Below are 576716 nucleotides of genomic sequence, written 5' to 3' on the forward strand. Positions count from 1 at the left end.
GTCCCAGGAAGACACACACAAGTAGCTCACGATTGTCTTAGGATCGATCTCTCGGGCTCTAGCCCTGCCAAGCGTCCTAGGTTCACACGTCACTAGTCGCTTCAGTCCAGGATTTTTCATTGCATTCTTCTGATACCTGTGGGCTGATTTGTGTCCATATAAAAAGCCAGTACTACATGTGCCAGAATGCAAAGTAATCCCTGGCCTGGACCACCTACCCAAGCATAGGCCAGGGGAACTTGACAGCACCCGACCGGCTGGTCTGACAGGTCAGCGCGCAGGCCGATCGTCTGCTGAAACGGTGTTCACTGCTGATTTTCCCGATAATAAAACAAACTTTGCCTGCGGTAAGCTCAAACACAAGCAGTCTTTCAAATGTGCAAGACACTTATACTGCGTGTTTTTACACATTAAAACTGTTCTAATTTGGAAACATGGGGCACATATTATCTTAGCTTTCTAATTCATTGGTGGGGCCCACTTTGGTGCCCGGGTTTATTTTTTTTACCAGTCCGATCCTGACTGCTGCTGACCGCATAAGTCAGACTAGAACGCCTATGTTACGCAAGGGCGGCACCCATTTACAATCAGCTATATATAATGACACTACTATTAAAACTAAGGATTTTGGGGGCTGGACAGGGGTTGTATAAGGCAAGGACATGGTTTAGTTAAAGGTGTCTGGAATCTTACAGACATACAGGGCTTACTTTTTTCGCGAGTCACAAGGTCAAAGTAAAAGATTGTCCGGACCTAATGAAGTTAGTCAAGTATGTGTTTTGATGTAAACGCAGCCTTTTTTCGCCATAATTTAGTATTTGTCAATGAAATGCTCGAATAGCAGCCTTTTCACTTGCTAAGACCTTGCTCACATTTTTGTCAATTCATTTGGCAAGAATACGGTTTGTGTTTACATTGGCAGATGCCAGAGCAATCAGGCGGTGTTGGAAGAATTGCATTGCACCCTTGTAATGGAATACCTTTTCCTTTATAGCGCATGTTATAAACGTATTTGACAAAATCGAATTACAATGGCCTTTCAATAAGGAAACAGAGGCGGGAGAAAGAGGGAGGCAGTGAAAAGTGGAGGCATGGAGAAAGCAAGGTTGTGTAAGAGCTTTGGAGTCCTTGGCAGAGAATGATTCCAAAACTGAGAAAAATAAGCACGCGTGTACGCCTCGCGCTAAAAATAAACAAATTTAAATTGTTTGACGAGGAGAGGAGGAGGCAGCAGGGGGAGGGGAGAGAGGAGGGGGCCTTCACTGGTTTCCCTTGCGGGAGCGAGCAGGAACCATCTGTTAATTACAAACAGATGGTTTCAAAGCACGCTACGGCAAGGGAATCGCCAAATGTGCACGCGTTGCCATTGAAAGCAATGCAACGAGTGCACGTTTGTGGGCCAAAAACTAAATCAATTCCTAAAGGTCTCCTCCACTGCAGCGCATGCGCGCTGCGTAGGCGGGACCTAAAAATAGCTTCATCTGTGATGTAAGCAAAATGAAAAGTAGACCTGTGTGACTTCAAATCTCTTTACCCACACAACAAATTTGGGAGAGCGATATTGTAATGTGTTTGTGGTGGAACAACAGCAAAAGAGTAACACAGGAAAAGTGAAGAGAAATAACTAATTTGTACCAGGCCTATGAGGGCATATAGTAGGGTGTATTTTCTGCCATACAGACAATGCAAAAACATAAATCCAAGTATGCAAGTACACATAAAACTTCAAAACCATAATAACGAGGCTCTACCTCCCACACACAAATCCTGGTGTAGATGGTATGCAGATTCACTCTGATCCAACCGAATGGGTCCCTTCAAGGTTCACAGAAACATTCACGACAACAGCAAAGAACATTGGTCTCCTCCATATCAGTTAAACTTGTAAGATGGTGGATCAATTAAAACCCACCTGGCCATCTTGCAGATACCATCTTGCGGCCACTTGCATCATCAAAAAAGGTTAATTTCCATATCTATATCACCGATACTGAGAATTAGTAAAAAAAACTATGAGGAATATATAAAAAACAGATTCCTTCAAGTGTGCCCTGTGTCCCTTCACCAAACCAATGTAATAACCTAACATGCTTCTGCAACAAAATCACCTCCATAAGAGAAAACCTAGTTCTATAACTAACATCATTCTGGATAAAGTTTTCTAGTGGAGTAAAGATGACAGCCACCATCTTGTGAGTTTCCACTTGTTGACGACTTGGTAACACCAAAATGTTCTCATGCTTAAAGAATCTGAGAGACTCATCAACCTATGACAATCCATTTTTGCTCCCAGCATTAAACACATCAATGCCTCATTAAACAGGAACTGAAAAATGCTGTCACTGTCACACAGACAAAATGAACTCTGACTCAGAAACTCTATCCAACTACTAAGGCATACAGGCAATGCCAAGTGAAACAGCGATGACCGTGTACCTCGCCTGCATTTGGAAACAACCTTTTCAATCCCCTATAGCTCCTGGCCGACCTAGGCAGTAGAAAGAACCCTAAAAACATCTGAGAGAAACTTCTAGTTCTTGTTAGCCTAAGCTGGCAACGGAGTAAGGTTTATGACATTTGGTCAATATAATGTAAAGTAATACATACAAACATAATGTAATACAAATATGTGTTAAAACTTTTTGTTTTGAATTGCAATACAGTATTTGAGATGTCCAGACCTTCAAATCAAATCAAATATGATGTTTCTGTTAAGCGCGACTACTCACCCGTAAGGGTCTCAAGGCGCTGGGGGTGGGGTGGGGTGGGGGAAGTTTCGTAGGTTCCAGTCCATCAAGAAGGGGGTCTTCGAAGAGCCAGGTTTTGAGATTTCTTGCGAAGATGGGGAGCAATGTTAGCTGTCTGAGCTGGAGCGGAAGGTCGTTCCAGGCACTGGCCGCGAAGAAGGAGAAGGAGCGGCCTCCCGATCTGGTCTTTCTGGTGCGGGGGACCACGGCGGAGGAGAGCTGGGCTGATCGGGGGGTCCTTTGGGGTGCATGGAATTTGAGTCGGCTGTTCGGGTATGCTGGTCCCGTGTTGTGGAGGGAATTGTGAGAGTGGGTTAGAATCTTTAAGGTGACTCTAGCTTCGATGGGGAGCCAGTGGAGTGTGCGCAGGTGCTGGGAGATGTGGCAGTGGCTAGGCAGGTTGAGGACCAGTCTTGCGGCGGCGTTTTTGATGTTCTGTAGCTTGCTTGAGGTTTTTGTTTATTCCGGCATGGAGTGCATTGCCGTAGACGAGCCTGCTGGTGACCAGGGCATGGGTGACGGTCTTTCTGTGTTCGAGTGGGATCCATTTGAAGGTCTTACGTAGGAGGCGGAGGGTGTGAAAGCAGGAGGACAAGACGGAGTTGATCTGGCGGTCCATTTTAAGCTCTGAGTCCAGCATGATTCCTAGGTTGCGTGCGTGGTCCGTGGGGGTGGGCAGGCTTCCGAGGGCGGGGGGCCACCAGGTGTCATTCCAGGTGTCTGGGTTTGGGCCCATGATGAGTACTTCCGTTTTGTTTGTGTTTAGTTGTAGGCAGCTGTTTTTTATCCATTTGGCGATGGCTTCCATGTCTTGTTGAATGTTGTGTCTGGCGGTGTTGGGTTTGTTGGATAGGGAGAGGATGAGTTGGGTGTTGCCTGCGTATGACACAATGTTGAGTCCGTAGGTTCTGACGATGGGGGAGAGCGGAGCCATGTAGACGTTGAAGAGCATAGAGCTGAGTGAGGACCCCTGGGGGACTCCGCAGGTGGTAGGTGTAGGGTCTGAGAGGAAAGGGGGGAGTCTGACCCGCTGCGTTCTGCCGAAGAGGAAGGAGCGGATCCAGTCGAGGGCCTCATCTTCGATCCCTGCTTCGTGGGGTCTGCGTATTAGGGTGCAGTGAGAGACTGTGTCGAACACCGCTGAGAGGTCGAGGACTGCTGTTTCTCCTTTGTCCAGTAAGGTACGGATGTCATCTGTTGTGGCAAGGAGGGCGGTTTCCGTACTGTTGTATTTTCTGAAGCCAGATTGGGAGGAGTCGAGGATGTTGTGCTCTTCGATGAATGTGGCGACTTGGCTGTTGATGGCTTTCTCAATGACTTTCGCTGGGAACGGGAGCAGGGAGATGGGTCTGTAGTTTTTGAGGTCGGTGGGGTCTGCCGAGGGTTTCTTCAGGAGGGGGTTGATCTCAGCGAGTTTCCAGTTGTCAGGGAACGAGGCGGTTGCCAGGGATCGGTTGATGGTGGAGCAGAGCATGGGTGCGATGGTGTCGGCGGCTCTGATGAAAATGTGGTGCTGGCAGGGGTCTGTGGGAGCCCCGGAGTGGATTGACTTCATCGTCTTCAGTGTGTCTTCGGTGGTGAGGGCTGTCCAGTTGTCGATCGCTGGCTTCAGGATGTCGGGGGTGGTTGGTGAGGGTTCAGTGTGTTGGTTATCTTCGTCGAAGTTGTCGTAAATGCTCTTGATTTTGTGGTGGAAAAAGGTGCTGAGTTTGTCGCAGAGGTATTGTGAGACCTTGCATTGTATATGCATTTATTTACCTATTAGGCATAAGTCCCATTTCTTAGAGCAGTCCAAATCACTATTCGTACGTCTCACATCTTGGAGCACAACCTCACTTATTTGGTGTGAGTCTCCCCCACACAGTCTCAAAATATATTTGGTGTAACTCCCAGACCTTGAGTGTGAGTTTCAACTCTTGGAGCACATGGTCACTTATTGAGGCCCTCATTACGAGTGGCCAGGTAAATGGTGTGATATTTTCATTGTGAGTAGCCCGGTAAATGGTGTGATAGTTTCATTATGAGTGGCCCGGTAACTGTTGTGATATTTTCATTACGAGTGGCCCAGTAACTGGTGTGATATTTAGCGCATCTAATAAAATCAGATTCCGCTGATTCAGAATTTTAAGGTACATTAAATATCACTGAGTTATGAGTTTTGGGGAATATTATGCAGATTTTGATGCTTACTGCTCCAAAATCCACATGTTCCGATAAATACTAGACATATTTTCCCATATCCCTATCAAGGTAAAAGCTCATGGTAGTGATATGTGCAGTAACAGCAGTTACTACATAGATATATTGCAATTAATAGAGCCTCTAGTAATGGTAGCCCGAGTGGCTGTCTTACATATTGAGCAAAGTCATACTTCTTTAGACTCCTGTAGCTTGGTTTCAGTCACTTAAAGTCCCACGCCTTAGAGCAGACTCTTGCTTATTTTGTGTGAATCCCGTGCTGCGAGTATAGCCTCTCTTACTTTGCGTCAGTCTCACTTCTTGCAGCAGTGTCACCCCTTGTAGTTCTCAGTTGTTCTACTGACTTTCACAGAGTGGTGACTCTGGGACTTTCGTCCAAACCCCCTCACATCTCCCGGATATCTTTGCTGAGAGGTTGCCTTAGTCAGGGGGGCAATGAATGTATCTGTGGAGTGAGGCGAAAGGACAGCTGTAGGATTTCAAGGGACACTTCAGCTTGAAGCCCTCCAAGGAAAAATATGGAATGAATATAGATACTATGGAGTGGCAAAACTCCGATTCTACTGGACTTCTTAGTGATTTTTCACTGACTGACTAAACTTTGTTGGCCAATTGCCTGGTTATGCCATTGAATTCAGGGAGGAATAGCATACACTCAATATTACAGATATATATATCTCAGAATTAATTTGAAGTTGTAATGTTAACCACATCAGTGTTTCATCACTAACAGGCACATGCATCAAAAGAAAACCAGTCGCAAACGGGCAGATTCCAGGAATCTGCCGCTTGTGACCCGTATTTTTGCATTTGGGATGTATCATCCCAAATGCAACAAGCATTTGCAATGCAATAGGTCTCGCATTTGTTAAAAGTTAGAGTTGTTGGCATTGAAAATGACAAGGTATTTTACTTTTTTTTTGCAGTGTAGTAATTATATTTGCATAGTGCTATTGCCATTGGTATAAAAAACAAAAGTAAAAAACAATGTAAAAGGGAAGGAGAAACACCAGGGTTTCTATGGGTTAAGAAACACTGTAGGTGCCAGGGGAGGGTAAAGACCAGCCTGTGAAAGAGCAGTTGACATCCCACAGGTGGCACCTGACATGGGGTACGAGAAACCCCACTGGCTGGAGCTGGTGAAAAAGGCACAAGTCCCTCGGATGGCAGGGGTACTCCCAAATTGCATATGCAATTTCCCATTCATTCTATGGGCCTGTAGGCCCATGGGAATGAATGGGAAGCCATTCCTTATTTGCGACTCTCAATTTGCGAGTCGCAAATAAGGAATGTGTAGGAGTCTCTATTTTTACAGTGATTCCTACATGCATAGGCTTTTGCGAGTCCTTAATTGCGATCCCTTAATTATCGCAATTAAGGACTCGCAAAATCCTACCTTGATGCATGTGCCTGCAAGTACCGAAAGCAGGTGATGGTTAATAAGCATCTGTACTGGAAGGACAACTGCTTTGAATGGTAGTCCCTGAGGAAGTCCATCCTAGGTTCCAAATTTCAATATGTTGAGAGTTTGAGGATCTTCAATCATATCAAGCAAGTGACTGAGGGCTAGATGTAGGTAATAGCAAATTACCGAATGGTAAATACCGAATTTTACCGATTCGGTATTTACTAATCGGTAATTGCTATGTAGGAAAAAAATAAATCGGTAAAAATACCGAATCTTACCGAATCAGTATTTGCCATTGATTCCTATGGGCCTTGAAGCCCGTAGGAATCAATAGCAAATACAGATTCGGTAATTACCGAATTGGTAAAAATACCGAATTTCCAAGGGGGACAGGGTGTCACTTTGACACCCTGTTGCACCCCTGTTTCTGGCTTGTGTGCCATGTGACACACATACATGCCTTTAGGGCATGTATGTGTGCCACATGGCATAGGTGTACATGCACAGATGTGCATGTACACAGAGATTCGTAATTTACCACCCAATAGTTTTGGGTGGTAAATAATGAATTTCTAAGGGCCTGTGGCACTGTAAACTGTGCCACCTACATGTTGAATTACAGAATCGGTAAATTTACTGATTCGGTATTTTACCAGTTGTAGCTTGTCCTTTGCAATGCTGTGCGTCACTTTGCAATGTGTCCGATGATGCTTCCAGCTGTGAAGCGAGGCTTCATGTTGCACGGCATTGATTACAATGAAGCACTCAGCAATGTGGTGAGGCCTTGTGGAGATTTGCGGCGACCGTGTTTGGTACTGATTAAGCTTTTGGCTGTGCAGCGAGGTGGAACTGCTGCAGCTTGCAGATGGGATCTGTGTGTCCTGGCCCTGCGAAGATTTGCGTCACTTGGTGTCAGTTCCAATGAAGCCTTCTGTTCATACCGATTCAGAAAAGGGGGTGGTGATGAACAGAGTGCCTGAATTAAGCAGACCACTCTTACCCAGTCCAAAGATCAGGGCTTGATCCATCACCGTTTTTTAGCTCACTGCACCATCCCAGCTCAGAACTTGGCTATATGCAAATTAGTCTGTTCCTGTCCCAGTGCATGATGGGAACAGGGCAAACCAAACTACCAAGCCAATTCTTATACTGGGAAGGAAACAAGCTTCCGGGGACCGGTTTCTGTCCATCACCACCCCCTTGTAGAAATTATTCTGTTCATACCAGCACAGCTGTGTGGGGCCCTGCCACCTGATGGAACCTTCAGTTAGATAGGAAGGATGCCAGCCAAGAGTCCAGGACCTGGGAAAATCTCTTGGGGATCAGCATCTTCTCCAGCACAGGCCAGAAGCAGGGCCAGAAGCAGGGCGCAGGCAGGTCCAATTGGAGTCGTCATATGGGCAGTTGCAGGGCTGGGCTTTAGAATCTTGTTGTGTCCCTGAAGGCCAAAGAGAAGGTCAGCCATCTGACCCTTGAAGTCCTTCTTGGTAGCCTGGGATCAAGGCACACAGGTCCATTCTTCCTACTTTAGACAGCAGGGCCGTCCTTCAAGAAGCAGGACAGTCATTCTTCTGAATCTTCCACAGGACCAGGAGTGTCCTGATTAGTGGCTCTGGAGGTTTAATATTTATACCTGCGCCAGCCTTTATGTAGGGCGTCTCCCTGTCCTTCCTTCAACACTGGTTCTGGAAAGTTCTTCACCTTTGCCCTGTGAGGCTCCAAACTGTTTGGAGTGACAAAAGGCAGGGCAGGCCCAAAAGGCAGGGCAGGCCTGATGTCAGGTTCCTTTGTGTGTGATGTAGGCAAAGCCCTTTGAAGTGTTAGTGAGGATGGGTTTAGCTCCTCCCCAGACATCCTATCAGGATGCCCTATTCTGTTGGTACCTAAACCCCCTTTTGTTTCACTTTCTGGAAGTAATACACAAACCCCAACAGCAGAGCCATTCACAGTCATTTGATCCGAGACACTTGAAGAAAGGCACAGTTAGTTCGTAAAAGTGGCATTTTCAGAATTGCAACTTAAAATCCGATTTTTACCTGCTCCCAATCTAAAGTTAGCACTTATTAAATGTTATAAGGCATCTCAGTATTAGTCATTGGGAGAGACAGGCCTTGTAACAGTGAAAAAACTGTTTAGGGGGTTTTCACTGATAGGACATATAAAACTTAAATACACATGTACTACTTTTTAAATACAATGTAGCCTGCCCTATGAGCCTTCAGGGCCTACCTTAGGGTTTACTTATAAGTATTAGAAAGTAAAAGTTCTGCCTGGCAAAAGGTTTATTTTGCCAGGTTGAAATAGCAGTTTAAAAGTGCACACAGTGGCGGCAGCTGCAGGCCTGAGATGTCTTACAGAGGGTTTCACAAGGAGTTCTGCGGCTCACTAGTAGCACTTAATTTATGGTCCTTAACTACTGGTAGTATCATTTACTAGGGACTTACAAGTAAATTAGATGTGCCAATTCGATGTAGTCCAATCTTTTCATGTTTGAAGGAGAGAGCACAAGCACTTCAACACTTGTTAGCAGTGGGAACATGTTCAGAGTCCTAAAGCCAACATAAATGAATTCAGCAAATAGTAGGGGTGGGGAAGGCAATACGTTTGGGTGGAATACCATGGGAAGAATGTCTGGTATAGCAATCCCTCACCTTTACCCTTTACATGACCCAATTCTAGCACAAATGTTTGTCTGTTTTCAGTATGAACTTTGAAAAATTCCAAATGTCGTTTTCAGCATGCAAATAAACACCCACGACTGCAAGAGATGAACTTGAAAAAGGGGAATGAGTACAGTGGGTCTTTGATTTGATCTTGTGCTCTCCCGCCTGCATTTCTTTAGCCTCCCGCATGGCTTCACAGAACACAATATGATTTCCATGCTTGCTCACACAATTCACTCTTGCTTACCTCTTGCTGCAGATGCAACATGCAAGACACGACATAGAACACCTTTACATGGGCTGACCACAGGACAAATACAACATATTATCAATGACAGTGAGGGTGCACTAATGAATCTGTTACAAGTGAAGTGATCATTTTTCTTCAATAAATGTCTCTTCTAAACTTTATAAGTATTCTGTATTTCATAAGTAAATAGATTGAATCCAGTGCTGTGAACTGTATACAAATCTTTTTTTTCTTCCCTTCATTAAAAATATTATCTAAAACAGAGTGTGCCCTTGATCCATATTGCCTTACGACATTGATTCTATTGCTTCATCAGGGCACATACTTTAATTAAAATCACTAGGAAGCGTTATTTACGCACTTGAAGGAAAGAAAATAATAATTTCCTTGTTTAAAATGCAAATAATATGAACTGTAACCTTTGAAGATACATTCCTGATATATATTCAAAACAGCAGCCTTAAGTCCTATGAAAGGTAGATAATCAGAATCTCAAAGTTGTGAACACTAATTGGTTGGCGACAAGTGAAACTATAAGAGGTGGCAAATCGGGATTCCCAAAAATGTACATGTATGTTTTGCTTAGTATTTTCATAAATTCTCTTATGTATAAGAGCAAAGGTAATACAACATTAATTGTTGTCTAAAGCAATACTATAAGATGAAAAACTATTAGTGTGATAGCAGCAATGAGTAAAAGATATACTTGCATGCTTATTCAAGTGATATTTTACGTATCTGAAGAGCTCAGATTAAAAATTCTAGAAAATAAAGTATACTTTAAGAAATAATAAACATACCTCTTGTGAGTTTTAGAATTAAAGATGCACAGGTTAAGCATGTCTAAAATAGCCCTGTCACACAGTTCCTGATAAATGTACAGAATGAAATCGTGACTAAATCTATATATAATACCATGAGTACTAATGCATATATTCAGTGAGTATGTATTACTATTGCATAAAATGGTGCGGAAAAGTGGCATAGTAACCTTTCGAGAATAGGGCTCAGCTTAAGTAGTGAATGTGTTCACTATTTATTAGAAATATCTAAAGATGCCGGCCTTCAAAAATACTGCATACAACCAGCCCACACTATGGCATTACTATATACTGAAGAAGAGCTATTACCATTGTGGAAACATGTCTCAAGATGGCAGCCATGATCACCACAATTAGCACATACAGATTTCATAAGGACACCTACCACAAATACCAATACATTTCCTCCAATCATATTTAGTTACGTAAATTAGTGTTGTGCACAATATATCTTTGAAGTCAATACTGTAACTTACTTGGGGAATACTATCACTTACATATTGAAACATCCTTAAGAGGCGGTCCACTTGAGTGATGGATGGTGAAAACTAGTATAAAATCTCATCATAGTTAGAGAAACCTACATGTCTCATCTAATGTGGGTGGATTAAATAATGTCATTATTAGAATTAAAGATCCATATAGGAAACATGTTTAAAATAATCCTATCATATATAAACAGTTCCTGTAGTAGAGAACTACATTATACGTAAATTGATATGTAATATCCATAAGTAGTAAGGGAGATATACACTGGAGTATACAATATTAAAGCATAAAATGGCACAGAAACTCGGCATAGTAACCTTTCAAAGATAGGGCTCAGCCTAAATAGTGAATGTGTTCAATATTTTTGATAAATATCTAAAGATGCTGGCCTTCAAAAATACTGCACAGTATACCCAACACTATAGTACTGGAAAAGTAGAATGTAAACTAAGACAAATGATAATGGTGGGCAAAAGTATTGCAAAAACAAAACAAAACGAAAGTATCTAGAATTGTCAGCCCTCAAAAGTTTGAGGTTTCAAGACAATGATGATAATGTGATGTCAGTATTAAAGGTTAACACATACTCAGTAGCACAATAAAAGAAAGCATCATGATCATCTCAAACGTAAATCAAAAGATACCAGCTCCCGAAATAGGTGGTGTCCTTAATCAATAAATTCAGTATTAGAGAACTAAAATGTGAGTGTAGTCACGTACGAAGAGGAATGGCAAAGTATTGTTGGAAAACGAAGGTTTCAGAACTGACAGTCGTCAAAAGTAAAGGCTCCTTAAACCGAACCCACTGTGTGAAACGTCTAAAAGAGAGCACGATCATGTGAGGTGAAATATAAAAAAAAGCCTTGGTTAGAAGCTGGAATGTACACAGATGGCAGCCATTAAGACAGAAGCATCACTAAATAAATCTCTATGATAAACAAAAGCTGTTTAAATCTAGTCATATACTGAAATTAAAAAAAGTCGAGCCAGTATTTAGGGATGTGTAAGCCAAGGGACGTTTAGCCCACTAGGCAGAAACATGTCGGCCCTATTAGCGACAGTCATTCTTTCCATACTGTCTTTTGCACTGTTCCTGTTGTTTTAGTTAGGGGATGTGCCTTGATTTCAATAAAAAGTAGTTTTGACATATCACCCTATTTTAGATTGACCACGTTTGTGTTATGTTGCACTGTTTTTCACCACTTTCAACCATCACTAACTGGCCAACAACTGGTGGCTCACAACACAATGTGGACCTGATCCAGTACTAACATCTTACTGTGTGGCATGGGGTCTAGATGATCTAAAGACCGGCCTGGTCACAGTGTGGACGATCAAATGATATGACTGATCACTTGGTTTGTTTGATGGTTATCCACAACAAGTTGCTCTAGATTTTGTTGACCAGTCCGTGATTACATTTGCTTCTCACATATGTGGTTCACACTCTGTTACCCTGTTTAGTGGCAATTATAGCACTCACTGACATAGTGTATTTCATGCCAGTTTGGCTAATTTATTTGGCCGTCAGACCTTACTAGTTTTGTTTTGTTTTTCATTTGCTCTTCTCTGTCTGCCCCAAAATGGGCAGCTTTACCTAAAGGATACTAAGCTTCTTAGTAAACCCAGCAGGCCCCATTAGGAAATCAGGATTAGGCTCCCACAAGTCTGTGAATATGACATAGTTACCCTACCGACGATATAGACAGAAGCACCATCAACCTGACTCTGGTCTGCGATGGGTTTCTGTGAAAGAAATCTGGAAGGCACCCAAACCTGCAATAGCTCACAAGGTCATACCAGAAGCAGAATTAGCATTGTACAAATGTCTTTTAACAGAAAATAACATAACATGGACCATTGCACAGCTACACACCAGCATATCTCTCAAATGTTGTCCAGTCATACCAGCCCTCCAACAGCCAACATCCTCCTGAGGTATTGGAGAGGCCTGCCAGAGTCTCCGGACTATGCCATGGACACCTACGGTACAGTGTCATCCGTTAAGTTCACACCCACCACCCTCAATCCAGACACAGTAGCAATCTGTCCTGTTCTGGGCTGATGCACTGTTTCTTCTGTAGCGTCTTCGAGTACACTACGGTCATCAAGGAGCACAACCGCATGTTTCTCTTCGAGAACTGCTCGAGCGCCTGTGCTCGCCTCTCTGTTCCACGCATGGCACTCTGGGGGGCCTGATGTGCTTTACAAATGTAACAAATAGAAAATAAACACACTCAGCCGTCTTCGTTCACTATAGAACAATTCCGAGTACAACCATGAATAAAAACAACTTTTCATAAAAATAAAAAAAATGGCACAAATATGACTTAATGTAGTCATTTCACTTTGCTTTTAAAAAAAAATCTTTGGTAGGCAAGTGCCAACATCACTGTCTCAACCATCTTACATTGCATTCTCCCTTGACCAGTGTAGTTGGTCAGAGCTGCTCAAAACTACATAATTGTGGCCTTATTTTCAGAATGTGCTGTGGAGTGGCTTAAGTCTGACCCCCTATGTCCACCTCAAGAGCTATGTGGTGTGCACACGCTTTTAAGTCTACAAATGTGCTATCTGGCAGTGTGTGGATTCTGGTGCATGGACGCTTGACAAGCCTGAGGTCCTCCTGAGGGTCACCTTCCAGTTTCTATCAACAGCAGCTAATACAATACAATTTTAAAAAACTCAAGTGTCAGCTGGAGGTACGGGTTCTCTAACTTTAATTCAGAGGGACCTTTTGACTTATGGAAGACAACATCTTGACTTGATGGTAAGATGCATGTGTGGGGAGATGGAGAAATGCTACGGCGTCAGTGAATGACCCGGAATCCATACAAAGAAAGGTACTTTGCTATAAAGATGTATTAAGGAACTGGGAGGCAGACCCTACTTTTCTTTTCTGTTACAAAACAAACCAAACTTTATTTAAATTACAGCAAATTGGCCAACGCGCGCAAATTGCGCTTGCACATTGAATGATTACACAGAGATGCAGGTTTTCCTTCCACACATGGGTGATGAGAAGGGCATGTCATTCCAGTGTACTCTGAGAAGATTACCAGGGCATGAGATACTGAGGGGTGTGAGCAGAGAGGTACTCACCATTGGAGGAGGGGATCCCTCATTCAGGGGCAGACTGTAAACATTCTGACAATGGTGCAACCAGTGTGGAAATGGCAAGTATGAAAAACGTTGTGCAATTACATAGAGAGCCACACTGGCTGCAAATGTTGCCAGACAGAAAAAACAACGGTTGTCACCAGTGGTATAAACAAACTGGCCAGCCATTGGTTCGCGCTCTACAAGTCCCATGACTTGGTGATCATCGTTGGGGGCTGCAAGGAGAGCACCATGTTAGGCTCAAAGTGCACAATCGGTCACTGTGAGGCCCATTGATGGCCTGAGGTCCATACAGTCTGAGGGCCTCAGCCCCGAAAGGGGAAGAACGATTGCAGATGGGTGCTGGGGATTCGTAGGGAGCCGGAAGCGCCCTTAGTGGGATGCGTACAGTACATAAGGGCCTTCTCCTGGGGAGAGTGGGGAGGCAGCAGTTTTCCAGGCACAGTTGCTTAGCCAGGAGAAGGAAATATGCGCCAGGGGTATCTGGTATCAAGCCGCTTGGTCAGACAGGAAACACCCAATAGTACTCCGATTCTCCAGAGGCCAGGGGGACTCCTTCACGCCAAGCTGAAAGAAGAGTGGGAGAGGAGAGCCATTACAGATGTGTAGAAGACCAGTATTCAACAGTCCCAATTGGATTACACAAAATTGCTTTACCTAGCAGCTACAGCAAAAATATGAAACCACTTGTAGCATATTAAAACACGGCAGCCCGGCTGATTAACAATATCCCCAGACGACATAACATCTCACCTGTGCCGAATGTGTTGTGTTGGCTTTACATTCCCCAAAATTTTTTTTTTTTTAAGCAATTGAGATATTCCACACAACAGTTTATCAGAACCCTCCAGATTTGTGTCTGCTAAATCTACCTGTGTACGGTCAGACATCTATGTTCCAATGCACGGGATCTTCTTGCTAACCAAATTTAAGGTGACCATGTGTAACAAATTGAAGTCTTTATGTCCAGTATATGTAACAGATTAGATTTATTGAAGATAAGATTCAGGTCAGGTAGATAAAATAGAATAAAGTAGATCCAATAATAGAACACCATGCCTTCTCTTTTACAGCGGAAAAGACTTGGAATGTGTTGTCAGTTTCTTTGCAACAATAGTCATCAATAATTTGCATTAAAAATCTTTCAAAAGCTCCTCTATTTTGCCAATAGTTATGTTGTAGTGCTTCAGGAAATCTATGTTCGATCTTTTTACTTTCTGATGTTATTGTTGCTCCTTTAGCGAAATTAAACTTCGATACCAGTGCAGTTAACAAATAAGATATATCATAACCCAATATCCACATTCAAAAGCCAACTATCAGACTATTTTGGCATACAAGTGGAAGTTTTGCTAGAAATGTCTGGATATGTTTTTTTAAACTCAACAATTAATGGTAAGGAGAAGATTCAGTATATATTCTTTAAACAATGCAAATCAAGCACACAGGCTTACTCTACAAACTCTAGTATGCTCCGCAGAAACCTCTGAAGGTGCACATCAGATTGGGAGATTTGGTCTTTGAGAATCATATATCCCCTTTAGTCAATACTATGTCTTTCTTTATCTTTTCTCCAAATCACCGTCACCATGTGGAGATCAGAATTAAACATTTTCAGAGGAGTGTCCCCACCTTACTTTCTGTTTCTTTGGTGTTATTTCCTCTTCAGTGATCCTTTTTGCTTCTCCTGCTCCGTCGGTTTCTGCTTCTTTGACTTGTCATCTTTCTTCCCCCGCGTGGCATGAAGGTTCTCATAGATCGTGGCCTCATCTTTCTGCCTAAAAATAGGAAAGAGAAGTGGTAGGAACAATCTTAGTGAGAGAAGAGTTGTGATAAATACTGTTGGTGCACAAAGAACCAACATAGAGATACTGAAGAGAAAGTGGGTCATGGGAGAGGGGTACCGGTGTCAGAAGATACCCAAATACGTAATGTGGATAGCGATGCAGCAGTTACTTACTTCGAGGACTTGCGTGTAGCTTTTGTGTGTGTGTTCTTAGCCCCTTGAATTCGCTGGATGTTACCGTACTGAGATTCTGGAGTTTTCTGCAAAACAAAACCATATGAGAAGAGTAAAATTCCAAGGATCATTAAAGCTCCAAAATATGCCCTCTATCATCATGCACAGAGATGGAGGTATGTCTATCTCTCTGTGGAGTTTCATATTGGTTTTGAATGACTATATGCATGCAACAGAATCGTCTCCAATTGCTTTTCACTATACATATCTCAGCGTTTCTCACCATCTGTTTGCACCTCACTGTGATACTGCCTGTGCCCATGTCCCAGTGGTCCCCTCTGTACCCAGTGCTGCTGCTGCCTGTATCCCTCTCACAGGAATGTTTTGTCAGCACCCATCTTGTAGTGGTCCTATTTGTGCCAACATCACGGTAGTTCTGTCATTTCTTTTTCTTTGTGGTTTTATCGTTGCCCATTCTATAATTATTCTTTTGGTGCCCGTCTAACACATATCTTGTCTGAGTCCACCTTGCATGAGTTCTGTTGGCACTGCCTCGCTGTGGTTCGACATTTGCCCTTCTCAGGTTTGTTTTGTCTGCGCGGTCATATAGTGGTCATGAATGTAGATGCCTAGAAGCCTTTCCCTCTGCCGCTACCAATCCCCCAGTAGTTCGCTTAGTATCCATCTCACTGTGTTCTGTCTTTATCCATCTCTCATTGCTCCACTCTGTATCCCTCTACTTCACTGACCTTAGTCATGTCACAGTGCCTCTGGTGGTACCCATCTCTGCACTTCTGGACATCAGTGCCCATCTCATAGTGGTTCTGTCTGCACCAGTCTCAAAGAAGCTCTCTCTATATCCATTTCCCAGTGGTTCACTCTGAACCCACTTCGCAGTGACTCTGTCAGCACCTGGTTCGAAGTGGTTTTCACTGCCCATACTTACCGTACAGAGTTTAATTTATTCCAAGCTCACTGTGAGGCGTGTGCACGTATCAGTCCTGAGATGGTTATGCCTCCAACTAGCTCACATAAGTTTAGCCCATTACCTAGGGGTTAAGTCCATTTAAAGCCATCGCCTAGTAGCTGAGTGTGTCTGTATCAATCTCACAATGGTTTAGGCTGCCTGTACTCATCTCCCAGAGTCTGTTTATCCATAACCATCTCCCAGAGTTTCGGTTTTCTATATTCATCTCCTAGACTCTCAGTTCATCTATACCCATCTTACAGAGTTTCAGTCTATATGTACCCCTCTCTCAGAGCTTCAGTCTATCTATACCCAAAACATAGACTCTCAGTCTATCTATATCCGTCTCCCAGAGTTTGTTTATCTAAACCCATCTCTCAGAGTGTCAGTTTATCTATACCCATATCCCGGAGTTTCAGTCATATCTACCCCTTTCCCAGAGTCTCAGTTTATCCATACCAATCTCCCAGTTTGTTTATATATACCCCTCTCCCAGAGTTTCAGTCTATCTATACCCAAACTCCCAGAGTTTAAGTTTATCTAAACCCATCTCCCAGAGTTTCAGTTGATCTATGCACATATCCCAGAGTTTGAGTCTATCTGTACCCCTTTCCCAGAGTCTCATGTTATCCATACCCTACTCCCAGAGTTTCAGTCCATCTATACCCAAACTCCCAGAGCTTCAGCCTATCTATACCCAAACTCCCAGAGTTTACGTTTATCTAAACTCATCTCCCAGAGTTTCAGTTTATCAATACCCATATCCCAGAGTTTCAGTCTATCTGTACTCCTTTCCCAGAGTTTCCGTTTATCCATACACTTCTCCTAGAGTTTGTCTATCTATACCCAAACCCCCAGAATTTCAGTCTATCTGTACCCCTCTCCCAGAGATTACGTTTATCTAAACTCATCTCCGAGTTTCAGTTTATCTATACCCATCTCCCAGAGTTTCAGTCTATCTATACCCATCTCCCAGAGTTTCAGTCTGTCTATACCCAAACTCCCAGCGTTTAAGAGTATCTAAACTCATCTCCCAGAGTTTCAGTTTATCTATACCCCTATCCCAGAGTTTCAGTCTATCTGTACCCCTTTCCCAGAGTCTCAGTTTATCAATACCCCTCTCCCAGAGTTTAAGTCTATCTATACCCAAACTCCAAGAGTCTCAGTTTATCCATACCCATCTCCCAGAGTTTGTCTATCAATACCCAAACTCCAAGAGTCTCAGTTTATCCATACCCATCTCCTAGAGTTTCAGTCTATCTATACCCAAACTCCCAGAGTTTCAGTCTATCTGTACCCCTTTCCCAGAGTCTCTGATTATCCATACCCATCTCCCAGAGTTTCAGTCCATCTATACCCCTCTCCCAGAGTTTCAGTCCATCTATACCCCTCTCCTAGAGTTTCAGTCTATCTATACCCAAACTCCAAGAGTCTGTTTATCCATACCCATCTCCCAGAGTTTCAGTCTATCTATACCCAAACTACAAGAGTATCAGTTTATCCATACCCATCTCCTAGAGTTTCAGTCTCTCTATACCCAAACTCCCAGAGTTTCAGTCTATCTGTACCCCTTTCCCAGAGTCTCAGTTTATCCATACCCATCTCCCAGAGTTTCAGTCTATCTATACCCAAACTCCCAGAGTTTCAGTCTGTTTATACCCATCTCCCAGAGTTTCAGTCTTTCTATAACCATCTCCCAGAGTTTGTCTGTTTATACACATCTCCCAGTGGTTCATTGTCTGAACTCATCTCTCATTGGTTCTGCTGTCACCCAGTCTGCCTCAGAAGTGAATTCTGCTCACTTCACCCCCATGGTACCTGCATGGCCTCGAACTTCTGCTTTTCTGTATCGATGAACTGACTGATCGCCATGTAGATGAACCGGTACTGAGCCTCGGTCTGCACCATTCCAGAACGCTGCTCCCGGACCATCTGGATTGTCTTCTGGATGTCAATGTCACAGTCCAGGCCTGGACGCGGACAGGCAGTATGGAGGAGGCAAAGAAGAAAATAATGAAGTGGGTATCAGGTGTGTGAAACACAGAGATTGGCAATTTTGTTATTTGCAACCTTTGTGAAGTTCTATGAAAAACTTCAACTTCAAGAAAGTTGCAAAGTTTTATGCTTTGCCACATCTGGGTGAAAATTATAACTTTTCCAACAATTTATGTTACAAAACGTAAACTTGCACAAAAAAATTCTGAATGAATTTTTCATCTTGGCTGGATTTGATTAGAGTGAACATTATCTTGCCAAAGATTGATGACAATTATCTCACAAAGTGGAAAAACCTTTACTTGGATGAAGGTGAAGATAAATCAGGACAACTGGCAAAATTTGTGAAGGGCAAAAAATGTGAACTTACTTGCAGGCGGAAAAAATGGGCACTACCGTACTTTAGATCACCTGCTACGTTTATCTTTCCTCATTCTGTGGTCTTAGCAGGGCCGGAATGGCCATAGCGGGCACCGGGCAATCCCCCGGTGCGCCGAATGGGTGGGGGCCGTTTTTGTTACAGGGCCGTTTTTGCAGCATAACTGCAAAATCGGCCGAGCACTTTGCCAGGGCCGGTTGTGGTTCAACCTGGCCTATTATCATAACTTGTGTCCATGAATATGAACCCTTGTATTCAGCCTGAAACAAAAAGTACACACTGCACGACTGTACTGATCATTTATATTGCGCACACAGTTGATTAAGTTGTCCATTTTGGCACTAAATAACATGCATTATTATTAAATAAGTCAATGGTAGTCATTTAATATACTTCTGAAACGATGAATAGTATGTTACATTCTTATCTTTGTGGTAGGTACTCAAACCCCTGAGTTACTATGGAGAAGCAGTTTAAGAGAACATGTCTAGGAGTCCCTTGTCAGTAAAGTATGAAATATTGGTCTTAAGTTAAATGCTATGTTAGTGTAAGCTTCATAGCACAATACATTTTGACTGATAGTGCTGCACAATTTGGAATTTACACTGGCCTATAACACAGCGTTGAAAACTGCTTTAAGAAAAGCAAACCGTGCTGAAAACACAACTCTCGTCTGGCAAGGGTCTCTCAAAATGGTTAAGCAGCACACTTGGACTGATGAGCTTCTCCACTCCTGATGCAGTCTGATTACAGGCAGAAACATGTCAGTTACCTGTGGTGTTGATCATATCCATCAGCATGTCAATCACAATGATGGTGCCCGTCCGGCCAATCCCGGCGCTGCAGGGGAGGGAGTCAAAAGTCAGGGTGTGATGGGAAAGCATTTCAGGTGTAGAGAGGCATAAGAAACAAGCATTTGCAATGCAATAGGTCTCGCATTAATTACGTTTGAGCTATTGGCATTGCTAAATATTGCAACACCAATTGCAACAAAAGTCTATAAATTGTAGGCCAAAAAAATGTGTATTTATTTTTTTAGCAATGGTGGCATGCTGCACTTTAGATGAATATGTTTAAAAGTAAAGTGCGCCATACTGCGATTGCTACAATAGTTAATTGTGGATGCGTTAACAATTGATGTGTGCACTGATGGCTAGTGGTGTGTGTGCCTGTAGAAATTGTGCACTGATGGTTGGTGGTGTGTGTGCCTGGTGGAAGCGTGCACTGACGGCTGGTGGTGTGTGTGCCTGGTGAAAGCGTGCACTGACGGCTGGTTGTGTGTGCCTGGTGAAAGTGTGCACTGGTGGCGTGTGTGCCTGGTGAAAGCGTGCATGGACGGCTGGTGGTGTGTGTGTGCCTGGTGAAAGCGTGCACTGACGTCTGGTGGTGTGTGCCTGGTGGAAGCATGCACTGATGTCTGGTGGTGTTTGTGCCCGGTGAAAGCGTGCACTGACGACTGATGGTGTCTGTGCCTGGTGAAAGTATGCACTGACGGTGTGGTTGTGTGTGTGTTTGTGTGGTTGTATGTGTGGTTGTATATGTGGTTGTGTGTGTGGTTGGTGTGTGTGGTTGTATGTGTGTGTGGTTGTGTGTGTGGTTGTGTGTGTGGTTGTGTGTGTGGTTGTGTGTGTGGTTGTGTGTCTGGTTGTGTGTCTGGTTGTGTGTCTGGTTGTGTGTCTGGTTGTGTGTCTGGTTGTGTGTCTGGTTGTGGTGTGTCTGGTTGTGGTTGTGTGTGTGGTTGTGTGTGTGGTTGTGTGTGTGGTTGTGTGTGGTTGTGTTTGTGGTTGTGTGTGTGGTGTTGTGTGTGTTTGTGTGTGTGGTTGTGTGTGTGGTTGTGTGTGTGGTTGTGTGGTTGTGTGTATGTGTGTGGTTGTGTGTATGTGTGTGGTTGTGTGTGTGGTTGTGTGTGTGTGGTTTTGTGTGTGTGGTTTTGTGTGTGTGGTTTTGTGTGTGTGTGGTTGTGTGTGTGTGTGGTTGTGTGTGTGGTTGTGTGTGTGTGGTTGTGGTTGTGTGTTTGGTTGTGTGTGTGGTTGTGTGTGTGTGTGGTTGTGTGTGTGGCTGTGTGGGGTTGTGGTTGTGTGTGTTGTGTTTGTGTGTGTGGTTGTGTGGGTGTGTGTGTGGTTGTGGGTGTTTGCGGTTGTGTGTGTGGTTGTGTGTGGTTGTGTGTGTGTGGTTGTGTGTGTGTGTGTGTGTGGTTATGTGTGTGCTTTGGTTGTGTGTGCTTGTGTGTGTGTGTGTGGTTGTGTGTGTGTGCGCGTGTGGTTGTGTGTGTGCTTGTGGTTGTGTGTGTGCTTGTGGTTGTGTGTGTGCTTGTGTGTGTGTGTGTGCTTGTGTGTGGTTGTGGTTGTGTGGTTGTGTGTGTGTGGCTGTGTGTGTGTGAGGCAGCCAGCCAGCCTGCACCAGCTGCTGAAGGCAGCTAGTCACTCTGCTTCACTGCACTGGCACGATGAGATGCCATTTGCTGAAGGCAGCCAGTCACCCTGCCTCGTTGCACTGGCATGAGATGCCAGCTGGTGAAGGCAGCCAGTCACCTTGCTTCTCTGCACTGGAATGATGTAGGTTCACAAATGTTATCACTTTATTGCTCCCTGGTGTCCCCTCAAGTCTTTCTTCCATCCCCATCCTCACCATGAGAGACTGAAAGACTGAGATGAAATGAGTGACTGGCTGAGAAAAGGATAGCCTCTGCTGAAAGGAGGGACAGAATGACGAGGGGAGAGATAGCCCGTGTAGTACAGGATGGCAGTACCACTAGAAGACAGTGGCAGGAGGAGTCCACTAAGAAGCCGAAAGCTTCTGGTGAAAGGAGGAACGGAGTGACTCGGATATGGAGACACAGCCCATGGGGAGGGAAATTAGGAGAGACTGAAGGGGTGAAGTGAATGGAGGAGACCGGTAAGAAGCAGAGACTCTAGTGAAGGAAGGGGAAGGGTGACTAGGAGAGCGCAGAGACAGTCTAGAGTGGTGGTGGGGAGTGCCACAAGGATAGACTGAAAGGCTGAGATGAAATAAGTGACCGGGTTAGAAACAGAGAGCCTCTGGTGAAAGGAGGGGCAGGGTTACAAGGAGACAGGAGAGACAGCTGCGAATAACCGGTGGGCAGCATCCCCAAATGCCACCCCCAGCTTCCGAGCCACAGATCATAGAGCTATTGCATTGACATTGTGAACCCACTTTAGCAGCTAGAGCGGGGTGAGGCTCTATATGTACCTCTTCCGTCTGCAACTTGGCAGATAAACGGGTAACATTAACGCAATAAAGGTGAAAAAAGATGGCCTAGTAGTAGAAAAGGGGAAAAAGGATGGATGGCTGAGCTGGTGAAAGAATGGGTTGATAAATGGGTATATGGATGAGTGGGTGCATACAATCATGGATACATTTGTGAGAGGGTGGGTGTATGAGTGGGTGAAAAGATGGATGGATGGATGAATGGGTGGAAGGATGAACACTGAGTGGGCGAAAGATGAATGGGTGGCTAGAAGGATGCATGTGTGGGTGGGTGAAAAATGGATGGTTGGGTGGATAGAATAATGAATGAGTGAGAGGATGGTTGAATAAGTGGGCGAAAGGATGGATAAATGGATGAGAGGATGGTGATATGAGTGGATAAGAGAGTGATTATATGAGTGGGTAAGAGGATGGGTAGATGTGTGGGTGAGAGATGCTTTGCCCTGGACGGTCTGAGCGCGCTGTGGGCCATTAGCAGGAAAGTGGTATTCTGTATTCAGACATTCCAGCAATAAGGAAGCCCGACTCTCCTATGACAACTCGCTGAGAGATGCGTTTCACACATTTTCTTTAAAAACAGTAAAAACGCAGAGGAACAGAAATGGTGACAGGAATAATTTGCTTTTAGTTTGACTTTGACTTGGTATGAAGGCAGGAGGCAATGAATTCTCGGTTTCCGCATCAGTGCTAAAACTCTGGCCCGGCTTCTGGTGGGGAAGGCAGGAAAGTGGCACGCGCTGCGTGGGCACTGCTTGGAGGGGGCGGGGGGCAGATCAGAAAATTCTATTTTAAAGCTGCTGCTCCAGATAGTACAGCGCAGCGCAGCGCCGGGTTGTCAGCTGTAAGTAAAACAAGCCTTTGTTGATCACAAACAGTAAATATGTTGGCTCAACACTTCTACCGTGGCAGCAGATGCAGCTTGCGTCTGCAAAACGTTCCTAAGCAAACGGACGGAGGGGTCATAAAACACCCGCCCGCCTCCACTTCAAAAGCAAACCCAAAGAATCTTCTGGCCGAGCAAGGGGAGCCCCATAACACTTATCTCAAGGAAGCACATTCCTCAAACTCTCGTAAAACAAGTGCACTTTTATCAGAAACTAAAGGTGTTTTGTAAAATTAAAAAAACAAGCCAGATAGCTGCGCTGCAACTCAAATGGTATCTTGGATGCAGGCTTTGGCAACACTGCAAGACGGTTGTGCTTCTACCTTGCAAAGTTAAATAACTCCTTCCTCCACCGAGACACTGTGCCGTGACCTTTACACTGCCATGGTGAAAGGCTCACGCTTCGCGGCATCTGTTACGCGGGCTAGGTGGTGCTGCTTCCAAAAACTAACATGACGGCATCCAGCAGAGTAGAGGTAAAATCGGGAAAACGCTCCCCCCTCCCCCCCTCCCTCTCTACAAGACAGGGAAACAGAGAGTGAAGCTGTAAGCCCGCACACGTCTGAATGCAGCCAGCAAGTTGCTTGTAAGGTACTCACAGCTGTGAGGCTCCCAGGCTGCTAGTCCGATTCTGTAGTGAACAGAGTACTAGAGACGCTTTTTTGTTTTGAAATTGAAAGGACATGCTTTGAGACATGGGGGAGGGTGAGGGGAGGACTCTATGTGTGTTACTAAAATAACCAGCGCAGCATAGGCAGAGTGCTGTGCTGCTTACGAAAATTTGAAAAATTAGAGTTTGCGAGCGACGCCGAAGAAAACAAAGATGCAGCTCGGCAAACATCAGAGCAAACCCTTTAAGGCAAACACAGGGATTTACAGAGTGGGAGCTCGTCAGTGGCACAGCAGTTAGAGCTGACAACTTGAGAGCTGGGGATCTGTGTTCGAGCCTCTGCACATCCTGCTGATTATGGACAAATCACTTATTCTTTCCCCCTGGCTGCCCTAAATGCACTGTAACCTGGTGTATATTACTCAATCCACTCACTTGTGGAGTAGGGAATGCTGAGTCTGCCTTACTAGATTTGTACCCGTGGCCGAATGAATACTGTATTGTGCCAGCGGCGAGCATTTGCTGGCTGAACCATAGCACATGAGTCTATGTCAGGGATACTGTGTTCTAGTCCTGATTTTCTTTCTACAAAATATTATAACCTAGAGATTTTGTTGAGTTCCATGCATTAAGGTGCGGCGGGAGTTCATGTCCCAGTTTGCCTTCTACTATTAAAGGACATTACATTACAAGGGGGCTGGCAGAGAGAAAGCAAACCAAAGAAACAAGCAGGCACAGCGAGTACATAATTAGGGGGGGAGGAGAAATGCGAGACACGGTCTGGCGGCCGTGAAAAGTGTGAAGCAGGGGGCGGGGGAGCGGATCCCTTTGAAGTGAAGCTTTCGGAGGCAGGCGGCTCGGGGAGAAAATGGTAAGCGCGTGCACGAGCACATGTACCCGATGTAATCCACCTGGTGGTTTCAGAGCTTGGTTTGCCCTCAATACTCTCGTCTATTTATCACTTACGTGATAGAATAGTCGAGACCTAAAAAAGAATGGTGGGGATTAACAGAGAGGCAGAGAAGTAGGAGATGAGAGAAGGCTCAAACCAGAGTTACAAACCAGTTCCGTACTTGCCACTGTCAGCAGCTTTGGGTATCTGCAGTCGAGGCATCATGACAAAGGGACAAAATGGGATCTTCCTTATGCATGGGCATAGAAGGTCATCACAGTGGAACAGGATAGGTTAGTGGTGCAAAGAGTTGCCAAAGGACATAAGATGCTGGCCAGGAAGTTGACTAAAGTTACGTCTACCCCTTTACAAGAAGACTCAAGACTGGTATTTAATAACTCTCTGGGGCCACCAGACAAGCTTCGAGCTGATAAACAAATCTGGGATTGGTGAAAGGTAAGAGAGGGGTCCCAGCTTCTGTCAATTGCTGCATCAGTGAGTCCTTTGATCAGAGGTGTGTTCTCACTGGGAGTAGGTGTTACAAGTCAAAGGAAAGAAGAGCTGGGCTCTATACACATGATAGTACATCAGGGGAAACAAGGAAACATTTTCTCATATCACTCACTAGTTTACCTTAAATCAAATTTAAAGTAAGACATTGTTTAGCTGTTAGTTACAACAGTGCGTTAAAGCCAAATGGAGGTTTCATTCCATTAACTCATTATTTTTTTTTGCAGCAAATACTTTTCTGACGCATGATGGTCTTTCCAGGAGAAATGATACTCCCGATACAGTTTTGGAGCCATATCCATTAGCGTATTGTCCCAGTTTGTATTTTTGCATTTGGGATGCATCATCCCAAATGGAAAAATCGCAAATAGAGAATTCGCTAAATTGCGATTGTTTGCATTTAAGGAATCTCAAATTGAGATTCCTTAAATGCAATGCATGAAAGTTACAAAAATAGCGAATTCGCTAATAAGGCACGCAAATTACCACGAAGTACAACTTCATGGTAATTTGCAAAAACTTTGAAAAATGCACTTTTGTGCATATTTCAAAGTTTCATGTTGCGCACACACATGCCCTAGGGGCATGTGTGTGCGCAACATATGTGCACAGATCAAAATCAGGGGTGCAACAGGGTGTCCTTTGGACACCCCTGCACCCTTGAACTCGCAATCTCAATTTGCGAATCGCTAATTGCGATTCGCAAATTGAGATTGTCTTCCCATTCATTCCTATGGGCCTCTGGGCCCATAGGAATGAATGGGGAGGTATTCATTAATTGCGACTCGCAATTTGCGAGTCGCAATTAAGGAATTCTAAGGAATCGCTATTTTTGTAGTGATTGCTTGATGCATTCCATTTTGCTATTCCTTATTAGCGATTCCTTATTTTTCGCTAATAAGGAATCGCAAAATGGATGCTTGATGCATCTGGCCCATTGCCTCTAAAATACACTATTTGCTCCAATTTATGAACACATTTTCAAATATTGGCTAAACTGCTTTAGCATTTCACCAATGCACTCAATTATGCTTTTTAAAATGGAGAGTGGACAGAACTGAATTAATCCGGTGAGGTTTTGAAATGATCAATATGTTACAGTCAATTTTTGGGGAGGACATATACCCTAGTCCTGTGGAGCCTATTCCACATTTTGGCTCCTTTGCTCACATTATTTTCCTAAGTTCACATATTGGATTTATTGTAGGAAAATTGAGCACAGAACATAGTGCATGTGTTTTTTCTTTAAATAATTGTCAGAACTAAAATATTGCTAACATAAATATTAAGACCTTGATTTCAGTAATATAACTCCACTGGATATATATTTTCTATTATTAACTTCAACGGGGCAAACGTTTTGTAAACTATATTTAGATAACAATATTTTTGTCAGGCTATGGGGCAAAAGTTTTGTAAACCATACTTAGGAAACAATATTTTTGTCAGGCTACATTTAGGCCATGATTGTCTAGTTCTAGACCTCTTTGAATTATCCCCCGCTCAAATCTCAAGTGAAATGTTGGACTTGCATGCTTTGAATTCGTGTATTGTGATAAACAGAAAAGCACTACAGAATACCAGTTTTCGGTCTAAGTTTCTTGGAAGATAACCCCTCAATAATGTACTCTATTAATAAGGTAGCTTGCTTTATTTATCAATTCATGACAGTATTTTTAAGCAGTGCTTAATTTGTAAAAAATAAATAAGTGCCAGGGCTACCGTAAGGAGGTCACTGCAGCTTGCACCACACATTGCCCTGGCATGCTGCTAATGATAGTCACAAAACAGGTACTAACCAACACACTGTGTCACTGTGTGACAATTCCGACTATTTCAGGCCTCCAAAGCTGTAAGAATGGCTTGGGAGGCAGGTGATAGTCATTTTTAATGTATATTGCATTAATAATTAACTGTTGTTATGGTCATCTCTAAATTAGCCAGAAAGCACCACTTTGTGGCAAACTGTCGCAAACTCCGGTGTTGACAATCAAGTCAAGTGCCGAGCACCGGAAACCTCAGGCTCAAATTAAGCACTGTTTTTAAGATTGTTTTATACGAGGGTAGGCATCACACTAAAGAGCTTGAAGACCACTTGGATAACTTGTTACACACTCCATGAACTTGAGAGCTGATAGGTATAAAGGGAAACCGGTGCTGGTGCTTGCAGGTGTCACTTACTTTTGGGGACCGGAACTTATCTTTAATCATCAGATTTTAGCACATAGCAAGTGAGAGAAAGACAGAAAATGGAGAAAGAACAAGGGAGATAAAGATGGAAAGCAGTGACAAAAGCAGAGAGTAGGGTTGAAAAGAACCTGCAGTAGTGAGATAAAACAACAAGAGTTGTAGGGTGGAGGAAGAAAGAGGCATGAGGTCGATTCAAGACTGGGCAGCCTTAGTATTACACAACTACAGCATTTGGCAACGCCAGCGGCAGAGTCCTAATAACATGTTTGGGACCCTATATTTACTATTTTACAAGTTAAGCACCGAAAACAATAAAAGACATAGCTGTCTTGCAGTAATCTTGTGGTTAGCTCCCAGAGGTCGGTGAAGGATTCAATTTTAACCAAACATCTGGTGAAAGCACTATTTCTCTCTATATACAGTAAGCAGTAGTACATACAAACAGAATGGCTGTCAACATAAGCAGTAGATGAACATATAGGGTGAGAGGCAGGAGACACTTTTTAGCCCTGTGTTTCATTAGACAAGAGCAGGCTTGAGTGGCTTATTGCCAGAAGAAAACTTACTGTGCAAGGAAATAAGAGTAAAGATCAAGACTTTAGGGTCATGAAAGGTAAATTATGTACAACTAAAAGACCTAATTTCTGTTAAATTCAGAGAAGAAATGCAAAGGTTGCGAGAAAAATACGTGGGTAGTTGAAGGAGAGACGTAGACAAGAGACTCTCACCCGTGTGGGACGAGAGAGCAGATGTTCAGAAGTTAATGGAAGAGTGGCACATTGGCAAGTTTGTGGGATAGGGAGACATAAAGGAATCTTGTACCAAATGTAGGATGTAAAGAGAAGGAAGATGCGGAAAAAAAGGCGACAGTGAAAGTATGGCATGACCTTTGAGAGAATGTCTGGGCAAGTGCAGGTCCAGAGAGCAGAAGATGACCTGGGGAAACAGCCTTTGCAAAGAAGGCAGAGACACGCATGCCGTTTCCCCCAAGCGGCACAAGGCTTGCCTTAACCACATATATGCCTTAACCACGCTTATACGTGGTTAAGGAACTACACGGTCTATATTCGTGGGCACAGGAAGAGGAAGGATCGGGAGAGGATGCGGACTGGTAAGTGGAACCAGATTTATCCAGTATTATGTGTGTCTTTCATAGATTCACATGCCTGAATCATTCCCCGTCGTCGGAATGGGAGTCCCCGGTATATAAATAACGTAATGTCCTATAGACATATAGAGAAATAGGCCTAGAGGCTTCACATTAGTAACATATCCATGTCCTTTTGTAAAAGGGACCAAACTCTAGAAAAGAGCAAATCAGCTGCCACCTTCCTCTAGAACCCTCCTGGAAGGAGCCTCAGTCCCTCAGATTTTCTACCGCACGTTGTGCTAAGGGAGTCTCCTCTGAGCTCTGCTCAGGTTTGTTTCTTAACAACTGGTTTCCAGTGTTTTGGGATATTTTTCTCCTGTTTCTTCAGTGACTACTTGAGAGTATGGCTGAAACACCAAAAAGGGTCTTTTTAGATCCTGTGGTTCTTGTGGAAAGAAAAGGCTACATATTGATGACCAGCATAAAGACTGCCTGTATTGCCTGTCTCCAGACCATTATGCTAAGGACTGCAAGGTATGTCGTACCTTTTCCACTAAAACCCTCAAGGACAGTGAAGGACGCCTCTTAATTTGGCTCCAGAGGATGAAGGACAGAGACCACCTTGATTCCTCTGAGGAGAGTGAAGGTTCTTCAGTCTCTTCAAAATTATCTCTGAAGAGACCAAGGGTGGCTTCTCCTAGCCCTACGGCTTCTCCTCAAAAGAAGACATCAAAAAAGGCTTCAGAGGTTCTGGCTAAGACAACTTCTGTGAAGGAAGTTCACATCTTCAAGAAGCCGGTTTCGACATCGTCGACGACATCTTCATCGTCGAAGAAAACTGTGTCTGCAGCTTCTTATGTTTCTACATCGACGACGACAGTTTCTACATCAACGGCATCGTCGTCATTATCATCGTCGACGACTACGACCCCATCGTCAACGGCAGGTAAAGCTTTGTCGTCGACGATAGCCATCAAGAAAACACCGTCGACGCCGAAGACCCCGTCGACGCTGACCTTGCCATCGACAGCATCGGCGACAACCTCGACGACGATATCGTCGACGTCGACTCCATTGACGAAAGCATCGTCGACGAAGGGCTCGTCGACAAAGACATTGTCGACGAAGGAACCGTCGTCGAAGACATGACTCCACCGACTATGTCAACTGTCGACGCTCCACCGTCGACTATCATACCGTTGACGGGCTCGTCGACGATGATGGATTCTGGCCTACAAGCAACATGCATACGCCTTAAAATCACAAAAAGGGTGCTGACGCCGGCGATAACATCACCGAGCCGGGTCCAACCAATTCCTCCAGCATGTCTCCTCCAGGAGGAAGACTCAGACTAGAGTGACCTGTTCCAAATGGCAACAAGTCCTTCGGAGCTCAACGTGAAGTGTCAGAGTTCAGATGAGGAGGAAGATCAGGAGGAGGTATATTATCAGCCACCTACTCCTATGGTTTGTCTTCCAGCATCCTTAGTTACGGATTTGCGATACCTCATTCAGGATTATAAACAGAGGTTTCCAGAGTCTCCGGCTCCTCCGCCTGCCACAGTAACTCCGTCTCCAAGACCACGGCCTCCACCCTTAAATATTCAACCAGAGAAAGTTGATGTACCACATCCTCCAACTTCTGATGAAGAAGGAGAAGAGGAAGACCAGCAAGAAGAGGGTGAGCTGCAGGATATTCAATCTGTGCATGATGACTGGGATGACTACGTCATTCCCTCACCCGCATCTCCAGTGCCCGCGCCCGCGGATTCACCACCACGCGACATTGGCGGGGTCCATAATGTGGTTGAGAGTGCTGCTCAACGTTTTAAGATCGCGATGGTCTCTCAAGAACAAGACTGCTTCTTGCATGACTTCAAAGAACCTCTCAAAAAAGCAGTTAGGTCAATACCTATGATCGATTATCTATGGACCCAGGGGGTTAAGATCATGCAAAACCCCGCCTCTGTATCTCCAGTGATTCCTCAGTTGGACAAGAAGTATAGAGCCCCTGATACTGCACCGGCCTGTTTGACGGGACACTTTCCAAACCGGATTCAGTGGTAACGCAGGCGGCCCAGAAAAACTCCAGGAATCCTTCAGCCCCTTTATCGGCTCCTTCTGATAAGGAAGGAAGAAGATTGGACAACATTGGGAAAAAGTTTTCCTCAATGTCTGTGATGACAGTGAAGGCTGCAAATGCCTTAGCGCTCTTGGGGCGCTATAATAGGCAATTATGGGCAGATATAGCCCCATATCTGTCAGAGTTACCAGATACATCCAAGGAGGAGGTGAAGAAGATTCTGCAAGAGGGTGAAACATCGGTGTCAGAAATTATAGACTGTGCGATGGATATCGCTACGACAGGGTTCTGCCAGTTGGCGGCTGCAGCAGTCTTGCGATGTCAGGGGTGGCTGAAAGCAACTTCGTTCCGCCCTGAGGTGCAAACGAAGATATTGGACATGCCTTATGATGGCCAGTTACTATTCGGCTCCAAAATTGAAGAAGCACTACAGAATATTAAAAAGGACACAGACACTGCCAGAGCTTTGGGTGCTCTCCAGTACAAGAACCAGTCCTTTCGTGAAAATAGAGGAAGAGGACAGTCTTCCTATAGAAGAAATTTCCAATACACGTCTTCATACTCGTCAGGCCAGAGTCGACCCCAATATCAACAGTGCCAACAACCGAATCAGCAATCTTCATATGGCAAGTCGTCCTTTCGGGGTAAAGGACAACGAAAAAACAACGGACGTAGACAATGACATGTTTATTCAGCCAGTCCAGTCTTCATTTCATTCAATAAAAATTGGAGGAAAGATTACCCACTTCTTGAAAAATTGGGAAAAGATTACCACGGACCGTTGGGTCCTTCAAATAGTGCAATTCGGCCATTCTATGGAATTCATGCAAATCCCTCTCCAAACTCCTCCCCGCCCAATGCATCACAAAAATCATCGGCTGCTTCTGCAAGAGATCTCTATTATGCTCCAGAAAGGAGCAATAGAGAAGGTACCTCCATCTCAAAGGGGAAAGGGATTTTATTCCCGCTTCTTTTTAATTCAGAAAAAAGAGAAGAAGTAGAGACCGATTTTGGACCTCAGGGCCCTCAACAAATTCCTGAAGAAGCAGTCGTTTTGCATGGTGATGATCCAGGAGGTCCTACAGCTACTGGAAGAGGAAGATTTTATGACGTCCCTAGAACTTCAGGACACTTACTTCCATATCCAGATTCACAGGAATCACAAAAAATTCTTAAGATTTGCAGTAGCAGGCAGACACTTTCAATTTCACGTCCTCCCCTTCGGGCTCAAGTCTGCACCTCGCATCTTCACGAAATGTCTTGCCCCAGTGGCGGCATACCTCAGGCAGCGCCATCACCAAGTCTTTCCGTATCTGGACGACTGGCTGATCAAGGCTCCATCCTTAGAAGACGTGTCCAGATCTTCCAACGCCTGTTTAAGGCTCTTCGATTGTTTGGGTCTCACGCTCAATCAAGAAAAATCAGTCCTGCAACCTTCTCAGTGCATCAATTTCCTAGGTGCAACCCTGGACACGCGTTCGAAGAAAGCTTTCCCATCCCAAGAGAGGAAGAACAAGCTTATGGCACTAGCTGTTCTAGTGGCATCAAAGAAGGCCTTGACGGTCCGCCTTTTCAAGTCCCTTCTGGGGATGATGTTATTGTGTATCCTCCTGATTCCTCACTGTCATCTTCGGATGCGACCTCTACATGAGGCACTCTCAAAGCAGTCGGTACAATGCACAGGGTCATTCGACGACCTCATAAAAGTGAATCCCAGATAGTCCAAGCCCTGCAATGGTGGATGTCATCTCAAAACCTTTCTCAAGGCTTGACATTCCTACTTCCAGCTGCTCCTCATATTATCACAACAGATGCCTCCTTGGACGGTTGGAGAGCTTTTCTGCAAGAACTGCGGATAAGCGGGAAGTGGTCTTCCTAGGGGAGAGGACTTCATATCAATCTCCTCGAACTGCGGACAGTCTTCCTGGCCATTCAGGCTTTTCTTCCAAGAATCAAGGATTCCCTTGTGCTCGTCCGGACAGACAACACCACGACGATGCACTACCTCAACAAGCAGGGAGGGACGCGCTCACTAACACTCTCTCGCGAGTCGCGGAGAATCTGGAACTGGCTAATCACAAACAAGATATCTCTTCGGGCGGAGTACGCCCCAGGCATGGACAATGTACTCGCCGACTCATTGAGCAGACAGAAGACATCTCACGAGTGGGAACTGGATCAGGAGATCCTCAACCAAATCTTCTCGCGATGGGGCACTCCACAGATCGACCTATTCGCCACAAGATCCAACGCCAAATGCCCACACTTTGCAAGATGGCATCCCCAGTCAGGGTCCCTAGGTATTGCATTTTCGATCGCATGGTGCAACGTCTTTGCGTACGCCTTTCCGCCATTCCCGATGCTTCCCAGAGTCCTCAAGAAACTGAAAGCGGAGCCTTGTACTCTCATTTTATTAGCCCCGACTTGGCCACGGCAACATTGGTTCACGGAACTCCACCGCCTATCTCTGGAGCCACCGACCCGCCTGAAACAGTGTCCATCTCTGCTCACGATGAGCAACAAACAAGTCCAACATCCGAATCTGGCATCTCTCATGTTAGCCACCTGGCTCCTGAGTTCAGAGAGCTTCAGAATTTGAATATTCCACCTGATTGTAGAGCCATCCTAGCTCGAGCACAAGCAGATAGCACCAATAAAACATACTCATTGAAATGGAAGAGGTTTTACGTCTGGTGTAAAAATCGAGGAATACACCCTTTCTCTTCATCTCCGAAACAAGTTTTACCTTATCTTCTCCACTTGGCAACATCAGGCCTTGCTCACTCCTCCATCAGGGTCCACTTGGCTGCAATATCCCGTTACAAGAGATCTTCAGCGGGTCCTTCTCTCTGGTCCACAGACTGATCAAACAATTTTTAAAAGGATTATACAGGACTTTCCCTCCAGTGAAAATGTTGCCTCCTACCTGGCACCTTAATACAGTCCTTAATCAGCTCATGAAGCATCCCTTTGAGCCAGTGCACAGGGCTGACCTGAAATATCTATCTTGGAAGACTTGCGCTCACATCCGCGAGGCGGGTGAGTGAGCTGCAAGCTTTCTCGGTTCAAGATCCTTTTCTGCAATTTAAACAAGACAGAGTGATTTTGCGGACAAATCCGAAGTTTATTCCAAAAGTCCCATCGGATTTCCATCTAAATGAGCCTGTGGTTTTGCTTTCCTTCTTTCCAAATCCCAGTACTGCAGCGGAAAGGTCGTTGCATTCATTGGATCTCAAGCGGTGCTTAACATTTTATATCGACAAGACAAAGGCTTTCAGAAAGTCAAATCAGCTATTTGTGGCTTACAGCACGCCCAGGAAAGGTCTTCCGCTCACTAAACAGAGCATTTCCCGCTGGATCTCTGCAGCTATTTCTTTTTGTCATGAACAAGCAGGACATCCCCTACACCCTAAAGTACAAGCTCATTCTACTAGGGCGATGTCCACATCCATGGCACTTTTTGCAGGTGTGCCTGTCATTGACATTTGCAGAGCGGCAACATGGAAGTCGCCACATACCTTCACTAGGCATTACTGCCTGGACACAGAGCTTATGAAGGATGCTGCGGTGGGACAAGCAGTGCTTCTTCATCTGTTTCACTAGAGGTGAGCCTTCTTTCATCCCTCCATCCTTTTCATGTACGCACATTTCTCTTTGTGTAATTCGATGGTGTTTATTGTTTGCAATTATATGCTCCTGTTAGTCGCTTGATATGTTTTTATCTAATGACTTGCATATACTGCACCATCCGAAATGTGCTTTGTGCATTGCTGGCTACTCTGATTCAGGCATGTGAATCTATGAAAGACACCCATAATACTGGATAAGAAATGCGTTACTTACCTGTAACTGCAGTTATCCAGTATTGGTGTCTCTCATAGATTCACATGCAACCCTCCCGCCTCCCCTGGCTTTGTGCGTACGAAAATCTGAGGGACTGAGGCTCCTTCCAGGGTTCTAGAAGGAGGTGGCAGCTGATTGGCTCTTTTCTAGAGTTTGGTCCCTTTTATAAAAGGACATGGATATGTTACTAATGTGAGGCCTATTGGCCTATTTCTCTATATGTATATAGGACATTACTTTATTTGTATACCGGGGACTCCCATTCCGACGACGGGGAATGATTCAGGCATGTGAATCTATGAAAGAGACCAATACTGGATAACTGCAGTTACAGGTAAGTCACGCATTTCTTTTAGGGGATGGGGAAGTAGTTTTAGTGGTGGGGATGTTTTAGGGGTCAAGGGGGGTGGAGTTCATTATAGGGCAGGGGGGCAGTTTTTAGGGCTCAGGGCAGGGGGGTCTGGGTAGTTTTAGATTTTAAGGGGGGGGGGGGTAGTTTTTAGGGCTCAGGAGAGATTAGGTTGTTTTTAGGGTAGTGGCCAGGGTTTTGGGTCTATGGGGAGTCGGTGGTTTTAGAGTGGGGGTAGTTTTTTAAGGCTCAGGGGGATAGGGTTGTTTATAGAGCAGGGGCATGGTTTTAGGATTCAGGGCAGAGAGGTTGGGGCGTGATCTTTACCACACATACCTTTACTAATCATGCCTTTACCACGATCAGGCTGCGTTGTAGAGGCATGTGTGGTTTAACCATAAATGCCTCCGTCATACAAACAATGACCAGGCAACGGCAGATCAAGCCAGGAAGGAATGACCAGGCGAGGGTAAGTTGAGAGAGGAGAGGATGAGCAGAAGATGGCTGCTCCCAAAAATGGTCAAAAAAGGGCAGTTTCAGTGAGCCGCGGATGACCAGATGAGGTAATTTCTAAAGAATGGAGAATGACCAGACTAAAAGCCATTTAAAAGAGGAGAGGTTCAGAAAAGGACCATGCCGGGTGGGTCCAAACAGAAGAAAGAACATGGAAGCATATGTGTGTGGCCTACAGCCCACAATGTAGAACTCACAGAAATACCATAAGATTTTGTAGGAATGTACGTAAAGTGCCTGGGGAACATTAGGGAAGAAAATAAATAGCATGTCCCCAAAAACAGCAGCAAGGAACTGTTACAGAGGGAGACAGGCAGGAATGTTTGGCTAACTTGAGCTTATAGACTTAGGCCCACGGAGAGAAGTATCCAATAGTTCAGGTAAATGACTAGGGGTGAGGGGAATATTTCATTCCACCTGCAGAATTGGCATAATTTGGCAACTCTACATTACTCTAAATGCCAAATTCTGGCAATCGTCGTTTGACAGAATTTTGTGTATGCAAGGCTCCAGAAATGCGAGCAAGATTTGGCAGTTGCGGTCAGAGGGATGCTTCTCAAGTAGATTAGCGGCCGCTCGACTAGACTTTCTACTCAAGTGGCAGCAAAATCAACGCGAATGGCCGCGCACTCCCACACACTGCATGGTGCCATTGTATTGATTTTTCAGCGCTGCTCGTGCTACTGCCACTAAATTGCAGTGCGAACAGCAAGCTATGCATATTTTCTGCCCATTGGCACATGTCCATGGAATTTTTATGTAACTCTGCGAGTTCCGCCCACCCCTAGTAATGGCTTGCTCTACTGTCACTGTGACATGACATGGTATAGTTGTGATGTTGTTGATGGGAGGATAATTTTTGGCAAATGAAAACACTAGTCTTTGTCTAATCCTTGGTTGTGAATCTCTCCTTTGCACACTTACAAAGAATGTTTGATTGCCAGGCTGTGGCCACAAAGTACTCTGGTGGGTTAGACAGTGTATTAAACAGAGCAGACGAACTGGTAGAAGGAACAACAGTAAAGGCAAAGCGAGTGAGAGAACTGGTTAAAAAGAAGTACTGTAGACAGACTCTGTTCATAAGGGGATGGAGGGGCCAATTGTGGGAAGAAGAATCACAGATACATGTGGGATTGCCTCACCACTGATCCACAGCTGATTAATACCTGCAGTGCACAATAATGGGGCCAGCGTTGGGCTCTTGCTCCTGCACTCGGTTGATCTCATCCAGGAAGCTGAGCACTCCACCAGGCTCTCCCGGCACGCCATGGTCCGGCCAGCTGAGAAACTGGTAGTGCCAAATGTCCCGGACTTCATTTTCCTGAAAAAAATACACGAGCTTTTAGCTACACCACTAGGTTTGTCTTAACTCCTTCGATGCTCATGACGAGCTCAGCTCATCGTGAGCCACGGTGCTCATGACGGACTGCGCTCGTCATGACCGTTGGAACGCTCATACGCTGGGCTAATTCCCCTGCTGTGCGAGCATTCTAAAGTAACCGGTGTGGTCATGACGAGCTGAGCTCGGCATGAGCACAAGACCCTCGTGCTGCATGACGAGCTGAGCTCGTCATGAGCAACGGGGCGCTGTGTGCACCCCCCCCCCCCCTCCAGCACAGCGGGGGAATGTGCCCCGCAGAGAAGGGGTTAATACCTCAATGTACATACTCTCTGTCACTCATCTTTGCACTCATGCAACCATTCATCCACTTGCTGACTCAGGGCCTGATTTAGATCTTGGCGGATGGGTTACACCATCACAACAGTGATGGACATCCAGTCATCTGAAATATAAATCCCATTATATCCTATGGGATTTATATATTGGGGCAGGATATCTGTAACCGTTGTGACGGAGTAACCCGTCTGCCGAGATCTAAATCAGGCTCTCGGTCTTGCATTAATCTCCACACACAAAAACTCATACACACAATCTCAACAAGCATATTAAAGAAAAAGTAAAAAGAATAAAAATGGAGAAAAAAAATTATACAGCATAAATATGGTAGAGATGTTCTTGCAATTAACAAAAAGTATAACAAAATGAACATAGCAGACAACGGCAACCTTTGAATGACATTGTGTATAATGATTAATTGGTGTATCAATATATGATGGCTAAAAAATTTAAAAAGAGAAGGAAAGAAAAAAAGGGGACCTATACAAGCAGAAAATACAATACTAAAGGCCTAGCATTGAAGCACACTCAATTTCAAGCCGACGCGCATATGTGATGAGGCAAAAAAAGTCACTCAGATGGCAACCGTGCCAAAGGCTGAAGTGGGCTGACCTACTGCTCCATGCTCTATGCTGTCATTAGCGGAATCAGAATGTGAATGAAACTCAAGCAGACCAATGGCTGAAGAGGGAAGACACAGAGTCCCTCTATGTATTTATATCTATGCATATATTTTAATTATCTTTTTATTACATATCCTGGCATACAGGTATACCCGTCAGGCCTGATCTAAAAGTTCTTTTAATACAAGTACTGCTAAATGCTTCACAAAAAATTACAAATATTATACAACTATAATTGGCAAAACAATACATACCCCCTCCTAACAAGTGTAACACAGATTCTCAAATGCAAAACTGCTATCCCCAGGGCTTGCCAGGGGGGGTGTAACAAACAGAAACATTTGCCTACTATACTAATGTATCAGATTCCATGTAAAAAAAATCCAGTGTACAGTTTTTAATCCAGTGTAATAACAATCCAGCCTTAAAGGTGTACTGTCTTTAGCATCTGTTTTCACTATACAAAGGACAGCCCAACTGGTCTGTAGCCTTAATCAATCACTTGCCACCAACAACAAGCATAATCTTTGCCACCAGACATACGATGAACATGATGAACAAGAGTATAGGGCGGGCAGATGCTCCTAGGAGTGTCATATAATTACAATTATGTACAAAATGACAGATGGCGAAACATTATGCAACCCCTCCTAAGCAGGCCTTGGAAGGAATCTCACAGTGCAGATCTTCTGCTGTGATTGCTTGTCAGAGGGGGCAACCAGGAACAAAACCCATATGGTAATCTTGAGGATTACCTGTAATAAAATACATGCGTGCAGGCTTTACCACGGTTAATCACAACCCACCTTAAACAGACTATTGACTTGATTTTCACAATAAATAAGCCAGGCCTACTGACTGTTTTCACAATGAGCCAATTATTATTATTATTGCAACACAGGGGACAACAGAAGAGAGACTGCTTAGGACTCGAGGCGCAGCGAGTAGGTAAGTGTTTCTTTAAATTTATTTTGGAACCCCCTCACCACCACCCCCCGTAATAACCACCAGCCTCCCCACTCTCGTTCCCTGCCAGCCGCTACTGCGAAGCCCTCTCGAGTAGAACCTGTTAAAGCACCTGTTCTGCTGGCCACATGAGGTCGTCAGCAGCCGCCATGTCAAGCCAGACCTAAAAATACGCTAAAATCAATCGATTCTCTTTATCTTGATCACCATGTCAGTGCCTCGCTTAAATACCATATGTGGCGCAGGCTGACTAATCTGAAGGAGGGGATGTTACGTAAAACAGGTCCAGATGTTACAACAGAAAACTGCTTACAAAGTAGCAAATGTTGGTCCAGTGAATAAAACAAACATCTGCAATCTTTCAAAGATATTTAACATAATTCATAACCCTTTGGGCCACCATACATTGATGTGTGAATGTTAGACTTAAGAGCTTGGTTGGGGAAAAAATAAGCTTGCCTGGTAAGTTTGTTTCTAAACAAACATCTGTAATGCTTGGGAACTTTTTGGGTACAGAAAAGGCAGTTTACGTTGCAGGCTGGTGGTAGCTTTGATTTTCTTGTGAACACCTAGGCCGAACTTGCTGTGTGCTGACATCGAAGCGAGACCCGAGTCGCCTGCCTTTGTTTCTGTCAGCTTTTACCCCAGACTACAGTCATGTGAGATCAGCCCCATGGAGTATTATTCTTTCACCTAATGATATTGACTAGTTGAGTGTAGCCTGCAGCTCCCACCACCGGAACTACTTTAGAACTAGAGCTCCTTTTGTCCATTCCTGCTGGTTTCCTCTGTTGCGTCTCGCTCTAATGCGTGCATGCTGCATGAATTGGCAAATGAATCACAGGCCTATTGGCTTTGCCAAATCCGGTGTAACCAGTAAAACAGCCCAAAGCACTATTAAGCTTTAGTATATATTACCCAACAATTTCTTATAGACCTCTTGTGAAATCCTTTACAGGTAGACAGGTCTTTCAGCCCATTTAGGTTTGGGTTTGTTTTTAAATGTCAATCCCACACAAAGGTCCAGAAAGTTTCCACAGCCCAACTTACAAAAAGCTGGTTATTTTCAACTGCACTGTAGCAAAACTCTGCCTCCAAAGCACTTTAGCCGCAAACTCTACCGTAATCTCCTATGGTATGGTACAACTTTTATACCATATGTACTCGCATCAATAGTTATGTTCTGGGTGACTGAGTAAACATTGCTAAATCAGTTTCCTGCGTTTGTTTCATCTTAAAACTACAAATCTCTTCAAAACTTCCCCATCACTCCTATAACTACCTAAATATTACTACTATATTGTCCAACCATCTCATAATAACAGCCCCATCTTCAGACAAAAAAAATCGCAATCTGTTAATTAAATTCTGCCATACTAGGGGTGTGGCCGGCAGCCGAAGGAAATGGCCGCCGACTAGAGAAGCTCCGGGCTCCGCAGGCTTCCTCTACCATCCGTGCACTTATCTGCAGACGAACCCTTTCACAAAATGGCAGGACAGTGTTGGAATGTGATGGGCTTTGATTAAGCTGTCCACGATTCCGAAGGTCCGAGAATGAATGAAGTTATGTCGTGAGAAGTGACCGAGGCCTACACGACACGCCGAGACCAGGGCCTCGAGTGATCCTTGGGCCCGGAAAGCTGGAAGCGAGCATCTCCCCCCGCTAAGCGCAGCCAAGGTGGTGATAGAGGCGGCAACTATATATGCAGCCCGCCGACGCGACAGGCAGAATAGCTCGCACCTGGTGAAGTTCCGGCCTGATCTGAGAAGGCACCTGGAGCCATGACTGAGACGCTGTGCACCGATCTCAGACAGCGAGGACGTGGCCCGGTTGCAATGCACCGCCAAAGGTATTTCACTGCGCAGGCTTGCGTGGTGGTGAAAGACAGACCCTGACAGCCGGCAATACCATAGACTGCCCAGCTGCGAGTGGGAAAGGCAGCGCGACTCCTGTCGAGGGCAGAGACCCGACGCCAGGCATACTGCAGCTCGTTATCGGCGAGGAGTGGACCCAGTCAGAGCACAGCCTTAATTTTAAATGGGAAACAGGCTAGACTACTAATTGGAACAAGTACAGTGGTTTCCCATACCCCGTGAAGCCAGTATTCACCACTACTAGGCAAGAGTAAATAGTCAACACAAACGTACTCGTGGAGGGTGATATCCACACAATCCCCGAGCAGCGGAGGAGGGGTGCAAGCTTGCCCACAATAGAAGCCAATTAATTACAGCAACCTGGTGATGCAGCCCTTATAAGGAACATATTGACATACAGAGTGGACAGTGGTATAACCTGGGTGTAGGAAACCCGAAAAGCCATGTGTGACTGCTCCTCACACTGGCAGGCAGCAGTGAGTACTACCACCGGCAGATCCACCATCACATTAATTCACTGCACACCGGGGGAAAAATGGGAGGGCGAGGATAGCGCGTCACACACCAAACTAAACTGGACAAATACGCCCGCAATAAATCCAATCAGGACCCAATGGATCACACCACAACTCCTGAAGAAGAACGCAATGCAACAGAGGGGAAGGAAGTCATGCTACAAGATATAATGACTACGCTAAATAAACTGCACACATCCTTAGAGTCCAGAATAGACACTGTCACTACAAAACTTACACTAATCCGTGCAGATTTAAATAAACTGAGCATGAGGGTGGCGGGCGTAGAACAAACAACAACGTCTCTCTGTGCTGACACTACCGCTCTCAATGGGCAAATGAAACACCTAGAAACGGAAAACAAAGTTATGGCTGCAAAACTGGACGATTATGAAGGCTGTTCTCGGTGCAATAACGTTTGAATTGTGGGTGTACCAGAAGGAACAGGAGGGCCTATTCGTAGAGGACCTTTTCAAGAACTACTTGCAACCTCTTGGTCTCTCCAATTACTGTTCAGTGGAAAGAGCGCACCGTGTCCTAGGAGGTAGACCTAAGCCAGGTGCGCCCCCCAGGCCCATACTGGCCCGGATTTTTGATTTCGGAGATCGGGACCTCATTCTTTAGACAGCCAGAGTGGCCCCACCGGTATGATACGAACAAAGCACAATCTCCTTCTTCCCTGACTACACAGCCTCAGTAGCAAAACAAAGGCAAAGCTTATTTGCTATAAAGAAATAGCTGCGGAATTGTGAACTCAAATACTCAATGATGTTCCCTGCGAAGTTAAGAGTGGAGGCAGACGGGAAAGTACGGTTCTTTACAACACCGGAGGAGGCACAAGAATGGCTGGAGGGCTGGCGTCAAGTCGCGAACCATGGACGACTAGGGACGGCAAGCCTCAGGTAAGGCACACTCAGAACTGTGAGGGACACTGCACATGAAGGCCCCGACAAAGAGTACTGTACAGATGGAGGCCTACCTCTATTCAGAGGCGAACTGCCTCGGGCACAGCCCGTCGAGATGCAGGACTTACATATGGAACAATACTGAGACGGTCTAACCATTAAACAAAAGGCCTGGAAAACAACGACCAACGGCCAGATGATTGTTGACATCTGATGCTACCCCAGAAACACCTAAAGACACATGCGGGATAGCCGTTATAGGTGAACAATGTAGAGCTGTGGTGTTTTTGACTATACTTCTAGATTGAGGGACAGTTACAAAGATACTATATAACGTAAGAGGATGTCCGGGGAGGGTACTGACGAAGTTTCCCCCCCCTACGAAGATACTGGGAAATGGGTATTTAGACACTCTGCAATGTTGGGGAGGCAGTAGTTCTTAAACCGTCATGCAGGGAGGGGGTTGGGACAAATGTTTAAATTTAACAGTTCTAGTTTAATCTTTCTTTATTCATTGATACGGTTCATGGTACGACTTACGGATACTGAAACGAGACCTATGTCTCGCCACCAGAATCAGGACTCCAATATAGACCAGTCTAATGCCGCACACAGCTACATACCCTAACCAGGCCGCATCCGCACCCACACATTTTCAGCATTTACCACTGATCTCATGGAACGTGAATGGTCTCAGAGATAAATTAAAGAGGGGATTGGTATTACAATATCTTAGGCGTAAGGTGCCTGCGGTAGCTCTGCTACAGACGACCCACCTAGTTGGGACAACTTGTAAAGCCCTCGACAGATGGGGCTTTAAACTGGTAGTCCATTTCAAAGTCACATCAGGATCGCGAGGGATGGAGATCTTAATTAAGAAACAATGCCAACTTATCATCACACATATGCAAACAGAGGAACAGGGTTGGTTTGCGGTCATCACATACCAATGGGAGGGACGCACAATCAACATTGTGATAGTATATATCCCCCCAGCACTTCACTCGCTTGCATTCCCAGCACTTAGTGGGTTTTTACTCCGACTTCCAGAGGGAGAACTAATAATAGGGGGCGACTTTAACGCGACCCTTGATGACACTTTAGACCGAACACCACCCAGGCAACAACATCGAATGCATTCTAATTTGGTGGACTTCCTAGAAACGATAGGCTTAGTCGACATTTGACGTTCACCATTCCCACAAACGCAACAGTATACTTATCACTCCGGCGCACACAACAGCCTCTGGCACCAGCGGACTGTGTGGGGAGATTTGTAGAAATTACATATTTGCCATGGGGCATATTGGATCACTCCCCCCATATCTGTTAAGTATACACAGAACCCATTCGACACAATGTCGTATATTCCCGATATACCCAGGCTACCTCAAAAACCCCAAGATATGCAAGGGACTGACCGCTGCCACAAAACACTATTTAAGGAAAAACGAACCCTCGCTCTGCTCGCAGATCAGTTTGTGGTAGGCATACAAGACTGTTCTTCGTAGACAGGCCATCTCCTTGATCACAGATCACAAAAGAGAAAAAGCAAGAACAGCGTTTATGCTTGAGCAGGAGATAAGCACATTAGAATCACTCCAGTTTCAAGACCCTTCAGACATAAACACACACCTTCAACTAAAAAAACTAGAATATAAGGAATACCTATGGGAGGAGGCAAAACCCTGATTGACTGCCACAATACATACCATATATGACGTAGGGGATAAAGCCGGCAGGCTCCTGGCCTGGCTTGATAAGTAGGAACGAGCAGACCAATGGGTCGAAGAACTACAACTTGCCACTGGAGAAATTGTAACAGACCCCCAAACAATAGCTGACACACTAGCGCTTCACTGTGCAAGGGTATACACCCCAGTGACCACAGTACAGCAGGAAGAAGCGGAGGCATTCCTCTGAGGCATCCAGCTCCCCACACTCACAGAGGAAGAGACGCTATTACTAGAAACTGAACTCTCAACTGAAAAATTAAAAATAGCAATAGGAAACATAGTCAGGAAAAGCCCTAGGACCTAATGGTATCCCCATAGAGCTAAATAAAAGAAGTGCAACCGCAGTCACCCCACACCTATTAAACATGTATAATGCCTGCCTCGAAACTGGAGTTTCTGGAAAACTACTGCCAATCACTCCAGATCAAATGGCGTGGGATAACATCTCAATATAACCTGGGGCGTGATAAAACTGGCCTACATGCGTCATCCAGGATGCAGGCTCATCTGAGGATAGGTCAAAGAAGTGAGCAGCAAAGCGGACATAAAAAGTTAGAAGATCTCCTTCATGTCCACTAGAGGATGTCCAAGCTACTTTTCCCCATCAGCTTGCACTAAATGTGACTGTGGGGCACAGTACTCAGATATTAACTCAAGTACTGCCCACAAACCTCCACATGACACCTGTGAGAAGTTGGCCTGGTATATGATGTTCACTATTCTAGTGAGCACCTTGCACCAGTCCAAACAACCCTTATGGTGATGGTTGTAAAGTCAACCTTATAGACCAGCTATCCTAGTGGTAGCATGGACAAAAGCAGTCTTAGGCTAAACTCAAGAGGGCATGTGAAGCCAGATGTTTTACCATATGCAAACCTTTTAATACCAAATGAAAGGACACCACACAGGTTATATATTCAAAATATATGTATTTAAATAAATCCCCTTAACTCTTTATGAGCACAGGAGCACATGCGTATAACAAATAACGTATTATAACATACAAAAGTTGCACAAATATGGATAGGCCCTGGTGGCCCCTAAAACCATATACTAAAATAGTGGTATAAGAACCACGTCACGAACAATGGTAAGGCCTAGGGCCTTGGGAATCACTGGGGCTACACTGGACTAACAGCAGTTAGGGAACAGGAGGCCCACAGGATGCGGGTGCAGTGTCTAAATGCACACGCGTGCACCCATAGAAGTCAATGGGTGCGTAAAGTTAGAAAGTTGCAGATTTGGAAGTCTTCCGACTGGACTAGAACTTAACCACTAAAAACTAGGACACTAGGGGTGTAAACCTCTACAGGAGCACCACAGTACTCGCGTTACCTCACCCACGGGAAGCGGGTGCATAGGTGTCAAAGTGCGTCGGGTTTCTTCGTGGAGTTCTATGGAGCCTTGGAGAAAAGATGCTGCAGGCGACCAGGAGAGAAGAGTCCGGTTGGATCCAAGGGTGGATTGAAGATGTAGAGTACCTGAAAGCAGAGGGGACAGAGTCTGGGTCACTAGCCAGTGACCAGGAAGGAACCAGGAAGGAACCAGGCGATGTCGGGTTGCGATCAGGTGATGTCATGAAGCTTGTCTCTGCTGCCACGTGAACCAGGAGGTGTCGTCGACAACCAGGTGGTGGACACGGACTGTCCCACAAAGGCTCTCGCTGTCGGCGGTGTCGGTTCTCGGTTCGGAGTCAACATGCCTTGGCAAATGCAACCCACGCAGGAATCGAAGATGGCTTCTGGATCAGACCAGCAAGGTCTGATGGGCTGCTCCTTTTCAGGGGAGCAAGGGCCAGTCTGGAGCAACCAGACCAGCATTGAAAATTCGAAGGTTCGTCATCACAGAGGCCACTAGCCAACGGGCAAGTGACCAGACAGACGCGTCGAGCAGGAAAATGCAAAAGGGCCCCACGCAGCACTCGGTGAGTACGGAGAGGTGATCTTCGGTGCAAAAGCTGCTCGGGGCTGGGGCTTCTCAATCGCCAATGCAAAGCTTCGAGGGTGCCTCAGGATCTGCACAGAAAGCACTTCGCTGGCTTTCCAAGATGGCCGGTCCCACGTCTCACGTCGCCTCCACGGGTCTCAACTTTGCGGTGGCTGTGGATCGGGCTGTTGGATGTCTGGAAGTCCGGTTCTTGTCGGGCTCTGCCGTTCGAGCTCCGGCAGGAGCAACGATAAAGAAAACCGTTGAGCGCTTGATGGTGCCTGCTTGCACAGGGTGGTCACTCCTTGACCACAAGGGAGATTCTTCAGTCTTCTACGTCGAGTAGGATGTCGAAGGGTCCAGAGTTACGTTTCAAAGTTTCAGTCAGGATTATCTAAAGTCTATGGACACAGCTCCTACCTTTATTCCAAATCAAGGGGCTGGATTACCTGCTAGGTCCCTCCTATGGGTGGGACCCAGGAAGGGGGTGGTTACACCCCTTTCCCTTTGTCCAGTTTCGCACCAGAGCTGGGGCTGGAGTGCCCCAGCACCGGTTTGAACTGGGCTATGCATAGGACACCTTGTGTGCCCCAGGCAGTGTCTGGTTTCATTCAGCCCTCCCTGCCCCAATCCACTATCTCCTGTCTGGGGTGGTGCTAGCACCTCCCTGTGACAGGAAACCTATTGTCCAGGCCTCCCCTGCCGGAGTTTCGGTCAACAGCAGGAGGCCAGACTTGTGTCTGTGGCAGCAGCATCCATTTTGTGATGCTGAGGCTCTGGTTAACTTTAACCAGGATTAAGGTTAGTAACATGTCTTCTCCCTCTAGAAGGGTGGAATGCCACCCCCGTCGCCAGAACTGGCGAGGGGGTAGTATTCCAAAGCATATGACACCTTACACGACATGTTTTGATAAAGCCAAACCAAAGATAGCATCTAACCGCGAGGATTATAATGCACTTAAGAGTATATTGTATGGCAATATCCCAGAACAGCTATAAGGACATGGTTCCGAAAGTTGCAGACAGGCTCAGCTCATGCTAGAGCACCATCTCACATAAAACCAAGCACTCTGCCTTCAGGATTGTTAAGGCCTGCCATAGGAGTGACTTATAGGTGTTTATGTGTCCAGATATAAGGTTAGACATAGGTATACTATATCTAAGCAAGGGGTGATTACACGACCTTGCCCCAGCTGAGTGATCAGCCAGTTGTGTCATTTTGGATGGCCAGCCAGGGGTGGCAAAAGATATGCTGCAGCCCCTGGTAGGCCTTGGATGCACCTATGCCCTGGGTACCTATAGTACTGTACAGGGGCTCATAAGGTGACCCAATCCCAATTGGTGATGTACCTAAAGTACATGGTTGTGAATTTAGAGAGAGAACAGCAGGTCTGTGGGTCTGATTAGCAGGCCCACAGCAACATTAAGTCGAAAACCAGTGAAGCAAAAAGTAAAAAAAGGGGGTGACCATAGGATAGCAGACCCTACTCTCCTACAACACCCCAAACTGAAAACAATATTGGAGATGTGGCTTATGTGCAGAATTGTCCTCTGGAACTTTAACAACTAAGATGAGGTCTCCAGAAGAGGACACTATACCCCAGATTATATCTGCAGATCAAAACACAGGATTGTAGATGGTTCTTTCAGCGATTCATACAAGAGACAGGGTGTACTTTCTTTTGTGAGGCAGGAAGCACACTTACGTCATATAGCAGTGACAGCCGAAGAAGTCGGGTCTTGCAGTCGATGGTTGTGTGTTCTTTCACGTTCTCTACAAGATATGGTCCAAACTCTTTAGTAGTGTCCAGGTCTGGCCAGTAAGGGACACACTTGTTCTGAGGAAAAGAAAAGAGGTAGTCATTAGGAGAAAGTTGGAGGGCTAACAATTAAGTAAGAGAGAGTGAGAGTGTGTGTGTGAGAAGAAAGAGAGGGACAGACAAGAGTGAGGAAGTAAGCGATCAGAAGAGGCATAAATAAAGAGAAGTGTGAAATAAAGAAAAAAAGAAAGTGGGAAAGAGATAAATAGATAAATAAGACAAAAGTGGAGAAAGAAGGAATGAAAGAAAATAATTAAAACGTTTTAAAAAGGACAAATGAAAGTAGAAAAAAAGAGGAAGGTACAACTACAAAAACAGCTGGGTGACCCTTCCATAAAGTGGCCTGCTGCCATGAATGTGGGCAGAAAGAATGTAATTCTACCTAAAGTGCCAGGTTGAGTTCTTCACCAGTGGCACTGTGGTGGGTTTGAAAAAGTGTGACAACAAACAGTACAATAACAAATTACTTATGGGAGTACAGCCCTCAATTGAAATATGTATTTACTCTGCCTGGCGCTTGCATCCTGCATTCTATCCTTAGTGGGTGGAGTGTTCTAATAGCATTGTAGCCCTTCTGCCTTGGGCCACATTGAGGGTAAAGACCTTATCCCTCGTTATAGGGCCTTGTCTGACGACTGAGCCTATAACTCAGGAAGAGGGCCTTTAAGAACTGTTTCAGCCTTGGCGATGGGGAAATAGCACTGAAAGGTCTTTTGCCTTACCAAGTATGGAGCCCGTTTAGTGTCTTTGCCACCATGGCTTGCATGGTGTTGGAAGAGGCAGTTAGGTTTCTGGCTGAAGTAACTGTGTTTGGGCCGGTGAGGGAGGAGATAGCTTGGTTTAGAGCTAACAGAAATCAGTGATGCAGGAACAATTTTCAGAGTGGGTATGCTGCCATCAATGTTACATCACTGAAGTCGTAGCCAAATCCAAGCTTCACACCTTGCATAATTTATTAATTTGAGAGTTTTTTATAGCGCTAGCTAGACCCAAAGGTATCAGAGCGATTTACAACAGTAAATGTTCACATCAAAAATAACAAGTCTATACAGAGCATCTGAGTAAGACAGCTTTAAAACAGTAAACGTTCACAACATAGATTACAAGTCTATACAGAGCATCTGCGTATAGTATAGTAGACATTCATTATAGCGCTAGGTAGGTACGTGAGGGAAGTCATAAGAGTCATAGTTGAACAATACAACATCAAGTGGTTACAAAGTCACACAAGTATAACACAAGGACGCATTGAGGAATGGCATTGGGGACAGAACAGGAGACTGAAAGATTGATGTGTCCGTCCTGAAGGAACCGGTCAAAGTCTGAAATGTAGTTTTTTCCACGCTTGTGCTGAAGTAGTTGTTGAGGAGTAGAAATTTGAAGTCCCGTGGACATCGCCTGTTAAGGTATAGCATATGAGCCAGACCTGTCCAGCAGGAGAGTGGTATTGGGTGTGGTATGGAGCCATTGACGCATTTTGAAGAATACTTCCGCAAATCTATTACTTTTACAAACAGCACATTTTATATTGAAATGCTGCCATAATTCGTACAACTGTGCAGTTTTACTGATAATACCACAGTGTGCGCACGATAACAAATATCTATTATTTCTATATCACTAAGCGCCTTGATTTGTTTAAATTCTATTAAAATCATCACACTTCAGAATTACAAAAATTTGAGAATTTCATTTGTGCTTTTCGAACTGCTGATATATTTAGAAATATTTTTACATTTTATTTGAAGGTATTCCCATCCTACACCCCTTCTTTTTACTCTTCCTGAACCCCAGCGAGGTTATCAGATAGTTTGCCTTACAGAATGTTCTAACTTTGAAGTAAGAAGGAAAAGTGAACACCAATCTCCATGTTAAAAGAAAAAGCAGCAATCTGTCAGAAGACATAACCGGACATTTGATCTGTCTTTTTAAAATGAAAAGAAAGTTTTTATTGGCATTTCAATCAGCGTACATTTGACATAAATGAATGTTGAAGGGATTTCGTATAGCATGATTGATCTCTGTCTTTGAACACACCACGAGTGGGTTAAGATAAAAACAAAACTTAAAATCTTCTCTATTTTCATTCACTTTTAAAACTCCCACATGGTTATTTTGGGGATGTGCAGCACCCCCAGTAACCCAAATTCCAGCAGCTATGATGGAAATGTCAATCAAAGGTACGCTATAATGTTGTTCAAGGGCAGTTAGTCCAGCGAGTGAACTGTTCTGTCACAAAGTCTGATCGCTAGGGGATTATCCAATGCATGACTTGGGCTCCAGTGTTAAGCGGGAGGTAACAATTAGGCCTGGGCTGAAAACTATGCCACGCTCGCGGAGTGTGTGTAGTTTGCGCAACTACGCGCTATACGAATTGCACATAGCACAGTGCAAAAACGGGTAGCGTAGCTGGCATTTTTTTGCTCGCTCGCGGACCTCAACTTCAAGTTGGCGACCGCGAGCGAGCAAAACCAACATCCCGGCAAGACTTTTTCCTCGTTCGCGATCGGCAACATCAAGATGCCGATCGCGAGCGTGGAAAATAAACCTCCCGACGAGATTCTCAACACGGGGAAGTCAGGTTTCTCATTGCGAGTGGTCGCGTATGCTCGTGACTGCTCGCGATGAGAAACTACCAGTCCGCGTTGAGAAAGCTGCTGCTAGAGTACAAATCTACTCGAGTGGCAGAAAACGACCGCTCGCACTGTGCATGATGCCGTTTGCAATGATTGCACAGTGCGGACCAACATCCGGCACTGTGCAATCATTGCTAACTGCATTTTCCCTACTGCACTACGCACTTCGCGTAGCGTGTGCAGCGCAAAGTGCACTTAGAGTAGCTACGCGTAGCGCTACTACGCGAACTATGCCCAAGGTTAGTGACAATCACCAAAGCATCTGACCTGAAAATTTACGAACACCTTTCCAGATGTCAAAGTATGTCTGCCGATACGTAGCGCCTCCAAGCGGTCTTCTGGAGCCCGGGATGGACTGTACTGCTGAATACCGACCCCCAGAATATCATGGGACAAGAATATTGAGGACAGAATATCGAGGGACAAATATTGAAAGGTAAGTGCATACAGAGAAGCAGAGATATACTATACCTAGCTCCACTTCTACGTACCTTGAAAATATAGGTACTGCGTAGGTACATATATGTGGACTTAGGTATAATAAATCTACACTTACTTTCCAATCTTTTTAGATAGTTTCTTGTTAAAATTGTGCCTCTTTGATAGTCTGGGATGGATATTTAGGGTTCACACTCTAGTGTTGCACAGGTAGGCTGACCTGTGTTCTGAGGCTCACAAAGGTGCAAGGCGGGGAATCCATGACCGGCAAGCCGGATGGAAGGTTCTCCTTACAGGGTAGTCCCTGGCCAGTCTTCTTGAAAAAATGTGCTTTCATCTTAGCTCAAACCTTATAAGGTGAGTCGATCTGGACCAAGGGTTCCGTTTGGTCTTTGCGAATCATCTCATCCACTCCCTTTACTAAAAACGCAGCAAGTGCCCAGTCTCATTTACTTTGAGGGAAATAGCCAGGCACTTCTAGCTGGGCATTATTAAAGAAGCGTTCCCATTCCGAGGCTGTTACATCCTGTCACCTGGCTGGACATGTGCAGTCTCTTGGTTTTCGGAGCCTCAACTAAAATACTATTTACCTTACCAAGCGCGTTTGTTGGCGTTTGGTGCCCTCTTGTGGCCATTTATAGCGCTGACACAAATCTCGGCATATGGTGAGCCTGTTTGATTAATAAATCGAGGGAAAAAACACACACCTGATTCTCAGATCGATTGTTTATTTCCGCGGGATGTCTGTTCACATGATTTTACGTTAAAGGGCTAAGGGTCTGATTAGGAGCTTCGCGGGCAGGGTACTTTGCCAGAAATGTGCTGTGTAAGCATGGCACAAGTCTTATAAAAAGAAGTGGGGGGACTGACAATATGCAAATGACCTCATGACGTCACGTGATGAACGTGTCACGGTGTCTGAAAATTACATGAATGAGTGAAGGTGTGTGTAGACGTAGGAATCAGTGAGTGCGTATGTAGTAACTAGTATTGGTGTGTCAATGGTTTCAGAAATTATACTCTGTATTTAACACTGGGTGAAACAGAGGTTATATTAAAATGTGAGGAGATGCATTGTATTGTCACATGAATGATATCATCAGTGATGTGGTCATTGATGTCAAATGAGATGTCATCAGTGATGTCATCAGTGATGTCATTTGAGATGTCATCAGTGATGTCATCAGTGATGTCACTGACCATGTCATGAATGATGTAATATGTGACATCATCAGCAGTGGATTGCGGGTGCGCGATATATAGTTAGTGCAACTAACTATATATGGAATTTCAATGGTTTTGTGTGGGTAAAATAAGGTTTTTTAAATGCTAATTCCTAACGATATATGGTCTATAACCTATGGTTTTTTCAGTGAATTTTCAAGGTTTTGTAAATGCTAATTCCTAACTATATATGGTCTATAACCTATGGTTTTTTCAGTGAATTTTCAAGGTTTTGTAAATGCTAATTCCTAACTATATATGGTCTATAACCTATGGTTTTTTCAGTGAATTTCAATGGTTTTTTAATAGCAAATATCATAAGCTGTCGAATGTCAAGTACGTGGTAAGTAAAAACATTTTCGTGTTTATGCACACTGATCTGCTTTGAATGCTGCCCCCCCCCCTCATTTCTATTAGGAGTACTCTCTCTTTGCAGATAGTGAAAGGTAGTTAACGCAGGCCTTTGCCCCCGTTGTAATACGTCGTGCCTGCTTCTCTCTCCATTTGATTGATTGTTATCCAAGCATTTACTGTTTTAGAATTGGTTCTCTTTGGTTCATTCTCTATTTACAAACAAACACAGAGTCGCAATACTCTGTTTAGTCTTTGCAGATAACGAAAAATCGTGTAAAAAAACAAAAGGAATCAAGCAAAATCAGCAGGCCACTAATGGGATCTCTTTTTGACCTCGCTAAAATAGAAACATTAAGATCAACCCCTCATGACAAATACGAAACTAGTGAGATGAACTGAACTCCACACCATGATGGCTGCAATACAGCTCGGCTCCGCCACCCACCCCGCCCAAAATAACGATAAAGAGCGGCTGCCATGATTGCTCGCGGAATGGCCACGACGGAGCTACGAAATGGTGGTGCTCTCATGCTAACGCCAGCTTCAGTCTGAAACATCCAGAAACACTGTAGACTACCAATTCGATCAGTTCCAGTAGCGCCCCAATGTAACCCGGTAGAGAAGAACTAGCCCTCCCCTCTTTGACTGATGGTTCTTGTTGCCTGTCCCTTCTGTTGTCATTTAACAGAACTATTTAGCCTGCTGAAAGGGGTTGTGTTCCGACCGCTGGTTGGTGGAGACATTTTGACTATATTCTGGACCTGCGTTGTCGCGTAATGCGTCATATGACGCGCCGCGTTAGCGCATCCGGAAGTCATCCGGGCGAGACGCGCAGCGCGTAACGTAAGCATAACAGGTCATGTGACTTGTTAACAAAACTTTTCATTGGTTCATTTTACTTTTCTTATTCTAATGATGAAAGGCTTGGTCATATGACCTAAAAATTACGCTTTTTATTACTTCCGAACATTATTTTTTCTTAAATATATGTTATAATGTTCCAGGCTAATGTACTTTCCTGGAAAATTTACAACTGTCCTGCAAGTAAAATATATTCTTTTTTCGAGAAAAAGGGCGTTTCTTCGTCCCATGACGGAGCCGTTGAGCAAAAGAGGGTCGATCTGCTGTCTTAGTCGCCGATACGCCTGAATATGAGATTCTTATCGATCACTTTATGTTGCAGGAGTAGAAAACACAACAGCCCTTGAACATTTATCTTTACTGCGTTCCTGCGTATTATACCTTTTACCCTTCATGTGATTGGTCTGCTTTATTTCACTTGCCTTTTAATGATTCTAAAACAGTGACTATTATTAAAAACTTTACCAATGTATATACTACTACCATGTTTTCTTTTAAAAACCTTTATTGTGAAAATTTCATTATACAAATACGAGCCTATAACCACGTGGGCCGGCCACGGAGCAAACTGTAATCGTATATGATGAGTAGACATTTACACTGTAGAGGAACGTAACGGGCGGGCCATTAGGTTGCAAGAACTAAGGTGTCTAACAGTTGCGGAATCGGTGGACGTACATTTTATAATTAAAATACGACAGGGCCAGTTACAATAAAATTATCTAGATATACATTTGCGGGCAAGTACCATGCGTGACGTTAATTCGAACTTTCAATAGTACAGTAATCAATAACACATCAGAACTTAATATCAATAGGGATGTCGAAATACTCAATCAATTCTCATCCCCGCCCGCCATGTGCTTCAAAATTGCATACGTATCTCGTGATTTCAAGGTTCTGCAACCAGTACACAACAAGGAGTTACGAGTCCCATTTATTCCGGCGCCATTTTGGGCGAGGACGGGCAGGTCCAGGATATAGTCCAAATGTCTCTACCAACCATCGACTATGATGATGTTCATATGCTGTATTTATAGAGTAACACTCATCTGTCCACATGAAATTAATTTGCCACAATCTAAACATGTCATTTTAATCTTTGCAAAGTTCTTCTAAATATTTGGGATCGTTTCCCTTGCCTCTGATGCTGTCAGTGCCACTTCTTTGATGAATGTACTGGCAGGTCGGGGGTTCTCCTCCAAATCTCTCTTTTATGCAGCACTATAATTAATTGGTGCCACCTCTCCATATGACGATGCATGGTATAGTTACCATAACTATATTTTTTTTCGGTTCCTCTGGAGAGTACATCGTGGCAGATGAAGCGTATAACGTACCGGGCATTTACCTTTTTTTGCATGTAGAGGAAAGGAAAAAAAAATCGAGCGTCCGAGTTCTAAGGTGTCCCAGGGCCATTTTAGTGGACCAGGCCCAAATCCAAAGAACAGGCCGCCATTTTGAGAGTCCTGTTGCAGCCGCCTGTCGCTGTAGCATCAAGAGCGGCCAAAACTCAGCTGAATGGCAACTGAAACGGTAAAGGGGCGCCCCACTACAGCAGACGAGCGTCCACCTAGGAAGGCCCGTTCACGCCGCCTCCCCCCCCCCTTCGGGCACCCCACGCCGTTATTCGGAGCAGTATTGTAGGATGGCCACACCAGTGCAGCAACTTGCTAGACACCACCTCGGTGGTAACCGAATCTCAGCGCCTTGTGGTGTCTTCTATTCAGAAAACATTGTTGTGCTGCCTTCGACCTATTCGCCGCAAGTGCACACGCAACTCAGCTGCATAGCTTGCTAGACACCACCTCGGTGCTAACCGAATCTCAGCGCCTTGTGGTGTCTTCTATTCCAAAAATATTGTTGCGCTGCCTTTGGCCCCATTCGCACATCGGTCCGCTACTGCCGCCATCTCACAGGCCAACGGGGCGCCCCACGCCGACTTTCAGCATTGTAGGATGGCCACACCAGTGCACCTTACTAGACACCACCTCGGTGCCATCCGGATCTTGGCATCTCAGCGCCTTGTGGTGTCTTCTATTCAGAAAATATTGTTGCGCTGCCTTTGGCCCCATTCGCACATCGGTCCGCTACTGACGCCATCTCACAGGCTAATGGGGCGCCCCACGCCGACTTTTACCATTGTAGGATGGCCACACCAGTGCCACAACTTGCTAGACACCACCTCGGTGCCATCCGGATGTTGGCATCTCAGCGCCTTGTGGTGTCTTCTATTCCGAAAATATTGTTGCGCTGCCTTTGGCCCCATTCGCACATCGGTCCGCTACTGACGCCATCTCACAGGCCAACGGGGCGCCCCACGCCGACTTTCAACATTGTAGGATGGCCACACCAGTGCGGCAACTTACTAGACACCACCTCGGTGCCATCCGGATCTTGGCGCGTTGTGCTGCCTTCGGCCTATTCGCACATCGGTCCGCTACTGACGCGAACTCACAGGCCAACGGGGCGCCCCACGCCGACTTTCAGCATTGTAGGATGGCCACACCAGTGCTGCAACTTGCTGGACACCACCTCGGTGCCATCCGGATCTTGGCGCGTTGTGTTGCCTTCGGCCTATTCGCACATCGGTCCGCTACTGACGCCGCCTCACGTGCCAAAACGGGGCGCCCCACGCCGACTTTCAACATTGTAGGATGGCCACACCAGTGCGGCAACTTACTAGACACCACCTCGGTGCCATCCGAATCTTGGCGCGTTGTGCTGCCTTCGGCCTATTCGCACATCGGTCCGCTACTGACGCGAACTCACAGGCCAACGGGGCGCCCCACGCCGACTTTCAGCATTGTAGGATGGCCACACCAGTGCTGCAACTTGCTGGACACCACCTCGGTGCCATCCGGATCTTGGCGCGTTGTGTTGCCTTCGGCCTATTCGCACATCGGTCCGCTACTGACGCCGCCTCACGTGCCAACGTATTTTCTCCGCATTTTATACCCTATGCCGCATAACAGGTCATGTGACTTGTTTATAAAACTTTTCATTGGTTCATTTTACTTTTGGTTTCCTAATGATGGAAGGCTTGATCATATGACCTAAAAATAACACTTTTCATTGGATGAAAACTTTTTTTTTTCCCAAACGATGAAAGCCCCACCTTGTTTCTGGATGTTTCTGACTGAAGCTGGCGTCAGCATGAAAGCACCACCATCTCGTGGCTCCGTCGTGGTCATTCCGCGAGCAATCATGGCAGCCGCTCCCCACCAGAAGCCTGCAGGAGTCGGGGGCCCCCAAAACTTTTGTTGAATCCTCAAGGCGGAGGGGACGCTTTCGAGAATGGGGTCCAAGACCTAGCAGACAGTCGTCCGATTTCCAAGGTGTCCCAGGGCCATTTCAGTGGACCAGGCCCAAAAAGAAAAGAGCCTGCCGCCATTTTGAGAGTCCTGTGGCAGCCGCCTATCGCTGCACCGCAAGAGTGGGCGCAACTCAGCTGAATTGCGGCTTTTCACACAGTGGACCAAAAGCGGACGGAATGGCAACTGAAACGGTAAAGGGGCGCCCCACTACAACAGACGAGACTCCACCTGGAGAGGCCCGTTCACGCCGCCTCCCCCCCCCCCCCCCGGGGCGCCCCACGCCGTTATTCGGAGCAGCATTGTAGGATACCAAAACCAGTGCGGCAACTTACTGGACATCACCTTGGTGCCATCGTTCTGCTGCCTTGGAACTATTCGCACAACAGTTTGCTACTGATGACCCACCCCCCGCGACGCCCCACGCCGGATGCCGAAATCAGTGCGGCACCCAGGCAACATCACCTGGGTGCCGTCCAGAAATCTGGACATTGTGCTGCGTTGGGACTATTCGCACAGCCGACCGCTACTTCGTTGTTTTTCCCTAAAAATGTTTATATGTTTTTACTGTTTTTGTTTTGTTGTATATATTTATAAGTTATTAAAGTTTTATAATCTTACTACTTTGTTGGAGTGCTATATATTTTTAATGTGACACATAATTGTAAAAACTTTGATGTACAAAGAGTCATCCCTGGAATCTTCCGCTTCAGGCTCGGTCCCCTCCCCAATCACAATACAGGATGGTTTTCAGATAGTAGGAACGCGTGTGCTGTGACGGATCTCATCGAGTGTGGGCCTTGATCTACTATAACTCCTTTGAAGAGGGGTGATTCTTTACAGCTGGGGCCATAAACTACATCTGCAGGGCTAGCTGATAGCCTAGGACCGGCCTGGACAATCGGACACAGAGGAAAAGGAGTGTCAGAGGGTGCGGTAGTGAATAGGGCGAAAGGGAGGTGTCGGGCGGGCACAGGGTGTGATTCTCAGGGAAGAACAGCGCAGATGGGGGGAGGTTTATTACCCATGCATAAGACAGAGAGCGGGGGTGACCAGTGCCTGGGGGAGATGCTTGCGAGGGTGGGGAGCCATGCTAAGGATCGACAGCGTGCAGAGAGTGGGTCTGGTCAAGTCATCTAAAATGGCTGCCGTGCACGACAAAAGTGTGGCATTTGAAAAAAGGCAAGATGGCGCAGACAATGTTTTTCAACACTTCCTGATTTCCTTCGAATCGAACGTTAACAGACGTTGGGGCATATTACCAAAGTTAAGCGATATTTATCCCTAACGATGCTTAGCAACGAATTTTTTACCGCTAAGCATCGTCAGAAATTATCGCAGATAAACCTTGCTATTATCAAGGTTTATCGCAAATGCCATAAAAAACGACCGCAATGCATTAATATCGCTGAAAACTCAGCGATATTCATGCATTACCGACCTAATGCTCTTAGCCATGTTATCCACCTCCCATTGGATAACATGGCTAAGAACTGCTCAGGGCAGGTGGTAGCTTTTGGAGATATTCGCGCTTAGCGCGAATATCTCCAAAAGTTGGTAATAGGAGATAGCGATGTTAGCGACTGTTTCAAGTCGCTAACATCTTGGCATGCCCACTTTGCATGTCATTAGTGATAAATATCACTGACATGCAAAGTGGGGCCCAAGATGGTCGCTATCTCCTACTAGCGGTCGCTAACTGGTGTTAGCAACAGCTAGGTAATACAGAGATAATTTTATCTCCGCGAAGCGGAGCGCTGTTAGATATATATCTTTTTTTGAACGTTAATTTCTCAAAATCCACTGAAGCACATATATTGAGACCTAGCAAAGGCACATCGAGCTACCAGTCCCTACAATTTTGCCAAGTTTCGTGCAAATCCATTCAGCCGTTCGATTATTATTATTATTATTTTTTTTGCCCCGCGGGCCCTTTTAAAACCTCCACATCAAACCTAGGGGGTCAGGGAGGATCTACTATGCCCCCTTATGGTCATTTGCCCCTTCGCTTTGGCCTCCTCTTGTCTCTCGATCCTACCGAGAGACAAGATGGCGGCCGCTACGGACTGTTTGGAATGTTTACAGACGCCGGAGAACCAATCAGCTTCGCAAAGCTCCGTTACGCGAAAAGTACGCGAAGCGGAGCGCTGTTACAGATATATATCTTTTTTTGAACGTTAATTTCTCAAAATCCACTGGAGCACATATATTGAGACCTAGCAAAGGCACATCGGGCTACTAGTCCCTACAATTTTGCCAAGTTTCGTGCAAATCCATTCAGCCGTTCGATTATTATTATTTTTTTTTTTTTTGCCCCGCGGGGCCCTTTTAAAACCTCCACATCAAACCTAGAGGGTCAGGGAGGATCTACTATGCCCCCTTATGGTCATTTGCCCCTTCGCTTTGGCCTCCTCTTGTCTCTCGATCCTACCGAGAGACAAGATGGCGGCCGCTACGGACTGTTTGGAATGTTTACAGACGCCGGAGAACCAATCAGCTTCGCTTCACAAAGCTCCGTAACGCGTAAAGTCCGCGAACCGGAGCGCTGCCTGGTCCGCTGTTACAGATATATATCTTTTTTTGAACGTTAATTTCTCAAAATCCACTGGAGCACATATATTGAGACCTAGCAAAGGCACATCGGGCTACCAGTCCCTACAATTTTGCCAAGTTTCGTGCAAATCCATTCAGCCGTTCGGGCTAAAAGTGATGCCAACCGCCCTATGGAAAACTCAATGTTAAAAACACGTTTTGGGACCCCCCTTTTTTCTCGGCCCCCCCTTGACGAACCCCCCCCAAATTTTCAGGGGCTGCTCAGAAACAAAATGTTCAATGTTCCTGAAAATTTCAGCCAATTCCGTCCACAAACGCCAAACTTATTAGACATAGAATTTTCAAAAATCCCATAGAGAAAAAATCCTAACTATATATACCTACTGGCGACCGCCAGTAGGTAATATATATATATATATATATATATATATATCAAAATCAGAGCAGGAACCCTTTAGGGAAGAGACCACACACGAAATGGATCCAAAAACTCCTTTAATATCGTCAGCTTGCCAGCAAGCTTCCAGCATCGGTGTCATCAACAGGTTTTTCGCCAGACGCATTTCGAGAGCTGGGCTCTCTTCTTCAGTGGCTTACAGGTTAATAGTCACAAAAGATTGCCTTATATTACGCACATGTTTAAACAGTCCCCGCCCCCTGGGCGTGTTCCTCAAAGCGGCGTTGTGGGATCTGTAGTGCCGATTTCTATGCCAAGTGGGTGCATTCTCAGTTCAAATGAAACCAAAATAAAATCCAAGTGGATGTGAAGACACACATATGAAGGATGCCTGCCCCGCTTTGCAGCTGACGATGAAGTGACACAAGGGCCCCCCTGCAGAGCCCCAGGTCGATTCGTGTCCTTGTTGATCCTAAGTAGGTATCAGCACTGGTTCTGCGTAGGCAGCAGGTCTCTTCTCCACGACCGGGACGGCCGTTTTTAACATCAAAATCAAAGCAGGAACCCTTTAGGGAAGAGACCACACACGAAATGGATCCAAAAACTCCTTTAATATCGTCAGCTTGCCAGCAAGCTTCCAGCATCGTTCATTTGAACTGAGAATGCACCCACTTGGCATAGAAATCGGCACTACAGATCCCACAACGCCGCTTTGAGGAACACGCCCAGGGGGCGGGGACTGTTTAAACATGTGCGTAATATAAGGCATTCTTTTGTGACTATTAACCTGTAAGCCACTGAAGAAGAGAGCCCAGCTCTCGAAACGCGTCTGGCGAAAAACCTGTTGATGACACCGGTGCTGGAAGCTTGCTGGCAAGCTGACGATATTAAAGGAGTTTTTGGATCCATTTTGTGTGTGGTCTCTTCCCTAAAGGGTTCCTGCTCTGATTTTGATATATATATATATATATATATATATATATATATATATATATATACACAACCTTAGTGCCTTATTGACCCAATCCCAAAACTCATCCCCCTAAACCCTAAAAACACCCTTGCCACACAAATACCTCTACCCATCCTAAAAACACCCTTGCCACCCAAATACCCTTACCCACCCTAAACCCTAAAAATAGCCTTGCCACCCAAATACCCTTTCCTACCCACCCTAAAAACACCCTTGACCTAAATATGTTACCCACCCTAAACCCTAAAAACACCCTTGCCACCCGCAAACTCCTACCCACCTTAAACTCTAAAAATACCCTTGCAATCTAAATACTCGTACCCACCCTATGCCCTAAAAAATACCCTTGCTACCCAAAATCCCTACCCACCCTACACCCTAAAAATACCTTGCCACCCAAATACCCCTACCCTCCCTAAACCCTAAAAATAACCTGCTACCCAAATACCTTCACCCACTCTAAATGCTAACCATACCCTTGCCACCCGATACCCTCACCCATCCCTAAAACCTAAAAACGCCCTTGCCCTAATATATATACACATATATGCACACATATATATATGTAGTTGGACATCAACCATCAACAGTCAGACGATCCAGCCATACCCCCCCCCCCGCCACTCCAAAGACAGGCGCAGCCTGAAATCCGCGTGCTAGTGAATATTTACATTTTTATATTTCTCATAGCAACACCTAACATGGAACGCCTACGCGTTTTGGCTTGTGCCTGCAACCGGATATATATATATATATATATATATAGATATATATATATATCTATATATATATATATATATATACACACACACACAACATATATATTTATATATTATACACTTCCCTGCGAAATACTTACATTTTTGTTGCAAAGGCATAAGTGTAGTAAAAATTTGCAGGGCAAAGACAGGCCTGGTAAAGTCATGTGTGGTAATAAATGCGTGGTAATGGTAATGCGAGGTATTGACCGCGTTGTAAATGCTGTTTCCGCTTGTATGTAGATTTTTCTTAGGTACTTATCGTGCAATTCTGACATGATCCAGATCTCCCAAACCTTCGGTGACCACTCCAAGTCTGTCAACCTGTACTATCATTGAGACAGCCTCAGTCCTGAAGGAACAGAGTGAATGTCCAGGCCCCTGTAAAACAGTTTTTTGACAACTTACATGTTTACTGTCACTAAGCGGGAGGAGTTAGCCGTCGACATCTTTAGGCAGGGAACTGGATGAGGGAATAGTAACCCCAAAGGTCCTAATGTAACAACAACCTCTCCGAGCAATCTTATAATTCAGTACCAATCATTGGAAAAAACCCACAAAAAAGAAATTCGAGAATGGTGGGAAGCGACCTTGTTGCAGAGGTATTTAGAATGCGATAGAATACCCAGAGGTTTCCACATTTTCACAGTCCCATCCTAGGAAAACCCAGACCCGCAACTATTAAAGGAATGGTCAGAACGGGAAACGTCCTTTACAACGGAACTTATACAACAAAGTACCGTTACGACGCAGGTTTAACAACGAAAGTCATTACAACGACTTTCGCTAATAGTTTAATTTACTATCCAACACCTTCCCTACTATCCACGGGAACTGGAGTTGGAATAGTAAATTAAACTATTCACTATCCAGCGCCCCCCAACGCAAGTCGTTGTAACGACTTGCGTTGTAAAACCTGCGTCGTAACGGTACGCGTTGTAAAAGCACGCGTTGTACCGTCATACATCCGGTCGGAACACACTTCAGAGTCAGCAAACGGGATGATAAGAATCCTAATCAAATATGCCTGGAGCGATCGAGACAAACTACTAGAAGAGATAAAAAACGTGAAGAAATGATCAGCAAGGACAAAGATACAAAGCAGAGTGAAGAACTTACGAATTCTATGATGAAACGCTTGAAAGACTATGAAGCCATCATTCGCCGACATAAGCAGACTAAATTGCAAAGAGACGAGCAAGATTATGCTACAGGTCGTATCTTGACTTTTGAACGGAAATCTGATGCCCCCAGAAAATAGATGAGCCAGCAAGGTGCTACCACCGCCTCCAATTGGGAACACATCCACCACAACAACAACAAAGAAACGAAAAACAAGGCGTGGTAAGAAAGGAAGGAGGAGAAGAACGTACTCCGAGTATTACCCCCAGCAGGGGGAGAAGGGGCAAATGGTAGAACCCAGAGAAAAAATGACTATAATTAATCTCTCGAACAGAATACTCACTCGGGATGAAACAAAAGTCTTACAACTGGGCTTAACCGTTTGCCCCAGTTCGGAGTTTGACTATGCACAAACTTGCATTGATCTCTTCAAGTATATCAGTAAATTGAAATTACAAAAGATTTTTGCTACACCCTAAAAAAACAACAGATGGGTTAACCTATGACACGGATGATACAGACCTTCTAAGTGGGCATGACTTGGAAACCTTAATGACACTACAAGCGTTAAAGATTCCTCGAATACCACGGAGGGTGGTGAGGAGAATGCCAATATGGATGCATGTCTAACAGAAGCAGGGATTACACAATCTAGTGGAAAAAGCAACTTGAAACGAAAATCAAGTGTAATTCTACAGATCCCATTTGATGCCATCGACGTTTTCAATGAAGCCATTATCACCAATTTAAAGAATCTGGCGAAGGAAAATGATCATCACAAACGCCATTATAATATCCCGAAAAAGCAATGGCAAGCGATCCAATCACTAAAAGAAGATGACACTCTGGAGATCAAACCCTCCGATAAAGGGGAAATGTTGTGATTTTCAATAAAAATCATTATTACAAGGAAGCCATGAGACAACTTAATGACAGGGAATGCTATTTGCCCATTAAAAGAGTGGAGTATGTGGAGTGTATTAAAACATTTCATCAACACCTGTTAAATTGGAGGGACGAAGGAATGCTGGATCAAGATAAATATTTATTCCTGAACAACCTGTCCTCCAGACCTTTTACCACCTCCCTAAAATCCATAACGACTTGGGTAATCCACCGGGGAGACCAATTGTGGCTTTTATAAACAGTCTTTTGGAGAATACATCAACATATATTGACTCTTTTTTATCGCCCTTGGGCAAAGATTTGTCCTCATATGTACGGGACACTCAGGATTTTCTGAGACTGATTTAGTGCATTGTATGGGAGAAAGATATGTTACTCATCACTCTTGATATAACTAGTTTATATATGTGCATAAATGATGAGCAAGGTATCATCACAGTCAAATGGTTTCTCAATAAGAGATCTCTCAAATTTCAAAAACATAATCTCATACTCTATACTACCCTACTATATTTATATATTATTGTGAGAAGGGACCCGGCGGAGCTTACTCTAGGGCTGGACTACGAGACCCAGACTTCCCTTCGCGAGCAGGACGCTGTCCAATCAGCCACATCCCACAGGAACACCGGACGGCGATACATGCCTCTCCTCTCTTTCCACAGCGAGGGTCAAGGTCAAGAGGAGGAGCTACGGAAGAAGGACCAATGAAAACGGACGCCAACCAGGAAGAGGGGTCGCAGAACGTCGTGGAGGCGGATCCTGAGACGGACCACGCGGAGGACGCCGAATCTCGGAGACGGGTACCGGAGCTGAACGCCGAGAGTCAAGACAGCGTTCCTGAGCGTGACGAAGAGGCGGGGGAGACCAAAGACCGCTGGACGGAGGAGTGGTGGTGTCCCCCGGAGGAGGCTGGAGAGCGTGCCGTGACTCAGGAGAGTTACGGCGGGGCCGGTGAGTGAAACTGGTCCTGGGTACATTGTGGGTTGCTCGCTGTTACGGGAGGTGGGTGGTGGAGCGTATATCGTGGGAGGAGGGTGGAAGTGATTTAAGGGGAAGAAGTGCACAACCGCATGCCTACACGAAACGGACACTAAAAGCAGCAACTTGGTTTTCTCTTAGACTAGTAATTTTGGTCTACCCAGTTGTCTCTGCTACCTTATCTCCTGGAACTTATCCAAGACCTACCCTCCCTCCTTCTCACCGACCATCACGCCCAGACCCTATTCACAACCTGAAACCCCCACTTTTCCCATCTCTTGAGCACTACCCAGGTGTAGGAAAAGGGCTAATACCGAACAGACGTACTGACAGCTCCTTTTCTCCTTTCCTCTCGGTACCTCCGGGTAAACCAACGCCACGGAGCCCCCATCGCCCCAGGAGCCACATCCTCAGGCTGAAGAGGGAGAAACAACGCTGAGTACCACGGCCAACCCTTCCAAAAGTAAAGAGACAGCTGCTGCGGGAGGAACATTAGAGCCTATTGTGCAACCTAAGACTGTGACCACTGATAATAAAGGCGCTGTTCGACAATATATTCAGCCTCCGCGTCTGTATATCCGACCTGCCCTCCCACAATTATGCACTGCCCTGTGAAATACTTACATTTTTGTAGTAAAGGCATATGTGTAGTAAAAGTTTGCATGGTAAAGACAGGAGTTGTAAAGTCATATGTGCTGTAATAAATGAGTGGTAATGGTAATGACAGGTATTGACTGCGTTGTAAATACGGTTTCCCCTTGTATGTCGATTTTTCTTACGTACCTATCGTGAAATTCTGGCATAGATCCAGATCTCCTGAAGCTTGTGAACACTCCTAGTCTGAATGACCCCATATCTAAGCAGACAAGAAAAATCTCACACAGGTGTTTATTCTCAAAGGTCAGCACGGCGACCATATAAATCCTCAGACCGAACATGTGAAGCAAAGGGTAGAAGCATCCTATCTTTGTCAGACATGCTGGTTCAGGCAACACAACAATTGTCAGACATCATCAGAAATCAGTCAGATTGACGTGAATAGTCATAAAAAGATGAATGTACTGCAGTATCCTTTCCCCCGGAATGGCTAGGTGTTCCGGTGCATGGAATGTTGTCGGTCTGTAGAACATGCCTTTTCCTGTATCCCACTAGCATCCGAAGGAAGGATGGGAGGGGACCTGGAGGCTGAGCTGGAATCATCAGTAATTCCTTGTAGGGTTTAGTGTTACATAGGTACTTGAACTGTGTATGTAACTTTTAACACTAATACACTCACTCTATGCTATAACAAAATATGTGAAGAACACTTCTTTCTACCAGCGCAACATACACTAACACTATTAAAAGACAGCCCAGCCCTAATGCAGAGACAATGGTCTGGTGAGCATGTGCTTGTCATGGCCATGCCGCACGCTCATCCCTAGCAGATAGGGCACTCTCTGCGCTTCCTGGCGCTCTCTCAGCCCTGTACCCATAAAATTAGGAAAGGGAGGAAATGTGAGTGTTCTGTAAAGACAAGTTTTTTAAAAATGCCCTCACCCACTAATAGTGGCATGCTTCATCATAGGGCTGCTACAACATCCCTGTGTAGACCAATGTCTGGGATGAGCAAGGGGAAGGGTGAAGACAGTACAACCAAATAAGTTGGGATCCTTGCAGCAAAACACAAAGAGAAAAATAGTAAAGGTGGAACGATAAAACTATCTTAAGGATGTCCTAAACTGTCTTTATTCATGGACTCCCCGGACAGGATTTAAAAGCATTCTACAGACGACAACAACATGCAATCATCCGAGCCCAACACCATATGTCGATCTAATGCTAAGTGTAGTATCTGCAGCTCATATGCCTCGAACATAAAGTTTCCTTAGGAAATATTAATCCAAGTTACAATGACGTTTAAAGTCACACTCTATGTGCATTCACACGGAATTCCAAATTTTACCATGTTTATCACTGAGACTGGCATGCAAGTGGGAGCATCCCTTTGTAGTGTCTGCAATGGAAGGACGCCACCTTCTAATGCCTCTCGCTGCTCCATGTATCCCTGTCAGATAAGTCACTCTCTGCACTTCCTGCTGCTCTCTTATGTCTACTAGATACGTCACTCTCTGACCTTCCTGGCACTCTTTCATCCCTTGTAGATAGAGGACTCTCTGCACTTTCTGCCGCTCTCTTATCCCTAGCAGATAGGTCACTCTCTGAACTTCCTGGCACTCTCTCATCCCTGTCAGATAGGGCACTCTCTGCAATTCCCGCTACTCACGCCTCTCTAGCAGATAAGGCACTCTGTAATTCCTGCTACTCTCTCATCCCTTTTCATATAGGGCACTCTGTAATTGATGCAGCTCTCTCATCCCTTGCAGATCGGACACTCTCTGCAATCCCTGCTGCTCTCTCATCCCTTGCAGATAGGGCACTCTCTGCAATCCCTGCTGCTCTCTCATTCCTTGCAGATAAGGCACTCTCTGCAATTCCTGCAGCTTCGTCCCTTTTCATATAGGGCACTCTGAAATTGATGCAGCTCTCTCATTCCTTGCAGATAGGGCACTCTCTGCAATTCCTGCTGCTCTCATCCCTTTTCATATAGGGCACTCTGAAATTCTTGCTGCTCTCTCATCCCTTTTCATATAGGGCACTCTGTAATTGATGCAGTTCTCTCATTCCTTGCAGATAGGGCACTCTCTGCAATTCCTGCAGCTCTCTCATCCCATGCAGATAGGGCACTCTCTGCAATTCCTGCAGCTCTCATCCCTTGCAGATAGGGCACTCTCTGCAATTCATGCAGCTCTCATCCCTTGCAGATAGGGCACTCTCTGCAATCCCTGCTGCTCTCTCATCCCTTGCAGATAGGGCACTCTCTGCAATTCCCGCTGCTCTCATCCCTTGCAGATAGGGCACTCTCTGCAATTCCTGCTGCTCTCATCCCTTTTCAGATAAGACACTCTCTGCAATTACTGCTGCTCTCTCACCCCTTGCAGATAGGGCACTCTCTGCAATCCCTGCTGCTCTCATCCCTTTTCAGATAGGGCACTCTCTGCAATTCCTGCTGCTCTCTCATCCCTTTTCAGATAGGGCACTCGCTGCAATTCCTGCTGCTCTCTCATCCCATGCAGATAGGGCACTCTCTGCAACCCCTGCTGCTCTCTCACCCCTTGCAGATAGGGCACTCTCTGCAATTCCTGCTGCTCTCTCATCCCTTTTCAGATAGGGCACTCGCTGCAATTCCTGCTGATCTCTCATCCCTTGCAGATAGGACACTCTCTGCAATTCCTGCTGCTCTCTCGTCTCTAGAAGATAGGACACTCTGCAATCCCTGCTGCTCTCTCATTCCTTGCAGATAGGGCACTCTCTGCAATTCCTGCAGCTCTCATCCCTTGCAGATAGGGCACTCTCTGCAATCCCTGCAGCTCTCTCCTCCCCTGCAGATAGGGCACTCTCTGCAATTCCTGCTTCTCTCTCATCCCTTGCAGATATGGCACTCTCTGCAATTCCTGCAGCTCTCATCCCTTGCAGATATGGCACTCTCTGCAATTCCTGCAGCTCTCATCCCTTGCAGATATGGCACTCTCTGCAATTCCTGCAGCTCTCATCCCTTGCAGATAGGGCACTCTCTGCAATCCCTGCAGCTCTCTCATCCCCTGCAGATAGGACACTCTCTGCAATTCCTGCTGCTCTCTCATTCCTTGCAGATAGGACACTCTCTGCAATCCCTGCAGCTCTCTCATCCCTTGCAGATAGGACACTCTCTGCAATCCCTGCAGCTCTCTCATCCCCTGCAGATAGGACACTCTCTGCAATCCCTGCTGCTCTCTCATCCCTTGCAGATAGGACACTCTCTGCAATCCCTGCTGCTCTCTCATCCCTTGCAGATAGGACACTCTCTGCAATCCCTGCTGCTCTCTCATCCCTTGCAGATAGGACACTCTCTGCAAATCCTGCTGATCTCTCATTCCTTGCAGATAGGACACTCTCTGCAATCCCTGCTGATCTCTCATTCCTTGCAGACAGGGCACTCTCTGCAATCCCTGCTGATCTCTCATTCCTTGCAGACAGGACACTCTCTGCAATCCCTGCAGCTCTCATCCCTTGCAGATAGGACACTCTCTGCAATCCCTGCCGCTCTCTCATCCCCTGCAGATAGGACACTCTCTGCAATCCCTGCAGCTCTCTTATCCCTTGCAGGTAGGACACTCTCTGCAATCCCTGCAGCTCTCTCATCCCCTGCAGATAGGACACTCTCTGCAATTCCTGCAGCTCTCATCCCCTGCAGATAGGACACTCTCTGCAATCCCTGCTGATCTCTCATTCCTTGCAGACAGGACACTCTCTGCAATCCCTGCAGCTCTCTCATCCCCTGCAGATAGGACACTCTCTGCAATTCCTGCAGCTCTCATCCCCTGCAGATAGGACACTCTCTGCAATCCCTGCTGATCTCTCATTCCTTGCAGACAGGGCACTCTCTGCAATCCCTGCAGCTCTCTCATCCCCTGCAGATAGGACACTCTCTGCAATCCCTGCTGATCTCTCATTCCTTGCAGATAGGACACTCTCTGCAATCCCTGCTGCTCTCTGATCTCTTGCAGATAGGACACTCTCTGCAATCCCTGCTGATCTCATCCCTTGCAGATAGACACTCTCTGCAATCCCTGCTGCTCTCTCATCCCTTGCAGATAGGACACTCTCTGCAATCCCTGCTGATCTCATCCCTTGCAGATAGGACACTCTCTGCAATCCCTGCTGCTCTCTCATCTCTTGCAGATAGGACACTCTCTGCAATCCCTGCTGCTCTCTCATCCCATGCAGATAGGGCACTCTCTGCAATTCCTGCTGCTCTCATCCCTTCCAGATAGGACACTCTTCAATTCCTGCTGCTCTCATCCCTTGCAGATAGGACACTCTCTGCAATCCCTGCTGCTCTCTCATCCCTTGCAGATAGGACACTCTCTGCAATCCCTGCTGCTCTCTCATCCCATGCAGATAGGGCACTCTCTGCAATTCCTGCTGCTCTCATCCCTTGCAGATAGGACACTCTCTGCAATCCCTGCTGCTCTCTCATCCCTTGCAGATAGGACACTCTCTGCAATCCCTGCTGCTCTCATCCCTTGCAGATAGGACACTCTCTGCAATCCCTGCTGCTCTCATCCCTTGCAGATAGGACACTCTCTGCAATTCCTGCTGATCTCTCATCCCTTGCAGATAGGACACTCTCTGCAAATCCTGCTGTTCTCTCATCCCTTGCAGATAGGACACTCTCTGCAATTCCTGCTGCTCTCATCCCTTGCAGATAGGACACTCTCTGCAATTCCTGCTGCTCTCTCATCCCTTGCAGATAGGACACTCTCTGCAAATCCTGCTGTTCTCTCATCCCTTGCAGATAGGACACTCTCTGCAATTCCTGCTGCTCTCTCATCCCTTGCAGATAGGACACTCTCTGCAATTCCAGCTGATCTCATCCCTTGCCGATAGGACACTCTCTGCAATCCCTGCTGCTCTCATCCCTTGCAGATAGGGCACTCTCTGCACTTCCTGCTGCTCTCTCATCCCTTGCAGATAGGGCACTCTCTACAATTCCTGCTGATCTCTCATCCCTTGCAGATAGGACACTCTCTGCAATCCCTGCTGCTCTCTCATCCCTTGCAGATAGGACACTCTCTGCAATCCCTGCTGCTCTCTCATCCCTTGCAGATAGGACACTCTCTGCAATCCATGCAGCTCTCATTCCTTGCAGACAGGGCACTCTCTGCAATTCCTGCGGCTCTCTCATCCCTTGCAGGTAGGACACTCTCTGCAATCCCTGCTGATCTCATCCCTTGCCGATAGGACACTCTCTGCAATTCCAGCTGATCTCATCCCTTGCAGATAGGACACTCTCTGCAATTCCAGCTGATCTCATCCCTTGCCGATAGGACACTCTCTGCAATCCCTGCTGCTCTCATCCCTTGCAGATAGGGCACTCTCTACAATTCCTGCTGATCTCTCATCCCTTGCAGATAGGACACTCTCTGCAATCCCTGCTGCTCTCTCATCCCTTGCAGATAAACACTCTCAGCAATTCCTGCTGCTCTCTCATCCCTTGCAGATAGGACACTCTCTGCAATTCCAGCTGATCTCATCCCTTGCAGATAGGACACTCTCTGCAATCCCTGCTGATCTCATCCCTTGCAGATAGGACACTCTCTGCAATCCCTGCTGATCTCATCCCTTGCAGATAGGACACTCTCTGCAATCCCTGCTGCTCTTATCCCTTGCAGATAGGACACTCTCTGCAATCCCTGCTGCTCTCATCCTTGCAGATAGGACACTCTCTGCAATCCCTGCTGCTCTCTCATTCCTTGCAGATAGGAAACTCTCTGCAATCCCAGCTGCTCTCATCCCTTGCAGATAGGGCACTCTCTGCAAATCCTGCTGCTCTCTCATCCCTTGCAGGTAGGACACTCTCTGCAATCCCTGCAGCTCTCTCATCCCCTGCAGATAGGACACTCTCTGCAATCCCTGCAGCTCTCTCATCCCCTGCAGACACTCTCTGCAATTCCTGCTGCTCTCTCATTCCTTGCAGATAGGACACTCTCTGCAATCCCTGCAGCTCTCTCATCCCTTGCAGGTAGGACACTCTCTGCAATCCCTGCAGCTCTCTCATCCCCTGCAGATAGGGCACTCTCTGCAATTCCTGCAGCTCTCATCCCCTGCAGATAGGACACTCTCTGCAATCCCTGCAGCTCTCATCCCCTGCAGATAGGACACTCTCTGCAATTCCTGCTGCTCTCTCATCCCCTGCAGATAGGGCACTCTCTGCAATTCCTGCAGCTCTCATCCCCTGAAGATAGGACACTCTCTGCAATCCCTGCTGCTCTCATTCCTTGCAGACAGGGCACTCTCTGCAATCCCTGCTGATCTCTCATTCCTTGCAGACAGGGCACTCTCTGCAATCCCTGCTGCTCTCATCCCTTGCAGATAGGACACTCTCTGCAATTCCTGCTGCTCTCTCATCTCTTGCAGATAGGACACTCTCTGCAATCCCTGCTGCTCTCTCGTCCCTTGCAGCTAGGACACTCTCTGCAATCCCTGCTGCTCTCTCATCCCTTGCAGATAGGACACTCTCTGCAATTGCTGCTGCTCTCATCCCTTGCAGATAGGACACTCCATGCAATCCCTGCTGATCTCATCCCTTGCAGATAGACACTCTCTGCAATCCCTGCTGCTCTCTCATCCCATGCAGATAGGACACTCTCTGCAATCCCTGCTCTCTCATCTCTTGCAGATAGGACACTCTCTGCAATCCCTGCTGCTCTCTCATCCCATGCAGATAGGACACTCTCTGCAATCCCTGCAGCTCTCTCATCCCCTGCAGGTAGGACACTCTCTGCAATCCCTGCTGCTCTCTCATCCCTTGCAGATAGGACACTCTCTGCAATCCCTGCTGCTCTCTCATCCCTTGCAGATAGGGCACTCTCTGCAATTCATGCTGCTCTCTCATCCCTTGCAGATAGGACACTCTCTGCAAATCCTGCTGATCTCTCATCCCTTGCAGATAGGACACTCTCTGCAATTCATGCTGCTCTCTCATCCCTTGCAGATAGGACACTCTCTGCAATTCCTGCTGCTCTCTCATCCCTTGCAGATAGGGCACTCTCTGCAATTCATGCTGCTCTCTCATCCCTTGCAGATAGGACACTCTCTGCAATTCCTGCTGCTCTCTCATCTCTTGCAGATAGGACACTCTCTGCAATCCCTGCTGCTCTCTCATCCCATGCAGATAGGACACTCTCTGCAATCCCTGCAGCTCTCTCATCCCCTGCAGGTAGGACACTCTCTGCAATTCATGCTGCTCTCTCATCCCTTGCAGACAGGACACTCTCTGCAATCCCTGCAGCTCTCTCATCCCCTGCAGGTAGGACACTCTCTGCAATCCCTGCTGCTCTCTCATCCCTTGCAGATAGGACACTCTCTGCAATCCCTGCTGCTCTCTCATCCCTTGCAGATAGGACACTCTCTGCAATTCCTGCTGATCTCTCATCCTTTGCAGATAGGACACTCTCTGCAATCCCTGCTGCTCTCATCCCTTGCAGATAGGACACTCTCTGCAATTCCTGCTGATCTCTCATCCCTTGCAGATAGGACACTCTCTGCAATCCCTGCTGCTCTCATCCCTTGCAGATAGGGCACTCTCTGCAATTCCTGCAGCTCTCATCCCTTGCAGATAGGGCACTCTCTGCAATCCCTGCTGCTCTCTCATCCTTGCAGATAGGGCACTCTCTGCAATCCCTGCTGCTCTCATCCCATGCAGATAGGGCACTCTCTGCAATCCCTGCAGCTCTCTCATCCCTTGCAGGTAGGACACTCTCTGCAATCCCTGCAGCTCTCTCATCCCCTGCAGATAGGGCACTCTCTGCAATTCCTGCAGCTCTCATCCCCTGCAGATAGGACACTCTCTGCAATCCCTGCAGCTCTCATCCCCTGCAGATAGGACACTCTCTGCAATTCCTGCTGCTCTCTCATCCCTTGCAGATAGGGCACTCTCTGCAATCCCTGCAGCTCTCTCATCCCTTGCAGATAGGACACTCTCTGCAATCCCTGCTGATCTCTCATTCCTTGCAGATAGGACACTCTCTGCAATCCCTGCTGCTCTCTCATCCCTTGCAGATAGGGCACTCTCTGCAATCCCTGCTGCTCTCTCATCTCTTGCAGATAGGACACTCTCTGCAATCCCTGCAGCTCTCTCATTCCTTGCAGATAGGGCACTCTCTGCAATCCCTGCTGATCTCTCATTCCTTGCAGACAGGGCACTCTCTGCAATCCCTGCTGATCTCTCATTCCTTGCAGACAGGGCACTCTCTGCAATCCCTGCTGATCTCTCATTCCTTGCAGATAGGGCACTCTCTGCAATCCCTGCTGCTCTCTCATCCCTTGCAGATAGGGCACTCTCTGCAATCCCTGCTGCTCTCTCATCCCTTGCAGATAGGACACTCTCTGCAATTCCTGCTGCTCTCTCATCCCTTGCAGATAGGACACTCTCTGCAATCCCTGCTGCTCTCTCATCCCTTTTCAGATAGGGCACTCTCTGCAATCCCTGCTGATCTCTCATTCCTTGCAGACAGGGCACTCTCTGCAATCCCTGCTGATCTCTCATTCCTTGCAGATAGGGCACTCTCTGCAATCCCTGCTGCTCTCATCCCTTGCAGATAGGACACTCTCTGCAATTCCTGCTGCTCTCTCATCTCTTGCAGATAGGACACTCTCTGCAATCCCTGCTGCTCTCTCATCCCTTGCAGATAGGACACTCTCTGCAATTGCTGCTGCTCTCATCCCTTGCAGATAGGACACTCTATGCAATCCCTGCTGATCTCATCCCTTGCAGATAGACACTCTCTGCAATCCCTGCTGCTCTCTCATCTCTTGCAGATAGGACACTCTCTGCAATCCCTGCTGCTCTCTCATCCCATGCAGATAGGACACTCTCTGCAATCCCTGCAGCTCTCTCATCCCCTGCAGGTAGGACACTCTCTGCAATCCCTGCTGCTCTCTCATCCCTTGCAGATAGGACACTCTCTGCAATCCCTGCTGCTCTCTCACCCCTTGCAGATAGGGCACTCTCTGCAATTCATGCTGCTCTCTCATCCCTTGCAGATAGGACACTCTCTGCAAATCCTGCTGATCTCTCATCCCTTGCAGATAGGGCACTCTCTGCAATTCATGCTGCTCTCTCATCCCTTGCAGATAGGGCACTCTCTGCAATTCATGCTGCTCTCTCATCCCTTGCAGATAGGACACTCTCTGCAAATCCCTGCTGCTCTCTCATCCCTTGCAGATAGGGCACTCTCTGCAATTCATGCTGCTCTCTCATCCCTTGCAGATAGGACACTCTCTGCAAATCCTGCTGATCTCTCATCCCTTGCAGATAGGACACTCTCTGCAATTCATGCTGCTCTCTCATCCCTTGCAGATAGGACACTCTCTGCAATTCCTGCTGCTCTCTCATCCCTTGCAGATAGGGCACTCTCTGCAATTCATGCTGCTCTCTCATCCCTTGCAGATAGGACACTCTCTGCAATTCCTGCTGCTCTCTCATCTCTTGCAGATAGGACACTCTCTGCAATCCCTGCTGCTCTCTCATCCCATGCAGATAGGACACTCTCTGCAATCCCTGCAGCTCTCTCATCCCCTGCAGGTAGGACACTCTCTGCAATTCATGCTGCTCTCTCATCCCTTGCAGACAGGACACTCTCTGCAATCCCTGCAGCTCTCTCATCCCCTGCAGGTAGGACACTCTCTGCAATCCCTGCTGCTCTCTCATCCCTTGCAGATAGGACACTCTCTGCAATCCCTGCTGCTCTCTCATCCCTTGCAGATAGGACACTCTCTGCAATTCCTGCTGATCTCTCATCCTTTGCAGATAGGACACTCTCTGCAATCCCTGCTGCTCTCTCATCTCTTGCAGATAGGACACTCTCTGCAATCCCTGCTGCTCTCTCATCCCATGCAGATAGGACACTCTCTGCAATCCCTGCAGCTCTCTCATCCCCTGCAGGTAGGACACTCTCTGCAATCCCTGCTGCTCTCTCATCCCTTGCAGATAGGACACTCTCTGCAATCCCTGCTGCTCTCTCACCCCTTGCAGATAGGGCACTCTCTGCAATTCATGCTGCTCTCTCATCCCTTGCAGATAGGACACTCTCTGCAAATCCTGCTGATCTCTCATCCCTTGCAGATAGGGCACTCTCTGCAATTCATGCTGCTCTCTCATCCCTTGCAGATAGGGCACTCTCTGCAATTCATGCTGCTCTCTCATCCCTTGCAGATAGGACACTCTCTGCAAATCCCTGCTGCTCTCTCATCCCTTGCAGATAGGACACTCTCTGCAATCCCTGCTGCTCTCTCATCCCTTGCAGATAGGGCACTCTCTGCAATCCCTGCTGCTCTCTCATCTCTTGCAGATAGGACACTCTCTGCAATCCCTGCTGCTCTCTCATCCCTTGCAGATAGGACACTCTCTGCAATCCCTGCTGCTCTCTCATTCCTTGCACACAGGACACTCTCTGCAATCCCTGCAGCTCTCTCATTCCTTGCAGACAGGGCACTCTCTGCAATCCCTGCTGATCTCTCATTCCTTGCAGACAGGGCACTCTCTGCAATCCCTGCTGATCTCTCATTCCTTGCAGATAGGGCACTCTCTGCAATCCCTGCTGCTCTCTCGTCCCTTGCAGATAGGGCACTCTCTGCAATCCCTGCTGCTCTCTCATCCCTTGCAGATAGGGCACTCTCTGCAATTCCTGCTGCTCTCTCATCCCTTGCAGATAGGACACTCTCTGCAATCCCTGCTGCTCTCTCATCCCTTTTCAGAAAGGACACTCTCTGCAATCCCTGCTGCTCTCATTCCTTGCAGACAGGGCACTCTCTGCAATCCCTGCTGATCTCTCATTCCTTGCAGACAGGGCACTCTCTGCAATCCCTGCTGATCTCTCATTCCTTGCAGATAGGGCACTCTCTGCAATCCCTGCTGCTCTCATCCCTTGCAGATAGGACACTCTCTGCAATTCCTGCTGCTCTCTCATCTCTTGCAGATAGGACACTCTCTGCAATCCCTGCTGCTCTCTCATCCCTTGCAGATAGGACACTCTCTGCAATTGCTGCTGCTCTCATCCCTTGCAGATAGGACACTCTATGCAATCCCTGCTGATCTCATCCCTTGCAGATAGACACTCTCTGCAATCCCTGCTGCTCTCTCATCTCTTGCAGATAGGACACTCTCTGCAATCCCTGCTGCTCTCTCATCCCATGCAGATAGGACACTCTCTGCAATCCCTGCAGCTCTCTCATCCCCTGCAGGTAGGACACTCTCTGCAATCCCTGCTGCTCTCTCATCCCTTGCAGATAGGACACTCTCTGCAATCCCTGCTGCTCTCTCACCCCTTGCAGATAGGGCACTCTCTGCAATTCATGCTGCTCTCTCATCCCTTGCAGATAGGACACTCTCTGCAAATCCTGCTGATCTCTCATCCCTTGCAGATAGGGCACTCTCTGCAATTCATGCTGCTCTCTCATCCCTTGCAGATAGGACACTCTCTGCAAATCCTGCTGATCTCTCATCCCTTGCAGATAGGACACTCTCTGCAATCCCTGCTGATCTCATCCCTTGCAGATAGGACACTCCATGCAATCCCTGCTGATCTCATCCCTTGCAGATAGGACACTCTCTGCAATTGCTGCTGCTCTCATCCCTTGCAGATAGGACACTCTCTGCAATCCCTGCTGATCTCTCATTCCTTGCAGATAGGGCACTCTCTGCAATCCCTGCTGATCTCATCCCTTGCAGATAGACACTCTCTGCAATCCCTGCTGCTCTCTCATCTCTTGCAGATAGGACACTCTCTGCAATCCCTGCTGATCTCTCATCCCTTGCAGATAGGACACTCTGCAATCCCTGCTGCTCTCTCATTCATTGCAGATAGGGCACTCTCTGCAATTCCTGCTGCTCTCTCATCCCTTGCAGATAGGACACTCTCTGCAAATCCTGCTGTTCTCTCATCCCTTGCAGATAGGACACTCTCTGCAATCCCTGCGGCTCTCTCATCTCTAGAAGATAGGACACTCTCTGCAATCCCTGCAGCTCTCTCATCCCCTGCAGATAGGACACTCTCTGCAATCCCTGCTGCTCTCTCATCCCTTGCAGGTAGGACACTCTCTGCAATCCCTGCTGCTCTCTCATCCCTTGCAGATAGGACACTCTCTGCAATCCCTGCTGATCTCATCCCTTGCAGATAGGACACTCTCTGCAATCCCTGCGGCTCTCTCATCCCTTGCAGATAGGACACTCTCTGCAATCCCTGCTGCTCTCTCATCTCTAGAAGATAGGACACTCCTTGCAATCCCTGCGGCTCTCTCATCCCTTGCAGATAGGACACTCTCTGCAATCCCTGCTGCTCTCTCATCTCTAGAAGATAGGACACTCTCTGCAATCCCTGCGGCTCTCTCATCCCTTGCAGATAGGACACTCTCTGCAATCCCTGCTGCTCTCTCATCCCATGCAGATAGGGCACTCTCTGCAATCCCTGCAGCTCTCATCCCCTGCAGATAGGACACTCTCTGCAAATCCTGCTGCTCTCATCCCTTCCAGATAGGACACTCTCTGCAATCCCCGCTGATCTCATCCCTTGCAGATAGGACACTCTCTGCAATCCCTGCGGCTCTCTCATCTCTAGAAGATAGGACACTCTCTGCAATCCCTGCAGCTCTCTCATCCCCTGCAGATAGGACACTCTCTGCAATCCCTGCTGCTCTCTCCTCCCTTGCAGGTAGGACACTCTCTGCAATCCCTGCTGCTCTCTCATCCCTTGCAGATAGGACACTCTCTGCAAATCCTGCTGTTCTCTCATCCCTTGCAGATAGGACACTCTCTGCAATCCCTGCAGCTCTCTCATCTCTAGAAGATAGGACACTCTCTGCAATCCCTGCAGCTCTCTCATCCCCTGCAGATAGGACACTCTCTGCAATCCCTGCTGCTCTCTCATCCCTTGCAGGTAGGACACTCTCTGCAATCCCTGCTGCTCTCTCATCCCTTGCAGATAGGACACTCTCTGCAAATCCTGCTGTTCTCTCATCCCTTGCAGATAGGACACTCTCTGCAATCCCTGCGGCTCTCTCATCTCTAGAAGATAGGACACTCTCTGCAATCCCTGCAGCTCTCTCATCCCCTGCAGATAGGACACTCTCTGCAATCCCTGCTGCTCTCTCATCCCTTGCAGATAGGACACTCTCTGCAAATCCTGCTGTTCTCTCATCCCTTGCAGATAGGACACTCTCTGCAAATCCTGCTGATCTCTCATCCCTTGCAGATAGGGCACTCTCTGCAATCCCTGCTGCTCTCTCATCCCTTGCAGATAGGACACTCTCTGCAATCCCTGCTGCTCTCTCATCCCTTGCAGATAGGACACTCTCTGCAATCCCTGCAGCTCTCATTCCTTGCAGACAGGGCACTCTCTGCAATCCCTGCTGATCTCTCATTCCTTGCAGACAGGGCACTCTCTGCAATCCCTGCTGCTCTCTCATCCCTTGCAGATAGGACACTCTCTGCAATCCCTGCAGCTCTCTCATCTCTAGAAGATAGGACACTCTCTGCAATCCCTGCAGCTCTCTCATCCCCTGCAGATAGGACACTCTCTGCAATCCCTGCTGCTCTCTCATCCCTTGCAGGTAGGACACTCTCTGCAATCCCTGCTGCTCTCTCATCCCTTGCAGATAGGACACTCTCTGCAATCCCTGCTGCTCTCTCATCCCATGCAGATAGGACACTCTCTGCAATTCCTGCTGCTCTCTCATCCCTTGCAGATAGGACACTCTCTGCAATCCCTGCTGCTCTCTCATCCCTTGCAGATAGGACACTCTCTGCAAATCCTGCTGATCTCTCATCCCTTGCAGATAGGGCACTCTCTGCAATCCCTGCTGCTCTCTCATCCCTTGCAGATAGGACACTCTCTGCAATCCCTGCTGCTCTCTCATCCCTTGCAGATAGGACACTCTCTGCAATCCCTGCAGCTCTCATTCCTTGCAGACAGGGCACTCTCTGCAATCCCTGCTGATCTCTCATTCCTTGCAGACAGGGCACTCTCTGCAATCCCTGCTGATCTCTCATCCCTTTTCAGATAGGACACTCTCTGCAATTCCTGCTGCTCTCTGATGTCTTGCAGATAGGACACTCTCTGCAATTGCTGCTGCTCTCATCCCTTGCAGATAGACACTCTCTGCAATCCCTGCTGCTCTCTCATTCCTGGCAGATAGACACTCTCTGCAATCCCTGCTGCTCTCTCATCCCTTGCAGATAGACACTCTCTGCAATTCCTGCTGCTCTCTCATCTCTTGCAGATAGGACACTCTCTGCAATCCCTTCTGCTCTCTCATCCCATGCAGATAGGGCACTCTCTGCAATTCCTGCTGCTCTCTCATCTCTTGCAGATAGGACACTCTCTGCAATCCCTTCTGCTCTCTCATCCCATGCAGATAGGGCACTCTCTGCAATTCCTGCTGCTCTCTCATCTCTTGCAGATAGGACACTCTCTGCAATCCCTGCTGCTCTCTCATCCCTTTTCAGATAGGACACTCTCTGCAATTCCTGCTGCTCTCTCTTCTCTTGCAGATAGGACACTCTCTGCAATCCCTGCTGCTCTCTCATCCCATGCAGATAGGGCACTCTCTGCAATTCCTGCTGCTCTCTCATCTCTTGCAGATAGGACACTGTCTGCAATCCCTGCAGCTCTCTCATCCCCTGCAGATAGGACACTCTCTGCAATTCCTGCTGCTCTCTCATCTCTTGCAGATAGGACACTCTCTGCAATCCCTGCTGCTCTCTCATCCCATGCAGATAGGGCACTCTCTGCAATTCCTGCTGCTCTCTCATCTCTTGCAGATAGGACACTCTCTGCAATCCCTGCTGCTCTCTCATCCCTTGCAGATAGGACACTCTCTGCAATCCCTGCTGCTCTCCCATCCCATGCCGATAGGGCACTCTCTGCAATTCCTGCTGCTCTCTCATCCCTTTTCAGATAGGACACTCTCTGCAATTCCTGCTGCTCTCTCATCTCTTGCAGATAGGACACTCTCTGCAATCCCTGCTGCTCTCTCATCCCATGCAGATAGGGCACTCTCTGCAATTGCTGCTGCTCTCTCATCCCTTGCAGATAGGGCACTCTCTGCAATCCCTGCTGCTCTCTCATCCCTTGCAGATAGGGCACTCTCTGCAATTCCTGCTGCTCTCTCATTCCTTGCAGATAGGGCACTCTCTGCAATTCCTGCTGCTCTCTCATCCCTTGCAGATAGGACACTCTCTGCAATTCCAGCTGATCTCATCCCTTGCAGATAGGGCACTCTCTGCAATCCCTGCTGATCTCATCCCTTTTCAGATAGGGCACTCTCTGCACTTCCTGCTGCTCTCATCCCTTGCAGATAGGACACTCTCTGCAATTCCTGCAGCTCTCTCATCCCTTGCAGATAGGACACTCTCTGCAAATCCTGCTGATCTCTCATCCCTTGCAGATAGGGCACTCTCTGCAATCCCTGCTGCTCTCTCATCCCTTGCAGATAGGACACTCTCTGCAATTCCTGCTGCTCTCTCATCCCTTGCAGATAGGACACTCTCTGCAAATCCTGCTGATCTCTCATCCCTTGCAGATAGGGCACTCTCTGCAATTCCTGCTGCTCTCTCATCCCTTGCAGATAGGACACTCTCTGCAATCCCTGCTGCTCTCATCCCTTGCAGATAGGACACTCTCTGCAATCCCTGCTGCTCTCTCATCCCTTTTCAGATAGGACACTCTCTGCAATCCCTGCTGCTCTCTCATCTCTTGCAGATAGGACACTTTCTGCAATCCCTGCTGCTCTCTCATCCCTTGCAGATAGGACACTCTCTGCAATCCCTGCTGCTCTCTCATCCCTTGCAGATAGGGCACTCTCTGCAATTCCTGCTGCTCTCTCATTCCTTGCAGATAGGGCACTCTCTGCAATTCCTGCTGCTCTCTCATCCCTTGCAGATAGGACACTCTCTGCAATTCCAGCTGATCTCATCCCTTGCAGATAGGACACTCTCTGCAATCCCTGCTGATCTCATCCCTTTTCAGATAGGGCACTCTCTGCACTTCCTGCTGCTCTCATCCCTTGCAGATAGGACACTCTCTGCAATTCCTGCAGCTCTCTCATCCCTTGCAGATAGGACACTCTCTGCAAATCCTGCTGATCTCTCATCCCTTGCAGATAGGGCACTCTCTGCAATCCCTGCTGCTCTCTCATCCCTTGCAGATAGGACACTCTCTGCAATTCCTGCTGCTCTCTCATCCCTTGCAGATAGGACACTCTCTGCAAATCCTGCTGATCTCCCATCCCTTGCAGATAGGGCACTCTCTGCAATTCCTGCTGCTCTCTCATCCCTTGCAGATAGGACACTCTCTGCAATCCCTGCTGCTCTCATCCCTTGCAGATAGGACACTCTCTGCAATCCCTGCTGTTCTCTCATCCCTTTTCAGATAGGACACTCTCTGCAATCCCTGCTGCTCTCTCATCCCATGCAGATAGGGCACTCTCTGCAAATCCTGCTGATCTCTCATCCCTTGCAGATAGGGCACTCTCTGCAATCCCTGCTGCTCTCTCATCTCTTGCAGATAGGGCACTCTCTGCAATTCCTGCTGCTCTCTCATCCCTTGCAGGTAGGACACTCTCTGCAATCCCTGCTGCTCTCTCATCCCTTGCAGATAGGGCACTCTCTGCAAATCCTGCTGATCTCTCATCCGTTGCAGATAGGGCACTCTCTGCAATCCCTGCTGCTCTCTCATCCCTTGCAGATAGGACACTCTCTGCAATCCCTGCTGATCTCTCATTCCTTGCAGATAGGACACTCTCTGCAATCCCTGCTGATCTCTCATTCCTTGCAGATAGGACACTCTCTGCAATCCCTGCTGCTCTCTCATCCCTTGCAGATAGGGCACTCTCTGCAAATCCTGCTGATCTCTCATCCGTTGCAGATAGGGCACTCTCTGCAATCCCTGCTGCTCTCTCATCCCTTGCAGATAGGACACTCTCTGCAATCCCTGCTGCTCTCTCATCTCTTGCAGATAGGACACTCTCTGCAATCCCTGCAGCTCTCTCATCCCCTGCAGATAGGACACTCTCTGCAATCCCTGCAGCTCTCTCATCCCCTGCAGATAGGACACTCTCTGCAATCCCTGCTGCTCTCTCATCCCTTGCAGATAGGACACTCTCTGCAATTCCTGCAGCTCTCATCCCCTGCAGATAGGACACTCTCTGCAATCCCTGCCGCTCTCTCATTCCTTGCAGATAGGACACTCTCTGCAATCCCTGCTGCTCTCTCATTCCTTGCAGATAGGACACTCTCTGCAATCCCTGCTGCTCTCTCATCCCGTGCAGGTAGGACACTCTCTGCAATCCCTGCTGCTCTCTCATCTCTTGCAGATAGGGCACTCTCTGCAATCCCTGCTGCTCTCATCACTTGCAGATAGGGCACTCTCTGCACTTCCTGCTGCTCTCTCATCCCTTGCAGATAGGACACTCTCTGCAATCCCTGCAGCTCTCTCATTCCTTGCAGATAGGGCACTCTCTGCAATCCCTGCTGCTCTCTCATTCATTGCAGGTAGGGCACTCTCTGCAATCCCTGCTGCTCTCTCATCCCTTGCAGATAGGGCACTCTCTGCAATTCCTGCTGCTCTCCCATCCCTTGCAGATAGGGCACTCTCTGCAATCCCTGCTGCTCTCTCATCCCTTGCAGATAGGACACTCTCTGCAAATCCTGCTGATCTCTCATCCCTTGCAGATAGGGCACTCTCTGCAATCCCTGCTGCTCTCTCATCCCTTGAAGATAGGACACTCTCTGCAATTCCTGCTGCTCTCTCATCCCTTGCAGATAGGACACTCTCTGCAAATCCTGTTGATCTCTCATCCCTTGCAGATAGGGCACTCTCTGCAATTCCTGCTGATCTCTCATCCCTTGCAGATAGGGCACTCTCTGCAATCCCTGCTGCTCTCTCATCCCTTGCAGATAGGACACTCTCTGCAATCCCTGCCGCTCTCTCATCCCTTGCAGATAGGACACTCTCTGCAATCCCTGCTGCTCTCATCCCTTGCAGATAGGACACTCTCTGCAATCCCTGCTGCTCTCTCATCCCTTTTCAGATAGGACACTCTCTGCAATCCCTGCTGCTCTCTCATCCCATGCAGATAGGGCACTCTCTGCAAATCCTGCTGATCTCTCATCCCTTGCAGATAGGACACTCTCTGCAATCCCTGCAGCTCTCTCATCTCTTGCAGATAGGGCACTCTCTGTAATCCCTGCTGCTCTCTCATCCCTTGCAGATAGGGCACTCTCTGCAATTCCTGCTGCTCTCTCATCCCTTGCAGGTAGGACACTCTCTGCAATCCCTGCTGCTCTCTCATCCCTTGCAGATAGGGCACTCTCTGCAATTCCTGCTGCTCTCTCATCCCTTGCAGGTAGGACACTCTCTGCAATCCCTGCTGCTCTCTCATCCCATGCAGATAGGGCACTCTCTGCAAATCCTGCTGATCTCTCATCCCTTGCAGATCGGGCACTCTCTGCAATCCCTGCTGCTCTCTCATCCCTTGCAGATAGGGCACTCTCTGCAAATCCTGCTGATCTCTCATCCCTTGCAGATCGGGCACTCTCTGCAATTCCTGCTGCTCTCTCATCTCCTGCAGATAGGACACTCTCTGCAATTCCTGTTGCTCTCTCATCCCATGCAGATAGGGCACTCTCTGCAATCCCTGCTGCTCTCTCATCCCTTGCAGATAGGGCACTCTCTGCAATCCCTGCTGCTCTCTCATTCATTGCAGATAGGGCACTCTCTGCAATCCCTGCTGCTCTCTCATCCCTTGCAGATAGGACACTCTCTGCAATTCATGCTGCTCTCTCATCCCTTGCAGATAGGACACTCTCTGCAATCCCTGCTGCTCTCTCATCCCTTGCAGGTAGGACACTCTCTGCAATCCCTGCTGCTCTCATCCCTTGCAGATAGGACACTCTCTGCAATTCCTGCTGCTCTCTCGTCTCTTGCAGATAGGACACTCTCTGCAATCCCTGCTGCTCTCATCCCTTGCAGATAGGACACTCTCTGCAATTCATGCTGCTCTCTCATCCCTTGCAGATAGGGCACTCTCTGCAATCCCTGCTGCTCGCTCATCCCTTGCAGATAGGGCACTCTCTGCAATCCCTGCTGCTCTCTCATCCCATGCAGATAGGGCACTCTCTGCAATCCCTGCTGCTCTCATCCCTTCCAGATAGGACACTCTCTGCAATTCCTGCTGATCTCTCATCCCTTGCAGATAGGACACTCTCTGCAATCCCTGCAGCTCTCATCCCTTGCAGATAGGACACTCTCTGCAATTCCTGCTGATCTCTCATCCCTTGCAGATAGGACACTCTCTGCAATTCCTGCTGATCTCTCATCCCTTGCAGATAGGACACTCTCTGCAAATCCTGCTGTTCTCTCATCCCTTGCAGATAGGACACTCTCTGCAATTCCTGCTGCTCTCTCATCCCTTGCAGATAGGACACTCTCTGCAATTCCAGCTGTTCTCATCCCTTGCCGATAGGACACTCTCTGCAATCCCTGCTGCTCTCATCCCTTGCAGATAGGGCACTCTCTGCACTTCCTGCTGCTCTCATCCCTTGCAGATAGGGCACTCTCTGCACTTCCTGCTGCTCTCTCATCCCTTGCAGATAGGGCACTCTCTGCAAATCCTGCTGATCTCTCATCCCTTGCAGATAGGGCACTCTCTGCAATCCCTGCTGCTCTCTCATCCCTTGCAGATAGGACACTCTCTGCAATTCCTGCTGCTCTCTCATCCCTTGCAGATAGGACACTCTCTGCAAATCCTGCTGATCTCCCATCCCTTGCAGATAGGGCACTCTCTGCAATTCCTGCTGCTCTCTCATCCCTTGCAGATAGGACACTCTCTGCAATCCCTGCTGCTCTCATCCCTTGCAGATAGGACACTCTCTGCAATCCCTGCTGTTCTCTCATCCCTTTTCAGATAGGACACTCTCTGCAATCCCTGCTGCTCTCTCATCCCATGCAGATAGGGCACTCTCTGCAAATCCTGCTGATCTCTCATCCCTTGCAGATAGGGCACTCTCTGCAATCCCTGCTGCTCTCTCATCTCTTGCAGATAGGGCACTCTCTGCAATTCCTGCTGCTCTCTCATCCCTTGCAGGTAGGACACTCTCTGCAATCCCTGCTGCTCTCTCATCCCTTGCAGATAGGGCACTCTCTGCAATCCCTGCTGCTCTCTCATCCCTTGCAGATAGGGCACTCTCTGCAATCCCTGCTGCTCTCTCATCCCTTGCAGATAGGACACTCTCTGCAATCCCTGCTGATCTCTCATTCCTTGCAGATAGGACACTCTCTGCAATCCCTGCTGATCTCTCATTCCTTGCAGATAGGACACTCTCTGCAATCCCTGCTGCTCTCTCATCCCTTGCAGATAGGGCACTCTCTGCAATCCCTGCTGCTCTCTCATCCCTTGCAGATAGGACACTCTCTGCAATTCCTGCAGCTCTCATCCCCTGCAGATAGGACACTCTCTGCAATCCCTGCCGCTCTCTCATTCCTTGCAGATAGGACACTCTCTGCAATCCCTGCTGCTCTCTCATTCCTTGCAGATAGGACACTCTCTGCAATCCCTGCTGCTCTCTCATCCCGTGCAGGTAGGACACTCTCTGCAATCCCTGCTGCTCTCTCATCTCTTGCAGATAGGGCACTCTCTGCAATCCCTGCTGCTCTCATCACTTGCAGATAGGGCACTCTCTGCACTTCCTGCTGCTCTCTCATCCCTTGCAGATAGGACACTCTCTGCAATCCCTGCAGCTCTCTCATTCCTTGCAGATAGGGCACTCTCTGCAATCCCTGCTGCTCTCTCATTCATTGCAGGTAGGGCACTCTCTGCAATCCCTGCTGCTCTCTCATCCCTTGCAGATAGGGCACTCTCTGCAATTCCTGCTGCTCTCCCATCCCTTGCAGATAGGGCACTCTCTGCAATCCCTGCTGCTCTCTCATCCCTTGCAGATAGGACACTCTCTGCAAATCCTGCTGATCTCTCATCCCTTGCAGATAGGGCACTCTCTGCAATCCCTGCTGCTCTCTCATCCCTTGCAGATAGGACACTCTCTGCAATTCCTGCTGCTCTCTCATCCCTTGCAGATAGGACACTCTCTGCAAATCCTGTTGATCTCTCATCCCTTGCAGATAGGGCACTCTCTGCAATTCCTGCTGATCTCTCATCCCTTGCAGATAGGGCACTCTCTGCAATCCCTGCTGCTCTCTCATCCCTTGCAGATAGGACACTCTCTGCAATCCCTGCCGCTCTCTCATCCCTTGCAGATAGGACACTCTCTGCAATCCCTGCTGCTCTCATCCCTTGCAGATAGGACACTCTCTGCAATCCCTGCTGCTCTCTCATCCCTTTTCAGATAGGACACTCTCTGCAATCCCTGCTGCTCTCTCATCCCATGCAGATAGGGCACTCTCTGCAAATCCTGCTGATCTCTCATCCCTTGCAGATAGGACACTCTCTGCAATCCCTGCAGCTCTCTCATCTCTTGCAGATAGGGCACTCTCTGTAATCCCTGCTGCTCTCTCATCCCTTGCAGATAGGGCACTCTCTGCAATTCCTGCTGCTCTCTCATCCCTTGCAGGTAGGACACTCTCTGCAATCCCTGCTGCTCTCTCATCCCTTGCAGATAGGGCACTCTCTGCAATTCCTGCTGCTCTCTCATCCCTTGCAGGTAGGACACTCTCTGCAATCCCTGCTGCTCTCTCATCCCATGCAGATAGGGCACTCTCTGCAAATCCTGCTGATCTCTCATCCCTTGCAGATCGGGCACTCTCTGCAATCCCTGCTGCTCTCTCATCCCTTGCAGATAGGGCACTCTCTGCAAATCCTGCTGATCTCTCATCCCTTGCAGATCGGGCACTCTCTGCAATTCCTGCTGCTCTCTCATCTCCTGCAGATAGGACACTCTCTGCAATTCCTGTTGCTCTCTCATCCCATGCAGATAGGGCACTCTCTGCAATCCCTGCTGCTCTCTCATCCCTTGCAGATAGGGCACTCTCTGCAATCCCTGCTGCTCTCTCATTCATTGCAGATAGGGCACTCTCTGCAATCCCTGCTGCTCTCTCATCCCTTGCAGATAGGACACTCTCTGCAATTCATGCTGCTCTCTCATCCCTTGCAGATAGGACACTCTCTGCAATCCCTGCTGCTCTCTCATCCCTTGCAGGTAGGACACTCTCTGCAATCCCTGCTGCTCTCATCCCTTGCAGATAGGACACTCTCTGCAATTCCTGCTGCTCTCTCGTCTCTTGCAGATAGGACACTCTCTGCAATCCCTGCTGCTCTCATCCCTTGCAGATAGGACACTCTCTGCAATTCATGCTGCTCTCTCATCCCTTGCAGATAGGGCACTCTCTGCAATCCCTGCTGCTCGCTCATCCCTTGCAGATAGGGCACTCTCTGCAATCCCTGCTGCTCTCTCATCCCTTGCAGATAGGGCACTCTCTGCAATCCCTGCTGCTCTCATCCCTTCCAGATAGGACACTCTCTGCAATTCCTGCTGATCTCTCATCCCTTGCAGATAGGACACTCTCTGCAATCCCTGCAGCTCTCATCCCTTGCAGATAGGACACTCTCTGCAATTCCTGCTGATCTCTCATCCCTTGCAGATAGGACACTCTCTGCAATTCCTGCTGATCTCTCATCCCTTGCAGATAGGACACTCTCTGCAAATCCTGCTGTTCTCTCATCCCTTGCAGATAGGACACTCTCTGCAATTCCTGCTGCTCTCTCATCCCTTGCAGATAGGACACTCTCTGCAATTCCAGCTGTTCTCATCCCTTGCCGATAGGACACTCTCTGCAATCCCTGCTGCTCTCATCCCTTGCAGATAGGGCACTCTCTGCACTTCCTGCTGCTCTCATCCCTTGCAGATAGGGCACTCTCTGCACTTCCTGCTGCTCTCTCATCCCTTGCAGATAGGGCACTCTCTGCACTTCCTGCTGCTCTCTCATCCCTTGCAGATAGGGCACTCTCTACAATTCCTGCTGCTCTCTCATCTCTTGCAGATAGGACACTCTCTGCAATCCCTGCTGCTCTCTCATCCCTTGCAGATAGACACTCTCAGCAATTCCTGCTGCTCTCTCATCCCTTGCAGATAGGGCACTCTCTGCAATCCCTGCTGCTCTCATCCCTTGCAGATAGGGCACTCTCTGCACTTCCTGCTGCTCTCATCCCTTGCAGATAGGGCACTCTCTGCACTTCCTGCTGCTCTCTCATCCCTTGCAGATAGGGCACTCTCTGCACTTCCTGCTGCTCTCTCATCCCTTGCAGATAGGGCACTCTCAGCAATTCCTGCTGCTCTCTCATCCCTTGCAGATAGGACACTCTCTGCAATCCCTGCTGCTCTCTCATCCCTTGCAGATAGACACTCTCAGCAATTCCTGCTGCTCTCTCATCCCTTGCAGATAGACACTCTCAGCAATTCCTGCTGCTCTCTCATCCCTTGCAGATAGGACACTCTCTGCAATCCCTGCTGCTCTCTCATCCCTTGCAGGTAGGACACTCTCTGCAATCCCTGCTGCTCTCTCATCCCTTGCAGATAGGACACTCTCTGCAATTCCAGCTGATCTCATCCCTTGCCGATAGGACACTCTCTGCAATCCCTGCTGCTCTCATCCCTTGCAGATAGGACACTCTCTGCAATCCCTGCTGATCTCTCATTCCTTGCCGATAGGACACTCTCTGCAATCCCTGCTGATCTCATCCCTTGCAGATAGGGCACTCTCTGCACTTCCTGCTGCTCTCTCATCTCTTGCAGATAGGGCACTCTCTACAATCCCTGCTGCTCTCTCATCCCTTGCAGATAGGACACTCTCTGCAATTCCAGCTGATCTCATCCCTTGCCGATAGGACACTCTCTGCAATCCCTGCTGCTCTCATCCCTTGCAGATAGGACACTCTCTGCAATCCCTGCTGCTCTCTCATCCCTTGCAGATAGGACACTCTCTGCAATCCCTGCTGCTCTCTCATCCCTTGCAGATAGGACACTCTCTGCAATCCCTGCTGATCTCTCATTCCTTGCAGATAGGACACTCTCTGCAATCCCTGCAGTTCTCTCATCCCCTGCAGATAGGACACTCTCTGCACTTCCTGCTGCTCTCTCATCCCTTGCAGATAGGGCACTCTCTACAATTCCTGCTGCTCTCTCATCTCTTGCAGATAGGACACTCTCTGCAATCCCTGCTGATCTCTCATCCCTTGCAGATAGGACACTCTCTGCAATCCCTGCTGCTCTCATCCCTTGCAGATAGGACACTCTCTGCAATCCCTGCTGCTCTCTCATTCCTTGCAGATAGGAAACTCTCTGCAATCCCAGCTGCTCTCATCCCTTGCAGATAGGACACTCTCTGCAAATCCTGCTGCTCTCTCATCCCTTGCAGATAGGACACTCTCTGCAATCCCTGCAGCTCTCTCATCCCTTGCAGATAGGACACTCTCTGCAATCCCTGCAGTTCTCTCATCCCCTGCAGATAGGGCACTCTCTGCAATCCCTGCTGCTCTCTCATCCCTTGCAGATAGGACACTCTCTGCAATCCCTGCAGCTCTCTCATCCCCTGCAGATAGGGCACTCTCTGCAATCCCTGCAGCTCTCATCCCCTGCAGATAGGACACTCTATGCAATCCCTGCAGCTCTCATCCCCTGCAGATAGGACACTCTCTGCAATTCCTGCTGCTCTCTCATCCCCTGCAGATAGGGCACTCTCTGCAATTCCTGCAGCTCTCATCCCCTGCAGATAGGACACTCTCTGCAATTCTTGCTGCTCTCTCATTCCTTGCACACAGGGCACTCTCTGCAATCACTGCTGATCTCTCATTCCTTGCAGACAGGGCACTCTCTGCAATCCCTGCTGCTCTCTCATCCCATGCAGCTAGGACACTCTCTGCAATCCCTGCTGATCTCTCATTCCTTGCAGATAGGGCACTCTCTGCAATCCCTGCTGCTCTCATCCCTTGCAGATAGGACACTCTCTGCAATTCCTGCTGCTCTCTCATCCCTTGCAGATAGGACACTCTCTGCAATCCCTGCAGCTCTCTCATTCCTTGCAGATAGGGCACTCTCTGCAATCCCTGCTGCTCTCTCATCCCTTGCAGATAGGACACTCTCTGCAATCCCTGCTGCTCTCTCATCCCTTGCAGCTAGGACACTCTCTGCAATCCCTGCTGCTCTCTCGTCCCTTGCAGCTAGGACACTCTCTGCAATCCCTGCTGCTCTCTCATCCCTTGCAGATAGGACACTCTCTGCAATTGCTGCTGCTCTCATCCCTTGCAGATAGGACACTCTATGCAATCCCTGCTGATCTCATCCCTTGCAGATAGACACTCTCTGCAATCCCTGCTGCTCTCTCATCTCTTGCAGATAGGACACTCTCTGCAATCCCTGCTGCTCTCTCATCCCATGCAGATAGGACACTCTCTGCAATCCCTGCTGCTCTCTCATCCCTTTTCAGATAGGACACTCTCTGCAATTCCTGCTGCTCTCTCATCTCTTGCAGATAGGACACTCTCTGCAATCCCTGCTGCTCTCTCATCCCATGCAGATAGGACACTCTCTGCAATCCCTGCAGTTCTCTCATCCCCTGCAGGTAGGACACTCTCCGCAATTCCTGCTGCTCTCTCATCCCTTGCAGATAGGGCACTCTCTGCAATCCCTGCTGCTCTCTCACCCCTTGCAGATAGGGCACTCTCTGCAATTCATGCTGCTCTCTCATCCCTTGCAGATAGGACACTCTCTGCAATCCCTGCTGATCTCATCCCTTGCAGATAGCACACTCTCTGCAATCCCTGCTGCTCTCATCCCTTGCAGATAGGACACTCTCTGCAATTCCTGCTGATCTCTCATCCTTTGCAGATAGGACACTCTCTGCAATCCCTGCTGCTCTCATCCCTTGCAGATAGGACACTCTCTGCAATTCCTGCTGATCTCTCATCCCTTGCAGATAGGGCACTCTCTGCAATTCCTGCAGCTCTCATCCCTTGCAGATAGGGCACTCTCTGCAATCCCTGCTGCTCTCTCATCCTTGCAGATAGGGCACTCTCTGCAGTCCCTGCTGCTCTCATCCCATGCAGATAGGGCACTCTCTGCAATTCCTGCTGCTCTCTCATCCCATGCAGATAGGGCACTCTCTGCAATTCCTGCTGCTCTCTCATCCCTTGCAGATAGGACACTCTCTGCAATCCCTGCTGCTCTCTCATCCCTTTTCAGATAGGACACTCTCTGCAATTCCTGCTGCTCTCTCATCTCTTGCAGATAGGACACTCTCTGCAAATCCTGCTGTTCTCTCATCCCTTGCAGATAGGACACTCTCTGCAATCCCTGCGGCTCTCTCATCCCTTGCAGATAGGACACTCTCTGCAATCCCTGCTGCTCTCTCATCTCTAGAAGATAGGACACTCTCTGCAATCCCTGCGGCTCTCTCATCCCTTGCAGATAGGGCACTCTCTGCAAATCCTGCTGCTCTCATCCCTTCCAGATAGGACACTCTCTGCAATCCCTGCTGATCTCATCCCTTGCAGATAGGACACTCTCTGCAATCCCTGCGGCTCTCTCATCCCTTGCAGATAGGACACTCTCTGCAATCCCTGCTGCTCTCTCATCTCTAGAAGATAGGACACTCTCTGCAATCCCTGCGGCTCTCTCATCCCTTGCAGATAGGACACTCTCTGCAATCCCTGCTGCTCTCTCATCCCATGCAGTTAGGGCACTCTCTGCAATTCCTGCTGCTCTCTCATCTCTTGCAGATAGGACACTCTCTGCAATCCCTGCAGCTCTCTCATCCCTTGCAGATAGGGCACTCTCTGCAAATCCTGCTGCTCTCATCCCTTCCAGATAGGACACTCTCTGCAATCCCTGCTGATCTCATCCCTTGCAGATAGGACACTCTCTGCAATCCCTGCTGATCTCATCCCTTGCAGATAGGACACTCTCTGCAATCCCTGCGGCTCTCTCATCTCTAGAAGATAGGACACTCTCTGCAATCCCTGCAGCTCTCTCATCCCCTGCAGATAGGACACTCTCTGCAATCCCTGCTGCTCTCTCCTCCCTTGCAGGTAGGACACTCTCTGCAATCCCTGCTGCTCTCTCATCCCTTGCAGATAGGACACTCTCTGCAATCCCTGCTGCTCTCTCATCCCTTCCAGATAGGACACTCTCTGCAATCCCTGCTGATCTCATCCCTTGCAGATAGGACACTCTCTGCAATCCCTGCGGCTCTCTCATCCCTTGCAGATAGGACACTCTCTGCAATCCCTGCTGCTCTCTCATCTCTAGAAGATAGGACACTCTCTGCAATCCCTGCGGCTCTCTCATCCCTTGCAGATAGGACACTCTCTGCAATCCCTGCTGCTCTCTCATCCCATGCAGTTAGGGCACTCTCTGCAATTCCTGCTGCTCTCTCATCTCTTGCAGATAGGACACTCTCTGCAATCCCTGCAGCTCTCTCATCCCTTGCAGATAGGGCACTCTCTGCAAATCCTGCTGCTCTCATCCCTTCCAGATAGGACACTCTCTGCAATCCCTGCTGATCTCATCCCTTGCAGATAGGACACTCTCTGCAATCCCTGCTGATCTCATCCCTTGCAGATAGGACACTCTCTGCAATCCCTGCGGCTCTCTCATCTCTAGAAGATAGGACACTCTCTGCAATCCCTGCAGCTCTCTCATCCCCTGCAGATAGGACACTCTCTGCAATCCCTGCTGCTCTCTCCTCCCTTGCAGGTAGGACACTCTCTGCAATCCCTGCTGCTCTCTCCTCCCTTGCAGGTAGGGCACTCTCTGTAATCCCTGCTGCTCTCTCATCCCTTGCAGATAGGACACTCTCTGCAATCCCTGCAGCTCTCTCATCCCCTGCAGATAGGACACTCTCTGCAATCCCTGCTGCTCTCTCATCCCTTGCAGGTAGGACACTCTCTGCAAATCCTGCTGTTCTCTCATCCCTTGCAGATAGGACACTCTCTGCAATCCCTGCTGCTCTCTCATCCCTTGCAGATAGGACACTCTCTGCAAATCCTGCTGATCTCTCATCCCTTGCAGATAGGACACTCTCTGCAATTCCTGCTGATCTCTCATCCCTTGCAGATAGGACACTCTCTGCAATCCCTGCTGCTCTCTCATCCCTTGCAGATAGGACACTCTCTGCAAATCCTGCTGTTCTCTCATCCCTTGCAGATAGGACACTCTCTGCAATCCCTGCTGCTCTCTCATCCCTTGCAGATAGGACACTCTCTGCAAATCCTGCTGATCTCTCATCCCTTGCAGATAGGACACTCTCTGCAATCCCTGCTGATCTCTCATCCCTTGCAGATAGGGCACTCTCTGCAATCCCTGCTGCTCTCTCATCCCTTGCAGATAGGAAACTCTCTGCAATCCCTGCAGCTCTCATCCCTTGCAGATAGGACACTCTCTGCAATCCCTGCTGATCTCTCATCCCTTGCAGATAGGGCACTCTCTGCAATCCCTGCAGCTCTCATCCCTTGCAGATAGGGCACTCTCTGCAATCCTTGCTGCTCTCTCATCCCTTGCAGATAGGACACTCTCTGCAATCCCTGCTGCTCTCTCATCCCTTGCAGATAGGACACTCTCTGCAATCCCTGCTGCTCTCATTCCTTGCAGACAGGGCACTCTCTGCAATCCCTGCTGATCTCTCATTCCTTGCAGACAGGGCACTCTCTGCAATCCCTGCTGATCTCTCATTCCTTGCAGACAGGGCACTCTCTGCAATCCCTGCTGATCTCTCATTCCTTGCAGATAGGGCACTCTCTGCAATCCCTGCTGCTCTCATCCCTTTTCAGATAGGACACTCTCTGCAATTCCTGCTGCTCTCTGATGTCTTGCAGATAGGACACTCTCTGCAATTGCTGCTGCTCTCCTCCCTTGCAGATAGACACTCTCTGCAATCCCTGCTGCTCTCTCATTCCTGGCAGATAGACACTCTCTGCAATCCCTGCTGCTCTCTCATCCCTTGCAGATAGACACTCTCTGCAATTCCTGCTACTCTCTCATCTCTTGCAGATAGGACACTCTCTGCAATCCCTTCTGCTCTCTCATCCCATGCAGATAGGGCACTCTCTGCAATTCCTGCTGCTCTCTCATCTCTTGCAGATAGGACACTCTCTGCAATCCCTTCTGCTCTCTCATCCCATGCAGATAGGGCACTCTCTGCAATTCCTGCTGCTCTCTCATCTCTTGCAGATAGGACACTCTCTGCAATCCCTGCTGCTCTCTCATCCCTTTTCAGATAGGACACTCTCTGCAATTCCTGCTGCTCTCTCGTCTCTTGCAGATAGGACACTCTCTGCAATCCCTGCTGCTCTCTCATCCCATGCAGATAGGGCACTCTCTGCAATTCCTGCTGCTCTCTCATCTCTTGCAGATAGGACACTGTCTGCAATCCCTGCAGCTCTCTCATCCCCTGCAGATAGGACACTCTCTGCAATCCCTGCTGCTCTCTCATCCCTTTTCAGATAGGACACTCTCTGCAATTCCTGCTGCTCTCTCATCTCTTGCAGATGGGACACTCTCTGCAATCCCTGCTGCTCTCTCATCCCATGCAGATAGGGCACTCTCTGCAATTCCTGCTGCTCTCTCATCTCTTGCAGATAGGACACTCTCTGCAATCCCTGCTGCTCTCTCATCCCTTGCAGATAGGACACGCTCTGCAATCCCTGCTGCTCTCCCATCCCATGCCGATAGGGCACTCTCTGCAATTCCTGCTGCTCTCTCATCCCTTTTCAGATAGGACACTCTCTGCAATCCCTGCTGCTCTCTCATCCCTTGCAGGTAGGACACTCTCTGCAATCCCTGCTGCTCTCTCATCCCATGCAGATAGGACACTCTCTGCAATTCCTGCTGCTCTCTCATCTCTTGCAGATAGGACACTCTCTGCAATCCCTGCTGCTCTCTCATCCCATGCAGATAGGGCACTCTCTGCAATTGCTGCTGCCCTCTCATCTCTTGCAGATAGGACACTCTCTGCAATCCCTGCTGCTCTCTCATCCCTTGCAGATAGGACACTCTCTGCAATCCCTGCTGCTCTCTCATCCCATGCCGATAGGGCACTCTCTGCAATTCCTGCTGCTCTCTCATCTCTTGCAGATAGGACACTCTCTGCAATCCCTGCTGCTCTCTCATCCCTTGCAGATAGGACACTCTCTGCAATCCCTGCTGCTCTCATCCCTTGCAGATAGGGCACTCTCTGCAATTCCTGCTGCTCTCTCATCTCTTGCAGATAGGACACTCTCTGCAATCCCTGCTGCTCTCTCATCCCTTGCAGATAGGGCACTCTCTGCAATTCCTGCTGCTCTCTCATTCCTTGCAGATAGGGCACTCTCTGCAATTCCTGCTGCTCTCTCATCCCTTGCAGATAGGACACTCTCTGCAATTCCAGCTGATCTCATCCCTTGCAGATAGGACACTCTCTGCAATCCCTGCTGATCTCATCCCTTTTCAGATAGGGCACTCTCTGCACTTCCTGCTGCTCTCATCCCTTGCAGATAGGACACTCTCTGCAATTCCTGCAGCTCTCTCATCCCTTGCAGATAGGACACTCTCTGCAAATCCTGCTGATCTCTCATCCCTTGCAGATAGGGCACTCTCTGCAATCCCTGCTGCTCTCTCATCCCTTGCAGATAGGACACTCTCTGCAATTCCTGCTGCTCTCTCATCCCTTGCAGATAGGACACTCTCTGCAAATCCTGCTGATCTCTCATCCCTTGCAGATAGGGCACTCTCTGCAATTCCTGCTGCTCTCTCATCCCTTGCAGATAGGACACTCTCTGCAATCCCTGCTGCTCTCATCCCTTGCAGATAGGACACTCTCTGCAATCCCTGCTGCTCTCTCATCCCTTTTCAGATAGGACACTCTCTGCAATTCCTGCTGCTCTCTCATCTCTTGCAGATAGGACACTCTCTGCAATCACTGCTGCTCTCTCATCCCTTGCAGATAGGACACTCTCTGCAATCCCTGCTGCTCTCTCATCCCTTGCAGATAGGGCACTCTCTGCAATTCCTGCTGCTCTCTCATTCCTTGCAGATAGGGCACTCTCTGCAAATCCTGCTGCTCTCTCATCCCTTGCAGATAGGACACTCTCTGCAATTCCAGCTGATCTCATCCCTTGCAGATAGGACACTCTCTGCAATCCCTGCTGATCTCATCCCTTTTCAGATAGGGCACTCTCTGCACTTCCTGCTGCTCTCATCCCTTGCAGATAGGACACTCTCTGCAATTCCTGCAGCTCTCTCATCCCCTGCAGATAGGACACTCTCTGCAAATCCTGCTGTTCTCTCATCCCTTGCAGATAGGACACTCTCTGCAATCCCTGCGGCTCTCTCATCTCTAGAAGATAGGACACTCTCTGCAATCCCTGCAGCTCTCTCATCCCCTGCAGATAGGACACTCTCTGCAATCCCTGCTGCTCTCTCATCCCTTGCAGGTAGGACACTCTCTGCAATCCCTGCTGCTCTCTCATCCCTTGCAGATAGGACACTCTCTGCAAATCCTGCTGTTCTCTCATCCCTTGCAGATAGGACACTCTCTGCAAATCCTGCTGATCTCTCATCCCTTGCAGATAGGGCACTCTCTGCAATCCCTGCTCCTCTCTCATCCCTTGCAGATAGGACACTCTCTGCAATCCATGCAGCTCTCATTCCTTGCAGATAGGACACTCTCTGCAATCCCTGCTGATCTCATCCCTTGCAGATAGGGCACTCTCTGCAATCCCTGCTGATCTCTCATTCCTTGCAGACAGGGCACTCTCTGCAATCCCTGCTGATCTCTCATTCCTTGCAGACAGGGCACTCTCTGCAATCCCTGCTGATCTCTCATTCCTTGCAGATAGGGCACTCTCTGCAATCCCTGCTGCTCTCATCCCTTTTCAGATAGGACACTCTCTGCAATTCCTGCTGCTCTCTGATGTCTTGCAGATAGGACACTCTCTGCAATTGCTGCTGCTCTCCTCCCTTGCAGATAGACACTCTCTGCAATCCCTGCTGCTCTCTCATTCCTGGCAGATAGACACTCTCTGCAATCCCTGCTGCTCTCTCATCCCTTGCAGATAGACACTCTCTGCAATTCCTGCTGCTCTCTCATCTCTTGCAGATAGGACACTCTCTGCAATCCCTTCTGCTCTCTCATCCCATGCAGATAGGGCACTCTCTGCAATTCCTGCTGCTCTCATCTCTTGCAGATAGGGCACTCTCTGCAATTCCTGCTGCTCTCTCATCTCTTGCAGATAGGACACTCTCTGCAATCCCTTCTGCTCTCTCATCTCTTGCAGATAGGACACTCTCTGCAATTCCTGCTGCTCTCATCTCTTGCAGATAGGGCACTCTCTGCAATTCCTGCTGCTCTCTCATCTCTTGCAGATAGGACACTCTCTGCAATCCCTGCTGCTCTCTCATCCCTTTTCAGATAGGACACTCTCTGCAATTCCTGCTGCTCTCTCGTCTCTTGCAGATAGGACACTCTCTGCAATCCCTGCTGCTCTCTCATCCCATGCAGATAGGGCACTCTCTGCAATTCCTGCTGCTCTCTCATCTCTTGCAGATAGGACACTGTCTGCAATCCCTGCAGCTCTCTCATCCCCTGCAGATAGGACACTCTCTGCAATCCCTGCTGCTCTCTCATCCCTTTTCAGATAGGACACTCTCTGCAATTCCTGCTGCTCTCTCATCTCTTGCAGATGGGACACTCTCTGCAATCCCTGCTGCTCTCTCATCCCATGCAGATAGGGCACTCTCTGCAATTCCTGCTGCTCTCTCATCTCTTGCAGATAGGACACTCTCTGCAATCCCTGCTGCTCTCTCATCCCTTGCAGATAGGACACTCTCTGCAATCCCTGCAGCTCTCCCATCCCATGCCGATAGGGCACTCTCTGCAATTCCTGCTGCTCTCTCATCCCTTTTCAGATAGGACACTCTCTGCAATTCCTGCTGCTCTCTCATCTCTTGCAGATAGGACACTCTCTGCAATCCCTGCTGCTCTCTCATCCCATGCAGATAGGGCACTCTCTGCAATTGCTGCTGCCCTCTCATCTCTTGCAGATAGGACACTCTCTGCAATCCCTGCTGCTCTCTCATCCCTTGCAGATAGGACACTCTCTGCAATCCCTGCTGCTCTCTCATCCCATGCCGATAGGGCACTCTCTGCAATTCCTGCTGCTCTCTCATCTCTTGCAGATAGGACACTCTCTGCAATCCCTGCTGCTCTCTCATCCCTTGCAGATAGGACACTCTCTGCAATCCCTGCTGCTCTCTCATCCCTTGCAGATAGGGCACTCTCTGCAATTCCTGCTGCTCTCTCATTCCTTGCAGATAGGGCACTCTCTGCAATTCCTGCTGCTCTCTCATCCCTTGCAGATAGGACACTCTCTGCAATTCCAGCTGATCTCATCCCTTGCAGATAGGACACTCTCTGCAATCCCTGCTGATCTCATCCCTTTTCAGATAGGGCACTCTCTGCACTTCCTGCTGCTCTCATCCCTTGCAGATAGGACACTCTCTGCAATTCCTGCAGCTCTCTCATCCCTTGCAGATAGGGCACTCTCTGCAATTCCTGCTGCTCTCTCATCCCTTGCAGATAGGACACTCTCTGCAAATCCTGCTGATCTCTCATCCCTTGCAGATAGGGCACTCTCTGCAATTCCTGCTGCTCTCTCATCCCTTGCAGATAGGACACTCTCTGCAATCCCTGCTGCTCTCATCCCTTGCAGATAGGACACTCTCTGCAATCCCTGCTGTTCTCTCATCCCTTTTCAGATAGGACACTCTCTGCAATCCCTGCTGCTCTCTCATCCCATGCAGATAGGGCACTCTCTGCAAATCCTGCTGATCTCTCATCCCTTGCAGATAGGGCACTCTCTGCAATCCCTGCTGCTCTCTCATCTCTTGCAGATAGGACACTCTCTGCAATTCCTGCTGCTCTCTCATCCCTTGCAGATAGGGCACTCTCTGCAAATCCTGCTGATCTCTCATCCCTTGCAGATAGGGCACTCTCTGCAATCCCTGCTGCTCTCTCATCCCTTGCAGATAGGGCACTCTCTGCAATCCCTGCTGCTCTCTCACCCCTTGCAGATAGGGCACTCTCTGCAATCCCTGCTGCTCTCTCATCCCGTGCAGGTAGGACACTCTCTGCAATCCCTGCTGCTCTCTCATCTCTTGCAGATAGGGCACTCTCTGCAATCCCTGCTGCTCTCATCCCTTGCAGATAGGGCACTCTCTGCACTTCCTGCTGCTCTCTCATCCCTTGCAGATAGGACACTCTCTGCAATCCCTGCAGCTCTCTCATTCCTTGCAGATAGGGCACTCTCTGCAATCCCTGCTGCTCTCTCATTCATTGCAGATAGGGCACTCTCTGCAATCCCTGCTGCTCTCTCATCCCTTGCAGATAGGGCACTCTCTGCAATTCCTGCTGCTCTCTCATCCCTTGCAGATAGGGCACTCTCTGCAATCCCTGCTGCTCTCTCATCCCTTGCAGATAGGACACTCTCTGCAAATCCTGCTGATCTCTCATCCCTTGCAGATAGGGCACTCTCTGCAATCCCTGCTGCTCTCTCATCCCTTGCAGATAGGACACTCTCTGCAATTCCTGCTGCTCTCTCATCCCTTGCAGATAGGACACTCTCTGCAAATCCTGCTGCTCTCTCATCCCTTGCAGATAGGACACTCTCTGCAATCCCTGCTGCTCTCTCATCCCTTTTCAGAAAGGACACTCTCTGCAATCCCTGCTGCTCTCTCATCCCATGCAGATAGGGCACTCTCTGCAAATCCTGCTGATCTCTCATCCCTTGCAGATAGGACACTCTCTGCAATCACTGCAGCTCTCTCATCTCTTGCAGGTAGGGCACTCTCTGTAATCCCTGCTGCTCTCTCATCCCTTGCAGATAGGGCACTCTCTGCAATTCCTGCTGCTCTCTCATCCCTTGCAGGTAGGACACTCTCTGCAATCCCTGCTGCTCTCTCATCCCTTGCAGATAGGGCACTCTCTGCAAATCCTGCTGATCTCTCATCCCTTGCAGATAGGGCACTCTCTGCAATCCCTGCTGCTCTCTCATCCCATGCAGATAGGACACTCTCTGCAATCCCTGCTGATCTCTCATTCCTTGCAGATAGGACACTCTCTGCAATCCCTGCAGCTCTCTCATCCCTTGCAGATAGGACACTCTCTGCAATCCCTGCTGCTCTCTCATCCCTTGCAGATAGGGCACTCTCTGCAATCCCTGCTGCTCTCTCATCTCTTGCAGATAGGGCACTCTCTGCAATCCCTGCAGCTCTCTCATTCCTTGCAGATAGGACACTCTCTGCAATTCCTGCTGCTCTCTCATCTCTTGCAGATAGGACACTCTCTGCAATCCCTGCTGCTCTCTCATCCCTTGCAGATAGGGCACTCTCTGCAATCCCTGCTGCTCTCTCATCTCTTGCAGATAGGGCACTCTCTGCAATCCCTGCAGCTCTCTCATTCCTTGCAGATAGGACACTCTCTGCAATCCCTGCTGCTCTCTCATTCCTTGCAGATAGGACACTCTCTGCAATCCCTGCTGCTCTCTCATCCCGTGCAGGTAGGACACTCTCTGCAATCCCTGCTGCTCTCTCATCTCTTGCAGATAGGGCACTCTCTGCAATCCCTGCTGCTCTCATCCCTTGCAGATAGGGCACTCTCTGCACTTCCTGCTGCTCTCTCATCCCTTGCAGATAGGACACTCTCTGCAATCCCTGCAGCTCTCTCATTCCTTGCAGATAGGGCACTCTCTGCAATCCCTGCTGCTCTCTCATTCATTGCAGATAGGGCACTCTCTGCAATCCCTGCTGCTCTCTCATCCCTTGCAGATAGGACACTCTCTGCAATCCCTGCTGCTCTCTCATCCCATGCAGATAGGGCACTCTCTGCAATCCCTGCGGCTCTCTCATCCCTTGCAGATAGGGCACTCTCTGCAATCCCTGCTGCTCTCTCATTCATTGCAGATAGGGCACTCTCTGCAATCCCTGCTGCTCTCTCATCCCTTGCAGATAGGACACTCTCTGCAATTCATGCTGCTCTCTCATCCCTTGCAGATAGGACACTCTCTGCAATCCCTGCTGCTCTCTCATCCCTTGCAGATAGGACACTCTCTGCAATCCCTGCTCTCTCATCCCTTGCAGATAGGACACTCTCTGCAAATCCTGCTGATCTCCCATCCCTTGCAGATAGGGCACTCTCTGCAATTCCTGCTGCTCTCTCATCCCTTGCAGACAGGACACTCTCTGCAATCCCTGCTGCTCTCTCATCCCTTGCAGATAGGACACTCTCTGCAATCCCTGCTGCTCTCATCCCTTGCAGATAGGACACTCTCTGCAATCCCTGCTGCTCTCTCATCCGTTGCAGATAGGACACTCTCTGCAATCCCTGCTGCTCTCATCCCTTGCAGATAGGACACTCTCTGCAATCCCTGCTGTTCTCTCATCCCTTTTCAGATAGGACACTCTCTGCAATCCCTGCTGCTCTCTCATCCCATGCAGATAGGGCACTCTCTGCAAATCCTGCTGATCTCTCATCCCTTGCAGATAGGGCACTCTCTGCAATCCCTGCTGCTCTCTCATCTCTTGCAGATAGGACACTCTCTGCAATTCCTGCTGCTCTCTCATCCCTTGCAGGTAGGACACTCTCTGCAATCCCTGCTGCTCTCTCATCCCTTGCAGATAGGACACTCTCTGCAATCCCTGCTGATCTCTCATTTCTTGCAGATAGGACACTCTCTGCAATCCCTGCAGCTCTCTCATCCCCTGCAGATAGGACACTCTCTGCAATCCCTGCTGCTCTCTCATCCCTTGCAGATAGGACACTCTCTGCAATCCCTGCCGCTCTCTCATTCCTTGCAGATAGGACACTCTCTGCAATCCCTGCTGCTCTCTCATTCCTTGCAGATAGGGCACTCTCTGCAATCCCTGCTGCTCTCTCATCTCTTGCAGATAGGGCACTCTCTGCAATCCCTGCTGCTCTCATCCCTTGCAGATAGGGCACTCTCTGCACTTCCTGCTGCTCTCTCATCCCTTGCAGATAGGGCACTCTCTGCAATCCCTGCAGCTCTCTCATTCCTTGCAGATAGGGCACTCTCTGCAATCCCTGCTGCTCTCTCATTCATTGCAGATAGGGCACTCTCTGCAATCCCTGCTGCTCTCTCATCCCTTGCAGATAGGGCACTCTCTGCAATTCCTGCTGCTCTCTCATCCCTTGCAGATAGGGCACTCTCTGCAATCCCTGCTGCTCTCTCATCCCTTGCAGATAAACACTCTCTGCAATTCCTGCTGCTCTCTCATTCCTTGCAGATAGGACACTCTCTGCAAATCCTGCTGTTCTCTCATCCCTTGCAGATAGGACACTCTCTGCAATCCCTGCGGATCTCTCATCTCTAGAAGATAGGACACTCTCTGCAATCCCTGCAGCTCTCTCATCCCCTGCAGATAGGACACTCTCTGCAATCCCTGCTGCTCTCTCATCCCTTGCAGATAGGACACTCTCTGCAAATCCTGCTGATCTCTCATCCCTTGCAGATAGGACACTCTCTGCAATCCCTGCTGCTCTCTCATCCCTTGCAGATAGGACACTCTCTGCAATCCCTGCTGCTCTCTCATCCCTTGCAGATAGGGCACTCTCTGCAATCCCTGCTGCTCTCTCATCCCTTGCAGATAGGACACTCTCTGCAATCCCTGTTGCTCTCTCATCCCTTGCAGATAGGACACTCTCTGCAATTCCTGCTGCTCTCTCATCCCTTGCAGATAGGACACTCTCTGCAATCCCTGCTGCTCTCTCATCCCTTTTCAGAAAGGACACTCTCTGCAATCCCTGCTGCTCTCTCATCCCATGCAGATAGGGCACTCTCTGCAAATCCTGCTGATCTCTCATCCCTTGCAGATAGGACACTCTCTGCAATCACTGCTGCTCTCTCATCTCTTGCAGGTAGGGCACTCTCTGCAATCCCTGCTGATCTCATCCCTTGCAGATAGGACACTCTCTGTAATCCCTGCTGCTCTCTCATCCCTTGCAGATAGGGCACTCTCTGCAATCCCTGCAGCTCTCTCATCCCTTGCAGGTAGGACACTCTCTGCAATCCCTGCTGCTCTCTCATCCCTTGCAGATAGGGCACTCTCTGCAAATCCTGCTGATCTCTCATCCCTTGCAGATAGGGCACTCTCTGCAATCCCTGCTGCTCTCTCATCCCTTGCAGATAGGGCACTCTCTGCAATCCCTGCTGCTCTCTCATCCCATGCAGATAGGACACTCTCTGCAATCCCTGCTGATCTCTCATTCCTTGCAGATAGGACACTCTCTGCAATCCCTGCAGCTCTCTCATCCCCTGCAGATAGGACACTCTCTGCAATCCCTGCTGCTCTCTCATCCCTTGCAGATAGGGCACTCTCTGCAATCCCTGCTGCTCTCTCATCTCTTGCAGATAGGACACTCTCTGCAATCCCTGCTGCTCTCTCATCCCTTGCAGATAAACACTCTCTGCAATTCCTGCTGCTCTCTCATTCCTTGCAGATAGGACACTCTCTGCAAATCCTGCTGTTCTCTCATCCCTTGCAGATAGGACACTCTCTGCAATCCCTGCGGATCTCTCATCTCTAGAAGATAGGACACTCTCTGCAATCCCTGCTGCTCTCTCATCCCTTGCAGGTAGGACACTCTCTGCAATCCCTGCTGCTCTCTCATCCCTTGCAGATAGGACACTCTCTGCAAATCCTGCTGATCTCTCATCCCTTGCAGATAGGGCACTCTCTGCAATCCCTGCTGCTCTCTCATCCCTTGCAGATAGGACACTCTCTGCAATTCCTGCTGCTCTCTCATCCCTTGCAGATAGGACACTCTCTGCAATCCCTGCTGCTCTCTCATCCCTTTTCAGAAAGGACACTCTCTGCAATCCCTGCTGCTCTCTCATCCCATGCAGATAGGGCACTCTCTGCAAATCCTGCTGATCTCTCATCCCTTGCAGATAGGACACTCTCTGCAATCACTGCAGCTCTCTCATCTCTTGCAGGTAGGGCACTCTCTGCAATCCCTGCAGCTCTCTCATCCCTTGCAGGTAGGACACTCTCTGCAATCCCTGCTGCTCTCTCATCCCTTGCAGATAGGGCACTCTCTGCAAATCCTGCTGATCTCTCATCCCTTGCAGATAGGGCACTCTCTGCAATCCCTGCTGCTCTCTCATCCCTTGCAGATAGGGCACTCTCTGCAATCCCTGCTGCTCTCTCATCCCATGCAGATAGGACACTCTCTGCAATCCCTGCTGATCTCTCATCCCTTGCAGATAGGGCACTCTCTGCAATTCCTGCTGATCTCTCATTCCTTGCAGATAGGACACTCTCTGCAATCCCTGCAGCTCTCTCATCCCCTGCAGATAGGACACTCTCTGCAATCCCTGCTGCTCTCTCATCCCTTGCAGATAGGGCACTCTCTGCAATCCCTGCTGCTCTCTCATCTCTTGCAGATAGGACACTCTCTGCAATCCCTGCTGCTCTCTCATCTCTTGCAGATAGGACACTCTCTGCAATCCCTGCAGCTCTCTCATTCCTTGCAGATAGGACACTCTCTGCAATCCCTGCTGCTCTCTCATTCCTTGCAGATAGGACACTCTCTGCAATCCCTGCTGCTCTCTCATCCCGTGCAGGTAGGACACTCTCTGCAATCCCTGCTGCTCTCTCATCTCCTGCAGATAGGACACTCTCTGCAATTCATGCTGCTCTCTCATCCCATGCAGATAGGGCACTCTCTGCAATCCCTGCTGCTCTCTCATCCCTTGCAGATAGGACACTCTCTGCAGTTCCTGCTGCTCTCACCCCTTGCAGATAGGGCACTCTCTGCAATCCCTGCTGCTCTCATCCCTTGCAGATAGGGCACTCTCTGCACTTCCTGCTGCTCTCTCATCCCTTGCAGATAGGACACTCTCTGCAATCCCTGCAGCTCTCTCATTCCTTGCAGATAGGGCACTCTCTGCAATCCCTGCTGATCTCTCATTCCTTGCAGATAGGACACTCTCTGCAATCCCTGCAGCTCTCTCATTCCTTGCAGACAGGGCACTCTCTGCAATCCCTGCTGCTCTCTCATTCATTGCAGATAGGGCACTCTCTGCAATCCCTGCTGCTCTCATCCCTTGCAGATAGGGCACTCTCTGCACTTCCTGCTGCTCTCTCATCCCTTGCAGATAGGACACTCTCTGCAATCCCTGCAGCTCTCTCATTCCTTGCAGATAGGGCACTCTCTGCAATCCCTGCTGCTCTCTCATTCATTGCAGATAGGGCACTCTCTGCAATCCCTGCTGCTCTCTCATCCCTTGCAGATAGGACACTCTCTGCAATCCCTGCTGCTCTCTCATCCCTTGCAGATAGGGCACTCTCTGCAATTCCTGCAGCTCTCATCCCCTGCAGATAGGACACTCTCTGCAATCCCTGCAGCTCTCATCCCCTGCAGATAGGACACTCTCTGCAATTCCTGCTGCTCTCTCATCCCCTGCAGATAGGACACTCTCTGCAATTCATGCTGCTCTCTCATCCCTTGCAGATAGGGCACTCTCTGCAATCCCTGCTGCTCTCTCATTCATTGCAGATAGGGCACTCTCTGCAATCCCTGCTGCTCTCTCATCCCTTGCAGATAGGACACTCTCTGCAATCCCTGCTGCTCTCTCATCCCTTGCAGATAGGGCACTCTCTGCAATCCCTGCTGCTCTCTCATTCATTGCAGATAGGGCACTCTCTGCAATCCCTGCTGCTCTCTCATCCCTTGCAGATAGGACACTCTCTGCAATTCATGCTGCTCTCTCATCCCTTGCAGATAGGACACTCTCTGCAATCCCTGCTGCTCTCATCCCTTGCAGATAGGACACTCTCTGCAATCCCTGCTGCTCTCTCTTCCCTTGCAGATAGGACACTCTCTGCAATCCCTGCTGCTCTCATCCCTTGCAGATAGGACACTCTCTGCAATCCCTGCTGCTCGCTCATCCCTTGCAGATAGGACACTCTCTGCAATCCCTGCTGCTCTCATCCCTTGCAGATAGGACACTCTCTGCAATCCCTGCTGCTCGCTCATCCCTTGCAGATAGGACACTCTCTGCACTTCCTGCTGCTCTCACCCCTTGGAGATAGGGCACTCTCTGCAATCCCTGCTGCTCTCTCATCCCTTGCAGATAGGGCACTCTCTGCAATCCCTGCTGCTCTCTCATTCATTGCAGATAGGGCACTCTCTGCAATCCCTGCTGCTCTCTCATCCCTTGCAGATAGGACACTCTCTGCAATTCATGCTGCTCTCTCATCCCTTGCAGATAGGACACTCTCTGCAATCCCTGCTGCTCTCATCCCTTGCAGATAGGACACTCTCTGCAATCCCTGCTGCTCTCTCATCCCTTGCAGATAGGACACTCTCTGCAATCCCTGCTGCTCTCATCCCTTGCAGATAGGACACTCTCTGCAATCCCTGCTGCTCGCTCATCCCTTGCAGATAGGACACTCTCTGCAATCCCTGCTGCTCGCTCATCCCTTGCAGATAGGACACTCTCTGCAATCCCTGCTGCTCTCATCCCTTGCAGATAGGACACTCTCTGCAATCCCTGCTGCTCTCTCATCCCTTGCAGATAGGACACTCTCTGCAATCCCTGCTGCTCTCATCCCTTGCAGATAGGACACTCTCTGCAATCCCTGCTGCTCGCTCATCCCTTGCAGATAGGACACTCTCTGCAATCCCTGCTGCTCGCTCATCCCTTGCAGATAGGACACTCTCTGCAATTCCTGCTGCTCTCTCATCCCTTGCAGGTAGGACACTCTCTGCATTTCCTGCTGCTCTCTCATCCCGTGCAGATAGGGCACTCTCTGCAATTCCTGCTGCTCTCTCATCCCTTGCAGGTAGGACACTCTCTGCATTTCCTGCTGCTCTCTCATCCCGTGCAGATAGGACACTCTCTGCAATCCCTGCTGCTCTCTCATCCCTTGCAGATAGGACACTCTCTGCAATCCCTGCTGCTCGCTCATCCCTTGCAGATAGGACACTCTCTGCAATCCCTGCTGCTCGCTCATCCCTTGCAGATAGGACACTCTCTGCAATCCCTGCTGCTCTCATCCCTTGCAGATAGGACACTCTCTGCAATCCCTGCTGCTCGCTCATCCCTTGCAGATAGGACACTCTCTGCACTTCCTGCTGCTCTCACCCCTTGGAGATAGGGCACTCTCTGCAATCCCTGCTGCTCTCTCATCCCTTGCAGATAGGGCACTCTCTGCAATCCCTGCTGCTCTCTCATTCATTGCAGATAGGGCACTCTCTGCAATCCCTGCTGCTCTCTCATCCCTTGCAGATAGGACACTCTCTGCAATTCATGCTGCTCTCTCATCCCTTGCAGATAGGACACTCTCTGCAATCCCTGCTGCTCTCATCCCTTGCAGATAGGACACTCTCTGCAATCCCTGCTGCTCTCTCATCCCTTGCAGATAGGACACTCTCTGCAATCCCTGCTGCTCTCATCCCTTGCAGATAGGACACTCTCTGCAATCCCTGCTGCTCGCTCATCCCTTGCAGATAGGACACTCTCTGCAATCCCTGCTGCTTGCTCATCCCTTGCAGATAGGACACTCTCTGCAATCCCTGCTGCTCTCATCCCTTGCAGATAGGACACTCTCTGCAATCCCTGCTGCTCTCTCATCCCTTGCAGATAGGACACTCTCTGCAATCCCTGCTGCTCTCATCCCTTGCAGATAGGACACTCTCTGCAATCCCTGCTGCTCGCTCATCCCTTGCAGATAGGACACTCTCTGCAATCCCTGCTGCTCGCTCATCCCTTGCAGATAGGACACTCTCTGCAATTCCTGCTGCTCTCTCATCCCTTGCAGGTAGGACACTCTCTGCATTTCCTGCTGCTCTCTCATCCCGTGCAGATAGGGCACTCTCTGCAATTCCTGCTGCTCTCTCATCCCTTGCAGGTAGGACACTCTCTGCATTTCCTGCTGCTCTCTCATCCCGTGCAGATAGACACTCATTGTACTTTCTGCCGTTCTCTCATTCCTGGCAGATAGAGCACTCGCTGCACTTCCTGCCGCTCTGCCATAACCTCGGATGAGAGCGTACAATCTGATCACTTACTGTGGGGCGTATGTTGTGAGGGCAGCTCAAGACTGAAATGTGATTTTATTTTGGTATCTGTATCTTTGCACGGAAGTCGAATTTTAAGAAGTTTAAAATAAATGAAACTGTATTTGGGACACAGCATGCGAAAAGAGTCAGAAGCGAGAGAGGGAAGAGACAGAGACACCCACAAGGAGGAAGTGAGGGCGGTGAGAGAGAGAAAGATCCAGAAAGGGGAAGTGAGAGAGAGAGAGTGCGCAATAGACAGGAAGAGAGTACAGGGGCTTTGGACAGGGCAGGAGGCAGGAATAAAGATCTTTTCACAGGAGGTGTAAGACTTACAAATGTAATTATTAATTGATTCACTCAGCCAAAGTGTACAGTAAGAACGAAGGGCCAGCGGGTCAATAAATGATGGGTGGAAGATCAGTCAATGAACCAAATGAATGGATGGTTCAATAGGAGACTGACTGCTATATATGTGGACGGGGTGCTGGCTGGAGACTGCAGGGATATGCAGGTAAAGGAACAGAGGGACAAAGGTATGCAAGGATAGCTGGAAGAAGAAATGCTAGAGGGTTCAGTGGCTGAACGTGCAGATGGGGGTCAGGTCAGCGGGGGTGGAGGGATAGGCAAATAGAGGGAGGGAATTTGTAGCTGGGTGAATGAAAGCCAATTTATTGACTCTGCGGGTGAAATAATGATGGTGTGGATGGATGAGTGAATGGATAAATGGATGGATAGAGGGACCGATGGAAGGATGGAACAAGTGAAAACATGAGGGATGAATAGATGGGTGGGTAAAAATATTGATGGAGCAGATAGATAACTAGAAGACAGGATGCACTGTGGGTGGATAGATCTGGTGCTTGATAAGATGGGTAGAGGGTTGACACGTGGTAAGTGGGAGGTGAATAAGGGGTGTGGATATAAGCCTGTGTGAAGGAATAGAGCGAGACATAAATAAATTAATGGAGGGACTGAGAAGCTCGTACATGATCCCATAGATGAATGGAAGAATAAATGGTATGATTGATTGGTGACCAGTGGGCTAGTAGAATGGACAGACGTATTAGTGAATGAATGAATGATTCCACAAAATTACAATGGTTCCAGGTGCTGACTCCCTAGTATCCTAATATTACATATATCTATACCCTTTCTGATAGATATATCTATATCTACATATATATCTATATCTATATCTATATATATATATATATATGAAATTATCTCAAAGTCTGTATAGTGCAGTGGAGTGAAAGGGATACTTAAGACTGGGGCTCACCCTTCCTTTCTCCACTTCTCGCGTAGTCATTACGATGAGCCGGGAGTTCTCTTGCCATATCATCTGCCAGAAGTCATTGACTGTGGCCAGGAGGCACCCTTGGCAAGCGATGAAGGTCTTGGCATTCTCGTTTGGACTCACCAACCGGTTCTGCAGACACACAAAGACAGAAAGATGTGGATTAATGTCCACTATTGTTTCACCGGTTTCTAAGTGCCTCAAATATTTGAGACGGATAACAAAACGAGGTACTAGATGACAAAGCCCAGGATCACACACAATTGGTCAGGTGGGAAAAATGCATTTAGAATACAATCTGTTGGCCACATCTCGTCCTGAGACTGAGACAGGCGGAGGAAAGCTGAATGTGCTGACACAGGACACCAACAAATGCCTGTTGGACCAGATGGTGTACCTGGTGGGATCAGTTCTTTCTAATCCAGAAGTCGCAATGTCTCAAAGTCGAATATGATCTTCCCTTACCTTGACATAGTTGGCATTGATGTAATCGGATCCTGGAACATTGGGGTCTCCGGATTCAAGGGTAACTCTGGTTTCATCAACTGGGAAAGAAGAATAATAAAAGAAGGGTACACAGTGAGGAGGAAAGTGTCATCAAAGAGCTGAGGCAACTGGGGCGATCGGTACCTTCTTCCATACACTCTGGGACTGCCCCGCAATAATGTCATACTGGAAGTCAGTCATGAGCACCATCACAAGAGTTAGCGGGAAACCGGTCCCTCCAGAGCCAAAACACTGCATCTTAAATATTTGGGAGGCGACAGATCTTAACTCCACAGCACAGACGTGTGCAACACTGGGAATGATGCTAGCTAAAAGAAACATTGCCCACCTTTGGGGTGGGGCCGCCACACCTACACACATGGAATGGTGTAAAGATATGGACAGGGCCATGGTGGCGGAAAAGACTGTGTATGCACGTAGAGGTTATCCTAAAAAGTGGATCAAATTGTGGGGAGGATGGAAAACTTACAGGGGGGGAATATGTGCATTACCGACAGTGCCTCGTGATCCGGATCTGCCTTAATGTAAAGGACGTTAAACTATAGGCTGCCACAAAAGCACGAAGCAGCATGTGTGAGATGTTATAATAATCTTAACACACGATCTGTACTTTATATGACTGTATGTGTTCAATATTTGCAATGTATACGAACGATGTAACTGTGACTCTTCTGTTCAATAGAAAGAATTTTTAAAAAAAAGAGCTGAGGCAACTGGAAGTAGGACATAGGTTGGACAGAGCCATCGGAAAGAACACAGGACACACACTGTTAACAGGGACCTTTCCTGGAGTCCCTTCCAATATGTTCAGGAGCTCTCCTCAAAGCAGATGAGACATGAATAGGAAGTCTCATTGGTTCAGCTCTAAAGCTGGATCGAGAGTGTCCTATGCATTTTTATGAATATTGATAGACATCCTCAATGTTCATATCAGCATCCTCCGTGGTACTGATGTAGGGGTATGTCAGAGGTCTCCACATTGCTCCTACAACACACATCTGAACTCTCCTCAAGCTCCAATACATATGTATGAGACCTCCTTAATGCTCCAATCAGCTGCGGCCCATCTATACAGGCAGATGTGCCACACCTGCTCACCATTTTGTAGATAATAACAGTGTCTGTCAGACTAAGCAAAGGTCAGTCTGACAGACACTCTTCTTGTTCAGTCAGCCATGAGGAAGACATGCACTCACTGCGCAGGCTCCTGCTGCCTGTGCTGAACTTCGCCATGTTGAGGATTTCACAGCTCTGTTGGCGTGACCTCCTCAGCTTGGCAAAAGTGCTTTGAGGCCCATCCCTCGTGACGAGGGGGAGTCACTGATTGCCTTGCCAGTCTTAACCCATAAAATGCCCAGGGCTGATTGTCAATCAGTGATACCTCGTCACATAGTGGGGTGAGGTCAGCATGTCTCACTGACCCCACCCCACTTTGTGACGAGTGAGGGACTGCTGCCTCGTCTCATTGGCTGACCTAAAGTGAGCCAATGAGAGAAGGCAGCAGTCCCAATCCTCCTGGGACCTCAGAGGATGTTCTCTCCAGGAGCTGCAGGGTAGGTACATTGAATGTTTGGTGAGTGTGTGTATACATACATGTATGAATTTGTTGCGAGTGTTGTCAATGCGTGTGTTTGTGACAGCATGGGTGTGAGTGAGTGTATATGTATGTGTGGCCCTCCCGCTTCCCCCTTGCCAAAATTACCGTCCGCCACTGGCTCTAATGCAAAGTCCTCAAATCTGATTACTTGTGTGAGGGTTCATGGCAGGGTCAGACTAGCCTTAAGGCAACATGGCAGTGCATGAAGGGCTGGTCTGACAAGTCAGTTTGTGGGCCACTTTCTGTCTGCTTGAGGGCCATTCTCCAAACCCTGAACTCTGTGCAGTTCTGTCTCCACTTTTTCCCCAGGACCAGTGGATAATAGTGCTCACCAGTACCTTTGGCATGACACTTTCAGAGAACAATGCAGGCCAACCTAAGTGTAAACTTGGAGGTTGCAGGCAGATTGGTGGATGAAGTTATGGGGGGGGGGTCACAAAAGGTTTACTTCATTAAAAATTAATGCATGGAATCAATGTTAAATAAGAGAACAAAAAGGTTTGGTGAAGGCCCATACCTTATCAGCCCTGGAAGTGTGGAAGGGCAGCAGTAGGCTTTTGATATTGCTGGCTACATCGAAAGGCTGTCCCCAGGGCACAATGGAGCGGGACACTGGACACAGGGCACAATCAAAGGCCCTGTCCCTCTGCCAATATTTCCCAAGCACTGTATTAGCACAAACGCTCCAAATCCATCTAGATTTTTTGTTGGAGTTTGCTCTGGGTGTGTTAAGGTTTGGTAGTGACAATATCCTGCCAGTTTCAGAGGTTTGTAACTTGTTATAAGGTTTCTTAACCATAACATTATTAAATACATATTTTATATCGGAATGCTGCATGTTTTCTTAGAATATAGTTTGGCAAATCTGCATAATTTGCTTTTTCATCTTTTAGATTTGCATTTTTTATTTTAGAGATATGAGAGACGTTTTCTCTGCATATTAAACGCATCATAAATTGGGCTTACTCTAACCTAGGCTTGTTGACTCACCCTAATAACAAAGAGTGTTCCCAGAGACTTTTCACACTCTGGACCTAACCAAGGACATTCCAACTGTCCCAGGCTACTGCTATGCAATGTATCAATTGAACTGCCTGAACAAACGATGAGAACGTGTGCAGACCCAATGTAGTACTACCATGAGAGAAACGTCAATTGCATCCTGTAGTAAAATGTTTCTTCTTGCTGGTTCCCTATTGGGGCACATCCTGAAAACCATGCACTCATGTAGAACACATGAATGACTTTCTCTAAAGTCCTATAAAAGGACATGCAGATTTCTATGTACAGGTGACCCCTTACCCCCAGCTTTAGAAGGCTAATCTATGCCGGATTCCACTTAGCACTGCACTGAGTTCTTTGTACTTATGATTTGGATGCTTTGCCGCTGAACCTACTTATGGCATGTTTGATGTAAACTGCCTATTAGTTCTTTATCACTTGCTACCAAGCTTAATCAATTTTCTGAAGGTGAAGGATCCAGTCGGGAAGCACCAAAGTCCGTATCTGGGCTACTCCGCTCCCAGTCCTAGCCGTTGGTTCACCCCATGAGTTGGATTGCAGGAGAAGTTTGCGGGCTGACAGAGGTTAAAAAAAATACATTTTGGTTGAGAAACAGCATTTCAGAGTTGATGGTTTCTCAAGCCTCTAACAGTTTTCCTGTTGAGGGCAGGTTGTAACGTTCTCGGTGTTTTCTCAAAGCCCTTTGGGCTGTCCCTGTGCCCATCTAAATCACAATAACATATTTTTATCGAAATAGTTTCTGAAATGTAGCTTATCCGTTCGAGAACCAAGTAATGGAGGCCACAGTGAAAAATCACACGTATTCTCAGCTAGTCAGGTGATTCAGTTTTCACACCGACATTGCCAATTTGAAAATCACAATAAGTGCTTGATCAATCAAGGCAAAGTTTATGTTTCAAGTTAAGACGCCAACTCTCTATTTTACTTAAGTACTCTGTAAGTAGCCCAAAAATGACTGCCCAGGTTTACATCAAACCACAGAAGGATCCCAGGTGGACCGAGCCCTTCGTCTCTGCCACTCTGTGCAGGTTTTGTTGCACTCTTGAGCAAAACTTGTTCTTATTGTTATGAGGCAAAACATCTACTTTTGTCATACCTGCATCCCTTTAACTTCATCCCTCACTGATCAATCTGTTGGAAATGTTAAAAAAAACAACCGGCGTTGGGGTTAAAGTGTACTTTGTAGAACTTAAGTGTACTTTGTAGAACTTAAGTGTACTTTGTAGAACTCCTTGGAGACTCAAAACAAAGGGGACCAAAGTTATAAGGCATTAAAAAATGCTTTTCGCTGATCCATAACTAAAGATCAGCTCTCTGATAGGCACAGGTACATTCAGAGGTCTTACACAGACTCAGATCTCCTACGGGCATAGGTTCAGAGCTCCTCCATTTCTCATAGGTGCTGTCCATACTCACACGGTAGGATGTTCTTGTACCGGTTCTTGCTCTTGTTCTCCGGCCGCTGTCCTTCAGAGCGGTCTCGCAGCTGCTTGGCCTCCTGCTTCTGTAAGGCCTGGAAGCCACCAAGATAAGACAGAATGTGAATTAACTAAGGAGCAAGATGTGATTGGGAAGAGAAGAAGGAAGCAGGATGATAAGAGTGCAGACCAGAGGACAAGAAGTGGATATAGTGAAGGACAGGAAGCAAAAAAATGGAAAGAGGAAGAAATAGCAAAAATACCATCAAAGAACGAAAGGTCAAAAGACACACACACCATGGGCAACCAAAGAAGAGTAAACATAAACCAAAGCTTTAGACAGTCATGGTGTGGATGACGCAGGTGCTGAACCTCAAATCACATCTATTAGAAATGCTGATGTATGTGCAACTTATAGGAAGGATACCTTCTTAACAGATTTCGTTTAGGTTAAAAATTATAGGGCGAAGAGTGGAAAGTTCAGACTGACATGAGAGGGCCAAACAAAAAGAGACAGAGACGAGATCAAGGAGTACTAGATTCGGACAAGGGAGAAGATGGACAAAGAGAGGGAAAAGGTAGGAATGACAGATGAGAGACAGAGTGAGAGAGAGAGTTTGATGGAGAGATTTAGTAAGAGAGCAAGAGCAGTGATATAAAGTCTCTAAGGCCGGACTCCATTTTAAGTAGGTGCTGGCTCCATCTTGGGTAATGGAAGGGGACATTTTCTCAATTTTAGGAAATAGGAGTCACCATTTCTTTCTCAATTCATGCAGAATCATTATCATGTCTGCCCTTAACGCAGATGTTGCCTGGCCTTATCATTACAAGGACCGTGAAAGTGTCAAGGCATTCATACAATGACAGAGGTATCACCTGTTGCGACATCAGTCAGGGACAAGTGTCTAGTTATCACAATGTCAAAGTCAAATCAGAGCAAGCACAGGCATATAGTCAAGACAGTTTAGTCTGAATTATCGTCCATATACCTTATATGTTCTTCAGGTTATAGGTCTGCAATGTACCCCTTGAAGCAAATAGCCTATATCAGAAACTCCTGAACTTATGTCAGAAATTCAAATCCTTTTTAAGAGATAGTGTAAAAGGACTGCCACTTGAACACTTACCAGCAGAGGTTCTTTGCCCAGATTATCACACCAAATACTGCTGGAGACGGTCTTGACTGCTGCCAGCACACAAAGAAGATGCTATATCGCAGCTGATGAAGATAACGAGCTGAGGCCAAGACAAAGAAGGCTGCTGCGGTATGTGCTTTCCTTTTGCAAGCAACACAGGCTTTACACCTCTTTGATAACCACAGTGTTTGCGGTCAACAGGGTATGAAATGTGTTGCTTCTCCCCAATAAAGTCTAGATTACAAGTTCTATTTTCCATGCTCTCCTAAGGTAGAGAGTAGGAGTATGGTTTACAGTGTTAGTTTTGAAATTGCATTTTATCTATGTTAGAAATGTTCATTTTATGTGCGTTATTCGCAACATGCTTATTTGCTGTTATTATGATATTCTGTGCAGTGATTTTAGATGTGATGAGGAACAGGCTCACCCAGTTGGAATAAATGCTTTTAGTTAAAAGACTATTCTTCTTAGTGCCATTTGTGCCTGTGTGATATTGTAAAGAGTGAAATAGCTTTGTTTATGGTACCAGTGTCCCAGATCCCGGTTTAGGGATTTTAAGCAATCCTAAAGCAATGATTATACTTCAACAGTGTATCGGGTGGGGTTCTGCAAGGCTACAATAATCTGTCTTTCACATTCAGCATTGGTGCATTGAACCAAAGTTCACCTGTGTCACCATTGGGTGGGAAAGCAAACCAAAGTTTGGTGGAATGAGAGAGAATAGGGAAGAATGTAGAAGGGTAGATAGAGTGACAAGGGTCAGAGGGAGAGGAAAATGGAGGATAAACAGAGAATGAAGCAAGAGAGAGACAGAGACAAACAGAGCCTGAGAGAGACATTTAGAGACAGAAAGAGAGAGCAAACAGACACTCCAACTTACATCAAACTCTTCCCAGAACCCAGCTTTGGCTGTGTCTGCCACATCAGATTTCTTGTCTAGTACCTTCATCCGGTTCTCAATGTCAGCAGCATGGATCCTGGTTGCAAAGTACGGCTGGAAAGACCCAAAGAGCATGATAGAAGACACAAACCAAACAAAGTGTACTCAGCATTAGAGACAGTGAGCGCTTCTGGAAGCTGGCAGTGTTGAATACTGAAAACATCTACAGTAGAGTACAGTAGGGGACACCCATGCACTGACTAGGATGTGGACTATTAAAAGTACACTACCATTATTCAAGAAGGTGTGTGTAAAGGAAAACACATTCACAAGTGGCACAGAATGAACACAATTTAGTAACAGCCCAAATTATGGGTCTGTGCAGCAGAATTACCATACACAAGGAAGTCCTGCCCTATTTGAGGAAGTCCATCATAACAGCAACATCGCCACACGAAGGTGGACCAATTAAACGGTATTAAGCCACAAGCATGCCTCCATTTTTGGCTGTGGGCTCATTTTAACCCACCACAGAATAACAAACCAGTTATTTAAGACCTATAAAGTTTAAAATGTATGCCTTGCAGGTTACTTGAAGCTCTATTGACATGGTTGTAAAATTAAACTAGCTATTTTACCAGGACTGGAGCTTATGACCTGCAGGTAACAGAATGATACCCGCAACAATATCATGGAATCACCAAACTTTTGTATATAATAGAAATGTGTCACCTGCGCTTGAATGATATTCTGTGCAGCAGAAGCATTAAGCCTCTGAGCTATTTATTTAGAATTCAAAACTGTAGCCAGAGTGCACAGAGATCGCTCTAACAAATTCCTTAACTTTCAAAGTTATCCTACCACTAGTATACCATGAACCTTACTGGATACACATAGATCTGATAGCATAGAAAGAAATAGATTAAAATGAGGTCTGTTGTGACCAATTCAGCACACCAGAATGCCTTTACTATTCAAATTTACCCTGGCATTTTAACAGTTAAAAACTTTGTAAAAAAAACATAATGCACAGGCTGTCATGAACGCTGATCCTCACGATGCCACCGCCCTTGACTTGGGCATTCATGACTTCAACCAGGTTCTGCTGCCACCCTCAATTTGTGGGTTTGCAGTATATTTTTCCATTCCCTGCAGTGACTGGTGTTTTCTCGGATCAGTATGCTGAAAACATTTGCTTTTCTTCTGAGAGATTTCACCGCTCAACCTGAACTGCTCATGACTTAACAGAACTGCTAGAAATTTATATTTTGCTTTTTATTTTAACTGCACATTAATTTTTGTGTCAACTTTCATGGGTAGGAGAGGGGAATCTTCAGAGAAGCTAGAGAAGGGACCTTTGGGTTGAAAAGCATATTAGTACTAGAGGAAACCCAATCTACTGGCAAACTCAAACTCTGCTCCATAGTTTTTTTTCAATCTGGTAGTCAAAGACTGAGTCAACAAGCCAACCCTCTCCCTTCTCTTCTTGCTACCACTTGCCCAGCTATGCAAGTCACACTCAGCCTCTTTCGAGCCTGGTTCGGCCTAGAAGCAGCTGATCAGTGGAGAATGCAAACGTAAAGCCAATTATTATTTGGAGGAGGCATTAAAGACAGGTGCTTGGCATCAGCCCCAACCCGACCAGATAGGGAAAACATAAAATTGCTGCAGAAAAATAATGATTCTATCAGCCCTTGTATCTCTCATGCAACTACTTCTCAGACGCCACTATGCAACAAGAGACCGATAAATGAGCAAGATGTTGAGAGATGGGTGGTGTGGGGTCTGACCACCTTTGTTTGTCTCCTGGATCTTGTCCATCTGAGGAATCCTAAGGCACAGAAAGGGATGACTGCTCTGGGAGTGGAGGGCTAAGTGCACTCTCAAGACAAGGAAAGGACTGACCATGCTGGGAGTGTTGTCACCGGTGTGTTCCCAAGACATGGAAAGGGCTAAACACCCTGAGAGTGAGAGCTAAGTGTGTTCCCAAGACATGGAAAGGGCTAAACACCCTGAGAGTGAGAGCTAAGTGTGTTCCCAAGACATGGAAAGGGCTAAACACCCAGAGAGTGAGAGCTAAGTGTGTTCCCAAGACATGGAAAGGGCTAAACACCCTGAGAGTGAGAGCTAAGTGTGTTCCCAAGACATGGAAAGGGCTAAACACCCTGAGAGTGAGAGCTAAGTGTGTTCCCCAGACATGGAAAGGGCTAAACACCCTGAGAGTGAGAGCTAAGTGTGTTCCCAAGACATGGAAAGGGCTTAACACCCTGAGAGTGAGAGCTAAGTGTGTTCCCAAGACATGGAAAGGGCTAAACACCCAGAGAGTGAAGAGCTAAGTGTGTTCCCAAGACATGGAAAGGGCTAAACACCCAGAGAGTGAGAGCTAAGTGTGTTCCCAAGACATGGAAAGGGCTAAACACCCTGAGAGTGAGAGCTAAGTGTGTTCCCAAGACATGGAAAGGGCTAAACACCCTGAGAGTGAGAGCTAAGTGTGTTCCCCAGACATGGAAAGGGCTAAACACCCTGAGAGTGAGAGCTAAGTGTGTTCCCAAGACATGGAAAGGGCTTAACACCCTGAGAGTGAGAGCTAAGTGTGTTCCCAAGACATGGAAAGGGCTAAACACCCAGAGAGTGAGAGCTAAGTGTGTTCCCAAGACATGGAAAGGGCTAAACACCCTGAGAGTGAGAGCTAAGTGTGTTCCCAAGACATGGAAAGGGCTAAACACCCTGAGAGTGAGAGCTAAGTGTGTTCCCAAGACATGGAAAGGGCTAAACACCCAGAGAGTGAGAGCTAAGTGTGTTCCCAAGACATGGAAAGGGCTAAACACCCTGAGAGTGAGAGCTAAGTGTGTTCCCAAGACATGGAAAGAGCTAAACACGCTGAGAGTGAGAGCTAAGTGTGTTCCCAAGACATGGACAGGGCTAAACACCCTGAGAGTGAGAGCTAAGTGTGTTCCCAAGACATGGAAAGGGCTAAACACCCTGAGAGTGAGAGCTAAGTGTGTTCCCAAGACATGGAAAGAGCTAAACACCCTGAGAGTGAGAGCTAAGTGTGTTCCCAAGACATGGAAAGGGCTAAACACTCTGAGAGTGAGAGCTAAGTGTGTTCCCAAGACATGGAAAGGGCTAAATACCCAGAGAGTGAGAGCTAAGTGTGTTCCCAAGACATGGAAAGGGCTAAACACCCTGAGAGTGAGAGCTAAGTGTGTTCCCAAGACATGGAAAGGGCTAAACACCCTGAGAGTGAGAGCTAAGTGTGTTCCCAAGACATGGAAAGGGCTAAACACCCTGAGAGTAAGAGCTAAGTGTGTTCCCAAGACATGGAAAGGGCTAAACACCCAGAGAATGAGAGCTAAGTGTGTTCCCAAGACATGGAAAGGGCTAAATACCAAGAGAGTGAGAGCTAAGTGTGTTCCCAAGACATGGAAAGGGCTAAATACCCAGAGAATGAGAGCTAAGTGTGTTCCCAAGACATGGAAAGGGCTAAACACCCAGAGAGTGAGAGCTAAGTGTGTTCCCAAGACATGGAAAGGGCTAAACACCCTGAGAGTGAGAGCTAAGTGTGTTCCCAAGACATGGAAAGGGCTAAACACCCAGAGAATGAGAGCTAAGTGTGTTCCCAAGACATGGAAAGGGCTAAACACCCAGAGAGTGAGAGCTAAGTGTGTTCCCAAGACATGGAAAGGGCTAAACACCCAGAGAATGAGAGCTAAGTGTGTTCCCAAGACATGGAAAGGGCTAAACACCCAGAGAGTGAGAGCGAAGTGTGTTCCCAAGACATGGAAAGGGCTAAACACCCAGAGAGTGAGAGCTAAGTGTGTTCCCAAGACATGGAAAGGGCTAAACACCCAGAGAGAGAGAGCTAAGTGTGTTCCCAAGACATGGAAAGGGCTAAACACCCTGAGAGTGAGAGCTAAGTGTGTTCCCAAGACATGGAAAGGGCTAAACACCCTGAGAGTGAGAGCTAAGTGTGTTCCCAAGACATGGAAAGGGCTAAACACCCAGAGAGTGAGAGCTAAGTGTGTTCCCAAGACATGGAAAGGGCTAGACACCCTGAGAGTGAGAGCTAAGTGTGTTCCCAAGACATGGAAAGGGCTAAACACCCTGAGAGTGAGAGCTAAGTGTGTTCCCAAGACATGGAAATGGCTAAACACCCTGAGAGTGAGAGCTAAGTGTGTTCCCAAGACATGGAAAGAGCTAAACACGCTGAGAGTGAGAGCTAAGTGTGTTCCCAAGACATGGACAGGGCTAAACACCCTGAGAGTGAGAGCTAAGTGTGTTCCCAAGACATGGAAAGGGCTAAACACCCTGAGAGTGAGAGCTAAGTGTGTTCCCAAGACATGGAAAGAGCTAAACACCCTGAGAGTGAGAGCTAAGTGTGTTCCCAAGACATGGAAAGGGCTAAACACTCTGAGAGTGAGAGCTAAGTGTGTTCCCAAGACATGGAAAGGGCTAAATACCCAGAGAGTGAGAGCTAAGTGTGTTCCCAAGACATGGAAAGGGCTAAACACCCTGAGAGTGAGAGCTAAGTGTGTTCCCAAGACATGGAAAGGGCTAAACACCCTGAGAGTGAGAGCTAAGTGTGTTCCCAAGACATGGAAAGGGCTAAACACCCTGAGAGTGAGAGCTAAGTGTGTTCCCAAGACATGGAAAGGGCTAAACACCCAGAGAATGAGAGCTAAGTGTGTTCCCAAGACATGGAAAGGGCTAAACACCCTGAGAGTGAGAGCTAAGTGTGTTCCCAAGACATGGAAAGGGCTAAACACCCAGAGAATGAGAGCTAAGTGTGTTCCCAAGACATGGAAAGGGCTAAATACCCAGAGAGTGAGAGCTAAGTGTGTTCCCAAGACATGGAAAGGGCTAAATACCCAGAGAGTGAGAGCTAAGTGTGTTCCCAAGACATGGAAAGGGCTAAACACCCAGAGAGTGAGAGCTAAGTGTGTTCCCAAGACATGGAAAGGGCTAAACACCCTGAGAGTGAGAGCTAAGTGTGTTCCCAAGACATGGAAAGGGCTAAACACCCTGAGAGTAAGAGCTAAGTGTGTTCCCAAGACATGGAAAGGGCTAAACACCCAGAGAATGAGAGCTAAGTGTGTTCCCAAGACATGGAAAGGGCTAAATACCCAGAGAGTGAGAGCTAAGTGTGTTCCCAAGACATGGAAAGGGCTAAATACCCAGAGAATGAGAGCTAAGTGTGTTCCCAAGACATGGAAAGGGCTAAACACCCTGAGAGTGAGAGCTAAGTGTGTTCCCAAGACATGGAAAGGGCTAAACACCCTGAGAGTGAGAGCTAAGTGTGTCCCCAAGACATGACAGTTTCGGCTTAGCATCATTAACAGCAAAAGTCTTACCTGCTTTATGTAAACCAAAGATCCCGACAACTCCTCAATGTGCGTCTTCTTATAGTGTTCAATGAGGTCGGCCAAAGAATCAAACTTCTCTTTCCCTCCTAGTGTGTATTTTCCATTCTAGGGTAAGAAATAAGATAAGATCACCAAGGGAGCAGATTCCAGTATCCGGCCTGACAGGTGCAAGATTTCTGCCTGGATCCGGTGGGGCAGGTAGACAGTAAAGGCAAACCTCTTGGGTCCACCTTTGAATGTGACTGATGTAAGACCTAAAGAGCTCTGGACCAGATTTCCTGGGGGCTCTCGTGCAATGCAACGTGGTGGAAACTGCAGCGTGGATCAACTTTCATGCACAAAAGCTATTTTATGCCTAGATTTGAGGTAAGTGCAGCGTCACAGAGCTCTAACTCTCTGATCACAAATGCCTGGAGGTGTAAGTGGGAGAGAACAGAGCACAAACCCACAGCAGTCCACATAAAGCCAAAACTAGCATAACCTGTCTTTGAATAAAATCCTAGTGCTAAAACCAACCAGGCCTAAGCTATGGGAAAGCAAAATATGACATGATATTCCCACATATAACATATAATATCTGCAACATTATGCATTTTACACGGCTTATTCTATGGCTGTTTTCATCAAGAAATAATTTGTTTAAGGGGTGTCCCACGAGTACAAATCTCATGAAAAAGAATGCGGGCTCACTCAGGCTCCTCAACATTCTTGTGCATGCTTGGCTGGGTGAGTGTGTGGCACTTAATATCTTTTTAATGTTTGCACAGGTTTTCATGCAGTGCTGTGCAAACATCAGTACAACTGAGCCTCTAAATGAAATCTTTGTGTCTCTGATCACCTGTTCTGTCTCAGCCAGGATCACCTCACAGTCAAGCGTGGGAGTCAAGAGAGGCTCGAGTTTTCCAGTAACCTGACTGGCTCTTGGAGAAAGGACAATCGAGACAGGAACAACCTCGGTCTCAAACCTCTAGTCCACTTACAACTACTGCTGTTAATGAACTAGCGCCCATTCCCAACCCAAGAGACGCCGAACCTTCATGGATTACCCCCGCAGAGGATTTCCCAAAGACAGAAGGTCGGATCACCAAATTGATTTCATGGAATTTAGGGCCAGATGTATGACCAATTTTAGCACACGCAAACAGGCAAGAGACACGTTTGCGCATGCTAAAATTGTCATGGCCATGAACCAATACAATTTTGCGAGTCGCACATAAATTGCGACTCGCAAAAAAGTGTTTACAGACGTGCTATTTGGAAGGGGTGTTCCCTTCCAAATAGCGAGTCTCAAACCCATGTTCTAATGACTCCTTCCCCTTTGCAAATGCATGCAAAAAAAATTTTTAAGGGCAGGCAGTGATCCCAAGGACCATTGCCTGCTCTTAAAAAATGAAACAAAAACGTTTCATTTTTTAAAAAAAAATGCATCCCGTTTTCCTTTAAGGAAAACGGGCTGCATTTAAAAAGGAAAACACTGCTTTATTTAAAAGCAGTCCCAGACATGGTGGTCTGCTGAGCCCAGCAGGCCACCATCCCTGGGAGATCCTCTTATTCCCAATGGGCTCGCAAATTGCGAGAGGCTCATTAATATTAATGAGCCTCGCAATTTGCGACCCCATTGGGAATCACAAACAGTGTTAAACAAACTGTTGTACATTTGACTTTGTGCCTCGCAATTTGCGACTCGTAATTTGTCGCAAATTGCGAGGCGCAAAATCAAATAGTCATAGATCTGGCCCATAGTTTTTAATGGTATTGGGTTGGCATGGCACGGACCAGAAAGGTGGAACAATTAAAGACGATAAAGTTGATTATATCCCTGATCAAATACCTCTAAAAGTGTTCTTTTTAATCCAAAGCATGCCACCCCTCAATCTTTGACCTGTGTCCTGTTACCTCACAGTGGATCTTGAGGTGGGTAACTTTTTTCTTGGAGTCCTTCATCTCATCCGTCAGCACCGAAATGACAAAGTTGCCCGGCTGGCTGAGGCTCTCTCGAACCAGGAAGGTCCACGACTCTCCCTTTTGCAGGAGAAGTTCCTCTGCTTTTGTGCCAGAGAGGTGCCCATGGTACCACCTGGGAGGCAAAAAAAATGTTTAATATTTATAAGTACCTTTCAATTGTTTGAGGAAATATATTAGCCTACAAATGTGCTCAAAATGTTTAAATATGACTTTCTATGTATGTGTGCATATATAAAAAATACAAATATATATTTATAGATATATTCACATACTCAAACACGTGCCCACGCGCTGTTCACGGGTGCGCTTGATGGATGAACCCAGCCATTTGTAACTGGGTCCCACTGTGTGCCCGCCACCCTTGAAAAATCATTTCTAGAGGTGCCAATGAGGACACAGAAAACGGTGCTGGGCAGGGGGTGAGTCATATACAATTCCATCTCTGCACAAAGGGGCAGTGGCTTTATTATTTACAATAATTCCTTACATTGTTATGCTTTCTAAGATGATAATTAAAGGAGACCCACTGCACCTAGGGGAAACTCATTAAGCAGAAGGGTGGAGCACCCAAACTGTTTCTGCAACTAGAAGCATAGACATTCCATAATCCTTACTGACACTTCTTAATTTGTGCCGGTGGTTGCTGGTAGTGTGCAATGCAGTAGATTTTTGGGGGACAAGACTTATTTTCATCCAACATTGGCTCAGAGCAGGAGAAAGAAATACAAAAACGGGAGAAAGAGAGGAAGGATATGGAGGAAGAGAAAGATGAGACCAGTGACAAACTGAGTAAGCAGATATAGAGACGGGAAGTGTAGGGTGGTGGAAGAAAGAAGCATGAGGTGCAATCGAGATTAGGCAGCCTTGGTGTTCGGCAGGGATGGCATTCGGCAGCAGAGGTGGCAGGCTCCTAAGAAAGACTTTGGACCCCTGCACTTACTTTTTTATTTATGTATTTATTCACAAATTAAACACTGGCTAACGAGCAAACTCACAACCGGCTCTTTTGGACCTGTGGGCAAGTAAACAAACAAGATGTACCATCCTGGTTTGCCCATGTAGCCGTCCGAGCAGGGACAGCGATGCGCAGACCTTGGCCACAAAACCCATAAAAGCAAGCACTGGCAAATGCAGTAGCTCTGATGTCGGCTGACAGCCATTTGACTTTGTCAATGCTTGTTTTGTTTAGTCATAGTTTTTGCAAAAATATCTTGTTAATATTGAGGGAGCTGTAGGCCCTCATCAAACTAAAAAAAAAGAATGGCTTTACCCCTTCCAGGATCGTGACGGAACCACTCCGTCACGAGTCACGGACGCGCTGTGCTGGTGACAGAGTGGTTCCGTCACTGCGCGGCTGCCCCGCCCACGCTGCAGCAATTCCGTGTCTGTGCGGCAGTTTTAACTATCGGGCGGGGCCGTGACGGAACCACTCTGTCACAAGCACAGCGCGCCCGTGGCTCGTGACGGAGTGGTTCCGTCACAAGCATGGCGGCGCCGCGTGGCCCCCCTGCTCCCCAGCGCCGCGGCGGCCAAGGGGTTAAAGCAACAAAAAAAAATTTATGGCAGGATGTGCTTCTTGTGGAAGGGCAGAATGCTGCCCCAGTGAAATTAGCCAGTTGCTGTAATGGGCTAACACTGCCCCATGCTGTAGTGGGCAGAATAAATATATGAATGATACAACAGACCAATGGATGAAGAGAGCTGGCTGAAATTCCCTATAAGTAAGTTTATTATACATGTCATTTTAGTACACTCACACAGTCTTGGGTAAAAAGACAATGAAGTCTCTTGTATAACCACTTTTGTACTACTGCCGTCCACTTATAAGTCCATTTACTACACACAAAAAGGCACAAGCAGATAAGAAAATACCCAAAGCTGAGAAGCAAATAGGCAATATATTTTCTGGGTCTATTAGTGAAAAAAGTCATGCTGAGGCAGGTATGTGGGGTCTGACGGAGGAAGGGGAGAGTAGGCACAAGACAAGGATTGAATTGTTCAGCCAATGATTTTGTTCAGTGTTTATTGAGCAGAAAGTGGTTGTGAGACAGGGGAGTTAGTCCACAGTCTACGGTATTAAAACAAGTGGTGGTGGCCGCGCCACAAATAACTCTTTCACTCATCATTTATGGGGCAAACTTTAACAATAGGGCAATAATCTGGGTTCAATGGGCCCCTCAAGCTCCAGTACCACTGCACGTGCTGCGCAATTCATAGGCATGCATCTGTGCTTCAAGAATACCTCACCAACTTGAAAAGAAGTGGTCACTGAGGCCTCTGGTCTGGACTGGCTGATTTGCATGTGGCTGGATCTTATTGGAGGGTGCATGGTGGGCAAAAAAACGATGGGTTGAAATGCGGCCCAGAGTAATTACCAGTGGCTGAGTTTAATTCAAGCATTCCACCCATTGCTTGTTTATTTTCTCCTTCACTTTGTATAGAACTTTGTTCGATGTTACGTAATTTCCTGTTGGTCAACTTTATAAGGGCCATTCCAGGTCCCATTTTGATTCTGTAATACTTAGTTGACTGTCACTCTCGATAGTTACTTGATAGAGGAATCAACTAAAGACTTAGAATATGTTGAGCCCCTTCCGATGTGATTTATAAAGAGTGTATGCACCATACTTCGCTCAGTAATAATTTCTTGTGTATTGCACCTCCATGTTACTTCACAAACTTAAAAGCGAAGTTGACCTATGTCCATTTGTACAAAATATCTTTCTATACTGGAGCGTGTATATATTTTTGATTATTTGATGTATATTCAAATTATATAGACGCATATTTTTCTTGGCGTCTGACTTATACAGAGTGTTCGTTATTATGAATATATTACATTCTCTGTAGTGCAGCTAGCAAAATGATTTAAATTATCTGTTCACCTCTTCTTAAATCTAATAATTTATTTCTGTTTATAAAGTGGTTGCGACTGTTGCAAGACAAATAAGAAAAGAGCTAAAACAATCTTGTAAAGGTCATTCTCCTTTAATTACCAAGCTTATTGATTTCATTTTCTTATAAAAAAAACATTGTACTAAAGATTTCTAATAATTTTCAATCATTTTGAATGGTTTGACAATGGTTTTACACAATTAAAAAAAATATTTTCCGATTGTAATTGGTAGTATTAAATTAATTGGTTCTTCGTTATTAAGTGACATAGATTTCATTTTTATTTCAACTTTCATAATAATTGTAAAGAATATCCTTCTTTACAAATCATGTATACAATTCTTTTAACCCTCAATATTGAATGGATGGTAAATAGGTCACTAATTATTTCAGATGAAAACCTGTTGCTAAAAAAAGATTATTATAAACCGTTAGGCTAACAAATGGAACTATTTCTAAATGTCTTGACATCCCAAAAATTACTGAAGGATTTAAAATTTCCAATGTGCAACTCATTATAAAGTGTGTTGATTGCAGCTCTTACCTAAAGTGCGCAAATATTAATTAACGTGCCCCAACTCTCAAACACATCATCTATGAAATTCCACCGTATTTTTTTAATTTCCATTTTATAAAATGTGTTCATTTCCAAATTAATTCATGAATTTGTTTACAAGGGGGCGGCCACATCACTATGCATGGTTTGTAGATCATATTCAGGCTCCTATCTGAAATAATTATGGTATAGCTTCAAACATAATCTCCTTTACAGAATTGTGTTATTAGCTCTGTCTAAGGCATGTTGCTAACATTTTGCTTCCACTGCTCACATTCCTTCCTTCTGTGGTATGCACCAACAAAACGTTTATCATTGTAGGTACAGAGAACAATATTTTTAAATTCCTCACCTTCGAAGGACTTTAAGTTCAATAAGCAACATTTGTCATATCTTTTATTACTATCAGTGTAAATCATAGCAGTTTAAGTAGACAAGTGCATATTTCACATCTGGAACAAATACTGAATTAGTCCCAGATAGCATTTCAGAAATGTGTATGATTTTGGAAGTATATGTAATATTGGAGCACTTAGCAAGTAACTGTATACATGTTCTATAGTAATTTTCATAATCTATACTGCTTCTTCAGCTTCACACGATAAATGATTAGTAAACTGCTGTAATTCAAATACTGAGTCACAGTCACAGTGTAATTCCACATACGAACCACTTGGAGAATTTCTCTTATCTGAGCACTGTCTCCTGGTGGGTCCATAACAAACATCGAATGACCCTGGCCCATCGGTTTTATTGTCAACATTTTATCTTTGTACAGTTCTTGTATGTTCTTCCATTCACTCCTTTGCATATTCAAAAAAGTTTTGTTGGTGTCAAATAAAATCTATTCATCTCTGTGATATTTATTAAAGATTGAAATATATCTCACACTGAATTTGATATTGAATAATTAAAGGCATTCTCTGTTCTCAGTTTCTGTGCAGTTTCTTACATTCCGTTAAACTCTTTATTTTAAGTAGAGGGACATGTGTCTTATGACTGAAGTGCATTTAGGTATTTGAATATTGCCTATTTTATCCCCAGCTTTTATCTAGGTTTTAAATTTCCTGTAAATTTACGTAAAATGATCATTGCATACTCTAATCAACCATGCAGTCAAATCATCTAATGTTCTATTTCACAAACACTGCAAAACCCACAAAAGTATAGTTGTTTACAAACCAGTCTGCATCAGTACTAAAATATGATAACTTCCATACTCCTACATTTCTTTATATTTTACCATTGAGGCAAAAGAGCCAAGACGCCATGCCCTCAAAAATATGACCTGGCTTTGATATTAATATTTGCGAACACTTACATAGCACAGACCATACATTAAGCAGGATCTGTGTGTTTCAACAAAAAGTTGTATTAATCATCCACTGCTTTGATAGAACTCAGAAGGATGAAAGTCTCAGTTAGCCATACCGAGTACTTGAAGAATTGCCCTGAAGACTAACACACAGATCTCTGTAGCAGGGGCATTTTACTACTCTTTCACTCATTCATGTGTATGGGGTCCCTGCGGTTAGAGGGGTTGGCACGGGGGCTCGCCGGGGCTAGTTCCTGGTGCTGGCGGTTGGGTGTTGTGTACAGCGGGTCACGTGATGGAAAAAGATTTCTGTGAGCTGTTTCAAAACCTCGACAAGATCTCACCACATTTTCCAACCACAAGAGGAAGTGGTACCTCAGACAGGGACGTTCTAGCTATTAATACCATGTGAAACCAGGGCGTGTGATGAAGGTACTGCCGGAAGAGGAGAAAGGGCAGTGAGGGAGGTAAAGGGTGACGGGCTGGCAAATGCCGGGTGAGAGGGCTTTAGGGAGGTGGAGTGTGGCGAGCCAGAATGATGGAGATGTAGGGAAGAGTAACAAGCCATAGAGAAAGGGCCACAGTGGGACCAGGGTTTTGAGGAATGATGGAGGTAGTGAGTGGGTGCTCCCATAAATGGCCTCACGCACTTCAGAGGATTAACACTCATTCCCAACTATGTTGGTCTCAGACACTAACAAAGACCCACTCATTCCCAACGGTTTCCATTCTACACGAGTGAGGTCTCTCTTATGCTCCAAATTGCTGCCCGCCCGCGTAGGTCTTCCTCATTCCCTTCATCCCTAGCCTCACAAACACTAATTATATCTCACAATGTTCTCCCATTGCTGCCCTCACACACTCTGAGGCCTCACATGTCCCTCGCATGGCTGATGTCATATATTCTAGTGAGCTTTCACTCATTCTCCACATAACCATTCTCAGACCCTCAAGTGTATTCTCATTTATCGCATAAAGGTGGCTGTGGTTCGGTTCTGGGAACCGCTCTTGACCTGAAACACCCATTCCCTGATGTGGATGCAGTCCAGACATACTCATGGTGGGGGCGGGAGGTGTGCTGCAGCCGCTGAACACACGCCAAAGCCTTGGATGTCTATGCTTGTATAGCTGAAGAGCTGGTAGAGGCATCAAATACTGTAGCACAGAAAGCCGTCCTATCAGTAAGACTGCCACAGAATGCCTGCCCACCAGTGGCATAGAATGCCTGCCCACCAGTGGCATAGAATGCCTGCCCATTAGTAAATTGTCACAGGTTTCCTGAACTCAGAAACTGTGTGTCAGAAAGTCTGCTCATCAGTAACTCTGCCATAGAATGCTCACTGTGCCACTGGATTCAAGCTAGCCTGGCTGATGAGGGGTGATGCCTCGAAACTGGTCCTAGGATGTTTGTTTCCGATCCAGGGAGGACCTGACCTGGCAGATAGGCTGGACAGTTCCTATGAGGGGCAGGGTTGCTAACGCGGGATTACTGGTTACTAATTATCTTACCAAATCCCATTTCCTGTCGACTGAATCGTTGGTACCTGTCTTGAGTAAAAGGTAATCTCGCAGTAAACAATCAATTTAAGAACTTACACCACTCTAAATGACCACCGACCAAAATTAAGTTTTAAAGATTTAATATAAAGTCAAAGATAACTGAAGATACAAACTTCTCAAAATGAGATTCAAAAGGTATATCGGTATCACTATGAACATGAACTTTTTGAATAGTCTGAGTCTGAAGAACAAGATAATAAGTACAACTTCTAATAACATGAGCGTTGCCAAAATGAATACAAGTTGCAACCTCAAAGTCATTACAGAAAGAAAATTTAAGGTTAGTCTGTCCCTACACTACACTAAATGACATCCCTACTTAGCAAGATCTTAACCCTCTAGGTGTCAGCCGTGGTGATTTCCTAAGAAGATCACGCACTTCTCTTTGTCTCTTCTCTGATAATGGGTCTCTCCTGATCAGCCTATCTGCCTACCCATCCGCTTCCTTAGGCTCCCAAAATCATCTGCTCTGCTCTCCTCCCGGGTCACTTTCCCTAATACCAAATCACATTTCCAATAGAAACGCCCCTTGGGACGCCCCTCACGTGGTACATCTTTCCGCGGCAAACTCCATGATGGTACTCTTGAAGACCCTCGTTATAGTTGACCTTGGTTCCCAGGCTTCTTCTTCCGTGCGCTGATACCCCCTGAAATTCCTGGAAACTCCTACAGGCCTGCGCAAGGCGCCACTGAACAAAGTCCCTTTCATTCGAGCTGATTAGGACCCTCGCACCTGCATACAGCTCGTCCTGCAGTGGGCCTCAAATTCCAGACTTCACCATATCTTAGGCCATAAAACACTCTCAGAGCTCCATACTGGTCACCTCACGACCTCTCCTCTAACGAGCACATGACGATTTAAACTACATGACATTATCTGTTCTGGCCTACTTGATTTACATGCAGCAGGTTCCTGCACTCTTAAAACGTTAACTTGATTTAAACAGCAAACATTCTTAACTAGCATACGTTTCTAAAATAACACATCTATAAAGCATATACTTTTAACCCTAAGTTCAATAGTACATTTTGAAAGAACCATGTCAACTTTATCTCACATTATTTTAGCAGCACGTTCAGGTTTGCTGTGAATTGCCCTAAGGCCTACACAAAATACTGGAATCCAAGTTACATTTAATTCGGACATGACTCTTTTAACATGAGAGAACCATGAGGTTTTCACATATACTCCAACATTTCTACATTTGATCTCACACTGTTATAATTATGGTTACTCTACTTAACATTCTATACATTTCGCTATTGAATATAAAACACTCGTGTGCAAAACATGTTTAAACTAACTACGTGCTTGTAAATATGGCGTACTTATACATTTTTTTTCAAACTTGTGCTCTCTCAGTCCCCCCTTTGATGACCTTTAGGGGTCATCATTACCATGACACTAAAATGTAGAACCTTTAACCACTTGGATGCTAAGGCTATTTTAGATCTTCCATGTAATTTCCATTGAAATCAATGGAAACTCCATGACGAGTTACCCTTGTCATTAGCACTGAAGGGGTTAAAGTGAAGACAGGGCAGTACCACTTCTTTTCATACTCTCTAATGCTTTCAGACTCTTATATTGAGTGTCCTGCATCGCTGTCAACTCTTCTTCCTGTTTCTTCATAGCTCTCTGTAACCTATTTGCTCTATACCATTGATACAAACGCACCAATCCCCACAAAGTGATTACACAAATCACTACTATGATGATGGGTTTCAATATGTACCAAACGATACCCTTTCCTAAGTTGGCAAACCAACTTCCAACTTTACCCATTCCATGACCTACTTTTTCCCACACATTTACCTTTGCCAGGTCCTCAATTTCGTAGTGTATGGCAGTGATGTTTTGTATATACTTCTCTAGAGGCTTTGAATTGTCTGGAATGTAAGTACAGCATTCCTGTACCTTCAAGGCCCTACAGACTCCTCCCTCTTTTGCTAACAGAACATCTAAAGCAAGTCGGTTCTGAAGAACCATTGCCCTAATCGATTGCATCTCCCCCTCTATCAGCATCAAGGATCTTGCAGTACTGGCAGACAGTCTATCTACGACTGTAGCTAACCTCCTGATCTTAATGTCATTCATTATCAATCCTAAGAAAGGGAATGCAGCACCTATTACATCTCCAACTACTTCTGCTGCACCCAGCCCTCGCTTCCATCTAGTTGATATTTCTTTCTTAGGCGTGTCTAAATTCTCAACATGATATATTTTAGGGAAGACAACAGCCAGATAGCATGATCCGTACCAATTATCTGGTAACTTCACATAGGCATATCTTCCACATACAAAATATACATTTGGTATTGCTTGCATCCCTTTCATGAAGTTCTTAGAGTAGTACTCCAATTGAAAGGCATGTTCACAATTTACTTGTCCTACATAAACGTTTTCATAATAGGAGTAACTCCTGTGAATGCACAGTTTCCCCCGTTTCTCCTTATCCAAAGCAATTTGGACCAATACTACCTTTTCGTTGTTGTGCCCTTTCCTCCTTGGTCCAATCTGTTTCCCCTTGTCCTGATGCCTTCAATACCTTCTGCTTCCTGTATCTAGTATCTACCTGTACTATAAACTTTTTCTCAACTTCTGATATTTGACAAGTCAGATTGTTGATTCGAGCATGTGAAGTATCTAACGTTCTCCATGGAATAAACCATTTGTGTAATCTGTCTTCGCTTTTGTAGTAGTCCCATTTGTTCAAATGCTTGAAATTCGGAACCTCTGGCAATGTCGAGTCGAAATTCGAGAAGTAATACTCAAATCCGTCTCGTCCATAAAACATACTTAACAATAAACTGCACGTTATCCCATATGTCAACGGGAGATGATGGTATTTGATACCCTCCTCCACCGAAATTGGTAATTGCATACAGACATAGCAGTCCTTTACCTCCATGGCATCAACATATTCATAAAGCAACTTAGCATAAGCATTTGACTTGTAATTCCCCTGTGACTCATCCATGTGTAACCTTTTTACTTCTGCATCTAACAACGCTTTGTCTTTCTCATTGATGTTTCCCTTCTTCTAACCTGTGCCCTAGATACTGTACTTCTGTCAGACAATACTGTAACTTGCTCGGAGATACCTTATGTCCATTTTCAGCTAAATGATTGAGTAAGGCAATTGAATCTACTTTACAAGCTTCCTCTGTTTCTGACGCAACAAGTAGGTCATCTATGTACTGTACCAGAACCGAGTTCTGTGGCAGTACTAGATTCTCAAGATTCTTTTTCAGCAACTGATTAAAGATGGATGGGCTGTCTGTGAATCCTTGTGGGATTCGACACCATGTTAAAACGCGATCTTCCATTTTAAACGCAAAAAGGTACCTGCTCTCTTCATCCAATGGGATTGAAAAGAAAGCCTGACAAAGATCTATCACTGTGAACCATTCTGCTTGACATGGTATTTGAAACAATATTACTGATGGATTCGGTACCACGGGACAACATGAAACGACTATGTTGTTAATTTTTCGTAAATCCTGAACTATCCTAAACTTCCCACTAGGTTTCTGCAAACCCATAATCGGGGAGTTACAAGGACTGCCCACGATTTCCTTCAGTATTCCCTGCTGTATCATTGACTCGATCACAGGCTTCATTCCCGCAATCGTTTCCTGGGACAATTTGTATTGAGGCGTTCTTGGAAACTCAACATTTGGTTTTACCAGAATTTTTACCGGTTCTACCCCTTTAATCAATCCTATATCTTCTCCTGTGAAATCCCACACCTCTGACGCCACTGCATCTCTTAAATCTTGGGGAAGATCTTCTACAGTCAGAGTAGGATATAGTTCTACACAGAATTTTGAATTGGCCACCTTAAAGGTAGCATCATCGTCGGTAGTCTGTACCTCCACTCCTTGTGGGGTGCAGTATATGGTGCAATTCAATTTGCATAACAAATCCCTACCTAACAGACATACCGGACTCGAGTCACAAACCACAAACTGATGTTCGTTCATGTGGTTTCCAATTTTCACAGACACTGGTTCTGTCAAGGGACTAGTCATTCTTTTATTTGCGACTCCTACCACTTGAATTGTTTCCCCTGACATTGGCAAGTCTGGAACTACCGCTGATCTCAGAGTCGAACGAGTAGCCCCAGTGTCCACTAAGAACGTAGTGGGACACCCTGCCACTTCTGCCTCAACAAATGGCCCTCTCTGATCCACTTCTAGAACTGCCCCGAGGGTACAGTCTTCTTCACTGCTCACCCGTTGTCCTGTCAATGGATCAATGTAATAACATTTTTCTTCCTCGATAAACAGAGGCATTTGTTTAAAGACCTTTCCTCCAGCTGTTATCTTCGGTGGCTGTGGGAATTGGGCCCGTGGAGCCGAAGTCCCCCCTTTGGCCACCTTACTGCTTGGGACTGTCACTTTTTGCACTGGGTCTTCTTGGACCTGCTCTTCTACTTCTAGCTCTCCGTTTTCAGGGTTAAAGGGACACTCGCGTCGCCAATGCCCCACCTGGTGACACAGATGACACTTTGTCGTTTTCTTTAAAGTGGCAAAGTCTATCCTAGGTCTCTGCCCTTCTTCATTATCTTTGCTCTGACCATTTGGTTTTCGTCCAATCCCCTGTTTCTGCTGGCCACCCTTCCCAGCGGACTGCATTTGCACCACCATCAATTTCTCCTTTAGATTCTTGGCTTTAGAATCTATCTCGTCACTGCAGTACCTCGCATATCTTAAAATCTCATCTAGTGGTTTGTTCTGCCAACAGATTAAATGTTGCTGTATCATCAAACAAATATCAGGTCTCAACCCCAAGACAAACTTTGACACGAACTGCCCTATGTCTTTGGGATCCATTACATCTAGTCCACTGTATTGCTTAAATGTTTTCAACAATCTTTCATAAAACCCGTGAACTGTCTCCTTGGGTTCCTGCCTTGTTCGGTCTATTTTTACCCAATCTATATCCTGTGGTGGTACCTTATCTTTCAGCCATGCTATTACCCTTTCATACTTTCGCATGACAATCTCAGATGGTCCATTTGTTCGAGCATCCCTCAATGGTTCAGCATTTGGCCATTCGACACTAGTCTTACAAGGGGTCCACAAATCAGATGGGACCACGATGTCAAACAACGTGTTCAAATCTATCCACAATACTTTCGAAATTTTAACAAACCTCTCTACCTGCTTATACCACTCGACTGGATTGTCCCGCAACTTCGGAAATGAGTTGGTAAATGCGGCTAAGTCTCCTCTACTCCAGGGCACATGTACATAATTTCCATTTGATATTTCTCGCAAAGGGAATGCCTCCATATGCATTGCCCTTCCCTCAGGAGTCAATACATTTGTACTTCTCCTAACCGTGCCCTTTTTCGACCACCTTTCTTCCCATTTATCCAGTTCTCTCCACACTCTTATCCCTGTCACCAGCTCTCTTATGTGTGTTTTTAATCCAGTAGTTCTCTTCTCATCTAGATCTTGGTCTGCGTACTGTAATCTGTGGTTGCTCTGCAATGCCCTTGTCCTAGACAAATCCACGGCATACTTGTCTGCCAAATCAGTCAGTTTTTCATGAAACGCTCTAGCTTTCCTAGTAATATCCTTTGCCATGAACAATAACTCATCCTGTTCATACAATTCTATCCTTTCCAAAGGCAATGTTCCATCTATTATCTCATCAACATCTGATTTTAAACTGGTAACATCAAGCCTTTTTGCCTTAATTTCGGCTTTCAAGACACTCAATTTAGCTCCTCCATCCGCATCTCTCCCATCCCAGCTCCGAGATCTACGTTTAGGTATTGGTGAATTATAGGGAGTCCTCCCCTGTTCCCATCTCTCTAGATCCCATGCCTTTCCGTCTTCTCGGGGTGGGTGGTGAAACACTCCTTCATGCCTCCCAGCCTCTCTCTCTCCATCCTGGCTAGTTTCACGGGATAGAGGGTAAGAGGTTCTATTACTCCCTCTTTCTTCCCTACTTCCCTGTGATTCCTGATTATTCGAGGCGTGGCGGGACCTATCGCTGTTCTCCTTTCTCCAATGTTGAACGTCTTCCCCAAGTGTATGATGAAGGCACCTAAACCTATTCTGAAAAGCCCGTACCGCCTCATCTCCTCCGTTCCCCCAGAGACGGGACATTTCCTCACATTCTACAATCCTAGTATTTTGTTCCGGCTGTTCTCTCTGATTTGTAGGACATGCATCCCCTCTATTCTCTTGACTTTGGCCTTCCCGGCTCTGACTACTCTCGCTGGCCCCACAATGAGATACTGTCCCGTTACCCCTGCTTTCCCACTCTGGTTCCGTTCTTGTCCTGTTACTCGGAGATACTATGGACCCGTCCCATTCCCTCAAATCAGCTCTTAACTCTGAAAAAGATCTTGGCCGCGGTCCCCTTAGATCCATTGGTCCTCTCGGACCTCCCTGTTCTGAATTGGGACCGACAGTTGTGTCTAATGGGGTGTTCCACGTTACCGAACCTGGTAATTGTTTCCATGCATTCGTCACATTATTCCTCCTTTCCATCTCAATCCTTTCCCTATCCAATTGCCTTTGTTGTTCCCCTCTATCTCTCTCAGAATTATAGATCGAAACTATGGGTCCTATGGTAACAGGCACTTGAAGAGCGTCTGGCAATCCCACAGACTCAACCCTTTCTGTGGTTGGCGTTTTCTGCACCACAAACCTTCCCACTACACTCTGTACAGTGTTGTTTGGAGGTGTTTCTCCGCCTTTGCTAGGTGTCCATTCCGATATAGGGAGTGGTGTATATCCCTCTATGTCATTCCCATCCTCCCTTGCGAGCCCTCTATCTTCTATCAACTCCACTCTCGGAGGTGGTCTATCCATTAACAATCTGTTTATCAGATTGTCCTCCGACTCGCTTTCCTCGTCTTCTTCCATGAGGTTTCCTCCTCCTGACACCTCCCTCATCGGATACATTTTCTCCACCTCAATAGTCTGTACCCTCCAACGCTTTTCCTCCTCATCCCATTTGGAATCTCGCACTGCCCTTACCGATCGCGTCAGCCTTTGTTGACGCCTGTTCAAATTTCGGTCGTGTGCAGCCTTAATCCATGCATTAAGAGCCTCAAACTGTGTTGGTCTGGGCGAGGGTTTCAATGAGGACATGGTTGCTTTCAGCCGATGTAACACCTCTAATTTAAACGTCCCGTACTTCGGGAACTGCATTTCCTCATTCCCTTCCGTAAGCTTATTCCAAGCCCCAATCCACAATATCGTATGCAGCCCAACATTCGTTGCCATATAATGAGCTGGCGTACCCTCCGGGGGAGCCTCTTCCCCGTAATAATGTTCACTTCGTTTACGTTTAAAAATCCCTTTCAAACACTTAAAACACTTCATGATTTCTCTTTTCTCCGCTTTTGTTTACTTCCTGATGATATTCCACCAATCTCAGCGCCGTTCTCACTAACTGGCCTATCCGTACGCGGCTTTCCTCCGACGTCACTCTAGCCGCCCAACCAGAGCGCGGCTCTAGCTAACGTCACACCAACCGCTCAAACAGAGCGTGGCTCTAGCCGACGTCACCCGTCCCCCTTCGCAGCGGTTCCCCTCCTTTCTCAGCTCGTCTCCTCGGTCATGCACGCATCCCATTCATACTCTGAAAAATGATTACTTCCGTCCAAGCGATCACCTTTCTTTGACTGTACGCCCACAGTCTTTCTGTAGTTGTCACCCTAACTTGGCGAAATGTCTTTCCGTTTACTTCCAGACAATCGCCTTCTCCGATAGGTTACTCACACGCAGTAACTTTCGACCAGCGTCCGTTACTCATACACTCACTCTTACACTCCCCCTATCTTGGATCCACGGCGGTCAATGGTACCTCGTGACCTCCGTACTATGGTCGACAACTACCCTGGATGTTCGATACACCCAAAACCACTTAAGCTCTGGCCTGAACTTAAGATTTCACCAGTTCACCCGTTTACCAGGTTACCAGTTTACCAGGTTGCGCGCGCTCACAACCTTCTCTCTTTCACACTACAGGCATTCAACTCCGCAAGACATTACAATAAAAATACAACACAAAACACCGCAATCTGTTCACGCATGACCCTTTTTATACTCACTCTCCGATACTGCTGCTTTTCTCGCACCGTCTGCACCTTTCGGCACACGATTCTTCCGCTGCTCGTCTCTCGACGTCTCGGGCCTTGGGGTAAACTAACCTCTCTAGATTACCTTCCTCAAAAAGATAACCATCCTCACTCTGCTACCAACTGCTAACGCGGGATTACTGGTTACTAATTATCTTACCAAATCCCATTTCCTGTCGACTGAATCGTTGGTACCTGTCTTGAGTAAAAGGTAATCTCGCAGTAAACAATCAATTTAAGAACTTACACCACTCTAAATGACCACCGACCAAAATTAAGTTTTAAAGATTTAATATAAAGTCAAAGATAACTGAAGATACAAACTTCTCAAAATGAGATTCAAAAGGTATATCGGTATCACTATGAACATGAACTTTTTGAATAGTCTGAGTCTGAAGAACAAGATAATAAGTACAACTTCTAATAACATGAGCGTTGCCAAAATGAATACAAGTTGCAACCTCAAAGTCATTACAGAAAGAAAATTTAAGGTTAGTCTGTCCCTACACTACACTAAATGACATCCCTACTTAGCAAGATCTTAACCCTCTAGGTGTCAGCCGTGGTGATTTCCTAAGAAGATCACGCACTTCTCTTTGTCTCTTCTCTGATAATGGGTCTCTCCTGATCAGCCTATCTGCCTACCCATCCGCTTCCTTAGGCTCCCAAAATCATCTGCTCTGCTCTCCCCCCGGGTCACTTTCCCTAATACCAAATCACATTTCCAATAGAAACGCCCCTTGGGACGCCCCTCACGTGGTACATCTTTCCGCGGCAAACTCCATGATGGTACTCTTGAAGACCCTCGTTATAGTTGACCTTGGTTCCCAGGCTTCTTCTTCCGTGCGCTGATACCCCCTGAAATTCCTGGAAACTCCTACAGGCCTGCGCAAGGCGCCACTGAACAAAGTCCCTTTCATTCGAGCTGATTAGGACCCTCGCACCTGCATACAGCTCGTCCTGCAGTGGGCCTCAAATTCCAGACTTCACCATATCTTAGGCCATAAAACACTCTCAGAGCTCCATACTGGTCACCTCACGACCTCTCCTCTAACGAGCACATGACGATTTAAACTACATGACATTATCTGTTCTGGCCTACTTGATTTACATGCAGCAGGTTCCTGCACTCTTAAAACGTTAACTTGATTTAAACAGCAAACATTCTTAACTAGCATACGTTTCTAAAATAACACATCTATAAAGCATATACTTTTAACCCTAAGTTCAATAGTACATTTTGAAAGAACCATGTCAACTTTATCTCACATTATTTTAGCAGCACGTTCAGGTTTGCTGTGAATTGCCCTAAGGCCTACACAAAATACTGGAATCCAAGTTACATTTAATTCGGACATGACTCTTTTAACATGAGAGAACCATGAGGTTTTCACATATACTCCAACATTTCTACATTTGATCTCACACTGTTATAATTATGGTTACTCTACTTAACATTCTATACATTTCGCTATTGAATATAAAACACTCGTGTGCAAAACATGTTTAAACTAACTACGTGCTTGTAAATATGGCGTACTTATACATTTTTTTTCAAACTTGTGCTCTCTCAGGGTCAAGGCTGATTTGTGTATGGCTGGGTCCAAACTGGGGTGGCATAGTGAGCAAATGAACTATGGATTAAACCCAGATCTCTTGACTAGGGGTGAGTGGTTGAAATGTTTCAGCACTCCGTCCATCATTTTGTTGTGTTTGCTATTACCGAAGGCCTGCCCAGGAGTAGCTGTGTCAAGAATGCTTGAGAATAAGTAACTGTGCCACAGAATGCCTGCCCATCAGTAACTGCACCATTGAAGGCCAGACCATCAGCTATGTGCCAGGAAATGCCTGCCCAGAAATCCTGTTGTTAGTGTCCATCGATAACTGGCCATGGAATGCTTGCCCTTCCAAGTAACTGCACCACAAGATGCCTGCCCGTGAATAACTGTGTGACTATATGCCTGTACCTCAGTTTCATGCCACACCACTGCTTAATTTGAGCTGGTGGTTTCCGGTGCTCGCCAATAGCACTTAATTGTTAACACCAGCACTTATGACAGTCTGCCAAGTGGTGGCACTGTTTGTCCAATTTAGAGAGGCGCACAACAACAGTTGTTTATTAATTCATTATAGATTAAAAATGACTAATATCTGCTGCTAAAGCCATCCTTAGAGCTTTGGGGGTTTGGAATAGACAGAATTGTCACACTTACAGTGATGGTTAGTAGTTGTGTTGATTGTTGATACTGTTATTGGCAATGCTGACAGTGGCAATGGGGGTTGCAAGAGGCAGTGGCCTCCTGACAAGGGCCCTGGAATTTACTTTTTTATAAATTATGCACTGTGCCACAGTGTACCTGTGCTTTAACCAAGTTATCAAATGTCTGCCCATTAACTACTGTACCAAGAGAGCATGATCATGAATAACTGCCACTGAATGTATGCCCACCAGTATCTGTGGCACAGACTACATGAATAGAAAGCCCTGTGGCACAATACCAATCACTTCCTTGCCAGTTCCAGCGAGCGGGGGAGGCGACACAAAGCCTCCATTTACCTGTTTTCACAGGGATCAGATACGGTGCCAAAGTGCTTGGCATTTCCACAGCTAGTTCCTGTATTTTCTGCGAATAATACCCGTCTGCCCTTGCCTAAAAATACGTCATCGGCTGTGGTAATTTCAATGTCATTTTAGCACAGATCCTGCATAACTAGTTCACAGTGTTCAAAGGGTAACCAAAATGAGTTTGGAAGGGCTGAAGCAGCAGAGAGTGACTGTGATCCCTGTGTGATGCCCAGGACAGAAGGCCCAAAATCAACCAAATTAGGGACAGCAGAAATCCAAAATGGCTGAAATTATATATTAATGCATTTATTTAGGTTTTTCTTTCACACAGTGTCTGAAAAGTTTCAGCGCTCCGTCCATCATCTCCTTGTGTTTGCCTTGTTCGCCCTAAGTTGGCAGGGTATGCCCAGACGTGGGTCCCGTGCTCATTTTGCCACTGGTGTACAGCTAGCCTGGCTGATGAAGGGTGTTACCCAGAAACCGGTCCCAGGATGCTTGTTTCCGGTTCAGGGAGGACCTGGCTTGGCAGCTAGGGCTGGACTGTTCCCATGAATGAATGAATACGCACTTGTATAGCGCATGGCTACCCAAGGGCATCCCAGCGCTTCCTGTGACATCAAATCATTCACCACTGATCAAGGAAAGAGAAAAGTCTTCAGCTGCTTCCTGAATCTAAGATGGTCAGATTCAAGGCAGATGAAATCTGGAAGCTGGTTCCAGGATTTGCCCACGTTATATGAAAACTGCCGGCCTCCAGTCCGTGACCGTTTAATCCTGGGAACTGCAAGCAGTCGTTTGTTATTAGATCTTAAAGTTCTCTTGGTGCAATATAATTGCACCATGGACTAAATCAAGGAGGGACCATTACCAGAGATGGACTTGTAGACAATACACATTGCCTTAAACCCGATTCTTTCCTGAACAGGAAGCCAATGCAACCGACTAAGCGCCAACTTAGCAGAATTACGTTTAGGGATATTCATCAAAAGGCGGGCCGCGCAATTCCGGACAATCTGTAATCTCTTAATAGTTCCTTGTGGTGCACCCAAGTAGACTGCATTCGAATAGTCCAACCGCGACAAAATGAGGGCTTGAACCAACATACGCCTGGCATCAAATGGGAGAAGAGGAAGGATCTTCCGTTTCAGCCTAAGAAGACCATAGCAGTTAGCAGCGACTTTGCATGCTTGAACAGTAAAGTTCAAGTTGCAATCAAACCAGAGGCCAGACTCCTAATTTGTTTCTTTGGCACAGGGTCAAGACTGATTTGCATATAGCTGGGTCTGAACTGAGGTGGCGAAGAGAGCTAAAGAACGATGATGGATTCAATCCAGATCTGTGACTGAGGGCGAGTATCTGAAAAGTTTCAGCGCTCCGTCCAACATCTCCTTGTGTTTTCTTACACACAAACCAGGGCAAAGAGTTCGCAGTAGAGGGTGTACTTAGGGTTCATTGCACCCAATACGCTGCCAGACCACTGCATCAGCTCTGCCACATCATGGGGGATTACAAGGTCCTGGTAAATCAGATGCGTGTAAGGGTTATTTAATTTAAGAAGGAACTAAATCCAATAAGTAAATAAAGGTAAAACAGGGTGATTGCAAGGGGTCACCCCCATAGCCCAAAACGCTTATTGTGGGACACGGGTTCAAGATGATAATAAGACTGACAGGCCAGGCCCAGGACCCTTCTCTGTGGTTTGAGGGAGACACAAGAGTATCCAGAAGATGTTCCTAGTGTAAGAGACATGTGACGTGTTAATAAGACTGAAAGGCCAGGCCCAGGACCCCTTCTCTGTGGTATGAGTGGGACATCCCACCACCCGGAAGGTGGTCTCTAAGGAAGACAAGGGCATAGGACATGTTCGCTAGGGACGGATGGAATTTTTAATTTAATTGGAGGAATTTAGTAATTCGCGTTACTCATTTAACGCGGAATTACTAATAAATTCCGCCGCCCTGCCAGCAGCATTAGTCAGCATTGTAATTGTCTTCTAAACAGGACTGGAAGAGAAAGCAGTCTCTCTATTTTTAAAAACTACAGTAGATGAAACTTTATTCTGCAGTGGTTTAAACATAGTGTGACTAAGTGCTCCCTTATCCAGCCTTGTTTAAACCACTGCAGTGCATACTCCTCGTTGCTCTCATGAGTATGTAAGGGCAACAAGGGGTATGCATTACACAGGAGTTGATACACCTCGTTGCCCTTACATAGATATGCAATCTACTACATGATCGCTAAACATACTTTTCTGGTCCAGCAGGCCTTACTAACGTGTAAAAGTATCCAGTGTCAATACTGGAAATAGGGGTGGTTTTTTTGAAGAATACATACGTATGTAATTCCGCAGAATCAAACTCTGCCAATTCCCCCCAACCCAACTCACACATTGCATCTTGGTACTGAAATAACAGATGTTTCTTAATACCCAAGTTAATAGTACTCATTCTATCAACCAGAGATAGATAAAAGACTGGGTGGAGCCGCCAGGAACTTCAACCTGTGACCATAAGTTCAAACGCAGATCAGGTTCATTATACAATACGAAAAATTGCAGCCAAACAAAATAAAGCGAGTTACTTTCAATATAAGATTACTTATTGGTAGCTTTAAATCTGACAATTACAATAAATGCACATATTTCATAAAAATTTGAATTGATAAGTAAATCCAGCACATACTTTAGGACCATCATTTTAGAGATATTTACAAGCAGATACATGTGCATATACACAACTCTAATTGAAAGTCTCTTCTGCTATAGAAAGACCATATACACACATTCATTCACATTGCACTGTAGACCTGAATAGTAAAAGAGCACCTCCTCCAGGCAGACCTCTGTAACTACTGCCTAATACAATACTCAACTGTTCAAAGAGGTACCTGCTACGTACTATGTGGGCTGGTCTGAAATGTGAATGACACTTCCAAACAGGCAATGGAGGAAGAGGGCTGACCCAAATCCAGTGTGTATATTTTTGGGTGTTGATGATGAGCTGTGGCACACAGCTAACGCTACCTCTCAGCCAGACCTAAATATTGTGGCATTGCTACTTTTTACATCTAATAAGGGCATAAAGGCACACGTTTTGTGGCACTGAGCGCCAAACAATGTGGCATGTAGCCAGCCGCGGCTGCTCTCACGGAGCAGTAGTGGGGTGGGGAGGGAAGGGAGGTGAAAAAATAAATTTAAAAAACTAAAACGTTCACTTACCTCTCAGCCGGCTGGCCCGCCACCGCCTCTCCTTCGTCCTCTCCGTCCTCTTCCTGGCTTCTGTTCGAACAGGAAGCAGGATAGGCTCCCCAAGCCAGACAGCCTTGTGATTGGTCTGAGCGCTGTGGTTCGGCGCTCAGATGGGGAATGGGTGCCTGGGCTGTTCTCCTCGGATGTATGACGTTACAACGCATACTTTTACAACGCCTACCTTTACATCGTAAGTTTTACAACGCATACCATTACAACGCATAATGCTTTTGGGCGCTGGATAGTGAATAGTTTAATTTACTATTCCAACTCCATTCCCCGTGGATAGTAGGGAAGGTTATTGGATAGTAAATTAACCTATTCCCTATCCTAGAGCGCCCCCAGAGCAATGCGTTGTAATAGTTTGCTTTGTAAAAGTTGCGTTGTAATGGTAGTTCGTTGTAAAAGTTTCGTTGTAAAGGTTGTATACCGTTCTCCTCCCAGGCTGTAACGCAGCCTGGGTGGAGAACATGCAAAGTGCACATGAATGCTTGTCCTGCCCCAGATGGCCGACCAAACATTCATGCGCATTTAGGAGGGTGCCACCACCCCTCCCCGTGCAGCCTAGCCCCGCCCCACAAAACTGCCCAGCACAGAAAAATAAAATGATAAAAACATTGCGTTATTTTCATTTAATTTTTCATTTTTTGCTGTGCTGAAAGGCAGAGGGGCGACGCTTCTCCGCCTTAGCGGAGGAGCCGCCTCTGCATGTAGCATGTGGCAGTGCCATAACTTTGCGATTGCTGTGTACTTGCTTGTGGCCGCTGGCTTGAGGCTTTAGCTTTCATTTCCAGCAGCGCCAAGGGGGATTTCTTGATGAGATGATGTTGCAGTGTTTCTCAGTGAAGGCGACAGTGTGAACACTTTGACATTTCCACGAGTAAGAAGAAGTGGACTAAATAAAAATGACTTCTGCCCTTTTATATGAAAAAATAATAATAAAAACGCACATTCACTTCCCTTTTAGGCTCACAGGGCCTCGTCTCTTCCCTCACTGGTGGTAGAGGGCACTTCCCCATTGGCTCCCGACACCCTGTGGCTCAACGGTCCAGTGACGTCATGTAGGGGAAATATAGTAACCATGAGCGGAAATATTCGTTTTCTGCTCACAGTTCAGTGGCTCCGACGCACAGCAAATGTTTCCTGAGCCCCAATGCTGGCAAAGATGGTGGACCTTTCCCCTTTTTGTGAATTGTAAAACAATCTGTAATTGGTGTGCAGAGTGCCCCTCACAGCCTTAGGCCACGGTGCCACTGCACCTACTGCACCATAGATAGCTATGCCGCTGCACTGGCCTCAGCGATCACTCAAGGGATCGCTGTCCTTGTCTGTGATAGTTTAGATCCAGTAACCTGGCGACTAAAGAGGTCTGTAGGCAGGGCACAAGTCCTAAAAAAAAAAGTGGGGGGACGCTGTCACCGGAAGTGATGTCACAACAGGAAGTGATGTCACGAGAGGTGGCTCCGATTTCGTCCCAGAGAGGCCAAAAAGGTGAAGTCCAGCTGTTTGGCCGGGGGGACGGTGTCCACCCTGTAGAATAAGTGGGGGACACCCGCGTGGTACCCCGACTCGAGCCCTGTCTGTAGGGAACGTCCGGACAGCGGGTATGCGGGCTGCCTTCTCTTCCTGGGGGATTATACGGGATATCTGGCTGCTTGCATTTAGTGCACTCAGTGGGCTGCGCCTCTGTCACTACTGGGTGGGGCTTAGAGAGACCCGCCTCACCAGGCGCGGTATCCTATAGGAGAACCCACTTATCAAGCAGAAACAACTGCACAAGGTTTCCCTACACTGCTTAATTTGAAAAAAAAATAAGTGCCAGGGACCTTGTCATGAGGCCACCACCGTGTGTACCAGCCATTTCCACTAACTGTGCTGCCAATAGACAGTACCAACACAGCTACTAACCATCACACTGCTGCGAGTGTGACATTTCTGACTGTTTGTGACTCCAAAGCAATAAGAACGGCTTGGGCTGCTGGTATTTGTTGTTTTTAATGTATGTGCTTATTGTTCTGCTTAACTTTTAATTGCACAAACAGCGCCACCGTGTGGCAACTGTCAGAATTGCCAGGGTTGACAATTAAGTGCCAGTGCTGAGCACCGGAAACCACAGGCTCAAATTAAGCACTGGTTTCCCACAGAGCCCATAGTGCCATTCAACACTTTCCGAACAGGTGCCAGCGCATGGTAGAGGATTAACCCCCCTCTGCCTCGCCTATGTGTCAGCGGTACCAAGTGCTGTACAATTCTGGTAGGTTAGCTCAGTTGGCTAATGCCCCTGGTGCTGACAGTTATGTGCAGTCTATAGGCAACAGGATTCAATCCAGCTAAGGTAGATCAGCGGATTAGGTGCCTTCTGCAATGATCTCTGTGTTTCCTGCAGTGTATGTGTGCATGAGAACCATAGTCGATGGGTGTCCACGGGTCAAAGTACAAATCCTAGAAGGGCAGACTCCGCGTTTCCATCCAACCACAGCTGATAAAATGTGCGTTATACTTCTGGCAAATGCAACTCCTATCATTCAAGAGGCAATTCCGGGTTTGAGTGTGATGACGTTTTTGAACTGACCTGCCCAATAATGTTGTCAATCAAAATGTCCGGCTGTGCAGAAGAAGAAAGTGCTGGAAATTAAAACAAGTTTTTTCAAAACCCTTCCTGTTCTGTCCTCACCCTGGACTCGTGCTGTAGGGTTTCTTGCCAGGATAAGAATATGTATTTCAGTGCCCCTCAGAAACCAGGAGCAGTTCTTGCACTCCGTTTTACAAAGGTGCAAAACAACCGAAGTGAACAGGCCGCAGGTGGAAAAGCAAACCTGTGAATTTGGCATTAACACCAACATTTACTTTTGTTAACTTACTAGATTTAGATGTAGATCTCTGTAAAAAGGCTCTGCACCCCCCTCTCACAGAAGGGTGGTAGGCCGGACCATATGCCTAGCTATCTTTCACTATGCTCTGGGCAGTGGTCGTCACACTTTTTAATGCATCACTCCCCCCCCCCCCCAACCTCTGTGGGGGAAAAAAATAATTGGAGTCCCCCTCAGAATTTTTCACAATTATTTCTATTAAATTAGCAATGTTTAAATATGTCTAGACTTCAAACATTGCAGTTAAGTTCTGTTACAGTTTTAAAAATGCAATCAAATACATGATTGCCAAACATACTATTCTAGTCAGGCAGGCCTTAAAAATGTGTAAAGGTATCCAGAGGGTGATTATTAGAAATGGGGTGGTGCTTTTGAAGAATATTTGGAGTCCCTTCCCTATTGACACATACTCCTAGCCAGGATATAAATGACAAAAGATGTTAGTGATGGCCAATCACAGAGCGGCTTACTGCCGCTTGTTTTTTTTCTGCTTAAAACAAGGCACAGTTATCAGTATCATGCTTCTTTTGGCCAGAGCCAGTTGCTCCCCCCTTGCCTCCACCCTCGGAACACTTGAGGCCCCCCTAGGGGGGCACCCCCCTGCTACCCTCAGTTTGAAGACCCTGGAACTAGGGTAAGCACAGGCTCGCCGGACCATGGTGGCAGGGAAAATCCCTCATGACACCAAAACACTTTCCAATGATGCTGCAGTAAGACAGGAGCCGAGGGAATGGCTCTTTAGAAATTACTGAACAGTAGGCCTTTCCATAGAGAGATCAGGAACTCTGTGTGCGCTTGTGGGACTCTCAGATACACAGGTACCATCACCAAGCAACTGTTGTGACTTTATCACCGGATCCTCTTCCTGTACTGTGTCGCTCCAAGAAGTCAACTCATCAAAGATAATACATACCAGAAAACACATCACTCATACATTTAAGAAATATTTATTTGGCCCAGAAGAAGGTGTCATGGAAACATGCCGTAACCCATGATTCTAGGTCTAGGGGACACAGAACATGTGTGGAAAAGATGCGACATGCGACAATATTTTTATGCAATCTGACATTTCCCCTATGCTGCCTGGTCACGGAACTGCTCTTCACTACAGAAGAAAGTCATGAGAGCTGAAGAGTGAGTAGTATCTCGGTGAGAGTGAGTACTATCTCGATAAGAGTGAGTACTATCTCGATACGAGTGAGTACTATCTCGATACGAGTGAGCACTATCTCGATACGAGTGAGCACTATCTCGATAAGAGTGAGTACTATCTCGATACGAGTGAGTACTATCTCGATACGAGTGAGCACTATCTCGATACGAGTGAGCACTATCTCGATACGAGTGAGCACTATCTCGATAAGAGTGAGTACTATCTCGATAAGAGTGAGTACTATCTCGATATGAGCCAAGAACTGCGTTTATTCACGAACTGGCCTGGGGCAAGGAAGACTGAATCAAGTGATCATGTGAGACAGACTGATGTTACATCTAATGCGGAAGTGACGTATTTACTTACAATTACACTTCACATTTAATGCTATACACAGGCAATCCTCTATCTGCGAAACACTATCGACAATTCATCGGTTAAGCCCTGTCTATTTATAGTGCCAACATATGAAATATTATTTGAAAAAAGGGAGCCTGGGATCACCAGAATTGTGACGTGTTTAAAATAAAACTTCAAGCTGTGCAGGCTCTTGATGGTCTTCTTGCGTCCATATTGGGAGTCTCCCAAATATGATAATCTCTTCTGCATTTGATAGATTATGGCCACTTGCAGCATTACCCACTGACTGACATTTTTCTTTTGATAAGGAAATTATTTACTCATAAAATGTTAAACGGGTTATTGCATAATAGGGTTTACAACCCAACAAGACATCATCAACACATTCCAGAACACCTATTGTTAGTGATTGTTTTTGCAAGATTGGGTTAAGAGACTAGGGGGTAGATGTAGGTTAACCACATCAGCGCGGCGCAGATTCCTGCGCTGTGCTGAACGTTGTAATGAGCCTATGGGCTCATGACGGAACGGTTTCGTCATGAGCACAGCTCAACCGACGCTCATGACGGAACCGTTCCGTCATGAGGGTCGAAGGGGTTAATAGTATTTACCGATTCGTAAATACCGAATTTTACCGATTCGGTATTTACGAATCTGTAAACGCTATGTAGCTAAAAATTCAGTAAAAATTACCGAATCGTTAAGATTCGGTATTTACCGAGTCGGTAATACCGATTCAGTAATTGCCATTCATTCCTATGGGCCTAAAAATCAGTAAATACCGATTGAGTAAAAGGGGGAAAACATTGAAGGGTGACAGGGTGTCACTTTGACAACCTGTTGCACCCCTCAATTGTTTATGTGTGCACATGTTGCAGACATACATGCCTGTCTGCAACATGGCACTGAAGCAATTTGCATTATTAAAGTTCTTTTTTTTTCTTTTCGTTATTTACCACCAACTTGTAGTTGGTGGTAAATAACGAATCCTAACATGGGATAAGCACTCATTTAAGTGCTCCCTACATTAGGAATTCGGTAATTTACCGAATCTGTATTTAAGAAATCGGTAATTTACGGATTCCTTAAATTACCGATTCGGTAAATTACCGAATCCTTAATTTCGGCCCCCTACATAAGAAAAGCCTATAACCAGTCGGTAACGGACGAAATTCGTTAATTTCGGCCGTTACCGACCGGTAATGGGCCACCTTCATCTGGCCCAAAACCTTTTACTTTCCACTGGCTGTCCCCTTGAAGCCTGGCTAGAAATATTTAGACTTTGTAGATCTTCGGCTTGGAATGATATGATCTGCTGCTTAACAAGAGCCATGCAGGTCAGGACTAGAGAAGGATTAAGAGTCCTGAAAGGGCGAGATTTTGATCGATACCTTATATCTATTGATCCAAACCTCGATCTGGTCGACTGAACCTTTATTGCCTGTCTTGGAAGGAAACAGTACACCTATCTGCAAATTAGTTCACCCAAGAAAGGACTCTACTCTCAAAGATCACGGACAACTTCTAGGTTTCAAAAGTTTATTGTAAAGATATAATGAGCTGCAAATACAAGCATCTCAGAATGAGATTCACGAGATACACAGGTCCAATTACATACATGTGCTCTCGAAAAGCCCTCAGACGAGCAACAGAAATCACTAACACAAGTTCTAAAAATAGCAAAGCTATCAGCATAGATGCATATCTCTCCTTCATTTAGGTTGGAGGAAAACAAACACAGGTTAGGCGTCCCTACCCTGTTCTAGATGGTATCCCTACTTAACCAAATCCCAACCTAACAAAGGTGTCAGCAATGAATGACCCCCAAGGGAAGTCACCCACTCTAAGTCTCTTGGTGAAAATCTAAAGTTCTCCAGTCATGACCCCTCACTGCCTACCCATCCGCTCTCTAAAGGGTCCTCAGGTCTCTGCTCTAACTCCACCCAGGGGTGCTGTCCCTAATACAAAACAGTCAACAACATTTGAGACGCCCCTTGCGAAACGCCTCTCACGTGGTGCAACTTCAGGCTTTTTCCATGATGCTTTGTATTGGGCCTCAGACGTTAGAGTTGACCTTGCTTCTCAGTCTCTTCTCCGGCCCGCTGATACCCCTTAAACATTCCAGAACCCTCCTCCATGTCTGGGCCGTCTACTGAACAGACCTCTATTCATTCACTTATAATTGGATCCCCCCTTTCCTGTTGCAGACAGATATCTGCCGCCAAGAACCCAACTCTCATAGACTTCTAAAAAGGCTTGCAACATTTCTCAGCCCAGACATGTACGTGTAAATCAATGCTAAAACATTTCAGGCCTACAATATTTCACATTATGATTATAGCATTCAATTTCTTCATTTAATTAAAGCATGTTAAAACTCTTATTCTATTATTTAGAAAACATTACTCTAAATCATGGCCCATTAATGCAATGACCAAAAACGTTAAACAATCTGTGTCGTGAAAAGAAACACCTTCCCTTTTAGCTCCAGCTCTGGCCCTGAGGCCTACCACGTTCTGCGTTTTACCACAGACCATCTTATATGTTAACAGCTACACGACATAGATTCAAAATAATCACGTCTAATAAAATCATATAATGTCACACATTTCTGTATTAGTTCCACTTCTACTTAAATCTCTATATTAGCTATACATTTAGAATATAATTTCAGATACTATTAGCACTCATGGCATTTCTCATCATGACTTGTGCTTACTATAGGTAAGTGTGATGTACTCATACATTTATATCAGTTTGCGCTCTCTCAGTTCCCCCCTTTGATGACCTCTCGGGGTCATCACTAACATTTAAACTGCAGTTATTGCTGGCATTCTCTGCGCTTCCAGAGCTCTCAGGCTCCTGTACTGATTATCTTGTATGGCAGCCAATCTCTGCAACTGTTCTCTTTGGGCCCTTTCTGACCTTCTTGCTCTGTACCATTTGAATACCCTCACCAATCCCCACAATATTATCCCACAGATCAATATTATGATGATAGGCTTTAGGATATACCAAATAAAGCTTTTGCCCAAGGTGGAAAACCACCCTCCAACTGTACTCATTCCGTGGCCCACCTTTTCCCAGACATTTTCTCTACTCAAGTCTTCGATCTCTTTGTGTATATTAGTTATGTTCTTAATAACTTTCTCAAGGGGTTTTGAAAGGTCTGGAATGTAAGTGCAACATTCCTGAACCTTCAAAGCCTTACAGACTCCGCCCTCTTTCGCTAATAAGACATCTAATGCAAGCCGATTTTGAAGAACCATAGCCCTTATCGATTGCATCTCTCCTTCTACCAGCATTAAGGACTGAGCAGTGCTGGCAGACAACCTGTCGACAACTGTTGCCAGTCGTCTAATTTTAACATCATTAAGGATTATTCCCAAAAGAGGGAACATAGCTCCAAAGACATCTCCAACCATTTCTGCATCGCCTAAATCTCTCCTTCCCCTCGATGATGTCTGGCCCTCAATGATCAATAAGTCTTGTGCATGATATATTTTGGGGAAGACAATTGCCAAGTAACATGATCCATACCAGTTGTCAGGTAGTCTCACGTAAGCATTTCTTCCACATACAAAATACACATTTGGAATTACTTGCATTCCCTTCAGGAAATCCTTAGTGTAGTACTCTAAATTAAAAGCATGTTCACAGTCAACTTCACCCACGTATACATTTTCATAATACGTTTTGGCTCGGTGAAGACATAACTTTCCTTTCTGCGCTTTATCTAAAGCTATTGGACCACTACTACCCTTTCTCTTATGTGACTTCTCTTCCTCGGTCCAATCTAATTTCCCTTGTCCTGATTTTTTCAAAATCTTTTGTCTCCTGTAACGATCATCCACCTGCCCTATGAACTTTTTCTCGACTTCTGACACCTTGCATGTCAGATTATTTCTACGGGCATGTGAAGTATCTAAGGTAATCCAAGGAATGAAGAACTTGGCCAATCTGTCTTCACTCTTCCAGTAATCCCATTTATTCATCTGCTTATAATTCGGGACTTCTGGCAACACAGAATCATAATTGGAGAAATAGTATTCAAAACTATCTCTCTCATAAAATATACTAAGCAATAAGCTACATGTAATGCCATATGTCAGAGGGAGGTGATGATATCGAATTCCTTCATCTACAGACGCAGGCAACTGCATGCAGACGTAGCAATCCTTAACCTCCATGGCATCCACGTATTCATACAAAAGTTTAGCATAAGCATTTGACCTAAAGTCTCCTTGGGACTCGTCTACATGTAACCTGCGGGCTTCTGCAGCCAATAACGCTTTCTCTTGAGTGTTTTCCCTTTTCTCACCTGCAACAGTGGGTGTAAGTGTTACTACAGAATTCGCATCAGTTACCTTTACCTCTTCCTCATGTCCCTTTACATAAGAAATTGTTACCACTAAAGCTATTAATATTATCACTCCTACTATTAGTGTACCTATTATACATTTAGCTCTGCGGTTCGGGGTGCCGGCCTCCATTTCGTCAGACAATCTAGCTTTTCCCTTTCTCTTTGCAAAAAAGTTCTTTTCCTCTCGTTCCTTTACAGTCTCTTTCAATCCTTTTTTGTCTTTAGAATCCACACAGCTGGAGGCTGACAGCCTTTTTCGCAAAAAGTCCTTTCACAGTTCAAAAAGACAACCCTAGCCCTTCTCCATCCACTCAAGGGGTTCCCTAAAATTCTCTGCTTCCTGGGCGCTAGGTAATCTTCTTTTCTTCTGCTTGCTTTATTTACAAAGTCCTTTAACAATCGACTATTAGATTTGTGGTTGCAGCTTCAATAGCATAGTTCAATATTTCCATGCGAAGAGTATGCTCTTCATGTGCTGTTATCGTGGTACCAAAGTCGGGGAATTTCAATTCTGTAAGAAACATGTGTTTTAACTTGCTGAGGCGGGGAGGTCTGGGGAGCACGAATGTTAGTGACCCTTCTTGTTCGACACCGGGTACCAACAGTTGTATTTCCACGGTGATAATGGGCTCAGAACTGGACACCACCACCGCTCGGATCCTCCCTGTCTCCGGTTTCACAGACATTTGTCGCCAGATATGTCCACTCAGGTGTGGAGTATCTTCTGTTAGGCACACGCACTCTTCTTGACCTTCTTCGGTCTGGTGCTTCAGCGCCCTGAGCACCTTCTTCTGGGTCTGAGTCTTCTGATATCGGAGGAAGGGTTGCTTCTGGAGTTGACCTCAGGCTAGAACTTCTTCTTTGCGGCCAATTTGCTTCTCCACGTGCCCTTCTACTCCTTCTCCTTCTGGTCTGTTCTCGCTCTCTTTCAGACCTGTCAGGGTCAGACTCGTACTCCCAGCTGTCTTCTCCCTCTGTAGCGTCTTCTGTTTCGCTGTTGTACTGACCGTCCTCAGCTTGGTCAGACTCGTTCCCTGCTTCCACTGGCACCTCTACAGCTTGGCTAGCCCCCTCTATGGCTTCTTGGTCCTCAGCTGGACGTCCATCCGAGAGAGGAGCTGTTTCCAGAGGTGCTGGAACCCTTTTCGTATGCGACGCGTGTATCCAGTTGGGCAGGCCTCCCACCTTTACAGCTGTACTTGTGATCAGGATGACCTGGTAGGGCCCACGCCAACGAATATCCAAGCAGCTTCTTCTCACATGTTTCTTCACCAGGACCCAGTCCCCAGGATACAGGTCATGGCAAGGGCCCTGGCACGCTGGAACCTCTGCAGCCTGCACCTGAAGGGACACAGAACGCATGGCGTCAGACAGCCCCTTACAATAGTCCAGGATCATATCATCTGTGATATTTAACAGTGCAGTAGCTGGAATAGATGGCAGTCTCATTGCTCTCCCCATTAACACCTCATGTGGTGACAACCCTGTTCTTCTGTCTGGGGTACTACGAAGGCTCATGAGTACTAATGGCAGGGCGTCAGGCCAACTCAGGGTCGTTGAGGAGCAAACTTTCGCTATTCTGGACTTGATCGTGCCATTAATTTGTTCCACAATTCCTGAGGCTTCTGGTCGGTAACTGCAATGGAGCTTTTGGTCGATATTCAGTGCAACACAAATCATCTTCACAAGCTCGCTGTTAAAATGTGTTCCCCTATCTGATTCCAAAAAGGCCGGCACCCCGAACCGAGGGATAAGTTCTCTAAGCAGTAACTTAGCCACTGTGAGGGTGTCGCACCTACGTGTAGGGTATGCCTCAACCCATCTGGAGAACACACAAACAACCACCAAGACATAGCGGAGGCGGTTGCATCTTGGCATTTCAATGAAATCTATCTGCATTCTGTTGAATGGACCTCCAGACCTTCCTATGTGACTTAGTGCAACTGGTGTTCTTTTCCCTACATTCAGCTGCTGGCAGGTCACACAACGCTGGCACACTGCTTCTGCTGCTATTCTAAACTTAGGATTGTACCAAGTCTGTCTAAACACTCTCAGCATAGCATCTCTCCCTAAGTGTACGGGACCATGTATGAGTCTAGCCATTGGACTCACCATCTCATTGGGCAACACTGCTCTGCCGTCTGCTGAGACCCAAAAATGAGTCTCACCCACTACACATCCTGCCTTTACCCATGTTTCCTTTTCTGAATCAGGAGCATTTTCTTGCATGGTTGACAATTCATCCCAAGTATCAACAGTTTCCAGTATCATGGCTAATTCAGTTCTCACATTTATTCCACCCACATCCACCTCTGTGAAAGAGTAACCTTGTTCTGCGCAATACCGCGCAACTTCATCAGCATATCTATTGCCTTTCGAAACAAAGTCCTCATTTTTGGTATGTGCGATGCACTTTACAACTGCGATACTTGCTGGACATTGCAATGCTTCTAACAACAAGCGCACAAACTCTCCATTGCGAATGGGAGAGCCTGAAGAAGTCATGAACCCTCTTTGAGACCATAACTGCCCGTAATCATGAACTACCCCAAACCCGTATTGGCTGTCGGTGTAGATGGTGACTCGAATTTGATTGCCTGCTAAGCAAGCACGTGTTAGGGCAACAATCTCGGCTACCTGAGCGGAGTGTACTCCTTCCAGGCACCCTGCTTCCACAACTCCTTCAATTGTACAAACAGCATAAGCTGCTCTCAACTGCCCAACTTCGTCTCTTACACATGAGCCATCGACAAAGAAAACTTCATCTGGGTCCGTCAGTGGCTCATCCACGATGTCGGGTCTGGGTTTGGTGCATAGTTCAGTCACATCGAGACAGTCATGGTCTGTATATTCATCATCATCATCAATATCATTTGGAAGTGGCATTAAGGTAGCAGGGTTCAAAACAGAGCATCTCTTGAGGGTCACGTTCTCTGCAGCAAGAATAACTTGCTCATAGCGCGTGAGCCTGCTATTGGTCAGATGCTGTGTTTTGGTCCTGGTCATCAACAGTTCAACAGAATGTGGCACGCACACCTCTAACGGGTGCCCCATAACGATATTTTCACATCTCTCAATGCTGACACCCGTTGCAGCAACGGATTTGAGACATCCGGGCAACGCTGCGGCTACTGGGTCTAAAGTAGCCGAGAAATAAGCAACTGGTCTACGGGCATTCCCATGGATTTGGACCAACACAGACAACGCACAACCTTCTCTCTCACAACAGTAAAGAAAGAATTGTTTATTGTAATCAGGCATTCCCAATGCCGGAGCACGACACAGGTCCTCTCTCAGCTGTAAGAATGCCATCAAACAGTCTTTGTCCCATGGTACCGGATCACTCACCTCTTTGTGCGTCAGTTTTTGCAAGGGCTTTGCTTTCAGTGAAAAGTTCACGATCCACTGTCGGCAATAACCCACCATCCCTAGGAACATCCTGACCTCTCTCTGTGTCTGAGGCGCGTTCATTTTCATGATCGCCTCTATCCTGTCTGGTGACACTTTTCGTTTGCCTTTCTCAATTCTGTGTCCTAAGTACTGTACTTCTGTCAGGCAGTACTGCAATTTTCCCGGGGACACCTTGTGCCCATTGGCAGCTAGGTGATTTAACAAAGCAATGGAATCTTCCCTGCAAGCTTCTTCTGTTTCTGACGCCACAAGGAGGTCGTCTATGTACTGGACCAGAACTGACTTCTGGGGCAGCACTAGACTTTCAAGATTTTTCTTCAGAAGCTGGTTAAAGATCGATGGACTCTCTGTATACCCCTGAGGGATACGACACCATGTTAGGACGCGATTTTCCAGCTTAAATGCGAAAAGAAAATGGCTATCTTCGTCCAACGGGATCGAAAAGAAAGCCTGACAAAGATCTATCACAGTGAACCACTCAGCTTGGAATGGAATCTGAAACAGTATCACTGATGGATTCGGTACCACTGGACAACATGAAACGACTATGTTATTAATCTTTCGAAGGTCTTGTACTATCCGAAATTTCCCATTTGGTTTCTGCAGACCCATAATCGGGGAGTTACATGGACTACCCACGATTTCTTTCAGTATTCCCTGTTTAATCATGGACTCGATCACGGGTTTTATGCCTGCAATCGTTTCTGGAGTCAATTTATACTGGGGTGTTCTTGGGAACTCAGCATGCGGTTTCACTACAATTTTCACTGGGTCCACCCCTTTGACCAATCCAATCTCTTCCCCAGTGAAATCCCATACCTCTGATGCCACTGTCTCTCTCAAATCCCAGGGAAGCTCGTCTACTGTCAAAGTAGGGTACAGCTCCACACATATTCTTGAGTTTGCAACTTTGAAATCTGCATCATCATCATTAGTCAATACCTCCACTCCCTGGGGTGTACAATATATAGTACAATTCAATTTGCACAACAGGTCTCTTCCTAGCAGACACACAGGGCTTGAATCGCAAACCACAAATTGGTGCTCATCGCTGTACTTCCCTATTTTCACCTGTACCGGTTCTGTCAATTGGCTGGTTATTCTCCTGTTTGCGACCCCTACCACCTGTATGGTCTCTCCAGACATGGGCAGGTCTGGAACTGCAGCTGATCTGATCGTGGATCTAGTGGCTCCTGTGTCCACCAGAAATGTCGTAGGGCACCCTGCTACTTCTGCTTCCACATAGGGTCCCCTCTGATCTACCTCTAAGGCTGCCCCAAGGGTGCAGTCTTCTCTTTCCACTCTCTGTCCGGTTAATGGGTCCACATAATAGCATTCTTCACCTTCCACAAACAGGGGCATTTGTCTATAGGTCTTACCCATACTCCCTACTCGAGGAGGTTGCGGGAACTGGGCTCGGGGAGGAGCCCCCCCCCTTTTGAGCACCTTTCCTTGGTATGGCGTCGCCCCTCTCATAGGTGCGCTCTGGACCTCTTCCTCCTCTATCTCTTGCTCTCCTATCTCTACATTGTAAGGGCACTCGCGTTTCCAATGCCCCAACTCGTTGCACTGGTGACACCTAGTCGTTTTCTTCAAGGTAGCTATGTCTACTCTGGGTCTGAAGGTAGTACTCTCCTCATTACCCTTGTTCTGACTGTACTGCTTCTTACCTCCTGTACCTGTCCCTTGCTGCTGTTGTTGCGGTCCCCCTTTTCCTGCTGCCTGCAATTGTACCACCATCAGCTTCTCTTTTAGTTTCTTAGCCTTGGAGTCTACCTCATCACAGCAGTACCTGGCATATCTCAGTATTTCATCTAGGGGTCTACTTTGCCAACAAATCGAGTGTTGCTGAATCATTAAACTAATATCCGGTCTCAGTCCCAGGACGAACTTGGACACGAATTGCCCTATGTCCTTTGGATCCATTACATCCAAGCCGCTATACTGTTTAAACGCCTTCAGCAATCTCTCGTAATATTCATGGACTGTCTCTTTGGGTTCCTGTCTCGTTCTGTCTATTCTGACCCAATCTATGTCTTGCATTGGCACTTTTTCTTTCAGCCAAGTCATCACTCTCTCGAATTTTGCCATCACGATCTCGGACGGCCCATTAGTCCTAGCATCTCTCTCTGGTTCCGTTGTGGGCCACTCAGCGCTAACCTTGCATGCTGTCCACAGATCTCCTGGTACTACAATGTCAAACAGCGTGTTCAGATCTATCCATAGGACTTTTGAGATTTTTACAAACCTCTCGACTTGCTTGTACCACTCCACGGGGCTCTCTCGTAACTTGGGGAAAGATGTGGTAAAAGCAGCTAAATCTCCCCTACTCCAAGGGACATGTACATAGCTCCCATTGGCAACTTCACGCAAAGGGTAAGCTTCTATTCCCTGCTGTCCTGGTGTTATACCAATCATGCTTCTTCTGCCGGTCCCTTTCTTGGACCACCTCTCTTCCCATTTATCTAGTGCCCTCCATGTCCTTATTCCAGTAATCAATTCCCTTATGTGTGTTTTCAGCCCAATCGTTCTCCTCTCATCTAGATCTCGATCTGAGTAATGTAGCCTGTGGTTACCCTGTAATGCTTTGGTTCTTGACAAGTCCACCATATATTTGCCTGCTAGTTCGACTAACTTCTCATGGACTGCTCTCGCCTTTCGTGTGATGTCCTTTGCCATATACAGTATTTCATCCTGTTCATACATTTCCATTCTTTCTAAAGGCAGGGTACCATCTACCATGTCATCCAGATCTGACCTTAAGCTGGAGACATCTAGTCTCTTGGCTTTTATCTCAGCTCGCAATATGTCTTTTGAAGGGGGCTCACTGGTCTCCCTACCATCCCAACTTCGAGCTCTGCGTTTGGGCTCGGGAGAATTAATGGGTGGCCTCCCTTGCTCCCATCTCTCCAGGTCCCATGCTCGGCCATCCAATCTTGGAAGGTGATGGAACACGGGCCTTTTATCCCTACTCTCTCTCTGCCTACTCTCGTCTTCTTCTCTCCTCTCACCGCACATCTCTCTGTTATTTTCCCTCTGGTCGCTACACTCCCTTTGCCTCGTATCGCTCAGTATCCGATACGATCCTTCCTGGTTCCCCATATTCCCTGGGCTGCGCTCATTTCTGTCATCACAGGGACTATGGTGCGACCTCTCACAACTCCCATTCTGTTCTCTGGTGCCAGGCACACAGTGTGGACACTTAAAGCTGTTCCTGTACTCTTGCGCTCTCCTCTCCCCTTCACTGAGTATTGGGCACGCCACCCCTCCATTCCCGGGGCCCCCGTTTTCCAGGTCTGTTCTACCTCCATTTCGGGCCCAATGGGTGACTCCCCTACTCCCTCTACAGTCCCACTCCGGGCTACTCTCCCCAGCCCCGCAGTGAGTTCGTGCTCTGCTGTCCTGACTTTCCCTTTCTGCTTCTGCAGCATTGATGCACTTTTGAGCCTTCACTGCCTCATCCCACTGCTTCATGTACTCATTTAGCTCTTGAAAGGATTTTCGTCCAGATCCCCTCAGATCCTTTGGCCATCTAGGGCCCCCAGGATCTCCTCCTGGGTCCCCTGCTGTGTGCATCGGGGTACTCCACTCTCTGGGTATTGGCATCTGACTTGGGGAATTAGTGGTATCGTTCCTCCTTGCCTGCTCTGCTCTTTCTCTGTCTTTCCGTTTCCGTTCTTCCCCTTTTGCTCTCTCTTGGTCATATATCGATATTATAGGACCTATGGTAACAGGTACCTGTAGTGCATCTGGCAATGGGTAGGATGTGGCGCTTTCCGTTTCCGGCGCTCTTTGTACCACAAACCTACCGACTACCTGTTGCACCTGACTAGGCTGGAGCAACTCTTTCTTTGGCTCAGGATCCCACTCTGAACTGGGAAGCAGTCTATGCTCTCCTGCATTGCCCCCCTTTTCTCCTTCAGTATTCTCGACCTCTCCCCCTGCTCTATTATACGGGGGTGGCCTGTCTGTCAGTAATCTGTTTATCAGGCTGTCCTCTGTTTCGCTCTCGTCATCATCTTCTATGGGGCTTTTATTTACTGGCGCCTCTAACACTGGGTACAGTTTATTTATTTCCAAATTATGCACTCTCCATCTTTTAGCATCCGCATCCCACCTGGCATCCTGTACTGCCCTTACCGAGCGTTTCACCCTTTCTTGTCGTCTGTTCATATTCCTTTCATGCGCTGCCCTAAGCCATGCTTCAAGGGCTTCAAACTGGGTTGGTCTAGGCAAGGGTCTCTTTGAGGTCATGATTGATTTCAATCGATGTAACACCTCTAATCTGAACGTCCCGTACTTCGGGAACGTCAGTTCCTCATTTCCTTCAGTAATCTTACTCCACTCTGATATCCAAAGGATCGTATGCAACCCAACATTTACTGCCATATAACGAGCTGGCGTACCCTCCGGCGGGGCTTCTTCCCCTTCATACGATCCTCGCCTCTCTTTCTTAAACAGCGCTTTCAACCATTTAAAACACTTCATAATTATGCGCACAAAATCCAGCCTCGCTACTCTGTTTACTTCCTGATGACACTCCACCAATCCTGTCGCGGCTTTGCTAGCTTGGCCTATCACAGCGCGGTCTTTCTCCTGTTGGCCAATCACGTCGCGACCCTGTATGACGTGTTCGCTAGCTGGCCTATCACAGCGCGGTCTTTCTCCCGTCAGCCAATCGCTGCGCGACACCACCTGACGTCTCTTTTCTCCGCTTCGCAGCAGCACCCCTCCTTTCTCAACTCGTCTCCCGGTTATGCATGCGTCCCATTCATACACTGAAAAATGACTACTTCCGACCAAGCGGTCACTTCTCTCGACTGTACGTCCACAGTCTATCTGTAATTGTCAACACAACTGACGAGATGTCTATCGTCTTTCTGATAGGTTACTTACACACACAGTAACTTCCGACCAGCGTCCGTTACTCACGCACTCACTCTTACGTTCCCCCTATCTCGGTCTCTCGGGTGATCAATGGTACCTCATGACCCCCTTCACACTAGTTGACAATTACTCTGGGTGTCCGATACACCCGAACCACTTAAGCTCTCCTTGAACTTAAGATTTCCACCGGTTGCGCGCGCTCACAACCTGTTCCACAGTCACTCTACAGACATTCAACTCCGCCAAACATTACAACATAGATACAATACAAAAACACCGCAATCTAACACGCATAACCCTTTATACTCACTCTCTCTGATACTGCTGCTTTTTCTGTCTCACGTCATCCGGATCTTCATCTGCGGGCTGTTCTTCCGATCATCGATTTCTAGGGGCCTTGGGGTAAGCTAACCTGGCCTAGGTCACCGTCCTCAAGAAGGCAACCATCCTCTATAGCTACCAACTGAAAGGGCGAGATTTTGATCGATACCTTATATCTATTGATCCAAACCTCGATCTGGTCGACTGAACCTTTATTGCCTGTCTTGGAAGGAAACAGTACACCTATCTGCAAATTAGTTCACCCAAGAAAGGACTCTACTCTCAAAGATCACGGACAACTTCTAGGTTTCAAAAGTTTATTGTAAAGATATAATGAGCTGCAAATACAAGCATCTCAGAATGAGATTCACGAGATACACAGGTCCAATTACATACATGTGCTCTCGAAAAGCCCTCAGACGAGCAACAGAAATCACTAACACAAGTTCTAAAAATAGCAAAGCTATCAGCATAGACGCATATCTCTCCTTCATTTAGGTTGGAGGAAAACAAACACAGGTTAGGCGTCCCTACCCTGTTCTAGATGGTATCCCTACTTAACCAAATCCCAACCTAACAAAGGTGTCAGCAATGAATGACCCCCAAGGGAAGTCACCCACTCTAAGTCTCTTGGTGAAAATCTAAAGTTCTCCAGTCATGACCCCTCACTGCCTACCCATCCGCTCTCTAAAGGGTCCTCAGGTCTCTGCTCTAACTCCACCCAGGGGTGCTGTCCCTAATACAAAACAGTCAACAACATTTGAGACGCCCCTTGCGAAACGCCTCTCACGTGGTGCAACTTCAGGCTTTTTCCATGATGCTTTGTATTGGGCCTCAGACGTTAGAGTTGACCTTGCTTCTCAGTCTCTTCTCCGGCCCGCTGATACCCCTTAAACATTCCAGAACCCTCCTCCATGTCTGGGCCGTCTACTGAACAGACCTCTATTCATTCACTTATAATTGGATCCCCCCTTTCCTGTTGCAGACAGATATCTGCCGCCAAGAACCCAACTCTCATAGACTTCTAAAAAGGCTTGCAACATTTCTCAGCCCAGACATGTACGTGTAAATCAATGCTAAAACATTTCAGGCCTACAATATTTCACATTATGATTATAGCATTCAATTTCTTCATTTAATTAAAGCATGTTAAAACTCTTATTCTATTATTTAGAAAACATTACTCTAAATCATGGCCCATTAATGCAATGACCAAAAACGTTAAACAATCTGTGTCGTGAAAAGAAACACCTTCCCTTTTAGCTCCAGCTCTGGCCCTGAGGCCTACCACGTTCTGCGTTTTACCACAGACCATCTTATATGTTAACAGCTACACGACATAGATTCAAAATAATCACGTCTAATAAAATCATATAATGTCACACATTTCTGTATTAGTTCCACTTCTACTTAAATCTCTATATTAGCTATACATTTAGAATATAATTTCAGATACTATTAGCACTCATGGCATTTCTCATCATGACTTGTGCTTACTATAGGTAAGTGTGATGTACTCATACATTTATATCAGTTTGCGCTCTCTCAGTCCTGACCTCACTCGAAGCCACTTACCGCTCGGAGGTTGGGTCGGAGCAGTTCACGGGGTACTTGAGCTCGATGAGGGTGCCATCCTTGTCCTGCAGGCTCCCATACTCCTTCGTGTAGAACTCTAGCAGCTCGGAGAGGGTGGCAAACTTCTCGCCACCATATAGGTCATAATAGTCCCCCATGTTCTGAATGCGTATGTGGGTAACTGCGTCGCCCACCCTGGGGAGGTGAAAGGAAAGGGTTAGTGGGGAGAGGACATAGCAGCAGGGGAGGTACTGGACAGGAGAGGGTCTCATTCCTCACCTCACAGACAAGGAGAAGTCACCCTGGGTTTTCCGGCTTGGTCTGACCAGGAAGCTGCCATGGACCCCTCGGTTCTTCAGGAGCGCCTCAGCATCCAGGCCGCTGATGTCGCGATGAAACCACCTGGAAACAAAAATACTAGGGCGAATCAGAGCATCCAAAAATAAACACTGTATAATTTACAAAGCACTTCCATCAACATTGTTTTTGCTATACTGTATGCTATACAATAGAAATGTAAATAACTTGATAGGCATTGAGGTGGTTAATTCAGTTTTTTACGTTTTCTACACCATCATTACAATTTTTGGGGTTCCAATCATGCTCTGCTGTACCACCACGGTTGTTCACTAAACAACAACTTTTTTTGACATGAGTAGAGCGGGGTTGGTGGTTTGTGATTTTGTCTGCCCTCTATACTAAAACTATAATTCGGATCGTAGTGAGGAAGTAAAGCAGTAGGAGGGAGCAGGAGAATTAGAAAGAAAACAGGAGGGGAGAGAGAGGCTAGGGTTAGACGCCACCTACTTGCATTACACCTGCATCACAGTCACTTTTCTTAAAAACTCCTTCAAAAGGTTCACTTTTTTGAGGTGCTTCCTGAGAGTAGAATAGTTTGGGTTGTGATCTATAGGGGGGCGGGGGGGGCTAAGGCCATTCCAGAATTTCCGACCTAAGGACTCCACAGCTCCACCCCAAGTTTCCTACTTCTAAACTTCTGTTGGGTAATATATTGATCTCATCTAACATAAGATAAACTGTTGACAATGGTCTTATCAGAGGTGGGTCAGCCTCTTAAACCATGAGCCAGGCTCGAGCCTCAAGGGTGGCACAGTGTCAGCTCGAGGTCCCAGCCCATAAGAAGTCGAGCTTTCATGTGGCTTCTGCCTGCCAAACTTGCTCTACCCTCATGCACAGAGGTAAAACAGAGCATGAATATTTGATGTAAAAAGGGGAAAAATAGATACCCACCCACCGGTGCTATTACATGTTAGCACGCCAAATACCAAGGCTGTGCAGTTTTCAATTATCGACTGCCAGACATTCCCGGTCACTTTATCTCACTCCTGCAGGTTCCTGCTTTTTCCTCTTGAGACGTTTTCTTCCATCTTTCTCCTTATTTCCCCTATGTGTGTTTACCCTTCTCTTGCTCTCAGGGAATGTCTGATGAAGAAAAATAAGTGCTGGTCCCCAGAGAGGAGTACAGGTGGCCCCGGCTCAAATAAAGCACTATAACACTCCTATGTAGATGTTGCCTGGAAAATAAGGTCAGCCTCATCCCTTTAAAGCCATACTGAAGCAATACTTGGTGCAGCTGCAAAAACACAAATTGTGAAGAAACAAACTATAGAGTGACCCTAGCTATCTGAGTACTTTAGGGTCTGTACTTCTCTACATCTGCTGGGTAATATATTGATTCTATCTAACATAGGAGTTTCTGGTATGCTATCAAGGCTTGTTTGAACTAGCCGACACATGTTCTTGCACTTTAGAACTTCCTGGAATTGTTTAGATCATTAGTACACAAGTAACAAATATTACTACAAAGCAGAAGGACGTAAGGACTTCATCACCCCACACGCCCTCCCTTCAGAAGAATACTTTCTTCTGGGAGACCTCAATTTCCATCTGGAAAAAAGCAATGACAGGAACACTACAACCCTCCTGGACAATCTCGCCAATCTCGGACTCAAACAACTTGTCAACACCCCCACCCACTATGCAGGACACACACTCGACCCTATCTTCACCTCCAGCAAGCACATCTCCTTCACTCACTCCACAACCCTCCACTGGACGGACCACAGTTGCATCCACTTCATTTACAATAAGACCACGATCCACAACCACCCTCAACCAACTCTACGAAGAAATTGGAACAAAATCACAATCGACCAAATCTCCACATCACTTCTTCAAAATCCCCCCGCCTATTCAATGAACCCGAACCAAGCCGCCATCAACCTCACACAATGGTTAACCCAAACCGCCGACAAACTAGCACCCCTGAAGAAACATCAAATGAAGCAAGGAAGCAAGAACGCCCCATGGTTTAATGATGACCTTAAGAAATCCAAGAAACTCTGCTGCTCCCTTGAAAAAACTTGGAAAAAAGACCCAAACAATATCACCCATGCCGCCTTCAAAACGCCATCCGCAAACACCACCAACTAATCCGGACAGCCAAGAAATCAGCACTCAAAGACCGACTAGACAACAACGCCCACAACAGCAAGGAACTTTTCAACATCATCAAAGAATTCACCAACCCCACCGCCAGCTCCAACGACATCACCCCCTCTTAAGTCCTCTGCGACTCCCTCGCCTCTTTCTTCCATGACAAAATCGCCGACATTCATAACAGCTTTTACAACCTACCCATAAATCAGTCTACCCCTCTCACTTCCGAACCTGTACCCCCCCTGAATAACCTACTCAACTGGAACCCAATCACCACAGAAGACACCATCCGCCTAATGAACTCCATCCACTCCGGATCCCCCACAGACCCTTGCCCCCATCACATCTTCAACAAAGCAGACTCCATCATCGCACCCCATCTCCGAGACGTCATCAACTGCTCCCTCAAATCCGGCACTTTCCCAGAAAAATGGAAACACGCCGAACTCAGCGCCCTTCTGAAGAAACCCACTGCTGACCCCACCGAACTCAAAAATTACCGCCCCATCTCGCTCCTCCCTTTCCCTGCCAAAGTCATTGAGAAAGCCGTCAACAATCAGCTCGCCGCCTTCCTCGAAACCAACAAATCACTCGACTCCTCACAATATGGCTTCCGAGCCAAACACAGCACCGAGACCGCCCTCTTTGCAGCAACAGACGACATCCGAACACTACTGGACAATGGAGAAACAGTCGCCCTCATCCTCCTCGACCTCTCTGCAGCCTTCGATACAGTCTGTCATAGCACCTTAATACAACGCCTCCGCAACATCGGAATACAAGGAAAAGCATTAGACTGGATCATCTCGTTCCTCACTGGAAGAACTCAGGGAGTCCGGCTCCCCCCTTTCAAAGCAGAAGCCACCGAAGTCATATGCGGCGTACCACAAGGATCTTCTCTCAGCCCTACCCTCTTTAATGTCTACATGAGCCCCCTCGCAACCATCGCACGTCAGCATAACCTCAACATCATCTCCTACGCGGATGACACTCAACTGATCCTCTCACTCACCAAAGACCCAAACACCGCCAAAACCAACCTGCATGAAGGGATGAAAGAAGTAGCCGAGTGGATGAAGCACAGCCGTCTGAAACTGAACTCGGACAAAACGGAAGTCCTCATCTTAGGTGCATCCCCATCCGCCTGGGACGACTCCTGGTGGCCAACGGCCCTAGGAAAAGCTCCCATACCGACGGACCACGCACGGAACCTGGGCATCATCCTGGATTCCTCTCTCTTGATGACCAGACAAGTCAACGCCGTCTCATCATCATGCTTCAACATCCTACGCATGCTCAAAAAAACATTTCGCTGGATCCCCACCGAAACAAGAAAAACGGTCACCCACGCACTGGTTACAAGCCGTCTGGACTACGGAAACACCCTTTACGCCGGCACCACCGCAATACTGCTGAAAAAACTCCAACGCATCCAAAACGCCTCAGCCAGACTCATACTAGACATCCCCCGCACAGACCACATCTCCGGTCACCTGAAAGACCTTCACTGGCTCCCCGTCAACAAAAGGATAACGTTCCGTCTCCTCACCCACGCACACAAAGCCCTCTACGAACTTGGACCTGACTGCCTCAACACGCGCATTTCCTTCTACACTCCCACCCGCCAACTGCGTTCATCCAACCAAGCCCTCGCCGCTGTTCCGCGCATCCACAAAGCCACCATGGGGGGGAAGATCCTTCTCCTACTTAGCGGCCAAAACCTGGAATTCCCTTCCCATCCACCTCCGCCTTACCCAAAACCACCTAGCCTTCAGAAAACAGCTTAAAACCTGGATATTTGATAGGTAAACCTCCCCCCCCTTCCTCAAGCGCCTTGAGACCCACTGGGTATGTAGTGCGCTATATAAATTCTAACTTGACTTGACTTGACTTAAGGCAAAAGCCAACAATTACAGAAAAAAAACAGAAAGCATTGGCAAAGCCAACAGGTCTCACCTCTGAGGCCTATTGGCTTTGCTGTGCAGTATGGCCAAAAGGAAAACAAATAGAATGAATAAAACAATAATGCTGCCGTAAAAGCGGCATGATTTTGTATGTGAGTGCATGCGGTGACGTGTGCTCATGAATGTGTCGTTATGCATGCATGCCTACAAAATGAAGCAGCTGCCATTTTTTTCATTTACAGATCCAAGATGGTAACATTAGGTAAAAAGCAACTTGGACGTTGGGGGCGAGTTTTTGCTGGAGTTAGGAGGGGATGCACACGAGTGAGAGAGCTGCAACACACCTGCACCCTCATGGAGAGCTTACTCAAAAAGAAAAAAGGAGTTCCCTAAAGGTGAACGGTGAAAGGATAGAAGCCAGCCAATGAGAGAGATAGTAAAAAGGCTATGATCCAGGATAGGGACAAACACAAGATGTACAACCCAGAGCAAGAAAAGCCACTGAAAATGAAGCACGCAAGAGAGAGCATCAATAAAGGCAATCCGTGGTACGCAATGGCCGGGGTGTAAACCCATGTAAGTTCTTAGTAATCTCACAAAGGGTCTTTTGCAATATAGGTTTGAAGCATAACTTTGGATATTTTGAGCAGAGTGGATCATCAAGGTAAGAAATGTGCTTACCACAGCCTGTTCTGAAGATTGGAAAGCACACAGAGAAAAAAAATATTTAGTATGACTTTTTTTGAGCATTTCAGGCCTTAAGTAATTTGTTTACCTCTGCCTATCTAGAATAGAAATCTGGAAAAGTATAGAAACAAATCAGATATTGCCAAGTGATTCCTCTCATAGTGCTTAGTTGGTTTCATTCAAAGCTACCAAACGACCGAGTCACTCACGCATTCTAGAAATAATCACAATACTTTAAATTGATTTATTCGTCCTAAAAATATATTTTACTTCATGCTACAAGTTTTAACAATTATCATTTTATGAATAAAAATTGACAAACATATTACTGGTGTTGATAATAAACTGAGCGCTCAGAGAAGAACAAAAACGTCACCTATGGATATAATGTGAGAGGTACGTGATCAGTTGCATAATTGGTACTAGATAAAATTGTTTAAGTAGAAAATCAGTCCAAAAACGAGCATAGGTAAAGCCAATACATCACACATAGGCCACCAGTCTTTTGGATTTGTCAATGCTTCTTTTGTTTTGTACAGCTTTCACATAATTTATTGTTTTGGAATGCTGCAGGGCTTGCATCAATCTAAAAAAAAAAAAACTGTCTAAAAGCAAAAATCTTTTTGGGTCTCAAAAAGTATACATTGTTATAGTAGTTCCTGGCACTTAGGGGAACTACTTGTGCGGATGTCCTCCTTTTGAAAGGGCAGAAAGCCGCCACAGTGTATTTAGCCAATAGCTGAAGTGGGCTGACCCATCGCCCTATGCTGTACGCTGTAGCGGGTGGATGAAAAATGTGACTGACACAAAAACAAAACAACGGATGAAGAGGCCTGGTGAAAGCCCGATTAAGTAAGCATATTTTATATACAATGTTAGTAAAATCAAAAGGTCTTGGCTTATGCCAGAACTTAGTGAGTGAAGTTGGACCAGAATAGCCCGATTCTTTTCAAGCTGTTCCTCTATAATTAACTATGTGCCAAGGGGAAGGGAAACCAAATATTCTTATGAGCACTGGGAGATTCTTCATGGGTTCATATTGTGGCCCAATAGGTTCCGCCTAGATAAACGGGGCACCGGTCCTAAAATACAGATGTGTTTGACTCCTTGCGTTTAAAGGGATGCCTCACGTCGAGGACCTAGTGTTACGTGTATGCATGAAAAAATGGAAGGTAGTTTTGAGGAAAGGACAGTAATTTATGATAGTAAAAGTGCTCTTATGGAAAGCCTTGTTGAACCATACATCTTGGAAAAGGCAAATAAAGTATTAATCAGGGATAGGAGTGATGATCATTGTGGAGTTTCGAACCCATACTGTGTGGGTAAACCTGTTAGAAAAGGCATTTCAGTTGACAGAGGTTTGTTTAGAGAAATAATAAGCTGTGTATTAATCCTGCACATGCTGGTCTAGTTGTGATCCAACTTAAAAATGTTACACATGTAATGTGGGTGTCAGTGAATTGGAAAAGAATTGGGAGAGAAGCCGTTCAGCACTCCCGCGGCATAAAAATATAATTGTTAACATCTGTCTTTTTAGGACGAATGAATTAATTTACAGTATTGTGATTTTTTTCTTTCTGGAAAACTTGATGACACACTTCATGTTTGATTAACAAACTGAGGTGTATACGTTTTTGTTGGTTTGTATGTTACATGGTCCAACCTCCCTTGGTTTTAGAAGTACCCAACCCCATTTTGAACGATGACCTCAATTTATATGGCGTACTATCTTACAAAACACAGTAGACATCTTCTGGCACTGGAAACAGAATTTAAAAGAATGCATAGTCATTCTTTTTAAAACCATCTTCTTAAGCCAGTAGAGGTTCATCAAACTTCCAAGGTAAAGTTTTACTCTTTTCTGATAAGCTCTAAAGACTTCAAAAGAGACCTTTAAAACTAACAATTTTTCCCAAGCTAAACCCTATTGAGATATGTAGCACCTAGCAAATTATCCTGGCCCAGGACACCAAAGAGCTTTAGAAATAAATATGGGGAAAAAGAGAGTTGTCAGTTAAGTTGGAAAACCTGTTCCCTCTTACTCCCCTAGGTACAAAGCCCAACAGTGTCAAGTTAGTTCTTACGTACACCTCTACTGTCACAGCTGATTATACCTGATGAGGGCCATTGTACAATATGAAAGGGGCCGAAACCGTGTCTGTCTGTCTGAGCTGTATCATTAATGTGATTTTGATTCTAGTCATTTCGTCATTTGACAGAATGCAAATGTACATAATGGCCAAGATTAGTCACTGTAGCAAGTGTACTTTCATGATTTCTGGCTATTGGTTTGTTCTCTTGTTGATCTCTTTATTTGGTGCTTTAAATACATCTGTATTCGTGTGATTGTCATGCCATGTTCTGTTGGAACGTGTAGTATGGTTCTCAGAACTTCAAGGGTCATTCCTTGAAGCATCTGGATGAAGCATCTGGACACTTCCTCTGCTGTGGGTTATATTTTTCCTGCAATATAATAATTTATGTTATGACATAGGTGTATACCTGTGAAACCGTTGTGCTAATCTGCTCTATGACAGAAAAAGTTTAAATCGGGCATCTTCTTCTGCTTATTCTATTTTGGCCAGACTCACTCACCAACCTTCTGTTAAAAATCTTTGTGTACTTTTCAGTCCAAATCCTTGAGCACATCCACAGTGACTGCTGACAAATACCAAGTACTCAAAATCTGCAAAATCCTGAGCCATTCCACACAGCTAAAGCTCTGCTCTCTGCACTTAACTTGAGGAGCAAGTAGGGGCGCTAGAGGGCGCGCTTACGGAATGGCTGCCTAGACGCGCAGCTCCCGTCCCTTGGTACAAGATCCTCCACTGATCCTGCGCCACGGGGTGCTGATTCACCCCAAAAGTTCTTATCCTGTGTCCTAACATCGTTCTCCACACCCGGTCCAAATTTGGAGGCTCTGCGTGCACCAGAGCCGAAGATACGGGCAGCTGCAGCGTCGCCGACTCTGCCACTGGAACTGAGGCAAGCGCCGGTCCGGCTGCCATATTCACGCGACCCTGGGGATCGCCACGAGGCTGCAGGCCGCTCTTCGTCGCCACGGCCTGCGGACCCACTGAGAAGGAGTGCGGCGGTCGCTGCGCAGGTAGGAGACGACTGTGGGCCCTGCCTCGGGCTGGATCGCCCCCCCCCCTCCTCCGATCACCGCTAGACCCTCAATGCTGGTGCTAGGAGGGGGGCTGCTCTTCACATGCCGGACGGAGCTCTGACCTGCCCGGACTGCTCCCCGCTTCACTGACGGTGCCGGCTTGCGCGGCGCGGCTTGGCGGACCTGCAGGGATTGGGGACTGCCCCGCCGCTCTGGCACTTACCGCTGGAGCGTGCTCCTTGCCTGCGGACCCCTGCGCCGTCTCCACGCCAGATGGCCCTGTCTGGCTGAAGATTTGCTGTATCTCTGCCCTGCGTGGAGGCCCTGTGTTACCCCCCTGTGAGGCGCTTCCCGTGAGACACGCTATCTCGCTACTGACCGACGCTGCCCATCCTGCTGACCTGGATCCTGTTGACCTAGGGCTGCTGTAGACCCTAATGCCTGGGACTTGTTCTCCATTGGCCCAACACAGCTAGTGACCTCAACGAGGCTTGCATATCTCTGCTCGGACGCTCACGGGCGCTTCACTAGGGCCTGGGGGGGTGCACACCGGAGGGGCTCAGCGACGTTTCTCCTGCTCTGCTCTATCAGATCGTGCTGCGTTTGGATCCACCTGCCCACCCCCGACCGCCCACTCCTTACGAGGCCTGTACTCCTATCGGACTGCCCTGCTACTGCCCGTCCGGATTTGTGGTCCGTCGCTGGGAGTTGCCATGGGGCGACCTGAGAATCGCCAGCCTAAACTGAGCTTTGATAACGCGCGCAAGAGCGCTAAATCGACGCAGATGAACCCAGGGCCGAGCACATCTTCTCCACAATCCAACCCCCCGCCCCCGGCCCCGGCGGCGGATCTTACAAGCCTGATCCAAGAGATGCGGCAGGGTTTCGCCACTGTCGTGGAGAAGGTGGATGGGGTCACGGCCCGATTGGATGCCCTTGTGCACAAGGTTGACCGCCATGAGGAACGCATTACGGCTGCGGAGCAACGGATCTCCGACAATACAGACACCACCGCGACCCATACGTCACAATTGGCCAGGATGGACAACCTGCTACGTGTCATAGCGGCAAAGAACGAAGATTTGGAGGCACGAAGCCGCCGCAACAACGTGCGCATCACGAACGTGCCGGAATCCACGGCCACGGGCAGAATGGAGCTCTACGTGGAACAGTTGCTTAAAGGGTCCATAGGAGAGGACGCTTTTTCTCCTCAGTTTATAGTGGAGAGGGCCCACCGATCACTGGCACCAGTGCCCCAGCCTGGCTTACCTCCTAGGCCTATAATAGCGCGGCTTTTGAACTATCGTGATCGCGACACGGCCCTCAGGGCAGCCCGGACTCAGAAATCACTGCAGTATAATGGGATTACGTTCTCAATCTATCCTGATTTCACGCCGATGGTCCAGGACGAACGGCGCAAGTTTCTGCCCGTAAAGAAAAAGTTGCGGGAAGCCCAAATTGACTACGCCCTCCTCTATCCGGCGAAACTACGAATTACCCATCAGGGTAAACAGCGTTTCTTTACCAACCCGCAGAAGGCCGAGGACTTTTTAAAATCGGTCCGAACAACGCGCAGAGGCGGAAATGTGCCTGCAGAGGACCTGGAGAATGCTGATTTACCCCCTGGACAACAAGATAATTAACTATATTTGCATGGTAAATGCACAGTGCCGGCCACAACGGATGGCCCTCCATCAGCGTGTAGAACTTTTGTGACTGGAGTGCTGTGAGAACGATGGACCTGCATGGACACTGCACCCCAGTGGTAATGTATGCCAAGGACCACTCCCTTGGCCTTAGTCTCCACCGAGGGTGGTACAGTACTGGAGCTAAGGACCAGGTAGTGGCAGTGCGCACTCTAGGCTCTACCCCTACTGGGTGTTCCCCATTACTTGGTTGTGTTTTTTGGAGTTGCTTTTGCGGTTGAAAGGGGGGTGGGGGCGGGATTGCGAGGGTGGGATCCATGGCTTCTGGCATGTTTGGGATGCTGGGGTGGGTGGGGGGAGGTTGGATTTTACGAGGCTTCTGTTGCTTAGACTGTATTTTTATCTGCTGAACTGGTGTTTCTTTGGGTGGGGGCGGGGCGGCCGGGGCACTGTCATTAGGCCTGCTAGGTCGCTTTCACATATAGACTTTCTGCACCCATGGCGGTATCGAATGCGAATACTGGATTGACGTGCTTATCGTGGAATGTCAGGGGGCTGAACAATGCTAAGAAATGCAGAAATGTCATTGCCTATCTGAACAGACATCATGTACAAGTTGTTATGTTGCAGGAGACGCATCTGCCTGCTCAGGGCGCTGCCGCTTTTGCGACGAAATGGGCTAGCACCCGTGTTTTTTCCTCTTACTCGACCTATGCCAGAGGGGTTGCGGTGCTTATTGCCCGCGGAGTGCCTTTTCATCATCTCGGAGAGGCAATGGACAGGGAGGGGCGGTATGCTTTACTGTGGGGAAGGGTTGGCCGCGATGTCTATGTATTTGTATCTATGTATGCACCGAATGTTGATACTCCTGCCTTTTTTTCCACATTGTGGGGGAAGATTGTAGCTGTTGGGGCAAGACATGTTATATGGGGTGGTGATTTCAACCTCGCACTGGTGCCCCCCATGGATAGGGCGGATGGTGTCAGCTCCTACAAGCCCAGGTCCAGGGAGACGCTGGAGGGAATCATGGAGGAGGGTGGTCTCTTGGATGCCTGGAGACATCTACATTCCCAGGGGCGGGAAGGGACACACTTTACCTCTCACACTGGGACATGGGCGCGACTTGACTACTTCCTAGTTAACAGAGAAGCTGCTGCAGAGTTGTTAAGAGTAGAGCACCTTCCTAGAACCTTTTCCGATCACAGTCCTGTGTCTATGCAATTCAGCATTCCTGGATGGGACAATCCACGACCTCAGTGGAGACTGCGTCCTGATATACTCTTGGACAATGTCTTCTGCACTGAACTGGGGGAGGAGATAGCAGATTTCTTCCCTAGAAATAAGGGCTCGGTAGAGTCAGTTGAGCACATCTGGGAGGCTTTTAAGGTCACCATCAGGGGCTTCTGCATCTCTAAAAGTCATGGGGTGCTGCGTGATATCCTGCAGTCCATTTCTACACTGGAACGCGAACTGCGGACTCTGGAACACCGCATGATCACGGATTCTGACCCACACTTACACGCCACCTTTAGAGAGACACTGTCAAAATTTGAAGAAGAGGCGGCCAGGGAGGTGAAATACCGGGGTAAACACTGGGTGGCCCGGAGATATTGTGAGGGGGATAGGCCCGGAAAAGTGCTTGCTGCACTCACACGACCACCACGGGTGCACAACACTATACTGGAGCTTATTGATGACACCGGCACGGCTGTCAGGGACCCGGCAGAGATACTATCCACATTCACAGCACACTACTCTTCACTTTATACTTCTACAGCACAGGTACACACTTCATATGCTGCCTACCTTAACGATGTGGCGCTGTGCTGGCTCAGCGATGGGGACAGGGAGTTTCTTGCGGCTCCCTTCGAGCTGGATGAGATCCGTGAGGCCATCATGTCCCTTCAGAATGGCAAGGCGCCGGGGCTCGATGGCTTACTGGCCGAATTTTATAAAACCTATGTTGACATAATGGCACCGGTGCTCAGTGAGGTCTTCACGGAATCACTGGCCGATGGGATACTTCCCTGCTCTATGCGTGAAGTGGCGATCACCTCCCTTCTGAAACCGGATAAAAACCCTGCCACTTGCGATTCGTACCGTCCACTGTCCCTTCTAAACTGCGATGTTAAGATACTGGCCAAAGTCTTAGCTACCCGGCTGTCGCTGCTCATGACCCGGATTGTCCTGCCTGATCAGTCTGGCTTCGTGGCAGGAAGATCTACGTCCCATAATCTTCGCACCCTTTTTACCTTGCTTCGCACGGTCCACCCCGACACCCCTATCGCGGCCGTGTTCCTAGATGCCACTAAGGCATTCGACTCGATCGAGTGGCCATACCTGTTTTCGGTTTTAGCCAGCATGGGTTTCCCCAAATTATTTCTCTCTTGGGTTCGACTTTTGTATACGGACCCGACGGCGAGGGTGCTAATCAATGGCCGCCTGTCACAACCAATTGCACTCACTAGAGGCACCCGTCAGGGATGCCCGCTCTCTCCCCTGCTATTTGCCATCGCGGTCGAACCACTCGCCTGTCGTATACGGCAGTTACACCGAGCGGGGGCAGTGCACTGCCTGCAGCGGCAAATAGATGTATCCCTCTATGCTGATGATATCACGCTCTACGTTAAACATCCCGAGACGCATCTCAATCCCCTGCTTCGAGAATTCATATTGTTCGGAGGGGTGTCGGGTGTCCACATCAATTGGGCAAAATCGCAGTTTTTCCCCCTCACGGATGCGGTGCATGCCTTCCCTCTCGATTACCCACTGGAGTGGTGTAGTGATGATCTTAGATATTTGGGAATTCGCATATCTCGCGATAAAGATGAGACGCTCCGTGCCAATTATGGAGTGGCCGTGACCAAATTAACGGCTTCAGTGGACAGGTGGGTCACGCTACCACTCTCCATGGCGGGAAGAGCCTCACTTATAAAAATGGTGATATTGCCCCGCTTCCTATATCTTTTCCTCAATATCCCCTACTACCCTGGTGCCTTTTTCTTCAGGACGCTCCGTGCGGAGCTGCGCAGACTTTTCTGGGGCGGCAAATCCCCCCGCTTAAAATGGTCGACGCTGACCCTTCCCTACGATGGAGGAGGTTTTGACATCCCTAATTTTGAAACTTACTACCAATGTGCACAGGCACACTTTGCCTACCATTGGATGGCTCCAACTCCTTTCATGCCACACATAGCGGTGGAAGACTGGATTGTGCACCCTATACCACTCAACGGACTGCTACACTGTCCTGAGACATCCATCACCACTGCGCATACCTCAGTTTCCTGCACATTAGATGCGTGGCGTTGCATCGCTAGACACCTGTCGTGTCCGATGCCCTACTCTCCCAAATTACCGCTTACTTATCACCCGCAATTATCTCTCTTGTCGGAACGAGGTTTCCGTCAATTATGTGATAGGTTACTCATCGCCCGCTGGGGCGACCTGTTCCATGAGAGTAGTTTCAAGACTAAGGAACTGTTCTTTAAGGCACAGGAACACACCACCCTTGAACTCTTTTACTATATTCGGCTGCGTGCGGGGATGCGGGGCATCTTACCTGATTATCCCAATGAACCTGAGACCCTAGCGCCACTGCATTTCCTGTTGGGATCACAAGACGGGACCCACTTGGTCTCTGGTCTTTACCGCCAAATCCGAAGCGCGGCTCCGGAACCGGTCTCCAATGCTCGGCTACGGTGGGCTGCTGAACTTGCCCTCGATGTCACCGATGAGCAGTGGAACTACTGTTGCACGCTCACCGCTCGCGTCTCCGCTAGCAGCAGATTGAAAATTATTCACTACAAATTCCTTCAACGGATATACTATACTCCGGCTCGGAAATATAGGTTCGGGCTGGCTGACAGCGACAGATGTGAACGCTGCCATGCCGACCATGCTGATTTCCTACACCTGGCATGGGACTGTCCCCAGGTTGCTCATTACTGGCAGCTGGTTGTGGAGGCTATCGCGGAGATGGTGGGTGAGACGGTGCCCGCTGACCCCTTGATCGCCATCCTCGGATATACAGTGCACTTGCCTAGAGGATGCAGGAAATTTGTTGACACCGCCTTGCTCTTAGCCAAGAGACGGGTTGCTTGTCGCTGGGGCAGAGGAAGGGCGCCCAAATTTAAGGACTGGCTTACGGACTTGACTTATTGCCAAGACCAACACACTACTTTTGCTGAATTGATACCCCCTTCTTGTAGGCCCAGGGATATTTGGGAACCTCTGATGCACTACCTGCTCACGCGCTCGGATGACGATGCACGATCGGATGATCTGCCTCCCCCTCCTCAATGCGCTGACGTCCCTCCCGGAACGCAACCTGTCAATACCTCCTGCATCGTCTGACTTTCCTTGTCCCCATGCGCTCTCATGCCCCTGCAGCGTCCTGAATGACCTGGGCCGCTCTCTCTTGGCCTGACCCACACCCCCCTCATGATTGGGCATGCATATCCTATTTTTTCTGCATCCACAGCACGCCTCACACTACTGCTGAGTGACACCCCGTTATAATTCATGCTTCTATGGGATGCACCTTTGCAGACCTCTGCCTCACTGGGTTGCAATCCTGGACATTAGCTCCCCCATGGGCTGTGGCCTGCCTGACCCGCCTTGCTACACCACCCTTCATTGGAACTTTCACACAGTCTTATACAGCCTCATAGTTGTTACCTAAGTTGGGAAGTTTTGGTTCCTGTTTGACAACAAAAAACAAAAAAAAAAAGGAGAGGGATTTCATCTCTCGACTACAACACCCTGTTCAACTGCTGCTCATCCTTGCTTGTCCTACGCCCCGGGCTGCAGAACCAGCGTCCTGTATGTTTTCCTATACGCCGCCGGGCCCCCGGGATGCCGGCTTCTGGGCTGTGTACTGTTCGTACTTTTTGCTGCCGGCCTCCGGGTTGTAGGCGGATCGAGCTGTGTACCATACTCTGTTTTCTCCAATAAAGCAGTTTGAACCCAAAAAAAAAAAAAAAAAAAAAAAAAAAAAAACTTGAGGAGCAAGTCAGGCTACTGTAATAGCCTACTTTTTTTTAATACAAAATATTTATTCGTTTTTGGAATCCACTAAGTAAAGTACAATCACCTTCACATTATAACCAACCATTTGACAAATCACATCCCCAAGCCATAGTGTGCCTCTCACTTCCCCCATATCTTATTGTTCTTCCGTGGACAGCCTTGTGAAGAATATACAGGCTTTCGAGGTGAGCGCCCCCGTCCACTCCTACAATCCATTCCACCAGGGACGGGGCGCTGGAGGAGTTCCATCTCCGGGCAACATTGCGCTTAGGAACCAATGTGGCAACACCCACTAGTGTACGGTCAGCCTGGGAGCCGCCAATCTCATCAACCATGCCAAGCAGGGCCACCTAGGGGGGTTAGGCCAATATGCAGAGATAACTGGTCAGGCCTAGACCACGTGATAAAAGTCAGATGGAGCTGGGGAACAGTGGAAACAGCCAGGATGGGGGGTCCTGCCAGCACAATGTAAGCGTATCGAGGGGAGGTGCATTATGTGTAAGTGATTTAATGTAATCAGCCGGACTTGCGTGGAGATAGCCGATGTGTGCGGAGCCAGCCAGGCCTCCTCCAATTTGCCTGTTGGCTTACTTTAATATTTATTACCACCACAGGACAAAGTGCTAAACTTTGCCATAAGATCTATTTGTAACCTTTGCAGCCATACATCCTACAGTTGCTCCACAAATGGATGGGTACGAGCAAAGAAATAGGTATTTAAGCACTAAATGGTCTATTTCCCAGCTACCTGTCATGAATGCAGAACAGACATAGCTACTGCACAACCCCCACTACTGTGCTGCCTCAGGATTTCTCTTTCCAGTTATTTAGCCCTCCCCTCTGGAAAAGACTACAGCTGACCTGCACTCTATTCCTGCTATTACCACGTCTGAATATATTGTAAAGTCTTACCTAAACTGGAAAATGGCCTTATCTAATCCTCATTCACCCACTCATGCATTCCTAGTGTCTCCATAGAGTCCAATAGAGTCCCCAGGTAAATATCTTGATAGGTAGACTAGTAATACCAATCTGTACAGTATTTTCTTTTTTTTACGTAATTGTATTTCTAGCTTGACTGTGGTTCTTTGCCACGTACATCATTCTTTTCAAAATGGTGATTTCTTCCCCAACAAACCTTGCAGACATTGTATGGCAATCTGGCATTTGCAGAAAATAATCTGTAATATGAAGTTTCAAGAAAAAAAGGCTGCACGAGAATACTACACCGAGTCCGTGTGGAACAGACAGGACTGCAGGTGGTAGAAGGGAGCAACTCTTATGCATAAGTAAAGTTGGGACCTGGTGGGACATCTGTATCCGGTGGACGAGGGTAAATTAAAGAATGTCAAGGTCATTAATATAGACCTGCACATATATCACCTCTACAATACAGTCTACCACTATATTGTTTACGTAATCATATGTAGGGAAGTTTCTACCTGGGAAGAGGAGTTGGCCTAACGGCTAGGGCGGTCGACCTCATATCTGGGGAACTGGGTTGGAGTCTCGGCAATGACGCTGAACATCCTGTGATTCTGGGCAAATCACTTAATCTCCCCGTGCCTAACAAAAATGAATGTGCCCTTCTGTAAGGAAACTGGTACTATGTAAGGCACTCTGATACCCAATACTTTCCAGTCAAGTATGCGCTATATAAACCTCCGTAATATTAAATAAAAAATAAATATCTACTATTCTAACTCAACATCCACTTACCTTGAAGATATATTAGTCAGTATTGCAGAGTCAATGCTCATGGATGTCAATATTAAAACTTCAATATCGCAGACCTGGCAGCTTAAATAAAAGTTCACAGTATAGGACGGAGAGGGGACTTGTAGGGGGTGGGGCTGCATGCCGAGATCTGTATCAAAGGCACCTCTGCCCCCACCAGTCCTTCTCCACCTCCAAAAAAGAATTGCTCAGGCTACCGCCAAAGTCCTGATGTGTATTCACACCCCTTAATGGACATCAGCTGCTTGGATCCTTGAAAGATGAGCTGGGAGCCCCCTCAGTGCAGAGGTTTCCAGCTCACCTTCCCTCCCACCATGTGATAACGGCTCTTCACCTGGTAACCATGTGAGGGGAGCCGATATGGTGTGGTACTGTGTATTCACACCCCTTAATGGACATTGGCTGCTTCAAACCTCCAACGATGAGGAGGAAACCCACTCAGTTCCGGGCCTTCCAGTTCACCGTCGTTTCCACTATGTGCTAACGGCTCTTCATGTGGTGACCATGTGAAGGAAACTGGCATGGTGTGGCACTGTGTCATCAAACCCCTTAATGGACAACGGCTGCTTAGATACTCCAAAGATGAGCTAGGTTTCCAGCTAACCTTCCCTTTCGCCGTGTGATAATGGCTCTTCAAATGGTAACTATGTGAAGGAAGCCAATATTGTGTGACTTATGGTGGCACCATGTGAGGTTGCAGGTCTGATATTGAGGCACCCTTCGCTTGGAAGGACCAGCGTAGAACTGAGAAGCAAGGGTGAAGCAGGGGACCATAGTAGATTTGAGAGTCCATCTTACTGCTGGAAATGAAAAGGGGTACACTTATGTAAGCATCCTCTGACTCCCACACGTAACTCAACCATCCATGCCCAGCTCGTTACTAGTAGCGCAAATCTGACATACCCACGCATAAAGCGCTCCGTTGAATTGGTGCTGCTGTAGATCTAGTTTAGGGAAATGTATGGAACTGAACTGAAATGTGAACATTATGGAGTGTTAAAGCCAGCAGGAAAAGGCAGGATGTGTTACTAGTGTACAAATCACACTTAAGGCCTTTTCTGCAGTACGTTGTGAAGGTATGAACGCCAAGAGTGGGATATAATTTCAGTGTCTGGAAATCCCATCTAGTATTGTCTGTCTGTTTCTGGGGTTCATGCCTGCGCTGTTGTTACAGCTCCGAAGGACGCTACTCAAGAGTTATGTCCCGGTCTGGCGGCCCATCAATAGGGTTGTGCCCAGATGTGGAGGTGATATCTGGGGGACAGTGAGCCGTGCCGGGGTTTAGATCTGGAAGACTGGTTACAGTCCTGGTGGCCACATGGGAAATTCACAATCCAGTATTTGAGACCAAGCCTGGGAAATTGGTTCAGTTGTGAAGGCGACATGTGAATCACTGCCGCCAGCTCTCACAGTCAGCACATATGACATATTTTGACCAATCCTGGAGGCCACATCCGGAGTCCTGTCTCTAAATGTAGCAGCACTTAATGACACATCTGGAAGTTTGTGTCCAGTTCGCCAGGTAACATCTGGAGTCCAGTGTCCCTTTGCCACGACAAAGTCTGGTACTGAGAACTGCATCTTGATACTTTGCCCATGTATAACTCTCCTTGGGAGCAGAGGGTTCATCTAGTGTTTTGTCCCATGTTTGAAGGGCCACATGAGGGAAGGAAATAAAGGCTGATGATAAAGAGTCCATTATCAGAACCATATAAAATAAAATGTATAAAGCGTATAAATACGGGGCGGGAGGAGCAGATTGCAGCAGTGGTGTAGCTCTCCATAAGGGGGGACTTGGAAGGCTGCTGTTAAATTAAGCTGAAGGGAGGCAGGATCCTTACAGCACCACAAGAAGACAAAATATGGCACAAATGGATGGCAGGAGGAAGAGAGGTATCCACAACATCTAATATAGTATTACCTGGAGCTCTAGAAATCCTTGCACCACAGATGGGCTCATACGAACCGCAACCAGTAAGTTCACTGCATTGAAATGGGCAAGTAGAATGAGATGGGGGGATTCTTGTCTGTAGGTAAGGGGCAGAAAGTATGGGCTTGTGTGTTTTTATCTGTACGGCAATCTTCCAAGAGGCCAAATGGTTGGTGACGGTCAGCTCCATAAATGATCCATAATGTAGCATCCACAGAGAACATGCTCTCGAGGATGCTTGGCACTAGCTCCCTCTACTAACGACAGCGAAACAGTTAAAACCAGGGGTCTCCAACCTCTTCTGTAATAAGTGCTACTTATGCTAAGTGAAAACCATCCTATGCTACTGAAATTATTAGTGTTGTAATAGTGACACACCAGACAGGATTAAATTAGTGGTTATCTCATGCAAGATTGTCAGCAGTGACCACTTCAGTGCATCAAGCAGATTTGCCAGGAGTAAAAAAAAAGTTTTATCAATTTCGACTTGCTCTACCTGGGTAATAGATAACAGCCATAGTTGCAATGCCTGTGGCAACAAGATCATAATATTAGTTATGAGTCTTTCTAACACTGGATGATTTATTACTCAACTGTTAGCCTTAAATGGAGTTTGGAAATTAAGCCATTTTCCTCCAAACATGAAAATGCACACTTTTTCGTCTCAAACTTAAACTTCCAATTTTAGTATCTGTATATTAATTAATCTACACAAGCTAAACTTCTAATGTAGAAGAGTGGGCTGCACACAGGAGAGCTACTTGCAGGTAGGTTGAGCGTTACCAGTAGCTCACGAGCTACTTGTTGGAGAAGTCTGGTTTAAGCCCTCATGCACTCACATCTGGATGGGGGTAGCATCTTGCTTCATGGCTTCCCAGCTCCATAATGGCCTCCCTTAAAGTTATCCTATGTATCACCTCATCACGAGCCTGGAGAAATCGATCCACAACGCAACCTCCCTAAAGGAATCCACTGGTTCCCTTCGTTGAAGCTACCCTATTCAAGACCAGATGTACCCGCAACCACCTGGCTGACAAGCCCAACACCTCTGTCGGCCCCTGATACACCCAAGGTATCAGACTGCAGAGGAAGACGTGCACGAAAAATCTAGGCAACGTGGTTTTCTCGATCTATGCACCTAAGCTCTGGAATGAGCCTTCTCCTTGTTTCTGAAAATTCTGCAGACACCAGAGCTGCTGGGACCATTTTCCGAGTGGGGGTGCGGGTCTTTCACGCCTTAGGAGTAAGCAATGCCTGGGACACTGTGAAGTTGAGTACAGGAATGTACCTAACCCTGGGGGAGGGGGGGATATATGGAAAATGGGGTAACAAGTCTAGTCATAGAACATTTTTAAAATACATTACTACAGAGGATCTTTCAGTGTGTGCAACGCTGGAGCTCTGTCTTCTGAAAGAGCATGATTTTCATTTTGGAAACAGTAGTAGAATCGAGTGGGTGCTGCTGCATTCCTCCTTCCAGCACCACTGGAAGACACACATCTTTACAACACACTGCCCTGCAACAGGTGAATCAGCCCAAGGCTCTCCAGCTAAGACCAAGCTATACAAATACTACGTATACACTTACTGAGATAATAGCCGCGCATTATACAACATAGTGGCGTTCAGCTGGTGATCCCACCAACCTATAACACGGATCAATCAGGAAATCTTGCCAGAGTTGGACTTTGTCCCCGGAGGTCAGGCAGCAGGTTGGTTCCTCCAGGGCATCAGCCTGTAGACCGGGCCCCTGGGGCTCGGTTGCTTCTTCAGCCCCGGGCAGACATGTCGCACAGAGCACGGATGAGGAGGGGCTCGAGACGGCCCTTCTGCTCCCAGAGCCGAGCACCGGCAGCGCCGCCAATGAATCCAGGAGATAGCAGCGTGACCTTTGCACTCGGCGTGGTGTACGTGGGGCGCGCGGACGCGTTATCACATCCCGCAGAAAGGTCGAAGGCCGCGTTCTTTAATGCACTCACAGGACGGCAAAGACTTTCAAAGTCACTTTTAGATAAAGGAGGGAGTGCCTAGTTAATATAATATATGGTCAGTCTTAAAGCACCTCATACAGAACCTTCAGTATCAGGGGCCAGGTTCCCTCAGGGAAGAGATCTTTCAGGGATGCTAGCATTTTATGCTGTTTGCCTCTGCACAGCACTTTCTACCATTGTTGCGGCATCGCGGCGCTTTCCTACTACAGGACGTGTTGACAACGTTTGCCAAGCTTAGTGTGGCAAGAAAACTGCATGTTACTTGCAGCAGATCCCTGCGCTCCTCGGGGCTCTGACTGTGTGCAGGGCCAGAGAAAGACAGGTCACAAGGAGGGAATCCCAAAAGCGAGCCCTGGCTCAGACCGAGGGGCCTATTCTGATGTCGGACGGACTTGAGTCCGTCCAACATCGGGCAGGAGCTGTAATCGACCGACCTGAGTCCGTCCAACATCGGGCAGGAGCTGTAATCGACCGACCTGAGTCCGTCCAACATGGGGCAGGAGCTGTAATCGACCGACCTGAGTCCGTCCAACATCGGGCAGGAGCTGTAATCGACCGACCTGAGTCCATCTGACATCGGTCAGGAGCTGTAACCAACCGACCTGCTGTCATCGGTTACAGCCCTGCTAGTACAATACCACCGAACAGGGTTCAGTCACATTCGTATACCTTACAATGCAAGCATGCTTTCCGACCAGAAAGCATGCGTGCAATGTAGAGAGCAGGGGCGCAGTTCATCCGTGCACCCTGTGGCCGGCACCCCAATGTGCCTGCCACCGGGTGCAGGGATCAACGGAGGGGCACCATAGGTGCCCCCAGGCTGCCATCCGGCGCCCTCACACCCATGGGGGCCCTGCCGGGGGCCCCCAGAAACAGCTTCCGACTGCCTTTTCGTGCTGGACAGACCGGCACAAAAAGTCAGTGAAAGCTGCCATCGTACTCCCTCGGTCACACAGAGGCGACCGGGGGAGTACTGGAGGATTTCCGGACTGCGGACAGGCTCTCTGAGCCTGTCATTTGCAATCCGGTAATCCGAGTCGGATTCCTTCCCGACCGAGCCCATCAGAATGGCTCGGTCGGAAGAAATCCGTCCGGCACCGACCGATTCGGTCAGAAGGGTTCGGAGCCCTTCCGGCCAAAAACAGATTCGGCCCCGTAGTGTGTCATTGCCGATGTTGGGGTCTGCAAGCTGCCTTTAGAAATCAATTCCAGGGCAAGTACTGGTCCTGCAACATTAAAAAGCAAACTCAAGTACAACAGTGACGCTGTTTTCTCCCGAAACGTAAATACCGGTGTCACAAACAAAATTGTCATAAGAAAATAATATTTTTTACACATTGCTGTATGAGATGGGGACAATTCAGATTTACAGAACGTTGTCAACCCTTGGATTCAATCATTTAACCTACAGTCCACTCAAGCAAATGTCTCTGCAACAGGCACAGTAACCTACTGAGCTATCTTCTATGAGTAAACATGCACTGGCAAGGCTTCACGCAAACCCATGCTGCGGGTACTTTAACCGACCGATCTCTTTTAGTAGGATTAGGACCTCTGACCTCCAGGTTAAACAAAGATCTCTGCAACAGGTGTTTAACTCACTGAGTTATATCAGTCTCCGCTCAGACTGACTTCCAGCATATTAGTAGGAAGATTTGTACATAGAAAACCAAGGAGCATTCCCATTTGAAGACGTTTCAAAAAGTCCACAGAAGTGGTTTGCTTTTGAAACAAGTTCCAGGAGTAAGTGCGATACCTCTCAACAAGGTCTCTAACCAGAGCTTACAAGTATACCAGATCTATGCACGAGTAGATCATCCAGGCAGGTGTTTGTATGGCATTCTGGGACTTGGAGTCCTGACTTTAAAATGGGACAAGCAGGACTTCAAGCAAAGCAAAACAGCCATGCTGGATAAGCTACTCATGCATGAACCTGTGAAACTGGACAGCTTTGGTTTTTAACTTTCCTGGACTGCAATGTCAGAGTTCCAAAGCCATGGCCTTTTTCACTTTTCCCATTTGGAAATACCCTGGAATGCACAATCACTTCCCAGCATGAGCACACACGCACAAAACACACAAACCAGTAAGTTATTTATTAAACATATATAATGCTCCTCAGGCAAAACCATTAGCAAGAATATATTTTGCAAGCTGCATACAAAGTTATGTGCAAACTTCATAGGTCTTTTAATGTAAAGATATCTTTCCAGACACCCCCTTCACCACGGGTTTGTCATGTAGGAATACAAATTCATGAAGGTAAGAAGATAGTACGAAGACGCACCCTTTTAATGTTGTTACCCTTTATATTTCAGAGTCATCAGTGTGATGTCGAGATACATAAAACATAAATAGTAGATGAGCATATGGGATTTTAGGTCTGGCTTAACAGTGCATTCATAAGCGAGTCTCCTACAGGCTTGAATAATATATAAAATAGGGATGTATGACGTTATAACGCATACTATTACTCCGCAGACCATTACAACGCGACTTTTACTCCGCATACCGTTACAACGCATAGCGCCTTGGGGCGCTGGATAGTGGTAAGTATAATTTACTATTCTAACTCCAGTCCCCGTGGACCCTAGGGAAGGTGTTGGATAGTAAATTATACTTATTCCCTATCCTAGAGCGCCCCCCAGCGCAATGCGTTGTAATGGTATGCGGAGTAATGGTCGCGTTGTAATGGTAGTGCGGAGTAAAAGATCCGTTGTAACGGGTGTATACCATAAAATAGACCCCCTGATATAAAAACGTAGAAAAAGCATTTTAATTAAATTTTCACCTACTGTAAACCATATGTGTATAATGCTAGGAACTCACATTTGAAAACAAGTAGACACAGTGGGACTAAACCAATCAATTTGGAATTAAATCGTTTCCTTGAGTGAAGAGGGTTTGCTGCCTCTAATCCCCCCCTCCCCAGTCAAGTCTCTGTGAGCGCCAGGTCATAGAGCCAGCACTGTTCAAAGTGTTGTATGTCACTTTTACTTCTACCATAATTTCGGATTTTTAATTTCGAAACACCACAATTTCAGACTAATATGATTATTTAATATATTTTTGGATGTCATCATTTGTTTTTTTTTTACTTTTTCCTTAACTATTTTTAATGTTATTATTTTTTAAATGTAATATATTATAAAGTTTAAGGGTAATCCTGAACCCTTAAAGCTCCTTAATCCTAAACACATGCACACCGCTAAACCCCCAAAACACCTATAAAACAAGTCCAAACCGACCACTAAAATCTAAAAAACTCAACAGAAAATACAAACACACCCCCACACCCTAAAACAACCTATTAGAGCTGTGTGCATGTGACTAGACAAATATATATATATATATATATATATATATATATATATATATAATTTTTATTTTTTTTTCTGCAAAAATAAACGCCGCACTCAGGAACTGTAGTTAACTGATTTATTTGGCAAACTCCACAGCAAGTCTGTCACACCAACGCGTTTCAGGCACACGCCCTTTCTCACGGTAGGTGGCACTACTTTTTTCTCTGTTTAAAAAGGCTATGCAATCGAAACCCATCCCATGGATTTCTGGGATTTGTAGTTTATATGCATCCATATTATCAAATGACACCTTTTGTGACAGTAATCTATCATAATTTGCAATAACATTGCATGACACGTTTTTATAATGCAACTGCACTTCATTATGCTTGTTCTCTACTTCAAATTCGAGGTATAGTACCTATTTAAACAATATTATAAAACAAATTGGTGCAGTTGTATTTTTAACCGATTTACCACAAGTTGATGTATGAGGTCCTTTATATTTATGCTTTAGGTATAGTACCTACAGTTCTCAATGATATCTTTACACGTGGCTATACTCCTATCTGCACTGTGCCATTTACTCATCACTATATTTTATAGAATGTTAAAGAATTGTTGCTGACAATCACATAACTGATTTTAGTTTCAATTCTAATTTCAGGTTCCTGTTACAAATGTACAAAGAGTTCCTCATCAAGGTTCATCCCTCTCGGGATCTTGGTTTTCATGCAAATTATGTACTTTGATTCAAGTTGTCGCAGTTTTAATTTTCGATCACCCAATCTTTCATTTACTTCGATGTTGTGTATTCCAAAAAAGCAAATTTTCTTCCAGTACCCACCTTGGCATTCAAGCATATGTTTCGCTGTAGCATATGTCATGTCTCTGTTCTTTACTGCTCTTATATGCTCAAGCATTCTCTTTTTCAGGGCGCAGATTGTGCTCCCTATGTACATTTGTGCACAGTCACATTGAATTATGTACACTACAAATTGGGTAGTGCACGTTATTTTTGTTTTTATTTCAATTTGTCGTCCTTCTGGATCCCTGAAGGATTTTCTGTTTTTCCCAATTTTGCAGGCCTTGCAACGTCCACACTTATTGAATCCATTTTTCTGTTCTTCAAGCCAGTTAATAGATGTTTTGCTTATGTTTTCAAAGTGGCTTCTCACCAGCATGTCCTTCAAGGAAGGTACTTTTCTGAACGACAATTTTGGCTCATTTCCTAAGATTTTTTTAAGATCAGCGTCTTGATGTAATAATGGCCAATATTTCTGTACACATCCTCGTATTTTGTGTGCCTCTTTGCTGTAGTTTAAAATCAATCTCGGTGTTTCATGCGTGTTCATTACCACTTTTGGTTGTTGCATTAGAATCTCTGATCTTGTTTTTTGCTTAATCTTTTCCATATTTTTGTTTGGATCTCTTTTTCTGTATCCTCTTGCTTTTAGCCTGGATGCACATTTGGCAATTTGTATATTCGCTTCTTCCTCTTTAGAACAATTTCTTTTCATTCTTATAAATTCTCCAAACAGAACATTGCTTATTACTGATTTTGGATGGAAACTTTCAACATGTAGGATACTGTTGGTTGCCGTGCTTTTCCTATAAAGTGTGGTATTGATTTGGTCATTTTAGATATACACTGTAATGTCCAAGTAGTCAATCCTACTTTTACTTGTATTGCATGTAAATGATAATCCTACTTCGTTGTTGTTTAGTTTGGAGAAGTATTGCATGAATTCTTTCTTTGTCCCGTTCCATATAAGAAAGAGGTCGTCGATATATCTCGACCAGAGCATTATTTTTTCCAGTTCTTCGTGATTGTCCGGTCCCCATGCTATCTCCTTCTCCCACCAACCCATAGTGAGGTTCGCATAGTTCGGGGAGAAGGAGACGCCCATAGCGCATCCGCATAGTTGTTGGTAAATGTTATGATTGAAGAGGAAAACATTGTTATTTAAGCATGTGCTAATCAGGGTCAGTAGCATGGCTGAGTGTTCCAATTGTGATATGTTCCTTTGTTTGAGAAAGTAGGCACAGGCATTTTGTAGTGTAGCTCCTATTTTCCCAATAGGCTCTGCGCATTGGAATAATACCTACAGCAGTAAAGGCCTAGGCCAGACGTTAACTAGGTCTACTACTGTCGATACTAGACTTAATTTTTGGGTTTGCCAGCTAAGCTCAGAGTTCGCTAGAAACTTTCTCGAATGTTCAAGGAAGGAATTAACTCCCCTGATTAGACAAGAAGGGATTTAGTTTCTGACAACCATAGAACATGACAACTTTGCTCTCCCCTAATCAAGAGTCAATCTCGAGAGTCGTGTGAGCACAAGGCAATTATTTTACTCAGTCAGTACGTACATTCTTAGTCTCATCAGAATGTAGAGAAAAGGAAGAGACGGGCGTGTTCAATAAAAAGGTGTTATTTATTGATCAGTCTCTTTTCTCATACATGAGAAATGGATCGATATTATTGCAATACTTATAGTTAAGTGAAGTGCATACATTAAAAGCAATAGTATAAAATAATACTGTAAAAACATTGATATGGTTTCTGAGCCATATGATGTTTAAAATGATTAAAATATATTTACATACACATATACATTTGACTAAACGTACTCAACTGGTGTTTCTAAATACGCCTACCCCGTGTACCTGACCTAAGTCTAATGCGTGGGCGGGAATAGAAAGTTACAGTTTAAGTTAAGTTTGTTTTTGCCAAGTGAATAACTAAAGAATTCTCTGTGAGGGGTTATTCAGTTCTGTACCTGGAATTTAGGATGGATGAGGAATGGTATCTCTTTCTCTGCTCTCGATATTCCAGGCTGCCTGCGAGGGCTGCCCGAAAGCGCCGGTGCTGGGTCTCTCGGCTTGAGATAGCAGCGCGTCTCTCAGCGCGTCAGGAAGGCGGGGCTGCGCCAGCGGGGTCTGCTTCTGCTCTCGGCTTCGGCAAGTATGGCTGCTCCGTCTTGTCACCACGCGTGTGTTTGCATAGGGCAAGATCGGCAATATTTATACCTTAAAGGTGCCGAGATTGACGTAAGGATGGACATAGATACGTCAATAAAGATGTCATACGACTTGCTCGTTAGCACATTCTTTACTAAAGTTCTCTGTGAAATCAAAACAATGGCCGCACGGATTTTCCAGGTTGTCATAGGTTTGATTTGTTATGAGAACGTCGTATGCCTTATCAGGGGCTGGAGGAATGTCGCTTGTCTAATTAGATCTCAAGCGTTATGACCTAATCAGATAACACGTTCCTGTGCCGTAGTGTGACTGCGTCAGATAACGGTATCTGCATCATGGGGGCTTTTCTTGCCTCATGGGCTGACTGTTAGTTAACTTGATAGTTAGTTTAACCAGAATAGGGTCAGGAATAGGGGGACTGATTCAGAACCTATAGAAATACACGACAATTTAGTCCTACTGTGTGTTTGATTGATGTGTATAGGGATACAACATCTATTGTGACCAATAGGAAGGCAGGATTCCAGGTGATATCAGATAGTATTCGTAAAAAGTCCCCAATGTCTTGTACATATGAGGCTAGACTTTTCACCATTGGAGCTAAATATTGATCGACATAGGATGAGATCTTTTCATATATGGAGTCATATATATATATATATATATATATATATATATATTTCCACAAGTCTCGAAAACCAGCTTGGCATCCGCTTCTGCTGCTTAACGAAAGTTCGAAAAAAGCCACAAACTCGGTGATTCTCGTTCCAGTGAGTTTTATTGTGCATTTAAACGCCACCAGTCGCCATGACGCGTTTCGCCTCAGCCGAGGCTTGATCACATGTCATGTCAAGAAGAAGGAAGTGACATATATAGTGTGATAATCACATGGTCAGTACTTCAACCTTTAAAATTAAAAGGGATATACACCAATTCACAGCTAGTGGAGAAAACAGAGTTTTGAGCATAGTGCTCTACATTGTTTGTTGGTTTAAAGTGCATCATCCAAGCAAAAATAACATTTCATTATACGTATCCATTTTGCTGAACACTCTCCATAGATATTGTTCAGGGTAAGAAGGCAGGCATATATATAAAAGGGAAACAACCCAATAAGAATATTCAATACAAAAAGAAAAGAAAGAAAATTCTATTTCCTTAAAAATATGTATAGATCCATATTCTAATTTCATATATTTACACCCTATTTACAAGTATTCCATTGATTCTAGTTTGCCACATAAGACAGACTAAAAGTAGCCCTTTTATTATCTTTAATGGGTATAAATACCCTTGGCATGTTCAAATCATTAAATATAAAATTGCAACCTTCAATTCATAGGTTTTTAATACCTGACCCTGTTTAATTATAATCTGATTCAATGTCAAACCAATATCACTATTAGATAAGAACCAAACCTCAATTCTCCATTAAATTACCTCAAATTCACGTGAATTCCCATTTTCTACTATGTACTTCCTAGGGGGTCATTCAATTTTCAATAAAGTGACAGTGCATTAAAATTGTACCTATTACTCAAATAGAAATAGAAATACAAATATTCAGAGGCTGCCTAATGTACATATTTACATACGGATTCATTTAGCTCAAACGACATCCCGGTGTCCTGCAAGAAAATTCTTTAAAAAGAACCATAGATTGAAATGAAATGAAATGAAATGAAAATGTGACTTATAAAGCGCTACAGTTGCCCTGAGGCGTCCAGGCGCTGAAAACAGATGGGGCCCTCTTGAGGTATTTTGCTAGGCATTAAACAGCAGGGTTTTTAGCTGTTTACGAAAAGTGGTCAGGTTGGGGTTGTCAAAGATTATCAAAGACATGTGTAAAGATCCTCACTATGGTTCAATCCCCCAGGCTGTTTACTATTTAGTTCGAGGATATAGCGTGTTTCTAAGAGACGAAGTTTACCATCTCTATCTCCTCCCCTCCTTAAGGGTAGTACAGAGTCAACCAAATAGTACTTCAAAAGATCTGCATTACTTTGATGGTGTTTCTCAAAGTGTCTGGCCACGGGGTATGCCTGATCTTTCCCAATGATCGCTCGTAAATGTTGGAGGATGCGCTTGTGGGCCGGGAGACGAGTACTCCCCACATATTGTAGGCCACATGGACATACTAGTACGTAAACAACATACTCGGTCTTGCATCCCAATTTCTGTCTAATGGCTACAGGAGTATCATGAAAAGGACTGATAAAATGGGTCTTATTTATGCCATGTTTACATGCCTTACAGCTCTGGCATTTTTTAAAGCCGGCGATGCGTTCCCACCATTTTCTGGGAACGTCCATGGTACTACTGACAATCGCATTGCCTAATGACGGAGATTTCCTAAAGGTGATGTCAGGTTTGTTCTTAACCAGATCTCCTATTATAGGATCACCCCGAACCAGATTCCAATTCCGTGAAAAGATCTTACGTATTTCACTGTGTTGTTGGCTATATGTAACAATGGCTCGACACTGTACTCTCTCCTTAACTATAGGCTGAGTCTCAGCTAAGTCACTGCTACTCACTGGACAGATTCCCAATAGTTGTTATATATATATATATATATATATATATATATATATATATATATATATATATATATATATATATGTGCACCGCCAGTATTCTGTAAGCAAGTCAACCTAACCGCTACTTGTTGGGAATATATACATTTATATATGTATTTTTATATATTAGACAGAGGGAGAGGGAAATGGCGCTTTACTTTCAAGAAAGAAAAGGACTTTTATGCATACTAGAACAGAATACTACATACAAACATAAACAAAGTAAAATGAGTTCTCTCTGGTACCACAGCACCCCTATGGTCCAGGCGATTCTTCTCTGTGATTAAGCCAATAGCATCATCATGGCTCAGATGCAGGTCTCCCACGTTTTGTATTTTTCACTCAATATCTCAGAGTTTAAAATGTTCAATTCTCATACAGTTCGGTTGCTGAGTTCTTACCACCCACGGTGGAACAATCCTTTCAGGCAGCCACCCGGCCCGCTCCTTCTGGCTTCTGGGAGGAAGCACACAAATGGGTGGCGCTCCCCCACTTGTGCCACCCCCCACCTAACACATGCTTCTTCAGTGGTCCTGCTGCTGCAATTGTCTCATGATCTTTGCCGGTGGTCGCACAGGCAGGTAGAGTGATTCCTGCAGAAGACTATCACAGAGTAGAACAGGGGGAAGATATTCCAAGATCGGTGTGGCTCCACACACGCCAATCTCCTCATAAGGGTGAGGTTGCAAAATCACAGATCTCGGTCTGAGTCACTTCTTCTGCAGGGTTGGCCGGCTCCTTCCATCGCTCAGAGCAGACAAACAGGATTCTAGGTGCTTTAGGTCAGGTATCCACCTCTTCCAGCAAGAGGTCATCAGATGTAGATCATGTCCCCTCCTCTTTGGGAAGCTGGCTGTCAGGCAACACCAGGTCTGGTTGCAGAGCATTCACCTGAGTCCTCTGTAGGACACTCCTTTCCCTGGCTATAGAGGTCTTGGACATTGCACAACAACTGGGGTAGAGAGGTCCCACTTTTATACAATAAAGCAGGCGGAAGCTGTGCTTCCGCTGTCTGCACTTTCAGAACCGGTTTGGGATGCTTCTGCTTCCGCAGGTCCTTTCCAAGCAGTCAGGGCACAGCCTTTGAGTAAAGTGGTGTTTTCACAGTAGGGCCGTCTCCAGCCAGGAGCACCCAAAAAAAGAGACAACGAGTTGTGAGGAGAAAGAACACCCAACTTTAAACATGACCGCAGAGATATTTTCTGTCAGCAATAAGAGAAATAGAGAGGCAACAAAAAAGGAAGAGTGTTTGTACACTCTTTCACGAAATGAGTAAAAGTCCTTCAGTATTGTACACAATCCACTTTTATTTCATCCTTGGACATATTCTTTGTACAAGATGATCAGACACACAGCCAATGCGTTTCGCCCAAATTGGGCTTCCTCAGGGCAAATGCTCAAAGTCTCTTAGTCTTGTGGCGTTTAGTCTATACTTCAACAGCAATCTTATGTGCTGGTAAATTAGAAATCTCCAGCACTTCAAATTGCAGAACGTTGTGTGGCCACGATACATAGAGTTTCCACAATATGCGTAAAAGTTCCTTTCATGAGTTCATGATCCTCTGAATATCTTCATTCAATTAAAAAACAGCAGTGTGCACTGTGATATGTGTCACTGGCGATATGGGGTAGAATTTCTAACCACGTCCCACACCGAACGCCATGTCTATCATCCAGCCGTTGGTCGAAAGTTTGGAAACCAACTATATGACCGCCAGACTCTAGAACAAGCAATAAGACCTAAGAATAGATTCAATTGGGGAACCAAGACTCAAGGACTTTCCTTGCTAACAAGAGGTGGAATACAAAAATAAGACTTATTAGAGAGATAGTTCTATCAACAGGACACCCACATACGACTAATATCCATTGGAGGGTAACAACCTTATAAACCCTGAGGAAGCCCTAGGCCTTCCGCCTGCAGGTGGTGAAACACATGTTGACCAAGCGGCAGGAACTGAAACAAAGGTGTACATTCACTACCGAGATTTCCATCATCAAAATAAATTGATCAATTTGTTGATGAATATGACCTGTACATGTATGAAAAAACCAATAGAAGGATCTATTGCTTTCGCATGTAGACCTTTGCGACCATTCCTGTTTTCTGACACGGAATCGGAAGATGATTTCAAGAATTATTCTATAAGGTATAATAGAAATGTTAAATTCAGAAACAGTGCAGACTTTTGGAGTTAATGGAGGGGCAAGGGTCTTAAGTGGATCCATCAATGAATAGCAAAAGGCAAAATTCCCTCATTCGCAATAATTCAAGAAATTTTTCATTTTCTGAATCAATTTGGTAAAAAATATAGCAGGCTAGCAGAAATTATTTCTAGATCTCTCCCTATCATTTCATCCAGGATAAATAGTAATAAAAAAGATGAAACAATGCTATAGTTGTCTTCACATTCAAAAGCCTCTTCAATTTATAGATCTCTTAGTGTGTCTAATGTAGTCAGGTTGAAATAAAAGGCAAAACTGTAATTCGAAGGGAAGGCAGCAGTTACTTGTTCTACAGAATACTGGAACAAAATATGGGTGAAAAATGACAATTCATCTTATGCCGCTAAAACCACTCAAACTTTACATTTTGCATATAATTTGTTGTTAGTTTGTCTTGTTGGTGAATTGAATATTGAGGTTCAAACTGAATGCTGGTCTTGTAATGAAATGACACGTGACCTGAAGCACGTTATTTACTTGCCCTTACACATATAATGTTTGGATGAGGGTTTGGAATCAAATTAAAAGGATTTTTAAAATGAATGTTTAATTTCAATGCTCAAATATTTACTTAGGAAGTTTGTCTGCTGTTTGGTCTGACACACCGCAGGCTAGTAAGTTAACTGATCTGTTACTAGCAGTTGTATATTAGCACATAACTAATTGGAAATAGCTGCTAATGTTAGTTTTAAAGCTTGGTGGTATTTTGTATGTTTTAATCACAGGTTAAATAGAGCATATGTGACACGTATACCCCTTGTTATAGAGAGAGAGAGAACCAGTGTTTCCTGGTACATAATTTCTTAACAGCTCTATTGGAGAAAAATAAGACCATCTCTGTTGAAGAAGGAACAAACCTCCATCAATATTTGTAATTTACATCATTTGAAGTTTATATTTGCGTATCAATATGTTTTATTTACACTTACGGGTTGTATAATACTGATGTGTTTTTCTTATGCATATAAAGTATTTACAGTTTTAGAGTGATCATTTTCATATACCCTTTCCCTATCTCCTCCCTTACTTCTCTGTTATCTATTACCCTGTCTCTTGTAAGCTTTCCTGTATTACATTGTATAAGAAATGTTATGTTCTGGTTTACATTCTTGCAGACTTGAGTATTTTTATGATGTGATTATTTACTCAGATCTCATATTTTATAATATGATTTTTGTGGTAAACCAAGATTATTCGTTGAAGGTATATGTAGTAATATAAGTTGTTTAATAAATGTTTAATTAAAAAAAAGGAACTATTATTGCCAGCCTTTAGCTCTGCTGCCCCCAAAGAGTCATCAAGTGGTTAATCTCCCTTTGTGCCCAGATCTCCTCACGCCTAGAGGACTTGGCCTGCCGCATGAGCTCTGCGGTCTCAAGCCGAAACCTCCTGACTAGAGACTTTTCAGTTCTTGCTTGATGTTTCATCAAATAAAACAGACTGTTTCTAGCAGTTTGAGTTGAAAAAGGAAGTCACGAATAGGCTGGGAGATGGGGTAGGAAGTTGATAGCTGCAGTTATCGCTTGCGGGGCGAAGTCTTCGCATGCGAAGCTTTACTTTTCAGTGTATATGGATCAGATAGAGCATGCTCATTCCAGCACCACAGTGTTCTCAGTCTAGGTCACACAAGGCTGGCCAGATAAGTCTGTGAACTGCTTGTGCTTATTTGTCCAGAAAAAGGCCCTGGCTGGAATGTACGCCACACCCAACGTGTTGTAGTAATCACCAGGCTTGCCCCAGACTTTCTCAAGGAGGCCAGTAGGACTAAAGAAAATGCAAACAGCTCAACAGACCAGCATCTTCAATCCTGCAGCAGACAAGCATCCCACAGAGGGCCCTCTCATGACACCGTTGTGTGGAAGTGACAGTCACAGAAGGTGGGATTGTGCCTGGTTTACTTTACTTTGACCTGTCTACATTGCAAATGCTAATTTAGTCATTTTACCAGTTTGTGCATGAGCCTTAGGCAACACAGCTCAGAACCACAGCCATGAAGGAATCCATCTGCCAGTTTATAATTAGATTCCTGCTGTTTGCAGCCCTGATAAGTTTCCCAGTTCCATGAGTGACTAGCTACTCCAGTCCATGGTTTTTCCCCTTGAATCCTGTGACTTTTAGTCTTGTTTATTCCATTATAAAGTCAGGACTAAAAGTCTCAGGGTTGAAAAAAAACCTGGACTGGAGCAGCTCATCATGCATGGATCCTGGGAAAGTTGGCAGCTATATGTTTAGAGCACAAATACAAACTCAATTTCTCTACAAGTTTGTGCTTGAGCAACAAACAGCCCAGTTCAGAAACACAGAGCCACATAAATCAAAATGAGAGGGTTTCCTAAGAACAAAGGAAGTATCAAAAGACAGTGAACATATGTTTTGAAAAGAGGGAAATGTGGACATCTGGGGCACCCATGATGCAGGCCAGGCCATTGTCCAGACGAGTTGAGAACACAAGTTGATGCCAGGGGGAGAAGATGAACCTGGAACAGACTAAGAAGAGTCAGCAAACACAAGTAACAGGAGTTGCTGTCACTGAACTCAGTTGAGGACAGAAAAGGTCTTCATCATTGAGAAACTTTGTCTCCCACCCAAAGGTCTGACATGACTCTGACTCTCCTGGATCCTACTCTGGACACCCCTGATGTGGATTTCTTCCATTAGATGGTAGGCACTCGGCGCCTCTCCCAGAGCAATTGACCACTTGAACTTTTCCATTTCAAATCACTGATCACAATAAATTAATCAGTCCATGTTGGAAGGTTAAACTCCTGCACTGAATCCCCCATATGCAATATAACCATGTGGTGATGTTAATTTTAAATCTGATTTATGGTATTATATTTCAACACGCTCTTTTATGCATTGGCGAGGTGTGTACTGCTGGATTACTGCTGGGCAGTTTCAAGAACCAACATCCTCTTGACGATAATTGGCACCTGAGCTGACCGATGAACGCAAACAGCTTGGTGTGCAAAGTAATCAGGCAGAGGGTCCTACTGACCAGAGCAGGAGGAGATGTAAAGATGTCTGCATGCTTTAAGGATTGGTATTTTGTGAGTATATCATGGTCATGTCTTCCACACCTTGGGACATGTGTGGTTGGCTACACTCCCTGTTAGTGTTGCTGTTGGCTCATGTTAATGCTACATCTGATTTAACCCCTCCCATGCTGGTGACGGAACCGCTCCGTCACCAGCCTCGGTCGCAGTGTGCTGGTGATGGAGCGGTTCCGTCACGGCCCGGCCTCTGCACCTGCGCGGCGCTGATTTCGCGCCTGCGCGGCACGTTCTATTAAGCGGGTGGGGCAGTGACGGAACCGCTCCGTCACAAGCACAGCGCGCCCGAGGCTTGTGACGGAGCGGTTCTGTCACGAGCATGGGAGCGCCGCGCGGCCGCCCGCCCCCTAGCACTGCGGCGGAATTGCCGCCGCAGTGAAGGGGTTAATGTGCGATATTCCATCATCCTATTATGTTTTCTCGGTTGCATATAGATCTGGATTCCCACTGGGCATTTTTAAGGACCAACATTCTCCTGACGGCGATTTTGATGGAGAAGAGAGCCAGGGCCAGTGTGTCAAATGAATACCACGTATCTACGTCAGCAGAGAGATTATGACTCCTATTTCAAACCGACAGTGCTCCTTTCACCTTCCTGAAGTGCCTGGTGCGTTCTGCTGCTTCTTCTGGAGGCTGCTGAAGGTGGGAGTTCTTAGTGCACATCCTGGGGTGTGCTAGGACTTGCTGGGACAACTGCTCGTCTGCTGCGGACTCAGCTCCCCTCCCACTCCCCTTTTGAAATGGTCTCTCAGCTTCTCCGGCCAGCCTGCAGCACCCAGAACAGGCAGTACTCTCGATTTCAAGGACGCGACTCCTACAGTCTTTGGTCTGGATCGTCACCTGTTCGGCATCACCGGCAGAGGGTGAGCCTTGGTGGCCCTGGTGGAGCATCTGGCAATGGTTGACTGTGTCTATATACAGACAGAATATTTATCTTTACCCTTCCAGGACCAGACAGCAGTAGCACTCCTCTTCCTGTCCTGTGGGGACAGAGGAGATCAGGATGGGGCTTCAGAGTATCTTAGTGGAGGTCATAAATCTTTCTCCACTGGAGGTGTTCACCTATTCCTTAAATTCATTAAAAAAAGTGTAGACTACCCTAGACAACTTCATATTGTAAGATGACCTCATAAAAAATCTTGTGGGACTCAGGATGGGCCTCCTCTGTGTAGATCTCCCAGCCTGCTGTCTACGGGGAGGCAGAGAGAACTGCCTGCGAGTTTATTAGATGAACTACCACAGCGAAACTGAACTTGCATTGATGTAACTTGAAACTTGTTCACAATCTTTTGAAGTGAAATGAAAGACTATTGTTATTTATTTATAAAGTTTAATATAGCGCGAGCATGACCCTTGCGAGGTATGACACTATTCTTATATACGCAAAAACAACAGTTGATAGACAGAATGCAGAACAATGTCATACATTCACCCCAGTACAGAGATCTGGGCCTAAATCCATCGTTTTTTTGCTCCCCATGCAATTCCAGTTTGAACCCAGCAATATGCAAATCAGTCTTGACCCTGTGCCCCATGGGAACAGTCCAGCCCGAACTACCAAGCCAGGTCCTCCCTAGACCGGAATCAAGCATCCTAGGACCGGTTTCGGGCGTTCAGCCCTCATCAGCCAGGCTAGCTTGACTCTAGTGGCATGGAAAGCACGGGACTCACGTCTGAGCATACCCGTCCCACTCTACCCTGAGTAGGTGAATAGTCATAAAAGCATCATAAACCTTCTATCTCGGGCTGTTTCAGTTGTTAAAGGCCCTCGCATGTTATAGGAAGGTGAGACCCTTTAACACCCAGTGCAGCACCCAGCAGGCTGTAATATATATTTTTAAGAACAGGCATTGTAATTAACTGGACTCCCTCCCTCCCTCCCTCTCAAGCAATAAGTGTGCCAATATTTTTGGGTGTGTTGGATATCTTTTTGAGAGTCCTGTTTTCACCAGAAGAAACGTACACCGTGTGCTGCAGTGACCCCAGGCCTCGTCTTTCCTCTGGAGCCCGCCTTCTCTCTCTGTCATCCCTTTTGAGGTATATGTTTGATTTAAGGCTTTGTGGCAGAATTTTCCTTTGTGTTGGCAATCCCTCTTTAGAAACCCGTGTTAACCGAGAAGGTTTTTTGTCCCCTGTTCCTCCCTTACGCTTTCTTTGTTGCAAAGGCCGGGTTTCCCCTCAGGTGGAGCCCTTTTCATTTAGCAGCTCTTATATTTCATTTTTTGCACATGGTTTTGCTCTACAGAAACCTCACCCTGATGGATTAATAGTTGCTTTGTGGGACTTCCCAAGCTAGAAAATCAAGGTCCAAGTCTGTAATGTTGAACTCAATCCTTCAAGTCCCAGGAAAAATAATAAATGTGCTGCTGATTAAAAAAGCCTGGCATGGTGGAAGGTGCCACACATGGTATGGGGGACACCAAGCAGGTACTCTAGCTAGCGCTAGGAGGCCCTACAACTGGCAGACATGTGCTATACAAATGCTGATAAAATGACTCGTTTATGGTGTGAAGCAAGCTGTGTGCAGAATTACACAACAGTGTGCCTGCCACACACGTTTCAATAATTAGTCTGCTCCATACAAAGACCCAGCTCCAGATTTGATAGCCGAGATGAATGTATTCCTTCGACGTGCTTAATAATAATAATAATAATAATAATATTAATCTTTATTTGGATATAAAATATCCTTAAAGAGAGCACCAGCAACAGTACACGTTATTAAGACGAGAAAAACAAAAATCAACAGTGGTTAAATGCAAATCTTCCAAATTGCGTTATGCAGCATCTTGTTACATATAGTGATTAAAAAAAAAATAAACAGGGTCAGCGTAACTTTAAAACATAACAAGTTTGTGGTACTATCAATTAGCAATGTTGGGCTTGTAAAAACAGTCTAATATTCGGCGAATGACTATGGGTTATGATAAAATGAGATCAGATAAAAAATAGCAGCAACAGTTCAATAGCAGCGGGTTATGATAAAATGCGATCTGATAAAAAAATCAAGAAAAAAAAACAGTTTTAGCAGCTTAGAAATGGAGTGCAATTTAATTTAAACTATTGCTTACAAAGGAGAAGCATGCGTAAAATTGCGGTATGCTCAGCGTATGTAGGTTGTAAGGCCTTTATTTAAAGCTGTGTTTTCGGGTCTTAGAGCTGCAATGATTGCCTGTCTGCATGTCCGGATACCCAACCTATTCCACTCCGTTTTCAATTTGCGCCTTCGACGTGCTTGTGGCTAAAGTTTAGGTCAAACTGATATCTGATAAACAAGCATTGCCAAAGTCAATAGGTCTCGTCTTTGTGACTATTCTTAGCAATGTGGCTAAATAAGAAAATAAAGTGAATTTTTTAAGCATCGGTGGGGAAGCAACACAGAGGGTGTGGATTGAGGGGGGGGCACATGAAGGGCGTGGGAGGGTAACATCGAGGGTGCAGGAAGGGAAAGCAACGTGGGCAGTTGGGAAGAGAAGAAATGGGTGGTAGAGATGGGTTCAGGGGAGTGGGAAGAAACATATAGGCCCACATGCATCAAGCATTTTTGTAGTCGCAAACGGTGCGATTCCTTAAAATCGGCCGTTTGCGAATGCAAAAGTGCTTTTTGGGATGCATGAAGCAATTTTAGAATTCGTAACATTTTTGCGAGTTCTAAAATTGCGGGTGCTTTTAAGAAGTCGCAGATGTGCGATTTCTTAAAAGCAATGCATCATTACTTTTAGAAGTGCAAATTCGCAATTAGGGTGCCAAATTTACCGAGTGGTTGAACCACTCGGTAAATTTGGAAAAAGTGTTTAAAATGCTGAAAATGTTTTTTTTTCAACATTCATGTTCCAGGACATGTGTGTGTGAAACATGATGCGAAAAATACATTTCAGGGGTGCATGGGGGGGTCCTTTGGACCCCCCCCTGCACCCATGAAATTTTCAAAGTGCCACTCGCAATCTGCTGATGCCTTCCCATTGACTCCTATGGGCCTTTTGGCCCATAGGAATCAATGGGAATTGCGAAAATTAACTTAAGAATTCGGTATTCATTTGGGATTCGGTAAAAATTGCGATTTTTACCGAATCACAAATGAATACCGAAAATAATGATGCATAGCATTTTGCACTTCTTAATTTGCGATTCCTTATTTTTCGCAAATTAGGAAGTGCAAAATGTAACAATGATGCATGTGGGCCATAGGGCCATATTCACAAAGGTAAACTTACACTTTTGTGTAATTTCCGATTGTTTGGTATTCACGAAGGGATTTACGAGTAGTATCTTTACGAGTGCGGAGTCTCCGCACATAAAAAGACGTATCTTTTTATGTGTGGAGACTCCGCACTCGCAAAGATACTACCCGTAAATCCCTTTATGAACAGCAAACTATCGTATACTTACAGAAAGTGTAAGTTTACCTTTGTGAATAAATCCCAGAGAGTGGGGCTGGGGAACAGAAGCAACACAGAGGGTAGGGGGAACAGAACCAACGCAGAGGGTAGGGGGACAGAAGCAACATAGAGGGTGGGGGGACAGAGGCAACACAGAGGGTAGGGGAACAGAACCAACGCAGAGGGTAGGGGGACAGAAGCAACACAGAGGGTAGGGGGACAGAAGCAACACAGAGGGTAGGGGGACAGAAGCAACATAGAGGGTGGGGGGACAGAAGCAACACAGAGGGTGGGGGGACAGAAGCAACACAGAGGGTGGGGGGACAGAAGCAACACAGAGGGTGGGGGGACAGAAGCAACACAGAAGGTGGGGGAACAGAAGCAACACAGAGGGTAGGGGGAACAGACCCAACGCAGAGGGTAGGGGGACAGAAGCAACACAGAGGGTAGGGGGACAGAAGCAACATAGAGGGTGGGGGGACAGAGGCAACACAGAGGGTGGGGGAACAGAAGCAACACAGAGGGTAGGGGAACAGAAGCAACATAGAGGGTGGGGGGACAGAGGCAACACAGAGGGTGGGGGGACAGAAGCAACACAGAAGGTGGGGGAACAGAAGCAACACAGAGGGTAGGGGGAACAGAACCAACGCAGAGGGTAGGGGGACAGAAGCAACACAGAGGGTAGGGGGACAGAAGCAACATAGAGGGTGGGGGGACAGAGGCAACACAGAGGGTGGGGGAACAGAAGCAACACAGAGGGTAGGGGAACAGAACCAACGCAGAGGGTAGGGGGACAGAAGCAACACAGAGGGTTGGGGGACAGAAGCAACACAGAGGGTAGGGGGACAGAACCAACGCAGAGGGTAGGGGGACAGAAGCAACACAGAGGGTAGGGGGACAGAAGCAACATAGAGGGTGGGGGGACAGAGGCAACACAGAGGGTGGGGGGACAGAAGCAACACAGAGGGTAGGGGGACAGAAGCAACACAGAGGGTAGGGGGACAGAAGCAACACAGAGGGTAGGGGGACAGAAGCAACACAGAGGGTAGGGGGACAGAAGCAACATAGAGGGTGGGGGGACAGAGGCAACACAGAGGGTGGGGGGACAGAAGCAACACAGAGGGTAGGGGGACAGAAGCAACGCAGAGGGTAGGGGGACAGTAGCAACACAGAGGGTAGGGGGACAGAAGCAACATAGAGGGTGGGGGGACAGAGGCAACACAGAGGGTGGGGGAACAGAAGCAACACAGAAGGTGGGGGAACAGAAGCAACACAGAGGGTAGGGGGAACAGAACCAACGCAGAGGGTAGGGGGACAGAAGCAACACAGAGGGTAGGGGGACAGAACCAACGCAGAGGGTAGGGGGACAGAAGCAACACAGAGGGTGGGGGGACAGAAGCAACACAGAGGGTAGGGGGACAGAACCAACGCAGAGGGTAGGGGGACAGAAGCAACACAGAGGGTGGGGGGACAGAAGCAACACAGAGGGTAGGGGGACAGAACCAACGCAGAGGGTAGGGGGACAGAAGCAACACAGAGGGTAGGGGGACAGAAGCAACATAGAGGGTGGGGGGACAGAGGCAACACAGAGGGTGGGGGGACAGAAGAAACACAGAGGGTAGGGGGACAGAAGCAACACAGAGGGTAGGGGGACAGAAGCAACACAGAGGGTAGGGGGACAGAAGCAACATAGAGGGTGGGGGGACAGAGGCAACACAGAGGGTGGGGGGACAGAAGCAACACAGAGGGTAGGGGGACAGAAGCAACGCAGAGGGTAGGGGGACAGAAGCAACACAGAGGGTAGGGGGACAGAAGCAACATAGAGGGTGGGGGGACAGAGGCAACACAGAAGGTGGGGGAACAGAAGCAACACAGAGGGTAGGGGAACAGAAGCAACATAGAGGGTGGGGGGACAGAGGCAACACAGAGGGTGGGGGGACAGAAGCAACACAGAAGGTGGGGGAACAGAAGCAACACAGAGGGTAGGGGGAACAGAACCAACGCAGAGGGTAGGGGGACAGAAGCAACACAGAGGGTAGGGGGACAGAAGCAACATAGAGGGTGGGGGGACAGAAGCAACACAGAGGGTAGGGGGACAGAAGCAACGCAGAGGGTAGGGGGACAGAAGCAACACAGAGGGCAGGGGGGACAGAAGCAACACAGAGGGTAGGGGGACAGAACCAACGCAGAGGGTAGGGGGACAGAAGCAACACAGAGGGTAGGGGGACAGAACCAACGCAGAGGGTAGGGGGACAGAAGCAACACAGAGGGTAGGGGGACAGAAGCAACACAGAGGGTGGGGGGACAGAAGCAACACAGAGGGTAGGGGGACAGAAGCAACGCAGAGGGTAGGGGGACAGAAGCAACACAGAGGGTAGGGGGGACAGAAGCAACACAGAGCGTGAGGGGACAGAAGCAACACAGAGGGTAGGGGGGACAGAAGCAACACAGAGGGTGGGGGGACAGAAGCAACACAGAAGGTAGGGGGGACAGAAGCAACACAGAGGGTAGGGGGGACAGAAGCAACGCAGAGGGTAGGGGGACAGAAGCAACACAGAGGGTAGGGGGGACAGAAGCAACACAGAGGGTGAGGGGACAGAAACAACACAGAGGGTGAGGGGACAGAAGCAACACAGAGGGTAGGGGGGACAGAAGCAACACAGAGGGTGGGGGGACAGAAGCAACACAGAGGGTAGGGGGGACAGAAGCAACACAGAGGGTGAGGGGACAGAAGCAACACAGAGGGTGAGGGGACAGAAGCAACACAGAGGGTAGGGGGGACAGAAGCAACACAGAGGGTGGGGGGACAGAAGCAACACAGAGGGTGGGGGAACAGAAGCAACACAGAGGGCAGGGATGGGAAATAGAAGCAATTGGTGACAAAGAAGGATGGTGTGGGTGGGGGAAGCGACATGGAGGGTTGGGAAATGGAAGCAACATAGTGGGTGGATATCTGAAGGAGAATTAATAGGCAATAGAGCAACTTGGAGTGGGTACGGTAGAAGCACACTGGAGAGAAAGCAACGGGGGAGGACACTAAAGCGAGCGCAACATGGAGGTGGGCAAGGTGAAGCACACAGGCGATTGAGAAAACCCCTGAATGCAAGAAGACCGAAGAACCGAAGGAAGACAACTGGAAAACACATGCATTCTCACTGACTGCTTAACAAAAAAGTACTGGTTGAAAAGCAAGCACTGGATGCAATGAAGCCAGCCTATCAAAAGAGATGTGGTAAAGAGGCTATGCTCCATATGACAAACACAAGATTGACAAGCTGTAACATGAATAAGGAGAAGGCAAATGAGAGTGACAGGAAATCCAACCATTGGGCAGGCTCCAAACCCCTTCATATTCATGGTAAGCCCGCAAATTGTTTTTTGCGGTCAACCAGCTGCACCGTTTGTAGGCTCGATGTAAAAATAGTGATGTTCAGTTGTTTCAATTGTAAACCAAAAATTGCATTTCAGTTTGGTACTGAAAACTAGGCATTATTATCTCTCAACACAGTGGTACACATTTTATCAGCCTCAAACGGATCCAAAATGGAGTTTCCACTATTTGGATTTGATTGTAGGGCGCAAGATACACATACCTGTGCAGAAGGTGCCTAGCCCACTTAGCTATTATACTGGGATCGGAGTATACGACCTGCATTCTTCACGGTTTTTAGCAGCAGGAGCATTAACCACCCAAACTACCATAATGCTGTTCAAATCTGCCGCTTACAGAACTATGTAAAGATCTGTGCAGCAAGCCTATAGGGCCCTTTGGTACCTTTTGGGATTGGTACACAGAGCTCTAAAGTAGTCATGTGAAGTGACCTCCTTGTACCCTTTTATTTGTGCTGAACCCTGCAGCTTGGAGGTCACCCACTGTTCTCAGCAGTTGGCACTGAGCCCACATAGCCATCTTCCTAGATGCTCTTGCAGAAGGGCTGGTGGATAGGCCTTGATGCTTTGCCAACTTATTTGCTTTATGCAAATCTATTTACTTCATATATCTATTTGGGGAAGTTTACATGGGATCAGGCCGGCCCCATCGGCATGTTTTCCAGTATGGAAATACTGAACAGCCGAGAGCGTGATAACGCAGGCAAATAGTGCAACAGAGCACGTATTGTGTGGCACACGTCGTTATTCCATGACCGCACTCTGAGTCGCGTGGACCAGGAGTGACTGGGAACCAAAACCAGCTCTGGCAAATGCTGTCAACCAGCCCAGTGGCGTAACACACCTTGCGCGGGCTTCCCTGCGAAGTACATGGAGGGGGCCAGGGCTCGAGTCGGGGTACCACGCGGATGGACCGCGTCCCCCTCACTTATTTTACAGGGTGGACGCCGTCCCCCCTGCCAAACAGCTGGACTTTACTTTTTTGGCCTCTCTGGGACGAGATTGGAGCCACCTTCCGTGACGTCACTTCCTGTCGTGACGTCACTTCCGGTAACAGCGTCCCCCCACTTTTTTTTTAGGACTTATGCCCTGGAGCGGGCCCGCACGGGCTAATGTTACACCCCTGAACCAGCACTCATACTGTAAATAGGGGGAAGTCTGACCACTGCAACAGGGGATTAGGGGTGGGGGGTGTCCGGGGAAATTTGTTCCACCAACATTTTGAAAAAAATTGCAAACGTACGATTTACCAAACTATCTTGCGCACTTTGCATGTTCTCCACCCAGGCTGCACTACAGTAATCCACATTTATATAATAACAATCAACATTGTAAAGCGCGAACAACCACCCGTAAGGGTCTCTAGGCGCCGGGGGCCGTCGGGAAGATTAAGCAAGCTGTTGCCCAGAGTCACATGGTGCTGGGCTAGCCTGCCGCCGAAGCCGGGAATCGAACGGTGATCCCCAGATTTTGGGTAGAGATTATGCCCAGGCTCCCGTTTCCCATCTGAGCGCCGAACCACGGCGCTCAGAACATGCATTGCAGCATTGTGATTGGCTCGGGGGAGCATGGGTGTTCCCTGGGTGCTATGTTAATGTTCCGGGAGACACGACTCTGTAGAGAGCGGCGAGATGTGACGAGCAGGTACGTTTTCTTTTCTTTACCCCCCCTCCGCTCCCCCGCACCCTTCGCCCTCCCATCCCCGATCTGTGCCTGCCGCCACTGATCCATAGCCCAAATGTATTTAACACAGTGCACTAATTTCAAGCCTCAAATAAATAAACACAAAGCATTAAGCTTTCATCTAAAATGGGATAGCGAAAGGGATAACTACGGGTTGGCTGAATTGCACAACGTGAAACCTGAAAACCTTGCATTAATCCCTGCTTCCACTTGACTACATGTGTGATCTTAGGCTTTTAACAATGTCTTATTTTCCTTCATCATCATGTGAGCGCACCTTTAAATACATCATTTCAGGGTGTACACCGCACAAAAACAAAAGACTGAAATGTGACTCAATTTATAGTAACACCCTAGGACACGAGATTGGGGCACAGACAGCTGACAAACTAGGTTTAAACTTGGTTTACTAACAGCACGACCGTCAGGGCAGTGGGAGCATGCACGTGTCTAAGTTCATGATTAGAATAACTTGTGATCATTTTCACTTGTAATATACTAAACTGAAATGCTTTGCAAAGGACACGTTATGGATAAATACACTCTTTTTGAATTTTGAAGTGTCATATGCACTGGACTCTCTGAGACAGGCAACAGCAGACCCCTCACCCCACTCCACTGCAGGGGGCAAACGGGGTGGTTCTTATGAGAGGGAAGGAATAACATGTGGGAGAGGAAATCCTAAGCAAGATAACAACAGAAGGAACTGTTAGTGAAGGAAGAGAACGAAATAAGAAAAAAACGAGGTGATGGGGAATTAGACACTTGAGAAAACACAGAAAGACTCGGCCTGTGAAGAGAAAAAAAAAAGAAGAGGAATAAGAAATATAAAGATGGAAACAGAGGAAGGAATAGTGTTGGTGGAGGGAAGAGACAAGGAACAGAGAGAGAAAAATTTCGAGAGGATAATGAGAAGAAAAGGAAAGGTAGCAGGGAGTGAGAGAGATAACATAGAAGGATAAAGAGATCCTGAGAGCATATGGCAGAGCTGTTGAGGCTGCAGGAATGAGAGAGAAAAAGAGAGCAGAAAGAAGTTGCAAAAAAGTGAGGGAAAGGTAGTGGGTATGAAAAGAGAGAGCAACTGAGATGGAGGGAAAGAAGAAAGGAAATGAAAATTAGGGGAATGATGAAAAGAGATTGCATTTCATGACACCATCTGGGTCAGAAGCCACATTGTCCTTTCCTCTGATCCACGTCCCAAGACAGGTAAGGTGATTTCCTGCGATGCCATCCGCAAGCCGAAGGGTTTGTGATGTCATTTCTGGTGGGATCACCTTTATTTTAATAAGTGGTTCTAGAACATGAAAAGAAAATCCTCCCTGTTTTCGGTCCCAGATTGTTGCCAAGTAGGAAGTACCACCACCACCGCGCATCAGTGAACTCAAGAGAGGATTCTCAAAGACCACTCTTGTTCTACCCCCTACATTTTTATTGCTACACTATTATTTATTCAACAGCCAGCCAACACTATTTTATTCTTTAATTCATTTATTAGGCTGTGTTCATGGGTCGTCTCAAGAATATTGAGTATTAAGAAGGTATGGATCCTGAAAAGATCCAATTCAGGTCAAACGAGAGGAAGTACGCTTGTCCAAGTGTTGTGCTCATATTACCTGCCAGCGGGAAGTGTACTCATGTGTGGGGTACAATGAGCTTAATAACTCAGACCTGAGTCACAAAGCCATATGTGCTGGTAAACATAAGTTATGAGAGCATATGGCTCAATTTATGAGTGCAATGTATTAACAAAAAGATGCATTACTGTGGTAAATCAATTTGCCCCAACACATGTTATCCCACAACAGTGTTATATTACTTGTAAGTAAATCTCACCTGGAGGGTGGAGAAGGGCTGAGTCAAAGGGGTTTCTGCCTTGAAAGTTTGCAAGGTTCCCAAGCATGCAAGTTCACTGGTATGCCCACATTTCTCTCTGATACTTCCCCACCATGGAAAACACCAGTGTTTTTCGGTAAGCAAGTACTAGAGTTGATAACTTTCCAAGTTCTGAGTGGTAACACAGTACCCACAAGCTTTGTGAATGTCTAAGGGAAGACCTAATCAAAATGAATGTGTCCTCATGTAACGCAATTGGTGCTCGTGTAAAGTGCTCTGATACCCAATTCCTTCGGGTCAAGTTTTTGCCATATAAAACTCCGTACAAAAAAAAGGCAGTGCTTAATTTGAGCTGGTGGTTTCCAGTGCTTAGCACTGGCACTTAATCATAAACACTGGTGCTTTTCATGTGCCCAGAAACATTAATGTATGGGGAAACTAAGTGATTTGCCTAGAATCACAGGATATTGAGCCGATGCCAGCTCTGAAGTCGGAAGCTCTGGCCATTATGTTACATCCTCTACCCACTTTCATGGTTAGTAGTTATTTCTGTTTTAGGTGGCTAACAGGAGAAATGGGCTGGTTCAAGCTGCCCCCCAACTAGAGCCCCAGCACTTATTTTTTAATTTTACAAATTAACCACTGAGGGAAGGTGGATGAATACTTTTCCAGTGGAGAAAAGAAAAGAAAAAATGTGCCATGGCGCAGCAGCGCTATTTTTCTGCAATGCAGAATCGTACAATGCGATCAATACCACATTAGAGAAATGCCAATGCAAAAACAGTCAAATAATTGTCATAGAAATAGTATTGGAAAGCTGCAATTTCTGCAGCTTTCCAGAAGTATTTGGATACTTGAAAGGTATGAGAATCCGAACAACTCTATAAGCGCAGAGTCATGACTCGTCTGTGAATCGAGCCCTTAGTGCTTGTGATCTGTGCTGTTACATCACATTGCGGTATATTGTGTACCTAAAACCAGCCATAGGTCAGGTATACATAAAACTCAAAGGGATGTACTATTGTTTCTTAGAGACTTTCTAGCATCGCAAGAGAAAGTCTCATTATTGAGTGCTGCAGTAGCTTTCAAACTTATGTTTGTGTTGTTGATTATAGAACCCCAGACATTTTGCTGAAGCTCATGACCTTAATATAATTTCAAAAATATTGATGGACACAAATATTGTGTCAAGATTATTTTGATGTCAAGAATATCATCAAACTGAATACTGCAAGTCAGCATATAATTCGTAAGAGTTTCAGTTCATTGGTTTAGTATATTTGTATATAATATTGTTTATTTAAATTGTTTTGTTAGCTGCTATTACTTTTTGTGTTGTAAGTAATTATGTTAATGTTAATTGTATGTAATTATATTTTAGTGCAGTTTACTTTTGCTTTAATAATATATAAGGATATTTTTTTATTTGAATTTATTTATTGCTCTATGTGTTGCTGAGCTTGTAGTGGAGTAGGGTGGACATCGTTTCAATAAATATTTTATGAATGGCTTATTTATTTTATACTTTTTAAAATGTGATTATTATTTATGTAAGTTATTTCATTTGTAAATTTGAATAGATTTTAAAAAAACTCAAATTATTTTAACTGGTGATTGATGAGTCTATTGATTATGCAAACTATTTGTATTTAATACTTTAAGATCTCATTCCGGAAAAACCTGAAAACACTACTTTTCGCCAAACCCCTTTAGCCCTACTCTCCCTGGTCCGTCTCATCTCTCTGTTTTTACTCAGCGCTTGGACGCCCGTGGGCAGCAACCGCGCTTAACAAATCCATTTCCATTCCATTCCATTCCAAGATCAATTAATTGCATCATGATTTAATATTTTATATAATTCTTTTGAGTACTATTTTTAAATTAGGGCATACTATTAATTCTCTTTTGTATTATATTTGTTTTTGTGTGCGTAAGATTTTTAGGGTAATTTGGTTGAAGTATTTCAAATATATATTTCTTAATGTTTTTAATTGGTAAATTCTTTTTATATTATTGTATTTATAATTTCAAGTTTTAATGTTCTTAATTGTTAATCACTTATATAAAATATATAATGTTAAAAAAGTTAATTTTGTATCTATATATGTATATATATATTTTTACTTTAGTAGTGGGAATAGTAAAACTGACCCTTTCCAGAGTAAACCACTTTCCCTACTGTTGCTTACATTAGAGTTGGAATAGTAAATCTGACCCATCCAAAGTTCAACTTTTTCACAATTGTTGTTTATTTTGGAATGAGAATAGTAAATATAGCCGCTTCAGAGTCCAACACTTTTTTCTACTTTTGCTTAAGCTGGTTTGGGGAAAAGTGAATTTGACCGTCCAAGTCTAAGTATTTTTTATTCAAATAAAAAAATAAAAAAATAAAAAAAAAAAAATATATATATATATATATATATATATATATATATATATATATATATATATATATATATATATGTTTCAGAAAACCTCTGTATATATATATATATATATATATGTACAAAAAAAATTAATTTGCTATTTTAAATTATTTTAGTCTCAAATGTATTTTTTAATGTATCTTTTTATGTTTTTAGATGGATGTTTGTATTCATTTACACATTTTCCATTTTAGTAATGTTTTTATGTTTATTTTGTATAATTTGTAACATACTGTGTTTTAATTATTAGTATGAACTATTTAATTTTTCATGTTTAATACTTTTATATATGTCCATATTATGTGTATTATCTTTTTACATTTATTTTAAAGTGTATATTTTATTTAATGTTTTCAAGTTATAAAATATATAGAATTTCTATATTACATGTATCTATTTTGTATGTAACATTTTAAGCAAAAATATTATTTAAAGGTAATATAACATTAAATATTTCAAATTCGATATACTTACCGTTTCAATCACAATATTTGTGTTCACTAAATTTTTAGTCAATATGTTTGCACTCTGCATCGAATTTATGTAAAGTCGATTGGTAATTGCCTTGATATTTTGTCAATAATATTTAGTATTGCAATATTTTTGTGGTTGATATTAAAGTCATAAAAGCTTTAAACATCAACATTGAAGTTGTGTTAGAGAACAATCCGGTGGTGCACACTTTCTATGCTTCTGTACTACCACAGTGCATGAAGACAGGGGGTGGTAAAACTAGCTTGGATTCAGATCCCCCTCTGGCTTGGTTTATGAATAACAAACATCTTACGCAGCAATTTACCTCAAAATATACACCGATCAAACAAGAATCCTTTTCAAACATCTGGCGCTAATGATATTGTTGCACTGGTTGGTCTGTGGAAATGCAAATGTGGGTGCATCATTGTTCTGATTAGTTTTTTGTATAGTCTGGTACAGTTCACTTTGATTTTTGCAACTCAATGTTCCACTATCTTACAACTTTAGGATGTTAACAAGGCAACTGCGTGCAGTTCAAAGTGTAGAATATACACCATGCAAATATATATAATCTAACGTAAAAAGATTTATAACTAGTAATAACAATTCTCAGGCAGACTGGGGCTCCAAAGAAAAGAAATCCCAATTCCTCTTTTGAACTTGAACACTGGATGGAAGGAGCTATAGAGCAAGCCCACATCCAAACACTAATATCTTCCAATCGCTGTTTGACAACAGCATTTTTATTGTAGCAGAACCATCACAGTGTGTTTTAGAACATTTGTGTGTGTATGAATGGTCATCCAAAACGAGTTTTATGCAAACAAACATATGCCTATGATCAATATGGCCACTGGGTGAGTGCACATTGGCTAGGGGCAATAATAGGACAGTTAATGTTTGGCTGAATCTTTTGTCAGACTGCTGACAGCCTTTGCTGTCTTCCAGAGCTCATGTCCTCAACATACACCAACATGCAACAGTGGGTTTTGGGTTAGCCATCTTCAGCCACAGGCTTGCTTTGAACTGCCCCCTCCAGCCACTCTTTATTTCAGGTGTCTTTCAAATGTAGGATGAGTCCTCTGGAGTACTTACTGCACAGTTTTACACTTGAAAGGCGTTTTCTCAGGATAACACTAATGAAGCCTGCTCCTGTAGAGGCTTTAATTTTGCATAGATTTAATGTCATATTCGGCAGATCCCCATGCTGCTCTCTGCATAAAGCTATATGTTTTGTTCACAGAATCTCTGCTGCTCTTCACACGTAGCAGGTATTTGCATGGAGCTGGCAGTCTACACTATGCCTGCAGCTGCATGAGGTGCTGGCTCCAGGCTGTGACTGCAGAGTCTCTGCCACTGCAGCCTAACCAGAGTCTGTCTTCACCTCCCAGGGCAGCTCCTCCATAGCTCCCAATTCTAACATGAAAAAGAATTAATCTTTAAACAGAAACCTCTGGACTAACTAATAAAGAGCTGTTCTGTGGAATATTGGCACTCTCCAAGTTTCTGTAATGGGTAATATGTATAAATATTAGTGTTCTTCACCTGCTTCTTCCAGAATAAACAGAAGATGCACTCAGAACAAAATACCAACTAATACCCAGCAATGGCATATTTACTTAGCCAACAGAAATGAAGGACAGATCCTTAGACAGGTAAAAGTGAATTTAAACATTTATGTGTTAAAGCCTTGTCCTCCTTATGACCTGCCATGCTCATAAAAAAAGCACACCCAATTTTTTTGCAATTGTTCCATTCTGCTTTCGATACAAAAAAGACGTTTTATGGGGTCTCATTAGGTAAAACTTTCTAGAATCATGAGACCAAGAAGCCATCTTTGTTAGTTTTCACTGCAGGTGCCAGCTGGACCTCTAGAAACTGCCTAATGTACTAAAGACGTGTACCAGGAGTACCTGTGTCTGCAGCCTGGTACAACAATATCTGGTGACATCTAGTACTGGCTTCCTGTATAGGAAGTTCATGGAAGAAACTTCAAAGACTTGTGTAAGACTGTGACTCAGGAGGACATTGGGTAATGGCTTGCAGTAATGCATCTTTATGAAAAATCTTCAATTTCTTATGCCCGACACTAGATTAACGTCCAGTAATGGTCTGTCCTACTGCACTCTTGTGAAAGAATCTTCAAGCACTGTTCGTAGGATCGTGAGGACTACCTATAGCAGCTTCTGTTTCTGCACCTTTGCAAAAGAGTATCCAGCTATTTAGCAAAGTTTTTGTGGCCGGTATCATTTCTGGAATTCAAAACAATGTTCCTTCCCATGTTCCATCTGAAATCACACTGCACTGGTAAAACTGCACTGCAGACATATTATTTAGAAGTACCAATTCAATTCAAGTGAGCGGGCACGAGTGGAGGAAATAAAAGGGAATACATGATGTACTTTAAAAAGGAATATAAATATAATTTCATTAAACTGGTATGCTAAACTTTGTAAATTCAAGCTACAGAGGCATAATTTAAAGATAACAAAACAAAAAAACATACATATATATATATATATATACATACATATATATATATATATATATATATACATATATATATATATATATATATATATATATATATATATATATATATATATATATATATATATATATTACCTACTGGCGGTCGCCAGTAGGTATATATAGTTAGGATTTTTTCCCTATGGGATTTTTGAAAATTCTATATCTAATAACTTTGGCGTTTGTGGACGGAATTGGCTGAAATTTTCTGGAAAATGGAACATTTTGTTTCTGAGCAGCCCCTGGAAATTTGGGGGGAGTTGGTCCAGGGGGGGCCGAGAAAAAAGGGGGGTCCCAAAACGTGTTTTTAACATTGAGTTTTCCATAGGGCGGTTAGCCTCACTTTTAGCCCGAACGGCTGAATGGATTTGCACGAAACTTGGCAAAATTGTAGGGACTGGTAGCCCGATGTGCCTTTTGTAGGTCTCAATATATGTGCTGCAGTGGATTTTGAGAAATTAACGTTAAAAAAAAGATATATATCTGTAAGCGCGGACCAGGCAGCGCCCCGGTTCGCGTACTTGACGCGTAACGGAACTTCGCGTAGCGAAGCTGATTGGCTCTCCGGTGTCTGTCAACATTCTAAACAGTCCGGAGCGGCCGCCATCTTGTCTCTCGGTAGGATCGAGAGACAAGAGGAGGCCAAAACAAAGGGGGAAATAACTATAAGGGGGCATAGTAGATCCTCGCTGACCCCCTAGGTTTAATGTGGAGGTTTTAAAGGGGCCCCGCGAAGCAAAAAAAAATAATTTTTTTTTTGTTTTTTTTCGTGGTTAGCGCCCGGTACGCGAACCGGGAAGCGTTCTGGGGAGCGTACCACAATGAAAAATGAATGATAGACTTTTCAAATGCTGTATGTTAATTGATTGTTGGTTTTGTTGATTATTTTTTTATTTTTTTATTTTTTAAGCTTTTTTTATTGTGTTTCATAATTTATTAAACTTTCTAACATTTCATTGTCAGATATTTCATAATTATCATGGAATATAGATTGTAGTCTCTGAGGTTGTAAAATGTCCTCATTTGCAAGGAGGTTATCTACTGCTTGTACACATTGCAGTAGTTCTTGGTCCCAAGTTTCATCCATAAATTCAATCTCATTTGGATCAATGATTTCTGTGTTGGACTCTGGAAGGACAATTTCAAATGAAATGTTTTGTTCACTTTCCATTTTCCCTGAAATTTGCATAAAAAAAATATATATTAGTAGAGGTAGGGCACTGTTGGGATTAATTTTAGATAGGCAGTTTTTAACAGAGAATTTATCTTTGGGCAGTGTATAGTATCAGAGTGGAAGTAGGAATATAAAAAAGTGTATCTAAATTTATAAGTACTACAGAGGGATAGTATATAACTAACAGAAAAAGTTTGCCATATTAACTTAAAGTGCACAATATACTTCAGTTTTAAAAATAACAACTTACCTTTAAAAAGAAGTTGAAGTTATTAATGAAAATCCTATTGAAATGTACACCAGGAAGTAGTAGTCAAAATGGCTGTGTTTCCTTCTCTTCCTTTATATATATTCGGGTACATAACCAATCAAATGTCAGGTAAAAAAAGTATGAAATGAAAGTAACATTTTAATTGGTTGTCAATTCCAACATTTCAGATGTGTTTTGTGAAGTAATTTACCTCACGGTATTTAGAGAGGTCTACAGGCTAAATGGCTAAATGGAATTCCAATCAAATTTGTGAAAATGGTAGGGATTGGTATGTAGTATGAGCTAATCTATATTTGGTGAAATTGTCTCAAGTGGCTTTTCTGTGAACTACTTTCCCACCTTTTTTGATGGTGCGCTTCCCAGGGAGCGACCCGGTACGCGAACCGTTGAGCGCCCCGGTTCGCGTACCTTAAGCGTTCCGGGAGTCCACCATTTTGTGTTTCGGTCGAATTAAGATACAAGATGGAGGGCAAATAATGTTCAGAATGGGTAGAAGGGGGCACGGTAGAGTTATCTTGACCCCCTAGGTTTTCTGAGGGTGGCTGAGGAGGTTTATATGTGCGAAAAAAAAACATTTTTTTTAAAAATTTCGCGAGGTTAGCAGGTTATAGACCATATATAGTTAGGAATTAGCATTTACAAAACCTTGAAAATTCACTGAAAAAACCATAGGTTATAGACCATATATAGTTAGGAATTAGCATTTACAAAACCTTGAAAATTCACTGAAAAAACCATAGGTTAGAGACCATATATAGTTAGCTGGACATTTTATTGACATAAAACCAATGAAATTCCATATATAGTTAGTTGCACTAACTATATATCGCGCACCCGCAATCCACTGCTGATGATGTCACATATTACATCATTCATGACATGGTCAGTGACATCACTGATGACATCACTGATGACATCTCAAATGACATCACTGATGACATCACTGATGACATCACTGATGACATCAATGACCACATCACTGATGATATCATTCATGTGACAATACAATGCATCTCCTCACATTTTAATATAACCTCTGTTTCACCCAGTGTTAAAAAGAGTATAATTTTTGAAACCATTGACACACCAATACTAGTTACTACATACGCACTCACTGATTGATACGTCTACACACACCTTCACTCATTCACCCATACAATCATTCATACATACAATCACTCATCTTTACAACACTATCATATGCACTCATACACCTATACAGACACTCACAGTCTGCCACTCATCCATGGAGTTACTTACACACCTAGTCAGTCCTGTAAAGAATCAATGAGACTTCCATTTTCTTGTCTATACAGTTAAACATAGAGCACCTTACATTTTCAAACATGTACTAACACATACTTAGTTTCTTATACAATCATTGATACAAGTACAGATTGATCTGCACAGAGTCACACACCTCCCAGCTAGCCACACACACACTCAGTCTCCCATACAAATACTTGGGCAATCAATCAATAACCCATATAGTTACTCATATAGCTACTGATCAACACATGCAGCAGTTTACAGAACAACAGACATAATGATGCACAAATTAAGACAGTTTAGTCACTAACCCATGCACTCAGTGAGACACATTTAATCACTCACTCATACATTCAGTCATGCACCTACTAAATCCTTCGTCCAGACACTTATACATCCACTAATTCTTCAATATGTAAGACATATTTTAACTTTACAGACTTATACAGTCACTGGATGTAGTCATCAGTGATGTCATTTGAGATGTCATCAGTGATGTCATCAGTGATGTCATTTGAGATGTCATCAGTGATGTCACTGACCATGTCATGAATGATGTAATATGTGACATCATCAGCAGTGGATTGCGGGTGCGCGATATATAGTTAGTGCAACTAACTATATATGGAATTTCATTGGTTTTATGTCAATAAAATGTCCAGCTAACTATATATGGTCTCTAACCTATGGTTTTTTCAGTGAATATATATATATATATATATATATATATATATATATATATGGGAATTTGGTAATGGCATCAATAGGCAGATTACAAACAAGGCAATAAACTTTACTAGTCCACCCAAAAAAATAATGTTTAAACTTGCTTTATATTAAATACGGTTAGTTTCTGAACTGTAAGTTACGTATTCAAAAGTTGAGCAATGGCAAACTCATATTCGCAATCGAACCAGTCACAAGCAAACAATATCTGAAATGAGAAGTGCAACTTATCACAACTGTTTCTCAAGTCTGCGGTTAAGCTGATCCTGTCCAGCAAATTTAGCAGAACACATAGCGATTCACCGACAAACATACAGTAGGAGGTCACTTACATTAAAAGAGAGAATGTGAATCTGAAACCGCAGAACTGCTCAAGAAAAATACCTTTGGTAGAGTTGAAGATATTGTCTGATTTAAAAACTCTGAGCCCTGCCCCTCATAAGTTCTATCGCCTCCTTGTGCTTAATACTGACCATTTAGAGGTTGGGAAAGATTCAGTTAACATTTATTAGCAGGTAGCATTAATCTCCCACAATTTTTGGCTGGTCATTAGGCTTTTTCCAGTGGACACTATTTCCTATGTTTTTTAATTGCACTGACTTGATTTGAACCAATACATGATTAACACTTTGGATGTGCAGGACCATCTCTAACCAAGGACTGGAAAAGCCAGTAGAGCTGGATACTTTACAATGAAAAGCTTTGGGGGGCAAAGCAAGTAAGTGAGAAGATGTATTAAGTTTTCTAAGACTGTGTATCTAAAGAGGATTCTTTAGTTTGTTTACAGTCTCAACTGTGAGGGAAGGTGATAAAAATTCAAAATTATATCTGAACTCAGTTTTACCCTGTGGATATGCAATTAAAAGTGGGAAATGTCAGTTCTATGTAAGCGTCGGCTAGCTAGCCTGCAAAGTGGTTAAAGGAGGTTGCACCTGCATCACATTGAAATGATGAAATATAGTTAATAAATAAAAAGGGTCAAGTTGGTTGTTTCACTGGTAGGCAAAAAAAGTGTAAAATAAAATTGAAAAACACAATAGAACTATGCAGGTTAGTGGAACATCTCCTTATGGTTTTGTTGCTGGAAAGAAAAGAATTACTCTTAAGCGTAACTATTCCTAAACTGTTGAAGTCATTAGCAAGCATCTTAAGTGTAAATATTCATATGCTTCAGTCAATGAGAAAGAAATAACATCATTGTAGGCAGTCGTTCAACTTATGTTAGGATGTTGAAAGTTATCAACAAGTAAAGTGTAAGAAAGCGTGCAAAGTTGCAAGATCAGCTGTTCGTGTGGGGTCTTGTTGACCATACTTTGCAACAACTAAAAACATAATCTTAAATGCCTTTGTTGCTGAGATGATCACAAGTTTAACTGGAAACTCAGAAACAAATGTTTAGGTGTTCAATCCGCAGTGTACAAAAGATAAACACCATCTAAGGTGTCGGTCTTACTTGTGCTCAGGGAATGTCATTTGGCACGTAGTGGCCGCCCTCTTGAAGTGCCAAGCGAGAGACAGACAAACGAGAATAATGAGACAGCAAATTCTGCCCAGAAACCATTACAGGGTTTGTTTATTCTGTCTTAATATGAGCTCATAGTTTATGAACAAGTATGCAAGTATCCAGGGAAAACAAAAACCAGGAAGGTGTTGCGTCTTTTTTAGAATAAGGTGTCACAGGGGAAAAAGAAGTGATATCAATGTTAGCTGTGTCTTTTTGGTGGCAATTTCTAAGTGTACCTGCAATAAATACAACTCATAGATGAAACCTATTATTGACGGAAGCCAAGTGTGCATTTCACAGTCCTTATTAAATTCATATTGGAGAGTTTGTAATCTTGAAATCCATTTGCTTTCTTTTCTGCAAAGGTGTAATTCCTGAACATGCCATTTCTGTTTTGATACATCTTTTCAAAAGTATGCAAGGAAAGTGTCTTCTGGTGTTCGTGCTTTGTGATGTGGTGTTCACAAAGAGAGTATTATTGATATAGTTTGCAGATTATTGTATAGGTGACATAGGAGCTGTGAGATGCCAACCATTATTTAATCAACAATGTAGAAGAGTTTCTATAAATGAAAGATTGTGCTATATTCACCTAAAGGTTAGACATTAAACAGTAATTCCAAGCACAGAATCCTTTAGTATAGTCTTTAAATTCTTCTGAAATCGGAACATAAACTTTTGTTTTCACAGTTCTCCTCTGCCATTTGGGGAGGTTTTCATCCTTAAATTACCACACAAGTACATTCATACATACTTTAAGTTACTATAAAGTCCACCATAGGTGCCCTTGCCCCTGACATAAATTTAATTAAATTACATGTGTTTAACTAATTCAAATAATTAATTAAAATAATTGGTTACTTTATTCTTACACCAATTCTAACCTCCACCTGGGTAAAATAAAGTACATCGATGTATACCTATTTAATTATATTCAAATAAGATAAATGTAATCTTATTCTAAACCAAGCCCTTAAATCTAAACAATGTAAAACAAATGAAATTAAAACTGCCTTAAATGGATTCTTATCCTAGCAATAAATTATTTTAGATAATTATAAACCTGATTTCAACCCTAATAGGATTTTATATAAAAAATATTTTTAAATCTGGGTAACTGAATTTATGAACTTAACAGCTGTTAATAAAGCTATCCAGAGCACTGCCTCGGGCAATGCCCCAGGCCCTGATGGAGTTACCAATGACTGGAATTCTGGGGGCCGTTTGTGACTAATGTATTTAAAGCAATTGAGGGGGCCCCAATTAATACAATGAGGGAATCCACTTTAGTGCATATATTCAAGAAAGGGAATAGGAATTATCCTGTGGGTTATCACCCAATTTCTTTGTTAGATGCCACAGTAAAACCTAGCAGTCGGGTCATCTTGCAAAAGTTGGAAGCTTGGGTAGAAAATAATTCTTTCTTCTCAAAGGCTCAATATGGATTCCATCCAGGATTGGGGACCTACGAGCAGGCACTGAACGTATTGCTTACTTCAGGAAAGTATGTCAAGAACAAGAGAGGTTAATTTCACATGGCGTTTATGGACCTCTCCTCTGCTTCTGATTTGGTGGATAGGGGTAAGTTGTGGTGTTTGATGGAGGCAGCTGGGGTGGACCCACTATTGCTGAACCCTATAAGGCGGTTACACTGGGATACCACTACCTAGGTCCACTACAATCAACAAGGTGACTGTACACAACCTATAATGGTAGCCAGAGGGGTCTGGCAGGGCTTTCTAATGGCAGCTTTTCTGTTTTTATTTTATATTAATTCCTTAAACAAAGTCCTGAGTTAATGTAGGTATGATACCCATAGAATCGCCTCTTGACCAGCCCCAGTTCTTTTATATGCGGATGACACAGTTTTAATCTCACAAACAGTATATGGCATCCAGAAAATTTTACATGGTTTTAATAGTTTTATGACAAACCTGAGTTTAAAAGTAAATCACCAGAAATAATTTATTTTTTACCTGTGGTCCAAAAAAATACCAAAACAAAACCTTTCTTTATTGGCAAGACATTGATCACTAACGTTTTATATTTTAATTATCTAGGTAGCCTGTTTGAAGCAAATTTGTAATGGGGTGGCATGACCAGCCAGAGAATACAGAAAATGGGAGTAGTGTGCGAATCTATTTTTATATTTGCAAACAAATTGGGGCATACGTCAATTAAAGAGATGGTCCAGCTATATACATCCAAATTTCTGGGCATGGGAACATATGGAGTGGGTGTTTGGAGTCATGAAACAACACCTAGAATGCAGACCTTTGAAAACAAGTTTCTTTTTCAGTTACTGGCCATCCCTACATCAGCCCCAAGTGTTATCTCCCATAGTGAACTGGTTATGGGCTATTTTGAAGACAAAGTTAAAATGGTCCCCCTTTTACTCTGCGTTAAAATCTGGTGTACCACACAAGCAGGGTTTCCAAGAGACAATTTGAGCGACTGTCTGACTTTGGACAATAGATACTCTATCCCTAGGGCTGGCATGTGTTAGGAAAAGCTTTAATGATATGGGTCAAATTAACCTTTGTGATATTCCAGGGCTCCAAACTAAGGCTATAGTTAAGGAAACATTAATTAAGATGAATAAAAAAATCTGAATTGAAAGGTCAAGCCATTTAACCTCAGTTCTTAATTATTTGCCAAGTTTCACTATGCCCAGGATTAACCTGGGTGGAAAAACCTGAACATAGATTTTATCTCACGAGGCTCGGGTTACATTCAATGAATTTTCCCGAACTCTGTCTCCTGGTTCGAATCTCTTCTGGGTTGTCCATGTAAATAATTTACCGCCTCAAACAACAATGCCTTTTCTTCTTTTTTTTTGCACTTTACGTCCTCGTTTAATGAAGAAGCACTTTACATCGCACCAAGAGGAGCTGATTTTTTTTCACAACGGAGTTTTTATTGATCAGGTAAGCAAAGTAGAAATTCGTGGCTCCCCACAGTCAGGAGATCACCACCACATATCATGGCACATTTTCAATGCATTTTCCATACAAGAAAAGAAGAACGATGAAACCCTCCCTCCCCTCCTCCACCCGCCAACCTTAACCACCCAACCCCAACACTACCCACCCCTTATCCCTCCCTAACCCCTACACGTGAATATACCAGACAATCCGTAGTCGGTCGTGTTATGGTAGGCATGACGCTCTGCCTAGGCCTGCACAGCCTCTGCCATCGATAAATCTTCCTCTTGTTCCCTTGGGGGGTCCAGTGTCAATCTCCTATATTCTGCCCACCGCTTCCAGATCTTAAAGTGCTTCCGGGGGCATCCTCTCGACTCAAACACCGGGCGTTCCAGTCCCATGAAATAATCCAAACCTGCCTTCCACGCACACAGGGGGGGGGCGCGCTCTCCCTTCCACGCTCGCGCTAGATCTCTTTTGGCAACTACAAGCCCTAACAATAATAGATGACGTTTATATATATTTCCACCGACTCCCTCCATTACATGGAGAAGCCCTAGTCTAGGGGTGCAAGGGAGATCCCACCCCAACACCTCCGACAGGCAGCTCCAAACACCTCTCCAAAATCTAACCAATCTAGCACACGACCACACTGTATGCAGCAGCGTACCCATCTCGGCCCCACAGCGCAGACATTCCGGAGATCCAATCAGTCCCGCCTTCCACAGCCTCTCACGGGTATAGTATGCCCTGTGCAAGTACTTGAACTAAATAAGCCTGAGCCGTATGGCAATGGCGGCCCCTCGCGGGGACTCCAGGGCCTCCCTCCAGTCATCCTCATCTAGGGGACCAACATCGGTCTCCCAGACCTCCTTAAGTGAGAGTAGGGTGGTTGAGCAGTGAGTAACCAGTGTCTGATATATGCGGGATACTTTCTTATCTCCCAAGTCTCCCATGAAGACCTTCGCTTCTATGGGGCTAAAGTCGGGAAGTGACTCCAAGTTCATGAGACTGGGTGTCAACGCATGGCGCAATTGGAGGTATCGGAAGAATTGGGTCTTGGGCATGTGGAACTCTGTACTGAGCTCTTGGAACGATTTGAGGGTAACCCCGGTCATGACATGGCCCAACGACGAGATACCAATTGCGTCCCAACCATCAAACCCTGACAATGCTGCGAGCTCGGGTAGTCGTCCATTGTGCCATAACGGCGTCTCCGCCGTTAATCTACCCCACCAACCCATGCGGCGCAGTGCCTGTCTCCAAACCACAAAGACAACTCTCGTAGCACTCGGTAGCGCCCGCCGTAGTCTAGCCGAGTACAGAATCGTGTGGAGGGTGTTATTCCCCATCAGCAAACGCTCCAGGGCATATGCCGGGTCATCCCTGTTTCCATACCACCAGTCATTGAGCACCAACAGCTGGGAGGCCTGATAATAGGATAATAGGTCTGATGTGGCTAAACCACCGCAGTACGTAGATAGGAAGCACGTTCGCAGTGCTACTCTGGCCGCCCCTCCGGCCCACAGAAAGCGGCCTAGCACGGAGTTGACCTGTCCAAACCACCGGGGGTTGATTGGATAAGGGTAGCTTTGCAGCTGATAAAGGTGGCGCGGGAGCGCAACCATTTTGAATATTGCGGATCTGCCAAAGATCGTCAGGGGCATCCGTGACCACGTTGTCACGTCCATCTGGACTCTCTCCCATATTGGCTCTATATTCCGTTTCCAGGCAATATCTACAGAGTCCGTGAGGAACACCCCCAGGTATTTCATACCCCCGACTGCCACCTGTAAGGCCGATGCCCAGGGACCCGCTGCAGCCCCACCACCTAACATCCACAGGGTAGACTTGCGAGGGTTCAAACAGAGACCCGACACCTCCCCAAATATACGCATGATGTCCAATACTCGGGGCCCGACCTATGCAAATCTGTGAGGAAAAATAGGACATCATCTGCGTATAACGCAATTCTGTCTGTGAGGTTTCCACCCCACTCAAATCCTCGCATCTGTGCATCAATGCGCACCCAAGAGGCCAGAGGCTCCATAGCCAGCGCAAAAAGGTATGGGGAGAGTGGACACCCCTGTCTGGTCCCCCGACCAATCGAAAACGCCTTCGAAACCGCCCCGGAGACCCGCACCGAAGCAGTGATATCAGTGTAAAGCAGCTTGACGTAGGATATAAACACTGGGCCCAGATTAAGGCGGGGTAAAAGCGCGAACAGGTAGTTCCAACTAACCGAGTCGAAAGCTTTGTCAATATCTGCTAGCAGTAGAGCCGCCTGTTTACCCGTGGCGCCCATAGCATCCACTGCTGCCTGCGCCCGTCGGATGTTATGTCTCGTCGCCCTGTGTGGCATGAAGCCGGCCTGGTCTGGGTGCACCAGATCCGATATGTACGGGAGTAGACGGTTCGCCAACGCCTTGGCTAGTATTTTGGCCTCTATGTTGAGCAGAGAGATCGGTCGGTAGGAATCATGGCGATCCGGAGGTCTGCCCGGCTTCTGAAAAACTACCACTTCAGCATGTCGCCAGTCAGGGGGCAGACTACCCCGCGCACGTGCCTCCTCCAATGCATTCCGATAGTGGGATCCCAGCTGGAGCTGGAATTTCCTATAAAATTCACTTGGGAAGCCGCTCGGTCCGGGTGCCTTCCCCGTGTTGAGTTGACCCAGAGCGTCACCCAGCTCCTCCCCCGTAAGGGGAAGGTCTAGCGCTACCTTGGTCTCGTCCGAAATCGCCTTCGGCGGCAAATCGTCGATGAATTTAGCGACCTCGTCTTCAGACAAACTATCCTGCGGAGTGTATTGCACCTCGAGGTATTGGGCAAAACTCGCTGCCAGCTCTCCCGGATCAGTAATCACCGCTCCATTCCCAGCAGTGAGACCCGGTAGTGTAAGCGGCTGGAAGGTACGCAGACACAGCCTATGAAGCATCGTACAGGACTTATCACCCCATTGATACACTCTACTCCGCGTAGCCAGCCACGCCTGTCTAGCCTCATCAAGTAGCACCGACGCATAAGTCTGTTGCGCCTGCAGAAGTAATCTCACTACCATCTCATCTCTTTCTCCCCGGCACCGCCGTTCCAAAGACTCCACCAACGAGGCCGCCTCTGCAATGGTTTCCCGGCGTCGTCTGCGGGCTGCCGCACACCACGCAATGTCAACACCCCGCAAGGTAGGCTTCATTGCCTCCCAAACCACCACCGCGTTCACATCATCCACCAGGTTTTCTTCCCAGTAGTGGGCTATCGCACCACGCATGTGCTGGACGTAGTCCTGCTTTTGAAGGTGCCACGAGGACATCCTCCACCTGAACGGCTGTCGCTTTTTGAGCAGGTCAACCCTCACCCTCACTGGGGAGTGGTCAGACAGCCCTCTCGGCAAAATCTCGGCCCCCCCTCGCTCTGCTCAAGCATACACTGGGCAGAAACACATAATCCAACCTCGAGAAGGAACCATGCACCGCGGAAACATACGTGTACTCTCGTGCCTTAGGATGCAAATGGCGCCACACATCCGTCCAGCCCATCCCATCCACCAACGCAGTCAATCGGGAGGGGGGGGCTGCCAAGATCGTCTCCCGCAGCCTTTGACGGTCCATACATGCATTCATAACCTCATTCCAATCTCCACCCACTACCGCCATGGACTCTGGAATATCCTCCCACACCGTAAACAGCCGCTCACACAGGGACCACTGCATGGGGGGTGGGGCATAAACACTGCCAAATACCATCGGCTCAGCGCCCACCATACCTTTGACAAATATGTAACGACCCTGCGGGTCAACCCACTGTTTCTCATGGACAAAGGCCAACCTGCGGTGTATCAAGATCGCAACCCCCCTAGACCCCCTAGAAAAACCGGCATGATAGACCTGTTGGTAGCCAAACCTCTGTAAACTGAGCACTTTCGTTCCCATCATGTGCGTTTCCTGTAGCAGTAAAACATCCGCCCCCTCCCTCTTCCCCCATCGCAAGATCGCCCCTCGTTTGATCTTGTCAAGCATCCCCCTGACATTCCAGGTTACAACACTCATGAACTCCCTAGGGAGTTCTGTGGACGCTTCAGCCATGGTCAAGTGGGACCACCCATGCGGGCCTCCTGCGCCACACCCACACACCTAGCAACAACATCAAAATTACAGGAAAATTCACGTGCAGTCCCCCCCACGCACCCCATGTCCCCCCCAACAACAACAAACCCCCCACCCACCGCACCCCCATCCAGCCCCAACTCCACCCCCCTTCCCCCTCCTCCCTCACTCCACTCCCCCCTACCATATACCTCATAGAACTCTGAAGTACCTGTCGCGGCGTGGGCAGCCACGGGCCCAAAACAGAGGCCCCATGACCAACCACGCCAATGGATCCCAACCCCCCCGAAAACAGTGAAAACACCCCCCCTTTCGTCAACTCCCACAAGAGTAGGAGGTTGGCAGCCCCTAAAAAAAAAAACAGCCACCCGAACCCCACCCCACAATACCACACATGTTCAGTAAATCCTTCAGTACCAGCAACATAGGCAAAGATTATGCATCAAACCTTAGAACCCGGCCAAACCGCCCCCATATACCGGAACTTGTAGCCTCAACTGAGGAGCAGAGAAGTCTCCTGGCCTTCAATGATCTTTCCCGGATTGATCGGAGTCCAATGTCCCACTGTCCTGCGTCCCACTGACAGAAGCAGACCGCTTCCGTGACCTGGACCTCCGGTTCCTCCTGCTCTTGGCCGTCTGGTCTCCGCGTTCCTGTGACGAACCTCTCGAGGAGCCAGGGTTCAGTCCCGGCTGGGCATTCGGCCTGATCCTCACCGTTTCGTCTGTCCATTTAAACACCTCCTCCGGAGTGTCAAAGAAGAGTGTCCGCGACTGGAAGATCACCCTCAGACGGGCAGGATACAACAGGGAATATTGGAGTTTCAGTCCTCGCAGCTTCGCCTTGGCAGCTATGAAGGAATGGCGCTGTTGCTGCACAAGCCTAGTATAATCAGGAAATATCATGATCTTTTGATTCTCAAATAATATAGAGTCTCTGGTCCTCGCTTCCTTCAAAATAGCATCCCGATCATGATAATTCAGCAGTCTAGCTATCACTGCTCTTGGCCGCTCACCCTCCGGTGGCCTCTGTGTCAGCGCTCGATGGGCACGCTCGATGACAAAACAGTTGGAGAGAATCCCCTCGGGCAGCCAGCTCTCCAGCCACTGCGAGAGAAACTGTTCCATATTTGCCTTTTCGCATCGCTCGGGAAATCCAATAAAGCGGAGGTTATTTCTGCGTGCGCGCCCTTCGGCATCCTCCACGCGAAGCGCCAGGCCCCTCTGAACGTTCTCCATCGCCGCCATTTTCTTCTTCAGAGAACCGACGTCGTCTTCTACCACCGAGATTCTAGATTCCGCCTCCGTGATCCTGGCCACCGCATTCCGTAGATCCTGGCGCAACAGAGTTACATCTGCGCCCACCGCACCAATTTTGGCGTCCAGCATGTCTCTGGACTGGGTGATCGCTGCCATGAGTGCCGCATTATCCGGCCCCCCACCTTGTCCTCCTCCCATAGGGCCCCCCACTCGGCCCTGTGAATTTATCAATTGTCCCCTGTTTGGAGGGACCACCTCCTCCTCTGGTCATGGCAGCTGTCCACTAAAAGCCCCAGATGCTAAGGACAATTGTACCAACGTCGGTTCTGTACTCTGAATGTATTATCCAAGGGAGGCCAACCCAGATGGTTCCCCCACTTCGGGGCACAGGAGCCCCCCCACCAGAACCGGTGGCGCTCCTCGGCCGGGCCATGGGCAACTTCCAAAGTAGGCTCCGATATATGCACCCCCTATGGTCCACTGCCTCGTGACCCCCTCGTTTCCGGCCAGTCCGTTCCACGTTACCGTGCGTCGCGGATCTCATACACAGCGGCCACTTGCCTCCCAGGGCCAGCCACCCATAAGTTCAACGTCAAGGCCCCCAGGGAGTCACTCACGGTTCAATGTCCACCTCTGGGCCACGTCTGTATCAGTCCGACCTTCGCAGGCCTGGTCAGCTACGCACCGGTCTACCGCCGTAGATTTCAACAGTGGACGCCCAGTCTTCCAGGCGGGTCCCCACACCTAGGGTCTCAGCTCCCAGGGCCCCGCAGTGCATCAAGTCCGGTCCGAAGCCGATGTCGGTCCCGATGGGCGGGGACCGCAAAACTCAAGGCCCCGGCTGCACCGGATTCAACAGGCCTCAGTGCCCCTCAGGGGGAGCCTTCGAGCACCTCCGCACCCTCCAGCAAGGCAACCGGGGGACACCGGCCACCTCTCCACTTCCAGAGCAGTCCGGGCTCGGAGCGAGCCGCAGGGCCGCCGACCTCGCACAGGCCCTCCAGCCGGGAGGCGCTAAAATCGAGGCCCCGGCCTCACCACTCCGCACCAGGCCGCACGTCTCCCACAGCAACCCCGCCTCTCCAAACCACCTAGGAGCTCCGCTGTGTACACCGGAGGGCTCCCGACGCCGTCAGCAACCTTTGCCCCACACGTGGTATGTTGGCTGGGCTCGGGGCCAGGATAATCTGCCGGATTAATGTCGGGCCGGCGGGAGCTCTAGCTAGCTGCGACCGCCATCTCTGCCCGCTAAGCCACGCCCCCCTGATTTTTTTTTAAATGTCTAAGTATTCCTACAATTTGTTTCATAAGAATATTCATTTTAGCCTTGATTAGATTGTTAATAGTTTTTAAATGAATGCGTCACCATAGGTGCTCATAAATCAATTTTATACAATTTGCTAAATGCATACATAAATAATATTTTATGATGTTTTACATTTGTTTTAATTGATGTGTGAAGTTTTCTCAATATTTTTTCAATCTGAAACTCTATGATGTACAATGTATTTTTAAATCTGTGTTTATAAGGTCATTTGTTATGACTGAATAAAGACTATTGAACTGAAAAGAAATCATATTCAGTATTTTTAACTCGCACCTTCACTCGAACACCAAAGTTCTATGTTATGTACTTACTGTACAAATATAATATAATAAACGAATAAGTAATGTCGTTCTAGCGTTAAATCAGTGACTGGTGTTATGTGACCATGAACAATCAATTAGGAGATCAGATGGGCTAAATTATGCTGCAAGGAAATGCAAATTATGCTGCAAGGAAAGACAAATAATGAGAATTATTAAATGATTAAAAACTAATTATACAAAGCATTATGTGGCTATTTTGACATACTGAAACATGTCGAAATAGCCATGCAATGACAACACAGTGATCCCAATGCTAAACAGAATTTTCATAGGTGTCTTTATAAAGGGTAATGTACAAAGTCAGCAGATCCCTGTTTAGAAATGTTATTGACAAGAATTAAATTTTTTAGGGCATGAAAGCTCAAGAAAGTAATTTTATAAACCTGGTCCTTCATGTCTCCCAGAATACAAAAAACTGTTTAAAATATATACAATGTTACACTCAGCAGAAAACAAGCTGTCACGTACACAATCCTTGTAATAAAAGATGTTTCTAATTTCAGCGCATTTCAGTTAAATTCTAAAATCTGTTTTTGGATTTTGGTTTGCCCTGTGCTTACACCACAGGGCTCTTGGAAACATTGCTTTCCATCATGAAACTACCATGAAAGACAGAATAGAATCGTTCTAATATGCTATTTGTCTCATTAGCAGGCACTTTAGTATTCAAGATATCAGGAACTAGAAAGAAAGGCAGCATGGTTGGGAGCTACTGAAGTCTGAGAGCCCCCTTACAGTAAATACTACTTTGAGAACAGAGTTTGTGATCAAACATGAATTTGCATGCATAGTGAAAAAACATATCCATGACAAAGGAAAAATCATTGTTTCCAACCTGATTGAATACCATTGAATCACTAACGCGGTTTGATTCCTGCTGTGGACTGCAGTCCTTCCCCCATGTGTTCAAGTAGGATTTTTGCATTATTTCAAAACAATTGTCACCTCTGAGTCAATTAATCAATTACTGGGATCTGGCTATGTTACTATCATATTGAGTTGCAATCAATATTATGTGATTTTTTATCACTTTTATTCAGTTTGAGCTAGACAGTATTTATTTATTAACATCCATAAATTATGCTGCAGATGGTGGATTATGTGCCAAGTGAAGCAAAGTCTTATTTGAGCCTAAAAAGCCACATATGCAGAAATCTGTTTTTTCCAGTGGCTCAGGCCTAAATTAATTTTCTTTAAAATATTTTTCATTTGATTTCAATTATATTTAGTCTAAATATAGTTACAAATCTATATTAATAAGAATTATTGACAAATTGTATAATGCTTTTTGTAACCTTAGTTCTATATTAAACTTAGCTTAAAAGCCCTTTACCTGATACTTTGGATGAAGTGTTGGTCTAACTCAGTAAACGCAGACAAATTAAAGGTTCTATCGAAGTAATGGCAGGGAAGTAAATCTCGCATGAAATATAGAGGCAGAAGTAAAGTTGGACACTTGCTACCCATGAGAGCAAGTCACCATATCCAGTCTAACCTGATCAGCTTATGTGAAAATCCATACCATGGGAAAAAGTAGCGTGTCCCCGCTAATATTCTGAATAAATAGCTTAAGGAAGAAGGAATAAATCCTGAAATCAGCCTTAAAAATAATGAGACATATTTACAAAGGTAAATTCATTTGCAAATGTAAGTTTAAGACCAAATATACCTTATTCATGCCTGCCAGAAAATTGCAGAGGGATATGTGGCAGGCGTAAGCCCATTAAACAATGAGGTGAACTTCGCACAAGTGCAGAGTTCTCCATACTCAAAAATCCCACCCAGGGACTGGGAATATGAGAATTCTGAGGTGTTCCAATGCATCTTTAGCCTTGGAAGTCTGGGAGTGTCCACAAACCGCTACATTTGTGGACATTCCAAAATCCTTACATTCCTTTTTCCAGTCTCAAATAGGCAGCTGCCTTTTTTTTTTTTAAATCTGTTTATTAAACTGCCCGGAATTCAACCAGCAAACAGATATTCAGCTTTTTACTCCAACACATTGCTCGCATAAATCCCTTATCAGGGAAAGAAAAGGATTTAAATGCTCCAGAATTGGAAGGCATGTAGGGGTAGACATTTTTCCACAGGGAAAAATATTTCTCACATTGGAGAAAAATAATAAAATCAAAATATGCATTTGCACTAGGGGTTTTTCCCCCTCTGTGTGGAAGTCTCTGTCAGGGAGAACTCCCTGCAGCAGGAAAGGGACTCTGATTGGAGAATCACATGACTTCACAGCAGGGCCGGACTGGCCTTAGCGGGCACCGGGCATTTCCCTAGTGGGCCGCCGGGGATGGAGGCTTGTTTTGGGCCCCCGGGGAGGCGATTATGTTACAGGGCCGTTTTTGCAGAATAGCTGCAATATCGGCCGCTTTAACGAAATCGGCCAAAACCAGCAGTGGCAAAGAGCTTGTCCGCACCCTCAACCCCCCCCCACCCCTCCACCACCGGGGGTACGGCCAGGACCTTTGCGAGGCCGGTTTCGGTTCCCAGTCCGGCCCTACTTCCCAGGAAGACGCATGGAAACCTGTGCTTGCCGCAGCTTTCCATGCAGATTCATGGAAATGTGTGTGAATTACATCTATTACCTCCTACAACCCTTGAAACTAACAGGTACAGCCAGGAGAATGACTATCTCTCTGCGCATGCGGAAGTAGTTAAAGTAGTTAATGATGCTGATCAATGTTTGATACTGGGTGCTGCAAAAAAAGACTGCTCCTTGGAGGAAATAAATCCCCAAACCACAAAAAGCATACATTGGCTATTTTAAACATCTCTCTCATGCCCCTCTCCCACACATTCATAACCGCTAGAATTTTGAAATACCTGCATCAGTTTGTACTGCTCTGTCTGTATAACCTTTCACTACTTTAAGTCTGTCTGTCATACCTTTTCTCCTATACAACTTCCTCTAAATTAATTCGTGTCAGGTATTGAGACTCGCACTGCAGCAAGAAAAGATGTCAGCTCCTTGGCGTTCCTCCGTAGCACTGAGGAAACAACTCTCCGGGAAAGATGGCAATTTGGCACCCTGCAGCTATAAAAACATGAGTAAGTGTGTCAGAAGCTCCCGGGAGCAGCGAGGTAGGTTTTCAGACATGCATTTGGTCTGCCTGATTAGTTGAGGCTTCCTCCTTGCCGCTCCCGGTGTGCAATCTAATTCGGCTGCCATTTTGTGAGCTCTTATGCTCGTTTTACCTCAGGAGCCAGTGTATACATTGGATTTTTATTTTTTTCTCTTCACATTTCACATAGAAATGCAGGATTTAGGAGATAAAAATATTATACAAAGTTTTAGTCCTGCTCTCCGTGGAATGTTAACGTTTTTTGTGTAATTTTTCAAAATTCGCAAGACAGAATTATTTCAATTGGCCCCTACAAGGATGTACTGGTTGTTATTGGCGGGCTTGCTTTCTTGGTGATTCCTGTTATTATTTGTTACTTTACAAGTCTGCTTCAATTGATTTTCCTCGTTAGTAGCTACAAATTAATATTTACCTTGCCTTGGTGATCACTGAGGGAATATATTGGATATCTTGCAGGTTCTTTGGTTCATACAAATATGGAGACTGCTCACTCAACTAAATCCCTGGCTTCTATCAACTCCACCACCATTGGTCATAAAGAACCTAGAGGCAATGCCAGTAAAAGGGTAAAAATAAGACCCCTACTCTCCGAACAAATCACCTTTGCCTTTGAAATTAGAGGACATTATGGATGAGCTGAGAACCATAAGACCTTTTATGGTAGATTCTACAGCAACACTTCAAAGAATTGAAGATAAGTGGTCTCATTTAGACGCAAGACTTACAGAAGTTGAGCAAAGGATTAGCGATGCTCAGGATGTTGTCGCTAAGGTGGCTATTTTATCCAAAGAAGTCCCTCAGCTTAAAAAGCTAACATGGGATTTGGAAAATCGTAACAGATGTAATAATCTACCAATATATGGCATACTGGAGGGCTCTGAAGGACCTGACATGATTAACTTCCTGAAGAATCACATACCAAAAATAGTTGCCTTGCTGAAACCTGCAGATCTTAATATCCAGAGGCACACAGGATTGTCCTCCCTATACATCGACCTCAAACAAACCTCAAGGAATTATCGCCTATTTTCTCGAGTATTCTGGCTTAATGTTGATTCTTAATGTGGTCAAACAGCATAAAGAAATGTTATGGTTTGGTCAGAAGATATGCATTAGTCAACATGTCTCAAAGACTACTGCTAACCGAAGGAAAAAGTTTTTAGATTTTAGACCAACGCTTCAATCCATGAACGCTTGTTAAGGCCTTATTCACCACTGTTTATTTTAAGTTACATTTAAAGACAAGACAATTACATTTGAGGATCCTGCAGAGCTTAAGAAATGTATACATATGCAAAAAGGAGAAGACATGGAACTAACTAAACCTTGAATTTTTTATATTTAATTGTTTAACATGTGGTTTATACCTCCTTTTTTTTTGCAGGACCCTAACCTTCTCTTGTATGGGTGAAGATGTATCTGTTTATTACTGTCCAGTTATCCAATGTCCACGTTATGTGTAGATGTGCTGTCTCCCTATTGTATGGTAAGCTCTTATGGTGCCATGTGTTTTAAGTTTTTCTTTTCATTTACTTTGTCTTTCCACTACTTGTTGTTATCATATTTATTTAATCTCTGTGTCTCTACACTGAGCGGTATCTGTTTTCTCGTTCCCCCCTCTCTCTGTCATTATCTATTTTGTTTCCTACTCTGATGACTAAACCTTTTTGGCTTATTCTCATCTCTCTTTTATATGCATACTTGAGGAGCTTGTGTTCTCCCCATGCTCCTCTCGCCCCTTATTCATCTTTTCCTTCCCTTACCCTTCTTCCTTATTTCTACTCTTTTTTTCACTGTTATGCAGTAAATTTTTCTGTAAGCAAAATTCTTTTTTTGGTTCTCTATCACTTTTTACCCGGTCTTGATTGGATGGCTAAACTTCTAAATTCTTTTGAACTTTTTTCTATTTCTTATCTGAAATTTTCTCTCAAAATCCTTTTCAAAACAGCTTTTCTGTTTTCAGGTATTCCTGTGTTCTTGGTTTTCCTTTATTTTTTATCAAAACTGTTGTGGTTGGTTATGTTTTTATAGCTATTTCTAGTTCCTTATGTGCTTTTTAATAGTTTTTTGTTTGTCTCTTCAATGAGTGGTCTACTAAATGTTTCTTGGAACGTCAAGGGTATTCGGAATCCAGTTAAAAAGCAAATAGTGCTGTCTCATTTATCAAAATTGAAGTGTCAAGTAGCTTTATTACAAGAAACACATCTTAAAGAACATGATTTAAACTCTTTGCGCAAACAATGGGTCGGGAATGTTTTTAGCTCCCCAGCTGTCAACAACAAGAATGGAGTTTTAATGTTATTTCTTAAATCGTTATGCATTCAATTGCTGATCAAAGTTAAAGATGGCTTTTGTTAGAGGTTAAGATAAATAACACCCAGTTTTCTATTTGTAATGTTTACGGTCCTAATGGTGTAGGTTTCGTTTTCTGGAATGAATTTTCCGCTCTTCTTTCCTCACATGCATCAGAAAATCTCATTGTGGGTGGTGATTGCAATCAGCTTATGGACTCTTTTTAGATCAGAAATCTCAAAACAAATCTATTCCAAACAAAATGCATAAGACCTTTCATAAAGCCATCTCTTCTAAATGGCTGATAGATGTATGGAGAATCTCTCACCCAAATGTTATAGAGTTCTTTTTTTCTCCTGTGCACAGAGCCCACTCTAGAATAAATTACATATTTTGTACACAACCCACTCTTCAATTTTTGACTCACGCTGAAATGGTTTCAATACTTGTCTCAGATCATGCTCCAGTCATACTTGATTTGGATTATCCTACTCCTATACTCACTTTGCGCAGATGGAGATTTAATAGTGCCCTCTTGCTTGATAATCAATTTATAGAGCAGTTTACAGCATTTTCGCAAGACTTTTTTAATAATAATCCTCCCTCTGACTCACAGATTAATTTTATTTGGGATGCATTTAAGGTAACTGCCATGGGTTTCAATATTGATTTTGTTGCAAATAATAATAAGTCATTCAAGGACCGATGCTACTCATTAAACAAATTAAAATAGAACATGAATACTTTTCTTAAAATCACAATGACTCTGTCTAGACTCATCAAGGCAAAAATGCTATATAATAAACAGTACTAGGAAAACGCTTGTGATAGCCTGCTTAAGTTTAATGCTAAAATGTATAGGGGGAAAAGGCTGGCTAACTACCTTAAATTAAAAAAGCAAAAGTCTAAGATTGTTACTATAACAGATATAGCTGGGGTCAAGCACGTTAGTGACTCCAAAATATTAGAATGCTTCACAGATTACTAATCCACTTAATTTATATACCCCTGAGTCGTCTCCTTCTGTGGAACAGATAGATGCTTTCTTTCAATCTATTCCGAAGTCCTCTGAAAATACTACTGATCTTTCCTCTCTGGATATTCCAATTTCTGAGCAAGAAATTTCAAATCCCAACAATCACTTCCCAAAAGATAAAACCCCTGGGTCCGATGGATTTTCTGTGTGCTTCTTTTTACATTTCAAACAATTGTTGGTTCCTAAGCTGCTGCTTCTTATTACAAATTTTTTAACTATGGGGAAGACACAGGGTTCCTTTTCTCAGGCAATGCTTTGTCTAATCCCTAACAAAGACAAAGAACTTTCTCGGTGCAGTAATTACAGATCTATCTCACTGATTAATCTGGATTGTAAAATGTTTGCCAAATTATTGGCACTTCATATTAAGCAGGTAGTCCCTGACTTAACTAATATACATCAATCAGGGATCGTGAAGGGTCGTTCCATCACGGACAACTCCTGAACCTTCCTTAACATTAGTCATTTGGCTTCCAAGTTGAATTTCCCAGTGGAGGCCATCTCTCTGGATGCAGAAAAGGCATTCAATCATGTAAAATGGGAGTTCCTTTTTGGAGCATTGAGATGGCACGGATTCAGTCCACATATCCTTCATTACATTACGTCATTATATTCCGATCGCTCCACCTCTATCTGGGTAAATGGACTTCAAACCAGCAATTTTTTTCCTCCACAGGGGGACTAGACAAGGTTGTGCTTTGTCTCCACTTTTATTTATCCTATCTCTAGAACACTTCCTGGAACAAAATTCGTCGTTACTCACAATTCACAGGCTTCTAATTTAAAGATATGGGCATTAAATTTACTGCTTATGTGGATGATATTTTACATTATTTAACTAAGCCAAGCGCATCTATATCTGAGTTTTTCTCATTATTACACAAATATTCTAGTTTCTGAATGTAGACAAATCAGAGGTCCTTCCCCTAAATAAATATTGTCTTCCAGATATGTTTAAGGACATGGGGTTTACATGGAATTCAAAAAGTATAAAATATTTAGGTATCTTATACATAAACAACATTAAAGAAACCATTAAAGTTAACCTTAATGAAATCATCACAAAAATTACAGCGTTGATTGAGGGATGGTCCCCGTTATTTCTGTCCTGGTGGGGTAGATTGGCAACTATCAAAATGATGTTGCTACCAAAATTTAATTTTTACTTATCAAGGTTGACAGTTTCCCTCCCACTTTTTTTCTTTAAAATTATTAACAGTTTCTTGATAAACAATTTTAAGGAACAATCGCAAGCCCAGAATTTCACTAGCACGTCTTCAACAAAGGAGATTGGAGGGGTTAATTTCCCCAATCTTAGGCGATATCACTCTGCCTTTACACTGAAACAAATTTGGACTTCCCTTCTGGCAAACCCTCAAGTAGCATTAACAACTTGGGGTCAACTTGAATAGGCCCCAATGTACACCATTCTCTTTAAACGCACGGGTTCATATCTATCAACCCCCCCAGGGCCTTTTTCTCACCAATACTTACCCATTCTGTAGCTGTTTTTAAACCTTTAATTGCCTCCTCTAACTCCCATATGGCCATTATTTCACAAACCCAGATTTGGTACAATAAGCACCTAAAATTGAATAATAGAGTTATCTCATGGAAAGAGTGGATTAACAAAGGAATTATTACCATTGGCCATATACTCATAGATGGCTCTCTTATGGATTTTCTGAGATTCAGGAAAAATACGACATATCTTCTTATCATGCTACTCAATCAATCATGTGTTTATTGAGCGTGACTACTCGCCTGTAAGGATCTCAAGGTGCTGGGGAGGTGCAGGTTCCAGTCCATCAAGGAGGGGGGTCTGTCACAATGCAAAGTAAGTTTTGAGGTTTCTCGTGAAGATGGGGAGTGATGTTGTCTGTTTGAGGTGGAGCGATGAGGCTTTCCAGGCTCTGGCCGCGAGGAAGGAGAAGGAGCGGCCTCCTGATCTGGTCTTTCAGGCACGGGGAACCACGGCGTAGGAGAGCTGGGCTGATCGTAGGGTTCTTTGGGGTGAGTGGAAGTTGAGTTGGCTGTTCAGGTATGCAGGTCTGGTGTTGTGGAGGGCTTGTGTGCGTGGGTGAGGATCTTGAAGGTGATTCTAGTCTTGATGGGGAGAAAGTGGAGTGTGTGCAGGTGCTGGGAGATGTGGCAGTGTCTTGGCAGGTTGAGGACCAGTCGTGCGGCCGCCTTCTGAAAGTTTTGTAGCTTGCGGTGAGGTTTTTGTTGCTTCCGGAGTAGTGTGTGTTGCCGTGGTCGAGTCTGCTGGTGACGAGGGCATGAGTGATGGTTTTCTGTGCTCGAGGGGAATCCATTTGAAGGTCTTACATAGAAGGCAGAGGGTGTGGAAGCAGGAGGAGGCAACAGAGTTGATCTGGAGGTCCATTTTGAGCTCAGAGTCCAGGATGATTCCAAGGTTGCGTGCGTGGTCCTTGGGGGTGGGTGGGCTTCTGAGGGCGGGGGCCACCAGGTGTCGTTCCAGGCGTTGAGGTGTGGGCCCATTATGAGTACTTCAATTTTGTCGGGGTTGAGTTGTAGGCAGCTGCTTTTCATCCATTTGGCTACTGTTTCCATGCCTTCTTGGAAGTTGTGTTTGGCTGCGTTGGGTTAGTTGGATAGACAGAAAATGAGATGGGCGTTGTCTGCATATGAAACAATGTTGAGTCCGTAGGTTCTGAAGATGGGGGCGAGCGGAGACAGGTAGACGTTGAAGAGTGTTGGGCTGAGAGAGGACCCCTGGGGGACTCCGCAGGTGGTTGGTGTAGGGTCCATTCTGCCAGAGAGGAAAGAGTGGATCCAGTCGAGGGTCTTGTCCCGGATCCCTGCGGCGTGGAGTCTGTGTATTAGGGTGCGGTGAGATACAGAGCCGAAGGTCGCTGGGAAGTCGAGGAGGATGAGGGCTACTGGTTTTCCTTTGTCCAGTAAATAGTGGATATTGTCTGTTGCAGCAAGGGGGGGGCGGTTTCTGTGCTGTGTTTTTTCTGAAACCAGATTGGGACAGGTCGAGGATGTTGTGCTCTTCGATGAAGGTGGCAAGTTGGCTGTTGATGGCTTTCTCGATGACTTCCACTGGGAACGGGAGCAAGGAGATGGGTCTGTAGTTTTTGAGGTCGGTGGGGTGTGCCGAGGGCTTCTTCAGGAGGAGGGTTGATCTTGGTGTGTTTCCAGTCATTACTTACATCTCAAAACTCTTCTTCCTCTTCTATCTCAGGACTCTACCTCTGTTCCAGGAGGTCAGCCCCCTCCCTTAATTGGATTTTTCCTCTCACATGAGAGCATCTGGTATTTATAAAATTCTGTCCCGTACCTCCGATTTGAGAACTAAGTCCAAGGCGAAGCTCTTGTGGGAATCAGACCTTCACCAAGAGTTCTCTTTTCAGACATGGGACTCCATTTGAGCTAAAATTCATACTTCATCTTGCTCAGCAAGCGCAACACAAACTTTATATACATTTTACCAATAGGTTATTCCTGACCCCTATGGACCTTCACAGATTTAAGCTGACCAATATTACAAAATGCTGGTCTTGCTCGCATGATAAGAGTGATTTTCTACACATTTTTTCCTTTGTCCTTTGGTTAAGAAGCTTTGGCTGCTCATATATATGTTAATTGTTATATATTGATTTGTAACGCGCACTGTTAGTCAAGACTGTCCTGGCGCGGAAGAGAGACATATTGTCAGCTGAGAACAGTGGAGCTATAATGCTTGCTGAAATAGATGAGTTTTGAGAAGTTTTTTAAACTAGTCAGGTTCGGCGTGTGCCTCAGAGCATCCGGTAAGTTGTTCCACAAGGAGGCAGCTCTAACTGCCAGAGATTGGCCACCTAGACGAACCCTCTTAAACCTAGGAATCACCACGTGTTTGAGGGTGGCCGATCGCAACTGACGTGTTGGCTGGTAGAAGCTATATGGTAGAAGCTGAACAACATTTTGTCCACAAATCTTTCTTTTTATATTTAGTAATTTTTTTTAGGAGGTTCTTTCCCCATTTGGCATTCTCAGGGTATGGTAGGAAAGTTTATAGATTTGACTATTGCTATAGCCCTGCAGATCATCACCACAAACTGGAAGGACACTGCTAAAATTTCCTTAACTGGTTGGTTGAATCTAGAATATCATCATCATAGATTGGACCGGGCACATCCTTCATCTCTTCCTTTATTAATCAAAAAAGATTTATTATGGTCACCACTTACGTCCTTCTTATCCAGGAAATGTGTTCAATCTACATCCATTTTTATCAGTTATGAACCACCATAAATGTTGGAAAAACGTTAATAGGTGAAAACCATTATTTAACCAATACTGCTGGTACTGATTTTTATATACTCTCCCATCTTCGCTTTCTCCCTCGATCATTTTTCTTCTTTACACAAAAATTTTAAAATGCACTTAGCTTGGTAAAGTGTTTATATGTTTCAATTCAAGCTCTCTGTTTTTTTTTTATCTACCAATGTATGCATTATTAATTTTTGCTGGTTTTTCTCTTTGATACTTGTGCTTTTCTTGTTTATACAACTGATGAGTGTTCTTATTTCATTTTTCTATTCATTTTGCTTGGATTGAATTGCTTGAACATTAAGTTTAATTGTTGTATCTATATAATCTTAATAAAGCATTCTAAACTTAGAAAATACTGGTGAGGTATTAAAATATTGCTATTTTCCTCTTTCTGATGTGCAGCCCTTTCAGGCATATTTGTGGGTTTCAACACACATACTAAATCATGTTTGCACGGTTTTCGTGGAAGAATTAGACCATCAATGAGTGAGGCGCTACAGTGGTTTGAGTTGCCCAAATCTGGTCATCAACAAAAGATTTATTTCTTTCAGTCATTTTTTTTACTTCTCACTTCTAACCAGATACTGGCATGAGAACATGTGTGAAGATTTTATGTATTGTGTGTGGTTGTGGTCAATGGCTGTTGTTTAACAAGAGTAAATTCTGAAGGATTACTGATAAAGTGGATGCTAGACGTGGGCAGTCTTTAAAATGATCTCTCTGTGAGTCTTGGCACAACACAACACAGGGTCATGATATCTTTAGTCAGTTCATTACCTTCAGATACATAAACACTTCACAGTGTTTCATTTAAGTGGATAACTAACCACACATGTTTACATCCAATCATTCAAATTTATTTTTTATATCGTTTTATGTAACCATTTAAACATACATTGTTACAACGGATTTAAAACATACATTTCAGTAACATAAAAGGTAAATGAATAATTCAATATTTATACCTTAAAGAAATTCCAAATATTAGTACAACTAATTTCAGCATAACAGATTGAATTCTATCTTCTGATTAAATTAAATAGATTTTATGAGTGACAATCTAGTAAATCTATTATATCTGACCAATAGTGATCAAAGGTCTCAATATCCTCTTTCCACCGCTTACACAATCGTTTCGATAAAAGACACCCTGCCATGATTCTGCTACTCCCAAATCTTCAATTGATTAAAGAGAATATACAATGATTTAATTTCCTAATTTTATTTGGGCATTTTATTAAATCATATTGCAATCAATTGCGATACCCATGTAGTAACCCAGAGAAGTTATATTAATTTTATTCTTGCTCACACTCGGACATCAGTATTTTTAGACATTTGATTAATAATGATTATTGAAAACGGTCTTATTGTTCTTTGGATCAAAGAATGAATGGCCTTATATGGTATACAACCTTTACAACGCACCTTTTACAACGCACTACCATTACAACGAAACTTTTACAACGCAACATCCATTACAACACATGCATTTACAACGCAGTCATTACAACGCATGAGACTACAACGCACACCACTACAACGCATGTCATTACAACGCAGTCATTACAACGCATACCATTACAGCGCATAGCATTACAACACATAGTACCCCTACACTATCCAACACTTACCCTACTGGTGCACCCCCTGGAGTTAGAATAGTAATTTTAACCCCTACACTATCCAACACTTACCCTACTGTTGCACCCCCTGGAGTTAGAATAGTAATTTTAACCCCTACACTATCCAATACTTACCTTAAATGCAAAGTAATGTTATGCGTTGTAATGGTATGCGTTGTAAAGGTAGTATGCGATGTAATGGAATGCGTTGTAAAGGTAGTTCTTAAAAATTTGTTGTAAATGCATGCGTTGTAATGGAATGCGTTGCAAAGGATGTTGCGTTGTAAAAAATGCGTTGTAAAGGTAGGCGTTGTAAAAGTATGCGTTGTAACGTCATACATCCGCCTTATATAGAGTTTGGAAGAGAGGAGGCAACACAGTAAATCGGCGATACTCTTGCCGCGCCAAACTCATGGTTCCCCACACTAGTTACAAAAGGGGGAAACACTCTGTTTACACTGTTGGAACCTCTGCATTTTCCCTTCAACAGCTTCATAAAATTAAATAAGAGTTTGCATCAAGAGTGAGACCCTATACCCTTACAAAATCATCCTCTTCTGAGCCAGAACTAACAATGCAGTGACACAGGTTATCACCAAACACAACAGGCTCCACACTTTTGCCCACCATGAATAGATGAAAACATACCACATGTTCAAGAAAACCTTACACCTTATGTACATATAGCCACCAGCTCCAACCACCAACACCACACCATGCCCTCCATGACAAAGAAAGGAACCTGTTTGCCAAACATTTTCAGAAGAATAGCGTGTGCACAAAGTTAGTTTTTCCTCCACAGAGGGAAGGGCGTGGGGCAAGGAAGCGAGGCATTGAAACCGAAAGGATGTGACCATGCGGTGGCAACGAGCGTGTTTGTGTAGAGCCAGCCCGCCTCGCACATTTATTACTGTTATCTGGCCTCAGCCGAGGTGACGATGATTCTGCGTTCTGCTGCATTCCACCCTCACCAAAAGTGAGGACTCCGGGATCGCAACATCCACAGCTGCAGCAGGATCGAAACTCGCTACCTCAACTGAACCCGATATCCCCGCCGTGATCTCCCTCCTCGCCGGGACACGGTGAGCCCTTATCAGCAGAGCCTGGAACAGCGCAATCGGAAGGGCCCCGGAGGATCAGGGGGCCCTGGAGGAGGCGTACCCGGGGGTAACAAGCAGCAGCTTGGCAAGGAGCAGGCGGAGGCAACCGAGCAGCGGAACCACACACTCATCATGGGATCGCCGATCCGTGACCCGCTGCATCCTGAGCCGATAACAAAGCCCTGGTGAGAAACCATCGGCCGATCCAACAAACAGCCACCCTGGGCCCCTCCCGCTCATAGGATCCGTGGGAGCCCCGAAAAGAAACTGAATTCAGGTGGATGCGGTTCCCTTTGAGATGACCAGAGAACGGCTGCTCGTTGCTTCCGGCCGTCGCCAGCACTCAGTCTTGGAGACAAATTATCTGCACCGGTGAGTGTCCGCGAGGCCTGGGACGGGGGTCTACCCTCAGGATCCCTGATCTTAACATCTGCTGCCCGACACACTATCCGCAGTACCAGTGAAGACCTCTTCACAACTTTTTAAACTTTAATGAGGTCTTAAAAAACAATGTGGTCGGGGGTAGGGGATAGACTCATTTTGGGAGGGTATAAGTTTGCATGATTTGATTCCATTTATTTTCCATGCCCTGGTCTGTGTGTGTGTATGGGGGCGGGGGGAGGTTCTGGGAGGGAGGTAAGAAGTGAGCAGGGCTTGGTATACAGTAACACCTGAAAGATTTGGATGTGTGTGTCTGTGTCTCCAACGCTGCTGTAACCAAGGAATCTCGACACAGCTGACCAGGAACCTCCGACCCGACCAGCTAATAAAAACATTCATTAGTGGATTTAAAACCTCCAATGCCCCACCTTCAATAAGGATGCACCCTGAGCATACATCTATAAAGCTCCCATTTGTATCCACCTCTTTCCACAAAAGCTTTGTTCAGTTACAGGTTTTTCATGTTTTGAGCTGTGGGTTTCCCCTTTGGATGCAGGAAACAGTCTCTAGGAATTTAGTTACAAAGGTTGCTTAATTCCGCTCCCCCTAACCCCCACCGGTGCTGTTCGTTTGCCTTTTGGTCTTTTGTCCTAGGTAGAGTAATTCCTGTAGTGTTACGTTCTGCTTGTAGGAAGCCTGTTTCACGTGCTCCTACAGTCAGATGGCGACCACTAGCTCCGAGCAGCGGAACAAAGGAAACACCCTGGGCATCCCGAAGCACTCCTGAAGTGAAGCGGACCCAGCGCGATAGCCGGCCAATGTTTATACAGCCGCTGGCAAGAGGGGTCGGGCACGGCGCCCCCCTCACAGGTATCAGACACAAGACTGTGTGACTCTCTGTGCCGTGGAGGCTTTTAAAGATGGTGAGAGACCGGCGGGCTGCTTCATCTGGTGGGGGTTGCTGAGTGCACAACAAAGCTGTGGCGAACGAGCTGCAGGTTCTCTGTGACTGCCCTACGCCTGTGTATCCTCCCAGCTGTAAGGTCCAGGCACACTTTGAGTGATTACGATCGCGTCCTCCCACCAGGACCGATCGTGGGTTTGAAAACAGCGTTTCAGCTGGGCTATTCTGGGCATGCTGATGCGAGCTCTTCTTTTCCGGTTGTGCTTGCACCCCTGCCCCCTGGCTGTGCTTGCTTCCCTGCCCCCTGGCTGTGCTTTCTCCCCTGCCCCCTGGCTGTGCTTGCCCCCCTGCCCCCTGGCTGTGCTTGCTCCCCTGCCCCCTGGCTGTGCTTGCTCCCCTGCCCCCTGGCTGTGCTTGCTTCCCTGCCCCCTCGCTGTGCTTGCTTCTCTGCCCCCTCGCTGTTCTTGCTTCTTTGCCCCCTCGCTGTGCTTGCTCTCCTGGGTGTGTGGCTCTGGGTGTGTGGGGGGCTCTGGGTGTGTCTGGGGCTCGCTGTGTGTGGGGCTCGCTGTGTATCGGGCTCGCTGTGTGTGTGTGTGTGTGGCTCTGTGTGTGTGGGTGGCTTTGTGGGTGTGGCTCTGTGTGGGTGTAAATGCAATAGGTCATGCATTTGCGAGCTATTAAGCTATTGGCATTGTAATGACAATGCCATTTATTTAACAATTAAGCTATTGGCAATGTAAATGACAGTGCCATTTATTTATGATTTTAAAAAAAAATAGAAAAATGTCATGAGTAATGCCAATAGCTCTACCTTTAATAATGCCGAGACCATTGCATTGTAAATGCTTGTTTGGGTATGTGGCTTCGTTGGTAATCACTGGTGTATGGTGGGAAGGGTAGTTTTCTTGTCATAAGAACGCACGGAAACCGTTAAAGATCACGTGATGGTAATTAAGGAATTGATGTGGAAAAGATGTGTTGTGAGGATTTAAGATTAAGTTAGGAGGGGAAACTTAGACTGACTTTGGCTAGGCTCATGGCACACAAGAGCGAGACTCGTTGCAAGCCGCTGGCTTTCGTTTACAGAACCAGGTACATTTAACATCTTTATCTAGTGGCATTAATTTAAGACCAGTTAGGGGTGTGGGGAGAGTATACTATACGGATTATGTCTATGTCTTTAGCAATGAGTATTTGCGAGGGTGAGTTTTAGTTGTAAGGGGCTGTTGTGGATACCGTGTGATTCACTTGCAAATCGGGTAACGGTCACTGTGGGACAGGAGAGCATGTTCACACACTTGGGTGTAACAGGATAAGAGAGAAGATAGCGGTGATTAATTTGCATCTCTTAATGTAACGAAATTCTCATTTTTCAATATTTGCTTGATGTGGCCCTTTCATCTATTTTTTCCAGTACTCCTGAAGAAGAACTAACGATAAAGTTCGAAATGCATTGGGTTTTGACACTGGCTTTGTTCGAAAGAATGTCGGAAGCACATGTCTGTGAAAAAGCTTCGGCAACATTAGACATTTGAAAATGCAAATTAAAACATTCGAGTTCCACCTGGCTGTCTCCGGAGTGATTCACTTTTGAAGCACATGTGAAGTATGAGAACGGTGAAAAGTTTACGGAGTACTATGGAGTATTGTGATGAATTTAAGATAGAATGACTTTATGCACGAGGAACGTTTCCTTTTCCAACCAGTGCAGCAGATGGGGACGCAAACAGCGAACCCTCTCCTTTTCTATGTAAAGAAAGGGACCTGCCATCTCCATCCACACCAGCCAACAGACCGTTTGTTGCAGGTCACTACCTGTTTGCCCGTAATGCTGCAACCAGTTTAATGACTGCTACTTTGAGACAGTGTACCCACACTACCCACCTGGCAGGAGGTGTTAGATATGTGAAGCAATGAGATGAACTAAACATTAATTATTCCTAGTACGCCGTGCAGAAACGGTGCTCAGCCTGTTTCCGCGGCGCGGGCCGCCGCGTTTTTCAATTTGCAAAGAAAGGCTGAGAAGGACAATAATTCCTTCTTATTCAGCACGTTGCCCTTACGCAAAATTAAAGCTCCAAAATTTGCAGGGCCATAACATTGCAGCCCTTTAGGTAGTCTAGGGGTAACTTTTGAAAAGGCTCTGTGGTTTCCTTCTAGGACCAGAGCCTGACTTAGCTTGTGGAGATGTCCTATCAGGTGTGTGCATGGATATGTTACAAAGCTATGGGAATCAACTAGATTCAATGAATCTACAAAGTACCCTCAAGACGACGCATCGGCAGGAAACGAACATGTTCAAAGGTAATGATAAAAAGCAGCGCCTACTCCATGTCTACCACTCAAAAACAGAAGAATGTCCAACCACTGTAGCACAGGACTTCTCTGCATGTGACATTTAAAGAACTAACGCTACTGACCACATGTTCTGCAAAGAGCCTGTGTCACTCGAGAGGTGACATGTGCGTGATGTGTCTGAGCATCATTCTTTCCACAGGAAAGGGTCCTTTTTAGCAGGTCAGCCCTCTGAGGGCACCGCGTTAGCCAAGGCGGTGGGAGTCGAGTAACGGGTGAATGCAAAACCATGCATCTGCTGGATGGCTAATTATAATATGGTCAACAATATAATTTTACACCAACATACAATTATTTTAAAGAAGGACAGAGCTCATTAGTGGTTGGCTAAATATATAGATGGCCTTAGAGCTGTAATTATCATTTACCACAGTTTGCAAAGTTTTATTGATGACTTTTAAGAGCGCAGCTAATGATATGTACATGCAATGATATACTTCACGGCGAGAATCTGCAAACTGAGAAAAACAAGCCCGCTCCTCGTTCAGAACGCACAATTTTTTTTTTTAAAAAGAGGGTGTGTATCAATATTGTGTCTAGTTCTCTTATTTCATTGATACTCCTGACCACACCGATCAGTTGGAAGGGAGCATTTCTGCCAAACTGTTACAGGCACCAGAAATACTAATTGTGATATATTTTTAAATGCAGGTCGCATACTAATTCTGATAATTTAAAATTTAGTTATCAAACAATTCAGGTGTATTTTGAAACTAGGTAAATTACTAATTCTGGTATATTTCAGAACTAGGTAATTTACTAATTTTGGTATATTTTTAGAAATTAGTAATTTACAAATCTTGCTACATTTTTAGAAGTAGGTAACATACTAATTCTAGTATATTTCTGGAACTACATAACTTACTAAGGGTCTTATTTAGAGTTTGGCAGACAAGGTACTCAGTCAAAATGCACTTCTAATATAGTAGATGGGACATGGGTCACGTTTGTGATGGATTATCCCGTTCACCGGACTCCAAATAAGGTGGTAAATATACAGCAGTTTCAGAGAACATATTTGTTGGATTAAATCAAACTAATCTCATGCACAAAACATGCCGTAGTGGACACTATTATCATGTATTCTGTACATTTCAGTGTCTGTGGGGAAGGGCTACAGCACACAAGACTTTTTTTTGATGGTTCAAAGTTTCAAGCACTGCTGTTGAAATCTGAATGTCACAGACAAGAGGTTTGGCACTTGCTGAGCTGATTTGAAGCTTCATTCTTTAGTGATCAATAACATCAAGAGAGCAGTTAAGTCAGATACCTATCACTAAAGAGGCAATAGACGGCTCAGAATGTTATGGGCATTATTGTATCTACTAAATTCCCATATTTTATTTATAAAAAGGCTATGTCACTATGAACATTATTTAAGATTTCTAATAGTACTTTAGCAAAATTATTGTACTCGCCAGCAAAGATAAGGACGAAAGAAAAAGCAAGGAAAAGACTCCAACGACTGTAAATGCTTCAAAAGTAAACAGAGTTCACACATTAAATACATAGGGGTCCAGGTCTGCCCGCCATCCCATCGGTAATCGGGACCGCCCGCCATAAGGGCGGGGGTCCCGCGGTGGGTATTACGATGCGTCCGCCACTGTGGCGGGCCCATCCTGTATTTTTCTATGCTAAAAATGCACTTTTACATTTGCATAAACAAAGCGGCAGGCACCACGCAGTGCCTGGCGCTTTGTTAATGCAAATGCAGAGGGGTACCACAGGTACCCCCCTGTGTGCACCCCCCACCTCTCCTTCACTCTGGGGCCCTGCAGGGGGCCCCCAGAGTGAAGACCGCATGCCTTTCCGTCGCCGCCACGGAAAGGCATCTCCCTAATCCCATTGTAATATGGCTGGCGGTGTCTAATAGACACCGCCACCATTTTAATCCTTTTCCGCCCCGGCCGCAAGGCGACCGGGCGGAAAAGCAGCGGACGATCTTTCCGTCCGCCGCGGCCCCCCCCCGCCATACTAATATGGCGGGGGGGATTCGGGAGAGGATGACGGGGGGATTGTCCCTGCCCCTGGCGGGGGCAATCTGCCCGCCATCCTAATGGGCCCCATAGTGTGGACATCTGTGCTCACAAAGTGTACAAGCTGGTGCATTTTTTTTCTTGATGAACAGTAGTACATGCACAACCTACAGCACAACACAAAGGCAATGTTGCAGTTCTAGATTTCAAAGACACCCTATGTAATGCACAATCAAGAAATCTCATCAAAGATAAATCTGCCACTGAACTGAACTACATTTTTTTTTCAAGTCTAAGGGCCTAATTATGAGTTTGGCGGTCCTCCCGCGGAGCGCCATGGCAGTACTGCATAGTAGGATCGCCAAACCAGTAGTCAGACCGCCTGCTGGATTCCGACTGAAATCCCGGCTGACAGTGCTGCGGCGGTCCCACAGCGGTGCCCTTCCAATGCTCAAAGGAGAGCCTTAGAAAGGCACCATCGTTGGACAGCCGCAGCACGTTCTTGCACGGGAAGAAATGCACCATATCGTGCATTTCTTTCTGTACAGGAACTGGGGGTGCAAAAATTCAGCGGGACAATCATGTGCCCCCTGCATGCACCACCGTGCACAGAGCCGACTGGGGGCCCTGAAAGGCTGCTCCCCGACGTGCAAAGGATGGCGATGTGACTACTCGTAATATGCTTGGTGGTGCCTCTGCGGCAGTGCAAGCATATTGCTGCCTCTCACCACTGCAGGAGGGAAACAACCTCTACAACGCAACTTTTACAACGCACTACCATTACAACTAAACTTTTACAACGCAACATCCATTACATGGCATGCCATTACAACGCAACCATTACAACGCATGACACTACAATGCATACCACTTCAACGCATGTCATTACAACGCATAGCATTACAACACATAACATTATAACGCATAGTACCCTTACACTATCCAACACTTACCCTACTGTTGCACCCCCTGGAGTTAGAATAGTAATTTTTACCCCTAAACTATCCAATACTTACCCTACTGTTTCACTCACTGGAGTTAGAATAGTAATTTTTACCCCTACACTATCCAAGACTTACCCTACTGTTGCACCTCCCTGGAGTTAGGATAGTCATTTTTACCCCTACACTATCCAATACTTACCATACATGCAATGTAATGTTATGCAATGTAATGTTATGCGTTGTAATGGTATGCGTTGTAAATGTAGTATGCGTTGTAATGGAATGCGTTGTAAAGGTAGTTTTTAAAAATTCGTTGTAATGGCATGCGTTGTAATGGAATGCATTGTAATGGATGTTGCGTTGTAAAAAATGCGTTGTAAAGGTATGCGTTGTAAAAGGATGCGTTGTAACGTCATACATCCCTGCAGGATCACGGATCCCTAGGCGTTTCAGTGGTCCTGTGGCGGTCCAACTGCCACACTTAGAATGCAGCGGGTGGTGCCGTAGTATGGTGGAGCTCGGACGACCACCACGACTGTGTAATCAGACCCTAAATGTTTGAAAGCAGGTGAAAATGAAAACATTTTGTATTTCAAAATGTTCTCATTATCATCCATTTTCTTGTATTTATTTTTTGGACCATCAGTTTACTGCTTTTGACACTTATTGGCTAGATAATACATAATTTGTCTTCAGGTCTCACTCTGGAAGATAAACACCACTGATAGGAACTATTTTTAATATTATTTCTCTGTAACTTTTTTTTTCAATTCAAGCATATAAGCATCTCTTCTAGTCCACACGAAAATTCACCCAGTAAAGATTGTGAACTTGGCATATTTATGCCTAAAAATACAGCTTTACAAATTATGACTTTAAAAGGATGACTTTGGTTAATTTTATACGATTTTAAGATGTCAATTTTTCATGTTATATTTTGTTCTGTGATCTGCCACACTCACTACAAGGGACGAACTTTCCAGATTTACATACAAAGTGATATTCCCCCTTAGGGGGCTCTTGAAACTGCCTTTCTCTTGTAGGCCACCAGTAATAAAAACAAGCATAATCTGTAGCCAATCATAAAAAATAGTTTTGCTATGTACAATTGATTGATATGCAGAAATCAAACGATCCACATGCCCTACAGCTCAATTTAGGAATCCACCAAATATGCTGCATTATAATTTTGTATGAATTGAATACTTCGTGTGAGCTCTCACTTCAGCACCTTAATGCAAAATGAATGTGATTCAAATTAGAAATAATGCAAATTTAGGGCAACTCAAATTGTGTGTTTATATGCATATGTGTGTGTGTATGCATGTGCCCCCTCAATAAACAGATTATTCTTTTTTTTATATATATTTGTATTGGTATATTTTCAACAGTACACATTTTGGCATAGTGAACCATAGGCATTATTTGGTGGTAAATACACACAGAGAAGTCAAACATGGTGCATTCATAGATACATGTCCATCCCAGTTCGCCACTCTGTCACGGTTGGGGAGGTCGGGGCACCCCAGTATTTAGCTATATCTCGTTTTGCTTCTATCACCCAAGATTGCAGAGCAGGAGGGCGTGTCTGGGGAAGTCCACCTCTGAGGGTATGCCTAGAAGAGTGAATTTGGCATCTTTGGGGTGTGAAGACCCCACTATCTTGCTGACCTTTTTTAATATTTCCCCCCCAGTATCTTTATATATGTGGGCATTCCCATAGTGTATGTATATGTTCCTATTGCTGTACCGCAGCGTAGGTACTCCGGGGTTGCAGCTCTTCCGATTTTGTGGAGGCAGGACCTATAGAAGTAGACCCTATGTAATATTTTAAATTGTATTAATCGTAGCCTTAGTTTGATCGCCACCTCTCTTGGGTGCATGAGGGCGGCCTACCAGTCTACATCTTCAAGGTTTACCAGGGTGTTTTCTCATTGAGTTCTAAGACCTTTTAAAGTGTCAGGCATATTATTTATTAGTGTCTTATATGTCCAGGAGATTGCTTTCTCCGATATTTCTCCCATGAGGAGCGTTCCTTCCAGCGGGGCATATTCTTGTATTGTAGCTACAACTACCTTCTCTGCTCTCCATGCATGTTGAACTTGTATATATTTGTATCGTTGGTTGGCGGTGAGTTAAAAGAAATCAGGGTCCCTTTCTCTAAGAGGACAGCCAGCTTGGAAATCCCATTTGCATCCAGTCGTCTAAAACCCTTCAGTTTCCCCATCTCGGGCATACGGGTGCCTTCCCATATTGGGGTTTCCTTTGTAAGTTTCTTGCCCCATCCCATCTGTCTCCCTGCCCCCTTCCAAGCTTCTATCATTCTCTGGGTTGCCTGTAGAAGTTTCCTGGTGCCTGTGCCTCCGTAGTGGTAGTAAAGGTAAGTGTGAGGTGCAAATTGGCCTCTTCTAGTGTATATGTTGGGTGATCGGCTGAAAGGTGTCCCCATTCATTGATTACTATTAAATGTGCAGCACGGTAGTATGATACTATGTCTGGGAGGGCTATCCCTCCGTTGTATTGGTTGCGTTGGAGTGTCTGGAGTGCCACCCTCGGATTTCCCCCATCCCATAATAGTGTGCGTATCTCAGTGTCAATTGATTTGAAGATTTACTCCGGTATCTCATAGTTTATGTTTTGGAGGATATGCAGTGTGGTCATTTTGGACATTGCTTCTCTGCCTAGTAGCATCAGGGGCAGCCTTCTCCATCTTTCTACGTCGCAACAAAACTTTGTTGTCACCCTCTGAATGTTACGTGTCAAGCTAATGGAGGTATTAGTTGTTATGTATATGCCTAGGTATTTGAATCCTTCAGTCTATACGGAAAGTTGTTGTTGGAGTTCTCTTATGTCTATGGGCCCCCCTGTTGGGTGTAGACTGGACTTGCCCCAGTTAATGGTATAGCCTGTGTGTCGTCCAAATTCTTCAAATATATGTAGAAGAGTCAGGATGGTCATTCATGGTCTGGTGATATATAGCAGGATATCATCTGCGTATAATGAGATTCGTTCCTCTCGGTCCGTCCCCTCGTCTGCTAGAAACCCTCTTATGTTTGGGTGGCTCCTAACATGGCAGGCCAATGGCTAGAATATAAGTGCAAATATCAATAGGGACAATGGGCATCCCTGCCTAGTCCACCTTTCCACTGGGAATTCAGCCGATACCACCTCATTAACCCATACCCTTGCCCTCGGTAGGGTAAATAGGAGATCAATTCATGCCATAAATACAGGGCCATTTCCGAATTTCCTCAGTGCCCGTTTCATGAAGGGCCAATGTATGGCATCAAATGCCTTCTCTGTCGAGTGCCAGGAGTATATGTGGGTCGGATCTGTCTTTGACCCAATCTAACCAGTTGGACAATTGGCAAAGGTTAAACAGTGTTGGTCTTTTGGGAATAAAGCCCACCTGGTCCGCATGAATGAGGCATGTGATTATCGGTAGAAACTCATCGCCAATATAGTGGCCAGAATCACCCACACTCCATATTTGGCTCACCAGCTTTGTGAATGACTACCACAGTAGCCATGCAGAGATTGGGGGGGGGGGGGGGTATCCCCTCAGTCTGTGTTTCCGGGTACATCTTTAGTAGGTGTGGGCTCAACAGGCCGGAGTTTGCCTTATAGAACTCCTCCGGTATTCCGTTGGGTCTCGGGGTCTTCCTTACTGCCTGTCTAGCTATTGCCTTTGTGACTTCCTCTAGTGTTAGCCCTGTTTCAAGTGTGTCCCTATCCTCGTGTGACAGGGTAGGAAGGTCTATAGTACGGAGGTAGCTTTTTATCCATCTGTGTGCCATTTGCCAGATCCCTGGCCTTATAATAATCTGCGTACTCTTGTGTAGTGGTCAGGACTGTATCTCACTTCTTTATAGAGGCCACCCATATTGTTTCCCTTTCTTTTCTGCCTAGCCATGCCAGGAGTCTCCCGGCCCTATCCTCAGTTTAGTGGAGTCTGTGTTGCGTGTCCGGGAGAAGTGATTTCGCCTCTTTGCAGGCCAGTGCTATGTATTTTGGACGTGTGACTGAGATCTGGTGAAGAAGGAACCGTTCTGGTTTGGGGCACCCTCGATTTTCCAATTGCAGGAGTCTGTTTTCCAGGCCCTCAATAGCCTGGGTCTCCTTCTTCTTTTTATGTGCTATATTGTTTTGTGCTCTGTCACGGGGAACTGGTTTAAAGGCCTCAGAAAGGACCACTGTTGAGGACACTGAGCCCTCGTTCTCATGAAAGTACAGTTCGGAGTCAGTTTTAATTTCTCTGGCAATTTCTGTGTCCCTCAGGTCCCAGGCATTAAGTTTCCAGCCCGTCTGTTTCCTGCTAGTTCGCCCTTCTGTTTTGAGCCATAGGGGGAATGATCTCATAAGCCCTGCGCCAAATATTCCACCGGCTGTATCGTCCCTATCTCCCTGGCTGGAGCCACAAGATAGTCTAACCTTGAGAACACCTTATGCACCCCAGAGAAATATGAGTAGGCATGTTTAGTGGGGTGGTGTCTGCGCCAAAGATCTACGAGGCCAAGTGTCTGTATGAATCTGGTTAGTAGTGTGTTCCCCCCAGGGCACAAGTCCTAAATAAAGAAGTGGGGGACGCTCACAGACAGGAAGTGACGTCACGACTGGAAGTGACGTCACGAAAGGCAAAAACCTAGAAGTGGGGGGACGCTCACAGACAGGAAGTGACGTCACAACCGGAAGTGACGTCACGAAAGGCGAAAACCTGTTAAAATAGGTATGTGTTGTAGCGCTTTTGCGCAGGGGGGACGGCGTCCATCCATTGGTTGCAACGGCGAACCTGGTAGGTGAAGGGGCGTGGTGACCGGCGTGGTGTCCTGCAGCAGTCCGAGAAACTTCCGATTTAAGCCATCCACCTGCGCGCACCTATTTTGTAAGGGTGGACGCGGTTTTGATTGTAAATGGTGAACGGCTTTTTGATTGAGCAGGGTGGACGGCATCCACCCTGGAAAACCCTCGAAAATAAGTGGGGGGATGCCGTCCACCCGCGTGGTACCCCGACTCGTGCCTTGGTTCCCCCGCTGTCCTGCATTCGCACTTGTGCGATCCATGTAGGGGTCCACTACCTCTTTAAAGTCACCACCCACTATATGTGTGGAGGAATCGGTTTCCAGTAGGATTCCCGCTACTTTATCCAGGATTTGTTGCTGCAGTCGCGGGAGGGCATAGACACTAATTAGCGTGAGCTCCCTTCGCCCCCATGTTCCTTGTACCGCTGCAAAAGCGCCAAATGGGTCTACCCGGTTTTTGTGTATATGGAAGGGTGTTGTCTTTCTGATGAGGATAGCTACCCCCGCGAGCCCGATGAGAACCCTGCGTGGGCAAAAGTGGTGTAAGTGCTTCTCCCCAAGCTGGCGCAGTGGGTAGCGTGGAGATGTGTCTCCTGGAGGTGGACTATGTTGGGTTTCGGTCTTTTAAGATAATTCGTGACCAATCCCCTCTTGATCTTGTGGCCGAGGCCATTGACGTTCCACGTCATTTTGGTATATCCTCCCTCATCCTGGGTCTGTGGCGATGTTCCTGTCATGGCTCCTATATGCAGGGAGTCCAAATGGTAGCAAAATCTCCATGTGTGTGCACCCTATGTCTTTGTGTTCCATAATTGCCCATGTATTGCTTTCCCCCTGTGCCCTTATGTCGCGTTTCCTCCCCATCTCCTCACTCCCCACCTCACTCTCTCCGATTGCCCAAGCACTTCCCTTGAATGTAAGCTTGACAACTGAATCGTAGGTTAAGCTTGAGAAGTCTGTGTGCTTAAAGATTTTGATAGAAAAGGAGACATTTGAGGTGGGCAGATCTAGAGTGTCGCTGGTGTTGAGAGTGCTCTGTACAGGAGCTGCTTTCCACCTAAACTTGAGAACTACCCAGAGTTCTCTGCTTCTTTTTTGCATAATTTATGCGAGACACTATGCCTGAAAGCGTATTCTTTTGACTTGTACCAGTTAAATACACATTCATTTTTGGTGGGCACAGGGAAACTAAGGAATTCGCCCAGAATGACAGAATGTTGAGCCGACACCCAGACTCAAACCTTATTCCCCTGCTCTGAAGTCAGCAGCTCTAGCCGTTAGGCCACTTCACCTCCCCACTTGTAGGGTTTGTTGATTCTGTGTTCGGCAGCGCTAAAAATGAGAAAAGGTCTGGTCGAAGCTGCCCCCTGATGAAAGCCCCAGCACTTCTTTTGTTTGCAAATTACCCACTGGGGTTCCTGGACCCCAAGGACCCTCAGCATCTATGGGGACTTCATCCCCCAATCACCACTGCGCCAGGAGGTGTATTTTCAGAGTGATAGTGAAGGGGGCATTGGCCTCCGGTGACTTGCTGGAGGGTTTTTTTGCAATAAAAAAACTTTTTTTTTAAGTAAGGAGCGTTGCATGTCCCCTGGGCCATTTTTGGCGCCAGGGTCTGCATCGAACGGGCCTGGCCTTTTTTCAATGGGTGAAGGGGGTCGTGCGGTCCCCCTCCCTGGGCTGGTTTCTGCCCCGGGGCCCGGCCTTTTCTTTTTATACTTTTTTTTATTTAAAGGGAGGGGAGCCTCGCGGCCCCCTCCCAGTCCGATATCTGCACTGAGGACCCTATTCCCTGAGGCCATGCTTGAGTGTGGGTGTCCTGGACCCACCCAGGGCATCCACTTTTTAAATCTCTGCCGGCTCCACGCCTCCTGTGGGAGCCGGCATTGCTTCTACACATAGGGAGCTGCAAATCTTTCAGTTCTCTATGCGGTGTACCCCAGGGGTCGTCGCTAAGTCCCACTCTATTTAACCTATACGTGGCATTTCTGGCAGCAATTATAAGGGACTGTGGTTTCCTCCCAGTCTCTTATGCGGACGACACACAAATCGTGGTGTCAATTACAAACAATGTCAAAGAGACTGCGGATAGATTTAAGAAATGCATGGAACAAATTATCCAATGGGTGCAGGGTAATTGCCTGACATTGAATGGGCACAAAAGTGAAGTCATGCTGCTGGGGACAGACATGCAAACTTTTTCCCAGGAATGGTGGCCTGATAGCCTGGGCCAGTGTCCATCCCCAGTTAATAAGGTCAGAAACCTAGGAATACTCCTGGACACTAAACTGACATATGAGGCACAAACTAATAAATCAGCCTCTTCCATCTGGTGCATTCTGAAAATGATCAGGAAACTTTTACCGTTCATTCCCCAGGAGTCGTGCAAAACAGTGGTAACTGCACTGGCTCTGTCTAGGCTGGATTTCAGAAACGCGCTATATGCTGGGATCCATGTTAAGCAGCTGGCAACACTACAACGTCTACAAAGTGCAGCAGCTAGGCTTGTGTTGGACATTCCCAAGTATGAACCAATAGCTCACAGACTGCGAGCCCTCCACTGGCTCCCAATAGGAAAAAGTGTAAAATTCAAATCCCTGTGTCTGACATACAAAGCCCTCCATGGAATAGGTTGTCAATTCCTGATAAATCATTTGAAATGGTATGAGCCATCTAGGACCTTGAGATCCAGTCATCAAAAATTGATCCAGGTGCCTAGATTTAAATAGGTCCAGTGGGGAGAGAGGAGCTTTCTTCTACACACAGCCAGGACATGGAATATGCTCCCAACGACAATCAAAAACAGCCCTTCGCTACTCTCATTTAGAAAAGAGATAAAAACCTGGCTGTTCACTGCAGGCTTGTAAATACCTAACTGGAAGCTAGCTGGTCTCCTACGTCTACTCAGCGCCAAGACGCCCATGGGCAATCGCGCGCTTTATAAATCATAAATCAAAATCAAATCTAACATGCATCGATGAAACCACTGCAAAATTAATAATAAAAAGCTTTTAAACCCCGGCGGGGTCCCTATGGCACCCTCCCCCACCATGTCTGGGGGGGGGTGGAAGGTCAGGGTATTACTACCCTGCCTCCTTTTCTTTCTTTTTTACTTTTTTCTGTAACTCTGCTTCAAGCCGAGACCCAAGATTACTGCCAACACTTCCTGGTTGACGTGTTGGCAGCCAATCAAATTTCAGTAGGGTTTCAGTAGGCTGTTGGGCTCCCAGATATCTATATTTTTTAACTTAAATATCTCTGAAACTACTGAACGGATTTACACCAAACTGCAAAAAGCACGCTTTCTGAACCAACATATAGCTTTCTGCCAAATTTGGTGTCATTCCATTCAGCGGTTTGGGCGGTAGTCATATTAAAAAAATGAAAAATCCCCTTAGACATAACATGGGTAAAACACAGCTGCTGAACCAAAATGGGGAAGTTTTGTGAAAATGTTGTGACGATTCGTCAAGCGGCACCAAAGTTATTGGAAACAAAAATGCTTTTCCTATGCAAATGTTGTACCTAATTATAACTTTATATTTATATCTATATCTATCCAGATAGACAGGTAGACAGGTAGACAGATAGATAATCAATGGTTCACTATTTTAAACTCAGAAATAAAATAATAAATTAAAAAACACAGAATCACCAAACGTCTCCCATGAGCGAGAGAAGTTTATTTAATAACACAACTTGTTTAATACTCCTGTAAACTGGCATATGGTGTATTTTAAAGAGGTTGCAAATTATCCTGCAGTTTTATGTAAACAAACATACGTAATCCAAGAAACCCTGAAAGAACACAGAATACAAACTATATGGGTATTGTTGTAAATCCTGAAGTCATGAAAAGACCTTTGAGCATATAGGGGAGTGTGGGAGGTGGCCTTGCTTTTATACAGGGAGCTGCTAACATGCACCGGTGAAACCACTGCAAAATTAATATTAAAAAGCTTTTAAACCCCGGCGGGGTCCCTATGGCACCCTCCCACCATGTCTGAGGGGGAGGAGGGGTCAGGGTATTCCTACCCTGCCTCCTTTCCTTTCTTTTTACTTTTTTCTGGGACTCTGCTTCAAGCTGAGGCCCAAGATGACTGCCAACACTTCCTGGTTGAAGTGTTGGCAGCCAATCAAATTTCAGTAGGGTTTCAGTTGTCTGTTGGGCTCCCAGATATTATTATTTTTTAACTTAAATATCTCTGAAACTAAGTAACAGATTTACACCAAATTGCAAAAAGCCCGCTTTCTGGACCAACATCGAGCTTTATGCCAAATTTGGTGTAATTCCGTTCAGAGGTTTGGACGGTAGTCCTGTTAAAAAAATGAAAAATCCCCTTAGACATAACATGGGTAAAACACAGCTGCTGAACCAAAATGGGGAAGTTTTGTGAAAATGTTGTGAAGATTCGTCAAGCGGCGTCGAAGTTATTGGCAAAACAAAAACACTTTTCCTAAGGAAACATTGTACCTAATTATAACTTTATATTTCTATCTATATCTAGATAGATAGATAGATAGATAGATAGATAGATAGATAGATAGATAATCAATGGTTCACAATTTTAAACTCAGAAATAAAATAATAAATTAAAAAACACAGAAACACCAAAAGTCTACTAAGAGCTAGAGAAGTATATTTAATAAAACAGCTTGTTTAATACTCCTGTAAAATGGCATAATGTGTATTTTAAAGAGGGTGCAAATTATCCTGCAGTTTTATGTAAACAAACATACGTAATCCAAGAAACTCTGAAAGAACACGGAATGCAAACTATATGGATATCGTTGTAAATAAGGCCTTCGAGCATAAGGGGAGTGGCTTTGTAAGCCACGCCGGTCAGAGTTGGCAGGCCAAGCCATTCCGGTGGGTGAACCTAAACTCGTAAAAAAGCTTACCTCTAAGTACCTAAAAGTGTCTCTGGGTGCTTTTATCACAGAATATCTAAGAAACAATTCAATTGATTACACAGACCTGGTAGTTGAATCACTGTGGAATTCAACTATTTACACAGTAAATATGGCAATATATACTTTTTGGGAGTGCTTTAATCTATCCTAAAAATCAATATTAGCATTGCTATTGGGAGGGTTATACTTGTGAGATTGTGTGTAAAGTTTGCATTGTAAATATAGATAACAGATAATAAACTATTGTTTTAATATATAAATCGTGTCATATCCGCCAGATTCTAAAATAATACAGAAAGGAAGAAAGGCTGTCAAATACAACAGATACAAGTATCAACCTGTCCGGCTCTGATTGGTGCCGCTACTGAAGGATAGGAGGTCTTGTGGTACTGCATAGTATATTCAACTGGCTTTTTGAATTTTTAGTGGATTTAACCAAAAGATAACAACAAAGAACATGAGCACCACCGAAGAACTGGAGGTCCCTTTGGCTCTTCAACCAGTTGAGCATCTGGGTCAAGACGGCTTATCAAACTGTAGCCAAGTAGCGGACCGCGTATAGTTTGAGTCCAACCCTCTTCCCCCATTTGCCACAGAATCATTTCTAAAATCAGCATCTTCGGCTTTGGGCTCTGCGACAGGTCGGTTAAGTCAGAGGAAGTGCTGGTTTTACAACCGGGAAATGCTGGTTTTGTAGCTGTTAAAAATAACCAGCTATTTTTTAATTTAGATATTCTTAATAGTAAAAAAAATGGTTCCATAACTAACAAGTATTAAAGTATCCCTGTCTGAAATAAAAAACAATTGCAGACTAGAATTTTGTTTTAGATTTAGCTCTAAGATTGAACAATGTAGAGAGAAATGTATGTCTTGTAAAGTGATTGCCAGACAAGAATTTGTATTTTTGGGGGTATAGCAAGGGTCACATGCAACCCTTGAGCATGGTGTACATTGCATCTTTGCCTCGCCTCAGCGCATGTGATAATGACAAATAATCATAGATAACATTACTTAAAATACCATGCGGTGCCAACATCTGCAAACAGAAGGAACTTCCAGGAACAAACGCATTACTTCTCCCCGGGAATACAACTCATTTTGGGGCGTTGAGGGTGGATGAATGTATTGGCCCACAACCGGAAGCAAGGTTGTGTTTTCTTTTTCAAGGATCATTTTATGTAACTTTCAAGCATTTATCAGAAAAATAAGACCATTTATCCTACATAACTGGTCCAAAAGTATGCAATGGTGTTCAGAGAGGAAAAAAACTATTTGGAGACAGGTTTCTCTGCAGAAGTAGGACAGATTTTAAGAGATCCAGCAGCTATTCTATATATCCTAGCCTTGATGCTAGTATCTGAAGGCACTTGAAAATCAATTTGGTATTTCATGTATTTATTTTTAATCTGTTTTTATACCATCTAACACCTGTCTATTTTTATAATATGGATTTTTTTGTGTATATTGTAAAGGTTTTAAATAAATAAAGATATGATTTTTATCATATTTACTATTCTTCTTATTCACCATCTGGACTTTTGTTTTGCTTTTCACAGCTATAGGATATTTCTTAATTCAAAGCCGCCTCGCCTTTGCTATTTTTCCTTCTTTTAAATTCACTTCTAACATACTTTTTGAACTGCACAATACTCATCAGAAATACCCAATTTGTTTTCCTAGCAGGCGGTACATACAAGCAGCTAAGGGCCAGATGTAGGTAGGCAAATACCGGTCAGTAACGGCCGATTTCGGCCATTACCGACCGGTATTTGGAGTTTGAGATGTAGGGGCCTTAAAAATTACCGATTTGGTAAATTTACCGATTCGGTAAATTACCCAATTGGTAAATTTACCGAATCTGTAATTTGAGGTGTAGGTGGCACTGTAAACAGTGCCACAGGGCCTTAAGGATTCGTTATTTTAAATAACGAATACCTGTGTATATGCAAATCTGTGCATGTACACCTGTGCCATGTGGCACACATACATTCCCTAAGGGCATGTATGTGTGTCACATGGCACACAAGCACTAATCAGGGGTGCAACAGGGTGTCAAAGTGCCACCCTGCCACCCTTGACTATTCGGTAATTTTACCGAATCGGTATTTACCGATTCGGTAATTGCCATTGATTCCTATGGGCCTCAAGGCCCATAGGAATCAATGGCAATTACCGAATCGGTAAATACCGATTTGGTAATTACCGAATCTTAACGATTCATTAATTTTGACCGAATATTTACCTACATAGCATTTACCGATTTGTAAATACCGAATCGGTAAAATTCGATATTTACGAATCGGTAAATACCATTTACCTACATCTAGCCCTGAGTGCTTACTTTGAAACATGAAGGCCTGGGTCCTGAGGCAACTGTCAAAAAAATACGACAAATTATTTAATGCCCCTGTGTTTCAAATTATGAATAAGTAGGAATAAGGCATGTGCAATGTAAATATGTATAAACTATTGCACAGGGTGCTGTCTGTCAGTGTTCCAAACATGTCCGTTCACCCATTCCACAAATGAATCTTAAAGCCAGATGCACTACAGCACTGGTCGCAAAAACTGGCTGCAAATCCGACCACTATTTTCATGAGAAATGTGCAATATTATGAGTAGACCAATGTATCAATAGGATGGTTTTCAAAATTTGGATCCTAGTGGGTCACAGTCTTACATACTTCATTAATATTCATACGTAGATTGCAAATTACGACTCACTCTGATAGATAGGTTTGATAAGGATGGTGGCTCGCACGGGTCAGCAGACTAGCTTGTCAGTGATAGCCTTTAATGAAAATAAATGTTTTTTGAAAGCAGCCCGTATTACTTGAAGAAAATGGGGATGGTTTTAAAAAATATATATATTTTTTTCGAAAAGTTGCTGAGAAAGTTGAAAGTGGTATCCTCCTGAAAACTTTATCGACACTCACATAAGGAAGGTGGACCAAAATGGACCCTTCCCTTTTTCCAAAAGGGCTACTACTACCCCAATTTGGGAGTCCGTCATTTTTCAATGGTTTGCGACCAGAATTCCGCTTGAAGAACACTGATGCATAGGACACCGACTCGCAATTTGGGTGGGACAACATGATACTTTAAAACTGCAAATGGATTTACAGTCACAATCCCTTATATGAGTCAGTAAAAGTTTTCTGACTCAAAAAACTTTGATTTGTACATTAGAAAAACGTATTTTGCTCCTCTTTAAAACTAACCTGGTGCTATGTCAAATACCTAAATAATTATATTTTTTTGCATAAGCTCACATTTCTTAATGAAGGCTTAGCCAAGAAGTGAAGTAAGAACTTAATTGACGCACTGTCAAACATTGTGCAGAAGACAATCCCTTGAACAACTTCATAACACTCAAAGAAGAGGACAACTGCTGAAGTTCTCCTCTGTAGGGTGGAGGATGTCACATTGCTCAATGAACACAATTTCACAAGACTTTAACTGTACATTAGTGAGCTTGAAGGCGTGTGTTGGCTGTCGCCAGACTCACTGCATCTCTATATGGCAGCTCCCTGGAGGAAAAGTCAAAAACAAAATACCTAGGTTCTCCGTATCTATGACAGCATGGCTGAGAGGGGAGACCTGGATCTGTCCTGGATTCCCTTATATCTATACAGTTCAATTTCTGGGAGCAACAGGCTGGATGGGACCTAATCCCCCCAAATCTGTACGGTAGGGTGTTTGAGATGGTCAGGCTTGTTGGGGCCTGCATTGCCAGTAACTATATGGCAATCAACAACTAAAAATGCCAATACTGCGGTTTGTTCCACAAACTAAAGACAGAATGAGACAGAATAAAACTGACCCTTCTGAACCGCTTTTTCAGTTTGAATAAATCAATTTATTTTGCACCAATTTGGATCTGTTAACTTCTATAATTCCTTCAAGGAAATTTGTACAAAACATACAAACAAAATTACAAAAAAACTCCCTATCCACTTATTCTTGTTATGTTATGTTATGTTATGTTAATTTAGTCTTTTATAGCGCGCGGCTACTCCGAAAGAGTGTCCCGGCGCTTTTATTGACAGCCTGTGAACGACAAACACAACACAAAAATAAAAAGACAAAGCCAGCAGAAAAAAGAAGAGCACACTAAAGGGCAAAGAGCCAAGTTTTGAGGCCCTTCCTAAAAGTCAGCAAATTAGAGGTGCTACGTAATGCCAAAGGCAAAGTATTCCAAAGCTGTGGAGCCCGCAGCCTAAAAGAGCGGCCTCTTACAAATGTACCACATTCATATCAGTGATTTGATTGGTTAGCGACAACAAGCCCTTTCTCTAACACACAAGTGGCATACCATACATACTATTGTTTCAACTCATTCGCACATTCATACATACAACCCATAAACGCTCACTACAACCACCCCCTTTGGGGTGTCAACATTTAGTATACACCATAAATTATTCGCTTCAGTTGTTTTAAGAGCAATAATAATAATAGATAAATAAACAATTTTTAGAAATAGGCCATCTGAAAATACAACAGTAAATAAATTGATTTATCTTTCTCTTAAAGATGGTATTTTGAATGGATTGGCCTAACACAAAGATGCGCATCTTTGTGTTAGGCCAATCCATTCAAAATACCATCTTGTGTGTTAGAGAACGGGCTTGTTGTCGCTAACCAGTCAAATCACTGATATGAATGTGGTACATTTGTAAGAATAAGTGGATAGGGAGTTTTTTAGTAATTTTTTTGTCTGTTTTATACAAATTTCCTTGAAGGAATTATAGAAGTTAACAGATCCAAATTGGTGCAAAATAAATTGATTTATTCAAACTGAAAAAGCAGTTCAGAAGGGTCAGTTTTATTCTGTCTCATTCTGTCTTTAGTTTGTGGAACAAACAGCAGTATTGGCATTAGTAGTTGTTTATTGTTTAGTTGGCGCAGCCTTACTGCGGATTAGCCAAACCCTCTCATTGGTAAATCAGTAACTATATGGCAGCAAGTATATTTGTAAGGCAGCATGTCTGGCAGGGGCACGCTTGCTGTGTCTCTGCATCCACTATATCTGTGTTGCTGTAATGTATGCTGAGAACAAGCTGGTTGGACCCTGCTCATCGTGGTGCATGCTGTTTACTATGCCTTGGAGCTATCTCACTCCTCAAATGCCATAAGAAACATAAAATTGACAACAGTCAATTCTAAAATGACTCTTCTTAAAGACTTCCATTTACTACAGAATCCAAGACATAAGCTTCTCCCAAGAAAATTGATAAAACAACGTTTAAATCGCTTTCTTCAACCAAAACAGCTCTATAATGAAGCCTTGAAAAAGTTATTTTGGACGAAACGCGTTGGCTACTGACGATTTTAATTTTGATGGAAGAAGACTGAGAACATGACTAAAGAGAGAAAAAAAATCCACATACACCCAAGGAAGAATTTGTATTATTGAGATTGTTCTTTTAACTTCATGGGTTCTGTGTAGTATGATTACAATTGAATACTACCATGGTCTTTTAAATAATAGAGTGCTGAGCCACATTAAAGGACCCTGCATTTGTATGTTACCATGCCGGAGAGAGATAGGTTCCATACACCTCAGTGGCAACGTGCATCGGAGGCATAAGCCGAGGTTGCCTTTGATTCCCTGTATCCGTATGGCACAATGCCTGAAAGAGGAGGTGTCTTATGTTTCTTGATTCTTTGTATCATTGTTACAGGGTGTCAGATAGGAGCCTGCAGGAACAACCTCTGATTTCATGCACCTGTGTGGCACCATGAGTGAGAAGAGGAGACTGATACGCCACCGGCTTCCATGTATCGATACAGTTCCAGTCTTGAAGGGACAACGGGGTGGCATCCTGGATTCCCTGTATTTTTATGAGCGTCTACTAGGGAGTGACAGGTTGAGTAGAACCTGTGTTCCCAGTCATCTACCATGCGTGGGGAAGAAAGGTTGCTTGGGCATTAGGGGCCATATGTATGAAGGCAATTTTGCGATCGCAAACGCTGAAATTCGCAGAATTTCGGCGTTTGCGATCGCAAATCAGCAGTGTCCAATGTATGACACAAAACACCCCTCGAAAAATAAGGAATCGCAAATTCTGCAATTCCCTACTTTGCTACTGCATTTAAGGAATTGCCAATTGTGATTACTTAAATGCAATGTAAGAAGCACACCAAAAGTGCAAACTGGACTTCATGAATCGCAAATTACCATTAACTTCAAGTTGGTGGTAATTTGCAATTTCTTTGAAGAATGCCCTTTTTTGCATTTTTCAAAGTGCCATGTGACTCACATACATGCTTTTAGGGCAAGTATGGGCGCCACATCTGCACCCATGCTCATGTCAGGGGTGCAACAGGGTGTCCTTTTGACACCCGGGCACCCTTGATATTGCATTCTCAATTTGCGATTCTCTAATTGGGAATCGCAAATTGAGAATGTCTTCCCATTCATTCCTATGGGCCTCTAGGCCCATAGGAATATGTAGGATTCGCAAAATGTATTGCAAATCCTACATACATAGCGTTTTGCGATTCTCAAATAGCGATTCGCAAAAAAATCACTATTTGAGAATCGCAAAGTGAAATTTTCATACATATGCCCCAATATTCCTTGTATCTAGATGGGAGCATGACTGGTAGGGTTACACCCTGTGGGAGCTGGAATCCCTGCATCTGCAGAGAGGGACGGGCTGGTTGTGCACCGTATTCTTTGCATTTGAACGGCAGCATGCCTTGGAAGGACAGGGTGAGAAGACTCATGTCTCAGAGAAAAAGGCTGACTGGGCGCTAGATTCCTTGTATCTAGGTGGTAGCGTAGCTGGCAAGGACCGGCTATGTGGGCCCTTGGGTTCCATGTATATGGAGCGGCTGAGAGGTCGGTCTGGTTGTGCACTGTATTTGTTGCATTGTACGGTAGCATGTCTTGGAAGGACAGGTGAGAGGGCTCTGGGCTTCTACCTTTGATACATGTCTTAGAGGGGAAGGCTGCCTGGGCCCTGAATTCATGCACCTACATCCTTATGCCCATCCCATACCATGCACTAAGACTAACTGAAGGCGGGGGCAGCATCTCATGTCTCTGAAGTCTGTGCCACGCTGCAAAGGCGACCATCTTCCGTATGATATTGATCTGTCCAGGCCTGGTTGGGTAATGTCGGACATTTTGGGGCCCTCATACCCTGAAAGTCAACATTCCACGCTGGTGTTTTGCCTGAGAAGGGCCCTTCAGATTGAGGTAAAGAACAGTTCTCTTCCACTTGTCCTGATTTCTAACATTCCTCAACAATAGGCAATCCAAAATGTTTGCTTAAAGAGGTCAGCAGAAGTTTTGAAATCTATTGCGACATGCGTCACTTGACGGCCCCTTCACAGGCAACCCAACTTGAAACGCGCCAGGGTGGCAACATTTCTGATGCTGCCCGTTGCAAAACTATTTCCTTTTGCCCGTTGACAGATCTTCGATGAAACGTCTATAACATGTTTATTGGTTCTTTTTTAGTTCTGGTTCTCCAGGACCGGTTGTATTCGCACCGCATGGATGCAGGAAAGGAGTGTTGGGTCCTGGACGCGGTCTATCACATGCTCACTCTCCCTAAATCAGCTCTGCCCACCTCAAGAACGCTTCCAGAGAGAGGAACCTCTTACAGAATATGAGGCAAGTAAAACTGCTGCCCACCCTGGGTTGAGACTGCTTCTCGCCCTGCTAGAGTGCCTTCCACGGGGTGAGACTGTCTACCACTGGAAGACTGCAGGTTCCTACTCCATCATATGTATCGCCTTCATTTTGCAGCGTTGCAATGTAACTTCCGCCTCAGGATATATGTTTCCCTACGTTAGTGGTGACCTTTCAAGTATGAACCCTGGTCATTTATCACTGCTGTGGCTGTTACTGTACATTATGCTCTGTGCATTTCCGGTGTTGTGCTCTTCTTGGTTTCTTTTTTTGTTGTTGTTTTTAATCATCCTTCTCTTCTCTTCGTGATCCGTCAATTATGTATCTACCTGTGCATTGCATATGCTATATTAATCCTCTCTGTTTGCAAAGTCTGAATAAATAAATACAAAAATAGAAAAAAAGATTGGAAGGGACCACAGTCCAGAATGGGCTACGGCTGCCACCATGGCCAGAGCCGTCTGACCACAGTGAGGAGGCCTACTGGCGGGGAAGACTTTATTCAGTGTGTTTTCTTCAAAGTGCCATCACCTTCTCAGTCAAGAACCTCATCTCGTGACTCAAAACAGTCTCACAACTCATGCACCTGCTGTCTAGCGTCTGTTTCATCATATGAGGCCGCCACCCTGCCACTGGACAAACTTCTGATCCAAAAACATTGTAGTGGTGGGAACGAGACAGGCCCTATTGGTCCATAGATGGGCCTACAATTGAACTATGGGTCGATAGGCCTCCAATTGAACCATGGGTCGATAGGTCTACAATTGAACTATGGGTCGATAGGCCTACAATTGAACTATGGGTCGATAGCCCTACAATTGAACTATGGGTCGATAGGCCTACAATTGAACTATGGGTCGATAGGCCTACAATTGAACTATGGGTCGATAGCCCTACAATTGAACCATGGGTCGATAGCCCTACAATTGAACCATGGGTCGATAGCCCTACAATTGAACCATGGGTCGATAGGGCTACAATTGAACCATGGGTCGATAGGGCTACAATTGAACTATGGGTCCATAGGCCTACAATTGAACTATGGGTCCATAGGCCTACAATTGAACCATGGGTCCATAGGCCTACAATTGAACCATGGGTCGATAGGGCTACAATTGAACCATGGGTCGATAGGGCTACAATTGAACCATGGGTCGATAGGGCTACAATTGAACCATGGGTCGATAGGGCTACAATTGAACTATGGGTCCATAGGCCTACAATTGAACTATGGGTCCATAGGCCTACAATTGAACTATGGGTCCATAGGCCTACAATTGAACCATGGGTCCATAGGCCTACAATTGAACCATGGGTCGATAGGGCTACAATTGAACCATGGGTCGATAGGGCTACAATTGAACTATGGGTCCATAGACCTACAATTGAACTATGGGTCCATAGGCCTACAATTGAACTATGGGTCGATAGGCCTACAATTGAACTATGGGTCGATAGGCCTACAATTGAACTATGGGTCGATAGGCCTACAATTGAACTATGGGTCGATAGGCCTCCAATTGAACTATGGGTCGATAGGCCTCCAATTGAACCATGGGTCGATAGGCCTCCAATTGAACTATGGGTCGATAGGCCTACAATTGAACTATGGGTCCATAGGCCTACAATTGAACCATGGGTCGATAGGCCTCCAATTGAACCATGGGTCGATAGGGCTACAATTGAACTATGGGTCGATAGGCCTACAATTGAACTATGGGTCCATAGGCCTACAATTGAACCATGGGTCGATAGGCCTCCAATTGAACCATGGGTCGATAGGGCTACAATTGAACCATGGGTCGATAGGGCTACAATTGAACCATGGGTCGATAGGGCTACAATTGAACTATGGGTCCATAGGCCTACAATTGAACTATGGGTCCATAGGCCTACAATTGAACTATGGGTCCATAGGCCTACAATTGAACCATGGGTCCATAGGCCTACAATTGAACCATGGGTCGATAGGGCTACAATTGAACCATGGGTCGATAGGGCTACAATTGAACTATGGGTCCATGGGCCTACAATTGAACTATGGGTCCATGGGCCTACAATTGAACTATGGGTCCATAGGCCTACAATTGAACCATGGGTCCATAGGCCTACAATTGAACCATGGGTCCATAGGCCTACAATTGAACTATGGGTCCATAGGCCTACAATTGAACTATGGGTCGATGGGCCTACAATTGAACTATGGGTCGATAGCCCTACAATTGAACTATGGGTCGATGGGCCTACAATTGAACTATGGGTCGATAGCCCTACAATTGAACTATGGGTCGATGGGCCTACAATTGAACTATGGGTCGATAGGCCTACAATTGAACTATGGGTCGATAGCCCTACAATTGAACTATGGGTCGATGGGCCTACAATTGAACTATGGGTCGATAGCCCTACAATTGAACTATGGGTCGATGGGCCTACAATTGAACTATGGGTCGATAGGCCTACAATTGAACTATGGGTCGATAGGCCTACAATTGAACTATGGGTCGATAGGCCTACAATTGAACCATGGGTCGATGGGCCTACAATTGAACTATGGGTCGATAGGCCTACAATTGAACTATGGGCCGATAGGCCTACAATTGAACTATGGGTCGATAGGCCTACAATTGAACTATGGGTCGATAGGCCTACAATTGAACTATGGGTCGATAGGCCTACAATTGAACTATGGGTCGATCGGCCTACAATTGAACTATGGGTCCATGGGCCTACAATTGAACTATGGGTCCATAGGCCTACAATTGAACTATGGGTCCATAGGCCTACAATTGAACCATGGGTCCATAGGCCTACAATTGAACCATGGGTCCATAGGCCTACAATTGAACTATGGGTCCATAGGCCTACAATTGAACTATGGGTCGATGGGCCTACAATTGAACTATGGGTCGATAGCCCTACAATTGAACTATGGGTCGATAGGCCTACAATTGAACTATGGGTCGATGGCCCTACAATTGAACTATGGGTCGATGGGCCTACAATTGAACTATGGGTCGATAGCCCTACAATTGAACTATGGGTCGATGGGCCTACAATTGAACTATGGGTCGATAGGCCTACAATTGAACTATGGGTCGATAGGCCTACAATTGAACTATGGGTCGATAGGCCTACAATTGAACCATGGGTCGATGGGCCTACAATTGAACTATGGGTCGATAGGCCTACAATTGAACTATGGGTCGATAGGCCTACAATTGAACTATGGGTCGATAGGCCTACAATTGAACTATGGGTCGATAGGCCTACAATTGAACTATGGGTCGATAGGCCTACAATTGAACTATGGGTCGATCGGCCTACAATTGAACTATGGGTCCATGGGCCTACAATTGAACTATGGGTCCATAGGCCTACAATTGAACTATGGGTCCATAGGCCTACAATTGAACCATGGGTCCATAGGCCTACAATTGAACCATGGGTCCATAGGCCTACAATTGAACTATGGGTCCATAGGCCTACAATTGAACTATGGGTCGATGGGCCTACAATTGAACTATGGGTCGATAGCCCTACAATTGAACTATGGGTCGATGGGCCTACAATTGAACTATGGGTCGATGGGCCTACAATTGAACCATGGGTCGATAGGCCTACAATTGAACCATGGGTCGATAGGCCTACAATTGAACCATGGGTCGATAGGCCTACAATTGAACCATGGGTCGATAGGCCTACAATTGAACTATGGGTCGATAGGCCTACAATTGAACTATGGGTCGATAGGCCTACAATTGAACTATGGGTCGATAGGCCTACAATTGAACTATGGGTCGATAGGCCTACAATTGAGACCAAGGCCTGTCTCTCGGGGATTGGCCAAAGATCAGACAGCACTACATCAGCTCTGATGCCACAACGCAGACAGGGTGTCCCCTATGGCAACCAGAACCTGGAACCTGCGACCTTCACAGGCACCAACGTTGTTGTTTCTTCTCCCCACAAACACCAGCAGTGCCCCACAGTGGGGCAAACCCCACAGCCCCCTACTGCACTAGTCTTACCTCACCATCCTGCAAAGGGGGGAGCTTCCGGGGGCGCCTCTGGGATGACGTCGAAAAGCAGCAGCCGCTGTCTTCCACCGGCGTGAAGTCACCTTTGAGACGGAAAAGCAAACACCTCTTGATGCAGCTGGCAAAAACTGTGCGTCTCCTTCCCTGGCGCCCCTTTTCTACCCAGCAGCACCCCGGCCCCTCGCGCAGTGAGCCGCCCGCGGAGCGCCGCCTGCCCTCTTCTAGCCGCTACTTCTGTTTTCTCGCTCCCCTCCTGGCTGGTGCGCCCGAGCCTCACAACAACAAGAAAAGACAGAAGAGAAGGAAGGCACGTACAAACACACCCCGGGTGTCTGACTGCCGACCCAAGCCGCAGAAGGGGAAGTGCGGGCAGGCAAATGTGATGATTGCGCTGCTGCGCCCGGGGAGGAGAGACGGAGGCGGCTCCGTCGGAAACCGACCGCTCGCAGGGGGAGCCGGGCTATTTTAGCATCATCTCGCCCAGGGAGGGTGAGGCCGGCGGGCAGAGAGGCAGGAAGCAGAGAGAGACGTGCATGCGGGAAGGACTTGCGCCATGCTGCCCGACACTTCTGCTTCCTAGTGCCTGGAAGGCCGGACACGGCCCGGGGAGCGCCTTGAAGCAGAACCAGAAGGGGCTGCGGACGTTACGCCACAAGGGGTATTTGCACATAGCCTCTTCCCTCAGTGGCAGGAGGTAAACAGCTGATGGGACCCCCTGCAGAACGTGATTAGAAGTCCCCGAGTCTCCCATGCCCCACAGATATTAGCGGACCTTGGGTTCAATGCCCCCCTTGGAGGGGTCTGCGTCACGCCCCTGTCTCCTTCTCCTCGTGCCTTTTGAGTAGAAGTGGGTCCTAGTGTCGAGTGAATAAACTGGCCATGGGAGCTGTGGTTGACAAACCCGGCTACTCCGAGAGCAGAGGTCAGAGGTCACCTCAACATTGTTTGTTTCCAATACAATCATTGAGGGACGTTTTTGCCCCAGGAGGAGACAGATATGGATTATCCCTCTGACGTCTCAAACTCTCTGTTGTGCTCAGTATCTTGCCCTGTGTTGATAGAATGCCTTCTGATTGAGCAAGAATTCACCTACAATAAAAAGGAATTTCGCCTGTTCCTCAGAAATGTCCCCCTAACTCAGAAATGTCCCCCTAACTCATAAAATAAATCCTCAGTCCTAATTTCTTGCCCCCTTAGTGGTCGTCCCTTGCCATACTTAGCGCTCATGAGGCTTTTTAAGGCATGGGCAAAGTGGGTCCTGGACCGGGCCCCACCCTTTCAGGGACCCCCTGATTAGAAGCACCTCTAATCTTGCCGTGATGCCCTTGTAGAATTCTTAAACAGATTGTTTTAAATACCGTTTGCCTTTCATTGATTTTTAAAGGGGGTGATGTGTGAGAGTCTGTTACAGACATTTTGCAGCGAAATGTGTTTATGTTTCATGCAACAAACATTAAAAAGTTTATTTTTGGTCTAAACAGAACCTTGCATATGAGAAATAGGAGGGTGTCACAGAGATTTTTGTGGTAATATTAGTGACCTGCTTCTGTGTTACAATATTGAAAACATGGGGCCAGATGCATCAACAATCCATTTTGGGAATTCCTAGTTGTGAATTATTGCGATTCGCAATAAGAAAATCGCAAAATGGAATAGATGAAAGTGTGTTTAACACTTTCTGCAATTCCTAGGGGATCGCAAATGACTTACCTCATGAATATTAATGAGGTAGCTCGCAATTTGCGACCCACTAGAAATCACAAAAATCACAGGGATGGCGGTCTGCTGGGGTCAGCAGACCACCATGTCCGTGATTGTTTTTAAATAAAGCAATCTTTTTTTTGTGTAAAGAAGTCCGTTTTCCTTAACCCCACCGCTGCTGCTGACGTTCAGCGGACGTCGCGTGCACTATCTCGGTAGTGCTGCGCACGTCCGTTGAACGTTGCGGCCCCGCCCTCGCAATAGAACGTTCCGCACTAGGGCGGAACGTTCAGCGCAGGCAAGAGGTTAAAGGAAAACGGGATGCTTTACGGGAGAGAAAATGAAAACTTTTCCTTTCATTTTTTAAGAGCAGGCATTGGTCCGTAGGACCACTGCCTGCTCTTAGAAAATGCATTTACAGACATTCACAAAGGGGAAGGGGACCCTTGGGGACCCCTTCCCATCTGCAAATTGGTTACCACTTCCTTGAAGTAGGTGGTAAAATGCAAATGCATACCAATGTGATTCGGTATTAGGAAGGGCGCCCTAAACACGGCCCTTCCTAGTAACGAATCGCAAACCCATTTTGCTAAATAGGGATTGCTGTGGGATTGCTGTATCAGCCGTTTGCGAAGGCAAAACATGCTTGCTGCATCTGGCCCATAGTCACTATCCCTGAATATTAGATGTAAAAACATTTAGAATTTAGACCAGTGTGTCTGTGCGCTGTCAGTGACCTGGCCATACAGGGCATGAAAGAGCTGAAATTGGCTCATAAATTCAAAACTGTTCCAAACAGGGGCCCCCAAAATACGTTTGGCCCGGGGCCCCCAAAATCCTTAAGAAGTCCCTGCTGCTGGAACCTGATTCTCTGATCCCAAGGCCAGTGCAAGTCCAGCAATGATGGGCGCCTTTATGGCTAGGGAGACTTAGAAATCTTTGGGTGGGGAGCACTGTCTGTACCCTCTATGGTGAAGGGCAGGCCAGGCAGGGGCCAAGCTGTCCCCCCCTTACAGCCCTCTGTACCTGTGGTTTTACCAGGTGCACAGCCGCACCCAGTAAACTGATGCTTCCAGACTCAATACATTTGAGTCCGGAAATAAAACGAAATGAATTGGAAAAATACTTAAAGAGCACACTTATACTCATCGCTCTTGGCGCTACATCAAAGATAACTTATAAGGGAATTTGCAACTCAAACCAGACAAGGACGTCTCTAAAGAGAAGAACCAGGTCTTGATATATTTTCTAAAAAAGATGCGACTCTACTGTTTTGATCTCCATTGGCAAAGAGTTCCATAGGTTTGCGGTGCTTAGGGAGAAAGCTCCCTCACCCCATCTACTACTTTTGACTCTGATAACCACAACATTTCCCCCATTGGAAGATTCCAAATGTCATGTGGGAACATACCAAGTAAACTTTGTGGCAGTGAAACCCGGTCCCGTCTTGTGGAACAGCTCTGATGCTCATGGGATGGCTCCCAACACTCCAGAATGTCCCGTGTGTGTTAAAGAACTGGTCATGGGATGGCTCCAAACACTCCAGAATGTCCCATTTGTGTTAAAGAACTGGTCATGGGATGGCGCCCAATGCTCCAGAATGTCCCATGTGTGTTAAAGAACTGGTCATGGGATGGCGCCCAATGCTCCAGAATGTCCCATTTGTGTTAAAGAACTGGTCATGGGATGGCGCCCAATGCTCCAGAATGTCCCATTTGTGTGAAAGAACTGGTCATGGGATGGCGCCCAATGCTCCAGAATGTCCCATTTGTGTTAAAGAACTGGTCATGGGATGGCGCCCAATGCTCCAGAATGTCCCATTTGTGTTAAAGAACTGGTCATGGGATGGCGCCCAATGCTCCAGAATGTCCCATTTGTGTTAAAGAACTGGTCATGGGATGGTGCCCAATGCTCCAGAATGTCCCATTTGTGTTAAAGAACTGGTCATGGGATAGTGCCCAATGCTCCAGAATGTCCCATTTGTGTTAAAGAACTGGTCATGGGATGGCGCCCAATGCTCCAGAATGTCCCATTTGTGTTAAAGAACTGGTCATGGGATGGCGCCCAATGCTCCAGAATGTCCCATTTGTGTTAAAGAACTGGTCATGGGATGGCGCTCAATGCTCCAGAATGTCCCATTTGTGTTAAAGAACTGGTCATGGGATGGTGCCCAATGCTCCAGAATGTCCCATTTGTGTTAAAGAACTGGTCATGGAATGGCGCCCAATGCTCCAGAATGTTCCATTTGTGTTAAAGAACTGGTCATGGGATGGCGCCCAATGCTCCAGAATGTCCCATGTGTGTTAAAGAACTGGTCATGGGATGGCGCCCAGTGCTCCAGAATGTCCCATTTGTGTTAAAGAACTGGTCATGGGATGGCGCCCAATGCTCCAGAATGTCCCATGTGTGTTAAAGAACTGGTCATGGGATGGCGCCCAATGCTCCAGAATGTCCCATTTGTGTTAAAGAACTGGTCATGGAATGGCGCCCAATGCTCCAGAATGTCCCATTTGTGTTAAAGAACTGGTCATGGGATGGCGCCCAATGCTCCAGAATGTCCCATGTGTGTTAAAGAACTGGTCATGGGATGGCGCCCAATGCTCCAGAATGTTCCATTTGTGTTAAAGAACTGGTCATGGGATGGCGCCCAATGCTCCAGAATGTCCCATGTGTGTTAAAGAACTGGTCATGGGATGGCGCCCAATGCTCCAGAATGTCCCATGTGTGTTAAAGAACTGGTCATGGGATGGCGCCCAATGCTCCAGAATGTTCCATTTGTGTTAAAGAACTGGTCATGGGATGGCGCCCAATGCTCCAGAATGTCCCATGTGTGTTAAAGAACTGGTCATGGGATGGCGCCCAATGCTCCAGAATGTCCCATGTGTGTTAAAGAACTGGTCATGGGATGGCGCCCAATGCTCCAGAATGTTCCATGTGTGTTAAAGAACTGGTCATGGGATGGTGCCCAATGCTCCAGAATGTCCCATGTGTGTTAAAGAACTGGTCATGGGATGGCGCCCAATGCTCCAGAATGTTCCATTTGTGTTAAAGAACTGGTCATGGGATGGCGCCCAATGCTCCAGAATGTCCCATGTGTGTTAAAGAACTGGTCATGGGATGGCGCCCAATGCTCCAGAATGTTCCATTTGTGTTAAAGAACTGGTCATGGGATGGCGCCCAATGCTCCAGAATGTTCCATTTGTGTTAAAGAACTGGTCATGGGATGGCGCCCAATGCTCCAGAATGTCCCATTTGTGTTAAAGAACTGGTCATGGGATGGCGCCCAATACTCCAGAATGTCCCATTTGTGTTAAAGAACTGGTCATGGATGGCGCCCAATGCTCCAGAATGTCCCATTTGTGTTAAAGAACTGGTCATGGGATGGCGCCCAATGCTCCAGAATGTCCCATTTGTGTTAAAGAACTGGTCATGGATGGCGCCCAATGCTCCAGAATGTCCCATTTGTGTTAAAGAACTGGTCATGGATGGCGCCCAATGCTCCAGAATGTCCCATGTGTGTTAAAGAACTGGTCATGGGATGGCGCCCAATGCTCCAGAATGTCCCATTTGTGTTAAAGAACTGGTCATGGATGGCGCCCAATGCTCCAGAATGTCCCATTTGTGTTAAAGAACTGGTCATGGATGGCGCCCAATGCTCCAGAATGTCCCATGTGTGTTAAAGAACTGCCCCAGCAGATCCCATCAATTCCACCTCAGTAATCATGAATTGCCCTCCTCTTCACATACTGCCCTAGAATGCCTCCTCAACTCTCATGAACTGCCCCAGGTCTACGTACCAATTGTATCCAATTAAGTAGCCCTTTTTTCCAGTACTGGGCACAGTTCACAAGGCCTTGATGATAATATTTAGGGCTCCCGGTTTTATGGTATTTATTTTTTTGCCATTTCCATCTGTGTTTATCCATATTTATTTTTTGCTAACTTTATCTGTATTGGTCCATATTTATTTTATGTTTTGTTGAAAAATTAAGCTGAAATTAGTAGATTTTCACATTGATTTAACCGATAAATATGTGCTCATGCTTCAATGTCTCCCAGGTTTCAGTGCTGTGAACAACTGCAGAAGATAAATCAGTGCACTTATATCAAAATGTGCAAATTTCAGTATCAACCTTCTGCATAGCTACTGCTGTTAAGCTCTTTACTAAAATTCCTTTCTGTTTTTTAACCCCCTTATCTATCAATACAGACATCTATTGGCCTGGCAGTCATGGCAGACAGTATTTAAAATTACTCAAAAAGCAACCCAATTTTCGTTAATATCCACAATTAAAAAATAAATACAGACAATAAAATAAATGTTTTCTGTTTGTATTTATCTGTTAAAATAAGTAAAAACGGAAAACAGGGAGCCTTAATAATATTGTACCTAGTTATGGGGTCTCATCTGGGGCAGTGTGTCTGATACTTATGCAGCTGTGGAACTGGTGGTCACTGTGGTCCACACGGGGCAGGTGTCTGGGTTTATGGCTGGCTGCAGCCGAAAAGTACAAAGGAGGGGACGGAAGGGGCAAATGTGGCCCTAAATGTCCGATTCACAACCTTGGAACTGGGGACCCAGTTTAAAGTCCTGGCCTCGGCTCTACATTCTGTGGGTCTAGGCAAATCACCAAATATCCCCACGCAAAAAACACAAATATATGTGAAATGTAATCTGGTGTTTACGTAAAGCGCTCTAATGTCCTTGGGTGTTGCTATTATAGCAAAACTGCAACAACAAAAAACAAAGGAAGGGTGTATTTATAAATCACACCTGAGAACAGAATGTTTAAGAACTAGCAAGAAAAGGTTAGGATTAGAAGGGCAGATCAACAACCTAGGCCGGGCAGTTTTACTACCTTTGAATCACAGTGGTTCTCCTTGGCACCCCGCCCCCCCTCGCTGCAGCAACGCACAAACAAGAAGGAACAATAAGGGGTTTGTTTGTAGAGATTCTCACCTGCTTAGTAACATGTAGTTCAATGTGGGAGGCATCGCTGCCTCATTCAGAGAGAGGTAGAATGGAGACGAGTAATTTCTAAGGGAAACAAAAGAAAAAATATAAAGTAAATGAACCATACCAAAATAAAATGAATGAAAATTACCTGTCCTCAAAACAAGTGGATAAAAGGAGAATACAGACTCCAGGATGTGCAAAGGCAATACGTGATGTACCATTTTCTATTTTCACTATATTATGTCTATTCTGACTTTTGACTGCTGTAACAACACAGTCACACAATGTACCTCTGCCCAGCACTAGTTCAACAAAATGTAATCTTGTTTTTCCAGATAATACAAAATTCACCAGGTCAAGTGTCAGCTATGCCTGGTCAAAACCCTCTCCCTCTATAAGTACACTCACTCATCTTGTGGCCATAATCCGACAAGAACACAGAGCTGGCTGAAACTAATAATCCTTGTAACCAGCAACATCTCTGGGACAAAAAAAGAGCATAAAATGAACAGATTCTGAGAATAAACTTCTCCAAATTGTGCAGATGTGTTAGATTTCCTAAAAAGGACAACAGTGTAACCTCAATACCAAACTTCCCAGTTTTCAGTAAAGCCGTTATGGGGCTGTGGACTTCGTAATGACAAACTCCTAGTACCATATACACTTAATGGCATTACTGCACTTACAATGTTAAAGAATTGGCTTAGACACTGTAGAGGTACAGGGCTCATGCAGCTTTAACCTCACCATTGGTATAGTTTACCCAGCTAGTAGGGTGGCTGACCTATGCCAGGGCAGTGGGTTGTAGCCATGGCATACAGGTGTGCCATGTCGACTCCTCACTTTGTTCTGCACCAAAACAAGCAGCCTGCAATGGCAGTGTGTGTTTGTGTATGTGTGTGTTTGTAAAAGTGTAACCTAAAGAGATTGGGGAGGGCTAAGAAGTTCTTCTGGACATTTATATAAACCTCTCATTTTGTGCAGTGTGAGCTTTGGTGGGGGTTATTTATAGCGGTGCCGATCCCGTTAAACCTGATCTCGATAGTTTGAGCCTCTGAGAGTCTTTGTCTTTATTTGGGAAGCGGTGACAATGGTGCTTCACTTTATTTCAAGGCGCCAACTTAAAAGTCCAGTGAAACCTTTTGGTGACAGGTGAACTCACTTCCTCAATCAACCTGCTGTGGATACAGATTTTGAACTGTCCCTGTAGGAAGCTGGCTCTGTATATACTATACCAAAGCGAGATATGGTGTGCACAGAGTCCAGTGGAACCCCAAAGGTAGGAAGAGGTAAAAGTAGATAGCACCTTACTCTCTATTTGCGGTAGTGTGTGCGAGTAGTAAGGCTTTATAAGAGTGTAGCATTTGTTGTACACATTCAGGTAGCAAATGATGTCACACACTCAAAGACAGAACTCAGACTAATTTGTTTGTATCAAAAATATTATTTAGTTATTTTATTTCTAGAACCAAGCCAAGCCTGGTGCAGGTAAGTGAAATAAATCCTTTGCAAAATCGTATGCAGTGTTTTATAGTTTAATTCAGGTGGTTGACTTACAGGTTAGTCAACAGTTCAGAATTACTTTTTAGTTACTTTACAGATTACTATGAACGTTGCATTTCAGATTACTTTTGCTCATCATTGTGATATGCCTCGATATCACACTGAGATATCTCCTAGACAAAAGGCAAGTAATTCACTTTTAGGACATAGACAGTTTTTTAATGTTCCATACAAACAAACTCCACATTTCGAACAATTTTCAAGGAAAAACAGTCAATGTATTCCTTTGGAGAAAAATTAAGTTAACGGTTTGCAGGTAAGTACTTGTTTGTGGGAGTTGGTATGCTGGGGTTAGAACCAGGGTTCCACCTGGGTTGAGGATGCACTACCAGAACACCCTCAGTGGCACTAATGTGGTTGTGTGAAGAGTGCTGAGGTCCAATGTTATCCAAAAGGGGATAGAGTGCCTCCGGTTGGTGGCTGCTCACAAGCAGGCCACAAAGTTGTGGGAGCAAAGCTCCTGGTGTAAGACTCAGGGCAAAGGGGGATCCGAGTTAGCACCCGCAGCGGCGGAGGGGCGGCTGGGTGCAGGGTGCTGTTTTTGCGTTGGGTGCCCTGTTGTTTTTAGTGGTGATTCTCTGGTTGCAAAAAAGACTGCAGGCTCAGGGACGAAGATCTTCTGGAGGTGACCACTGGTTGGAGAGGTACGTTGGGATGCCTGGGGATGCTGGGAAACCATCAGCTGGGCCACCCAAGGCCGTAAGACGTTGGGTGCAGGGGTGTCTTTAGGTGTCTGATTTTCTTACCAGCTCTGGTTGCGGTCGTGGGGGGGGGGTCCTCCAGAAAGAGACTGCAGACATTGCGTGGAGTGTCGTGGCAGGTCAGAGATTACCAGATCTCAGGCCAGGAGGTTCGCTGGGGAGACCTCCTCGTGGTGTTGGGCCACTCAAACTCAGGCCGTAGGCATCGGGTGCAGAGTGGTGTAGACTCGGGGTTTTGGGTGGGGTCCAAGTCTGTTGATGAGCAAATCTGGTACTCACGGGAGACAAAGTCTTTGGTTTGGAAGGCAGGCGCGGTCCTTTGGGTTCATGAGGCTGCCGGCGGCACGACACACCTGGATTTCACTGTTGCAGGTTTGAGGTGGGGACAGGCCGGTAGCGCTGGGGCCAAGTGAGTGGGCGTCCTCCTCTTCTTAGTTTCAGCACGGATTCTTCTGTCCTTTTTCTTTTCTTCTTGGTCGGTTCTTGTCTGAGGAGGCAAGGTTCGGGATTGCCCCTAAATACTAGATTTAGGTGTGTTACAGGTAAGTAAAGGTTGGGACCAATTGGTCCCTTCCTTGGGGTGGGATCACCCCCTATTATGCCACCCTCCAGTGGGAGGGGGCATATACCGCTCTCTGGTTGGCTGGGTCCCCCCATCTGCAAGATGGCGGGGACTCAGAGTTGGACTTCACCTCGCCTCCTCCACCTGAGGGGTGGGGTTGGCAAAGGTGGGCACAACTCCCTTCCTCACTTGGTTTTCCCACCGATTCTCCTGCCCAAAGTGGGGGTCAGAACCGGTGGGAGCCAGTTGCTGGAATCAGCAAAGGGGTGGGGTAGCTCACAAAGGTGGCAAGCCTTTGACGCTTCCCCTTCATGGACCCAGCCCATCCTGGGGGAGGAGGCTTGGCACCTCGTCCCAGGATGTGCATTGTTCCAGACCCCGAGAGCAGCAGGCTCTCCACCCAAGGGTCAAGAAACATGTCTCTTGGTGGCAGCTGGCGAGCAGCCACTCAGCCAGGAAACTAGTGTTAGGTCGTTTCTCAGGCAGCATCTCTAAGATGCCCTCTGTGTGCATTTTTCATTAAATCCCACACTGGCATCAGTGTGGGTTTATTATTATTATTATTATTAACGAATTTTGTACCGCGCACGGTTACCCAGAGGCATCCCAGCGCTTATAGAGAATCAGAGCAAGTTGCCTATGTGAAACAGAACAGATTTAGAATTATTCTGGAAATAGATAAGTTTTCAAATGTTTCCTGAACCTGAGCAGGTTTGGTTCAGAGCGTAGTGAGAGTGGGAGGGAGTTCCAGGCGTGTGCAGTATGAATAGAAAAGCTCCTGCCACCTGAACGGGCTCTCCTAATTCTCTTTATCTGAAGGAGGTGTTTATTATTGGAGCGTAAGGCTCTGGTGGGCTTATATGGCTGAATCATGTCCTTCAGAATAGCAGGTCCTTTCCCCTGCATGCTCTTGTGAGCAATACAGAGGGCTTTGAAGGTCACTCTCTCTTTGACCGGGAGCCAATGGAGTGCCTTTAGAGCGGGCCTGGCTGATTGCCTGGGCGGAACGTTCCGCAGCAGCCTGGCTGCCGCGTTCTGCACTTGTTGCAGGATTTTGAACGTTGATTCCGGTGCTCCGAGAAAGAGTGCATTACTGTAGTCCAGGCGTGAGATGATTAGACCTTGGACTAACAGCTTCCGGGAGAGTTCAGGTAAGAGGGGGAGAACCTTACGGGCCGAACGGAGCAGTCCATAACACACGCCAGCGATCTTCTTGGCGTGTGTCCTAAAGGACAGATCAGGCTCCAGCCAGACCCCCAGGCTCTTAATCTCCTTCTTTGGGTTTAATGTGCTGAGAAGCTTAATACCAAACTTCCCAGTTGTCAGTAAAGCCATTATGGGGCTGTGGAGTTCGTAATGACAAACTCCCAGCACCATATACTATTAATGGCATTACTGCACTTACAATGTTAAAGAATTGGCTTAGACACTGTAGAGGTACAGGGCTCATGCACCTGTAACCTCACCATTGGTATAGTAAACCCAGCTAGTAGGGTGGCTGACCTATGCCATGGCAGTGGGTTGTAGCCATGGCACACAGGTGTGCCATGTCGACTCTTCACTTTGTTCTGCACCAAAACATGCAGCCTGCAATGGCAGTGTGTGTGTGTGTAAAGGTCCAGGGCCTCTAAGGGTGGCACACTAAGTGCTGCAGCCCTTAGAGACCTTCCCTGGCCACAGTACCCATGGTACCTATGGTACCATTTAAAAGGGACTGAACTGTGGCCAAATAGTCCCAATTGGATTTTGTCTCAATGCAGTTTCGGGAAAGAACATAAGCCCTAGGTACCTGTTTGGCAGGAACCCAGGGCACACTCAGTCAAAGTACATCAGCAGTTTGGCAAAAATTGGGGGCAACCATGAAAAAATAGAGCACTTTCTTACAGTCCCATGTGGGGAATATAGACAAAGTGTCACGAGAGACCAGGATTGGTCCCACCCCAGAGACAAAATAAGACAGAAAAGTGGAATGTCCACCGCAGACACTGCACCCAAGAGGAAGAGGCAAAAACCTAGACCAGAAACCCATACAGGAAGAATATCTCATTGATTGGATACCTCATATTAAGAGACGAACCTCGTTGGTGGGATACTACATCGGAGGAAGAGAATTTCCCAGACTGGTCACATTATAATAAGAAAGAAAATCCCCCACCAGACACCACAGAAGAAAACGAAAGTCACCCAGACTGAATACCCCACCAGAAGAGGATAAGACTCCGAGAATGGACACCCCATTAGAAGAGGGGAAAAAGACCCTGTATAGGACACTCAAGAAAACATAAAGGCCATCCCAGGATGGTCGCCCGGAATAAGAAAAGCCACTCTTCCACACTGGTCACCGCACAGCAACAGGGAATTCACTTCCAGGCTGGTCACCTCACCCAGCATAAGAGAAGTCACACTTCTAGACTGCTCACCCCACAACAGCAGGGAGTTCACTCCCAGACTGGGCACCCAGAATATGAGAAGCCACACTTCTAGACTGGTGACCCCACAACAACAGGGATGTCACTCCCAGGCTGGTCACCCCTGGAAGCAAAGAACACAAACTCCCAGGCACAAAAACTCACAGAAAATGTCCTTTTGACTGATCACCTGAGAAAGAGACAAAAAATCCCAGAATGCTAGCCATGACCAGTTACCTAGAAAAAGAGGCTATTTTACGTTGTGCCACACAGTACATCCACCTGCTCCCATGCTCACAAAAAGAATACAAGGCTCTTTGTAGTTGCATGATGGACAAACATAAACCATATCAGGACAGATATCACCAACAATGACCGCCAATAACTATAGTCAACTAAAGAACGCCACCTTTAGAACCAACCACTTCCACAACTCACCTTGACCTCCAAGCACCATCCCAACTCAAGGAGAAAGACCTTAACCACTAAAGAGTCAGGCAAGAAATTACCCCTACTAATGAGTGTATGATGTAACACACTGCTGGGAAAACCATTGCTTATACCTTCACCAATACTTCAGCCATCATCAACTACAGCTAAAAGAAAACCATTCTGGACCCGGAAAACCTGGTCATTGATGGACTAATGTTGAGCATAGCTTTTATTGACAATGTCCTCGAAATGCCGAAGGACAGACCCCATGGACACTAGCAATCGGGCTATCAGTCTAGGGCACAGTAGAATGCAGCCACTCATAGATGTGCATGCCCAATTGCTTATGCTGGCGGAGAAGGATGGCAGCCTCATACTGGTCATGCTGTCCTTGCCATCTCCCAAGGGTGACTGCGATCACTGGAATTTACAAAGCAGACTCAAACCAATAGTGAACTTCGGAAGCATCCATGACTTCGTTTGTACCCAATTGGACATAAGATAATGTTGCTGGGTGATTAAAACTTCATCAAAACCATCACAACAAGCATCATGCTACAATGCATGTGAAGTTGAAAGCTTTTTCTTCCTATGCATACTTCGCACAAACAATGAAAAATACTGGCTGAAAGAGCCATGCGAGTTGGGTTTATGCACCAAAATGGAAGCTTTTGCAATGCTTTAGTATCGTCTCTCCCATTTTCCGCACTGTTATTTGACATACCTTTCCCTTGTGAGTCCTTAGGCCCTAATTATGAGTTTGGCAGTTCATTAGACCACCAAACTAGACATGGAGGTGGGGTCTGCCCCACGGGCGGTCCGACCACCGCATTATAACTACGACCATCGGACTGCCATAAGCCCACCACAAACACCAGGGATCCATGATCCCTGGCAGTGGCGTGGTCGTCAGAGGTTCTAATATGCTAGGCGGTGCTGCTGCAACACTGCCAAGCATATTAGGAGTTTCTTCACCACCACAGTTTTCATGGCAGTGTGGCCACCATGAACACTGTGGCAGTGAAGAAACAAAGGGGTCCCTTCTGGGCCCCTTGTTGTCTCAGGGCCATGGGATGCATGCAGAGGGGTGCGTGGTGTGTCCCAGTCTGCATGCACCCCTGTCCTGCAGGCATGGACTGCTCCTATTCCGGGGCCTTTTTAATAGGAACGCCAAAGGACCGCCTGCCAGACCACAAGGTAACTCGTAATCTGTCTGGTGGCCGACGGTGAGGTTTGGCAGCGCGGGCGGTAGCATGGCAGCCCACTCCCACACCGCCAAACTCATAATCAGGCACCTAGTCATGCACAAGGAAAAAGCTAAACAAGGTATGCATTACTGTACAAAAAGCTTGCTTATGGGGGCGAGACAAGTTGGCAGCACTTATGAGAAAAAGGCACCACCAGAAGCGAGAGATAAACGACACTTGGGTGTTGAAGGGGAATCAGGAAACTGCGAACAACGTTAAGGTCAATAATCTATGGAAAAATCTGCTTGCGTAATAAAACCTCCACATAGCCCGATATACGACTTACTCAACCGCCACGTACTTATCAGTAAAAAACTTTAGATTGATCCATCTAGCTGACACTCAATAGCAAGAAAAGCAAAAAGCAACTCTACTTCCTCAGTGGTACACAATCACCCAACAATGGTCCTGAAAGGATAAAACTCATGTTGTCACAACAACAGGGTTCAACTTACTCCCTGATAAATATGAAAGAAAAGAATAAACCAGGTTACAACACGGGCACTTCTAAAAGACAACACTTCTGAGTTAGACAAAGACGTGCCCACTTCGGAAGCCTGAACCCATTAGAGGAGACAAGTTGGAAACTCCAGTACTCTACATGTAGGACACCGTAAGAACTGTCCCTGCAGTTGCAAAAGGCCCAGAAAGTAGAATGCAAACTCATCAAGGACATGGACTTCCATTCTCCAAAATGCTAAGGTAGAAGAAATGAAATCATGTACCCTTTAACCCCTGATGACATCAACAGGTTGACCCTCTAAGCTCCTCATCTCCTACTATTTACTGCTTAAAGATTAAGGTAGGGGCCATCGTTGAAGATTACAGAAAGTAACAAGCATTGGCAAATCCAATAGGTCTGGCTTTTTGTGCTATCGCTCAGGGCCGGGCTTTATAGCTGTCGGCGCCGATGCGACAATCATTTTTGCCCCCATGAGCATCTCCTCGGATGCCCTCACGACCACCAGGCAAAAGTGCACCTCATCTCTCCATAGCCACTCTCTCACTTTGTTTTAAGACACTAGTAAAGGCTGGCTTTACTAATTAGAATGTATATCTACCCAAACAAACACTTTCCATTAGGAATAGATAATGAAAGACTGGGGTGGTACGCGTTTTTTGCGGCAGGCATATTAACCCTCTACGCTACTTTATGGTGAGGGTAGAACTGACCCTTGACAAAAGTCTGATCTCTCTCTCTCTCCCTAGCAGGAACATAAATCACAAGTGTTATCATGACATTTGTAATGCTGCCTGAAAACTGGACGCACAAGGAACCCTGCTGAAGGTGTTTTTAAATCGTAAGTTATTGCTAAGCACAGCTCCAGCCCAACAACTCCCCCCCCCCCCTCCCGAGGGCAGCACCCCCTCCCCAGGTCATTGCCCAGTGCAGCTGCCCCAGTCGCACTGCCCTAAAGCGGGCCCTGCTGTTGCTGGTAAACACAGTCATGACCAAATGCTGTGTGCAAGAGTTACATACAGATGCTGTTTAGCACATTGAAGCAAGACCACTTGGCTTTGCCAATGCTGGGAGAAAAAAGTAGGAAAAAGGGATCGTTTTGGGAACACAAGGTATATAGGAGAGAAAGAACTGAGTGGGAAAAACACTGTGATAACTGTACTTTTCTGATTTTAGGAGAGCCCCTCGTGCATTCCAAGGCATACTTCCTAGAAGGTGGAATGAAACACCAAACAGACAATATCATGAGATGGGAGAAATGGCCGTCTGTGTGCAGCCAATGCTTTCTCTAGGTGTGGGGTAAAGAAGTCATAATAACAGGTCAAGTGAGACCTAAAAAGGCCTTGAATCCTGTTTACTTTCTTTTCCTGCCACTGACTTCATAACCTCTGAAGCTAGAAGTGGCAAGACTGTTTTAGGGCTATCAAGGGCATGCCAGGATACCAGCTGTTATCAAGGGCATGCCAGGATACCAGCTGCTATCAAGGGCATGCCAGGATACCAGCTGCTATCAAGGGCATGCCAGGATACCAGCTGTTATCAAGGGCATGCCAGGATACCAGCTGTTATCAAGGGCATGCCAGGATACCAGCTGTCATCAAGGGCATGCCAGGATACCAGCTGCTATCAAGGGCATGCCAGGATACCAGCTACTATCAAGGGCATGCCAGGATACCAGCTGTTATCAAGGGCATGCCAGGATACCAGCTGCTATCAAGGGCATGCCAGGATACCAGCTGTCATCAAGGGCATGCCAGGATACCAGCTGCTATCAAGGGCATGCCAGGATACCAGCTGCTATCAAGGGCATGCCAGGATACCAGCTGTTATCAAGGGCATGCCAGGATACCAGCTGTTATCAAGGGCATGCCAGGATACCAGCTGTCATCAAGGGCATGCCAGGATACCAGCTGCTATCAAGGGCATGCCAGGATACCAGCTACTATCAAGGGCATGCCAGGATACCAGCTGTTATCAAGGGCATGCCAGGATACCAGCTGCTATCAAGGGCATGCCAGGATACCAGCTGTCATCAAGGGCATGCCAGGATACCAGCTGCTATCAAGGGCATGCCAGGATACCAGCTGTTATCAAGGGCATGCCAGGATACCAGCTGTTATCAAGGGCATGCCAGGATACCAGCTGCTATCAAGGGCATGCCAGGATACCAGCTGTCATCAAGGGCATGCCAGGATACCAGCTGCTATCAAGGGCATGCCAGGATACCAGCTGCTATCAAGGGCATGCCAGGATACCAGCTGTTATCAAGGGCATGCCAGAATACCAGCTGTTATCAAGGGCATGCCAGGATACCAGCTGCTATCAAGGGCATGCCAGGATACCAGCTGTCATCAAGGGCATGCCAGGATACCAGCTGCTATCAAGGGCATGCCAGGATACCAGCTACTATCAAGGGCATGCCAGGATACCAGCTGTTATCAAGGGCATGCCAGGATACCAGCTGCTATCAAGGGCATGCCAGGATACCAGCTGTCATCAAGGGCATGCCAGGATACCAGCTGCTATCAAGGGCATGCCAGGATACCAGCTACTATCAAGGGCATGCCAGGATACCAGCTACTATCAAGGGCGTGCCAGGATACCAGCTACTATCAAGGGCATGCCAGGATATCAGCTACTATCAAGGGCATGCCAGGATACCAGCTGTTATCAAGGGCATGCCAGGATACCAGCTACTATCAAGGGCGTACCAGGATACCAGCTACTATCAAGGGCATGCCAGGATACCAGCTGTTATCAAAGGCATGCCAGGATACCAGCTGTTATCAAGGGCATGCCAGGATACCAGCTACTATCAAGGGCATGCCAGGATACCAGCTACCATCAAGGGCATGCCAGGATACCAGCTGCCATCAAGGGCATGCCAGGATACCAGCTGCTATCAAGGGCATGCCAGGATACCAGCTACTATCAAGGGCGTGCCAGGATACCAGCTACTATCAAGGGCATGCCAGGATACCAGCTGTTATCAAGGGCATGCCAGGATACCAGCTGTTATCAAGGGCATGCCAGGATACCAGCTACTATCAAGGGCATGCCAGGATACCAGCTGTTATCAAGGGCATGCCAGGATACCAGCTACTATCAAGGGCATGCCAGGATACCAGCTACTATCAAGGGCATGCCAGGATACCAGCTGTTATCAAGGGCATGCCAGGATACCAGCTGTTATCAAGGGCATGCCAGGATACCAGCTGTTATCAAGGGCATGCCAGGATACCAGCTGTTATCAAGGGCATGCCAGGATACCAGCTGTTATCAAGGGCATGCCAGGATACCAGCTGTTATCAAGGGCATGCCAGGATACCAGCTGTTATCAAGGGCATGCCAGGATACCAGCTACTATCAAGGGCATGCCAGGATACCAGCTGCCATCAAGGGCATGCCAGGATACCAGCTGCTTTCAAGGGCATGCCAGGATACCAGCTACTATCAAGGGCATGCCAGGATACCAGCTACTATCAAGGGCGTGCCAGGATACCAGCTACTATCAAGGGCATGCCAGGATACCAGCTACTATCAAGGGCATGCCAGGATACCAGCTGTTATCAAGGGCATGCCAGGATACCAGCTACTATCAAGGGCATGCCAGGATACCAGCTACTATCCAGCTGTTATCAAGGGCATGCCAGGATACCAGCTGTTATCAAGGGCATGCCAGGATACCAGCTACTATCAAGGGCATGCCAGGATACCAGCTACTATCAAGGGCGTACCAGGATACCAGCTACTATCAAGGGCATGCCAGGATACCAGCTACTATCAAGGGCATGCCAGGATACCAGCTGCTATCAAGGGCATGCCAGGATACCAGCTACTATCAAGGGCATGCCAGGATACCAGCTACTATCAAGGGCATGCCAGGATACCAGCTGTTATCAAGGGCATGCCAGGATACCAGCTGTTATCAAGGGCATGCCAGGATACCAGCTACTATCAAGGGCATGCCAGGATACCAGCTGTTATCAAGGGCATGCCAGGATACCAGCTGCTATCAAGGGCATGCCAGGATACCAGCTACTATCAAGGGCATGCCAGGATACCAGCTACTATCAAGGGCATGCCAGGATACCAGCTACTATCAAGGGCATGCCAGGATACCAGCTGCTATCAAGGGCATGCCAGGATACCAGCTACTATCAAGGGCATGCCAGGATACCAGCTGTTATCAAGGGCATGCCAGGATACCAGCTGCTATCAAGGGCATGCCAGGATACCAGCTACTATCAAGGGCATGCCAGGATACCAGCTGCTATCAAGGGCATGCCAGGATACCAGCTACTATCAAGGGCATGCCAGGATACCAGCTACTATCAAGGGCATGCCAGGATACCAGCTACTATCAAGGGCATGCCAGGATACCAGCTACTATCAAGGGCATGCCAGGATACCAGCTGTTATCAAGGGCATGCCAGGATACCAGCTGTTATCAAGGGCATGCCAGGATACCAGCTGCTATCAAGGGCATGCCAGGATACCAGCTACTATCAAGGGCATGCCAGGATACCAGCTGCTATCAAGGGCATGCCAGGATACCAGCTGCCATCAAGGGCATGCCAGGATACCAGCTGCTATCAAGGGCATGCCAGGATACCAGCTGCCATCAAGGGCATGCCAGGATACCAGCTACTATCAAGGGCATGCCAGGATACCAGCTACTATCAAGGGCATGCCAGGATACCAGCTGTTATCAAGGGCATGCCAGGATACCAGCTGCTATCAAGGGCATGCCAGGATACCAGCTACTATCAAGGGCATGCCAGGATACCAGCTGCTATCAAGGGCATGCCAGGATACCAGCTGCCATCAAGGGCATGCCAGGATACCAGCTACTATCAAGGGCATGCCAGGATACCAGCTGCCATCAAGGGCATGCCAGGATACCAGCTGCTATCAAGGGCATGCCAGGATACCAGCTGCCATCAAGGGCATGCCAGGATACCAGCTTCTATCAAGGGCATGCCAGGATACCAGCTGCTATCAAGGGCATGCCAGGATACCAGCTGCCATCAAGGGCATGCCAGGATACCAGCTGCTACCGTTGCATGTACCTATCTGATGTCCCCTCGTCTTGGGAGCCCACAGATTTCCACATGTCGCCAATACTGAATGAACCCCACTATTTAAAATGTAAATAATCAGCAGAACCAGAGAACTTGCGCGTGAAGCAATAAAGATAACTCGGTATTTGAGCTGCTGGGTTCGGTCCTAGACAAAGCCTTCTCGCCGGACATTCAGGGAGCGATGGGCGGAGGGCAGTCCTGAGGCCTGGACCAGTCAGGAGCCTAGCCAGGGCATCATGGGCCTTAACAAAAGCAGGGAAACTGGGCCCTCCCTGATTTTGTAGTACATGCACCCACTCATTTTGGTGAAGTGGCTTCTCTTGTCCTCTGGGCCCTGGTGCCACTGCACCTGCTGCACTATTGCCAGCTACACCCAAGGCTTATAGTGTGGAGGGCTGACAGTTCAGGACACCGCCCATTCTCTAGATGCTCCAGGACCAGACTTGAAAAAATGAGCAGTCCTGGAGAAAAAAAATTCAAATCAGCCCCACGCTGCACTAGTGGCCGTCATGTTGGGTCATCGCAGCCCACCCTCAGTGAAAGCTGCCCCCCAGCCTGCAGCCCACCCAGAAAATGCAAGTGGCAAAAGGGTCTTTCCTGGCCTGGAAGAAACCCTCAAACATGAAAATATGGTCCTCACCACTGCAGCTATGACAACTATTTATTGATGTATTTTTATTTGCAGTGTTTCTCTATAGCGCGACTTCATCAGGTGGTATTATCGCCTTACTTTGCAACAACAATGGCATATTACAAGTCACGATATGTATGCAAAGAACAATGTTTGGAACCAAACAAGAATCATGAACTAAGAGTGCTCGGTTTTATTTTCACTGGTAACATTTTGTGAAGCCCCCAATTTACATATTTGTCAACTTTCAAGGATTGGTCACGCGGGGAAATGAAAGCTGTGTTTGTGCTCCTTATAAGTGTCCCTTTGCAGAACTTATCCATGCACGACGGCAGTGCTGCCCAGAAGGAAGCGGAAATCAGTGACGCACGTCTTATGCAGAACCATTTTATTAAATGTCAGATACGGATGTATGGTACATTGAGCTTCGAGAAGTCTCGGTTTTCATTTGGAGGAGGCAAAGTTTGAAACTTCACAGGCTGCAAAGTTGTCCTTACTGTCTGGAGGGTTTAAACATATAGTTTTGCATTGCACGTTAAAATGAGATTCGCACCAGAAGCTTCTAGGTCACATTGAGGGCCACAGGAAGAGGATGACTACGTCACTGTTGGCAGCCCATACTGATCCGGATACTATTCCAGGAGGCTCTCAGAGCCCTCAACAATCAGTTCTGACTCTTCCGGGTTGAGCTTTATCAAACTTAGTTACAGCCAATTATGGCCCTGGACAAACCATAAGGCACGGAGGGCCAGATGTACTCGTGTTTTTTGCGGGCGCAAATGAGTTTTAGACCCGTTTGAGACCGCAAAAAACCCTTGGCCCATGTACTAATCCTATTTTGTGAGCCGCAAATCAATTTGCGACTTGCAAAATAGGATTAGCGACTGGCAATTAGGAAGGGGCGTACCAAGGGTGGGACAAGGGCTAGGGTTAGGCCTTTAATTGGAAGTAGTGATTAGGGCTTCTGGTGTGATTGGTTGCTGGACTAAGTGTGGGACTAAGAGTAGGTTAGGCTTTCTATTGGAAGTAGGGACTAGGGCTTCCTGTGCCATTGGCTGCTTGGATTTGGGTTGGGACTACTGGTAGGGCTAGAGCCTCTATTGGACGTAGAAATCAGGGTTTTTTAAACTGATTGGTTGCTTGGACTAGGGCTAAAATTGGCTTTAAGGTCCTTGTCTCCTGCTGGTTCCAGATTTTAGGGGTAGTGTTATGATTGGATAGTGTTAGGGCTAGGGTTCCCATTGGCTGAAGGGGTTACCTGATACTAGGGGGCTACAAAAGGCCAGGGTTAGGGGTCCTCCGCCCGTGCATCGAAGCTAAGGGAAGAAAGGACAAAGGCAGTTGCCTGTTTGAGCCTGTTAAGGGCGGAGAGGACAAGGGCAGTTGCCTGTTTGAGCCTGTTCAGGACTAGGGCCAGAAATGCTGCCCATGTTCCCATTCAGTAATACCCACCCACAATGTATTCTCACTATAAATATTTACCTATCTTTGTGTATTGCTTTGTATAAACATGTAGAATAAATATGTTGTTAACATTTTTTTTTAAATCATCTTTGGTCTACATGTACTTGCTTCCATTGTGCATCTATGTACCTCGATGTACTTGGATCTGTGTTTCTGTTACTTTTCTCCTGAAAAAGCATATCCAATGTACTACCCAATTTCTCATCCTGTACCTCTATCAATATATTTAATGTACATATACTTACCTCCTTTATGCATCTATATACTTTCAATGTACTTATGGATCTATATATTTATCACTTTCTTCTAATTTGGCATTTCCAATGCACTACCCTATTTCTCACCCTATACTTCTGTCAATATATCTTCTAACCCAACTCTTTGACTCATCTCAAACTTCTTTCTACTACTCTTTCCAAAGCACTACCCTATCGCTCACCCGATACATCTATCAATATATCCTCTACATCCACTCTCTCAGTTATCCCAAACCCCATACCACTACTATGATCCCAAAATAACCCTTTCTAGACTCTCTCCTATCCTACCCCTCCTTGCATCATCTGACACCTCTTTTACTATACCGATCCCCCAAAACATACCTCTCTAAACTCTTTCCTCTGACTCCTTCCCTCCACAAACCCGTTTTACTCATTCAAAAGCCTCCTCTTACTGCTACGACCTAAAAAATAGAAAGAAAAAAAAGTCCCTCACTCTTCTATCCCTCCACTATCCTTTTCAATCAAAATAACAGACTAACATGTTCACTTCTCAAATTCCATATTCCACTATACTAACGCACCACTAATCCTTTATGGGTTCCAGAGTAGCGTGCTACTCGCCAATAACACGTTTGAAATGAAAATGTGTTTTATAAAGCGCATATAGCTGCCCAGAGGCGTCCAAGCGCACCCCATCGGGGTTACAAGCGCTATATAAATGCAAACCTTTTTTCACTGTTCTACCCCTCAACCCTTCTCAATCCAAATAACCGACTAACATATCCACCCATTCAAATTCATTTCATGTTCACCATACCAATTCAACACTAAACCTTATGGGTTCCGCAGTAGCGTGCTACTTGCCAAAAAAGCGCTTCAAAACCCCATCAGGGGGTAGCAAGCTCTAAATAAATACAAACCTCTTTCACTCTTCTATCCCGCCACCTACCCCTTCTCTATCCAAATAACTGAATAACATATCCACCATTCAAATTACTTCATATTTCACTATACTCATTTTCAACACTAATCCTTTACGGGTTCCAGAGTAGCGATCTACTCACCGGAAAAGCGCTTCAACACCCATCAGGGGTAACAGGTGCTATATGAATGCTAACCTTTCTTCCCCTTCTATCCCTATCCTTCTCAGTCCAAATAACTGACTAATATCCCCCACTCAAATTGCTTTCATATTTCACCATACTAATTCACCACTAATCCTTTATGGGTTTCCAGAGTAGCGTGCTTTAACACCCCATCAGGGGTAACAAGCGCTGTATAAATACAAACCTTTTTTCTTCTTCTATCCTTCTGAATCCAAATAACGGATTAACCTATCCACCACTTAAAATTTACTTGCATGTTTTACTATACTAATTCAACACTAATGCTCTATGGGTCCCGGGGTAGCGTGCTACTCGCCGAAAAATTGCTTTGAAGCCTTGTCAGGGATAGTAAGTGCTATACAAATGCAATTACAATGGAATACAATACGGGTGGTGGTGGTGGTAATGGTGGTGGTACTCGTGGTGGTGGTGTTACTGGTGGAGTTAGTGATACTGGTAGTTAGTGGTGGTGGTACTGGTACTGGTGGTGGGACTGGTTTTGGTGGTACAGGTGGTGGTGGTACTGGTTGTATTGGTGGTGGTACTAGTGGTGGTAGTATTGGTGGTACTAGTGGTACTGCTGATGGTTGTACTGGTGGTGGTGATGGTGGTAGTGGTAGTGGTAGTACTGGTGGTGGTGGTGGTGGTATTGGTAGTAGTGGTGGTGGTGGTGTTACTGGTGGCGGTAGTGATGGTGGTGTTACTGGTGGTGATACTGGTGGTGGTGGTACTGCTGGTGGTTGTACTGATGGTGGTGGTCCCGGTGGTGGTGACGGTACTGGTAGTGGGGGTGGTAGTGGTGGTGGTACTGGTAGTGGTGATGGTACTGATAGTGGTGGTAGTGGTGTTGGTGGTAGTGGTGCTGGTGGTACTGGTAGTGGTGGTGGTACTGGTGGTGGTGGTACTGGTGGTGGTGGTACTGGTGGTGGTGGTACTGGTACTAGTGGTGTTACTGGTGGAGTTAGTGGTACTGGTGGTGAGACTGTTTGTGGTACTGGTGGTGGTACTGGTGGTGGTACTGGTGATGGTGGTACTGGGTGTACTGGTGGTGGTACTGGTGGTGGTGGTACTGGCGGTACTGGTGGTGGTGGTGGTAGTGGTACTGGTAGTAGTGGTACTGTAGTAGTGGTGGTACTGATGATGGTGATACTGGTAGTGGTGGTACTGCTGGTGGTTGTGGTGGTGGTGGTGGTGGTAGTCCTGGTAGTGGTGGTACTGATAGTGGTGGTACTGATCGTGGTAGTAGTGGTGTTACTGGTTGTGGTGGTACTGGTAGTGGTGGTAGTGGTACTGGTAGTAGTGGTGGTAGTGGTGGTGGTACTGGTGGTGCTGGTAGTGGAGGTTTTGGTGGTACTGGTAGTGGTGGATGTATTGGTGGTGGTGGTGTTGTTTTTGTTAATAAAATTGGCTTTGAAAACATCCCGTCAGGTGGCTTTAGTACACATGGCATGTAACACAGATGTGCTGTTGTCAGTTTCAGCCCTTTAGCACTCGATTATGTGCTACCTGGTATTCACATGACTTAATTAGCTAAATCCTTTCTAACTTCATTTTACTTTAGGGGGGGTTGAAACAGACACAAGATAATGCCGGGTTAAAGTGATTGAAAGCAGGTACCCGTGTTACGGGGTGGCCGGGCTGCTTAAAAAAACACAAGCATTTGCAAGTCAATAGGTCTCAAATTTACGCGAGTTTAAGCTATTGGCATTGTAAATGACAATGCCTTTTATTTATGTTTTAAAAACAAATAAAAAAGGCATTGTTATTTGCAATGTCAATAGCTCAAGCTTGTTTAAATGCGAGATCTATTGCATTGCAAATGCTTATTAGATTAGTGAGTAGAAACGCTCCCTTTCGGCCCACGTGGCAAAATAATGAAATAAACAAGCGTGGCCGCTAAAGTGAAAGCGGACCGGACCGTGCTGCAAATAAAAATAAAAATAGTGCTGGCCTGCTTTTGAAGGAGACGGTTTAACGCCACAAGTAAAAGGTCCACTTCTCATGGGATGTAACAAATGTCGACAAGGCATTAACAAGGAGGGACTAACAAGCCTCATTATCAATCGGAAGCCGCATTTACCAAGGACAATGACACCAGCCAATCAAAAATATGGGTGGAGAGAAGGCGAGGCTTCCACAGTATACTCAATTACTGCATGCCTTGCAGAACAAGCAGCACATGAGCGCTGCCGCTAGGCTTGACCTAAAAAACTGCTTTATTTAAAAGCAAACCCAGACGTGGTGGTCTGCTGACGCCAGCAGACCACCATCCCTGGGAGTGCCAGCCATTCCCAATGGGGTCACTAATTGTGACAGCCTCATTAATACCCATGAGGAATGCAATTTGCGACTCCATTGGGAATCGCAAACAGTGTCTCAGACTGGCAAATTGGTGTGTCATACATTTGACCTGGAATGTATTCCTTAGGCTGTCTTGAAATGAGGCATAGGCATGAACACCATTGTTGTTTGGTGGCCTTGCTGTCAGGTCCTTGCTAACGCCCAGCTGACTAGAATACCGCCAAAGCAAAAACCTCACAAAAGAAATGGCAAAAGCCCAGCCCACGGCCTTCACTTGGGGACTACTGGCTATGAGGTCCTTCCGTACGGGTTGGGACATCCCCCTTTAGCACGGCTCATTCACATGTGCCAAGCATCAGAGTAGCAACTCATGATCTATAAGAAAAAGGTTGTCCAGAGGTCCAATACATTCCACTGTAACAACAAGTGATCAGCAGTATTGTGGGCAGCTCAAAGGTCTAATAGCACTCCACAGTAACGTCCCATGATCAATAACATTGAAGACCATCGGTGAGTCCAGTCCCCCTGCGCTGCACAGTTACTTATTGTTCATACTGTATTCTTTATCCATGGTTTGCTTACTTACTGTCAGCCTTCTAGGTAATGTAAGGCCCTTCGGCTCCGCACGATATGTATGTGAATCGCTCTGATACCTACGGGTCTAGCTAGCGCTACACAAAACTTTAAAAATAAAATAAAAAATAAACATTTCACAGTACTACCTCCTAATGAATAGCATAGAGGGCTGCTGATAGGTCCACTAACACTCCACAGTTACACCACCCGACGAATGGTATCGAAGACCGTTTATAGGTAAAATAACACTCCAAAGTAATGACGCATGATCTGGACCTCCAATAACTCTTAATTGTAAAATTAAGTGATCAACAGTATTGAAGGCCACTGATCGGTCCAATAACGCTTCACAGTATCATCCCGTGATAAATAGTACTGAAGACTGTTGATAGGTCCAATACCACTCCAGAGTTGCACCCCATGATGAATGGTTATGATCACTATTGATAGGTAAAATAACACTCCACTGCTACACCCCATGATCACTCTTATTGAAACCCAAGATAGGTGCAATAACCATTGATATGTCCAATAACACTTTACAGTAATAGCATTTAAGACTGCCAATACGTTCAATAACACTCCAAAGTTTCATAGGAAATTATCAATAGTATTGAAGATCACTGATAAATGCAATATCGTTTAACACTAAAACACTTGTATGGAACAGTTCTGTAGTTCATGAATAGGTCGAACAACACTCCACAGTAACACCATCCAAAATCAATACTCTTGTAGGCCACCCAATGGTCCAATAACACAGCGCACTCACACCTCATTATCAATGGTGTCGAAGACCTCCAGCAGAGGCAATACCATTCAACGGTAAGAACCCCTATAAACAACAGCATCAAAGGCCGCTGAAGGGTGCAATGACACTCCACAGTAACACCCTGTTACCAATAGTATCAAAGATCACCAATCGATTAGATAACCTTCAATATGAATATATCTTAACGAACACTTTTAAAGACAACAGATAGGTCCAACAACACTCCACAGTGACACTGTCCATGATCAATACTATCGTAGACCGCCCATAGGTTCACAGGTCCAATAACACGGCACATTAACACCACACAATTAATGTTATTAAATACCTCTAGTAGGTGCAATAACATGACCAGTATGTGCAACAGCATCAAACACCACCGACTGGCCCAATATCACTCCACCCAAGCCAACTTATCAAACAAACATCCATCTCCCCTCAGAAGTTAAACCCAAGCAAATAAAACAAGCCTTGGCAAAGCCAATAGATCTTGGTGCTAAAAAGGCTGATCTATTGTCTTTGGCAATGTATTTGTCAATTACACATGAGTATAGACAAATGTACATACATGGATAGCAATCAGGCATGATGGTCACTGAAGTGAACACCTACGCTACACTTTGCGACAGAGTAAACACTTTTTATTTGCAATTTTAAAGTGGAAGATGACCATGTCAGAACAGTATATTTAATTGTAAACAAAACAATGCAAGAATCCCAGCATTATGTTGCAGTTTCCGGTCCCTTGTAAAAAAAATGTTTAAACTCCATTTAACAGAGGAGTGGGATGGGGAGCTGGACGCGGAGCATGACGGGGAATATCAGGGAGTGCGGGATGAAAATATAATTTTCATATCATTCCGTAAAAAAGAATCTATTTTCAGGTCCTCTGTATCACCTTTAAAGCATTGCATTATATGGGACCTGAATACTTTAAACAAAGATTCCAGTGGTACATTCCTAGCACAACACTTAGGTCAGCAGCTGCTCTTAATCTGGTGGTTCCTAGATTAAAGAAAGCCAAATGGGGCGGTTGTAACTTCATCACCTGCACTGCAAAACGTTGGAACTCGATGCCAGCTGAGCTAAAATGCAAGCCAGACTTGCCCTCTTTCCGCAAAGCCTTAAAAACTTGGGGGCAGATTTATGACGACTGGCGCATTCCTGCAAATCAGCAGAGATGCGCCAGGTAAGATGCGTCACGCAAGTTTACCCTTGCGCCACCACAGATGCGTCGCATTTACAATGCGGCGCATCATGGTGCAAGGATAAACAGATGCGTGGCGCATCTCTGGTCGGAAGGGTGGCGCATTGCTGGGTCGTATCGCAAGTGCGACGCAACTCCAGCAATGGTCGTGGCCTCCCCATCCACAAAGTGGTGCGTCAAGCCTTACGCCTGCTTCAAGCAGGCGCATGGTTTTGATGCAGCGGCGTCGGAAAAGTAACTGAGTGAAATCTTGTAGATTTCACTCAGGCACTTTTCCAAGGCGTTCCTGCGCCGGAACGCCCACATGAAACCTGATGCAGGTTTCATGTGGCACAGGGCTTTACAACGTGACGCATCTCCCTAGATGCGTCACTTTGTGAATCCGTCGCAGCATGGCACTTGCTTTACGCCGCCGCTAAGTCACAGAAGTGATGCAACGGCGGTGCAAAAGTGGCGCACAGGGCTTGTATATCTGCCCCGTGGCTATTTAACATCTAGAAATCCAGTCCTGCTCTGTTTTCCTCTAGAAGCGCTAGCGACTTTACACCCATGGGTGGCAGAGCGCTTTACAAATATCACGAAGACCCCGACCGACCCGCCTGACGTACGCCGCCGCCACCCTCACCGCTCTCAACACCGGCCGACTTCCAGACTGCCACCAAGCCACCCCACGACGCACCCACGGACCGTTCAGCTGCCACGCCTGCAAGTTCACCTGCACCCGGACCTGCCTCGCACCAGCACCCACCAAGTCGAACGCCAGCAGCACCCACCTCAAGTGCATCCTGATCAACACCCGCTCCGTCCACAGACACGCCATCGAACTCTGGAACCTCCTAGACGCCACAGCCCCTGACGTTGCCTTCCTCACGGAGACCTGGATGAACGCATCCTCAGCTCCCGACATCGCCATCGCCATCCCTGAGGGCTACAAGATCGTCCGGAGGGACCGAAACGCCAACCAGATGGGAGGAGGCATCGCCATCATCCACAGGAACACCATCCGTCTCACGACCAGCACCGACAACACCCTGACCAGCGCCGAACACCTGCATTTCCAGATCCACACCAACCCGACCACCACCCTCAGAGGCACCCTGATCTACCGACCCCCGGGACCACGCACACAATTCAGCGAGGACATCGCCGACTTCGTCAGCCCGCATGCCCTCCCCTCCGCTGACTACATCCTCCTGGGAGACCTCAACTTCCATCTGGAAAACAACAACGACCGCAACACCACCACCCTGCTCGACAACCTCGCCAACCTGGGACTCAAGCAACTGGTGTCCACCCCCACCCACCTCGCCGGACACACACTCGACGCAGTCTTCTCTTCCAGCACAGACATCGAGTTCAGCCACGCCACAGAGCTTCAATGGACGGACCACAGCTGCGTCCACTTCACTTTCAAGAGAACGACGACCCACCAACACCAGCAACAGGCCGCCCGCAGAAGCTGGAACAAGATCACAGCAGACCAGCTCGCCACCTCCCTGAGCCAGCACCCCCCTGCCAGCTCAGCGAACCCCAGCCAGGCCGCCGACAACCTCACGAAGTGGATCAGCAACTGCGCGGACGAACTCGCCCCTCTGAGGACCCCGCCTAGCAGACCCGGCAGCAAGAAGGCCCCATGGTTCACCGACGAACTCAAGAGCTCCAAGAAGAACTGCCGAGCCCTCGAGAAAGTCTGGAAAAGGGAACCGACACCGGACAACAGGACCTCCTACAAACTGGCCACCCGGAAACACCACCAGCTGATCCGCGCCGCCAAGAAAACAGCATTTAAGGACCGGTTGGACAACAACGCACACAACTGCAAGGAACTCTTTAACATCGTGAAAGAGCTTTCCAACCCCAGCGCAGGAAACAACGACGTCACCCCATCGCAAGACCTCTGCAACTCCCTCGCTTCATACTTCCACAACAAGATCACGGACATACACAGCAGCTTCAACAACCAACCAACGCACACCGTGACCGAACAACCACCCCCCACCACCATCCTTCACGCCTGGACCCCGATCAGCACCGAAGACACCATCCGCACAATGAACTCCATCCACTCCGGATCACCGACCGACCCCTGCCCTCACCACGTCTTCAACAAGGCCGACGCTGTCATCGCACCCCACCTGCGAGACATCATCAACACTTCCTTCGACACCACCATCTTCCCGGAGAGCTGGAAGCACGCCGAACTCAGCGCTCTACTCAAGAAACCAACAGCGGACCCCACCGACCTCAAGAACTACCGCCCCATCTCGCTCCTCCCGTTTCCAGCCAAAGTCATCGAGAAGACCGTCAACAAGCAGATGGCCGCCTTCCTCGAGACTAACGGATCCCTCGACCCCTCACAGTCCGGCTTCCGAGCCAACCACAGCACCGAGACCGCCCTCATCGCCGCCACCGATGACATCCGAGCCCTGATGGACAATGGAGAAACAGCGGCCCTCATCCTCCTGGACCTCTCCGCGGCATTCGACACTGTCTGCCACCGCACCCTAGTACAGCGCCTCAGCAACGTCGGAATCCAGGACAAGGCGCTGGAATGGATCATCTCCTTCCTCGACGGAAGAACACAGAGAGTCCGCCTACCACCGTACAAGTCAGAGGCCTCCGAAGTCATCTGCGGCGTCCCCCAAGGATCATCTCTGAGTCCCACCCTCTTCAACGTCTACATGAGCCCCCTCGCGGCCATCGTACGCAAACACAACCTCAGCATAATCTCCTACGCCGACGACACCCAGCTGATCCTCTCCCTGACCAACGACCCCGCCGCCGCCAGAGCCAACCTGCACGACGGGATGAAAGAGGTAGCCGAGTGGATGACGATCAGCCGCCTGAAACTGAACTCGGACAAGACGGAGATCCTCATCCTGGGCTCCTCACCCTCCGCCTGGGACGACTCCTGGTGGCCTCCCGCCCTGGGCACCGCACCCAAACCGACAGACCACGCACGCAACCTGGGCTTCATCCTGGACTCCTCCCTCTCCATGACCAGGCAAGTTAACAAAGTCTCCTCAACGTGCTTCAACATCCTACGCATGCTACGGAAGATCTTCTGGTGGATCCCCACCGAGACCAGGAAGACCGTCACCCAGGCCCTCGTCACCAGCCGTCTGGACTACGGCAACGCCCTCTACGCCGGTACCACCGCCAAGCTCCAGAAGAGACTCCAGCGGATCCAGAACGCCTCAGCCAGACTCATCCTCGACATCCCACGAACCAGCCACATCTCCGGACCTCTGAGAGACCTTCACTGGCTCCCCGTCAACAAAAGAATCACCTTCCGCCTCCTCACCCACGCACACAAAGCTCTACACGACCGAGGCCCGAGTTACCTCAACAGCCGAGTCAACTTCTACGCTCCCAAACGCCACCTCCGCTCAGCCAACCACGCCCTCGCCGCCGTCCCCCGCATCCGAAGAGCGACTACAGGAGGACGGTCCTTCTCCTACCTGGCCGCCAAGACCTGGAACTCCCTCCCCCCCGACCTGCGCCTGACCCAAGACCACCTCTCCTTCAGGAAGAAGCTGAAGACCTGGCTGTTCGAGCAGTAGCGGAACCCCCCCCCCCCCCCCCCCCCCCCCCCAGCGCCTTGAGACCCTACGGGTATGTAGCGCGCTCTACAAGTGTCATTGATTGATTGACTTTAATTTCAATGTTCATTGAGAGGGGGGAATAAAAATAAAGTGTTTGTGGGAGACAGGAAAAATAGGAGGGGAAGCAAGAAAACCGATGGGAGTGCTGAAAATAAATTAACCCTTTCGCTGCGGCGGCTATTCCGCCGCAGTGCTAGGGGGCCGCGCGGCGCTCCGACGCTGCTGACGGAACCACTCCATCACGCCCCTCGGGTGGGCTGTGCTTGTGACGGCGGCCCCAGTAGAATTATCCCCGCGTGTGAGCGTTCTAACGGCCATGACGAGCTCAGCTCGTCATCAGCACACGAGCACCGTGGCTCGTTATCAGCATGGGAGGGGTTAAATGATGAATGTGAGCGGGGACGACCTGTTGCAACTCGTTTAAACAGCCCGTATGTCCACTGCTGTCCTGCTGATTGACTCTAGAGACTGAAGGACCACGTGGTATCCAGTTTATTGTTGTTTTGTTTCCACAGGCTGGACTTTGTTGTTTTTCTTTTGGATTTTGGGAGGATTGTAGTGTCCTGAATGACACGCCTTGCAGGGGCCGCTACCCAGGAGATGTGCTAACACCCATCCAACACAGACGTCACCAGTCGGGTGGCCCTGCTGATAAAAGGGGCCCGGCACACGTGCCCTGAGCCAGTTACATCCACCATAACCGTGTGTCCATGCCGTCTTTTTATCTAGTATGTGGGCCTAGGGCCCCCCTACTTTAGAGTGCGTGCCCTTCTGCATCCAATTATGGCAGTGTTTTGCTAAGCAACTGGTGACAGGGGCTTGTTTTCCTTCGCTTCATGCAATCATGACCAATGGGTTGACACAAAGCCCACACCTAAGTATATTATTATTGAAAGCAATAGGTCTACCTAAAGCTGTCTGTGACCAAGACCTAAAGACGAGAAACCTCTGGCCCTGATTTTGGGGGCCCTGGGCCAAATGTAATTTGGGGGGCCCTATCCAGAGCAGCTTTGATTTTATGATCCAGTTTCAGCTCTTTCATGCCCTCTTTGGTCAAATTCTAAATGTGTGTACATCGGATATTTAGGGATAGTGTTGTGTGGTTTCTGTATTGTAACACAGCAGTAGCTCAATCAATCAGAGAATTTATAAAGCCCGCTACATACCCGTGAGGGTCTCAAGGCGCTGGGGGGAGGAGGGGGGGTGGCAGCAGCTAGCGGTCGAGGAGCCAGGTCTTGAGTAGTCTCCTGAAGGTCTGTGGGTCTTCTGTCTGGCGTAGGGGTAGAGGGAGGGTGTTCCATGTCTTGGTGGCGTGGTGTGAGACGGACCTGCCCCTGGAGGTGTTTCTGTGGATGCGTGGGACGGTGGCCAGTGAGAGGTCGGCGGAGCGGAGTTCTCTGTTGGGTGCATAGAATGACAGTCGGCTGTTGAGGTATTCTGGCCCGGTGTTGTGTAGTGCTTTGTGTGCGTGGGTCAGGAGTTTGAAGGTGATTCTTTTGTCGACGGGGAGCCAGTGCAGGTCTCTCAGGTGGGGAGTGATGTAGTCTCTAATAGCTCACTAGTAGCTCACTAATATTACTTCAAATAATCTACGTGGTACCCTCCCATTTGACATGTAGGAGGTCCTCACATCTGATCTAAAAGAAACTTTTTATATGGATGTTGCATGAAACAAACACATTTTGTCTGCAAAGTGTCTGTCATAGACTCTCACACTTTAAACATTTTTTTTATAAAAAAACGCTATTTACACCGATATTTAAAAAAAAAAAAATCATGGTCATCAGGGCAAAACTCTCAGAAGAACATAGCTGGCTGTATGGGGGGGCTGAAAGGCTGGGGCCCTGGGCGAGGGCCCGTTTTGTCCATGCCTTAAATAAACGTCTCGGTCCGCTGCTCGGTTACGGCCAGGCACCCTTCGAGGATGGACACCGATGGACTGACAGGGCACGCTCTCCCTCCAGATTCACAAAAAGAGCCGAAACGCACCGCTACGTTTCTTTAAAGGGCCCTCCACCGCCACCACGGGGCCTACTGAGCCAGTAAATATCTCCAGACATCCCCCACAGGCTCACACGAGAAAGCGCTTGGAAGCAGGTGCGTTAAAGCGTTATAAAACAAAGTTTACCCGACAGTGAGAGAGCGGATCCCCGAGTCCTTGCCAAGCGGTTCACTCTTTAGAAGTCAGCCTGGCAGCCAGGGGAGGGAGGGAGGACATCCCAGAATTCCTGTCGGGAACGGGCTGTCTCGCCGGCGAGAGAGACAGGCGTGCTGGGTCTTGCCAGAACGAGTCAGCAGGCTTTTGAGAGACGCAGCGAGAAGAGCGAGACAACAGAAGGGGGACGTGACAGACAGAGTGACAGAGAAGGAAGGAGAGAGTGCAGAACTAGAGAGAGAGCGCTCAGGAAAGCGCACGCATGGAAGAGAGACGTGGGGAGGCCAAAAGACAAAATGAGGGCGAGAGGGAGAACAGGAAGGGTGAAAGGGGGAGAGGAAACGCGAGTTGGCTCAAAAGAGATGAGGGAAAGACAGACAGATTGCCTCAGTGTACGCGCTGGAAAAAGTAAACTCTAGAGTGTTAGCGAGAGCAGGAGAAAGGAGAACTAAACGGGCATTACTAGCTGCCAATTCCCGCACACCTTGGTGCCAAGGCACCGCTGCCACGCCCACCCAGGGGGGAGGACCGCCTGCGCCGGTGCCAGAGAGTGGCTCTCCGTTAGCTCCAGTGGGGGCGGAGCCACCAGCCCACCCCTTCCAAGCCTCCCACGTCACCGCTCCCAGCTCCAGTCATCGCAGTGTTACCTGCGCACCTCCCACAGCACAGCCCGCGGACTGAAGGAGGTACTCACCTGTTGGGATTTGGGGCCCCGGGGATGGCTCCGCGGCCTGGGCCCCGTCGTCGGGAGTCTGGTGACCCTTGCAGGTGCTCCTGGGCAGTGGTGGGAGCACTGCCGACATCCGGGGCAGGCAGGAGCTGTGGCTAACGAGGCACTCACTTCCCGTGGCACCACCTGACGCCAGAGGCCGTCCCCGGAGCTCCTGCGTCCACAGCACACGGTGATTGGGACCCAGGGTGCGTGGGCATGCCGGAACGTGTCCACCCGAGTCAGACGCCCAGGCTCGGGCAGGTCGCTGTCGTCTGAGCCCTCCTGATGGCGGATGGTTCGCTGCGGTGCGCACGAGAGACTTAGAGCACCGGTGCCTTGGGGCGCACCGGTGTCTGGTTGCGCATCAGATACGAGGCACACTGGTGGGTAGGGCACGGTACAGGGCTGTAGCTGGTGCAACGGTTGCTGCTGGCGCGCCCTGGACTGTGCTTGCTGCTGGGGCTGCGGGCACAAGTGATTCTGGTGGCGCACTGTTCACTGTGGTGGCTGCGCTGGTGAGTTTGGTGGCGCACGGTGGCTGCCGGCGCACAGGTTGACTTTGTTGGCTCACGTCGCCACTGTGGCGCACCGGTGAGTCTGGTGGCGCACGGAGGATGCTGGGGCACCGGTGAGTCTGCTGGGGCACCGGTGAGTCTGCTGGGGCACCGGTGAGTCTGCTGGGGCACAGGTGAGTCTGGTGGCGCACGGTGGCTGCTGGCGAGCTTGCTAGTGCACCGCTGACTGTGGTGGCCGCTGGCACACCTCTGAGTCTGGATGTGAACCGCTGACTTCGGCGGCGCACAGCTGTGGTGGCTGCTGGCGCACCGGTGAGTCTGGTGGCGCACTGGTGAGTTTGCTGGTGCACCGCTGATTGTGGTGGCTGCTGGCCCACCTCTGAACCTGGATGCGAACCGCTGACTTCGGTGGCGCACAGCTGTGGCGGCTGCTGGCGCACCGGCGAGTCTGGCGGCGCAGGCACTGCTGAGACTTGCGCTCCTGTTTGTCCTCCCAGGTCGAGTCCCGCAGGGATTGCTATGGAGATTGGGGGCGGGGGAGGAGGAGGAAGTTCTCACACACCTGAAGCGAAAGGATAGACCGCTAAACCCCGGGGACAAAGGCAGGCTTCATTTCAGCCGGCTTCTCTCACGCTCCCAGTTAATGAATGATGGGAGCGGAGCGCCGGCCGAACTATAATTATACGTGGCTCGGAAGAGAGAGGCGATCAGAAACCGGCTCCTCTAGGAAGACAAACAACTGGGCGGCATGCGGCAGCTCAGCGGGATAATGTGCCAACTGCAGAGGCAGGATTTATCAACCGTAAAGCGAGAGCGTTGACGCAAACAAGGTGCGAATTGGGTAATGTGCAGATGTAGAGGCCAGCGTGTCACCTGCCACCCATAGAATCCACTCCCAGTCAGATAGCTTTGCGGGTTTATGCACCTGCTGCACAGGTCCGGATGTAACCAGCTAGCCAGCAGGCAGATCGTTAGATATTTGTGTGCCTTGTGCAGAGATCTACGTGACGCCTAAGGCACCAGGAACCTTGCACAGGGCGTTAAATGGTCCAGTTGAAGCCATCTATGCATGCAGCCGGTGGCAGCTTTCAGTGCCAAAGTCAGAAGGGTTCTGCAGCCAGATGCACAGATTGAATTGTAATTGCATTTATATAGCGCTTACTAACCCTGACGAGGCGTCATAATGCTTTTTTTGTTAAGTCACACACCATTCAGGGCCGGACTGACTACCGGGCAGTTTGGAATGCTGCCGAGCTGGGGGCTGATTTTACTGCAGTGGGGGCTGATTTCGTTCATAGAGACCTGCGTGTGCTTCGAAATAATGAACGCAAAACGAATTTTGTTTAGTACACACAGGTCCCTATCAACGAAATCAGCCCCCAGCTCAGCAGCATTCCAAACTGCCCGGTAGCCAGTCCGGCCCGACACCATTCCGGAACCCAAAAAGGGTTAGTGGTGAATTAGTACAGTGAAATATGAAATTAATTTGATTGGTGGATCTGTTATTTGGATTGAGAAGGATAGTGGAGGGGTAGAAGAGAAACAGGTTTGCATTTATATACCGCTTGCTACCCCTGATGAGGTGTCAAAGCGCTTTTCGGCGAGTAGCATACTACTCTGGAACCAGAAAAGCATCAATGGTGAATTAGTCTATGGAAATCTGAAATTAATTTGAGATGCGACACGTTAGTATGTTATTTGGATTGAAAAGGATAGTGGAGCACTGGGCCCAACGGACTCCCCATTGAACTTTATAAACTTACGTCGGACAAACTTGTCCCCTATTTGAAAGGCATGTTTGAAGAATCTGGGGAGGCGGGGATGCTCCCTCTGGAGCAGAGGATTGCCACCATTGTCACTATCCATAAGGAAGGGAAGGCCAAAACAGACTGTGCCTCATATCAGCCCGTATCTCTTCTAAATGCAGAACCGAAGATATTAGCCAAACTACTGGCTAACCGCCTGGTGAAAGTGATCAGTGGCCTAGTGCATCCAGCTCAATCTGGCCCCATAGAAATACGGCCCTCAACCTGCGTATAGTCCACGGGTGGTGGCTAGAGCCCAAACACTTCAAGAACCGGCTGTGATCATGTCACTAGACGCGACCATGGCCTTTGACACAATTGAGTGTCCCTATTTATGGGCAGTCCTAGCAAAGTCCGGATTTGGTCTGAAATATATTCATTAGGTGCATCTTTTATATTCCGAACTGCTGGCTCAAGTAGTGGTAAACAACAAAGTGTCGGCACTTTTTCGCTTAGTCGGGGTACTCGACAGGGTTGCCCCCTATCCCCTCTTCTTTTCTCCTTGGCTTTGGAACCCTTTGCTGCTTGGATCCGTTGGGATCCGATGATAAGGGGACAGCGATTGTCCCCCAGATGGGAGGACCACATATCTTTATACGCAGACAACATTCTACTTTATTTGGTCTCCCCCAAGAAATCTCTTACAGTAGTACTAGACGTCCTTACAATTGTCAGCAGGTTCTCTGGACTCTCCATCAACTGGGGTAAATCCCTACTATTTGTCTTGAGTGGTGATCCCCCTGTTCCAGCTCAGGACTGTCAAATGCAAATCAATACGGCCGGATTTAAATGGGAGACATCCTTTACAATGCAACTTTTACCACACAGTGCCTTTACGACGCAACTATTACAACGCATGTCATTACAACGCATTGCGCTGGGGGCGCTCTAGGTTAGGGAATAGATTTAATTTACTATCCAACACCTTCCCTACTATCACGGGGACTGGAGTTGGAATAGTGAATTAAACTATTCACTATCCAGCACCCCTTAGCGCTATGCGTTGTAACCGGATGCGTTGTAAAAACTGCGATGTAAAGGCATGCGTGGTAAAAGCATGCGTTGTAATGTCATACATCCGATTTAAATATCTGGGAATTTTGATCTCACTTGACCCCTCGGCTCGTTATGCCCAAAATCTTCTTCCCCCTCTTCGAAGACTCAAAAGCAACATTACTAGCTTGAAGACACTGCCCATCTCACTTCTGGGCAGGGCCGCCCTCTTCAAAATTATGGCCTTACCGCGATTCCTCTATGCCCTACAAAACACCTTAGACCTAGTTCCAGCACATTACTTTAGGGAAATTGAGGGCCTGCAGCGAGACTTATTGTGGGATAGTAGACCCAGAATTGCCCTGAATAAACAAACGCTCAACTGGTATGACGGAGGCATTAGCCTCCCGGGTATGAAAAAATACCATTGGGCATCTCAACTGGCGGCCATCAATCATTGTACATATGGCCGTGCGGATGATCCGAGATACTCTATGGACAGGTGGCTCCTTCCGGGAGGCACCTACGGCAGAGCCTTCTATTCCCGACCTAAAAGATTTGTGTTAACAGGCCCCACTAAACATTCCATTCAAATTTGGCATGACCAACTCACTTGGTTGGAGACGTAAATTGATGTTGGCCATCCCTCTTTGGGACTCGGAGCAGTTGGGGGATCTATGGAAAACGAAGGGCTTCGATAGATGGGACTTGATCAGTATCACGGCTATCAAGGATATCTGGGGGAAGGAAGGGATCAAGTCCTTCAATACGCTTCAGAGCGAATATGAGCTTGCAAACACTGAGTACTTTCGCTATGCACAGGTCTCACACTCACTCCAATCGTTGCTGTCGAGGGGCTCCAACCCACCGGAGGCCTCTCCCCTAGAAGACATAATTCTAGACAGTCACCTGCCCGACAAAACAATTTCACTAATATACAAAAAGTTGATAAACCACATGACAGACCCTCTACAGACATTGCAGGATAAGTGGATGCAGGATGGGATAGAATTAGATGACGAGGATTGGCAAGTGGCAATGTCTTCCCTTAAAGAGGTGGCTATTCCGGCACGCTTGCGACTGGTACAGCTTAAAATCCTTCATAGGATCTATATCACAGGGCCCTGGTTGGTACATAAGGGGTGGTCGGACACAGGCGACTGTAAAAGGGGTTGCGGCCTCACCGGAAAATTCATGCACACCATCTGGGAATGCACACATTTTGCTCTTACTGGCTCCAAATTCACACCACAATCAATGAGGTGTTACGTGCTTCTCTCCGCCCGGAGGCATGACTATGTATTCTAAATATTTGGGAGCCCACAGACCTGAACACTTTTCAGACGCAATGGGTTACTCCGGGGTTCATGTTGGCCAAACGAAACATCGCTCAACTGTGGGGGGCAACACATCCGCCTACCCTAGACGCCTGGGAGAATGACCTTGATTGGTGCATGTTTAGAGAAAAAACTGTATATCTGGCAAGGGGGTGTGCTAGGAAGTGGTCTCGTATCTGGAATCCATGGAATGCATATAGAGGCGAGATTTGTATACCGCCTCGAAGTGTTGAAGATGATGACCCCGTGTCCCCATGATATTGCTCTCTATGATGAAGTCAACGTATCCATTCACCCATACATGCTGTAGTGTGTACTCTGTGCGACCCTCTGCACTGTACTGCCGATGTGTGTTTCAATAAAAAGATTTATAAAAAATAAGAAAAGGATAGTGGAGGGAGGGAAGGGTTTCCATTTATATAGCGCTTGCTTTCCTGATGAGGTGTTGTAGCACTTTTCGGCGAGTAGCATGCTACTCTGGAACCCAAAAGGATTAGTGGTGAATTGGTGTAGGGAAATATGAAATTAATTTGATTTGAGTGGTGGACATGTTAGTCTGTTATTTTGATTGTAAAAAGAATAGTGGGGGACAGATAATGCAAATACAGGGTAGTGGGCTGGAATTTTTCTAAATTACCTTAGTGGGATAAAGTACCTACGGCAGCAGTCTGACAGCAACCTGCAGATCACTGTTTTGTATCCAAGTGAGACAACTCACCGAGTCAGAGTTCTGCGGAAGATCTTTGCCAATAACCTGCGTGTACCAGAGGACTTTGCCAGTAATGTAGCTGAGTGGGTTAATGTGCCTGCTGCAGAGAGCAACCTGAAAGGTCCGTTTCAAATCTAAGTACATTTAATCTGTGGGTTAACTGCTTTGCTGCTGATGGATGTATCCGACTTGTGCAACAGCTCAGTGAGTTATTGTGACCCCTGCAAAGTTCAGTGAGGTGTCAGTAGGCCACAGGCTACATTAACAGCAGGACAGATGTGACACAAAGTCATGGACAGGACTTACCAGCATCACAAGGAGATATACTGCAGATGTTAACTTAGACACGACACACCAGGCCTATGGTCGAAAGTTGGTCTCTGAAGCCTTCTTCACATGCTGCGAGACCTTGCTCAAAGGAGGTGGTGTGAAGGCTGAACCTATATACAGTTTAGCAGATTTATCAGCAGAGGCCATTGAAATTTTGCGATTTTGCAACTATCCCGTTTCCCCGGATAAATATGAATTAGCCGCAGCTGCCAAATAATCCATCATCTGCTGCAATAATCTGCAGAAAAATGTTTCTAGTTCAAATGGATCAAAAGTGCTAAAACGTGGCTACACGTAGCTGACCAGTAAAAGGCCCTTCGCAAAGGTTAACTGGTCAACTTTCTATTGGTTATTTCTCTATTTGGGTATCAAAGTGGTACAAATGAGGTAAAACCCTAGCCCAGATAGTGTTTACATGTGTAAGACTGGCAAATACAAAAGCAAAGCATGCTGCATTAGGCTGCATGTTTGCCTTTTCTTGCTGGATAATTTAGTCAACCCTACCACATAATTTGATCTTCCCTTGTCGCATAATTCCAGTGGCTCTGGTTATCGGTCACAATAAGGTTGTAATGTCCTGCCAGGGTTTCTTCTTTGTGAAAAGAACATCACTTAACACATTGACTGCAGTAAATAGTAGAGCGAAGCAATGGAAGTCATCAACATAGAGGCACAATATTCAACAAAATAACAAAGTAGATGAGCCGCAAACATATCACCGAACACCTCCGGAAATTCCACTGGCTCTCAGTCAACAAAATAATCACTTTCAAGCTCCTCACGCAAGCCTACTAAGCCCTGCAAGATGCAGGACCTGCAAACCTCAACCACCGCCTCACATTCCACGTACCCACCAGACACCTCCGCTCCGCGCGGCTGGCCCTGGCCACCGTCCCTCAAATCCACAAGACTAGAACCAGAGGCAGATCATTCTCCCGCCTCGCCTCCAAGACCTGGAACACCCTGCCCATTAACCTCAAGAAATCACCCTCACTGACACAATTCAAGAAGGACCTCAAGATGTGGCTGTTCGATTAAACTCCAACCCTCAGACGGATCAGCAGCCGTCCCCCGAGACCCTCACGGGTGAGTAGCCTCGCTTTACAAACCCTGATTGATTGAATGAATACGAGTAGCAGCCCAGGGCACCCAAATCACAATCAAAATATGATCATCTCGATCACTAGCTAGGGTGGCATCTCTTTCTGGGTCTTTCTTCTTTTTTCTTTTTTTTTTTTTTTCTTTTTCTTCACCTCATATTTGCGAGAGAGTAGATAAAAAGGTTATTTGGGAGAATTGACGGTCCTTCCAGGATGTATGCCTTCAATACTCGATGTGTTGTCAAATCCGAGCTTTTATTTGGAACCAGTCAACATACTCCATTATACCTTTATCCATCACAATAATTCCAACGTTCCTGAAGTGAGCTAGCTGTATAGCTACTCGGCAGATTACCGATCTTGCCTGGAAATTATTGTCTCCGCTTTAATCATTGGTAAACAAAAAGAAAAAAAAGATAAAAGAGAAGAGCAAAAAAGAAAGAAGGAAAAAAAAGGAGAGAGAAGGCGATGATGTGTCTGATGAGTGGAGGAGAAAAAGACAAGGAATCTTGGTCATCAACTAGAGATAATAAAGTTTTCCCATATCTCCCAGAACTGTGATCTTTTAGTACGTTTCCCTTTCCTATCTAGTCTAGATACTTTAATGACAGAATTTAGCCAGTCCTCATGGGACGGAGGTACTGGTTTTACCCAATTTATGCAGATCTCTCTTCGTGCTAATAGTATCAAGACAAAAATTAGGCTTTCTTGAGGTTTACTTAACCTTAGGGCATCTGTTTGAATCCCAAAAATAATTAGAGACGTACTTACAGTTATTGATGTCCCCAATACCGCCGATAAAGTCTTACTAATCTCTTGCCAGTAACATAAGAGAGCCGGGCATCGATGGAACATATGAATGTCATCCGCCTTATTTTCACCACATTTACTGCATGCTTTTACTGCTGCACCTTTAAATTTCGATAGTCTTTTTGGCGTCCAGTACGCTCTATGGATTGAGAGTAGATGATTTCTTTTTAAAGCTGCCGATTTCACAGATGCCCAGCATTTTTCCGAGGATTTTTTCCAAATCACATTCAAGTCAATATCTTTATTAGGGAATTCTTTTCTCCAAATTTTTTCTGATATTGATACATTTTCATCTCCAGCTTCAATTAGCGCCCAATACCATTTTGACACTTCTTTTCTTATTGTGGATTCCTTGACCACCTCTTCCTCAAAGTTCCCCTATTTGTTGCTTCTTTTGGTATGGTCTTAGCCCAGCTATTCAGTTGATAATATTTAAATTTCGAAATCTTCCCTTCTGTAATTGTGTGCAGATGTTCCCAAGATATTAAGGTGTTTTCAGATAGAAGTTGTCCCCATTTTTCAAATCCTAGTTGTCTGATTGGTCTTGCTAATACATCTTTTAAACACTCCGGTGTCCCAGGTGAATCCCATATTGGGGCCATATTGCTGTAATATGGGATCTTCACTACGTTTCTAATCTGAGTCCACAATTTGACCGCATTATTTAAGATCTTTAGTTTTACTTTCTTGAAAAATTTTGGATGGCCAAATTTAAAAAGAAAATAATCTTCACCATTTGTAAGATGTTGGAAGAAGTTTGGGTATATACAGTGTTTATTTAGCAACATCCTGAAATTTTTAAACTGAAAAGCTCTATAATATTCAAACACATCTGGGCTTGCTATGCCGCCTTGTTCCTTTCTTTTTCTAAGTTTGTTCCAAGCAATTCTTATGCTTTTCTCCGACCAAATAAAGCTGGATATTTCTCCTTGTATTTTTTTAAGAGCTGCTTTTTTAAACTCTAACGGAATGGCATTAAACAAATATGTAAATTTAGGCATGATTGTCATTTTGACTGCGTTTGATTTGCCTAGAAAGTTTAGAGGTAAACCGGACCAGATTTTAAAAAGTCTTCTCATTTCTTTTACTACAATATTTAAGTTTAGTTGTGGTATTTTCTCCAGATCTTTGATTAGCGTAATTCCTAGATATTTTATTTTTTCCTTTGAAAAGACTGGTTTTGAGATGCTGTTCCAACTCATTGCCTCTGTCTTGCTATTATTTATCAAATATCCTGAGACCTTGCCAAAGTTGGTTATTATTTCATTGATGGCCTTTTCTGAGGAGTTGTAATTATCCGTAAACACCATAAGGTCATCTGCATATAGTGCTACTTTTTTTGTCCAATTCCGGTATTTAAATGGTGTTATTTGTCTATGATTTCTGATCGCACAGGCTAGTGGTTCAATATATATATTGAAGAGCAATGGGGAGAGGGGGCAACCTTGCCTCGTGCCCCTCTGGATAATAATATTATTTGTCAATTTTCCATTCACTATTATTTTTGCTCTGGGGTTCGCATAAATTTCCCTCACCATGTGGCTGAACTTACTCCCTAGATTGTTTTTTTCTATGATGTTGTTTAAGAAGGCCCAATTCACACGGTCAAAGGCTTTCGCCGCATCATATGTTATAACTGTAAGAGGTACTTTCTGGGTCTTTCCAGACACAGTCTCTAACTCAGGACTTTCGTTTGAAACCCCATTGCATTCTGGGATTTGATATATTGTATCCATTGGACTTATTATATGATCATCTCGATCACTAGCTAGGGTGGCATCTCTTTCTGGGTCTTTCCAGACACAGTCTCTAACTCAGGACTTTCGTTTGAAACCCCATTGCATTCTGGGATTTGATATATTGTATCCATTGGACTTATTATACTAACACACCCAAAACAAAGATTTGTCGGTCAAAAAAAGTTCATGACTGGAGACAGAGTCCATAATGACCTGTATCACTATCACTAGTTGATCGTGGTCACTGCACCATTTGTATTATTCCTCCAAATTAATGATCTTGCACTATTTAGGGATACATATTACTTCAGATCCAGACCTTTTTCAACAATACAAGACGAGCCCCACTGGAAATCACTCCCATTTTCCCTCCAATCCATGGTGGCCCTTTTTAAAATGATGTCCTTACCCTGAATTCTTTATGTATGGCAAAACACTCCTTTTGAGGTGCCGAGCTCCTACTTTACGGCTATTGAAGCAGAGGTGTGTGCACTGGTATGGATGGGGGCGGGGGGTTGGGTACCATGTATATCCTTCTCCATACTTACTAGAGGATGGTTCGATGGGAGGGATAGCAGTGCCCGACATCCATAAATATTATTGGGTATCTCAACTCACAGTAATCAATGGGTGGGTGTTTCTCTGAATGTTGGAACCGGTGGTCCGAATGGACAGGGCAGTGATGGGGCGACAGAGCTACCTAAGAGCTCTATATTGTGATAAAATGCTAAATGAATGGCCAGATCCTACTCAGTAGATAATACAGATCTGGAGCAAGATAGCGAAGTTCTTAGGGTGGAGAAACACTATCACCCAGACACAGTCCGACACTCTTTGCAGGATCAGCCGGGATTTAAAAAATGGATCTCCAGGGTTGGAGACCTGTGGAAATGAGGGATGATTATTCCATGGCCGAGTTGCAACAAGAATATCAAATGAAACAGACGGAAGTCTACTGCTATTTGCAGATGCAACATGTCCTGCAAGCAGTCCTTCCGGAGGGGGTAGAATTGCCCGAATCCTCACCTCTAGAGGACAGACTTCTCACTGGCTTTATGCCACAGAAGACGATTTCACTCCCCTATAAAAAGCTCATCTACACACCAGATGGTATGCAACAGTTAAAAGGGAATTGGGAGAGTGATGTGGCCGTTGCCCGGTGGAGCTGTCCTATGCAGCTATTGAGGAGTCAGGCTCTGGTTCACCCCCTCGGCCGTCACCTACCCAGCCGGACATCGGACATTGTTTTTAAGGGGTTCTTCACAGCTTTGTCTGTCTTTCACCTCAACCGCTTTGTTACCCCTGAACTACTGTCCCCCTTCTGGTCTGCCTGACTCTATCTACATCTCTTTCCCCTGTTTACCTTTCCCCCTCTACCTGCCATTCCCCATGAGACGCGTTTCTTGGATATGCAACGCACAAATAACGTATGTTACTGTATAATCCCATGTTTTTTCCCCTATGCCTATAGCTGTAACTGAGCTAATTAGTGTAACCGTATCTCACTAATCCTCATGTAAAGTGCTCATATACCTCCGGGTCTAGCCAGCGCTATATAAAACTCTGAAAATAAATAAATGTGGGGATTTTTAATGAAGGTGAATGGGAAGAGGCCAGGGTATTTCCTCATGAGATTGCTATCTGGTCGGGCTTTCGCTTGATTCAGCTGCAAATCTTACACCGTTCGTACTAAGCAAGGACCACTATGGTTCGAATGGAGCAATCAGGAGATGATCAGTGTTTAAAGGGCTGACAGACAAGCACGTTTAACCAGATCCTTTGCAAAGGCACGCATATACGGATGTATGTCAGTACAACGCGATCTTTTAGATCGCGGTACTTAACAACGCGGTTATTACAACGCAAGTCGTTACAACGACTTGCGTTGGAGGGTGCGGATTGAGGAATATTATAATTTTCTATTCCAACACCAGTCCACGTAACAGTAGGGAAGGTGTTGGAATATAAAATTACAATATTCCTTAACCAGCAGCGCCATCCAGCGCAAGTCGTAGTAACGACTTGCGTTGTAATGGCAGTGTGGTAAAGGTCGTGCGGTGTAAACACCGCGTTGTAAATGACGTGTACCGGATATACACACCTATTGGGCTGAGGTAATGGATTGTTTAAGGTCGATTGAGCCACCAGACATCGAGGCCTGGAAACGGGATCTAGATTGGTGCTTGTTAGAGAAAGGGTCATTTAAGAAAGTAGAGGCTGCCCTCGGAAATAGGAGAAAGTCTGAAGAGGCTGAAATGCCCATAGGGGCAACATTTGCGACTATGGACAATCTGGAAATGCGCACGATTCTAATGAATGATGTGTGACTCTGGGACGTGCTCAGCGGTGTGAATGAAGACAAATTTGATATTACAAACTGTACTAGTGCCTGCTAAGAATTTTGTGTTTAATGTTTCTAATAAAAAGATTTAAAAAAAAATATTTTGTGCACCTGCTACTAGCAGCAATTGTTAGGTATTTTCAAGCAGCAAAATTAAAACTTGTGGCTTAGTCTGAACTGACATGGCATGTGGGTGAAAAACTATGGACTCGAGTTCAGTCCAATGATTGCCAGTGGCTGAGATTAATGTAAGCCTTCCATCCATCACCTTGCTGTTGTTGCAGTTGACACCCTAAGTGCGACAGGTATGCCCGTTTTTTGGAGCATTAAGAATTATTCTCAACATTGATAACTTACATTTTTTCACTTTTTGAATTCATTTATGTAAATAGCACCCGTGGGATTTTATAACTGAGCACTCGGTATGTACATGACGGATGAGTTGTGAATAAAGCAAGGAGGATGTCAGAATGGTTCCCGCTTGTTTTAACCCTTTCCGTGCTGATGACGGAACCGCTCTGTCATCAGCTGCGGTTGCGCTGAGCTGATGACGGAGCGGTTCCGTCATGGCCCGCCCAACGCGCCTGCGCGGCGCTGATTTCGTGCCTGCGCAGTGCGTTCTATTAAGCGGGCAGGGCCATGACGGAACCGCTCCGTCATGAGCACAGCTCAACCGCGGCTGGTGACGGAGCGGTTCCGTCACCAGCATGGGCCCGCCGCGCGCCCCCCGCCCCCTTAGCGCAGCGGCGAGCGGTTCCGTCATCCGCATTGAAAGAGTTAAAAAACTGTTGTTCCAGCCTCATGAGGAGATTTTCTCCCCAGCTTTAATTGTACCTAGTTTGGGTTATTATTTGGAGCCACTGTCTTTGCTAGAGTCCTACGGGAATAAAAATAAATGTATCACATATAATAAAATAGAGCAAATGACTGTTTCCAAGAGGAAATGTAGCCATATAAGTGTATTCTTATGTACATTTTATATTTTCAGATTCACAGTTTCCCCACTTTCCCCCCCCCCCGTGGTTCATCGTCGCCCTGACGAAGGTGTGGCCTGGTTGGATCTGTATACCGAAACGCGTGTCGGCGTGGTTCCTGCGGGCAACAGGATTGTCTATGCATCTTCAATCCCTTCTGTTGTCGTTTGTTGCCCAGCATCCCTTTGTTTTCTGAATTGTATTTCATCTTTATCGATTCATGTAATGGCGTCTATGTATCAGTGGGAGTTTGTCTGTTTTGATTTGTGAAAGAATGATGGTATGTGTGTGTTTAGAGTATGTTGAAGAGTGAATTTGAGAGTGATGTGGGTTGTGTGGGACTGTATATGTAGCATTGAACCATATATGTTTTAATGGACATTTGTAAGATGAATTAATATTTATTTGTATGTTGTGATATCAACTTATGAGACTTTGAAATAATATATATATAAATAAATAATAAATGTGTATATAAAAAGTATACTATTTTTGCTTGTAATTTGGGCTCTAGAAGACAGTTACGGCTCCATTGGTTACCCAGGATCCCTGTGCAGGACCTTATCTTAAATCCCTAGGCAGGGTTTCTTGTTCTAATTTTTCTGATACTTTCTCCCTTGCTAACCTGCCTATATCTCTGCCCGTTGGGAGGCCTCCTTCTATTTTGATGCCCAGATGTGGGTCTCGTGCTCACTGGGCCACTGGACCCGAGCTACACCCGACGGAAGAGCTCCAATCAGGGCAAAACCTGTCCTGGGTTGCTTGTGTTCTGTTCTGGGGCGACCTGGCCTGGTAGTACAGGCTGGACTGCTCCCACTGGGGCAAGGTCAAAACTGATTTGCATATGGCTGGTTTCAAACTGAGGTGTTCGGGTGGGAGGAAAACGATGGATTGGGATGCGGCCGAGGGATTGCCAGTGGCTGAGATTAACTGAAGCATCCTATCCATCACTTTGTTGTTGCAGTGCTGCCTGGCCAGCTCATGTTGCATTTCAACAAGAATTTAGCCAACTTTGAACTAGTTCCTGCAAGTTTCTCACTGGATGCCTTATTGGCCGCTGGTTGTGTGGTTTCTATCTAGGTAGGAATAGTTGAGTGTGGATTTTTGCACTATTAGTTGGTTTTCAAGATCCCTTATCTGTACATTAGGCATTCCCTCTATAATATCGCAGGCATGATTTGTAATCCTTGCTTTCCTCGATTTTAGTTCCAAATTGTGTGTATATATATATATTTTTTTTTTAACCCCTTCCATGCTGATGACGGCCCCAAGCCGTCATGCATCACGGTGCTCGTGTGCTGATGACGGCTGGGGGCCGTCATGAACCTGCCCACTTTTAAAAACGGCCGCAAGGGCGCAGAATCGCGGCCGCGCCCAAGGGGTTAAACAACATTTGGATAATCTGGGTGCTAGCACAGCATTGACTGCTGGTGGAAGTTGATCACATGGGACTCTGAGCTCCACTGGACAGCAGGTAACATGTCTGTGTTGCAGTAAGATAACTCAGTGGGTTGAGGAGCCTGTACAGTGATGGGTCTGTAAACAGTAGGTCAGTAGTTCCAGTCCTAGTAAGAGTCAGATAGTCATTCCCCCTTAGTTGATGAAACGACCACCAATGATGTATGCAGTGTGAACATCCGATATTTGCAGGACTCTAGACCCGCAGAGAGAAGCTCTGGTGCTCCATGGAAACACAGAACTGCAGGTGAGGGGTGGGTGGGGGCGAGGAGGGAAGGGGGGTGAGTCGAAGGGAGGGAAAGCAGAGACACGTGGAAGAGAAGTTATAGAAAGTGAGAAGAGTGACCGCACTGATAAGGTTCTTCAGTGCTGATAGCTGTGCACGTTATACAATATTTATTGTTGCCACTTGATAAGTGCCCTACACAATCTTATCTGTCGCTTGCCACACGCAGAGTTTTTTTTCTTTTTATCACCAAACTCAATGGCAATCATTTGATTGACCTTGGAGGGACAAAGGCGGAAACGGGTGCTTTATTATGCTCCTGAGCGACACCACTGGGACTAGAAGCTGTGACCTACAGTTTACACACAGATCTGAGACAGGTGCATTAACATCTGGAGCTACCATACTGGGATTGGAACCTGAACCTGCACCTGCCCGATACACAGACCTCTGTAGAAGCCCCACTGAGCTTTCTTCCTGGGATTCCAACAGGTGAACTACAGGATGAACATATTTTTGTTCAAGGCGCATTAACCCCCCTGAGCTGCCTTCCTGGGATAGGAACCTGTGGTGAGAAGTGATGGACTACTTCTCTATTAATCTGAGGGACAGTAATCAGTGACTGCATGGCAGAGAAACCTTAGGGCGGATTTAAGGCATCACAGCAAGCTACATTGCAGTTCTGCGGAAGAGAGCAGGACAGCACCATATCTACAAAGCCAGGGGTTCTTAACGTGTGGTCCAGTGACCCCTGGAGTCTCGTGACATCTACTGAGGAGGGGTCCATGACTTTTTCGATAATAAAAGAATATTAGCAGATTGATGAAGTGCATATAACTAAAGAAGCAAAATGTACACTTGAAAATTTTAAAGCTGTGAATGTGAAGGAAGTAGAAATCGGAGACTAAAAAGTAAGTTGGTATCTTCGGACTGATTCATGGAAGCAGTGCACGTGCATCAAACAGAAGACAGTACGGTCAATCTATGGCCTCAATTGAATTTAGAAAAGCTCCAACCTCCTAATTATAATATAACCTTATAGCCTGCCGTAGCGGGCTATACTGGCTATTAAAGGACCGCTCCAGCGTTCAAGGCCAGAGCCGAAGGTGAAGGCCTTTAACAAGGGAGAGGGACTTTAATAGCGGTACAGCCCAACTACGAAGGGCTATAAGGCTATTAGAACATTCTGCCACTAGAGAGCAGAATGTTCTAACAAAAATAACAAAGGCTTCAGGGTAGCCGTTGGCCACAGCTGTGAATAAAGAAACATTGGAATGTTAGAGCTCCGGGCTTATACCGGCCATTATAAGCCCGGAGCACTCCATTGTTTTCAATGGAGTTCCCAACATTCCAATGTTCTAATTATTTTGAAAAAATTTCGCATTTGTTTGATGAATGCTTGTTTCCGTAATTTTATGTATTGTTTTGCAGTTCATATCATCGAAACTGCTGAGGCTAGGGTCTCCGGATTCCAATATGACTCCGCGGGTCTCCGAATTCTAATAATGCCTAAGCGGGGTCCCTGGATTCCAAAAATGATTTAGTAGGGGGCGGGGTCCCAGGATCCCAGTAATGACATAATGGGGGGCCACAGAAATCAAAAGGTTAAGAACCACTGTACTATAGCCTTATAGCCCGCCGTAGAGGGCTATACCAGCTATTAAAGGCCCTCTCCAGCGTTAAAGGCCCCGAACCGAAGGCGAGGGCCTTTAACAAGGGAGAGGGACTTTAAAAGCGGTATAGCCCATCTACGAAGGGCTATAAGGCTATTAGAACATTCTGTCACTAGAGGACAGAATGTTCTAACAAAAAAAACAAAGCCTTTTGGAAGCGTGAGAGGATTGGAATCCCCTCAGGCTCCCTGAAGCCTTTGTTCACAGCCAGAGCTGTGAACAAAGAAACATTGGAATGTTTGAGCTCCAGGCTTATACCAGCCATTATAACCCTGGAGCACTCCATTGTTTTCAATGGAGCTCCCAACATTCGAATGTTCTAATATAGCCTTCTAGCCCGCCGTAGCGGGCTATACCGCTATTAAAGGCCTGCTGAATCGTTAAAGGCCCGAGCCGAAGGCGAGGGACTTTAACGAAACAGCAGGACTTTAATAGCCGTATAGCCCTGCTACGAAGGGCTATAAGGCTATTAGAACATTCTGCCACTAGAGGGCAGAATGTTCTAACAAATTAAACAAAGGGTTCACGAAGCTCGAGGGGATATAAATCCCCTCGAACTTCGAGAAGCCTTTGTAGAACATTGGAATGTTGCTCTGCTGGCCTTTACCGGCCCGTAGGAGCAGGGAGCACTCCATTGTCTGCAATGGAGCTCCCAACATTCCAATGTTCTAATAAGCTATATCGCTGCTGCTCACTTCTGAAGGGCTGACTTTCTGGCCGCCCCGCGCCACGCACACACCTTTCTACGATAGTGCAACAGTGTCTGTGTGAATCTACCATATGTTTTTTACTGGAAGTGGCCCCTTCTAACACAGGCATCCATCCTGTATAAAATACTGTGCCTAGATGTTCTTTAAACTTTTCCCACTTTGTGTGTGTGCTGGACAGTACAGCACACATAAAAAATTGAAAAGGTTTGGAGAAAAGACAACTTTTCTTCTTTGCGTCTGCCTTGAGATGGTGTGTTTTTAGGCAAATGTAAGTAGATAGAGCTTAGTATCAAAAACTAAGGTGGTTGCAGGGGAATGCCCATGTATCACTTATAGAACACCCCCTCGATGCAAAGCAGAGCAGCAAAATCCTTTGTGCTACGTTTAGGCACATTTCTGCCAAATAAATCCCAAATCAACACTTTGCGTCGCTTTTGGTGACTATGCACCAGAGCAGAGTTGATTAATCTGGTCCAACGAGTGGGTGGATTCATAATAGCCATCGCGGCAGAGCCATACACCTCAAGGATCTGGTGCAATTAAACGAAGGGCGAGAGTTATCAACACTGCACTGGGGCAAAGTCTCTAAAAGTGCCGCAAACAGGGAAACGGTGTTTATTTGTTAATTACTTTCCAGGGCAAAACCTTATTTGGTGCATAAAATCGGCCAAAAGGTAAGGAGCAGCAGCGCATTATTTTGGGCCAACGGGGCACCCTTGGATAGATGGATATTACCTTCCATGGTTTTTGTCGTAAAGTTCTGTCTCCTGACATTTGTAGATCAGGCTTCGCGCCCAAAAAGTATTGCCTCCTTGAGGCAGTCATTGAATGTTTTTATTTCTCCAAACTTTTTTAACCTTGTATGTGTGCTGCTCTGTGGAACTCATTTAAAATCTTTGAAAAGTTTTAAAGAAAATCTTAGCATAGTTTTTTGAACTAGAAGGCTACCCTTCCAGAACAAAATGAATGTGAGACATCAGGCACACACTTGCATTATTGCGAAAAGGTGTGTTCAAGGCTCTGTGCAGCCTTAAGAAGCATCTTCAGTACTAAGGAAGAGAGACACTGTGTCTTAGCCAAGTAAATCTCCCCAAAGAGTCTTTGAGAAAAGGAAGTCTGCAGAGCTGCCATATTTTCTGTGTCAAGATGTTTGACGTAGAGGAGGCGAGGCAGCGAATGCTCGAGCTTGAAGAATGGCTCAGCTCGAGATTCTGTGGGAATCTCGAGCCTATAACGAGCCGAGCTTTCATGTGGTTTCTGCCTGCCAGCCTGGATGGGGCGTTACGGCCAGGGCTGCCAACTTTGGAACTGGGGACCCAGAGCGTCGGCGTTGCCTCAACATCCTGCGATTCTGGACATATCACTTAGGGCCATATGTATCAAGATACCCATTTGCGATTCTCAAATAGCGATTTTTAAGAAATCGCTATTTGAGAATCGCAAATGGGTATGTATGTACAAAATCGCATTTTTTTGCGATTCCTTAGATTTCCTTAATTGCGATTAGCAAATTGCGAATCGCAATTTAGGAATACTTTCCCATTCATTTCTATGGGCCAGGAGGCCCATAGGAATGAATGGGAAGTTATTCTCAATTTGCGATTCGCAATTTGCTAATCACAAATTGAGAATAATTTCAAGGGTGCAGGGGTGTCCAAAGGACACCCTGTTGCACCCCTGAAATATGCATGGGTGCACATGTGGCGCACATACATGCCCTAAGGGCATGTATGTGCGTCACATGGCACTTTGAAAAATGCAAAAATGTGCATTTTTCAAGGAATTCGCAACTTACCACCAACTGTGGTAATGTGCGATTTCTTAAGGGCATTTTGCTATTTTTTTTTGCTACATACATTGCATTTAAGGAATCGCAAAGTTTGTGATTCCTTAAATGCAATTGCAAAATAAGGAATCCCAAATTTTGCGATTCCTTATTTTGCACCAGTTTTGCTTCATACATTCCATTTAGCAAATTCGCATTCGCAAAGGCCAAAATTCTGCGAATTCCGGCCTTTGCGGTTGCGAATTTGCATGCTACATAGGGCCTTTAATCTCTACATGCCTATAAAAATAATTGTGTGACTCTTTGTGATGTCCAATCCAATCCAAAGATTCTTTATTTCGGTCTTTTAGACCATAAAAGATACAATAAATATTTCCGCATTTAAAACATCACTATTATAAAAACACATTACTTAAAAATACTTTTCATTAGTAGTCCAGACGTGAATAAGAGTTACATTACAGTTCATATCAATGTTCAGGCTTTTAGTAGTTTTTTTCCTTATCTGCCACATGGCCATTATGAATTTAGCAACTGCAAAGACTATGTGGGGCAGAGTACTCGTTTTCAATATTCTGTACGCATACAAGTAACTCCTAAATCCCAAGTTCCTACATAATGGCACTAGCCAATATTTCCTTGGTCTGTTATAAGCTGGGCAAAAAAACAGAACATGTATTTCCTCCTCATCATAATTACTACACCCTGGACAGATTTTGTCGTCCCTCTTTAGCCATTTACAAGTAAAGGTTTTGATAGGCAGAGTGCCTAACCTCCATTGAATAAACAATTTTCTTGCTAAAATGGGAAAAATAATATCCATAAAACCTTCAAATTGGTAAGAATTTATGGATTCCAGAAATTGATCAGTTAAAATGCCGTTGTTGGGTGCAGACACCAAAGAAGCTAGACTTTTCTCCTTGTATATTTCCACCAGTCTTTTGCGAGAAATCCTTTGGCAGCCTTGTTCAGGAGCCTCCCATAACTCAGGGAGTCTCATGCAATACAGTTCTTTCTTTATAAAAGCCAGCCATGGGATTCTATCACGCTGGTTCAAGTTCATTACATGGATGAGGTCTTGTCTATAGTGTGCGAGCTCACTGGTGGTCCAGAGCCTATGCCAAAATCTTAATGGCTTTGACTCCAAATCTTCAGCAATAGAAGGGAGACCCACATCTAATCTTAAAGGGAGCAAGGGTGTGCCACGGGGGAGAGCCAGAAGACGTCTGAGGAAATTATTTTCTACACTGACAAGTTCTGTCCCTGCTTTATACCCCCATAACTCACTACCATAGGATGCAGCCGCTTTGGCTTGAGTTTTATACATTTCTACTGCCGGCCTAATGGGTTTAAAAGTAGAGGTGTGTGCAACCTTCAAAATTGCGCCTGACAGTTGGGACAGCTTTAGCCGGGATCTTGCTATTTGGGGGTCCCAGGATAAATTCTCATGTAGGGTTACCCCCAAATACTGGAAAGTTTTTACCCTTTCCAGACTAGCTGAACCCAATATTGGGTTAGGTCTAGTTTTAGGGGAAGGATTGAATATCATGAATTTGGTCTTCTCTGTATTGATCTCTAGACCATGTTGTCTACAGAAAAGACCAAATCCATCTAGAATCCGTTGGATCCCCATCGGGGATTTGGAAAGCAGGAGGGTATCATCGGCGAACATGATAGCCGGTACCCTCCTGCCTGCCAAGAAGGGAGCGTCATTGTCCCTGACATTGTCGAGATGGGATATGACACTGTTAACAAAAAGGCAAAACAGGGTTGGCGCCAAGACGCAACCCTGCCTTACCCCTCTGAGAACAGGGAACCTTGATGACAACGCTCCATCCCTCCCACACCTAACCTGTGCATAATTACTATCGTGAAGCCTGATTATGGCATGCAGTAGATGGGTAGGAACACCCAGCTCCTTTAAGACCTCCCATAATTTCTTGCGAGGGACCAGGTCAAAGGCTGACCTCAGGTCCAAGAACACCATGTACAGCCTCCCCCCCTCGATCCTCACCGTTTTCCAGTATAGGAGGACGAGGCGGAAAATCTGGTCCATGGTGGACGTGTTTTTCCTGAAGCCAGCCTGGAGGGGACTCAGAATTTCATTAACCTCCATCCACTCTAGAAGGTGGTCCAGGAGAAGGCGAGAAAATAGTTTTTGGGGGACATCTATGAGGCTGATCGGCCTGTAGTTGGCTGGGAGCAGAGGAGAACCCTTTTTAAAAATAGGCACTATCTCCGCCCCCAGCCAAGTACGGGGGATCTCCATACCTCCCGTGATTCTGGACATATCACTTAGAGCCATATGTATCAAGATACCCATTTGCGATTCTCAAATAGCGATTTTTAAGAAATCGCTATTTGAGAATCGCAAATGGGTATGTATGTACAAAATCGCATTTTTTTGCGATTCCTTAGAATTCCTTAATTGCGATTAGCAAATTGCGAATCGCAATTAAGGAATACTTTCCCATTCATTTCTATGGGCCAGGAGGCCCATAGGAATGAATGGGAAGTTATTCCCAATTTGCGATTCGCAATTTGCTAATCACAAACTGAGAATAATTTCAAGGGTGCAGGGGTGTCCAAAGGACACCCTGTTGCACCCCTGAAATATGCATGGGTGCACATGTGGCGCACATACATGCCCTAAGGGCATGTATGTGCGTCACATGGCACTTTGAAAAATGCAAAAATGTGCATTTTTCAAGGAATTCGCAACTTACCACCAACTAGAAGTTGGTGGTAATGTGCGATTCCTTAAGGGCATTTTGCTATTTTTTTTTGCTACATACATTGCATTTAAGGAATCGCAAAGTTTGTGATTCCTTAAATGCAATTGCAAAATAAGGAATCGCAAATTTTGCGATTCCTTATTTTGCACCAGTTTTGCTTCATACATTCCATTTAGCAAATTCGCATTCGCAAAGGCCAAAATTCTGCGAATTTCGGCCTTTGCGGTTGCGAATTTGCATGCTACATAGGGCCTTTAATCTCTACATGCCTATAAAAATAATTGTGTGACTCTTTGTGATGTCATCAGTGCTTAAGTAAAGCGTTCCAATACCTGCAGGTTGAGGTTGCGCTATACGTTTCAGTTCCTTTCCATCTATGCCTGTGTTATTAGCGCCAAGACGCCCCTCAAGGGGAAGGTGTGCTTCATAAATACAATTGTTAATTTATGTTAAGCTGCATAACATCCCGGTGTGGCGAACCACTCCTACAAACATCTGCCAGGATGGAGAGTCCTCATCAGAAAGCTCCTTTGCTTCTAACAATTCTTTTAGATAGCATTTCAGTTTCTAAGCACTGTATAATGTGTTACTCTTGCGCTGTATAATGATACTCACTTCACCGACTTCGAAAGGATAAAAGGCAGAGTTGGTCTCGCTAGGATTCAAACTAGTGACTACTGCAGATGTCAGCTTTTAACTCACTGAGCCATCTTGGCAGCATCCGGTGGACTAGATGTTGTCTGTAGCTGCTTCTTCACATACATCGGCGTGTTTGACCCATGGGCGTCCGCAGGGGGGGGCAAGGAGGGGCGCTTGCCCCCCCCCCCCCCTGGAGCACCCCTCCTTGCCCCCCTGCCAGGGCCGGCTCTAGAGTGGTGTGACCGGTGCATCACACCGGGTGCTGGCTTCCTGGGGGCGCCTGTTTACAACTTAATTATGATTTAAAAAGCACCTGTTGCATGTTCCTTTCCTCCTGGAATTACAGGGCCTCACAAAAATGTCAAGATAACTCCTGTGATTAATGTTCTTCCTAGCCAGAGATCAGAGTTTTGTGTAGTTGAGTTTTTTGATGTATGTGAAGGTAGTACAGAGGGTTAATATGCCTACTGCAAAGAACGTGTACCAAGTAGATTAAAGAGTGCATTTAATGTAAATAGATCAGCAGGTTACTGCTTTTAAAAGAGCCATCCTTTTCTTACTTGCAATTGATAACTTATAGTCCTAATATAGAATAGTGAGGTATTAACTTTCATCCTAGAAGTGCATACACTCTTGACCTCTTGGTTCTCAAGGTCACCGCTGGTTTATAGCGCACCGGCAGGCTTTCGAGTGAGACGCTGTTGATGCCAGTTTAAGCTGCATTAAACCTGCTTCAAAGAAGGTGGCTCTCACGAGGCACAGCTCATAGAAGGAAACTCCCACAAAAAAGCAATGTGTACAGCACCCGAGGCACCATTCACCCCCCCCTACAGGCTCTTGAAAAACACAACGATGGAAAAATGACTTTCTGCTCGCGCGTGCCGAGGTGGGGTAAATTCAGAGTGCCAGGAAAACCTGTATGCCTCACCAGGGGTGTTAATAACAAATGCGCCTGCAAGGGGATTTGTTTATTAGAAATTAATCACAGAATATAGACCTGGTTTCTTCTTGTAAATTCTGGTCTATTCAACCTAATTGGCATCTGTTAAAGATTCTTGGGGCCAGATGTAGGTAGGCATTTACCGGTCGGTAACGGCCGGATTCGGCCGTTACCGACCGGTAAATGCAATTTGAGATGTAGGGCCCTGTATTTTACAGACTCGGTAAATTTACCGATTATGTAAAATACAGAGTCGGTATTTATACGGAATCGGGAAAATTGATATGTAGGTGGGACTCTTCTGAGTCCCACAAGCATTAAAAAATCGGTATTTTACCATCAAATACTATTTGATGGTAAAATACCGATTCTGGTGTGCTTGCACATGTGTGCATGCACACCTATGCCATATGACAGGCAGACCTGCCCTTAGGGCAGGTATGCCTGCCACATGGCACCCGAGCCTCTTTTGGGGGTGCCAGAGGGTGTCAAAGTGACACCCCCTGCACCCTTGTGACAATCGGTATTTACCGATGCGGTAAATACCGACCGGTAAATGCCCAATCATTCCTATGGGCTTCAAAGCCCATAGGAATGAATGGGCATTTACCGTCGGTATTTACCGCATCGGTAAATACCGAATGTTTCCGAATCGGTAAATGCACATCTGTATTTACCTACATCTCGGTACTTTTATTTTACCACTTCTTAAATACCGAGTCGGTATGATGCGGTATTTAAGAGGTGGTAAAATAAAATTTACCTACATCTGGCCCTTAGTGTCTTAGTATTAAAGACTCAAAAAATTAATTAAATTAGATGCATAAAAGAGCTACACGGGAAATTTGTTTCATAGAAAATTAATTCTTTATATTATTTTCTTAAAGGGTATTGTTCAGCATTAAAAATTAATCATACAAAAAATTACAAATGAATAGGAATCAGATAAATCAATCCATTAATCCATCTGTATTACAGTCCAATCTGTTCAGAATTTTTAACAGCGACTCCTATGTTACAACAAAAAGAGATGTCACTGTTCAAATTTAATCAAAACCAAAAAAAGATATGGACAATAAATATGACAGATTTTGAGTCTTTAATACTAAGACACTAAGAATCTTTAACAGATGCCAATTAGGTTGAATAGACCAAAATGTACAAGAAGAAACCAGGTCTATATTCTGTGATTAATTTCTATTAAACAAATCCCCTTGCAGGCGCATTTGTTATTAACATATATTAGCCCAAGCTCGCAAGGGTTTATTGGGTCACCCACTTCTTTTGACTATATCACCAGAGGTGTGGCATACAAACCTAGGGGACAAACAGGCCATGATCACAGGTTGCCAAAGGGCTATTTAGGTCAAACATACCGCCTTGCCACCACTGACTTAGTACTAGAGTGGTATATTGAATATTTTCCTATCCAAGACCTGCTCCTTGAAGCTTTCCTGAGGGGTATGGCTGTGCAAAAATTTCGTCCGTTTTTAAACAAGCATTGCAACGCAATACGGCTTGCATTTTCTAGAGTTTAAGCTATTGGCATTGTAAATGACAATGCCTTTTATTTATCTGATTTGTTTAAGCCCGGGCGGCGGAGGCGTAGTGCTTCTGCGCGGAGTTCCACGGAGTTGGAAGTCCGTGGAATTCTGCTGTGCTCCGCTCCCTCGCCCCTCCCAAAGTAATTATAATGTTTTTAAAAAGGTACTTACCTACTGTGGCTGCCTCCTCCTCGCCATGCCTGCTCTCCTTCCTCGTCCTCACAGTCCTTCTTCCTAAATAACCCCTACGTTGTACGTCTTGCGCATGAGCACATGCAAGACGTACAACGTAGGGGGTTATCTTAGAAGAAGGATGGCGGGGAAGGAGAGGCAGCCATGGCAGGTAAGTGCCTTTCTTTAAACATAATTTCTTTGCAAGGGTCCAGCTAACGCCGCTCCGCCACAGAGTTGGAGTTTTGCCTAAGCTCCGCATTTACAGCGGGACACAGAGTAGACAAAACTCCGGAAACTCTGCTGGCGGAGTGGAGTTACCCAGCTGGGGTTGGTTTTGATAATTAACACATAAATAAAAGGAATTGCTATTTACAATGCTAATAGCTCAAACTCTTGTAAATGCAAGACCTATTTCACTTCAAAGAAGCAGCCGCCATTGTCCCGGGCTGCTTGGAAAGTGAAAGCGCACATGGCACGCTGAATGTTGCAGGAAAGCATGTCGTGCCTGCAGTAGGGTAAACTCATTAAAGAAAATCGTACTTACAGACTAAATAAGACGTACCGTGTAACAACAGAAGTAAAAGGCACAGTCCTCATAGGAGGTTACAAATAAAGACAAGGCGGTACTAAGGAGGGACTAACAAGCCTATTAACGAATCAGAAGCCAGCATTTACAAAGGACAATGAGACAAGCCAATGATAAATATGGGCGGAGAGTGGGCGGAGCTTCAAGTCCATACTCTAATACAGCATGCCTCGCAGAGCAGTGCATGAGCTGGCCAGACTCGGCCTAAAAACATTTGCTGGGTTGCACTTTTAGGCAAATGCTCTGTATTTCGGGTTCACATTTCTCCTGTATATGTGTGCACTGTTTATATGAATATTATGAAACCAAATCGGGCTGCAACGTGAGCAGATTGGAAGGGCCCTGTAATGTCACATTAGAATGTTCACTGCAGGTTGACAGGAGACTGTGATGTTTCTGCAGAATGCTCATCACAGGCAAACAGACAGGTCTTGTGATGTTACACTGCGGCCAGACAGGAGTCCGTGAAGTCACAACAGAATGCTCTGTCACAGTAAAATGATTAATGCAGGCTCACTGGCAGGAGCTTGTGATGTCACACAGGCTAGCAAGAATCAGCCTATCATGTCACAACAGAATGCCGTGTCACTTAGAATGTTCAATGCAGGCTAGCAGGGGTCTGAGATGTCACAATAGAAAGTTCACTGCAAGCTGACAGGTAAAAGTGATCTCACAACAGAATGCTTACCCAGGTTGAAATGTGGAGCTAATGATGTTATAATAGAATGTTTATCTCGGACTGACAGAGGTGACTTTGTGATGTCACAATAGAATGATCTGTAGGCTGATAGGTCAGAGGAGAAGTCGCAACAGAATGTTCACCACAGGCTGACAGGTACGAATAAGCCTGTAGTGTTACAATAGTAAGTTCCCTGCAGGCTGACAAGATGGGATCCTAATATGGTACAATAGAAAGTTCACTGCAGGTAGCTAGGTAGGAGTGATGTCACAACATAATGCTTACTGCAGGCTGAAAGGAGCAACCAATGATGTCACAATAGAATGTTCACTGCAGGATAAGAGATAGGAGCTGGTGAGCATACAACAGTTTGTTCACCAGAGTGAAAGGTAGAAAGGAGCATGTGGTGTTACAATGGAATGTTCATTGCAGGCTGACTGAGTGTGATGTCACAATGGGATGTTCACTGCAGAATGATAGGTTATAGCTGGTGATGTCACATCATAATATTCACCATAGGCTAACAGGAAGAAACTGGTGATGTCACAATGGAATATTGACTGTAGGCTGATGGGTAGGAGCTGGTGGTGTCACCACAGAATGTTCACCACAGGTTGACCATAGGAGCTGTGGCGTCACAGTGGAATATTCACTGCAGGTTGGCCGGCAGTAGGAAGGAGCCGGTGGTGTCACAAGTAATGCTCACTGTAGGCTGACAGGGACTTGTGATGTCACAATAGAATATTCACCGAGGGAGTGAATGGTAGTTGAAGTCTGGCTATTGAAGTAGTAGGTCATGCAGGGATAGTCAGCTTGGCCGTCAACTCCTGCCCTTGAGGAAAGTTCTGGGCTTTCATTTCATTGCTCAAACTAATCGGGCTGTTTTAAGTTTTAGCGAAAGAAATAGCTGATTAACGAGTGGGAATGGAAGGGCCTGCATAAGTGTAGAAACAGAGGGGGTACCTCCACCAGTTTCTGTTAGACACTCAAAGCGTTTTGAATGACGTCCTGTTTCCTGGAGCACCTTGTGGCTGTGACCTGAGTGGAAGGAGTGAGCGGCTGTTTTCAGTGTGAAGCAGAGATGACCAGATCACCCAATAATAACTCACCCAGGTCATCTGACAAAAGACCTATGTGGAGGTCACTTAAATGTATGGAACCACCAGATATCCTGAGGTTTTAGAAGCCCAACTGTTTGGAATCCAAAGAAAAGTGTGGCTTGGGATAAAGACCCTGCAGAGAATCTTCACCGACAGATCACTTTAGCCAGCCTGTGCCATCCCTGGTCCACCCAATATATTCAGGCTGCCTGTATTTGCCACGTTTCAGATCTGGAGATGCACAGGTCCCCTCTCCACTGGTGGTCTGATTCTTGAACAGTTTTTTTAAATTGTTTTTATTTGTGCTGACATCCACATATATCCTATCTAGCTAAGTTCGCTTATATATACAACATCATATATAAGTACAGCCGTAATGTCGACATCAGTGCTTTCCAAGAACAGAATAACGTACCAGAATACAACATAATGTGCTATCTCCTCACTATACTCCCCAGCATTCACCCACCCACACCTCAATGTCTACAATGCGTTTAAAACATATGGTATTATACACGCTAACATCGCTATCAACCCTCATTTTCTATAGCTATTGTCATCGGGGTAGGAGGCTCTAGATAAAGACCCCGGTAGTCCGCCCATCTCTGCCAGATTTTTGAGTGTTTCTGTGGGCATCCTCTTGCTTTAAATATAGGTACTTCCATGCCCAATCAAAAAGTCTATAGCCATTTCCATACGCACAGCGGAGGGCGGTAGGAGTAGCCTTCCATAGTCTGACAATGTCGCGTTTCGCCAAAGTGAGGCCCAAGAACAGTAAGTGTCGTTTATATCTATTGCCCCCAATCTCCTCTGTGATGTGTAATAAAACTAATCTCGGTGACATGGTGAGATCCCAGTCCAACACTTCAGAGAGGCACGTTATGACCCCCTCCAAAACCTAGTGAGCGCATCACACAGCCAGATTGTGAGCATAAAGGTAGCGTCACTGTTGCCACATCGTAGACATGTAGGAGATGCTATTAGGCCAGCCCGCCAAACAAAAAAAATAAAATAAAAAATAAATAAATAAATAAATAAATAACCAAAGGTAAAGTATACAAGATGTAAGTATCTGAACTGGATAAGGCGCAGATGTGAGGCGATAGCTGTGCCCCGTGAGGACTCCAGGGCCTCAGTCCAGTTGTCATCATCCAGCGGGCCCAGATCCTCCTGCCAGGTCCCTCGCAGGGTGCCAACAGTAGTGGAGCTATTAGTAACTAGAGATTGGTAAATCTTAGTGATTTTATGGTCACATAGGTCTCCCATAAGCACTTTACCTTGGAATGGGTTAAATTCGGGGAGGTTCTCGAGGTTTGTAATGTATGGGGACAGAGCATGTTGAAATTGAAGGTATTTATAGAGGGTGTGGCATAGCAAATTCTCTGTGGAGCTCCTGAAAAGATTTGAAAGACTGGCCATGCAATACCACTCCCAGTGTGGATATGCCAATAGCGTTCCATCCTCGAAATCCGGTCAGTGTGGCCAACTGAGGCAGGAGGCCATTATGCCACAGAGGAGTTTCTCTTATCCGACAACTCCACTATCCCATGCAAACCAACAACTGCCTCAAGACCCCGAACACCACACCTGTCATGGGCGGTAGGGCCCGAAGCGCCGATCCGGTGTATAAGTATGTATGGAGAGACGTGTCACCCATCAACAAGCGTTCCACTGCGCATGCAGAGTCATTTCTGTCACCGTACCATCATTCATTCAGCACCAGGAGATGGGATGCTGCATGCTATGATTGAATATTTGCAGTTGCAATGCCCTCGCAATAAGTAGACTGGAAACCTGTTTGTTGAGCTACTCGGGCAGAGGCTCCACATGAATTGGTAGAATATCGCGTTCATATGCCAGAAACAGGCGGACGCGTGCGGGTATGGGTCATTCTGCAATTGGTACAAAAGATGCAGGAGAGATACCATCTTGAAGATGGCAGACTGTCCAAATAATTACAGTGGCAGATGTGACCAGGACTCCACCTCTTCTTTCACTTGTATCGATAGCGGGGCGAGATTACATTCCCACGATGCAGGCTGGGAAGCGGACAGAAAGACGCCTAGATATTTTGGTCAAGTTTGTGGCCACATGCCCAGATGGCTTACTCCCCAAAACGTAGTGTTTACATATTGCTGATATCAAACGTATATCAGACACAAGATGCAACCACCTCTTGGATGATAAGAAATCATCGTAATCCATTTTTAGTCCATTTTCATTTAGAAGTTTTATTAAGTTCATGTAGGTAAAAACACGGTAACTCCATTGTACAAATGCGTGTATAATGCCGAAGCCTTTAAATACAGCATGTCGAATCCCTGTGCTTCATATAGATGCGTTTAACCCAATGCATTTCGGCCCTACGGCCTTGGTCAGGGGTACATCTGCAGTAAAGAATAAACATTGTATCAAGAATTGATTTTGGTGTCACTAAATACACTAATTCAATTAATACCATTAACGGTGTTAACATAATATGCCATCCCCGAACAAAATAATTGCTCTCCAAATAAAACAATTTTCTCGTTTGTACTCGAGCTACAAAATAAACTATTAGTTTGAACCCATCCCATTTAAGCCATTGTGGATTGTTAAACCCTCGTACGGCACAACACGTGTGCTACATTGTAACCAACTCCTACCTTCAGCAGCCACATTCAAAAACGTTCGTGTTGCGCTCCCATTGAGCCAATTTGAAAAAAGCTCTTACACACTCTACCTCCCACTACGGCTTATGTTCCCGATGTCACACCCCCTGTTGTCACGTGTTTGTATTTCAGAACATAAACGAAATACTTAAATAAAATACTTAAACGAAATACTTAAATACACAACTCAACCATGCTTGTAAAATAATACATTTGTATCAACATAATTCAATCAGAATTCCCAATATCAGTTCGAGATGTTGCTCATTCGATGTGGGTAAGTGAATGTCCATGCAAATTTTAATCAGGTACATTTCGGTGCTGGGACGGTTTTGGACATCAAGTTTACAAAACATAAATGAGTGCGACCCGCACACGTATTTTCTCAAAGGTTATCCGATGTAATCATTTCGGGTGCTATCCTGATAAGTGCTATGTCCTGAAGCACTCTGGGAGACGTAGTCTTTACATATTGCTGATATCAAACGTATATCAGACACAAGATGCAACCACCTTTTGGATGATAAGAAATCATCGTAATCCATTTTTAGTCCATTTTCATTTAGAAGTTTTATTAAGTTCATGTAGGTAAAAACACGGTAACTCCATTGTACAAATGCGTGTATCATGCCGAAGCCTTTAAATACAGCATGTCGAATCCCCATGCTTCATATAGAGGCGTTTAACCCAATGCATTTCGGCCCTACGGCCTTCGTCAGGGGTACATCTGCAGTAAAGAATAAACATTGTATCAAGAATTGATTTTGGTGTCACTAAATACACTAATTCAATTAATACCATTAATGGTGTTAACATAATATGCCATCCCCGAATAAAATAATTGCTCTATTTTACGGTGCGAATCGCATTTTTCGGCCGTTTGCGAATGCAATTTCCTGATTTGGGATGCACCAACCCTTTTTAGAAATTCGCAATTTAAGAAAGTGCACAATTGCGATTTCTTAAATTGCGAATGCATTTAAGGAATCTCAATTTGAGATTCTTTAAATGCAATTCGTCATACTTTTTTAAATTGCGAATTTTGAAATTAGAAATGCAAATTACCATGAAGTAGACCTTCATGGTAATTTGCGAAAATCTAGAAAAAGGCTTTTAAATGGATTGTCTTTTGGACACCCCTGCACCCTTGAAATTGCATTCTCAATTTGCGAATTCACAATGATGAATTGCAAATTGAGAATGCCCTCCCATTCATTCCTATGGGCCTCTAGGCCCATAGGAATGAATGTGTAGAAATTCCTTAATTGCGATTCTCAATTAGAGAATCGCAATTAAGGAAAATTACCGAATCGCTTAAAAAAAAGCGAATTATTCATGCATTGCCGTTTGCGAATCCTTAATTGCGATTCCTTAATTTTCGCAATTAAGGATTCGCAAACGGCAACATTGATGCATGTGGCCGTAAGCCTTAGATAAACGAATGGCACAGACCAATAAGGAGTAGTCAGTGCTTAATTTGAAAGAAAAAAATCAAAGTGCCAGGGCCCTTCTCTAAAACCACTGCAGGCAGATCCACCCATATACCCTGCCAGTGCTGCCAATGACAGTACCAACACAACTACTAACCACCTCATTCCTACAAGTGTGACAATTTAGACATTTTCAGGTCACACAAAGCTATAATAATGGCGTGAGAGGTAGGTGCTATTCATTGTCAATGTAAATAAACATGGTTGTTGTGCTTCTTTCAAAATTAAACAGACAGCACCACCATGTGTCAGACTCACTAGTGCCGGTGCTGGCAAATGAAATGCCGATGCTGAGCACCGGGAACCACCGGCTCAAATTAAGCACTGTTGCAGACTATCACATACATGATACTCTTGCCTCCAGTTTCTACACACAGTTCTTATGATCAGCTGAACCTATTGATCCCTTACAGGTGAGGCATGGGCACATAACCTTATCAGCACTTAGACAATAATACTTTTCTTGCATGTGTGCCACCTATAATCAAGATCGGGCTGGGATAGAAAAGAAGCCCAGGCACCAAAATACTAGTGCCCCAAAAAAGTGACCCCATTTGTAAATCGAGCAACTGTGAGCTTTCTAGGACCTGCTGCCTGGGTGCTGCGTCAAGGGGTGGTGTGTTGCATGCATCTGTGCTTGCTGCAGGCAGTGTTTGTGGTGGGAAACATCCTTTACGACGCAACTTTTACCACGCAGTGCCTTTACAACGCAGGTTTTTCAACGCAAGTCATTACAACGAATTGCGCTGGGGGGAGCTCTAGGATAGGTAATAGTTTAATTTACTATCCAACACCTTCCCTACTATCCACGGGGACTGGAGTTGGAATAGTACATTAAACTATTCACTATCCAGCACCCCCCAACGCAAGTCGTTGTAACGACTTGCGTTGAAAAACCTGCGTTGTAAAGGCATGCGTAGTAAAAGCATGCGTTGTAACAACGTACATCCGTTTGTGGTAATAGTCAGGAGTGCAATTCACCATGTCCCTTCCTTATAAAGATAATAATAACATTAACACAGCCCTGATCTTCCACCCACAAAGTGTGACTGCCCACAACATGTCAAGGATGGACGACCACTGTGGCAGAATAGCCAGACGTGTTTCAGGAACACCACAATATGTCAAAAATAGGTCACTACTATGGCAAGAGCAGCCAGAAGTTAACACGAACAGCCACACTGTGCCAAGGATGGCCACTTTTATACCATTTATAGCCAGACTGTGGTTCTGAAAATCTGGACCCTGTTGTTATCCCGATATCGAGGTCCAATACCCGTGTCACAAAACATCAACATACCATGACGAATTTAGTATCGACGAACCGATAATGACTAGGACATCATCCCTATGCATTTGCGTCATGATCGGAGGTTGCCAACACCCCTAAATCATAGTTTCCGTTCCGACCCTTTAAGCTCCATTTTGTAAGCAGCATCCATCTTGTGCCTTGCCCTCATGATAAGTCAATTAAAGGTCGAGCTTGATCCAAAAGGACACGTCCACCTTCCCTGACTTCCCCCTGACCTGTCCCAACTGACTCCACTGCCTTCAGCCAGACCTGTTTGGGCAGCTCCTCGCCCAGTGGCCGAATACGATAGCATCAATGCATAACATTCCACAAACCATTCACTACATACAGACCATGCTTTCTGCAAACATGCACCTGTCCACGTTCCTTGTTTATGGCCAGTTTTATGACTAGGAGGTGCCCTTCTTTATTGAGGTTTCATCGATATCTGATGGGAGTTCCGGGCCTAACTGGGTAATCTATCAACGAACTGGACATCTAAAATGTGGGCTTGCTTACATGACTTCGCTCTTTGTATTATTGTAGAAATATGTGTATAGCCATATCATAAACTCAAGAATTCTTGCTCGAAGCTATTATTTTTGTATATAAGGAGAAGGCTGGTTCTGTAAAAACGAACAGTCTCCCGAGAACCTACTATCCGTGTGGTGTACTTCTGGGACACGTGTTACTTGGTAGCTACCAATAAAACTTGATCTTTGACTGCGACTAGAAGACTCCGTGTTTCTGTGGTCCGGAACAAGGGAGAACTCAGAGGTCTTCGGGTGTTATCCCCTGGCACCAACGGGTTCCTAAAAACCCGTTACCTCAGTTGGCGCCCAACTCGGGGCGATATCAAGCGGCGACGGTCCAAGCCAGATGTTCGTGAGGAGCTTCGTGTGAAAATTCCAGAGGACGGCCAGCCACTCCAGCGACCCCTGTATGTCGACGTGGTTCCGAAGGTCTTTGCTGCGAGGTTCCCCGCGTCCCGACGGCTACGAAGGACTGCTGCCCTGACTATCGCCTTGTTTTGGACCCAGTGATCCTTGGTAGAGCGAAACGATAGACGAGTCTTCTAGCGACGTCACAGATCTTCAAATACTTCAGTTAAGTATAAGTGGAGCGTCTCCAAGTCCTTAGTTTGTCCTTAGTTTTTGGTATCCTTGAGATACGCTTTGATTTGGTACTTGCAAGCCCCAAAGCCGAAGGACTCGTGTATTCACGAAAAGTATCGTAATAGATCATCCTTTGAAGTTTGAAGCTAGACTAGTGAGCAAAGATGCCTGGTTTTAGCAGACTTGGAAACTTGTTTTGTCTTGGTTGTAGTAAGGACTCCCGATTAGAGGATTCTTGTCCGGTTCCTCCAATTGGAACTCCAACATATGAGCTCTATGTAAAGCACGGCGTAGGTCCTATCACATAAAATGAAGCATGGATAAAATACACCCGCAAGGATGGTGTTTTAAAATGGCCCCAATATGGTAGTTTTGATCCAGAAATATTAGATCACCTAGAGGTCAAATCCCGGCCGGCGATGTTTGACTCTTTTCGCTTATGGCGCAAAGAAGCCAAACAGAAAGAAATAAAAGTAGCAAAAAAGAATAAAAGAGGAATGTCAATGGTACAAGCTGCCATTGCATACAGAGATAACAAGGAAGAGCAGGAAAGCGAACAAACACTTAGGAGAAAGAAACTAGCAGTAGATAAATGTTACCCGATGCTACCAAATAAGGGACAAGGTCAAGAGGAAAGATCCGAGAAAGATCCATTAATGTCCCACTTATTAAATTCGCCACCACCCTATGCACAAAATGCCACAGCACCTCCGCAACCTTTAGTTGCACCTCTGGTAGCTGTTATACCGGCTCCTTCACAGCACCCACCAGCTGTTCTTCAGCTGGCTCCTGTTTGTCTGGTGCAGCCTCCTCAAGGCTCACCGATCACATCTACTTCTCCTACTGTTCCTTCTACAACTTCGCCGAGCGCACCTTCTATTTTCTCTGATACTCGTACTACAAATGTTTCTGTTTCTGCTCTGCGTGACTCTGTTCTACCACCAGTTATTCCTCCACTTTCGCCTTCCGTCTGGCATAAAATGGCCAGCATTGTTACTAACTTTCCTTCACCACTTTTTCGGTCGCCTAAAACGACCCCTAATACGGAACGAAGACAATTACGAAGCCAAATGCCTGATTATCAGGAAAGGGAGTCATTGAATAAGTTAGCACGGAATTGGGCTATGGATACAGCGAGATATGATGTAGAGTCTGTCATGAACGTCTTCCGTCAATGGGATGAACCAACGCAAAGATACGTCTTTGAGCAGATGTGTGTTTTTCTGTGTGAGGATTTGGAAGATAATGGTCGGAAGAGCAACCAGCAAGAGTTGTGTAGTGTACGATTTAAATTTGGGGAGGGTATGATCGTAGGTCCCGATGTTGAAAAAGCAGTTGAGATATTATTATCACATCGAAGTACGGGTGGTAATTCTGGGTCATCATCTGAATGTGGTACATCTAGTAGGAAAAGAGCGAGACAGTACCCCATGAGAGAGGTTCCTCCGGTTTGGAGGGAAGGCGATGCAAATGCAGTACCGCCAATTCCGCCTCATTTCCAGCGTGTATGGGTACATGTCCCCTGGAAAAGATCCGAAGTTTTAGCACTCAAGCAGACACTACCCGATCCCCGTAAAAACCCGACTGGGTATTATAAGGAGTTGTCGCAAACTGCAAGCTCATGTATAATGAATTTAGCGGATATAGACATGTTGTTTGGGAACGTTGTTCCCCATCCTTTATGGAGTAAAATCCATCATACGGATCATGACCAAGAATTAGGTGACTCGTGGGCGAACATTGCAACTACAGATGCTAGACAAGTCGGTGGTTTTAAACCTGAGCCGTTAATAGCTGAACTTCCCAGTAGAATTATAGCGTACATGAAGACAATAATGCCTGAAGTACGCGTAAACTGGGACAAACTCTCTGCGTGCAAGCAAAAGAAAGATGAGAATGTGTCTGACTTTTTCACAAGATTTGAGGAAACTTTCACCGACCATAGTGGTCAGGATATGGCTACCGAGGGTGGCCAAAGATTGTTCGTAGACAAATTTGTACATAATTTGCTTCCTGAACTGTGTACTAAACTAAAAGATTCAGAAAGTGCTTGGGCTGTCTCTACGTCAGCGCAGATTTTAGCAACAGCCCAGTACTATGAAAATAGGCGCAAAGACGAGCTAGATAAGGCAGACAAAAAGACGAAAGATTTAAAAACTAAAGTTCTTCTCCAGCAGGCCTATCCGCCTCGTATGGCTAGTCAGCCCAATTATCAGCAACAACAGCAGTATTCGAGAAACGCGCAAGGAAACGAGTTTCCCCATCAGCGTGTTCCGTATGGCCCGAATCAATGTGCGTATTGCAAGGAAGAGGGTCACTTCAAAAGTAATTGTCCGGCTCTTGCGCGACGCTTGAACGGTGTTTCAGGTGTAAGGGGAAGAGGTGTTCAACATGCCCCTAGAGGTAGGGGTCGTGGAAATTTCTCCCAGAACACAGTTTCTTTTCCGCCTCAGAATTCCATGAATAGCTTTGACCAACAGAATAATGCATCGTCTAAGTCAGCTCAGTACTATGCTGACGACTATTACACCGAACACGAAAATGAGGGTAACAATTGCTAGGACAGCCATGGACAAAGAGAGGGAGTTGTTTCAGTTCCAGTAGATCAGAATGGACCTTATGTCGAGGTAATTACATCAGGAGTGTCAGAGCCATTTCTGCTGGATACTGGTGCTACAAAATGTTCTATTATGCACTCGAAACTTCCTGGCGCACCTTTGTCTGGCGAAATGAATGTCTCAGTAGGTTTCTCTGGCGCCCCTGTTAGAAATCCGATCTCTAGTCCTATATTACTTTCTGTTGGCCCATGCGAGTTGGAAGCACCCCTCATTCTTACGACAGGTTGCGGTGAAAATTTGTTAGGTTTGGATTTGCTAAAAAGGTTATATGCGACTCTATACTGTTCCCCCTTGGGAGTACAACTTACTTTAGGTAAGAAAGCCATTTCTCCAATGTATTTGTCAAAGGAAAATATTCCAACTGAATTGTTATCACTTCCTGATATACTTTGGGCTAATGGTTATAATGATGTCGGTCGTTTGGAGATAGCACCGTATGTCATAACTTTGAAAGCCAACGTTAGGTTGCCACGTATTCCCCAATACAAAATATCTAGCGAATGCGAAAAGGCGTTGTTAACGATCGTTTATGATCTGATCGATAAAGATGTTATCGAAGAAGGGGGGCGTGGCTTAGCAGGCCACGATGGCGGCTGTGTCCTGCTGAGGCTCCGCGATCGGGCTAGCATCCAGCCCAGTTCCCGAGATCGCCGGGAGCCTCAGCCTACAGGAAAAACACCCGGGACTCCCCACATGCATTGGGGTACCGCTCTGACGACCTCAGACGGCGGCGGACGGGCGACATAGGCCGATTCGCAGAAATCGGAGCCGGGCGCCTCAACCCAAGATGGCGGGCGCAGCTCCGTCCGGCGAGAGCGTACACCGCCGGGAGCCGACCCAGTGACCGCAGACTCCAGGAGGCGGGACCGGCGACCGCCGGCGGGAGATCCCGGCGCAACAGCGAGACCAACCCTCCCGAGGTACACGCCAGACGGCACCTTCACCTGATCCGCCACCCCGGTGCGCTGGATGGCAGCCGCCGCACCGGAGCTCCACCGCACAGACGCTGCGACCTCACCGGGGGCCTGAACATTCTCCGCCATCGCCCGCTCCGCCGCCGCGGGGGGCGGAGGATCGACGGACGTGCTGCCGGTGTGGTGGTGGGCCATTCCAGGGCCAGCAAGCGTATCGGCGCAGCGGCGGTGAGTGGCCGCCTCTCTCCCCCCCCCCCCTCCCCCGAGACACTTGATGCCTGTAGCCCCCCCCCCGCGACCTCGGGGGCTCGGCATATGGATACGAATCACACCGCTGGATAACTCGGGGACTCAGGGTGCCCCCGCAGCCCCGCAACGACCATCGGCCCCAAGCGCCTGACCCTAAGATGGCGCCCGTAGAGGCCTGAACACTGCGAACAGCGCGAGCCTCACCACTGGGACCCCCTCGAACTTTCTCCATCTGTCCTCCGGCCCTACCGGCTGCTACTAACGCTGGGCCACACGCCGAGGGAGACCCGCACGCCCTTGTTGCCCTGATTTAGCGCCCGTCCCCTGAGACGAGGGGAGGCCGCCCCAGGCCCTGAGTGGACAAGAGAGACCGGCAGATGTTAAACTGCCCCCTGACCCAGCCACGTTAACCTGTTGTGCCCGGAGCACACGACCTCACCCCAAGGAGCAGAGAGGATCCTCGCGTGGTCAGAGCGGCCGGCCCCTGACAACCACAGACCTCCCCCGACGCCCCTGGTGGGGGCTCCCCGAGGAGGAACAGACCTCGCCTTGGGCCTGGAAGGGACCGGGGAAACTGACCTGCACCCGACTGCCGCCACCCGGTAGCACTGCGTGGCGACGACCTATCTCCCCCGGGACGCGCAACGACCGGAGGGAACCCCCCTCTCCCTCCAAGCAGCACCCATGGGGAAGCCGAGAGCCACACAGATGACGGCGGTCCCGGAACCAGCCGCCGAGAAGATGCCACAGACGAGAGCATGGACGCAGACCAACACGTCGCAAGCCGACCCTACACTATCAGCGAAGCTGGACCAGGTGTTGGCAGCAATAGAAATGTCTCGCCTCTCGATGGAGGAGAGATTGGGCACCCTGACGACAGACATCAGCCTAATTCGGGATGAACACCGTAAACTGGCAGACAGGGTGAAAGAGGGTGAGCGGATTGTGACGGAACTGCGACCAGCGGTGAAATCGCAGGAGACAGACATGCAGGAGATCCTGCGCCGCGTGACGACCCTGGAGGAACGAACAGTGGATTTGGAAGGGCGCTCGAGACGCTGTAACATTCGTGTCCTGGGCCTGCCGGAGGGGATTGAAAACTCGGACCCCCTGACATACATGGAATCCTGGACTAAATCGTTCACCCCGGACTGCGACCGTTCGCCGTTCTTCTCCATCGAGAGGGCCCACAGGGTCCCAGCCCGGGCGCCCAAACCTGGTCTTCCCCCACGACCCATGCTGGCCAAGTTCCTGCACTTCCGAGACCGGGATGCGGTGCTCCGCGCGGCCCGGACGGCGGCCCCCCTGCGGGTGGAAGACCAGCACGTCATGGTGTTCCCGGACTATGCCCGGGAGGTCCAACAGCGACGGTCCACATTTCAGGAAGTCAAAAGACGCCTCCGCGCTAACGATCTTCAATATTCCCTGCTGTTCCCCGCTCGCCTCAAGGTAATCCACAAAGGGAAAGCCCTCTTTTTTGACACGGCGGCGGACGCGCAGGATTGGACTGAATTTCATTGCCCACTGATCCCTAAACCCGGACCCCAGAAGACACGCAACAATGACTCCAGACGACCCAGGAAATGGGGCGCGAGCCGTGGGCGATCTGGACACTCCAAGAGCCGGGCGTCCTCCCAGGCGGGCTCACCCGACCTCGCAGAAATCATAAAGGAGCGGCGAGACGCCCTACGAGCGGTGACCGGACTGCACTCGTCACCTCCGGCTTCGGACCTGGAGGGTCAGCCGCACCTATTCACTCCAGAGAAAGACCGGGACAGTGATGGAACTATGTCGGGTTTTGGCCCGGTCTCTTCCCCCCTCGGGGTGATACACACATTGGACGCTACCCTAGCCAGTCAGCCTACCACCTCTTCGTGAACACCTGAACTGTCAACTGACGTATCCTTTCCATGATTGCCTGTTGTAATGCGCGATATCTAGAAGCCTAGACTACTCTACTAGATAATTGCGAGCTCCAGCGAGCGATACACACTTCTCCTACTAGAGCCCGACTCGCGCACAGGCCCAGCAGCGACACATGCTGCCACCCCCGCGAATTTCTGTTGGTTTCTCCCCTAGTGGGACACTAGTTTGGATATGCCACCCCCAGTGACGTATCCCCAGAATTGGGACAGTTGCCCACCCAAGGTTCTAGTTGTTGTTAATTCCCCCAGTCCCCCCCCCACGATTAAGGAAGCTTGGCGCGCAGGAACGCACATGACACGCACACATGGGCGGCACACAGGAACTGTAGAGGTGCCCCTCCCCCGACCACGTCACCCTAGAAATGGCTGTCCCCCACTCTGACGTTAGTATCCTTACACTAAATGTGCGGGGCCTGCACACGCCCAGCAAGCGCTACTCTGTATACTCCTACATACGGCGCATGGCGGCCAACATTACGTTCTTACAAGAGACGCACATTAACGCTACTGAACTCATTCGCCTACAGGCCAAGTGGCGAGGGACCATCTGCGCCACACAATATTCAGCGTTTGCACGCGGCGCATTAATCTGGGTGAGACCTGGTACTCCCTTCCGGGCGCTCCGGCGAGTAGTGGATAGAGAAGGCAGATATGCGCTACTGGAGGGGATTCTTGATGGGCAGGGGGTACTTCTGGGCAGCATATACGCCCCTAATACAGATCAGGACCGGTTCTGGGATCACCTTACGGGCGTCCTGGCCCAATTCACCACAGTCCCATGGGTGCTGGGAGGTGACTTTAACTGCACACTAGACCCCTCGCTGGACCGCTCACACCCTCCCCCCACGCACTCCCCGGCCCCCCGGCAGGCGGCCCTCTTCAAGGCATGGACCACACACTGGGCGCTCACTGATGTATGGCGACACCTACACCCACTGGCTCGCATCTACTCCTTCCACTCGATTCCACATAACCTTCGGGTCCGCCTGGACCGTTTCCTCTGCTCTGCTCCGATCCTCCCTAAGGTTATATCTACAGATTACCTGGGACGGATCCTCTCGGATCATGATGCCCACATAATACGGCTTACCTGGCGCCCCCCACATCCACCGGTCCCCACCTGGCGCCTCCCCAGAGACTGCCTGGCGGACCCGGTCTTTCAGGACGCGCACAAAACCTGCATACGCGACTACTTTACACACAACGAGAACACAGCGTCATCAGTACTAGTGGAGTGGGACGCGTATAAGGTGGTGGCGAGAGGAGAATGCATCCAACAGATAGTGGGGGTCCGCCGCACCTTAGAACGATCGCTCTTAATGACGGAACGGGCTCTAGCTGATCTCACCAAACGGCCTGACGACTCGGAGGAACACGCCGTACTCACGGCGGAGGCCAAAACGGAATATCAAACCGCCTGCGCTGACCTCCGTAAATATAATTTCAGGGCTTACGCCTCTCGGGTACACAAAGACAGAGACAAAACCGGGGCGCTTTTGGCCTGGATGGCGAAGCAGGACACCGAAATCAAGCCGATCACGGACATTCTCAACCCGGAGGGTGTACTGGTGCAATCACAAGATGAGATTCTCCTAGCGTTCCGACGCCATTATGCACGAGTGTACGAAGCCCCGGCATGCTGTACCCTGTTTACCGCGGATCAGTTTTTAGACCCTCTGACGTTGCCCGCAATATCGGATTCCGACAAGCGCACATTAGATGCCAAGATAATTCCTTCTGACATCACCCAGGCGATGCGCGCCATGTCCCGAAATAAAGCGCCGGGATTGGACGGCTTCCCACTAGAATACTACGCCACATTCTCTCCCCTGGTGGTTCCCCGTCTGTCACGGATGTTCGGGGCGTCACTACACCTGGGGAAACTACCCCAGTCGCTACGGGAATCCGTGATTGTCACCTTTCTTAAGCCCCACAGAGACCCGCTTCACATGGGGTCATACCGGCCTATCACCCTCCTGTCAGCTGATTGTAAGATACTGGGGAAGATCCTAGCTGAGCGTTATGCGCAGATCATACGCCCGCTGGTCCATCCCGACCAATGCGGCTTCGTCCCCGGGAGGAATACCTCCCAGAACCTTTGCCGAGTCTTCCATATCCAAGATCAGGTACGCGACAGATTTCCCCGTGCTGCCTGCCTCATTATGGACCTGGAGAAGGCGTTTGACACCCTCACCTGGCCCTACCTGTTTTCGGTCCTGCGTCGCCTTAATCTCGGCCCGACGCTCATGGCATATACCCGCCTCTTATACACCGACCTCACTACTCGAGTTCGTATCGGGAAACGTATCTCACCGGCGTTTGCAGTCCGACGAGGCACAAGGCAGGGTTGCCCCTTGTCGCCCCTCTTGTTCGCGCTAGCGGTCGAGCCGCTGGCGGTTCGACTGCGTCGGGAGGGCGTGAACTGGGGAGTACCGCTTGCAGATGGGACCCATTGTGTGTCCATGTACGCGGATGATCTCCTCATATATGTCCGGGACATTGCAATGGACCTAACCCCCATAGGGACCACATTGGCGGACTTTGCGACTGCCTCGGGTCTGCAAGTCAACTGGGACAAGTCCGTGGTTTACCCCCTACACCCGGACCTACCCCCCCGAGACATCGACCTCGGACCACATAGTCTTTCATGGTCCACGGAAGCTCCCCGATACCTTGGCGTCCGCCTATACCATTCTCCGACGGACATCCTTGAAGGCAATCACCGCGCGGTACTCGAGAGTCTGCGCCCGACGGTCGCCTTCTGGAATAATTTACCACTGGCCCCGATTGGACGGATAGCCCTTGCTAAAATGGTGATGCTCCCCCGGCTCCTCTACCATTTCACAAACCTGCCGGTGATACCACCCAGGTCCTTCTTTCGCAACGTTGATTCCCTCTTGGGAACTCTCATTTGGGGAGCCGGCCGCCACAGAGTCGCCCTGAAAACTCTTCAACTCCCCACAACACAGGGGGGACTCGGAGCTCCATCCTTCGAGGCATATTTCCTCGCAGCACAGCTCCAGTGGCTGTCCTACTGGACAGCGGACCGTTACCCTCAGGAAACGGTTACTCCTACTGGTAGAATCACGACCCCGGAACTCACCCGTCTGCTCCTTCCGGGCACCAAGCCACGGCGCACTTACCCCCTTCAGGTGACGATCGCGCGCCGATGTATGCTGCGGATACACCGGCTATCCCCCGCTAGGCCCCCATACTCCCCGCTGCTGCCGTTAATAGGCGGCCCCAAGCAGGAGTCCTACTTTGCGGCCCCACTACTCGCCGACTGGTCCCGCTGTGGTATCACAGACCTGGAATCACTCTTCGAGGAGGGTCAACTGAAACCGCTGGACCGCCTGATCGCAGAGTACGGGCTCTCCCCAGGCCAATTCCTTAGGTATAGACAATTACTCGACGGATACCGACCCCATTTCAATCTTCAGAATGGCGAGCCAGACACGCATCCAGTAATACATACTATTCTACATATGGGGGTGGGTCGCCACCTGGTCACATGGCTCTACAAATCCATCCGGGAACTCTCATACACCCCCCTGGCGACCCTACGAGCCACTTGGGAGGAGGATATAGGCCGTATTTTGCACGACTCAGAGTGGACTAAAGCTCTCGAGGCCCCTAAACGCGTCTCTAGGAACGCCCGCTTCAAAAATATTCAATATTATATATTACACAGGGCATATCTCACCCCAGCGCGATTACAGAAGTTCTACCCCTCCACGCCCTTCCTGTGCCCCAGATGCTGCATCCCAGCTGCGAACTTCCGTCACATGTTCTGGGACTGTCCCAATCTTCAGCCATTCTGGCAGGGGGTACACGACACACTACGGGCACTCACGGGACTCACTACACTAGCCACCTGGGAGACTAGTGCATTAGGCATCCTCCACATCTCTAAGCGTGAACCGGTGCGACGGCGCTTCGTGTCCTTAGCGCTCCTACTAGCCAATAGATGTATAACCATGCGCTGGCGATCCCCAGAGGGTCCCCCCATAGCACAATGGAAAGGGGCGGTTAGCAAATGGGCGGCAGCGGAGGAAGACGCTTTAAGGGAGGAAGAAGCCAAGGGCGCGCGCAAACTTCCCATCTCCATGGAATGGGCCATGCTCCTTCACAGCTTCCGCCAGTCCACGCAGGCTGGTGACCCGCCTGACCCTTCCCCTCCCCCCACCCAAGGAGACCAGTAGCCTTCACCTGAAGTGAGTCACCCCAGAGTCGGACCCCGTTAACCCCCTACGTCATGGGCAACCTCCTGCATGTCCGGCCATCTGTGGGCTTCTCCCCCCCCCCCCCCACCCCCCCCCGCCTCAACATCCGCTGCCGTCCTCCCTCTACCTAGACCCTGCTAACGCCTTCATGCTTCCCTCCCACAGTTCTGTTACCCCCCTGTTTACTGGTAACACTATTATGTGCACGGTACAGATCCAGATCCAGCGCTGTTATGGCATGAGAGTGCCCATTTGATCCTCTTCATCGCCCCTATGGCGATACCGTCCCATCACCGCTCAGCCTGCAGGAGCCTTTACGTGATTATAATGCACAGACTCGTCGAAGTCATGTTTATGTGTACCAGTTCTATATAGCGAGAAAATGTTGCACACATAGCTGATCGTGGCTGAATGTTGAGGCCACGTCGGCGGACTGTTTATGCTGTACTGAGATACTTTACTGCAACAATAAAAACAAATTTAAATAAAAAAAAAAAAAGATGTTATCGAAGAAACAACAGGTAAAGTTTGTAACAGTCCAGTTTCGCCAGTCTTAAAACGTACTGATCCTTCACAGCCCCCTGTGTATAGGTTTGTGATTGACCTCAGAGAAGTAAATAAGGTAGTTATCCCACAGTTTCCAGTTGTCCCCGACATTACTGCTTTATTGACAATGGTTCCAGCTTCAGCAGCTTGGTTCTCTGTGATTGACCTGAAGAACGCTTTCTTCAGCATCCCGATTGCTGAAGAGAGTAGAGACCTTTTCGGCTTCAATTTAGGAGGACGAAGCTTCCGCTTCAAGTGCGCTCCTCAAGGCTACTGCGAAAGCCCATCAATATTCAGTCAGGCTCTGAAAACACAACTAGACACAATTGTGCTGCCAGATGGGTCAACTCTGATTCAGTACGTAGACGATCTGCTGATCGCTGCAGACACTGAAGAAATTTGCAAGCAAGCCACGTTGTCATTATTGCATCACTTATGTGACATGAAGCACAAAGTCTCTCTTTCCAAACTACAATTTTGTCGACAAGACGTAACCTACTTAGGTCACATCTTATCGAAGGAGGGAAGGAGACTGACACCAGAAAGAATACAGGCAATCGCAGAACTAAGTGCCCCAAGGACACAGAGAGAGGTTCGAGCCTTCTTGGGCATTACATCGTACTGTAGACAATGGATACCGAATTTCTCACTACTAGCTAAACCCTTGCTGGCACTACTCTGCAAAGACACACCCAATCCTATGCCCTGGTCTGAAGATTGTCAGACGAGTTTCCACGAGTTGCGTGATGCATTATGTTCGGCTCCTGTGTTGGGAAACCCCAACTACAGTAAGCCTTTTACATTATATGTCCACGAAAAGGAAGGTTGTGCATTATCAGTCTTAACGCAATACTTTGGGGACAAACAGCGCCCATGCGCGTATTTTTCAGCAACTCTAGATCCTGTGGCTAAAGCCCTTCCAAGTTGTCTGAGAGCAACCGCAGCAGCAGCTGTCTGCATTCGACAGTCTGCTGGATTAGTCATGAATAATACTCTGATCGTTATGGTTCCGCATGCAGTAGACATTTTGCTAAACAGGACAAAGACACAACATCTTACTAGCGCTCGACTATCCAGTTACGAACTTACACTGCTAGCAAGTCACATCCACATAAAGAGGTGTGATACACTCAACCCCGCTACGCTACTTCCCATCCCAACAGAAACAGACACAGACAAGATTGATAACCATGACTGCTGCTTTAGGACAGAAGAAGAGACAAAAGGGAGAGTAGACTTACAGGACACTCCCCTTCCCGAATGCAACGATACTTTATGGGTTGATGGTTCATGCTTCAAGTTGCCGAATGGTGATACGACTACAGCATATGCCGTAACGACATTACACACCATTATAGAGACCGCGCGTATTTCCCACAATTCTGCACAAGCCGCAGAACTTATTGCACTTACCAGAGCATGTGTGTTGGCGAAAGGAAAGCGAGTGAATGTGTACACTGACAGCCAATACGCCTTTGGTGTGGCTCACAGTTTTGGGAGATTGTGGCGTGAACGTGGGTTCTTTACGTCAGATGGTGCGAAGATACAACATGGTCAGCTAGTTAATGAGCTCCTTGAGTCACTGACCTTGCCACTACAAGTTGCCATCATAAAATGCAGTGCACACAAACAGATTCAGGATGATGTTGGCCGCAGGAATGCATTTGCAGACGAGGTTGCGAAAGAAACTGCAAGGAACACAATGAGTCGAATGTATGTTGTGGGTCCCGCTAGATGGATTGCTGATGTGGGAATGTGTGAGGACACCATTGACAGCGGGAAATCGATACAAGCCGAGGCCACTGAGAACGAGGTGAATGAATGGAGAGAAAGCACAGGTAGATTAGATGCGAATGGTTGTTGGGTCGAACTATCAGAACACCAGCGATGGCTATTACCTAATGCATACGTACTTGCAGTAGTAACGATGGCTCACGGAATTGCGCACATCAGTTCGAAAGGAATATGTAAACTATTGGCCCCAGTATGGCAGAATAGTAATATCCCAAAATATGCAGAGAATGTGGTCAGAAAGTGTATGGTGTGTTTGAAGTACAATCCCGGTAGGGGAACCCCAACTCCAGCTGGTCATTTTGCGCCTCCAACGTACCCGTTCGAGGTTTTGCAGCTCGATTTCATCCACATGGAGAGGTGCAACAATCTGAAGTATGTGCTCGTTGTTGTTTGCGCCTTCTCCAGGTGGGTGGAAGCGTACCCCCTTAAGGACAATACCGCCTTATCAACTGCCAAAGCCCTTGTCAAAGAGTTCTTCCCGAGATTCGGTATGCCTAGAATTGTCTGGAGTGATAACGGAAGTGAATTCGTAGGATGCGTGATGAAGAGAGTGTGTGAGTGTCTAGGCATACACCAAAAATTCCACGCTGCAAATCACCCCCAATCAGCTGGATTAGTAGAGTGCTACAATGGCACTTTAAAACTCAAACTAGCCAAGATCCAAGCCAGTACAGGTCTTAAATGGCCCGACGCCTTGCCTCTAGCACTCTTGTCACCCAGAATGACTGTGCATTCCAGATTAGGACTTAGCCCCCACGAAATAGTGTTTGGCCACCCAGCCAACGTCTGGGGCGTGCCACGGCCAAAGAAACTCAGCGAAATAGAACACCCCGTACTGCTTGACTATTTGTGCGAATTAACAACTAAATTACGTGTTTTACACCAACAGGTTCACAGTTCCTCTCCGCCAGCCTCTGACGATCCAGGCCACCTCATCGAACCCGGCACGTGGGTCCTGGTGCGGAATTTCCAGCGCACCAACAACGGACAGCCGAGGTGGACCGGACCACACCTGGTGCTTCTTTCCACGAGATCAACTGTTCGGGTGGAAGGCAAAAAGAACTGGGTACATGGGACCCATTGTAAACGGGTCCCTCTACCCCTTCCATACGACCGGTGGGTCAATAAAGGACTTGCCGACTCCGAGACAGAATCGGTACCTCGCTTCATCCCTTTCAGCGATGCACGTTTGAAAGAAACTAGTACCGAAAAGGAGAGTGATCATATTTTACAAGGACTTGTGTCACCGTCTATGCAATTGGACACTACCGAACCCGAGACATTGTTTGAAGACCACACCGTACCTGGGAAACTACGGTACAACCTAAGGTCTAGACAAAGAGACTAATAAAAATGCAAACTAATGTGAATTTCTTTTCCCCTAAGAACTATTTTTGATTTTTCAGCTCTCTCGTCCCAGGGAACTTGCTCATTTTTGATTTTCGAACCGCCATCCGGTTCTGCTGCTAGGGTCGCGGTTGAAGTCTGGGGAGTGCAACTGGGGAAGTTTTAGGTCCACGGTTCTGGTTGGTCCACGGGAGTTACCCCGGACTGAACAGAGCGCGCTCCCTGGCAGAATCAATCTACCACCGCGGGCAGCAACTAGACGATGGAGTTTCCTAGGGTAGAGAGACCTATCAGACTCACGAACTAGTGCACGATACTGTCCAAAAGAAGATTCCTGATAATATGTGTTTTAATGTCATGTAGCATAGTTGTGTTTTTGACTGGTTATACTCTATTCGTATTTAAAGTTACCTTTTTGAATGACACCCAGCCACCACCTCCTCCTACTATTTCTCCACACTACTTTCACCCTCTACCTGAACACGAGTCTGCCCGAAGACTCGAATTTGTAAATAACTCTTTCATTCAACTTCTACACCAACACCAGTCCATAATGAACACCTCGAACTGTTGGATATGCGGACTCATGCCACACACAACCGATAAGGGGATCCCATACTTCATTCTGCCATTCAGTTATTATGGTTCTCTGTGGGCTTTCCAGACCATGTTCCTATTCGCCCTAGAACCATACCCGACCCGTTCCATTGAAAGCGATTCCAGTAACAAGGCACTAATTGCAGGGATAAGAAATATGAGTAGGGATATCGACACATATCTGACAATCCCCAAAGATGAACTCAGTTCCTACACCCGTTGGAACGTGACCAAACATGGGGTTTACCTGATCAAGAGCCAGGCAGCAAAGAAATCCCGCCCAGTTTGGGTAGTGCCCCACCGAGGTCATTTATGTTTACAGGGTATTGGTAGGGATCCCACGGCACAGTTAGGAAAGAGCATTTGCACAGAAACATATGTGTTCGCTTCCCGAACTTCCCCTATATTCTTAGCAGCCAAAGGCACGTATTTCGTCTGCCACGACCAAGCCTACACATGGTTGCCCCCTGACTTCTCAGGTACATGTTACATCTCATTTCTGCTGCCTCCCACCTACACGGCCAGAGCAGATTACCATCGGACAAGGACAGCTAGGGGTGTCGTGAGTAAAGACGACACCGCGGGTCAGGAATTCGCTGACTTCGCCAAAGGTTTTCTGCCATTTTGGGGTCCTATGGTGAACAGCAGGAATATTCGTCAGTTATCGAGGATAGTTGAATCCACCGTGATTACAACGGCCGAAGCCCTTGGCAATTTGACAACCGAGCTTCAGTCGGATCGACTTATGACCCTTCAGAACCGAATTGCCCTAGATATCATACTCGCCGATCGTGGTGGTGTGTGTAGAGTCATCCAATCCAGTTGTTGTATATTCATCCCTGATAATGCGCCGACAGTATACCAGGCCATCTCTAAACTACATGAAATATCTGGTTCCCTTCACGTTGAGAAAGGGGATTGGTCCTTGCTGGGGTGGTTCTGGGAACTGATCACCGGCTGGGGATGGAAAACACTGATCTTCATTGGGATGATCTTAGCACTTCTGTTTATGTTCTGCCTATGTGTACAGTGCGCTCCTGCACTATGTGGCCTCTGTGCTACTTCGTGTGTATGGAAGCCTGTGTCAAGGGACGAACGGAGTAACAGAATGATGCTACAGCAGCATCTCCACGAATTTCTTCATACCGATTTGGACTCAGATTAACGTGAGTTATTGCCTTACATAAGGGCAAAAGGAGGGTCTGTGGTTCTGAAAATCTGGACCCTGTTGTTATCCCGATATCGAGGTCCAATACCCGTGTCACAAAACATCAACATACCATGACGAATTTAGTATCGACGAACCGATAATGACTAGGACATCATCCCTATGCATTTGCGTCATGATCGGAGGTTGCCAACACCCCTAAATCATAGTTTCCGTTCCGACCCTTTAAGCTCCATTTTGTAAGCAGCATCCATCTTGTGCCTTGCCCTCATGATAAGTCAATTAAAGGTCGAGCTTGATCCAAAAGGACACGTCCACCTTCCCTGACTTCCCCCTGACCTGTCCCAACTGACTCCACTGCCTGCAGCCAGACCTGTTTGGGCAGCTCCTCGCCCAGTGGCCGAATACGATAGCATCAATGAATAACATTCCACAAACCATTCACTACATACAGACCATGCTTTCTGCAAACATGCACCTGTCCACGTTCCTTGTTTATGGCCAGTTTTATGACTAGGAGGTGCCCTTATTTATTGAGGTTTCATCGATATCTGATGGGAGTTCATGGCCTAACTGGGTAATCTATCAACGAACTGGCCATCTAAAATGTGGGCTTGCTTACATGACTTCGCTCTTTGTATTATTGTAGAAATATGTGTATAGCCATATCATAAACTCAAGAATTCTTGCTCGAAGCTATTATTTTTGTATATAAGGAGAAGGCTGGTTCTGTAAAAACGAACAGTCTCCCGAGAACCTACTATCCGTGTGGTGTACTTCTGGGACACGTGTTACTTGGTAGCTACCAATAAAACTTGATCTTTGACTGCGACTAGAAGACTCCGTGTTTCTGTGGTCCGGAACAAGGGAGAACTCAGAGGTCTTCGGGTGTTATCCCCTGGCACCAACGGGTTCCTAAAAACCCGTTACCTCAAGACAGTCACCAACAGTACCCATAATACATCAAGGACCAGCCCCTATTTTGACAGGAAAAGCCAGAATGTGGTCAGAAACAGCCAAAACATGTCACACATGGTCAATATGATGCCAGCTACAGCTAGGCATGTATTTCACAAGTTAGCTTGCAACAGGCGTGTCCCAATCGTCAATGCTGAATTATAATGGAAATGAACAACATGTCTTTGGCAGTTTTGTATCTCAAGAAACCAAAAAAGAACAGGAATTTAAAACTGAGGAAACTGACGGGAGAACGGGTTTATTTCACCGAAACTATTGAAAAAGTGCACACAATTGCCACTACTGGAAAAAAACTATCACTGAAAGAGCTAAAAGCGGTGTTTTCCCAACTTAGCATAAGTTCACGTAAAGCAGGAACGTGATAGATAGTGCCTCTCGGTCTCTACTGATCACATCGAACAAATGGAATATACCAAGTGACAAATTTTGTACATTTACAATGCCGAGACTTTGGTTCTGTTGCCATTCAAAAAGCGTTGATTTTCTAGGCATTTTTAACAAAAGCACACAGCGCTCAGACGCATCACCTATGTAATCACTCATTAAATGTAGTCGGATTGTATTGGCCAACTAGAGCCAGTTGTTTGAGGTGAGTAACAAAAGTTAACTACAACATTACAATAAATCCTAAATGAGAAAAGTCTCTAATGTATCAGATGGCTGCTGAGAATTTGAGAAATACTTTAAGGTTTACATTTTTTAAAACACATTTTATTAGGGTTTTATAAAAATACAACCAGTTTCCAAGGTCATCAATTAACAATTTGCTGTTCAACAAAGTCCAGCCAGGTATACAGAGCAGAAGATGGAACACATGCACCAGGGTGTCTCTAGCTCATCACAAATAGAGTGGTGAAGGAAGAGCACCAATAGTGAAATATTAACAAATAAATCAAACAACAGAACAGAAATCAAGGCTAAGAGAGTCGGGGTAAAGGGAGTACACAAACTGAGGGAGGGAGACAAGGAACAAGCATTTTCTGGCGCTTCCCACATGTATTCCAATTGACAAGCATTGGCATAGCCAATAGGTCTCGCCTTTGGGACCTTATAAGCGTTTAGGTATGCAACACATTATCCTATGTACTGTGTTGCTAGGTATTAAATACACATAAAAATCACTTTTAAATATGTGCTAGAGGTGACCCATTTACTAATACTTAAGTAAACAAATACAGAAATTGCCCATTACAAAAGAATAAATATAATTTTGTCTCCAGTTCAATTTCATAACATCAAACTCCAGGCGTTTATAGACTCTTGAGAACAACTAAGGGGAAGAGCACATGTACTTCAGCATGGGTCAGCGGTGGTGAAGTGTGCAGAATCCTAAGGCGAGCAAAAACGAAGTCAGCAAAAACAGGAGGGTCAGAGGCACAAAGTCTGAGGAAACCACGCCAAGAATGCCAGGTCTCACAACTAAAAGCATGGAAAATTAGAACAATTGAATGGTTGTGCATTCTTCGCTAAGTTCTTGAGCAAATTTGGCTGATCCTTTGAGCGAACAGGGAATTAAAATTGATGCAATGCTCCACTATTTGAAACTGCACCTCTATCTATCTGAATTTCAATCAGTCTGATAATGCGCTGGTTAAAGTACCATCTGAGATAAGACAATTTTCATAGCAGCGCCACTCCCGCTATCCTTGACAGGCTCAGCAAACAATGCAAAGTGAACTCACCTGCACACAGGGCAGCTGCTTCTAGCCTGAACCATGCCGGCCGCACACCTTGGAGAGATCGTCCATGAAGGCGCCACCTGCTCCATCTGGTTGGATTTCTTCACAGAGCCTGTGACCCTGGACAGCCGCCACAACTTCTGCCATCCATGTATCTCAAAATACGTGGCGGATCCGTTTGCAAACTTCTTGTGCCCGCAGTGCAAGCAGACCTCCGACCAGGCGTCGGTGAGAGTCAACGTGCAGCTGAAAAACTTCACTTTAAAGAAGCGACCCCCCTTTAAAGAAACGGCCCCCGAAGGGTGTCCTAAAGATAATGAAGGCGTCAGCAAGCGGGAAACATCCTTTACAAGGCAACTTTTACCACGCAGTGCCTTTACGATGCAACCTTTACAACGCAAACCATTACAACGCATTGCGCTGGGGGGCGCTCTAGGATAGGGAATAGGTTTAATTTACTATCCAACACCTTCCCTACTATCCACAGGGACTGGAGTTGGAATAGTAAATTAAACTATTCACTATCCAGCGCCCCAAAGCACTATGCGTTGTAAAGGCATGCGTTGTAAAAACAGCGTTGAAAAGGCATGCAATGTAAAAGCATGCGTTGTAATGTCATACATCCTCAGCAAGCACGGTCCCCAAAGTGAAAGCGGACCACCCTGCAAATAACAAACAAAGACATGGTGAACATGGTGGGAAGGGGGTGGGAGCGAAGTGAACTCGGCGGGAAGGGGGGCAGGAGAAAAGTACAACAGGAAATTAGGAAACAAGCCCACACAAACCAACAAGTGCGGCCACTAAAGTGAAAGCGACCTCGCTGTGTTTAATTAGTAACCTGATCCACGACGTGGGAGGAATGCAGTTGCCAGCCTGCGCGCTGCTGCTCGCACCCGAGAGCAAAACACAGTGGGAGTGAACCTTTGGAGGAGAGGTGGGACATGCACCCGTCTTTGGCCATTTGCGTGCTTTCATTATTGAAAGTCAAGTCAAGTCAAGTCAAATAATTTATATAGCGCACTACATACCCAGAGGGTCTCAGGCGCTTGAGGAGGGGTGGGGAATTACTTGTCGAATATCCAAGTTTTAAGTTGCTTTCTGAATGCTAGATGGTTCTGAGTGAGGCGAAGGTGAGTGGGAAGTGAGTTCCACGTTTTAGCTGCCAGGTAGGAGAAGGATCTTCCTCCCATATTAGCCTTGTAGATGCGAGGTACAGTGGCAAGGGCTAGGTTGGAAGAGCGTAGCTGGTGGGAGGGGGTGTAGAAGGAGAGTCGAGTGTTGAGGCATTCGGGTCCAAGTTCGTAGAGTGCTTTGTGTGCGTGGGTTAGGAGGCGGAATGTTATCCTCTTATTGACGGGGAGCCAGTGGAGGTCTTTCAGGTGACCAGAGATGTGGTCGTTACGCGGGATGTCTAGTATGAGTCTGGCTGATGCGTTCTGGATGCGTTGGAGTTTTTTCTGAAGTTTTGCGGTGGTGCCGGAGTATAGGGTGTTCCCGTAGTCTAGGCGACTCGTGACAAGTGCGCGGGTGACCGTTTTTCTGGTTACGGTGGGGATCCAGCGAAATGTTTTTTTGAGCATGCGAAGAATGTTGAAGCAAGATGATGAAACGGCGTTGACTTGTCTGTTCATCGAGAGAGAGGAGTCCAGGATGACGCCTAGGTTCCGTGCGTGGTCCGTCGGGATGGGTGCTTTTCCAAGGGCCTCTGGCCACCAAGAGCCGTCCCAGGCGGAGGGAGAGGTACCTAAGATAAGGACTTCTGTTTTGTCTGAGTTCAGTTTCAGACGGCTGTGCTTCATCCACTCGGCAACTTCTTTCATTCCTTCATGTAGGTTGGTTTTGGCGGTGGTCGGGTCTTTGGTGAGTGAGAGGATCAGTTGAGTGTCATCAGCGTAGGAGATGATGTTGAGGTTGTGTTGGCGTGCGATGGTCGCGAGGGGGCTCATGTATACGTTGAAGAGGGTGGGGCTGAGTGAGGATCCTTGTGGAACGCCGCAAGTGACTTCAGTGGCCTCTGACTTGAATGGTGGGAGGTGGACTCTTTGAGTTCTTCCGGCAAGGAACGAGGAGATCCATTCCAGTGCTTTTCCTTGGATTCCGATGTTTCTGAGGCGTTGTAGGAGGGTGCTATGACAGACTGTGTCGAAGGCTGCGGAGAGGTCAAGGAGGATGAGGGCGACTGTGTCTCCATTGTCCAGTAGAGTACGAATGTCGTCTGTTGCTGCGATGAGGGCGGTCTCAGTGCTGTGTTTGGCTCGGAAGCCGGACTGTGAGGAGTCGAGGGATTTGTTGGTTTCGAGGAAGGCGGCGAGCTGGTTGTTGACAGCTTTCTCGATGACTTTGGCCGGGAAAGGTAGGAGCGAGATGGGGCGGTAGTTTTTGAGTTCGGTGGGGTCGGCTGTGGGTTTTTTCAGAAGGGCGTTGAGTTCGGCGTGTTTCCAGCTTTCCGGGAAGGTGGCGGAGTTGAAGGAGCAGTTGATGACGTCCCGGAGGTGAGGTGCTATGATGGAGTCTGCTTTGTTGAAGATGTGGTGAGGGCATGGGTCTGTAGGGGAACCAGAGTGAATGGTGTTCATCAGGCGGATGGTGTCCTCGGTGGAGATAGGGTTCCAGCCGTTGAGTTGTGGTCTTTTTGTAGACAAAGTGAACGCAGCTGTGGTCTGTCCAGTGGAGAACTGTGGTGTGACTGAAGGAGATATGTTTGCTGGAGGTGAAGATGGGGTCGAGTGTGTGGCCTGCGAGATGAGTGGGGGTGTTAACAAGTTGTTTGAGTCCAAGGTTGGCGAGGTTGTCCAGTAAGGTGGTGGCGTTGCTGTTGTTGCTTTTTTCCAGATGAAAATTGAGGTCTCCCAGTAGAATGTAGTCCTTGGAGGGGAGGGCGTGTGGGGTGATAAAGTCAGTGATGTCTTCACTGAATTGTGCTCGGGGTCCTGGGGGTCTGTAGAGGAGGGTGCCTCGGAGAGTGGTCTTGGGGTCGGTGTGGATCTGGAAGTGAAGGTGTTCGGCGCTAGTGAGGTTGACGTCTGAGCTGGTTGAGATGCGGATGGAATTCTTATGGACGATGGCGATGCCTCCTCCTGTTTGCTTGCTGCGGTCCTTACGAATGATCTTGTATCCTTCCGGGATGGCAATGGTGATGTCTGGGGCTGAGGAGGCGTTCATCCATGTTTCTGTTAGGAAGGCGACGTCCGGAGAAATGGTATCTAGTAAATTCCAAAGGTCGATGGCGTGTCTGTGGACCGAGCGGGTGTTGAGCAGGATGCATTTTAGGTGGTTGGTGTTAGATCTCTGTTTGGTGTTCATGGATGTGTTGTTGGTCTTGGTGCCGTTATATTTGCAGGAGTTGCATGTGAAGGGTCCATGGGTGTGTCCAGGAGCGGCTTGGGCGCAGGTGGGGAGACGGCCGCGATTGAGGGCTAAGAGAGTGGAGGCGTCGTATGTAATGCGGGTGAAGGGGGTAGGGCAGGGGCCAGGGGGACTGGCGCTGGGCGCGGTCCAGGTGTGGACGGGCGTAGACGGGCTTACCTTTGGCGCACCTTCGGCGCGACTGGGGCGCGACCGCTGCCCGTGGACGCTGCGCGAATGCATCTGTCATATATGGATAGTGGGGGGGGAGGGGCGAGGGAGGAGCAGCCGGGAGGCAGGTGCGGGGCTGGTAGGCGAGGCTAAACAACAACAACAGCAATAAGCACAAAATGGCAGTGATACAAACAGCGCAGGACGAGATGGGGCACGGCGCTACAGTAAATAAATAAATAAACAGTGAAACCAAGTCTGCTAAGAGGCGCTGCAGATAGCGGAGCGTGCACAGCAAGGTGAAAACGATACCACCAGAAGCAGGCTGATGTGTAGGGAGTAGCGAGGGGAGCGACCTCTTCGCCGAGGCTCAGGATGGTCACAGCGCTATTTCCGGCCGTGAGGGGATTTAATCTCTGTGGGAGGGAGGAGCAGCCGGGAGGCGGGTGCGGGGCTGGTAGGCGAGGCTAAACAACAACAACAGCAATAAGCACAAAATGGCAGTGATACAAACAGCGCAGGACGAGATGGGGCACGGCGCTACAGTAAATAAATAAATAAACAGTGAAACCAAGTCTGCTAAGAGGCGCTGCAGATAGCGGAGCGTGCACAGCAAGGTGAAAACGATACCACCAGAAGCAGGCTGATGTGTAGGGAGTAGCGAGGGGAGCGACCTCTTCGCCGAGGCTCAGGATGGTCACCAATTTTGAAAGACACACGCAAAGGCCACTCCAATATGTGGGAGGAGTCCGACCCACACTAAGCGGTTTTGAGTGGTCACAAGAAGCCTCCCATAGAGCAGCGCATGCGCGCTGCACTAGGCTCGACCTAAAAATGACTTTTAATCAACCAGTATCATGTAGTGTGGGATGAAGTAAAGATTAGGCCTGTGGGATCACTGTTGTGTCGCGTGGGGAAGTAAGGAGTAGGTCTAAGAGCTCCCGTCAGTCATGACACTATCTAGGTAAGGGTGCACACCTCATTGTATTAGACGCTGGGGTCGAATACATTGTGTGTATCCCTACAAAGGTGAGGGATTAGTATTCACTTATGGTAAAACCTGGGTAGGGTGTGGGGCATTTGTGAGCTAATCAGTAGATATCACTGATTTCACATCATGGTGTTGGGACTGGCACTGTGGATATTCGAAGCAGTGACGGAGAGATGCAACAAGAAAGTGCATGCTTGAAGAGTGTGCAAAGGCTCCTGGTGTCTGGGATCAGCTAAGCTCCCTAGCCTCTTCCGAGTGCATAAGAGGCTCCCAAATGTGTCTGAAAACTGCCCACTTGGTACACATCTTTTAAATCATGTGTTCAAGTGAGGCTATCTACATGCGTTCAGACCACCATTCATCATGTGTGGCACCACGGGGTTTCTCCAGTGCATCAGCATACAGGTTTTAGGAATAGCCAGTGATATTGCAAGCCGCCTATGTACTGGTAAGCTTTTTATGTCAGATACACCATGCAAGAGTGTCAAGAGTGTCAAATGGTTCGCACAGGGTACCTGGAGTAGCCGCGCGCTATAAAAGACTAAACTAACATAACATAACATAACAAAGTCGCAATAGCAAACATAGAATTCCCTACAACAGTCCAGTACAGCATCATGGTGTGGCACCTCCACATTATATGACACGCGATAAGCCCTTTTGAGAACACCTCCAACACTTTTAGTGTCGCAAGGGGCTGGCCCAATGCAATTGTGAAGCGAGCAATACAAACTGTAACGTATCATAAAGAGAACTTGAGCCTGGCTTCCTTGGACAATTTGTCATGTGGGAAATGAGAAGGCCTATTACACTTTCAAGTCGTCACTTTGTGGCATTGCTTGCCAGAACAATATACTACTTTTTCCACATTTCTAGTGAAGTAGCGGTCAAATATTTGTTTATTTGTGTATTTTGTATAGCGCACAGCTACCCCAATGGGGTGTCCTGGCGCTCATGCTCAGGTACTATGTCTTGGCCAAGGATGTTTAACAGAAGAGAAATGTTTTCAAAGCTTTGCGGAATGATAATTCATCCTGATCATGCGGATGGAAATGGGAAGTTTATTCCACTGCGAGGAGGCACACACCTGAAAGGTTTTCCCCCCAGAACGAGCTTTTTTAAATCTGGGGGTGGACAGCAGACATTTTGAATTAGATCGGAGATGTCTGGCATTACTGTATGGACGGAGACAGGATGAGAGATGAGCAGATCCCTTCCCCTTAATGCTCGATGAGCTAGGGTTAGTGCTTTAAACTCTGCCCTTTTGTGGACTGGCAGCCAGTGCAATCTCCGCCGATATGTGCTCTCGGAGGGATATACCACAGACCAGCCAGACTGCAGCATTTTGGACTATCTGTAACCTGTGACATAAACCAGAGGCAAGTCCAAGGTAGAGGCCATTAGCATAGTCTAAATGGGATGTTATTAATGCCTGGACAATGGTTTACCTGGTATTGCTGGGGAGGTAATTGATGAATTTTTTTATCATCCTGATTTTAGAAAAGCAGGCGGCAGAGACAGCCTGAACTTGATTGTGTAAGGAAAGATTGGAGTCCCATCTGACCCCAAGGTTTCTGACTGATTCCTTAGGTGAGGGGGCCGCACTCAGGTCTACTGGCCACCAGAGGTTCGATTCCAGGGGGAAGATTGATGGGAGAATAGAACCTCAGTTTTTCCTGCATTCAGTCTGAGGAAGTTATTATCCATCCAACTGGCGATATTACGGAGGCAGTCTTTCAATGGGTCAAAGGTGGTCTGGATGGGATCATCATAAGAAAATAAAAGCTGGATGTCATCAGCATATGAAGTGACCCTCATTCCAGTCTGGGAAATTAACTCGGCCAAGGGGGAAAAATAAACATTAAATAGGAGAGGGCTCAATGAGGAGCCTTGAGAAACGCCCCACTTGAGGGGGCGGCTAGTGGATGTAAAAGGTGGTGTAAACACTGATTGTGTTCGATTCGACAGAAAAGAAGACAACCAGTCCAAAGCCCTACCCTGAATGCCCTTTGACCGAAGACGGTCCAACAGGACAGGGTGAGAGACGGTGTCGAATGCTGCGGAAAGATCCAGCAGCACCAACACCGCTCTTGAGCCCCTGTCCAGCGTCCATCGTACAGAGTCAGCCATGTCTATCAAGGCCGACTCGGTACTGTATCCCGGTCTGAATCCATGTTGAGAGTTGTGAAATAATCCATAGGTTTCTATAAAGCCTGCTAGTTGCTAATGTACCAGTTTTTCTAAAATTTTGGCCGGGGCGGGAAGCAGAGAGATAGGCCTATAGTTGGCCGGGATGTCTGGGTCGGCGCTGGCCTTTTTGAGAATAGGAACTAATTGAGCATGTTTCCATGAATCCGGGTATACACCGGTCCTGAGGGAGTCATTCCAAATGCCATTAAGAGTAGGGTTGAGGAGGGGGGCCAGCACTTTATATTGTTTGGCCGGCCAAGGGTCGCTCGGTGAACCTGACTTACATTTAAGAAGCTCTGCGAGAGAGCAATCTAAAGTAATCTCCTCAAATTCTGATAAGAGTGGAGCTGAGGCAGGATGAGCAGATGATTTTTCGCCAGCTCCTAGACTGACACTACTAGGGAAAGAGTCATATATGGATGCAATTTTTTCCTCAAAGTAGTAGGAGAGTCGAGTACTAAGAGACTGTGACACCGGGGATTGGTGATTAAGAGCCAGAGGATCAGTAAAGGTTCTTAACGTTTTAAAGATCTCCCTAGTGGAGCCATGTGCTTTATTGATTTTCTCCGCCAGGTAGCACTTTTTATGATTTATAATCTTTTTCCGATACTCCTTAAGGGCTGCTTTGTATTTAGATTTACTATCTGTGGAGTAAGAGTGTCTCCAGCATCGCTCCAAAAGTTTACAAGCAGATTTACACTTACGAAGTTCATCGGAATACCAGGGTGAGGAGGGAGCAGAGCGATGGGTTTTTATGGGCCGAAGGGGAGCGATGAAATCAATGAGCACCCCACATAGACCAAAGACTACTCCAGCTATTAACCCCCCACTAAGTACTGACATATTGTAAAATAGGTAGTGTGTAAGGTAATAGGCTCCAGCCCAAACCTTTATTTTGCTCTCCAAGAATGGTTTTCAAGGAACTCACTTGTAGAACTCAATTGTGATGTTGTTCCTTGTCTCGGAAATTAGAGGGCACTAGTTGTCTTTCTCCATTTTCTCAAGTCCCCTATCAGCCATTATTCTAAAGTATTTCAAACCCTTAGGTCCCAAAGGCATAGAGTGGTCCGATCAGTCTTGTGTCATGGGCAATACTTCAGACGTACTGAGGTTTATTTTAAACCCCAAGTAGTACTAGGAGCGTACAATGAGTGGGAAGTGGTCAGTGGTATATCTGAGGCGGAGACTGTAAGTAGTGTAGTGTCGTGTGATCATGTACAGCAGGACTCTTGTGGTCCTCGACGGACTCCTTACAAAGTTACGTAATCAGTTGGGAGTTATCTGGGTGTGTCTGGGTGTGGTCAATAAAGTCTGACGTATTTCGTTCAGTTAATGGCTGCATGCCGAAGAATAAAGACGTGTGCTACAGAGCTCAGTGTGTGGCGTAATCATTTGTGTGCTCCAGAGCTGGAGTAGATGCGACAAGTAGGATATTGTCTGCATAAAGAATAGATTTTATTTGACCGTCCCCCAGCTCTGCCCTCTCAAGTGTGCGACAGAGGTATCCTCCCTCCACCTGCTTTAGCTGAACCAACATAAATATCCAGTATATCATTCATCCAGTCTTTGGCCTGCCCAAGAAGGTCTGACAATTAGTAAAGACACAAGTGGTCCCTGTGGGGGCCTTGACTTCCAAGCAATAGGTACAAAATCTCTAGCAAGAGAGAGACTGTATTTCATTGCACCGATCTACTGACGGTGAACTCAAAAACATACTGGATTCATTTTGCAACACCACTCATGACTCAAGGGTGTTTTCGGCCTAAAGCACTTTTTGTCGCCGTACCTCTCTACTGACGGTGAATTCAAAAACATACTGGATTCATTTTGCAGCACCACTCATGGCTCAAGGGTGTTTTCGGTCTATAGCACTTTGTCGCTGTACCAATCTACTGTCGGTGAATTAAAAAACATACTGGATTCATTTTGCAGCACCACTCATGGCTCAAGGGTGTTTTCGGTCTATAGCACTTTGTCGCTGTACCGATCTACTGACAGTGAATTCAAAAACATACTGGATTCATTTTGCAGCACCACTCATGGCTCAAGGGTGTTTTCGGTCTATAGCACTTTGTCGCTGTACCGATCTACTGATAGTGAATTCAAAAACATACTTGATTCATTTTGCAGCACCACTCATGGCTCAAGGGTGTTTTCGGTCTATAGCACTTTGTCGCTGTACCAATCTACTGTCGGTAAATTCAAAAACATACTGGATTCATTTTGCAGCACCACTCATGACTCAAGGGTGTTTTCGGCCTAAAGCACTTTGTCGCTGTACCTCTCTACTGACGGTAAATTCAAAAACATACTGGATTCATTTTGCAGCACCACTCATGACTCAAGAGTGTTTTCGGCCTAAAGCACTTTGTCGCTGTACCTCTCTACTGACGGTGAATTCAAATACATACTGCATTCATTTTGCGGTCTATAGCACTTTGTCGCTGTACCAATCTACTGTCGGTGAATTCAAAAACATACTGGATTCATTTTGCAGCACCACTCATGGCTCGAGAATGTTTTCGGTCTATCGCACTTTGTCGCTGTACCGATCTACTGACAGTGAATTCAAAAACATACTTTATTCATTTTGCTGCACCACTCATGGCTCAAGGGTGTTTTCGGTCTATAGCACTTTGTCGCTGTACCGATCTACTGTCGGTGAATTCAAAAACATACTGGATTCATTTTGCAGCACCACTCATGGCTCAAGGGTGTTTTCGGTCTATAGCACTTTGTCGCTGTACCGATCTACTGACGGTGAATTCAAAAACATACTTGATTCATTTTGCTGCACCACTCATGGCTCAAGGGTGTTTTCGGTCTATAGCACTTTGTCGCTGTACCGATCTACTGACGGTGAATTCAAAAACATACTTGATTCATTTTGCAGCACCACTCATGGCTCAAGGGTGTTTTCGGTCTATAGCACTTTGTCGCTGTACCGATCTACTGACGGTGAATTCAAAACCATACTTGATTCATTTTGCAGCACCACTCATGGCTCAAGGGTGTTTTCGGTCTATAGCACTTTGTCGCTGTACCGATCTACTGACGGTGAATTCAAAAACATACTTGATTCATTTTGCAGCACCACTCATGGCTCAAGGGTGTTTTCGGTCTATAGCACTTTGTCGCTGTACCGATCTACTGACGGTGAATTCAAAACCATACTTGATTCATTTTGCAGCACCACTCATGGCTCAAGGGTTTTTTCAGCCTAAAGCACTTTGTCCCTGTACCTCTCTACTGACGGTAAATTCAAAAACATACTGGATTCATTTTGCAGCACAACTCATGGCTCAAGGGTGTTTTCAGCCTATAGCACTTTGTCGCTGTACCAATCTAATGACGGTGAACTCAAAGATGGATGATTCATTCAATTGGCGACACCACTAAAGCTACAAGGGTATTTCTCCGCCTAACTCACCTTGTCGGCGATTGATTTGTTCAGTTATAGCTTGTTTCTATAGAGGTATTACGATACCATATAAACAACTAGGGTGGCTCTCCGCCTACCAGACTTTGCGGTGTTTCGTAGTAGAAGAATGACAGATCGCTACCACTAGAAAGAACTCTTCTAACTTCACAGAGGATTTGACAGTGTTGCAGCCACACCGCATTGGAATTTAGCCCAGTAGAAGCACCACGCCGGATCTTTTTTTTGAGACAATCCGAGCCACATGGATCTCCAGATAGTGTTGGTCTCTTACCGCAGCCGCTTTACAATTCAGACCCCAGCCATGATGATGTTTTCTCAAAAAAACATTTAACACAAATCTTCATTGTGGGAATTTGTGTCACAATTGTCTGGTGCCTCCTCTGTATACTTCTTGTTCTGACGATGACCCTTATCTAAATAATTTGTATTTTGGGTCGAAAAGGCGACAACTATCACAGAGGGCAGTTTTTTAATTTGGATTAGAATTTCAACACTCCCCCACGCAGTGTCGATTGTTGCATAGTGTTACCCTTATTACCTGAATATATCTGCATTCTGCATAGCACCTGCACACTCCATTCACTTCGTCACTTGCACTGCGCTGTCACATGATCAGGAGCACCTGGTGTGTTTGATTAATTTTCTGAACTAGAAACCAATGTCTTGTTACAAATAAGAGAGTTTATTTGTGACTTACTAAATGTGTAAATCTCAGTCTAAACCTATCAACTGAAGGTTTTTGTCCATATTGCCATGGAAGTCCTATGGCGTTTTAACACTTACCCAGTCAGTCAGTTTCTACTCGAGGTGTTATTACTCCCACTGGTGTATAGATCCAGACCAGTCCTAGCTTTTTCATTGTTCATTTTTATTTCTCCATGGTATGTGAGGTTGTTTTGCCCCTTCCCTTCGGAATTCAGGGGTCCTTTTGTTTCCAACACACCACCCAAGACATTCAGGGCCAGATGTAAGAAGCCATTTGCGATTCGCAAACGCCAGAATTCGCAGAATTCCGGCGTTTGCGAATCGCAAACTGTGTTTTGGTATGTATGAGCAAAATAAGGAATTGCAAAAATTGTGATTCCTTATTTTGCTCAAGCATTTAAGGAATCGCAATTTTGTGATTCCTTAAATGCTATGTATCAAGCATTTTTTTTTGCGAATCCACATTAAGAAATCGCAAATTACCACCAACTTGTAGTTGGTGGTAATTTGCAATTTCTTTTACAAATGCACTTTTTGGCATTTGTAAAGGTGCCATGTGATGCTCATACATGCCCTTAGGGCATGTATGTGCGCCATATGCACATACATGTAAAATTCAGGGGTGCAGCAGGGTGTCCTTAAGACACCCTTGCACCCTTGACATTATTCTCAATTTGCGATTAGCAAATTGCGAATCGCAAATTGAGAATAACTTCCCATTCCTTCCTATGGGCCTCCTGGCCCATAGAAATGAATGGGAAATTATTCCTTAATTGCACAAATAAGGAATAATAAGAAATCGCTAAAAATTGCGATTTTTTTAGATACATACCATTTTGCAATTCTCAAATAGCGATTCTCAAAAAATCGCTATTTGAGAATGGCAAATGGGTATTTTGATACATCTGCCTTTTAGTGTATTATTTAACAGTTTTTCTGATTGGTCATTAATTGGTTGGCTGGATTGTTTACTTACTAGTTCTACTATACATATATAGTGGGTGACTACAGGGGAGACACCTCCCAACCCCACTCTGAACCTTGAAGCTAATATGCACCCCACAATAGGCTACGCGGTCAACGATTTTATTAGCCAACAGTGCTTTCACTGGCATGTAAATCTACACTGCTTTTATCTTACAGTTACTGTTACTATACATGGATCATCCACTTTTTATAGAAGTTTGTAATGCCCAAGAGTGGGGTGAGTTATGCTGAGATGGTTTGTTGGTACGAGGGAATACACAAATTGTGTTAGGTTTTGTTTTAATCCTCTAAGGTTTTAAAATGTTGGTTTATGCTACTCCCTATAAGGCTCAGGGCTGGTGATTATTAACAAACATGTATGAGAGCATTAAGCCTAATTTTTTAGCATGCCTCATATTCATAGGTTAGACCATATTGTGGCCTGAAACGGCAGAGCTATTTTCGGCTCACATCCAGACGTCATTATAGAGTCGGACACCATCTTTTGGGTCTGGGGGGCCAGATGCTGAATCATTTTCACTGGTGGTCGTTGGGCCCTAGATTAATTAAATCTCCACATAACTTGTCCAGAGCTACGGGCGGGATCGTTCGCAATCAAAACACTTGCACTGCACAAGTCGCACTGCTGCATTTTACTCTGGATGGACAACATCTCATCTAGTCCGCTACATAAACAAGCTGGGTGGTACCAAGTCCTAATAGACATAGCAAAGAGCTTCCAGCAGAATTGCCTCAAACACCGCATTTCGGTGACAGCAGAGTACATCACAGTATGGAGCAATGTAGTAGCCAAATTGAACTCGAGACACCTTTGGGACTTTAGCGATTGAAAACGGAATCCCTCCGTCTTATAAACTCGCCAGACTCGATAGGATTTATTCCACACAGATCTGTTTGCGTCTCGCATAACCACCCAGTTGAAGAGGTTCTTCTTTTGAAGGCCAGACCCCATGGCCGTTGCCAAGGATGCGTTTCTCAAGAATTGGCATGGCCATATACAGTAGGCCTTTTCTCTCTTCCTGAGGATTCCCAGGGTGTCGGCTCAGGTCTGAAACCAGAGAGCCGAATTGATACTGGTGATACTACTCTGAAGAGCACTTCCTGCGACTCTCCTATCCACCTTCTCATGCTGCCGGATCTTTTAGCAGATTCAGCAGGACTTCAACATCCTCTGATCTTGCAGAACCTCTTGGACACTTCTGGAGATGCTGGCTCCTGCCAGGCTTATCAGAACAACCTGAGAGTTTCATAACTTAATCCTGGTTTGCCTCCACTCACAAGAGATACTCTTCAGCTTGGCAAAGATGGCTGGGTTGGTGTGACACATGAAGCCTGGATCCCTTGGGGCTCCTGGTTACCTTTGTTATTAACTTTCTAGTGAAACTAGCTTCTAGTGGGCTGGCTTACACCTAGGTGAACAACTAACGATCAGCTTTTTCAGGTGGTCACGCATTAGTAAGTGGGAAGCATCCTCTGGTAAGTAGATATGTAAAGTATCTGGCTTGCTAGCCCCCCTCAACCCAAATATAGTCATTTGTTGGACGTGAACATTGTGTTAAATTTCCTTTAGAAGTGACCTGCTAATGTAGAGCTAAACAAGAAACAACGTTCTGCGAAGGTAACTATGCTTCTTTGCCTATTCTCCTGCAGGAGTGTATCAGATGTTTAAGCCCTGGACTTAGCATGTAGGCATTGTATTCCAGGAGTGGTTATGTTTCAACCGTGAAAGAGAACTAAAACATTTTCGAAGCAAATCTAATTTCCTAGCTTCCCTGACAACCCAAAATTGTGTATTAACCAAGGCTTAAAAGAGTGGGAGGATCGCACTAGAGAGTTCAGGCAATACACTGGTGTCTAACTGCTTATCGCTCTTCAAAACCCGTTTCATCCAGTTTCTTCCGCCACACTAGCAAGATGACCATTAGTTGCAATGGGGTAACCCAGTGACCCTCCGAACCTGGGTCCTAAAGCATAAACAAAAACAGTGGTTCTGTTGGGGGTGAAGCAATTTCTTTGTTTTTATGTACTTAAAGTAAATTCCATATCCACATTGAATGTACAGTACACAATGACACACAACTCCAATCTTGGTGTGAATGATATCTCTTATTGTAGATACCATGCAATGTATTAATCAGTAAGTCAAGTGGCTGTCCATGACAAAAAAATGACATAAATATACACATAAGTAGTGCAAGGTTTAGTGACTGGTAGTAAGTGGTGATGACCTCTCATCGCCCACGCTGAGACGTACACAGACGTCCTCCGAAAATAATTGCCAAGTGATCGCCACTTATCCCCACTTTCTCCACCGGCTGGTGAAGAAGGTTTGCATTTCCTGCTCAAGATTCTCTATAAAAATCGCACCAGGGTGTCAACTGACACCCAGGCCAGAAGAGCTACCGAAGATGCTACTCTAGCTTTCCACCGTTTCAGGATATCCTACTCATCCACTGTCCTGATGAAGACCCGCCCCAGATGCAAATAAATCTGCACTATCTTATAGGGTCGAAACGTTGACGTTGTTAATGTCAATGCGTCCATATTGAGTCTCAACAAAAAGAAAAAGTTTTGAGTCTGTTGTGACTATTTAACTCAGAAGTGAACACACGAGAGTTTGTTTTTTGTATTTGTATTGAATATATGTCACCTTCCTTATTCTTGTACAGCACGGTCATCACCACTCACTACCAGTCGCTAAACCTTGCACTACTTATGTGTATTTTTATGTCATTTTGTGTCATGGACAGCCACTTGACTTACTGATTAATACATTGCATGGTATCTACAATAAGAGATATCATTCAAACCAAGATTGGAGTTGTGTGTCATTGTGTACTGTTCATTCAATGTGGATACGGAATTTACTTTAAGTACATAAAAACAAAGAAATTGCTTCACTCCCAACAGAACCACTGTTTTTGTTTAAACACTAGCAAGATGGGTTGGATGGTTAATGGTGGAGGCTGGGCAAGACATTGACAGATTCAGAGTTCATTCTGTCAGAGGAGAGATGTTTTCCAAACCTGTTCTCTAGGTTCTCAACTTCAGGATATCTTGAGAGCTGCAGATTGGTCCACTGAATCCACCTTTAAATCCTTTTATTGCAAACCGTTTCTAGATGAGGCCTCGGTGGACAGCCTAAACTAAAGCCTCCAGTCCACACATAGAATAAAAGAAATTCTAGCTATCGTGTCTGGAATTTCCAATTCCATTAAGGATTCGGAGGCAATGATTATCCTACCCGGAGGGTTTGCTCCAAACTGCTTACTATTGTTCATACGAAAGCTTCAACCCACCCTGATTTTGCATGTCATTGATTAATGCAATCAATTTCTCTTAATGGTATGAAGATTATGCATATTTCTTTGTTTCCTTCTAGGTAAAGACCAGAAGCAGAAAAAAAAGAGAGCAGATGGACTAACTATGTGCTGTGCTGAACTCCTCTGGATAGTCGTGCAAACAGTTCTGGCTCTTGGGCATCGTTTCGGGAGGACATTTTGCTTGGTTCGGTTTAGACTGATTGAGACATATGGTTTCGTTTCAGCATGGAAACAGATGAGGCAAAGAAAGAGGGATCAAAATGGTGTCAAGACGATGATGTAATAAGGAATGATGAGAAATGTACTTTATGTTAAAAGTTTAATTTGATTGGCTACTGTGAGAAACTACTTTAATAAACAGCAAAGAACGAAAGCATAATCCTTGTCTCCGAGTCCCTAATAAAATTGAAAATTCTAGACTAGATAGCTAGATTATGTATTTATTGAGTATACCTTTTTACACGTTGAATGATATTTATATTGGGCTGATATATTGATTTTTATCCTAAAAAGTCAATGACCCATACACCCCTCTTCTCTTTTAAATCTTTATTCGTTAAATAAAATCATTATAAAAGAATACAGATACAAAATTATAAAATCAATTTCATGAATAACAATAAAAACAGACAATAAAATTACTCATAAGAACAAGGAACACATAAAACAATCAGGTCTTGTTCGCCTAGACCTTGCCAATTGAAGTCCTACATATGCCCACCAACTCAATTTTAACAAGCGTAATTAAGCGCCCCTTGGCCTTACCGACCGTTGATGGCACCGCAGGTACAAAATAGATAGTGTATCGTTCCAAAATAAAAGCTATTATCAATTGCCCAGGTTTCTTGAAGACAGATTAAGTGGAAGGGTTTGACGTAAATCACCCACCTAGGGTCACTAAACTTATAAGAAAGGCCTGCAATATTCCAGGACAGCAACATAATGTATTTATTGTATGTATGTATGTATTGCGACTTATATAGCGCACGTATCACCCGAAGGCATCAAGGCGCTTGCCTTGGGAACCCGTCCTGGTTTTTCCCCGTGAGATAACCCCTACTGGGTATCCCCAGGGTGAAAGCCAGGCATCCCGCAGCGGGTGGGCCGCCGTAGTGGAGATTAAGCAACTATTGCCCAGAGTTGCAGCGTGGGTCCCCATGATTAGAATAGGCACCGAGGTGAGAATTATCGAGTCCGTGGACATTTTGGGCTCAGGACCCTGCCGCGTCGGGAATTGAACCCTGGTCCCGGGCCAGACCTCTGCATCAGGGTCTGCCGCTCTAATCAGTGAGCCACACTCCTCCTAGACATAAGACACTTTGGTTGCTGAGAGGAAACTGTTGAAAGGGTTCCCTTGAGGCTGGGAAGATTCAGATTGGTCCAGTCTAATGCAGCAATCCAATCCACCCAAGGGGAGAAATCAATTGGCAATGGCTATCAGGGGGGATGGCCTAGTAGCAAGATGGTGTTAAATGGGAAGGACCTCCAACCAGAGGAGTGAAAGTGTGACACACTAGCTAAACTGCCTGGACTGTAGAAAAATCCCAGGGGCAGGGGGACTATCCCTAGTGGGCCTAATGTAAATCGAGGGGAGGCGGCAAGTAGTTCATTATCTATCCAGGAATTATTCAAATTAACCACCACACAGTCTCCTGACCACGGTTTCCTATCACGGCCTATCCAGCTTATTATTCATGCCATAATAATAGAGTCCGCAAGCTCCCTCCTATAAAAGAGATGTGAGCTGATCCAATGTATCATCTTGTTTTTAAGTTTGTGGTAGAGAACAGGGGTGCACATTCTACAGGACCATGACATAATCATGCCATTATTCCTGTTGTGTATTCCTACTTGATGTCTATATTGGATCGATGCTCTGCTTTTTCTCATTATGTGCCCCCCCCCCAGTAGCCAGCTTTATACCTGTTTTTTGTCCTACTCTCCTTGATTCATATGTATGGCACTATGCTATTATTCTTGTGGCGTATGCTTACTTGATGTTGTTTTTAGATTCATGTCCTGCCTTCCATCCTTTGTAAAGCGCTCTGATATCCTTCGGGATCTTGTTCGCGCTATATAAAACTTTATAAATAAATAAATAAAGGTATTGCTTCTCGGGGCAAATTTAGCACACCTCCAGGATTTAGAGGAGACACTGGGCACCATCTCCCCCCTGATTTGTCCAGAGGGCTTCAATACTGCGAGAGCTATGACTTACTTCCACAAGCCCTTGTTTTGGAACGAATGTGGAGGACCCTGACGTTGCACCGCTAGGTTCAAGGGTTGCTGTAGGGCCCTCCCAAGAATTGGTTCACCTATCCCCCGCAGCTCTTCTGATGTTTCTGCCCATAGGCAAGCCCAACACCCCCCTTACTCATCAGGGAAAATAGTTCAGAGACCCTGTCTTCAATGTGGGAGAGTCTCAACAGGATTTGGTCCAACTTGTTATTTAGCAACGTCTTGAGGTCCCTAATCGAAATGTTCCTCTCCAGATGAATTGGGAAGAAGAGAGGCCGCCGTCAAAGACTCTGCAGGGGGCTGGCTAGATGCACTGACCTTCCTTTTCCGCTTCTGCCTTTCACTGATGGCTGGTGTGGTAGGGGTTATAAGTCTGTCCTTTCCCATGGTGGCCCCAGTGACCTCACGATCTCCCGTAGGGCCCCCGTCCATGGGATGCACCACCAAATTGCTACAGGTGGGTGGCCCTAGGGATGTCCCTGTCCAGCGAGAGCCTCCTCTCAAGTTCTATTTCTTTAGACACGGCCCCCACAGCCTAATGGACGAAACCCTCCTGCCACAATCGGACCAGGAGCTTTACTTTTGCCCCCCCTTCAGTTCAAACAGCTCCCATCTCTTATTTTCTCATCTAGGGCCAGATGAAGGTAGGCTATTACCGGTCGGTAACGGCCGAAATAGGCCATTACCGACCGGTAAGAGAAGCGTGGCTCAGTGGTTAGAGGCGGCAGACCCGGAAGCTGAGATCAGCCGTGGACCAGGGTTCGATTCCCCGCCTCGGCGGGTCTCGGGCTAAAAAATTCCACGGACTCGACAATTCTTGCTCCGGTGCCTACTCGACTCACGGGGTCACACTCTGCGACTCTGGGCAATAGCTTGCTTAATCTCCACTACGGCCCCTTGCGGCGGGATGCCTGGCTTTCACCTTGTGAATACCCTGCCGGGGTATCTCACAGGGGAATACCAGGACGGGTTCCCTAAGCAAGCGCCTTGAGACCCCTGGGTGATTTGTGCGCTATATAAATCGAAATACATTTACATTTAATAGGCTTTTCAGATGTAGGAGGCTAAAAAAGAAGGATTCGGTAATTTACCGAATCGGTAATTTAAGGAATCGGTAAATTACCGAATTCTTAAATACCGATTCGGTAAATTACCGAATCCTGATATGCAGGGAGCACTCAAATGAATGATTTTCCCATTTTAGGATTCGTTATTTACCACCAACTACAAGTTGGTGGTAAATAATGAAAACCTTTGAAAAAGCATTTTTTTTGCTTTTCCAACAGTGCCATTAGGGCATGTATGTCTGCAACATGTGCACCCATACACAATTGAGGGGTGCAACAGGGTGTCAAAGTGCCACCCTGCCACCCTTCAATGTTTCCCCCAATTACCGAATCGGTATTTACCGATTCGGTAATTGACATTCGGTAATTGACATTCATTCCTATGGGCCTCCAGGCCCATAGGAATGAATGGCAGTTACCGAATCGGTTAATACCGATTCGGTAATTACCGAAACTTACCGACTCGGGTAATTTTTTAAGAAAAATTTCCTATATCCCATTTGCCTGTTCTTAAATACCGAATCGGTATGATTCGGTATTTAAGAATCGGTAATCTGGGATTACCTACATCTGGCCCCTAGTCTTAAAAATACAGGGCACAGTGCTATGGCAGACATGACAACCACATTCATCCCCAAGCTCACTCAGGAGAACTCCAAGGTCAAAACGTTTGCACAGAGAAGGAATATGGCTGTGTACTGAAAAGGAAGGGCTCATTAAAATGATGTAACTTTAAGCAAGAAGAGACCTAAGAAGAACTGAAAGAGGAAGCGTGTTTAACCCATGTGGCTTGTTTCTGATATTCAGAGATAGCACGAGGATATCAGTAAACTGTACAGAACTCTGGGAAAGCTCAATAAATATTCGCCATAGGACTTTTCAGAAATACAAGACACAGACAACGAAAATAATCAAAATGTAGAAACAATCATTCTAAAGTTGCATGCAGCAACTAAGGGGCAGATGTATCAGGTTTTTTTTTTGTCGCAAACGCTGCGAATCGCAAAATAGCAGCATTTGCGACAAAAAAACGGGAATTGCCATGTATCATGCAAAGAGCCTTGCAATATTAAGGAATCGCACATTTTGCGATTCTTTAATATTGCGTAAGCATTTAAGAAATCGCAAATTGTGATTTCTTAAATACTATGTATTAAGCATTTCAGTTTTGCAAATTTAGGCTAAGAAATCGCAAATTACCACCAACTTGTAGTTGGAGGTAATTGGCAAATTCTTTTACAAATGCACTTTTTGCAATTTGTAAAGGGGCCATGTGACGCTCATACATGCCCTTAGGGCATGTATGTGCGCCATGTGCGCACACATGTCAATTTCAGGGGGGTGCAGCAGGGTGTCCTTGAGACACCCCTGCACCCTTGAAATTATTCTCAATTTGCGATTACCAAATTGCGAATGGCAAATTGAGAATAATTTCACATTCATTCCTATGGGCCTCCTGGCCCATAGAAATGAATGGAAAATTATTCCTTAATTGCGATTAGCAATTTGCTAATCGCAATTAAGGAATTTTAAGAAATCGCTAAAAAATAGCGAATTTCTACATACTTACCATTTTGCAATTCTCAAATAGCGATTCCTTAAAAATCGCTATTTGAGAATCGCAAAAGGGTATCTTGATACATCTACCCCGAAATCATGACGAATAATACAACGAAGTTTTGGACAGTGGTTACACTGGATAGAAGCAGCTAAACTGAAGGTAATGTTACCAGGTCTATTACTGGCGAAGAATGGTACACTTGTATTTCAGACGTGTATAAGATCTCTCGTAACTATTCTATTGATGCACACTGAAATGCTCCATTTAAAATAATAAGACCTCCGACCATTGATTATGTACTTGAAGTAATTAATACAAAATAAATCTACTACTACTACGAGTCCATGTGACATTTTAGCTTACTCAAACGCTTTATAGTAAGCGAAGATTCTCCCTTCCGCTGTTTAAAATATTTATGTCCAATCAGAATATTCCCAAAGCTAGGAGAAGATTTCGTGCATTATCAATGTTATGTCCAGAAACAAATATATTTAAGATTATTTTAAATGAACTAGGGGCAGATGTATCAAGCGTTTTTTTTGGTCGCAAACGCTGCAAATCGCAAAATAGCAGTGTTTGCGACAAAAAAACAGGAAATGCGATGTATGAAAAAATCGCATTGCAAAATTTGCGATTCCTTACTTTTGCGCTACCATTTAAGGAATCGCAATAAGCGATTCCTTAAATGGTATGTAAGAAACAAGAAAGTTTTGCGAATTCACACTAAGAAATCGCAAATTACCACCAACTTGTAGTTGGTGGTAATTTGTGAATTCTTTTACAAATGCACTTTTTGCAATTTGCAAAGGTGGCATGTTAAGCTCATACATACCCTTAGGGCCTGTATGTACGCCATATGCGCACACATGTCAATTTCAGGGGTGCAGCAGGGTGTCCTTAAGACACCCTTGCACCCTTGAAATTATTCTCAATTTGCGATTAGCAAATTACGAATCGCATATTGAGAATAATTTCCCATTCCTTCCTATGGGCCTCCTGGCCCATAGAAATGAATGGGAAATGATTCCTTAATTGCGATTAGCAATTTGCTAATCGCAATTAAGGAATTTTAAGAAATCGCTAAAAAAATAGCGAATTTCTACATACATACCATTTTGCGATTCTCAAATAGCGATTCCTTAAAAATCGCTATCTGAGATTCGCAAAAGGGTATCTTGATACATCTGCCCCCTAATGTTTTGGGTTGATGGTAAGGGTGATACCATAAATCCGATTCCATCTGGTATTGCCCTCGAAGCACAATGCAAATGACTCTAGCACTCGTGGCAAAGTCATTGCCTAGGGGTGAGGTCTGTGCATTGTTTTTTTCGTGAACTTTATCAAGGCTATTGAATGCCTGGTCAATGAAAGATGGAGTTTGCTCTATTGCTCTGGAGCTGCCATTAGTTTCCAAACCGAGATGTCTACTTGTTGATAGTAGGGCGATGACAGCAAAGAATTAGCAAATCCTATCAGTGAAACAAAAGTGACAAAGGTCGATTGTCATTCCAGGCACTGGCTAATTCTATGCCTAAAAGTTCTGCTGGAAATACAGGCACTTGCGGTGGGCATTGAAGAGTCCTGTTGGTTCCCCTTTACGCTTGTATAAAGCTATGCTTCAGTGATGAGCTCAAACAAGACTTGAACATGAGCCAGAAGCTGCCTTACTTATCCAGGTTGGCTTGGGCGGTATTTTAGCCAATCCAAAGCTGCGATATAGCCCTGGAATGGTACAATGACAATATTTAGCTTGGCATCAATAGCAGTTACCAATCCTAAATGGTGAATGGGATTTGCCAGCCTTCTAGGTCAGGGTGCATAGCGTTGGGCAAATCCCGACCTTTGAGGTGGACAATTCTGCTACAAAAACAGAAGTTTGAGGTGGCAGTTTTGGATTGTTGGTGGCGTTCATTCTACGTGTGCACATATACAGGAGCCGCTCTCCTCCTAATGGCTCGATAAAACCCAGAGCTCTTTGTTGGTCTTCTGCATCGTTTAAGTGGGACTCTAAGCTTGGGGTGAGCAGCCATCACAACGCGGGCATTACCACGCGCTGCCATTACGACGCTGCCATTACAACGCAAGTCGTTTCAACGACTTGCGCTGGAGGGCGCTGTTGGAAAAGGAATAGTTTAATTTTCTATTCCAACACCTTCCCTACTGTAACGTGGGCTGGAGTTGGAATAGAAAATTAAACTATTCCACTATCCAGCGCTTACAGCGCAAGTCGTTGTAACGACTTGCGTTGTAAAAACAGCGTCGTAATCGCACGCGGGGTAAAAGCCCGCGTTGTAATGTCATACAACCAAGCTTGGGTTTGGCTAAGGACAGCACACTGGTGAGACCCCCCAACATTGTTTCCCCAGTCAGTGGTTCTTTACCTGTTTTGAGGAACAGAGGAAGACAACCTGTGTACGATTATGGGAGGGGCCATGAAGTCATGGAGGAAGGACTAATCCCAGAAGCAAAGCTGTATTGGCCTTCATTGGTACACCTACAAAACGCAGGCCTTTATCCTATATCTTATTAGGTCTCTCCTACCAGACAGCGCGATCTACAGCCCACCTGTTCAAAGTTCAAAAATACTTTATTTGGATAGGACAATATCCCTAAAGCACATCACATACGACAAATTAAAAGCACATATTCATATTCACAGTCAGACAATTTCAATAACATTGGTCAGAAATACACAATATTTTAAAACATGTGCAGCAGGTTTTTAAGAGTCCATGCGATCAAGACAATCTTCATGGGTTACACATCGTTTTACGAGCCCATACAGCAGTCCTCAAAAAGGTGCCAAAGCGAAAGACTAACTTATCTTCCAATTTGAGTATGCTCCTGTATGCATTTACTAAATGAATAGGCAGGGTTTTAAAAAAAAACCGGTATTAAAAGCCATTTTGCATATTTTGTATAAAACCTGCAGAACAATAAGAAATGTAAAATTGTTTGACCACTCTGTCCATCGCACGGACAAGGCAGAGAGTCAAGATTTGCATTATACCAACGAGGGAAACAGCAAGAATTTTACAGTGCTGGCCCTTAAATGGAAGAGAAGACCCCTCTTCCGGTGGCATATGGGCGATGTGAGATAACTAGGCAGGGGTACCCGGTGTGCTCGATGGTCATTGTAGTGTTGTTGCGCAGGAAATACGACACAACACTTATTTATCTTTGGTTTGAACGTTATTCTCCTTCCTACAGCTCTCCTGCTCATGCTCTGACTGACTCCCCGCGCCTTCACTCCTCCTCTTCCGTCCTAGTTCTCCTCCCACCTCGTGTGTTGGTCCTAGCGCCCAGCACGTTTCACAACATTACATCTTCCCCCTTCTTAAAACTTGAAATACCTCAAGTGTGTCCAGTCATGTTAGAGTACATAATAATAGAAAACAACATAGTTACAGTTCTTCCATCAGGCGAACAGGTCTTTGATGAGTTTGCTGCGGCCGGAGAGGTACCTTTTGAGCCGCCCGTTCCCCTTCGTCAGGGGACGTGGAGGGTCGATGGTCACTTGCTGACTCAGGTGCATCCCCTGGGGCCACACTGCAGGGTGTAGTTAACACTTCTCTGACATGGGGCGTGCACTTCTGAAAATGCGTCACATTCCTTGTGAATCTCTTGTCCTCCGATTCAGCTGTGATCATGCTCCCTTTTTGTTTCGTCACTACCAGGGGGCATGCATGATATCGACAGTCTGCTTTTCTCTGTTGTTCTTGGCGCACCAATACCCAGTCTCCCTCCTGGATGGATGGCTGTGCAGCTTTTCTTCGCCTGTCTGCGTATCCCTTCATCTTCTCCTTTTTCAGTCTGTCTCTTGCTGCTAATTCTTAGTGCTCAGTCTTGAGACATGCCACTGACTGTGTCTTCCCAAGCTGGTATTCTTGTGCGCACGGTGTGACCCAGCATTAGTGGTGCCGGACATCTGCCTGTGGTAGTATGCGGTGTGGTTCGATATGCTCGTAACACCTCATTTAAAGCCACTTGCACATCACATTTAGACAGTTCTGCCTGTTGGATAGTCTTCTTTAGAGTGGCCATCAATCTTTTCACCATTCCATTGGCCTGTGGCCACATGGGAGTAAGCTTCCGGTGTCTGAAGTTCAGGTGATGTGCAATCGCAGCAAATTCTTGTCCATTGAATGGTGGGCCATTATCTGTTTTTACTATCTTTGTTATGCCCCATGCTGCGAAAACCTCATCCAGTACAGGTATAGTGGAGGCCGCTTTGGTTGACGCTAAGAGATGCGTAATTGGGAAACGTGAGTATTCGTCCATTATGACCAGGATATACTTGCCAGATTGTAACGGGCCAAAGAAGTCCACTGCGACATGATGCCACACACCATCCGGCAGGTCAGACATTTGGAGAGGCGCAGGTGGATCCTCTTGACTCACTAGCTGACACTGTGGGCAGTCTTTCAGTGTAAGTTCAACCATCCGTTAAGCGTTGGGAATCACTCGCTCCCGCAGCGCCCTCCTCGTGGCAACAATACCTCTGTGCCCTTCATGCGCTCGGTTGATGATTCCTTGGCGCAGCTGTTTCGGAATGATGATTCGCTTGTCACTTAGTATAAGACCATCTGAGGTGATGGACAGTTCATCCTTCACATGTTTGAAAGAGGACAACTCATGACTGTCTATATGTTCACTCTGTCCGGATTCCTCCAGATGTCTCTAGCGGTTTGTCTGAATTCGCTGTTTTATATTTCATAGTGTGGCATCTTCATTGGTAGTGTCAAGGATGGCCTTCAAAGGGACTGCGGGTGGTCTGGCTTGAGTCACCACAAAATGGATGTATTCCTCAGCTACCGCGGGTTGGATGTGGAAGTTGCCTTGGGATGTCTGGACATTTAGTCAGCTGGATTTGCAGCTTTTCCCTGTTTGTGGATGATGGTGTAAGTATGCTCTTGAAGGCGGATACCCGAACGCTCTATTCTGGGTGGAATCTTGGCTCGGGGATTTCCGAAGATGGTTATCAGGGCCTGGTGGTCCGTGATAAGTGTGAAGTGTTTTCCGTAAATAAAGATGTGAAAATGTTCACAGACCCAGACTATCGCCAGGCTTTCCTTTTCAGGCTGAGCGTATGCTCTCTCTGTGTCTGTGAGACTCAGACTGGCATATGCTACAATATACCGCTGATCACTCTCTCTGTCATATTGAGCTAATCCATCCAAAGTGATTTCAGTTTTCCTTCTAGGATTGAAATATGCAAGGTTGTGGGCAGATTCAACCGCAGCTTTGATGGCGTGAAAGGCTTGATCACATCTCGTGGTCGATTGAACAGGGTGTCCTTGTTTGGTCAGCTTTCTCAGAGGGTAACTGATGGTTACATAATCCTTGATGTACCGTGCACAGTAGCTTGCCATGCCTAAAAATGAACGCACATCTCAAGCGTCTCGCGGCCTGGGGGTATCATTCAAAGCAGCAATTTTTTCCAGATCAGGTTTCATTCCTGCGGCTGAGAAGATGTGTCTGAAGAATTTCAGTGTGGATTTGAAAAATTTGCATTTGTCTTTGATTAAAGGGAGATTGGCATCCAACAGAGCATGACAGAGTTGGTTGAGCGCCGTGTCCTGTTCTTGCAGTGTCACTCCATAGACGAGGATGTCATCACTGTAGTCTAGAGTGTTGGGAATGTGATGAATTACCTTCCTTATGGCCTCCTGAAAAATCTCAGTGGCAGATGAAACCCCAAAACGGAGTCTTTTGTATCTGAACAGGCCTTGATGAGCCGAGAATGTGGTGATATATCTTGATTTCTCGTGGAGTTCCAGCTGGTGATAGCCCTTGTTAAGGTCTAGTTTGGAGAATATTTACTCACCATTGAGTGACGCAATCATGTTGCTAATGTGAGGCCCTCGTATCTACACAGAGACGCACTTTGCCAGGTGAGCCATTTTTGGGCACTACGACCACTGAAGAGACCCAGGGAGTGGGTCCTGATGTCCTCTCGATGATGTCAGCCTGGAGATGATCCTGCAGTTCCTCCTATACAGATGTTGAAGATGAAACAAAAATGTTCTGTGATGTTGTGCTGTGGGAGTCACATGTTCATTTATATGCAGTCGAACCTGACAATGAGCCATCTTCCCAAGTCCGGTGAATAACTTTTGAAACTTGTGAACTATGTCAGGTTCATCATCAACTTTATACAAAATTTCAACTAGTCGAAGTCATTCCGCCGTGGGCAAGTTAAGAAGACAATCTGCTTCAGGACCATCAATAACATGAATGCAGGCCGGAATAGTCCTGTCTTTGTTTGTGAGATTAGTCGGTAATTGTCCCAAACACGGAAGAGGTTCCTTTGACATCCATGTGTACACTCACACGGCAGCTTTATGCAAGTATGGTGGTGAATTAATTTTCTTGTATTCTGCAACTGAAATATAGTTGAGAGATGCTCCACTGTCCAGAACAAACTTGGCTAAGTGTGTGTCCATTTTATGGTCTAATCGCGGGTATTTCTTCAGCCGGTCCGGATACGCGACCATGCAGACATACTCATCACTGTCTTGTGATATTGGTGACAGCGACCTTGACTCACGAGATTGAGATCAACGGGATTGATATGTCCCATGAGAATGACAGCTGGACTGTGAAGAACCAGTGGAAGAATCTCTGCGGTCCCACACCGCTTTGTCATGATAGCGAGTGGTAGATTGTCTGTAATTGTCTCGTGAGTGTCTTTGCAAGGTGCTCCGCAAACGTTCTCAAAGTGGTTATCCCTGCCACACTTCCTGCATTTTGGCATAATGCAGGGCAGGTCTCCGTGTGAGGGAAGTCATATCCACAACGATAGCATTTAAGTTGGTGCTCCTGTCTTTTGTCAGTCCGACTAGTACTGCGACGACGACGACTTGTATAATGAGACTGCACTTTGGATCTGGATGATCGTTGTTTGCAGAGGAAGACCTTTTGGTGTTGCAAGATTGGAGCCTAAATGCTTGTTCACATTTTTCGCCTCTTCCAGCTTCCATTCTCTTGGCATGTTCTTCTGCCTGATCATGTATTCGTGCCATTTCTTCGATCTCATCCAGAGAGTAGCTTTTCTTTAGTAGACGTCTGCGTAACGACTCAGACTGGCATCTTTCTATGATTCGCAGGCGAAGGGCGTCTTCCGTCGTGAAGGAGTCAAATTCACAGTAGCGAGCCAAGCGTCGAAGTCGTGTAATGAAAGTACTCATGGGCTCATCTTTTTCTTGAGATACCAGGTTGAATGTGTACCTTTCATAATCAATGTTCTGTTTGTGAAGAAATTTTTTGTTTAGTGCGTCACGCACATTGTCATATGACGAAGCAGCGTCAGCCGGAAGTTCCTTTATAATCTGACCAACGTCTTTCCCGATTAAATTGCGTACTGCAATCAATTGCTGCTCCGCCTCAGTCACATGTGACCCTTTCATGAAATCTTCAAAGTCCTCTAGCCATTCTTGCCAGCAAAGGCCCATGCCTCCCCCCGATATGAGGACTAGGGGTTCCAGCAGGCGTAGAAAGAAGACTCCAAGCATGCCAAGTCTGTGCCAACCCATTTGCGCTGTGGACGTAGGTGACTTTGGCCTGGTGCTGGCACTAGCAGAGGCATGGCGGTCTTGATGTGGGTGATCCAGACATTGTATGTGAATGTGCAAAAGACGGTTGAACAACTACTTTGTAGTGAACAGTCTAACACAGGAGCCTTCACTCCTCCTCTTCCGTCCTAGTTCTCCTTCCACCTCGTGTGTTGGTCCTAGCGCCCAGCACTTTTCACAACATTAGTCATAAAATTTGCAACAGTTCATTTCTTAGATTCCCTCTTCAGTCTTTCTGTGCTATAAATCATGTATCGTGCCATCCTAAGGGCAGTCTCAGTTGTATTTGGACTTGAAAGGAGCCTGCCATGATTAACGCTACTTAGGCTCTGGTTCACCCTGGCAAGCCACGGGATATCCATCCCTTTCTCACAACTGATGCAGTCGACTATTATCGCTCTTGTGAGGGACCCTGCTGGATTTTTCCACATGGCAAGCCAGACTAAAGCGTGGCAGGCCCTTATGAAACACAAATGTAGCTTAATTTCAATTCACTATGGCAAACATAATGAGAGGTGGAGATCGGTGCACCCAATAGTTTCCAACAGAATCTATTTTCCTCTCGCTGGATGCTGTGACTTTAAACGATGCCCCAAACCTCTGCGCCATGGTAACTGTGGGTATGCACTGGGATTTAAAAAAAAAAATGCTAAACTAGCCCTGGTTTCTTTGGCCGAGGGAGGCTAAGAATAGAGATGGGGCCCTTGAGAACTTGTTCTCAAAAAACACATTTTTCAGACCAGGTGCCGTTCGCAGCAAAGACCAACCCAAGATATGAAAAAGTGCTAGTGCATTTTAATTTTTGGTTGCCCATAGACATGGAATTTAATGAATATTTTCTCGGCCCGCAAGACATTATAAAGGATTTCTTAAAATTGGTGCATAAGTCTAAACTGGCCATAAAATCAACAAATCCCTGCACTAAAGTGCGTAGAGCATTGGGTGTGCGACCCAATAAAACTACATCATCGGCATATAATAACACAGGAAGTATTTGCCGTTCACTCTGGGAATGTCATTAGTGAGTGTAATCAATGATTTGTTCAAATTATTAATATAAATAATAAAAAGAAGAGGGGCTAAGACGCACCCTTGCCCAACCGCTCTGCTTACTTTGATATTGTTGGAAACCTCACCCCCGCCACTGATCCTAACCTGGGCCTTTAAGTCTTTGTGCAGGTATGCCAAAATATGCACCAATGCCTCTTCCAAGCCATACGCTAAAAGAATGAACCATAAGCGTGACCTGTTAACAAAATCAAAAGCAGAGATTAGGTCTATAAAGGCCAGATATATTGGTGATCGCTGAGCTATGGTGTATTTTCCAATGAGTAAATTAAGATTTATGCATTGTTCATTTGTGCCTACTTTGCTCCTAAATCCCAGTTGACATGATTCTAAAATACGATTTTCCTCGGTCCAATTTAGGATCTTATTATATAAAACTCTGCCTAAAATGTTCAAGGTATTGTCAACTGGGTTGAGAGCGATCACCCTTTTTAAAAAATCGGAACAATGAGCTTGGTAGCGGTAATTAGTTAAATTATTAAAAACATTTAACAAGAGGGGCGCCCAAAAGTCAGGTATATGTTTGATGAAAGGAGGAGACACCTACCTCGTGACTGGAAAAGACTTCTTCGAAGAAAAACAAAGTGCAAACATCCAGACCCAACCACTAGATGGCGATCTATGCATAGTATATGATCTACAGCTCATATGCCTCGAACATGATTTGCCCATGTTTCACTTGTTTTGTTGCAGCTTATCTGGGTTAGTAACTGTCCTGTTGCCCTGGAATCTTTATCAGCAGCCCAAAATGTATTCCCATTTTTTAGGCAGGCAGCATTGGCTAGTGCATCCCAGCGATCTTTAAGCATTTCTTCCTTCCTTTTAGCAATCGCTAGCTTATACTTCTGCCTTAACAATGTAACAAGTGGATCACACCTCGGACTGGTCAACAGGGCCTTGCGTAGCTGTCTATTGGCCTCCGAGCACTCACGATTAAACCATCTGGGTCCGCGTTGTGGTAGTGGTAGGATTCAATAGTAAGGATTTAATAGCCTCACAAAGTTTAATAAAAGTGCTAATTGCCTCACGGTGGAGATCCTGTGCTAATACACAAGAATTGCTAAGGTTCAAGTTATCCTTTGCCATCATGCAGAACAATTCAGTGTTGTTGACCTCCCACCAGGCCAGTCTTAAGTAGTCAGTGGAGGGTAATAGGTTCCTGGCACCACATTCTGTATTAAATGTTGGCCTGGGAGATAGTCTCAGCACTGTTTTAATCGGATTGTGATCCCCAAGGGTTGTGGCGATAACTTCAGCTTTCCATAAACAATCCTCTCGGGCAGGGGAAAAAAAAACATTCAATGGTGGAAGCACAACCCCTCCCTCTAAACGTCGGCTCAGGGGGGTTGTTATCATTTGTTACGGCAGCAATTTCCATAGCATTGATTAAATTGTGATTATTCAAATGTTCCACTAATTCCTCACCCCTACGGCAGATTTGTCCTCTGCTACATGGCCATTCGCTGGTCCTATTGTAGGGTAATTTGGCATTGAAGTCGCCTCCCAAGCAGATACCTGCTATTTTGGTAAATTTGTTGTGATGCTTTAGGGTGGCAAAAAATTCAAATAGACTAATAACATTTCCATTGGTGCCGAGTGGAAGTCATTGTTGTAAAAATTAATTAGGTAAGGAGAAACACCGCTTTTATACAACAAAACTTGAAAATTGTCACTTTTGGTACATAAGGCCGTAACGCTACCACCTGTTGCGATGTTTACCCAGATCGATAAGCTTTGCGCGCCAGAACGGCAAACGTTAACTGAATTCGAGCTTCGTAAGGCAACCATTTGAGAGGCATAAGGATTGGGGATATGAGCTAATTTCATTTGGTACCTTGGACCAGTCTGGCCGCAGCGTTCAGTGATGCCCTTGGTGGAGCCAGGGTGTATTTGGGAAGGCCACAGAGCGTAGAGCTGCCGTAGTCTAGCCTCGGCAGGACCAATGCTTGTACCAACTGTTTGAAGTCCTTTTAAAGAAGGAATGGCTTGATATTTCTAAGTGTCCTCATCAAATGGTTAGCTTGATATGTAGTTCTTAGGTTGCCCAGGTCTCTTGAAACATGAGGATATTTTGCTGTCTTATCAATTTTAGCCAATCCGGTTGCTGCAACGTGGACTGAAGGCCAGCCACATTCCAGCCCAAGATACTCAGATCTGAATTGGCTAAAACCTTAGTTGGAGCATGTAGGCCATCGGTCTCAATGACAGGTGGGGGGAATACAAGCCCATGGACAGTATTAAGAGATTCCAGTGGTGACAGAAGTCATTTCTTGGTGTCTAATTCAGACAAGGCCAAAAACATGTTGTGTGTGGTAGGGAAGGGAGACTCATTTATAGAAGGACCAAAGCTCGGTTTATAAAAATAGCCCGGCGGTAGTGAGCAGATATTGGTGCTGTTAGTTGTTGTGGTCTCATGCACTCTCAATAGGGATCCCACCATAGATGGTCTACGAAAATTCATCACAATGCAATCTCCTATGTTCTTAGGAGCTGTGTCAACCCACCCGACTGAGTGCCATAATGATCTCATTCATATCTGACAAGTGAAACCTCCTATTCTTTGATAGTCAATCCACGCATTTACTGCGCAGATGGACCCAGGACTCCTTCTGATCCCTCTTAAGAGTTGGTACACCTGCCAGCACCAACACATAAGGACAAGCGGCCGGTGGGAAGCCCAAAACATCTGGGTTTGGCCTCTGGGGGTGTCTACTCAAAGTGTCTGATACGTTGCTACTTGGTTTAACTGGCATTAACTCTGATTGTACACCATCTGGTTTATTAATGCAACCTGCAGTAAAATTGGAAGGCACGACTGTGACTGATTCATCTGTAGATGATAAACCATTACTATTTGGGAGAAGATGTAATGCTACATTCACCTTGGGTTGAAAACATTCCTTAACTTGTCTCCAAGTGGTGCATGTAGTACTACCCAGAAGGTTAGTGGGGGAAGGGGGTGGCAGTAGCAGTAGCAAGTTGGTTATCAATGGGAGAAGTACTAGGGATAACAATGGGCCACAATTTGTACAGTTTCCAACGGTTGACTAGACTTTTTCATGGACGTGTCCAGGTGATCTAAGTGTTCCAAAAGTGATGTAAGTTTTGTATCAAGCAACTTGTTGATTCGCTTGGACACATTATCAGTGACAATATTAACAAAGGAGTCCCCCAAAACCCCCATGGTCAGATGCCCCCTCAGTCTGTGTGCAGATGGAGCGGCACGGCCTCCCATTTAACACTGCCTCAGGGATACCGGTACTTGAAGATGGCTGCATCCATGCAGACATACAGGTGGAGGAGGAGCCAGTTCGGTGGGGGGTGTTTTCTTTTGCTGCAAACGAGCTTCCCACTCTTCCTCTTGCGTTTAACGGCCAGGATTCCCATGGTTGTTGGTGTCTGTACTTGGCTTAGGCTCAACTGTGTCACACCCACTTGGGCTCCCACCAGAAGGCAGGGTTTTATTAGAGCCAATCCTATGGAGCTGTGGGGAATGCAATACAGTAACAGGTGCTGGTTCAGGTGCGGGGTCGGTTGGGGCCCCTCTAGGATGGGGACTGTTTAGTAAGCCCTCACTACCCAGAGACAAGCGGTGCTCCGTCAATTCAATCTCGCCTGATACAACGTTAACCACTGTTTCAAGCATACTATTAATGCTGCTGGCGATAGGGCGTGCGGATGATGTCTCAATACGCTTTCCCATTGTGAGTGTTCGAGGTCAGTTCTTAGAAGTTATAATTACTTTGATGGTCCCAATGAATTGATGCTGACAAACACTCACCTCATGCTTCTTGATGGATGTCGCTTGTACCTTGAAAGGGGGTAGACCTACCCTGCCTTTTCCTGTCGCAGACCGGCCCGCCCTTGGCCCAGGCACGGCCTGGCACGCCCGCGTACCGTGCAGTGAGAGCCCCGCAGTGCTTTATGCCAGCGTGGGAAAGGCTTGTCGGCGCCTCCTGGCACATTGTGCTCTGGGAGCTGTAGTCCCCCGGGACCAGTGGCAGGCTGGCGATGTGGCTCTGTGGACTCCCACCTGTTACTTAACATTGATAGGCTTTACATTCACTCTTGCTTCTTGTTCAGTGGTTCTTCTTGCCCTATCTTGTGTTTTCCCTCCTCTGGGGCATAGCCTCTATCCCAGCTCTCTGGTTGGCTGCCTTCTATCCTTTCACTGTTCTCTTTAAGGTAACTCCTTTTTTAGTTCTCGCCTGAACCAGCGCATGCGCTGACCTGGCGACACATTTGAGTGGGCTTTAAAAAGTCAACCACAGATTTTTGTGTGGCCTAGAGCGTGTGGTTACGCACACAGTTACGAGCAGTGACGCCATCTGGCTTTCCTCTCTCGTCTTTGCTCATTAAGTTCATCGCTTGCGGACACCCTTACAGCCCGCGATCGCGATCACTTTCACTTTGACGGCCGTTTCACTTTCACAGCCGTGCGGCCAATGCTTGTTTTTCCTTTGCATTCAAGTGTCTGTAGTCCTGTTACCTGCCAAACTTTAATTACCAAAATTCAAAGGCAAAAACCTGCCAGGATCAGATACTCAAGCATGGACTAGGAACAACTGAGAGCTCTGGGAAATTAAATCTAGTGAAACATGGCATGCTCCACAAGTACATCAGCTCTGAAGAATGATGCTTTAATAAGTTGTAGTGTTTTTTTTAGCTTCAAAGTCTACCCTGTTCTGCCTCTCCGGCGCCTTCAGCAGCGGCTGTTACTCCATTCCACTCTCATGCTCTCGCAGGGCTGCTCTCTGTAAGCGGTAGTGTATGTCCGAGTACACTATGGACTGCAGCCGAAGGCCGTGAAAGATCACTGTGCTGTCCCTTTCTTTTAAAACTCGAGCTGGGCTAAAGTGAAGACAATAGACGTCATTATAGGCCTTCCACTTCCCTGCGATTCATCACATGAGGCCGCACATTTTACAACACATTTAGCAAGCTCTGTTTATTCGCTTTAGAGCAAAGTGTAGCTCTACATTTGTCATGGGGCTTGAGCAAAGTTCCTAGAAAAATAGGGCCCTGAGTTTAGACAGCTGCTGACGGCGATTTGATTTAATAGAATCATTCAACAGGGTAGAGCTGATATATAAATTACTTTAAGAATGTTTTGTATTAGTGGGAAGTGCAGGCACTATTGAACTCCGAACGGCTTTTTTTTTTAATTATACAGCACAAACTCGACTTGAATGTATTGGAGTGCTTACAAGAGCACCAGTTAGATTACACCAGGACACATTGTTTTTATTTTAGTTCTCGCATTAATGAAAGTTTGAGCTATTGGCATTGCATTATTTTCTGCAACACCAAGAGCTCAAACTTTCAGTAATGCGAGACCTATTGCATCGCAAATGCTTGTTCTTTTTGGTGAAGCATTCCATGAGAGTGCATGTGTTTTCTAGCTTTCTCCTTTTTGTGCCTCCCTCTGCTCTCCCACACCATGCTAATGCTCCCTCCCTAATCTGCTTCTCCCCTCGCAAACAACCCCCAATGCTACTGTTCCTTTCTTCCTTATATGCATCGCCTTCTGCAACCCCCAGCAATCTGTGTTGCTCTCGCAGTCATGTGCTTTTCTGCCCCGAGTTGCTCTCCCTCACAAGATTCTCCTGCTCATGTGCTTCCCACACCTGCAAAACACGCCTCTCCTGGTGCTCTCACCCTCATGCGCTTGCACTCCTGCTAGCCCCCTGAGCTCCATGTCTCTAGTGTGCTTCTCCCCCTGCCCCTGCGCTCTGTGTTGCTCTCTCTGTTATTTCCCCTCCACAAACTCTACTCCGTTCCCCTTGCTCCATAATACTCTCTCCCTTGAGTGCTTCTGCCGCCAGAAAGCACCCATATTTTGCGCATTGCTCTATCCCTTATGTGCTTCCCCCGTCCAATGATCCGTGTTGCTCTCTCCCTTGTATGCTTCCCCGCTTTTGCAACACACCAGTGATCCTTGCTGCTCTCGCCATCGTTTTCACTCCCCGCATCCTGTTGCTCTGTCCATCATGTGCTCTGACCCCGCCCCAAAACAGCACAGGCAACATCACTAGATACAAAAGGCGAGACCTATTGACTTTGCCATTTGTTTTTTATGTTTTTTTTTAATGTGCAAACACATTTTATTCACTGGGGTGGATTCCAGAGCTCCTATTTATCCACCCCCCCCCCTGTTTTTGTTTTTACAACAGCGGCTCCTCCACCTTTTTACCCCGCTTGCTACCTCCTATTTTATATAATGAGAGGATGCCCTTCAACCACCCCCACTCCTCATGGCACTATTTTGTTCCTTTGCTTTTTATTGCTTTAATCCCAGCTGCACAAGCTGCGATAACTTCCTGCGTCAACGTGCAGTAAGAGAAGACCGCAGTGCGGAAGAATTTGTGTAAAAAAGTCAGCATGCCCACACAAAGTCTTCTGGAATGTATGCAACGTATGCCACACGTTGTACATACTAGGATGTCTAGTGACACCTAATCGCACTGAAAAGTGAAACATACTTGGGTATCAGCCTGCTTATTTTTCAACAGGTTACCCACAATCATGTCAGCATTTCTACGATATTTGATGGCAATGCATTACTGTGCAAATCTCTGATATCATAAAATATTAGGACCAAGCAGGATACAAACTGTATTATTACTGCGAAATGTCAAAGTCATACAATCAGTATGAGATTATCTATTGGTTTCAAGACCTGTATTGGGTTTACTCCTATTACCAGCCATCACAGTTCAGCACAGCAGTGGGAATGAATAGCAATGGCATTTAAAGTAATAGTTTAATTCTTGTATTTCTTGAAGGAATTTTGAAAATAAGCTACTCCCATAAACTTGTGCAATGTGTCATAATCTCTGTCCACAGGATGAGTCTTACAGGGCTGGTTGGCTCACTGTATTTACACTTACAATGACCGGTCCAAATTAGTTACAGCAATGGGCAATGCAGAGCACTTTTGGACAAATCAAGGACATGTGATGCAACAGCTACTCCTTTCTCTGAAATTCACATCTCATAAAACCAACCTTATAATGTTCTCATAGTTTACAGCCAAGATTTAAAGGGGTACAGTCTTGCGGCCTTGAGTTCCAAAAGTCAATCCATAAAGCATGCAAGACCGGGGGGCCCATCTATGTGAACAATGCTGATATAAAAGTGCTAACACTCATTGATTAAATGCATGCAGGTAATCTTCTACAATATGTCAAGCGACTCATTTAATTCTTCTATATCAACATCCTTAGTGACGAGGCCTTGTCAGGCAGTTGGGAACCACTCAAGTCTGGCAGTCCTCAGCCCGAGGGCCTCTGCCCACCTAGTATGTCTCCTGCTAAGGACATGGGGCCATATGTATGAAGCTCAAATGGGTTCTCAAACGCCGAAATTCGCAGAATTTTGGCGTTTGCGAACTCATTTTCGCTAAATGGAATGTATGTAGCAAATTTGGGTGTAAAATAAGGAATCGCAAATTTGCGATTCTTATTTTGCGATTGCATTTAACCCCTTGCATGCTCATGACGGAACGGTTCCGTCATCAGCGTCGGTGCTCCGGTGCTGATGACGGAACATTTCCGTCATGAGCCAATACGGTTTTAAACCCTTCAGCACTGCAGCGAAATTCGCGCAGCACTGAAGGAGTTAAGGAATCGCAAACTTTGCGATTCCTTAAATGCAATGTATGAAGCACCCAAGTTGTGCACCTTCTCATTAAGAAATCGCAAATTACCACCAACTTAAAGTTGGTGGTAATTTGCGATTTCAAACACAAAAGCACTTTTTTGCCCCTAGGGCATGTATGTGCGCCATATGCGCACACATGTGACTTTCAGGGGTGCATCAGGGTGTCCTTATGACACCCTTACACCCTTGAAATTATTCTCAAATTGCGAATCGTAAATTGAGAATACCTTCACATTCATTCCTATGGGCCTCCTGGCCCATAGTAATGAATGGGAAATTATTCCTTAATTGCGATTCGCAATTTGCTAATCGCAAATAAGAAATTTTAAGAAATTGCAAAAACAAATGCGAATTTCTACAAACATACCAATTTGCAAATCTCAAATAGCTATTTGAGATTCGCAAATCTGGATGTTGATACTGATAGAGCTCGCGGGTCACCCGACCAATAATTTCGCCACTTCCGGCTTCGGGCCCATATATTTCAAATCACCATATACATTGATCGGATGACCTCACGGTCTGCTATCAAAGTTTGTGAGTTCCTTTCGTTATTCCTCAGCGTACCCGACTTACCATCCACTGACACGGGTACCTATGACCACAATGGATCAGGGAGCTAGCTGTAAAAGGAAAGGCAGCAAAATACAAACCCCACAATATCATTCAAATTTTTTGTATAATGACCACGGACAACTGGAAGTTTTAAAATCTTTATCTAAAGTTCGTTCTCAGAAATCATTAGGTTTACAAGAATAAGACAATCAATAATCAAGATAATGAAAAGTACATAACTATAGAGAAATAAAGTCAAGGTAATCATGAAATTCTGATATGAGATGCAACGGGAATATGCTATGTAATTTTAGAAGGAAGTTTATGAATGGACATTCATTTAAGGAAAACAAGCTTATGCACGTACTAAAGATTCCCTATTGGAAGAGTTTCTACTGTGATAAAATCAGAAAAATCCTATGTGACTATAGGAGAATCTATGGAGAGAAACACACTATGCTTTAAGGCAAAAGTTCTTTAGACAGTTTAAGTAAGGAGGTTCTAGACCATATCAGAAAATGACAAACTGCAATGCAAAATATAATTTCTAGCAGGTAGGGTAACATAGGAACACGTTATAAAATAAATGCAATTGACTTTATGATTCAATGGTTGCGGAAAAAGCATGGAAAATTAACATATGCAAAGGTGTGTCTTTATTGAAGCAAAAGACAGAAATTCAGAAAGGTGCAAGGTTTAAAGATTTCAGAACAATATTTACCTAGACTGGTGTGGAAACCAAACCCTGGCCACGGGTCAGTTAAGGACAGGAAAACCCTCTAGGAAGGATACCCCTCAGTGGACAGCAGGTTCAGGATGGACACCCAGGACAGGACAGGAACCCCTCAGATTAGGAATCAGGACAGGAAACCCTCAGGACAGGACCCTCCGGACAGGACCGGCACCCGCAGTTCGGAAGCAACGCCTGCGCTCCACCCTCTCTGCAGCTATCGATCAAGACCCCGATTGGGTCAGCGAACTCCCAGCAAAGTGCTCCGCCAGCACTTTAAGGTTTAGTAAAACCTTAGTCTATGGTCAATTTCGGACAGAGTGCTCCGCAGTACTCTGTATCTTCAGTCACCTATTGAGTGCGTTGGGTCAGTGACAGGTCAGCTAAACCAGACAAGTCGGACAATTTCCCTAGGTGAACCCAGGGTAGTTATACTGTTTGGGACGGTGTACCACCCCCCAAATGTTGCAAAGTGTCAGAATCCCTCAATTTGGATTGGTCCTAAGGTAGGATTTGGGTAACACACCAATCAGAATAGACTATTTGGAGGCCTAATTTACATCTCTGGGCACCGCCTAGCAAGATTGGGGTTCCCATGAGAAAGACGCGCAGAATACAATGAAAGAATACAATTGTGTTACATTTAAACAATATCATGATGCCTCGGCTGGGCGAAGGTGTCCTTTCCCAGGGTGGCTCTGGCATCAACCTTCTTTGGCCTCAGTTCAATGCCATAGTAACTTCTGGCGAGTCTGTGCAGAAATACCCTCCAAGATGGACTCCCCAGCCCAGCACCCCTCCGAGTCGAGGATACATGAAAAGTAAGCGAAAACAAATTAATAACACAGAAGTGACAATATGAAAACACATCATTGGTTTTGTACTTTAAACTTATCATTATAAAAATATACTATGCAGTTTAAATGTTAGCAACATATACACTTGTCACAAGAGCATCAGCACGTTATTCACGAAAGCTATGTATTACGCATGCGCACCTTTTCCCACCTAAACTTATAACTACGTCAGGTCACGTGAGTGTGACTGACGCATGCGCAGAAGCTATTTTCCAAACGGCGGCCATTTTTAGCGACATGGATTATTTGTATTAGAAAACACATAGAAAAGCTTCATCTATTTCGGTCGAATATAAAAATAAACATTAGTAAAACGTACAAATTTATTAATGGATTACACACGGGCGAGGTTCATGACTCGAGCAAGTCGCGATGCGAATCTTGCTCTATCAATCCCCTCTTTGATGATATTTACTATCATCACAAAAATAATGGAACCAGATGCCAACTTCTCACACCTTATACAACTCTATCTCTTCCAGCAAGCGATTCAGCTTTTCCTTCTCATTTTTGGTAGGGTGAGAATTTTTCACCCTTTTGTATATCTGATTATTCATTTCTTCTAGTTCAAGCTCATCCACACTTCGTTTCACTCCTCTGGCATTCACTTGATGCTTTCTGGTGTGCTTACGACATTTGCAACAGACAAATATGAAGAATAGGATAAGACCTATAATTCCAATTGGCATCAGTACCTTGAACAATAAGCTTTTTCCTAAGCTAGCAAGCCAATGACCTACATTTGAGAGGCCATCTACCAGTCTCTTCCAGGCACTGTCAACCTCGAGTGGTTTGAGTTCCCTTTCCAAATTAGTAATGTTTTTCACATATCTTTTGAGCTGCACACTTTTGTCCGGAATGTAAGTGCAACAATGTTGCGCCTTCAACATCCGGCAGACTCCGCCCTCTTTCGCTAATAAGGTATCAAGAGCAAGTCTGTTCTGTAACACCATTGATCTGATCGCAACCATTTCGGTATTGACCAGCAGAAATCCATGAGCTGTGTCAGTAGACAACACATCTACTATTGAGGACAATTTGCAAATTCTGTGAGTGTTCAGAACCACTCCCACTCCAGGTATCAGTGCACTGAAAATACTACCCATTATTTCACCTACGCTTTCTCTTTTACTACGCACTAAGCCATTAGTATTTTCACTGCTTCCAGCAACTTTATTCACATGGTATATTTTCGGGAAGACAATGCCAAAATAGCAGCTCCCATACCAGTGATCCGGCAATTTGAAATAAGCCTTGTCTCCACATATATAATAAATTCCGGGAAACACAGGCTCTGACCCATTTTTGAAACCCCATCCTCCAATTACCTTGTAATTATGTTCACATTCACTGGAACCAATGAAAATGTTATTATAGTAGCTAGTCTTCTCGCGGTGAAGACATAGCTTTCCTTTCTTTTCAAAATCCAGCAACAGAGCAGGTCCCGCCCCACCATTTGAGGTGCCTTCCATGTTCTCAGCCCATTTTGGCGTTTTCTGCTTTTCGTCATCTGCCTTTCTTTGTATTTTTATTCTCCTCTTCTCTGCCATGTTCAGGAACATCTTTTCCTGCTCACGCAAAGAACAGGTCAAGTTATCTCTGTGTGCGTCACCTATGTCGATATTACCTATAGTCAGAAAGTATTCGCCCATATAGCGAGTAACGTCACTTTTGGTATGTACAGGATTCAGGTTCCCACGTATAGGAAGTTCAGAAAAGATCACGTCATTGTTAGAGTAATAGTACTGTAACGGTCCTCTTTTGTAAAATAAGCTTGCTAAAATGCTACAGGATATTCCATATGTCAGGGGCAGGTGATGGTATGTCACGCCTTCAGCTACAGAGGTAGGTAGCTTCATGCAGACATAGCAATCTTCAATTTCCATAGTCTCTACATAGTGTATTAACAAGTTTGCGAAAACATTTAAATGTGTCCTGTTTTTAACTCCATGATAATGTAGTCTTCCCTCATCTGATGCTTCTAGATCTCGTTTTGTCTGTCTGAGTGCTCTCTCATGTCTTGCTACACTTTGTGTTGTCAGCTCCTCTTTGTCAGTATTTACAATTTCAGTAGGGTCAACATTAGTGTTTTTGCTCACCGCAAAAGGAATGAACACTGTTAGTCCTATCCAAACTAATATCACTATAATTATACTACATACACATACCTTGCAGCATGTTTTGCAACAACTGCGACTAGGTCTACCATTCACGCTTGAATCAGACATTTTGGCGCAGAAGAAGTTTCTCAACCCCTCTTTGTGTCTTTACACCAGTATCTTACTGTGTGCCAATTCACGGTGGCTCTTCTTCTTCTTCGGCAGAGTACTCGGCGACTGGTTCTCCGTCGCTTTCGTCAGTTATATCAAGATCTTCAAATTCTTCCAAAACGAGCGTCCATTCAGGAGACTTGTACTTTTTGTTTTGTCTCTTTATTCGATCGCTCCTTCTTTTGGAGGTGTCTTCTTGTTGCTCAGCTATGTGAGCACTTCTCCTTTCTTAAGCACGTTTTTCTTCCACCGTTTTTATCCTCAGCCTTAATTTCTTTACGAAGCCAGGCTCAATGTGCTTTCTTTTCTTAAGTCTTTTAGTTGGCACTTGGATTTCGTTTTCTTTTCTTGCTCTTTTATTCTCTTTAGTTTTTGGCAATTCCGCTTCAGTTTCTTCCCTTCCTATCTGACTAGTTCCAGGGCTCGCATCTATTTCTTCGGCCTGGTTACTAATCTGGCCTTGTTCAGGAGGATTTTGTGTTTGCTTTTCAAATGTCTCTGTTTCTGTGTCCTGAACACGTTTCTCTAGTCCTACCTGATCCTGTTCGAGCACTTCGATCTCTTGATTTTCTTCCGCTCGAACTATTATTCTATGTCTAGTCTGTCCCTTTTCGATATCAGGAGTCAGTGGGGGAGTATCGATCACTTGTTCTGTCCCTGTCTGACCTTCTCCTTCCTCAGGTTTGACGTGAATCTCAATAGTCTGAGGTTTTTCGCCTGTGCCTTGCTTTTCCTCTCTATCCCACTCTCTACCTTTCCAAATTCGTTCTCTTGTTCTGATTGGGTCTTCGGTGAGGTCAATCAAGGGTATCCACTCATCTGGCCATATGCTTGGCAGCTCGTCATCAGCTACTTCTGGACCAACTTCTGGGAACCCTACAGCAGACTGGACTCTTGGCAGCTCGTCATCAACTACTTCTGGACCAACGTCTGCGGATCCCCCAGCTTGACTGGTACTGGGCTGTACGTCGTCAGCTACTTCTGGTCTTGCTCCTGCAGGCCCCTCAGCTGGACGGTCTTCTTCTTCAGGTTCCTTGTCTGGTAATACCTTCTGGGTGTGGCTGGCGTGGATCCAATGGGGAACACCGGCACACTTTACTGCTGTGGTTGTTACCAGGATCACTTGGCGCTTCTCTCCCCACCTCGGTTCCAGGCAGCTCGATCGAGTATGCTTCTTTATCTTGACCCAGTCCCCAGGAACCAGTTTGTGGAGAGGGGTCGTTGGATTGGCGACGGCGTCTACTCCGATCTGGCGAGAGATATAACGCACTTGGTCACCTAATCTCTTGCAGTATTCAAGCACCAAATCATCAGTAATACTCAACAGTTTGCTTCCTGGTACCCACGCTTGTCTCATCACTCTTCCCATCAGGATTTCATGGGGGCTCAGGCCTGTCTTTCGGTCTGGAATACTTCGGAGTCCCATCAGGACCAGAGGCAGAGCCTTCACCCAGGTCATGCCAGATGCATCACACAATTTCGCTAGTCTGTTTTTGATAGTCCCGTTTATTTGTTCCACTACTCCAGATGCCTCTGGACGATATGCACAGTGGAGTTTTTGCGAGATCCCAAATGCCTTACAGAGTTGGTCGATCACATCATTCTGAAAATGTCGGCCTTTATCTGATTCAATCGTGACTGGAACCCCGAATCTAGGTATCAGTTCTTTCAGTAAACATTTCGCTACTGTCAGTGCGTCGCTTTGGGGAGTAGGGTAAGCTTCCACCCACTTTGAGAATAGGCAGACAACGACAAGGACATAACGCTTCCCCTCACAACGTGGCATGGTGATGAAATCAACCTGTATTCTCACAAAGGGACCCCCTGACCTCCCAATTTTTCCCAGTTCTACCATTGTTCTCTTGCCTGGGTTCATCTTTTGACATGACAGGCACCTCTGGCAGAGGGACTCTGCTACTTTCCTGAACTTTTTACTGTACCAAGTCTGTTGGAATACCAGAATCATGGCGTTCCTGCCAATGTGTGATCCCTCATGTATCAATCTCGCCATTGTGCCAAGTAAGTGTCTGGGTAACACAGGCATACCATTTGGGCCCAAGATGACACCATCCTCACGTCTTGGTCTACACCCGTCTTCCTTCCATTTCTCTCTCTCTTGCCAGGGTGCCTCCTGCTGCCATTCTCTCACTTCATCCCATGTAGGCACTTCTTCAAACACTCGAAGTTGGCAGCTGTTTCCGGGCCCCCCCCCCCGTTTTGGATTTATGATATATCGATCTCTGGCGCACAATTGGGCCACTCGATCAGCGAAATCATTTCCCAAAGATACAGAGTCAAAACTTGCTTTATGAGCAACACATTTGACCACTGCCAGTTCCTTTGGTAACTGGATTGCCTCTAGAAGGTCTTGAACAATTTTTCCATTTCTAATAGGGGTACCTGATGAAGTCAGGTACTCCCTCTGTAGCCACAATTGGCCAAAGTCATGCACAACTCCAAAACAGTACTGACTGTCAGTATACACTGTTAGGCGTATGTTTTTCCCAATTTTGCAAGCTTTTATCATAGCGATCAATTCGGCTACTTGTGCAGACTTTACTTCAAATAAATAACCTGCTTCTACAATTTTTGTTAAGGAGACGACGGCATAGGCAGCACTCAGGCCTCCTTGTTCATGTCTTAGGCATGAACCGTCCACAAACAATTCCATGTCATGTTTAGGCAAAGGTATTTCACTAATGTCTGGCCGTGGTTTTGTGCACAATTCTGTTAAATCAATGCAGTTATGCTCATCTTCCTCCCCATCTTCCATATCCATTGAGTCGGGAAGCAGAGTGGCGGGGTTCAGAATGTTGCACCTGACAATGGTTATATTTGCAGCACCCACTAGAATCCTCTCGTATTTAGTCAGCCGACTAGGGGTGAGATACTGAGTTTTCGTTCTTGTTAGTAATATGACCACTCCATGTGGAACATACACAGTTACAGGATGTCCCATGACAATGGACTCACTCTGCTCTAAACTTGTGCAAGTAGCAGCTACTGCTTTCAGACATCCTGGTAATCCAGCAGCCACTGGATCCAGGGTGGCAGAGAAATATGCCACAGGCCTTCTGGTTGTGCCATGTTCTTGGGTTAGGACTGACAATGCGCAATTATCGCGAGTGTCACAGAACAGGGCAAATTCCTTGGAATAGTCTGGCATTCCCAAGGCAGGGGCTGTACACAGACAATCTCGCAGTTTTGTGAAGGCTGTTAAGCTTTCCTCATCCCATTCTACGATTTCCGGTGTTCCTCTCTTGGTCAATTTTATCAAAGGCCTAGCTAGGACTGCAAATCCCACAATCCATTGCCTGCAGTATCCTATCACTCCAAGGAACATTCTGATTTCTTTCTGAGTACGGGGTAACTGCATCTTTTGAATTATTCTCACTCTTTCTGAGGTCACTTTCCTGATGCCTTTCTCTATCTGGTCCCCCAGATATTTCACTGATTTTGCACAGAACTGTAATTTTTCAGGGGCTACTTTATGTCCCTTCTCACTCAGGTGATTCAGTAGGGCAATGGTGTCAATCACACAATCCCTATGACTTTTGGACGCCACCAAGAGGTCGTCGATGTATTGCACCAAGACAGAATTTCCAGGTAGGACCAAAGTTTCCAAACATTTTTTCAAGATCTGATTAAAGATAGAGGGACTTTCGGTGTACCCTTGAGGGACCCGATTCCAAACGTACACGTGACTGTTGAAAGCAAATGAGAAAAGAAATTTGCTGTCTGGATGCAAGGGAATGGAAAAGAATGCATGACATAGGTCAATCACAGTGAACCACTCAGCATCCCAGGGAATCTGATACAGAATTACTGCTGGGTTTGGCCCAATAGGACAGCAAGGAACCACTATTTTGTTTACCTTTCTTAGGTCCTGCACTACTCTGTACTTGCCACTAGGCTTTTTGATGCCCATAATCGGTGAGTTGCATGGGCTACTCATTACTTCCTGTATGATGTTTCCTTCTAGCAATTTTTGTATTTCCAGGGCAACCCCTGCTCTCACTTCAGCATTCATTCGATAGGGTTTAGTATTAGGGTATACTGCATTGTCCTTGATGGCTATCTGTATGGGGTCAATGTTTTTCATTAATCCTACATCTTTTCCGGTAAAGTCCCATACCTCTGGCTTCACCTTTTCTTGGAGTTCTTTGGGCAAGTCCTGAATAGTCATTCGTTTAATTTCTGAGTCAGGTCTGATTAACATTAACTTATAAATGCCATCTTCGTCTGGGGTCTGGATTTCAACACCCTTTGGTGTGCAAAAGATGGTACAGTTCATTTTGCACAGCAAATCACGTCCCAGTAAGTTCACTGGACTGGTGTCACAAACGACAAATCTATGCATTTCCTTAAAGTTTCCAATTGAGATCTCCATGGGCTCGGTAACAGGAGTACTAATCAGTTGATTAGATACACCCACTACTTGGATAGCTTCTCCCGAGAGGGGTAGGTTTGGAACGTCCACTGTTCTTACAGTAGAACGGGTAGCGCCAGTGTCCAACAGAAAAGTGACATCATTTCCGTCAACCTTTCCTTCAATGTATGGTCCGGACTGGTCTACCGGCAAGGAGGCGCCAAGTACGCACTCCTCGTCCTCCCCTCTCAGGCCCCGTCAGTACTGGTCATCGCAAAAGAAGGTATCATTTAGTAAATACTGCGAAGTTGCTGTATTTCTGTTCTCATTGCTTTCCCAAACTTCTACATCATCACCCTCCGTTGATTTTCCCCTAAATACTTGCTTTGGTGCTCGGGGCAACTGAATCGTTTTTACCTGTGGTTGGGTCTTTCTTGGTCTTTCTTTCTGCGTCTGTGGAGTTAAATCAGGTGTTTTGGGGTTATCATCGGGCAAATAGGGACACTCGTCTCGCCAGTGTCCAATTTCTCCGCACTGGTGGCAGGGAAATTTCTTCTTAGCCTCTTCCCTGCTCATTTTGGGCCGGGGCTTACCTCCTCCCCCACCCCCAGGACTTGGGTTCTGAGTAGTTTTGGCCATTTTACTCAATTGCTTTTCCTGCTGTTCTGCGAGCTTCACTTGAGCCCACATAACCTTCTCCTTGAGAGCCTTTTTCTTTTCTGCCATCTCGTCCTCACAGTACTTTGCGTACCGTAGGACCTCATCCATCTTTTTAGATTGCCAACAAATTTTGTTATCTTTTATCCACTGACAAATTTCGGGTCTTAAACCGTTTACAAACCTGTAAATAAAATGTGTCATATCCTTCATCTCGATGTTATCTATTCCACTGTATGTTTTGAACACCTGCAACAGCCTTTCATAAAAGGAGTGCACTGTCTCGTCTCTCTCCTGTGTTGTCCTGTCTATTTTGGTCCAATCAGTTTCCTTTGCTGGCACCTTATTTTTCAAATGCTGAATTACCTGTTCATATTTTTTCATCACCTCTACAGACGGTTCCCCTGTTTTAGAGTCCCTCGGGTACTCCTCACTGGGCCAGGCTATGGCAATTTTACACTCGGTCCACAGATCTACCGGGACCACAATGTCGAAAAACCCATCCAGGTCCTTCCACAGGCACTTTTGTACCTTTACGAACCTTTCCACCTGTCTGTACCAGTCAACTGGCTTTTCGCGCAATTTCGGGAAATCGTTAGTAAAGGACACAATATCCTGTCTGGACCATGGGACGTGCACATATCTTCCACCTGGTACTTCGCGCATAGGGCATAATTGTTCAGGTTTCTCAGTTTCCCTTAGAACATATTCGGGAGATACCTGTCTAGACCTAACCTCATCCTTTTTCTTGGTCCATCTGGCTTTCCATCTTTCCACATCTCCCCATTTCTGCAATACCGACAATAGTTCCTTGACCTGTGCTTTCTTCCCTGAAGCATTCAAGTTTTCCAAATCTTTGTCTGAGAAATCTGCCCTATATGGTTTTTGCAGTGGTTTTGATCTTGAAATATCTATACCCATGCTAGCAGCAGTGTCTGTCAGTTTTTCATGAAGTATTCGGGTATTTCGGGTGAGACTTTTGCAGATAAACAGCATTTCGTCTTCGGAGTAGGTATTTAATCTGTCTAATCCTACGTTTCCTGCCATCAATTCCTCTATGTCTATTCTCAGCTTGTAGAGATCTAAAGGTTTCGTTGGGGACGTTGGCTTTTCTAATTCCTGACTCCATCTTTCAATTTCTTCAGGAGTCACCAATGTGACACTCCTAGTACCTGAGGTCGATTCCATCTGAATTGCCCTCGTACTAAACGTGTGCGGCTTCGGTATCCTTTTTCCCGTCTTTCTAATGGGCAGATCTAGCAGCGAGACCTCCGACTCGCATTCACTGGTCTGATCATCTATAATTAATGGTTCTGGTCTGGTCGGTGCAATGACAGGAGTAATTACGGGAGGTTTCGGACTCCCTTGACGGTCCCCATACAACGGAACCACTGGTCCGATTGTTACTGGGATTGTCAAGGCTTCAGGACTTGCATTTAGCTGTGACATTTTCCGTATTATTTCAGCTCTCTGATTTCCCAGCGCTTCTCGCTCTTTCTCTTCTAATGACCTGTCCCAGGAGTTTCCATGTAACACCTGCGGGGTCAGAATGGGAGCATAACACGGGGCAGTGGGATGAGTCTCACTCGGCCCTCCGCCATAGTTAGGCTTCTGAAACAAACTTCCTGTGCCTAGAATTCTCAGATCTTCCTCGTCCCGGGGCTGTAATAACGATATTTCTGAACCTAAAGACCTCGCTTCGCCTCCGTAGGGGGGACGCGGGCAAAAATCTCCTTCCCGTGAATATCCCATTTCCCCACCTGCCGGTCCCCGGGGGTAAATACTTCTAGTTTCCACAGGCCCTAGATCCTCAGTATAAGGAGGAATTTGATAATTCCCTCCTGCACTTATGGACCTGACCTCTTCCCTTTGTAGAGGTCTCCGGGGAATATCTCCTGCACTGGCAGGTCGGTGTCCTTCATTATAAGGAGGCGGACTTCTCATACATAAGTCATCTAATAATTCATCATCTGATTCTCCCCGGGGCCCCCAATGTTTGGTTTTTTCTGTTCTTCCCCCCCCCCAGGAGGATCTTCTGCTTGCATCATGGGAAACAGTCCCTCAACAATCATGCTCTGTCTCCACTGCTTCATCCTTTTATCTCTTGTTTCTTGTTTCAGTTTTGGGTAAAACTTGGTTAGCCCTTTGTCCATTCGGGGTTTATCTCTTTGGAAAGCCTCAATCTCCCATTCCTCTAATGCCTCATACTGCGTTAGCCTCGGTCTGGGATGTAATTCATTCATTCGGTTTCTTAAATTGAATAGGATTCTAGCATTAAAGGTACCCTCCAACGGAAAAGCCATTATCCCGTCGTCTTTTGTGTATTTCACCCAATTTTCTAACCATACACATGTATTGTACCCTCTGTCAAACATCATGAAAGAGGCGGGAGTATTTGGTGGTGGAATAATAACACCTTCTCTAGTTTGAATCGGCTTGTCCTTTTTGAAGTAATTCTTTACCTTATTTACAAGGGACATTTTTCTCTTAGTTCCGTACATAATATCGTATCTATTAGCCTTCCACTGATCCCTTTCAAACCCTAGGTGCCTTGGATCAGGTCTAGTCTCTGGAGTATACGAGTGCCACATACGATTTCTACGCTTAACTTTGTTTACCAAATTACCTCCAATCAGAATGCGTCTTGCAATTCCGTGCGACCAATGGGTGCGCGAGTTCAAAATATTTTCGGCCAATGGGTGCGCGGCCCCTTCGTGAGACAGTTCTCACGTTCCGGCGCTCACCCCTCCTTCACAATTCCAGCTCCGCTACCCGCCCGCTGTTTCTACCAATCCCAGCGCGGCACAGAGTGACGTCAGAGACGCTTCGCGACTGACTCCCTCCCTTGACAAGGTAACGGAAACTTTCTTTCTTTCTAAAGTGCTTAGTGCTTGGTTATTTTACAACGAATACACATTCCCCACAGTGCTCAAGTGTCTAGACAGGAAAGAGTTGTTTTACTGCAAGTAAACTACTTCCATTTACTTTTCACACGCTGCGGGTAGATCTCTTCCGCCTACCCTTCACTCTAGCATCAGTGAACCTGTTACTTCCCTAGACCCATCCACTCTTTCCGGGATATATCCGAGTCTAAGGTTTCCCAGCGGACCCCTTTGCTTTCACCCAAGCTCCGATGAACCCGCTACTCTTCCGATGTGACCCTTACTAGGTTACGCCACTATTGGAATTTTGCCAATGAACCTCGTTACTAACATTTATTCACACATGTATTCAGGAAAAGACCCTAGTTAGTGCTTCCTGCACCTAACTTTCCTTGAGCCTGCAACCTCAAGGCAAATGGATTCTATTCACCACTTGCCATTCAATTCCCCGGGGAGTTCTGACAACACTGAACGAGACGTTTTACAAACGCATGAATTAATACATATAACAATATAAGAACAAGAATAACAATTTTAAACCAATTCATAAATTTCAAAAGCAACACATTTCAAGAGAGTGATCAGTTCCTCGAAACGGCCGCTCTTGTAGCAGCATCAATATACTAGCAGCTACCGACTTGACTAGCCTAACTAGTCCTACCTAACCTTTAACTAGTCCCTAACCATAGCTCTGCTACCAGAAAAACTGATAGAGCGCGCGGGTCACCCGACCAATAATTTTGCCACTTCCGGCTTCGGGCCCATATATTTCAAATCACCATATACATTGATCGGATGACCTCACGGTCTGCTATCAAAGTTTGTGAGTTCCTTTCGTTATTCCTCAGCGTACCCGACTTACCATCCACTGACACGGGTACCTATGACCACAATGGATCAGGGAGCTAGCTGTAAAAGGAAAGGCAGCAAAATACAAACCCCACAATATCATTCAAATTTTTTGTATAATGACCACGGACAACTGGAAGTTTTAAAATCTTTATCTAAAGTTCGTTCTCAGAAATCATTAGGTTTACAAGAATAAGACAATCAATAATCAAGATAATGAAAAGTACATAACTATAGAGAAATAAAGTCAAGGTAATCATGAAATTCTGATATGAGATGCAACGGGAATATGCTATGTAATTTTAGAAGGAAGTTTATGAATGGACATTCATTTAAGGAAAACAAGCTTATGCACGTACTAAAGATTCCCTATTGGAAGAGTTTCTACTGTGATAAAATCAGAAAAATCCTATGTGACTATAGGAGAATCTATGGAGAGAAACACACTATGCTTTAAGGCAAAAGTTATTTAGACAGTTTAAGTAAGGAGGTTCTAGACCATATCAGAAAATGACAAACTGCAATGCAAAATATAATTTCTAGCAGGTAGGGTAACATAGGAACACGTTATAAAATAAATGCAATTGACTTTATGATTCAATGGTTGCGGAAAAAGCATGGAAAATTAACATATGCAAAGGTGTGTCTTTATTGAAGCAAAAGACAGAAATTCAGAAAGGTGCAAGGTTTAAAGATTTCAGAACAATATTTACCTAGACTGGTGTGGAAACCAAACCCTGGCCACGGGTCAGTTAAGGACAGGAAAACCCTCTAGGAAGGATACCCCTCAGTGGACAGCAGGTTCAGGATGGACACCCAGGACAGGACAGGAACCCCTCAGATTAGGAATCAGGACAGGAAACCCTCAGGACAGGACCCTCCGGACAGGACCGGCACCCGCAGTTCGGAAGCAACGCCTGCGCTCCACCCTCTCTGCAGCTATCGATCAAGACCCCGATTGGGTCAGCGAACTCCCAGCAAAGTGCTCCGCCAGCACTTTAAGGTTTAGTAAAACCTTAGTCTATGGTCAATTTCGGACAGAGTGCTCCGCAGTACTCTGTATCTTCAGTCACCTATTGAGTGCGTTGGGTCAGTGACAGGTCAGCTAAACCAGACAAGTCGGACAATTTCCCTAGGTGAACCCAGGGTAGTTATACTGTTTGGGACGGTGTACCACCCCCCAAATGTTGCAAAGTGTCAGAATCCCTCAATTTGGATTGGTCCTAAGGTAGGATTTGGGTAACACACCAATCAGAATAGACTATTTGGAGGCCTAATTTACATCTCTGGGCACCGCCTAGCAAGATTGGGGTTCCCATGAGAAAGACGCGCAGAATACAATGAAAGAATACAATTGTGTTACATTTAAACAATATCATGATGCCTCGGCTGGGCGAAGGTGTCCTTTCCCAGGGTGGCTCTGGCATCAACCTTCTTTGGCCTCAGTTCAATGCCATAGTAACTTCTGGCGAGTCTGCGCAGAAATACCCTCCAAGATGGACTCCCCAGCCCAGCACCCCTCCGAGTCGAGGATACATGAAAAGTAAGCGAAAACAAATTAATAACACAGAAGTGACAATATGAAAACACATCATTGGTTTTGTACTTTAAACTTATCATTATAAAAATATACTATGCAGTTTAAATGTTAGCAACATATACACTTGTCACAAGAGCATCAGCACGTTATTCACGAAAGCTATGTATTACGCATGCGCACCTTTTCCCACCTAAACTTATAACTACGTCAGGTCACGTGAGTGTGACTGACGCATGCGCAGAAGCTATTTTCCAAACGGCGGCCATTTTTAGCGACATGGATTATTTGTATTAGAAAACACATAGAAAAGCTTCATCTATTTCGGTCGAATATAAAAATAAACATTAGTAAAAACGTACAAATTTATTAATGGATTACACACGGGCGAGGTTCATGACTCGAGCAAGTCGCGATGCGAATCTTGCTCTATCAATACATCTGCCCCTAAATGATGTCCAAACTAATTTACCTGTTAACAGTTGACAGGCTTTCAGAGACTCACTTTTGCACCTTCTGCCACCTGCCTGGATCTTGTAGGCAGTTGACCAAGTAGACACGCATATGAATATATAAAAGCCATTCTGCAGAACGCCTCCCAAATTGATTAAGAACTGCCCCTGAACACCTAATGATGCATGATAACAGACAGCCTAGCTGGTTAATAGCACTAGGCTATGCGGCCAACTCTCCCCTTTAACGTCATTGTGGTTGGTCACCAACAATCCCGACACGGCTTCTGGTTTGAAGATCATACTTTGGACTTGAATGAACCAAGGAACTATCTTGACTGAGGTGCACAGCTGACTAACAGGTAGATGCATCAAGCATTTTTGCGAGCGCAAACGGTGCGAATCACAAAATTCGGCCGTTTGTGCCCGCAAAAATGGCATTTGAGAGGCATCAATGGTTTATGCACTCGCAATTCAAGAAATCGCAAATAATTGGGATTTCTCAAATTGCGATTGCATTTAAGGAATCGCAATTTGCGATTCCTTAAATGCAATGCATGAATCATTCCTAGATTGCGAATTCGCAATCTGGGGCCGCTATTTACCGCGAAGACAAACTTCGTGGTAAACAGCGAAAACTTAGAAATATGCACTTTAGTGCATTTTTCTAAGTTGTATGTTACACACACACACATGTCCTTGGGACATGTGTGTGCGCAACACCAGTGAACATTAGCAACCCTGGCACCCTTGAAATTGCGGCACATTTGCGATTAGCTAATTGCTAATTGCAAATAAGGAATGACTCCCCATTCATTCCTATGGGCCTTTAGGCCCATAGGAATGAATGGGAAAGCTTTCCTTATTTGCGATTAGCAATTAGCTAATCGCAAATTAGGAATCAGTAGGAATCGCAAATAATATTGCGATTCGTACATGCATCCCGTTTTGCGAGTCTTTAATAGCGAATCCTTAAAATTCGCTATTAAGGACTCGCAAAACATTACTTTGATGAATCTGGGGGATAATGTTTTAATATATTAGAATATTACATAAAAAGTAAGAATATAAAACCACAGCATAACAAGAAACAGACAAACACTCCAAGTTTAGCCCCATGCTAAAAGATTGGGCCAATTCCAGCTCAGACAGATCAAAGTAGTTCAATAGGAGCACAGTTAGAGTTCATGTGACAGTTCTGAGTACATATCACGTCCACTTTTCAGTACTAGGACATAAGTGTTAGCAGTCCGTTGTTTCATGGTGTAGAAATGGCAGTACCTCCTTGAGGGGGTATTGTCATGGGTGACAAGAACAATGGGGCATATGTAGGTAATTTCCATTTTGCGATTCCCAAATAGCGATTTTTAAGGAATTGCTATTTGAGAATAGCAAAATGGAATGTAGGTAAAAATTCAAATTTTTTTGCGAATATTTAACATTCCTTATTTGCGATTAGCAAATTGCGAATCGCAATTAAGGAATGAGTGTCCCATTCATTCCTATGGGCCCCATTCATTGAATGGGGATACATTCTCAAATTGCGATTTTCTGTGTGAAAATCGCAATTTGAGAATCGCAATTCCAAATGTGGCAGGGTGTCCAAAGGACACCTGTTGCACCCCTGGAATGTGCTTGTAAGCACATGTGGCACAAATACATGCCCTAAGGGCATGTCTGTGCGCCACATGGCACTTTGAATTTAAAACAAAAATGCATTTTTGAAGGAAATCGCAAAATACTATCTACTTGAAGTAGGTGGTATTTTGCGAATCCTTATGCAAAAATCGCAATTTTTAAAGCACCCCTACATAGCATTTAAGGAATCGCAAAATTGCGATTCCTTAAATGCTATAAGCAAAATAAGGAATCGCAATTTTTGCGATTCCTTATTTTGCTAAGTGGCACTTACATATCAAAACGCCGTTTGCGATTCGCAAACGCCGGAATTCGCTGAATTTCGGCGTTTTACGAATCGCAAACGGCTACCTACATATGCCCCATAGACTTTAGTTTGCCGGACATAGCTGAGATCTCTGGGTCCTGTGACTCATAGGACTTGATCAAAGGAGCAAACTTCAAGACGCCTACAAAAGGAAAAGAGAAACAAAGGAGCCAGTGAGGGTGCTTGGAGGTGGAAATAACAGAGCATTTTCAATTGACCGAGCTATCTCTTGTTCCTTCTGGTGTTGCAGAGGCAGAAAACTAAATTCACAAGTACACAATAGGTACAGGACAGGTAACAGGAGTGTTCACAAATAAACAGGTACAACATTGGCAGCAGGGGTGCACGGTTTCCCAAAAACACAAAGTAAGCACAGTACGAACAGCAGCACGGCAAACCTCCCTCACGTACAAGGAAAAATGGATCTGTACTTTTAATTGCCAAACCCAGGCAAATCCGATTCGTACATCTCTCAGAACTTGAATAAATTACCATTCTAAAACATATACTACAATACTGGAAGCATCAGCTTGATACTAAGATTAGGATCAGGCTATATTGTTTGTGGGGAGATAGCTATGACGGAAGAAATGTTGGTTATGGGTTTTTTTTAGTTTTTATTTCCACAATCTATGTTTAGGCATGGAGGGGCCTCTCAAGCTTCCCACAAGAACGGTTTTCTTGTTCAGTAACCTAGAGGTTGCATCCAATACTCATGGTGGGGAACATCGTTTACAACGCGGTATTTACACCGCGTTGCCCTTACAACTATGCCATTACAACGCAAGTCGTTACTACGACTTGCGCTGGATGGCGATGTTGTATAAGGAATATTGTAATTTTATATTCCAACACCTTCCCTACTGTTACGTGGACTGGTGTTGGAATATAAAATTATAATATTCCACAATCCACGCCCTCCAATAATGGCAGCGTTGTCATGTACCGCGAGCTAAAAGATCACGTTGTACTTACATACATCCCTCATGGTGTCCGCCAACAGACAGTGCTGGTCCAATCACCTACCTGCACCCGGTGTAAACCCTTCTGTACAGGTCACTGTCTACGTGACTTCAAGTGAGTCCATTAACCCGTCTGTACATTAGTTAAAATACAGCTACTTCGTTTCTGACCACAGAAACACCCCTTCTTCCTTAACAGTCTTCCAGTGCCTTGGTTTAGATACATTTCTAAACTCAATTATGATTGGGGCTCCCGGTTTTATGGCATTTGTTTTTTTAACATTTCCGTCTGTATTTATCCATATTTATTTTTTGGCCATCTTATTGGTATTTATCCATATTTATTTTGTGCTTTGAGAATAAACAAGTCATAAAAAGGTATATTTCCACATTTACTTAACTAAAAAACTTGCAGCCACATTTTGCTGGTTGTCGCGTTTTAACAAATTTACCGGCCAAATATAGTGAAGTGTTACACCCACTGGTAAATATAACCATTATAATACAAATATATATTAACATAGGCAGGTATTTAGGGGGGCGTGGCTAAGGCGCCAATGGCGGAGGTCGCCTGAGCGCTCGGCTCCGCGATCGAGCCGCATTAATCCTGCCTAAACGGCTCCAGGGGCTCCCCGATCCTACACCGGGAGACAGAGTGGGGGCACCGAGCGGAGAGCCGCGACCGGAGAGCTGCGGCGACGTGAGAGGAGAAGGAGCGGAGCCTGATTGAGCGGTCGTGGAGCGAGCGGCGCCGATTCCATCATGGCGCCCGCTCTGATCCGGAGGTATTCGAGTGCCCGGCGGCCCTCGTGGGTTGAAGATCGGGGGAATCCTGCTCTCCACTCCCCGTTCCTTGCGGGGCACAACGGGAGCCGGCCGCCTGGATTGCCGACGGCCCCGAGCGCTCTGAGGACATCACCGATTGCGGTGGCCGACCGGCGGGACCCCCGGGGCACTGCGGGACGAAGGAGCTGGGAAAACCCTACTGCGCCCCCGCGGGGCCTGGGATGGCTCTGATCCCGCTGCCTGAAACCCTGCGCCCGCTAAAGAACTAGCGACCAGGCCTGGGCTGGAGTGCGGTGAGAGAGAGAGTGGAGGGCTCGAGCTGATCGCCGAGAGCACGTGGACCGGCGGGGCTGGAGAGAGTGGCCCGCGTTCTAGGATGGCGGCGGAGGTGGCTTGAGGCTGAGGTGGTGCCTGACGGCGAAGGGAGTCCTGTGAGGAGCCCGTCTCCCATTCATGGCTGCATCTTACCTTGGTGGGGGCCAGGTTCTGACCCCTGCATGGCTGGACGTTGCGGAGACAGTTCTATACACGGATACAGAGAGCCATGAGCCACGTGGACATAGAGGTGGCTTCACTCTTGGCGTCCCTGTAGAAGCTGATTGCTGGCGGGCCCCCTGTCCTGAATTATGAGACCCGAACGGGATGCCCATTGATTGCTCGGCCTGAGCCAGAAAAAGGCCGTGTTGCTCCTGGCTGCTGCGTAGGCGCTGGCTGGAGGTTCGCGCCGGTGTTGGTCCTGGGACGTGAGCCGGCAGGGAGCCGACCGAGTGCTGGGCGGCGCCACTTCTTGAGACACCAGTCTGTCTTGCGGCTGGTACTTGGGACCGCCATGGGTAAACCGAGGGGCGCTAAGGGGAATGCGCAGGCCACCTCTGACACGGAACTTTCGGACAGGGGTGACCAGCTTGACCCGGAGAGGCCGACTGACCCGCATCTTCAGTGGCAATTGGACAAGATCTTGGCGGCCATAACGGATACGAGGTCGGCACTCCAACAAGACATTGCCCAGGTGGTGACGGGCCTGGGCTTACTTAGGGCTGACCCTGGCAAGCTCTCGGACAGGGTCAAGGAAGTAGAGGACTCGGTTGGAACCTTAGAACCGGCGCAAAAGACATTGGCTGTCGTCATGAAGGATGCACCGACTCAAATAGATGCTCTGGAGAGGAGGGCGGAGGACGCAGAGGGGCGCAATAGGAGGAACAACATCCGCGTAGTGGGCCTACCGGAAAAAGTTGAAGATGGCGACATGGTGACCTATCTAGAAAACTGGCTCAAGACGGAAGTGGCGCCCGAGGGGCTTTCCTCCTTCTACACTCTGGAGCGGGCGCACAGAGTTCCGTCCAGGCCGCCTCAACAGGGACGCCCGCCGCGCCCAGTGGTGGCGAGATTGTTGCATTTCCGCGACAGGGACCTGCTCCTCAATAACGCCAGAAGGAACGGGCCATACCAGGTGGACAACAGCAAGGTGAATATTTTCCCGGATTACACCTATGAGACTCAGCGCCAGCGGTCCTCCTTCTTGGCAATTAAACGCGAACTGCGCAACGAGAGTATTCAATATTCATTGCTCTCCCAGCGAGGCTCCGCATCATCCTTGATGGCAAGACCAAATTCTTTGACACCCCTGATGAGGCGTGTAGCTGGCTGGAACTATATAGGGCTGGCAAGGATGGACCTGGTTCTTCTTTCCAAGCTGTCTCAGAGGTTGGACTGCAACGGAGATCTAAGAGGGTCCGCAATCGTCGAGGTGGTTTTGGCCGTCTTCGAATGTGGTGACTACGGCGGAACGGCGTGGAGTGCTCGAGATGTTATCCAGCATATCGGGTTCTCAGGGAGGACCAGTGACCGAAGAACCGGAGCCTGGAGGTGGTGGAGAACACTCAGACACGGAGGACTCTCAGGCTGATAGTGTGACCCTTCCTGTGGTCACCCCAAATACAGCGGAAGAACTGCTTGATGGCCGGGGTGAGCTTGGGGGAGTCATTCCTGGCGGGGTTGGGAGAGCTGTGCTACGTAGAGTTAAAACCCCGGATGAGACTGTTGGACAATTGGTTGATACTTGGGTTGGGGACAAGCCCAAGATTTGCGCATGTACCTTATGGCTCGATCGCTACTAGGTGGCCTGAGTACGGGAGGGCCCTCCAGTCGGTGCTTGGCCCCTCCTTTGCCCCTAAGGCATACCTGCGGTGGCTACCGTCAGGTTAGTTCTCTAGTTCTTGAACACGGTTTGGATGGGAACTGGGGGGCAATCTCTGGGTCCTGTTCTGGGGGGGGAGAGGGGGGGGGGGAAGTCATGGTTGGGGGTTCAATTGTTCTGTTGAAGGGGGGGGGGGACGTCATCGGTGCAGAGCGATTATTGTATCTTATCCTGTGCGAGCGAGTTGGGGGAGGACACACCGCAACGCAATGGGACAATGGCTGAACTATCTAATCTGAAATGCATTACTTGGAATGTAAGCGGGCTGCACACTATGTCCAGGCGTCACAAGGTACACGCTTACCTGAAGCGTAGGGGTGTTCAGATTGAGCTGTTACAGGAAACGCACCTCACGAAGGCGGAGGGTTTGGCCCTACAGCGTAGATGGAGGGGACAAATCTATAACACCACATAGTCGGCTTATGCTAGGGGTGCGCTGATTTGGGTGCGGGCCGGGGTTCCCCTTCAGGTGACGAAACACACGGTTGACCCAGAGGGGAGGTTTGTCGCTATTGCGGGTAAATTAGGGGGGAGGGAGCTGAACATTTGTAGCATTTATGCGCCCAATGTGGACCAACTAGCCTTCTTCGCGACGCTTTCGGGATCACTGGCCCATTACCTGACGGGGCCGCTTCTGATTGGGGGCGACTTCAATTCGGTGGTGGATGTGGATCTCGATAGATCTCATCCTCCCCTGGTGAATTCGCCTACATACCGAGTGGCCAAGGGTAGATTGGACTGGCAGACTAAATGGGGACTGACAGACATATGGCGAGCCCAACACCCATACGCCCGGGACTACTCCCACTTCTCTGGAATGCACGAGCTGCATGTGCGGCTGGATGCTCTGTTGGGGTCGGTGGACCTGGTGTCCGCGGCTGTGAGATCCGAGTATTTAACAAGGACTATCTCCGACCACAACCCTCTGCTGGCCGACCTTCGGTGGCTCCCGGGAGGTTGCGGCCTGAGCTGTTAGAGGACCAGGTATTTCGGACTGAACTGTAGGACAGGATCACTACCTACTTCGCGGAAAATGAGGGTACGACTGCAACTAGGGCCACCGAGTGGGACGCCTTCAAGGTGGTTATGAGGGGCTACTGCATAGCTAAGAAGGTGGGGATACGCCGAGTCCTCTTAGAGGACCTTGACAAAGCAGACCAGACTCTTCAAGAGCTGGAGCTGAGACGCCCCGGCAGACCGGAGCTCCAGGAGCGGGTAGCGGCCGCGAGGGAGGCGGTTGCAGTGGAGGTTGAAAGGCTGCGCAGTTTTGATTACAAGGCCTACCTCACTAGATCGCTCGCGGAGGGCGACAAATCGGGAGCGCTCTTGGCCTGGCTGTCTAACCCCACGAGACGAACCTCTCCCACGGTAGCCATGCGCGACGCAGTGGGAGTGGAGGTCTACACCCAGCCGGAGATCCTGGACTGTCTCACGAACTACTATGGGGAATTGTATCAGAGTAGGGAGGACGGGGATGCTGACCCCATTAACACCTTCCTGCGGGATCAACCTATCCCTACCCTGGAGCCCGAACACGCTAAGGCGTTGGGGAGAGAGGTGGAGCTGGGGGAGATCCGCAGCGCCATCAAGCGGATGGCACGCAACAAAACTCCGGGTCTCGATGGACTCCCGGTTGAGTTTTACGCTACCTACATGGACCTCCTAGCCCCGCGCCTGCTGCTGATCTACAAAGAGGCGAAGCACCTGGGATACCTCCCGAGCTCGATGCGCGAAGCCCTAGTGGTACCCCTGCTTAAACCAAATAGGGAGGCCAATGATCCGGCGTCCTATAGGCCGCTATCGATGCTCATGGTAGATTATAAGATACTGAGCAGCATCCTAGCGTCGAGATTGTTGGGGCACATGGGCTCCTTGGTACACAGAGACCAAGCGGGGTTTATCCCCAAGCGTAACACCACCATGAACATCCGTCGTCTGCTTCGCCTGCTTGAGGATAGCCACGAGGAGGCTTCCCAGCCCATGATTCTATCGATAGACCTGGAGAAGGCTTTTGATAGCTTGGAATGGGACTACCTCCATAGAGTGCTTGGTTCGTTTGGATTGGGGGAATGTTTCTTGCGCTGAACCGCGGTGCTCTATGCCTCGGCGGTGGCGAGAGTGAGATCGGGTCCGCTGATCTCCCGGCAATACTCGGTGGAGCGCGGCACGAGACAGGGTTGTTCACTGTCTCCTCTACTGTTCGCACTGGCAGTGGAGCCCCTGGCGCTATCGCTTCGCACCGGGGCCCACTACAGAGGACTGCGCACCATATTGGGGCAACAGTTCATTTCCCTTTATGCTGATGACCTGCTGTTGTTCCTGGAAGATGCTGGGGAAGCACTGGCAGCCGCCGATGCGGTACTCACGTCTTTTGGTGCGTTGTCGGGTCTAAGGGTGAACTGGTCGAAGACTTGCTTGTTCCCAGTTCGTAATGGAGAACCCCAGCCTGACACGACTAGGGCGAATCGTTGGGCGCCCAGTTGTTTTAAATATCTGGGAGTCTATATTTACCACTCCCCCGCTGCTGTCCTAGATGGCAACATATCTCGTTGCGTCCGGGCATTGAAGGGCAGCATGTCATTCTGGGCTACTCTACCGCTGTCGGTGGCGGGGCGAATAGCGCTGCTCAAGATGGTGGCGCTTCCCCGACTCCTTTATTATTTCAGAACGTTACCGATATGGATTCCACCGGCTGAATTCAGGAACTTAAAATCACTCATAGTTGCATTCCTCTGGGGATCAGGCCGCCGCAGGGTGGCGCTTCAGACGCTTATGAGGCCAAAAGCGGAGGGGGTATTGGCAGTCCCAGATTTTGAGACGTACTACCTAGCTGCCCAACTACAGATTTACACTCAGGAGGTGGCGAGGGAATTCCGAGGACCGGAGGAGGAGAGAGGCCTGGGTGTACCCCGACACGTTCTCTCTTACATCGCGTTGCGGCAGAAGATAGCAGTGAGGGACCTTACGCAGGAGGAACGCACTATTAGAATGTGTTGGAATCGTGCTCAGCGCAAGCTGGGAATAGGCCACCCATACGCCCCCGAGATCCCACTGGGAATGCTTACTGCGCTCCCCCACGGCGGCGATTGGTCCCAATTGCGTACCTGGGAGGAAGCGGGTATACAGGTCATGGGAGACCTATATGAGGATGGAGTACTCTTACCCTTCCAGACACTGTTGGACCGCTTCGACATCTCCCGAGGTGACTTCCTACTGCACGCGGCGGTCACGAGAGCGCTGAAAACACATTGGCCGACCGGCCTTAAGGAACCGCCGTTGTCCTTGACATGCCAATATGTGATGATGGCAGCCGGAACGGTCAAAGCCGTAACGTGCTTATACACTAGGATGACCCAGGAGCAGATGACTCCACTGGAGGCGCTTAAGGTCAAATGGGAGACGGACATAGGGAGGCACATTCCGGAGTCCACATGGGTTCAGCTGATGCGCCGGGCCTGGAAGAGCATGCGCAACGCTAGGTTCCAATTGGTCAACTTTTACATTCTGCACCGTGCATACCTCACCCCGGAGAAGATACGGAAGTACTTCGCCTCTGACACTGCGGCTTGCCCGAGGTGCCGGACAATCGGAGCGGACCTGGCCCACATGTTATGGTCTTGGTCTGCCTTGTCCTCTTACTGGACGATGGTGGGGGACACCCTCAAAGAGGTAACGGGGCGAACTAGATACAGCCTAGTTCCCCTTTCTCAATGTTCTTCTACCCTCAAAGCTGCATTCCCCGATAATTAGAAAACTACATTAAACCCACAAATCACTCCCATCTCAAAACCATACAATACAAGGCCATCCAGCTAGCTATAGACTGAATTCACAATAGCCATATCTACAATCAGAGTTTACAAAATTCCACTAAACCACATCAGAACAATCGAATCCACTGCCACAAGAGAACACCAAAGAAGCAGCAAAACCATACTCTCTCAGTTTTGCAAACACACAGTACAAACGTTAACGTATCATTTATCTGGCTGAAGTATCCATGCATAGGGTTACTTGGGCCAGATTGCCCCTCAGATTACGGTTTGCAGGCATCCCAAACTATACCCAAAGCAGTAGTGTCTTCAGTGCTAGAACTAAAACGCGTAATTGTGTGCATACATCCACAATATTGTCGATCAAAAAGCAGACTCCATCCAAATATCCATTACCAACTGGGAACTCTCTGACCTAAGGAAAAGCTTGAGTTACTTGTAATACAAGTGGGTTATGATGTGAAACAAGGCGAAGATGTAAGGGCATGGGCAGCTAGGAGCAAAGGTGTTAAGCAATCAATAACATCCGGAAACACTAATTATGAGGTGCTGAGTAGCACGTATAACAGGCAGGGCTCGAAAATTCCACTCGACCGCTCGCATAGTCGGAATAAATGTAACAAGGTCGAGCTGTTTTTAGGTCCTACTCGCCCTTTCTGGCAATTAGGAAAATAAACCAACTTTTGTCCTCGGTCTGTGAAAACTGAGCAAATGTGACAAGATAACAAGATTTAAAGGCATTTTATTGCTCACAAAGTTAATGAGCAATAAAGATGCCTTTAAATATTGTTATCTTGTCACATTTGCTCCGCTTTCAGAGTCGGCGGTCAAGTAGGTTGCAGTTAGGTCGAGGACATTTTTTAAGGTACTAGTACTGCAGAACTAGTACCATTTTTGGGATTTTTCAAGCCCTGACAGGTGCAAGGGTTTGATAAGTATGCCAATCATCCACTAATCTCTAGGCTTCCATTAAATGTAAACTAGCAGATCAGGGCGCATTCTACTTCCAATACACCTGCTTGATGTGCCTCGCGGGTGGGTTGTCCCTGGGTAGCTTTAACAAAGCATGATCATAAGGCAGCCAAACATAGCTGCATATCATCATTTCATAGCTGAAAGATCCTAGATTCAGGACATCACAAGGCAGCATTAACTGAATTCAAAGACAACAAAAGCAACATTTAACAATGCTCACTGTCAACTTTAACAGCCTGGTGACATTGCAATGCAGCTTTGCTAGAGTTCGAAGACCTCACAGGGTACAGCTATCCCTGCTCGGTGACATCAGCACACACCATTAATAATACATTGACATCAAAATGGAGTTTCAATAAAGTTCGATTACATTACAAGAAAACTTTTACAGCTTTGGATGACATTAAAACAGTTTATGACACATCAAAGAGGTTTTAACCATATTTAATTAAATCAGAGTACGTATTTTAACATTGCACAGAGACAAAAGTGGGCAGTATTAATTGTGCAGTAAAATCTAATGTGTGGTTACCAGGGCAAACCATCATCAGTATATAACAATAAAAATAATAACCTGGTTAAACAAAGCGTGTGGCATCCCCACAGAGCACATCCAACATTGGGATCATTTACTGAAGTGTAATAAAGTATCACAAAGTCGTACCGTAATACAACTGCGAGGGTACCACTTAAGGGCAGTGTTCATTAAGAGAGAGAGATGTTAAGCAAGCATACTGAATACCATAAACTGCTCACCTGTCTCTCATACTTCATCATTCAACCCGCTGCTTTCATAACTCAATAATCCTACCTCGGTGCTCATCATTCATGGCAGGGAACCATTTCTCACATCAAATCAAATCAAAGGCAACTTACTTCCAACCACACACCATGCAAGGTGTAGTGTGCCTAGCAAACTCAAGATGATGGACGGAGAGCCGAAACTTTTCAGACACTCACCCCGAGTCACAGATCTGGGTTGAATCCATCATTGTTCTTTAGCTCACTTCACTACCCCAGTTCAGACACAGCTATATGCAAATCAGTCTTGACCCTGTGCCTCATGGGAGCAGTCCAACCCGAACTGCCAAGCCAGGTCATCCCTGGACCGGAAACAAGCATCCTAGGACCGGTTTCGGGGCAAAACAGAGTGCCATCTGTTGAAAATGGAAGATACACAGGCCTGGTGTATAAACAGGATATCTTTATTGTAGCTTAGTTCCAGGATAGATGAGTAGTATAAGATAAGAAGGTAAAGTGTAGCTCCACCAGGAGCAGCCTCCCTGCTGCTCAGCCTGCATGAACAGTAGGGAAGAGACCAGAACTAGTTTATGACACCATCCATGAAGGCCAGCGCTTCAGCCCCCCATATAGAAGCGCGAAACAAATGCTGCAATAAAATACAATGACCCATGACATCTCAACAAGTGGGCCACACCGAAAGAGAAAGGGGCGTATTTTCCTGCTACCTCGTCCATTCAGATTTCAAGAAAAGATCTCAATAAGGTGAGAATATTCTGGAAAACTTGCGAATTTATAATTAATGTTGGATAGTTTTAAATGTGGCAGCAGTAGCAGGCCCTAGACCTACCCCTGTGTGCCTTACACACACCCAGACCTACCTTTCGCCTGCTCCACAGTCAGCGACACCGTCTGCGCCGAGCCCGTGGATGTCATCTGCCTCTGCAGGCTGGACATGCTGCTGCCTTGGTGGGACCCCGCTCTAGAGAACAGCCTTCTCTCTTCGGTAACACACGCGTGGGTGTCTCTCTCGGTTTCTCCCCCTCGGTCTTCTTTTGCGTGTCACAGTTGTACCGTATGACGTGTCTCCCCCTCGCGGATGGTATGCCCCAACGGTCGTTATTCAGTGTATTGTTGTGGGCTGGGCACACCTCTCTTTCTACAGAGCCCAATACTTTTGTTTTCGCTGATTGGCTGTTCTCCCGCTGCCGGCGATCGGCGTCGCAGGGTTCATAAAGGGGCGGCCTGTGCGTGAGGTGGAAACATGCTGACAATTCTGCAAACTCAATTGACCGCTACCCGTGGCCCATCACTGAGCTGACCTTGTGATACAACCTCAACTGTGACAAAGCGTCACACATCAATAAGACAACCTAAACAGCGACTAAATAATTCAAAATGAATGTGGAGTAATGAGGCTACTGCCTCGGTATCCAAAAACTCACCACTGTAACAAGGAATCTGACAGACGAAAACAAGACAGACGACGAGGCGGCGTCCTTCACACTGCCCCATGCAGGCTGGAATTCCTCTGCGATGTGTCGCGCAAACACACCCAGAAGCTTCCAGTTCCGTGGCATTTCACCGTGCAACTATTATTATTGCATACTAATTCACAAAAAATAGAAAATTTGAGTAGGAGGGTAATATCTCCTCTTTGAAAAAAACGGTAGTTTCTTACAACGGAAATATTTCTCAGTGAAGGAGACCACTACATACCAAAAACTATGATTTCCGAGGTGTAATTTGTTGTCTCATACTGCAAAGGCCAAATAAATAGTAACCGAGCAACGGATCCTTACAAGATGGTCACCAGGTTCGTTCTGTCTCGGAGACAGCGACGCCATGTCAGTCTATAATTATAGTTCTCCCTTTGTTTCCATTACACCGCACCCAACCAGTCCTACGTCTTTGAAGAATCAAAAATTTGCCAGCATTCGCGCCAAGAATTTTCAATTCTATTAAGGACACGGAGGCAAGGATGATGCTTTCTCTCTCTTTACTGCACAAAACAGCAGCCAATAAAAACATTTTTTACAACAACAGTAACATTCCCAGAATGCTTAGCATGCCTTCCATAACAACCATAGAAACTAGCCCTATATAAGTCTCTTGCCCAGCGAGCACTTCCTCTTTCTTTGCCCAGCGAGCAGAGTCCAAACTTAAATGATCATATCCACAGAAGCGAAGTAGAATAAAGTTGAACAGGAATCATGAAACCAAAACTTCCATCTTGAGCTCGGACACCGATGACCAAGTCGTCCAAGAAACACTCTGCTTGTAATCACTCGCCTTTCTGATCAGCACCTGAAATAGAAGCGAGACTCGTAATATTTGTCACACCCACAGTGAGGGTAACATGGCATTAACAATATTACATGCAATGTGGGCGGGATAATCCTCGCCTCTTTGTCCTTAATAGAATTGAAAATTCTTGGTGCGAATGCTGGCAAATTTTTGATTCTATTACAGGACCGGAGGCTTCGGATTATGCTAGTTTAGCGCTTATCCAACACCACAGAAGCAACATCGCCCACAGGTTTGTAGTAAAACTGTTTAAATGTCAAACTAGACGACCAATCAGCCGCTCTCATGATATCATGGATACTAGTTCCAAGCATAAAAGATTCGGAGGCCATAGCGCCTCTGACAGAATGCCAGCCAAACAAAGCTATGTCAATGCCCGCCTCTGACATAACAAATCTGAGCCACCTGGCAATCGTAGCAGAGGTAACAGGCTTGAAGGGCTTTTGTAAAGATATCAACAGCGTTGAGCAACCCACCGGTCTGAGAGGCCGGGTACATTCTTCATATGCCTTGAGGCACTTCACCACACATAGTTTAGAATTTGAAGGAAAAGCATTGTAATCAATGGGCCTAAAGAAAGTTTTTGTATGAGCCGTGATAACAAAGGAAACACCCTCCGGAGAGAAAATTCTGCCCTCCAGGTCCAAGACTCTAATGTCAGAAACCCGTCTGCAAGACGACAAACACAGGAGCATAGCTAATTTAGCAGATAATTGTTTTCTAGACAATAATGCATTCTCAGGCCATGTATCAAACAGAGTCAATACCTTAGAAACATCCCATAAAGATGAATACTTAGCCTTAGGTGGGTTTGCGACACGAATTCCTTTGAGAAGTTTACAAACCATCGGCTGCATGCCTACCGGTCTGCCATCGATCTGTGTATGTCCTGCTGAGATGGCAGACCGGAAGTTATTGACCGACCTGTAGGACAAACCGTCAGCTGCCTTACTGCAAAGAAAATTCACTATGCGGGAAAGGCCTGCCTCCACGGGATCCAGATGCCTCTCCAGGCACCAACCATACCAAGCCCACCATGCGGAGGATTAACGTTTCCTTGTGGAAGGGGCTCATGCTTGCTGGATGAACTCCGCAGCTTCCTTCGAAAATCCCGGCAACGACCATTGTTGCCGGAAAGCCTCCAAGCCATCAGGTGCAGTTGCCCCTCTAGCACTAGAGGGTGCCGCTCGCCTTGAGGGTCCTTGAGCATCGTCGGAAAGGACGGAAGAAGGAGAGGAAGGTCGCACGCCAGTTACAGGAGAACCGGGAACCAAGGTTGCGACTTCCAGATCGAAGTTATCAATACCAACTCCGCCGATTGTAGGGAGATCTGATTGGCCACTCTGGGAATCAGAAGAAAGGGTGGAAAGGCATAGTTGAGGGACGTTGACCAATCCTGAGAAAATGCATCCGTGGCCCTCGCCAGCGGGTCCGGTCTCCAACTGAAGAACGCCTCCAGTTGACTGTTCAGTCTGGACGCAAACAGGTCTATGTGGCATGGACCCCAAATCGATTGAGTCATTTGGAAGAGCGATGGAGGAAGTTTCCAATCGCTGGAGTCTTTTAAATGACGAGAATTCCAGTCCGCAATCGTATTTTCCTTGCCCGGGAGATACTCTGCCACCACTGTTATCTGATGAGCCAGGCAATAGTGCCAGAAGTCCTTGGCTATCTCCGCCAAGATCGGAGATCTAGTGCCCCCCCAGCTTGTTTATATAACGTACCACGGAGATGTTGTCCATCCGCAGTAGAATACAGCAGGAAACCCTCTTGGGGGAAAACGTGCGGATCGCAAATGATCCCGCAAGAAGTTCGAGACAGTTGATATGTAATTCTAGTTCTTGAGATGACCATCTGCCCCCTGTCGTCATCGTCCCACACCGGGCTCCCTAGCCCGACTGACTGGCATCCGATTCTATCACGATCTCCGGGTAAGACCCAAAGATTGCTCGCCCGTTCCAAGCTTTTACATGGGCTAACCACCATATGATCTCCTCTTGGGCGGCCTCCGTAAGGGGAATCATGTCCGAGTAAGAGAGCCCTTTCTGGAGATGCCGTATTTTCAGGCGCTGCAGGGCCCAGTAATGAAGGGGGTCTGGGAATATCGCCTGTATGGAGGAGGCCAGAAGGCCCAACTATCGCGCAATCGCTCTGAGAGACATCTGTTGAGATTCTAGCGTCTTCCGAAGTTCTCTTTTGAGATCCTTCAGCTTGTGCTTGGGCAGGAGCAACTGCGCCGACTGAGAATCGATCACAAACCCCAGAAAAAAGGATTGGGTTGGGGTTAACACCGATTTCTTCCTGTTGATCACGAATCCCAAATTCTCCAACAGAGACATCGTTTTGCGAAGATGTTGGGAGGCTAGTTCCTCGGAAGCCGCCATGATCAGGATATCGTCGAGATATATGATCAGACGAATTCCCTGCTCCTTGAGGAGTGCCATGACCGGTTTCATCAGCTTGGTGAAACACCAAGGAGCTGAGGAAAGACCGAAAGGCAGGACCAAATATTCCAGTTGTAAGAAATGGGGTTACCCAAATCTTCAAGGGGGTAGCATGGAACCAAGCAGGCAGGCCAAACTTCGAGGACATGTGAAGCACTCACGCAGTACCTACAGAGGACACACCAGGCACACCACAAAAGAGGCAGGACACCAGTTTGAGTTGGAAAATTAAGAAGTTTAGTATCTCCAACCTGCAAAGCAAAAAATGCATAACAGTGGTATCATCACATGGCGCCAACTGGCACCAGTGCCAAGTGTATCAAGGGGAATTATTTAACATGGGAAATAAGGGCTGAGTCTGTAAGTCCATATCTGAAAATAAAGAAGATGATTAAATTAACATTCAACCTGGGGCCAATTTGGCGGGGCCCACTCAGGCTCTCATCCTTAGAGGTAGGCTGAAATTGTAAAATCCAACATTAGCATACATACATAACCTGTATTATAACTCCAACACGACCCCTGTAAGGGAAAACATCAGGGCATCATAGCACATAGTAGACAGGAGCACCTGTAACACATCCGCAAGGCTTGCTCCTTAACAGGGGATGAGACTAGGGGCCTGGAACAGCATGTCAGGCCAGCCTCGGGGCACACCTGCAATAAAGGGCACCACCCGGTCTACTCCATCATCCCTGTGGGTATATCACAACAGCCTAAATGCATTTAACATTCGGCACACACCTTAGCAGGTTAATCCGCCTACAAGGAACACTAGGCACAGAAGCGCATCGCACCTGGGCAGGTAACCAGAAAATACCAGGCCGGAATAAAACTACTTATGCCAGGGTAAAACACTTCCTTCAGCAGGAATAAGCAGTGAATTACATGGAGAAATAACACTTCGGTCAATGTAAAGCATTTCATCAGATGTAGAACATTACCCATTTTACATGACGGTAGGCATAGGCCTAAATCATGGGCCAGGACACCTGCAATACAACATCAAGGCTCACTCTATAGCCTGGAGCCTAACCCTGGGCCTGGAACATCACGTCAGGCAGGAGCTCCTGTCACTTAAGCACCTTAGGAGAAACAACAACGTAGGGGGCAAAACACGGGCCCGGAATAGCATATCTGGCCAGCACCGGGTCACATCGGGCACACACCTGTAAAGGAAAAGTTACATTCACCTGCCCGGTGGGCACAAAAGCCTTATCTATAAAATCACCTTGGCAGTACATAACAGTAGTATCCATCATAGGCAGGGGCGCAGTAACCTAAGCACCCAGCATTGACATAAGGTGTGGCCGTGACTCGGGGGGGCATCGATAATTCCTTGGGGGACCCTATGGGCTAGTTATCGGCCTCCTACAACTGGCACCGTCTACTAGGGCCACTGACTCCGATGGGGCCCAACGTTGCAGGTGCCCACTGCCAGACGGGGCACCTGGGAAGTTAGTATGGTCCTTGGGGCGGGCACCGACCATATGCCCCGACACACCCCCAACCCACGATGCGGCTGAGTCCCCACTCACCGGAAGACCTGCGGTGGATGGTGGGGCTCTGGCTCCTCTGGGGTCTCACTAGATGCGGGGGTGGGGCCAGGCACCGATCCTGTGCTTCGACGCTCCCTCTCCCTCTGCAGCTGCTCTGTGCGGGTCTTTACCTGGGCCCCTATTCGACACAGGGGGCCCAGGGTTTCCAAACGGCCTCCGCGCTGCACAATCGGGGCTCCCTCTTCCTCACGGGAGCCCCGCAGGCACTCTACTCTTCCGGCCGGCTTCACTTCCTCTGTGGCGGCGGGGCTGGCACCGACAGTGTGCCCCGGCCCCGCCTCTTCCACCGGCCCCTCTCTCCGGGGGCACAGACCGGCGGGGTGGGCTCCCGCTCCAGTCGCTCTTGCTTCGGGGCTCCCCCTCGATCACGGGGGCCCGCACCGGCGCTTCACCCGGGTCCCCCTCCTACCTCACGAGGACCCGGGGCTTTGATTCCGCTTCCTCCTGCCTTCCCGGCCGACAGCCAATCCCTGCACGGCGTTGGCGGGGGCGGGCCGATGACGCGGCCTGGCCCCCGTCACGTGATGCGGGTCAGGAAGGTTTCAGGGCCTAACGCGGCCTCCTCTTCACTTCGGCGGCGCTCTCCTGGCACCGGGGGCCGCCGCAACGGTATTCACGACAAAGGGGGTCCCATCAAGGCGGCGCCGGGCCGCGGCGGTGATTTTCGCCAAATTACAACCGGCGCAAGGCAGCGCCAACACTCCTCGGGCTGCGGCGGTGATATCGGCGGCAATAAGGGGTAGGCTCCCTTTTTAATTATTTAATTATATGGCGGACAGCGCGCCAAAACAAGGGTAGGCTCCTCAGCGCGATTCTCCTCAGCAGGATGGCGCTATTCACAGCGCACTGCTCCTCCCTCTGCCCACAACCTCAGCTCCTTCCTCAGGCCACGCAGAGGGGGCAGGAAATTAACTCTTCCTCAGCGCTTCGCCAGTATAGCACTTGACAGGCAGGCTTTACAGCACTAGGGGGCCACAACAGTCCCAGGGCCCAGCGCTTTCACAGGGCCTCACAGCACCTCAGTCAGCAACAGTTCTTTTTGGGGCACAATCTTCCCCATGGTGCTTCAAAGGGGCCACAGCTTCTCAAGGGGGGTAGACAGTCCCACTCCTCACCTCCTGGGCGCTTCTTCCTCGCAGCGCTGGCGTAATTCCCGGGCCCCACAGTGTCAGGGACCTGGATAGGGGCCCTCCCTTGTCAGGGGCCCAGGGGACAGCAGAGTAGGGGGTTTTAGGGGTGCAGGGCCCAGCTCACAGGCCCATGTGGCGGTAGCTCCTCGCAGCAGGCCCCCTCTCTTTCTTGTCCCAGCGCTGACTGACTCTCTGGTGGCACATCCCCCTTACTTATACCCTCCTCCCAGGCAGTGCCAGAACCTTCTAGAATGTTGGCAAAGCTGGCCTAAACTGGCTCAAGGGGAGGGGTTGAGCACCCTGGGTGCCAGGCTTTCCCTCCAAAAGCTAGGGGTAGCTGGGTAATAATAACTAGACCGCTGATCTATGGCAGTTCAGTGGCAAAACCCATGGCCATGGCATCCATTTTAAACATAGGACATTTCAGTCAGGTGCATTTTACAATGGGGGGTATTTACAAGTGCTCACACCATTACATAGCATTACAATTTAACAAGGTGTCTCACACCACTCATGGCCTAAACAGGTTTAATCCCATGGGGGAGACATTCCAAATTAGGGGGGCAAAAGCAAAAAATTTCAGGGGGAAAAGGCCAAGTCCAACACCAGTCGTCTGCCTTGCCAGAGGAATTGCAAGAATCGCCGATGAGGGGGAAAAATCGGAACTGCCAAGTAGGCGTCCTTGAGGTCCAGGCGGGCAAGCCAGTCCCCTTGCCTCAAAATGTCCGCCAAAAGGTGGATCCACTTCATCTTGAAATGCCTATAGAGGACGAAGCCGGTGAACCCTTTCAGATTGAGAACTAAGCGATAGCCACCGCCTCTTTTCTGGACCAAGAAGACGTTGCTGCAGAAACCGCCTGGTTTGCCTTCACAGTAGGCTACTGCGTGATTTTTCAGCAATTCTTCTATCTCTTGATCTATAAAATTCATGTCTAGTTGGGAAAAATACAAGGGAGGGGAGGAGTGTCCTGCACTGGGTTTTGATAAAACTCTATGTGGAATCCCGCCACTGTCTGCAGAACCCAAGAATCCTGTGTAATTTGAGACCAATTGTGTAGAAAGTGCCGGATGCGACCCCCCAGAGGATAAGAGAACAAAGGTGTTGGACTCACCTGCAGTAAGTTGTGGCTGGAAGTTATCCCTTTGGCCGCCATGACGAAATCTGCCTCTGAATTGGCGCCTGGAGGGGTAGAAGGTTCCGCCTCTGGTGGTGTCCTGAAAGTCCCCTCTGCCGCTGCCATATCCACCTCTCTGTGGGCCCTGGGAATAGGAAAGGCCTGGCGAGCGGCCCCTGCCTCGCCAGGCCCTTCCAGAAAGGCCAGTCTGGAAAACCTTCCGAAGATTGGTTTGGGCCTTATCAAGTGAAGTAAAGGTCCCCATGTACTTGGAGACGTCCTTCACAAACTTGTCCCCGAACAGCAAACCCTCAGCCAAAGGGCCTGGCTCGGCAGATGCCAGCTCCGCAAGGTTGCTGTCCATCCTCATGAGTAAGGACTTCCTACGCTCGGATGAAATAGCACAGTTGGCATTTCCTACGAAACAAATGGAGCGTTGAGCCCATCCCGCCAGGATGTCGGGGTCTATGAGCGCACCCGTTTCCTTGGCAACCAGAGCCAATTCCAGGATCTTCGCCAGCGGACCAACGGTGTCCAAGAGCTTATCTTGGCACCTGCGCCAAGCTCTGTCGATCCCCTTCTTCGGGTCTTTGTGAAATTTCTTAAGGAACGCCAGCATGTTCGGATCTATCTCCGGCGTCTCCGCCACCCTGTTTGGGACATCCGGGCGAGGACACTCCGAGCGTAGCCTGCTCCTGACCTCCCTATCAAAGCTACGCCTGAGGTTCTGCTGGAGGTAGCCGGCAACCTCAGGGGGAGGGGCCCAATCGGAGGAACGCGGGTGGACAATGTCTGCCGGGTTGAAATCAAAAGGTGATGTAGATTGGTACGCCGGCGCTACCTGGGAACCCCCACAGCGCTTTTTGGCTTTCTTCTTCTTGGGGGACTCTGTCTTACTAGTGGAGTCTGTGTCAGTGTCTGTGTCCGTGTCTGTGGTGGTATACACCATGGTGGAAGACGATTGACTAGGGCCCGCCACCATGTATTGGTGGTCACTAGCGGGCGGAGGGGGCAACTTAGTCAACGCCGGAGCGTGAGGCCAATTAGAAGAAGAGGTGCTAGCAGAGGTTATAGCAGAGGTAGCACCAGAAGAGGATGGGGAAGGCTCAGGTAGCATGCCATGCCTCTTCGCAAATCGCTCAAGTTGCGCTATAATCGGTCTTAGTGCGACAGCCAGCGCCTTGTTCACCATCTTGGGGACCGCCACCTCAACTGCCCTACTTACAGACTGCTGCACAGATGCGTCCAACGCATCCACTAGGTTATCCTCCAGAGGCGTAACTTGCGTCTCCTCGTAGTACCCGTATTGATCTTCCTCGCAGTAGGCCCAGTTTTCCATCCTGCAATTGAAAAGGCAGTGCCAGATATATAGAAAGCTTGAACCAATCCCAAAGGGATTAATCAAGGGGGAGCCACCCTCTGTGCAAGAATATGGGTAGATCAGAAAAATGCTCCTCAGCAAAGCTGCAGACAGTCACCAGCCAAATATCATTTTAAAAGCTTGCCCCCAGCTTTGGCCTGACTCTAATATTATAACCAGCCCTTGGAAGGCGTCAGCAACGGGACCGCAGGACAACCGGTCACCTAAGCTACTTGTCACCCTGAAGCTCGTTTGAAAAACGAGCGCGAGGAAAAGAAATCGGGGCTTGGGCTGCATGCAGCCCAAAAGGAGCCCAAAAGAAGCCCAAAAGGAGCCCAATTGGGCTGCGTGCACCCGGCTGGTGATCGGCAATCAGCAACGCGGGCCTGAATGAGGGGAGGGGACTGGAGAAACGGGGAAAACCGCCGTCGGGCGGAGGCGCGCGGGGACAGAGATTCTCGCGCTGACCTCGCCTCGCGCCACCGCTCGAGGGCAGGACAGCGCGGGGAAGTTAAACGCTCTGAAGCGTTCCTCACACGAACCCACGGTCAGTTCACAAGCTGCAAGGCAGCGCAGTAGCGCGGACAGTCACCAGAGATCAAATAACATTAAAATACACCAAGCATAAGCAGCGCGCCATGACCAGACAGAACAAAAGAAGCCCTTATCTTTGGCTGCGTCGAGCAGCAAAGAAAGAGGAAGTGCTCGCTGGGCAAGAGACTTATATAGGGCCAGTCTCTATGATTGTTATGGAAGGCATGCTAAGCATTCTGGGACATAGCTGCCAAGGTTTCAGATTGCTGTGTGAGACATTTTCATAATTTCATTGCAATTATGAGTGACATTTCAACAACTATGAGTGACACTTTCTCGCGCGCAAAATCACGCAGTGAACATGAGGGAAACTCAGCAGCGGTGCGTCCATTGGGGCGTAGGGGCGTAGCCCCTCTAAGCCTGGACGCACCTGCGGCTGCTGCAGCAGAGAGCTAAACACCTAATAAATAAAATACACAGCGGCGCTTCAATTGACTCGAGTGTTCGAGTGTTCCGACCGGGACAGACCCGATACAATAGGGAGTGCGCAGGGGGTGGGGCTGGTTAAGTCAACAACGTGAACGTGATGTCACAGTCTGTCCAGGGACTGCGCATGAGGAATTCTGTAGGAAACTTGCTAGCGCATGCGCTTTAGCCAGGTTAGCGACCGTTAGCCGTCAACTTCGAAGGGGCCAGGGGGGGGGTGTCTTTGGCTGGGCCCCTTGTGTAAGAATGCGCCAGGGCGAGTAGACTGTGTGACCCCCTAGCCAATCCTGGCGCTTATGTAGCGCCAGGATTGGCTGGGCCACCGCGCCGAAATACAGGCAATCATTAATTGGATGCCGGCGCGTGGGTTGGTGGGCTGATTGGCCCTGGATTTGGGGGAAGTTTCTTTAGGGCGGGGGCTCCCTCTCTGTCTCCTCGTGCGCGCAGGGCCAGCAGACCGTCGTCACTCAGACAGCAGACCGTGACCGTCGTCACTCACTGTCAGTGTCCGACCGCTCTTCTTCACTGGACTGGACTCGTCTCGTCTAGCGTCTTGATGTAATTGGACATCGATCTATGTGAGTGAGTGAGAGAAAATCGTGTAAAATCATGGAAAGAGGGTAAAGAGGAGAATAAATGGCACGGGGTAGGTGAAACATGAGGAGGAGAGGGCAGAAGATACTGAATGACATGGCAGGGCTGCAGGCCGCAGACGAAGGCTGGGTGTGCTCACCGGGTGGTATCCGATGTGAGAAAGGCCATAATATATGAAGTGTGAGGTCCGAGCTATCCTGATGTATTACGATGAATCTGAGTCTTAGGAAGGGCAGACGTTCGCAAGGATGTACATTCCACGTCATTCACACGGTTTCTGTGTCGAGGATGAGTGTCCTAGGTGCACATATGGGTGTGGTAGGCCATGTTTTGGAAATAAAATCTAACCTGGCACGCAGCTCTTGAGAGGGGAGGCAAGGACGCGGCGCTGCACAACCAGGCATTACTACACCCGCAGTACGGTACCTGCCCATAAAACCGTGTGAGGTTAGAAGATAGAAGGGGGGGCTGTAAAGTGCTGTGAGGTCGCAGCATAAGGGCTGAGGATTTCAAGGGGCTCCGCAGCCCGGAACCTGCCTGTAAAGCGCACTGAGGTCTGTGAAAAGCACTATGACAGTTGGGGTCAGAAGAGGGTGTTTAGCATTTAATGCGACTATAAAGTAACATGACATCTGAGAATAGAGGGAGCTGTATGTATGACAGAGAGCCTGTCCATATAGTGCTGTGAAGTCTGAGTGGCTGGACATGAGAACCATAAAGCGCAGTGCGATCTGTGGATAGAAGGAGGTGTATAATACAGCGCCTGTCAATTAAGTGCTGTGAAGACTGGGGACACAAGGTGCTGTCTTCACACTGAATGTTTCTATACAGAGCTGTAAGATCTCAGGATTGGAGGAGCTGTCTAATGCAGAACCTGTCCATAAAGTGCTGTGAGGACTAGGGATAGAAGGGGGTACTGGGGTAATGGAGAAGGTGTCTGCAAAGCGCTGTGAGGACAAGCGGCGCTTTAGGATGCGAAACCTGTAGAGGATGGGACCAAGGGCTGAGGTAAGAATACAGAACAGTCTCTGCCACCCAAACCCATATTTCTCTAGAAACATTAATTATAATATTATAAAGCATCCGAGACCATAACTGCACCCGCTGCCTCCGCAAGGATGAGAGAGAAGTACCGTTTTAAGCGCATAGACAATGCCCCGCAGTAAAGAGCGCTACACAAGTATACTTACCCACGGTTCGCCTCTGCTATCCTTGGAATGACATCTCCTGTTCCTCTCAAGTCACTATTAGTCTCCGGGATCTCAGTTGCCCAGGACAGGCAGGGCACGGGACCCTCCAGGCACTACCTGGAGGCGGCGGTGGACCCTTGTAAAGTAGTGCAGAAAGAGTTCCTCACAGGCTGGCTACTCCGCCGCTGTGGCACAAACTGCCCGGGGCGTGGGCATCTGCTTTGCTGTGAGGGTCACCCCATCTCTTTGCTGCAGTCGCCGAGGAGGTACCGTGGGCACCGGGAGTTCGTGTGTGCCAACGGGGAGGGCTGGAGAAGAGTAGTGCGGAGAACTTGCCTCTTTGACTGGCATGACGCTCTCTCCCTCCCTCCCTCTCACACCCTCTGTGTCTCTCACCCTCATGGTCTCTCCCTTTTTTCCGCTTTACCCTCGCTTTCCCTCACTCTCTTGCAAAGCCACCTGTGTACATCTCGCTTGCTCCCCCTAAGTAGCCGGTTGGAATTCAAGCAGTGCTGAATGATGCGACCATTTATCATTAAAAGGGTGAAGAAATGAGCACAGCTGTTTTTTGACAGCGCTACGATACCACACAACTATAGCAAGAAGCGCTAACAGGTTCTGCACAAAAATAACCGGATGAATTTCCCTCGCTTCCCACTGTGCTCATATAAACCACAAACAACAAGCAATTCCAAAACCTCTTGACACGTGTGCTTTTAAGTCCCTCTCTGGACCATGCACAGTTTAGGAGCTGCGTTTACAAACGCTGCGAAAAACATATTTTGGGGTGACTGAGAAACTAAAAACCTAATAATAAAGTTTGCCATTTGGCACTTAAATATTTGTACCGACAACCTCCTGATAGAGACATATTTTATTTTCAATGTAGACATTGTTTTCCATGAAAATGTCGTAAATCGGTGGCGTTTCACTGACGTCTTTCGTTGAAAGCGGTGACATATTTAGTTTTAAAATGATATTGTTTTCATTGCGTGTGGCGTTTAGTTTTCCCTTCAACGTCCGAATGGAAATGGGTGCTTCTCTTTTGTGAAGACAGGTGTGTGTGCATGACTTAAAACGGGGCGAAATGTGAAAATAATTGACGCCCCTTGGGACCATTAAGTTAAACATCACCCAATACAATCTCGTGCATTTGATTCCTTGTGGAACACAAGGAAATGTATGTGATTCACCTAAAATGTGTACATTTATGAATATTGTAAGCATATACCTAGGTCAGAGTGGAAATTAACATTTTTGGTAAATCGTTAGCTCTAATGTCTGGTTTATATGTGCTAACATTTTCATCTGCTGCATCCCTCTTCGTGCATTTCAGAGATCCCTGCAGCCTGAGCACTCATATTAAGTCATTTATTACTTACAAGTATCTGACTTATGCATTGTGACTACAATGTTGATTACACCTAAATATTCTGCATTTGTCTACACATTATTTCCCACTATATCCCAAACTATTTTAGCATTTTAAACATGCACAAGTTATATGTCACATTGGCAGTGCTGATTCAAAAGTAAAGCTTAAACAAAACAACGTGGCTTCTGTAAAACTTCCATTTATATTATTACATTTAAACACGCATACTGTTTTTCCTATATTTGAAATTCACATTTCGACATTTCATCACGGCATAAATAAATCACAGCTTGCTTCGATTAAAAAAATGAAGTTGGCAGGCTCTGGACAAACAGCGACACGTGTTTCATTAAGCTGCACATACCATTCCCGGTAAATTGGAATATTTTGGACTGCAGTGCTCAGCTGACTGTCAGACTGCTGAATCAGGTGTAGCAAATGTATGCGAAGGAGGGCTGCTAGCTGCTAACAGCAGAAGCCAACTAGAAATCTAGCACAGGTCACCTTGAAAGGGTTATTTTTCCCCGACGAGAAAGCACCGCTGTTGTGCATCTCTGTGTCACAGTTGTTGAAATTGTGGGCGCTCCTTTGTCAGTGGAACAAGCAAGGGACTATTGGTTACAGGCACTCTCAGCAGGAGAATGGCTTAGAAGGGGAGCTTTAAGGGGTCTGTAATGGTATTAAAAGGCACTCATCAGGGACAAACATACTTGTAAGACCCCCTTGGAAATCTTTTGTTCTTCTGTAAATATGTGTCTTCCTCCTTTGTTGTGAGATGTGCTGCCGGCAGCCACAAAGGAGGCCGCCGCCGGTCGAGGCACAGACAACATTTAATTACGACTATTTCCGAATTAGAATGCCCCCCAGCCGTCTCGTCAAAGGGCGGGCAGTAAGGTAGAGAAAAAGACACCCACTGGCTATGAAAAGGGTAAAACAAATGTCCCTCCCCACCACATGGGAACAAGGCCCCCCTGCTGCTCGGTAATTGGGAGGAAGTCACCTCCCACAGACTGGAAAGGGTTAAGTGCATTCCATCCCTGAGCAGCAGACACTACACGCAAAAAAATTACCAAGCCGGTAGAGCCACAAGGGGCAGGCAGATGATGCGGTGTGGGCAAGCTAAGGGCAGGAGAGGCAGATCATGTGTGCACACACCGAGCTATACAGTATCAAAACAGTATTGGCAGTGAAAGGGAGGGATGTGTGCAGCACAAGAGAAGCAGATAATAAGATGTTGTGTGCACATGATCCAGGAATGCTGCATCAGGGAGTAGACGTCTAGCACAGGAGAGGCAGATCATGTGTGCATACAGCAGGCTATGCAGTATCGGCAGTGAAAGGGAAGGATGTGTGCAACACAACAGAGGCAAATAAGATGCTGTGCGCACGTGGTCCAGGAACGCTGCATCAGGGAGTAGACATCTAGCACAGGAGAGGCAGATCATACTATACTGTGTGCACACATGATACATCCAGCTATACAGAATCGAAGCCCTATCGGCAGTGAAAGGGACCTGTGCAACATGGAAGAGGCAGATAATAATATGCTGTGTGCATATGGTCCAGGACGGCACCTTAGGGAACGGAGGAGCGGTGCAGACCAGAGGAGCTGCAGATATCAGATTGTGTGGATATGATATGGTTCAAGAATGAAGCATTATAAATGAAAAATTACCAACTCAGAGACAGATCATGGACCAGGGCTACAATAATAATAATTAGATAAGAATCAACTCAGTCAGTGGCAAGAGCAGCAGACCTTGGAACATGGGGTCGGGAACCGGGTTCGAATCCCAGACTCGGCTCAGTATCATGTGATTTTGGGCAAAACCACTAATTCTCCGTGTGAAATATGCAATATAGTTGGACCCAAAGTGGCAAATATTGTTGCTTACGTTTTAATGATCTAATCAGTGTTTTGCCTTTTGTTATATGGGCACTTTTGCAATCCACACCTTTTAAATACAGCGTAACTATAGGCAAAATAATATAGCAAACGTATAAAATCCCACCTTAATTTTTTAAAACTTGTGTTCAGTCTGACACTTTTCACTCTTCCTCGGGTGATTCTTTGAAGTTGGTAGCAAACATTTCTGCTTCTTTTTTAACAAATTCCTGTGTGCCTTTGTAATTCTCTAACAGATGTTTATTATAGATAGAAGAAATATGTTGAGCGGACAGCTCATCAGGATGAGAGGATTTGAGGTAACTTTATGTTTTTTTTTTACTGAGCTGCTTATACCACGCGGCACTGGGAGTATATGTGCTCGTATGCTAAGAGCTGTGGACTAAAAACACAGGACTGGTTAAAATTCACCCAGATGGCCAGGGGTCAATGGCCAACTGTGCATGCTCTCACTCACGTCACTACTCATCATGGAACATCTAGTTGGGGATCTTGCACTCACCTTTGTTGCTGGAGTCAGCTTTCTGGCTGCCAAACATCCTCAAGGAGAATTTATTTTGACCCCCACTTGGAGCAAATGACGTAAATAGGTCGGTGAGTGACTGCTTTTGTCAGAGAGACCCTTTTGTTACTTGCAGTTTCTAAGTTACAATCCTAACATACAACAGCGCGCTATTAACTGTCATCTAAGAGCTGGATGCAAACTGCAACGAAAAAATTGGAGCATTATGTTTTTTCCCCACAGTCTGTTTGATTACCCTACTGTTTCCAAAATAAATTGTTATCTTTTCATTTTCAGCACCTGACAACCTGAAACATTATTGCATTTTGGTGCCATTTCTCAGCAAACAACAAGAGGACCCCAACCTCTTTTGCTGCTCTTGACTTTCACCCCGACTACCACCCAGCAAACACCAGTGTTAAAGGTAAGCAAACTGATGCTATATTTTTTTACATGGGAGTTAGGGCTACCTATGTATGTGGTCACTCTCGAGGCCCTCAAGCAGTGTCTCAGTGCCTCCAGCAACCACTATGGCACAGAGAGGCAGGAGCGAGTACGGCTCTATTTTTAGCAGTCATTTGAGATGTTTTAGGATAATGCACAAGATATATGTATAATGTATTTATACTGAAATTTGATATTATTGCACTGCACCTTATACGTTGTACTTTGATTATTGACAGGTTTATCAGCAAACAAGAGGACCCCAACCTCCTTTGCTGCTCTTTCACCCCGGCTACAACCCAGCAAACACCAGTGACCAGTGTTAAAGGTAAACAAACTGATGCTATATATTTTTTTACATGGGAGTTAGGGCTATGTAGTATGTGGTCACTCTCCAGGCCCTCAAGCAGTGTCTCTTTCAGTGCCTCCAGAAACCACTATGGCACAGAGGGGCAGGAGGCAGTACGGCTGTATTTTAGCAGTCATTTTGTGGGAAGGGGAGCTGTTGGAGATGTATTTGTACTGAAATGTCATATTATTGCACTGCACCTTATACGTTGTACTTTGATTATTGACAGGTTTATCAGCAAACAAGAAGAGGACCCCAACCTCCTCCTTTGCTGCTCTCTCACCGACCCCGGCTACAACCCAGCAAACACCAGTGACCAGTGTTAAAGGTAAGGAAACTGATGCTATATATTTTTTTACATGGGAGTTCGGGCTATGTAGTATGTGGTCACTCTCCAGTGTCTCTTTCAGTGCCTCCAGCAACCACTATGGCACAGAGAGGCAGGAGGCAGTATGGCTGTATTTTGTATTTGTACTGAAATTTCATATTATTGCACTGCACCTTATACGTTGTACTTTTGATTATTGACAGGTTTATCAGCAAACAACCAGAGGACCCCAACCTCCTCCTTTGCTGCTCTCTCACCCGACCCCGGCTACAACCCAGCAAACACCAGTGACCAGTGTTAAAGGTAAGGAAACTGATGCTATATATTTTTTGTACATGGGAGTTAGGGCTATGTATCTGGTCACTCTCCAGGCCCTCAAGCAGTGTCTCTTTCAGTGCCTGCCTCCAGCGACCACTATGGCACAGAGAGGCAGGAGGCAGTATGGCTGTATTTTGTATTTGTACTGAAATTTCATATTATTGCACTGCACCTTATACGTTGTATTTTGATTAGTGACAGGTTTCTTTAATATATATATTGGTAAGGCCAGCAACACACCATCATGAATACAGTACAAGAGCTGATTGCAAGGTCATTCCAGTCACGGCCACTTGAACAAAAACTACAGATAAAGCAATTAGGACCTCATCAGCCTGAAATAAATCTACAGCAAACTACCCAGGACAGAGGAAAAATGTCAAAACGAACATTCTCAAATGCCTGGTACAAAAAAGCTGATTGGCTTACAGGGTGCCCTATAAAAAATTCTCTGTTCTGCTTCCCCTGCTTGCTGTTTGGTGGTGACTTTTCTTGGACACGGCAAGGAATGGTTGACCTGAAGCACATCGCTGAAAAAATAAAGAAGCATGCGCTCACAAGAAATCATCTGGAAAACCTGACAAGACTGGGAATGTTGGGGGAAGACGCACCAATTGAGCAGCAGATAAATGATGCATATCGCAAATCCATTCAAAAACACAATGAAGCTGTTGATAGGAACAGACAAAATCTATCTAGGATCATTGATTGCATTCGTTTCTGTGGGGCTTTCGAACTGGCATTGCGAGGCCATGACGAATCAGAAACTTCCTCAAAACCTGGTATCTTCCGAGGCCTAGTGGATTTAATGTCAACCATAGACAAGGATTTGGAAACACATTTAGCACGTGCTACAGTCTTTAAGGGCACCTCTAATACAATACAAAATGAACTCCTTGACTGTATGCTCGAAATTATAAAAAGCCATATTGTGCAAGAGTTGCGAAACACAGACTTTGTGGCTATTCAGGCTGATGACACCACTGATGTGGCCACTAAAACACAGTCCGTGTTAGTGTTTCGGTACCTTGACAGTGACAGAAACATTGTGGAGAGGTTTTTTGGGTTCTCACATTTAAAAGACTCTAGTGCAGCAACCATCACTGAAGCTATACTGTGTCAACTGGACTTAATTTTCCCGGACCTGCCTCAAAAACAAAAACTTATCGCACAAAGCTATGATGGTGCGTCCGTAATGAGTGGAAACCTTGGTGGAGTACAGAAACGAATTCGAGATGTGTACCCTAATGCTCATTTTGTGCACTGTTATGCCCACCAACTCAATCTTATTATGCAACAGGCGGTATCAAAGATCAGAGAGACACGAGTTTTCTTTCAGGATATCGGAGGCATAGCAGCATTCTTCACACGTTCCCCCAAAAGAACAGAAGCCCTTCATGAGATTGTGGACAAAAGCGTACCAAGGGGATCCTTAACTCGTTGGCACTTTCACATTCGTACAGTCAACTTAATCTTTGAAGACAGGGAGGGCCTTGAGAAATGTTTTTACGCCATATCATCCAGCGAAGACTTTGATCGCACAAGTTGGAATGAAGCCCATGGCTTTCTTAGAACACTACAAGACAAAGAGTTTCAGTTCTTACTGTTTTTATTCCATGACATAATGACTCATGTTGATGCATTATACGATCAGTTACAACGAAAAGACATAGATACTGTCTCTGTGAAAGCCGTTACATCTGCATTTGTACAAAAGATAATGAAAGTGAGAGATGGGGTTGACGATTTGGAGAGCAAACTGCCAGAGGATTCTATTTTTGCAAACCGCAGACAAAACATCACCTCTCTGGTACGAATTGGAAAGGAGATATGTGACATTGTAATTGTGCAGGCAAAAGAACGTTTTTCATTCACAAAACATTTGGTGACTGCCACTTTATTGCAAAGTAAAGAGTTTGCACAATATGATGAATCCTTCCCTGAGCGTGCTCTGAATCAGGCTGCGGAAGCATATCCCATGCTCAAAAAAGAGCAGTTGAGAACTGAGTTAACTGTACTCTACGGAATGCCTGTGTACCGGAAGGCCACAAGTGCCTTGAGTTTGCTGAGGTTAATTCATAAACTGCATATGGAAAACTCACTTACAGAGACAGTGACTTTACTCAAAATTGTGATTACGACTCCAATGACAACAGTAGAAGCTGAACGATGTTTTTCAGCCTTAAAGCGTATAAAGACATTCCTCAGAAACACCATGCTAGAGGAAAGACTAAATGCTTTGGCGATGCTGTCTGTAGAGAGCAAGCTAGTCCAAAAGATACCGGACTTCAATATGCAAGTAATTGACAAGTTTGCTACACTGAAAGACAGACGTGCGGACTTCCTTTACAAAAAGTGAATGCTGCTACTTGTTGGTTGAATACAAAAAATTCTGATTGAGGTAAGAAATGCATTGTTATCTCTGTTTTTAAAAGTTTTGTAGTGTTTGTTCTATTTGGAGACTACACAGATTTGCTCACCTTTGTTCACTGGCCGGACCTGTCTCCCGCAGGGTGAACGATTCGTTGCTTGTGTTGCCTATCAAACCTTTCACCTTGGCAAATTGCGAAAACCTTCATACCATTTATGTTTGGGGTACTTGCGTGGACCTATATGAAGTGTGTACAAAGCTCAGCTCAACCAGAATCACGGTAACAGCGCATTGCGCTGCCTCTTTTATATTCAGTATATTGTAAGACTGTTTTTCTTCCCCCGCCTTTCCTTGTTTTGTTTCCCTGTTTTCCCCTTGCTTGCCATTCGTTACTCTAGAGTCTAATGTTCAATATATTGTAAGACTGTTTTTCTTCCCCCGCCTTTCCTTGTTTTGTTTCCCTGTTTTCCCCTTGCGTGCCATTCGTTACTCCAGAGTCTAATAGAGTCGGAAGGCCGTAGGGGAAGACTGTGGACTTTTCTTCAAGTTCCTGACGCTCCTGCGGAACAAACCTGGCAACCATTACACTGCTGTGTAACTTCTTCTACTCTTAGAGCTGAGATTTCCATGAAAGTCTTATAGTCTGAATTCAGCACCTGAGCATAATAGGACAGAATGTATGAAGCTCTGTGGTAATACTGAATAAGCAGCTACCTATGTTATGCCATCTATTAATGTAATAACTGCACTTTCACAATTGCTTTATTAACCTTCCTGCTTTCTCAAATTTGCTTGAAAATGCACGATTTTTCTTCTTTTTTTTCAAAATTTTCTTGGGGGGAGTTATCCCCCCAAACCCCCCTTTTGGGGTTCGGGCGCGCTCGCTGCGCTCGCTCGCTACGGTGCTGTATGCTAATTAGTTTGCGCCCCACCACTTTAAAATCTCACCCACCGCCCCTGGGGAAACTACATATAAATATCAATAATTACACTCATTTGAGTAACGAGGACCTCTAAAAAGATCTTAAAACGACTACAAAGCACCAGAAATGGAAGGGCACTAACAGACTGTGTGCCTGCAGTTTCAGAAGCAAAAGGCAGGCAGTCACTGATGCTGCTCTGAAGATGTCTTTGATTTGATCATTCATGAGCACGCAATAGCCTAAAAAACAAAGCTCATAGCAAGTGCAACCAAGAGATTATACCCTAAATCGGGATTCTCCGAGACTGGTCAAACTGAAAGAGAAACTAACTTTGTTTTTCATTTCTGTTCGAGAACTCACTGACTAGAGAAAATGCTGAACTTTTAACACAGCAGACACGATCGTAAATGCATGTATCTGCTAAGGCGCCACTTTCCATACTGGGAGCCAGGAGCCCAGTCGCACTCCGAGGGTAGAGGGGGTGTAGTTATGCCCCTGCCAACCCCTAAATAGTCCCTAGATATTAGTGCACATTGTTATTACAGCCTTTCTTTCACCTTGTGTTATACAAGTTAAAAATAATGACATGCATATTTATAGTGCTGCAAGAGGCCGAGACTTCGTAGCACTTCAAATACATGTCACTAATCTCCAATGCATCAACCAGGGTTCAATTCTGTGTCACGCAGATAGCAGGTTGCTTCAGTTTCTTTACTTCAAATATAGGTAGAGACCTGTATATGCCCCACTGTGAGGCTAGTGACTTTCTTGCTCAGCCTCGCAGTCTAATACCCTGGCAAAAGTGAACGTGGAAGCCAGAGGAGCATTCCACTCTGTGACATAATAAACCATGCACAAGATCACACAATTGGGAAAAGGGCAATACGGGATAGCAGATAGTTATGCGTTTACTATTCTAAAATTAAATCTCAGATAATTACTCAGCACAACAAAAAGGCAGTGTCCCCACAACTGTTCAATGATAGACAACTACCATTATAACTATGCTGTATTACAGTGCACAATACTCCAGTGCTCAATGACAGAAATACCCACAGCAGCGATAACCTCTGCCATAGAACTCGTTCATTAAATGTGAATCACGGCACTAAAACTCAGAGACAGTATTATTAACTCACTAGCAGCCCGTCCCGACGTTGTCCGGGGCCCTGCACCATTCCTGCAGTGCTGCTGCTGCAGTGCCAGCCTCACTCACGGGCCCCAACTGGGGCCCGCACCATTCCTGCAGTTCTGCTGCTGCAGTGCCAGCCTCACTCACGGGCCCTTCCTGCAGTGCTGCTGCTGCAGTGCCAGCCTCACTCACGGGCCCCGGCTGGGGCCCGCACCATTCCTGCAGTGCTGCTGCTGCAGTGCCAGCCTCACTCACGGGCCCCGGCTGGGGCCCGCACCATTCCTGCAGTTCTGCTGCTGCAGTGCCAGCCTCACTCATGGGCCCCGGCCGGGGCACCGCACCATTCCTGCATTGCTGCTGCTGCAGTGCCAGCCTCACTTCACGGGCCCGACCGGGGCCCGCACCATTCCTGCAGTGCTGCTGCTGCAGTGCCAGCCTCACTCATGGGCCCCGGCCGGGGCACCGCACCATTCCTGCAGTGCTGCTGCTGCAGTGCCAGCCTCACTTCACGGGCCCCGACCGGGGCCCCGCACCATTCCTGCAGTGCTGCTGCTGCAGTGCCAGCCTCACTTCACGGGCCCCGAAAGGGGCACCGCACCATTCCTGCAGTGCTGCTGCTGCAGTGCCAGCCTCACTTCACGGGCCCCGACCGGGGCACCGCACCATTCCTGCAGTGCTGCTGCTGCTGTGCCAGCCTCACTTCACGGGCCCCGACCGGTGCACCGCACCATTCCTGCAGTGCTGCTGCTGCAGTGCCAGCCTCACTTCACGGGCCCCGACCGGGGGCCCGCACCATTCCTGCAGTGCTGCAGTGCCAGCCTCACTCCCGGGCCCCGGCTGGGGCCCGCACCATTCCTGCAGTGCTGCTGCTGCAGTGCCAGCCTCATTCACGGGCCCCGGCTGGGACACCGCACCATTCCTGCAGTGCTGCTGCTAAAGTGCCAGCCTCACTTCACGGGCCCCGACCGGGGCACCGCACCATTCCTGCAGTGCTGCTGCTGCAGTGCCAGCCTCACTCACAGGTCCCGGCCGGGGCCCGCACCATTCCTGCAGTGCTGCTGCTGCAGTGCCAGCCTCACTTCACGGGCCCCGACCGGGGCCCCGCACCATTCCTGCAGTGCTGCAGTGCCAGCCTCACTCACGGGCCCCGGCTGGGGCCCCGCACCATTCCTGCAGTGCTGCTGCTGCAGTGCCAGCCTCACTCACGGGCCCCGGCTGGGGCACCGCACCATTCCTGCAGTGCTGCTGCTGCAGTGCCAGCCTCACTCACGGGCCCCGACCGGGGCCCCGCACCATTCCTGCAGTGCTGCTGCTGCAGTGCCAGCCTCACTCACGGGCCCCGACCGGGGCCCCGCACCATTCCTGCAGTGCTGCTGCTGCAGTGCCAGCCTCACTCACAGGTCCCGGCCGGGGCCCGCACCATTCCTGCAGTGCTGCTGCTGCAGTGCCAGCCTCACTCATGGGCCCCGGCCGGGGCACCGCACCATTCCTGCAGTGCTGCTGCTGCAGTGCCAGCCTCACTTCACGGGCCCCGACCGGGGCACCGCACCATTCCTGCAGTGCTGCTGCTGCAGTGCCAGCCTCACTCACAGGTCCCGGCCGGGGCCCGCACCATTCCTGCAGTGCTGCTGCTGCAGTGCCAGCCTCACTCATGGGCCCCGGCCGGGGCACCGCACCATTCCTGCAGTGCTGCTGCTGCAGTGCCAGCCTCACTTCACGGGCCCCGACCGGGGCCCCGCACCATTCCTGCAGTGCTGCAGTGCCAGCCTCACTCACGGGCCCCGGCTGGGGCCCCGCACCATTCCTGCAGTGCTGCTGCTGCAGTGCCAGCCTCACTCATGGGCCCCGGCCGGGGCACCGCACCATTCCTGCAGTGCCAGCCTCACTCACGGGTCCCGGCCGGGGCCCGCACCATTCCTGCAGTGCTGCTGCTGCAGTGCCAGCCTCACTCACGGGCCCCGACCGGGGCCCCGCACCATTCCTGCAGTGCTGCTGCTGCAGTGCCAGCCTCACTTCACGGGCCCCGGCCGGGGCACCGCACCATTCCTGCAGTGCTGCTGCTGCAGTGCCAGCCTCATTTCACGGGCCCCGGGGCCGCGCACCATTCCTGCAGTGCTGGCAGCCTCACTCACACGGGCCCGCCGGCCGCACCAGTCCTCAGTGCGCAGCTGAGCAGCTCAAGTCAGTGCCTAAAATGAATGTGTGTCTGTCCTCATGTAACGTAACTGGTGCTATGTAAAGCGCTCTGATACCTGATTCGGTTCGGGTCTAGTTCGTGCCATATAAAACTCTAGAAAAAAAAAGTCAGTAGTCCCGCTCAGCCTCAGCCGCTGCCAGCCTCACTCTGCCCGCGCACCATTCCTGCTGCAGTGCTGCCAGCCCGCCCCCCCCCCCCGCACACACTGCATTCCAGTCAGGCAGGCTCAAGAGGCAGAGCAGCAGTCAGACTCGGAGCCGCTCAGCCTCACGGGCCCCGCACCATTCCTGCTGCCAGCCTCACGGGGCCCCGGCCGGGGCGGGACCGTCAATCATTTTAAAATCATACATCAATGTATTAGTGAGGGGCTCCGGCGGGGCCGCCTGGAGCGCGGGGCCCTGCGGGGGCTTGTGTTACGCCCCTGCTCCAGCAACATTCTTGCACCTCTGGGCATGTCGATGTCGGGTGTCAGTTCCATGTTCGTGGCCGCTCCTCCCCGCTCACCAGCATCGCGCACCCCGGACACGGGCACTCTAGCAGCATTCTTGCACCCCTGGGCATGTAGATGTCGGGTGTCGGTTCCGCGTTCCTGGCCGCTCCTCCCCGCGCTCCTGGCCGCTCCTACCTCTGGCATGTCCGACCTCGCAGGGTGTCGTTTCCGCACTCCTGGCCGCTCCTCCTCGCACACCTGGCCGCTCCTCCTCGCGCTCCTGGCCGCTCCTCCTCGTGCTCCTGGCCGCTCTTGGCTCCTGGCCGACCTGTTTACTTTACCAAAATGTCCGACCCGTGATGTCAGCACGCACGTCGTTAGCGCACACGCCCACCTCAGAGATGGCGCTACTTCCAAAGGACTACTTTGGCAAAGAACGTACTTTGCCCTTCTTACATATATATATTTTTGGTATATAGCCTATGTCCATCTGCTTACCCTGACAATTCCAATGATGTATTGGGTGTTTGGATTGGCGCTGTGGTTCCCGAGTTTACCCGCCTCAAAGGTTCCCAGTTCTCTCTTTATAATAGTAGTATAGATAACAACAAAAATTACTCACATAAGTGGTTAATGACAATAATCACACCTCTAACACACACAGGCTTCATATCACCTAATAATGAATTCGTAAGTTCCCGATACTAATAATGTCAGAGTACTGGACAGTAACGTAGCTAAACATTACTCATAAAAGTAGGACTGAACACCAGAATACTCACAAGACGAATAGTCAATGGGTTCATCCAGAAGCAAAGCATGCATGGGAAGACTATTGCAGATGTGAGTTTTGAGTGTTTTCTCGGATATAAATGCAAGCTAGTTATAATCCCGAAACGCAATTTCAGTAGAACAAAAAGGCAGCAGCCAAGGACTCACCTTAAATCCCGTTCTACGGACAGAATCAGACACGACATCACTACTGTGAAACTCCAGACTGAAAAGGCCAGAAAGTGAACAGAAGAGTTCAAACTTCAAAATACTCTCACTTTCGGTTTTGAGCGCAACCAATGACAGCAGTCAAGATGATGTTAACCTTTTAGGAAATGGGTATTTATATTTGCGAGAGAGCACGTAGGCAACGGTTCTTGGCGCTACACTAAACCACAACGCAGCTCAAATATAATGGCATGCTAATGCAGCCAGGGGAAAGAGAATATGTATTAAAGAGGCGCGTTTCAAACTTCAGCTCGTTCCTAACATGGAGATGATGTTTTCAGGAGCTTAGTCTGGTCAGTAAGATCATTTGGGGGAACAATACAGTGTAAAAGCTCACAACAGACATATGTATTGCAAACCCACATAGGTCGACAATCTCGCCACTGCAATTGTGACATTAACAATCTACAGAGTATTTAATCCTGGCCCCCTGGTGCCACGGTCGGTGATCAGCAGCTGTAGTAATCGAGTAATCGAGTGAGAGGGCAGCCCGCCCCCCCTGCAGTGATGCTTGAGTCTGAGAGCCGCACTGGCGCCACACCATTCCTGGCAGAGTGCAGAGAGAGATACATTGTAGCGCTCTCAGCCTCAGAGCTGAGAGCAGTCTGCCTGTTAACGGTTTAGGAACTCGAAGCAGGCGCACCTCTCTCGGAGCAGCAGAGAGAGCCCGGGCACAGCCTGGCGCCGCTGGTGGCGCGCCTGGCAGCAGGTGGCAATTATGCGTGACAATGCATTTCAGTGCGGTGATGCGGATCACCGCACTGAAATGCGTGTGTGTCACACCTGTTGCAAATGTTTTTATTGGCTGCTGTTTTGTGCAGTAAAGAGAGAGAAAGCATAATCCGAAACCTCCGGTCCTGTAATAGAATTCACACTGAGCCAAAGTCCTGTCCCCAGCCGTTCACAGCCTTGGGCAGTGGGAGTCTAGTGCTCTCTAAAGGCTCCAACCCAGTTAACCCCTTCGATGCTCATGACGGAACGATTCCGTCATGAGCGTCGGTTGGCCTGTGCTCATGACGGAACCGTTCCGTCATGAGCCCGTTGGCTCCTTAGAACCTTCAGCACAGCGCGAAAATTCACGCCGCGCTGAAGCGGTTAATCACAGCCCCAACTTTAATAAGTGATCCCCACCCCTTGCTATACCTGCTTATTGTCTTTGGGAATCTGACTGAATAAAAACATTTCCAGCTAGTGCATGAAGAATTTCAGATTCTATTAAGGATACAGAAGCTAGGATTTACTTCTCTTTATTTACTGCTGAAAAGCACAGCAGCCAATCAAATCATTAAAAGAAATAATAACTACATTTTCCATGAATCTCTGCTCATTATCCTTACCGTTCCACCAATCACGATCTATCCGACCGTATAAATCCTCATGGGACCTCAGTCCTTCCTCTTTGAAAAGTCCAAACCACTTCAACACCTGACACCAACATGGAAACCAGGAACAACTTCAAACCATCGACCAACAGACAAACTCGAATTTGGCTTCCAGGAAAAACCGATCCCTCAGCTGCCATTCTGTAATTCAAAATCCATAACGATCTGTGCCCAGACGTTGCTCACTCTGGTTTGTTATCCATGCCTATCAACAAGAAAAACATAGTGGTAAAATCGCATCTCTATCATAGACAATCATAAACGTAGAATGGGTTAAGAAATGTTATGTTATATGTTATAATGACTGATAGAACACATGGCTACCTTGTCAGGTTTCCCAGCGCTAGATTTCTCACATTCAAAATGACTAACCTAATCTGCCCTGCCGCCTGATGAACCAAACTGCACAGTGGCCAACTCAATCGGTGCTACCATTTATGTGTGGATTATCCCCCTTAAATACCATGTACCACCAGTCCATACCTTTACTCACGCCTTTTTAGGGACGGAGCCCCCGGTTGCTCAGGCTTACAACTGCCCGAAGGACTAGCGGGGCGCCAATGTTTTCATCCAGGGTCCTGCTGTAAAGACTCATGGGGTTTGGCTTAAGGCAGCCCTATGTGCTCCTGAAAGGGTACCCCCCCCCCCCCTTTGTACTAATCAGCCTCCGGATCGCCCTGTAATTCCGCCAATGCCCAGGATGTGGCCGGCGTGATATCCTGGGCCCCTCCACCATGGCATGTTCTACCAATCACGATCTATCCGACTGCAACCTGCTGCTAGTCCTTCTACATAGACCATTTCCTTCTCCACATCTGACAGGTGTGCCCCGTCCCTTTCGGGGTACCATGTGGTGTTACATGAAAGAGGCCAGCCCTTATTTTATATTGAATTTGAGTTGAATCATGCCCTCCTGCTTAGTGAGCTTGTACATGGCTTTATTTTCCTTTCTGTAGGAATGTGATGGCCTCCCCGTAAGGGGGATCTACGGTTCCCTTCTTTAACTACAGCTTTATTTACCCTTCCAGTTATTGCAGGCTCCATAACCTCCTGAAACTTGCAGTTACCAGTCCTTCTAGCTGGACCATTTCCTTAGCTACCTCTGATAGGTGTGCCCCGTCCCTATCGGGGTACTGTGTGGTGTTTGCACAAAAGAGGGCACGCCTACTTTACCAAGCCCTTCTTATTTGAGTTGAACCAAGCCCTCCTGCTTGGCGGGCTTGTACATGGCTTTATTTACCCTTCTGTATGACTGTTCAATGGGACCCCAAGAGCATTTAAAACTACTGCTCTCTTCGTAACCACAGTTCTGTGTGATATAAACCATGGTGCACCGTGTGCAAGATTATGCATTGACATTTGGGGGTTGACCCCTCCTTACTTGGCGAGTCCCAACTTTGAGGGTACTGATAACCATCTGCTGCACAGCGAGTGAATTATGGACCCATGTGGAAGGTCATTGGGTGGGGACAGAATATAGTCTTGTGACCGATGGTACCCCCAGCCCGCCTGAACTAGCCCTTAGCAAGGCCCTCTCACTCATCGGAAACATGGCATGTATTGAATTGGGAAACATCCTTTACAACGCAACTTTTACCGCGAAGTGCCTTTACGACGCAACTTTTACAACGCAAACCATTACAATGCATTGTGCTGGGGGGCGCTCTAGGATAGGGAATACGTTTAATTTACTATCCAACACCTTCCCTAGTGTCCGCGGGGACTGGAGTTGGAATAGTAAATTAAACTATTCACTATCCAGCACCCCAAAGCGCTATGCGTTGTAAAGGTTTGCGTTGTAAAAACCGCGTTGTAAAGGCATGCGATGTAAAAGCATGCATTGTAATGTCATACATCCATTGAATTTGAGCTTTGTCATGCCTTCTGAGGACACCAGGTGGATTTCCCCAACTAAACCAAGACAAAGGTGGATCTGACACAGCGGGGTGAGACCAGAGACCCCTAATGGTACTCCAAACATTATGTTACATCACATCCTTCTTGCCTGCACCACCCATCTGTCTGACGGCGATCTTCAGATGCTGTGTCGCCATGCTGGTGTCCCCGCCTAAGCGCATATGGCAGATAGCCAGCTTACTGGAGGTATCCCAGGTGCCGCAAAAGATGCCAATGCTTTTGGATTTTGAGGACATGGAGTAAAATATATGAGCATATTTACCTGCACCTTCTTAGATAAGAATGCAATATGTGCTTCTTGAATTGTCAGCCTTTGAGCTCCAAACCCATATTTCTCAACAGTATAGGAGCCACTGCACACTTCTGGCATGACAAACTAACGCAACCCACCCGGCTGAATGGCTTTTGAAAGGGTTTTTTTTGTTGCTTAAATGCAGGATCTGTTACCCATACTCTCATGTCTACGGGTGCACATCTTATATAGGAATGGCTAAGGGACAGCCTCTTTAAAACCCCACTCTATTTACACCGTTTCCTGCCAATGCACACTTCTGCTCCTATATGGGCAAATGAAACGCCAGTTGCAATGCGAATCCCTCCGCCCTACCATTCTAATGCGATTGGGGTTGGTGGAGGGGGGAGTTGTCTGTACCCCTAGATGCTGCTTTATTACATGACCATATTGACTGCAAGCCTGTCTTCATCTAAATACGATCTTTCGATGCAGTGTCGCCATGCTAAATGTCCCCACCCTGGCGCGATTAATCCAGTTCCATACCTCTGCTAATGTATCCCCTAATGCAGACAGTGGATGGAAAAGCTTTAGGGATGGGGGCAGGAGGAGAACAATATGTACAGATACCTGCTCTTTCTTGGTTAATGGGAATGGCAACGTATTTAAATGGTTGTAACCTTTGTGCTCTAACCCGGTGTTTCCCAGCTTTGAAACCACAGCACACAAGTTAGGTAACAAATTTGGGCAACTCACCTAGCTGCAATTGCGATAAGACGAGCAAAATTTAGCTTAACTGAAGCAACTAGTCACACGCACTGGTTTACGGAGTGCACCATTTCTGCTGACCTGACCAGATCTTTGCACAGACAGTTTTATAGGCAAAACTATGTCAAACAAATGAATAGTCAGGCCACATCAGTGATGGCGGGAACCAGAAGGTGCTAGACAGAACAAGGTAGCAAGTGTTTGTCCAGGAATAGCTCCAATAAGGAGCAATGGCCCTCACACACCCAGAGGGGTGTCATGCTTCATCATAGGGCAGCTCCTTGTTGGGCCGGCGCTGCAATGCCCAACGGGCCCTGCAGGGGGCTCTTTGCCAGAGGTCTTCTCGGTTTTGCGATCCTGAAGCTTGATGGTGTTATATGAGGGTGCCTATGTGTAGTGAGTAGAGGTGGGATTGTGTGGTGTGATTTAAAAATGGCTCCTGGATTCTCCAAAAACAGTTTATTCGAGGAGTACCTGGGTCAAGAGTAAAAAACAGATTAGAAAGCCATGAATTGGAAGGGGACAATTAAGAGAGGAGTTGGCCTAACGGCTAGGGTGCTCGACCTCGGACCTGGGGATCTGGGTTCGAGTCTCGGTAACGACGCCAAAACCTCCTGTGATTCTGGGCAAATCACTTAATCTCCCCGTGCCTAAAATGAAAGTAACTGGAAACGTAAAATGTAACGTAAGTGGAAAAATATATAAAGCGCTCTGATACCTGATTCGGTTCGGGTCTAGTTCGCGCTATATAAAACTCTGCAAAAAAAAAAAAAAAACTGTGTCAGTTCCAGTGGGTTGTGCAGGGGGTCAACATGTTTCATGCCTATAATAAGTCTGTTAGGACCTCGGCAAGTCTTCAGGACCTATAATCCGGAGAAATGGGATAGTGGTGCCCCAACAGAGACAAGCCGCGATGCTTGCCAAAATTGCGAGAATTACCTGTTTCAGTCCACGAGGTTCCTAGTATGGGACCTACCCATGGCCAACTGTCCCATTTCTCTGGTGCACTACTTTCCGGAAGGGATGATTGTACCTCATTTATGAGCTTTGTTTGAAACATTAAGACTACTATGGAATCCTGACTTGAGGGGACATGACTCTAGGCTCCCTTTCTCTTAACACCACTTGCCGCCCCCTTGGAGTAGATGAAGATTATAGGTCCTGAAGAATTGCCGCGATCCTAATGGACTTATTATAGGCATGAAACATGTTGACCCCCTGCACAACTCACTAGAACTGACGCAGGTTTAATTCTCCCCTTTCAGTTCACAACTTTCTAGTCTGTTTTTACTCTTGGCCCAGGTACTCCTCGGATAAACTGTTTTTCCCCTGGGGCCCTGCTGATAAATTGAAAGGGAAGGGAGGCCGCACAGCCCCCCTCCCTGGTTTGATTTTGGCTCTGGGGACCCCAACCTCCAGATGTGGAAATTGCTCCCGCCCGCAGGGAGCCACAATTTTAGCGGCTCCATACGAGCTGAGCAATGTCTTCTCCCGCTGGATGCGGGGAGTTGACTGGGGACGTGGGATCCCCCAGTGGCCCCCAACATGGATATGGTGGGTGCCCTAGGTGGGCACTAGGGCACCCACCCTTTGTGGACTGGGCCCTGGGAGTTCTGCATGCTCCCTCTCTATTTACAATATGGCTGGGCTCCGGGATATGGGGTCCCCAATGCCGAAATCAGACCGTGGAGGGTGGGGTATGCATGCCCCCAATAAAAACAGTGGTGGGCCCCGGGGAATGGCTCCCACAGCCTAAAACAGTACAGGAAGGGGGAGGGTCACATACCCCAGTCCCCTTAAAAAAAATGCACAGAGGGATCGGATCCCCGGGGCCAAAATCAGCACAAGGAGGGGGACACAATCCCCCCTCAACTGCAAAATGGGCCTGGCCCCATGAAAATGGTGTCCCTGGTGGCAGGGCTTGTGGCCAAACCCCCGCTGTGCATGGCCAAAGGGTGTGCATGGTGTGGGGTTGGCTGTATGCAGTGGGTTGGCCGCAGGCAACCCCTCGAAGCCCACAGCCAAAGGCCGTGCGCGGGCAGCGGTTGGGTCAATGTATGATAATTAAATATTACTTCACGTTTATTAATCCCTAGAAATTCACTGACAAAAACAAAGGTTACAGGGACGTTACAGTTAGGAAATAACATTTTAAAAAACCTTAGAAATTCACTTAAAGCCAAAGGTTACAGAGAAGTTAGAGTTAGGTTCAGATTTTACACACACAAATCATAGAAACTCAGAAGCTATAGTTAGATTAATGTCAAGTAACTATAACTTGTGAAATAAGGTAGCTATGACTCGTGCCCTCGCCATGCACTGCTAATTACCCCACATATTACATCACTCGTGACATCTTCTCTGACATCATTGATAATATCACTGCACCATTGGCTGCAGAACTAGATGAGAAAACTGTGCATGGCGGGGGCGCGAGTTATGGTTACCTTAGGGTCCAAAGCTTTATTTCGATATAAAAATATCATAAAAGAACAGCACAGATAAAATAAAGTACATCTTTTTTAAGAACCAATCATAAATAGTTAAAAAGACAGGAATAAAAAAGACATTAAACCATTTGACAGCTTTGATCATGATTTAAAAACACAACAGCCTAGTAAAAGTTTTATCTTAACTCTTTGAGTCTAAACACCCATGCCCAGCTAAGAAATTTGGCTACCCCACAAACCAGTGTAGTGCAGGGATCTGTCTGAAGGATTCTTAGGGCAAAGGCGTGGCTCCTAGTCTCGAGCTGCCGACAGACAGGTTTTTAGCCATTTAGATCTTGGTTTATTGTAGGCCCTACACACAAAAAAAAGGTGCGGAATGGTTTTGAGTGCATCATTACAAGACGGGCAGATGGCGGATGTTTGATTGGGAGGTTTCCACTTGGAGGTACGTTCCCGTACCGGTAAAGTTCCCAATCTAAACTGAATGTATAAAGCCCTGTCTTTGGGTTTTCTAATGAAATCCATATAAGGTTCAAAGGAATGTACTGACTTGTGGAGACGAAACTCGTCTGTGAGTCTACCCAAGTTAGCAGCTCTAGATTCTGGGGCATTGACCCACGACCAATAGGCTCGCTTTACCTCCTGTTTGGAAACCGATGCACCGGTCTCCTACACAACATTCAAACCAATAGCCATTAGCCACTTCTTTACCTTAGTTAACCAAACAATTTTATGCGACCCCTGCATATTCATAACTTCCCTGAGGCCGTCTGCATAGCTAGCTGGCTCAGGTGTACGCCACAGGCAAGCCCAATAGAGACCTTAGGGCATGAGTTGTATTTACTTGAGATAAGTCTAACTATAACTGCTGAACACAAGGTGATTCAGTCTAATGCTGATCTTTAGAGCCCATGCTTTGACAAATGGCCAATCAGTGAGGGATGGGTGACAGTATCAAAAGCCGCAGATAAATCATACAGGAAGAGGGTGACACCAAGCTGTCAACCGCCACATGATGACGTTCATGGCCAGATCCATATGTATTGACGCCATCTCACCCTATGCCGTAAACCAGCTTGAGAAGGGTCCAAAGGGAAAACATAAATGCAGAAATTGCATTCTAATGATCTTTATCAACAAAAAAAGTTAAAAATAGCCTGTGTCATTTCAAATCTATTTACCCACATAACAAACATGGGAGAGCGATATTGTAATGTATTTGTGGTGAAACAACAGTGAAAGAGTAACACAGGAAAAGTTCTAAAGAGAAATAACTAATTCATAAATGTGTTCAGTATTTTAGTGACACCCCTCGCAAGCACAATTAACATCTAGAGAGCTAATTTCCTGTAAGGCAGGGGAAATTCATGCCTTTTTTTTCAACAGTATACTGGGTCAAGAAAACCCATGAAAATTAACATTCTGCTTCTTTTTGGCAAACGTTATTTTAAGAAAAACAAAATCAATCAATCTAACATGAAGACCGGGAAGTATGCCAACATCGACCTTAACTGAACCCAGCACGGCATTGTAAACACAATCAAACAGCACCTGTTCCCTCAGTGAACCTAGATCAGCTAAGTCTTGAGCATGGCACCCCTGAATGTAAGACTTGCCATAAGGAATTCTACCTGTGACTTAGGGCCATATGTATCAACATACCCTTTTGCGATTCCTTAATAGCGATTTTTAAGGAATCGCTATTTAGAAATCGCAAAATGGTATGTATGAAGAAATTCGCTATTTTTTAGCGATTCCTTAAAATTCCTTAATTGCGATTAGCAAATTGCTAATCGCAATTAAGGAATAATTTCCCATTCATTTCTATGGGCCAAGAGGCCCATAGGAATGAATGGGAAATGATACTCAATTTGCGATTCGCAATTTGCTAATCGCAAATTGAGAATAATTTCAAGGGTGCAGGGGTGTCTCAAGAACACCCTGCTGCACCCCTGAAAATTACATGTGTGCGCATATGGCGCACATACATGCCCTGAGGGCATGTATGAGCGTCACATGGCACCATTGGATTTTCAAAAAAATGTTTTTTTTAAAAGAATTCGCAACTTACGATTCCTTAAGGGCATTTTGGAATTTTTTTCCTTGATACATTGCATTTAAGAAATCGCAAAATTTGCGATTCCTTAAATGCAATCGCAAAATAAGGAATGGCAAATTTTGCGATTCCTTATTTTGCACCCAAATTGTTTGATACATACCATTTTGCGAAAATGGGTTCGCAAACGCCGAAATTCTGCGAATTTCGGCGTTTGCGAACCCATTTGGCCTTGATACATATGGCCCTTGGTGTCCGTTCCAATGAAGCCTTCATTTCACACCTGCACAGCTGTGTGGGGCCCTGCAACCTGATCGGACCTTCAGTTAGACAGGAAGGCGTTCTGATGCCAGCCAAGAGTCCAGGGCCTGGGGGAACGTCTTGGGGATCAAGTCCCTCACCAGCAAAGGGCTAGCAGCAGGGCTCAGGCAGGTCCAGTTGGAGTCGTCATCTGGGCAGTTGCAGGGCAGGCCTCTACAATCTTGTTGTGTCTCTGAAGGCCAAAGAGAAGGTCAGCCATCTGACCCTTGAAGTCCTTCTTGGTTGCCTGGGATCAAGGCACACAGGTCCATTCTTTCTCCTTTAGACAGCAGGGCAGTCCTTCAAGAAGCAGGGCAGTCATTCTTCTGAATCTTCCACAGGACAAGGAGTGTTCTGATGAGTGGCTCTGGTGGTCCAATAATTATGCCCATGCAAGCGTTTATGTAGTGGGTCTCCTTGTCCTTCCCCCAACACTGGTTATGGAAAGTTCTTCCCCTTCGCCTTGTGAGGGCTCCAAACTGTTTGTGGAGACAAAAGGCATGGCAGGCCCGGTGTTAGGTTCTTTTGTGTGTGACGTAGGCGAAGCCCTTTGAAGTGTATGTGAGGACCGGTACAGCTTCTCCCCAGACATCCTATCAGGATGCCCCATTCCGTTCACACCTAAGCCCGCTTTGTGCCACTTTCTGGAAGTAATACACAAACCCCAACAGCAGATCCATTCACAGTAATTTAATCCAAGACACTGGCAGAAAGACACAGTTGGTTGGGACAAGAAAATGCCAACTTTCTAAAAGTTGAAAACACAAAAAGTGGCGTTATCAGAATTGCAACTTAATAGGCTGGCAAACGGGGGACCAGAAAGGAAACCCACCTCGAATGCCCGCCGCAATAGATTTCGACGTGGAGAGGCAGGGGTCAACCAATGAACCTGACGATAACACTCAGCACCAACGTCCAGATAAGTGACAATTAAAAACTCCATTGATGGCAGCAAGGCACAAACTGTTTTCAGGGGTATAAACCGTGCATGGGGTGCATATAAGTAAAAAAAAGTGTTACAGGCCATGAGAGACACAATATTGGGACTTGTTTAATGAAGAATGGGCAATAGAAGCATTTGTAGCCATTTTGGGGCATAGTAGTTTCCTTGATTGGGGCAAGAATATGAGCAGGTCTCTCTCTAGCTGTGGGGCAAGAAAGGTTCGGATTATGTAACGATTCGATATGCGCTGGGACTGGCTTCCTTCCCCTCACCAATTGTTCCCATTACATATTTAGGGCAACAGGCACTCTGCACCTAGCAGGGTCGCAGGGAGGGGGTGTTGGGTAATTTGTTTAAGCTGTTTACATTTTTTGTTTATGTGTACGTTGTTGCTCAAGCTAATATAGTCGGTGCATGACGCATGCCGGTGAGAGTTGGATGAGGGTGGGGGGATGCTTCGGGGCCAACGACTGCAACCATGATTGAATCAGGGGGTGACGCTAATATCTGTGTTTGGATCTGGAATATCAATGGTTTGGAAACAAGATCAAAAGAACATTGATCCTCCAGTACATAAAGGGACACTCCCCAGATATAGTAATGATACAGAAGCGCATCTTGGAGGTAGCCGTTTAAAGGCCCTTGACCGTTTTGGATATCGTTTGATAGCACACTCTGGGTACACATCCTACCCAAGGGGAGTGGGAGTTCTGATGTGAAACACGCTGCCCTTCACGGTTGACAATATCTGGTCTGATGACGGAGGCTGTTGTGTGGCGGCGGTGGGCAAATGGGAGGGAAGAACAACGGTGTTGTGCTCATTCTATGTCCCTCCGGGGCTGCTGACGGTGGTCTTCCCCAAGATAAGTGCCATTCTAGCCGGGCTTCCCAAATGCACTCTCCTGAAGGGGGGAGACACAAATGCGCTCTTGGACCTAGACCTGGACCGGTCCACTGCACAGGCAAACCAGAAAAGAGCAGGCTCTTGCAGGATTCGCAACAGCCATGGGTCTGACTGACCTCTGGCGGACGTATAATCCTCCAGCTAGACAATATACTTATTATCCAGAAAGTCATGCCTCCTTCTCCAGAATCGATTACTTGTTGACGCGAGTACAGTGTGAGTAGCTGTGCTTCCCCAGTAATCATGGCGAGGGGCATTTTTGATCATTCACCAGTGAGTATCCAGTTTCGGGGGCCAACTACTAACAGAGCACAGTTCCCTAAGATAGATCCCTGGAAATTTCGAGATCCCCAAACCAAAGATAAACTCTGTGAACAAATGGATCTATATTCTGTGAAAATTCCGGCTCTGTGGAGTCCCATCAAACCCTGTGGGAGGCGTATAAGGCTGTACTTAGGGGTCAGGGCCAGCCAATTATAGAAGGCAATAAAAAAGAGGAAGCTTTACAAATAAAGACACTGGAATGTGAAATAAAGCACATAGAAAGGGAGGCTACGTCAGGTAGGAACCTAGACGGGCACCACGAACTGGCCCGACATCAAAGAGAATTGAGAGCATTGGCAGACAGCGAGGCGAGAGCCTATGCGTTCGCGATGCAGCACCAACTGTGCGACGTGGGCGATAAAGCAACTAAACTGCTGGCCTGGCTTGATAAGCGGAATCGGGAGAGGTCATGGGTGGTCAACATCTGAGATGAAGCTGATTCATTGCATACGTCCAATCTAGAGATAGCGGCAGCAAATGCTTCATATTATGAGGGCCTATATGCACCGGTATGCACTAGATCAGAGAGGGACTGCGATCTATTGCCGGAAATTAGGCTGCCGTCCCTCTCGGAGAAATCAAGAGAGGCCTTAGACGCTGACCTTACGGCTAAGGATCTGTCGGAGGCGCCGGGCTCCCTGAAATCAGGATAAGCGGTTAGTCCAAACGGCCTTCCAGTCAAACTGTATACATTCCTTGTGTCTAGAATAATAACACCACTACATAACATGTTTGTAGAGGCGCAAGAAGAGGGCCAGCTGCCCGTAGATCAGCGAGCAGCATCCATTACAGTCATACATAAGGCAGGTAAACCGCCGGACAAATGCAACTCATACCGGCAATTTCTCTTCTCAATGTGGTAGCAAAATTCCTGGCCAAAGTCTTGGCCAAGCCGTTAGTGCCCATCATAACAAATATGGTCCACGTAGACCAATGCGAATTTATGCCACTCAGAAGCACGCGCCACAACCTATGACGGTTGTATGGCGTCCTCCATCTGACTAAAGACCAAGCCTTACAGCAGATGTCGTTGATGGCGCTGGATGCCTCAATGGCCTTTGACAGCATAGAGTGGCCATATTTGTTTGTGGTCCTTACTAAATTGGGTTTCGGTCCCATTTTTTGCAGTTGGGTAAAGCTACTATACCGCTGCCCGCTGGCTCAAGTTCAAGTTAATGGAGTGTTGTCTAGAACGTTCCAGGTGAGAAGAGGCACAAAACAGGGCTGCCCCCTGTCGCCCATGCTATTCGCTTTGACTCTGGAGCCATTGGCAAATTGGCTCAGAATGGAACCGATGTTCTGGGGCATAGCAATGCCGGGGGCTGGGGGAGAGGATATCATTATTTGCTGACAATATTAGCCTATATCTATCACAACTGTACTTCTCGATAGCGCAAGTACTACATATATTGGAATTGTTTGGCAGCCTCGGGGTTCTCCATAAATTGGGCGAAGTCAGTGATCTTCCCTATGTCAGGCCCCGCGATTGCTAGCCAAATGTGGGGCCCGAACGTGACAGATGGTTTTAAATACTTAGGAGGGTACATTACCCTGATATCGCCCGGCTTTTCAGGCGAGGAATCTTACTCCCCAATTGGAGAGACTTCACACTGATGTACGGCATTGGGGAGCTTTGCCGCTGTCCCTGATAGGCAGAGTGGCGATGTACAAGATGATGACTCTGCCATGTTTCCTATACATCATACAGAACTCCCCCAATCCAATTCCCTCAGCAGTTTTTACCCGAGTGGTGCAAGACGTTCGGACACTGTTGTGGCAGGGTGGCGCACCTAAAATAGCACTATGCAAGCTGCATAAAGGAGTTTATGACGGCGGTCTCACTGTTCCGGACATAAAGCTATATTATTTAGCCTCACAACTATTGGTCATAAACAACTGGGTGTTCGCGGATCGAGGCAAGCCTGTCTACAGAGTTGATAGAGAAGCAATGGTATGAGGGAACTGCGAGTCACTTATCTATGCCAAGAAGGTGTGCCCCACTTGGCCTAGTCACACTGCAACAGTTGTGGCATGTTGGAAGGAAGCAAACAAAATGCTGGGATGGCGGGGCAGATTGACAAGCATGACACCCATGTGGGTTGGGGATCAGTTAAAAGAGATGGCAACATAAAGAAGCTTCAGGAGTTTGCAGACAATAGGAATAGAGAGGTTAGGAGATGTGTGGCGAATTGATGAGCCTCTGTTGTCCGAAGACATACAGAGGGAAACAGCCTAACCACAGCCCATAAATTCCCGTACTTGAGGCTCATGCATGCTTTGCGAAGTCACATACAGCGAGGTAAGGTCTTTCCCGATCACTTCCCCCTAGAAGATAGACTCCTGGCATACCCCATCCCTGAAAAAGCTAGATCCACAATTTATCGTAAACTCATAAATAATATGCCAGACCCTCTGACTGCCCTCCGGACAGCCTGAGTTGATGATCTGGGCAATATAGATGAGGAGGAGTGGACGGAGGCTCTCCAGGGCCCCAGAGAAATTGCAATATGGTCAAAATTCCGGTTGTTACAACTCAAGGTGCTGCATCATACATATTATCCTCTCACCAAGTTGCTCAAATGGAGGAGGTTACTGATGCCGCGTTGCGCCTGGGGCTGCCAACGGGAGGGCTTATTCTTCCGTATCCTATTGGAATGTCCCAGGATGTGCCTTTCTGGCAGGAGATCACAAGCATAATGGCAAAAGTATCCAATGTAGAGGTTGCCCTAGAAGCACAGGGACTTCTTCTATTGATTAAAGGGGAAGCGGAAAGACCCAGGTATATTAATATGGAAATGTTAATGGCAGCAGCCCCAACCATAGTGCCTACTACATCTCTTCCCCCTACGTCCTGGCCACAGGAGCAGTGCCAGTGTCAAGACCACGAGCACGCACCCTTTACTATTGAGCGGCCGCTGGAGGTCATACCGCTCTCTGACTTGGTTCCAGCGATCCCCATTCTGACATCGGCTGATGAATTACCTGGGGGCAGCTCTGTACCAACTATTTAAGATGCTTCCGCAGAGGGTGTGCAGGACCACTGACAACCTATAAATGTAACTACTGTCCCTGAAACACCACATCTGTGTTGGTAGCATAACAATGATGCATACTTGCCAAGCTATGCTCCCAGAGAGATCTCAGACGAGGACTCACCAGGTGAATCTAATCCTGAAATGCTAAGTGGCAATCCTAAGCCAGGGATGACCTTAAAAGATGCAGCTTCAAGTGACCACCTACTTGCTCATGACTGCTCTCAGTCCGCAACTGTGCAACCTGGTCAGCCCATGGACAATGTGTTGCCTAATGTACAAGGAGTGGTGACTTTGGCTCTAGGGGTTCGTCTTCAATTAATCAGGACAAAACAATGCTGTCCGGGGGGAAAAAGAAAAGGTCCATGGATCAGGTTACTCCCACTGTACATCCAGTAGGTAAACCGTTGAGAGAGTGTCAGCATGGCAAATCAGGTGAACAGCTCGCCAAGAGCAGTAAGCTGAGGGAATGGGTAACTTCTAAGGGAGGAGTCAAATCGATTATATCCCGGCTGTCTCCTACGCTCCCTAGGGCAGAAGTTGAAAAATACTGCTCTCAGCAACAAGCACCACAGGTTCCATACTCCTGGCATATATTCTCCACTCTCATCTCCAGCTCTCCTTCCGATAATTTGTCGGAGAATTTATCTAATCAATCTCTTCCGCTTATGACTAAGTGGGTGCATATGGAGGAGAGCCATCTTCAAGATCAGTTATGTAGGTCCAACAATCTCAAAGTGCTGAGGCACAAGCCTATTACAGCCATGCAAGGCCCAGGCAAGAGCAGATAACTTACAGATGCAAACGTCACTTGAAGAGGTTGATGGGCAGATCAACAACCTCACAACCGATGTCGCAGACTTGCAGTAGAGGATTGTTCGCAATGAGGAATTAGTAACGACAACAGCTGAGTCTATCGAGAATCATGAGGGTTTCCTGAAATCTCTTCAAGTTAAGATTGAGAATATAGGGGCGTGGCTTATGCGCCAAACAAGATGGCTGTGTTGCTACGGAGCTCCGCGCCACCGTTCCCAACGTGATTTCTCTTCAGGAAGAAAATCCTTATCACAAGTAATGGACACGGGATATCTTTTCTACATAAAGCGGTGAGCCCTTCAATCACTTTAAATGCCGCTTTCACCGAATATTGACTATTTTTGACGGCGCGACTCGGCTTAACGGCCACCATTTTGTTTTCTTTTCATCGCGCCCACCGTGCTTCAAGATGGCTCCTCTTGGCTCAGCTTTCCTCTCATGAGTCATAACTGCTGTTTGCTTCATTGTGCACAACAAATGAGACTCTTTATCTATGGAAGCACTGTTGCTTTTGCTTTTTCTCTTGGCATGTGAATACTGCAGTTTGCCTTCTTTGAGAACAGCCACCATTTTGTGCTTCACTCGATGCATTCTATGAGGTGAATACTCACTAAACATAATACTGCTTTTCTTGTTTTTGTGGTTCCTTGGCTTTTTTGAGCTACATTACATTTCCATGAAGGAGGCTTTCTAAATTTCAAAGGTTTTGGAACTTGTGTATCGTATGACTCGTACAGTAATTTAAGGTTTTAAAGAATCAGTCCTTAAGAGTTTAGTTTGATATTCACTAAACTCCACCATACTTTTATGGGGAGATTGAGGAATCTTAAGCTTACTGCTTCTACCAAAGTTACCGAATGTTCAGATTCAGACTCCAACTCCAACTATTTTGAAATGGAGGACCTTTCTTCTCAGAAACCTTTTCATTCTTCAGGCACCATTCCAAAAACGCTTTCAAGAAAATAACCTGCAATTTCTACCAAACGGCCCAAAAAAAACCTACTTCTCCAGTGTATCCTTCCTCAGCCTCCATGGTTATAATCCTTGAAGAGATTTGTGCCCTGAAACCTTGCATAGAGGAAACTAATACAACTATAGAGTTTCTAAATGATAAATGACCTTCATTCGAATCACAAGTGCTCATTGTGGAACAAAGAGCAGAGTCTCTCTAAGCTTCTTGCTCTCGTATTTCATTTCTAGAGTCAGATATATCTATACTCAAGCAACAGGCGGAGGATTTGGAAAATCAAAATCACAGGAACAATCTTAAACTTGATGGTCTCCCTGAAAATAGTGAAGGTTCCAACCCAACCGTCTTTTTTCACTCATTTTTGCCTAAGCTCCTGGACTTACCTGCTACTCCTTCTCTTAACATTCAAAGGGCTCGTAGACTTGATCCTAAAATTTCTGCAAACCATGTGGTGTCATCATGCATTTACTGCAGTACACCGACCTTCTTCGAGTCCTGTCTGATGTCAAGTCCCAAACATTTTTGAGGGGGAATGTCACCGTCTATTTGTTTCTCAAGATGTAGCTAAAATTACAGCAGATCATCGGAAGAAGTTTCTTGATCTATGTCCTCAACTATGTTCAATAAACGCCAGATTTGGACTTCTTCATCCTCGTCTCTTCAAGGTTACATATAAAGAGAAGACTACAACATTTGAAGATCCAGCGGCGCTACAAGATTTCCTTCATCATCATGGATCTAATGTCATGGATAATTCAAAACCTGCATAATTATTATATTTGCCTGTTGTGTAGTTGTTTTCTTGTCTTGGTTACATATTGAGTGTTGTTTCACTTATATTTACGTAATGCTCTAGTACTGTTTTTCGTTCCATATATTTCTCATATATCTCTCTCTTTCCAATGTTATTACTTTTTTCATTATTAATTTTGCTTCCTTTCATATGCAGGTGTTTTATTCCTACAATTTTGTTACCTATCTGATCTTCCTGTTACGCTGAAGTTTTTGATTGTGGTCCCTCTGGAGTTCGGTGGAGCTTCGCTGCTGTCGCCGTCATCTTCTGGTGTAGTCACTCCCCATTCGTTTTGTATCTGTAGGTATGTTTTTCAGCCGTCTTTTGTATGACGTGTACTGTCTCTTTGTTCTCTATCTTCTCCTTTCTCTTTTTGTTTTCTCTTACATGGTTCCTTTGTTACACTTTCTTTCTCTTTTTTACTTTATTTATTTATCTCTTTCATCTCCAATGTCCTCTTTACTAAAACAATTGCCCTATCTCTTTTGCCTTCCTTCCCTACACATTTCTCAATCAATTTTAATTCCTGTTCTTGTAAACATAATGCCTGTTCATACTTTTCTATTTAGGTTACGTTTCGGGTCGCAACCTGGAATATTAAAGGATTAAACAATCAAGGCACAGGAGTAATCTCACCTAGCTAAGTTAAAAACTGATATTGCTTTACTCCGAGAATCACATATTACTGAAGATGAAGCTTCAAACCTGAAGAGATGTTGGGTGGGACATGTGTTTAACTCTTCAACTATGGGTAAGAAAAACTGAGTTTTGATTTTATGTCACAAAAAATAACATGTTTCCATTGTTGAACAAGAAGCTGATACTGAATGGTCATTGGGTTTTTGTTAAACTTCGTACGGATAAGATTCCTTTACTTATTTTTAATGTAAATGCCCCTACTTTCGTCGATAAGGTTTTTTGGACTAATGTATCTGATAAATTACTTAAATTTGATGATGACTATATTATATTTGGCCGTGATTGTAATCAAGTCTTTAATCCCATTTTAGATAGACAGTCTAGAATTAAGTTTCTTCCCTCTACAATGCAATCACAATTTACATCCACAATACGTCTCAAAGCATTGGTGGACATTTGGAGACTCTGCCATCCAGACCTTAGATAATATAGTTGTTATTTGGCCTCACATCATTCACAATCCCGTATTGATTATCTTTTCCTGAGTAAGTCCCTGTCCCAACATGCCATTCAATCTGAAATTGGTTCTATCTTCATCTCAGTCCACGCCCCTGTATGTACTTGTAGATATTGATCTTATCCCTTTTTTTCCCTCAACCAGGAAGATGGGGTTTCAATAATTCCCTACTCCTTGATCCTATTTTTAGTCAAAAATTCAATTCCTTTGCCTCTGAGTTCGTTACTATCAATAATACCCTGGATTCTCCCTTTGTTATGGTGTGGGATTCCTTTAAGGCTGCTGCCAGAGGATTTTTCATAAATTTTGTTTCACAAAAGGAAAAATCCATAGAAGCCCAATCCTCTCAACTACTTAATAAAATTAAAGAATATACATATTATCATTCAAATAATGAGTCCTCTTTGAAAAATCTTATTGACGCTAAACTTACCTTTAATAGACTATCTACTGATGCTGCCTCGAATTACTTATTGAAAAGTAGTTCTCTCTACTATGGAGGCCAAAACAAAATAGGAAAATTACTGGTTAACTATTTAAAAGTAAGGAAAGAAAGGAAATATAATCTCTGCAAGGTTGTGCCCGTACTCCTATCTTCAAAGATAAGGATGTTTTGAACAAATGTGTTTAATTTTATAATGATTTATACACTCATGAAGCACTGCCAGAACAGTCCGATCTTCTCTCCTATTTTCAATCCATTCCTTCTCCTCCATCGAGTCACATTGATTTTGAACCTTTGGAAATTTCTTTAGCAGACATTTCCCACACTGTTTCGGTGTTGCGTCGTGGGAAAACACCTGGTCCAGATGGCTTTACCATTGAATTTTATAATCACTTTACGAAAATCCTTTTGCCAAATCTTTTACTTTTATTTCAAACTTTTTCTGACAATGGCTCTTCTCACGGCACGTTTCAAGAGGCATTAATTTGCTTAATTCCTAAGGAAGATAAGGATCATTCTCTTTGTAAGAACTATCATCCTATTTCTTTGGTCCACACAGATTATAAGATCTTTGCAAAGATTCTGGCACTTCGTATTGATCCTAGTCTACCCGATCTCATTGGCCCTGAACAATCAGGTTTCGTTAAGGGGAGACTTGCACCTGACAACTCGCGAGTCCTTTTTAATGTTTTAAGCAAAGCTTCTTTTCTTGGATCACCCTACTGCCTTGATTACCTTAGACCAGCACTTTCAAAACTGTGTGGCGCGACACATTACTGTGTCGCGCCACATGTGTGGGTGTGTCGCGAGATGCGACGCAATGACGTCACGTCTGCGGCCGCGGCCGATATTAGGCCGTGGGAATGCGAGCCTCAGTCAGGACGTGATTGCGACGTACAGGAAGGCGAAGTGGTCCGGAGCTCGATTCCCTGTCTATGCCGAGGCTCAGTGGGGGCACCGGCATTGACCAAGTTTTAATGGCGGACTGACACGGGCCTGGATCGAAACAGCGAAAGGCCACTTGAAGAATTGTATTGACCTCGACACTCGGGTAGTGCTGCAGTGCTGCTCACTGCTGTGCCCTGAGCGGGCGGCCTGTTGTGACGTAGTGACCTCGGACCCACCTCTACCCCCAGCCACTCGGTAAGTAAAGTGTTGCATGGCGCCGTTCTTCTTCAACGTGAAAATTAAAATCAGCATCTTCCTTCCAGCAAAACGGGACGTACCAATGGGTCTTAATGTTGGCAGTACTTTGTACAGCTCTCATATTCCCCTGTCTTCGTGTTTTCTGTTTTGTGGCCCTCGGTGTGGTGATTCGTTGTTGATCCCAATTTATTAACTGTCTGGGCTTCTCTAGTCTCTCTGAAATCACTGAAATCTCAGTAGATGCTATTTCACAGCACTTTGACCTGGTGAGACTTTGCGCAAAGCTGCTTTCGGAATTAGGGGCTGTTGGTCTTAAAATCGTATCCTCCCTCCACCTGAATTGAAGCCCATCAATCCTGGGGTAGATGATGAGACAGAGGAATACAAGTATCCAGAGCTATTATGCAAATTTGTTTTCCATATTTTACTGGCCCGTAAAGTAAAGTCATTTATTGCCAAAGTAATAGTTTCTTACTCGCCATGTTTAGAATGGGTCCACGGTAATCGCATGGCTCATTGTGATTTGTGAAGTCAGACGAGTAACCTGATGTGTGCGGATTAACTTGGAAAGCTGCACCTTTTAAGATATTATTGGAATAAAAATGCTGACGTATGAAAGGAATGACTGGAAATTGTTCCCAAGTAGATGATTTGGATGGAAATATATTCCTTGTAGATATTCTGCTCTGGTGGACCCACGTTGCACGCCTACTTAAGAGTGTTTGTCACTAAAAAGTGTACTCCAGTTTTTTATGATTGTGTGGCAGACACATTTTAATTCAAATTTCAATTGGGAGGCTGCAGGGTGAGTGTTACTTCTGTCATTGACAAGTAGTCCGGTCTTGTGGCTGAGTGGACTAATGCATTCACTCTAGATATCTGTTGATCAGGTGGGTCCACTCAACCTTTCTGCATTCTGAGGTTGATAAAATGAGTACCATTGATTTGGAGAACAATAAACGTCTTCTATTTCAGCGCCAAAATATCGTTTAGGGTGCCTGTCTGCTTTATAAATACAAGTTATGTTCTAAAGCATGCATCAGTTCTGTGGGATGTTATGTCTGGTGATTGGCAGGAGCGTAACACCGCTTCTGTAGCCTCTGTGGCACAGTCCCCCAAACCTTTCACGTGGTACCCTGCCATTTCAAGGGGCCCCACACAGGCCAATGAATATCTGTGAGATATGGTAGACTTGGGAGGTGGCCAGGGGTAGCTGGCATGTTTGGGCACCGGTCAGGCAGGCAAGTAAGTGGTGGGTGAGTGCATGCAAGGCGAGTGGCAAATAATACAAAATAAATTCACTTACCTTGCCTGCTGCACGTCCGACGTCCTCTTTGATACCTCCTTCTTCGGTTCCGTGGGCTCCAGACTCCAGGAAGTTCCAATAACCAATCCTGATGCTACTCTCACCAGCATAAGAGCAGCTCCGGGATTGGATGGAGCGTCCTGGCTGGACGCTCCTTCAGGCCCTTTAAGCCTGTGCTTGGTCTCCACTTCATCTAAGACAGCTGAGTGGAGCGCTGCAAAGTGCTTATGTCACTTTGGCCGGCTCAAGAGAGCTGGTCAAAGTGAGTCCTTCTTGCTGCTCCAGTCCTCCTCTGCTGCCAGTCGCAAGCAGAGGAAGACACCCCTCCACTAATCCTGGCTTCTGCACTACTAAATATGAAAAATAAAATGACAAATAATTTCATTGCCATTTTATTTTTCGCATTTAGCGCCTCGCCCTCATGAAGTAACCGCCACTGAGGGTGACCCTCATCGTAATCTGCAGGAGGGCCTAACTATGTTGCGTTAAACCACTGATGATTGGCTTGTGTGATTAAGGAAGTTTTGTCCCAGACCACATACTCTGACGTTAGGCATTGCATTTAGCGTGGTTATAAATGCATTGTGGTTCTTTTTGTAAATTAAAACTGTGCAGTGTTAAAGGTAAATGTATTTTTTCTTTCTAAGGTAGCCTGCAGAGGATGTGCCTAAATGCGAATAATTGAAATTGGGCATCTGTATTAAAATGTATTTGAAGGGGTAGCGTAATTGACACATTTCCAACCTGGTGGTGGGGAGTTGCTAGTCAGGTGACACTATCTGTTTGTATTCTAAAGGTATGCATATTCCCTATTGTTTCCAGTGGGGCAGTTGCAGTTGAGTCGCTTTTAGTTTGCTTGCGCCAGTGCTTTATAATTCGTGCCATGCTATGGGAAAAGTTCAGCGGTAACATATGTCACATTTCTTCCTCTCAGCACATTTTGTGACTGTTTCAAAATGCAACATAGACGGCATTTTGATCCAACATGATCCCTAAGTTCACTAAAACGTTCACATGGTCTTATAGTGACCCCCTCATTGGATGTGATTAAGTAGGAGACTGTTACCTCATGGTGGTGCTGTCTAATAACTCAAACCTGTTGTGCTGAAACCCTTAGTGGGATGGCCCAGGTGACAGGAAGAATTGCCTTATGGCCAGCTGATGATTCTCATTGGTTACCGTTACAGAAAGGCTAAGTCAAAGATGAATTTGAATTTGAATTTTAAGGAATTTGTAGAGCGCACGTACACTATGCAGTTTCTTGGCGCTAGGGGTTATTTTACTGGACAGGAAAGGCACAGCGGGCTAGGGGCTAATAGCTTGCTGAAACAGAAAAGTTTTAAGGGCCTTACGAAACTCCATATAGGAGGAGGAAAGTCTAACAGGGGGCGGGAGTGCATTCCAGAAAGTAGGAGCAAGGACCGAAAATTTCTGACCTCCTGATCTTTGTTTCTTAAAATGGGGAATTACCAAAAGAGATTTGGTGGACGAGCGCAGGTCTCTAGAAGGGCAGTAATTAGTAATGGCCGAATTTATAAAGGCAGGAGCCGTGCCCGCCCGGGCCTGAAATGTAAGGCATCCAAGTTTAAAAAGGGCCCGTTGTTTGATAGGGAGCCAGTGTAAAGCAATAAGCAGGGGGGAGGAATGGTGGGATTTGGATAGGCCATATACCAGGCGTGCTGCCTGGTTCTGCACCAGTTGAAGGCGTTGAAGTGCGTAAGCGGGGACACCATTGTAAATGATATTTCCATAATCGATCTTAGATAGGACCATGGCCATAAGGATAAGTTTAAGTGCAAGGGGAGAGAAAAACCGAGATATTTTTCCTAATGATACGCAGGGTAAAGAAAGAAGAGGAAACAACAGAACTAATATGGGAGTGAAGTGTCAGATGATGATTAAGTGTGATGCCAAGGGTTTTAACTGAGTGTGAAGGAGTGGGGGGTAAACCTAGAGAAGGGGGCCAAAACAAGGGGGACCAAGAGTTACCACTGCCACCAGTCAGAACCAGCTCTGTTTTATCCGGGTTGAGTTTAAGATGGTTCGCATTCATCCAATCCCGGATAAACAGCATAACGGACTGGAAGCTAGTGATACCTGATGTGAGAGGGGAAAAATTAAAAATGAGTTGGAGGTCATCAGCGTAGTTGTACACTGTGACCTTCATTTGTTGGAGTGCAAAAATAAGAGGAAAAATGTAAAGGTTAAACAAAAGAGGGGAGAGGGAGGAACCCTGAGGGACACCGCATTGCACCCTGTGGGGCGGGGCAGAGAACTCGGCCAGATGGACTGCTTGCGTACGGTCAGACAGGAAGGAGTCGAGCCAGGCCAATATCGGTCCCCCTATGCCCGCCGCCTCGACACGGGACAGAAGAATAGAACGGTCCACCGTGTCAAAAGCGAGGGACAAATCCAGGAGGACAAGGGCCTGGGGAGTGTTGGTAACGAGCCCCTCCCTGAGTTGATCCATGACCGAGATAATCACCTTCTCGGTGGAATGCCGAGGACGAAAACCCGCCTGGCAGGGTGCAAGGTAGTTGCTATCCTCTATAAAAGAGCTAAGCACCTGAGTGACATGGGACTCAGCGACCTTTCCCAAAAACGGGAGAAGGGATATAGGGCGATAGTTTGCCGGGGAGGCAGGATCCGCCCCGGGCTTTTTTAGTATAGGGATAATTATAGCGGTTTTGAAGGGGACAGGGACAGTGCCATGCGTGAGGGAATCATTCAGGAGGGGGAGGACAGGAGATGGGCAATCAGAGAAAATCTGACAGAGAATGCGGGCCGGGCAAATGTCACCTGGAGAGCCTGACTTGACACGCCTAAGTAGGGGGAGGAGGGATTCTCTAGTCGGTGTAGGAATGTGCGTAAGAAACAGGTTATTGCCAGGTGGTTGGGGATCAGTGAAGATAGGCGAGGGGGGAGGAATATTGGCCCTGATGCAAACTACTTTCTCAGTAAAAAACTCGTTGAGTGAGTCACATAGGGCCTGAGAAGGGGGGATCTTAGGCAAAGTTCTATCCGATGAGGCCAGCTCGTGGACGGTGGCAAAGATCTCACGCGGCTGGCTTTCCGCAACTAGAATACGCCCCGAGAAGTATTCTGTCTTGGCTACTAAGATGTCTTTTTTATATTCACTGAGGATGGTAATATAGTGTTGTCTGCGGGTCGGGCAATATGCTAACCTCCAAGCTCGTTCAGCCTGTCGCACCTCCAGTTTCTTGGCTTTAAGGCCAGGGCTGAACCACTTGTTGGCACTGTGGGTGCGGTTGATGGTAACCCGCTTCAGAGGGGCCACCAGGTCGCAGGCTTTGGTAAGCCAGCGGTCTAAGGTGGTAACCTGGGAGTGTAGAGCCGAACCCGATAGATCAGGGCAGGTGGTAGCTAGCGAATTACACAAAGACGGAATGTCGACTCGATTCCAGTTCCTTGCCCAGGTGTTTTTAGGGAAGAGAGGTGTTTTTGTGAGACTCGGGTCCAGAAAAAAGGCCAGTAAGGAATGATCGGACCATGTGCAGGGCGAAATGGTTGGGGTGGAAATCGGTATATTTAATGTCCATATCTGACAAGATGCTACTGGGAATTGTTAAGGTAAACCTCCTAATGGCTTGTAATTGTAAATGACAATGCCTTTTATTTATGTTTTAAAAACCAAAACATAATTTGAAGGCATTGTCATTTACAATGTCAATAGCTCAAACTCACGTAAATGCGAGACCTATTGCATTGCAAATGCTTGTTTCTCAAGAAGCTCCACCTATAAGTTTCCCGTGGGCCTACTTCTTCACCAGTCAGATTTCTAAAGTAGTGTTCCCTATTTGGGATATTGGTGTATCTGCATGATTGCAACGTGTGCTGTCAGCGCCTATGCAGTTATTACTTCCGTCCCACCTTATGCTCGGAGCTCTGATTTCACATGATTATCTACTACTCAAATCCTGAAATGTTACTGGAGAGAATGAAGACTGTAAGCAAGGCATAAGATTGTTAAACTTCGTATCTTATGTTCTTCCTATCTCTAGATTTTCACATTTCTTCATTTTCACGGGAAGGCAAATAGAAACTCAAAATGGATAAGTTTATAATTCGGAAGCGAAAAGCTGGTGACGATGACATTTGCGAAGAACAAAATGTAGCAGCTATTGAGCAAAGTACCCAAGTATCAACTGAACGCTCAGTACGTAAGAAGTGTAAAGGGAAAATCGCCAATCCCCGTTTATATAACAAAGCCTATATGGAACTGGGGTTCACATTTTCTGGTAATGAAAACCATCCTTGTTCCCAGTGTTTAGTTTGTGGGGAAATACTTGCAAATGAAAGTATGGTACCAAATAAATTAAAACGCCATTTTACCACAAAACACAGCCATTTGTCAGCAAAACCAGTAGAATACTTTATTGAGCTTGCAAAATCTATAAGGAAGCAGTCTGCATCATTCGCAAAGAGAATGAAGACATCAGTGAAAGCTCAAAAGGCAAGTTACTTCGTTGCTCAAATAATTGCCAAAAACAAGGAACACACACTGTTGCCGAAACCACCATTAGGCAATCTTGCTGTGCTATTGTTCGAACAATGTTTGGGCCAGAATTTGAGATTGAAATTAATAAAATCCCTTTGGCAGATAACACAATTGGAAGACGGATTCAAGATATGTCTGCTAACGTTAAGCTGCAAATGAAGGATATTTTTCAAGATGACAATATGATCTTTGCATTGCAACTAGATGAATAAACAGATGTCAGTGGGTTAGCTTAATTACTGGTTTTTATACGTTTCATTCATACTGACACAATTATTGAGCAATTCCTGTGTTGCCTAGAACTTTCATTGAGAACTAGAGGTGAGGATATATTTCAAACTTTAGATTGCTTCATGAAAGAAAATAATTTGCACTGGTTAAATTGTGTTGGGATATGCACGGATGGCGCACCGTCAATGGTTGGCTCAACAAAAGGTTTTATAGCTTTAGTAAAGAAAGAAAATGAAACTATCATATTTACTCATTGCTTTTTACATCGCGAGGCACTAGTCGCGCAAACCATTGGGAATGAATTAAGGGAAGTTATGGACAAAGTGATTCAAATGGTGAATTACGTTAAAAGCCGACCTCTTAAATCAAGAATATTTGCTCATATTTGTGAACAAATGGGGGCAAGGTTTAAAAAGCTCCTACTGCACACAGACGTTCATTGGCTCTCAAGAGGTCGAGTGCTTTGTCGTTTATACGAATTGCGTTACATGATGCTTAAACTGTTTGAGGACAATAAGCAGCACGAATTCTGTGGTCTAATTCAAAACAAACTTTGGTGCACAAAATTGGCATATCTTGCTGATATATTTGAACATTTGAATAAAATTAACACCAGTATGCAAGGAGAAGGAGAAAATATCTTAACTGCAGTAGATAAAATGTGTGGTTTGAGAGACAAAATAAAAATTTGGGAAAGGAAAGTGAAAGAAGGTAGATTTGAAATGCTTTCCAAAACAGATGAGTGCCAGATAAAATGCGATATCAGCCCGCTGATTGTCGACCATTTAACATTGCTCGGAGAGAAAGTTTCTCATTACTTTCCAAATATTGCAATCCAAGACTATGATTGGATCAGAAATCCATTCCTTTCAGCTGCACCTGGGAACTTCTCTCTTATTGAAGAAGATTTAGCTGAAATAAAAAATGATCGAAGTATGCGCATGATGCATTCAGAGGGTGATTCAGACTGCTTTTGGGTTCGTGTTACAAAAATGCATCCAAACCTAGGTAAAAAGCGTTAAAAATTCTCTTGAGGTTTTCTACTACATACATTTGTGAAGTATCCTTTTCAACAATGACAATCTTAAAGACACTGAAACGTGGATGCTTAAAAATGCTTGATGATGAAATGCGAGTGTCTTTATCAAATATTCAACCAAATATTGACCAACTGTGTTCGTCCTATCAGCCTCATATATCTCATTGAAAAAGTAAGACAAGTGTTGTTGTTTTTATTCACATGTTGTAATTCTTGTGCTATGAGACACTTTCCAAATGCTGAAATCCAAGACTATGATTGCATCAGTGTCTGTATCTAAAATTCCACCCAATATTGACCAGCTGTGTTAATCTTATCCACCTCATTCATCTCAATAAAATAGTAAGTGCTGTTGTTTTTATTCAAAGTTTTTCATTCTTGCACATATTTACATATGTTAGTCATAAACGACATCATGTTTTGGAAATCTATGTGTGTTATATTACAAATCATAATTATTATTTTTTTAAATAAATGAGCGGTTTTCGTGCGATATGTAGTGTCCCGATACATTATGATATTTACGATTTCTATGACATATGTATTTGTCCTTCTCTCTTATATGCACTTAATTTTAGCTCAAAGTGCTGAATGGAAAACATATGACTAGTCTTATTTTCTGCTGCCTTTTGCCGCGCTGCGCAGAGGAAAGCGGTCCCACCTGAGTTCAATGTGCAGAGACCGGTTGATAAGTTGCATGATTGTTTTATCACTAACAATTCCCCCTTCCAGAGCGGATTTTTGTATAACTCATATTCAGCAAGGCAGCAGGTGGACTTTGTGCGTGGGTGAAAGGGTTGGCAGGGCGTGCACCTGACCTTTTTTTGCCGTAAATCACTGGGGCATAAGTCAATGTGTGCATTATTATATTCTTGTTTCATGCACAAACCTAACCTTTCTTACACTCAGTTTTGTCAGTCACTGGCTTTGTTAGACCAGATTAACAATTGCTTTATTAACCTTCATGCTTTCTCAAATTTGCTTGGAAATGCACTATTTGCCCACTACTTTTTCAAAAATTTCTCGGGGGAGAACCCCCAAAACACCCCTTGGGTGGTTCGTGCTCGCACGCTGCGCACGCTCGCGGTACCGTGTCCCTGAAAAAATTTGCACGGGAAGGTGTGTCACCAACATGGAAAGTTTGGAAAGCTGTGCCTTAGACTCTGAGAAAGTTTTTGATAGAATTGGTAGAGATTTTATGTTTCATGCTTTAAAATGGGCTGGTTTTCCTTCTAATTTAATTGATTAATTGCTTTCATTTCTTTATTATACTCAGGTCCCCAAGCTTCAATATTTGTCAACGGTAAGACTTCAGACTACTTTTCATTGCGTAGGGGAGTACAACAGGGATGTCCCTTATCTCCTTTATTATTTGTTATAGTTTTTGAACCCTTTTTTAACTAAAATTAGACAGGATGATCGTATTACTGGATTTAATTTTGGTTCTCATCAGGTTAAAATGTCAGTTTACGCTGATGACATTCTTTTATACTGTGCTAATCCTGAATACTCTCTTAATCCTTTTTTTCAAGAGGTGACCTTCTCTAAAATCTCTGGTTATCATTCTCAACGCTGAAAAATGTGAAATTTTCCTTTAAATGTTTTGTGTAAAAAACATCTTTTTGAGTATTCCGGGTTCTCTTGGCAACCACTTAAAATCAAATATCTGGGTTTATGGCTCGCTCCTTTATTATCTGAAACGTTAAATCTAAACTTTGATTATATTATTAAAAAATGTAACAACACTACTTGCTGGCATCCCCTCTTTCTATCTTGGTGGGGTTGTCTAGACTCATTTAATATGATGCTCTCTCCTCTTATATTATATATTATCTCCATGATTCCTGTTCATATTCTTAAGTATTACTTTAAGAAAATTGATTCTACTTTAATAAAATTGTTATGGAAGGGTAAACTTTCTTGTATAGCCTTGTCCTCTTTAAAGAAGGACAGACCTAATGGAGGTCTTAGGTTGCCTGACTTTAAAACATACCATTCAACTTTTTCATTAAAACAAGTTACTCAATGGATATCTACGGATCTTCCTTTATATCCCCCTCTTTGGTTTAAAATGGAGAACTTATTTATTGCTCCTTTCGACTTTCAGGAAATCTTAACCTTCACTTCCAACACTGCTTTTTTGCGCTCTCCTATCATTTTCCATTCCCGTAAACACTTGGTCCCTATACTACTTTCATCATATCCCTCTAATAGTTCCTTTCATCAACAATCTATTTGGCATAATAAATCATTACGGATTCGTAATCGTACTATATACTGGAAATCTTGGCATTCTAGAGGTTTAAGTTGGATATCCCAGCTTATATCTGATAACCAACCCCATACTTTTTCTGATCTCCAATTTCAATGTTCCCTACCTTTGTCCTCTAGATCGCAATATAACCTTCTTTATCCTTCTCTCATACAATATCTCAAAAATCTACATAGTACTAATGATCTTTCCTATATTGTACAGAAACGTATTCACAATATTAGACAATTCCCCCTCAGCATCCACTATATACAAATCTTTGCAGCTTCCCCCAGACAGGCACAAAATAAAGGTTGAAGTGAAAAGGATTTTTCACAGGAGTTGCCAATTACTACTTGGGATAGAATCTGGTCACAAATTCATAAACCCTCTCGGGCTACAAACATCACACACACCCTTTTTTTTCATTTATCATCAAGTATTATTTTCCTCTATGTCTTTAGCATCTTTTTCATCGAAAATCCCCTCTACTTGTTGGGCCTGCTCTTACCTTACTGCTGACTTAAAACATATGTTGTTTGAATGTCCTCCAATTCAACAATTTTGGAAACTAGTTTGGTCCCAAATTAAGAACTTTTTTAAAGTTCAGATCTCTTTTTCTTTCACACACATCTTCCTAGGTACTATATTCTCCCAATGGCCTAAAACACCACTGAGTTTTAAGCTTTTAGATTTATTGTTAGCAATCACATTTCATTTATTAACCTCTAATTGGAAACAAGCTGATAAAGTCACTTTCAGATCCTGGTGAAATGCAGGCTGTTTTCATCATCGACTAGATACTAATTATGTTTCCCCCCCATATCTCTAGCAATTAAAAGGGATCTTCTATGGCTCCCTTTGACTACTTATTTATCTCTAACTGCCTATTTAAATGCTGCTTCTAAAAATGGATCCGATGATGTACGGAAACCACTTTAATTTCTCCCTTTGCCTCCTCACTTTCAGATGATTAGCTAGTCATTTACTATTGAATGTTTATTATTCTGTTTTTCAATCTCATTTATTGTTATGCTTACAATGCTAAATACTTTACATAATATGCCTATTATCTTCAATTGTTCTACATTAATTACATTTTGCTTTATCCCCCTTCCCCTTTCTCCTCATTGCTTTATATAATGCATTTTATCTTTTGTATACAGCGTGATAATTATATCATTATATAGTTCTACTTTATTTAATCATCTTTATGTTAAATAGGTTTCGTTATATCATTATATTGCTGTTCTGCTTTTTTTAATTATTCTTTAATAAACTCAAACTTAAAAAAAAAAAGATGGAAGATATGGAAAATTGACATAGGCGAAACAATCAGAGAATCTTTGGGATACCGGAAGGCAAAGAGGGCTCTGACCCTTGGCAATAAATGGTTCAATTGTGCATGTAGGCTTTTCCTGATTTAAGTGACTGGGATTGAGATTCACAAATACAACATGCTCATTGGCTTCCTTTTAATCGTAATGTCTCCGGTACTAAAATAACACAACCCCGACCTATGTTGATATACATTGGGAACTTCCTCCTCATTCAAGCCATCTATCTTACTGCTCGACCTAAGTCACCAGTGGTAATCGATAATTTGTCTATTTCTGCTCGCTCTGACCTATGTAGATCCACAATGGACGGGAGATTGAAGCTGCAGCAGTTTATTGGTTCATTTAAAGCAGCAGGTGCTCAAGCCTTTTCGCAGGAACCTGCCCGATTCAAAATTATGAAAGATGGTCGGTGCCATATGTGTTATTCTGAAGAGGATGCGGCCCAGGTCTTAGCCTGGGTCAAAAGGGTGAATACTCATATGTCACTATCTAATAATGTATGAAATGATAATATGCTATAATGGCACTAAACTTCTGCTCTGTCTCTTTCTTCTCTATTTTTACTTCCTTGTTTTTCTGGCTTATGCCGTTCTACTATTCTGTTATTTTTCAAACTATGATTTTTGATGTATGGGTGGGTGGGGGTCACAGAGTGGACGGGGTGGGGGCTCTTCTGGGCTGTTTTCCATCAACGGCTCTAGAACAGGGGATTCCTTCCCTATGGCACAAGGGTGTGTGGTTTTTTTGTGGGTGGTGGTACTTGCAGTGGGCATTAGCCTCTAAATTAATGCCACAGATGGTTCAATCCAGTTTATTCAGGCTAATCAGTCCACATGCACAGGGTGGGGGTGAGAGAATTAGGTCATAATAGGTTGAATTCAAACATGATTTATATTGTGGTTTTTATATATCTGGGGCTCACAATGGAATATCCAAATGCAGGAACTCAGATTCTTTTATTTTTTTAGATGGCTAAGATTAAATGTATGTGTTGGAATTTGTCAGGGATCAATTCAGGGTCCAAGCAACAACTGGTATGGGAAGAAATTACACATTATAAACATAATTTGCTTGGCGTACAAAGACAGGGCCCTACTTAAGGATCTAGGGTACAATATGATTGCTTGTACAGCACAGTCTATAGCTATTCGAAGGGTGGCAATGCCCTTTCCCCTAAAAAGTTTCAGGGCCAGGTATTAAAGACTGCAGCGGACTCTAGGGGGGATGGGTTTTAGTACAGCTGCTGTTATATTCTGTTAAATTTATATTTTGCGTTGTTTATGGTCCAAATATTGATGACCCTGAAATATTTGATACACTTTCTCTGGAATTATTGATCTGGGCGGGGGAATTGGTTTAAATGGGTGACTTTAATTATGTGATGAACTATAGCATAGATTCTACTAATCGAAGGGCCACTTTGCGTAAACCCAGAATTAGGCCTAACTAATCTATATGGCATCTGTGATGCCTGGCAGACTCTATAGCCAACAGATCCTGGTTATACATATTATTCACATCCTCACAAACAATACTCAAGAATTGATATGATCTTTATTAAGCATATATGGCTTGAAACTATGGAAATATCAGTATGTCCAAGGATAGTCTCATACCACAACCCAATTTATTTCCAATTCTCTCTGGATGGACACTCACTGACTAATAAGAATTATATTTTATTTTGGGGTCTCTTAAGTAGTTTTTTTTACTACTGATAGAGGGTCAGCCTTGCCATCAATAGTATGGGACACTAGAACACAGAACTGGGGGAAGAGCTTTCTCCTACATCGCGGCCAAGACCAGGAACGATCTCCCTGTGAACATCAGACGCGTCCGACCCTACACACGTTCAGGAAGGACCTCAAGACCTGGCTCGTTGACTGATCCGGAGCTGCCCCACCTCCAACGCCTTGAGACCCTCACGGGTGAGTAGCGCGCTTTACAAACCCCTGATTGATTGATTGATTGATTCTGCTGGAAGTTTGTTATTATGAACTCCACAGCACCATAATGGCTTAACTGAAAACTGAGAAGTTTGGTAGCAAACTTCTCAGCACATTGCCAGTGTGGGATTTAATGAAAAATGCACACAGAGGGCATCTTACAGATGCCCCCTGAAAGCTAACCTACTACTAGTGTCCTGTCTGAGTGGATGCTTTCAGCTGCCACCACCAGACATGTTTCTGGGTCCCTGGGTCGAGAGCCTGCTGCTCTCTGGGGCCTGAAACAATGCACATCCTGCGATGAGGTGCCAAGCCTCCTCCCCCAGGATGGACAGGGTTCACGAAGGGGAAGTGTCAAATGCTTGCCGCCTTTGTGAGCTTCTCAGGCCACTTGCTGCTTTCAGCAACTGGTCCCCACTGGTTCTGACCCTCACTTTGGGCGGGAGAACCAGCGGGAAAAACAAGTCAGGAAAAGGTGTGCCCACTTCTGCCAACTCCACCCCACAGGTGGGGGAGATGATGTGAAGCACACCTCCCAGTCCCTGCCATCTTGCAGATGGTTGGACTCAGCCAACCAGGGACAGGCTCATGCCCCCACAGCCCTGCAGGGTGGCAAAATAGGGGGTGTACCCACCCCAGGGAAGGGATTCATTAGTGCCTGCCTTTTACCTAACTGTAACATCCCTAAATCTAATATTTAGGGGCACCCCTGAACCTTGCCTCCTCAGACAAGAACCTGCAACAAGAAGAAAAGAAGAAGGACCGAACAGCCGTGCAGCAGCTAACAAGAGGAAGACACACACTGACTTGGCCCCAGCCCTACCGGCCTGTCTCCCCCTCAAACCTGCTCCTGCGAAATCCCTGCGTGTCCTGCAGCCAGTAACCTCAAAAACCCCGGAGGACCTGCCTGCCTTCACCTACAAAGTCTCTGTCTCCCGTGAACACCGGATTTGTTCATCTGCAGCCTCTGACTCCGGCCAGACACCGTGGATCCACCCCACTTTGCACCCGCTGTCCACGGCCCGACCTCCAGTGGGCAAACACCATGAGTAGGTAACCCGGGTGATCCTTATCCAAGATCCAGCAAACCCTGACTTGCCTCAAACTTCTAGCTGACGCTTGCAGCCTAAATCCAGAAGGCCCCCCAACTGCGACCAGGAGCTGGTGAGACGTTCTGACCCCAAAAGGCACCTGTGCACCCCAAGGCCTTGTGTGCCCAAACCGAAGGGTGCCTAACCATCCCGTAACTTCCCAAATTACCTCTTGAAGTGGTGCTTACACGCAGAAGACCTTCGTCCCCGAGCCTGCAGTGCCTTTGCAAACCGGAGGTTCCCCATCGAAACAGCACCCTGCACCTGGCCGCCCTAGTGCCGCTGAGGGTGCACCTTTGGTCCTACTTTTTTTCCCAATTTGCCCACAGCTAAAGTCCAGGAGCTTTGCTCCCACAACTCAGTGGCCTCCATGCCAGCAGCCACTAACCGGAGGCCCCTTATCCCCCATTGGATAACATTTGGCCACAGCACTCAGCATCCGGCCGCCCTAATGCCGCTGAGGGAATAATGAGAGTGCATCCTTGACCCTGGGGGAACCCTGGTTCTAACCCCAGAAGATCAACTCCAAAGACCGATTACTTACCTGGTAACCGTTAACTTAATTTCTCTCCATTGGACTCCATTGACTGTTTTTCTCTGAAAAATGTTAGTTTAGAGTTGATTTGTATAGAAATCTGAAAAATAACAATTGTGCAAAACTGATTTTACTTACCTATTCTCTAGGAAATGCCCCAGTGTGATATCTAGGCATATCACACTGAGTAGAAAAAGTAATCTAAAAACTAATCTCAAAAGTAACATAAAAGTAACTTACCTGTAATTTTCATTGCAAAATCGAATCAAAGTATATGTACAGCATTTCACAGTATTGCATTACCAATAATTCAAACTGTAACCATTTTAAAGTACATTTACAATTCCATTTCAAACTGTATTTTTACTGCAAAGTATTTATCAACTTACCTGTGCCAAGTTTGCTTGGTTCTAGGAAATAAAATATCTAAAAGAATATCTATACTACTATTATAAAGTAAGAACTGTGAACCTTTGAGGCGGGTAAACTCGGGAACCACAGCGCCAATCCAAACACCCAATACATCATTGGAATTGGCAGGGTCTGCAGAGTGACATAGGCTATATACCCCCCAAAAATATACGTTGTTTAAAAAATATACCTTTAAAAAAAAAGTAGTCCCTTGGAAGTAGCGTCGGCCGTGTGCGCTAACGTGCTGACATCATCAGGAGCGCGAGGAGGATACTACCATTGCTGTTGTTTTGTGTTGTCCTCTGGGCGCTGGGCGCTGCTTGCTGACCCCCCTCGGCGCTTTACAATGGATGTACTCTCTGACTTGGATCCCCTGACTGGATGGAAAGTTTTACGGTAGGCATCCACTGTCATATTCGTGTTTCTGTTTATGCGCAACCCCCTTAAAAACGGCGTTTAAGTTCCTGCTCGGACGTGAAACTGAACGTTTGGTGCCACGGCAAACAGCTCGCCAAATACATCGCCGATGGGAGGAATGCGGGGGTTACATAGCTGCCAAGGTTTCAGATAGCCATGTGTGACATTTTTAAAATGTCAGTGAAATTATGAGTGTCATTCTAACAACTATGAGTGACACTTTTCTGCGAGCAAAAATCATGCAATGAAGACTTGGGAAACTTTTAAATTCGGAAATTACAGCCATTTGAGCACAAGAAACTGCATTTCTTCTTGAAATTGCTTAGGAGCACCAGAAGTGGAAGGACACTAACCTTAGTTGTAACAAACCCCCCTCCCCCCCCCCTCAAACCCCCACCCCACCCCCCCCCCCCACTTCCCCCCAAGTGCCTAGAGAACTTAGCGAGAGCCAGCCTGGCTGGTAAAACTGACTCGCACTGACCCCCAATCTGTGAAGATAAAAGTTAGTCAGGGGCGCCCATGATAAGGATGAGGAGACAGAGCAGCCCTGCGGCCGGGCCTACAGATTTACTGTGATTAAATCAGATCTGCACTTGCAGATAAACCAGGCTTACTCAGAAGGGTGGATAAGACAGAGCTGCTCTGCCTGCAGATTTTAAACAATATTGATTGTATGTGACTGAAATAATTTATTCAGAGATGATCTACTGTGCGTGCTGCGGCGGCAAATAAGTTCTGTTCCGGACAGGGACTCTGAGGAATGACACCAACCTACCCCCCACCCCCCCCACTCCTCCCCCGCACCGGGCCCCAGTGCGGACGCAGAGAGAAGCCCTGCCTGGTAAAACTGTCACATACTGAGTCAGGAAGGATGACAGAGCAGCCCTGCCTGCGGATGCTAACTCTGAACATGAGAAGGGACAGGGAGGGGGCCTCTGCCGAATCACGCTACCCCCTCCCCCGCCCTCCAAGTGTCCACGTGGGATATCTGATGAGCTCCATTTGCACCCCCAGATCTTTTATTTAATTTTAGTTCCACAGATGCGAACCCCAGGAGGGGCAGGCTGGTTATAGTTACCCCGGGGCCAACCTGGAGGAACGCATGTAAATCAGGGCAGAATGTTCTTTAAGGGCAGCCACACCCTGACCCACAAATAATCACTTACGCCCGCACACACTTTACACCCAGTGCCCAGAGCAGAGAGAGCCCTGCCTGGTAAAACTGTCACGCAGTGACCCGGCCTTTAATATAATACCTTACTACTGCCCTAAAATCAATGATGAGAGTCAGACAAAGCAACCCTGCGGCCCGCCTGCATTTACTGTGATAAATCAGTGATCAGACTGCAGATAAACCAGGAGGCTCGCTGACTCAGGAAGGATGATGAGACAGAGCAGCCCTGCATGCTATTGTGTGTTTCATCATTTTTTTCAGATGACTCATCGTAGTATAATAAAACACTTACTAGACGAGTTCAGAGACTCGGGGACCTGCCGCACAGCGCTGCAACACTGTGACTGCACTGCTGCATGATGCACTCTGCAGTCGCACTTCAAGTCTTCATCTTCTTCTCCCCCAGACACTGCAGGCTGCTGACTCACTCGTCCCCCGCTTGGCCGCAGTAATTTGCGCCACCCATGATCACCGATGCCTCTTGCACGGCGGGCGGCCATGACGAGAGTCACTCACTGTCCTGTGTCGGCGGTGAGTGAAATTAATTCACTTTTTCACTGGGTCCGGTCGGTCAGTCGCTCTTACACTCGGCGAGGAGGATTCGACTGATTCAGATTGAATCCCCCGCCGTTCTGCCTCACTTCCTCTTCCTCAGACGTGAGGGCACTGGGGGTCACATCCGGATTTAATAAACCCGGGCGCCCTGGTAGGCCATAATGACTGACAACCAGTAGCATCGTGGACTGAGAGGGCAGGACCCGCCTCCCCCCCACCGCTGTCGGTAATCGGCAGCAGTGTGAGTCAAAGGAAAGCGTCGCCAGCCAGGCGCACGCACAGGTTTGGAAGATTTGTTACTTTATAGCGCTCTCCAGAGCTGAGCGCAGAAGGATCTTTAACTATTTATTTAACGCAGCCCAGGAAGCAAGCTGCTGGCAGCACGTCTCTCTGAGCACTAGAGCCGGTGCACAGGTGCTGCTGGTGGCGCGCGCTGGCCAGTGGCAAAATGCGTGCCAATGCATTTCAGTGTGGTGATGCGGATCACCGCACTGAAATGCGTGAGTGTCACACCTGTTGCGTGATACTTGGCAGGACTGGGGTTATTATTTACGTCTCCCATGACAGCCCATGGGCTGCAGTCAGGGCTCGGAGCATGATGTTCTGTTGCTCCCTTGAAAACATGTTTGCAAGAAAGAGCAACTTTCCAACCTTCCGAACAGAGGAAGTGCTAACGCAGAGCAGTCCCGCTGCCTTTGTTACAAGGTGAAAAGTTATAGTTTGTCTCTGGAGTAGCGGTGACCTCGTGCGTCCGTAAATGCCACTCTGTTGGTTGTGTCAGTACCGTATCATGGCAGGTGTGAGTAGATTACCATTTCTGATTGTTTCCTGGCTTTCTTATAGTTGTAGTTTTGCATGTCCTAATGTAAAACGGGAACGGGAACTACAACCCCCATAATACAACTTTTAACAAAATGACCGAAATACTCACGTGCGCCAGGTGAAAACATGGGCTCCGTCTGCGTAATAATTTACAGTTCGTGGTATTTTTCATTGTTTGGGACAGTTATGCTGTGCACATTGCTTTCTGTCGATGGTTCAAAGGCTGCCATCCAGAGGAGCAACTAGAGCCAAATTTCGGGGGGGGGGCTAAAAAAAAATCCGGGGAGGAAAAGTAACGCGGCGTTCAGCAGGAGGAGAGCGGAAGAGAGCGGCGGCGACAGTAGGGCCGTGGGGCTGAGACGCCCCCCGAGGAAGACGCGAGGTAAGCGACGCCCCTCGTGTAAAAAGGCTATTTTGACCAAGCTACACAAACCTGACAGCAGAGACCATAAATAACTGAGTACACATATTCGAGGGCAGTTTGTCGTGTGTGGTGCACGTTTATTAATACTCCAAGTCGCCGTCTGCTGCAGGCCAGAGTGGAGGATGCAGCCTCATTGGGGATTGGTAACTCCTAACGTGGTGTCAGAGAGAGTGAGGAACCAACAGTTGGCCTTCCGTTCGTACCTTCTATGAGCCGACAAGCACACAGTAGGAGGACGCGAGGTAAGGGAGTTCCTGCTACCTGGAAGCCTCATTGCCCCCGGACAACGTCGGGACGGGCTGCTAGTTTTTTATATAAAACCAATTGGTCTGAAGTTCAGTCTTTGAGTGTGTGAAATCATTTGCTGATTAAGTGGGTACAACAAATGCTTAACGCGGTCCTCTGATACTGCCTTACTGCTCGACCACACTACCACAAATAGAGAGTGAGGTGCTATCTAACTTTACCTCTGCCTACCTTTGGGGATCCACTGGACTCTGTTCACACTATACCTCACTTTGGTATAGTATATACAGAGCCAGCTTCCTACACACTCTTTTACTCACACATACATGCACACATATACACACACGCTCATGTACACACACTCACATATACATACACATTATTTAAAAGCATTTATTACTTACCTTGCTGTCTATGCAGGTCCCTTTTGCTGCTGAGCCTTTCAGCTTCGGACAATTAAAACTGAAACCTCAAACCTGCGGAGTCGCAGATTCGAGTTTTCAGTGTCTGCTCATTCACCCCACCCTTTCGCAACTCTAGGACAAGCCCGGAAAGGGTAGGCCGACTTGTGGATTGATGTGTGGCCTCAGGCACTGCAGGGCTTCAGCCTGCAACACCTGTGTCTGACTTTATTTGTGACGCTTTACCACGTCACAGATTGGGAGGCACTAAGGAATGCCAGGGGGCTCAGCCAGAGCTGAGGGTTTCAACAGCCGCAGATAATCTCTGATGGCTGGTGCAGGTGCCTTTATGTGCCTGCACCAGACATGGTCTCTAACAGGCTGCCTTAACCATTTCTTTTTATATCAAAGTGAATTAAAGATTATTATTCACTCTTGGTATAACAAGGGGGGGATGGCATAGCTCTGGAGCCCTAAAGGACCCCCCTTTCCTGCTGGGAGCATATAATTAACAGAGAGCACTGTGGAAAGTAGTGTACACTCATCAAGGGTCCTCCAGTGATATCTTTCTTCAGGAGAAACTTAGTAGAAACAATGCCTCCACTGGCAATGGGAAACATATGGAAGGCCTGTGACACTCCAGTGGTGCCAGGCAGCAGTCTTAGAGGTACTCATACACCCAGTGTGCCTCCTAAGAATAAACACCTGATGCTCGGGAGGCACAGAAATTATAGCAAGGTTAGAGACGGCTAGTAAACAGCTTTGCAGGGAGAGTGTAGGCAGCAGATATGCGTCAGCTCTTCAGACAGCAGTAAAAAAGCATGTAACCCCTACCCAGATGCAGGAGTCATGGAGGCCGCACAGACAGAATCCTGTGGTGAGAGTCCTGCAGAGAAAGTGAACAAGCGACGAGGAGTGTATACTATCGAAGCACTCACATACATGCCAATATTTTAGAAAAGGAAAGCGGGAGTTTTTTTTTTAAACCATGAGAATGTTTTTCTCTCATTGACTTCTAATGAGGCTTGTATCATGTGTATTGTCATGTGCGGGTCTTGCAAGTGTGCTGCTGCAGGATCAGATATCAGAAATGTGAATATACAGTTTTTTCTGTACCTGTCAGGAGCACAGAGAAAGTGATGTGGCAGGCAGAGAGAATGTGGCAAACATGGTATCCGACTCTCACAAGAGCTGTCCCTGGTGGCAGAATCCCTAAGTTCTGGCTTTTTGGGCATCCACGCTGAGCATGCTGTAATATCTAAGGCCATACTTGAATTCTAAAAATAAAATTACAATGATCACAATGTATAGTGTAATAAACAGTTAAGGCTCACTCACGAAATGGGACCACTTGGCAGCTTTTTCAAAATTTACACACTAGGCAGAGGGGGCATTATGGTACTTTATCGCTCGAGTTCAGTTGACATTTCCTCTGTGACCAAGAATGAAATGGTTATAGACAGGGACAAATGGAAGCCCACACGTCCAGGGTTGCTGGCCCATGTTTCTTCAAGCTCTTAATCCGCACTGACACATACATTCCAACAGACTTGGAGACTCACAATTTTGAAGCCAAAAATGGCTTTATTTTAGGTGTCGCCATCCTGAAATTGCCCCTGATTCATTAAAAGTCAACGGGGAAGAAACATTTGCTCGATTTGTGTTTTCAAAATCTCCCTCTTTGCTGTTCTAAAATGTTTGCACGTATGTATCATGCCCATATTTTTACTCTCCCCACTTGTCAAAAGTTCTTCGAGGTTGGCAAAAACTCACCAAGTATTCGAGGACTACTATAGAGTAATAAACCCTCATCTCTTCTATTATTTGGAGGGTATTCCTTATGTGCCTCTCATCAGTTTTGGGAGCCAGCACAGACCGGTCCTTTCTCTGATGTGAGCAGCAGTCACTGCAAAAGGTGAAGTATATTCATTTTTGCTCTGGGCCGGCCAGGGATCATGGTACGACTGAGGTTCACACATAAGGTTTTTTTTAAGGTTTTGGCTAGACAGTGCATGTACTGTCTCGAAGAGGCTGCTGTATTGAATATGTGGGCCTCAGCCCACCCACATGCTTCCCATTTGCTCACTTCGATGTCTGTGTCATGTTCTTTGTCACCATTTGTCCCTGGCATGCATGGTAATGCCTCTTTAAGGGATGTAGGACGGCTATTACCGGTCGGTAATGGCCGAAATTAACGAATTTCAGCCGTTACCGACCGGTAATAGGCTTTTGTTATGTAGGGGGCCAATTTATAGATTCGGTAAATACCGAATCGGTAATTACCGTTCGGTATTTACCGAATCATCATTTACCAATTCGTTATTTACTGAATCGGTAAATGACATGTAGGAAGCACTTTAAAGAGTGCTTCTGTACTTTAAGGATTCGTTATTTACCACCAACTATTAGTTGGTGGTAAATAACAAATACCTCTGTAAATGCAAATCTGTGCATTTACACCTGTGCCATGTGACAGACATACATGCCCTTAGGGCATGTATGTGTGCCACATGTGCACACAAGCACTATTCAGGGGTGCAACAGGGTGTCAAAGTGACACCCTACCACCCTTGACTCTTTCCCTATTTTACCGAATTGGTAATTACCGATTTGGTAATTGACATTCATTCCTATGGGCCTCCAGGCAAAATAGGTCAATACCGAATTTTAACGATTCGGTAATTTTTACCGAATTATTAGCTACATAGGATTTACCGATTCTAAAATACTGAATCGGTAAATCCTATTTACCTACATCTAGCCCTAAGTGTTTAGCCCTCCCCCCAGAGCACGGACCAAGTACTTAAAAACAACCACTGCTCCCGCTTTTACACGCACTTTTGGACCTCATTTTAAAAAAAATTTCAGCACTCTACAGAGAGCTCATGCTTTTACAAGCCCGGTCTCCTCCCACCGGTCCTCATGCCCCGTACACTGATAAGCCCCTTCCCCGACCCTGTCACAGATTTTCCGTTTGTTGCACTTTCCCTGTTTCCCGTACCTCCGAGCTCTTTGCGAGGGCCGGTTTTCGGCCGATTTTGTTACAGGGCCACGGCCCCCATAGGCCCAAAACCGGCCCCCGCCCTTGCGGCGCACCGGGGGATTGCCCGGTGCCCGCAACGACCAGTCCGGGCCTGCCTCCAATCCTGGGATCTGTTGAGAGAAGGGAGGTATGTCCAAGCCTAGGAATAATGTATAATTGTTGGTATATTTCCTTTAGATGTGATCTTGGACCAGAGTCAGCTTTGGATAATGGACTGCAATGATACTTATTGTGCATTTTGTTTAATAAGTACATGGCATTTGAAGGATCTCCGTACCCTTTGCTCATTCGAGGTGTGTTAGCACACATGGAAACTAAAAACTGAGGAGAAATAGAGCATTTCTCCTCGTTTCGCCTGCTTAAGACCAGGTTTATTTACGCCACACTTGTAAACAGGGGGCAGCGTCAAAATCAATGGGTAGGTGGGTGGAACGGCCACCACAACACCCATTGGCCTCCCTTTTATGCTAAATACAGCGTGAGGGGTGCCCTATTTACAAAGCAGCGTTAAGCCATGTTAAGTGGCTTAATGCTGCCTTGTAAATAAGGCGAGGCCCCTATCGCCATCACATCATCACTGAAAGTGACGCTGTGGTGGTGATAGGGGCTTGTAAATATGCCACGTAGTTTGGTGTGCGTGCAAATCATACAATACCGATCCCTGGCGAGTTGCACTACTGCTGATAGAACAAGGCCAATGGAAGTACCAATGGGTAAGGTGGACTGGCCTCAAGGGTCCTGTGACCTCAGTGACAGAGTCACTGTTGCTCAAGGGTGTGCTGCTTCGGCTCACCCGTAAGACTGGAGGTGAACTTCAGTGTGCGTTGTGATGGACAGGCCTGCAAGGTCAACCCACACGTGCCACTGCTAGGTTTCACCTGCTAGTGCTAAGACACCAGGGCTTCTGTGGTATAGCGCGGCCTTCTAAAGTCTAGCACGGGAATGTGCTCCCGCAGGAGAGTGGTCATGAAGGCTGAACCTGGTTCCTCAGTTTCAAATTCTGCTGCTCTGGCCACAGTGCCACCTCCTCTCCCCCACTGAATACCATACTGCCCCACTGATAGAAACTCATGCTGCCTTCAGCTACAACCCAATTGTGCCCCGCTATAAACACCTGGATGCGACTCAATTCAAATTATGCACTAGACAAGAGTATTATGCTGCATGAAAAAAGAAGTACCACCATCCTGGAAAAAGCAAACACATATGGAATGCAAGATTAAGTAAAGCATGTGAAATGTAAGCAGGAACAACATGGTTACCTTTTCCCTTTTACACTCATCATTCAGACATCAATTTGTGTTTTTCCTGGAAGGGACCCATTTCAATGTCTATTGTTTAGATCGTTACAAAACATAAGCTGTAAGGTTTAAAAAGACCGCTTTCCTGACACAGAGCCGTGGTACAAATTGAACGTTTTTCACTCCACAGACCAATCCAAAAGTGGCTGTCAAGATACCACTACAAGACCGCAAATATAGTTCTCGGGCATCATGTCAATACAAGTTTTATTAGCTTTGGTGCCAAAGCATCTACTTTTATTTTCTTCAGAGCGTCTCAAAAACGACTTCCAAATTGCTGATTTATTTGAATAGGTGCAAACTACAGGACTCTGCTAGCCTCTCACCACTATGGCCGCAATTAAAGATCTAAGCGACATAAAATCCACAGACCTGGAACTGGTACAATTTCAAAGAGAGTCAAAGGATATAAGCAATGAGCAAACAATGACCACTTGGAAAACCCCAGGGATTGTCCAATTAATATTAGGATGATCAGACCGGTTTGAATCACGGGGCATACAATTAACACAGCCCACTGCCCCGCGTTATCCGTTGCCTTTAAAAAACAAAATGGAACACGGTCTACCAGGAAATTTACTGACCTCGCTCTCCAGAAACCAGTCTACTCAATCTTACACAACGCCAAAGGCAGAAGCAACTTAATTAACTCTTACTCAGTGAGTAAAGGAAGAAGAAAAAATTGAGGAATTCCAACACTCAATGGATCACTGGAAGTGGCTTCCCAGTATGCTAAATGACAAGCGGAGGTATTAACCAACTAAAGACATGCCGAATCAAGATGCATACGGGGGAATACACGTAATATCATGGAACATCGCCGGAGCAAAAAGACTGTTGGAGGAAGGACAAGCATTAGACGAATGGGCAAATTGCGACATCATCGCTTTGCAAGAAACCTTGCTGCAAGAAGAAATCGCACTGGCTGGTTTCACTCATTACACCGTAGCTGCTGAAAAATCCAAAACCCACGGACGAGCCATCGGAGGCCTAGCAGTTTATGTGTCAACTGCCCTAAACATTAATTCTGAGCAGCTCAACTCCTCAGACCTAAGCCTTCAATTAATTAAATTATCAGGACAAAAGGCAACCGACAACAAGACAACAATCCTGATTAATTATTACACGCAACCGAACTCAGAAGTCAAAAAGAAAAAAAACGCTGTGCTGTGTAACGCAATAACGGGACTTCGCTCCACTGAGCCTTCATGGAACATAATACTAACTGGCGATTTTAATTCCAATCTGATACACTCCCTTGAGGAAGAGGATATATTAACTGCAGACAATATGTACTGGAGCGTCCCACAGCAGACATGCAGTGTGACGAGAACTCGTAAGGACCCGTTAGGCTTACTCCTTGTGACAGAACTAGAGTATCTAGGCAGGCGAGTCCTGAATGGCAGGACTGACGAAGATCGTCCTCCGAAAAAAACTTATTACGGTCCGCATTCCCAATCAACGCTGGATTTCACAATTGTAAGCCTACCATTAATTCTTTTAGTAGATGCCTTCTACATTGAATACACGCCCTTGAGCGACCATGCGCTGCAACATATTAAATTTAACATCCGTACGGAAAGATTCCAACCATCACATATACTGGAGGGTCACCTAAGTACAATCAACCAAAAGCGCATTAACTGGTCTGAAGCAAATAAAACGGTCTGGTTTTCAATAATAGAGGCCACACTGAATGGTGTGGGTGTCGAGCCAATGAATAATATTCAGGCATGGAATCTTTTTTTGGAGAATGTGATGTCAAAAATGAAATTACCGGGAAAACAGGCTAAAACATTTAGGCCCAACAGCAAACTACCAAAATCACTCCTAGAATTAAAGAGGAAATTGCGAAGAATTCAAAAGAAGCTACAGACGCATGGCAAAGATGTGCAGCAATGGGCCACTTTTTATGCGCAAAGACGTTTATATAAAAAGATGGTCTGGGAACATAAAAGGAGGTCCAACGAGAATTTTTGGACCAAATTGCTGTTTAGCTCAAAGCTTCCAAACTCAAATGAATTCTGGAAAATTGTAAATGAACTAATAAGACCCCGCAATGTATTGACCTCAAACGTGCAAGAATATCTCCTCTAAATTTAAAGTACACCGAGCAATAGCTACCCGGAACACACAGCTTTCATCGCATCACCGAATAAGGACAATGGAAGAAGACTGCAGCAGTCAGTCACCAATTACTAGCCAGTCCAAATATCCAATTCCTGTTGCATCACACGGAAAAAAATCCGCCGAGGAGATAATGAAAATTATCAAAAAGGGCAAAAGTAACGGGGCCACCGGGCCAAATGGCATCCCGCAAGCTGCTTTCAAACATGCACCGGAATATTGGAGCCCACTGCTCGAGAAACTCTTTGACGACATCCAAACTCACAACCTAGTGCCGGAAAGCTGGAACGGTTGGTTCCATCACAACGCCCATATACAAGGGCGGTGAGAGATCCAACCCTTCTAACTACAGATTAATTGCCCTGCAGGATGTCGAAGCCAATTACTTTGCATCGCTATTATTAATTGATTTGGTAAAGTGGTCAGGAGAGAAGGATTTGATCCCACTTAACTAAACAGGGTTCAGAGAAGGGATCGGAACTATATCAAATATTTTATCCATCTCAATGATTGCGGAAAAATGTAAGCGCATTAAACAGGACTTGAACTTGTGCTTCATTGACCTCCAAGCAGCATTTGACAGCGTGGATAGGAACCTATTATGGGCTAAATTGAGAGCTTGGACGATTCCTGAGAGCATATTAAGGAGTCTGCTGCTATTTTACTCTGATACCTGGACGCAAGTAAAGCTAGGGGACGGGTCACGATTATCGAGAAAAGTGCGTACAACATCTGGCTTAAAACAGGGATGCTTCCTGGCTCCTCATCTGTTTAATTTATTTATTTCGGACCTTTCAGGAAAGTTAAACGGATGTAACGCCCACCCGCCAAAACTAGGCGACTTACAATCGACACACCTGGCTTATGCTGATGATATCGTCCTCATGAGTCAGACAAAGGTTGGCCTGTCAAGATTGCTATCGGTTCTATCAGCTTTTTTGTCTGCAAACAATTTGGTTCTTAACTTCTCAAAATCTAAAACAATGTTAATTACCAATTGGCACATAACATCACACAAAGTCTGGCTAGAAGGACAACAGCTGGAAAGGGTGACACGTTATAAATACTTGGGCTACTACATCGACGCCAAGCTCACCTTAAAGGCCCAGAAAACGTATTTAACTCACAGATCAAGAGCATTAACATTTGCACTTAGCACTCTATCGAAAAAGCTGGAAGGTCCTTCTTTAAAACCTTTACTTACGGTGATTGCCAACAAAGCTCTTCCAACCTTAGCCTATGCCAGCGTGGCAATGAATGGCAAGGATTCCGTTCTCCTAAACAGCTTAATCACTAAAATATATAAACAGGTACTACATTTGCCGAACTCTGCCTCACCAGCGCAAATTCGCCTAGAGTTTGGACTAAAGAATGTAAATGTAAATGTAAATGTGCTGGACTTGTAAAGCGCACAGCTGCCCGTAAGCGTCCCGGCGCTTGCTTAGGGAATCCGTCCTGGTATTCCCCTGTGAGAAACCCCGGCAGGGTGTCCACAAGGTGAAAGCCAGGCATCCCGCCGCGAGGGGCCGTAGTGGAGATTAAGCAAGCTATTGCCCAGTGTCGCAGAGTGTGACCCCGTGAGTTAAGTAGGCACCGGAGCGAGAATTGTCGGGTCAGTGGAATTTTGAGCCCAAGACCCGCCGAGGCGGGGAATCGAACCCTGGTCCACGGTCGATCTCATCTTCCGGGTCTGCCGCCTCCAACCACTGAGCCACGCTTCTCCAGAATGAAAGCTTGGGACGGCTTTACTCATGCCTAAAGGAGTGATATCGGATCAAAAAGAGAGCCGCGGATAACAATTTGAATAAATACCTATGGCAGGAACTAGAAACTCAAAAAAAATCAGAAGCAAATAAATATCTGACTAGAGCATTGGAGATTACATGCACCGCTAATCTTTGGGACAAAAATTTGCCATTTTCATCATTCAAATTGGTACTAAACAAGGCCGCAAAATTTCATTCTCTGATCATGGACAAAGACATTTTCTCGCACCGCTCACATTCCTGGGCCTTGATTAATAGTTACAGATCTCTAACTCCAGCGGCTTACCTGGACGCAACATACTCTGTCTTCATTAAAAGAAAGCTGATGGCACTGAGGTTCGGTAAATTCCCAACCTTGGCCGACGAGCCAGCCTGGAAACACACATAATCCGTCTCTTGCCGCCTCTGTGGGTATGTAAAAGAAGATCTTATTCACATAAAATGTCTCTGCAAACAGCTGACAATGGAGCGAAGGCTCTTTCTAAGGAACATATTCCTGGTAAGGAAACTACGTACTTGCAGGACTGCAGTAATTGGATGCCTGGACGCAACGTCACCACAAACAAACTGCAAGATTGTAAAGTTCTTGCTGACTTTCGAAAGACTTGTGAACGCAATGTAAATTTTTAGGTTTTTTTTAAAATTAATTTCAGTTACTTGTCCAATTAAAACTATTAGGTTTTAAATAGACGACTACACTCAATGATAAAAAATTTAATTTAAGGTTGAGATGATAATGGAAATTTTGTTGCGGATGTCCATACTCAATGATCATATTTTTAACTCATGCTTGAGACCAATTATGGAAATTTTTGTTATGGTTTTAATTAACTGAACAATAAAATTTAAATTCACATTCAATGCTAGCCTCTCACCACTATCTACCTATTTAGCTCAATAATGGGGGTTGTGGTCTACACTTGTCTAGCTCATAGCTAGTGCTGATTAGCTGTGCTAGTGAGCAGCTTTGAAAGAACTGTTTGGCCTCGTTGCTATTGAGCACCAGAGAGCTAATGGCTTGTTCCTGGAACTTTCACCCATAACAGTGTTTCTTCAACACTCTCCGCTCCCTGACTGACTACACTGCTTACCTCCCTTTTCCAGAATCCACTCACTTGTACACACTAGGCGTGACCTATTTGCTTTGCCCAGCGCACGAAGAAAGTGCCATAGCCAGCAGAGAGCGTGACAAAAGTGTGCACTGGCCTCCAGGAAGAGAAGGCCACAGGCACTGGTAGGGGATACTTTGAGCCACACATAAACTGTGCCTCTCTGGGGAAGCCCACAGAGGAATTGAGATTTTCTCTGCAGGAATCGGGAGGCAGGAGACTAGCCTTGAAATCGGTGGTCTCCCGCCAGAATCGGGAGGGGTGGCACGGATGCTGGTTCACAGGGTTGGATAGGCTACCGAGCTGGGGGCTGTGCTGCTGGATGTGCTGCCGAGCTGGGGGCTGATTTCACTGCAGTGAGGGCTGATTTTGTTGATGGGGACCTGCTTTTGCTTCGAAATAAACAAAGCAAAACGAATGTTGTTCAGCACAAGCAGGTCCCCATCAACGAAATCATCCCCCAGCTCGGCAGCACACCAAAATGCCCGGTAGTCAGTCCAGCCCTGCTGGTTCAGCGCGCAGCCCCTGTGTTTAGCCAGGATGCAGGCTCCGGTGCAAATTGCGCACCACCTTGTTACAGAGCGTTGATCTGATGATGCCAAGGGGTCGATCTGCATCACTTTCAGCATTTAAAGGCACGCTACTTTCAGGGCCTTATTAGAAGTGTGGTAACAGCTTGCACGGCTAGGAGCAGGATAGAAATCATGCAGCAATGAAGTCTCGTACAGTCAGCACTTTCCAGAGCGCCAGTAGAGATCCGGAGAGCAGCTCGTACCAACTCCGTACATGGGGCGGCTGACCAACAAGCGAGAAAAAGGAAAAGGGAACCCAACTCACTAAGGAACCTGGGTGGGTAAATTATTGTCAGAAACAGTGGTTCCTGTGGAATAATAGAATCAATATTGCAAGGTGCACAATCGCAATGGAAGGGTTAAAATGATGTCAGCGGGCGAAGAAACCACATACACCTATGCTTTAAGTTTGATACAATCATATTTTTGATTTTACAAACAAAATGCTATATACAATGAAAAATAACAATGTACGTAGTGTCTCCAGTGAGAACCAGGAACCTAAAATATTGGTGACATAATTGTGACAGTATTTTACAAGGTTTCCAAGGCATTAAAAAAAGTCGACCATTTAGCAACTCAATACATAATATACAGCAGCTATGTACAATAATACGCGCTGTTAATGGTTCTGTGGTAAATAAATAATTAAATACCGGTTCTATTTTATCGGAATAATTAATCAACAGATAGCTCAATAAATAAGAGTCAGGATTCGAGGTATCTTGAGTTTTGCAGGTTTTAATACAGCATAAAGGACAGCAACAGGACAACCTGCACGGGAATAGGATGGCAGGGCCCGGCAGCTGCCGGGGCAGGATCTGGGATGAGCGCGCTAACTTTAATAACAGTACATAACATATATATATACTAACACAATTGCATTAGAGTTCATACAGTAGGCGTAGCAGTGGGTGGAGTTCGTAGCAGTCGCGAAAGATAAGGCTGAAGTGGGTGTAACAAGAGGCGTATACATAGACATGTGATGTAAACGTAACAGAATATGTCATAAAAGGGGCGGAAACATGGAGGGGGCTACCTAAGGAGCCGGGACCTCTAACCTAGTGGTGCACGCAAGCTGGCAATGACGTGTTACTAGGAGGAACCGGGGCTATGACTTCTGCGCTAGAAGAAGAGACTAAAGTCTGGAGAGTCAGAGCGACATGTACCTAAACACTATCTAGTATCTGATGTTTAGAGAACATGTTGATAGAATCCAAAAGTTATCAGGGTAAAGGCTAACAGACTCTAAGACTGATGCATGCATTATTCTACATGTAGTGCGTGTTGAGGAATATTAAATGACCATTAATACAGTATTTCTCTTACATGGAGACGTAAAGGCTAGACCATGACGGAAACTATTGATGCGATTTAGTAGCTTAGGAATGCAGAGAAGGAGAGCTGGACTGATAACTAGAATCATAACATACTCTTGGCAGACTGGCAGGCAGAGCCAGGCCGAGCCGGGCACTGTGAGGCAGGAAGTAAGTGAAGGGTCAGGGATACAGGTGGGGGCTGTATCGCTCCTCAGCGAGGGTTCAGGAGACAGGAGCTGAATCTGGTGTCCGGGCCCTTTTGAGGCCTAGAAACGGGGACTTTTACTGAATTAACGTGCACACTGTGAAACATGGCAACGTAACTTTACATAGGCCTAATACTCGTAGCTTTCACGAGAACTGGAAACTGGCATACTAGAGATGGACACAACTGTAATTGCGTCTTTAATCGATCATAAGGGAATACATATGCATATTAATCATGCACATATAACATAAGATGAGGAACACGTAGGGACACAGAACATGGCAAAATTTACTTTTCCACATTCCCTCCTTGTCACTACGTTTATCTATCATTTCATACAGTATCATTTGCTCGTCTCGAATTGTCTTGGAACGGGACTTAGGACTAGGACTTGGAATACAGGATGTAGCACAAATGCCGCAAATCGCAGGGCCACATTGTAAACAGAGGCAGCAACTGAAAACGATCATTACTGCTATACCTAGGAATGACAATACTTTCCATCCCCAGGCAGAAATTATACTCCAGAGCCAACCGGACCATGTCCAGGTGCCTGGATTCTGGTGTAACTGATGGGCAATTTTATGAAGTCTGGTTATAGCTGAATAAACAGACGGCGCGTTATTAGGAATGAAAATGCAGCAACTAGATCCGATGACTCTACATGCTCCTCCTCTATCGGCCAGTATGACGTCAAGAACGAGACGATTTTGGAGCACGACAAATCTCATAGCAGATTGCTCTTCGGTTAAGTTACCTAGAGCAGAAGTAGTCTCATTCACTACTGCTTCAAGGGTTCTTGTTAACCTATGGATTAGCTTACTATTCTGGATAGGTCCTATAAAGAAGAAGAAACCTTTATTGAAATCTGTATACTGTTCTAGAGCAGTTTCAGTTTGATCGACAATCGGGGACTCGATCTCCCTTCTATGTCTAATGTGTACTAGATGTGTGTTTCTATGATAATCGGATGGGGCTAGGAAAACTGGTGGCAGTAGGAAAGCAATGTAACAGGTTCCATCCCAATCGAGGGGCAGACGAACATATGCGGTCTGACCACAAACAAAATAAGAATGACGTGAGGCTTTGAAAATAGATTTCCCACTGTCACTATACTTGACAATAGTAGTACAATCACTATGTCCTACGTGTGCGGAACCATTCTTTCGGACACATAATTCGCCTTTGACTGGTAATACTGAAATAGCAGGTAAATCTGGAGTAGTATCAGACTGAACATTCAGGACCATAAAATTCGAAGAATAATTACCCAAATTATAAACTTAATTTTCTAGATCTAACCCTGTTCTATGGGTGAGACCTTGCTTGTCTGGAAAACATGTACTGTTCAGAAGGGACATATCAGTTGAGGATGACGTTAACGTGGACCATGCTCCACACGAACCATTATGTGAAAACGGATAAGGAAAGAGTGGCAGAACTCCCTTCGGTGTCTGGAAAGGGGGGAGTCGACCACACACCCAACAATTAGTGGCATTGCTGGTCTGGTGGGAGTAGTGTAACATTCTTATAAATGTATTATTTCTCATAGCAAGACGATAGGATAGCTCGTGAGGAGGCAGATCACTAAATGTGTGCTCTACTGTAGCATTAGGGAACTTATTTACATGAGAAATTGGAAAACATAAATGCAATGCATAACTTGTGCAAGTAACCATCAAACTCAAAAATAAAAGAAAACATAAAATAACGATACATCTGATAGAGTTTTGACTAACTCTCTCACTATGGGGGTCTATCTCATACATGTCAGAAACCTGTCTAACCGTTTCACCCGAGGGGGACTTAGACAATTAAACTGGCTGACTTATTTTACTAGACCGGAGCTTCTTTTTATACTCCTGCTGCGGAGTTTCCTCTAACAGGGGAGGCTTGGAATCAAAGTTTGTAGCGGGACAGTCCTTGAGAATAGGGCAGTTTTTAGAATTCTGGCAGTCCTTAAAAATGGAACAGTCCAATGTTTTTATGCGACATCCATGGAATTTCTTGACGTGAGACAGGTGCACCCAGCCTTTGCGGCCTTCCAACTTCACGGCCGTGCGGGTGGTCAGAAGGACTAACTTCGGCTCCTTCCAGCGAGGTTCCAGCGGACTTGAACGATCAAAATTTCGGACAAGCACTAGACTTCCTGGAACGATTTCATGCGGTTTCACCTCGGTATTGTCTGGAAATGCGGCGGCAACCTGTGAACGACAAGAGTGTAGGGCAGACATCAAGGAAGTTAGGTAATCTGTCAACATATTACTGGAAACATCTGTAATACTGCGGGGTCTAGGTGTACCCCACATGTTCGGGGGGCGGCCAAATACGACCTCATAAGGGGACAGACCTGATCGGGAGTGTGCGACCATGCGCATATAAAATAGGGCGACTGGCAGAGCTACTAGCCAGTCTACACCTTTTTCTTGACAGATCTTGGCAATACGGATTTTTAGTGTCTGGTTATGTCTCTCTACGAGACCGGCTGCTTCAGGATGGCGTACACAATGGAACTTCCACTGGTACCCTAACAAAAGGGAAACATGCTTCATGAGTTCAGATGAGAATGGCTGGCCGTTGTCTGAATATACGACCCTAGGGAGTCCATAACGAGGGAAAAATTCACGAACCAGCTGCTTGGCAGTGGTCGCTGCTGTGTAATCTGGAACTGGATATGCCTCTGTCCACCTGGACAAGGCGCATACAACTACAAGGACATACTTGAAACCTCGACATCGCTCCATCTGAATATAATCCATCTGGAGGACTTCAAAAGGGTGGTCAGGGGGCTGGAATCCCCCTTGTTCCACCGGGACACTTTTACCTGGATTGAACTGACAACATATCATACAGGTACGGACTTTCTGCTTGGCTGCAGCTCGTAAATGCTTGTTGAACCAAAGGTTCTGGATACTGTCTAACATAGCTTTTTCTCCTAAATGTGCAGGACTATGTGCGGTATTAATAATGACTTGAACCATTGAGTCGGGGAGAAACCATGTGGCTTTTCCCTTCGTCAACCATCCCTGATCTGTCTGGACCCCTCCTTTTTCGGACCATTTCTTGATTTCTTCAGGAGTAGCATGTAACTGTATGTCTATGACATCTTGTGTAGGATCCTTAACTGTCATACATGTAGTCGGATCTGGAGTGTGTGTCAGTGTCATGTTAACTGGAATGTCTGGAGTCTGAGCTGTGAGCTTGGCTGTTCGATCTGCTAGATCATTACCTTGGGAAATAATGTCAGTGACTTTCGTATGTGCTTTGCACTTCATGATAGCGATAGCTGTCGGTAAATGTATTGCATCTAACAGAGCTTGAATAAGGAGACCATGCTGAATCTTGGTTCCATGAGAAGTCATAAAACCTCTTTCTTGCCAGAGCACTCCAAAGTCGTGTACGACTCCGAATGCATAACGTGAATCTGTGTAAATATTAACTTTCAGGTTCTTGGCGTGTATGCAGGCTTGGGTCAGAGCGACTAGCTCTGCTGCTTGAGCGGACAGAGTGTCAATACGGTGTGTCTCTATAACTTCAGTGTCAGTAGTCACTGCATACGCGGCTACTAGTACTCCTGTACTGGTTCTCATACATGAACCATCCACATAAAGTGTCAGGTCGGGATCTGGTAATGGAATATCTGTCAGGTCTTGTCTTGGCTTTGTCATGGTGTTAACAACTTCCACACAGTCATGTGTGGCAGGATTTGAAGTAACTGACGGTAACAGTGTAGCAGGATTTAGAACGTTGCAGCGTCTGATTTCTATGTGTGGCTGGAATAGTGTCAATTCATAACCTGTTAAACGTGCAATTGTCAAGTGCTGAGTCTGTGTTCGGTTTAAAAGAACTTCCACGGAGTGTGGAACTTGTACTGTCAGGGAATGTCCTAACACTATGGAATCACTTTGTCTGATAGCCAGTGCTGTGGCTGCAACTGACTTGAGGCACGCAGGCAGAGCCTGGGCTACTGGATCTAGTGTGCTCGAAAAATAAGCACAAGGCTTGTATTGTCCTGCTTGATCTTGTGTGAGAACAGATAATGCTGTACCTTCACGTTCTGTGACAAAAAGCGTAAAAGGCTTACTGTAGTTCGGTGTTGCTAGAACAGGAGCTTGGCATAAGGCTTTCTTTAATTCATTAAAAGCAAGTGTATGTTCAGATGTCCAAGGGAGGACAGTCGATACGGCTGCCTCCTGTGTCGTTAACTGTATCAGTGGCTTGGCTAGAAATGCATACTGAGAAATCCATTGTCTACAATAAGAAGTGAGGCCGATAAAAGCACGTACCTCCTTCTGGGTCTTGGGCTGAGGAAGACTCGCTATTAACTGGATACGGTCTGGTGTCAATTGCCTACCCCTCTTGGACAGTAAGTGGCCTAAGTAGATCACTTGCTGGACACAGAATTGAAGCTTCGAAGGGGACACCTTGTGCCCCGTCTTGGCTAGAAAATACAGAACTGTAAGTGACGCACGCTCGCAGTCACGTTCAGAATGGGCTGTGATCAGTAGATCATCGACATACTGGAGCAGGGCAGTGTCAGTTGGCATGTGAATATTGTCTAGTTGTCTTTTGAGTGCTTGACTGTAAATACTAGGACTTTCTGTGAAACCTTGAGGAGCTCGGGTGAATTTATAGCTCCTTCCATTTAAACAGAATCCGAAAAGGAACTGGCTGTCTGGATGAATGGGGACACTGAAAAATGCGTTCTTGAGGTCTATGACAGTGAAAAATGTGGCTTCAGAATCAATGGCTGTCAATAGGGAAGAAATATCTGGAACAACTGGGTACTGGGGAATGATACATTTATTAAGCTCTCGAAGGTCAATCACTAATCGATATACTGGAGGTGCATTTGGATCAGTACGTTTCATGACTGGAATGATAGGAGAATTACATACATTGGAGTCAGTTTCTACAACCACTCCTTGAGCAACAAGCTCGTCAATAATTTTGGATAAGGCTGCTACAGCCTCAGGTGGCAATCTGTACTGTCGGATTCGTGGTAACACTACACCTGGTTTGAGAGTCACACGGTGGGGTGTGATTTGCATAAAACCAACATCAGTTGGACCTTGCGCCCATAGATGCTGCGGGACATTCAGTAATCTTGGATCAAAATCACGTAACACATAGTGACCCTTAAAGTCACGTAAAAACAAACGTATTCCTTCTGGGGAGCAGCAAATAACTGCACCTAATTCTTTCAGTGTCTTAATGCCTAACAAATTTTCTGGACATGATTTCGTAAGTAACAGGTCAGTAGTTCGGGACAATGGACCAACTTCTAGAGTAACTGGTTTGGATATCTCGTTAACTATTGGCTTTCCTGAAAATCCAAGGGAAACATTTCTAGAGCCTGAGAGCGGAGCCCCTGGAACCTCGTCATGACTGATAGTAGTCCTACTTGCCCCTGTATCAATCAAAAATTTTCTGTCTTTCCCTAATACTTGACTGTGAACATAGGGACCTTCTTGATCTACAGGAATCTCGATGAGAGGCAAGCCTACCTCCCTCTCTAGGCTGTTTCATGAGTACTGTTGATACTCTGGATACTCTGTCTGTGCATACTGGTACATCTGCTGTGTAACATGCTGTGTTGCAGCTATAGGCTGCGGTGCTGGAACTGTCTGTTGTGCATTCTGTGGTGACTGAGAAGTCTGTGAAACTTGTTCTTGTCTAGGCGGACGTGGTCTTTCTTTTGTCTTACCAGTGGCTATATTGTGTTTCAGAACTGCACACTCGTTTATAAAATGACCTGGCTGTTTACAATAGTTGCAGGTCCCTTTAACTGGAGCTGCAGGATGACTGGCTTGATTCGGACCCCTCTTCTGACTGTCTTGAGGAACAGATTGTGCAACTAATACTTTCATGTTCGTGTCTTTCATACGTTTCCTTTCGTGTTCTTGCTCTTCTCTGATTCTATTCTGGTGATACTGAAGCATCTGTAACATTTGTGACGGAGTATTAGCTTGCCAGGTACTTTCGACTTTCAAAACTCGATTTTTAACTTGTTGACTGGAATTCTCGACTAGTTTAGTAACAAAAAGATGAGGGTATGACTCACTACTCGTCTTCAAACCACTGTTAATACTAAAACATTCCTCGAATCTAGAATAAAAATCACTAGTATCTTCGTCTTGTTTCTGTTTACAGGCTGAGATTGCATCCCAGTCCTCCTTTTTCGTGGCTAATAATCTTGGCAAAACTTGTATTAACAGTTCAGGTAATTCTTTACATTTATCTCCTAGACCGGTACCTGGTACACGTGTATTTTCTTCAGCTTCTAGAGCTGCCCAGTCTATCTTTTTCTCTCCCACCTCCCATTCTTTTTCTTTGAGTTTTTCATATATGCCCGCAGGCAACAGGACCTTTAACATTTTAATCATATCTGGATACGTGTATTCTCCCATACGGAGCATGTCCTTTAATTCACGGTGGAACCCTGCTGGATCTTTGTCGTGACAGGGAATTAATTTCTTCATCTCTAAGATTTCCATCTTTGTGATAGGGGTGTAAACAAATACTCGTTGCATTTCACCACCCGCTGTCCTAACTGGATGCACTTCTCGTAACGGATGCTGTCTATCTATGTAAAACGATTTACTTTCTGGGGGTGAGACATGAACAAAATGCGGATTCAGAAACGTTCTATATTTGTGGCGCTGTTCTAGAATGACACTAATTAAATCGGTACCTAGACCTTTCCATTTATACTGGAGTAACTCGTTCAGGACATCATGTAACGGACCTGGATCAGAATGTTGACCCTCATACAGTGTAATGAGGTGCTGGATCATATACATACCCACCAGTCGCTGCTTGGCTGGGGGCAGTTTCAGAAACATTTGTGCCACTATTTCATCTGGAAAAGTGGTAGAATCAGTAGTCCATCGGACTGCTGATCGGGCTAGTTCTTGTTCATGCATGGTACTAAGTTCACTATAACCGATTCGTGATTTCAGAATGTGATCGGTAACTTGAAATACCTGCTCTAGAGAACCTTGTTCTGGTGCTGGAGGAGGAACAGTTTTCTTGTAGTCTAGACGTGAATGTCGGTCGGAAAGTCTAGTTCTACCTACATACGCTATTCTGGAAGGATTCTCGTCGTCTACCTCTTCAGTAGAAGAGTCATTCTCTTTCTCGCTTACTTGTGCTTCTCTACGTTGTTCGTGTAACCTTATTATTTCTTTGCGTATTTTCTTGTACATACTTTCTATACTACTGATTGTCCTGTGTTTACCCTCGGCTATATTATCACTCCACCTTGTCAGAATTTTCATTTCATTCGGATCTTTAGTCGGATAATCTTGTTCCCTTATTAAACAATTGATCAGAAACTTTAATAACATGAACTGAATCTCAGATTTCCTGAGAGACATGACTTCACCGATACTTTCTGGGTCTGTTCCTGTACGAATGAAACGATATATTCTGTCTAGATCTTCTTTCATATTCGGTAGGGTGTCCAAATACTCGGTCACCCGTCTTACACGCAAGGAATATATAACCATATTATTCTCGCCTGGGACTGGATCATAACAGCATTCAGTAAGAGCTTGCCTGATTTCTGCGACGGACTGATATTTGGGCGTACGCTGTAACGCACGTTCATGTAACTCGACCAACCCTATACGTTTATTTGGCGGCGGGGTGCCAGGAGGACCTCCTCCCGCCGCCCCTAAACTGGAATCGTCGACGGATACTCTTCGTGCTGGTAGAGTGATCAATGTAGCGGGTACTTGTAATGTAGACTGGACCGGGGGTACCGTAACAGGTACTGTAACAGGTGCCCCGGTGACTGGAAGACCATGAATTACATTATTTACAGGAGCTGGCAGAACAGGGTTTGCATATTCTGGGACTGTGTCGTCCAAATAGGACGAGAGAAAAATATCAGCTGCGGTCGGTTTGTGACGTAGCTTGGTCGGAACTAAGGGTGGCGGAAAATTACTGGATGCCTCCGGGGTTGCTTTTGGCAAGCCCTCGGCAAGAAGAGGATACATACCCTTAATGAGGGCATTTCTCTGTCTGTCTGACTGTTCGGTTTTAACTCGTTCACCTATTTCGATTAATTCCCTTTCCTGGGCTCTTTCTAAGGATTCTCTACTTAATTCTGACTTTCTGATTTCTTTTTCTGTTCTTTTATGAGATTCTTTGCGCCATAACTCGATGGCATCTTTCTGTGACTGTCTGGCTTTCTTTTTCCATAATGCTTCTTCTACTCGCATGATGCACTCGGCATCCCATGTGCCTGATACAGGCCATCTATACTTTTCCTCTAACTGTTTGGTGTACTCCACCCATAAATCTAGATATAATATGGCACTTATGCCATGTTTTTGATACATAAAATGACCTGGACTGTCCCTAGGCGGGACAGGAACTGCTTCCTCGAGCAGACCTTTTCTAGTTCTTAACTGACGTAACTTGGAGAACAGAGGCATGACTAAACTGGAGTCTAGACACAATACAATACACAATGAACACGATGATTACTGAAAAACACCACATTCATACCACGACATTGAAAACACATTGAAGAACATTTAAAATAACAGTTCGGACAAAATACTACCTGGAATATTTGAGAACAAAACACATGAATTTCTCGAGAACAGAACTGACTAGAACAGAAACTAGAATAACTAGATGCACTGCTAAAACAGTACGAAACATACCGGTCTCATAAAGAGACACGTCAGGACCCGCATCCACCTAGGTGGACACTTCGTGTTGGATTTGCGTACCCAAACCCACGGACCAGAGACAAATTAATTGACCCCGTCTAGATACTACCCCAGCAACGGTACTCACCGGGCAGCAAGAACGGAAGGCCTCGGACTGGACTGGACTGCTACGACGACGGACTACGAACTTCGGACTTCAGTTACGGGTGGGCCTCCGGATACCTCGGACCTTGGACTCTCGGCTTGGGCTCTGGTCGGGACTCGCCGCGTTCCTCCACCGCCTCGTCTGGATGCTGGACCGCAACCTCCGTCTCCTCCGTGGGCCTGAGGGATACTTGAAGCAGAAATATCTGCACGTGCACGGTATGGTTCCGTCACGGCTGCAGAGGATCAGGGGGCCTGCGTGGCTTCTCCGGCGCGTGGGGAAAGGGCAAGTCCCTGTTCGGGCGCCATTATGTGGTAAATAAATAATTAAATACCGGTTCTATTTTTCGGAATAATTAATCAACAGATAGCTCAATAAATAAGAGTCAGGATTCGAGGTATCTTGAGTTTTGCAGGTTTTAATACAGCATAAAGGACAGCAACAGGACAACCTGCACGGGAATAGGATGGCAGGGCCCGGCAGCTGCCGGGGCAGGATCTGGGATGAGCGCGCTAACTTTAATAACAGTACATAACATATATATACTAAAACAATTGCATTAGAGTTCATACAGTAGGCGTAGCAGTGGGTGGAGTTCGTAGCAGTCGCGAAAGATAAGGCTGAAGTGGGTGTAACAAGAGGCGTATACATAGACATGTGATGTAAACGTAACAGAATATGTCATAAAAGGGGCGGAAACATGGAGGGGGCTACCTAAGGAGCCGGGACCTCTAACCTAGTGGTGCACGCAAGCTGGCAATGACGTGTTACTAGGAGGAACCGGGGCTATGACTTCTGCGCTAGAAGAAGAGACTAAAGTCTGGAGAGTCAGAGCGACATGTACCTAAACACTATCTAGTATCTGATGTTTAGAGAACATGTTGATAGAATCCAAAAGTTATCAGGGTAAAGGCTAACAGACTCTAAGACTGGTGCATGCATTATTCTACATGTAGTGCGTGTTGAGGAATATTAAATGACCATTAATACAGTATTTCTCTTACATGGAGACGTAAAGGCTAGACCATGACGGAAACTATTGATGCGATTTAGTAGCTTAGGAATGCAGAGAAGGAGAGCTGGACTGATAACTAGAATCATAACATACTCTTGGCAGACTGGCAGGCAGAGCCAGGCCGAGCCGGGCACTGTGAGGCAGGAAGTAAGTGAAGGGTCAGGGATACAGGTGGGGGCTGTATCGCTCCTCAGCGAGGGTTCAGGAGACAGGAGCTGAATCTGGTGTCCGGGCCCTTTTGAGGCCTAGAAACGGGGACTTTTACTGAATTAACGTGCACACTGTGAAACATGGCAACGTAACTTTACATAGGCCTAATACTCGTAGCTTTCACGAGAACTGGAAACTGGCATACTAGAGATGGACACAACTGTAATTGCGTCTTTAATCGATCATAAGGGAATACATATGCATATTAATCATGCACATATAACATAAGATGAGGAACACGTAGGGACACAGAACATGGCAAAATTTACTTTTCCACAGTTCACAAGGCTCACAAGGGGAGAGTGGACCCTGCTGGGCATGCAGAGTAGAATCTCGGTGTTCTAACCACCAGTGCATCCGGCCTCATGGCCGCAGACTCTGTCACCACCGCCGCCTCACTCAACCAAAAATATACATCTCTGGGGGGCAGCAGTGGCTCCCTGCTGTGAGGCAGCAGTGACACTAGATCCCAGGTGGATGGCGATGATGGACACCTGAGAGCGCCGCAATTCCTGCTGCAGTGCTTCACAGCCGTGGGAAGTGCAGTTCTCAAGACGGTTTATAGGACATGCGCCGCATCAAAGGGGCAGTAAAAGGCACCCCACCAGGATCATGGACTCAACGATTTTATTTATTACGATTTTACATAGCGCGAACATTACCCAAAGGTGTCAGAGTGCTTTACAAAAGAACCAGTTGCGTTACATAAGGACTTTGGATTACATGAGTTACATAAGAGATATAAACAGGAAAAATTGCAAATGTATAACTTGTAAAGTCACTCAAGGAAGAGATACAAACAGATAAACTCTACAATCACTTAGGAATGGTAATGGATGTATCAAACACTGTGCAAGTCTGGCCAGGCCGCCTCACTCCTCCAGCCGCTGATGGCAATGGTCATCAGTGCTCCACACCAAGTGGCGATAATGGGCACGGACACTCCAGGCTTTCCCTGCAGTTCATAAATGTGAGCGGAGCTCGTGGTATGTGTTGAATGCATGGGCTACAGCGCCCGAGGCCTTCAACAGGATCCGCCTCACCCAATGGCACGCCGCAACTCTACCTTCCCTGCGTCAAAAAGTGGCGTCAGAGGAGACCACTGTGATTGGCTGTCAGTGTCATGTGCTTTTCAGTATGTGTTATACACACAATTCATATCCAATTTCAGTGATGCCCATATTCATTACAAGAACAGTGTTATTTGCCTCACTGTTATTTATATCAATTTCAAGAGATCTCATATTTAAACCATTCTGTAATGTTAATATTTTGTATTTATTTTCAAATTAGCTTTTGTGTTCTATCAACTCTACACAAAACAGTACACTTGCCTACAGTAAATGACAGCACCTTAACACTTGGGGCAGCATATATTTTAATAGGTTAACAGTCCAGCAGTATCCCTCTTTTCTCAGATTTTTTTTTCACACATCAGGACGGCACCTCCAAAGCAAAGTGGTATTCATCAAAGCTGAAATGGGGCTGAATTGGCTCTTCGGATACTATTAATTTGGAGCTCATGTCCTGTAATCAGTGTGTATATTAATTCCCATCATGCCTCCATCCAGCACCCATTTTACTCTTTGGGCTTACACCACTGTTTGGGGACTCTACATCCTAGCTGCCATCGCTCCAAGAGGTGCGCACCTGCATCTGCGGCCAGGAGCTGGGCACACCCTCTGTCATCTTATGCTGGGGTCCCTCTATTATTGTACTGGAGTGCTGAATAACGTGGAGGTGTTAACGTGTTTGGGTATAGCTCTACCCTGGTTGCTATTCTGTGGATACTGCCTCTCACGATCTTAAGGTTTTGATAATGCCAAATTACAATGGGCAAACGCAAACCCCAGGAGGTTCAGGCTAAAGCACCTTCTCCCTCTAAGACTACCAGCATAAATAAAATGTTGCAGAGGGCTATGGGTATAATTTCCACAGAAATAGCCCTAACTGAGAGAACATTGTCTCTGGGAGTCCCAAACGATTCATGCTTGGACGGCTCCTTATCATACAGCCCAACTGGTACAAAGTGCAGTGGACCATTTGAGGTTGGGTAACAACCAAGCCAGTGATGAGGAGGCAAATTCAGGCCCTAATCCAACAGGGACATGCCTGAAAGTTACACCTTTGACCTTGTTGAGCCACCAAACCGCTTAAATAGCAGAACACCTCTCAGTCCCCTCTAGCCCCTGCTAGCCCATATGCTGCCTCGAACATTATTGACCCTTATAATTCCAGCCTAGAGGGGGCCATGCTTGCACCTCCTTGGACTGTGGACATCATAGAGTCCTATTTGGGAAAAATTAAAGACTATCTACACAAAGAACTTTCCTCATTGACAGTGCAGTTGGAGGCCATCCAAAAGGTGTATCGATTGCATTTTATCCCAGAAAAAGCAAGTTGTATGTTCAATACCAGTAGCAGGGGATCGTGCCAAGGTTTTGACCTCCAACTGGCAACTCAAACTGGTTAAGGACTCTAGCACCAGCCACACAACCACTTAACCTAGAGATGCTGTAATTAGCCATGGTAAAGGGACTGAGGTTGTGGGTACTTTGCACACATCAAAAGCGTTAGGAGTTAATAAGGCCTCGTTGTTCTTGAACACTAGAGCTGCGGGGATACAGCCACCCATGCTAAATACCCCAGTATCCATACAGTGGCAAACAGTGACCGATCTCACCACAGCATCTTGCCCCTATGTACTTGTTTTGTTAGGAGTTCCTAAGTTGAATGTGAATCAATGAATCAGACGGAGGGACACGACGAGTTAACTAATAAATGTTTAAATTGGCTGGCCAACAGAGGAAGTTCCCCTATTACATGTCTAATGAGATTTTGCTCACATGGAGAGTGGGATGATTGGTGTCGGGACCCAAGGATCATTGTAGTGATTGTATGATTATACATTTCAGATCCCCCTGGAGGACAGAGTCTATGGTTGGGTTATTAAAGCTGGGGTATGTTTTATAAACCATCTTGTTTTAGGGAATGTGATCATTTTGCAAAAAAAAGGTTATGTCTTCTCATTGGCCCTGTAAGGGCCCTGTAAGGACTCCCATCAAGCATGTGATGAGGCCTGTTGCTTTTACAGTTCCCGCCTCAAATCGTTTTCATGCCCTGGGTGGAGCGACTATCTCCTGACAAGAACGGTTCTCCCTGATCGGGCTCTCCATTAGGGAAGGGCAGGAGAACTATCCAAGGTGATAGGGCACAGAACAATGACAAGGGTGAGTCACGGTTTGATGTCACAAGCTTGGCTCTCGACAACAGGTCGGTCAAATTATGGAGATTTCTGACAAAAATACTCCAAATGATCTCAAAGTTATGAATCTTCTTTCAAAAAGGTCAAGGTCCTTTTGAGGGATCAGTGCGTCCTTAACAACAATCCAAGGCTCCAGAAGCCCTGGACCCTCATCCTTCTTCCCTCATTTTCCCTCACCGTTTACCCCTAGTTGCTCATTCTATATCTCTTGGATTTCACCTTTTCTTTTCGCTTTGCGTGATAAATGCAATTGACAAATGATGATGTCCTAAAATGTTCACCACTTTGTCTATTTTAGGGCAATCTAATACCTCACACCACATGCCTCTGTACGTATTCCTCATTCCTGATCACTCATCTCTATTTCCAATTTCCTTTGTCCTCACGGCTTAGTGATCACCCCTCATTCATCAAACCTCCATTCTTAACCCTAATTCTTCACGTCACCACTCAATTATTATTTATCAGTTCTAGTTTCTCACCCCTATCCCACTCTCTTCTACCTTTACACCTCAGACCTCACTCTTTATCTCTCGTTCCTCATCTCTCAATACATACATTCTTTTCATTTTCAACTCTTTATTGTTTATGCCTTACTTCAGAATTCTCATCCCTCAATCTTCATCTCCCATTTCTCAATTCTTATTCTGACCTAATTGCTCTTCATTCCTTGCTTCCTGTCCCTAAGCCTCCATTTCTCATTTTTCACTTCTTTCTTCATCCTGAGACCTTCACTTCTCTTCTTTCCTTCCTCATACCTCATCGCTTACACCTTACTTCTCGTGCCAGATTCCTTGTCCCACACTCTTTACATTTTTCACTGCTCGGGCCTTAACCCTCAGTCATCATCTCTCACCTCTTAACCCTCACACCTCATACTTTACCTCTCTTCTCTAACTGCTTGTCCTACACTTCTTTCTTACTCTTCATCCTTTATCATCACTCAATAACCTTTCACACCTGTCTAAATCTCTCACTCACAATTTCTCCCTCTTTAACTCTCATCCCTTACTCCTCATTCCTCACCTCTCACCCTTCATCCTTGGTTTTGTATTCTTACTCTCAGTCTTAGTTTCTCAGCCTTCACTATTAACTAATCCCTCACTTCCCATTTTTACACTACTCATCTCTCACTCCTCATTCCTCATGCAGTACTACTCATCTCGCATTACTTACTCTTCACGCCTTAGTCTCACTTCTTATCCCCATCCATCACCCCTTCATTTCTGATCTCCATCATCCCTGATTTATCTTTCACCACTCTTCCCTAACATTTCATCCCCAAACTGTGCATATAGTGTCTGTGATGCATTATTGAGTGCTGCATTCCTTTTAACATTTTTAGGTCTCGCTTAACGCTTGCACAGTCTCTTTGAGACATGCTGTATTCAGAATATGGGTTGACATCCTGCCCATTTTCTGGCTATGTACTTAATTGGCTCCTTTGAGTGTCTTTTTGAATTGTTTTTGTATTCATTGGTTAATTTGTTTCCAAGTCCCCCCTTATTACCTCCTTTTCTCCTGTTGTAGCCTCCCACGAGGACTGTCCCTGTTATATGTGTTCTTACTCTGGATGTTGTATTTACAGTGACAAATGTCTGCTTTCCTATCAAAGTCTTTGATAGAAAAGCAGTCATTTGAGGTGGCCAAATTTAGAGTGTCACTGGTGTCGAGAGTGCTCTATACAGGAGCTGCTTTCCACCTAAACCTGGGAACTACCTAGAGTTCTCTGCTTCTCTTTTGCATAATGTACGTGTCATGCTAACCCTGACAGGATATTGTTTTTACTTATTCTGGGTGCTCCCTTGAGTCTGGACAAAGCTATACCTCTCCGAAGAGCTCTAATGAGATCGAAACACGTATGGGGTTGCTTTTCATTCATTTTAGGTCGGCTTGGTTGGTATTTTACCATTTCAAAGCTGTAATACTGTGCCTGGAGTGGTAAAAGGCTTTTGTCATTTTATAGCTCGGATTGGATAGCACTGTGCTAGTCCTAGGCTTAAAACCTTTGCTGTAGAAATTGCAAAAGACTTTGTTCCTTTCGATCTCGGTGTGGATGGCACTGTGCTAATCCTATGCTTTAAGACTTTGATAGCAAAGCAGACATTTGAGGTGATCAAAATTAGAGTGTTGCTGGTGTTGAGGGTGCTCTATAAAGGACCTGCTTTCCATCTAAACCTGAGAACTACCCTGAGTGCTCTGCTATATATATATATATATATATATATATATATATATATATATATACATACACCAAGACACCAAATGGCCTCAACGCGACGGAAGACTTGTACACATGTCTATAATTATTAACTGAAACTCATACTTGATATAGATGTGTCCGAGTCAGCCCATCCTGTTTGGGGATCGGAACAAGTAAGGTCATAGATTAAAACATCAAAAACTGCTTTTTGCAAAAACATTATAATTTGATTTGTCACTAGGGGAAATCACAAAATCTTTTCTTAAGTATAAAGGTGCAGGGTATAAAATGAATTCCCGGGCAGTGTAGTAGCAGTAATCCACAAGCTAATTAAGCCCACTTGGGCGTTGCACTATTTACCCTCCCCTCCTGTACAACACAGTCCAGACTAAATAGATTGTAGATCAGCAAATATCTGCATACCACAGGCAGATTTTGTATAACTCTTTATCAAAAAGTAAGATCATGGAATTCAATATATTATATATTGTCATTCAGTTCGTTTTGATAATTACGAAAATGTGTACATATATTGAAATATTGTGGCATAATTTTATCATTAATAAGATAGAGTTTACTCAATGTTTTAAATTTGGCAACTTAGCACATATTTATATGTAAATATGTATATATATAAGTTTTTTTATATATATTTTATCTATTTATTTTGAATTTTGTACACAGGTCTGGAATAATGGTAAAAAGGAGGGTGTAAAAAATGTAATCATGATGTTTTGTAAAACTTAAGGCAACGTCATACAACATAGAGATTACGGTTAAAAATTGTGGAATAGGCTGAAGTATGTTGTTTATGTCTATAGGCCCGGGGTCATGTGATTATTACCTGCACTTTAAAATCACGAGGTGAAATCGACCATGTCATGTGATCAAGGGCTCCAGGGCCCGAAACACGTCATGGCGAACGAGAGGTTGCACAACTGAAATAAAATTCGCGCTAAATATACCTGGTTGGGTCCGGTTCGTTTCTTGTTTCCAGTTTCCTGGTACAGCTATGAAGTTCTCGGCATATATATATATATATATATATATTACCTACTGGCGGTCGCCAGTAGGTATATATAGTTAGGATTGTTTTCCATAGGGAAATCGCAACATTCTATTGGGAATAACTTTGGCGCCGGTTGAGGAATCTGCCTGAATTTTTCAGCAACTTTGCCTCGCGGCTCTCCGCTCCTTCCCTGAAAGTTTGGGGGGATTCGTCAAGCGGGGGCCGAGATAAAAGGCGGGTCCCAAAACGTGTTTTCCCCATGTTAATTTACATAGGGCGGTCGGTCGCACTTTTAGCTCGAACGGCTGAATGGATTTTCACCAAACTTGGCAAAATTGTAGGGACTGGTAGCCCGATGTGCCTTTGCTATGTCTCAAGATATGTGCTCCAGAGGATTTTGAGTAATTTAGGTTAAATTTTTTTTATATATCTATGGCAGCTTACCCGTACGCTTACGGTACGCGCACGTACGCGTACCTCTAGTGTGCGAGCTGCATTCTGATTGGCTGCCAATGTCTGTCAACACTCCAAAACAGAAACTGTTGGCAGCCATCTTGTGCCTTGGTAGACTGAGGTACAGGAAAGCAGAAAAACAAACGTGTAGAACTCAAAAAGGGGGCAGGGTAGAAGCATCCTGACCCCCTAGGCCTGCTCAGGGGGTCCCACAAGGACCCCCAAGGCCCAAAAAAAAATAAAAAATGCGGAAAATCACGGGGTACGCGCACGGTACGCGTACCTCAAGATTTGGGGGCTTTGTAGAAACACTCTGACCCCCCTAGGGGTGTATGAAAAGGTGTATGTGATTGTCACGTGGATGATGTCATCAGTGATGTCATCAGTGATGTCATTTGAGATGTCATCAGTGATGTCACTGATCATGTCATGAATGATCTAATATGTGACATCATCAGCAGTGGATTGCGGGTGCACGATATATACTTAGTACAACTAACTATATAGGAGCAATTTCAATGGTTTTGTATGAGTAAAATGTCCAGCTAACTATAACACCACTAAAACTTATAGTTTTTTGAGTGAATTTCAAAGGTTTTGTAAAAGCTAATTCCTAACTATATAACTCCTGAAACCTATGGTTTTTTCAGTGAATTTCAAAGGTTTTTTTAAATGCTAAATCCTAACTATATAAGGCCTGAAACCTATGTTTTTTTCAGTGAATTTCAAAGTTTTTTTTAAAATGCTAATTCCTAACTATATAAGGCCTGAAACCTATGGTTGTTTTAGTGAATATATATATATATGTGTGTGTGTGTGTATGTATATATATATAAGATCTATACATATGTGTGTGCACACTCTTATATGTATATATTTATATAAGTATGCAAATATATGTGTGTGAGACACCTATATTGGGTGCTGTCTTGTGTCTGGACAAATCTATTTCTCTGGAGAGTTCTAATAAGAGCTACACATTTGTTGAGCCGACCGGAGGAGCTATTCCATTGCTGATCTGGACTTCCTTGGGGCATCCTTCCCCCCATTTTTCCTACCTCTCCTGGATTTGCTGTGGCTGCAGACAGCCTTGATTGGGCTGGTGGGGAGCCTGGGCAGTGTAGCTAAGAGGCTACCTGCTGGGGGTGTCCCGGGGTGTGGTGTGCCAGCCGTGCCTCACCCGTGTGGTGCAGGTCAGGATTCTGCACCAGGTGCTGGCCTCGGACACAGCTGCCTTCTTGGGTATGGCTGCACATCGCTTCTTGCCGCAGCTGGCCAGCACTTCTTGCTGCGAGGGGGCCCGTGTCAGCCCTGGAGTTCCTTCACACCCACCCTGGCTGACATCTTGGGGTGCTGGTATGCTCTTGCTGCTGTGTGAGTGACTGCTGACACACTGCTGGGGTGTGCTGTTTGGGACTGCCACCATACATTTTTTACGCTTTTCTTTCACTTTTCTGCTTTTCTGTCACTTTCTGCATTTTTCCACTTTTCCCTCTTGTCACTTTTGTACCTTTTCCTCGCCATGTCCCTGTCGCTGCTGGTCCCTGTGGCCCCACCCACCTCCAATTCTGCATACCCACCTATCCTGCCTCTCAGATGTCCAGCCCTCCCCCTCACGTTGCTTAACAGTGGCTGTTGTGTGGCTGCACTGCTGCAAGCGGAAGGCGCCTGGATCACGCCCAGCGGCATGGACCCTAGTTCTCGGACCATTCACCGCTATGACCCCAACACCCTCCATGCCCTCAACACCAGACCGTCACACTCCTTGCTGCCGGGCATCACGAATTGACACCCAGGGCCCTTTTTCCTGCCACAACTGCAGCTGCACCTTTGCCTGCCACCGCACACCAGCCCCACCCACCACATGGCAGACTAATATCGGACCTGACCGCCTCAGCTGTATCCTGTTCAACACACGCTCCCTCCAAAAAAATGCAGTGGAGAGCTGGGACCTGCTCTACTCCATCGACCCCGACATTACCATCCTCATGGAAACCTGAATGAACTCCCTCTCTGCCCTGGACATCGCCACTGCCATCCCGGATAAGTACAAGATCATTTACAAGGACTGCATCAATAAACCGGGTGGAGGCATCCCCATCGTACTCAAAAGTACCCTCCGCCTCAACACCCACTCGGAAGACCACTTGACTAACATGGAGACCAACCCGCACACCACCCTTTGTGGCACCCTCATCTACAGACCCCCCGTCCCCTGTCTACCCTTCAGCGACTCCATCATTGACTTCATTGCACCACCCACTCTGAACTCCACAGACTACATCCTCCTCGGCGACATCAACTTTCACTTGGACAACCCCAACAACAAGAACACATTGTCCCTGCTGGAGGACCTCACCACGGTCAGACTCAAACAATGGGTCATCTCCCCAACCCACTCAGCAGGTCACATGCTCAACCCCATCTTCTACACCAATGGCAACATCACCTTTAGCCACTCCTCTGAGATCCTTTGGACCGACCACCGCTGCATCTAAACACACCGTACTCCGCTACGCCCACTGCTACCCTTGCAGAAATTGGAACAAGGTCACAAAGAAGCTCACCACCTCCCTCAACAAAACCCCACCTTCGACATCTGCAGACACCAATACCTCAGCACGCAACCACCACCAACGGATCTCCAACTGCACAGTTACACATGCTCCCCTCAAGAAAACCCCTGGCAAGTGATACTCCAAAAAGCCGGCTGGTTCTCTCCCGCCCTTCATGAGTCCAGACGCACCTGTAGATGGCTTGAGAAGAGACGAAGGAGCAGCAAGACCCCGGAAGACCACTCAGCCTTCAAATCCGCTGTCACCGCCACATCATTAGAATAAAGAAAACTGCCCTACAAGAAAGGATCAACACCAACACACTCAATAGCAAAAACATTTTTGCCATGGTTAAATAATTCGCCAAACCCAGCACAGAGACAGCACACATCCCACCCTCTCAAGACCTCTGCAATATCCGCAGCACCTTCTTCCACTGCAAGATTAAGTAGATCTACGACAGCTTCAACAGCCTCAATACCCAAGACCCTCTCACCCCTCTGGCAACCACGACACAGGACCCCAGCAGACCCTGCTCTGTTGGACTACCCTTATTGCTGAGAACACCCTCAAGATCATGAAGCGCATTCTTTCTGGAGCCCCCGCAGACCCATTCCTGAACCAAATCTTTAACAGATCTGCCACCTTCATCGCCCGAACTCTGCTGCACTATCAACTGCTCCATCAACTCCGACACTTCCTGAAAGACTGGAAACACTCAGAGATCAACCCCTTGCTGAAGAAACCCTCTGCTGACCCGAAGGACCTTGAGAACTTCAGACTCATCTCTCTGCTCCCTTTCCTAGCCAAGGTCATCCAGAAGGCAATCAATGCCCAACCTTGAGTTCATTGAAGAGAATCACATCCTGAACCTCTCCCAATACGCCTTCCGAAGCAACCACAGCACACAGACCTCACTCTTTGCAGCCACAGATGACGTCTGCACCTTCCTCGACCTCGGCAAAACTGCAGCACTGATCCTCCAGGACCTCCCTCCCACCTTCGACACCATCTTCCACCACACCCTATGCACAAGACTCCACAAAGCTGGCATCTGTGACAAATCCCTGGAATGGATCCGCTTCTTCCTCACTGACAAAACACAGAGAGTCAGACTACCACTGTTACACTCTGAACCACAGAGATCATCTGCAGAGTGCCTCAGTGCTCCTCCCGAGCCCCACTCTCTTCAACATCTACATGTTCCTGCTCACAACCATCATCAGGAACCACAAACTCAACATCTTTGCCTACGCCCACAATACCCAGCTGATCTCCCCCCTCACCAATGAACTCACAGTCGCCAAGAACAACTTAAATGACGGGATGAAGGATGTTGCCATCTGGATGAAGGACAGCTGCCTCAAGCTCAACTCAGAGAAGACTGAAATACTCATCCTGGTCTCCACCCCCTCTGCCTGGGACGAATCGTGGTGGCCCACAGATCTTGGACCCCCCCTCACCCACAGATCATGCACTAAACCTCAGCATCATTCTGGACTCCTCGCTCACCATGAACCACCAGATCAACGCAGTCTCATCATCCTGCTTCCTCATGCTACACCTGCTCTTCCCCACCTAGTCCAGAAAGATGGTCACTCACACAGTCATCAGCAGCAGACTCGACTACGGCAACACACTCTAAGCCGGCATCAATCAGAAACTCCTCAAGAAACTGCAGAACATTCAGAACGTCTGTGCCAGACTCATCCTCAATGTCCCCCACCGCAGCCACATCACCGGGCACCTTAGGGACCTCCACTGGTCCCAGTCAACAAAAGAATCGCCTTCATGCTCCTTACACACATCTACAAAGCCCTACATGACGTGGGACTTGTGTACCTTAGCCATAGTCTCGCATTCCACTCACCCACCAGAGACCTTCTGCTCTGCCCAACTGGCCCTAGCCACGTATCCGTAAGACCATTGACGGAGGAAGATCCTTCTCCTACCTCGCAGCAAAGACCTGGAACGCCCTGCATCTCCACCTCAGGCAATCATCATCACTGCCTCGATTCAGAAAGGACCTCAAGACCTTGCTCTTCGACTGAACCACAGTGCCTTCGACTGACCACCCCCCCAGCGCCTTGAGACCCTTATGGGTGAGTTGTTGTGCTTTACAAGTCACATGATTGACGGATTGACTCATGTGTCAAGGGTTGCTTTTATTGGATACAAAGTTGTGATACAGTGCCTGGAGTGGTTAAATGCTTTGGGTATTTTATATCTCGGAATGGATGGCACTAGCTAATCCTATGTTTAAAGACTTTGCTGCAAAAATGACAAAAGGCTTAGGGTCTGATTACGAATTTGGCAGTCTGATGGATCGCCAAACCTGCGGTGGCAGTGTGGCTACCAGTGGTGCAACTGCAGTATTGCGAGTTTGATGGTCAGATCGCCACAGGACCGCTTTTACCACAGGGATCCACGATCCCTGGCAGTCTTGCAGCGGTCTGAGGCCCTCAATATGCTGGTGGTGCCGCTGTGGCACTGCCAAGCATATTACAAATTTCCTCACCACTACAGTTTTGATGGCAGTAAGCCCACCATGAAAAGTGTGGTGATGAGGAAACTAAATGAATGCATCCCCTGTTCCAGCACAACATGGACTTCAAAGTCCATGTTGTGCTGGAACGCGCTGTGGCGGTTACACAGCACTGCCTTTCTAAGGCTCACATATGAGTCTTTGATAGGCACCGCTGTGGGCTAGCCAGCTGCCGCAAGACTCCTGACCTGTATTCCAATCGGAATATGGCAGGCGGCCAGACTACGGGTTTGGTGGTCTTGGAGCGTGGCGCTCATGTGGCAGCCCGCTTCAAGACTGCCAAACTCGTAATCACTTTCCAACTTGGAGTGGATCGAACTGTACAAATCCTACGCATAAACATTTTGCTAGAAAATTTGACATTTGAGGAGAGCAGATTCAGTGGTGTTGTAGAGTGCTCCATAGAAAGCAGCTGAACTCCATGAAGACTGTGCCCTGCTTCCTCTTTTGCATAATTTGGATGGCACCCTAATCCTGAAACGATAAAGATATATACATATGTGTGCACACCCATGTACATGGATATATTTTGTAAATATATATAAATTTACGTGTGAGGGTTTTTAATTTTGTACAAGAGCCCCTTTTTTATTCCTTACCTCCCTTTACCTCTACACAATTCCTAAACCCTAAAATCAAAATTTCCTCCCTTTACCTCTGCCCAACCCTAAAACCAAAAATTATTCTTACCTCCCTTTAAACTCTAACCATCTCTAAACCCTAAAATCATCCTTACCTCCCTTTATCTCTATGCGCACGTAAAATAAATGATGTTATTTACAAAAATACTTACCGATGTGATCAGTACAGTGAGACAAATGTTGAGTACTTACCTGCGTTGCAAATGGAAACATGTAATGGATGCATGTTAAAGGCTGGTTCCATGTTTTATATTCTGTTAAATGTGTGTTATATTACGTTTTGTTAATTCAATTTAGCCCTTATCATATTCTTTCAGACTATGTAATATTAATTTCTATATGTAATACTAATTTTAAAGTAAATCAACATATGTTCATTGCAAGCCATATTCATTTGAACAGGGGTCATATTCATTTAAATATGGCTTGTCTTCATTTGGATGTGTGCTTATTAATTTCAAAGCATGCTACACATTTATCTCAAATAGTTTCATATTCATTTCATAAAATACCATATTCATTTTAATAAATGTCATCTTCATTTTGTTTCAAAAATTTTTCATTGAGTTTGTAACATTACATAGCAGAACATTGTACTCTCACCGAGTACATTATATAGTCCAAGAGTTACAGGTATCCTCTAGATACATTCAGCTTGTTGCCAAGGTCTTAGCCCCATACTTGACCGTGCTGAAGTATCCCGGTCTACTCCTTTCGCATTATGATTCGCATCATTAGTCAGACTGCCTTGCTATGGGACCTTTGCTACACACCACCTGTGGGTCCAATCTCAACTTGAAGCCCTAAAAGGGGCAAATCTACAATAGTATATAGAAAAAAAAGATAGAAAAAACAACTATGTAATAACGAAACTAATGTATCATGGTGTCTATGTTGCAAAGTGGGCGAGTGGTGGGGTAATTCCGTGGACAGGGGTTTGGGACAACTCTTTCTCCCTGTGTGCTCTCTTAAAATTCGCCCCCCATTACTTAAATGTGAAGGAGGTGAAGTGGTCGGAGTCTGGGGTCGCATGCGAATAGGGGGTAACCATTCTGACAGATATTCCACTAGCGGAGACCAGATGTAATCGAAACCCCTTCTTGAACCCTCTGTTATATCTGTTAACCGTTCCAGGGCTAACGCTCGCCACAATCTAGCTGGCCATTGCGTGATGGACGGGGTATTTGCCCTTTTCCAGGCTGCAGCAATAGCCATTTTGGCAGCTCCCAGGCACGATCACATGAAGGAGCGGTCTCCAAATGTTTGCAGCTTCAGGATTGGGTTTCGGATTCCCAAGAGAGTGTGGTCAATGGGTCCAAGATGGGGGTACTCTAGTATCAGTTTCAGCTGTGAGAAAATCTCCTTCCAGAATGGTTGAATAGAGGGGCAGTCCCACCAGATGTGACGGAAATCTCTCAAGAGCCTATATCCCCTCCAGTACCTATCCGTGGAGTTAGGGAATATTTTATGCAATTTCTGGAGATGCAAGTACCAGTCATACATAATTTTATAATGGGCCTCTCTCAAGTGCAAAGAATCGTTGTATTTGGCTATATCTTTGTATAAGGTGCTCCATGGTTTCTCCTCTAGTGGCCTAGAAAGAGAAGCATCCCAGAATGTCTTGTGTCTCGGTGTCGAGTGTGGTCTCAGCGCCCTAATGAGGGAATACACAAAGGTAATAGTCCCCATAGTGGATGCCCCTGATTGTGGGAATTTCTCTATTGGGAGCAGGTCTCTGGTCGCGAAAGCCACACCTGGGGATGTTGTACCCAATGTTCGAGCTGTGTGTAGAGGAAGCCCTCTGTGGATTGTAACTGGAATGTTTTGGCGCACTCTTCAAACGTCAAGAGTTTCCCCGTGTTCGTAAAGGTGGGAGATCACAAGGCAGCCCCCTACTCTCCATTGTTTAAAGGGACCATCTTGGAATGCCGGAGGGAACTCTGGGTTGAAATGAAAGAGAGTGTATGGCGAGGGGGAGGTTGTCAGGGATAATGTTTTTGTGAGAAGGTCCCAGATCCGCAAAGTAGTTGCTGTGGGGTTGCTGACGTAAGTGTTTGGGGGTCTATGCTGCTTTTTTTAGCCATAAAAGATCCCAGATGGTCCTGCCTGTTATTTGATGGTCCATGTGGAGCCAGTGTTTTTCGGATTCCCTAAGGGACCATTCCGTCAGCACACGGACATGGGCCCTATAATATCCCCGGAAGTCCGGGAGGGCTAAGCCTCCCTCATCCCTCGAACTGGTCAAAACTCAGTAAGAAAGTCGTGTTCTTTGACCCTGCCATATAAACTTAGTAATCATTTTTTTCAGAGCTGTAAATAGTTCATTGTCCACCGGGATTGGAAGGCCCTGAAAGAGGTAAAGTAGCCTGGGGAGGCCATTCATCTTAATTGTATTGATCTTCCCAATCCAGGAGACAAAGGCAGTTCTCCACCTGTTTAGATCTGCTTTAATTTGCCGCAGCTGGGGTGGGTAGTTGGCTTTATAGAGGCCAGCAAGTTTTGGAGTGAGCTTGACCCCCAGGTACGTGATGTCTTTGCCTGTACAGCAGAAAGGGGACGTCTCCTTTATTCGGCACAGTACTTCATCCGGCAGAGTTACGTTGAGCACAAATGATTTAGAGAGGTTCACCTTAAAGCCGGAGACTACTTGAAAGCGGTCAAGCTCTGCCAGAATGGCAGGGACCGAACCCAGCGGGTCGGTGAAGGGAAGTAGGACATCATCTGCAAAGAGTGAAATCTTACGGTCGTCAGTACCAAATGGGACCTCTTTTATATTTGGGTTTGCCCTGATCCACTCCCCCAGTGGCTCGATGCTGAGAGCAAAGAGCATTGGGACAGAGGGCAGCCCTGGAGAGAAGGGCAGCGGAAATGTCCTTTTTTTTACCTTCACTATTATGAGAGTTATTCTTCGAAGATTGTCGTGGGTCTGCCGTCCCTAAATGAACCCCGACTGATTGGGATCAATCGGAGCAGGGAGAAGATTTTTAAGATGGCTGACCAGTATTTCAGAGTACAGTTTTGCACCTAGCTTTACGAGAGCTATGGACCTGTAAGAGACGCATGCCTTGTGGTCCTTCCCCGGTTTGGGAATAACAATGACCCCATGGAATCGGTCACCGGTTGAGAACTGGATATGTCGTTAAAAAGGGACTACAGATGAGGAGTCCGCTCAGGAGCAAAGATACGATAGAATTGAGCATTTAGCCCGTCTAGGCTAGGAGCCTTCTGTAGCTTTAAAGCGTCTATCGCTTTCTGAACCTCTTCCCCGGTGGAGGGGCAACTAAGTTCTTCGTTAGAGTGGGAAGAAATCTGAGGCAGGTTGAGAAGTGCCAGGTAGCTCTCCTGGTTCTCCTGGATTGTTTAGGGGACACTCATTTGTACATATATATTTTTGTGGGTTATGTTATGTGTTTTATTTGTGTATTGATTTCATATATGTGTGAACAATTGTATCGAGTGGTTTGTTTCTACTGTTGATGAACACTACTGCCGTTTCAAAAAATTAGATATATTCATGATGAACAACAGTCATCCGAGAGAGAGTAATTAAATGTACTCAACTCAAGTTCAGTTTGTTGTATTCATTCCTTTGATACCATTTTTTGTGTGTTTATCAGGTAGCTCGCCTGGGCCTGGGGTTCTAGGGAATTGGCTATGTAGAGAGTGCTTTACCCTCCTTGCTAAGATGGGATATGCCCGCGTTGTCCACTATTTGTTTGATATATTCTTTTTCTTGTTTCGCCCGCAGCTGCCATGCCAGGAGGATACCTATTTTGTTGCTGCTTTCGTAGCCATGCGCCTGGAGCCTTGGAATAGATTTCTCTGCCCTATTAGTGTATATGGCCTTTAGTTGACCTTTTAGAGACATGACCTTGCGGAGAGTTTGGGTCGACGGATGCTCCTGGTGTGCTTTTTCTGCACTTTGTAGTTCCCCTTCTAACAGAAGTCTCCCCCCCCTCTGCTGGTGTCTAAGGGTGGTTGCTAACTCTATGCACTTGCCCCTAATAACCGCCTTAATCCGTTGACCGCGGCGGAATTCTCTATGCACTTGCCCCTAATAACCGCCTTAACACGTTGACCGCGGCGGAAATTACGCCGTGGTGCGGGTGATTTATTACTGGGCGTGGTTCAAATGGCCCCCCGCCCATCCTCCGCACACGTCCACCGTGTCCCAGTAGTTTGCATACGATGTGAGGGCAGAGTCATAGTTATTAAAATACACTGTAATTGCTTTCCTGAGTTCGTCTCGGAGGAGTCTATGGCTGCAGAGGCAGTTGGGGAAGTACCATCTTCTGTGTTTTGACTGTTGGGCTGGCCAGGATAGGACTGCCTCTAGGGGGGCATGATCTGAGAGTCAGACCTAGTGGAACCTAGTTTCCGAAATTGTGTGAAGATGGGATTGGCTGATAAAGATGTGGTCTATTGTAGAGTAGGTTCTATGAGAATGATAGAAAAGATAATAGACCCTTGTTGTGGGGTGTGTTTCCCTCCATGAATCTAGTAGTCCGAAACATTGAAGGGAAGTTTTAAAGGGTCTTGCTGAATGTCCCACCTGGAGTACTGTGCGGTTGAGTTGTGTCAAATGTCAGGTCCCAAATTAAGTTGAAGTCCCCCATCAGTAAAATGTCCCCATATGCAATCCTCTCTAGTGTAGGGAAAAATGCCTCCAGGAAATCTAGTTGCCCTGAGTTAGGCGCATATATCATAGCAATGGTTCATGATGGGCCCCTGAGCTCCCCCCGGACCATCAGAAAGCGCCCTGTTGTGTCTGTTTTAGTAGCTTAGTGATTAAAGGGGACCAAGGTGTGGAAAAGAAGAGCCACACCATTCTGTTTCTTGGGGGCCGAGGATCCAAAAATCTGCGGGTAACGTTTGTGTTTCAGCTAAGCCTCTTCACTTTTCTTTAAATGGGTTTACTGTAGTGCGGCTATCATAATCTGATGATCAGTTAAATTTTTTTATAGGCTTTGCCTTTTGTTAGGGGAGTTAAGACCCCTGACGTTCTAGGAAAGACAGTTAACCGTCAGTTGTCATTTTATGGGGCCCCCCCTTTCCGTAATGTCTCCCTCAAACTTCCCCTGGCCCAAATATGTCTCCACCCCTCCTCCCCCACCTGCGGCTCCATTAGAGTCATCCATTGTATGAGCACCATGATACAAAAAACCTGGAACAAACAAACAATAACTGTGAGTTGTGGGGACTTCCATCCCAGAGGAAGGCCACACCATGTTGAACTCCAGGAGCGGGCCTATTTCGCTCCCAGGAACCCCTTCGCCAATTAGATAGGGCACTTATGTGTTGGCTTTGTAACGAGATCAATAACCCGTAAACCTTCATTTTTACAGGAGCAAGTAAAGAAGAAAAAAAATGCAGAGAATCAGGGGTCTCGGCACTCGAAATGACAGTCATAGGGCCATTCACCCCTTGATCCACCCATCGAGCGTTCCGACACCCTTAAAACTTCAGTCGGAGGCTTTCTTATTCCCTCGTCCCGTCGTCCGCAAAGTGCCGCCACCGCATCATTCCTTTTGCTGCACTCCTTCGCCATCCCTCGAAGTAGTCGCCCGTGTCAGGGAAGGGAGTCCCAGTTCCCAGAAGGCCTGTCGCTTCTTCCATTTCTGTGTAGTGGAGATGTTTATTGTCCATTTGGAAGACGATGCCGTAGGGGTAGGTCCAGCGATATCGTATTTGACGTTCTGTGATTGGCCAGAACTGCTGTTGTCGCACTAAGGTGGCCTGAGCCACGTCCTGGAAGAGTGAGCATGATACATTTTGGAATTATATCTTGTCCATGTTTCTTGCTTTTTGCAGGACCAGTTCTTTCGTTTTGAAGGAGCTGAATTTCGCAAAAACATCTTGTGGTCTACCACTGTTCTCGGACAGCCTTGGCCCCACTCTATGTACCCACTTAGTTGCACTGCAGGGCTTCCTCTCTGAAGACGGTGGAGAAGAGGCCTATCATGAACGCATCCAGATCAGGCCCTCACATCCCTCTTCCAGGCCCCTGACCCTTATGTTGTCTCGATGAGAGCGACTCTCTAAGTCTTCACATCTGAGGGAAGAAGCTTGTAGCTGATCGCGAAGTTCCACAGTGCACTCCTCGAGGGGCTTCACCCGATCTTTCAGATTCTGGCCTTTCGCCTCCAGGTCTAAGGTGCGAGTTTCCACCGAGTCTACATCGGCCTGCAGGGCCACCAACTTCACCCTCATCTCTGCTCCAAACATGTCGGAGGAGGCATCTATGTCTGATTTGATATCGTCTCATAGTTACTTTCTGGAGTCTCTGAGGGACGCCAGCAATTGTTGGCAGACTTTTTGGGTTGCATATGGGTGCAGGGCGTCTGGTCAGCTCGAAGCCACCCTCCCACCCGTGAGCGAACTAAGAGCAAGCCACCCAGCGCAAAGTCCCACCGCCGACCAAGGATCTGTCGCCCCGGGTGAGATGATTCCTCCCCATGGGGCACCAACCGGGTCCCCAAAGGCCACCTCGAGGGCTTCAATGCTCTGCAATTCTTCCCTATCTCCTGGGGGCTTCTTAGACGTAGGGATGGCTGAGGGGGGGGTTCGTGCCCACTGACACCAGGAATTACGCAATTTGGGGTCTTTTCCTGCTTCCCCTTATAGTCCCTCGTACCTGATCGAGATTGCACTGAGAGATGCCGGCGCCATCTTGAGGTCAGACATTTGAAATGGACAGCCTGACACCCAGCTCTTCTGTCCAGATGATGAGATGGCCGGGGGGGAAATCAGTGCTCACCACCTTTCCTCGTTGAGCAGATTGGGGATTTTTGCCTTCTGCGCCTTAGGTACCCGAGGGCGCGCTGTGGGGCACCGGCGCCATCTTAAAGTCAGGCACTAGGGCTGGAATGCCAGGCGCCCAGTCCATCTTCCCCTGCCCTTTGAACTGCTCCTGGGGGCCAGCTACCGGCTGGGGGGAGCCCAGACGGTTGCCTCCTACTAGCGTAACCCAGTCTTCACCGCACTGGCCTCCCCTTTCGGTAAATGCTGGGGCCGGGTCCGCCGCGTTGCACTGAGGAGGCTTGCCGCTCCTGGGGACAGACTCCTGTCACCCCAAGTGGGGATCGTGTGGGCGGCGCCCCGTTCACCTCCGGTTCTGCTCGCTGTCTCCACCATTCGAACAGGACGTCGGTGGGCCTCTCCCACTATTACCGGTGCAGACCACTGGCCTCAGCCATCTTAGGTTGCTCGGCAACACCTCAGGAGCCTCTCGTCTGGCCTACGGCTCCGACCATCTACCAGCATCCAGAGGCTCACAACCGCTGTTCAGTGCCCCGCAGCCCTTGTCGTTGCATAGGCTGGGGCCGGTGCCATGTATTGTGTCCTTTTTCACTACTTTTGTGAGGCCTGGGATGGAGCCGTTCGGAATCATGTTCGAGCTGCCATGCTGGTTGGCCACGCCCAAGACATATCTATTTTGATGTGGTCATATTCATTTCAACAGGTGTCATATTAATTTCAAAGTGGTTCATATTCATCTTAACTTGTGTCATATCCCTTTCAATGAATGTCATATTAATTTCAATAGATACACCTTAACACCGGACAGAATAATTTTAACATGGGTCACATCCATTTCAACATAGGACATATTCATTTCAATGCTGGAAATATTCATTTTGATATATATCATATTAATTTCAAAGCATAACATTCATTTTGACAAGTTTCATTTTATTTTAGTATTGGTCATTTTTATTTTAAGGCATTTTGAATCAATTTCAATGGGGGATTATATTCATTTCAATGCATTTCCTATTTATATTAGCATATAGCATATTCCTTTCAATGGATGTCTCATTCAAAATAATACATTTTACATTCATTTAACATGAATCATATCCATTTCAACACATATCATATTCATGTCAATGTGTATTAAATTACTTTCAAAGCAAGCTGTATTAATTTTCATAAATGTCATTCATTTTGATGTTACTCGTATTCATTTTAATACATGTTAAATTTATTTCAATGGACCTCATATTAATTTCAACTAATTTCATATTCATTTAACATGTTTTAGATTCGTTTCAATCAATGTTATATTTATTTCAATAGATGTTATACTCATATTAACACTTGACATATTCATTTCAAGATGCAACTTATCCATTTTAACATTTATCCTTAATTTAAATAAGTATCATATTAATTTCAATGCATGCCATATTAATTTTGACAAATGTCATGTGAATTTCAGCTTTGTTCATACTCATTGTAAGGCATTTCAAATTCAGTTCAATGGGGCTTATATTAATTTCAACACAAGCCATATTCATTTGAAATTCTCCCCTATTGATTTCTGTATATCTCATATTCATTGCAATCTAGGTAATATTCATTTCAACTCAATTTATATTAATTGCAACATGTGTTATGTTAATTTCAGTTTGTTATTACAATTTTCTTCAGAATATAACATTCATTTCAGTAACTTATATTCATTTATATCAGTCGTATTCATTTTAATTTAGGTCATATTCCTCTTGGCACATGTTAGTCATTTCAAGGAATGTCCAATTCTTTTTGAAGCATATTGCATTTGTTTCACTGATTGCTATATTTTTTATAGTGAGGGCCATATTAATTAAAGTATCATTGATGTATATTTCAATATATCTCTTATTCAATTCAGAGTGTGTTATTCATATAAATCACGAAGTACTATATTTACTCTGCCAGGTTTCATATTTGTTTTGGTTCAGGTCAGATTCACTCTGCCAGGTATCGTATTTCCCTTGACAGATATTACATTCATTCTGGTGTGTTTCACAATAATTTTGCACCACAATATGCATCTCAAAAGGTGTTGTATATGGGGATCTGTAATTTTGACGTGAACGGCTTCCCATAGTGGGGATCCCTCATTCAGGGGCAGACTGTAAACATTCTGACAATGGTGCGACCAGTTTGGAAATGGCAAGCATGAAAAACGTGGTGCAATGACAGAGAGCCACACTGGCTGCAAATGATGGCAGAGCGAAAAAACAACGATTGCCACCAGTGGAATGAATAAACTGGCCAGCCATTGGTTCACGCTCTACAGGTCACATGACTTGGTGATCATCGTTGAGGGCTGCAAGGAGAGTACCATGCAAGGCTCAAAGTCCACAATCGGTCATTGTGAAGCCCACTGTTAGCAGGAGGTCCATACAGACTAAGGGCTTCGGCCCCGAAATGGGAAGAAGCATTGCAGAGGGTGCCAGGGATTCTTAGGGAGCCAGAACTGCCCTTAGTGGGATGAGTACAGTGCATGGGGCCTTCTCCTGGGGAGAGTGGGGATGCAGCAGGTTTCCTGGAGTAGTTGCTTAGCCAGGAGAAGGAAGTGTGCACCAGGAGTATCTGATATCAAGCCTCTTGGTCAGACAGGAAACACCCAATAGTACTCCAATACTCCAGAGGCCAGGGCGACTCCTTCACACCAAGCTGAAAGAAGAGTGGGAGAGGAGAGCCATTACAAATGTGTAGAGGACCAGTATTCAACAGTCCCAATTGGATTACGCAACGTTGCTTAACCTGGTAGCTCCAGCAAAAATATGAAACTACTTTCAGTGTATTCAAAACACAGCAGCCCGGCTGATTAGTAATATCCCCAGACTACATCACATCTCACCTGTGCCGAATGAGTTGCATTGGCTCTCCACTCAGAAAATGGTCATTTTTAAAGCAATGGAGATAGTCCACACAACAGTTTATCAGAGCCTTCCAGATTTTGTGTCTGCTAAATCTACCTGCGTAAGGTCAGTCATCTACGTTCCAATGCACCGGATCTTCTTGCTAACCAAATTTAAGGTGACCGTGCCTTCTCTGTTAAGCGGCAAAGACTTGGAATGTGTTGTCAGTTTCTTTTCAACAACATTCTTCTCTAATTCGGATTAGGAATCTTCCAAAAGCTCATCTATTTTACCAGTAGTTATGTTGTAGTGCTTCAGAAAATCTATGTTCACATTTTTTGCTTTCAGATGTTATTGTAGGTCCGTTAGCGAAATGAAACTTCGATAAGGGTGCAATTAACAAATACTCTATAGCATAACCTAATATCCACATTCAAAATCCAATTATCAGACTATTTTGGCATGCAAATGGAAGTTTTGCTTGAAGTGTCTGGATATGTTTTTTTAAACTCAACAACTGGTGGGAAGGAGAAGATTCAGTATATATTCTTTAAACAAAACAAATCAAGTACACTCTACACATTCTAGTATGCTCTGCAGAAACCCCTGATGGTGCACAATAGATAGGGAGATTTGGCGTCTGAGAATCATATATCCCCTTTAGTCAATACTTTATCTTTCTTTCCCTTTTCTTTAAATCCGCGTCAACATGTGGAGATCAGAAATTGATTTTTTAGAGACCACCCATCTTACGTTCTGTTTTTTGGGAGATATTTCTTCAGTGATCCATTTTGCTTCTCCTGCTTCAGCCCTGTTCCTGCCGCCACTTTGCAGCCTGTCTGGGGGGACCCCAAGTCCCAGGATTCCTGCTCTCCCAGAAGGAAGGAGCGTGCCTGACATCTTGCGCTAAGAAGCGCTTCAGACTCCCGCAGCGTGGGCCGCTGCTTCAGCCCTGTTCCTGACGCCACTATGCTGCCTGTCTGGGGGGACCCCAAGTCCCAGGATTCCTGCTCTTCCAGGAGGGAGGAGCGTGCCTGACATCTCACGCTAAAAAGCACTCCAGACTCCCCAGTGAGAGACGCGCCCGGGTCAAGGGCGGGCCCGTCCTTACCAGGAAGAGGCAGGGCAGGGCCACCCCCCTTTCATCTGGTCTACAGACTAGGGACTATGTCACTACCTATTTGGTCACACCCTGTCAGGTACTGCTCAATTGTGAGGCTACCCTGCCTAATTAGGACTCCAAACATTGAACTCATGGTCCTAATATATCTTATGTTTGTGTTTGCATGCGAGGAAATTAAGTTTAACTTCTGTCTACTGTTAACATTGAGTCCCTGTATATTCTTGGCTTGGTTAGACGGTCCTTAATTCTTAAAAAACTTAAATCCTTTAAGAATGGGGAAAAGAAAAACCAGGGATGGAAGTGGAGGTGGGGTTGGAGGAAGCATCTGGAAGGATAATAAGGGGGGAAAGGCCTGGAAGACACAGAAACAGAAACACCCAGGCAGTAACTGCGTTATGATTCGGATAGACACACTTATTAGTGCGTGTGAGGGCATTTTAGAGGGTGATATATCCACACAGGCTGATAGTATTGATGTATCCCAACGCCCCGCGCACTCTTCCAACCGCAGCCCAGGACGTCAGCCAACTATTCCAGCCATGTTCCCTAAGCCTGCTAGAGGAGGAATCCCTGCAATCCAATTGGTTGGAACTTCAGATACGGGGTAGGGAAGTCAGGTTCCCAGCAAGCTCAAATGTGATAACTTTCAATCGTTGGGAGCTGATATCTCCAGTACCAATAGATTTTCTCCCCTAGCAGATTCATTCGAGTTTGTTAGGGTGGACACCCAGTTGAACACTTCTCCCTCTCTGCCCCCCAGATCCCCTAATTTGCCTAGCACACAATTAGGCACTAGTCTTTCCACCGAACCCCAGGAAATGTATCGTCTTATTAACAGCCTTAGGTTGGAAGTAGTGTCTATGCGAACAATGATTAAGGATCTAACTTCTATGGTCACACTTTTATTACAAAAGGACTCTGCTCATCCAGAGATTATAAATCCCAATTCAAGAGAGTCAGGTAAATCACCCCATACGCAAGACAGATACTGTAGACAAGGGCTCCTGTGATAAGGTTTCCAGCCGGTCCGTCTCCCCTGTCACATCTCAAAAGAAAGCGACCCCTCTAGTGTGGCCAAATCGCCCAAATGAGACAAGTTTAAACCCGGCAGCAGCGCAAACCTGCACCAGACCCTGCCCTTTGCCCAGGGCAGGAAATCTCCTACATAGTCCTCATCAGCGAAGGATTCATTTTCCCAGTCCCAACCCCTTTCAGGCTTCTACAATCTATATGGTTAATGTACCTAAATACGATGATAGTAACGGCAAGGAAAGTGCAGATTCCCAGACCAACAAAGCAATACACTGGATTCGTTATGTTAGGGGATGCCATTCAGTCATTCACGAAGATATCATTAGAGCACTTAGACTTACTTCCCGAGTTCATCCACTAGATTGTATTGAGCTCAGGTTAAAGGGACAAGCCCTCACTGAAAATCTCCTTGCCCTGGAATTTGGTACATCCTCTCCAGATAACTCTTCCATCCAGTAATGGCATTTTCCACCCATTAACACTTATGGGGGTTCACCTGGGCTACCACCCTCTTGTTTAGCAGGATCCTCTTCCTTGGAGGCTAATGATTGACTGCTGAACAAGTTTCAAAATCATCTGGGACCCCAGGTCAATTCTCCATCTTGTAGAGAACCCTCCCCTCATATCTCTTTTACCAGTCAGCTCCCGTGTATCACTTGCGATCTGGCTCCAAGAAATATATTGACACGGTCTCCTTTGCAGAAAGGGTCGGGGTTTCTAGTGGTGATCTACCTAATACCCCTGAGGGGCAAGGACCAGGCTTTAATTACTCATCTGGGTTATCTATGATGTTTTGGAATATAGCTGGGTTGAGGACAAAGGTCACATCTCCAGATTGGAACACCTTTATCGAGTATTTTGACATCGGTCTTTTACAGGAACTCTGGAGGATGGATCCTTTCTACCATATAAGCAACCTAAATTATCATATACCAGCTACTAGTGGGGGGAAAAGGCAGACCCTCAGGTGGTTTATTAATCTCGGTTCGTCAAGCTATCAGCTTTGTTGTAAAGGTACTCCAGTCTCAGAGCAAGAATATTCTTATAATTCGGTTGAAGTGGGGCCAGCAAGAGAGAGTTGACATCTACAATGTTTACGTGAGGGGGTGGAATGGGAAAAAGTCGGAAGTTATAGTGTCTCTCGACTTTTTAATAGACCAGTATTCCAGGGGCTCTAGTGTCATATACTTAAACAACACAACAATGGGTCAGAGCTATTTTGTACCTGCACACTATTCCACTGTATACAGTCTTTTATCTAGTGCTCAGAAACCTGTGCGTATTGGTCGAGGGTGTGACCCGTAAACACCCCCTAAATGGTGATGCAGAACATCACATATAATAAGAAAAACAACGTGACCCGCACAAGGAAAATTATATACAAGTTGTATTTTTGCTAAATAATGCAATAATATTTTCCAGACAGATAACATGAACGCTTTCCAAAGAGAAGTGAAGTCCGAGTCTTGAAAGTTGTATTGGAAGACTTTTTATTCATGAAAAACAGAAGTTCAGAAAATTGCTAGCTGCCAACGCGTTTCGTCACCAACGTGACTTCTTCAGGGCTCTAAAGTCAGTAGAACTGTAATAGATAGAGCTTGCATCGCTTGGACAGAAAAACACATCATAGAGAGGACATTTAAAGAGAACTGGCTCCTAGTCCCCCTCGTATTCAGTCTGTTTTTTTAGATATGTTCTGTGTTGTACAGCCGTTTTCAGTATTTTACATGTGCATCACATGAATAATGTCAAGGGTAATCTGATGTATCCCCGGAAATATCTTGCTTATTTTTGTATCTTTTTAGGTCTTGTAGTGTTTATGGGGCCCTTCAAGATTCCTTCAGTAAATAGCGGGCATTTTCAGTGTACCGCCAACATCGTGTGCCTGGTCCCTTCCAAGTCAAGACCTAAAAAGATACAAAAATAAGCAAGATATTTCCGGGGATACATCAGATATTGGCACCAACACTCTTTTCTCTGTTCATCAACGGGATTGCAAAATTTCTGGAAGCTACCCCTACTGATGCCCCTGCTTTAGCTGGTGTTAGAGTCCCCATTTTAATGTTCGCAGATGACACGATGATTATCGCTAAAACACAGAGCAGCCTCCAACAAGCCCTGTCACTCTTTGAAGAGTTTTGCCAGCTACGGGACCTGGAAATCAATGTGTCAAAAACAAAATGTATGTCTTTTAATCCCCATAGATCATTCAGAGGAGGCATAGTGCTGAATAAGCGGCCCTTAGAACAGGTAACCGATTTCACATATCTGGGGGTTATCATGTAGAAGAACATGAGGTGGAACCGGGAACTTGACATGGCCACGTTGAAGCACTGACAACTGGCTGGAACCCTGCAAACTGAGTTCAATGCATCCTTTACAAACCCAGTTAGCCCAGTCCTGCAAATATATAATATGAAAGTTGTCAATTCCGCTTCATATCGGGCGGAGCTCTGGGGGTTTGAGAATCTCTCTAAATTAACCACAGCAGAAAATAGGTTATTGCGTAAAATTATTAACCTTCTACAAAGCTCCCCAGTACGCCCATTGCTTTATAACTTAGGTAGGAAGGCGTTGGTCGATATAGCCAGATTGCGCCCCTTACTATATTGGCGGAGAATCTGGTCAAAACAAGAATTGGCATCTTATGTTGGAGGACTTAAGGACCTAATTAGACCAGACTGTCACAACAAAATAAAATGGCTGCAGGAAGTCAGAGACACCTTAACCTCTTCCATGCACAAGACGCGCTGAGCTCGTCATGAGGCACGGCGCTCCGGTGCTCATGACGAGCTCAGCTCGTCATGAGCTGTGGAACGCTCAGATGCGGGGATAATTTCCCTGCTGTGCTGAGCGTTCCACGGGAACGGGTGTGGTCATGAGCGCCTTGCCTCATGACGAGTCATGAGCACCGGGACGCTGCGCGCGCGCTCCCCCACCCCCCAGCACAGCAGGGGAATTACCCCCGCACCGAAGGGGTTAACAAGTATTGCATGGTAACACTATGGGAGAACCCAGTTGCCCCCTAAAGCGTTTTTGAAAGGTATGTATTGGGACTGGGTGACCCATAAGACCTATATGAATAGTGACTCTTCCTCACTCACAGGGCACTTTTTAGATGTAAAGTAATCTCCAAAGCTGGAACTATACTGGGATATCATAACCAAGCCACATGATAGGGAGTTATACTTCCAATTCAGGGTAGGTACATTACCAGTAAGGTCGCTTACAGCAAGATGGGATTTACTAGGTGACAAATCTTGTCCCATCTGCTATGCCAATTGGAGTCCCTGGCTCACTTGCCGTCTGTCTGCCCAGCTTACACCGCTCCACGCCAAATGTGGCTGTCTTCAATCTGCAGATCTCTGGGCATTGGAAGGAATGACGCTGAGCTAAGATTACTGAGCTCGGAAACATTAACATCTAATGTCATTGACTTGGCAAAATATTTGGGATGGGCATGGGCCATAGCAATTTCTGCAGGGTAAAGGACTGTAATTGTTTTTAGTCTTCCTATTTGAACTTCAGATCCGACCCTCCGTTTATCAGATGTGAGGAGTTTGTATGGTAAGGGTCTGACATGATGCTAATGTATTTATCTGTAACCATGCGGCAAACAGTACAATGAACTGTAAATGTACCTAGGATTTTAAGATATTTTACACTCTGGTGTTTTAAGTATTTTATTGGATTTTATTGTTCTAACGGACAGTTTGAAATTATTGTTGTTACATATGGGTCTATGACCATTCCTTGTACTTGCTTTGATGATATATCTGTCTGAGCAAATATGACTATTACTGCTTCTCCTGCTCAGTCGATTTCTGCTCCTTTGACTCTTCATCTTGCTTCCCCCATGTGGCATGAAGGTTCTCATAGATCGGGGCCTCATCATGTTTCTGCCTAAAAATAGGAAAGAGAAGTGGCAGGAACAATGTTAGTGAGGGAAGAGTTGTGATAAATACTGTCGGTGCACAAAGGAGCAACGTAGAGATACTGAAGAGAACGTGGTTCATGGGAGAGGGGCACCGGTGACCGAAGATACACAAATATTTAATGTGGATAGTGATGCAGGAGTTACTTAAGCGAATCAGGAGCTACTTACTTCGAGGACTTGCGTGTAGCTTTTGTGTGTGTGTTCTTAGCCCCTTGAATTCGCTGGATGTTACCGTACTGAGATTCTGGAGTTGTCTGCAAAACAAAACCATATAAGGAGAAGAGTAAATCTCCAAGGATCATTAAAGCTCCATAATATACCGATATCATCATGCACAGAGATGGAGGTATGTCCATCTCTCTGTGGAGTTTCATATTGGTTCTGATTGACTATATATGTGTGCAGCAAAATATTCTCAAATTGCTTTTCACTATACACATCTCAGTGTTTCTCACCATCTGTTCGCACCACACTGTGGTCCTGCCTGTGCCCATGTCCCAGTGGTCCCCTCTGTACCCACTGCTGCCTTTATCCCTCTCACAGGAATGTTTTGTCAGCAACCATCTTGTAGTGGTCCTATTTGTGCCAATATCACAGTGGTTCTGTCATTACTCTTTCATTGTGCTTTTATCTTTGCCCATTCTATAAATATTCTCTTGGTGCCCGTCTAACACATATCTTGTTTGAGTCCACCTTGCATAAGTTCTGTTGGCACTGCCTCACTGTGGTTCGACGTTTGTCCTTCTCAGGTTTGTTTTGTCTGCGCAGTCACATAGTGGTCATGAATGTAGATGCCTAGAAGCCCTTCCCTGAGCCTCTACCAATCCCACAGTAATTTGTTTAGTATCCATCTCACTGTGTTCTGTCTTTGCCCATCTCCCATTGGACCACTCTGTAGCCCTCTGGACTTTACTGTCCTTAGTCATGTCACAGTGCCTCTGGTGATACTCATCTCTGCACTTCTCAACATCATTACCCATCTCATAGTGGTTCTTTCTGCATCAGTCTCAAAGAAGCTCTCTCTATATCCATTTTCCATTGGTTCACTCTGCACCCACTTCGCAGTGACTCTGTCTGCACCTGGTTCGAAGTGGTTTTCACTGGCCATACTTACCTCACAGTGTTTAATTTACTCCAAGCTCACTGTGGCGTATGCACGTATCAGTCCTGAAATGGTTCTGCCTCCAACTAGCTCACATATGTCTAGCCCATACCCATTCACTAGGGGTTAAGTCAGTTTAAAGCCATCACCTAGTAGCTGAGTATGTCTGTATCAATCTCACAATGGTTTAGGCTGCCTGTACCCATCTCCAACATGATTTTCAGTTGATCTAGACCCATCTCCCAGAGTTTCAGTCCATCTATACCCCTCTCCCAGATTTTCAGTCTAGCTAGACCCAAACTCCCAGCGTTTAAGTTTATCTAAACTCATCTCCCAGAGTTTCAGTCTATCTATACACATCTCCCAGAGTTTCAGTCTATCTATACACATCTCCCAGAGTTTCAGTCTATCTATACACATCTCCCAGAGTTTCAGTCCATCTATACCCATCGCCCAGAGTTTCAGTCTAGCTAGACCCAAACTCCCAGCGTTTAAGTTTATCTAAACTCATCTCCCAGAGTTTCAGTCTATCTATACACATCTCCCAGAGTTTCAGTCTATCTATACTCATCTCCCAGAGTTTCAGTCTATCTATACACATCTCCCAGAGTTTCAGTCTATCTATACACATCTCCCAGAGTTTCAGTCCATCTATACCCATCGCCCAGAGTTTCAGTCCATCTATACCCATCGCCCAGAGTTTCAGTCTATCTATAGACATCTCCCAGAGTTTCAGTCCATTTATACCCCTCTCCCAGAGTTTCAGTCTATCTGTAACCACCTCCCAGAGTTTCTGTCTATCTATAGCCATCTCCCAGAGTTTCAGTCTAGCTAGACCCAAACTCCCAGCGTTTAAGTTTATCTAAACTCATCTCCCAGAGTTTCAGTCCATCTATACCCATCGCCCCGAGTTTCAGTCCATCTATACCCATCGCCCAGAGTTTCAGTCTATCTATACACATCTCCCAGAGTTTCAGTCCATCTATACCCCTCTCCCAGAGTTTCAGTCTATCTGTAACCACCTCCCAGAGTTTCTGTCTATCTATAGCCATCTCCCAGAGTTTCAGTCTAGCTAGACCCAAACTCCCAGCGTTTAAGTTTATCTAAACTCATCTCCCAGAGTTTCGGTCCATCTATACCCCTCTCCCAGAGTTTGTCTATCTGTACCCATCTCCCAGAGTTTCTGTCTATCTATAGCCATCTCCCAGAGTTTCAGTCTATCTGTACCCATCTCCCAGAGTTTCTGTCTATCTATACCCATCTCCCAGAGTTTCAGTCTATCTATACACATCTCCCAGAGTTTCAGTCCATCTATACCCCTCTCCCAGAGTTTCAGTCTATCTGTAACCACCTCCCAGAGTTTCTGTCTATCTATAGCCATCTCCCAGAGTTTCAGTCTAGCTAGACCCAAACTCCCAGCGTTTAAGTTTATCTAAACCCATCTCCCAGAGTTTCGGTCCATCTATACCCATCTCCCAGAGTTTCAGTCTATCTATACACATCTCCCAGAGTTTCAGTCCATTTATACCCCTCTCCCATTGTTTCAGTCAGTCTATACCCATCTCCTGGGGGTTACGTGTCTGTACTCATTTCTCATTGGTTCTGCTGTCACCCAGTCTGCCTCAGAATTGAATTCTGCTCACTTCACCCCCATGGTACCTGCATGGCCTCGAACTTCTGCTTTTCGGTATCGATGAACTGACGGATCGCCATGTAGATGAACCGGTACTGAGCCTCGGTCTGCACCATTCCAGAACGCTGCTCCCGGACCATCTGGATTGTCTTCTGGATGTCAATGTCACAGTTCAGGCCTGGACGCGGGCAGGCAGAATGGAGGAGGCAAAGAAGAAAATAATGAAGTGGGCAACAGGTGTGTGAAACACAGAGATTGGCTTGTGATGAAGCTTTGAAAGAGCCCACAACATCAGAGGTGAGTACAATTGTGTTATTTGCAACATTTGTGGAGCACTATGAAATAGTTCAACTTCAAGAAAGTTGAACATTTTTATGTTTTGCCACATTTGGGTGAAAATCATAACTGTTGCAACAATTTATGTTACAAGAGGTAAACTTGCACAGAAAAGGTCTGAATGCATTTTTCATCTTGGCTGGGTTTGATTAGAGTGATCATTATCTCACCAAAGTATGGTGACAATCATCTCACAAAGTAGAAAAAACTTTACTTGGATGAAGGTGAAGAAATATCAGGACAACTGGCAAAATTTGTGAAGGGCAAAAACTTGCAGGTGGAAACAATGTGCACTGCCGAACTTTAGATCACCAGCTAAGTTTTTCTTTCCACATTCTGTGGTCTTAGGCATATAGTTAAACATTAAACTTAAAACCTGGCTTTTTATCATAACTCGTGTGCATGAATATGATGAACCCTTGTATTCAGCCTCATAGCACAATACATTTTGACTGATAGTGCTGCACAATTTTGAATTTACACTGGCCTATGCCACAGCGTTGAAAACTGCTTTAAGAAAAGCAAACAGAGCTGAAAACACAACTCTCGTCTGGCAAGGGTCTTTCAAAAGGGTGAAGCAGCACTCTTGGACTGATGAGCTGCTCCACTCCTGATGCAGTCTGATTACAGGCAGAAACATGTCAGTTACCTGTGGTGTTGATCATATCCATCAGCATGTCAATCACAATGATGGTGCCCGTCCGGCCAATCCCGGCGCTGCAGGGGAGGGAGTCAAAAGTCAGGGTGTGATGGGAGAGCATTTCAGGTGTAGAGAGGCATAAGAAAAAAAGAATGGTGGGGATTAACAGAGAGGCAGAGAAGTATGACATGAAAGAAGGCTCAAGCCAGAGTTACAAACCAGTTCCGTACTTGCCACGGTCAGCAGCTTTGGGTATCTGTAGTGGAGGCATCATGACAAAGGGACGAAACAGGAGCTTCCTTATGCAAGGGGCATAGCAGGTCATCACAATGGAACAGGATAGGTTAGTGGTTAGTGGTGCAAAGAGTTGCCAAAGGACATAAGACGCAGGCTAGGAAGTTGACTAAAGTTACGTCTTCTGCTTTACAAGAAGACTCAAGACTGGTATTTAATAACTCTCTGGGGACACCACACAAGCTTCGAGCTGATAAACAAATCTGGGATTGGTGAAAGGTAAGAGAGGGGTCCCCGCTTTCTCTCAATTGCTGCATCAGTAGGACCTTTGATCAGAGGTGTGTTCTCACTGGGAGGAGGTGTTACAAGTCAAAGGGAAGAAGAGCTGGGCTCTGTACACATGATAGTACACCAGGGGAAACAAAGAAACATTTTCTCATATCACTTACTAGTTTACCTGAACTCAAATTTATAGTAAGACATTGCTATGCTGTTAGTTACAACAGTGCGTTTAAGCCAAAAGTAATTCTCATTCCATTAACTCATTATTTCTTTTTGCAGCAAATACTTTTCTGACGCATGATGGTCTTTCCTGGAGAAATGATTCTCCTGATACAGTTTTGGAACCGCATCCATTCGCGTATTGTAGAACCGCATTGGACACATATGGATTTTTAGCCAGGGCTGTAAAATACACTATTTGCTCCAATTTATTAACACATTTCTAAATAATGGCTAAACTGCTTTAGCATTTCACCAATGCACTCACTCATGCTTTTCAAAAGTGAAACTGGACAGAACGGAACTAATCGGGTGATATTTTTAAATTGCCAATAAGTTACAGTCAATAAGTATATATACACACACACACACACACACACACACACACACACACACACACAACCACACACGCACACACACCCCCCCCCCCCCACACACACCTGTCCTCTGGAGTCTCTTCAACATTTTGGCTCCTTTGCTCACATTATTTTTTCAAATTTGACATATTGGATTTATTGTAGGAAAAAATGAGCACAGAATATAGTACATGTGTTTTTTCTTTAAATAATTATAAGTCAGAACTAAAATATTGCTAGGATAAATATCAAGACCCAGATTTCAGTAATATAACTCCATTGGATATATATTTTCCATTATTAACGTCAATGGAACGATGGTTTTGTAAACTATATTTTGGAAACAATATTGCCAGACAATATTTAGGCCATGATAGTCTGGTTCTAGACCTCTTTGAATTAGCCCCTGCTCAAATATCAAATGAAATGATGGACTTGCATGCTTTGCATACGTGTGCTGTGATAAACAGAAACGCACTACAGATATCAGTTTTCGATCTACCTTTCTTAGAAGTTAACTCCTCTATAATGTCCCCTATTGGTAAGTCAGCTTGCTTTATTTACCAATTCATGATAGTAGTTTTAAGCCGTGGTTAATTTATTAAAAAAAAGATGAAGTGCCAGGGCTCTCGTCAGGGGGCCATTGTAGCTTGCACCACAAATTACCCCTGCCAGCGCTGCCAATGATAGTCTCAACACAGCTTCTAAGCATCGCACTCCTACAAGTGTGACAGTTCAGACTATTTCAGACCCACAAAGCTGTAAGAATGGCTTGGGCGGCAGGTGATTGTATTTTTATTGTATATTGAATTATTCATTAACTGTTGTTATGGTCATCTCTAAATTAGCCATAGAGCGCCACTTTGTGGCAAACTGTCGCAAGCTCCGGTATTGACAATCAAGTGCCTGTGCTGAGCACCGGAAACCACTGGCGCAAATTAAGCACTGTTTTTAAGCCATTTGGGGAGCCCATCCATATTATTTTATGAGGGTAGACATCACACTGAAAAGCTTGAAGACCACTTGGATAACTTGTTGCACATGCCTTGAACATGGGAGCTGATAGTTATTAAGGGAAACTGGTGCTTAATTGGTGCTGGTGCTTGCAGGTGTCACGTAATTTTGGTGGACAGGAAACTATCTTTAATGATCAGATTTTGGCACATAGCAAGTGAGAAAACAGACAGGTAAAAATAGAATAAGGAACATAAAGATGGAAAGCAGTGACAAAAGCAGAAAGTAGGGGTGAAAAGAACCTGCAAGAGTGAGATAAAAAGACAGGAGGTGTAAGGAGGAAGAAAGTAGCAGGTGTTGGATTCAAGACAAGGCAGTCTTAGTATTCCGCAACCCAGTGCTTAATTTGTAAAATATTAAGTGCCAGGGCTCTGGCCAGGAGGCCACGGCAGCTTGCACCACCCATCACACCTGTTATGCCTGCTAAAACAACTACTAACCATCTATCTCGCATGTAATTGCGATAGTTCAGATTATTCCAGGGCCCCAAAGCTAAAGGAATGGCTGGTTAGGCAGGCATTAGTAATTTTTCAATGTATATTGTTTTCCAAAGCAACTGTTATACAGCTCATCTCTAAATTACAGGAGCAGCGCCATCTTGAGGCAGACTGCTCTAAGTGTGCTGTTGACAATTAGGTGCCGGTGCCGAGCACCGGGAATTAATTAAGTGCCGGTGCTCAGCACCGGAAAGCTCCGGCTCAAATTAAGCACTGCTGCAAACACAGCATTTGGTAGCACCGGCGTCGGAGTCCTAATAAAAGGTTTGGGACCCTATATCTACTATTATACAAGTTAAGCTTGAAAACTATAAAAGACATCGCATCTTGAAGACATCTCGTGGTGAGCTCCCGGGGTTGGTGAAGGGTTAGGAAGGGAAGGGGATGCAAGCGAAAAAGTTCAATTTTAACCAAACATCTGGGGAAAGCACGGTTTCTCTCTATAGACAGTAAGCAGTGGTACATACAAACAGAATGTATGTCAACATAAGCAGGAGATGAGCATACAGGGTGAGAGGCAGGAGACTCTTAAGGCCTGTTTTTTATTAGACAAGAGCAGGGTTGAAGAATAATAGTTATTTTTATTAAAAAAATTAAGAGTAAAGATCAGGGTTCTCCAAAGTTGGTCCTATAGGGCCGGATCCATGACAGATTTTTAGCATATCCCCATTTAGATACATGTAGTTATCTTAAAATCTGGCATGGATCCGGTCCTCCAGGACCGACTTTAGAGAACCCTGGTAAAGATCAAAACCCTAGGTGCGTGAAAGTCGAATAACGAGCGGACGCTGTATAACTGAAAGATGTAATTTCTGTTAAGTGCAGAGAAAAAATGTAAAAGTTGCGAGGAAAATAAATGGGCAGGTGAAGGACAGGCATGGAAGAAGAGACTACCACTCAAGTGTGGCAAAAGAGTAGATGCTCAGGAGTTAAGGGAAGGGATGCAACTTGGCAAATTAGGGGAATAGGGAGAGATAAAGAAATCTTGTACCATATGTAGGATAGAGAGAAGGAAGATGCGGAAAGAACAAGTTACTTACCTTTGGTAACGCTTTTTCTGGTAGATACAGTATCTGCCTGTGGATTCCTCACCTTGTAAATATCCCCAGCGCAGCAGCCAATCGGAAACCTTTGTAGCTCTCCAAGCCGGCGAGGTCATGGACGACGTCAGAGGGTAGGACTCCGCTCACGACCCCGCTGACGTCACTGGATCCATAATAGGGCTTTGTCGGCGTGATGACGTCAGTTCCGCCCTTTTTTCCGTGCCCCCGAGGCACACGGACGGACCGACATAAACAGTAATAGTACACATAGTACACAGTATTCAAATCAACACACAGAGTGTGAAACCAATGCAATATGCATGAATATATAAATACATCCATTAAGAAATCTTTCAAATATACACTTAGCAAGTATAGAAGAGTGGACAACGGGGAGGCGGGAGGGACAGTGAGGAATCCACAGGCAGATACTGTATCTACCAGAAAAAGCGTTACCGAAGGTAAGTAACTTGTTCTTCTGATAGATACATCTGCCAGTGGATTCCTCACCTTGTGAATAGAGTCCCACAGCAGTCCCCACTCCCGGAGGAGGGTGTCCACTCAGCTATACCATGAAATCCTGGAGGACAGAGCGCGCAAAGTGGCTGTGCCTCCTCACCTCGGTATCCAAGCAGTAATGCTTCGCTAAAGTGTGGAGGGACGCCCAAGTTGCGGCTCTACAAATATCCTCTACAGGCACACCTCTAGCCAAAACAGATGTTGAAGACTTTGCCCTGGTAGAATGAGCCCTTATACCCTCTGGAGGTTCCTTACCAGCCAGGGCGTAGCAGATCTTTATACACAGAATAATCCATCTCGATAGCGTGCGCTTGTGCACCGCTTTTCCCTTCTTACAGCCAGCAAATCCAACAAAAAGCTGGTCGTCCACACGATAGTCTTTAGTCCTATCGAGGTAGAAACTCACCGCCCTCTTAGGGTCTAGGCGGTGAAGACGCTCCTCCTTCTTGGAAGGGTGAGGGGGAGGATAAAAGGTAGGGAGGGTAATGGGACTGCCCCAGATGGAAGGGAGTTACCACCTTAGGCAGAAAAGCAGACCTGGTCCTAAGTACCATTCTCTCAGCATGAATGGTCAGGAATGGGGGTTTCGAACTAAGAGCTTGAAGCTCACTTACCCTCCTTGCCGCGGTAATTGCTACAAGAAAAACAGTCTTAAAAGACAGAAGTCTCGTCTCATGGGACACTTGTGTAAAGGTTCAAAGGGTGTACCCATCAAGGAGGTTAAGACAAGATTCAAGTCCCATTGAGGCCCAATAAATGGAGTTGGAGGGAATTTGTTGGTAAGACCTTTTATAAAACGTAATACAATAGGTGACTTAAATAAAGATGGCTGGTCCGGCAAACAAAGGAATGCCGACAAGGCCGATAAATAACCCTTTACAGTCGCCACAGCAAAACCCTGCTGGGCCAAAGAAAGAGCAAACTGAAGAATGTTAGACAAACAAGCTCTCAAGGGGTCAATAGATTTCTCTCCACACCAGGAAACAAATTTGGACCACCTATAGGAATGGATTGACTTGGTGTAAAGACGCCTGGCCGAAAGAATTACATCCACCACATCAGGCGGGAGAGAAAAATAATTCAGGTTGCCCCGTTCAATCTCCAGGCATGAAGGTGTAAGGTCTGGAGGTGGGGGTGTAGAACCTGCCCCTCCATCTGAGAGAGGAGATCTGCCCTGAGAGGGAGACGGAGCGGCGGGCACGAGTAGAGGTGGAGAAGATCTGTGTACCACACCCTTCTTGGCCAATCCGGGGCGATCAAAATAACTTGGGCCCGGTCTTGGCGAATCTTCCTCAGAACCCGAGGAATCAGGGGTATGGGAGGAAACGCGTAAAGGAGCTGTGAATCCCAACTCAACTGAAACGCGTCCCCCAAAGCTCCCTGCAACGGATACTGGAGACTGCAGAATGACGGGCAGTGAGCGTTCTCGTGAGTGGCGAAAAGGTCCACCTGAGGAGTTCCCCATGTCCGGAAGACGTGACGAACCACCTCTGGGTGAAGCCTCCACTCATGGTCGGCTGAGAACTGCCGACTGAGACTGTCTGCACGAACGTTCAGAACTCCAGCCAGATGATTTGCCATCAGACAAATCTGGTGGTCCTGAACCAGGTCCAGAGACGCAGAGCTTCTCTGCAGAGAAGATGCGACCCCACTCCTCCCTGCTTGTTGACATACCACATCGCGGTCGTGTTGTCCGTCAGGACCTGAACCAACTGACCGCAAAGGGAAGGGAGGAAGGCCTCGAGTGCTAAACGAATCACCCTGAATTCCATAAGGTTGATGTGAAGCAACCTTTCCTCTGGAGACCAAAGACCCTTGATCTCCAGATCCCCCAGATGAGCACCCCACCCTAGAGTGGAGGCATCCGTTATCACTGTGGCAACCGATGGAGGCAGATGAAAGAGCTTTCCTTGAGTCAGATTGCCCTCCACGCTCCACCAAGACAGATCCGCTGCAGTTTCTCTGGAGATCCTCACAGACTCCCCGAGATCTCCGTTGTGCTGATACCACTGCCTGCGGAGGCACCACTGGAGCGCCCTCATGTGCCAGCGTGCATGGTTGACCAGCAGAATGCAGGAAGCAAACAGACCGAGCAGGCGAAGGACCTTCAGGACTGGAACGACCTCTCCATTGTAAAACAAAGGAATCATTTCCTGAATGTCGAGAATCCTTTGAGGTGGAGGGAATGCTCGACAAACAGTAGTGTCCAGTACTGCCCCTATAAACAGGTTGCGCTGTGAGGGCACCAGGTGAGACTTGGGTACATTTATCGAAAAACCCAACCTGTACAACAACTGAGTTGTCTCTTGCAAATGATGGAGCACCTTCTCTGGAGACTCTGCTTTGATCAGCCAGTCGTCCAGATAGGGGAATACAGGGATCCCCGCCCTCCTGAGATGGGTTGCCACCACTGCCATCACCTTGGTAAAAACTCGAGGTGCAGTAGTAATTCCAAACGGAAGGACCGCAAACTGATAATGTTGCGACCCCACCGTGAAACGGAGATACTTCCTGTGCGACTCCAGGATCGGGATATGAAAATACGCGTCCTGCAAGTCAAGCGACACCATCTAGTCTTCTTCCAGCAGCGCCTGAAGAACCTGCGCAAGGGTAAGCATCTTGAACTTCTCTTGTTTCAGATAAAGATTCAAGATCCTGAGATCCAGGATTGGGCAAAGCCTGCCATCCTTCTTGGGAATCAGGAAATACCGGGAGTAGCATCCCTGACCCCTTTCCTGCTCTGGAACCACCTCTATCGCACCTTTCTTTAACAAGGTCAGAACCTCCTACTGAAGGAGACGGAGATGTTCCTCTGAGCAAGCCGCTTGACAAGGAGGGTAAATTGGAGGGAATTCCCTGAAGGGAAGAGCATACCCATTTGCCACAAGATTGAGAACCCATTAGTCTGTAGTGACTGATTCCCAATCCCGCAGAAAATGGGTAAGCCGACCCCGCACAGGACCAACATGACTGGGAATGGGGAATCTAGGGCTGCTTTGCTGCGGCAATAGGAGGAGAGGTAGAGGAAGAGAAGGAGGAGGGTTGACAACCTCGTGGACGACCTCTCCTTCTTCCTCTATAAGATTTATACAGCGGATTTTGTTGCTGCTGCTGTTGCTGCTGACGAGGCTGCCCTTGCGAACGAAAGGATGACTTCCCGAATCCTCTGTATCTACGAAAGGATCCTCTGGATTGGGTCTGCAAGCCAAGTGATCTTGCCGTGGCCTTACTATCTTTGAATCTTTCAAGTGCTGCATCAGCCTTCTTACCAAACAGACCCGTACCATCAAATGGTAAGTCCAACAAAGTAGCCTGCACATCCTGAGAAAAGTCTGAAGACTTCAACCAAGCTCCCCTTCTCGTAGCCACTGCAGAGCCCATAATTCTAGCCACCGAGTCATCTGTATCCAGGCCACTTTGAATGACCTGGCGCGCAGCAGCCTGGGTTTCATCCAAAACCTCCTGAAAGTTCTTCCTGTCTTTATCAGACAGTTTTGGCAGCAACTGTTTAGAGGAATCCATCAAGGCATGGATATACCTTCCCATCAAGCAAGTTGCATTTGTTGATTTCAGTGCCATGCTCGCTGATTAAAACACCTTCTTAGCAGACTGGTCAATCCGTTTTGACTCCTTGTCAGCTGGAACCTGTGGGAAAGCTCCAGAAGACCTCTTCGAGCAAGCCGCCTGAACTACAAGGCTCTCAGACGAAGGATGAGCTGACAAAAATTCTGGATCCTCCGGTGCCACCCTATATCTCCGTGCCACAGTCCTGGAGACTGCAGGTGCAGACAAAGGCTTCTTCCAAACCTCCAACACCGGCTCCAGAATTGCCTCATTAAACGGTAACAAAGGCTCAGTCACAGAGGATGGAGAATGCAACACTTTAATGAATAGATTGGACTTAAATTCTGTGGAAGGAAGATTAATGTTCAATAATTCAGCAGCTTTTCTCAACACTGTGTGATATGGGGCTACCTCCTTCGAAGGAGCATCTGAACCAGGAGAAAAATCACACTCAGGGGAAACATCAAGACCACTTGCATCTTTTAATTCTGCAAAATAGTAATCAGAATCAGGAATTTCACCTTCCTCCATGTCCTTCCGATAGCGTGCCTCTTCTACAACTCTTTGGGCCTCCCTCCTGGAGTGGATCCTTGGGACTGGAATCGATGGATCCACAATCGACTCCATCGGATTCGGGACCGGCGTCGAACACGGATCCGACGGCGCCGCACGAGGACGAACAGGCGGCGCCGGAGATTCTTGACACGGCGCCGGAGCTCTCGGCGCCGGAAAATTACAGGACGGCGTCGCTGGAAGAAAGGGCATAAATGGAGCCTGGGCATATGCCTGAGGAACACCCAAATTGTAGGCAAAAGGAACAATGGGGCCCGCAGGCGCACCAGAGGGCCCTTGTGAAGACACCATACATAGCGTTAAGATAGTGTGATAGGTCTTGACCTGGAGCCGGGAAAGGGGGATAATTTCGCCGCGCCGGGTCTGAAGCCGGTGTACCTTGAGTCGGGACCGTCGGCGCCGACAAAAGAACCTCTTCAGGCTGCTCCTGATCTTCTTGCTCGGCTTCACCCGGATCCGAAGAATGGACCGAATCCGAAGGAGCCGGCGTCGGTGATCGAGAGACTTCGACTTCAGGAGACACTTCCTTCTCTGGCGAGACCGGATTTGAATGAGAAGGATCGACCTCACCTCTGTGACGTTGAGGAGAAGGTGACTTCGGCGCCGGTTCCTTATCAGAGTGACGCCTCGAAGAGTGCTTCTTTCTCTTATGTCTCTTCGACTTCGAATGTCCCGACACCGACTTCGAACTCGACCTGGATTCGAACGAGACCTCGACCTTCTTTTACTCGCCTTCTTATTCTTCTTCATCTTGGCAATAAATAACTTCGCTTCCCTTTCCTTTAATGCCTTAGAGGTCATCTTCCTGCAACACGCACATCCATCGGCGTCGTGATCGGAAGACAAGCACAATATGCAATCCTCGTGCGGGTCTGTGATGGACATCTGCTTCCCGCACTCCCTGCAGGGCTTGAAACCAGATTTTCTCCCAGACATCTTCGAAAGGAAACGAGAAGAACTAGACAAGAACAACTATAATAACAATGTTACTACGGAGAGTCCCAAGAAACCGTTGACGTCGACGGCGCGGAAAAAAGGGAACTGACGTCATCACGCTGACGAGGCCCTATTATGGATCCAGTGACGTCAGCGGGGTCGCGAGCGGAGTCGTACCCTCTGTGATGTCGTCCATGACCTCGCCGGCGTGGAGAGCTACAAAAGTTTCCGATTGGCTGCTGCGCAGGGGATATTCACAAGGTGAGGAATCCACTGGCAGATGTATCTATCAGAAACCAGGCGACAGTGAAAGCATGGCATGACCTTGAAGAGATTGACCAGGCAAGGGCAGGTCCAGAGAGCAGAAGATGGTTGTTATGTTAATAGGAGTTTGTAGAGCGCACTGTCACCAAAAGTTTCATGGCGCTGATCATGTATTATGTTGTTGCGGTAGACCGGGTTAGCAGGATTGCACGAATAGCTATGTTCTCAGGGACTTTCTAAAGCCCAATAAGTTGTCGCAGGTCCTGATTGTGAGGGGAGGGAGTTCCAAAACCTGGATGCAAGGTACGAAAACCTGCGGCCTCCCTGCCTTTCCAGCTTGATGGTCGGGGTGGTGAGTAAGTGTTTTGTGACCAGACTACTGAGAAATGTTGGGCTGTTAGAAGGCAGCCTGTCTTGAAAGCAGCTGGTTGCGCCATGGGCAGCCGGTAGAGTTTTTGCAGCGAGGGCCTGGCCGATTGCCATCTCGGCTGTCTGTGAATTAATCTTGCCGCCTGGTTCTGAACCATTTGCAAACGGTTGAGCAGAGCCTGAGGTAGCCCAATATAAAGGGAATTAGAGAAGTCTAGGCGTGAGAGCACCAGCGCTATCACTACCTGGACAAGGGCTGCGTGAGATTGCACATGAGCGATCTTCCTGATTTTGCGCAATTGGAAGAGGCTAGTAGAGACCACGGCCCCCTCGTGTCCTCTAAGTGAGAGATCAGCGTCGATGACCACCCCTAAACTTTTCACTGAGAGGGAAGGGGTGGGAGGGGATCCTAATTCGCTCGGCCAAAAGTGTGGTCCCCAATAAGCTACACTGTTCCCGGGCAGCACCAGTTCCCTCTTGCCCGGGTTGAGTTTCAGCTGATTAAGATCCATCCAATGCTGACTAAGAAGCATTGTAGATTGGAATTCTGCAGCAGAGTTGGGGGAGTCCAGGGGGAAGACAATCTGAAAGTCATCAGCGTAATTAAAGACCATTATTCTCCTGGCTTTGAGTGAGTGGATCAGTGGCCGGATATAAAAAGGTTGAACAGCAGTGGGGAGAGGGACGAGCCCTGCGGGACCCCACATGAGGTGGACAATTTGGGGGCAGTAAAGGTACCGAGACGTACTGCTTGGGTTCTGCCTTTGAGAAATTACTTTATCCATTCAGAGGCAGGACCATGTATACCTGCTTGTTCGACACGGTGCAACAAGATGTTGCGATCGACCGCGTCGAACGCAGCCGACAAGTCCAGGAGCACGAGGGCCTGGGGGACCCCCATGTCCGCGTTTTCTCTCAGTGTATCCAGTACCGCCAGAATAACTGACTCCGTCGAGTGAGCTGGCCGAAGCCGGCTTGGTTAGGCTCTATGAATCCCGTTTTTTCAATGAAATTAGAGAGGCACCTTGCCACGTGGGCCTCCAAGATTTTAGCCAAATAGGGGAGGTAGGAAATAGGGCGGAAGTTGGAGGATTTCGAGGGATCTGCCACAGGTTTCTTTAAGAGAGGAACTAACGTTGCATCCTTGAGGGTGCTAGGTACTTCGCCCTTGCCGAGGGATTCATTGAGAAAAGGGAGGATACTGTGGGCTAAGGCCGAGAAAATGTCCCTGAGAACAGAGGGAGAGCAGCAGTCCTTTGGAGAGCCCGACTTGACACGTGTCATCAGTTCTGAAAATGTGTTATGACATATATCTGTGAAGTGATTCATGGTAGATGAGTTACTGGAGATGTCATCTAGAGATTCCGTGTAGACAGAAGGGAGACTGCTAGCCCTAATAATCTCGATTTTTTTCCACAAAGAAGTTGTTCAATGGGTTGCACAGCTCTTGAGTGGGGGCCTGGCTAGGTAAAATTCTGTCATCACTTCTAAGATGATTCACAATCTTAAAAATGTCCCTTAATTTGTTGTGAGCAATAAGTATTCTCGCTGAGAAATACGTAGCTTTAGCGGTCGATATGGATACCTTGTAGTCCTTACGAGCTGACAAATACAGCAGTCTATCCTCCCTGGAGTAACCGCGCCTCCATTTCCTCTCTAAATGACGGAGTTTTCGTTTTTGGTCCTTTAGTTCACTGGAGAACCATTTGTGGGCATCAGAGTGTCTGGCACGGGAATATTTAATGAGAGGGGCGTGCTTGTCACTGGCCATCAATAGCCAGTTTGAGGTGTCATTTTCCATAGAGTCGACGTTGGAGTTGGGATCGATAGTGGGTAGAGAACTGGCTACGGAGTTGATGAATCCCTGAGTATCAAGTGTTCTCCACTTGCGAGTCAGACCTCCTGCCACCTTGGGGGACTTAGCTCTGCCATTGAAGGTGGCTATGAATTCGATCAGGTGGTGGTCAGACCAAATGCAGGGGGAGATTAGTGGTGTTGACAGTGTGAGACCAAATTTGGTCACGGGTGTGACCCTTGATGTGGGTAGGGGCAGATAGGTGCTGGATCATGTTTAAGTTGGAGAGCAGTTCAGAGAGTTCTGCCGCCTGTGACCCACCACCTGCATCGTTGAACCAGTAGTTTAGGTCCCCGATAAGTAGGACTCTAGCATGGTTGATTATAACATTCGCCATCTGTTCACTAAGGGAGAGGGGGAAGGAGGGCATGTACTGAGGGGGCGGTAGATAAGCACCAGTGCCAAAGATCCCGTGTTGGTTTCGAGATTGATAACAATATTCTCAACTTCTGGAAGTGCTAGAGAGATCGTGGTTATGAACTAGTGGTTTTTGTGTATAATGGCAGCTACCCCCTCACCTAACTTCCCCGGGGGCCGGTTGACATTCAGGATGTAGTAATCTGAGGGCAGTGCCGCTAAAATATCAGGTGTGGAGTCCTGGGTAAGCCAGGTCTCAGTGATTAGTAGTACATCCGTTTTTTCTGATGTTAACAACATAAATATGTCTAATTGGTGCTTCACCAGGGAGCGCGTATTGAGGTCCGGAACCAGAAGAGTGGTCGAGTTAGCTGTGGTGGGGCTGATAGTGAGGGGAGGGGGTGGAGTTGAAGAGGATAGAGTAGGATGGCCCACTTGGTCTCGAAGGATACCAAAAGCTGAGATGCGACCAAGGACATCAGGGGCTAGCGAGATTAGTGGTTGTTCTAGTGATCTGAGTGCCTTAGAGGAATATATGGTGGTTTGGAAAGGGTTTGTGGCCCCTGGGCCCGATCGGGCGCGGACCGGCGCAGACGGGCTTGCCTTTGGCGCTCCCGCGCAAGTATAATCAAGAAAGGGCAGTACCAGTGAGCAGTGGAAGACCACATGAGGTAATTTCTAAAGAATAAAGAATGACCTGTCAGTTCAAGCAAGGAAAGGAGGACCAGGCGAGGGCAGGTCTAGAGAGGAGAGGATGAGCAGAAGATGGCTGTTCCCAAGGATAATCAAGAAAGGGCAGTTTCAGTGTGCCACAGATGACCACATGAGGCAATTTCTAAAGAATAGAGAATGACCTGACAAAAGGCCATTCCAGAGAGGAGAGGATGCTCAGAAAAGGGGAGATTCAGAAGAGGATCACGACAGGCAGGTCCAAAGAGCAGAGACAACATGGAAGCATCTGTGTGTGGCCTAGAGCCCACATTGTCGAACCCACAGAAATATCTTAAGATTGTGTTGGAATGTACGTAAAGTGCCAGAAAAACATTAATGAAGAAAATACATAGCATTTCCTCAAAAACAGCAAGAAACCCATACAGAGGGAGACAGGCAACAGGGGTTAATTTGTAAAAATAAAATAGGTGCCAGGGCACTCGGCAGGAGAGGCTTGCACCAGCTAATTTCTCCTGTTAGCGCCAACAAAAACAGAACTAACAACTCATCATGTAAGTGGGGAGGGAGTGTGACGAAATGGCCAGTGCTGCCGGCTTCGATACTTGGGGTCCACCTTCGAGTCTCAGCTTCGGCTCAACGTCCTGTTATTCCGGGAAAATCACCTAATCTCCATGTGCCTAACATAAATGAATGTGTCCTTAACTGGTACTCAAAAGCACCGGTGTTGATGAGTAAGAGCTGGTGCTGAGCACTGGAAACCACAGACTCAAAATAAGTTCCGACAGGCAGGATTGGTGGCTCACATGAGCTTATACACTTTGGTCCATGGAAAGAAGTGTCCAATAGTCAGATAACTACAAGTGGTGGGAGGATTGTTTCATTCCACATGCGGAACTAGCGGATTTTGGAGACTCCATGTTACTCATGTAAAGCAGAGCTCTGGCCAAATTTCACCAATCGCCATGTTCCAGAATTTTATCCGTGCAAGTTTTCAGAAAGGCAAGCAAGATTTGGCATCCCCTAGCACCATTTTCTAAAGTGGGATGTCGCGGTCAGAGAGCTGCTTTTCAAGTAGATTTGCTGTAGCTAGAGTACACTTTCTATTCAAGCAGCAGCAAAATAAACTTGAAAGGTTGCGTGCTCTTGCACACAGCATGGTGCTCTTTGTGCTGATTTTTCAGTGCTGCTTGAGCTACTGTTGCTAAATTGAAGTGCAAACAGCAAGATATGCATATGTTCTGCGAGTTCCGTCCACCCCTAGCAATGACTTGCTTTACTGACACTGTACCATGCCAAGGTATACATGTGATGTTGCTGATGGGATAAGATTTGGAAAATGCTGGTCGGTGCTGTAAAACACTAGCCTCTGTCTAATCCTTGGTTGAGAATTTTTGCTGGTAATCTCTCCTTTGCACACTTACAAGGAATGTTAGATTGTCAGACTGTGGCCATTAAGTACTCTGGTGGGTTTGACAGTGTATTAAACAGAGCAGGCAAACTGGCAGAAGGAACAACAGCAAAGGCAAAGCAAGTGAGAGAACTTGTGAAAAAGAAGTACTGTAGACAGACTCTGTTCATAAGGGGATGGAGGGGCCAAGTGAGGGAAGAAGAATCACAGATACATGTGGGCTTGCCTCAGCACTGATCCACAGCCAATGTATACCTGCCATGCACAATGATGGGGCCAGCGTTGGGCTCTCGCTCCTGCACTCGGTTGATCTCATCCAGGAAGCTGAGCACACCACCGGGCTCTCCCGGCATGCCATGGGCCGGCCAGCTGAGAAACTGGTAGTGCCAAATGTCCCGGACTTCATTTGCCTGGAATAAAAAAAACACAAGCGTGTAGCAATCCCACTAGGTTTGGCTTAATACCTCAATGTACATGCTCTCTGCCACTCATCTTTGCACTCATGCAACCATTCATCCACCTGCTGACTAAGGTCCTCCCTGGACTGGAAACAAGCATCCAAGGACCGGTTTCAGGCTTTCAGCCCTCATCAGCTTGGATAGCTTGATTCCAGTGGCATGGAGAGCACGGGACTCACGTCTGAGCATACCCGTCCCACTCGGGGTGACAAATGCAAAAAACAACGATGGATTAAACCCAGATCTGTCACTGGGGGTGAATGTTTAGCCATTGTGCAACATTCCGTCCACCATCATGTGTGTTTTGCTGTTCACCCTATGTGGGAAGGGTATGCCCAGACGTGGGTCCCTTGCTCACTAAGCCACTGGAGTCAAGCTATCCTGGCTGAAGACGGCTGATAGCCAGAAACCGGTCCTAGGATGCTTGATTCCGGTCCAGGAAAGACATGGCTTGGCAGTTCGGGCTGGACTGTTCCCATGAGGCACAGGGTCAAGACTGATTTGCATATGGCCATGTCTGAACTGGGGTGGCTTGGTGAGCAAAATAACGATGGATTAAACCCAGATCAATGACTGGGGGTGAATGTTTAGCAATTGTGCAACATTCCGTCCATCATCATGTGTGTTTTGCTGTTCACCCCTTCTTAGCAGGCCTCGGAAGGAATCTCACTGTTCAGGTCTTCTGAGGTGAGCGTTTGTCAGCGGGGGTTACCAAGAAGAAAACCCTTATGGTAATCTTTGAGATTACCTGTAATAAAATACACGTGCATCAGCTCTACCACAGTTAATAACAATCCACCTTAAAAGGACTATTGACTTGATTTTCACAATAAATAAGCCAGGCCTACTGACTGATTTCACAATAACCAAATCAGGCCTGTATAATTTATGAATGGCTTGTCACTACAACAAACTTAGGCCTACTGTATTGAGCACAACCTTACACACAAGGCAGCTATGAGGCACACCATCCTAAAATAAAAATTAGCATAAAATTACATTTGGCAAAAATATACACAACCTCTCCTAAGAGGGCCTAATAAGAAATATCACAGTGCAAATCTCCTACTCCTAGGGCTCGTCAGCACAAAAAGCCTTGCCTACTAAGTCTGTGAGATTCCATGTAACCAAAAAACACTGCCTACCGGCATTAACATAGGTAATATTAATCTGACCTATTGCCAAGAACACATGGTTTTCACAAAAAAAATAAGTTGGGACTTTGAGTTAAACTTTCATAATAAGCAGATCAGAAATATGGCGTCTGAGTTAACTTTTCCTTACAAACCGCTCAGCCTATAGTCTTTGTCACTGGCATGTCAAAAATACCCAAATCAATTCTGTTGTATTGACCATAAGCTTTCCCATAAGTCAACCACTGGTATACAGTTTGAAAATTACAACCATGCACAAGATTACTGTTGGCAACACAAGACATACTTCTTCCTGAGTGGGCCTCACAAGGATCCTCAGTGCAAATCTTCAACACCCCAGGGTGTGTCTGCGAGGGTAAGCAACCCCAAAAACCTTGCCTACTATGTCAGTTTGCGAGATTGCGTGCAACAAAATACCATCTACAGGCTTTTCACAGTGTAATAGCAATTCAACCTTCAGGCCTGTTGACTTCAACACGTCTTCACGATAAATAACATGGATCTACTGCCTTTCTCATGACTTTTCATAATATCAGGTCAGACCATGGTACCACATGCACAGCATCATTCACGCGTCACCATAACCAATTCATGTCTACAGTACTGAGTACAAGCTTTCCAACAAGGCACAAAGAATGTTTTTCCGCAGAAGCACACAACCTCTACCCAATCAAATGCTAACACAATCAACATGTAGGAGGAGCCGAAGCCCTCTAGCGTAGTACTTATTAAAGCGCTTGCTCTGTTGGCCGCATGAGGTCATCAACAGCTGCTCTGTCAAGCCAGATCTAAAAATGCCCTAAAATAAATTGATATCTATCTTGATCTCCATTACAGTGCCTGGCTCAAATACCATATGTGGCAAAGACCAACTTATCTGAAAGAGGGGATGTTACGTACAACAGGTCCAGATTTTACAACAGAAAACTGCTTACAAAGTAGCAAATGTTGGTCCAGTAAATAAAACAAACTTCTGCAATCTTTCAAAGATATTTAATATAATACATAACCCTTTGGGCCACACATTAATGTGTGGATGTGAGACTTAAGAGCTTGGTTGGGGAAAAAAATAAGCTTGCCAGGTAAGTTTGCTTCTTAACCAACATCTGTAATGCCTGGGAACTTTTTAGGTACAGAAAATACAGTTTACGTTGCAGGCTGGTGTTAGTTTTGATTTGATTTTCTTGTGAAAACCTAGGCCCAACTAGCTGTGTGCCTATCTTTTAAAAAAGGGGATAGACAGGACCCTGGATGTTATAGGCCTATTTGTCTACTTGATGGTGTAACAAAAGTATTAGGCAGAATAATTTTGGAACGCTTGCAGGATTGGGCAGAGGAGAACTCTGTTCTGTCTGACCTGCAGTATGGTTTTCGTGCTGGTCTCGGAACGATAGAGCAGGGAATAAATCTGTCAATCCTGGTAGGGAAATACACTAGGGCCAAACAGGGGAATCTATTCTTAGCATTTGTGGATCTCACAGCTGCATTTGATTGCATGATTCACAGTAAACTCTGGTCTATTTTAGAAGACATGGGGGTTGCTATTCAGATTATTTATTTTCTTAAGCGTTTTTACAATGACGCCAAAGCACGCCTGCGCTGTGGCTTGAAGGAGGAATGCTCTGCTACTTTTTCGATTAGGAGCGTAGTCAGGCAAGGATGTGTCCTGGCTCTGTTTCTTTTTAACCTTTATATTAATGGCCTGGGGGATGCCCTCCTTGAAGACAACAAAGGTTTCCCAAACGTGGCAGGACGTCCAATACGAGCGCTCCTATATGCGGATGACGCTGTGCTGATGTCCCGCACTCAGGTTGGCTTGCAGAGGGTCTAGACAGTTTCTCTCTGTTTATGGAAAATCTTGGCCTGAGAGTAAACTCCTCCAAGACCTTTATCATGCGTTGTGGCCATGGAATTAAAAGATTTAAAGATATGTTTGTTGCAGCACAGAAGATAGGGGCAACTAAGAGGTTCTCTTATTTGGGAATCCTTTTTGCCCATAATGACACTTGGGTACAGGCAGTTACAGCTAAAAAGTTGGTACTCCTAAGGACAACGTCTGCCCTGATCACCTTTGCTAGAAAGCTGGGAAAAAGGCCACCAGAAGAGCTTATTAAGATCTATAAGGCAAGGTGCGTTTCATCCACAATATACGGGGGAGGAATTTGGGGGTTTGCTGACCTGCTCCCAATCCAACGCATAGAAAACTCTTTTTTAAGATATATTTGATCACTCCCCAATAGTACCTCATCCTGCATATGTCATGCAGAGTTGGGACTACCCTTCATTTCTGATTTAATAAAGCTTGAACCTGTACTTCTCTGGCATAGATTATGGACCAAAGAGGAAAAATTAAACAGGGAAATCTTATCAGATGCTTTAAAATTGGAAGGGGTTTTGAAATTTCCATGGATAAAATATGTCAAAAATTTCTCAAAAGACCTTGGGCACCTTGAATATCTCACTAACCCTTTGTCTGTTCAGCAAATATCAAGGAAGGAATTGAGAAAGGAGGGTCTACTCTTCTTGGATTCTATTCGAATGTCATCAGAGATATTGAAACCTACTGTACTCCACAATCAATTGATTTTAACTACTTTTAACATCCAACCCTATTTAACTTTTGTACCCGCAGTTTACAATAGATTTTTATTGACAAGATTTAAGTTGGAGGTATTTCACAGACTAGTCACCATGCCTAAAATGAATGACTGGTCCTCAAACCTCCAACTATGCCCCTGTGACAATAGCTCTAACCAATCTACCATCCATGTCATACTGTTTTGTAAATTGTATACCTTTTTAAGGAGATTCTACCTGGTACCGGTTTTAAAAATGATTGGGCTTCGACAATGCAGACCTGCCCTATTTGTATTACAACAGCTTGAAGATGTACACAGCACATTAAAAATAGTGACTTACTTAAAGAAAGTCTTGAGACAGAGGAATTCTATGATTATTTAGAGCTTTATTCTGGATATAATATAGGTGAATTTAATAATGTTTTAACTTAATAATGTACTAGGCACTTTGTCTATATAAAATTATCAAGATGATATTTTTTATGTGCTTATACTATGTATAGATATTTTTTATCATCACAGATTATTGTTGCATTTTCTAACCTGATACGATAAGTACATTTCCCTTTTTAAAATGTAAATCATGTAATGATGTATTTTCTTTTCTTTGTGCTTTTATGATTGTTTTATGAAGCAACCGAATAAAGCATTCTTGACTGACTGACTGTGTGCTGACATCAAAGCGAGACCAGAGTGGCCTGTCTTTGTTTCTGTCGGGTTTTACCCCAGACCACAGTCATGTGAGATCAGCCCCATCGAGTATTAATCTTTCACCTAATGATATTGGCTATTTGAGTGTATCCTGCAGCTTCCTCCACAGTGCTTGCATTGAACTGCATGAGGAACTATTTTAGAACTAAAGCTCCCTTTGTCCATTCCTGCAGGTTTCCTCTGTTGCGTCTCGCTCTAATGCGTGCATGCTGCATGAATTGGCAAATGAATCACAGGCCTATTGGCTTTGCCAAATCCGGTGTAACCAGTAAAACAGCCCAAAGCACTATTAAGCTTTAGTATATATTACCCAACAAATTCTTACAGAACTCTTGTGAAATCCTTTACAGGTAGACACCTCTTACTGCACAATTAGGTTTGGGTTTGTGTTTAAATGTGAATCCCACCCAAAGGTCCAGAATTTTTCTACAGCCCAACTTACAAAAAGCTGGTTTATTTTCAACTGCACTGTAGCAAAACTCTGCCGCCAAAGGACTTTAGCCGCAAACTCTACGGTAATCTCCTATTCTCCCTCAGATGGTATGGTACAACTTTTATACCATATGTACTCGCATCAATTGTTGTGCCCTACGTGACTGATTAAACATTGCTAAAGCTGTTTTCTGAGTTTGTTTTATCTTCAAACTGCAAAACTCTTTATAACTTTCTCAGCATTCCTCTGACCACCTAAACATTACTACTTTATCATTCAATCATCTCATAATAACAGTCCCATCTGAAAATAAAAATAAGAATTTGTTAATTATATTCTGCCATACTGAGAAATAATAACAATGGTTCTCTGTCTGCACTCACTAACCCCTACTTGGGTTTTACACACTTGAATCTGCCCACAGGGCGAAGACATTCAACAGAATCTTTGCTGAATTAACGCTTCTTGCTCCCCCGATCAGGAAGCCCTCTTGGAAACCATGGACTCGCGGAACCCACTGAGCAACTGGATCATCACTTTCAGGAAAACTACTGCCAATCACTTCAGATCAAATGGCGTGGGATAACATCTCAATATAACCTGGGGCGTGATAAAACTGGCCTACAGGCGTCATCCAGGATGCAGGCTCGTCTGAGGATAGGTCAAAGACGAATCCTTAGAAGTGAGCTGCAAAGCGGACATAAAAAGGTAGAGCATCTCCTTCATGTTCATTAGAGGATGTCCCAGCTACTTTTCCCCATCACCTTGCACTAAATGTGACATCCAGAAGTGGGCACAGTACTCCAGATATCAACTTGGGTGCTGCCTACAAACCTCCAGACGAAGCCCCAAACTGAAAACAATTTTGCGGATGTGGCTTATGTACTGAAATGTCCTCTGGAACTGTAACAATCAAGATGAGGTCTGTACTACAGATGATATCTCCAGACCTGGACACAGGATTGTAGATGGTTCTTTCAGTGATGGATACAATATCTCAGCAAGAGACAGGGAGTACTTTCTTTTGTGAGGCAGGAAGAACACTTACGTCATATAGCAGTGACAGCCGAAGAAGTCGGGTCTTGCAGTCGATGGTTGTGTGTTCTTTCACGTTCTCTACAAGATATGGTCCAAACTCTTTAGTACTGTTCAGTCTTGGCCAGTAAGGTAAATACTTGTTCTGAGAAAAAGAAAAGAGGTAGTCATTAGGGGAAAGTTGGAGGGCTAACAATTCAGTGAGAGAGAGTGAGAGTGTGTGTGAGTGTGAGAGAGAAAGAGAGAGGGGCAGACAAGAGTGAGGAAGTAAGCGATCAGAAGAGGCATAAATAAAGAGAAGTGTGAAATAAAGAAAAAAAGAAAGTGGGAAAGAGAAAAATAGAAAAACAAGCCAAAAGTGGAGAAAGAAGGAATGAAAGAAAATCATTAAAACGTTTTAAAAAGGACAAATGAAAGTAGAAAAAAGAGGAAGGTACAACTACAAAAATAGCTGGGTGACACTTCCAGAGAGTGGCCTGCTGCCATGAATGTGGGCAGAAAGAATGTCATTCTACCTAAGGTGCCAGGTTGAGTTGTCGAGCTAGAAATTAATTGAGAGAGAGAGTGAGAGTGTGTGTGTGTGTGTGAGAGAGAGAGAGAGAGAGAGAGAGAGAGAGAGACAATAGTGAGGAAGTAAGCGATCAGAAGTGGCATAAATAAAGATAAGTGTGAAATAAAGAAAAAAAGAAAGCGGGAAAGAGAGAAATAGAAAAACAAGGCAAAAGTGGAGAAAGAAGGAATGAAAGAAAAGAATGAAAACGTTTTTATAAAAAAACAAATGAAAGAAGAAAAAGAGGAATAGACAACTATAGAAACAGCTGGGTGACACTTCCAGAGAGTGGCATGCTGCCATGAATGCGGGCAAAAAGGATGTCATTCTACCTTAGGTGCCAGGTTCAGTGCTTCACAAGTGGCACTGGGGTGAGTGTGAAAAAGTTTGACAACAGTACAATAAAAAATTACTTATGAGAGTACAGCAAGAGGTGCTGCCCTCAATTTAAATATGTACTGTATTTTCCGGCGTATAAGACGACTGGGCGTATAAGACGACCCCCTACTTTTCTTGATAAAATGTAGGTTTCGTGCTATACTCGCCGTATAAGACTACCCCCACTTCCAGGTCAGCACATGTGGAGGAGCGCGTGTCAGACGCGCAACACAGTGGGGGCCGCCATCTTAGGTGCTTCAGCGCTGCCCGTTATGTTTTCAGACGTCCTGCTGCCTCGTCTGCCTTAATTGGGAAAGTATGCATCGCAAGCGGTTGGAGGCGCGTATGCAGCTGCAGTCTAGGTAGGATTCACGGCGCCATTCATTCTGTTTGCTACCTCTTACTTTTTGTTTGCTTTAAATACTTGCACAGTGCCACCATTGCCTACGTAACGTTTGTTCTTGTGTTTGAGTGCCCTCCATTTATTGCAATATTATACCTCTACGGCGCCATTTGTTCGATTGTCACTTTTGCCTCATGTAATGTACCGTACAATACCGGTAACGTTTTGCGGCTCAGTGTTGGGTCACGGCGCCATAATATGCCTAACCAACCGGAGTATGGTCACTTTTTCATTTGTTCCCCAATCTGTAGGACATAGTGGCCATGGTCAAAATGTTTTGATACACTGGATCTAGTGAGTAATTCAAGGATTGGGATCATGATTCTTTCCTTCTTTGAACAACAGATCTTAGGTCTGGCAAGGTTTAAAAGTGGAGTTTTGTTTGTTTTTGCTTGCCGGGAGTCGCAAAAGCACACCACTATCCCGAGGGTGGCCACCTCAGGAAGTAGCAAGAGCCAGCACTTAATTGGGGAAGTATGCATCACAAGCGGTTGGAGGCGCGTGTGCAGCTGCAGTCTAGGTAGGATTCACGGCGTCATTTGTTCTGTTTGCTACCTCTTACTTTTTGTTTGCTTTTGATACTTGCACAGTGCCACCATTGCCTACGTAACGTTAGTTCTTGTGTTTGAGTGCCCTCCATTTATTGCAATATTATACCTCTACTTGTACTTTGTACGCTTTTGTAACCTGCACACATGTCATTTTTTCCTACTGTAATGCACCATTTCCTATTGTGAAGCGGTCTGACACCTTCGGGTAAAGTCCACGCTATATAAAAACGCATGAATAAATACCGTAAAATTTGGCACCCGGCGTATAAGACGACCCCCGACTTTCGAGAACATTTTAAAGGGTTAAAAAGTCGTCTTATACGCCGGAAAATACGGTATTTACTCTGCCTGCCGTTTGCATCCTGCGTTCTATTCTTAGTGGGTGGAGTTTTCTAATAGCATTGTAGCCCTTCTGCCTTGGGCCACATTGAGGGTATAGACCTTCTCCCTCGTTATAGGGCCTTGTCTGACGATTTAGCCTATACCTCAGGAAGAGAGCCTTTAAGAACTGTTCCAGCCTTGGCGATGCGGAAATAGCACTGAAAGGTCTTTTGCCTTACTAAGTATGGAGTCCGTTGCCTGCATTTGCCACCATGGCTTGTATGATGTTCGAAGAGGCAGTTAGGTTTCTGGCTGAATTAACAGTGTTTGGGCCTAGCACGGTTGGGCAGGTGAAAGTGAAGCGATAGCTTGGTTTAGAGCTAACAGAAATCAGCGATGCTGGAATAATTTTCAGAGTGGGTATGCTGCCATCAATGTTACATCACTGAAGTCATAGCCAAATCCAAGCTTCACACCTTGATTAATGTATTTTTTGAGAGTTTTAAATAGCGCTAGCTAGACCCAAAGGTATCATAGCGATTTACAACAGTAAATGTTCACATCAAAATAACAAATCGATACAGTGCGTCAGAGTCCTTTACAACAGCAAACGTTCACAACATAGATAACAAGTATAGTAGACATTCAGTATAGGGGTAGCTAGGTACACGAGGAGACTCATAAGAGTCATAGTTGAACAATACAGCATCAAGTGGTTACAAAGGCACAAAAGTGTAACACAAGAACGCATTGTGGACAGAACAGGAGACTGAAAGACTCATGTGTCCATCCTGAAGGAACCAGTCAAAGAGGGAAGCGTAGAAAGGCTTGTGCACGTGTTGCAGTAGTTGTTGAGGAGTAGAAATGCAAGGTCCCGTGGACATTGCCTGTTAAGGTGTAGCAAATGAGCCACACCCGTCCAGCAGGAGGGTAGTATGGGCGTGGTAGCCAGTGATGCTTTTTGAAGAATACTTTCGCAAATCTATTACTTTTACTGACAGCACATTTTTATATTTAAATGCTGTCATAATTCGTACAAATGTGCAGGTTTACTGATAATACCACAGTGCGCACAAGATAATGTGAGAAACTTGGGTTTCAACAAATATTTTTAATTTGTATATCGCTAAGCGTCTTGATTTGTTTTGATTGAATTACAATCTGTGATTTTATCACACTTCAGAACTACAAAAATGTGAGAATTTCTTTTGTACTTTTCGAACTGCTGATATATTTATAAATATGTGTACAGTTTATTTGCAGGTATTTCCATCCTTCACTCTTTTTTTCCACACTGCCTGTACCCAGCAAGATTATCAAATAGTTCACCTTACAAAACTCTCTAACTTTGAAGTTTGGAAGAAAAGTAAACACCAATCTCCAAGTTAAAACAATAAGCAGCAATCTGTCAGAAGACATAGCCTGACATTTGATCTCTGTCTTTGAACACACCACGAATGGGTTAAGATAAAAACAAAAATGAATATCTTCCATTATGATCATTCACTCTTAGAACTCTCACATGCTTATTTTGGGGTTGCTGCAGCACCCCCAGTAGCCCAACTTCCGGTAGATATCATGGTAATGGCAATGAGAGGTGCGCTATAATGTTCTTCAAGGGTAGTTAGTCCAGCGCCTGAACCGCTCTATCCCAGGGTTCTGATCCCCCGGACCATGCAAGGCGAGAAATCCATGACAGGCAAGCCTTACAGGGTAGTCCCTGGACAGTCTTCTTGGAAAAATGTGCTTTCAGCTTAGCTCAAACCTTGTAAGGTGAGTCGAGTCATCTGGACCAAGGGTTCCATTGGCTCTTTCCAAATCATCTCATCCACTCCCTTTACTTCAACGCAGCAGGCGCCCAGTCTCGTGTACTTTGAGGTAAATAGCCAAGCACTTCTAGCAGGGCAGTTATTAAAGACGCGTTCCCATTCAGAGGCTGTTACATCCGGCTGGACATGTGCAGTCCCTTTATTTTCGGAGCCTCAGCCAAAAGACTTAGGGCCATATGTAGGAAGCCAAATTGCGATCACAAACGCTGACATTTGCAGAATTTCATCGTTTGCGATCACAATTTGGACAGTATGCAAAATTTGCGATTCCCTTTTTTGCGAATGCCTTTAAGGAATCCCAAATTGTGATTCCTTAAATGCAATGTAGGAAGCACCCAAGTTGTGCGATTTTGGCTTAAGGAATCGTAAATTACCACCAACTTCAGGTTGGTGGTAATATGAGATTTCTTTGAAAAATTCACTTTTTTTGCACTTTTCAAACTGCCATGTGGCGCACATACTACGCCCTTAACGCATGTATGTGTGGCACATGTGCACACATGCTTATTTCAGGGGTGCAATAGGGTGTCCTATTGACACCCTTGCAACCTTGAAATTGCATTCTTAATTTTTTGCGATTCTCTAATTGGGAATCGCAAATTGAGAATGTCTTCCCATTCATTCCTATGGGCCTTCTACCCATAGAAATGAATGGGAAGGTATTCCTTATTTGCAAATCTCAATTTGCAGTTCTAAAATAAGGGATATGTAGTATTCTCAAAATATTTTGCAAATCCTACCTACATTGCGTTTTGCGATTCTCTAATTGCGATTCCCTAAAAATTGCAATAACCATTTTACCTACTTATGGCCCTTATTCCCATACCAAGCTCGTTTGTTGCTGTTTGGTGCCCTCTTGTGGCCATTTGAAGCGATGACACATCTGTGGCATACGATGAGCCTGATTTTTAGATCGGTTTTTATTAGGTCTCGCCTAACCTATCGCTTGCGATGGTCTGGCCAGACCTTAAGTAAGAAGGGCTTCAAGAAATGCTACCCCAAAAATGCGCTGGCTACAGCTTGCAGTGCATGTGAGTGGGCGCGCGCACCTCTCGTGTGCTTCCCCCAGCAATCACTTTCCCTGCTGGCATTCCCCCCTCCCTTCTCGCCCAGTCCGTCTTGTCACCTCGGCGTGCACTCACCCCTCCTTTCTGCCCTTTTGGCCGCTTTGATGTTCTTGTCTCAGTGAGCTGCGTTTTTAGGGCCGCGCCAACCCGCCCTCCCTCCCTCTCCCCTCTTACTCGTGCCCCTCAAAGGATTACAAAAATTATTTGGCCTCCTTTCTGCCCTTTCGGCCGCTTTGATGACCATGTTTCTCCTTCACCCGCAATCGCTGTGTCGGTTCCATAGTGAAGAGCACATTCAATTTCAAGCATCGGGTCTTATAAATAAACCTTATCAGGCATAAGCATTGCTCCGTTGCTTTAATTCCCACCCCCTCCACACACACAGGAAAGTTAAACATCGAGGACATTTTATGTCACATGGGCAGACCATAGTTTATAAAGGGCAGCTGGTAAAGAAATACCAGGCATGACACGTTCTAGAATGTACGAGAGGCTACTTTCCTTCAAAAGAAAGAATTCACTTGAAAAAACAGTGACACAGGCATGCACACATGCACTCTCTCTCTTTCTCACACACACACAGGCTCACATGCACGCTCTCTCACACTCACACACACACGCTTTCAATCATTCACACACACAGACACGCACATTCTCTCACTCACACACGCACAAACACATGCACTCTTTCTCTAACACACACCCATGCACGGACACATGCGTGCTCTCGCTCATGCACGCACACATGCACGCCTCTCTCTCCCTCTCTCACACACACATGTCCACGCGCACGCTTTCTCTCTCCCCCTCTCTCTCGCGCACACACACAGGCACTCACGCACACATGCATTCTCTCTCTTTCTTTGGTGAGTAGTGCCGAAGCACCATTGATTCCTGCTACGCACGGTAAGTCATTCATTGGTGCTTTTGTTATGATACAAGGACCCCTTGCTCCCTGCCAGGCCTCTAGCAGTGGTGGCGTGGTGGGGGTAGTTACAGTTAAGACCTTCATTGGTGCTTTTAGCTTCACTGTGGTATGATACAAGGACCCCTTTGCTCCCTTTCAGGCCTCCATCACTAGTGGCATGGTGGTGGCAGTGCGCAGTGCCGAAGCACTTTTGACTTCTGCTATGCACGGTAAAGCATTAATTGGTGCTCACTGCTTTCAATAGGGCCATGGTTCGACAGCAGGCAGGCCTTTGCTCCCTGTCAAGTCTCCAGCAGTGGTGGTGCATCATTCATTCCAGCTGCTCAGGGCTGGTGCCTGTTAATGGTTTTCCTGCAGCTGCGAAGTCAGCAGTGGGTGCGGTTGTGAAAGGCTAGGGTGGTGTGTGTGCGTTCCCTCACACCTTTTCCTGCTCTACTCCACAATCCCCGCTTGTCCCTCGTGTGTATATTACAGAGGTCCAAAAAACACAGCATTTGAAATACCTAAAACACGAAAAGGTTGCATGAGAACTAGTGCCGACTTTATTCTCATTGATTGGATATACCCACTCTCCCTACAACTCTCTCCCTTTCATGCCCACAAGCTCTCTCTCTTCCTCTCTCACACATGCATGCACGCACACATACAGGCTCTCTCTCACACACACACAGGCACACATGCACGCTCTCCCGCACTCACAAACACACATACTCACACATGCAGGCTCTGCTCTCTTTCTCTCCCCTATCACATACACTCATGCACACATGCACGCTCTCTCACACACACACACACACACACACACACACAGAGGCACGCACACATGCACATTCTCTCTCACACACACGCACAAACACATGCACTCTCTCTTTCACACACACCCATGCACAGACACATGCACGCTCTCTCACACACATGCACGCACACATGCAGCTCTCTCCCTCTCTCACACACAGACATACAAACACCCACGCACACGCGCTTTCTCTCTCGCCCTCGCACACACACACATGTATGCTCTCTCTTTCTTTGGTGTGTAGCGCCGAAGCACCATTGATTCCTGCTACGCACAGTAAGTAATTCATTGGTGCTTTTATTATGAGACAAGGACCTTTTGCTCCGTGCCAGGCCTCCAGCACTGGTGTCGTGGTGGGGGTAGTGCGTGGTGTGCAGTGCCGAAGCACCATTGACTTCTGCTATTTACAGTAAGACCTTCACTGGTGCTTTTAGCTTGACTGTGGTATGATATAAGGACCTCTTTGCTCCTTTTCAGGTCCCCAGCACTGGTGGCGTGGTGGTGGCAGTGTGCAGTGCTGAAGCACTTTTGACTTCTGCTATGCATGCTAAGGTATTCACGAGCGTGGCAGTGCCTAATCTGAACACCTTCACTGCTGTCTCTTGGAGTACAGAAACACTGCTGTGAATAGTCACAATATGTTTGTGAGTACAACCACACACACACAACCAACCACACACAACCACACACACAACCACATACACACAACCACACACACAACCACACACACAACCACACAAACACAACCACACACACAACCACACCATTAGTGCACACTTTCACCAGGCACAGACACCATCAGTCGTCAGTGCACGCTTTCACCGGGCACAAACACCAACAGCCGTCATTGCACGCTTCCACCAAGAAGACACCACCAGACGTCGGTGCACGCTTTCACCAGGCACACACACACCACCAGCCTTCAGTGCAGGCTTTCACCAGGTACACACCACCAGCCGTCAGTGCACGCTTTCACCAGGTACACACACCACCAGCCGTCAGTGCACGCTTCCACCAGGCACACACACCACCAGCCGGCAGTCCACACTTCCACCAGGCACACACACCACCAGCCATCAGTGCACACATCAATTGTTAACGCATCCACAATTAACTATTGTAGCAATCGCAGTATGGCGCACTTTACTTTTAAACATATTAATCTAAAGTGCAGCATACCACCATTGCTACAAAAATAAATTCACATTTTTTTGGCCTACAATTTATAGACTTTTGTTGCAATTGGTGTTGCAATATTTAGCAATGCCAATAGCTCAAACTTAATTAATGCGAGACCTATTGCATTGCAAATGCTTGTTTACGCGGGATGTCTGTTCACTTGATTTTACATTAAAGGGCTAAGGGTCTGATTTGGAGCTTAGCGGACAGGGTACTTTGCCACAAATGTGTGGGGTAAGTACCTGTCCGTCAAACCCTCAGGTCACATGCCTTTCCGAACCACGACAGATTGTCAAGAGTACACTATGGACATACCTTCCCTTTAGGTTTCTTGTATGTGGTTGTATGACAGACCCACGCATGCCATTACCACGCGTGCCCTTACAATGCGTCTGTTAAAAGGCATATGAAGATGGTCAATGGGATCTGTATTTTGGACACACAAACAAATCATAAAAAACATGTACAAGTTAGGGGAGAGGGGTTGGCCTAACGGCTAAGGCGCTCGACCTCGGACCTGGGGAACTCGGTTCGAGTCTCGGTAACGACGCCAAAAACCCCCTGTGATTCTGGGCAAATCACTTAATCTCCCCGTGCCTAAAATGAAAGTGTGTCCTCATGTAACGTAACTGGTACTATGTAAAGCGCTCTGATAACTGATTCGGTTCGGTTCTAGTTCGCGCTATATAAAACTCTGCAAAAAAAAAATAATAATAAATAAATAAATATGCCATTACCACCCAAAATGTTACCACACATATGCTTTTACCACATTTGTCTTTACAACCACAAAGTAAGTATTTTGCAGATAAGTATAAAGGCTTTATATAGAAGTATATACACGCATACATATGTGTGTGGTGTGTGTGTGTGTGTGTGTATATATATATAATTTACAAAATATTATTGCTTTATTGACCCCAATACCTAAACTCAACCCCCCTAACCCTAAAATCACCCTTGCCACCCAAATACCCTACCAATCCTAAAAAGACCATTGCCACCCAAACACCCTAACCCACCCTAAACCCTACAAATACCCTTGCCACCCCAACACCTCTACCCACCCTTTAAACACTATTGCCACCCAAATACCCCTACCCACCCTAAACGCTAAAAATACCCTTGCCACCCAAACACCTTTTCCACCCTAAACCCTAAAAACACCCATGCCACCAAAAACCCCTACCGACCCTAAAAATACCCTTGCCACCCAAATACTCTTACCCATCCTAAACCCTAAAAATACCCTTTCCAACCAAAATACCACCCACCCTAAAAATATCCTTCCAATCCAGATACCTTCATCCACTCTAAACCCTAAACATACCTTTGTCACCCAATACCCTCACTCATCCCTTAAACCTAAAAACGCCCTTGCCCTAATATATATATATATATATATATATATATATACATACACACACATATATATATATATTGAATATGCTACTTACCAGTATGCATCTGTTCTTGGCATGTAGGGCTGCTAACATTCATATCTTTTGCATAGATCGCCGCCTAGTGTTGGGTCCGGATGATCGCACATTGTTGTCCTGGAAGAGTCTGCGAAGTATCCTGAGATAGGTGGCTCCTCCCCTGGACTACAGTGCGCATGGGCATCGACTCCATCCCCAGATTGTTTTTAGCCATTGTGGCAGAGATGGAGTGAAATAGTGTAAAGGATGTCCATGCTAATGAATGAATGCAAGAGCGTAACTGCAGCTGCTACAGGCACAGGGGAGGAGGGTGGGCGATATGAATGTTAGCAGCCCTACATGCCAAGAACAGATGCATACTGGTAAGTAGCATATTCAGTTCGAGGCATGTGGGCTGCTAAATTCATATCTTTTGCATAGAATACATAGCAGTCCCTCCATTAACGGCGGTTGCCCATGCCAGCTGCAGAAACCTGAAAAAGTGTCTTGAGAACAGCCTGTCCTACAGCTGCTTGCTGCTTGGAATGCACATTGACACAGTAGTGTTTGGTAAATGTGTGCGGTGTAACCCATGTGGCTGCTCTGCAAATGTCTACCAAAGGAATGTTTCCCAGGAAAGCCATGGATGCCCCCAATTTGCGTGTGGAGTGCGCTCTTGGGGGTATCGTTAAAGTACGTTTTGCTTTTTGATAACAGATTTGAATGCACTTAACAATCCACCTGGCTATTCCTGCTTTGGAAATCGGGTTGCCTTTGTGCTGTGGCGAGAAGGCAACAAAAAGTTGTTTTGTTTTCCTAAAGTGTTGTGTTCTGTTGATATAGTACATCAACGCCCTCCGAACATCCAAAGTGTGGAGCATTCTTTCCGCTACTGTTTGTGGGTTTTGGAAGAATGCGGGCAGGTCAATAGTTTGGTTGAGATGAAACTGTGACACCACCTTTGGAAGGAATTTGGGGTTAGTGCGTAGTACTACCCTATTTGGATGAATTTGTATGAATGGCTCCTGGATTGTGAGCGCTTGCAGCTCACTGACACGTCTCAGTGACGTAATAGCAATAAGAAAAGCCACCTTCCATGTTAGGAACTGGAGTTCACAGGAGTGCAGTGGCTCAAAAGGTGGGCCCATCAGCCTGGTGAGGACCACATTGAGGTTCCACACCGGAGGTGGCGGTGTTCTTGGAGGAATGACCCGTTTCAGTCCTTCTAGGAAGGCTTTAATGGCAGGCACCCTGAAAACAGAGAGATGCTGCCTGTTCTGAAGATAAGCCGCTATGGCGGATAGATGTATCCGAATGGAAGCGTACGCTAGATTGCACTTGTAAAGATGTAACAGATAGCAAATGATGTTAGGAATGGATGCATCTAGCGGGTTTATGTTATTGGCCGTGCAGTGAATGACAAAACGCTTCCATTTCGCAGCATAGCATGCTCTGGTAGTGGGCTTTCTTGCTTCTTTGATGATCTCCATGCATTCTGGAGGCAAGTCAAGGTAGCCAAACTCTAGGACTTCAGGAGCCAGATCGCCAGGTTGAGCTGTTGCGGATCTGGATGCTGAATGTCGCCATGGTTCTGCGTCAAGAGCCTGGGTGTTAGGCGCAGCCTTTGATGCGGTACCACGGAGAGTTCTAGAAACGTGGTGTACCATGGTTGGCGTGCCCATGTTGGAGCAACCAGGATGAGTGTCACCGAGTGTTGCCTTAGCTTTCTTGCCACCAGCGGTATGAGAGGTGCTGGGGGAAAAGCGTACGCAAATCTGCCTGACCAGTTCATCCATATCGCATTCCCCTGCGACTGTGGGTGAGGGAACCTGGCGGCAAAGTGTTGGCATTTTGCGTTTTCCCTTGTGGCAAACAGGTCTATCTCTGGATGACCCCACTGCTGGAAGTACGGGCGGAGTACTGATGGATGTAACTCCCACTCGTGCATCTGATGGCTGTATCTGCTGAGCAGATCCGCTATCTGATTGTCCTTGCCCGGGAGGTGCTCCGCCATGAGGAAAATGTTCCTTTGAATGGCCCACTTCCACATGCTCTGAGCCAGATGAGACAGCTGTGGCGAGTGGGTGCCTCCCTGCTTCTGGATGTAGTACATCGCTGTCATGTTGTCCGTCCGGACCAACACGACTTTGTTGCGCAGATGTACATTGAAGGACTTGAGCGCCATGAAGATTGCCATCAATTCCAGGTAGTTGATGTGCATCTTTTGTTGCTGCGTCGTCCATAGTCCCTGCACCGTGTAATGGAGCACATGAGCTCCCCATCCCTGGAGAGATGCGTCCGTTGTCAGGATATTCTGTGGCACCGGCTCCTGGAACGGTCGGCCCTTGCAAAGGTTGTGTGGATTCCACCAATGCAGAGAGTTGTACGCCCGAGCGGTAACCAACACTAGGTCTGTTAGTTGTCCCCGAGCCTGTGTCCACTGATTTGCTAAACATTCTTGGAGCGGACGCATATGCAACCTTGCGTGAGGGACTATGAAGATACAGGAGGCCATCATGCCTATCAACTGCATGAACACTCTCGCTGGAAGCGAGTGTTGTGGTTTGAACTTTCGGATTAGAGACTGGATGCTGTCTATCCTGACCTTGTTTGGCTGAGCCATAGCAGTCAGGGTATTGATTGTCGCACCCAGAAACTGCCGCACAAGTGCTGGTTGAAGGTGCGACTTTGGGTAGTTCAACGAGAATCCCAGACTGTGAAGGAGGTGAATGGTGGTCGACATGCCTGCGGCGCACTGTTGTTCCGACTTTGCTTGAACAAGCCAGTCGTCCAGGTAGGGGTAGACATGTATGTTTTGCCTCCTGAGGTGCGCCGCCACTGTCGCCAGACACTTGGTAAACACTCTGGGGGTGGTGGTCACTCCGAAGGGCAGGACTTTGAACTGATAATGCCTGTTTTGGATGGTGAACCTGAGATATTTTCTGTGGGATGGGTGTAGTGGTAAGTGGAAATAAGCATCCTTGAGGTCTAAGGTTGCTAGGAAGTCCCCTTGGTTCAGCAAGGGAAGAATCTGTTGCAGTGTAAGCATATGGAAATGTTCTGACAGTATATACAGGTTGAGGGGGCGCAGGTCTAGAATGGGCTTGAGGGATCCGTCCTTCTTTGGAATAAGGAAGTACAGGGAATAGACTCCCGTGCCTTCCTCCTCCACTGGCACGAGCTCGATTGCGCCTTTTTGCAGCATCACCACCACTTCCTGCTGCAATAAGTGCAAGTGCTCTGCGGACATAGGACGTTGCCTCGGTGGAATGTTGGGTGGAGTGGACGTTAACTCCAGACAATAACCGTACTGGACAATTTGTCTTACCCACCTGTCTGTGGTGATGTTTGTCCAGACCGGCAGGAACTGCTGGAGTCTCCCCCCGACAGGTGTTGAATGGTCGGGGGGCAGTGACAGAGAGTCACTGTTTATTTGCGGCAGAGGAACGGGAGTTGGTGTTTCCTCTGCCTCGTCCCTTGGTGCTGTTTCCTCGATAACCCCCTCTATTCTGCTTGGGGTACGAGGACTGTGCGCCACCTTTAGTGAACTGTGCTTGTTGACCCATCTGTCCTCGGGTAACACCGCGTGCACCTGAGCGTCGAAAAGTGTTCGCCCTGAATTGTTGTGACTGAAGGGCCCCCATAGATTTAGCTGTCTCGTTGTCCTTCTTAATCTTTTCTAGGGTGGTGTCAACATCAGGACCAAACAGGCTATTAGGATTGACGGGCTGGTTGAGAATGGTTGTCTGAATGTCTGGTTTAAAGCCAGATATGCGTAGCCACGCTTGTCGCCTCAGCATGACGCTAGTGTTGATAGCCCTAGCTGCTGTGTCTGCGGCATCAAGTGCACACTTTATTGCTGCGTTTGAGATGAGTTTTCCCTCTTCTATGAGCAGTTTGGTACCTTCTCGAAACTGCGGAGGTAGGTGTTGAAAGAGGTGTTCTAGGGTGTCGTAATGCGCCCTATCATAACGTGCCAATAGCGCCTGTGTGTTTGCTATACGCCAGATATTGGCAGCCTGCGCAGCCACTCTTTTGCCTCCTGCCTCAAGCACTTTTGACTCCTTGTCTGGGGGAGGAGCTTCACCCGTCGTCTGGGAGTTTGCCCGTTTGCGGGCATTTGCGACCACAAGAGAGTCTAGAGGCAACTGTCCCCGAATATATGCTGGGTCTGCAGGTGCTGGCCTGTATTTTTTCTCGATGCGTGGGTTGACCACTCTCGCCCTGGTTGGCTCCTTAAAGATCTCCGTAGCATGTTTAAGGACACCTTTGAGCATAGGAAGTGTTTTAACTGTCTTTTCAGATACAGAAAAAGTGTCAAACAGAAAATCTTCCTCCACCGGGTCAGCATGCATGTCCACGTCATGATTTGCAGCTGCCCGCTCAATCAGTGCATGAAAACCTGCACTAAAAGGCTGTGGGTCCTGTCCCATTTGTTGGCTTCCCTGGTCACCTGTGTCATCATATGAATCCTGTTGTGCATCAGGGTCATTGATGGGGAAATTGTACTGGTCATCTTGCTCTCCTTCCTCTCCCCCTGATTGGTCGGGGGAAGGTGATGGACTCCTCCTAGGCGGAGGCTGGAGAGGTTCAACCAGGGCAGGAATGTCCTGTGCAGGCCTTTTCTTCTTTAGTGGAATGACATAGGAATCCACTGGCTGGGAAGTGATTTTCCTCTTATAGAGGGTTAATTTACCCGTGTCGGCGTCGATATAACGCTCAGATTCCTCCTCTGAGTCTTGTTGTCGAGCTAATTGTCCACCTGCTGTTGAAGTGTCCGATGTTTTCTACGCCGACCTTGGAGCAAAGGCTTTTGGTGCCTCCTTTGGAGGCAGAATGTATAGAAGCTTGGTATCAGGCTTCGGAGGCATGTCCAGTGACTTCTGAGCCGATGGTGCGTGAGCCGAGGTCGCTGAAGCCTTCTCCCGAATACGTTGTAGGGAACCTGCGATTTGTGATGCGCCCCTCACCGAGGCACCCGGTGCCGACGAGGCGGCTGCCGACGGCCCTTCGCTCTCGATGTTCTGCGTCTCCATTGCAGGCGTAGACGTTGATGCCGTCGCTTTAGTTACGGAGTCTTTGGACCTATGAGTAGAGCCTCCGCTCTTTGATCCGAGTGGTTTTGTAGACTCCGCCTCGAGCGTGCGTCCGCTTAACGGTGCCCCGGTCGGCACCGAATGTTTCTTGACGACCTCAGTGCTCTTTGCCAGAGCCGCCCCGGTCGACACTTGACGGACGACCTTCTTTGAGGACGCATCCCCTGTCGACGACTTAGGCACTGTCGAGTCGACAGTTTTCTTCGCCTTCGGTGGCCCGGAGGTCAACGGAGCCGATGAGGCAGCAGGCTTCGGTGCTTTCGATGGAACATCCGCCATCTTAGGTGTGTTCGAATCCGTAGGCTTTGGTTTCGGTTTCGATTTGGCATCGCCCATTTTAGGTGCATTTGATTCCAAAGGTTTCAGTTTCGGTTTCGATACGTGCTGCGTAGCCCCCGCAGGTATGTCCGTGGCCGAGCCCGAAGGCAGGGCCGTGGATTGCGGTGCAGGGTCGTGGGTAAGGCCGAGTGGCGATCCCGTGACCCGAGCCTGATCAGTGTAACTGTCGGGGCATAGCTCTCCCTCCGAGCTATCTTCCGCGGCCCCATAAACTTCTTCGTCGTCTCCTACCTCGTCGACGTATTCAAAGTCGTGGCTCATGTCCTCGTCGTTTTCTTTGGGATCGGCCTCGACCTCCGCCGCAGGTGGTGAGATTTGAAGATGATGGCTTAGGCCCTCCTCTTCAGGGTCGTCGAAGATGTTGTCAGGTGCCGGGGCCGTCCGCTGGGCCTCGAGGCGCACCGCGCGCCGAAGCTTTAGCGTCTTCTTGGACCTGAACTTGGAGCAGGCCATGCAGTTCTCCTCGTTATGGTCCGGCGAGAGGCATTTGTTACAGACCGGGTGCACGTCGATATGTGGGTATTTAGACCAACAGACGGGGCAGAACTTAAACGGACTCCGCTCCATGTTGAAAAAGTCGTGGTCTTGCTGCGATGAGAGGGCCTCGATGTCCGAAGAGTAGCTTGACTCCGCAGATTCCGACTCGAAGAGACGGGAGAGTCTCGAGACCGTACGCAAACAATACCGACGTAGGTAACGAAGGCCTTTTGGCCTTAAATAAGTACGTTTTTTCGGTTCCGACAGAGAGACGTCGAGACCACATCCGAACCCAATGGCGGAAAAAAACAATCTGGGGATGGAGTCGATGCCCATGCGCACTGTAGTCCAGGGGAGGAGCCACCTATCTCAGGATACTTCGAAGACTCTTCCAGGACAACAATGTGCGATCATCCGGACCCAACACTAGGCGGCGATCTATGCAAAAGATATGAATTTAGCAGCCCACATGCCTCGAACATATATTTATATTGAGATATTATACACTTACCTCCGCACTACTTATATTTTCGTTGTAGAGGCATATGCATGGTCAAAATTTGCATGGTAAAGACAGGCATGGTAAAGTCATATGCATTGTAATAAATGCGTGGTAATGGTAATGCGAGGTATTGAACGCGTTGTAAATGCTGTTTCCCCTTGTTTGTAGATTTTTCTTACGTACCTGGCGCACAAGTTACTTACCTTCGGTAACGATATATCTGTAAGAAACAGTGGTTAGTGTTAGATTCCTTACCTTAGAATCCCCAGGCGTCAGCCTGGATCCGGAAAGTTTTGCGTAGCAGTACCCCTGCGTGTCGGTAGGCGTCGTCTGCGGCTCCACGTCCGTCGTCGGCGTCGTGGTCGCCAGGATGACGTCCTCGGAGTACTTAGACGCCGCCCTCATGCGCTGACGTCAGTTCTTGTACATAGCTTTCCGGGCCAGGAACGCAGAGCCATGCCAGAGACCGACACTGGTGCCATAAAACTAGGGCCCTCAAAGGGAAATACCTCAACCCTAGATATCAGTCCGCAGAATGGGGAGGATGGGTGGGGCGGTAAGGAATCTAACACTAACCACTGTTTGTTACAGATATATCGTTACCGAAGGTAAGTAACTTGTGCATCTGAAAGAAACAGGTTAGTGTTAGATTCCTTACCTTAGAATAGATACCCCAGCAATACCAACCCCGGTGGTGGGTCTGCGGACCAAGATCACACCAGAAAGTCCTGGAGAACGGAACGGCCGAAAAGCCATCTCTCCGGACTTGACTGTCCAGGCAGTAGTGTCTAGCAAATGTGTGCAGCGAGACCCACGTAGCTGCCTGACAGATGTCCTGCAAGGGGACTCACCGAACCAGGGCAGTAGTAGCCGCCGTGGGCCGAGTGGAATGGGCCCTCTGGCCAACAGGGGGCTCCTTCCTAGCCAAAGAGTAGCATACCTTGATGCACAACACGACCCACCGAGAGATGGTCCGTTTGTGCACCGCCCATCCCTTCTTCGCGCCCACGTAACCAACAAAGAGCTGGTCGTCCACCCGGAATTGGCGTTTGCGATCAAGGTAGAAGGAGAAAGCAAATTTTGGGTCCAGACGTTGGAGCCTCTCTTCCTCCTTGGAAGGATGCAGAGGCGGAAAGAAGATGGGCAGGTGATGGACTGCCGGATGTGAAAGGCTGTAACCACCTTGGGCAGGAAAGAAGGACGTGTTCTTAACACAACTTTGTCTGGATGGACAGAAAGGAAAGGAGGCTTAGAAGAAAGAGCCTGGAGCTCACTCACTCTCCTGGCAGAGGTGATGGCAACCAGGAATGCAGTCTTAAGAGTTAGAAGACGAAGAGGGCAATTGTGAAGTGGCTCAAAAGGAGCGCACGTCAGATAGGTTAGAACGAAGGTTCAAGTCCCACTGAGGCACAGGAGGGAACATGTGTGTGATGCCTTTCAAAAATCTATTTACAACAGGGGACTTGAAAAGAGAAGGCTGATCAGGAAGCCTCAAGAAGGCAGAAATGGCAGAGAGGTAGCCCTTAAGAGTGCCCAGATCAGAGCGCTGCTGGGCAAGAGAAAGAAGGAAGAGGAGAACCTCTGAAAGGTGGGCAGAGAAAGGATCCACAGCCTTTGCTGTGCACCATGACACAAATTTGTTCTACCTGCAGGCGTTTACTGATTTTGTGGAGGGACGTCTGGCTGCCAGAATCACATCACAGATTTCAGGAGGCAAGTCAAATGTCCTCAACTGCCGCCGCTCAATCTCCACGTATGGAGGTGGAGGCTGGACAGGTTCGGGTGGAGGACCGTCCCCTGCTGCAGTGACAGAAGGTCCTCCTGAAGAGGCAGGCGAATCGGGGATCGACTGACATGCTGAGTAGCTCGGGATACCAGTATCTTCGTGCCCAGTCCGGAGCCACAAGGATGACTGGGGCCCGGTCTCGCCTGATCTTCTTCAGCACTCTGGGCAGAAGTGGTATAGGCGGAAAGGCGTACAACAGACCGCAGCTCCACTCGCGACAAAAAGTGTCTCCAAGCGAGTGCCGCCTTAGAAATTCCAACGCGCAGAACTGATGACATTGCACGTTCTCTTCGGTGGCGAATAGATCTAACCAAGGCTCTCCCCACTGCCGAAAGAGGCCTTGCGCGCTTCGTCCGAGTTCAGACGCCATCCATCATGCACCGGAGGCTGAGTTCGTCCGGGTTGGCGTTCAGGGAACCTGCCAGGTGTTGAACCACCAGGGTGACGTCCTGGTGTTCCAGCCATGTCCAGAGGGCAGAGCCTCCTGACAAAGGGTCCACGACCCCACCCCACCCTGTTTGTTGCAGTACCACATTGCGGTGGTGTTGTCCGTGAACACCTGCACCACACTTCCCCGGACAGAGGGAAGGAATGCTTTCAGTGCAAGCCAGATCGCCCGCAGCTCCAAAAGGTTGATGTGGAGCCGGGACTCCGCTGGAGACCAGAGGCCTCTGATCTCCCTCTCTCCCATGTGGGCTCCCCATCCCAGGAGGGATGCATCTGTCACCACTACGTGCTCCGGTTGGGGAAGGGAGAGAGATCTGCCGCTGACCCAATCGCGGTTCGTGAGTCACCACTGCAAATGTCGTGCAGTGCCCTCCGAGATCTGGACGTAGTCGGACAGGTTGCCTTGATGCTGTGCCCACTGAAACTTCAGGTCCCACTGCAGAGCCCGCATCCGCCACCGGGCGTGATGCACCAGAAGGATGCAGTAGGCCATCAGCCACTGGAGCCGCAGCGTCAACCTGACCGAGACTCGGGATAAAGGCTGAAAGACCGGAATCAGAGCCTGAATATCCCGAACTTGCTGTTCGGGGGTATAAACCCAAAACTGCGCTGAGTCCAGAACCGCTCCGATGAAAAGGAGCTGCTGCGAGGGGCACAGGTGTGACTTCGGCATGTGTATGGAGAACCCCAGCGAGTGCACGAGGTCGGCCATAGTCTGGAGGTGGGAGACAACTGCTTGGGGCGAGCCCGCCTTCAACAACCAATCGTCGAGTTAGGGGAAGACAGAAACGCCTATTCTGCGCAGATGAGCTGCGACCACCGACATCACCTTCGTGAACACCCGTGGGTCGCTGGTAAGGCCGACGGGGAGCCCGGTGAACTGAAAGTGCTCGTGGCCTACCGTGAACCGCAGGTAACGCCGGTGGGCCGGCAGGACCGGGATGTGGAAATATGCGTCCTGCAAGTCCAACGCTACCATCCAGTCTTCTGGGTCCAGGGCAGCCAGGACCTGAGCCAAAGTCAGCATCTTGAACTTCTCCTTCCGGAAGAAGCCGTTGACGCTCCTTAGATCCAAGATAGGGTGTAGGCCCCCTTTGCCCTTCTTGGGTACCAGAAAGTAGTGGGAAGAGCAACCACGTCCTTCTTCTGGCCCAGGAACGCGCTCAATGGCCCCCTTGGCCAAGAGGGCCGTAACCTCCTCCTGCAGAAGTTGCAAGTGATCCCCCGACATGCGGTGGTACTGCGGTGGCATGGCTGGAGGGGTCGCTTCAAAGGGGCGGGAGTAGCCCCTTCGGACGATTTGCAGCACCCACCTGTCCGAAGTGATGGAGCACCAGTGGAGGAGGTGATGGCGAACCCTGCCCTCCACTGGCATCGAATGGGCCTGAAAACTCAGAGGATTTTGAGGCAGATGCTGCGGGGGCTAGTGTGGACTGGCCTAGCCGGTGTTCCCCGGCACCGCCATGGCGTTACCACATCCGCGACCGCGTTGAGGTTGGTTCTGCGGCCTGTGGCTAGCTGGACGTATGGGGGCGCCCCTTCCTTGGCCACAAAAGGGACGAAAGGCGGAAGTCTGCTGGCGTTGGCCGAGGCCCAAGGCATTGGCCGTAGCCCTGGAGTCCTTGAAACGCTCCAGCGCGCTGTCCGCCTTGTCGCCAAAGAGGCGACGGTCATCAGAGAGCATGTCCATAAGGGATACTTGGACATCGCCCGAAAAGTTGGCGGACCTCAGCCAGGTGTGGCGGCGAACCGCCACCGTCGTTGCAATCGCCCTGCCTAGCGAGTCCGTGGTATCCAGTCCGCACTGAATAGAATATCGTGCTGCATCCCTTCCCTCCGCAAGGGCCTGGGTAAGCTTTGCCTGGACCTCCACCGGGCACTGCGGCAGCACTTCCGCAACCGTATCCCACAAAGAGTGGGAGTAACGGCCCAAAAGGCAGGCAGTGTTGACAGACCACAACCCCAAACTCAGTGAGGAGAACAGCTTCTTACCAAACTGGTCATGCCTTTTGGATTCCTGATCCGGAGGGGCAGTCGGGAATGCGGTCTGGGAAGTTGAGGCCTGGATCACCAGGCTCTCAGGGGTGGGGTGAACGGACAGGAAACTGGGGTGGCCCGGAGCCGGGCGGTGGCATCGGGCCACGTTCCGATCTACAGGGAGGCCTGTAGGGGGCTTGGACCAGGTGCCCAACAGAACGTCAGTGAGGGCTTCGTTGAACGGCAGGAGAGGCTCCGAGGAGCTTGCCTGCGGTTTGAGGACCTCAGTGAGGAGGTTAGTCCTCAGGGCCGCGACGGGGAGCTCAAGAGCCAAGGCCTTGACAGCCCTAGTCAACACCATGCTATAAGCAGCCCCCTCCTCCGTAGCCACGGTGGGAGGGGAGACAAAACCAGTGTCGGGCGAAGTGTCCAGACCACTGGCCTCCCCCAGTTCGTCTGCCCAGTCCTGGCTTAAATGGCACTGCAGTACCAGAGGGTCCTCAGACCCCTCCCCATGCCCCTCGTCATCCATCT

At 46.3% G+C, this 576716-nt stretch overlaps 3 protein-coding genes across 13 annotated transcripts in view; all 3 read right to left on the reverse strand.

The window, feature by feature from the left end:
- Positions 1 to 13467: 13467 nt before the first annotated feature.
- On the reverse strand, positions 13468 to 304475 carry LOC144768102 (tyrosine-protein phosphatase non-receptor type 6-like). Of its 10 annotated transcripts, none has more exons than XM_078651500.1 (18): positions 303294 to 304475; positions 276108 to 276185; positions 269438 to 269529; positions 162105 to 162227; positions 161826 to 162020; positions 122567 to 122747; positions 120659 to 120775; positions 115308 to 115421; positions 113290 to 113386; positions 109212 to 109291; positions 108729 to 108878; positions 47119 to 47250; positions 36355 to 36509; positions 19771 to 19838; positions 18443 to 18594; positions 15658 to 15743; positions 15335 to 15475; positions 13468 to 14264 (listed from the first exon to the last, which is right to left on the reverse strand). In XM_078651500.1, exons 3-17 carry the CDS (start codon positions 269443 to 269445, stop codon positions 15352 to 15354), a joined length of 1782 nt encoding a protein of 593 aa, XP_078507626.1. In that variant the 5' UTR covers positions 269446 to 269529; positions 276108 to 276185; positions 303294 to 304475; the 3' UTR covers positions 13468 to 14264; positions 15335 to 15351. The 10 variants fall into 10 exon arrangements, with proteins under 10 accessions (XP_078507626.1, XP_078507624.1, XP_078507625.1 ...); XM_078651498.1 differs by having other exon boundaries at positions 15330 to 15475; XM_078651499.1 differs by lacking the exon at positions 303294 to 304475 and adding an exon at positions 302573 to 303089 and having other exon boundaries at positions 15330 to 15475.
- Positions 304476 to 419648: 115173 nt separating this feature from the next.
- On the reverse strand, positions 419649 to 427789 carry LOC144766620 (uncharacterized). Its single transcript, XM_078650406.1, has 2 exons — positions 426213 to 427789; positions 419649 to 419967 (listed from the first exon to the last, which is right to left on the reverse strand). The coding sequence occupies exons 1-2, from the start codon at positions 427552 to 427554 to the stop codon at positions 419945 to 419947; spliced, it is 1365 nt and encodes a 454-aa protein (XP_078506532.1). The 5' UTR covers positions 427555 to 427789; the 3' UTR covers positions 419649 to 419944.
- Positions 427790 to 523842: 96053 nt separating this feature from the next.
- LOC144768103 (tyrosine-protein phosphatase non-receptor type 6-like) overlaps positions 523843 to 576716 on the reverse strand; it is a 203922-nt gene continuing 151048 nt past the window's right edge. For both annotated transcript variants that reach the window (XM_078651503.1, XM_078651502.1), the window contains 7 exons: positions 556152 to 556283; positions 550024 to 550178; positions 535616 to 535683; positions 534657 to 534808; positions 532064 to 532149; positions 531722 to 531861; positions 523843 to 525615 (listed from right to left, as the gene is read on the reverse strand). In XM_078651503.1, the coding sequence (XP_078507629.1) occupies positions 531756 to 531861; positions 532064 to 532149; positions 534657 to 534808; positions 535616 to 535683; positions 550024 to 550178; positions 556152 to 556283 (699 nt within the window). In that variant the 3' untranslated portion in view covers positions 523843 to 525615; positions 531722 to 531755. The remainder of the gene's footprint in view (positions 525616 to 531721; positions 531862 to 532063; positions 532150 to 534656; positions 534809 to 535615; positions 535684 to 550023; positions 550179 to 556151; positions 556284 to 576716) is intronic.

This window comes from Lissotriton helveticus, chromosome 7 (genome assembly GCF_964261635.1).
Source record: "Lissotriton helveticus chromosome 7, aLisHel1.1, whole genome shotgun sequence".
Classification (NCBI taxonomy): Eukaryota; Metazoa; Chordata; class Amphibia; order Caudata; family Salamandridae; genus Lissotriton; species Lissotriton helveticus.

Bases quoted from the DNA above. Each gene is read 5' to 3' on its own strand.
- LOC144768102 (XM_078651492.1), bottom strand. From the start codon at position 181,946: ATGTTGTATAATGCGCGGCTATTATCTCA. The intron at 162,021-162,104 runs GTGAGGAATGAG...TCACCTCCCCAG, and splicing joins GACTTCTCCTTGTCTGTGAG to GGTGGGCGACGCAGTTACCC. The intron at 120,776-122,566 runs GTAACAGGACAC...TTCTTACCCTAG, and splicing joins ACCTCAAGATCCACTGTGAG to AATGGAAAATACACACTAGG.
- LOC144766620 (XM_078650406.1), bottom strand. From the start codon at position 427,554: ATGGAAAACTGGGCCTACTGCGAGGAAGATCAATACGGGTACTACGAG. The intron at 419,968-426,212 runs GTGAGTCCAACA...CTTCTATTTCAG, and splicing joins CCAGCCACAACTTACTGCAG to GTGCTGATCAGAAAGGCGAG.